This window comes from Falco peregrinus, chromosome 5 (genome assembly GCF_023634155.1).
Source record: "Falco peregrinus isolate bFalPer1 chromosome 5, bFalPer1.pri, whole genome shotgun sequence".
Classification (NCBI taxonomy): Eukaryota; Metazoa; Chordata; class Aves; order Falconiformes; family Falconidae; genus Falco; species Falco peregrinus.
Window position 1 is genome coordinate 92635035 of NC_073725.1, and position 576716 is coordinate 93211750.

Consider the following 576716-nt stretch of genomic DNA (forward strand, 5'->3'; position numbering starts at 1 on the left):
CCTCCTGGTCCTCCAGTCAGATTTATTAGCAGAGACCTTGGCACTTGTACAGAAGCCTGCGCAAAAGCCAGGCCCATGCTTGCAGATTTATTGCACACTCAGGGCCTTCGCCAGCCCAGTCACCGCGTTTCACCCTTTCTGTAATTTCGATTCTAAATCCAAAAAGAAACAAAACCATTCTTCCAGCACAAACAGCCTCCAAGTGAGCCTCTGAAAGAAGGGCATAGAGCCCTGAGCCTCCAGCTCTGTGCAGATATGTGTACTACCAAATTTAGAGGAAGCCAGCACCAAGGGGAAGCACATACCACAACTGCTTAGAGGTCCTTGGTTAGGCTGTGCCATGAGCTGCCCACACAGGCACTGTGCGTGCACAGCCGCGGTGGTGAGCCCCTGCTGCTGCCATTCACATACCCTGCTCGGGGCTACCGCAAGCCCTGTGTCCCAGCCTGCCTGGGCTGACAGGGAGGAAAAACGAGCTCTGGCAGCAGTGCTTGGGGCGGGGGAGCTGCCTGGCCTCGCAGCCCCGTGGGAGAGGATGCCAGCCCCAGGAGAGCTACCCGTATGCCAAAGTGCCTCCATACAGCCATGCCTACAAATGGAACCTGCTCCTCGCTCCCTGCCACTGCTTGGTGTGTCTCTTGCTGCCGCCTGTTTCCCCAGAGCACCAGCTGTTTTCACCACTGACATGCTGCTCTGTGCCTGATGGCCTCCAGCATCTGCCTTCCCAGCATGGAGGACAAGAGGTGACCCGCCGGGACAGGCCAGGGGAAGGCATTTTCTCCAGCCTGCAGTTTGCAGTAGAACTCCTTACCAGATGCTTGGCAAGAAACCATAGACAGCTCTGCAGCACCCTTCCTGCAAAAATTTAGGTGCCTATGGTTCAGCTTTCCTTATGTATTTAAGTCCCACCAAGGTGTTTTGCATCTCAGTACCCACCAGTCACGGCACCTTGGCATCGCTACGAAGCAGCTTTGAATCCAGTATCAAAACACTGACTTTGTCTAAGCAATTCCACTTAATTACGCTCACGATTTTCTGCCTGCTGTCAGAGCCTGCCACATAGCCAGGGCCTGCCTGACCCATGGCGTCACCCAGCGCGGTGTACCAGACCCCTGGGCTGGTCACTCCTCCGGGGACACCTCGTGCCCAGCTCCTCTCCATCTATCTCCCCTCCTGCAGACCAGCCGCTGCCCCTGCCCCACTTGCCCATTCTGGTGACGGGGAGCGGGGTAAGCCTGGCACACATGAGACACGGTCCCAGTTTCTGCAGAGGGCCTGACGGTCCCCAGAAAGAGCCCTCTCATGGTGGGCAAGCAGCGGCCGAGCCCTCGGCCCGGCTGGCTGCCCGCGTTGCCCCCTGCAGACCCCCGCAGACCCCGCACCGCGGCTCGCTTTGCGCATTTATTTCCTTTTTTTCTCACCCGTTCTCTCCCTGACCAGCGGGTCCTCTTCTGCCTTTGCTTGGATTTTCCAGCAGAGGGGGATGCAACCTCACCAAAACTGTCCTCCGTGCCCAAAGCCTTCAAACACGCTCCCACCTGCATCCTCACCTGCATCCTCACGCTCAGCCAGGCCTGGCTCCCTGCGCAGCATGGTCCCCCGGCCTGGCAGTGCTGCCACCCGCACCCCCGCGCTCCCTGGGCACATGGGCACCGTGGGGTCCAGCAAATCTTTTTTATTGCACGTCGTAACTCCAAAGCAAGGGATTTGATCTGCAGGAAGCTGTTAACGGGAGATGAATGGACAGAAACAGCAACGCAAGATCCGTGTGTCAGCCCCAGCCTCCACAGTGTGAACATCGTTCATTTTTCCGCCCCAGTGTTGTCACGGACAAGGGCAGAGATAATCCTAGGAACTCGGTGTCACTTTGAAATGAGGGACACAGAGGGATGTTTATTCCCAGCCACAGTGGCTGTAGAATGTGCATCAAGCCAGAAGGATAAGGCGGTCTCATTTAATGCTTTTTAATCAGTGAAAATCAAAGTCCTTCTTAAAGTGTCATACAGTCAGGGAAGCTGAGGTAGAGGCGGGAGAATTAGCGTGCCCCAAAGCAGCAGGCAGCCAATCAGGCACACATCCCAGGCCCTGGGAGCTGTGGTTTCACTCACAGGTTGCAGAACAGGTACTATGGAGCGATGTGCAAGGAGGTGTGAGCTTTTGCTCAGGTATCACGCTCTGCTGTGGTCGTACAGCATCACCATGGAGAAGCTGCCCACATTCTTGCTTTGCGGTGAGGGAGTGTCCGACATGCTTTGCGGCGAGGGGCATGTCCTGGGCAATGCCTTTGCCTTTAGCGGGGGAAGCAGCAACACATCTACAGGTACAAGCATCCTCACATGAACCAAGTCACTTGCTGCACTGATCTGCACCAGCCAAATACTCAATTCATTGCCTCAGCACCTAGTAAGGGTCCTAAACTGAACAGGATGAACTTCACAAATGTCAGTGCTGAAACCACTTTCTTGACCAGGAGCAGAAGAGCAGAAGGTATCACCCAGCCCACTCTGCAGTCTCTTTTGCATTGGATTCTGTGTGCTCCAGTTGTCTTTATTGTCCTTTGTTGTCTCCTCTGGAAGTTATGCTCCCTGTGGGCACTGCATGGAGCGCGGTCGTCTCAGGAAGCTGGGCATCGCCATCATGTCAGAGGCTGTGCCTCAAGGTTATCTCCTATCCACCTTCTTCCAGCCATCCAGATATTTTCTCCTTGACTAAATCATCTGAAAATAGAAATAGTCTGCAGCCATCCTAGATCTTTCTGCTTTGTATGCGTGAGCAGGAAAGGGAATTTAGGATTTTACCATACACAACAGCCTGCTGGAGAGCATCACTCTGATTAGCTCTTATCCTACAACCAAGAAAACAAAAGAGAATAACAATAAGGGAGAGCCCAGCATGTGGCTTCTGTGCCTTGCTGCTTCAAAGCTCCTCAGAAAATCCGCCCAGTTGCTCAGGGCCCTCATCAATGGCATATTTGTGCATATCCAAATAATTGGTTGGGGTTTATCATCTTTTAATAACGAGGAAAAGAAGGGCAGGGGCAATGTAATAATTTGCTCACTAGCACATCAGAAAACTTTGAGTCCATTTGGCAATCAGCCCGGTGCCTAGCCTTGAGGCCTCCCCTTGGCACGGTCATTGCTATCCCAGGCAGGTAAACACCTCCGAAGTCTCAACACACGACACAGCACATAACAAAGCCTCAACAGCTTCTTAACTGCAAACAATGCATCCCAGCTCATGGTCTGAGATGGAAAAATTTGATTTAGATCTGGGAATTAAATTAGCAAAAGGGACGAAAAAGAAGAAAAATACCTCACATCCAACCACGCATCTTTGGCAGAATTCACGACTGGAAAAAAAATGTTAGGGTGAATTTTGCAGATAGCTGTGATGTGTGATGGACAGGACTGAACCCCTCATTCTAGACTCCCTGAACTTTGACGATTTGATGCAGATCCAGATTTAAAATTTGTGGTGGGGCCTTCCTCATTACAACCAGAAGCAGAAGGATCTCGTTTCCCTACAGAGACTGTAGCAGATATTAGTTTGGCCCTTCTCCCTCTGTGTACTGTCCATCCCCCTCTTTGTCCTTTTTCAGTTTATGTGAGTTTTGACATAAGACTTTTACAAGCCAAGTGGTCTTGGCTCTCCCTAGACATAGGACGCTCTGGTTTCTGAAGAACTGGGCTACATAACTGAGTGCAAGCATCTGCATATGGATTTTTTTTTTAATAAACAATCCCAAATAAAGCTGTGGGCACTCAGCAATCATCTTTAAAACCACAAGAACACAGGAGAGACAGAATGCGAACGATGCATCCCTTCTTGCCACCCTGCTAGGCGAGCACCAGTCATGAGACTCACACAGCTTAAAATCCCACCATTACACTTTCCCACCAGACAAATCCTACTTTATTAAACTAAAGTGTAAGGGAATTAGTGAAACCGCCTGTTTCCTTCACACTACAGTATATATAAGCAACCTAATCCATATGCCAAAGCTTCCACCGCTCTTGAAACCCCTCAGCTGGGAATTCCCATCAGCAGCTCGCAGTCTCCCTCCTGTCAGCTCGCGATTACCTTCCCCTTCTGGGGCAGGGGAAGGAGAGGAACGTGGGTGCCTGCCAATGCGCATCCCAGCGGCTCTCCTTCCACAGCGGCCAGGTGACCCCGCCTGAAGGAGAAGTGCACAGCCTGGGTGCTGGGTCAAGGAGAAGACACCAGGCTTAATTAATGCTTGGCTTTGCTGGTTAAAAAGGCACTTTTGGCTGATCTGACCATTTTTCCTTTTTGGGGGGGAAAACTTTTTCCAATATTTTCCATTGTTTTGGTCTACACCACCGCTGCTGGGTGTGATCGGCTGCCCGGGGAGGAGGGGGTTTGGCTGATGGGATGGGGGGGGCATCCCCAGTGCCGCTGCCTGACCTGCCCTTCACCCCTGCCTGGCAGGGGCAGCCCAAAACTGATGAAAGAGAAAGGAAGTGCAAGTCAGCGTGAAGACGGCATTTCATTTACATGAGATAAGCGCCTTCATGTAGCAACTAGAAATCAAGGGTAATTGGCGTGGTTGGGAGACTGGTGTCTTTTGTTACACAAGGCATAATGGGTCTCTTCGCAGGGAGCAGAAACCAGCGTTCCTGTGAGCGAATGCTGCAGCCTGGAATAGCGATGTGCTACATCCTATTTCTCAGGAGGGAGGAAGGAAGGAAGGACACGTGAAAAGAAAAATAGCAGTAAATGATCCCGCTTCATCGTATTTTTTTCCTGTAACCCTTCTGGCCTTACAAACAGGAACTTCATTTTAAACTAAAAATAAAGCATGATGCCTATTTCACAGTTGCAGATGGGTGTTTCCAATCGCGCTGCTAGGTTTCAGCCCCTTTCTATATGCAGCCTGAGCAAGGCATGGCAGGAAAGTGCCTCGCTTTGCATTTGCTATATTTACGTATCATCGGTTATCAGGAGAACAGGATGTCCCAGGGGACCTGAAATAGGATACACCTCAGTCTTCATCTCCTGGTCAGTTCAGCCATGGGCCAGGTCCGTATGACTGATACTGTTTGCTTGTCTGCCTGTGGCTCTGGTACTGCCAGTGGTGCCCGTGTGGGTGTTATCCATCCCCAGTGCAGCTGGCACACAGACCGGGCTGCTCTGGCATCCCCAGCCTTCCTCCAGACCAAGCCTGACGTGTGGGTGAGGCAGAGAGCAGGCAGGGGTGGAGGGGACAGTGGAAAGCTCCTATTTCTCTTTCTGCCACACTTCTGTGTTTTTTGGGTGGGTTTGGTTTTGGGTTTTTTTGTTTGTTTGTTTTGGTTTTGGTTTTTTTTCAAGGGCAGAGGAGATTTATTCTGCCCTCAACAAAATCAGGTCTGCATTTTCCTCTACACTTTGTTTTTTGTACTAAATCCCGAGCAGCCATCAGGAGCATTTCAGTACAGGGAGATGGAGCACAAGCAAGCCATTTCCCAGGCGGAGCAGTGCCAGGGCATGAGCAGTACCCCCAGCACGTTTTCCTGCAGCCTGCAGAGCTCTCACAGGGGTGCAAAGTGCAGAGCCGGAGAAGCTGGGTGGGCAGATGGAGGGGGTCAATACCCAATTCTCTGCTAGAGACGTTACACCTGGCATTACAGACCCTGCAAGGCAGCAAGCTGTCTCCCTCAGAAGCACTTTGGATCCCCTGCCTACCTTACCACCTTGGATTTAAATGCCTTTCTCACACGTTGGGCGTAGCTGCCAAGTATTGTGCCTTCCGTACATCACTCCACCTTGATTTCAAACCACTTCAGCTTGTGTTTGGGAGTGGTTTCCAAGCATTCAGCTCACCCATATCTTATCCACACTGGTTTCCTTTATGAGCTGCACCCACTACAGGTCCAGAGCTTTAAATGCAAACCCAAACAAATATGTGCTACTGCTTCCCATTCCCACTGGCCTGGCCTGGAGTGGGAGTGGAGTGAGTCAGGAGTACCATAAAGGAAAGTGAAATAGATCCACCCTGAGCATATGATAGGATCAGGGCAGATTAGTAGCCTTGGATCAGATTCAAGGGTCAGCATAAATCTTTAATCTTTGCAAAGTCCTAGAGACTCCCTCCCCTACACTCTGTCTCACATGCATACACACCAGGCATGACTAAACAGCTCTCTGCGGGGATGGCAGACACTTCAGAAACTCCTGGCTGGTTTTGGTTTGCAAAATAAAACAATAAAGCTGCTCTCTGTTCTGTAAACGTGAGAACTTCCCTATACAGGCAGATAGCGACTGATGCAAGCCCTGCTCTCGGGATGCTGCCCAGGCACCAGTATCACACTGCAGCCACTGCCTCTGCCAGCAATCAGGGTCTCTTTGCCGATGCGTCCCCTCCAGTTTGCTCTGATCACACAGCCAGGCTGTAAAACACTCGGCTGCTTAATGCAGTCAGCTGAGAGCTAAGTACAATCCCTGCGTTGCGTCTTAGTAGGTCCCGACAACACAATCCGCCAGGACGTCATTACTTATTATTCCTTTATATTTGCTCCCCTCCAGTGCTGTGCTCTGGATAGTTCCCAGGCGTCACATGGAGCTGCAAGCGGCTCGCTTGGGGCAATCGGGGTGGGGGAAATACCAGGCTACCCAGGGAGGTGGCCGTCCCATGGGGATGCGCTGGGCTCTGTGGGGAATGGAGGAGCTGGAGAAGAGGCGTGTGCCAGCTTTGCACCCAACTGATGCATTAAGTGAAAAGAAAAAAAAAAGAAAAGAAAAAAAATTTAAATAAAATTAAAAAAAAAGCAAAAAGCCCTGGCCTAGTTTTTGTTTCACTGCACTGGGCTCAGGCTCGAAGGATGTGGTTTGGTGGTCAGCGCATAAGACAGCAAATGAAAAAAAAAAAATTCCTTTGATTTAATCCAGATCAAGTCTGTGCATGCTCTTCCTGCGGCCATTGGGAAATCACACAAGGGAAAAACCTGTCCACACTGCCTGCGGCTAGGCGCCAAGGGATGTGGCGCAGGTCCCATGCTGGCCCTGTCCTGCTTGGTGGGGTGCTTTGTCCCACTGAGCAAGGTCTCCCATCCTGGTTCCTGAAGGACCTTGGTCCCCACTGGGGCTCCAGTACATCCACCTCCTTGCCACGCAGTGGGCTCCATCTCAAGTTTTCTTGATAGATTTATAACAATTCCAGTCACTCTCACCACCACTCTGTGCAATGGGCCCGGCAAGTTCTATATAAGTGAATATTTCTATATTCCCATAAACATTTTTAATGGGAAATTGCCTAATATGTCTTATTAAGCAGAAAACATGAGCAGCTGGCCGAGGGAGCCTGACAGTGCTGCTGGCAGTGGATGTGACAGTGCTGCTGCACCTCACAGCTGTAATCATTTCAGGAATCCTTTGACTCATCTTCCAAGTGGCTCTGGGATCTGCATGGAGATCTCGATCTTGCCGATCTCCTTAAAAACACCTTTGCCTCCCTCCTGGCTTCAAAAAGCTCATGTTGCAAATGCCTCCCAACCTCAAGTGCCCAGGTGCATGCCGGAGCCTGGCTGCAGCTGGAAAACCCCTCTGTGGTTAATGGCTCACCAGCATGCAGCAGCCAGGGCTCGCACTCGTCACACGCATGGCAACACCAGGCTTTGCCAGAACAGGTGCTCAGTTGGCAGCCAGCACGGCATTAGCACCAGCACATCCCGGCATGCAGCCTTGGGCACCGGGGACAAGTATCTGCCACCAGCTGTCCCTTGCCCCAGGCCTGTCCTGGCCAGCCCCATGCCTGCCTGGCTGTGCCACCCCCTCAGCTGGCAGCTCTTGTTTGCTTTTCCAGGGCTGCAGAGACACAGCAAACACTTATGCTCTGAAGTGCAGGGAAGCTGTCCTCAGGCTTGTGTGCCCCACCGACATGTTGGGGTACCATGCAGGCCTCACAGGTCCTGAATTCCCACCTGGGGACCAGGGACATCACCAAGCCTTGCGTGCTGGGCTGCTCTGTTACTATGGGGACAAGCACCGCAGGTCGCCAAGAATAAATGCAGAAAAATCCCCAGGAGCTTTGCTCCGAAGGTGGCAGCAGGGATCACTGGGGTGCCATAACCTGCCCTCCTCCCCACCCCCTGCCCGGTTCTGTGGCCACCCACTCCTTGCAACACCCAGCTCCTTCATATCTTCTCCCGATCTGCAAGGCTGACAACTCAGAGCTTTACACACAGTTGTGGTTACGCTGGCCCGGAAACGCCTTGTGGCAGAGGCAGCATGCCCGCTGCCCTGCCCGGGATCGGCCACCCTGGCTGCCAGGGAGCATCCCTCAGGGGCCATGCGCCAGGCGAGGGGCCTCATGCAAGGCACACGGGCTGTAGGCATGGCACAGCACAGCAGGCAACGCACAAAACATGCTCTCCACGAGCACAGGTTTTGCAGCAGCCATGTCAGCACGGGATACAAAGCACCCAACGGATTTGCACGTGGGAGCAGATTGAGTCACGCATTGCACACTCACTCCTTATTCATTTAGCTACGTGAGGCACTGGGCAGAGGCTGAATTCTCCATGACCTTTGGACACTCATTTAAACCATAGAAAGTGTGACGGGCAGCCAGGGGGCAGGGAAAACAGGCAAACAGCCATTGTGAGATGGCAACAGATGATGCTGTCAGAGCCTCCATCCCAGGGTGGTCCCTGAGTCGAGGCGAGCATGGTGCCCATCATCTCTAGAGCCTTCCAGCACCTGGCATGGGGTGGCAGAGCTGACCGGCATCCTCTGGCCTTTTATCCTCCAAAACCAAGTGGTGTGGCTCGTGGGACACCTCAGTGCTGGTGGTCACTCACCTGTCCCTCCTGGAGAAAGCCCCTACTGTAGCCTGTGGACCAAAAGCCAGGCTCAGCCCCTGAGCTGAGCCCCAGTCTGTGGCCTTCAGGGGTTCCTGCACTCCTGGACCTGCTTTTTGCTCATCCAGCCCAACTGAGCAGAGATGCTCTGATAGAAACAAGCCTGAGGAGAGACCAAGCCTGGCTGTGCTGCAGGGAGGGAGCCACCATGGCACAGCCAAAGCCGGTGACAGCTTTCCCAAGGGCATCATCTTAGAAAGCTGCTCTTTGGAGGCCCAGTGATTCAAGGGGAAAGCTCTGCAATAGTCATTTTGGGAAGTTTCCATTTGAATTGCCGAAAAGAGCGTTTTTTTCCATGATAAACAGATTGCTTCAGTTCCCCAGCAGCACAGGGGGGGAAGGTCACTGCCACCCCCTCCATCCGTGGCCCTTCCTGCACGGGGCCCTGAGTCATCCTCCACCCAAAGGCTCCATCACTGGGCATGGGTGCACGGTGGGGACAGGGACAGGCAAGGCCCCAGCAGGATCAGCGCCTGCAGCCACGGCAGTGCCCCGAGCAGCCGTGCCACACTACAGAGAGAATTCAGCCCCAGAGCAACCAGTACAGCTTTGAGGTCAAGCACTCGTTTGAAATAAAAAACCAGAGAAAAACCCTCCTCAACAAACTCCTGTCCGGTGTACACTAAGCCAAGGTCGCCTCCTCTGCTCCCAGGGTGTGCTCCAGCTTTTACATTTGCAAACTGGGGCTCCAGTGCGCTGGCGAGGCCGAACACTTCGACTGTACAGCAATGTACAGGACTCCCTGCCTCGGCTTCCTACCACCCAGGTATGCTTGCTCCAGGGGGGGTGCCCAGTATGCTCTGGGGCTGCTCTGCATCTCGCATTTAACCTGCGCCCCCAGAGCAGCACCTCAGCCTTGGCTGACCTACAGGAGTGTTTTGTTTTGGCACTGCTGCGACTGCTGCTCGTATGGCTATTAGAGCCGCCATGGAGAAAACACGACTCGTCTCCTCCCTGGGTAGACACTGAAACCAGGTCGGGTGCTTTGTGTCCCAGCCAGCTCCCAGGCAAATATCTAAGTGGTAGAGATCAGTGAGGAAGAGGAATCCTACTCCCTGCACCGCTTTAATCCTATGGAATAATGCATACTATGAAGTGAAATCTGGATACAGTCCAGCATTCACTGAAGGCAGTGACAGACCTCCCACTGATTTCAATGGGGAGCGGGAGTGAGCTGGGGTTTTTAATCAGCATGGTACCAGCAACAGTAATAGCTTGTCAAGCCCCAGCATTACCCGTGCAGCATAATGCAGCTAGAATACATTAGAAAGTGGTTGCCTATGCCCATAGGTCACCTATCATCTCAAATCATACCAATTTCACAATGACACATGCTAATACCATGCAATAATCATCAGCAACTCCTTCCATTCAGGAAAAAATATCACCCCCAGTGCGCACGAATCAATAGCTGAAGTAAAACTCTGCCGGCGAGTTTCCAAACCCCCACTGCAGTGGGAGGAGAGCGCCGGGAAAGGCCCTGAACATGGGCATAACCTTATTAATGATTCAGCATCAAGAATAGAAGTTAAGAGTTAAACCTTCCATAAGCTGCTCAGCTCCACAGTCATGTTGTATACATCCTCAGGCAAAAGTGCAAATACAAACCCTGTGCATACCCCCATGACAAGGGAAAGTAACATTTCAGACCTAATTGTTTGCATATTCATCCGTACTTTCAGAGCAGAATACATCTTTGCCTTTTTTCTAGCTGGCACTGGAAAAAGAGGCACATGGCCAGGCTACTGGGAGAGCCCTGCACGGGGGAAGGCAACATTGCAATACTTCCAGCAGCACCACGGGCTGAAGGAAAGATAAAGCTGTATTGCAGAGAGAAAATTAATTATGCCTTCTTGTGCAACAGCTCTGGTGGCAACAGAGCACTGCCACCGTTTTTTGGCCTGAGCTGTTGTTCAGAAAATGATAAAGTGGCATCCTACCCTGGGTAATAGAATAAAAAGCAGAGGTTGGGGAGGAGATAAGATAGACCCCTGGGGACAAGCCCGGGGGTGCCAATGGCTGACCCAGCTCTTCCTCATCAGTGCTTCACCCCTGCAGAGCAGGGTCCCAGCAGCAGAGGCGGGCAGCCGCACATGGGTACGGAACAGCACTGAGCCCAACCAGGGCCCAGCATCCCGTGGCAGACACCCACCTGCTTAACCTGCCAGCCCTGCATCAGCACTGTTGGCAGCCTGAGTCTGGGCAGCAATGCAGCTCTGTGTGCTGTAACGAGTCAGGCATGGGAGCAACCCAGCACAGACCCTCCCCAGGTCCTACTTTCCTGAGAGCAGCAGCATGCACAAGAAGAGAGGGCAGATCTGCCTTATTTTCAGGTGTTCCTTGGCACTGGTTCTTGCAAACGAGCCCCAGACTCCTCTGTTTTCCCCCAGCTGTGTGCTGTTACCCGGCCTTCCCCAATTTTGCAGTTTTTAACAAGGCACGTGCAGTGAAAAGCCCTTCCCAGCCAGAGCTTTACTGTTCTGCTGTTTCCAAAGGCACTGGGTGTAATGGCAGTAACTAACCCCACAGAGTGATGTACCTGGGGCAAAAACACACCTGGGAGAAAGAGAAATGTATAAAAAATAAATTATTTCAAAATACCAGGTGGAAATATTACCCTCCAGTTCTTAATACCCCAGCATGGGAGTGCAGTGCCTTGGGAGGGTGGGCATGAAAGCACAGGCACCCCTTCCATCACTCCTGCTGTTTCTGGTGGTGCAGGGATTCTGCTTGCCTGGCCATTAAGCCCAGGGGCCATAATGAACATACTCAGTGTAGGAGCCAATTAGCATTTTTTGCCTGGTCAGCTGGCACCAAGAGGCATTTGGATATTTCTCGAGTGCCATGAAGCACCAGAAGAAGGGCGATGGGAAAGGTCTGGAGCATGGGAGGACTGTGAGAGCTGCACCTCCTGGCCCTGGCAGCAGCATGCCGTGAGTCAGGGTTACAAAACATGAATACCCCGTGTCACACAGCGAGGGTCAGTGTCACCGGCTCTGCGGGCTATGGTTACATGACCTGAGCCCAGCAGAGTAATTTCGCCTCCAGCCCTGTGGACTGGGCTCATCCCACCTCCACCCCTGCCTGCCTGGGCATTCCCGACCCTCTCCTTCCATCCCAAGCATCACACCAAACATCTAAAGGGAAAAAAAGACTTGCTCAAGACCTGCTGCTTTTTCCACGATGAAGCAGCTAAAGCAGAAACAGCAATTATCTGGTTCAGGCTGGTGCTGCTGGCCTGGAACATGCCATGACAACGTGTTTCTTGTTTCAAAGCCTCTTTTGTACTAGGACACAGTTCAAGGGATCTTGCAATGCCTGCATTTGTAAACATGCGGCACTTGCAGCTACACGCTTTGCAGATGAAAGCCAAGGCAGAGCAGAAGGGCACTTCTCCCTGTCGTGGCCATGTCACGGCTGGGGGGGAGCGCTCCCCCTCGGCCGGGTGTCCGCAGGCAGATGTGCTGATTCAGGGACTCGGGAGCCCTGGGGCTGGTTAACCATGCATGGTCCTCAAAAGTCATGGCACATTCAGAAAAATGGAGTCCTGGAAAAGAAGGGGGAAAAAAAAAAAGGAAAAAAAAAATCACAGCAAAAAATGTGCGTCACTGCAGATTATTTTAGGCCCTGGTCCATGCATAATGCAAATAAGCAGCTCCCGGGGTACATGCCTGTAAAAACCATCCAGTCCCATAGCACTCGGTTATAGGAGCTTTCCAAACAGGTGGTGAAAAGCTAAAATTATGTGTCTGTGTGTCCTCACTGGGGTTAGGAAGGGCCCTCGCTTTCAGGAAGGCTCTTATCCTGCTTCCACAGGGCTGGTATAAAATGGGACCGAGATGTTAAAAAATTCAAGAGCATTTCTTTCCTTTTGAGGCAATCCTGCGCTTGTACTAACCAAACCACGCTCAGCATCTCCACGACATCCTTTGATCTGCTCGGAACCGGGCTGCCTCCTCGCACTTGCTTTTCACGCACTCTGGCTTTATTTTTTTGCTTTTTCTAAAAATCGTTGTATCCTCTTGCCTTACTTCAAGGAGTCGCTCGGGAAGCCCTATTTATGGGTTGAAATGCTGCTGAAAGAGTTATTGCCATGTTATTCAGCTGTTGTGCCAAGCCTGCATGGGGATCGGGTTTCTGCTGAAAGGGTGCCAGGCACGTCTTTTTCCAGGAACCAGCAGCCGTATTTAGCCTCCGGCTGCACATGAAAGACTGCAGTCGGAAACGTGACATTGTGTCAACATTTGAGGCAGGTCAGAGCTGGGTGAGACCATGAAAACAAGTCCGGGGAACTCAGCACACCCGGCTGGTGCGGCACGGCACGGGCTGCCACGACCTGGCGCCATGCCGGGGGTTAGCCCCTCCATCACCTTCCTCCCTCGGCCGCCGCCGGCCCCTGGCCTTGCCGCACCAGGATGCCACGCACCGGCTCTGCTGCCTTGCAGGTGATGCTGCGGTGGGACGGAGCAGCCCCGCAGCAGGCAGAGGCTGGGCAGGGGGGCTGCCCCCGGCGTGGCGGTCCATGGGCAGGGCGTCTCCCACACAATGCTGCCACAGGCGCAGCCCATGCCCCGTGCTGCCGGACAGGGATGACCAAGGGCCACCAGAGCCGGCTCTGCCCCAGAGAACTCACCTGTCCTGCTGGCGCTGGGCCAGGGTGGCGGCGGAAATCCCCAGCCCATCGTTAGCCTTCGCTTCCTCTATAAACCTTCCCTCTTCCATGACTTTTTATACTATTTTTTTCCCCTCCATGACTGAGGATCTGGAGCTTCTGCCAGTCCTCCCACCATATGACAAGGTGGGTCAGAAGGTAGAGACTGAAGGGGAGCAAGAGCCACGGAAACGAGCCAGAAATCTGGCCGCCAAGGCTGTAAACGCTGCTGCACTGAGCACCAAACGCTGTCCCCAAAGCAGGATTACTTGCAGGCATCTTTGGTGGGATCAATATTTAGCCCTAATTAAAAAAAACCCACAAAATAAACATCAGGAGGCATGGAGGCCCCAGATAAATTAATACAAGCAATCCTGTATTTTTTTTTCTAGTGCTACTTAAACTAACGCTACTTCAAGCTAATGCTAACTGGAGCCTAACAGCAGCCCCCGGGCACCTGCTGCTCCTCCAGCAGGGTCCCAGAGATGCCGCAGCCCAAGACTGAGCAGTGCTGTCCCCATTTAACCACTTGCCATGTTTTGTGATTCATCTGCCTTGTGAAAATCTGAAATATCCCGCAGAAGTGCCCATGCCCCATCTGTGGGTAGCTGGGAAACAAAGTCCTTCCACCCATCCCTCGCAGGCCAGAGCTGCGCTTCGCCCATCTTTTGCCTTTGGGGAAAGGTTTGGCGTCATTGCTGTTTTGCACAGCGGCCAGAAACCATGCGTCATTGCTGTAGAGGCAGGGAAGGAGCCCGTGGTCAGATGCATACGATATCCCCCCGAGCCCGTTGTGCAGCCAGCGTGAGTGGAGAGGCACCAGGCTGCTCGCCATCGCCTGCAGTGCCAGCTGGCAGCCCCAGAGCAGCACTGCATCGCAGAGGTGCACGGGAGCAGCATGGCAGCGTGCACGGCTTCCTTCCCGGCGGAGGCACGATCCAGCCCTGCCCAAGCACCCAGCAGCAGCATGGCGGCCATGCCTCCCAGCCCAACAGGTCCACCGTGGAGGCAACTGGGGCTTTCCCTGACAGCCCCCCGCCAGCCAGGACAGCTTTCCCTCTGAGAAATGGGCAAAGCCTGCAGAGAAGATGCATCCTCCACGGCAAGGGGCTACCCCCCCCCCCCCGCCACCCCCACCCCCACCTCCTTGTGGATGAACCAAAAAGTCCGGCTCAGGGAGCATGGAGAGAATAGGGAGAGCAGAAAAGCCAGCCAGGCTCTCCTGGCACCCCTCTGGGATCGGGAAGCAGAAAAATCCCCGAAGGTGCCAAGGGAGTCAAAATAAACAAATATCCCTGAGGACATGGGTAACGGGACCCTGAGCTGCCTTTGGGCCCCGCTCGCCATCAACTGCTGGACTAGACCATACAAAACGGCCCTGCTTGAACACTTAAAAGCACAGGAGGCAAACCCTTATCTTCCACAGGAAAAGAATTATTTTATTAAGTATTTTTAAACAACTACTTAACATTTACTCAAGATAAAAATATGTACAATATCCCACCTTGAAGGCGGCTCCAAAATATAAACACTGTACCTCTCCCTAGAGAAAACCAAAAAATTCTTCTCTTCAAAAAAACAAGACAACCCAGAAACAAGAATACATTCATATTTCTCACTTCTTTCTGCTCAAGTAGTTATACAAATAATAGACATCTGAAACGTTTTACCTTTTAATATATTTATATAATATATATATATTTATAACAGGATTTTACAAATAAAGGCAACAACTGTATACCAAAAAAAAACCCAAAACCAACAACAAAATAAACGTTAGAACACAATCTGCAATCAAGCATAGTGCATCTCAACAGCTGGTGCAATGGGAGGGCGAAATGAAAATCCATACAACAGGGTTTCTGGACATGAGTTCTCAAAACCAGTAAGAAAAAAAAAAAAAAACCAAAAAACACAGAACTGCATTTTGCAGTGAAGTGTTGGGTTTTTTTTTCATTAAAAAAACCCAAAACCAAAAGCCAAATTGGATGCGATGTTCCTTTGCAGAGAAAGACTCTCGCAGTTTAATGGGACAAGTGTCAACACCCTAACCCTCTTTCGTTAATACAGTAATGTGGGCCAGGGTTTGCCAAGGAGACTAAGGAATTTAGATGCTCAAACCCCACTGGGATTAGACTCCTTTGAAAATCCCAGTCTTTTAATTTTTCAAAGGCACTGACAGGGGCACATTCAGCGGGCATTGCGCTGTCAACTTCGGCTGAATTGCTCCCTCCCGCAGGAAGCCCTTGACTTGCCCCGGTCAGGAAGCAGCTGCTCACCAGCTGGGTCCCCACTGACGGGACTCAGAAAACCATTCTGATTTCCAACAGACTAGACCCAGTGAAGCTGTACAGCAGCAGCCAGAGAGGCCTGCAGTCAGGTGCAACAGGCAAAGTGATCCTTGGGATATTTTCTCCCCTACCCTGCCCAAACTAGCAGCTCAAGTTACAGGAAGGGGCACGTGTTAATTTATTTATTAGATGTACGCCATGTAAAGCTTCCAAGCAGCATCTACCTTTTATTTCTTAAAAAAAAAAAGTAATAAAATATATATATATATATATCAGCAAAGGTGTGGAGAGAAACCCGTCTTAAGTCTACCTGACTGTGCATGACCGAGCAGTGACCGCTTTTCTGCTCCTCCTACGCTTTCGGTGGCATTGCCACCACTGCCACACCGCACTCAGGGTGGCCGCACCAGTCTCGGATGCTGGCGACTGATGGGGCACCAAATCAGTTCAGCTCAAACTGCTGGCAGCGGGGCTGTTGCCCTACAAGCCTTTATGAGAAGTACCGTATTTTTATATTCACAGACCCTAAAACCAATCTGCCTCATGGAATATTTTTTCACAGCTTTGCAATATTGTCGCAGCTGACTGAGTCAACTGGTTGTTCTGTAGATGCAGAGAGGGAAGAAGGTCAGGGGTAAAGCACAAAACCCTTCTATTTTTGTTTTTTGGGGTTTTTTTTCCTTTGGAAGTAGTTCTGAATCGCTAACCTGGGTGCATCCTTCATCCTTCTCCAAGCTACCTGACAAGTCAGAGAAAAGGGGATTTAGCTTCCTACATGCAGTGAACTTTATCCCCACACCTCAGTCCAGCCAACATATAAAAGTGAAAGTCTCAAACTAAAAAAAACCAAAACAAACAAACAAACAAACAAAACAGAACAAAAAAGAAAAAAAAAAGAAAAAAAGTCACACTGCGCTTAGTCTTTGGTTTCCAAGTTCAAAGGAGGAATCTGCTTCAAAGCTTGAAGCAGAGCTGAGGAGTCGATAGGGGAGTGGGCCGGTACGGGAGAAGGGAGTCTCTGGGGCATCAGCAGAGGCGGGGAGATTTTATCGGGGTTCATGAACCCTGTAAGTGCTGCAGCAGAGGCTGGGAGGCTGGGGTACAAGACAGGTACAGATGCCGGGTACCAGCACTTCTCCAGCATGGGCAGATAGGCTGTCGCGGATGGTGGGATCAAGTAGAAAGGCAGGCACAAGGGAGGCTGGTGAGCATGGGGGCCCAGGAAGCTGCTGGAAGAGCCCATCATGTCGCTGCCAAAAGGGCCCTCATCCTCCGGCGACTCCAGCCTGCTCCTTTTGGCCGGCGGGTCCTCAGTCTCTTGCTTAATAGAGCTTATTCTCTCCTGGACAGCGTACTTGAGTTCAGTATCCTTTTTGAAATACTGCTGTTCAGATTTGGAGTCACTTTTCTCCAGCTCTCCCCCGTACCCGCTGTCCGTGTCTGTGTCGCTGCCGCTCTGCTCCCCGCTGGAGTGAGCAAATGTCCTCTGGATCACAGGCACGCAGTTTTTCCCGTGTCCCTCTGCCGCTGTGGTCAAGGAGATGGGTTTCTCTTTCAAGTCCACCATTTTAGGAGGGATGTCTCCGGACTTGCGGCCAGCTCCACCCTGGAGTACCTCGGAGGCCATTCGGTGCAGATGGCTGACCAGCTGGGACGACTTCAGGTCCTTGCTGTTCTCGTGCTTTGCCAGGTATTGCAGCATTTCCTTGGCACACATCTGGAAACCGGATCGAAACATTTCCTGGCTGGAATCAAGGTTTCTTGATGACAGGTCACCTGAGGAAACATTAACAGAAAGAAATTAAAAATTAACAACCTGCTAAATAGTTCCATTACCATCTTCAAGGCGGACTGGAGGCAATATTAAACTTCAGTCACAGCACAGCTAGAGAGGTGAACTTGGCAGTCAACACGAACTTTGTGAGCATCCCCCAGATTTCTGCATAAGCATGCATTTTTATTTGAACATCCTCCTGTCCACTTTCACATAGTAACTTTAAACTTAATATTTTAGTTCTGCATTTACTGTATATGCCACCCTCAAGAGGTGCTGAAGCGCAGAGGGAAGGAATGAACCAAGCTGGTGCCTCCTCTGGGAAACACCCCAGGCAAGGCAGAGGCACCTCACCCTTCTCCAGGCAGAGCACTCCTGGAGCAGGGCTGTCCGCCAGCAGCTCCAACCCAGGGCCATTTTGCTTCAGCTTAAAGCTCTATTGCACTCCCTGTGGCTGTCAGAGCAGTGGAAGGCGCTTCAGAAAAACTAAATTTTACTTTATCAGATTCACGTGAGTGCCACATGTGAAAATAGGAGGAGGAAGTGCATCTACAGCGTGATAAGCTGATACACCAGGTCCCCTCTCTGCCTGCAGAGCATAGGCTAGCTCATTTATGAAGAAAGAGACCTACAGAAGGTGTGTATAGAAGGCAGATTTACATGTATTTTCAGGAGAAAAAAATAACACCACCCAAACAAACAAAAGTGGGTTTGATCCAAAGCTCATCAAGATAAATGGAAAGACTCACATGGCTTTGGAGAGAACCTCACAGCAAACCTGGGCTTTAAACTAAAACTACTTAAAATCCATTTAACTTCTTAACAATTCCACAGGGCACTCTACATCGACTGTATTGAGAAATGCCTCCTTTTTTGCGAAAGCCCATAAGCAAAGCAAGAGAAAATGACGGCGATTAAGGGCAAGAACTCCTGCCTCCTCCCTTCTCAGGCACTAAGTGTCACAACTGCATTTCAAAGACTCCGAGAGAAAGTCCATCAAGTGCACGCAGGTTCTCACATGATACAATTTGAATACTCACCCGCTTGTAAACCATTCTGCAAAGCAATTATTTTCTGCTGCTGCTGCTCAATGAGATTAGTTAGTGCTTTCACATGCTTCAAGGTGAGCTCGAGCACCACAGCCTTCTCCAAGTGACCTAGAGTCTGAAAGCAAAGGGACAGGTTGGCGTCTGCCGTGGGGTCGGCCACGCACCTGGGAGCCTGACGGGGCTGCCAACACGGTCCAAACAGGGGAAGGACCGACACGGTTTGGGGGGGAAAGGCTTAAAGGCAGTGCCCTGATGGCCAACAGCGCTATAAACCACAATATTCCGTGAAAATCAGTTAAAAAGCAGGCTCCAGAAAAAGCTATTGCAAAATCCTACGGGTATTTTGGGAGCAGCCGCACAAATCAAAGAGAAGTCTTCTGTTTCTCTGCTCTGCTGCTCTCGCTGGCACTGTGACTTCAGCACCGGGGAACCGGGCCGGGGGTTCCCCTCGGCAGCAGCAGGGGGGGCGGGGGGGGGGCAGAATTCCCCTAGCAGCTGCCACAGGGACCCTCCAGCAGGTCAGGAAGCCACTCGAGGGACTCCGCTCCTGGGAAAGTTTGGGAGGCGTTTGCAGCCCGGCTTGGGCGTGTGGCCACCGGGGGGCACAAGGGGAAAAAAAATAAAGAGGGGGAAAAACAAGAAGAAAGGAGGGGGACATGTAGTAATACTAATGCTGGTAATTGTAAGGATGATGATAAAGATAATAATGATAAAAATAATGGTAAAAATACAGATAAAAATAAAAAAGGAACGATAAAAATGCTAACAATAACCGCCCCGCGGTGCGATGGGCGGCCGAGCCGCGGGAGAACCGCAGCGGCGGGCAGCGCCGCTCGCCCGGCCCGTCCGGCCCCGCGGCCGGTCCCGGGGCCGCTCCCACCTACCGTCAGCTTGAGATGCTCGGGCAGCAGGTCCTTCAGCTGCGCGATGCACTCGTTAATCCTGTCGCGCCTCTTCTTCTCTATCAGCCTGTGGGGCAACTTGTAGGTCTCCTGCAAAGCCAGCGGCAGCGGGTCAGCGCTCCGCGGCCGCGGGGGTTGCGCGGCCATCGCTCCCCGCCGCTTGTGCCAGTGTGCGCGGTCCCCCCGCCCCCGGGGCTGTGCCGCAAGCCCGCCGCCCCGGCCGGGGGAGCATCCCTCCCAGGGTCGGCGGAGCATCCCCTCCCGCGGCCGGCAGCCCCCGCCGGCGGAGCATCCCTCCCGGGGCCGGCAGATCCCCTCCCGGGGGAGCATCCCCTCCCGGGGCCGGCAGCCCCCGCTTTACCTTGCTGTCCTCGCTCCTCTTTAACCCCCTCCTGGGCTTGTAAACTTGGTACATGTGCGCGAAGTCCAGCCTGCACGGGCGAAACGAAAGCACCGATATTATCCCCGTCCCGCCGGGCCGCGGCGGGGGCCAGTCCGTCCTCCCCCCGACCCGCCGCTTACCCCGGCAGCTCGCCGCTCTCCAGGGCGGGCAGCTTGCCCAGGCAGCCGGGCGGGGGCTGCGCGCTGGGGACCCGCTCCATGGCGGGGCGCGGAGCGGTGCGGAGCGGTGCGGGGCGGTGCGGAGCGGAGCGGGGCGGCCGGCGCTCAGGGCGGGCTGCTCATGCCGCGTCCGCGCCGCGCGGGCTGAGGAGCGGCGGGCGGCGGCGGGCCGGGTTAAATGCGGGCGAGTGGGTGGACGGGAGCGACGTGCGCTACCCTGTGACTGCCGGCACGTCTGGCGGCCGCCGGGGCGGGCCCGGGCCCCCCCCGTCACATGAGCCTCACGTGTCGGCAGCGCCGCAACGTGCCGGGGGAGGCGGGGCCGCCCCCGGGGCCCCGGGGCTGGGCCGGCCTCGGCGGGGGCACCCCCGGCTGCGCGGCGGCGGCGGCGGCACCCGGCGGCGGCACTGCCCGCGCTCTCCGCCCGCCGCGCCGGCACGCGTGGCCCCGCCGGAGCCCGTGGGGCCGGGGATCCTCCTGGAGCGGGCCCGGTGGCCCCGCGGAGAGGGTCCGGGGTCCCCGTGGGGTCCCCCGGACCGGTGGGTTCAGTGGGTCCGATGTCCCCATGGGTTGGGTCTGGTGGCCCAACGGGATCCCCAGGGCCAGTGTCCCAGCAAGATCCCCTGGGCTGGTGGGTCTGATGTCCCCACGGGATCCCCCGGGCAGGTGGGTCCTGGGTCCCCACGGGATCCCCTGGGCAGGTGGGTCCAGTGTCCACACGGGATCCCCTGGGCAGGTGGGTCCTGGGTCCCCACAGGATCCCCTGGGCAGGTGGGTCCAGCGTCCCGGGGGAGCGCGGGGTGGGCATGCAGCGGCAAGGGCAGGACCGACGGGGCTGCAGCCTTGAGGCCGTGGCGAGGGTGCAGTGTGGGGCGAAGGGCTTCGCCGGCACCGCTGTGGGGTCATTGTGCCACCCATCCCCACACACAGACTGGGAAAAGTCTCACGCGTCCTCCGAACCAAAAGGTTATGCTTATGCATAACCCCAATGAAACCTGCAGCCTCAGAACTTTGGAAACAGACAAAAAAAATAACCAGGAGTCACCACAGGTAATCGCTGTGAAGTTCAGGACTTCTCATGCTTTTGCAAAGCAGCTGCAATTCTTAGACGCCAGCTGTTGCAAAACGCTGAGCCCGACTAGAATGGTGTGTACCTGCCAAAGCAAACCTCTCCTCTGGAAGGGCTATGGTCATTTTCCCTGCTGAATGCTGAACAAGTAGAGGCAAGCTCATCAGATAAAAGGCGCATTTACCAAGATAAGGTAACAGCAGAACTCCCGGCACGGCACAGAGCCTCCGCTATCGCCTGCGAGAGTCCTGGTCCGCTCAACGCTGGGAGGAATCTGAGGTCAGGAGGTATTACGTGAGAGCGCAGAGAGATGTGACATGGGCAATGGAGACAGGCCTTTTAAGGCTCACCGCTGTCTGAAGGTGCATGTTGTTACCAGGAGGAATCCTAAAGGAAGTCAGAGCCTTGCAGAACTCTGCCGGCCGCAAATCTAAGGTTTATAAATACAAAAAACGCTTTACGGGATCCCAGCTGCGTCTCCCACATAAACAGTGCAGTGCTGTGTCCATGACACGGAGCTCCCGAAGAGCAGATGCGTAGGCTGTCCCACCCGGCACGGTCTTCTCGGTATCTTGCGTCTCAGCCCGCAAACCTGGCACTGACGGCCCTGATCTGCTGGCCCATCTTGAGGGTCCGCTGTGATGCTGCCGACCCAGCCCACCGTGGAGGACAGGACTTAGGGACCGAAAATGGAGCGCTGGGTACGAATGGGGGCACGATCACAGCTCCGGGCAGATTCTCAAAGCAGAGATTGTCTTTTATACAAGCACCGAACAAATCCAGCAATAATCATCAGAAAAAAATGGAAGTGATGTGTGGATTTGTCCCTTCCTGCAGTTCAGGAGAAAGTAACCAGCAGAAGTAATGGGTACTGAATCAGAGAGTTTATCCTGTCTCTGCCCTGAAGACCCAAGCTGTCATTTTCCAAACAAAGGGTGAAAATAATAGGTACAAATTTTGACCTGTCCCATCACTGACCCCCTGTCCAAGGCAACAGAAATAATTAGAGCTTGCCGCAGCTGATTGCTAATGAAAAATGAGGTTTGGGGCCAACCTGCTCTGCATTTTAAGTTCACTCCAAGTGTACGTGGACAGTTTCGTGCCCATGAATTGTCTGACTCCCGCTTGCTCTTTCAGATATTCGGTACATTCCTGCAGTGGGTGGTGAGCTACAAATCAGGGTCAGAGGTAATCCCCAATTATTTAGCCCTTTTACTGTTCTTGTGCTTGCCAAACAATTATCCATATCAGGATTTGCTCATGACCTTAAGGGACGTTGCCAAGGATTTAGGAGTCCCCCTAAAAAGAGGATCCAAGTGAAGTTATTACATTCTTGAGCACCAAGTTAGATTGCTGGAGAGTTGAATTACATTTTCCTGGGGATCAGTTTTCATAAGCTAGGGCTGATGCAATCATCAATTTGCCTTCTTGATTTTGTTTGCTGAATTATTTCTATGCGGAGGGCTCCTTTACAACGCACGATTAAGGCAGCAGTGAAATGTTTAAAAAGGCTTAATTTTTCTAAAGCCATTTTGCCGAGCAGCAGGTCTCCTGAGTGCTTGTTTCAGAAGGGCTGAGAGTCACAGGACAGCAGCAGCTCGTGTCCAAGGGGGATTTGCAGTTATTTACAGGCACAGTAAAAGGCTGGGGGCTGGTATGGAGGCACGCCGAAGGCAGGCAGGGGGGGTCGAGCCCCAGGACCTGCCCCTTCCCCAGGACTGTCCCCTCCCGACCACAGCGATTTGGGGGGAAAATGTTCCAAAATTCCCTGGCACCGATGTCTGATGGAAGCCTATGTGGGCAGCACTGGGAGATAACAGATGGGTTGTGGATTCAAGCTTACGATAAGGTTACTGAGGGTGGTTTTGTTTTAAAATGTCTCTTACTTAATATACCCATGAAGGCCAGGCATGTGCCTGTGGCCTGTAATCAAATCGCTGACTCTCCTTCTCTCTCGTTTCCAGCAATCTCGTTTCAGGTTACTGGCACCGGAGGTGAAAGAACAGCCATGTCTTGGCCCAGCAGCCAAGGCTGGACGCTGAGGTTACACCGTGCGGGAGGCGCTGCACGGATGCGGTTAGCCCTCAGCATCTGACGGACAGCCTCCGGGCCTCCGTAATTAATACCCATTACCTTTTGCAGAAGGAAAAGTTTCCGTGGACGCAAAACTGTAAGAGAGCGGAGGAGTGGGGTGCACTCGCACTCAGTAAACATGGTGGCTCCTCTCCTGAGCCAGGGCGATCTCCAGCCTCTGGGACGGACACGAAAGCACTTGGTGGGCAGAAGCCTGCTGCCAGCTACGTGGGATGGCACCTCCATTGAACACCCCCTGCCTCCCTGCAGCCTGAGGCCTGCGGTGCTGCAGCATCTTGGTCAGCAGAGGATGTATCGAGCCAGGAGCGCTCAGGATCGGCAGCTCCCAGGTCTGCAGGTCTCATTTCCCAGCTGTAGTGTCTAAGGCACGAGTAGGAGAGCCCGCAACCATCAGCTGGAAGGCAGGGTCCCGAGAGAGGCACTGCGGGACTTAACAGTGTAGGATCCGAGGGGCAGTTTGAAAGCCACCGCAGCTCTGCCTTGTCCTTCTGGTAGCCTGCAGGTAGTTGCAAAAGCTTGAATTTAGTGTGAAATCTGGTGGTTTCAGCTGCATCTGTGTGTGTGACTCACTATCTCGACAGCACAGCTGGCCACGCTCGCTGCCGCGATGAAAGGAATTGTCCGCAGGTTAGAATAAGTCAAGATTCAATATTGCGAGTATGCACACCCATCGCTGCTTAATTACCTCGGTTTGGGCTACCATGGACTGCGCTGAGATAAAACGCTGGGAAAACCTAGCGAGAGTTGTTGTCTCTGTGGAGTGCTGGGGAAGCGAAGGGCCCTCCCTCCGGCACTGCCCTGGATCGCTGCCGGGCACGTGAGAGCTGCGGGCATGACGCTGGCACCGCTCAGTGAAACTTGCCTGAGGACTATTCAAATGAAAGCCATTCCCCTCCTGGAGCGGAGAGGTTTGCCAACACCCAGTGTAGCAGTGGGAGGAATATGTAGGTGGAAACTATTTGGAAGTGGCAAAATTTGTGGACATTACAATTCATAATAAGAGACTTTAGCCCACTTTGATACTCTGTTTATTAAAACATGCCAGCTTCCTGGTGACATCCTTGCCCTGCCTCGCACTGCCAGCCAAACCCAGGCAGCCAGGGAGCTCACGCTGTTTAACCAGTTCCCTGCCGGCCGGTTGCACCATCTCGTGAGAAAGAACTCCAGGCGTGCACACCCGTGCACACCCCTCCGGCTGCGCGCCGGGCTGCAGCCTCTCCCACACCGCCGGCTGACCCTGCTAGCGCCAGCAGAGCCCCGAACCTCTGCCTGCACACGGCCTAAGAGCCATTTCAGAGGGGCTGATGTCCTCGCTGCGGTGCCCAGGCTGCTTGGTCTCTGTGGAGCTCAGGCGGGGCAGGGGACGGCGCGGGGTTACCCACACCATTGGGAGCCGGCAGGGAGCCAGCTGCGGGCAGGACAGCTCAGGAGCAGGAGTTGCTTCTCCTCCAAGTGACAGAGTTGTCTGGTGGATGCTTTGCACAATGGTATCTGATCACATTCCTCCTTCTGCCTAACATCAAACAGTGAGTCAGCGATGAAGCCTCATCAGATGTCTCTCTGCTTCGGCTTTCAGATCTGAAAAGCAGAAAGGATGGTGCTCTGCAAATATGCAAAGCAAAGAAAGTAGGGTGCCTTTAGATCTGACTTAGAAAACACCACAGCTTTTAACGACAGCATTATTTATTTTCTGCTGGCATTCATGCACACCAGCAGGAATCAATACCACCGGGGCTCCTAGTCTAGGGAGATTTTGTTCTTTCTGGGGGACGCAGGTAACAACAGCAACAGGGCCAAACTACATTGCGTCAGAGTCAAATATTAACGTAAGAAGTATTTTGAACATGCTAACTGGATTAAAAAGATTACACAGACCTCCTAGAAATACTAATAAAATAAAGGCAGAACAGGCAGAAGAAGAGACCCTGGGAGTATGTTCATCCCACAGTTCATGCCAGGACACAGACGAGTTAAACCTTGACTTCCACACCTCGAGTCTCTCGGCCAAGGTCTGTGTGCTTACGGCATGTAAGATGCCTGTTGGTCGCTTTGGGGGGACTGAGTTCAGACTGTAAGTATCATTAGCAGCGGAGCAAAGGCTGTGTGTCAGGGCTCGTGGCAGAGGTGAAGAGCGCAGCAGCTTGGTGTGGGAAGCTGGTTGGGGCGAAACCTGGCAGGCGGCTGAAGCAGTGCCATGGGAAGGGGCACCCGGGGAACCCAGCCGAACTTCTGCAGGGATGCTGTTGGCTCCCGGGCCTGGACATAAGGGAGAACAAGCCCTTATACTGCATGTGGACTTGCTTCGCCCAGCCTGGTCTTTGTAGGCTTGTGGGATCGCACAGGATCAAGCACCTGCTTGCGAGGGAGTGGGATGTCCTCATGGCTGGCCGAGGGCTGCAGTTGTCTGCGTTAACCAGGGGCTGCTTAAGGCGTGCAGATGCCTGACTACGTTGGGAGAGGAAAAGGGAGCACTGGCACTAACTCACTAGGAGTTAGCGAGCGTTTGACCCCTTTGAATAAATGGGACGCAAAGAAAATGCAGGCAGTAGGGGAAATGCAGGTGCATGGGCTCCTTCCTAACAGGCCAGACAAACCATACACATGAGATCGTTTCCTAGTCATGCAGACTTAAAAAACACTTGGACACGAATATCATTAAGCTCTGGGGTAGTCTGGAGCAGCCGTGGGAGAACGTAAGCAGTCATTTTCTAAATAAGAAGCCAAACCTCTGAATCCAGATCCACCTCCTCCCAAACTCCCGGTCTGATCCCATGTGCATCACGAGCCAGATGTGGCTTGGGCATTGCTCCTGCTGCAAATTCAGCTGAAATAAGCACAAACAGGAATTAAATGGAATAGGAAATATTCACGGTGGATTTGTGCCTAATCAAGATTACACACAGTTTTGCTGACTTTATTCCTCCAGCGCAAAACAGGACCACTACATGCCATGCAGCAGCCCTGATGCCACGCTGCAGTCGGGCTCCTCACCTAAACAGCACCTGGAGGGGAACGTGCCTGTACTTACATAGAAAATACAGCCCACTGGGACTGAGTAAAAGGCAAAGTACACCCAAGGCTTCCCTACGAGAAGTACTAGTTGACAGGAATGTCTCTCATAGTGCCCTTCCCTCTGTATCAGAAGTGATCTGGCTGAGAAGTCCTGGAGCAAACCACAACTGAGGGTGTTGCTGTCTTCCCCAAATACTTTCTCTAATGAGGTTTTTAAATAGTTTTGCCCCGCCTACACTGGCAGCCAGAGCACTTTCATCTCCAGGTGAATGGGAACCGAGGTGGGACTCTGCTGTCTGCTGGGGAGGATCATTTCCATATTGCAGCCGAGGCGGTGAGGCTGCCAGGCAAAACCCGCGCTGTGGCAGGGAAGTGCTCGTTCTCTTCTCGGAGATGCCTGCTGATCATGGTGCAAATATTAACCGCATGCATCAGCGTTTGAAATGCAAAGAGCACTCCAGCAGTGTGGGTTCGCGGGAGGGGAGGTGCGTTTCGGTTACACCTTCACACCGATGAGAACTGTGCATCAGCCAGCAGGTAGCCACTGTAAAAATGAGATTTATATACAGAACTCGATTTGTTGACACCTGTACCTACGGTGCTCCGAGTAACCACACACCTTTCGTTCTTAGGTGGCAAAGATCACGGCTATCCTAGAGGTTTTTTGGTGGGTGTGAAAGTACTTTCCACGTAAATGCATCTCGCCCCCTTCTCCTCCCCTGCACTGGCTGCCGGCGGAGCAGCACTGACGTGCAGCCTCGGAGGCGTGCGCTCACCCACCCTCTCGCGCACGGCTGAGGAGGAGTCCGAGACTTGCCTTGCACCTCCGCGGGTTCATCTCCCACAAGGATGCCAGAGCAGGGACAGCGCTGACCTCACACCACCACTTCGCAGGGCTGAGTATGGGATCTGAGAGGTCAGACGGTGCTCTGAGTATTTTTTCCTAAGGGAAAAAGAATACTTTCCTCACAAAATATTCACATGGGCTACATCCCAGTAATGTGGGGAAATACAAATGGCTACATAAGCTCATTACAACTGTCCCTTCTGATTTTATAAACTGCACGTCCGTATAATGAAAATAAAGTCCCAGCCCTGAAGAGCTGCGAACAGCTGCAGCTGCTGCCCAGATGTGGTTGCCCAGAGCCTCTGCAAAGGTTTCAGGAGAAAACCCCCATCTGCCTCACACGTAATGCCAAAACAGAGGACAGAGGTTTAGTTTTATGAACCTCAACCAAGGAGACATTAAGTGCCTTTGATCTCCAGATATAAAAATGATCTTTTGATTTAAGATTATGAAAATGAATAACCATCTGCTAAGAAACAGCTACGGACCCACGTTTTATTGAGGCCATATGGTGTCCAGGGTTTCTACGTATGAATTCAATTAGCTGCTTGTGTCTGCGTCAGTAATTCTGTATCCACCCAGTCATGTTTTTGGAACAAATATTATAATATTCCCATGGATCCTCCAGACAGTGGGAGGTGTTTCCTTCACTGTGAAGGTTTTGGGAAGTGATGACTTTGTCTCATTTCATCTTACCCTACTCTGCATTTTTTGTCCCTCACTTCTCAAGCTCGGAGCTTGCCCCAGGACCTCTGAGCCGGCTGTGGTGCTGAATAAAGACATCCCTGGTTCCCATTTGCCTGTTGGGCTCACGTTCCAGCTTTCCCCATCACCCTCACAGGAACTTCTCCCATCCACCTCTCCTGCACTGGGACTGAGTTCACATTGTTGTTGAAAATAGAACCCATTTCTAACCTAAGCCAGATTTACTCCAGTCTCCTTTCCACAATGTTTACCAGGGGTTTACTCAGGGCTCGGCTCTGTTGAGAGCAAGGTATCAGTTGCCACCACCTTGCAATCTGGAAGGGTGGCGTGATGTAAAGATAACAGGCCTTTTAACAGGGTGCAGAAGGGTGGGAATGACCAGTTGCCTGACCGGCCACGAGCACTGCCAGACGGGTGGCTTTCCTGCCTGGGAAGCCAGGCTATCCAGAACCTAATTAGTTGCTACGATCTTTCAGATCTAATAATCTGGAAGTCCCCTTTTTTTTAATTATTTTTTTAAAGGTGTGGCTCGGCACCACACGCTACACTCAGCAAGCTGCATATTTGCACCGATTTGCCTCTGCAGTGTTGGAAGCAGGAAAAATCCTGTTATGGGAGCAGGCTGGGCAGAAGCCCCGAGAGCAGCAGGCTGTAATTAGGGGCAGGCTGCACTTGCAGGCTGCACCTTCCTCTGCATCCTGATAACTCCTCTGTGCAAGAGACAGCCTTGAAAAATGCTCCTGAGCAGAAAGTATCCCTAGCAAAGCGATGGTATTTAAAGGGATGGAATTTGTTGTTTTCTCTTGACTTTTTTGGGGAGGGATGGGGTTGTCAAGCTAAAATGCTATTTATAGAGATGCTTCTCGAAAGGTTTTCTTTTTTCCCTCCTCTTTCTGTGCACATACTAGCACAGCATAGACAGAGCAAGGTTTAGCTTTGGCTAAGAAATACCAGTTTTTGTAGAGCCCTGCGTTATGCCAGAACAATACAGAGCAGAGACTGTCACAGGAGCTCCCACTCAGACCAGGTCCACCTCCTCCTGTGAGGACACGCTCTGCAGAGACACCCTCTGTACCCCCTGGCTCATGGCTGCGGCCCCCCTCACCACCATGCCCTGGGAGCACAGCCAGCAGTTCCTGCTCTTAGAAAACCACTTCTTCCCTGGCAAGGCTCCTTTACAACCGCCACAGGCTCGGCATCGCTGCTGCCCTGGACCTTGCCTGGAGCACCGTGCAGCAGTCCTGGAGACCTGCAGGGCTCCTGCTCCAGCTGCTCCTCATCAGCTTGAATGCCTGTTCTGGGTGTCTAATTGTCCTCAAGCTGCTGTCACAGGCTGGGCACAGAGTCTGGAAACAAGGTCTGCCACCCCAGCACAGACCTGGGCTTTATTTTGGTTTTTGTTTGTTTCCTTACAAGCATTTTTTAAATCTTAATGCCATACGGTTTCTGTCTACTACAGCTTGTGGAAGGGGCTGGCCAGCTGAAACATCCTGACATCCTTTATACCTGTAAACCACAGTCTTACACCTATCTGAAGGCTGGGCCAGGAGCCCCTTGGACTGTCCTCCTTCCTCTGCTGCACTGAGAAAATCTGAACCAGGATGATACGTTAAATTCCCTGGCCCACATTGCCCTGCTGTCCAGAATGGCACCATCACACAGCAACCACCCCGAGCTGCCCAAGGTAAGACCTCTCTTTTCAGGTGTTTCTTGCCAATGATCCATGTTTGACTGTGTTTCAAGAATAGCTTTACGCTATGGGTAATGCTGGAAGGTCCTTCTCCTCCCTGCCTTTCCTGGGGACCAGCCATGGAACCAGTGGTCCATCCGGGCATGCTGTGGCTGCTGCACCTGGGTAACCCAGAGGGGCACCTTTCGGGGCTGGCTCTGCTCATTCTGCATGGCTATGATTAGAGACTTAATACAAATTAAAGGATTATAAGCATAATAACGCACAGCAAAACTACCAATTTCCAGTGGTTTCTCTTTTTAACAATAAAACATAAGCCCTTTACCAGATGGGTTTTACAAAGAAGGGCTCTGAAGAAGCAGCCATGAGGAAAGAGCAGCAGAGCGGAGGGATGAGAAAATGGAGCAGGTTCTCATTAGGGTGCAACGCATGTAATAATTACTTGAGGAAGCACAGGGGATGGCAGGGCTCATTGCATTCTGGATCCCACAGCAACTGCAAGCCTGCCTGCATGTGCAGCTGCTACAGTCCTGGAATACAATTTTTGCAGCTCTGTCTAACCCAAACATCCCTTGCCCTTTCCTTCCCAGGAACTCTTGGGAACCTATAACTGTTCCAACAGGCCGCATGGTTTTTTTTTTTTTCTTCCCCTTGGTGCTGAACTGCTTGATAAAGCAGTTACTGCTCAAAACCAGGATTTTAGGCAGCTAGTTCAAATTTGACACCCAGCAACATGGATTAGTCAACTTTACGCCATAGTCATCACTCCAGCTTCTTCAGCCTCCCTTGACAAAACTCACATAAGCATCCCTGTGATGCTATTACCAGATGTTCTGGTTTTCCATCCTCACAGTTTGTCTTATTGAAGGGATCCACCAAAGATCCTCTGATCTGCTGGCATGTCCTTCAGGACTCCCTTACTGCAGCCCATGCCAGCCCAGGCAGGTGGCAGGTTTCTGGGCTCCCAAACCTCGATGCAGAACCTTCTGCAAATGTTAAATCCACCCACCCCTACCCATCGCCATCACACATCACTAACATCACCCATTTCAAACTGTTTTGAGGAAGGTTAAGAGTTGGCTGGTTGAAGCCAAGGTTGTGACTAATATTTTTTGGGGGAAAGTACTCTATGTCAAAACAAGTGAATAGTGAAGTGGAGACATGTGGTACAGAGATGTGTGGAGGGAGGGAGGGGCTTTCTTGTGCCAAATTTCCCTTCTCCCTAAAAGGAGAACCCAAGTTGCCTTATTTCTTAATGCAGAATGAGACAGAGAAGGAAAACTTCCTTCTTTACTTCTTTTAGATCCTCGCATTTCTAGAAAGCTGCTGAATCACACCCTTATGATATGCTGTCATGGAAATGGACCCCCTCGGCTTCTACTCGTGGCCGCTGTGGGCCAGCCCACTGGGTGGGTTTCATAGCTGTTGGAGCCAGAAGAGCCCCTTACGTGCATCCCACCTGACCCTTGTGTAGCACAGGCTGTAACGACACTGCTGCGCCACAGCGATCTTTTTCTCATTGCTCCTTCCCGCAGCAAGAGGCTGCAGGTTTGAGCCTTCCTGAGCCTTCCCCCAGCCAGAGCAAGCTGTGCAAGCAGGCACACGGAAACCTGCAAGAAAAGCCAGTGGAGTCCAGGCCCAGGGGCAACTGATGCATCCAGCAGACGACAGCAGCAGGTCCATTCCTTACGAGCTACAAAGAGAATGAACCAGAGTCAGGTATGTTATATGGAAAAATCTGGGTTCTGTGACTTCGTAAGTAAAATAAAAACAATTATTCTTAGTCATCTAGAGCAGGCAAAGGACTCAGCCTTCATACCTACTTTGCTTCCAAAAGTTATTCAAGCCCTATGGAGCCACATATATTTGCTTATTAACTATGTGACTGCAATAGCAAAGCCGCCTTCCTCTCTCTCAAGCTCAAATGTGGTATGTAAAATGGCAGTGCCTTTTATAGCCCTGTGCCCACAAAGACTCAGCTGCAGAAGTCATTTCCTATTTACATCAAAAAAAAAAAAAAAAAAAGCACAGTTCAGCAAAGATTGCTACGACTCCAGCCAGCAAGGTGCTTTCTGCAGGTGTGGATGGGTGATTCACCCTCCCGTCAGCAGCTGGGGGCCCGGCTCCAGCCAGCACCTCTGCCCACAGGTTATCTTCATCCTCCGGCTTCCAGTGCTTCCCCAGGCCTAGGCAATCCCAAGCACACCCAAATAAAGTCCCAAATCAATCCTGTCTGGCCTCACCCTCTTTCCCAGCAGAGGGTTTGGACTGTTTCCATGTTTCTCTTCCTCCCAGAGGAAGTCTTTCTTAAAAGCAACTGACTGCCTTTGAAAGCCTGAGCCAGAAGATCGGACTTCGCCTGCTGCCCCGCTCTCCTTATCTCTTCTGATTAGAGTAACAACCCTCCAAGTCTCTCCTACGCCCCAGACAGGCTTTCCTCTTCCCCCACAAACAGCATCCCCTTCCAGGGACCAGCCCTATTACCAGCTCCTGCCCTCGTTAACCCTTTCACAGCCCCTGCCCTCTTTGTGCTCTCGGCCACACAGCACGGATGTTGGGAGCAGCAGGCGAGCTCTGCAGCGCGGGAAACCCGTCCGGGGGCATCCAGCCAGTTCCTACTGATAACACCACCGAGGCAGCAAGGAATTAGGAGCTGCACACGGAAATAAAACATCCCATGGTATAAACAGCTGGCTGAAGCCCGTCAATTTTGCCTACTCTTTAAAAACTCATCGGAAATACTAAAATACACGGATTTTTTGCTAGCCGTCCCTTGGGAACACTAGTGTTGTTCCCAGCCAGCAGTGAGGAGCTGTCAGGATGCCCAGAGCATGACACAACTGGCTCAACGCCCCTGACAACCCCAGTTTCACTGGAAATCACGGTGCTGGGCTGGACAGTCTGGTGCTGTGGCTTTGCCACCGTCCAGACTTCAGCCCGCTCAGTGTGGATGCACAGTGAAAGGCACTTCCCAAAGCCAGATTTTACAAAAATGAATTTTACCACTGCCAGCTAACCAAAAGCAGGACTCATTTCAGATAATCTTCACAGATAGGTACAGGGGAAACACAACCCAGGCAACCTCAGGAACAACGCACCTTAGCAGAGATTGCTCCATTAATCACTTTGGCTGTAACTCAGCATCACCAAAATTAGAGAGGTCTGAGGTTAGCTTTTCAATCTGAGAAGCCGTGTCACATTGTGACTAGATACTGTGCTGAAATTCAGCTGCCGGAATTATGGAGGTGGAAGACCTTTATTTAGCCTGATCTTCCATCGTGAAACCTCCCCCAGACTTCCAGCAAAACCCTTCTCGGAGCATGTCAGAGTGCTGAGTAACAGGACCAGTTCAGCTGACTGGCGTGACCTCCAAGCTGCTTACCCTTGTGTAGTTTGGATACCAAAGTATTCATCAGAAAGTAACGTCCTCAGAAAGTTGGTGGGAGACCTTTAGTTTTCATTTTCTTACAGATTTTTTAAATACAAATAAATTATATTTCTATTGGCAAAGAAAACACTAAAACCTCCTTTAACCATACAACAATTTTGAAGAACATTCTGCATTTGCTTCGGCGGTGCTCTTCCCTCTCCTACGGCCAGCGATGGCTGTCATTTTATTAATCTCTTAGCAACATTTATGAGCATGAATTTGTGCAGTGCCGGGGTCACCACACCCACTACCAAATCACACATCCACACAGCCAACTTTCCAGAGAAAAGAAATAATAATAATAAAAAAAATCTACTCTTTCAGCATCTCATTCTCACTACTCAAACATTACTGATTTGGGGTGGAAATTCCCTGGCAGGAGCTTCTGTTTCCATTTCTGCATGTTCCTGAGAAAAGTGGTGAAGAAAGTTTCAGGGTACGAGCTGTGGTGTGCTAGAGCCACAGCCTCACCCAGGACTCACTCAGACTCTTTGAACATAACCCCAGCATGGGTTAAAGTTGGGGCAACGATGGGGACCGCTTTGGGATGTCTGTGTTCACTGAAGCTAACGGGGCTCTCACCGCCTGAACGGTGGTGATCTCAGGCTCCAAGGCAGGAGAAGCCACAACGTGGTTTTGTGAAGAGGTGGGTGCACCTGCACGCCTTCCGTACAGGCAGACAGACATCCATGCCAGACCAGGCTCAGCTCACATAGTGGCAGCAGGAGCCTTCATCCTCAGGTGGAAGAGCGTGTCATCACACAGCACTCCCATGTCAGGAATCACCTCCTGCCTCTGGCACAGGCTCCAGCTCCCAACTAAGAACAAGATACAAGTGGCCCAAGGGCCAACCTCCATCCCACCTCACTACAGAACAACATGTGGCTCAAGAGGCACCTTTCGCTCACACATTACTTTCCCCGTGCATTGTGTCCTCCACTCAGTGCTTCCACAGAGCTGTAGTGATGCCACCAGGGCTGACAGGAGGTGGAAGACAAGGCAGCAGCATGGCCACACCACCGATGGGACATTCATGGTCCACCATCCCTTCCCATCACTGACCTATCATGTTTGTTTCCAATTGCAAAAGACAGAACCCCTCCCCGCTCCGAGCCTGCTGCTGGCCACATACCGAGGGCAGCTGAGGAAGAAACAGTGACTCAGAGGAGGGGAGACTTCCAGGTCAGGCTGGCTTTGGGGGAACTGCCAGCGCCCTGTCCCACGGGGGAAGTGAGATGGGGAAGCGGAGCGAGCTGGCACAGGAGGTCAGCGACAGGTCAGGTGGGCATGCACAGACATCTCTGAACTGGCCTTCAGATGGAATTCAGAAATGAATGCTTGCTTGTCTGTCGCTCACAAGGGTGTACGACATGAGTGGATATAGATGTATGTCTGTCTAGATGCCCCACTCCCCCAGCTTTTGGAAGATAAGGTTGTTTTTTTTACTTCTATTGCCAGTGCTATCACTCAGTTGTCATATTTTATCTCTGTGGACAGTTTCCGTATCAAATTCTGCCAGTAAAGTGCTCTGGGACTTTTTAGTACAAAAAGCGCCATGTAAGTTTAAAACTATCTCTCAGTGCCATAAAATTACTTAGAAATAATGTAATCTCTTCAATTCTGGAAACTCAGCATGATGCAGGATTTAATCTTTACCTGTCATTGGCCAAGTACATTCTTGTACTCCACCAAGATGTCTTAGCAACTGCCCTAAAGTGAATACAATGCCACAATTTCTGCTGTTAGGCTGACGATTGATTGATTTTCACTGCTTGGATAAAGAGAAGGAAAGAAGTGAAATAGTGAAATGAACAGAAGTGAAACCACTGGTTATGCTGAAAACACAGCTTTGTTAGGAGAACTGCACTACCCACCATTTATCGCAAAATCTGATTTCTGCAGCCTGGATGGCAATGCCTCGTCACTTAAATGTCAGATTATGGCCCACAACACCCAGAAAACCACAGCAGTACAAATCCACAGCTGTTCCCTGCCTCCCTTTCCTTAGGCAAAGAATTAGGAACAGTGAAAACAAAATCATGGGACCGAAATAATAAGAATTAAAAAAAAAAAGAAATCACAAGACGGGTGGTTTGGAGCTGGGCAGCGCAGGGAGGGTGCCCGCAGCTGGAGCACCGCGTGCAGCATGGCGCAGCCTTTGTGACGCAGGGACCAGCGCTCGGGCTCTTGCTGCCTCGGCACGCCATGCAGGACCTTTTCAGCTGGGATTTCTCCCTCCTTTCGCTTTTTCCAGCTCCTGAAGTCTGCACCTGAACAGAGGGCACAGAGGAGCCAATCTGATTTACTGAATTTTACCCTTTTCTCCTATAAGGAAACTTCCTTCCCCCCCCCCCCCCGAAAATTTCAAAACCTGTACATTTTGGGGCTGAAAGCTCCTCAGTGTGCCTTCAGCTAAAGAGGGACTTTGACTTCCCACCTGCCACTTGGGGACTGATGCAAGCAGGATAGCGAGCAAGCTGACTCCCATTTCCCAGGAGACGGTTCAGCCAGATTTAGGAAAAACTGAGCAGTCTCCTGTGCCAGGACCCATCGCAGATGCTGGTGGAAAGGCAGGGATCTAGCTCGAGCACTTGAAGACTGTGCTACGGCTCATTGCCAGACGATGCAGCAGAAGAGTCCGTGATCGGCAGCAGGCACAGACGCTGGGCTCAGCTCTCCACGGGGACCCCCAGCCGTTCAGGCTCTGCACCTAAATATGTAAGCTGGGTTCCCCTTGCCCTGGTCTGCATGGGAAAGAGAAGCATTTCACCTCACCTGCAGAAGTCCTATTACTCCCCAGTGACTACATCAGGACCTCAGGTAGCTTTTCTCCCACCCTGTGGCCCCATACATCAGAGGAGATGTTTGGTCAGATGTGTTGTCCACTTCTCCACTGTGGCTGGAGTCAGGGAAAACCCCAGAATAGGAAGGGATGGGGTGTGACCTCATGCAGAAACACCTCACCAGGAGGCAGATGCTCTGTGGTCTCTCCCACGCAGCATGACCCGAGCACATGTCACGTATGCTGGCACACGTGCACAGCCATGGGGCTCCCTCTGTGTGCCTACAGCAGGACGGATGCCATGCAGTGGGATTTCTGCATTAGGAAAGATGATCGGCTGACCTTCAGAAGACAGATACAATTTTCATTACCTCAAGTGCAGGTTTTTACGGTGAGACAAGCACCGTGCAAGTGACCTCTCGCTTGGGATGTACGTGGAGACCAGCCGTTTAGATCTGCCCTGTCTTCCTCCCACCATTACCCCTTATAAATCAGTCCTGAAAGCCATTTTCAAAAACTTCAGGCTAAGGCCACTATGTGTTCCTTGGCTCCATCACAGTGGAATTCATCACTGGTAAATTATTTTGCTAAATCCATTAAGCAATTCAACCAGAACAGCACAAGAACCCCAAAATATGCTGTGTTTGTGGCAGCAGGCAACCTGCACATTCCCTGAGCGCCTCTGCATTCAGAGGTGACAGAACTGTTAACTAATATTGGCAAATCAAACTTTGCAACAACCCAGATCGTCTGACTCCTGGTCTTGTGCCTTGATCACAAGACAATCTTTCCCTCTGCAAGAGCACTGAGAGCGAGGGATGAAACATCACTTCTGTTGCCCAACACCTCCCCCACGGACATGTTCCGCTCAGACCTTGGTATACATGGAGGAGAGCCAAGAAACGGATGTAATAACAAAAGTAATTCCTGGGCAGCCTCTTGCAGGGCTCTTCTATAAGCTCTGGGCAGAAGCTCTGAGCTATCAAGGTTTTTTCACTCCCATCTTGGTAATCCTGGATCTTCACAGCACAGATTTAGGACTGAGGTGAACCTCAGGCAGGGCAGCCTGCACCATGAGGAATACCAGATTTGGCCATATGAAGTCTTGTTTCTTAGGGGGAAAAACCAAAGATAACACCCTGGAAACTAAACATGACTTTCTTTATTCTTTCTTTTCCTTCTTATGAGGCCAATGAGGCTGCTGCATTCTTGAAAAAATACAAATGCAATCCCCTCGATTAATTTATATGGAAACTGGCTCCAGCCTACAGTAAGGATTCAGTATCAGAATAAGTTTTGCACAATGGAACATCTCTATAAACTGAAAACCCTGTGGATTCATCTGTTCAGGATATCCCTGTTTCCTGATCCTAACCCAAAGCCCACTCAGAGCCTTTCCACTGGCTGCAGTGAAATTTGGATCAGATCAGCTAAACAGAGTTGCTACTGGCTTCTCCGCAAGCTCCAGCAAAGCAGTCAGCCCCGCGGCCTTAAGGGTACACAGGTACCAGTACCGGTCAGACTGGTGACAACTAGGTGCCCATGTCAGCCTGGGAGCTGAGCCCTGCTCTCCCTCCGCTGCTGGTCCCATCTCCGGCACCGCACAGGGGAGCAAACTGTGGACTGCATGGACCGGAGACGCTCAGGCTCTCCAAGTATCATAGACAGACATGCTCCTTGCTTGGTTTTAATTTCTAAAAAGGCAGAAGCAAAGCCAAGGAATGTGTTGTTGCTACTGATATTCTGGGTCGGCTGCTTGCTTTGCTTGTATTTACATGCTTTGGGGAGTCATTCCCTGTCTTGCAGAACTGCTTTCATGCGGTGTTAATATTTCTCGAGCATCCTGCGGCTCACTCCACTCTCTTTCTCATTAGTCAAGTGACTTTTCCTTTCTGTAATCAATAATGACCCTCTCCAGAACTAGCTAATCTGAGGGGGGCGGGGGGGGAAGGTGTTATCGATCACATTTTTACTGATCTAAACTGAACTGTCTTTCCTAAGGAGACAGACAACATGGCTTTTCATTACCCTACTCCCTTTCCTTTGGCTTGACCCGTTTCCTTTCTTTTTTTCCCCTCTTGCCAATTGAATCAAATCCTGTAACTAACCTTTAAGGGTTCCTTAGTCTTTATTTTGTTCCTATTAACCTTCTGTTTCTCTGGATAATTCTGCAGCCAAGAGTAGGTGTGACTCCCACGTTACAAGTCTAGCTGTGCTGTTGACTCATGTGCTGTGCTCACAAAGCCAGCTCCTTTAATGGGAAGGCTTATGCAATGTAGCGAGGTCTCCCAGAGCATATGCTCTTACTCGAGTTGTGAGATTTCTGCTTGTTCCCTCTGCTAAATGAGACTGAAAATGCTGGTGGGCCGCACAGAAGGTACACGCTATTTCATGAGCCCTTACTATGCCCTGAATCTGCACATGAGTCCCTGGGCCCCCGCACAGTCCATATGAAAGATACTTTGGGCAGAATCCCCCCCCTCTAGACCCAAAAATCAAATATTTGCAAAGCGATGCTTCTTGGCTCGGGATCATGGCGATGCTGCAGAGAAGCCAGTGCCCTCCGAGGGGGCAGGCTGGCTGCAGGCTGCCTGCCCTCCCAGAGCTCGGTAATCGCCCAGCGAGCAGCCCTGGCTTTTAAAGGCCACTTTACAGTACACGGAAATTATATAAAGTGAACTCAACAGACGGTCAGATTTGGCCTGTCATGTTGGGAGGACTCTCACACAGATATTTTTTTTCAGGAGGGAAACCAGCAAGACATGGTGAAAAACACCCTATAGCTTTTAACTAATGTCTTTGAGATCTAGCCATCTGTTACCATGAAATTCAAGTAAGAAGCAGCCACCATTTTGAAGACAGTCGCTTAAAAATGTGAGAGAATTTAGCCCTTGATTCCTTGGACAGAAACCTGCTTCGATGCCCACCTGAAAGGCCAACGCACAAACTACAAACCTCTCTGGGTAAGATTGCATCTTCCTTGCAAGGCTGAGTAAAAGCTGAGCTAATGGCTACAAAACTCCTGACACTCCCGCTTCCCATGATGGAGGCAGTGAGAGCCAGGGTGGATGCAGGGGGCATGGACCCCCCTAAGCGGGACCTTGGTACCCCGGCACCCCTGGCAGGCAGCAGGCAGCCGGGACCGAGCGAGCTGGCGCAGGTCAGAGCAGCCTCTGCTATTTCCTGCGAGGCTGACTGCCACCCAGCCCGTAAACTCACAAGATTCATAAAACGCAAAAATAAAACCTTGCAGAAAGGAAAAAAAAAAAAACATCTCCTGCAACAGAGCTGATGTACTGCCCGCTTGGGTTTTCGCTCGGGTTTCCCGCAGCATGCTTCGCAAGGGGCTTGAGGGCTCGAGGCAGAGCAGAGCGAGGCAGCGCTGCGTCACCGCGGCCCTTGGCTGGAAGTTCTCTGGAGAGCCGGCTGGAACGTTAACCTGGGGCTCGCTGCAACGCTCCCGGTGGCACCTTTCCCAAAAGGAGATTAAACCCAGCAGCTGCTGATATGGAAACCAAGTGTTTGAACTGCAGTGCACTTACATATGCTAATAGTGCGAAGCCACCGACTCCTGCAAACGTGATGCAGGAAATGACTAAACGTTTAGTGCTTGTTATTTAGCAGTATTCCTGGAGACACGTAGGTGGTGTGGACAGCATGGTATGTGCATTAAAGTGCAATTTAGGTCAATGATTCTTTGAAAGGACTATTCTTCGCCGCCCCCCCCCCCCCCCCCCCCAGGGGCATTTGCTATTCAAAGATTAACTTTTCCAGCTATCTTTTCCAAACAGTTCCCATCAGCTCAGAATAAAATTAAAAAGGGGAAAAGACGATAGGAACTACCCTGTTTCAATACTGAAATATCTCTGCAAACTTCTTCTCATTTTATCTATTTTTAATGCTTACAAGAAGAATTTAAAAGAAGCTTTACAGGGAAGAGTGCATGTTTAGACAAAACCTATAATATTTTATAAGGTGTCTGAGTCTAACTTTTTAACAGGTGAACTGACAACCCAAAATGAAAACCAGACCTGGGAAGACCAGCCAAATACAGCCTGTGGGAAGGCATCAGCACAGCTTCAGCTTACACTGCAGCGTGCCAGGGCTGCGATCCTCCTTTTCCATGGACTCTCCAGTGCCCAGCAGTTCATGAAGCATCTCTGAGTATGCGAGGTGGTGCCTCCAGCCCTGTCCCAGCACCCAGGGGACCTCATTAGGAAACACAAATATTCTCCAAAAGCTGCCTAAAAGCTATTAAAAGCATGTGCTGCCTAAATCTATCATTGTATCATCTATCATGTGTGCATTACTGTAAGGAAAACCAGTACATCCACCACACTCAAATGGAGCTGAAGGCTCCTTGCCCTCCTGGGAGACAGAGAGACCCAGGGGAGATAAGGCTGCTGCAGAAAAGTGTTACATCTCTGAGCACCGGAGTTCACCTGCAGTGGGAGCAGGCACACAAAACACCCAGGTTTCTCCCCAGTGCTGAGGGACTCTGGCACTGTTTTCAGCAGGAGTCCGAAAAATCCCAGACTGAAATCAGCGGCAAGTCTCCGGTGGGGCTGGGGGAAGGATTTACTGGGAGGGCAGCCCCTAACACAGGCTTCATGAAAGAAAATGTCTCTCTGCTAAAGAAAAAAAAAATATTGATGGCAATGCAGTTTCCTGCTCCAGCACCAGCAGTAAGAAATTCAGAAGACCCTTTTCAAATGGGAATGAGACCAGGCAGAACACTGGTCCTTTCAGGTCACCTATTTTTTTCCACCCAAGGATCAGCTAAACAAAATCCCAAGAAAAGCTCATTGTATCCATTTAATTATTTAATCAATAGCACCGCTTTCAAATCTCCTCCTTGCCATCGCTCAAGAAAAGCCTGGTGTCCCTCACAGTATCAGTGATATCCAGGGGACCACAAAGCATTTTAGGGGGGACTGCTACAGGAGTTGAATTTAAGTTAAATTCAATTCAAAAGGCATTAAATACATGCAGCCAGTGACAGAGTGAGGGGAAACAATAGCTATGACACTTGCCAAAGCTCACCCATGCATTTGGGTACAAAAGCTGGCTTTGAGGAGGGTGAGCACACTGCAGGGATGCCCAGGTTATTCCGATGTCTTTCCAAGAGCTCCAAGGGTCCTGCAGTTGCCAGCTGGGCGCAAGCAGGGGTGGGTAGGAGGGAGTTCAGTGGATCATCTTCTCCCCAGGACATCACCTCCAGCAGCCTCCTGCCCTGGGCATGAACCTGTCCCCTCCTGACCCAGCAGATCCCAACACCAGTTTAGTCATCCTGACATTTAACAGTGCAGACTGGCTGGCTACTGCTAACTATTGTTGAACTGGGAGAGGGATCACAACTAAATTTAAGCCCAAATAATTTTTAAAAGCTTCTTACTTTCTTTTGCGAAACTTGTCTTCAAGTGTTTCACTTATGCATGCGATGTAAGGAAATAGCTGTGGATGACCCTGAGATGCTATTAATGGTCACCAGGCAGCGCTTGTCTGTCAGATAACATCTTCTGAGAAGAATTTTTCAAATCATTGGGAAATCTCAGATGAACTTGAGATGTGTCTCTGAAGGCTTACATCAGCTGGGTACACGTCTCTTTGGATAGCTAGTCAGGACGGATCAGACCCATGGTAAACAGAATGCGCTTTTGCACGAACCACAGCTGTAATAAAACTTCCTCATGGCAATAGGCTGTGGAGATACGTTGGGCGTGAATCTCATGGGAGAGTCAAGAGGCATGAAAACCCAATATAAAATGCAAAAGGACTCGGAATAACCCCTTTGATTATGCAAAATGACATGTAACTGTCTTTAGTTTTCTCATGTCTCTCATTTTCTTCCCTACCTTTCCCTTGCTCCATGGTTTTGGTTTGCTCCTGGTTCATATTGCTCATTTGAGGTTGGGACCGGACAATGCATCATCAAGAGCAAGCTTTCACTTGGCCAATTTTCCAGCATTAACTGTCTTTCAAGGCCATTTGTTCTTAGGTATAAAGCCTTCCCCCCATCCCAGGGAAATTGATACGGCAATGCCTTCAGGACTGCTGCCAGGGGAAGCGGGTCCTATTGCCCCTTCGTTACCACGACAACTATTGGGACCTTTGCTGCATGTCTCAGTATCTTGGCTGTAGTTCCTAAGATAGAACAATCTTTCCAAATGCAGGGAATTCCCTTTGGATAAAGGGAGAAGGACAGTCACAGGAAAGCTTTGACTGCCATTCCTCAAATTTATTTCTTCATGCCCTTCCAGGCAGCTGCAAACACCACTGAAGTCAGCTGGCAGCTCCGTACCAACTCCGGCAGGCTTCAAATCAGCCCAGGATACAAAGGCCGATTAAACCTCTGGTAGCGCCAGTTTTACAAGTGCAGATGCAGAAATCACAATGCACAGAAATCAAAATATAGGAGATCTTCCCTTTTTTCCTCTTAACCCACTTAAGGGCCTTACACAGCAGAAAGTGCACTACTGGAGGGAAAAAAAAAAAAAAGATGTGCAAATACTGAGTATCATTAAAATATGAGTAGCTCATGCAAATGTGGTTAGGAAAAAGAGCTCCTACATTAACACTCTTCTTAGGGAAGGGAGAAGCTGTTAGTGATCACTACAGAGTTCCTCCTCCCTGCAGCTTCTCGTCTCAATTTCTGGATTAGAGAAGCAGAAGTGCTCTGTCACCACCCTGACCTTTCCTGAATCGCTGCTTGCTATCTTGCCTGTCAGTGCCATATACTTTTCACTCCAGACACTCTCTCTGGAGCACTTATTACTCAGAGACCTAATTGCTTAGTGCTCCCTCAATCAGTCACAAGTGCAAGACATCAGAAGACATCTAAGAACCCAGCTTCTTTGAGATCCCAAAGTATGAAGACAAAGAATGCCTTTTCCCAGGAAAACTTAAGGGAAAACTATACCTATATATAGTCCATGCCATGAAGCCATCTCACATCCTTATTTTGAAAGGGGATGACCCTGCATTTACAATAACATTGCGCTTTTGTAAACATCAGCTAAAGACTGTCACTTTGGGTCCGTGACCATGCAAGGTGCTCATGCACTTCCCAATAATGATGCCTGACCACATCACTAAGCAACACGCATCCTACATTTCCCATACGCTGTTCAACGTTTGACACACAGATCTTTGCTTTCATCTAAAAAATACACCACGGGTGGGATCTGTTTACACTGGGTGGAAGTCTGTATTAAAGCCAAGCCGGCAACCACAAGTGTTAGAAACTGGCAGAAAGGGCAACAGCTGTTACGATGCAAAAGTACATTATTTGCTTGAAGACTCTGGCTAGAAAACCATTAGAGAAATCCAGCCTGAGTCTTGCTCTGTGCCCTCACCAGATGACTTCCAACGGCAAAACCAACTTTCCTGCAGCAGCCTGGACCCGGACAGTGTGCTGGCTCCCTGCCCGCCAGCTGCTGGCACGCAGGTAATCCACACTGGGTAGTCTCAGAGACCACAGTGATGGAACCACGTGAGTTCCTCCTTTGCAAATTGAACATGTACTACTGTGCTGCTTTGAAGAGAAGTTTCCTGATAGATTTGTCTTTAATCAAAGTATAGCAGCTAAGTAAGATATTAAACTGATGGTTTAACTACAGCATCAACAGCTGAATCACAACGGCTGAGCAAGCAACCGGTGCCAGACAGTCCTTGTTCCCCATGGTGCCTGGGAGCCCCAGGGAACCAGGTGAAACCAGGCAGCAATGCTCAAGGCTCCAACACCTGCACTGCCAAATCCATCCAGTGACAGTCCCGTGGCAGTGCCAGCAGAGGAATGCCCACATACTCCCTAATTGTATTTGCAAGCAGGATTAAAATGCTCTAAGCCTTATCTCTGTCACTTGATGCAGAACAAACCTCCTCATTCTAGGGACAAAAGTCAGGGAAGTGGGAGAAGTTGCTCTTCAAGACACGAAGACTTGGAAATGTGGGCTGAAGTTTGAGCTGATCAGGAGCCCCCACAAATTAATTGACAATCTTTAAGCATGCTCCTCTTTCAGCAAGAGCTTCTAAGTCACCCTTCAGAGGATTAGGAAAAGACAGAGAAACACTTCTGTGGGGGTTTTTTAGCTTCCAATCCAGTTTTCTATGCTTTGTGTGTGATATTAAATGAACATAATATGCTACTGCAGAAGCTTTCCATAGTCATCTAAACACAACTGTCCAAAATGAGAAAGGTAAAATAATTTCCTCTAAAAAGTTTGTAAATATGAAAACTATCATGGATTGATGGGGTGGTTCAAAATTCCCAGGATTTGCAATTGTGATCACCACATCTCAAATCTCAGTGAAGGTTTGGGTTTTCTTCCCCTACTAGCCATATGTTCCAGTACTTCATTGCTAGCAGCAACATTTTTGGGTGCTTCTCCTAATTATATCCAGCAGTATTCTCAGAATCAAGTACCAGCCCTAGATATATCAGTATCAATCAGCAGTACCCTTCCTTCACATCCAAATGACTTGACTCGTGCCAGCATGCTCAGACAAGGCATGAATCCTCAAGTAAAAAAGTCAATCAGGCTTTTGGATTTTGTGCAAACCACGTAGTACTGGGATGGGATGGGCTTTCCTCCTGCCAGGTGACCTACTGCAGATCACGGCCACCACAGTCACAGCTCATGTCCTGGGTGGATAAGCACCTTCACAGAGGTGAACAGTGATCTGGTTACTGTAAAAGGGAAAAAAATGGGCTACTCCGTAGAAAAATAGCAGCAACCCTCCCAGAACGTCATTAGAGAAAACACAAGTCCTAGCTTTACAGAAATGAGTAAAGCCTTCTTGTGAATATTTGTTTTGAGTAAAACTTGCTCCAGGGTGATTTGCTTTGTTCTGCTGATAGTGGAACAAACTCAGGAGCTTCATGCGTGAGTAGTATGTAACAACAGCAGACTGAGCAAGACCACACTGGCACCAGAGATAAGCTTTATGTCTGTGTTGCACTCCCAGGATGTCCTCGTTCCTTTCAGGTCAGGAACTGAGTTTGGGGGAATTGGCTGCTATTTTGGGGGGAGTGGTAGCCTATTCCCCACCCCCACCCCCCCACCCCAAGTGCTTATAACAAGCCCTCTATGCACAGCAATGCCTGCAAATTCACTTAGCCGGCCAGGAGCTAACATCTGAGCATGTTGCTCAACCAGACCACAGGCAACAAAGCCATCAGCTGACAGTCCCCCAAACCCTCCAGCACAGACCTCAGAGCAGGATGAGAAAGGGCCAAACGCCAATCCCATCAGCAGATTAACCAATTGGCAACTGCTCTGCCTTCCCTATCTGATGGCGTTTGCCCATACAGCTCATGCAGACCTCTACAGACTGCCCATGTGTGCATGTATAACCACCTCACCCTGTGTGAGGGCTTCAGCATCAGCGCTGGTGGCTGAGGTCCCCAGGTCCAGAGGGGCTGCAAAGCTCCAGCTGTGTGCTTGTGCGTTGTTTCAAGTGACATGCTGCCAGCGGGGCAGGGGACCCACAGCAGAGCTGCCTCTGTCCTCCTCCAGCCTGTGCCCCACAGCTGCCTGCATCCTCCCACCATAATGCTGGCTAACTGCAAAGAAGCAAATATTTGCAGGAACCAAACATGAAAGGTGCGACTAACCACATCCCTTTGGGTTGCACCCTATGGAATTTTGATGAATTGCATTAAGGAGTCCAATGCATAATAAAGAAATGCAAGAATTTCCCTACTTTTACCTCCCTCCTCCTTTCCAGTCTTGCATCAGCTTCCCCCCACCCTCCTGCCTTGCATTAACTTCAAACTCCCTTCCTTAGCCTGCAATTACAGCACAGAAACCCCCCCAGCAATGCAATGATTTCTCTGGGCTCTCAGAGAAGTTTACTGCCCACACTAGATTTATGCGGTGTTTGTTTATTTAATGGCCCAGTTAGGAAACTCAGAGTGGGATCTGAGTATGCCCAGATCACAGCACGACCTGGCAAAAGCACCTGGGAGCTCTCTAGCCTAAAACCACAGCACAGCAGGCTGCATTTCTTCCCCATCGTTCACAACAAAAATGGGAGAACGTCACTCCCCTTCTCTGTGAGAAATGTCACTCATTTCAGCAGGGCTACACCCAGAGCTGGGCTACCGACACGCAGCCTCAGGCCACAGTCAGCCTCGTTCACAGCCCCAGTTTATTCATGGGACAACATGGAACAGCCTGCAGCCCTCAGAAGCAAGCTCTGCCTCCTCAATTTCTGTCTCATTGCTGTGAAAATGGCAGCACTGAGAACGCCAGTGCCACATCTACAACCTTTGTAAATCAGTTCGTAGTCACTCACATCAAACTCACAGGCTCTGCTAGTGCTGACAGTCCTGCTCCTCCACTTTCTACCCCTTCTATGAGAACAAACAGCATTCAGATGCTGTAGGAAGCGTTAAGGCCATTTCTCTTTTTTTATATATATATAAACAGAAATTGTCCTGCGGGATTCTCCAGCTGGTTTAGTGTTGCATTACACTACATGGAGCACACAACCAACACAGAAGAACACAGAATCTGGCCCACAGTGAATAAGTATGAAAATCAGACACGAGGGGAGAGTCTCCATCAGCCCTCCCCACTCCGTGTTCAGGTGATGGCCAGACAGGTGCAGCCAAGAAGAGGTTTCTCCTCTGCCCACCAGACAACACAAAAGAAATTACAAAACCAGGTACCTGCTCCCAATACACTAGTACAATTTCTGCTCCCATCTCCAAGGCCCATGACTTCCTTTTATGCTCTTCAGAAATCTCCTTCTCCCAGCTCCAAACCAAGACTTGAAATTATTAGAGGGAGTAATGGCTCTCAGGGCAGAATGCAAATTTAAAACACTTGTCCCAAATAACAGGAGGTAGTAATTAGGCTCCAGCACTTCCAAAGCAGCATCCCTCAGCTACACCCTTTCTTGCACTGCTACACGGATGTAGGACATGTACCATGACCGTGCTGTTAAAATGCTGGTTACAGAAGGCTGGCTTGCCTTATCTGTTTCATAAATCAGCTCCTCTTTTTTAATTTTCCTCATTCACTCTGTCCTCTTGTCTATGAGCTTTGATTCCTGCATGTTGAAACTTTTTTTGCTTTTCTGTTTGTCCCAGTCCTACTTTTTCTTCTCCCCGCCCCCCTCCCCCCCCTTAAGATGCTTGCTTCCTTAAATAGTTCTTTCTCTCTTATTCCTCTCTCCCTTTTGTTACCATCTTCTCTTTCTCACAGTTAACCAGTGTCTCCTTCATCTTCCCTGGGGTTTCCTGCAAGGGCATTTGCATTCTTTTTGCAATCACAACAAACAGGTGATTTCCATTTAGGTGAGGAAACACCTCAGACATCCACATGGCATCAAAGCCTTCTGCCACCTCTGTTCACAAAATCCCACTGAACTTTTGTTCTGCAAAGCAGAAGTTCAGATGCACCTTGCAATGAAGTGACAGGGTGTACGAGGCACAGCCATCATCCCCTGCCACTGAGTTATTCCCAAAGCCTTCCCTCTCCTCTGCTTTCGGTGTTGCCTTGTCAATTCTGACCATACCACCACCAAACTATGCATCTCTCCAGGCCAGAAAGGGCAGCTCTTCTGCTCTTGCGATGCAAAACCAAAAGTGAATGATGCTGATGCTCCAAATCCCCACACAGCTGCCAGATGAGGGCTGAGCTTATGGCTGCTGCAAGGATCGAATGCCCAAGGCAAAACAGACGGGCCACAAGTACCTTACCCCACTAGTGCCTGTGCCCTCAGGGAGGAGCAGGAGGTTGAAGAAGACAAGTCTTTACGTGGCTTTTAGAAAGTACATGTGTTCATTGTTATCCGATTAAATTCCTTACAAATATGCTGTAAAGTTAGCTCTGAAATCAATGAATGGTCACGGATCTCCTCAAGCACAGGATTTATGTTTAAGAAACTCCATCATTACGGTAAACGTACAAAAAGGTGTGTCCAACTGGGTTAACATTTCTACAAGACAGCCTCTGGTTCACTTTCTTCATCCCAACTGCCATTTCAAAGATGGGCCAAAACTGAAATTCCAGGTAAAATAAGTCAACATAGAAAGAGATGTTTCCAAAAAGGCAGATGGAAGCAAAACAAGTATGGTTTAACATATCATATTTTCACTCTCAAATTGTTTAAGGTAGAATTTGTAGGGAAAAACATCTTCAGACACTCTAAATGGCTCAGCCAAAAATTCTCATGCTGAGAAAGCAGAGGGGAAGCAGCCCTATACCAATTACACTGGCCCAAAGCTTCAGATCATGTTCTTCAGGCCAGCCAGAAAATTTGAGTGATGTAACAATTAATACGTTTTTTAAAAAGTTTTTTAATTCATCTGGAAGTTTACTTGCTCCCTGACTTTTGAGGCACTAGTCTGGACTGTCAATCAATCCTTCTGCAGCCACCGCAACAGCTAGAAAGCTGCTTTGTTTTGTTTGGAGCAAACAGAGCTCTTGGTAATCCCCCCGCATCAGGTGTGGGAGCTCTGGACACACTGAGAGCCTCACAAAGTGGGGTTGTGCTGCTAAAGCAATGGTGAGGAGATGCACGTGCGTACCTTGAAAGGACATGCCATCGCGGTGCGTACTGGGGGAGGATGACTGTGGCAGCCCCATCCCATGCCGGTGGCAGCAGCCACCCCCGGTGCACCGACCCAGCCCGTGCCCAGACAGTGTCCCTTGGCTGCTGCCATCCCGTGCCCCTGCTGCACCGCCACCTGGGAGCCTCACGATGCCTTCGCTCCGGCCCCACGTGCCGCAGGCAGACATTCCCCGGGAAGGGATGCAAGCGTGATGGGGGAAAGAGGGACGGTCTGCACCCCCAGGCAAGGAGAGGGGCACATAGGGCAGCACTCGGGTCCAAGCTGTGGCTGCAGAGGGGGTTTGGAGGGAGGCTTGTTCCCACAGTCACTGGTGCATCCCTACACTGGGACCAGCAACCTCCCCGCACCCAGCGCAGGGCTGACTTCACATCCTCCCAGCCCGGCATCCCTTCCCAAAGCTGCGGGAACTGCTGTAACGCAGCTACTACCACGGTGCTTCCTGATGCCCAGCCACCCCGCTGCCTCCCTGTGGCACCCTGTCTAGAATCGGTTGGCAAATAATGCGAGTGAAGGACCGTATTGTGTCTGCCCCTGCAAGCGTCCAGCCCGCTCCCTGCCGCACTAAACCTGCAGATAAACAAACAGCGTAAGGGTGCAGTGCAGACATCTCCGGCAGGAAACAAAGCACAGAACTTGCTCTATTTTAATCCCGTCAAGGGTCTTCTTGGAAGCGAGGCAGAGCCCGGCTGTGCAGAGTTAAGAATGAAACCCTATTTTTAGCCTGTCCTCGGTGAGGTAAGTGCGCGTGAGTCAGATGCCGGCGTGGGATGTTGCATAAGACGGGGCCTGCGCTGCAGCTCCTGGCACACGGGGGTGCGAGGAGGATGGAGGGAGCCTTCCCTCGCGGCTTCCTGGCATTGTCATTTCAACACAGACCCTTCACGGTATTTAAATGCAGGGTTCTTTCTCATCCCCCCCCCCCCCCCAAAAAAAAAAATTAATTAGAAACAGCAGTAGGCTGGTTATGTAATGTGATTAATTGCAGCATTAGAGTGAAAAAATATAGGGCATACAGGTCTTAAAGATTCACATGCAAAGTCATGTGTGGGAGTGAGAGAGACAAGGGTGAAATGCAACTTATCTGTTTGATTAGGTACTTTTCATGGGGTAGTGATTTATTCCCTGAGTAATTTAATTGGAGTAATTGGCAGATAGCTACAGAAAAAAAAAAAGGCAAATAAACATCCAGAAGACAATGCAACAAAACTGCTTTCACAGCATCTCTAAAGGTTAGAACTGTACCTTGCTAGCAGGATGTTACCCTCAGCAGCAGACCTGCCCCTTAATAGCACTCACTCACACCAATAAAAATGAGGTTTTCCACTGAGTCATGATTAATGAACTGCAGACACATGCCAAAATAGCAGAATTGCAAATAACTTTCACTATGCTGGAACTTTATCCGAGGGAATATCTGAAGTTTCAGGATTAATTTTACCCCCCTGCCATTTGTAAACCTCTCCCCAGGGAAGACCTGAAGCCCAGGCTGGCATTCCCTCCCCCCGTGACCTCCAAACACCTGGCACTGACGGGTGCAGCTCTGTAAATGGTGTATGCTCCATGGCTGTTGATTAAATTCAACCTCGTTTAATAATGGCAAGAAGTTACGGCCATATTCGATTGCTCAACTGTCCTATATGTCGATGGGCTAAGTGAAGGCATGTCTTCATTGCAAAACAACAGACCGCCTGCGTCTGACTGAGCAGCCCGACTGCAAAACAGAACTCAGCGAGGCTGAGTGAGTGAGTGAGTGCGTGCGTGTGTGCCCCTAGGACTTGAGGAAGCATATCTGGATGTCTTTTAGCATTGCAGTTTTTCACAGTGAAAGAACTGTTGTTAATATTCATGGAAGGGAAGATGAAAAGGCACTGGAGAAAGGAGCTCATGGCAGGGTACCAAGGATGTCTCAGCAGGTTTTATCCTGAACCTGAAGGTTCACAGTCTAAGTATGGCTGGTCTTACACTACAGATTATTCTCCAGGATTGTCTTGGTGCCAGCTACCCCTAAACTCAAATCTAAGGCACTGGTGAATGAAGAAGGATTAATTTAAGGCAGCGTACCAGTAAGGGCCTGAGCTCCCTCTGAAGTGAGCTTCGCTCAGTGAGCTCAGTCTAGTTCTAGCATTACTTCATTACTGGCAACCTTAACTATAAAGCCAGGGTTGGAAACAGAAGAACCTCTGGGCTTGATTTCTCCTGAAGAACAGCTTTATTTGCTACAGCCATGCCATATCCTTGCAATGATTTCAGAAGCCCCTGCTTCTGAATTTGTCCAGCAGCAAAATGCCAAGATTAATTTAAAAGCAGCTTTAAAATTACCTTGAGTTTGCATCTTATTTGATTGCTCCACTAATAAGAAAAACACTAAATGATTCATATTAGAAAAATAGATTTCAGCAGTCTTCTAATGCAGGCCCAGTGTTAACTCTGAATCAAAGCACTGCAAAGTGATAAAAGCAGAAATACACTTCCACAAGGCTTCCAGCCTTACTGGAGATGTGATGTGAAGGAAAGTGAACTGGCCAAGGAGTCTCAAGCCATTAGCTGCTTTTGTGCAGCTACACAGCATTGCAATATTCCTCAGCTGCTTTCACGTATTTCTAAAGCTTTCCTCAACCCTGCACGTGACAGCTAAGCACTAAACACATCCGTCAATTTAGCATTTGACTTCATCTCTGCCAGTGCATGTGTTATGTATCATTCAAGGATGCTTTTTCCCTGATGCAGAATCTATTTGTAGACAATTATTAGGCCAGATCCTGAAGATGCTGCTTGCCGAAATTTTCCCCGGAACCGTTTTCCAGTGGAAACTTTCCGCTCTTAGAAACTGGACAAAGAAAAACTGTTCAGGTCTGTCAGTGATATCTAAGTGCATAGTAAAATATCTCATGAAGAAATCAAGATCAAAGCCCATACAATTAGGGACAAACTAAAATCAAGGGCACCTTTACTGAAGCTCATTAAAAATATCCTTTGTACCGCTCTCCTATGTGGCACCCAAAGTCTCATGCATACAGTGGTCTAATGAGAATGCAATGAGGATTTTTTTCCTCCAGTATTTTTCTTTTCCATACTTGGCAAATGTCATAGTTTAATTAAGGGATGTCAAAGGCATAGAGAGTTGCCCCGAGATAATCGTCGCCTGCTGCTAGATAAATGCTGAGGTGAAGACAAGCAGGAATGGCTATCATGCAAACGCTAAATTATGGAGAGAGGGCGAAGTTCAAAAATGGAACTGACAAAACCTTCATTTATAGAGGTGGGCTGAAGGAGCTGCTTTCGCTGGCCTTGGCGGACGGGCCCCTCTGCCCTGGGTGCCCCGCGCAGCCGTTCCTGAGCTTGCTGACTTCTCTCATGCCTCTTCTTGCTCCCACATTGTCCCTTGCAGAAAGATTCTCTCCAAAGTATCCCACGGTGTGCGGTGGGCAGAGTGTCTTCAGTGTCATGTACACACTGCTGACACTGCCCTCTCCTCAGAGCAGCAGGCTGATGCTCGGCACGGCTGCACAAGCCCTTAATGAACGCAGAAGCGCCGGCTCCCACCACTGCTGCAGTCACCACGCAGCTCGGAGCCCTTAGCAAAGTGCTTGCTGAAGACCTGACCTTAAGCCATTTAAATTGCTGCAAAGGCTCTTACTGGCTTCCTTCGGAACCTCACCGACAGCCTTTAATTTAGTCTTTAAAAGCATGCATGTCTTTATTTATTAATATTTACCAAAGCCTTTCCAGTTTTGACTCTGATTTTACAACCTTTTATGATTCTCACTAGATGAAGTTTTCTTTTTCTGAAAAACAACCCAACCCCAACCCACCCAGCTGCCTGCTCCTCTCTCCTGCTGTCTCTGCTTGCTTTCATAGGAGGGTTGTCTTGCTCTCATTTCCCTTTTTCCACATAGGTCAATATTGATTTGATCATTCCAGCAGCAGTTTTGTGCTAACAGCTGTCTCTGTGCTGTGCCCTCTGATGAATCCATGACCTGCAAACCGTCCTTCTTTCTTGCTTGTCGCCCTTGTCCGGACTCATTCCATTAGTTCACAGCTTACTTTACAGCACATTCTAGCAGGGTGGTGGTCTATGCTTTATTTCACCAATTACTCCTATTTCTCCACTTCTGTGCAGAAATGACAGTACACCACCTTACAGGTTCCCTGTCTCTTCAAAATTATCTCCAAATTAATATACAAGTACTGTATTTCCAGCAAATATTTCCATTTAATGGAAATCATGCCCTAAATATAGCTTGCTAGAGTCCCTGTAGAAGTCCATCAATCCATAGTGCTCTGAGGATGGCCGGACAGGGCTCATGCCAAATCCTGATCCCTATTCCTGATGAGTGGAGTACCAGCCATGGAGAAATCAAAGAAAACATTTTTTGTGGAATTGCAACATGTCCCACAACTTCCCCATGGTGCTGTGGACAATGCAAGTATGGGGCTACAGCATTTTCAGACTCCAGAGGTCAAGCAAGATGGATAATTTTTCTTTGATCATGACTGATTTCTCACTGCATTATTAACAAACAGCTGTATTTTGACTGGCTTTGATGTATACTTCATCTGACCCACTGGTGAGGTTTTTCAAGTGGGACCACCACGCAGAGGTCCCTGGGGTGAAGGGTTCATAAAATAAGTAATTGTAGATAACAAAGAGGAGCCAAATGAATTCCTTCACACTGGAAAATGGCATACATCTTCTGAGCCAGGAAACAAAAGAAGGATTTCCATGGCATTCCTCTACAAAACTATCAATCATTTCATTACCATGAAACGAGCTTCATAAAATATTCTGTAATTTTACCAATAAACTCTGAAAAAACTAAGCCCCCATACTGCTTAATTGTACTTATTAGCAAGCCAATTGTCTGTCAGATTTATTTTGCTATGCGAGCCACGCTCTTAAGAAAGAGAATGCAATTTTTAATCAAACATGTGATACTCGCTACAAGACAGACTTTTGAAGGGCACTTTACCCAAACAAGAACATTCATCATAGCTGGACACAGAGAAAAGGTGGCTGTATCTTGTTATATGAAAACATATGGTTGTATAAAGATTTATCTCCTCCATCACATTCTGACTCCAATATATTTGCAGACCTGCTTGATGGACCTCCAGGTCAACCTGGGGCTGACCTGCAGCAGCATCTCTTAGGTTCCTGCCCAGGTGCAGGGAGTTGCTGCACAGCAGCAGCTGACAGCCAACCCAAGCACATAAATCATTGACAGAAACGCAAATTTACATCCACAGTATATTTAAGTAGAGGAGTTTTAGCAGAATACTGGGAATACTAAGTCCAAGGCTTACTGTGGCGTGGTATCTCACTATGAACAATTTCCCCTGGCACACTGACTGCTTCCACTGACGCTGAGAGGTTGCAGGCAGCAGTCTGAAGGCATCCATCCCTTCCCGTGAAGCTCAAAGGCCTCTGCGGGTGCCTCATCTCCCAGGGAGACACGGAACACGCTGCTGTTACCATGGCTTTGCGAGAAAGACCTTCAGCAAACACACAGCGCTCGCCAATAGAAGCTGCCGTCAGCACAGGCACCTCTCACCGGTTAGCACAGCCAGACGTGCCGGGGACTGCTGCTCCGCCGCAACCTCTGCACCTGCACAACCCAGCAAAGGCCTCTCAGTGTCCTCCCTTACTTATATGCCTCTAGTCACATTTAGGCTCTGAAATTTAAGTTAATACTTTCTCTAAAATTCTACACAGTTTGGCTCTTACACGTTACTTTCTCTAAAATTCTACACAGTTTGGCTCTTACACATGTTCAACTCCACATAATTCACTGTTGTAATTAAGTAGTTAGACCCAAGATTAATTAAAGCCATTTTTCACTTTGGCGGGGTTACTCAAAGACAATTTTCAGCAGAATATGAGCCCTCAGCTTTAAACAAATGCACCATGTTTCTTATGAAATACTTTTTTTTTTTTGTTTCTGACAAGGAGGTGAGTGAACTGTGGAACCAGGGTAGCCTTGTTTCTTGCAAACCTTGGAGACTGCTACTCTCATGAGTTTGGGTCTTGTGAAGCCACAAGGACAGACTGCAGATTTCACAAAAGTTGAGCACTTCAGTGTCATTCTGCCTCCAGCCGCCTTTCCCTTCCTCCCTCCTATGAATACACCCATGACCAAAGAGTAGATAGAACGTTGCTACTTCTTTCCTAGCTGGGACAGCTGCCCCTCTTGCTCCTCTTTTAGCTACCTATTTTATCAAAATGCAACTCTGCAGCTTGGTCTGCCTGTAACATTTGCCTGGTCCCAGCCCGGAGTTGCTTGGCGAGCACACAGACACAGGCAGAGCTCATGTCAGCAGAAGCGTTCGCTGGTGGACTCTGGACTGGCTGCTTGCTGTCACGCGTGCTGTCTCTTGGACAGTGTCTGTCATAAAGATTTCTTAGGCCACCGAAAGCACCACAATTGAACTTTCCTTCCAGACATTTATCTCAATAACCCACACACATCTTTAGAACGCCGCCCTGCTCTTATTACTTCCATGAATATTCCAGGCAGGACTGGTACACCTGTCACAAAGGTTGTCCAACACTTTCCACCATAAACCCCCTGTTTTAAATTGGTCATAATTTTGAAAAGCTTCGCTGGTTCTTTCAAACAAGGAAGCAGGGGGCAGGGATCTTGTATCCATGCTAAAATAATTCTAAAAACGTTTTTTTGTGAGAACATCTAATGCCACCATGCCTTGGGACTGCAGCCAAAAATCCAGCAGTGGAGGGAAGGGTGAGCTTTGCCATCTTAATGATGAAGGAATCAACCTGTGGACAACGTACGCTCCTGAGAAGCTGCAGCTTGTGCACTCTCAGTAGATGTTTGCTAGATGCTCCCAGCTGAATTCCCCAAAAGATTTCATCTACGTGAGGCCCAGCAGGGTCTCCTCTGCAACCTGCAGATGGTCTGGGCTTGGACCAGGAACCTGGACCAAAGATAGGACATTTAACATCCTTGTGTTCTCAGTGACCTTTGAGGGTGGAAGCTGCCCCGTTTGAGAGCCAGGAGCACAAAATTTGGACTTGTCTTCAAGAAACTGCCGTTCATTTTTCCACAAACTCATTTTTCAGAAACTAGTAGGGAGTGGCAGGGCTGGAAAGGAGATTGGGAGTGGCCAGGCAAGGATGTTAGCACCAGCAGCCATGAGCAGGGAAAGCAGAGGAACAGTCTGAAGGACAGACTTCCAGTGTCCCCAGGCCCAATATCTGGCAGTTCCCTTTCAGAGCCTGGACCAGATCCAAAGGCTTCCAACTCTCACCGCTCCTCCATCATCTGCAAGCATCCACAAAACCTCCTGGCAAGCCATCCTGCCTCTGTCGACAGGCATGATGGTGCAGCAGCATTGTCCATTCGCTCCATCACCACTTGCTGTCAGCTCCTGGTGCTGCTGAGCCACAAGCACCCGTACGCACCGTGCAGAAGGCCAGGAGAACGTGGCTCACTGTGCCCCAGAGCTGGCCTTGAGGCATGTGGGGCTTTTAAGGCTTCAAGCCACGTGCTGAGTAACAAAGGTAAAGCAGAACACCGAGTAACTGTTCATTAAGCAAATACCATCCACTCCCTCACCCAGTGAGACAGGGCTCCTGTGGAAAAAGCAGGAGGTGACTATCTACTAAGGCTGCCAATTCATGCCCAAAGATAAGCAAAATTAATTTTGCACAAGCAACTTTTCAGTCCCAGATTTTGCAGCCACAGAAGAGGCCTTTTGGGAGTGTTACATGTCTGCGCATTAATCATTGGGGGCTTCGCTGTGCCAGCTGCTGTATGCAGTGGAAAAGACAAAAGACCGCAAGAGCCATGGATGTGGGGACACGATGCGGGAGGACACCTAGGCGGAGCAGGCAAGCGAGGGAAGTCTGGTGGAGGTTTCCTAAGCATCCCAGGACCCATTTTGAAGGGACAGCCAAGTGATCCTTGGCGTTCACCCATAGCTTCCCACAGGCAGGTGAAGCAGCGTGGAGGAGCCTTACACACACACGTGTAGGTGTGAAGAAGGACGTAACACCCATTTTACCCCATTTCCCAGAGTTTCAGAGCAGGATGCCATTGTACTGGGGGGAATGCTGCCAGGCCCCAGCCATCTGCCATCCCTCCAGGGGCCAAATTCACACGTTTCTGCAAAAAGCGGAGCAGGAGGGTGAGGCAAGTCCTTCCCAGCCGCGTGGGACCCCCGGGCGGGCAGGCGGGCAGCTCGGCTCGGGCCCGTATGCGCCACATGCAGCCTGTCATGAGGGCTGTAAATGGTTTCAGGAGGCCCAACGCGCCCACGCCACACAGCTGGGCCAGGCCCGCGCAGCCGCGGCCGCCGCTACCCGCCCCCCGGCCCCTGAGGGGATGGCGGCGGGGCCGGGCGCCCCCAGCGGGCCGGGCCGCGTGCGGGGCGGGGCGGGGCGGGGCGGAGCGGCGGGCCGGCCCCGGCCATGCGGAGCGGAACGTGAGCGCGGCCGCCGACCCCGCCGGGGAGCAGCGGCAGCCGCGGGCGAAGCGCCGCCCTCCCGTCCCCGTCCCCGTCCCTGTCCCGGCGCGGGGGTGAGCCGCACGGGGCCGGGCGGGCGGCCAAGGCGTGTCGCTGGCGGGCCGGCAGCCAGGGCCTCCCCCGCGGGCAGGGCCGCAGTCTGCCCGTGTCCGCCGGCCTTCCTGCCGCTCCCCGCCCCCGATGGCGGCTGGCAGCCGCCGCCGCCGCGGGGTTTTCCAGCCCCGTTCCCCCGCCCCGGGGGCGGCCGGCGCTGGCAAGGCCGGTGCGGGGGTGCCGGGGGCCGCAGCTCTCCGCCCTTCCCTCCTCGGCTGCCGGGCCCGCGCCCACCGGGGCCCGGTCCAGGCTGCTGGGGCTGCGGTCCGGGCTCATGGGGCCAAGGTCCGGGCCTATGGGGCCCCGCGGGCCAAGGTCCGGGCTGCTGGGGCCCCGAGGGCCGGCGTCCGGGTCCGGGCTGCTGCTGGACTGGGTTTCTGGGGCCAGGGGCAGCGAAAAGAGGAGGGAATACAAAAAACCCAACCCCAAAGTAAAGCATCTGGACAGGACTCGGCAGTGCCCAGGAGCCTGTGTGCGGGCTGTTTATGAAGCAACATTTGTGTGCCAGGATGTGGTTAGCCCGCGTAGCAAAGCATCGCAAGCAGGTCACAGGTGACCTCTGGTTAGCAGGCTGGGGTGTGCTGGAGAGAGGGAACGCGCCAGCGCAGCAGCCCCGCAGGGAGCCACTGCCTCATGCTGCTGGCCCCTTCGTCAGCCCGCTGCAGGCATTTGTGTTAGCCCAGCTTTTAGCGCTCATTTTAAGATAAAACAGAAATGCAGCATCTTCAGAGTTTTGCAAGTTAAACCATGGAATTGTCTCATTGACAGCACGAAGAGGAGGAAATGTTACATCGCAGCTCCGCCAAACCGACCCCAGCTCCCGAGTAACCACCTGTGAATGTGTACATTGTGCTGAACGTCGGCACAGCTTTAATTTTCGAGTACAGTCGTGTGGAGTGTGTTATTTTGGAAATGTTGAGCTCACCTTTTGCTAAGCGCATTCCCCGGAGATTTCGGGAGGTGCAGCAGGCATTTAAAATAGAAGAACATGTGAGACCTTGTTCTTTCCAAAAGGCCTAAGCATGCACTTGCATAATATTCAAATGTTATCCCTGTAATTACATTAGGTTTTACTTTTCACAATAAAAAAAAAAAAAGTTCAGTTAGAACTTCACTTTGCAGAAACGTATTCCAGCTTTTTAAATATTCCATAGTCAATATTGTACTTGAAAGTTTTTAACTTATTCATGACAAGGACTTTCTCAGGCTGTTATCTTGCAGTTTATTATTTAGCAGTGCAGAACTGCATTTACTTGGGAGTCTTAACTGATCTGCTTGACTCAGGCTTGCAAAGATGATGTGCTTCTTCCTGACTGAGTCCTTTCATTGCTGGTAGGGCTTATATAGCTGGAACCTAGTGGGAGATTTATGGCTACAATGTCATGTCTGATGTGCCAGTGTCCATTAGTGGCAACCCGGGCTGGCTGTAAATGCTTCTTCTGCCCCCAGTTGATGCATTAGCTTGGTTCAGCAGAAATTGATTGAGCAATGGTGCTAAATTACCAATGTCTTGCTTCCTTTAAGAAAGAAACCTTTCAGGGTTTTTAATTCAGTGTCTCTTAATCTGCTGCAGGTATTGTATTTCCCCCATATAATCCTGCAAAAATAATGTTGCCCTATCTCTTAAATAAAATATGCTTAATATATAACTGGTGCCTTATGTAAACCTTCTTTAACACCGACAGTGCACAGCAAAAGTGTTTGACATTATCTGTCTTCAAAACAGTATGTAATGTCATTCAAATGTGTTCATGTTTGTTCCAGTAATAAGGGAAAAGGCAATGATCGTTAACAAGAACCAAGTGAAAAAAAAAAAACCAAAAACAAAAAACCCGGCACAGTCATTTTTTAAGTCAAACATACAGGTTGTGCCAAATCAAGAGGGAAAAAAATTTCTGCTGTATTTTCATGACTGGGACATCAGGGGTTTTGAAGAGATTGCCACTGCCTTTCCCTTGCAAAGTAACCATCAGTGGGTTAAAGCTTGGGTTTGCCAGGGCCGGCAACCGTCCAGTGCCAGATGGATACATGAAGAGCTCTGAGGGTTCTGGGCCGGGAGCTCCTCCTTGCATCCCAGGTGGCCCCTCCATGTGTTAGGACCTTTTTTTTTTTTTGGGGGGGGGGGGGGGGGCAGGGGGCAGTCTCTGGATTTGCTGCACAGCATTGCATTGGGCTATACCTAACTCCCTGCCTCATTAATAAATGAATGCAGAAGTAAATAAAGCTGGTGGAGCTAAGTTTATTTTGATTCTTTTCCCTACTACTGTAGCATTTAAAAGTGACGCTTAAGAAAGCTACTTTTGAGAGGTTTTGCAAGGTAGATACCTAATGTGAAAAAGCAAGTTCAGTGCTACGTGAAGCTATTTATTTTAAGGCTTTCTTTTAAAGTGTTTGAGCAAATGTTCACTGCAAGTACCAGCCACTTCCAAATGCATTTTGGTTTAATTGTACAGGTTCTTCTATTTGATAGCCACTTATTTATAGCACGTGTATTTTCTGGGACTAGAATTGGCAGCTCCTGCAGTAGTGGCTTACCTGCAAGGAAGGCAGGCAGAACTGGCACAGCTGTGCTCAAACTCACCCTGAAGTTCGGCACCAGCCCCTCTGTGGGTACCCCGGCACCTTCCCAGCCCACAGTGACTAATGGTGAACAGTGCTAGACAACCAGAGCAAACAGCCTTGATGTACAAGAATATGAAAGTCCTTCTCTAGAGCTGTTGGCACCTAAAGAAGACAAACTATTAAAGTCTACTAACTCCACAAAAAGCGGATCAGTTGTGCGTCTTCGCATGGAGCAGGAAACTTTTGCGATAGCGCAAGACACAGCAAATCTAAATACCAGCAGTGCTGGTACAGAGAAGCAATGGTTATGTGGAGAAACATGGCCAAAGCCTGTAAGATCCCAAGCCAGGAATCTCCCTTCCCACCAAAACATGCGTGGAAAAGAAGTTGGTAGTACAGGAATGGAAGGGAAGGTCAAAGGTCTACAAGATACCTGACCATTTCGTATTTAAATAGCTTCTGCGCAGCTTGTATGCAAAATGCCAGACCAATGCAAATTGACACTGCTGAGTCATGGCCAGAGTGGGGAAAAAAAGTTAATTTAAAATGTGACCTGAAAACTAACATGAGGGAAAGAAAAAAATCATCCTGCAGCATTTGAATTTTGTGGGGGATGTCACAGTGTACAGTTAGGGGACAGCCTATCAAGGTAAGATAAACACTTTAAGATTAACAATTTAAATTAAAGACTTAAAAAGCCAAAATTATTGTAAATATCAGGTAAGGAACAGGAAAAATATTTTTCATCTCAGTGTCTTTCAAGGGCTTAATAAAAACTCCCCAACTTTTTTAGATCAAAGGTACAGCAGAGCAGATGGGCAAAGATCTGAATAGCAGCAAAACCAGCTAGCAGCTCTGGGTTTATTTTATATAAAATAAGAATGTATCAATGAAAAGGGTATGGTTATTTATGCCATTCTGGGTTAATTTCTGTAAATATTTGGGTTTTTTCTGCAGAGGTTCTGGTTTCAGACTGTAAAACCATGCATAGATTCTGTGTCTTTCCATCATCTTAACCCTGGTTTTCCCAGTGCCGAGGCTGCAGAACGGTGCTGGCGGCTGTTTGCGGCTCCGGAGGCAGTGGCGAGAAAGGCTGTTTTGCTAGTCCAGAAAAACAACTTCTAGCTTTCCGTGCAATTCCCCCTGCCTGGCTCTCTGGGAGCGCTGTGGCCTCTTTCCAAAAGGGGAGGCAGAGGCTGGCTCGGCAGAGGAGTTCAGTGGTAGGGGGATGGATTTGGTGTGAGGGCATCACTGTCCTGTGCGGCTCCGTCTTGCACCCATGCTCATCCTCGCCTGCGTCCCACTGGTGCTGTGCCTGCCCTCAGGAGGGTTGCAAAGTCCTCATCGTCATTCTGGCGTCACTCGGGCATTTATCTTCAAAGGCTCTGGTCATTACGGAGCTAAAGCAGGGCAGAGGGAGGGAGGTGGGAACGAGGACTTTGGGCTGAAAGCGTGGCCACGCCGGCAGGACTACACCCCGCAGCTTGTTAAGGCCAGCACCGAACCGGCAGTGTTCAGAGATGCTTTGCCAGCTCCCTTGGACTTGCGTGAGGGTGGCTGGTTGTCGGTCCCTGGCACAGCTCTTTGCTTAAATTCCCATCCTGGTTGTTCTGTTGGCAGCGGCTCAGAAATCCGTTTGAGCACAAGTCTTCAACCATGTTGTTTCTTACTGATTGCACCCTTCCAGTCACGCAATTTCCTGGCCATTTCCCATGTTTCCCTTCTAGTTTTGGTGAGGGCACCTGAGGCGAAGGCTAGAGGAGAAGCATCCCCAGCCAGAGGCTGGGCAAGGGTTGCGACTCTAAGTGGGTGTTAGGAGAAAAAGCCCTGAGCATTCGCGTGAAGGATGGTCATGGCAGCTGTCGTAGAGTTTATATTCTAGCTATCATGGGACTTTTGGTTGTTTCCTATCTGTTTTTCAGTAACGTGTCTGGTGGTTATAAAATGAGCAGTATTTATCTGACCCAGGAGTCAGAGACATTACCTCACTGTCACGGGGTCAGTGGCAATTAGACTGCAAAGACCAGCCAAGCAGTGCCGCTGGGTACAATAGTCTGTGGCAGGCTTAACCTTTACGGTCACCGCTGCTGCAGAGGGACAGCCCAGCGGCACGTTACAGCCTCGCAGCCCCGCAAAGCCAGGCCTGGCATGCTAATAGCAAGAGCAGAGCAGAAAAGGCCCTTTCCTTTCATAACCCATCCCAGAAGGCTTATGCACGCTTATCAGTTAAAAGACTGCAGTATATTAATTTAGGCAGGATTAATGGGTTAATGGTTTATATCAGTTCTGTCTCAATCACGAGTTAAAAATTAAGTTCGTCCCCCAAAAAGGTATAGTAACGATTGAATGTAATGCAAGTACAATAATTTACAGACATCAGTCATCCCATAGTTACCATAAACATGATATATGAAGGTTAAGAGCCAGGTCAGCAGCTGTGCACGGCGTAACCGACTCAGCAGGGAGAGGCAGCTGAATTTAACCGGCAACCGGAGAAGGTGACTGCGACGGCTCGTGCACGGGGGTAGCAGTGAAGGGGCCATACCTGCTCCTGCCGTCAGCACCGATTAGCAGCTGAGCTGTGCACTCCAGGGCATTTAGAACTGAAACCAGGTGCTTTTCCTTTCTGGAGGTGGCAACCTTACGTTTCTCGTCTGTTAATATATGGTTATTCATCATGCATACTTCCTATTCGTGTGTGATAGACTTGAATCACAGGTCTACGCCATGCAAGCCAAACCGTGGTAACTCTGAATTTAACAGCAATTCACTTTCAGACAGCACGTTTAATAGTCACTCCAAATGAGACGGCTGAAACACCAGATGAAGGACGTGGATCGCCAGCTTCACACTGTTATTCATTATTGACTGAAAGGGTTTGTCAGGCTGGGTGGGCAGGATGCTGCAGGAATGCATGCAGTAGGAGCTCTGCCTCATCCTGGCTGCCTGCCAGAAGGGCTTTCCTCCTCCATGTTGTCACTGGTCCCTCTGATTCATTCTGTTTGCCCAGCTTGCTCTTGCACAACTTCATGCACCACCTCTGTTTTTTTGGTTCAGGAAAATTTAACATTCTGCCTCATTATTCTTTCAGTGTATAGAATTTGCTTCTGGCATAGGCTGAGATAACCCTGCTCTCCCAAAGACAGAAGCTGAGAGAGAGGTTAGGGGGTAGGACTGTAGGTATTTTACAAGCACGTAATCTTCCCTTTTGCTTCAGAGTTTCGATTGCTCAGAATTAGGGTGAGGATGTGGGTGGGGAGCAAGACTTTCCCCTGCTCTCCTATCAGACTGAGTACTAGACCCACAGAAAGGCTAGGGACTAGACTCACAAAAGGTCTGAAAAAACCAAAAATCTAAGTGTTTCAGTTCTTACTTTGTAGGCACCAGCTCAAGCCCCGAGTTTGGGGTCTTGGTTCCTAGAGAGGCAACGGGGAGAGAATGGGGTTATGTACGGGAGGCAGGGAGGTAGGAGAGCCTCCGGCAGGAGCTGGCAGAGAGGTGTAGCCCCTGGTCAGCAGGTGACGTGCTCTGGGCTGCTTTTCCCCACGCCGCGCTCAGAACTGGGAGCTCTGCCCAGGGGTGAGGTGGGAAGCAAACGCAGTACACGCTGGGCAGCCACGTGGAAGAGCCACACAGCACTCCCAAAGTGGGAACTGGGAGCAATGCCCTTTCATGCCCAGGGAAGATTTTAATCTAGTTTTTCCAGGTAAAAGCTCTAACTGGCAAGGTATCCTTGAGACAGGAGCTCCTTCATTCCTCCTTGTATGTGTACTCCTTTGAACCCTGTGACACTCGCCTGTTCCCCAGGTGAGACATCAGGCAGCACACTGCTCTGGGGCACAGCAGCCCTTCTGTCCATGCCTGCTCCAGGCAACAGGGAGGTATTTTTATTCAATATTCACTAAAACAGCAACTGCATGCAGGTCTGCTTCCTGGAGTGCTATCGTCACTCCCTTCAGTCCAATAAAATCTACCAGATGCAAAGCAGAACAGTTTTAAGAAGAGGCGGTGGCACCCTCCCTGCTCTGGTTGTGGAAATGGTTATTGGGAAGGCAGGCATCGCCAGAAGCAAGGTTTGGGCCTGAACCATTAACATTTCTAGTGCCTGGCCCCACTCCCTGCTCCACTGGGTACCTCCACGTTTTAAACGGGTCTGACCCCATCCCAGCTCTGAAAATGCGCACTGGCCCAGATCACACAGGTGAGGGGGTGAGCGCTTGGACACATGCAAGACGTCAAACCTCAGCTGTCCCAAGGATGGCAATAAGCAGGCATTTAGGAGCTGGAGGGATTATTATGGATCTGGACAAGGAAAGCAGACTTACAAGTCTTAGTAGCGCCTTTTTGGCTGGTGACTGTCAGGGAAGGCTCTAGGGGACACGGGCGCGTGGTCTGAGTCAGCATGAACTGTCTGACATGAATCGCCGCTCAGCTTGGTCCTCACCTGCTCAGACTCCCCAGGCACGTCAGCATTTCCCATAATACTTGCTCTCAGTTCGTGCCTGGAGCTCATCCAGTCCCTGCCGGGTTTGAGCCTTCAGGCTGGAGCACACCAAACCTCCCTGGCCAAGCAGAGAGCTGCCCCAGTGCAGCAGCATCTGCCCTCTGCCCCTCAGTGGCAGGGCACCGCAGGAGAAAGCCCCAGTGGTGATTTCTCACCGGTAGTGTAGACAACTACTCGTTAGTTGTTGAGCATTCCCTTAAAAACGGGCTGTTCTGTCTGGGGTGCTGCAAGCTAGGTCCCCCTCCTTCAGGGCCATCCATCCCAGGTGTCCTCTGCACCACCACCAGTGCTGCTGGCTCTGTGCAGAAAACCTTCTCGGAGCCATGAAGAAACTTGGGAGCGGCCGTGATGGCACCGACATCAAAGGCACTGCCAGGAACCTGCATTTCCATCGCTCTTCCCAACATTTACATCGAACAGGTTTTGGAGGTCACCATTTCCTTCTGTTCCTCCCACTTCCTAATTTTAGGGGAAAAAATAGAGCAAGCTCTTATTGCCAACCACAGGCGCACACCTTCGTGAGAAAAGCTCCGTGACGTAGCAGAGCGGGATGTCTGGGAACACGTTCAGGATGAGCCCATCAGCAGCACTTCCCTGCCAACGACTCATCCCGCCTGTCTAGCCCTGCCCGTCTGAGGTTTTCCGTAGCTCTAGTCCTGTCTTCTTCGAGACACGGAGCAGCCATAGGTTTGGGGGTTTCTTCAGGGTCAGCCTGGATTTCCAAGCATTTCAGGTCTAGGTAGCTGAATGCTCTTGCCAGCTCCAGACCCAAGCGGGTACAATCCAGACTGGTCTCTGCAAAAATCTCCCAGCCATTGAGGTGACCTTTTGTACTTGACTAAGATTCAACGGTTGCAAAAATTCAGACTAAAGGCAAGAAGCACATTACCAGTAAAGGCAGTTAGTCACTGGGACACACTGCAAAGGTCTACACCACATTTACCGTCACGGGGAGATGTTCTTCTTGAAAATGTGGGGCAGTTTACCCACCAGTTATGGGGCTGGACACGGGAACCGTTGGGAGTTATTCTGTGATTTGGATCCCGCAGGCAGTTGTGCTACTAATGGTTCTTTGGTTTATGAAGAATGCATGAATCATCCTGTGATTAAATTGATGTGAAAACTCCCATGGTGTGTAAACATAGGCAAACTGCAATTTTCAACTACTTTCAGGTATGCTGACATTGAGGGGATATAATTTTTTTTCTGTAATTTAATTGTACACGTTGTTTGCTCCCATCATTCATAAGTAAAAGTTTCTTACAGACTTAACAGATTGTGTTTCCATCTCTGTTGCGTAAAAACAGTATTATGGACACACACAAAATGGAAATCATAACATAGCATCTCCACTATTTTAAGAGTCATATTGAAACACATGGAACAGATATGCAATTCCACTCCTCGCTGCCTTCAGATTCGGTGCTCCGTGTATTTACTTAGCGCTAGAAAAGGAAAGTGAAAACAAACCCATTGCCTCAGCAAGCCCCAGGAACAGGCTTCGCTTCTGCCCTTTCCCTTAGGACCGGGTACCATTTCCAGGCAGTGGAAGGGCTCTGGGCAAGCGAGAGCTGCAGTCATTCCTGAAATGAGACAACAGAGACAGGGACAAAAAAAGACAAAAAAGAACTGAGTGTCAGGGTGAGAACAGTCAGCTGAGGAGGACTAATGGGCAAGGAAGCTGGGAGATGGATCTGAAGGATGATGGCTCTTCTGGAGGGAAAGGCTGACTTGAAATGGGTCTGGCTGCTCCTGCTCCATGGTGCTCCTGGGGAAGCACCTGCCTCGAGGCAATTTATCCAGCTGTCAACTTGTTTTCACACAGACCATAAATGCATCCTGGGATCATGACTTTGGCTAGGCACAAGGTGGCTTTCCCATCTCATGATTATTTTCAAAATTTCAGACTTTTTCCCATGTTTCACTGGCTCAAACCACTTCCATTTTTCCCATGGAGACCTGGGTGGGGGGAGATGAGGCTCCAGCTGCCAGTGGAGCCGAGCTGCAGAACGGCTTCGGGCAGCCAGGGGACCAGGGAGCACGCACCGTCCCTACAGCCTCATCGCATTCAGCAAAAGCACTGCAGGTTTTGTGCGTTTTCCTACCAGCAGTTAAGGTCTAAATCAACTGGCATTTTCTGTTTTCTTTCTGCAAATTTTTCTACGTGCAATTCCAGTTGCATCCATATTCAGACATCCCTAGAGTTACTTTCATTCGGTCAAGAGTTTTTATCTTTTTTTCCCCCTCCAGCCTTACGTAATTTCATTTCCAACCATCCCGCTCACGCATGTAACTGCAGCAGAGAAGCATCGCAAAAACTAATAGGCACATGCCAGAAATGGGCTAGCTGGACTAATACAAGTATTTGGCATGGCATCTCCCGTGCGCGTATCAGAGCTGAATTTCTATGTGACTAAGCACATTGGCAGTGGTGTTTGATGGCATCTTTGTAGAGTACTGCTCCATATTTATCTTTCCTTCCTCAGTTTGTCTCAGTTAAAAAAAAAAAAAGAAAGGTGGGTTCACACACTACGTGCTGACAAGACTTCACTATTATGGATGGCAGGAGGGGTATGAGGCTCACAATGCAGCCGAGTACTGGAAAGATATTTGTCACTGCAGATTTTGCTTGTCATATGCAGAGATGACATGCAGATCTCCCCTCTGACAGATTGATAGTCATTCCGAGATGCATCCACCCACAAAAACCACAGACATGCTGCTTTACTCAAATCTTTACTTTAACCACTACTTTGTGATGCAAAACTGGTGGAGTTTTTGGTACTTTTTGTTAAAAATGAAATCTTTATAGGGGTTTTCCAGCATCCTTGCTAGTTACTAAAAACAAATCAACATTAGCCTACTGGATGGGACAACTCAGTTTACTTGTGGGTGGTTTTGACATTCATCTCATTAACATGTTTAGTCTGAAATAAGGTTGGAAAGGTAGTAAATAAAAAATTGGACGCAGAAGTACAGCATCTCTCCAGAAATTATTCCTTATGCCTCAGTTAAAAAGCCGGTTTCTCACAGGTGGAGTATTTGTACTGATTTTACTCCAAATATCAACATCTTGTTCAAAGTTCAAAGATTAGCAATGTGGGTCTTGCCTGTTTGTAAAAGCAAATGCACCATGCTAAATGTAAAGTTACACTCTACACTGTTCAGGGCCAGGAAATTCACAGTTCAGGCCCCAAAATCCATCGCGGTGTGTGAGAACCTGGTCACGCCAGCTCAAAGCCAGGTAGTCTCCAATGAAAACAAAGAGCCACCCAAATCAGTCATCGGTAGGCTTACGGCCCCTTTCGTGTCCCGTATTGCAGCAGCTACGTGATGCGGTACTTATTTTGGATGCTTTTCACGAGCATCCCTTTAATCCCCTTTGGGCAATCGCAGAGCTGCCTGGCAAGTGGGTCTGCAGGAGGGTGAAGAACACACATGGCAATGTCTTCAGATGTTTATGTTGGAAACGTAAAAGGGAAAGTACTCCAAATAAGTTTCTCTTGTTCAGAAATACAATGGGCAATTTAAAAAACCCTATTAAGCATGTGTGTAGGAGCATTTCCCATTCTGGGAGACAAGCTGAATTGTTATATGGAGCTATATTATGACTTTCCCGACACGGTATCAATCAAGACCCCATTATGTAATGAGGTATCTGTCACACACGCCCCATCGTGAGTCCCCGCCGTGAGCACGGAGACTGCAATCCCGGCTCCTTTGTCCTGCCCTCTGCCAATTTGCTGCAAAATTGAGGACAAGGCTTGAATTTGCCATTGTGGCGGTCTTGGAGCCGCAGCACCACGGCTGTGCTTTCAGAGCAGTTATTTGCATTGCCTTGATTAGCATGTCACCTGCTTCATTAGCGAAGAAAATTCTCATCCACAGACTCAGCCATTCATGCAAATTGAAGAATACACGGAGATCCTTCCCCTGCAGGACTTTCCATTATTAGCAAAATGGGTAGATTCTTTTTGTTCCTTCCTCTTTGGAAGGTCACTTTCGCTTTCACCTCCAAATGAAAGTTCTTATTTAAAAGACACAATAATCGTCTTCCCAAACTTTAACATGGAGCAATCCCGCTTAAAGAAATCTGATGCCAAACGAAGTCTCAGGTGCATGTAAAGCGGGTGGAAACTCCCCAGTTTCAATACGATCCTTACACTAACTGCCATCTGTCACTGTCACTGAATCATTAATTTTACTGCTCATCAGGGAAATGATTTTAGAGCCAAAAAGCTCCCTACTGTGTATGACCTGAACCTCCTGGGCTCTGCTGAGCAGGTCCTTCTTCTTACATCCTCAGCAAACACTTTGCTCAGAGCACACACGTGACATTTTCCTTCCTCTTCCTTTCCTCCATCCCCGATTTCCAGGCTACACAGTCCTGGTTCCTCGCAAGTCATGTTTTCCCAAATCTAGAAATCCTTCTTGCCTTCCCCCTTTGGCATGCCCATACCACTTTTTCTGAAGGTGGGAGCAAACCAAGAGACCCTCCAGCAAGGCTCTAGGGCACTTTCTGTACATACTCACACCCTGCCTATCACCCAGGAATGAGCCACCTTCTCCCACAGCAGCACCCACCTTCTGGGGTGGCCGCTGTCACACCTCATCATCCTCCAGGGGGTCCCGCCTAACCAGCCCCCCTTGCCCTCCCCCCACCGCCGGGTCCTTGGTGCCAGGAGGAGCCGGATCCTCCTGGCCACCGCCACGCACGGGCTGCGCATCGCTCCTTCACCCCATCCACACCTCTGGCTGCGGTCTGAGAGCATTAGTTTTGTTTCTTGAAATTATCTCGATAATTGTAGCTAGTCTACCCAATTAACTGCGCATGCCAAGCTCAACGCTTCTGAAGGATTCCCCATTTCTGATGTTCCTGAGACACGCCACTGCAAAACCTCTTTGCAGAGGTGGACAGTGAGAGCCATGTACCTTATCTTACAGAATCTCCAGAAATGATGCTCAGCCTCCCACATCCTGGCTTTAAGAAGCTAAAGACATAATTATAGATTCTGATGTCAGGTTTGGAAGATTTTTTTCCACTTGAGAGCCCACAAATTGTGAACCGAGCTTTTTGTGATTTCATGAGATATTTAGCTTTTGTGGAAAAGAATACTTGAAACGTGGCGTTTAAACAGACCCCTCACTCAGCATTGCCTTGACATCAATGACAAGTTGCCATGAGGTGCCAGCCCTCGGTCCAGCATGGGAAAGCCCTCACCCAGGCATTGCCCTCGCAAGCCGGGGGGTCAGAACCGCTGCCACCCAGCAGCAGGTTCTCTCCGTTCCTCGCCTCCGCTGCCACGGCGGGCAGAGGAGTTCAGTGCATCCAGAATGATCCAAGACAGAAAGAAAAATAATAATAATAAAAAAAGTCTTTAAAACCAAACAACACAAGAAAAAGAGTAAAAACATATCATGGCTATGCATGAAACCTTCCACGCCGCCACGGACAAACTGCCCCGCTGCAGTTGGCTGCTGCCATCGGGGCGGTGGCTGCGCTTGAGTCACTGCTGCAGCTGCACCAGCGGGAGGAAAAAACCCATTGCTTTTTGCATCTCCCCCCATCTCCTGGGAAAGGACAACCACATGTGAAAACACCAGATTTTACACAGCTGATTTTCACACGGATCACTGCGCAGACTGGGGTTTGTGCTTTTGCTGAAGTGCCCGGTATTTTTGCCTTTTTAAGGTAAAAATGAAGCACCGCTGCACATTCGCAGGGATGTCCTGCTGCAGCCTCCTCCCTCTCACCTGACTGGCAGCGGCTCCGGGAAGCCTGACAAATTTGTGTGTGTCTGCTTATCCCTGGATGACACGAAGGGAAGGAGTGAGTCAGATACACGTCTCTGCTGCTCAGGAGAAAATGTAATCCCGCTCCTTCATTGCACAACCCTGATGGTGGTCGCATCCGTCCTGTTCTCTCTGCACACACCTTGCTAGGAGCCAGCGGCTGCATGGGGGGAAGAGAGATTTGCCAGGATATGTATGGAAATTATGCGTGATTGAGACAACCTCACCAATAAATCCCTGGCTCCGAGACTGCTGGGCAGGCTGCCCTTCTCCCCCCTCCCCCAGATGCACTCGCTGTGCCGTTTCGTGATGACCCGTGGTAGGCAGACGCACCCTTCTCAGACAGTTGTGTGTGCGCTGAGCAGATTAAAGATGATTAATTGTACCAGGTAGTTCCTGCTACATCTTAATCAAATACACATAATCAGCAACGCTCTGCATACACAATACTTGGAGCTGGAGTGTTTTTTTTTTTTTTTTAAACTCTCAGGCACTCCACGCTGAGGATGGCAAGCCTAAAATATCAGTGGTGAGAGCCTGAAGCACCCAGAACCGGAGGGATCACAGGCGAGGTTCCTGGGGCAGCAGTGCCTCTCGCTGCCCTGAGGAAGGACTCACGCTGATTTTAAAAGACCGACCTCTGCCCCTCCTGCTGCAGCTGGGAACAGCAGCACCCTTACCTGCAAGGCCCCCGCCACTCACTTTTCCAGGGTGCGTGGGAAAGCACCACAGCAAACACAACGACGCAGCGCCTTGGAGGGGGAGACAAACCACCAGCAGCCTCTGACCGTAGAGTATTTTGCATCATTTATTTAAATACCTATATTTATGCATTTACAAATTTTCATAACTCTGTAGCTTTTTTCCTTTCTTTTTTTTTTTTTTTTTTTTTGTAGACAGTATTGCAGAGGAGTTAGCTTTTGTAAAATGAGGTCCATGTATAAAACTATGCAACGGATTGGAGAGGAAAAAAACCAAACCAACAAGTTTCCTTTCATACTCTCTAGAATCAGAAACCAAAGAAAGTGAGTGAATGGAGGGGGAGACAGAGAGTAAGGGGTGGGACAGACCAACCTCAAACCAGTGGCGCTCTCAGAAGCATTACACATGTCAGTGCTCAGCTACAGGCCTAACAGGATAGGTTATATTTCAGTCGGTGCGATGCCTGTTTGCTAAAGCTTTAGCAGGCACAAAGGTCTCTAATGAAAAAATAAAAGGAAAGGATCCTGCACACTGAGAATGCAAAAGCCTGGACAGCCTCGTGATAGGGTTTAGGTGTTGTGGCACAAAATGCCCGTAGGAGACTGCACCAACTCATCAGTAGTGCGTCCTCATCCCAAACTTCATTTTGCATAAAAAGTTCCCTTTAAGAAATCTTCGCATTTAAAAAACCTGGTATCTGAGCTCTTCTAGCCTCAGTACTTTGAAGAAGTCACTTGAAAAATACCTCCTGCTTTCCTCGTTTGGAAGCTTCAAAGTAATGTTTTGTTTAAATCAATACCAATCTAACAGCTCATGTATTCCCAGTGTTATCTCTGGGAGGAAGAGGCAACAGATATGGCATTGCAAGATATTTACACACATGGTACAAAAATGTCCAAGGGTATGAAAAATCACCAGTTACACAATTTTGCAGCAGCCTCATTTACACCTGTAATTTTATACCATTTATTACATTGTACTAACACACCAGATTCAAAGATGTGCACTCCCTTTAGGACATTCAGGAATTACAAATATATTGTGATTGCATAATTCATATTGCACAATTGTATAAAAACATAAATACTAGCTATTCTATTTCTTTTTTAAATACAAAATACATGTCACATAGTCAAATATTCTTTTCAAGTGCAATTCAGGTGCTCTCTTTAGTCCTTCCAAGGAAAAGGCAATTTTGATAGTTTTGGCACGAAGTTTAACCTCCGTCCCATGCCAACGGTTCTAATTACAATACGTATGCCCAAAACTTTATATAGTAGCAGTCATATACATATAGTATAAAAACAGGTTATTTACAAAATGAACTGAACGTACACAGAAGCAGCCTCAGTGGTCGGATCTGAGCTCTGGGTTAGCATTACTCGTGCTCTTGCGAGAGGGGCAAGTGACCCCCCCGACTTATGCCGGTTGCTGTGGGTTCACATTCATGGGCGGAGGGTGTCCTAGGAGACCGATGCGCTGTTTCTGCTTCCTCTGCTCTGTCATCTGGAAAATTAAAGAGTTTGCTCATTAGGCCTAGACACTTCCCGTGCGTCAGCTTGCTGAAGGACCCGGCGCTGCCTTTTGTGGTTTGCCTTTACTCTGAAACCCGCTTTCTACAAGCAACGCTCCTCCGTCCGGCGTGCCAAGCGCTAATAGATGAGAGAGGCATCTACAGCTCCGTCCCGTGCACTCATCGGGGCCATCCATGACCTCGCTCGTGTGACTGACTACTGTTTTGCAAGAAAAGCGCTCCGGAGAGCCAGGCGGCCAGCGCGAATTAGCGCAGAGAGCAGCTTGTTGAAACCTCCCCCGTTAGAAATTCTTTGTAACCGGTCCAACGTACCAGGCAGACGAGACGCAGCGGGTGGAAAAAAAGGGGCGAGCCCTCAAGTCAGGCTGGGAATACCCTTGCCTTTGCTGGAATAGACTCGAGCGCTCCCGCTCTCATCAGAAGCGAGCCAACATCCCTTCCCATCTGCCAAAAGCCAAGACACAAGGCAGGGATGGGAGGTTAACCGCCTCACTGCCAGACAGCCAAATCCTTGGCAGTACTTCCCAGCAGAGAAACTAACATTCCTCCCAATTAGTGCAATCATGACTTGAAAATGGATCCTAATGTTTTTATTACCAACATTGAAAAACAGTCACAATCCAATTCTCCACTCTTTTTTTTTTTCCCCTCCAAACCTGGGGAGGTTTCTGACAACTTGCATAAGCTGACACGCCACGTAAGGAACTACTCTGGCGTGGGCAGAGTCTCCAGCAGCAAACAGCTGGATCACCGCATGGCACTCCCCACGGCTCCCTCTGCGGCCGCATCTCAGCTTCGGAGGAGCTGACACGTGGGATGGCTTGCAGCAGCCGTGCCAAGGAGGATGCCGGGCAGTGCCTTGCCCCTGGGCCACGGAGGCGAGGGGAGCCCAAAACTGCTCCTCGGGCACCTGGGCTCTACTGAGAGCCCCCACACCCTTGGACGACGTGCAAATGTATGGCTGTGCCACTGCATGCGGTCCGTGGTGGCATCAAGACAGCGTGCACAAGCAGTCGTGCTCATGTCCTGCTCCTGCTGCTCCCTTGCTGGGGCTGAGCACGCCCAGCTGTGCTAACTGGGCGGGCCAGCCGGCTCACCAGGGCTTTGCTGGATCACGCAGCAGCACACCCATGTGCTGGAAAACCTGGCCAGCTTGCCCCGTAAAATAATTTCTCATTCAAGCATAAGATAAAAGTTTAGAGTATTTTTCTTAAGGAAAATTAACTAAGTTTCCTGCAACACCTACATCCACAACGTGATTTTTTCAGTTTTCAGATACTTCATGACAAACGTCAGCCAATCTAATTGCTTGTGGAAGTAACTCCAGGAGAAGGAAGACAGCACGCTCACACATTTGGTTCATTTGTAACACGCACACTTGAATGTGTTTGTTTAACAACTCCAGCGTCAGCGATGGCGAATAGCCTTCCCGACCCTGACACGGCGTACCTGCTGGGGCAGCCGGCCCACGGCCAACCACAGATGCTCATTGTGGGGACAGGAACTGGTCAAAACAGGCTGTTCTGGGCAACCTCCAAAAGCTCCTCCATGTCCCACCGGCCATGCAGCCCTGTGCACCCCCCTGCTGTCACTCAGGCTAGCTGGGTATAATTACAGCTCATTGAGCCACTAAGGAAAGGACCGGAATACGGTGATTCCTCTTGAAACTATAATTAAACTCGACTGCAGCCCAGTGCCTTGCCTGACCCAAGGGGAAGCAGAACCGTTATTTCACCTTTCCAGGAAGATGACCGCAGCCTCCCAGGCACAGGTCACACTCCCCAGCCCTCTGTACCACGCTTCGGGAAGGCTGCTTTCGCAAAAGGCTCGTAAGGCTTCACAGGCAAACAGGAGCAGGAGGAGAGGGGTCTTCCCATTGCTCCCTGGTCACAGATGCACACACAAGCTACTCCTCTGCTGAGCCAGCTGGGACCTCCTTCAACTGTTTGTAAGATGGCCCGCACGCCGGAGATGCAAAGAGGCTTCACTCCAGAAGTGCCCATTCACACCGATTAGCTTCACTGAACAAACTAAAGAGCCACAATTTCACACAGCCAATAAACCAGTTCAGGGGATACATGAATTAAAAATGGAAAGATAAGCAATGACGAGGGACTGTATCAGATATTTTTCATGCTGTGTAGAAAAAAGGGGTGGTGCACCCTGATGCAGGAGCGTATAGAAGACGTGCCTTTTGAGAAAAGGGAAGAATAAAACAAGCGAGCATAAAGCAGAGAGAGAAATGCAATTGCAGTGTTGATGCTGAACGTTATTAATCCTACACGATGTGTAACTTTGTCTGGAGGGCACAGGACTGCAAGTTGGAGCAACTATAATCTCTATCACATTTACCTGGACAGCGAATCTCTTGCAAAAGCTTTACAGCTGCAGCGACTGTACACCTGGGCCTAAAAGGCAATAAAAGCTACGCACGACATATTGCAGGGGAGCTGTCAGCCACTGGAATAATGCTGACAGGATTAAAAAATTGAAACCAAGAGGCCTGAAGTTCATCTGAGTCAAGCTGGACTCTGATAATTGTACGTAGCTGCACAGATGCATGCTGCCTAGTTCCAAAGGTTACGGGTGAGTTGGAGTTAACTCCGGGAACGGGAGCAGGGCACGTGCAAAGCGCACGAGCAGGATGCCGACCCCTACACGCACAGACGGACGCGCTGCCTGCCAGCCCACTCCACTAACAGCTCCAGCAATGCGTCACGCTTATGGCGACGGAGGTCAGGGGTCCCGGCTGCTGTGAGGGGACCGTCCTGAGCGAGAAGCCAACGTCTATTAGAGATGCCTCACACTTTCTGACAGCGGAGGATGGCGCTGGAAAGGACTTCTGGATGATTACATCTAATCCCCTGCTGTTGCAGACAATTATGTTGTAATCTTTTCTGCACAGAATTAAAGCGTTCAAGATTTTAATGGCTCTTGGTGCACTCCTTTGTGAAAGCAGGCACACTGGATTTCAGTTTCGAACAATTACAGTCTCCAGAAACCTAACGAGCTTGAAAAGAAAATGAATGAGAGGTTTTCCCTTTATTTAATTACCAGAAAATAAATACAAATAAAAGTTCCCCGGGTTAGTTCCTTTTCCTGGAGACAGTTCCTGATCAGGAGGAGGGATATACCCGTTTGTCAGATAATTGGAGCATCCTGCAACTTAGGCAGGGCTCTCAATAATGGTACTTAGGGGAATTCCTAAAAGCTATCAAAACATTAATGAAGCTGGTTTCCTCTTTAGCTTTTACAGTCAAATAGCTCTCTAAAAGCTAAATCCTTCATTCTTGTTTTCACAAAGAGCGAGAAGGGGTTTTAGTGCTTGGTCAGCCAAGAGCTGCAAGCTTCAGAAATAAATGCATTCTGGTTCAGAGCTGGCTGTGGCCGATGGAAGGCTCCCGGTGACTGCAGACCACTTTGAGTCAGACCTTTCAACAAGAAGACCTAAGACACATGTTTCAAGATAATTGTTTCCAGGCGAAATAGCAAAACCACTACGCAGCAAGTATTAAAGCACAGACAAAAAGAGCAACTGCCTCTTATCCTCCAGCCTCAAAACCAACAAGAGCAAGGGGGTCTGTGGCACAGACTGAAAATTAATTACATCCAAGAGCAGCAAGGTCTTCTGCCCCCAGTCCTACACGTTAATCCCTTCCTTGTGCTCCGTGGGGTGCTGGGTAAGCGGGGCCAGCTCCATCAGAAATGCAGAGCGTGATCGGAAGGCAGGGAACCGGGATGGCCATCAGTATTGGCTTCCAGAGACTCATGTCTCCATGAAGGTGACTGGCTTACGGAGAAACCCGGCCAGCCCCACGCGGAGAGGGGAAGCAGGAATCTGATTAGTATTGGAGAGAGCTGTGCCAACTGCGCCACAATACGCAGATCACATCTGAAGAGATAACAAACCAAATCTGTTGGCCATTTCTGCCCTGGGCAAGTCCATCGATTGCCCCGGGATACCAGCATGTGCAAGTCAGCAATTAATTTTATTCAGTGCCGATATCTATATAAACTTAATTAATTGAACCATCTGGCTCAGGTTATTAATCCATAAAGATAAGGAGCTAGTGGCTTTGCCGCCACAAGCGGCTCCCACCAAGGCAGGCAGCTGCATTTGCCCTTCTACTTCCAGTTCGGCTGCGATCCAGTTAGGATGCGGACAGCATGAAGCAAAGCCCTCTGCCTCTGTGGCTTTCACAAAGCCATCGCTGGGTCTGGGCTGGGAAGAATCCCCACCATTCCCTCGAGCCCCAGCCAAGCCAAAAGTTAACGCAAGTCCTCAAACTCTTGCTGCAGAAAAAAACACCCACTGCACTGAAAAAAATACGCAGAGGTCTAGCAGTGTTCACATGTTAAGCCACAGCAATATATGCCACAATGCAAAATATTTCTGTGGGGCGTCTGGCTATGTTGCAGTCGCCGAATGGTATCTGCATTAGCAGGACACCGATAGCACGGAGGGGACCGGTGCAAGCTAACCACTCAAACATTCCTCCAGTTTCTCAGTGGGTTTTGAGGTCCATGCAGCAGCCCAGCATTTCTATCAGTATCACACCCTCTGACTTACAGGCTTGTGCTAAGGACTTTGGGTTAAAACCCATAACAACAACCACCACCAACAACAATACACAGGCTCCCTGCACCAGCGAGACCGATTTAACTTCAGCTTTGACTTTTTTAATGCACGTTTTCCCTTTCTGGAGGTGTCCACTTCAGACTACACCAGTTCAGTTAGCACTGCCAGGCAGGTCAGCTGGGGTACAGGGCTTTGGAAGGACATTTTGTTTGCTCACTTCTTTCCTAAACAAGAGCTACGTTAGAAAAGTTCTTCACGGGGTTTGCAGAACCCACAGAGCTGTAAAACACCGCTTAGTACAACAGGCTCGCAGACCTCTGTCCTGCCCGTTGTTCGCAGCCAGCACTCCCTTACCTGGTCCTTAAGCTCTGACAGCTGGCCAGAGAGGTTGGTCACAAGCTTCATGGTGGACTCCAACTTCTCCTGCAAGTTCCTCAGCTCGTTCTGCTCTCCTTCCGAGTCGCTGCTCACAAGCGACATGGCCCGCATCCGAGGGAACCAGTCCAGGTTTCGCTCCTGAGAATAAGACGCGAGTTCACAATTAGCGTTTGCCAAATGGAAACCCGCGCCCCAGTGGCTCCATGCAGACAGATCTTTAATGCCACACGGGGACATTCCTCAGATACACAAGCTCTGTAGTTATTTTCATTTGCATCTTACTGGAGAGTCTGCAAAATTGCCTGCTAGAGGCAATGAGGCACTTCAGACGTAACTACTGAAAATTAAGGCTGCTTACTGTGGGCTCTCCCTTCACAACAACTCCCTCTCCCCAGCTGTTTCTCCTTCAGATACACTTCAGTGCAATACGTGGACACTGGACATTAAACCAGCACAGATTTCACATCTGGACAAACATTCTCCAGTGCTAGAAATCTGCTGCCACCTTATAGTTTTTTAATTTGTGTTTGTTGATCATTTTCTGCTGATAAAGCTGGTTTGCTATTTTGGTCAGGCAAAATTTGGCTGAGCTTTCTAATGAAAGAAACCACGTTCAACCTGGAAATTCTTTCATTGCTGAGATACTCCCTTTTTAATGGAAAAGAAAAAAAGAAAAGAAATATTCATATTCTGACTGCTGGCTCAGGCTAAAACGCGGGACAGATTAAGTTACAACAAATTGCTTATTACAAAATTTTCATTCAGGCATACCAGTGCTCTGATGGTCCATGTTTAAGTTACAGTCAGGAGCTTCAGTGGACATGTGCTCAGTGTCATTGGTATGTACACAGAAGCTCACACATACACTCACGTACACACCAGTGACGTTAAAAATAAAAGCAGGAACGGAATAGAAAGCCACAAAAGAGGAGGAGGGGTGCACACCGCATCTTGACACCTTAAATTTCAACACCTAACTGGTTTCCTATCTAGTCTGGTTCTCCTCCCACGCTGAAGATACTTTCTGAAATGGAAGTTAAACTCGCGCTGGATGAGATAAGGATGTGTGCACTCTCATAGGTGACACTGCAACAACTGGTAGGATTTTTTTTAACAAACCAAATGAAAAGGTAACAGGCTACTGGATTAACAGCATCCCGAACCAAAGACTGATCAACATCACTAATTAACGGTGACCAAAGTTCACCCCGCTTCACAGGCCAGGCTCTTCACTGGGCGCTCTCTCAAACTCACGGCTTATTTTCATGGCGCTGCATGCTCTCTTTGGCTTTTTGCCACTCCCTGCCTAAATCTCTTGAACCTGCTCCCCCCCGCCATGCTCCCTTGTTCCCAGGAGCACCCATCCTGCTTAAATCAGGGCTGTGCACCTCTACAGAGAGTCACAGCTGCGTCCTTTCTGCAATTCAGATGCAATGCCAAGACTCATCATCTTAAATTAGTTGCTTTCTGATCTGCTCGGAGTTTACTATTGCTGAGATTAAAAGGCAGAAAGCAGGCCCTTTCCCATGCAGCGCACCACAGGATTCCCACATGATGCAAAACTGCCAGGAAGGCTTTTTTCTCCTGATCTCTGTTTACAGGGCAGATGGTTTCTGCTAATAAAAAAAAAAAAATATGTACAAAAAAAATAAGCCTTTATCAAGACAAGTGCCAAAATATTTTGGACTTTAGGAAATGACAGTCCCACAATTAAGATTTAATAGCAGTAACAGGGAACATTTCACTGTCTTCTTCCAGTCATAGTAAAACCCTCATTAGGGAAGAGGGGTGGGCTCGCCACTTGTGCTCAGGTCCAGTGCCTCCCCAAAAAAGTATTTCCCCTCCCCACCCACCCAGGGAAGACAAACTAAACCAACTGCTAGTCCCTTCCCTGCTCTCCTTCAAGTGAGAGGGCTTCAAGGACAAGGCAAATTAAACTAAAATACAATTTATATCCGCAGGTTTGCCTGGACCCTCAGGTCCATGTCCTGAGGCTTCTGGGCAGACACAGAGCCCTGAAGCTCCTGCCCACCTCCTTACCAGCTGCAGAAACAGTCACTTCACTTGCTCCCAAAGAGGCCAGCTTCCCGAGCCCATCCCCAGAGTGCTCCCAGGTCCCGTCCTTGGGAAGGATGCAGGGGACAAGGGGAGTGGTACCTAGAAACACCAACCTTTCCCTACCTGCAACATTTTATTAATATCCCAAATGTTTTCTAAGGTTACTCTGCAATATAAGCAAATGCAGTAGCAGCTGCAGAGGCTGCAACTTGATTGTTACAGGCAGGGAAGGTGACAAGCAGCCTCGGATGGCGAGAGCATCGAACCAGCAACCACTACAGCACTGACAGCTTCTTTCATACTCGCTGGTTTTCTGAAAGCCCCAGCCCTTGAAGTCACTTGAGTACGGGAAATCTTGGCTTTCACTTGAAAAAACAACAAAGTGCCTCTCTAGTTCTCATGGCAATGGTCAAAGATGAAAAACAAAAATGCTCCGTGTGAACTCTGCAAGCTGAGAAAGGAGAAGGCTAGGGAAAAGGAGACAAGACTCACGGCCCCCCGGGTGGTCTCCTGAGCTGTGAGGGCAGGGATTCACTTTTGAGCCTGGAACTGGCAACACCCCTGCTAAATCCTGATCCACCTGTGAAAGAGTTAATGGGGGCACCTGGAAACTTTCTGTGCAGAGACCTCGGACCTGGACCTCGGCATCACTTTGCCAAGCCACAGTGTTGGGCTGGCCCCAAGCCATGCTCCCGGTCAGGTTTCACGTGGGTTGTTGGCACGACTCAAACCCAAAGTTCAGCTGGAAGCATGCAGCTGCCCCCCTGCAAGAAATAAGGGGATGTGCCCCTAAACAGCCTGGGCAAACACCTCGAGGTGAGGAGCCGTGGGGACAGACGTGCAGCTAAAACTGCTTTGAGGCAGGTACAAGATGCACTGTGCTGGCTGAGCTATGGTGAGTGCTGGGACTCTCCGGAGAGGGCAGCAGGGATGCTGCCAGCACACAGTGGCACACCTCTTCCTCCTCTGCACACACATTATTTTGCAACCCCTTTGCATGGGAAACCTTCAGCCTGTTCCTGCAAACGCCACCGGCACCGCAGAGAGAAGCTGGAAAGCCTGGATGTGACCAGCTTGCTGAAATGCAGATTTCTGCCACAACAACTGCCCTTGCCCATGCTGTGTGTGTGTGTGTTTTCTTTTCAATAAATAAATAATGATGCCTCAAGCAGAGATGGTGAAAACGGAAATAAGCAGGAATGCAGAAAGGTCAGTCGCTGCTGAGCCCGCTGGGCTGGTGTGCAGCACCAGCCCGGCTCCCAGCCCCGCGCCTGCCAGCAGCGCTGCTCTGCAGAGCGCCTCTATTCAAGGGTGAATAAAAGATTTATATCTTGATGATCTAGTTTCTGCTGAACTTTAGCTGAACACCGGGCTGCCTTTAAAGACACAGCCTTCCATCTTTCACTGGGGTTTCAATAGTTTTCGAGAGGCACTAAGTGAGCCGCAAAGGGAAAGGGTCCCGCCTGGATCCCTTTTTCCCTGCCTGTCCCTGGTCCCGCCGCGCGCCCTGCTCGGCTGCTGGCACCTCGCATGCCAATGCAGTTATGTGCTGTCTGCTGTGGTCCTCCTGCCAGCGCAGGCACCGGGATCCTGGTGTGCAGTCAGCTCCCTCTTCCCGTCACAGTCGCAGCTTCCTCTGCTTCAACAGACGAACTGACTAAAGCCACTGACGGATGCTGGCTAACCACAAGTGCTGGGTTTCGGGTTAGCTCTTTTCTAGGTAAAGTTGGAAAAGTCCCTCTTGTAAAGTAAATATCATTAAATCTCAGACATGGGGGCGACGCTGACCATCCACGACTGGAAATTTGAAGAAGAGGAAGCAGCGCTGCATGATGCAGATGCAATTCATTCTGAGAAGCACCCGCTCCTCCCTGCTTCTGCCGAAGAGTTTATTCTAAGAAAAGTTTCTGAGGCAACCTCGGCGCGAGCCGTGCCAAAAGGTGCATTAGGCCCGCTCCTCACGCAGGAGCCGGCTGCTAATGGCAGGGACCGGGGCTTGTCCTCACCTACGGCCGGCCCAAGGAAGTCACCGCTTCTCTGCTGGGTCTCCCTTTATTCAGCTGCCCCTGGCCTAATACCCACGGGGTGCTGAAGGGCTAACCCAGCACTCGCCACAATAAACCCCTACAGCCTGCTGTCGGAAGGCTGCCCAACAACCATCATTTAGCAGGGGAAGGCGGTGCCCGCGAATTTCAGTTTCTGTCACGTGTCGTTAAAAATCATACCCATACAGCTGATAAACAGCTTTGTGAAGCGCTTTGAAAATTAGGGTTTTTTGTTTGTTTGTGGTGAGATGAAACTCCTCTTGGCTCCTTCTTTTGCTTCCTGGAAAAAGCCCCACGTCAGGTTCTCCCTCTCCTGCCAAGGACTCACCACCACTTCTTCCACACAAACAGCACCTGACCGTGCCCCCGCTCGACGCTAAGATTATTTTCAATTCCTCATGTGCATCACTGTCTTTAAACAGGAGGCTGCTGAGATAAGGTTAATGGTATAAAAACCTCCTTTTTCACTGTTGCCACAGACAAAATACCCAAGTGGCTTTTACACTAGTGCAGAGCAGGGAACCTGGGAGACAGACACCATTTCTGGAGGTGGAAGATGACCGTGTCCCTGTATGGAATGATCCCCCCTGTACACCCCTGTGATGCTGTGGGTGGCTTGTACAAAGCCAGCGTTTTGTTTACCAGCAGTGAAGTTACCCCACCAAGCACCACGCAGCTCAGTGTGACCAAGGCAGATGGCCCTGGTGGGAATCCCTGCAGGCCATCCCCCTACCCCTGCAGAAGGGACAGTGCCACCTCTATGCAGCAACCTACTTCGGGCTGTTTGGACCCACATTTTAAGTGGGATGCGTTAAACCACGCTCAGCTGGGCAGGACAAAACAATTAAGCATGCAAAGGCTGAACAAAGAGCTGCCGGTGGCCATGGCTGCAGTCACCCACCTCCTCTTGTGCAATGCACCCGGCGTGGCCGGGGCAGCCTGTGGACCACCCCGCGGCACGGGGTCACGGGCACTGCCAGGCTGGAGGCGGCACCGATGACGCAGGGGATGGCCACCGCGCCCCAGCCCCGGGCCACCTCCTCGGCACACACAGCCACACAGGGCTTTTTTGTCCTGGTCAGAGTTGCAGACTGAGCAGTTTATTTTCCCCAGTGTCACCCTCGGTGGTTTCCAGCTGGAAGCCTTCCCCCTCTCTCCCAGACCCCAGCAGCGAGGACGCGGCACCCAGCCTGCAGGCTGCTTTGGGATCCACCCGCACCCCAACACGTTGTGCAAACAAACCCTTCCACCAACATTACTCCTGTTTCCATCGACCCCAGGCCTTTTTTCTGTATGCGCTCAGCCAAAGTGACACCTTTGGACTCATCAGTGAGGACGCTAGCCTGATATTCCCAGCACAGATGCCTGCCCAGGTGGATTCTATCAGGGAAAACCAAGAACTCGGCCATGTAAGGTTAATACCAGCAACAGGAGGGTGGTTCTGCCGCAGCACGCTGCAGGGCACACCAGCTTGCACAGCTCCGGAGGGCAGAGCACACCAACACTGCATGGGAAAGGGGAGGTTGGCCAACCGTTTCTCCCCGTGCAGTTTCTGGCTTGCACCTTAACGCCGATTTCAAGGGTGGAACGGGTTGCTTCCCTATCTAAATGCAAAACTCAGGACCCGTGCCTATGACACAGTGTTTCCAGCTGCCAAGGGCCTTCTGCCAAAAACACCTCTTGGCTCTTCTATCCCTCTGCTATTATTTATTGTTTAACCCTGTAATTATATTGGCTAATTCCAGTAAGGTATCTCAAGATGCAGCTTCTTGGGAAGATACCACTAAATTAAGCGCTATCGGCTCCCGGTTCAGATCCTGACCTCAGTCGTCCTCCCGGCTGGCACCCAGCGTCACTGCGACTGGGAACCCTGAACCCCCAGTTCCTCGTCTATAACCAAGCCACTGCGTGCAAGCTATTTGTACAGGCTGCTCCCTTCTGCGTCTGCAATTGTTTCCGTAACTATTGATCCGACAAATCTTTCAGAGTCGATTTTGCCCCAAAGTACATAATTTTCAGGCACAAATTACAAATGAAAACACATGTGAAATGAAATACACAAAAATATGTAAAAAAAGGTTTCTAATGCTTTCTCAGACTGTAATTTCAGCTGTACACGTCTTTCACCAGTGCTGGAATCATTAAGCCCCCTTTAAATTGCTTTGGGTTTGAAGTATCATGGTCTGCCACTTGTCATTCCCATGTGCTGCAGTTCTAACCCAGCCCTGGCCATCTCCCACCAAACTATATTTGATGCAGAGCCCGGAGACACAGTAACCCTTCAAAGTCACCGTCACCTGAGCCTTGTGCGGGCTGTGAATCACACACCCCCGCTGAGTTTCAGAGCATAGCGACAATCGTGGCTGCGTGTTCAGCTCCTCAGGAGAGGTTTCAAGTTGAACTTGCACTTCTGTGAGAGTGTAATTTTAACAGCCTGGCACTGATGATACCTTGCCTTCGCCTACTAGGAGGCTACGTATTGGCAGAAGTTACAGGCTACACTGGACACACAAAACAGTAACAAGAAATACTTTCCAATTACACTATAGCAGACAGCTCAAGACAAAAAGAAAAAAGCCCAATGATATATTTAATTCTCCGATTTTGTACATAGCGTTAACTAGGGTGCAAGAGGAAATCTTTAGCCTTCATTTCCATTCCAAATTCTTTTAAGGATATCTGCACCATCACTCCTATTTATAAATGGTTCATTTAAAATGCCAACACAATCCAGTTGAAGGCTCAAGACTCAGTGCTCTCGATCTGGACATGGGAGCGTGGGCAATCCCTTACACCTCTCTGCCTCGCTTTTGTAATAAAGGTTAATGACACGTATCCTGCTTGGTGCAACAGTAGATTAAAAATCTGTGGAAACTGCAAGAGGTAATTAGGAAGGTTTGTGCTAAAAACTTTCCCAAACAAGCTTTTATTTTTTAATACGCACATGTGCGAGCACACAAAGACTCAGAGCCATGTGACTCTCCCCCACGCCGATCGGACACCGATGACAAGCTGTACATGCAGATCCCCAGGTCAGGGTGTGCGTAGTTGCACATGCAAGTACGCGTCTGTGCAAGTGACAGCGCACTGCAGCTGCATGCACAACAGCTTATGAATGTGCACAAAAGCGAAGCGTGTACGTGGTTTTCTACGTATGTATTGAGCTTCAGACTAAGCATTTTTACGTATTATAAATGCCTGCAAACAGCTGTGCATAGCAGACCTTTGCCAAGACTCAAGTGACAGCTGTACTGATGGGGCTGCTGCTAAGGAGGCTGCCGCAGTAACTGCAGGCAAATGCAGAAAACTTAAGAAGAAATTCTCAAGACAGGGTGGGTAGATAAGAAATTTAAATGAACTAATCTGCAGGGAGTTGCACCGAGTTCACATTAGTCATTTGGGTGTGGATGTCAATGTCTGGCCAACACGATAAGTGGGTCCCCCCACCTCCTACACACATGGTATTATTCAGACATCACCTGATCTTCCCTGGTGACTACAAAGCCACACAGCAGCTGAACCTTACGCCTTTGTTCCTGGGAAAGGCAGGAGGCACCAGACTACCAGCTCTGCAGCACCATTAGCATACTTCCCAGATAAACACTTTTCAAAACGCATTGATCCATCTTGAAGCCTGACTATCTTAAGTGCACATCTGCAGTGATTTAGCCAGATGAGCAGAAGTTAGGTCATCAGGAGGGTTTCATAAACACCAAGAATTAAAGACCATTGCTATTACCGCTAGATGTTTTCTCACATCCTACAGTACCACCTGTGATGTTAAATAGATACTAGGAGGCAGCTCAAGAATGCCTTTGGAAGGGGAGCTGCTTCATGCTAAGCTTCCGTTGTCTGTCACCTCCCAAGATCCATGAGGTTACCAGCCTCGCCAGTGCTGGTAAGGACTTCAGGACAGCGGGTGAGTCACCGCAGCAGCCCGGCTGTGGAGTGAGCTCAGCTTCTACATCAAACAGAACCAGCACTCCCATTCCTCCCCTTGCACTGCTCTAGCAATTCCCAGCAAAGATTCTTAAGATAGCCCAAGTTTTACGTCACATATGGTAGCAGGCACGCTCACCTTACTGACAGGAGCATTACCCCTATTTACAGGGGGAAAAGCTGGCGATGACTTCCAGGACTCCTATCAGGAGCCGGGACGTGTAGCTACAAGACCACTGCCTGACAAGCCCTGGCTTCCCCGCCGCAGCACACGGGGAGCGTGAACACAGCCCGGCGGGGATCACAGGCGCAGCAGACCCACGCTCCTGTCCGAAAAACGTCATGGAAGTTATCGTTACAAATCAGTGCGAACAGCACGGTGGATTAGATTTTATTCTGTCAGATCAATGGGGGTTTTTAATTCTTATTTTGATCAGGCTTACAGTGCTCAAAATACTTCTAAGCCCTAAACTCTGTTTCCAGGCTTAACTGTTGACTTCTTTCTGCATGCTGTGTTTCAGCTTAATGAGCTTCTATCCACGATGAAATACAAAATTCACTAAAGAAATGTAGTTAATCATTGATTTTCAAGGCTACAATTTCTTTTTATGCCGGGTCAGATTCCTGCAGCGTACAAGATGAATTTATGGGCAAGATTCAGCTCTGCCATCCCCAGTACAGTGGATATCCTCAAAATTGCCTTTCTACACACATTATTTTTAGACAAGAAAACATGAAAATTCAAGATCACTCTTAAAGCTTCTGAATATTCACTAACCAGCATAAGTGAAATTGTCCAGGATTCTTTTGATACCACAGTGCTTAAAAATATCTTTAAAGCGCTGTTACAAGCCACACTGGATGGAACTCACACACTGATGGTGGATATAATTTTAGTGTCCTCAATTTTTTATTTGTTCTTTTTTATTGTTTTTTTTTTTTAATGTTTTGTGGTGTTGGAACCACCCACAAATACTAAACGGCAGAGGGAATTTTTTGGAAAAAAAAAAAAAAGGCAGAAATCCAAGAGTTTTCTAAAGATACTCTGTTGGGAGTCAGAGCAAAGGTGAAGTATATTTGAGGTGTATTCTGTCACCACACTATGATGGGGAGCACATTATGCTTCCTACCCTCAACTACTAAAAATGGATATAAATTGCAGTTGAACAATGGTACCACATGAACAGCCCATGGAAAAGAGATGCCCCATCTTCGTCATTATCAAAGATGTTAGACTGCCACCTTCAGTCTGAAAATGTGGGGAGAAAATCCCTTTTCAATCTAACCATGCCATAAGTAGGCTTCCCAGGAGAACCTGGTAGCTGCAGACATGAAGCAACCACAGGTTCCCATCCACCCTCTGTACAAATACGAAATAAACCATCACCTCCAGCGGGTCAGTCTCAATCTTTGGAACCACTGACATATTTAAGGCTTTCCTTTTGACCATCCTTCTAGGTTCATGGGATGAGACAGAAAGCTGGAATAAAAGATGGACCATGCCCCAGGTTACTCCTAGATACATCTTCGGCAGAAAAAAAAGGATTTTCTGACTCTTACATGAGTATTTAAAACAGGTCTGGTAGAGAAATATATTCATCATGTTTTGCACTCAGATTTTCTAGGGCAGAGAAGAATGTTTTTAATGTTAAGGGATGATGGAAAGAAATCGCTTCCGATTTCCAGAGTAAGCGTTGCCAGATCAGTCCTAAGGAATACGTCAACTGCAACACGCTGCTGGGAGCCATGGTGCCAGGGCAGCAGCAGCCGGAGCTGCCCCAGTCACGCCTGTGCCAGCTTGTGGCAGACCACTGGTGTGCAAAGCAAATTTACTTCCTATTCCACGGCTCATACGGCTGCACCATGCTTTCAAAAGCATTGCAGCGAGACCCTGCTGTTAGTTCTCAATTTAAAACTGGCTCATGAAATGCAAAAAAACACCAACTACAAGACATACTCCAAGCTTCTACCTAGAGCATATAGTTATATAAAATCGCATCTGCATGAGACACTCGGTCTCTGCATAATTTATCCATATTCCCATTCAACACATAGTAATTAGCTCTTGCTGACACCTCTATGAATGGTAATTCTGATGAAAGTTCTCCAGGTTTTGTGTTTATTGGTTCATTGCAAACATTCCGTGACTAGTTTTTTTGTTCTTATCTAATTTGAACTGTTAAACTGAAATAATAATTCGGTAATAAATTGTTCGTTAATTGATATTTTTTTTTAAAAGCTAATTTTAACACAACACAACATGGCCTTTTACAAGGAGAAACATTTTAAAGAGTACAGTGCTTTCCCCCAAAGTAATGCTTGCTGCTGTGGGATAAATAAAGGGAGCAATATAATCAGTCAGACTAGAAAGCAGCAGTGATGTACTTAAGTTATCTCACTGTGCTAATCCTCTATCAGGTGACTGCTCACAAGATTTCTTTAAGCCCTCATTACAGAGGCAGAAATCCAGAACTAGAACATACACTGTAGTGACCCCAAAGTAACTTGTTTAACCTCTAAGAGATCTTGGTGCGATTTACACGCTGACTGGGCCATGACAAATTGCCCGCTTAAAGGAAGGTTGTACCTCTGCAGCACAAGAAGCCACAGACAAGTGAGAAACGTATTCTGCTATTTATCTGTCTGAAGGCAAATAAAGAAATAACTAACTGAAATGTTATAAACCAGAAACAGCTTTTGCTAACCACCCAGAAGACACACAAATTACTAATTGGGGTTTGGGATCTAATTCCAGGAGCTCTGAGCCTGCAGCTGGGCAGAGATGAGGCTGTTAATTCTCTCATTAAGAGGCCTTGCAATTGAGCAGATATCAATTTTAGTTTTTTCCAATAATAAGCTAAAATTGTGAGAAAACAAATCCTACAAGTGAGTTGAAGATATTTATACTGGAACAGGTTATAACCTGTTTGTTACACTTCAGACACTTCCACCAGCTTGAAAATAGTCCCTTAAACATCAGCTTTCAAAACGGAATAGCTTCTCTTCACCTGATTTAAACCCAGGGAGCCTACCACCTAGCCATCAGCGCTCACCGCCACCTACTCCAGCGTACACGGTGAGTGGTTCAGAGGATGAGAAGCTGCAGGTACGCAGATGCAGATCGCCGTGTGACTGCAGTGCTGCAGCACATCAGCTCCCACGAGTGCCCCTGCCTGCACCACCCGTGCGCAGCACGCTGCACTGTGCTGCCATCAACACAATGTCTTTTATCGAGCTGCCTTGCCAAGTCCATCTTAAGTATATTATCTTTAGAAGATGCTTCTAAAAGGAAGCACATCGGATTAAGGTTATTGCTATAGAAAAAAAAGTCTTACTCCAAGTTTTTGCTTGCAAAATAAATACAATAGAGTACTATATTTACCAATTAGTGGTCTAATCTAGAAGGGGGGTATGCGGGGGGAAGTAAAACTCTGCACTCACCTTGATCATTTCTGCCACGTAACTTTCTGGTCCTGTATATTCTGTTGAATCTTTTACTTTCACTAACACAATAAAGCACAAATAATGCCACATATTGTGCTCTTCTTTAATGTGCTCTTCAAATGTGACTGTCTTGTTATCAAACTTATCTCTTTCCAAACCTACAAGAATGACAAATGTATAACCTTTAGTATTTACAAACGGGAACTAAGCAGATGAGCTCTAAGAACAAAACTTGTTTCTGCAGTCTGCTGTGGTTCTTAACAGCTGCAATCATTCTTAAATGAACGCTGGATAACAGGGATAAACTCCCTAACAAATGCCCCCAAGGTAGTCAGAAGAGGAAAGAAGGCATAGCAAGTACTGCTCATGCTTATTACATGTAACAGAAACCTTCTGGTTAAAAAAAGGTAGCTACCTTGTATGCAATCAGTTTGTCAGATTTCATAACGCATCTCCTATTTTTAGGCAAAATGATACCAAAAGCAACATTTGCTTTGCCGCAAATTTCCCAAAGGTTACTTCTGTCAGTCTGTACGTTACACAACTTCTGCGTGGCCATGTCACCTAACTGCACCGGCCTCGAAGACTCGGCAGCGTAATTCCCCATCTACTGATGGGAAAAACTTTCACAGGCACTACTCAGCACTCCGCACCCTTGGAAAAAAACCAACTGTTTATAAAAATCTCTCCCTTTCCAATAGGAAACTATTCATTGAAGCACAGGAGAAACAGAACCCAAAGGTTCAAGGAAAAACAGCACGCTGAGCACGCATTCCCCATCTCCTCCTGCTGCCAAGCTCCTCTGCACATGGTACCCAAGAATATCAACCAGCTGAGGAACGCAAGGTAGGAACAGTCAGTAATTCAAGACTCCTGTTTCCTGCGAGTCTGCAGCTATCTCTGACAGAGTAACCCCTTTGTCTTCACTATATTTCTGCACTTACCACAAATAAAGCAAGTAGTTTTTAAAATTTCTTCTTTCTTCTGTTTTTCACTCCTTAAATCAGCAAAAGTGTCAATGATCACACCAAAAATCAGGTTAAGGACAATAATGATGACCATGAAGAAGAATAACAGATCGTATATCACTCTAGCAGCAAAGAGAGGTTCCTGCAAGATACATATTTTAATTATTAACAACCCAAACACATGCAACTTCCAACCCTTAACATGCCTTTCTCAGTTCAGCAAGAGTATGCTGCCCCCCAAACCCTCCCAGTCTCCATTTCTCATGCCCTCAGGCGATAACTTACGACTGAAAACATTAAGTGAAACTAAAATGCAAGATTACTGAAAGAGAAGCCGAATTAGCCAGTTACCAGCATGCCCCCTCTCCAGAGCCCCTCTTTCTGCTTACTGTGGCCAAGTCTGTCCTTTTCTCCGTCACACACACTGACATTTGTTCCCTCCTCACCCCTGCCCTGCAAGCCCATCCAGACTATATCCTTACACTAACCTGCCTAGATATCAATATAGTATCAGTGTTAACCATAAAGCCTTTTAGTGGAATTTAATAGTAGCCATTTCATTTATGCTAACAACCGTGTATGTGGACATCGAGCTGGGCTCCCCAGCACCCGTTACGTATCTATTGCAGCCCCAAACACCCAGATGCCCAACCCTTGTTCTCAGAATCATCCTGCCAGTCGGGTGCCAAGCGTTCATTAAGAATTACATAATTTCTAAACCATTGTAAGCTGAAAATAAGGCTAAATATTAGAAAACACTTTGAAATTGCAGATAATACAGAAAAGCATTCGCTCTGAGCGCGACTGGTCCTTCGGCCCCTAAGGGCTGTGGAGGGTGACAGCCTGAGACTCAGACGGGCACAAACAGCCAAAGCAGCAGCTACGCGGGCAGCTTTGAGTATTGTGAAAAATTCCTGCTGCTTTGACCAGTCCTTGCTCTCTGATGGTGGCTCCAAACACCATCCTTCTCCACTGCCCACAGTCCCGGCTCCAACCCATCTTGGTCCCTGTCCTCTCATCCATTCCCTGTTTTACAGATCTTGCCTTTCCCTGGGGATGCTCCCCACAGAAATCACTCCCCTACAATGGGATCAGCTGCCACGGCAAGCTGCCACGGCATTTTCATTCTGCTACTCATGCTACTCTTTCACTAGCTTGTACTTATTTCTTCAGATCCTGAACTCCCGAAGCAGGGGCTGTTGGCTGCCCCGTTTCTGTTCTTTTGGGCCCTGTTCGAGACAGCCCTCAAGCTAAAAGCACCCTAAAAAAAAGGATGGGCAGAAGCTTCTTTGAACTGGCTGTTCTTTAATCTGATAGTACAGAGATTTAACTGTCCCGCACAGAGAAAGAGGGGTCCCTTCCAGTCACGGTGTATCCTACATCTGTTTCAAGGGAGTGTGTACACATGCTCCCCAGCAGAACTAGATCCCCAGCCCTACATGGTTATCACTCTTCCGCCCCCATTCAGTGATAATTTACCTCTTTGGATGGTTTCCTGAGCACATCACCTACTCCACCCCCACTCCTGAGCCCATGACTCAGTACAGTAACAATGCACATCAGTAACGTCTCGCACGTATGCTCTTTATTCTCTTCCTCCATTTCTTCAGCAATCAGTTCTGTTAACACAGCAAGCGAAGACATGTTTCAAAGGCAAGAAGACCAGTTTTAAATAATTCTCTCCATTCTCTGTTGGTTATGCTCACTCTTCGCTTTGCAAAAACTGCCAGCTTTCCAGCCAGCGCTACAAACCTCCTCGGCTCTTGCAAGAGCCGACCAGCGAAGCCGGTCTCTGCTCCGGCTCCAGCCTGCCCTCCTCTCCCCACCAGCACGGTTCCCTCTTGTGCTTCAACTGCTGTCTTTGACTTGGTTAAATCTCTCTTTCCATTTCTGTTCGCATGCATCGCTCAGATCACCAGATGCCTGTTTATACAGAATCATAGCTTTTTGACAGCTCAGAGGACAAAGTGTTGCCTCTTACACTCTCCCTTGGTGCCTAACAGATTGCACAGCCTTTGGGCTGCACTCAAAATGGCAACTTCAACTTGTATTTTTCAAATGGCTAAAATATCACTGCTTATGGAAACGGCATTTTACTAAAAAAGTAACACACTTTTTTTGACCCTCTCTTCGTTTGGCTGAAGCCTCCAACTTCACTGTTTCAGTTGCAGAACTGCTAGAATTAATTACCTAATCTTATATACTCTCCCAGTACCCATTAAAAGCCTCATGACTTTTATTTCATCATAAAAATGCTCATGAGCAGATCCCACCTTCCCACAGACAGCCTCAGAAACCCCAAATCCCCATGCAATCCAGAAATAGCCAAAGCCCAAGATGGTAGAGAAATGGCCGAGGATTTGGGCATCATTAATATCCCTGGCCATGTAAGACCCTGATATCAGGTTGACTATTTACAATATAAAACCTTCTCTCAAGTTTTCCCTTCCGCGGCCAGAGTGTATAAAGACAAAGCAGCACGCTCCTCCTAGAGCTGAATAAACCAGCTATTCTTGTATCAATGCTGAATCTTAGATTATCAAAGAGGACACTTAAGCAAAACCGAACCATCCATCTCCTCTTGCGAGCAGGGGCTGGTGGCCATTAATGACCTTTGAGACGTTTGACCATGTAAGAGCTCTGCTTCTAAGAGAAATAGTGTGGTTCTGTCTGGCTCTCACAGCCAACATCATAAATCTCTTGAGAATTACATTTTCTAAAAAATAAAACTGAAATACTTCAATACCCAATCTGAGGCTGGTGATTATGCTACAAGTAGTATCTCACATGCACTTTTTTGATCTCAAACCCCCCCAAACCTACCCTGTCTGCTTTAATCCATTGAGTACTTCCTGCCACGATATTAAAAACAATTTTCCTGGTTAGCTAGATAGAATAATGCTGACAATAAACAATGTTCTGCTCCATATTTCACAGGGTATTATCCTCTGAGATCACACTTAATAGCCTAATGTTTTAAAATAATAAACTTTGCAAAGAGGTAAACTGCATCACTTCCTTCTCAAATTGATGTAGAACATTAAAAGAGTATGACAGTGTTTTAACAAAGTATGGTTTAGTTCTAAGTTTCTCTAGTTTAATCACTTCATGTAACAAATGTTATTTATGCCACTGGCAGAAATGAATCCAATTTTAGGTTTGACATTCTCACAAGAGCTTTGTTCCCAAATTTATTACATAGGATTTTTTTAAGACATTGTTGTTGTTTTTTTTTAATTTAAGGTGCTTAACTAGAGAAAGTGTGGAAACTCAGAGTGCAAGTTACAAATTCAACAGCAGATACTCACGGTCTGAAGGAATGATTGAAGAACAGTTTTCACTGCTACCTGCTTTGCATACATCAGAATAGAGAAACTCTCCCGTCATGGTCTCCCCTGGTTCTGTGCGATCTAAGAAGGCGATGAATCAAACGCATAGTTTAACGTTACTTCTCAGATAGATATTAAGGTACTTCATCACATGCAGTGAAAAATTACTAGGCAGATTTAGAACAGTATATTATCCTAGAGTTTAGAAGGGCACAGTACTTTCTGATTTACACATTCAGCAATTTTAAACTGAAACATAAAATAATTTTCATTTCTATGAACTGGAGACCACAGTTGTGCATTTATTTTGCATCAGCTCCAAAGTTGAGAGTAATGGAAATTGTTCCAAAAATACTACGTTCTAGCGGACGGTCAATTTTCAAGGTGCCTTGAAAACTTGCTTTTCAATGCCTTGCAAGTATCAAAACAAACCTGTGCCACACAGGAATATATTTCTGGCATTTCTCCAGCTGCATGGAAACGTGAAATAACGGGGTCAGTGAGTTTTGGGTCTCTCTCAGAACTGGCAGTGAAATTAAGAAAAAAATAGTGGGAATGTCAAGTAATACTTGTCTGAATAGCTCAAGTGTCAGAGAAAGAAAAAACCAAACAAGACAAAACCCAAACCTCTCTTACAAATTTCTTTTCTGTGCTCCCCACCCACAGAGTTAGCTGCTGGATGCTGCGGGGTGCACACCCCCCCCACCCCCCCCACCCCCCCCCCGGACTTACAATAGGCAACTTGAGGCCAGCACAGAGAATTCTGCTGGGGAGTTCAAACTGTAGCAAGTATTTGAGGCAGGTTAATACAGTCCGTTAACACCAGAGAGATAAACCTCTACTTCACAGAAGCATGTCTTTAATGTCCTTCATTTATGTTCACTCTGTTACTTCAGGTAAAGTACTGATTTTTTTTTTTTTATACTAAAAGTAAACCCCACCATTAAAAGCCGATAGAAGCATTCAGTATCTGGCAAACCAAGGCAGAACTGAATTCTCCCAGCACAGAGCCTTCTCCACAATGGCCTACCTAAAGTCTGCTTCTAATTAACCTGGGGGAGGGAGTAGGTGTACCTGAATTAGATATTCTCAACTGGTTTTGCAAACAGAGAGGGGAGAAATCTCAGCTGTGTGCAGAAGAGCCCAAGTGCCATCCCCAGGGTTTCCCTTCCCCATCCCTCCTCATGCTGCAGCACATCGAAGCATTTTGTGAAAACACTGGGCTATCCATTTGCAGAAGTATTTATTTTTTTTTTTTAAATTTTTTTTTAAATTTTATTTTCTATTTAAATGTGCCCTTCCTAAGAAAGAAGTTGTCAAACCAGGCTGGCAACCAGCAAGTCTCGCAGCGTGCCCCAGGGAGCAAAAGCCCATTACTTTCTTCAACAGAAATGGGTGAAATGAGTTGCTGGCACTAACCTGGCAATAACGTTTCGTTAGGGAGCTTGTCTACTTCCAGGATGAAGTCATCTTTGAAGAACAGGTACCCCACTATGGAGAACAGGTAGACCAAGATGAGTGCGAGAACGGCAGTCAGGATGATGGAACGCCCATTGCGAGTGACGCTCTTGATGACGTTCAGCAAGGTCTCCTCCCGGTACACCAAGTCAAAGAGCTGGGGGACAACAAACAACAGCAAAGGCTGCTTCTCACATGTACTTCAAACACCACTGGTGGCATCTGCGTGTCGGCGTAACGTGGGGCAGCATGTTAACAATACAAATCTGATGTTCTGAAAAGCATTTAAAGCACCTTTCCCCCAGCCCTCCCTGTGCTTACAGTTATCCCAACGTATTAGCAAAGAAAAATATAGCAGGAGGCGAGGGACATGGGGACCCTCACCTCCACTGTACCAGTCTTGTGCCACGTGCTTGGAAAGAAGAATGGAGGCAGCTGTATCCTCCTCTTCATCCACACCTCACGGACCCCAGACCTCAGCAGCAGCCAGGGAAGGAGCTCCTGCCTGGGGTGAGGGCAGGTACTCTTGCTTAAGTGCTAGGTACAGAGCACGTGCTTGAAACAAAGCTGCCAACATGTACTGCTGTATCTTTTTTATAGTGCCAACTGCCCTGCCATGAGCTCAAAAGAACTAATTTCAAAATGCAATTAGCTATTTCCTTTAAGTCTTAGTTTATTGAATGTATAATTAAATAAGCACTATTTTTTTACTCCAAATTCTTTGTTTAATTTTCTTTACAGATGTTTCCTTCATTTTTCAGTCCTCTGGGGCTGTGACAGTTCACCGACACAGCCCAGGCAGGTTGCTGGCTGTGCTGGCTGACAATGAGAGAACCTGTACTTGTTAAACTGGACCTACATGAACCCAGAAAATAACCAATGCAGGTACCAGAGGGTGTAGCGAGCATTGAACAAAGGGGCCAGAAGAGAGCGTTCTGAACGGGATGTAAGGTGTGCTTTAAAAACAACACATTTTCTCTGCCAACACTAGATATACTCCCTCAGTGCTTATCCTTAGAAGCATTGTGCTGCACAAGATGAATTCCACCCCAAACAGAAAAAAACACGTATGCCAGCCGTCCACGTCAGTCAGGTGGAGCCTGGAGTCTAGCTACAGCTAAGGAGACACCCCAAAGCCAACCGACTGCTCCAAAGGCACGGGCACTGTGGGACAGTCACCGACAACAAGGCAAACCATCTTCGAGGAGCGTGCGCCTCTCACAGCACGGTGACTCCAGAGTGCCCACTGTTCAACTAGCATTCGTATGACTAGATTTTTCCATTTTTTTTTTTTTTCTCGTGTAAAAGCTTTTACAACCTTAAGGCTTAAACTTTCACCAGGTATTGATATTACTTAGTCATGACATTTTAAATTGTTTTATTATCTTGGATGTCAGAGCAGGGTCACTAGCAATACATCTAACCTAGAAAACATACACCTTAAAGTATAAGAAAAGGACTAACATACACAGGGAAATGTTAAATACCTTCATTGCAACCACATACACATTTACTGTAATGAGCAATTCTAACTAGATTTAACCTTAAACACCTTAAAAACAAAAAAGCCTGTTTGCCCGTACAAAGAGGAGATGTGCCGGGAGTCCCGCGGCCTCCCACTGTAACATCTCCCAAGCAAAGCCTCCAGCGCGCAGCCCCTGAGTGCCTGCGCAACATTTCCCAGCAGCAAGCCACAAAGCCAGCGGGGTGGGATGCATCTAGAAATGCCCCAGATGGGGCTTAACAAACACACAGACAGAAAAACGTTCTGAGTGAATACCTACCAACAAACTATAAAAGAATTCATGTACGAAGAGCCCCAGAGCGCAAATCAGCAGGTACAGCAGGTGATAAAGAAACTCTACATCCATGATCATTGCCTTGTATCCTCTAGTGAAGGTTCCACAGTTACCCACAAAACTCATCAGAAAAATGATTTTGTTACAAACCTAAGGGAAGATGAACCATAAATGAGTTACAACATGTGGCTTTCAGAAAAAAAAAAAGGCAATTTTTTCAAAGCTGGAGATAACTCTGCTCCATGTTGGCATCGACAACGGTGCTGAACCGTCTTGTCACACGGCAGCATTTTACACGTCGGCCAAAACCAGACCACCCCTGTTGTAAGCATGACACTTTCTGCAGTCAAATAACTCCCCAGCCTATAACAACCCTTATGTTCCTGAATTGCTCCCTGCTGCTTGCTGGGAACAAGTGCTGCAGCTTCCTTCAGCAACTGGCGCTGGGCTGGTGCCCCCAGCAGCCCTCCCGCACAGCACCCGCCACCAGCGCCGAGGGAGAGCCGCCTTCAGCTGGCCTGGCACCTGCTCAGTGCGACAGGTCCCACTGCCACCCACCGCTGCCCGCGCAATGCCGCTCTGACTGCGGCACACGGTGATATCTGAAGACAAGGAGCGCTATTAAATGATGCCCTGGAAAGCTGGGCGCTTCGCAACGAAGGCCAGGGCTTTGAGAAGGCACATCCCCACGCAGCGCCCGCTGCCTCCGTCAGAGAAACCCTCCTGGCTTGCTTGTCACCAGAGAGCACAAGCCCCCGCGCTGGAGCACTAATGAAGCTCCCGGGGCCTGGCGTGCATGCTCGGTCCACGCGTTACTGCAGCAAAACCGCTGAGCGTCAGGTTTTGGCTGGCAGGTAGGCTGCAGACAGGTGCGTGGGAAACGCAGCGGTTAGCGGATCTTACCCAGCCCCGTGAACGCTGCAGCCCAGCTGCTGAACGGGAGCCGGGGCTGAGTGAACAGCCGTGGACTTCAGGGTCACGGGGACTGCTCTGCGCTTGTGGCGGGGTGGGAGCTGCTTCTGGCAAAACTGAGCGAAACCTTACAGGTCTCCAGCCCGGGGAAGCACAGTTAAAGGAACAGCAGCAAAGCACTTCAGCTAGAAACAGTCCAAAGAGGGGATTACTCCTCCCACCAGCTCCACCACGATGTCCCAGGCCATTTTTGCCTGACATCTTCATGAGCAGGTAAGGAACCCTTACATAAGCTGCAAGAGAACTTCAAAAAAGCCCACTCGATTCTTACATTGAATGCACCCAGAAGAAATAAAGTAGGTTGTAAACCAACTGAAAATATTAGGCGTAATATTGTAGAAGCAATTAAGGCTCGGATGCCGTGGGGCTTTGGAAGAGCTATAACGATGGCCAGAGATATCAGCATAGCTGTCCACAGCAAGCCTGACAAGTGGGGCTCCAGCGTACCTAAGGTGGGGAGGAAAAAAGAAAACCCATTTCAATACTTTGTATAACCAAACAAAACAAAACACCAACCAAATAAACACCATGTTATCTTATCTTTGGTGGAGCATCAGTAAGCCTTGTGTTCAGACGTTACTGATTTCAAAGCCATAAGTGGAACATCTGAGCCCAATGCCTTCAGCAGATTTTAATTACAGACTTGTTACTAAAGCATTATGTAAATGATAAGTGCCAGTGTCATAGAATTCTTCATTTTAGTGTTCATTACTTACACACCTTGAATACTGAAAAGGAGAGGCATTTTGCTCATGCATTCTGTAGAGGCACTGAACGGGTGGGTTGAAGACAGACAACCTACTCCTCCAGGTCCAGATTCACCGCAGATTCTCCTATTATGCTTTTGGTCAAAAACCTCGCACCAATTTTTCTCATCTTTTGCTATTTCTGGTTCGATTTAGACTGTCCCATGAGACTGTCTGCTTACATAACATCAAGCCCGTGTTACTAAAAATACACTTCTCTGAAAGAGCCATAAAAAATATTCAGCTGAAAATATAATTTACCCTGAGTTTATGCAGAATGTGAAAGACATCTCTTTCTCAAAACTGACATAAATTTTTGTTTTTCTTCAAGAAAATGGTTCCTCAACAGCCAAAAAGGCAAGACACCCACCTCCCCCCCCGCCAGTTTCCTAGCACTCCGCAGCCCTCCCGCAAGTATGCGCTCCCGAGGAACGTTAGGTCTTACTGGCAAGACACTCGCTGAGGGCTTTCCCCTCCCCCTGCCTAAATTCAGAAGGCTTAGGAAATATTACTCTCATCTGACTAGCACAAGCAGCCATTTAATTTTGTTCCAAATCACTGTAGATTAATAAAGACAGCAGAGGATAGATGGAAATTAAAACTTAATAAGCGTAAAGTTGAACAGATGTTTCCGCTGTCTGAAGGGAGTTTGGGATCCCAGAGCAGTGCTGCCACCGCTGCTTCAGCTGTCAAACAGCAAAAGGTGCAGAGCTCCAAAGAGAGTCACCCAAGTGGGAATGACAGACAGCGCAGACAGGGCAGATGGGAAAATTGTGCAGAAGCTTATTTGGGAATGACTTGGGAATTGTCGAGAGGGGCAGGTCCTGAAGGATCCTACCTGCACCTGCACAGGTGTCTGAAAACCCCAGCTACTACAAAGCCGTCCGCTGCACATGAACGTATTTGCTTTCACAAGTTCCAGCAGTTCCCAGTAGGCCTGCAGATACAACTGGAGTTCATGAAGTTCTCAACCGCTGCCTGTAGCACCCACCTCGGAAAAGCCCGACCCCATCGGCATGTGGAGCGCAACGCCAGGGCGCAAAAAGCCCCCAGTGGGACTCGAGCTGGGAGAGAGCTTGCGTGACAGAGCAGGGGCTCCGGGCACTGCTCGTCTCTCCTTCCTGGGGATGGGAGGAGACTGGGAGCAGACTGGGAGCGGAGCCTTTGCCCTTGGCAAAGGAAGGCCGCCGAGCCAGCGGTCGCCCAGCATTAACTGCCAGCACCCAGCCCAACGTCACAGCATCGCCGCAAGCACGTGCAGCCCCTTACATGACTGTGGGCAGGAGGAACGTGTAACCAGGAGGGAAGCTCTCCCTGTCTCTGGAATTCTCACCATGCCAGTACCAAATTCCAAGCATCCGGTTTTATTTCTGCCCCTCAAGTCAGAAGTTTTACAGCTGCTGCTACAGTCAGAAGATAATCAGCTACTCAGTTCACAGTGTCTGAGCACTTCAAGACACTGACAACTTCCCCCAAATGGTCTGTTTCGAAGAATCTTCTTTTTTTAAAGGCAAATATAAAATACACATGTATTCAATTATTTTTCACTTTTGACTGTAACGAGTAGAGGAAGAGATTTTATCAAAAAACATTATCTGGTTATTTCAAACATGTAGGGTAGGGCATCTTCAAAATGCCAAATAATCCCCTCCACAGTCCTGTAATGGTAATCTCAATGAACTTACTTAATTACCAGCTTTCCTAGCAGCTGTAAATACAGACCTTTAAATTTAAACTTGTCATCTTCAAAACTAGGGACAGACAACTCAGTTGCTCTTCGTGCCTTTTACAAGCCCCCAGGCAGCTGCCGGCCAGGATGGGATGGGGCAGCCCCGTGCTGCCACAGCCTGCGACGCTGAGGTGCCGCAGCCGAAACCACGGCCGGCTGCTGCAGAAGGTAACAACGCTCTTCCCCGCCTCAGGAACACCGGATTTGCTATAAAATATTGTGCACCTTCTCACAGGCTTTATCAGGAGGCAGAACCCCTAAACGCAAGTCTCCCATGCCCACTGCGACCAGAAGCTGCTATTATCAAACACTACTCGGACAAAACCACAGCTCTCCTCAATCTAAATTAACTGGTGAGCTGCAAGGAAGGGTGAAGCGGCTTTCACGCCGCACAGGCAGAGCTCTGCTGATGACTGCTATGTGCAGGGTGCTGCTCTCTTCGAGCCGCGCTGTCTCTGGGTCCTGTACGTGGTGCTGAATGGGACAAAGATGCAGAGGGAAGTTCAGCAGGAAAAGATAAGCATCTAGCTGGCCCTGTTGTGCTGAACCTCAAAGAAAGGGAAGCGAAGGCTTGAACATGAATCACCCTCTCCAGGAGGAGGTTTTATTGCTGGGTCCCTGTTTACTCCAGTTTTCCACAGATGTGGAAAAAGCTCCTTCCTATACAGCAGCTTTGCAAGGGATAAGCACGATAGAGGCATTCACAAGAATATTGCTCTTGATTTCCCCGATTCTTGCTGACATGGGTCCACCCCTTGACCCGCGCTGAGGAACATCCTTTGGGAGAGGCTGGATCTAAGGAAGAGCAGCTGAATCTCATCAGGGCTCCACCAGGAGTATTTACTGAGTTGGCTCTAAGAACAAACCCCGTTGCACGAACCCACTGTCTGTTTGGAACAAAAGCAGCTTCCATGAAACCTATTACAGTAAGATTGTGCAGCCCCACACGAATCACACATGTTAACCCATACGTCACGTTAGAAACAACAGCGAGCCCGGCTGCCAGCCGCTCATGGCAAGGACCCTCGCAGCGGCAGGTCGCTCCCGAGCCAGGGGACACGGCTGGCACGCTCCTCGCTCCCTGGGGCCACCTCCGCTCTCTGCTCGCAGGGGTAAGGGACCCCCACGAGAGGCAGTCACAGAGGGGAAACAGGCTCTCCTGTATCCTCCATCAGATTCTAATGGCACAGGGCAGTCACCCCACCCGTACGCCCCTCCTGCCCGCAGCGGGTAATCGCCCTCACCCCACTGCTTGGAGACGTCCTGAAGTGCTAGGTAACCACCAGAATTTTATGGAAAATGACATTAAGAAAATGCAAGCTCAAGGAAAACAACAAATTAACATTTCTCATATTTTTAGTTCAGTACTTAATTATGGAACTTTAAACCAATGTAGAACAGTCAAGTAATTAAAGGTGGATGTCTGTCTTTGATAATTTTTTCCCCTAGGAAAAAGCATGGCTCTACTCTTTCCTTATAAATGCCTCAAGAAAAAGTCAGAGCATAGCACAATTTAAATCAAGGCAATTAAAAAAAAGCCAATTTCTGTACTCCCATCCCCACTGAAGTAAACAGGGGTGCACAGACACAAGGGGAGGCCAGAATTTGGCTCATTATACCTTATTCGTTCACATATTTTTGTATGTTAAATACTGGTACCTCCTCGAATTCCTTTGAATGGATAGAAAAAGGCTACGAGCAGGTTCATAAGGACAGCCAGGTTGAAGGAAATACTGCTCCAGAAGGACATGTTGCGAGCACACCAGTATAGGAAAGGCTGAGCTGCAAAAGAGAAAAAGAATTCTTTTTAATAGAGCATTTTAAAAATAAGAGATTGATATAAAAAATTAATCTCAAAACCCCCTTAATTTATCTTCAGTTTGCCCAAAAGCACAGCATCAACAGTAGTAATATTCATGGCTTATTCTGAAGTTCATTTGATTACTCTTTATATTTGGATACTTCCAGTCTCCCAGATCATGCTCTAAGGCAAAGGAGTCATGTTAAAGAGGAAAGTATATTCAAACGTGATTTAGGGGCAGCATCAGAACGGGTTCAGAAATGCAGAGGCCAGGGACTGCAGGTTTCCCCTAATCATATACTTTGGACTCAAAAATCACATGGAGAACAATTAGGAGGAAGAAAATCTGTCCACATCAGCACCAATGAGATTCAGCCCCATCTTGAGTTACGCCGCTGCCAGCAGCTCACCTACGCGAGATGCTGCCCACCTTCGAACCTCTCTTCCGCCGCAGCAGCAAGCCAGAAAAAAACGCGCAGTGAAGACAGGGCAAGGCGGGCAATTAAGACACAAAATGCAGCATAGCGATACAGCAGTAAAGCTAAAATGTTTAGGACTAGCTGCCAAGCAAGTAAGGCTCTACTTCAAGCTGGGTAACAGACCAACACAGCCCCAGAACAATAACGGAGCTGAAGCTCGGCTGGCCCTCCCTCTGCCCCGTGGGCAAAGGACACCAGCACATCTGCACAGAGCTCGGCGTACAGCTAAACAGATGCACATTTTAAAGTCTTAATGGTACATACAAATACTTTTCAAAAAGACTCCTAATTTTAATAATCTCTGCAGCTAGACTCAAGAAACACAGAAAACAAAAAGATTCATTTTCGGAAGTGGTCGCAGAGCAGAAGACAAGGACAGCTAAGAAGCTGCCTTACAGTAATTCCCTCCGCATCAAGGCAAAATCCCCCTGATTTTAGCTCCTGCAGGCTTATTGTACAGCACACTGTGTACTCCTGAAACATAGAGTTGGGGGGGGAAAATAATCTATTAAAAATGCTCTCAAAGAAGGAAAAGAACTCATGTTTTCCCTTGTTGGAAGGATGCAACGTGTACAGATATCAGAGAGCAAAGAAACAGAAGCTCACAGTGAAATTTAGGGAAAAGATGAAAATACAGACTCTGGGGCTGAAGAGTAAATTAATGAATGCAGCGCTACTAAGCCTCACAGTAGCCACCACCTCGCTTCAGCAAATCACCTCTTCTAGCATCCTAAGCAAAAAAAAAATGGGTTAAAAGAATTACACAATGTCTCATTATACTGAGTTGAAATGCACATAAAAAGCAAATGTATTGAACAGCTGAATGCAAAGGGAAGGACTACAAAAAGGTACCCTGTCACTGAGAGAATACAAGCTTCATTGCACCTAATTAGCCAGGCACATGTTAAGCCTCACTGAAACGCAATGTAGCAATGTTTCGAATGTATAATACGCTGATGTCTATATTATTTCTGTTCTTGGTCTTATTTTAACTGGAAGCATTTGTAAGCAGGTTGAATTCATTTGTATGAAATTGTTATACAAAGGGTCATTATCAAGTTCCAGGTTTTAATTTAAATCTTTCTTTGGGGACAGGCACAGACTACCAGCCCCGTGTAGCACTTCTGCCTGGTTTTGGCAGACTCATTTGAATTCTTAATTGATTCCTTGGGAGACTTACGGTGCTTAGAGTATGGGCTAGCACCACCAGCTGAAGGGGGGAGTACCTGGGCTTTTATAAAGGCTTTTTTAAGAAGTCTTCCTCAAGTCTGAATGAACAGTAAGCAGTATTGCACGACTGCAGCACAGAGCACTGCCAGCCTGTCACGTCTTGAAAACACAAACATGTTTGTAAGATGTGAGAAACAATTGTATAAACCCAGAATATCACTTAGAGGCCAAACAAGACCAGAATATCAGGAGACAGACTAAGCGATTACAGCTTCATAAAGAAAAAAGAAATATTCCCCATTTCCGCAGGTGGATTTTGATTGATGCTGGCCTGTTGTTAATTATGGATGTCTTCACAGCTTGCCTGGAGATAGCCTCAAAGACAAGTAAAGTGACTGAAACAACAAAATCTAACAGAATACATAGATGTTGTCAAAGTTGCCCATTTGTTTAGGATATATATTCCCCTATTCCTTGTGGAGCTCTTAGAAGTCATTTTAGGAAGCAGCTTCCTGGGGATTTTGATGCTGCCAGAAGGACTAATCCATTGTTCAGTGGAAATAGCTCCGCTCTGTTTAGTATTCATACACATGAAGAATAATTCAGCAGAGCTGACCAAGTTTCAGGTGGTCTTATCTAAACCTGACCTTGATAATTTTAAATAATATGATTACAATTGCCTTTCCCTGTTAAGACTTATTAATATGTAAGTACACACACATACACCCCAACAATCAGAAGCAAATATTGCATTGCCGTTACCAAATGTGGAACACATCATCAGCTCTAGTGTGAACTGTGCATACGCATCCTAACAACAGACTGGGAAGAGCCCAGCCTCTTCTTGGGGGTGCACAGTGAAAGGGCAAAATGCAGTTGTCAAGAGGCTGCAACAAGGGAAAACCATTTTATACCAAAATAATTTTCACAATGAGGAAGGTCAAGAGGTCCCCTCTCACTGAATTTTTTCCTACAATACGCAACGCTGACCGAGTACCAGCAAGATCTCTGTCGGGGGAAGACCTTTGCTGTGACTGCCAGGCACAGCAGTGGGCCTGGGTGGCTGGCAGCAGCACGCAGCTCTGCAGCAGAAATCTGCTTGCCCGTTGGCTCTGGGAGGTGGTCCCGGGCTAGTTTGTGCTCTTGCCCTAAAACCAGAGTTCAGCCGATTCAGGCACAGGCAGCACCAGTGGTATCAGGTGGCAGACGATCCCTTGAGCAGGATAGAACTGCTTCACCTCTCCCGCTTCAGAGCGCTGTCAATAAATTCTAACCCCTCATCACTGCCCACTGAAGCTGAGCCTCGAGTGCAACGTTTCTCCTTTAGCAAAACAAGAAACCATATCTTTTTAAAAAAATAATTTTAAGCAAATGAGTTAGAAACTTTACTAGGGGAAGTGGTGCCACAGTATGAATTAAAATACAATTTAAAGTTTTCCTAGTTGCCAGTCGGACCCTCATAGGGAAAAGTAGTGCTTGAAAATGCTTGCTTTCAGGTATTTTAGCCAGGCTGGAAGGGACTTCACCAGCCTGTCTGCCAGTCTATTCCCTGCCCAAAGAAAGGACGAATTCTACTTCTACTATTACTGGAAAATGCACGTTTAACCTGTTCTTAGATACCTCCGTTGCTGGAGATGCCGTGAGTTCACGCTGCACTACCCAGCCCTATTCCTTCCGGCAATGCAAGGGAACAGCTTCGTGTACCCCGTGCAGGGACAGAGAACGGATCACGACTTTCTTCAGCTGTGTCCTCTCCATTTCTCCCTGCCACCAAATGCCTTCTCATTTAAGCTAAGCCTCCACAAATTTGTTCCTTCCTGTTGGATCTTAAAAAAGACGACCTGTGATCCTTCTTGCTGCTCTCCCCTGGATCCCCTCCAGTTGGTCCATATTGCTCTTGCATTAAGCTTGACTTCATTACAGCATATTGCCATCGTGCAGAGGAGCAGACTCTTTCAAACAATTATCAAGGTTGCTGCCACACTGGGGAACCATCTGCTACCGACCCAATGTTTCAAACTCCGAAAACCTGACCTCAGCGCTCTGCTGGTAACGCTCCACACAACCACACTGGCAACAGCCACCTACCTCGCAATTTCTTTTGCCAGTTCATCTCATTAAAGAGGTCTTCTGATTTCATGAAGAAATCATTGATCTTGCTGCCTTGCTCATCCCTTTCCGTGGTATAATAGATCCGCAGCTTGGACTCCTTCGTGAGGAATTCACAGATACTGGGCACGGGGAAGACTATTTGCTCCATGGTACGGTCCGACCTGACAATCTGAAAGGCAGCCTTATTACAGTTCTTCCAAGCTTTTAAATGCTTTTATGTCTTGGTTTGTCTGCTTCCCCCCACCCGCCACCCTCTTTCAAACCAGCTGCATGTAGAAACTTGGATACATTTCCATAGAACAGCAGCTTGACAGAGATTTCATTTAATTTACCTTTTAAAGCAGGCCTACATTTAGCTCCAGGACTGATAATTTCTGTGCTGTGGTCTTATCCTGGCAATACCGTTCTCAGCTGGGATTTCCAAGGGCCCAGTGAATCCTGCACCAAAGCTGTGCTAGATTTCAGAGCAATCTGGTTGCCCAAATCAAGAATCTTTGCAAATTTTAGCCACACACTGCATGGGTAAGTATACGGGATAACAGTTATATTTATATTGCTTATTAGAGTCTTGTGAAATTCCCATATTTGTGTGTGTTTTACTCTCTAGAAGTATCTTAGATTGTACATCAGGCCAAACTGTCATTTTAATACAGAAAGAATAGCAAAAGCTATCAGTAACTTCATGGATTCAGCAATAGTACCGGCCAAAATATAACAGAAGTGAAGTTACACTTCCTCCTGCCAACAGAGCTCTGCTCAGCTCCATCTTAAAGCCCACACATGACAGCTCAAAAATAGCTCCCCCCCAGCGGCTGTCAAAAAATAAAATAAAAAAAAAAGTGCACATATATTCCCATGTCAAAGATGACAGTCCACACACAGGTAGTCAGTTCAATCAAAATACCACGTATAATGCAACCAGTGTTTAACTCCACCGTTTCTCTTCCAGGCGGCTCTTTCGGCAGCAGATCATCTCCCCCCACACACCTCCCGGCAGCCACCAGTTTCCCCGTACCTCAATCTGTGCCGTGTGCTTGGCGTAAAACTCCAGAGCCTCGTCTCCCTCTATCTGACCTCCCGGCTTCAGCATGTTCTGCAGCTCTTTGTTATGACGAGCCAACTAAAATAAAGGAATGAAAAGGGAGTGGGAGACACCAGATGTCTCTCTATGATATTAAATTTCTGATTTTTGGCATAAAATAAGAAATAGTATGCAGTCAGCTGCTAAGAAAGGGCAAAGTTGACAGAAGGCTTGTTCTATTCCAACCAGACACCCTGCAGCTCTATTTTGGGAGCAAGTCAGAATGATTCAAATATGTATTTTTTTAATATCCGTCTTGTAGTCCTCTTTTACCCATGCTCTCCCACCCTTTGCCTGACTTGGGAAACTTTTTGAACATTCACATTCAGTCTGTCCTTCTACATCCACCCTAACTCAAAGGTGTGCTAATCACACAAGTTCTTGACAGGGATGGAAGGGAAAATGTGCACCCACTGAAAAGCACATGCACAGAGCACTGCTCCAAACAGGCTTCTGGAGGCTCTGAATTCATCTTAGGGCACAAGTAATGGTCTTCTTAGATGCTAAAGGAACAAGAAGTCTCTAGTGGAGTGATACATGCAGCAACAACGTATTAAAGTAGGTCTAGATATATATTTCCCCGCCTTGGTCTTTTACCTTTCAAACACCACATTGTATCAACACAATAAACCTGACTGGCTACAACATTAAGAGAATGTGGTACCAACCATAAAAGCAGAGTGAGATTTCTGCTTACAGTTTAATTGATCTGTATTTGAGTAGAATTTCTTTGGGAGTATAAAGTAACCTTTGATACAGCTGAAAAATAATACATTGCTTCTCAGCACCGCCAAGAACTTGAATCACATGTCTTCAGAAACTTGGTCAAGAGCCTGCCCACTTCCCATTATAAAAAAAAGCTCCAAAAAAGTTCTTGTTTTATAGAAATTTCTTTTCTGATTCTTTAAGGATTGGAATTTGCTCTGATAAACAGAGAACATGCCGTAAGCTTGTCTCAGAGGCCAGCCATTAAAATAACATCAGGGAACAGCAGACCTCTTGCTATTCATAGTTTTTGACACTTGGTACTGTGGAAGCGGTAGGTGAAATGCTACCTGATGAGCCAGTATGTAAATGTTGTGTCCCACGTTCCTCGGAGATGCTGCAAGATCTTCCCCATTCTCTCCATCCTCAAATTCTACTTCTCCCTGCAGGTAAGCCTTCTTTATCACCTCCACCTAGAAAGAGACACACAGGCCCATGAAGTGACAGTTCAGGCTGGGGGCTGAAGTCTAAGGCCAGTGTACACTGGGCACTCCTACAGAGGCAAAAGGGATCTGAACATACACAGTCAAGAGGAAGGTCAGCGGGCTTCTCAACATCCAGGATAAAACAGGAGACCTGAACTCAGCACCTTCAGCCCAGCTCTTTGACACAAGAAACTCAACTTCATGTTCCCCTCTAGGTAATATATTCCGGGCCACCCTCACTGCACACTGCATCACGTTCTGACCTCTGCCCCCCGCTGCAGCTACGTGCACCAAGACATGCCGACAGCGTTTCAGCTGTACTTTGGATCTCCTGCTTTGTTTTCACCAGTTAATACATTAACCAGCCCAAAAGCCCGCTACAGTCTATTGAACTGCTTTCAGGTCACAAGAAATTTTCGGTTCTCTTGTGCAAATAACTTCTAGATGTGGATCCCAAAGCACCAGATGATGCTCCTTCTCCGCCTTACACAGGATGCTGAATGCCTCCATAGTGCTGAACATGGCTTTCCTAAGTGCTTGTGCTGCTGGGGAACCAGGCAGACCCACCCCCTGTGGATACTCCACTCGTTCAACCAAATCCTTGAAAGGTCCCCCAGCTGTCATCGATCCATGCACAGAGCCCCCGCAGCACCCCCGGGCTGTATGCAGCCACCCCAGCATCCCCACCGCACTGGGCTCGAGGGGAGCTGGGAGTCTTGGAGTGACCCAGAGACTCACCAGCTCCTTGGGCCTCATGTTGTAGAGGATCCTCTCCGCGTTCTCGCTGTCGTGCCTGCTCTCCATGATCGCCAAGAGGAGTTTTGAAGCATTGTTCTGAAGGGAGGGGAAAAAACAACGGCAGTCACTATCAGGAGTCAAAAAATGAGGATACGCAGCCTGAGCACTGCCACCCCTCCTGCCCAGAAGGGCTCGAGGTGCCTGGGTTCTACAAACACGAGCCGTGGGCAAGGCAGACTTTTCCACCCAGCCCACTGCAGGACTCCTACAGCCTCACTCGCAAAGCACACCCCCTCTCTTCTCATTATTGAAATATACAACTTAGTAGTATTTTTTACCAGTTTATTTTCCAAACCCTATTTAGTGAGAGGTATCACATTAACCCACATTAAGGTTTAAATTTCTAAAGCACTGATGTTTCAAGCCTGTATTATTTTGTTTGGTTTTAAAGATACTGCAGCTTTATTACAAGCTATCAGCTCCAAAATGGTGCAGCTCAGCTTTACTGAAGACACTGGTGTGATTAAATCAAAGGACAGCCCAGGCTGAAGACACAGACGTGCTTTGCTGCTTTTAACTGAAAATTACTCAGCAACCTGCTAATGCCAAGAAAGAGAGGGAGGAAATGGGAAACTACCACAAGGCACCAGACTACTTTAATACAAACAATTAAGATTAAAATCCATCATGACTGACAATAAAAACCAATAAAAGTATTTAATTTTGAAGTATAATGCTAATTGAGTCTAAAAGCATTTTTTATTTAGAATAATAAAAAACCCACATTACCCCTAATAATGGTGTGAGTCTGCAGCGGAAAACAACTAGACATTGCACTATAAGGCAGGACAATAAGTCAGCAAGGAAATATTTCTAAAACATATGCTGTGGCAGGAGTGCTCTGTGACTACTGCTGCTAGAGGACAACCTCCTAGCGTATTCTGAAACCAGCACCAGCGCTAATTATTTCAGCATTATTATGAACAGCCCTACAAAATACTTGATGATTAAACAACAGCAATAAAGTATTAGGAAACTAGACGTAGCGTGAGGAGTTTTACTTCCATTTTTCTGTACTTTTACGTGTACACTTTTTAATCAAAAAACAACAGAAAACTTTTTATCAGCTTTACGTCTTTAACAGAAAAAATTTTTAGGATTCCTCCGCATATCTCAACTGCCTGCACCCCCCCACACCTAAAAACCTGTGGGTCCATGCTGCCATTTAAAAGAAGAAATACCTGTGACAAACAATGTTTGGGCACTGCCTCCAGCTCGCTGATGCATATAATTTTTTGGCACTTATGAATATTGGGATATAATAAACACCCACATAATTCCAACAATAAAATTATGTTTCATCTTACTGTTAACGCGGATCACACAAAGTATTCACTTGCCTTCAGTTCCAACACGAGGTCCATCCTCTTCTTTCCCAAAGGGTTGATGTCATTGAGAATTAATGCTGTGATGATGTCAATACCGTTGGATTCGTGAGTAGCAATGCAGTTCTGTCCAAAGAAAATTAATCAGATTTCACCAATTGTCTACACTAAAAATGCAGCCTAGGCTGGTGACCCAGCCAGAACAGAGGAGTCACCTCTTTCATCACCTCGTAAGCTGTTTGAGATGGATAACTGAACAGAAAACTTCAGTCAGTGGAATAACAAAAGATTAAGGCGTTTTGCTTCAAGCTTTTCCTCTCATCAGCCATGGCATGTCCTACTGAAACCACCCAGCCGCAGGAAGCAGAAAGCAACACAGTTGATAAACGAAGCATTTAGATGCCAAAGCATCCAGGCTGAGCACACAGCTAAGGAAGAACACTGTTTTACTAAGATTAGGGAGAGTTTTCTTTATTTTACATGTACCAATCAACACCTACTTCAGTCCTGTCCAACCAAAGAATGTGAGTTTCCATAACCTCCTTGCTTACCCTTTAACCCTGCTTTTATAAAGGTCTATACTAAAACGTACAAACCCACGGTAGCTTGCTGGCTTCAAAATCCAGAGCCTGGCTCTGCTGCTGAGCTCCACTGTGAAGATCCATACCGCTGTCTCAAGGTTGTTATTCTATCTGATACATACAACGGAGAAACTGTCAGTGATGAACGGATGTGTACAGCCTCATGTATCTTCTTGCATAGATAATGATTTCATAGTTTAGATTTCATCTGAACATCAGTCACCCCCACCACTCTTTGTTTAGCTTTGCTGTAAATTGTTTGAGTGTGCAAAGAAAAAGCACTTCAAAAGACAGATAATCTCGAAGACTTTTTCAAAGTCATATTCCAGGCCTTCCACACCATGCTGTAGTTCAAATCATATGCAAATGGAGAAAATAAGCAGATATCCATGTCTGCAAGTGCCTGAGTTTGCTTGTTAGAAGGGTGACACCCACCCTGAAGCACAGGACATACGAGGTCATGCCAGCCCAGCGGCACAGTGCTCTGACCCACACCGTGAGCACGTTACCTGCTGAGTCAATGCCACAGAGTGGCCAGTTTGCAAAACTATTTTGGGGCAGCGATCTCTTGCGTATGGTTTACCCTAGACATTCAGACTGCATTTGACTCATTGAAACAGTTACAGCAAGGGTCACATTTAGACCAAAAGTAGAAGAAATGGGCCTTATTGGTACGATGCTCTAAAACACAGCTGTACAACCTGCTGGAAGGTGAAGTGGCGGAGTGTGGCCCAGCAGGACAGCCGCCCCTGCCCTCTGATCCTTCCCACAGAAGCAAACTGTAATTCTTGAGCACCCAAAAACTCCTGCTTACGCGAAGTATCTTCCCGTATTTCTTGCCCATCATTCAACTTTCGAGGCACAGAGCTGACCAAGTCCATCTGTGGGTCACTAACTGCTTTATCGAACAGGATTATTGTTATTCAGTTATGCCTTCCCTGTAACAGGATTACTTCAACGACCATTCTTGCTTTAAAACAGTTACTCCAGCTTGGAGCAGAAGGTACCACTGACAGTGAGCGTGGTTTGGGGGGAGCTGGACAGAGGCTGCCTCTCCCCCAGCAGACATGGCGGTCCTCCCCAACACCCAACCCATCCTCATCAGGAACCACCACCACATCCCCGAGCAAGCGCATGCACAGCTGGCAGCAACATGCACCTGGTTCTACACACAGAGCTACACCTGAAAACAACCTCAACGCGGTTATCACCTTCAGTAATGAAGCTACAGAGCTCAACCTTCTCCCTTCAGGCTGGGAGCAGGGGCACGTTCCTGGCTTCACTTGCAACAGGCAACACAGCTTGATTTTAGCAACATTTTTACTATGAAGTTCAAAAATTCCTCACTCTCCCTGTCTGTCAAGTCTAATAAAACAACTGAAATCCTAGCAAAGCAGGAAAATCTCTACTGCTTTGAGTGGTTCAACTCCTCAGAGGGGGCCCCAGGAAAGAGAAGTTGATTGTATGAATTTATAAACAAAAAACCCCAAACAAACCAAAATCCCTTTGCAGGGCAAGTCAAGAGTGCAGCGCTGTAAGACAAACGAGTCCGAAGATTCAGAGCCATGAGCACAGCACAGTGTAGGGGAAAGGGTGATGCATTTTACAGCTACGGAGCGTTACCTGGTTCTCGTGGCAAGGCCCCTGACAGTACTCGGTCAAACTTTCCAGCGTCTGGTTGATTAGTGCTACATTTTTCTCATTTATATACAGACCAAGAAGTCCAAGTCCACCAGTTGTGCTTCCACAGATACAGTCCAGAAACTGCAGCGTCTCACACACCAAGTTGTAGTTTGTCTTGTTGTTCTGGCAGCGTAGGAAATTCTGCAAGGAGAGTGTCAAAGCCAGGAGGGAAGGGGGAAAAAAACCCCAAAACCCAAAGAAACATAAAACCCGATGTTTGGATCATAACATTTTATTAAGTTCATCAATGCACAATTGCACTGTGTGGTATACTGCTCTAATTTCACTGGACCCTCTACAAGCAATTGAAGCCTCTTTCAGGGCTTGCTGGCAACACACCTCGCTTGAGAGAGAAGCCTGTGGGCTTCAAATTTTACAGAAGACAAGGAGCAACAAACCAAGAGCATCGCCAGAGTGCTGAAACCCAGCACAGAACAGGCTATTCTGCGGAGAGAAAGCTCTGCCAAGCCTGGAAGCTTCCCTGCAGCCTGCCTACTAGATCTCACTGCTAACCATCACCCGAGGCTCTCCTCCCGAGACCTTTCCCCGAGACACAAGCGGCAGTTCCCTGGCTCTGCCTTCACAGCAGCACAACCTGCATGGTGGCGAGGAGGCATGACTGCATGCCTTGAAGGAAGGCGGCCTGAAACACAATTCTCTCAGTCGCATTTCTTCCCACATAATTATTGTAATCCCTGCTTGAAGCTGCTGATTAAGAGCAGCTCCTCTAATGAAATGCCAGACTTATCAGCATGGATTAAACTTGTTTCCACTCTCCTATATTCCAAATACATATAAAAAACCACCAACCCAAACCCAACCAAAACAAAGGAGGACAATTAATGAAAAACAATTTCCCAGTGACTCAGATGCTGTTTGTCAGCGGTGTGCTGTAAAAACGGACAGCCACTACCACCTTCTTTTCCTCAAAGTTTCAGCAGGAAAGCGCCTATCCAGCTTAATTCTAGCAGGTTACAAAACATTTCAAAAGTGGAAAAAAAACCCCTCAGATGAACAAGATGCATGGGACTATGGAACCAGCAAGGTATTTTCTGCCAGCCGGCAGAGGAGCACTGTTAAATGCCTTTAGTGCCTGCATCAGACTAATAAGTCTTTTAAGGCAAACAGACAGAGAAATTGCCAGATTCAATTGAAGGCTAAGCTAAAAAACGGAAAATGCTGTCTATGAATGCAGACTAAAGGTGACAGTGATTCAGCACATTTAAACTGATTGCTCATTTAGCAACCTGACTTTTGATTAAGTTGTCAGAATGTAGAAAGGTTGACGCTACAGAAATTGGAGCTCGTGCCTTCCCTCCAGGAAAAAAGCAAAAATAATGGATAATACCAAAAGTGATGAAACAAAATGCTCCCCAGCTGCATTACAGCATTTATTCTGATTACACATAGGTTTATACCAGCCTTAGCTTCTTGATCCAAAGTCAATAAACACAAAGGAAAGAGGAGGAATGAGGCACAGGAGGCAGAAGGACAATGTTACATGGCTAAACAAGGGGAAGGAAAACACTAGAGAGTAAGACCCTGCTGCACTGTGAGAAACTGCCCCAGTGAATGTCTGTTGTCGTCTCAGCCACCAGAGATCAAGCTCTTAATTTTCCGTCAACCAGAGCATCTCACAGGCTATGTACAGGAACACAACTCTTCAATACTGAACGTGCCATCCTACTGCTCGCAGTGGGAACGAACCTGAGGTATGCACCGTCCCCCTGTCGAATTACTGAATCACTCCTGCAGCATGCAGAGCTCTGTTCCTGACTACCTTGGCTCTGCCTGCAGCAATTACAAATAAAAGAAACAGATCCCTGGGGACACAGCCTAGGTAATGTCCAATGTTAAAAGTTGTATCAACTCCTGGGTTTTTTTGCACAAAATTAGTATTTAACCTACCAACTCACATCTTTAATCCGAGCGTGAGTGGCCAGTATATTACTACAACATTTTTATTTTGCAAAACAAAAGAACTCGAGTGTTATTTTTGCCACGAAGGTGGGATCTGTGAGGGTAAGGCTGAAGCTCACGCGTGGCTGCGGTGCTGTGTTGGGCTGCTGGTCCCACCGGCCGGGCCCTGGCTCGAGGGCACCGTCCCTGCCCCGGGAGCCCCCGCTGCTCCAGCCAGCGCGGCTCTCGTGCACAGCACCGCGTGCTCCACTCAGCTTGTCACAAGCTTCAGTCCTCGTGACTGATTCGGGAGTACACAGGGACACCTTCATTCAGAAAAGAGTCGGTACAGAAAGGACCCCCTAAGGAAGCTGGTGGGGACGTGGCCTGTCCAAACAGGCTGGCTACAGCGGTCCGGAGCCAGGACAGCTTTGCTTCCAAGGCTCAGCTCTTGCCCACAGCTGAGGGTCAGACCTAACGCAAGTTTAATAACAGCACCCAAGTATCCGTGTGCTGAGAGAGAAACAGAGTACCCCGCCGTAAAATTTGATGCTTTCAGCCCAAAACGAGTAACAAAACATACTTCAGCATCCACCCGTCTGTCCCACTTCTTGCATTACTTGCATGGATGAAGATACTACGACTCCTCCCCCAGACCCACAGAGCAAGCCTGAGGGGGACAGCACCCTGAGCGCACGCAGTGCCGAACAAACTGCAGTTTTATCTGCCAAGGGAGTGGCCAAGTGATGCAAAAGGCACAGTATTGCAACATCCCAAGCCATTTCACAGACTTCCTCCTCGTCTAAAACAACTATCAACGCTTACAGCTGTGACTTGCATTTTCCTGCTTTTGCACAGCATCAGGCTACTCACAATTGGTAATGGTTGTAAAATGCCTGGTTTGACAAACCCGTGACTGCATTGGGCAGGTGATCCCTATTCACTTCCAATTCAAATCTATTTTGCACAGTTTTGGAGCAGTCAGTCCATTGGCAATATTGATAAGGAGCTCAGTTACAACATACTAGCTGCAGACATATAGATTTTGAAGCTTCAGATACTCCTGCCTCCCCCTCAGGGCTGAGGGAGAAAGGCAAGCATCAAGGCGGGCAAGCATCAGGAGAAGGATTATACTTGAAAAACTGTTCCTCCCATTTTTTTTTTTTTTTTAAATAAACCAAACCTACAACCTTTTTCTCGGAGAGCTGAATGCAACTACCTGCTGTTTGGGAAATCTAATTGTTCAGGATGTCGAACAGCTCAGGCCAAGTTTCTGCACTGGCTTGAATTCAGTTTTGCTCCTATAGCTCTCAGTGCCTAGCCAAAGACAGCATCAGCAGGATCATGTGCATGCGGTTTGGACTACTGCCACATAAAACTGCCATCCTACTTGTCTCCGACATCGCTAACGGCATGAAAATTGTTTGACAAAACAAAGATCAAATAGTTTTTTGAAGAAATTAGGAGAAACCCTGATGTATGTAACCTCAGCACCTATAAAATGCTAGAAGAATTACATGCTCCCAGCACAGAACCACTATCGTACAGATCTGATTTCACATACTGCCAGCAGCAGGGCATTCCAGTTCAGCGGAAGTGATTTGGCAGGTCTGAAAAGCACTCACGCAGGGTCCCACACTGCTGGCGTGCCATGTAACAATATGCAATCAAGGCAATTATTCCTCCTTTATGAGGGCATTTAGTACATTGTACTGCATCTCACTAGCTCCTCGCTTGCATTCAATTCTAATCCAGCGGCAGTGGCTACACCAAACAAAAATCTTGTTAATTGCAGTCCATTTAGTAAGCAAAAATCTTATCGTTTGTGGAGGCACGTGCTAGATAAGATTACTAACGTACAAGTTCTGGGCTCGCTATTTAAAATTGCACAAACACATCCCGGAGTGTCACAGGACAGCCGAGGTTGGCAGGACCTCTGGAAACTGTCTGTTCCTACCCTGCTCGCCCTGCCCTGGGGTACCACTGAGCAGAGCCTGGCTCCGTCCTCTCCACGTCCCTGGGTCAGGTATTTATACGCAGGGTGAGATGTCCCCAGCCTTCTCCTCTCCAGCCTGGCCTCTCCCAGCTCCCTCTGCATCTCCTAGCCCATCAGATGCTCCAGTCCCTTAGCCATCTTTGAGACTCCCTGCTGGACTCTGGAGCCCAGGACAGAACCCAGCACTCCAGAGGGGACCTGGGGCATCACACCAGGCACCACAGACTTGTGCATATCCAGCTTGTCTAAACGGTTCCTAACCCCATCCTCCTCCACCAAGGGTAAGGCTTCCTTGCTCCAGACCTCCGCTCAGGTCTCAGAGGCCTAGGGTTTGTGAAGGACAGTCTTACCAGGCAAGAGCAAGGTCAAAGTGGCACTGAGCACCCTCACCTTCTCCACGTCCTTCATCACCGGCACCTCTGGCCCTTTCAGCACCACACCCATGCTCTCCCTGGTCTCTTTCACTGTGGATACAACCTAGAAACCCTTCTTGCTGCCCTTCACCAGATTCGGCTCCAGCTGAGGCTTTCCTGATACCAGCCCTATGCGTTCAACTCCACACACATGAACAGACCCATGAAAACCCAGGAGAACCTGTTCACTGGAAAGCCAGCAAATGCTTGAGGGCTGCTCAACCAAAGTCCCAATGCTCTCTTTACTTTCCTACATGACCTTTTTTTTAGTTTCCTTTCCTTCCCCTCTCAAAAGTAGATCAGTAACTTCCTAGCAGAACACTTACTTGCTTTAAGGACATACTTTTAAAAAGCCACATCAAGTGTTGATCCCACCACCTTCTATAAAAATTGAAAAGACCACTGAACACTGGACAACCGGACTTCCCTGTCTGTCCAACAAGGTATAAATACTTCTTTTGGATTATCTTCAAGGCCCAAACCCCCCAAATCGGTCATGTATCCATTTAAAAAGGCATGGGGTTAGTGAGACGAAGGGGCAGCAGTGACAGCGCAAGGCGACACGAGCACGTTGGCTCAGGAGGGAACCAGGCTCTACCTGCAAATCCCGATTGTGGTTTTCGCAGAGCAGCTGCAAGAACCGGAGGATGGGTTGCATTATTGAGATCACAGCACTCATCTCCAGGTCATCTTTGCTCTTGTCTGCCGCAGACTGTGCTCCTTCTCCTGCTGAATAATGGTCATCAGGATCAGCCTCCCTCCGGTAAGTGTTGTAAGCCTTCCTTGTAGCTGCAGAGGCCTCCAGCAACTGATCCCGGACCTCCTCAGTAATTTGGGTCATAGGCTCTCTCACTAAAACACATAAGAACAGATTTTCTTTAGGCAAACCAAATAAAGGGGACCAGAAAAATCTGTTCACACATCTCCCATTCATTTCACACGCAGACCAGCTACTCATCATCAGCTCTGTGGTAAGTACGTTTAGTGTGACATGAGGGTCTGGAGTTTAGAAGGATATCATGTTATGCTCTTTGCACCTTTTATGCAAACCACATCGAGTTACAAATTCTGGTATTAATTGGTTAGAGCACACACATTTAGCACTATCAGGAGATACAGGAGGACCTGCTATAAAGGGAAATTAGGATTTCTCCACTTATTGTTAGAGAAGGCACTGACCACAACCCACTGTCCAGGGTCATTACTACGAATCAGATTAGGGCAGCTTGTCACGATAGACAAGGCGGCAGAGTCTCATCTCAGAAATACTTTTCATCATTTCAATAGCACAATCTCACAAATGGATGAAGAGGGGATGAAGCTCTTGAAATCCCGAGCCAGGGCAGCACTGATCTCTGAACTTTGCTCTGTGGGATCAGAGATCAGAGCATTATTGCATCAATTGAAATGAGTTCAAAACACAGCATTTTACTCCCTTGTCACTTTAGAAACGGAAGAACTGGGGATTACCTCTTTTCCTGCTCGGTACATCTCTGTCTGACTCCTCATCTTTCTTTTTATTTCCTAAGTCACTAGTGTTGACTGTGACAGTAGCCTTGATTTCTTGCTGTGCCACTTTCATGCGATCATAAAAAACCTTAAAGAACTTTTCAGATTTCTTATCTTCTGTCAGTCGGCAGAAGAACGAATGCTACAAGAGAAAAAGGAACAGGATCTATACCTCCATACACAAGTTTGAATACAGATCATTTCACCTTTCGGCACTGCATGATATCCTGAAGGACTGGGAGGTTAGTTTTCAGTAAAGCAAAACCTGGAGCAACAGGAACTCATATGTCATTGTTAAGGCAGCCCAAGTGTCTCAGCTACGTTAACTCCCTTGTTAACAACTTCCAAATGTATTTTTAAAGAAAAGTGAGTGCAGTAAATCACGCTAGCCCTAATACATTTAGGCAGCACGCTTCTCTTTCAGCAACAGAATTAAGGTAAGTACAATGAATTAAGGTAAGGACAGGACAATGGAATTATCTATAATTTGATTCTCAGTTCAGAAACAAAACTAGTATGAGCCAAATACAGAGGAGGAAGAACTGTCCTGTCTTCCTGCCCTCTAACCAAAGGGATTGTGACTCATAACATGCTACAGTCAATGCTAATCACAGTCCAAAAACGTACAAACAGGGCAACATGAGGAGGGACATTTTGTGCTGATTCTTCATTGCCCCATCCGCAGCAGACTTCTTAAAACTCCTTTTAATCTCTACTCTAACATACCTTTAAGTGATACAAAAACTCAAAGCCCTGACTACTGTTAGGAAGGTTTATTAACGTTGTTCTGCCCATGTGCGCACAGAGACAGAGAGTTCTTCCTAAAATTGAGGAGAATACAAATCATGTACAGGTCAGAAAGCAGCCAACGCAGTGAGTGATCAGGCAATTCCTGATGAAACCAATATGCTGTTACATAAATCAGGACCAGAGCTTAAACATGACTGAAGGATGAACTTGTAAGTGGGTCACCTTATGCAGAGAATTATGAAATTAGTTAGCATTCTGCAGCAGCTCAGGATCCAACAGCTTTACATGATGAATAGGAATGAAGCCTGATTTATTGAACAAACAAATTAAAATGGGAATAGCAATATATCCTGCCCGCTTTTCTGCGAAGCAGAGCACACAAGGCCGTCTTTGGTAAGCCTGCCTTTGATCACTCCCAAGCAGCTGCAGTCAGAGCAGCGCTGAATGACTTTGAAACACTAATAAAGTTGCATCTTTGATTACAAACAGAGGAGGAACGCTACTATTTAAAGAAGCTGGTCAATATTCACACGAGATATCCCTCCCACCACCGCAACACCTTCTACCTGCCCAGAGCATCTCAGGTAAACTTTTATGAGTTTGTTCCTACTTCTAGTGATTAACAGAGAGGAGGAAAATGAGAAAAGCCCAGCAGGGGCATCACACGTTCGCAAAGGTAGCCGCCCTGGTACCTTCTCCTGACACCCACTCACACAGTCCAGTAAAGCAGGTGTGCCAGAGCACCACAAGAGGTGCCTTCTACCAAATGTCATTGCAACAGAAACTGTGCCAGGTTCTGTGACATGACACAAGATGATTTGGGTGCCCAGCTTCTTTAATATTTGCAGACTTATTCTCTAATCCAATACTTTTTACCAGGAATTTTAACATCTTCTCATAAAATGCACCCATTAAATAAAACCGCCCTTTGTCTGAATGACACGTAACAAGATTTTTTAAATTCATTTTATTCTAAACTGGCTCTTTGATCTGACCAGACAGAATGCCGTCAAACTGCAGTCATAACCCAGAGATGCCCTGACATGGTCTCCCTGAGCTGCTGAGCAGTAGCCAAAGCCAGCCAGCCCTCTGGAGCACTGTCTGCTGCTTGTTGGCTGCAGGTACAGACAAAGGAAGAGTCTGCATCTAAGTTACACCTTGAAAATATTACATCATGAGCATACCAACATTAATATTTTAGAGATGGACCAGGATAAATCATTGGTTCCAGAAAGGGTAACGGTTTTCTGACAAAGAACATGATGTGCTCGTCAGGCAAACAATGGTTGTCACCTGGCTGCACATCTCAGGAGCCTAGACAGGAGCAGTTTCCCTGTGATGAAGCAGTGGTGAAGGAAAAGCTTTTTTTTAATGAACCACGCTGAAGAAATACCTTGTACGCGACTAATTGTTACTTGCTGACAGGCTTTATTTTTGTCGTCTTTTCAAGCTGCTTAACTGACTTTCCACTGCACTTCAGGGAAAAAAACCCAAACGCAATGAACATTTCCAGTAAAGCTTTCTTGTGCGTGCTGTGCATACATTCAATGGTTGTCACAAAATGATTGTTTCAGTTTAGGTCAGGATGCCTAACACCTTCACACATATGAATCAACCACATGCCAGCTATCAAAGATACTGTATTTTAAGAGGTGTGATCTTGCAAGTTGTGCTCGAGCAGGTAATTGGTGGTGATGATTATGACAAAAATCCTGAAATTTATTTACAGATAGAGCCTCAAAGCCAAAACTGGGAAAATCTCTTTTTTTTAAAATGGACACAGAGAGGCCATTTCAGACTGCCGTATGGCAGGGTCCTGGCTCACACATAGACGATGTGTGACCACAAGCAAGGCTGCTGAAAGAACAAGTGTGCAAGGAGAGCAGCCTGGGACAAAGCCAACAGCAAACCTCTACACTCGTGCACGTTTTTGGAAGAATGGTGCTTTTAACACACCACTGACACTGGAGCATTTGACATCCCTAACAAAGCGATGCAAACCCGAAAGCAAAGCATCTTGCCAGCAAGATGGAGGATGGCTCCTCATCTCCCACACAGCCCCTGCGGATGTAGCCACCACCAAGCTGGGATCTGTGATCTCGTCGAAACCTACTGCAGGGCAGGGAACCGTGACCTGTAACATACCGGTACGTGGGCTGCGTCTGGCTATCCCCATACAAGGTACCAGAGGAAAAGCTATGTGAAAGGCAAGGGAGGATATGAGCTTCATCTTGTACCTGAGACACCGGCAGCGGACCAGTTGCCTGCTCTTACAGACAGCTAAAACCACGCAGTAGGAAACTGTATTTTATTTCAACTATGTTTTGTTAATGACTGTTAAGAGTTATTGCCATTAAACAAGAGACACCACATGATGAGCAGAAGATCATGAGGTTTGCTTTATGAATGCCAGGGTCAGCAAACAGCTTTGCAAGTACATGCACCTCAATGAAACGCAACACATTTCCAGAGCCCAGCAACCAGCTGATCCAATGAACCAAGACTTCTCTGCTGCGAGAATCTCAGAGATAATGTGATCACAATTCATTTGACAGCCACAGAATGAAAGAAACCCAAAAACATTCGCATATGACATGCACAAGCTTCTAACACAATAGTTCCGCTCGCCACACAGAAGGACATCACACAAAGACTTCTCAATCATTTTTAAAGACAGAAGCAACCACCACCTACACAAACTCATTCAAAACTAATTTGAAGCAATGGAAAGAGCTTTGTTAAGAAATACAAGGGGAAAAATCTTCTTGTGTAGAGGTTTGCAAGTTCAAAGTCTCGCAGGTGACTGGAGAACATATATATTTTTGTGGTGCACTGCTTCCATGCAGATATGAAGTGCGAGGCAAGCAGCGGTATGCTGCTTCTTTTACAGGCATATGATACATCAAGTGTTATGATGAACTTGTATTTGTTTCAAGGGGATAGAAGGAGAACCCCCCAGCATGGGCATCAGGCATCTGCAAAGCCAAGCCACACTGATTCCTTCTGACACCCAAAGCGATCTATTAATATACCAGAGTAAACCAACTAATAATACCAGGTACCAGGAAACCTGTGGAGTAACTTCCTTCTCCTTCCTTCTCCTCTCCACCACCCAACTTTGCTCAAGAAATCCAACCAGAAACCTCGTGCACAGCAGAGTATCCCACTCTCACCTCTGCCCCTCCAGAATGCTGCATCTGAGCCAAAGGAAACACTGTCACCATACCATCTACGACTTTATTTCCCTGTTTCATGCAAAGTATGTTGCAGAAGAAAAGCTGCAAACCCAGTGACTGATTTCACTGGAAAATAAATCAAGAGTTTAAATTGCAGCTAAAATTGATCAGCCACAGCCTGACCCACCCTTGAGCACAATCAGCCCTCTGCTCTTGCTCATTAACTGAGCCCAAAGTTGTGCTGAAGTATGCATCTTCTTGAGAAAAGCATCCTAACTTCCTTTAGAAGGCACTGGGGTCGATGAACTATGTCTGTCCGTACTTTGTTCCAGTGATTAATAACTGCTAGAAACATGTGAACAAGCTCCTTTTTATGTCACTAACTTCCAGTCACTGATTCTAAATTATTTGTCTCCTCTTCAGCTGTTCCCCAGAACTTGGTATCCTCTCCCCTTCAAATTACTTACACATGCTGCTGAATGTTTACCTGCCTTTTTTGCTAAACTGAAAGTACTATTTTTGCTTGCTGGCTTTTTATTCAGAATTAGTATAGCTTTCTGTGGCGGTTATTTTTTGGCACATTCTTAAATATTGCAGATCATTAACAACCCAGACCGTAGAATCATATCTAAAAAAAATAACCAGCAAAGAGAGGGGAAATTTCCTAGCATTACCACTTCACCTCTTCTCCCTTCCTGCCTTGCCTTCCAAGACCTCTGACATATAAGATGTACATAATATACATTGTTTCCAACGACGAGTGGCAGAGGAGCTCAGGTGACTCCCCAGCAGCGCCGGGGAGGGGGACCACAGAGGCAGGATAACCCCACGACATGGACAAGTGCTCCTTAACATGTCTCACGTACCAGCGATCGCTAGCAAACTGGTTTTTTTAACCCGCAGAGCTGACATCTGCCCTTGGGAGAGTGAAGCCATAAAACACAGCAGGTGGACACCTCTGTGTAAGGTGAACGGAATACAGACCCAGCTAATCCGTTATAAATCTAACCATTCCACAAGAAGTTTAATGATGACCAAGTCTGTGCCCAGTGTAGGATTGTTAAACGGGAGAGAAAGAAAACAGGAACCAGCTGAAGGCTGTTTATTTCCAGCTCTTGCCTTCTCCAGCTTTGCCTGCGTGTGCTGTCACCTTTGCTGGGAACGCCTTCCTCTACGCTGTCACCCGATAGCTGCATCTGACCCGGAGTCACAACTGTTTTGCCAGCCAAGCAAAGGAACGTCTGTTTGTTCTGCATCAAGCAGCTCAGCTTTCTGCCCCAGACACTACAGTTCCAGGCTGGACTGCACACGCTGTCCGAGTGATCCTGTTGTGAGATACGTAAGGAAAACATCTTTGCCAGCAGTGGGTATAGGATGCATCTGCTCAGACGTGTGCTTCCTCCTGCAAGAAGGGTGGCCTGATTTTAGGCAAGCGTTTGGCTGCATTACCCACACAGAGACTGCCGCCATCTCACAGAGGACGCAGAATTTTCTGGACCGCACCCTCTGTAATTCATAAAGCTCTTTCAACAGACCACAGCTGTTAAGCCCTGCCAGACCATCCAAACAGATCCCAAAGAATTCCCCAGGAAAACAAGTATTTGATTACTAACAAATAAGCGAAAGCAAAGCCCCAGCAAACACCTCACAAATTAAAGCACACTGTTGTCATCTCCCTCCCCATTTCTGTAACGCCAGTGAGCAGAAAACACCCCATGAACTTGACTAGTCAGGGATATTTGAAAGAGGAAAGTCCCTCCAGATGCAAGAGAAAGATCAGCTATCTGGCTCCAGTTCAGGACATTTTATTCCAACACTAGAGAGAAATTATTACGGGGATGTTAACTCGCTTGGGTTATCCGGACAGGCTGCCAGCATGAAATAACGCAAAACTTCTGTGCTACTTGATGCTTGTGGAAAGAACTTGCCACCCCCGTACCGTTTCTTATAGCTGGACTACTTCAAAGCAGCCACATTTTAAGGGGAACTGCACTGCTAACATAAGCACTGAATAAGGTACAAATGCCAACCCCTTACATTCTGCCTCAACATATTGCAAGACCTTCCACTGCAGAAAATTCAAACCTAGCTTTTTTCTCTCCCCACCCCCATTTATTTTGAATATCACCGATCCCTCTCTTTTCTAGAAATCTTTCATACATCCTGGCTCGCTGAAGAACCACCACTCTGGGGCGTGAATGATAGATATCATTAGTCTTGCATAGCTTAAGGAAATGGCAGCTAAAGTATTTCATGCTGAACATACTTCACAGTTTGAAATAAACCCATAAGGAAAATCTGCCAGAGCACCTCAATTGCCTGTTTATTTTGCAAACTGTAAAACGTAAACCTTGTCCTGAAAGCAGAAGGGGGACTTCCCAGCTCTGTTTTCCACAAATAAGACAAACTCCTTCTGCCATGGGCACCCAGACGCCACCCTGCGAGGCTCCGCTCCCAGCTGCAGACCCTGCCCCGCCTCACAGAGGATGCTCTGGAGGGCTGTGAGGACCAGCCGCGTGACAGCTCGCCTTCCCCCAGCAGCTCCGATGGAGGCAGCCGCAGGACTGCACTGCTGAGGTCAGCAAGAGCCCTTACATGCTACACCTTCTCCTACTGCAACACCTCAAAGCTCGAGGCGATTTTTAAAGTCATTTCACAAAGAGGAAAGTAAGAATAAACCTCACAGAGATACGGTCCCCTCATGCCCTTCCAGAGCCAGTACAACACCCCGGGGTGGTGAGGGGACATTGGATGACCACCGCGAGGTGAAGCACGCTGGGGAACGACAGGTAGAAATGCAACTGTTGGGCTTGGGGTTTAAATCCCCCTGCAGACGGCACAGATGGCCTCCAAAGCGTGGGAGACCCAGGGGCCTGACCTGCTTTCAGCATGGAGCTTTATTTGAGTTCCTCCTGCGTGCAAGTGGGAGCACGCACCCGCCAGGTCACCCAGCTGATCTCCGCCGGCTCCTGCATGGCAGGAGCACGAATCCCACTTCCCTACCGAACCAGCTAACTCTGTGTAGGTGTGAGAAACAAGGAAGTCTGCAGACTCCCCAAAAGAAAAAAAAAAAAAAAAAAAAAAAAGAAAAAGAAAAAAGTGTAAGATCTTCTTGAGAGACAGAGGAATTAAAGAAAACCATAGCAACAAGTCAGTCCACCTACCCAAACCACCCACCCACCACCAGTTTCATTTGCTGACGCACATCAAAAACAAGCTGGCTCCTACCCGCTCTGGAAGGTGAGCAAGCCCTGAGAGCTCATTAAATTCCCTCCTCAGCTACTCTTGTATGCCTGCAGCTAGTGAGCAAGTGGGATATAAATAGAAGTTATATAACATCGCTTTGTTGATTCCTGTGCTTACCAAAAAAAAAAAAAAAAAAAAAAAAAGGCAGCATGACCTTGTTTTTCATAGCTTGCCTCTGCCTGCTTGCAGAGAACTTTAATCCTGCTAGGGATCATCTTAAAAGTTTATGTTGGACCTGGATCCCACGGAGAGGAGCAGGGAGAACTAACGATCTATGCACCTGCTCCTTAGAGGCGCGGGCTGCCAGCTGAATGCCAGGAGGATTGCCACAGCTCTGTGGTACCCAACAGCCACCGACCACACAGGGCTGCCCCGACGGGGGACAGGCGATGCTGCTGCACCCTGCTGTAGCACCTCTCTCTCTTCTCCCCACCTACATTGCTCAATCGCAGAGATGGGCACCTCAAAATCCGAGCACAAAACCTCCCTGTGGGCAAAAAGACTGAAAGGTGCTACAGTAAAGGAACACCAACGGCCCAAATACACTTTCAAACAGTAGTAGCAGCTGCAGCTCAAGTGGGAAGAATACGTGGATCTTACAATCTCACCTCATCCACCCTTTTCTCAATCTCACCCATGCATCTAACTGCCCCAATAAAAATGCAATCATCTCTGCAGGAATGATTCCTCACAGCTCTTGGTGCTCTCCACGCATTATTAGCAGAGCTTGCTCGTTTTTAACGTGGCGGTATCCAACAGCTAAGCGAGGCTGAGGCTTCGGTGTGCTCAATACGTTAAAATACATGTGAAAGAGACAGGGTGCTCCTACGGGCTGGCCATCTTGAGTCTCCTCACGTGCTGTGGATCAACAGCGCATCAGGATGCAGACTTCCTCGGCGCTGAGTTAATTGCTAGTGCAGGTTCTGTGCCTTGTAGGGAAGGTAACTGCACCATGAAGGAGGGTCTGGATTTGCAGTGTGCTTCATTTTGGGGAGTTCTTTCACAAAAGGACAAGATCACTGCCCACAGTGAACGTGATGGTTGATGTAGGTCCTTATCGCATTTACTTTTTTTTTAATGTCACATTCCAAAGTAACATAGTCAGAATGGAAAAAAAAAAAAGATTGTGTATTTTCGCTTGAGAAAAGCTCATTAAAATGGTGAAAGACATAGGTGATTACTTAATATGTGCTGACAGCTTGCTGGTTTTGCAAAGTTTCCTGAAGGGGTATTACTGACACTATGTAAAAAAGATATAACATCTTATATCAAAGAATTCTGCCTGTTATAAACAAACAGTAGAAATTTTAAGAGACTTCATCAACTGTCAAAAGTTCAAGTGCTATTTACAAAAGTTTAGCAATCCAAAGATATTCTTGCCTCTGAAGCATTTACCGTCACTTATGATTTTGTGTGCTTGCAGGTTATCTGTGACTTGAAAATTTTGTAAGTAGAAAATCTGGCTTAAAAACTCCAAACCACAAACCCTACAGCACTACTGTGCCACTAAATGTACTTTTTATACCACCAATACTTCTGTAACATTTTGTAAAATTTTCTCCCAATTTTTAAGTGCTGTTGCAGTCACGGAGAAACAGAAACTAAGAGTTTTGGCAATGAAATAGGGCAGGACACATTTAAGCCAACAGGGAAAACGAAGAATAAAGCTGGCTGACTGGCTGGTTCCAGCTATTGCACTGTTGGTCTTTTTAGAGTCACCTACCCTTCCATTTCTGTCACAGCCAAGGCTCCAGCAAGCTGAAGGACACAGAGCTACTGTGCCCAGCCTGAGGGGGACAGGCACAGGCCGCGAGCCCTGTCTCCCTGCCCTGGCTCGCTTGGTTCTGCAGCTCTCCTATGTGCCAGAACACAAATGAAAACCTGAGAGCTCTGGATTCAGTTCCTTTTGTCCATCAATTCTGCAACTATTTAATAACTATCGATCATCTCTGGACAGTCTGAGGCACTGAGCTCAGCAAAGGAGACCGCTGTTCACCACGCTGGAGTCTCCTTACTGGTGGCAACGCAGGAGGAGAGATGATGAAGTCCAAGTCCATGGATGGTGCAAGACAGAGCTGGGGACAGGAGATTTGTGTTGGTCCAGCATTTTACCCAAACCAGTATTTCCTACTAAACCAGACTAATGAAGAGCTCGCTGCTGTGGTTTCTGGCATCTTGCTTGTTCAGAGCCCCGCCGGCACTTCTACAAGGGCTGCAGCCCCTAACCCTAACAAACACTCAAAGGACGACGCACGAAATGCACGGCTCTTTTCTGCAGGCTGAACTGGAGGGCTCTCTCTAGAAGCAACTCGAAGCCACGTGGCTTGCTGTACGGTCACATCTCAAAGGAGCCTCATGCCTACACGGCAAGCACCAAACCTTGGCTCAGCACAGCACTGATTCACTCTGGCCATGACAGAGGCACAACTCTTCAGTCCATCACCACAGGCTCCTTGGTGCTGTCTCATGCTGTGGTAGCCCCTGGTCCTCATCCCATCCTCAGCTGCCGGGGGAAGGAAGGGTGGAGCAGATCCCATCACCATCCTCCATGCAGGAGCAGCCACTCTGCTCAGGTGCCTTTAAAGCTAGGATCAAATCCCACTTCTTTCCTGAAAAACAATCACTTTTTCCTTGGGTGCCAACTCCCATCACCTCATCCCGTGCTTGCAGCCCCCCTCGGGAACTGCTGCGGATGCAGGGGGGAAGGCAGCACCACCGCACTTCCAAGCGGTAGCTCTCCATCACCTCACTTTGGGGTAGCACTTCAAAAATGCCTGAAACAAAACTGATGTCATCAACCTCATTTACCTTCCCTTGCTGAAAATACCAACATGTGCGTGTGGGTAATCTGTCACGCAATCTAACTTTTGAGAAGATCCCTAATTAAACAAGCAGCCCGAAGTCTCCATGGAGAGGCAGTTATGTAAGGGACTTTACTTGCCATTAACTTCCACCGACCAAGGAAAGCTGAAACTCTACGGAGGTGAGGCAGAGTAACGGCGCATATAATTTTTATTTAGCAGATGAGACACCAGCATTGCAGGACAAGTCCTCAGTGATTTCCTCCGCTGTCATTCATTTGCCAGGGTTGCTTTAATGAAGGAAAACTCGCCACGTTGCAGTGTGTGCAAGGAGCAGACCAAGCTTCCACGTCTCTTCCAAAAGAGATGCAGCTCCGTGTGCAGCGTGCCTACGAGCAACAGCACCTGCTGCACAAGCTCTGGCAAAGCGTACCCAAGCCAGCACCCCAGGGGGACGGGTGCCACGTGCTGGCTAGCAGCACCCCGGACGCAGGGCATGCTCACCCCTCACCATTTTGGAGGAGAGCATGGGACCAGCAGGGCATCCCCCTGCCTCGGGCTGCTCCGTGCAGAATTGCTGACGCCAGCTCTCTCTTGGTGGATGCTGAGGGTTATATAAATTAATAAATGGGTTTATGTAATTTTGAGTTCAATGAGCTGCAGCATTTGTCAAGTTAATTTGTTGTCCATTTTTGACCCTGTGGTTCCACCTCCGCTTCTGTCTCCTTACAAATGTGGGCAGGCTTCCCACCAAAAACCAGAGCTCCTGCTGAGCGGGAGCTACAAGCTCACCAGACACAGCTACGATACCTTCATCACCAGCTCTGGTACCAAAGAACCTGACAGTATTTCTAAGTGAATTCAAAACCCTAAAAATAACCCAGAACAGTTTCCATCCGGAGAACTTGAAGCAGGCAAAAGACCTCTCTTTTTCTCCCAGAACAGTTAATTTATCACATCCTCATTCACCCCATAGCAAACCCCAGCGCAGCGTGGGATTCGATGTGCCATACACTCCCTGCCAGCTTAGCCTCCTTCGGAAGGTAAGCCAGGAATCTTTTTTCTTGTCCTGCTTCTCCCCCACATTAATTCTCTTAACAATACAATAAAAACCACTCTTGCCAATTATAATAAGGAACATTTCTAGATTTGCTTTTCTGCTAGAGTTGGCAACCACCTACTTTGCCTAGCCTTAATACTGGCCCTGCATGTATCTAATGAAACAGTAACACCTCTTCCAGTTATCCCTTCTCAACATCATGGAGACCTGCTCTCCCACTGAAGAAGCTCATGGGAGTTACCCAGGAACTCCCATTATTAACCATATTACAATCATCATCTGCAAGTTCCTGTGTGTCAGTACAAACCTTTTGCTTAACTTCAGGCCAAATTCATTTCCCGTGTGAAAACCTGGAGTTAAGAAAACGCCATGCAGGGGTGACACATTCCTGGCTTTGCTGCCAAAAAGCCTTTTTACATAACCTGTCCCTATCCCACCAGTTTCCTATTCTCAAGGGCCTGTAGGTATAACCAATCTCAGTTCAGTAAAAATTATTCAGACTGAGCACAGGATGAACTTTTTCAGAATACTAGAAATCAAGAGCTGCTAATAACCACCAAAAAAAATTGTGAAATGACGATAAACTCTGCTAGACCTCAAAGACAAAGCTGGCTGATCTGGCTAGGTCAACTTTCACAATGACAAATGTATCTGATGCAAAATGAACACAGTTGTTAGTCCAGAGAGTGAAGATGACTCTTCCACAGGCAGTTACTGGAAAATGCTGCAGAAGTTCAGAAAATTCACTCTGCAGGTTGCAAAGCCCTACCTACCTAATCTGCAATACTTACCAAAAGAACACAGGTTAGAGAAACACCAGGATAAATGACCATGGAAAGTATTGGGTTTGTTTTCAGAACTGCATCTAGTTTCCTAAAGCAGACAACCTTTGCAGTGTACTATAACAATGAAATCTTATTAAATAGGAGACCCCCACATTGCTGCACCCGGTAAACCTTTACTGTCTGTAGCAAAAGAATGCTTTATAAAACGCATCAGATTTGCAGCCACACAGACTCGTGAGTGCCCCACGCAGCTCTCCTGCAAGGGCAGTGCTCCCCGACAGCTGGGCTGCACCCAGAGCCACCTCTATTTTCTGGGAGAGCAGATCAGCTATTCTTCCTATGTGAAGCAAGAAAAGCTTGCTTATGTGAGTTTACAGATGCAGGACACCAGTTTAACTTGGGACATCACTCAGCAATTCTTCTGGGAGGTACAGACCTGAAATCGTGATTTTACTAAGAGCAAACCTCCACTTTCACTTTGATTCCCCAGCACTGAGCCAGCTGTTGTCCCAGAAGTGAAGCTTTGCGGTTGGTGTTTTTTTCCATTAAAGTTTTACTTACTTGGCTTTCATGACTGAAATACTACTGAAAGGCCAGAGCGCTGAGTACGTGCTGTTCTTGAGTGACACTGCAGTAGTCTCCACAGGCCCCGACTGGGCTAGAGCCAGCACACATAAAGCAAGGCACCAGCATCCTCACTCCCTAGCACCAGATCAACCAAGACAGAGATGAATCAGGGGACATCTTTGTGAACTGATCAACCCTCTTTTTTGCCTTCTGTGATCAGGCCACTGGATTGCTATAGCACAGAACATCTACATCACAACTGCTCCATAGGATATTTTCAATGAAGTCTCCTCTGTGCTTTGCATGCATGAGTTATGAGCTCCTGGGTGTGTCCAAGACCTCAGAGCTTACAGCATTAGCTGTAGGCATCACGTGTCATTTGGTTCCTAAAACATTCCGTATTTAAAAGCAGCCTACACCAGAGCCCCCTCCTCGCCCTTCACTGCTGCATAAAAGCACGTATATGCACCGAGTAACTGCTGGCTGCCCCGAACATTTACTAAAGGTAAAAACCACCGCCAAGCACTTACTTCTGAGTGGAAAAGGGTGGAAAATAATTACTCTGCTTTACAGAAGTAACATCTATAAAGGCAAGAGTGCAACAGAACCTGGCAGGACCGTGAGGCATAGATGTGAAAGCATTATGCCATTTGCTACAAGCATCCTACACCAACAGCCCCTTCCTAACCACATGGTTATTTTACACACTCCCAGCTCCCAGTCATAGATGACAAATGCAAATTAAGGACTCTCCCTTTCTGGTGAAATTTCTTTAGAGATGGATTACAGGTTTCTCTGTTTGTTTTGAGCTAAGGAATCTGCTTCCAACACCGATTTGCACAAAGTGGGAAGTGACTTTGCTCAGCCTGTTAGTTCTGGGGTCCAGCACAAGCGAACTCTCTCTCCATGTCAGGCTGGTGCAGAACTTGTTCCTCCTTCCAGCATGACAGTGTAAGGTTACCTGAGGCTCCCTGAGAGCTAGGAAGATGAAAGCTCAGCTTCCTTTACACGGGAGGAGAGCAGGAAATTTGAAGAAGTGCCTCTCCCCAGGGAATGTTAATCCTGCCACTGCAGTTTAAGGTGACATGGGATTTTAAATGCTCAATTCCCAGTCAGTCATTTACAAAGAAGCTTCACTCTAGAGCATATACACAGGGGAAAAAAGAGGGTACCGATTACAGAGAGAGTGAAGGAGCCCAAAACCGTTCTTCCTCTCAAGGGAAGCCTGCACGAACACAAGAGGTGCTGCTGTAGCAATCTAGGACACGTTTTAACCATAATGATCAATCATAACCAGCCAGGATTCAGCCCCCATTACACCTAACGAAGTCTCCCCACATCCTGCTGCACAGAGGATACAGCTGCTCTTCCACACATCTCTGGTCAGGTTTAAGCCAGGCCTTTGCTATGGGATCGAATCCCTTTTCACCAGCTTCCCATCAGATCAGCCACTTAATTCAGCTCACTCCACAGCTGCACAAGCCGTACAAAGAGGGGACAAGCAGAGATAGCCAGGACAGGCCATGCTGGCAACTGCCCACAGCGAGATTAGATTAAGCACAACACTGAGTGCTGCCCTCGGTCTGGTCAAACATCTCTCCCCAGAGCTGCCATGAAGGTCTAGTTAGGAATAACATCATAAACTCTGTCTTCTGGTACTTTGGTTTGCAGGGCATTAACAAAGGACTGTGGAGTGGTTATACGCCACGTACATAAGGTTTTTTTAGTTCTCTTTGGCCAGGCTCTTAGTGTTTTATCTCTAAGTACCTAAATAAGCGTTCCTCATTAGGATGCAGCACAAATGACATCAAATTAAAAGCCTAAATCTGTATAAGTATCAAACATTTGGATGTATCGCTTCTCCAAGTGAAAGGAACAATCTGCAAAATTGACCTTCCCAAACAAATCACTGATTGTTTTGTTCAGACATGTGAAATGCATGGCAGTGGGGTAGGAAGGGGTAACACCCTCTGCAATAGCTATGCATGAAGCCCGTCGACTAGGACTGAAATAGACTGTTTGCAAACAGAACGCATGCAAAGTGAAACGAGTAAGTTTATTACACATTCAGTAATCTTTGTAAGCATGTTTTGCTGCAGTAAGGGGTTTTTTTCCTGTTTGGAAGAATATTGTACAAGCTAGTTGGTGTATTTTTCACTGTAATTGTAATTGTTCATTACAATCCAAACCATGCGCAATTTCCATCTAGGGAAATCAAATCCTTGTTAAAAACACAGAAACGAAGGATAGCAAGGCTGCAGGAGGATGGTGATGGTCTGGAGTTTACCCTATACGGTTCTGTTAAACTCCAGTCTGAAATTATCAGCTAGTTGTAAAAGTCTCAGAGCATGTCGTAGTTGCTTCAACTTACTCATAAAAGCAGTCATGTAAGCTTATGCTACAAAGCTGGTTTTTTATACATTCCTCTATATTGTCCTGGGAAATACCTCAGTTATTAAATGTTTGCATGGGCATTGGGTAAGTTAACTTCTGCACAGTAGACAGTAGTATTTCCCCTAATTACAGATCAAAGATCACGTAGTTTTTTCCTCTCCCATCTCCTTAACCACCTCAGGTTTCCCGGATTTCATAAAAACATTTCCCTTCCCGACACGTTTTAGTTAAAAGCTTGAAGTCTGCCATTTCCCTACCTGTATTGTAGTGTTCCCACCTTCCAGAAGGGCAATGGCTAGCAGGATGCTCTCATGGAAGACTCTGTCACTCGTGGCATTCATGATGAGATCTATGACCAGGTTGGATGCACCTTCTTTATCCAGATGACACTGGACATCTGCCAAACTCATCTCACCTCGGCTCATTGAACTCGATCCAGAGCTCCCTCCTATAAAGGTGATCACAAGAAACGGGTTGAGATTCAAACTCAGCCGCCCTGCGGTGAGGACATCTCTCTTCTGGTTTAAATTATTAACCTATCGTGAACGATGCACATGCATTTATTAGCGGTGATGAACTCTGCTCCTAGCATTTCAGCAAGGAAGAGTTTATAACTTAAAGCACATACTGGGCATGCCATAAGATGGGCACTTAATACTGCTTCCATATATGCGTGCCCGTGAGAGGCGGCGTCCCAAAGGAGGACAGCCTGGGCCTTCGGTGGCAGCAGAAGGTGGGGAGAGAGCTGGTGTACTGGAAGGGGGTTCTGGAAAGAGCGTGGATTCAGGGATACAAAGAGAGGCAGAGGCTCTGCAGGACCAGCGAGGGGATGGAGAAAAGGCAAGACAAATTCCAGCGGATGGCAAAGCCAACATTCTAGACAGTGGAAGAGTATGGCAGTAGGCGGCACAACACAAGGACAAGTGAAATACATATCAACTTCAGAAAAAATGGAGGAAATAGGGTTTTTTTCGTGGTTTTGTTGTTGTTGTTGTTTGTCTCTGACCAGGGCTGCTTTCAACAGGATTACCACTATCTTTATCTTGAAGAGGCAACACCCACTGAATGGTGTTTTGACAAAATGTGCTTGACATTGCTGACTTTTTTTGTTAGCAATAGTCTCAAATTAAATAACCTGCACTTTATAACTGACTGTGAACCAAATTTTTGCTCATCCTACCCTGCAATGTCTCTGTATGCAATTCAATGGTTTTGTTTCAGGTATGGTTAATAATCTGACATACTTATGAGCACATTTCCCAAATATTATGGCAAATATTAAATTGATGAGGTTTTCTAAGTACATTTATTCCAAGCAAAGTCACAAAGTTCAAGACAACCCAAAACAGTCTCTGGAAAGTATAAAAACCTCTGTCTGCTTAATTTTAAAGTACTTTCTCAAAGGAGAAAAGTACACTCTCATCTGCATGGGGAAAAAAGCAGGTGACACTATGAGAGACAGGAGAGTGATGCTCCGCTCAGCCTTAAGTGGAATCCCTCAAGGAGAGTTATAAAACACACTGGAATTTCTAAATCCAGGAGTGACATGCAAGCAGGGCTTCTTCTCCATCCACGTGGATAGTTTGGTTTTTTGGGATTTCACAGAAGTAGTGTGAAGAAAACCATCCCTATTTCACTGCTAAGACAGCAATTTGTCAGGCAGACACAGACAGGCAGCACCTGGCAGGGCAGCCCACAGGAACCCTGAGGAGCAGGAGCACATCCTACCTCCCCACATCCTACCTCCCGCTCCGGCTTTGCCAGCGCCTCCGGCAGACAAGGGGCCGTTGCCGAAGGTGGTGAGGCTCTCGCGCCGTCCGGCCGGTCTCACATTGCCATAGTAACGGTTGACCAAAACTTGCCTGAGTGCCTCACCCTTGATTCAAAGAGGATAACAAAAATCATGATGTGAGCTTAATGAATAAACAAACTACTAATATTCATTAGCAAGGAGACTGCTGTTATCATTAGCCTACTTTGCAGTGAGGGAGGGGTAACAGAAACCCTGGAGATTTGGAAAAATCCACTGAGCATCTCCTGATGTGCTGAGGCAGGCTGGGGCAATGGGGGGTCTCAGGGGGCTTCAAATAAGATTACGGGTTCCCAGCACCAGAACAGCTACTACTCAGTTATTGTGTAAAGCTTTCTAGACAGATTTTATTCTCCAAGGGCTTGGGGTTGTTTTTTTAATTAAGATCTATTGTATCAGTCTTAAATGTAAAAAAGTTGCATCTGTACAGCACCAACACCAAATGAAGAGGAGGACTGGAGAAAGAGCAACATTACAAATGGGTTTCCGAGTGAGCCATTTCACCCACGTTACAGGGACATGCTCTTTTCTGCCCTCCATCAGCAACTGATGCGATCTGACCCTGTCAGCTGCTGAGCAGAAACCTGAGCAAACCCTGCTGCATCCCAGCTCTTTGTTCCCTGCGTCCCTGCTGGCAGCTGCCCGAGCCGCCCGGTCACGCCGGCAGTCAGCATCCGAGCACATGAGCCCGCGGACACTGTGGGGCACCGGTCCTCAGATAACCCCCGTGTCCCAGGCCCGGGGATAACAGCATCACGTCCCTGCACAGCACGCGCCGCTGCCGTCAGCGGGGACCGGGGAGACCAAGCCACCCCGGGCTGAACGCTAACCTGCGCTCCCTGGAGTCTTTACAGGAATTCCCAGTCATTTGGAGAGCTATACAAAAGCTGGCGGTACTGCCAGCAACGGGCAGACACGCAAACGCCACAGTTGGATTAACAGATTTTTATAAGGTCTTTGTGCAAAAAGGAGAACTGGTGATTATTTTGACTGGGAGCTACGGTTGTGCTAATGGCAGCATGCTGTGGGTACAGCAGTACCACCCTGAGACAGTGTTTGAGAGTGGGGAGGCAGAGGTTCTTCTGGGGATTAAAAAAAAAAAAAGTAAAAAAAAATAAAATTTGATCTAGCCAAGAATAATTTCATGTTAAAAAACTGCCAAGATTAATTGAAGTATCCTGATCGCCATTCACAAAACAAGTGCTTGACACTGATTTTCAGTTGTATTTCAAATGAAATTAGGTGTCTGACTATAGATTTAAAACGTCATTAACCACGAGATTTAATACGTTAGCTGTCACACAAGTGAAGCTTTACTACTTAAACTTTCACAGGAGGCCTTTAAAACACTAATAAGTAAATGGAACAACATAAATGTGCATTGGCTCATAAGAAACTCCAGCACGCTGCTTTTGGTACAACGCTGGCACTCACAACAGGTAGCTGAGAGAAATCCTTACACCCCAATGCACTGGAAAAACAAAAACCCGTCTGGAAATTAGCAGTCCTTTACAGAATTTCAACCCTCACTTCCCAAGGGAGAAGCCCAACACCTGCCCGCAGCCAGTCCGGGATGACTGCTGTGCCAAGGCTGGGGCTCACCCCAGGGCTCCCACCGTCCACTTCTTGTCACTGCAATTTGGCAGATTAAAAATTGCGCCTGTAGATTATTAGCGTGAAAGCTGCAGCACAGGAGCTGCATTTTATGGAATCAGATGGGGACGGGGGAAGCAGCAGGGAGAAAAGATGTAAAATAAACAGGAAGAGAGCCTTCCAACCAGCTGCTTCCAGAAGGCCCCCAAAAAAAGAAAAAAAGAAAAAAAAGGCAAGTTACTTTGGAAGCAATAGCAGAAGAAGAGAAGCACTTTTCCAAGGGGCATACGCTTCCTATCACCGCCTGGACCAAATAGTGAACATGTAGGAGAGGCATGAGACTCGATTCAAAAGCTCAAGCAAATTCTTATCCTAGAGAAGCTACTTTGACTGACAGCGACATGAGAGTGTTTGGTACATGATGTAGTGTTTTAACCATCTTTCTGCTCTCAGTCTGGCAGGTAAGGCAGCCTACATGACAGAACAAGGCCAAGCCAGACAAAAAAACCCCTTAACTACATCTTCCTTCTACATGTGTACCGATTAGAAAGGCAACTTGATACCCATGTAAGCCTTATGCCAAAGATGAAGTTTCAGTGGAGCTCTCACATTACCTTTCTCCTCTTCTGTTACACTAATTGGCAGTCCTCATATCTACTGGCATTTAAACCCAGTAATTTTTACTGCAAGGATAACAACACACATCCAGCCACAAGAACTGCTGTTCAGTAAACTCCACCTCCTCCTGAATTCAGGAGGATAACTGAAGCTCCTGGAGCCGTCTCGAGACTTTCCCTCTGGCCCGCTGTGGAGCAGAAGGCAACTTCTATTCCACAATTGAAACCGCTGGGGTGAGTGGAGACACCTCAGCAGGGGCTGCTGCTCCGCGGACAGACCTGCAGCACCTCTGCTGGCTACAACAGGAGGCCTGTATCCAAAACAGGACAGAGGACCAGGGAAGACAAGTGTGGACACGTAGTGAGCATCTGCTGTTTCTGGTCTGACAGCGTGCTGACCCGGGGTTTCAGAGGTTTGGCAAAGCGTGTTCACCAGTATTTTGAATCCTAACCGGGAAGAAAAACTTTTGTTTCCTATAAAATTATTCAAACCCACTGTGTTAGTTAACAAGTATATGAGTATGTGATCAAAGTAGAGGGGAGAAAAAAAAAAGTGGTATTTAAGAAATGTTATAATTAATTCAGCTGCAACACTTGGCTCCAGAACAGTTCTTTAACCATCATGTTACTGTTGTACACCACTTTGATGCGTACAGTATGCAAACAAATATCAGATGTTTGGCGGCAGTAAGAAAAATCAAATATGCTACCTAGGAAAAAAAAAAAACCCAACAGCATTCGGTTTCATCTGCATTCACCATCAAGGTGAAGTAACAGTAAGTCGTATACAAACATTACTGTACACATATCAGTAAAGCAGATGCAATACACAAGCTCAGTTTAAGTGATATCAAAAACCTGTTATAATATTTAAAACAGAGAATATTTAATGACATTTAAGAGTGAAGCAGTTGTAAGTTGCTGCTTTTCTGCTCCCAGCTACAAGAGCAGAAGACATTAAGAACTGTATTAATGACACAGATTTTGCAGCTTGGCTGTTTCCAAAGGGGGAGACTTGGCCAAACCAGGCAAGCTCCGCAAGCACTGATCAATCTCCCTTCACAAATGTGTGATCAGCACCAAAGGGGAGTGCTTTGAATGTGTGAATAGACTAGACCAGGCTCAGAGGTTTAATTCCAGGCAGCCAGGCACCTCTCCTTCCATTTAATACAAGAGGAGGTGCTCCAGCAACCCGTTTGGCTGAACGGTTTAGGTTTTCCAAGAGACCAACAGCAAGCAGTTAACCACAGAAGTTTCTTACATGACTTAACGCTTCACTGTTTAAAAGGAAAAGGTAGAGAATTCGGTCTGAACGTGCTTGACAGCTGTACATACCCTTCTATGATCCTCCAGTTGCCTCTGTGGTAGACTTTGATCAAGCTCCTGCTGTGCACGCAGAAATTTCATTTTAAAGCAGAACAACACTAAAGAGACACTAACATCTTTGCACTCATGGAAAATATTAAGGGAAGTCACAGCTGGAAGCAAGGGGGGAGATGAGGAAGATCGACTGACAAGCTATCAAAACAGAACATCTGCCCTCAATTAGCTCTGGCAGTACTTCGCCAGCCTGCTCTGCCACCCTCCACAGACCACCATGGCATGCACGTATGCCAACACATTCTCAGGGATTTAAAGAAAACACACAGTCTGTCTAATTTTACAGTTACCATGCATGCCCGTGCGTACATATACACAAATACACACACACATACAAACACCCCCTCCCACCATACGCACACTTCTGGAGGAAGTGTAGGTACTCATCGTATCTGAGCATGGTCAGTGAAGCTTGTTTGAGACTGCGGAGGGCCTCTGACAAAACCTCTGGGATTTCTGTTCCAGTGCTGTGGGTTTCAGTGGGGTTTCACAGAATAAAGTCCCTTGGAACATGCGTGCTTCCAGATCAAATCTCTCTTATTTCAGAAATTAATTTTCAGGAATGGAACTTCCACTTTGTAAACCCAAAGTACGTTGAGTTTTTGCTGCTTTAAAGCATTCTGAAATTGCGTAGGATGGACCACTACATGCACGGACCCCACCTTAATCCAGAAGCCATCTCCCAAACATCTCAAAGTCATTCTGTGACCACTCAGTTTCAGTTTACATTTACACACTATTCCACAACAACTACAAATACAAAGGTCTAAAGCATCACATTTTTTCTCTTCATGATTTCAAAACGTATTTTTAAACCTTATTATTTGTATAGCTCAGAGAATCAACACTGTCCCAGATTTAGACTTCCATGTTCTTTCACCTAGATTTGCACTGATACAGCACCCAGTTGTACAAGCTACCAAAGCCATCTCTGGATGTCCCATTAATTTCAGAAGAATTTGAGATTTCATAAATTCTTATGTCTTCATTTTGGCAAATAACCTGTCTTATGCCAACTGACATTGGGGTATCTCATAAAGGAAACGTGCCTACATAGCCAATTCACTACAGAGCTAGTAACCTGGGAGATGTGAAGTGACCATTAGCTGTTTCACTGTGGCATTTTAAATGGGACACCCAGTTGCTCTGCAATTATGAGGCTTCCACTAACAACTTGTGACACCTCCCTTTCCTTATCAAAGTTTTTAAGTATGTAAAACAAAGGGAAACCCAAATCCTGTATTAGGAGCCAGAGAACCGAAGTCTCATTTTGCTAATGCAGGGGGGATTTGAGAGAAGACTTTTCACAGAACCTCCCTTAAAAGCCTAAGGGAAATGGCTGAAAGCAACAAAGCTTTGAGACTGGTTTACATGGGTTTGCGTTTTGGTTTTGTTTGGGTTTTTTTGTTTGTTTGTTTTTTTTAATATACATTTTCAGACTGTCACACTGATGCTGTATTGGATTAAACCACTTCAACAAATCTACTTATGTTTCACCATCTAACACCACGCAGGAACACACATTTCACAGGTTTGGTTTTGTTGTTTTTTTTTTTTTTTTACCAACAAGACACTCCACCAGGACTACTTAAAAACACCAATATTTGTCTGTTGTACAAATATAGGTGGGTGACACACCTCTACAGAGCTTTCCGTTTCTGCAGGTTGCGGCAGCTAGTTGAAAGTAAAATGCAGAAAAATTAGTCATTCTTCAAGAATCTTTCATCCCAACAGACATCTAGTGGTCAATGCTTAGGGGAAGGGAGCTAGCACAGCACTTGAGCAGAATCATCACAAATCAATTATAGCCATAATTACTGTTTACACCCACCCAGCCAGCTCCTAAAACAGCTACATTTTGAAAATTTGGCAGGTATCCTTTGAACATCCCAAACTACTTTGCATGAACACAGAGACACAAGCAAAAAGCTTCAGTCGCAGGTGCACACAGGTCTGCGATGCAGAAATGCACTTTTGGGCAGCCCGCTCGGACCGCGTACCCGGGACCTGCCAGCCGCTGGGGGCGAGGGCAGCGTGCCCATCCCCAGCAGCAAGGAGGAGGAGGAGGAGGAAGCGGGGGCTGCATGGCACAGAAAGGCAGCAGCCTTACACTGTTAATTTAAAAAAAAAAATTGCTTTCAGTGGATTTGCATCTGTAAACATACTTTTCTTGAGATAAAAGATATGTGATACAGCACCATACACAAGCAATGAAGTAAGAGGCTTAACGGTCACAGCTGATCATCACATTGAAACAGATGAAGACAAGCAACTTTTATCTAGTAGAGCTTAGACATACAACAGAGACCTAAACATTCAAATGAAACTGCCTACTTAATCATGGGGAAATTGATTTAGCTTCTCAGGAACAGACACTAAGAAGTAAGACTACAACAACACAGAAATACCAACCGAAGTCAGCCACCACGCGTCCGTGTCTGCCCAGGGGGCACACGAACCAGACAGACAAATCAAGCATAGGCTGGGGGAGCTGCCGTGGTACTGCAACCTATATCTGCTGCAGCCTAGGAAATGCACAGCCAAGGGAGGGGAAGGGAGGGGAAGGCCACGAAATCCAGAAGTCAGCACACGGAGAGACTGTGCTTCCCAGGAAGGCGGCAGAGGAGCGGGCTCTCCCCATGGCGCTCCGTGGGCAGGGGCTCCTTGGCCAGGAAGGACCCTTCTCCGTTCTTCTCCTAATGGACCTTCATCCTGGCTAGTTCACATGGCCTTTGGTACACCATTTCCTTGCATTGTCAACCACTCTTGGAAACTTCTCAAGCATGCAAACCATTTCTCTCCTGGTCAGTTCGAAGCAGGGAGTATTTAAGCCTGAGGGCCAAAACTGAACAGGAAGAATCTCATCTATGCAGAGGAACACACAGTTCCTGCGCAGCCCGCTTTGTACACCCGTGCTGCGTGTAGCTGGACACTGGAAACGCCGTATTAAGTCATTAGGGAGTCTGGGCACATTGTTCTGATTGCAGACACCGTCTGCACAACTTGCTTCAGAGCACAGCAGAAAATTCCTCCTTTCTGAAGTAGTCAACAGCAGCAAGGAAATTGTGCGTACTCCCCTGTAAGGGAGATTAGGTCCCTTCCTTCCAGGGGAGGGGAGGCTGAAGCTGGCAGGTCAGGTGGACGTGACTGCCACAAGATAATGCACTACACTTCGGATTCCAAATGAAAGCTTCCTTATTCCCGGGCTTTATACCACGACCCCATTTTAATGAAACATACGTGTACATTTCGAGGCTGTAAACCAGCACAGATGAAGAATCAGCATGAAATTGGTTTGATCTTTCCAATTTAATTGGAAGAGAAAAAAGTACATACTCTAACTAGCAAATTCCTGTGCCTTCCCACTGTAGCACAGACAGCATGTTAGAACCAGCCCCAGAAACACATCTGCAAGCAAAAGCTACTGCCCTTGGCAATGCTCGGATGGATCATTCCAAGTAAGCACAGCCTTAAGCAATCTTTCTGTAAGAATATAAACTCCAAATACTAAAATTATTATTCTTTCAATCAAACCGGGTTAAACTAGCAAAGAATTACTGAGCTATAGCTACTGTGCTACACTTTGCACTATCCTGTGTGCTGCAGTGGCAAAGTACCAGCTTATGCTTTACAAGAAGGATTGCATGGGGCAGGAGAGCAGACTGACATTGCCATTTCGCTAGATTTCATGGGCCTCCATAGATGCCAGCTCTCCACCTAGGAGAGAAGTTATCGTTTGGGGGGCAAGGGCAAGTCTGTGGAATACCAAACAGTGGCCAGGTGAGTGCCATGGACACAGTGGCCAGCTTTTCAACTGGAATGTAGTGGGTGGCAGGGCCAGAGAAGAGTACTTCATCTTTAGTTCTTGCTAGCAGTAGCTAAAATTCCTTTCAACTTGCTGTGCACGAAACCCCTCTTCTTCTGAAGTTTCCATTCCTGCAAGGCTGGCAAATAAACCACTCACCACCAGCCATTAACAGGAAAAATTACAATTTCTTTGACCTGTTGGTGACCGTAATGCTTCTAGCATCCATTTCCCCAACACAGACTACGTGTGTTTCCCAGAATGGTCTTTATCTGACTCAACAGGGATGTATCCACCTCAAAAAACACCAAAGCAAGTGACAGCTCAAGTGTGAACTCACTACACCTCAACTTCTGAGATATGGAAGAGGCTCCAGTCCTTTTCCTTTATGGTTTTGAGGAAGGTGTGAAAGTTTTATTTTCATTTGCTTTCAAAATAACAATCAAGATGAAAGTTGTCTAATCCTGTCTTTCATGAAAAATTCAAACAAGTAGCAATGTGGATAAAAAAAAAGTGGAAATGGTTTGAGGAAATGCAGAAAGATTTTCATTGAGGTTTAAAGCCTCAGGATTGCTTTTCTCGATAGTTTTTTTAAACTCAACTATGTAGTAAACATCCCAAACCCTGAGAGCTTAAAAAGCTTGAAATGCATTTAAAAGGCTGGTGGAGGTTCCAGTTCACAGACTGGGTCTGCTCCAGGCAGTGGTTTCAGCAAAACAGGATGGAAAACACCTCATATTGTGATGTTACAAATGGGTGGGAAATAATCTTATCAGAGACACCTGCGTTTTTGTGTGAGCGCACACACACATGAACACTTTCAAAACCTGATCCTTTCCTCTTCAACTTCACCAAACCTGGGAATTTTGACAAAATAATAGACAAAGCAGCAAAAGCACAAACCTCCTCCGCTTCAGGCCACCTCCGAGTTCAAAGCATCAAGAGGTGCCAAGCCTCAAACTGCTTAACCTCCACTGCCTGGTGCCATTTCCAACCTACCACACACCTCCTTTAGGTCTTTCTCCAAACGTCCCTCTAAATCAGATAGGAAGGTGACTAGCTGGCGCAAAGCAACAGCAAACTGAGACCTGTCCTGGGAGCTCTTTGAGACCAACACTGGGCACTCTGAAGGAGCTTAGTCAGTTTACTAGGTTTGGCTCCGCAGAGAAGCAACAGCAAGAAGCGAGATGTCCTGTGCTGTGCAGAAAGTCGGGTTCAACTACTGAGCAGTCCCTTCTGGTCCTGAAATCTGTGAATTCAGGAACCAACCCAACTCCATGCATATGGCATCTAATTATCGGGGTGGTGGGGGGAGAGATTTGGCATAGAGGAAATAAAAGGGGAAAAACACAACTATGGAGTCAGTCAGCCAAATACTACATTTAGCTTTTGATAGCTAGGCTGTGTGTCCAAATGCAAAAAACTCGAGTGAAGATCTCGGATACACCTTATCCTGAAGTCACTGCGCTCTGCCTCGGCCCTTGTATTGCTGTCTCCCATATCAGCTGGAGTTCCAGCGGGAATGGCTGTTTGGACAGAGTGTTGGAAGTCTCCTTCCACTTCTTCCTCGCTTTTCTGAATTTCTCATCTTTTCCCTTTGAAATACATGCAGTGTAGCTCTTACTTGAAAGGCACACAGCAAAAGCACCATCTAGGCTGATTCATGACAACAGAGCAGAGCATAAATTACACTGCTGTCCTTCAGAACTCCTCAATAACACCAGAGAACTCCACGCAGGTTACCTGCTTGCCAAGTCTCCTTTGTAAGGCCAGTACCTTGCAGAACTGAGACAAAATTCAGAGAAGACATTTCTATCTCCTGCAGATCGTATCTAGGTGTTTGCCAAACACGCATTTGACTGGCTCTGGGTAAGTTTGAGGGCAGAGGGGAATAATTAAGAATCAAAAGCAGCACCAAAGCACTTTGACAGACTCACCACGTCACAGTTCACCATTGTACCAGACCTGCAAAATTACCACGTGGTGCTTTTTTGCTGATGTAGGATCTCACACCTACATAAATTAAGAGGTGGTGGGAGATGTGGAGCAGCATCTTGTCCTGGCACAGGTCCTCCGAGCTCTACAGCTCTCCCAATCCTCACAGAAGACATCTGGGATTTACGAGGGGCAGAGGCAGCCCCTGCCTCCCACCGGCATGTGATGGATCAGCAACCACACGCTTACACCCCCTTGCCTTGCCACTGCAGCACGTACTCAGGTCAGGGACATGGCTAAATGTTTATTTCTCCACCCCGCCCCCCCCCCCCCCCCCCCCCCCTTATCTCAGAATTTGCAGAGACACTGTGCACTGCCAGATGATGAGGTGGGAAATATGGCATAAGGGCTGCCAGTGCCTGCACTAAAAGGTCACAGAGATCTGCCTACAGGAATGCCTTCTCCCATTTTCCAGAGTTTTCAGTTGAGAAAGCATGTTTTACTTGGGCTGGGGCTTCCCTGGAGTTAAGAGACCTCAGTCTCTGATATGCCACTGACTTTCAGTGGGTGTACAATCACTTGCTCCTCTTTAAATCCTGAAGCTTGCAGGCTTTTTCTTAAAATAACTCAATATAGTAAAAACTAACTTCACTATATATTTTAGATAAGCAGTTTTAATTAAATAGTAAAATGGTATAAACTATTTTTTTTGGTTATAAATAACTACAAGAAATGTTCCAGTCTCCTTTTCCAAAGAGCTCACCAGTTCCAGTTTGTTCAATAAAAACGGTCCAAAGATTGCAGGATTTCTGAAGGAAAAAAATACAAGGCAGCCCACAAAAATTTATGAGAGCCTGCATTTCCTCTGCTTGAGACATAACAAGTGAAGCACTGTCTAAGTGCAAAATACACAAGAGAAATGACTATGGAGTAAGCTCTCTCTACAAGGAAAATAATTTTTAAGTGCATCTCTCCAGCACTTAAGAGGTTAATGATTTTTCCAACTCCAGTTAGAAGATGCATAAAATAGCACACATTTTGCACCTTACTCTGCCATCATAGTTCTAGTTTATCATTGATAAAGAACACTTAGAAGGTTAATTCAGTCAGCCCCTTTGAACCAGGATTTTCAGTTCCCTTTTCACCTACTTGAAACATCAAGACTAAAGTGAAGCAGTGGAAAAAAAAAAAAAACCAACCCCAAAAACTATGTTGAGTGTGTCTGCAGGTGTATTTTGCTGGATACCGTTTTATCAGCTGCATAAAGAAGTGTCATTACTGAATAGAATTAAAAAAACAACCCAACAACAAAAAACCCCCAAGGTTTTACTTAAATCAGTTTTTAAACTTCAGATCCTAAAAAAGACTACATAATTACCAGGGAAACGCTGGGTGCCTATTGAGTTTTTCTGGATTTGGTTGTTTTAGTGTTTGCCAGCCCTTGCCCCAGCCCTGCAGGGGTGGGGGGGAAGCAGCAGAGCCCCCCTTTTTCACCTGGAAAAATCAAACACAGATCCCAGAGCCTGGGAGCGGGTCAGGGGAAGCAGCAGCAGCCCCACAGATACCGGCACGGGCTCGGGGCCACCGGCCCGCGGGGACTGTAAACATCTCCGCTGCGTTTATTGGCAATTACCGCTGAAGGTCACACATCAGCAGCGGGCCTAAATTCCAGGAAAAAAAGCTGTTCTTATGTAACTGCTGCCTGAATGTTGGCAGGTGCCCAGCGGAGCAGCTCGCTGCAATGTGGCTGGGAGGGGGGGAAGGAGAAAAAAAAAAAAAAAAAAAAGAGGGGGGGGTGGGGTGGGGGAAAGTAGGACATCTCCCAGGCACATTCAGCATCCTGAGCATGCCACCTGCAGGTCAGCACCAACACTTCTCTCTCCTTTTTAGTCCATAAAATATTAATGTGCTTCTCTAGGATGTATGCACTTCAGTGCCCAAGACTCACGCTGCAGGTGGAAACTGGGCCACGGTGTCCCCAGACACTGATCCGGACTGGGGAGAGCGGATGGGAATGTTGCGCTGCAAACAGCAGTGCCTCGATGTGGAGGGAGCTGTGCTGCCAAGGCTGCCCTGGACCACAGGGAACCCACGGTGGAGATCACCACCTCAACTGGAGTTGAGAAACACTGCAAAAATCTGCATTTGTATCATGCCTGGACTTTGTAGCGGGTTGAGGATTGAATTAAAAGTAAATTGAGCTGTTGTGTCTAATTACAACCAGGGTTTTGTTATCACTGTTGTGCAGAGATTCACGCTTGATGGCACTCGAGAAAAATTTACCTTGGCCCTGAACCTCTTCTCCAGGAGACCAGCATAGTCAACAGGTCCATCAAGAACAGGATTCCAGCGGTTCCAGCCCAGCAAGGAGTTGATCAAAAGAGACTCAGCCCGAGGGCTTTTATAGACAACAGGCCAGTGCCCTGCCGTGGGGATTTCTACTGTCCTTATTACTCCAGACACCCGCGCAGAGGCAATGTTAAGACCAGTCTACCTAGCTCTGCAGCTCGAGTCAGAACCTTTCAGTTCCTTATGTCCACCTGATGCTCCGGAGCCAGAGAAACAGGAGAGAAACCCCGATGTAAACCAAAAAGACAGGCTCTGAGGACCCAGCTCCCCAAGATCAGGACAAAACCAACACAACCATGCTGCAAGCAAGGTGTGAAATGGTTTCCGATGGTTTTGGTTTTCTATCAAAACAACTTGTGCTTTTCATCCATCTTTCAAGATGCCTTTTCTGCCCTTTATTTTAATACCAGTCTTACACAGCCCCTATCCCAAAGGTCTGTGCACTTCTCCAAGTTTACAGGAACCTGAATGTTTTGGAAATGCTGCAAGATGACTCTCAGTATATCCGAATGTCTGTCCCCAGAAGAAAAACCTTTCACAGGAATCATGCCACAACAGCGGATGCTGCAGAGTTGAAAAAACTCATACAAGAACTTTAAGATGCTATCGCCATACTTCTGCTACACCAGACCTCGGTCCTCAGACTAGAGTAACAGATGTTGGAAACAAGCACCACACTCTTCTCCTGGGAAAACTCCAGTTCCTTCCTGTCCCTCTTTCCCCACAAAAAGGGAATTCCAGATCAACTCCTCAATAGAAACCACGTGAAGCAGGCCAACAGCATTAAACCATACTACCCGTCTCCTTCCCTTCCCCAACGCTTCTCCCACGCTGCAGCCGCTCCAGCCACCCCGGCTCAGCCCGGCATTTGCAGGGGCTGCTGCCGACCTGAGGTCGCAGTTCACCATCCTTCCTGTTCGGCGGGGGATTTCCTACCACCGAGGTGAATTCCAGCATTATTCACCCACTGAGACAGGCACTCCCTTTCTTCACTCACAAAAACGTTAAGGGGGACTGCAACACCAATTTTCCACCACGACTTTCAGTAACAAATGCATGGACCTCCTGGCATTTTTAGTACCTTTTTATTTTGGACCCACCGCTCACTGGAATTACCCTGCAGTAAACAACTAAGACATACAAATCAACCTATGCCTACAGTCACAAATACTATGAAATCATGTCATTAAACTGTTACTTTAATAGAGTTTTTCCCTGAGGGAATACAGAGCATTTCAGCCAATCAGAAAAACTAAGGTATGCACAGTTCAACAGAATAGGAAGTTAATAATTTCACTAATAATGAAGGTTTCTGTATTCTTTGCCCTAAATGTTTAGAATTTCCAGAGTTGACAAGGGAAAAAAAACCCCAGGATTTCCTTTGAGACTTGTCAGTGGTTCAAGCCCTGTCCGAAGCCCTTTCTGTAAGCAGCCAGCAGTGCTTGTTGCCGATGGTTATAAACACACCTGCTTCCTCCCCGCAGTTGCTCCATTGAGGAGCAATAAAGTTCCTCCTTTGCAGCCTCCAGACCAAATCCTAAATTGCTCTGCATGCTCTGGCTGATTTATTGCAGGTAAAGACAGGACACTATAGCCAGAAACTGAAGGGGAAAGAGTTCTGTATTATGACTTAATTTGCAATTAAACAATTCAAGTTTCTGTCTGAAGTCTTTCCAAGATATAATTACACATATACGTGCTATTCTGGGAAGCTGCAGCACCACAATCTAAGGGGTCCAGTGCCCGATGGAAACGTTCATGTGCTACAGATTAGCTTCTAAAAAGGCACCTCAAATAAGAGGAACAAAATCCTGCTTTATAAAAACCAGAAAAATAACTACAGCAGAGGTTAGACACAACAGCACCTCTGTAATGATGTAACACCAGAAGTTTGGTGTGAAGCTTGTACTTGCACCTGGGATGTCTCCTACTAGCACAGGTTGGAGGTGATGACAGTAAATGGACCTGTGCCACACACAACGCCGTCCTTTGGTCCAAACCCCAATGCCTGCCCTCCACAACCCACCCAACAGCTATCTCCTGCACATGGGAACGGGAAGGGCACACAGAGAACTTCCACCGACAGACAAAAGGGCGATGCTCTAGGAAGACCCAGATGAGGATTTTCTGATAAAGAGAGCTTTTCCTTGAAGCTGAAAGTGGTGATAGAAGACCCGTAAAATTTTGCTTAGGAAAGGTACCTCAGACACTGGCTGGACCTTCTGCTCCAGCCTGGAGAGGGACCACAGTGCACACCGGGGTGATGGTGATGGCACTGACCAGCAGGGCACATCAGGGCCTGAGCACCCCAACCAAAAGCCAGGTTAAAAAACAACCAAAAAAGCCACAATTCCAGTTTGCTCTTGCGAGGAATTCTGCTCCTTCCCTCCCCTAAAAGCCCTGCTGAACAGAAAAGGCCCTCCAACGCAGCCCTGGGCTACGTGTACACTTTTTGGTCTACTTTTGTGACAAACAGTTTGGATTTCAAATCCGGTTCAACAGGCAGGGTCCCCCAATACTATTTCGTTTTCAGAATGAAGTTTACCCAGTGAATTCAACTGAACAATATCAAAATTAACAGGCTCTACAGAAAGCCATTTATGGCATACTTCGTTACCTACTCTATCAAATCAACAGCAAGATCATTTTAAGCCTTCTAAGTGGTTGAATTTTGTTCCAAATAAAAGGTTGGCTTGGAGGAGAATGCAGGAAACAAAGCACAGAAAGGAAAATATTTCTTTTCTTTTTTTCCCCTAGTAATTCAGTAAAATAAGGTGCTAGTCAATCACTTTCTCAGTATTATACATTTATGCAAAAAGAATCTCAATTTTAGCACCCACACATGGGGTTTTTTTGAGCTGGATGAGGAAGTTGCAGCAGCAGAGACAGCTCAGCTCCTTCCCTCCACCCCATGCACCAATGCCCAAACCAGACGTGCCACTTTTAAAAGTCCTTAGAAAGCTTAATTTCAGTTACACTGAAAGTTCTCACTCAAATATGGCTTTTCCACCCGTAAAACAGCTACATACAGCATAAACACAGCCCGGGCTGTCGCGCTGCCAACTGAAGGCATGTTTTTTGATGGTAGGAAGCTTTTCACACCGAAATAGCTTCAGAAGTCAGTAATTTTCATAGGGTTACACCACACCGCTTTCACAACACATCCGAACGTTTTACGTGGCTTTAAACACCAAACCTGACAAAGAAGCAACAGGAAGGACAGCGAGATGCTTTGATGAATTGCATGACTGTCACCTTTTTCGGTAAAAAACAGCACTAGGGATAATGCCCAAGGACGCAGCCCTGCCTGCAGCCCGCTGCGCTGTGCCCTGGGACATGAGTACCAGCTCTCCATGGTCAGCAGGAGGAGACACCTCATTCAGGGTCTTCTCCAGCTGCCTTTTGGCATGTTGTTCCAACTTCTGCACCAACACTATCAAACCTCAGTATTTCGTTTTCCAAACAAAGAGCTTGTTCGCTGACGACATGGTAATTGGGGCTGAGTGCTAAACGCTGATGTTTTAATGGTGCTTGCGGGAGTTGATCCTTCAGAGGTGCTCAGATCTGGTCCTAAACTTCATGGGATCTACTATGGCACCAGATGACTGCAGGCAGCCAGGAATCGTAACTGCATTCGGACAAATACCCCGAGTAATGACATACGGAATTAGTTATGGTAACTACTCCCAACGTAGACACAACAGCAGACTGAAAACTCAACTATTTCACTGACACAGGCATACAAATTGGAAAGCTCAGTACTGAAGAGACAACAGGACAGACCACAGGGCTACTCATAAAACAAACACCATAGAAACAACACTGTAGAAAATAAATAAAATTAAAACCTCAGCATTATCCAATTCAATGGTAATCTGCCAGAAGAGAAAGAAGGGGAAGAATTGAAAGCAAGCATTAGTAAGAGAAATTACAAATCAATTTCATGTTAGGATCTTATAAATCATTTAACACTTTAATGCTGCAATCCAACATCGTATTTTACAGTGGGCATGAGTAACATTTGCAAGCACTGGGATGCGGTGGGTTAGGGAACTGGCACTGCTGGAAGCGCTGTGCCAGGCAGCACTGGGGGCAGGATGCGCCCTGGCTTTGTTCCTCTGCCAAGTGACAAACCACGCGGGCTGGCTGACCGAGATCCAAGAACTTCACCCTTGGGCGTAAGAGTCATCACCAGTATAAGCTGTGAGCAGCAGTAGGAGTGCAGAGGCTGGATTTCCAGTTTGCGAAGAGAAATGGAGCTTTAAAACGCAAGTCCTGCAGAACTGAGGCTAATCATCTGCTAGGCACCCACAAAGACATGTATGAATGACAAGTTTCAGCAGAGTAAAAAACTTGGGTCTAGCCTACACTGTCAATGTAGTAAAGTTTTCTGCCTATTAAATATACCACAGTATGCTACCCATCACTGAGCGAACCTGAGCGTGTGCCAAGATGAGGAGTCTTTAGCAATATGTAAAACTTCAAGCCTTCCCACAAGCTTCTGTACATCTGTGTTCTCACCACGGTTTTTGCATGCTGCAGAGGAATCCCAGCTGTTTAATGAAGGCCTTTGCTAATGGGAGCGGAGAGTGCTGCATTCTCATTACATTTCCCACCTACAAAAGGGACAAGCGCATGGGCTGGGAGGGTGTGCCATTTTTATAATTTGGGCTGGAAGACTAAGCGTGAGAGGAGTACTACCTTTTAATAAATCAGATTGTTCCAGTCAGCACCACATGGTATTACAGGAAAATCACACGCTGTGCCAAAGCTCCCATGGCACTCGGCTGCCGAACGCTACCTTGAAGCGGCTGCTGTCAGTTCTCTGAACACCTGACCCGCAAGCACTATTGCTTGCGTGACCAATATGCTGGTCATGAGAATAAGTTTTGCCACCTTTACGTACGTAGGGACTCCCGTATTTAGAATGGGTGCATAAGTTTTTTCTTCCCTCTCTTTATTTTAACACTCCAGAATGATTTTAAAAACAAAAGGTATTGCCTTTTAAGTGATGACTAAATACAGTTATGTGAGTCACAAGGGAGAATAAATATGATTGCACTTCTCACAGCCAGACAGTAAAAGCTGTTCTACTACTACTAGCAGTCTATCTGTAAGCAATCAGCTGCTTTTTCCTATTCGGAAATCCACTTCACAGGCAAGCGTATTCTTGTCTTGTATTATGTAACTGATCTACTGTTTCAGAAATTAATCCATTTTCTACACTTTTGAAGAAGATTTTTAGTCTGAGTGGATGTAGTAATCTTAACTATTTTCTAGAACTACTGCTTCACCCAAGTTGGCCAAATAAAGTCTAAGGAATTCCTGTAAATTAATTAATTTCCATTTAGAAAAATGGGAGTGGCACATTGCATTTAAAAGAAAAAACCCTCAAAGCGCTCATTTAGGGTTTGTTGGAGTATAGTGTATATATATATGTATATCATCCACCCCTTCTAATACTGAAGGTAACCTTGGACAGTCTCTCTTGGCTGTTTTTAACAGGAGAACGTACACTGATGTGCTAACAGTGTAGAACTAAATTTATGATTACACTTACGCGTCAGGCAAGAGGAAACGTCAGCACTCTATACGCGTTAGAGGATCACCTAGCCTGCCTCCCTTTTGCAGGAGCAGACTGATCTCTGCAGGCTACAACCAGTCCCCTTCCAGATCTACAACCGGTCCCCTTCCAGATCAGACTTGCACTGTCGCAGATGTCTTACCAAAGGGACCCTGAGGAGAAGACAGAAGGTCTTCACAGGGCTTCATCTTGTGCTGTTAGAACCAGCACACGATCTGGCCACTTCAGCAGAGGAGGACAATGAGCTGAAGGGTAAGAAACCTACAGCTGCTGCCCTTTCCTACCTGCCCTGCTCCCCTTCTCATCCTGCATCTATATACTTCTCTCTTGCACTAGGATTAGGGCATTCCCCCAAAGTCAATGAGTTTATTCAAAAATACTGCTACTGCAAAGTGGAAAAAAAAATGATAAAAAATCTCCATGTAGGCCTGCAGGTGTAGGACACAGCAGCAGCTGGGGCTGGGAGGTGGGCTGGACCTCTGTCATCCAAGAGGCAGTGGCAGCATGTGAGGAAAACGTTCCCTGACAGGGCAGGGAGCACAGTGCCGGCCATCCCTGCCCTTTGGGCATTTTCCTGGGAGTCTCCTGCCATGTGCTCAGCTGGGTGTGCTTGGTAACACCCGCACGTGGGCACCTGCACACCCACTCCTCACTCGCTTGCTCTCCCTTCTCTGGGTCCCTGTGCTCTGCGGTGCCAGCGCCTGCCTCTTGCTGGTCCGTGTTCTGCTCCTGCGCCCCCCTCGTCTCCAGCTAGGCTAGGCAAAGCAGAGTTCGTGTGTGACATCCCGGCTGGCCAGTCAGCGTACTGATGCTATGAGTTCCTCTGCCTTCAGAGTTTCTCCCTCCCTTCTGGCTGCAGCTATAGCTACAGCTATAAACTTATTATTATTATGAAACTGTCCGACCTCTAAAGTTTTTGCCTTTTTGTGCGGCAAATCTAGCACTCTGCAACAGCTTTAAACCCTACTGCAAGTGAGAACTGAACATGAGCCACCATCTGCTCCTGGGTACAGCCTCCCAGTTGCAGCAAGCATCCTCCCACGCCACTGCTTCCCCCAGCCCCAGCTGCATATTCCCAGTTGCTCACCAGTACACTCACTGGGAGGGTATCTTGCTCTGTGCACCTACCGTGTGTCGTGGTAATGAGCCAGGTTGCTCAAGATACCTTCAACTAGGATTTTGAGACTGACTGTAGGAAGGTTTAGACACACAAACATATGGGCATATACACTTCTGATGCAAGTGGAGAGTAAGTCTGTACCTACAGAAAAATGTTCTCAACAGGACACAGGAGTTTTATGTAGGAAAGGGAAAGAAAAAAAAAGCACCACAGGTGGGTGTACAGACAGTTTCCATCTATAATTCACAAGATGATGACTCAGATGTATATAAACTACAAAATACCCTTTTGTTGCAAGGTTACGTGACCTGACGAAGAGTCACCTAGGACCCAGAAAGCAGATAAAGGGTTATATCCTTCATAAAACTGTAATGAAATTAGATATTTTTTACAGTGCCAGCTACTGCAGTAATTAGACTTAAACTTGCAAGTCTAAAGTAGAAAAAACAATGGAAACAAGCTCACCTTTCAAATTACATTTGAAGCTATTAGTTGACTAAAAATATTTTGCTTCTGATCCAGCACAGAAGTGCTTACATGTACAAAACACAGCTTGAAAGACTGAGAATTTTATTTTCCTTTACTGAATAATAAAGACAGTGTTTAACACAGAACGATGAACTGTAAATTACTTTACCTTTTCTCCATAGCCTCTGTCTTTGGTCATCATTTCCCTGAGCGTCTGTAATACTTTAATACATAGTTTCTCCTCATTCTCCTCTAGCAGCTGTTTAGTATGCTTTATTAACCTGAAAAGACCAATCAATCACAGCTTGTTTTAGTACTATTATTCTAAAAATAGGGTAAGATAGACGTGGCTATCTTACTTAATTGGTTTAAGCTGCAAACAAGTTTTATTATCATACCATTATACAACCATCTTGGGAACATTCTCTCAAGATTAACATTTAACCAGCTATCATGGGCTTTAGTGAAGTCGCAAAGGAGGTGGTCCCTGGGCAGGAGGACAGCCAGATAAAACCTTCTGACTACAGGAGAAAGGAGTCAGGGGAAGGGGCAGTGGGATTTCAGACCTGACAGTCCTCCAGAGCATGCACTTAACAGTAAGAAAGAAAACTACTCCACATACTACTTCAATAAAAAACATACTGAGAGTCCTGGAGAGCGCAATTAGAAAGCCATCCTACCCAGCATTTGTTACTTGCGCCGGTACCTAGTTTCCATAAACTGTATATAACCCAGCCCCCTCCAGGAGGTGATCAGAGAAGCTGTTCTGAATTGCCCTCTAAATGACCTTCTAATCTTTCCTTTTCCTTCCCTCTAAATGTGGGCAGTGTCTGCGTTAGATGATGCATGTGATAACTGATTCTGACATACTTCCCCAGCACTAAGCACTACAAGACCAAGTACCCTGCAAACGTTACTAGGGTTGAAGGCAGGTATCAAATAACAGGGACCAGCTGAATTTTTTTTACTCATTTATACTACCATTGTTCATAGCATTTGCATCCTGCAGCAAATGCAGAAATTTTTAAGCATTAGCTGTGAGAGCATATCAAGCAGTCTCTCCCCATTCCCAAGGGCAGGGTTTTTTTCTTCTCCAAGGGCAAACTCCATTTACCATACTATGAAATACTGTGTTTTACAAGTATGTCAAAGCATATCAAGTATTCACCAAGCTGGGTAAGAGCACACCGCTCCATAGGGCGTTCAAAAATTGGGAAAAAGCAAAACATAACAAAAACCTTCCCAATACGCCAGACTTGGAGACAAGACTTACTTGCAAATGAAACCTCCGCTTTCACATTTCCTCCTTGCATCCGTGTTTTCTGGGAAGAGCAGTTCAGGCCTGTGAAGCACATCTACCAGTACTGACAACTCTGCCTGGACAAGAGGACGTAGGCGATCCTCTAAAGCTGATACTATGTCCTAGAATACAATCGTATCAAGATTTTAAACAAACATAACATACATATACATTTATAGGCAAATTAATTTTACAGATCACAAAAGAGGGACAGGACACTTAGGTCTGTCCTGCCTGAATAAACTAGATTAAAGACCTCAGAGTTTGGTCAGATTAGACTTTTAATAGTTGTCGTTAAGAGGGGAGCCCTGATTCCCAGCAGTCCCCTAGACTACTCAGTTTCCCGACCCTCCACATCTTTGTTGGTGCTTTTGTTGATATACAAGAAAGATTCAGAGCTGAACTGAAACTGTGTGATAATGATCAGGCTGTTTGTGCTTACAAGAACTGACAAAAAAGTGTTACTGTTAAAATTATGCAAAAATAGAATTATCTCCCTTTCCCTCAGTGTTTGGAAAGTTGTAATTACCTTAAAAATGAAAACACATTTATCCTAATACTTAAGCAGAAAATGCCGAGATACCTATGAAGCCAGAGAGGAAGTTTAATCAAATTGAAATGGACAAATAGGGAGAAGCTATTTCAAGGAGACGGGGTTGGGCAGTGTTTTTACATTACATAATATATTTTTACATAAAGCTGGAACTGTTTGCCAGAAAACTTTTGACCAGAGAATGAATCTTCAAAGGATAAAGGCATCATTCAAGGTGAATTTCATTTGGTATAAAAAAAGGCCTTATTGAACTGTCTTCAGATCTGAACATCGAATACAGCTCTAACACATCAGTCCTTATTTCTAATGTGAAATATTATGTTTAAATAGCCTTTTAGCAAAACCAGTATGGGAATGCACACATTTTTGTTTCAGGGAATGACTGTGGCTGCACCTGGTTCACTAGGAACCCAGACACCTATTTACTTCAAGCTCTGCAGTGGTCTCCAGGCAGGGCTGTGACACCTTCAGTTGTACAGAGAGTTTTAGCATATAAGGAGCAAAGCACTGGAGCAGTTTGGAGGGCTGTGACGATGAGAAAATTCCTGTCTTATCAAAGGAATATTACTAATGGTGGAACACGAATACTTCAAGTACCACTAGTTTTAAATACCAACATCTCCTAGGGCAAGTACTTCTATACCCATTAGCCGTGCACGTTCAATTACCTGTCTTGATACAAAGGTTTACTTAATTTTATATACAGTATTACAGTAGTATTCAGCATCAGCTAAGTTGATTACCATGTGGCATTTTGACTAGTTAATTCCCAAATGTCCTTCTACTTAGTAAATTCCTCCTTTTGTGTAGGCATGCAAGTAAATGCTTATCAAAGGAGGAAGGGGTGCTGGGTAGTCACCTGTAATCTTTCAATTATGTTTCGATAATCCCTGGAAGCAGCGAGCACCGAATCTCTGCGGGCAGCATTCCTTGCAGTCATTCGCCAGTTCATTGCAGTCTTCTGTACAATGTTATGAGATTTCAGAAAGAGATTGTTGACCTGACTGTCCAAGTCTACAGGAATTGCAATTGCTCGGCTTTTTGCTGCAAAAAGCAAAAGTTAGTGAGACTGGACTCCCTGAGCCCACGCATTACAGCCAATGCAAGAACCAGACAACCTCCAGCTGCAATTCCTTCCATAGTCTCCTTCACGTACATGTCGCACAACATGATGCTCAGTCCCTGCAAAATGGCTCAGACCTCAGTGTGGCGTTACGTTTAAAGGCTTTCATGCCTCAGAGCTGTTTACTGTCTATAAAGTGCGGGAGCAGGAATCCATCCTTACTCTCAACAACTCACGCTAACACACACGTACACCTGCCTAACAGAATCTGGCCTCATATCCAGTACAAGTTACTCTTCTTGCTATTACAAGTGGAGCAATTTACTAGGAGGAGTGGCACAAAACTATTTTCTTGTTGCAGATCAACAGGACTGCAGAGAGTTTTGAGGTTAAATGGAGAAAGCACTTCAGGTTACAGTGACAACACCTATTGCTCAACCCTGACAATACATTAACATAACTCTGGATTTGTACTATCCCTCAGCTCCAAGTTATCTTCAAGTGGCACCTCCGGGAAGTAAACTGCGCTTTCTTTTTGGAAGGATGACATATAAGCAGCAAATACTGGATGACTATGTTTGCAGCAGTTAGTCCTGCTTACACCCATTTCTTACCTACATCTGAGAGGACCCGAATGCAGCTTTCCACCGATGCCTTTTGGCTTGGCATTAACCAGTTGCAGTGGTACACTCTGAACACGCCTTGAAGCAACTGTACAAACACAGGCTGGCGAGTCTAGAACACAAGGTTAAGGGAAAGGACATCAAACCCATTGCACCGTACTGAGATAAATCAGCATCACCCTGAGGTAATACCGGTTACCAGCTTCAGCCATGAGTCTCTGCACACCAGTCATTTCTAACTGGTCTGCATCCACCTGTTAGGCAACTTCATGTTGTAGGCAGCACATCTACCACACAATCAGCAACTGAATGGCAAGGGTGGGAACAAACGCTGGAAGGGAAGCATTAAATAGATAGCTTTTAAAGCATAAAGCCTTAGTAATTGAAGCTTGACTAAGCAGAGGAAATAAGCAGTCATCTTCATCTGTGTAATCAGAGTTATCAGCAAACCTAGCATACAGAGACTCTTCTTTTAGCATTGACCAGTAGCTGACTCAATAGTCCACAGGTAAATGGGTCTTTGCTTTTGGCTAAATGACAGCACAGCTCCAGAGCTGAAAAGTCATCATTTCGAGTATTGTTAGCTGGTATCTAATTTACTGAAGAAACGAGCTGTGTGTTTGTTATTTCCGACACAGGTAGTAGTTAGTGGTAAATGCTACAGCTGCTATGGATCAGCCAAAATTAAGGCGTGGGTTTTAGCCCTGTATTTCACAAGATGATCTTCCACTATAGATAGGTGAGCTACTCCAACACACATGCACGAGCTCTGTTCTTTCATCTTTGCAACATCCCAGCGATAGTGACCAAAACTCCCTCTTTGGTTTTGTACAGTAATTACATCACAGAACAACTAATTTATTTCACCTGTAGAGGAAGGGGTATTTTAAATATTTCAAATGAACCTATGTTGAGAGGGAATACCCCGCATCCCTGTGCCTGCTAGCTACGTAATGTTTCTATCAGCTAAGTGAACTACACCACAGTGCAAAGCCCACAAGACTTAGGAACCAGTGAAAAAATACCTCTTGTATTCTGGTCAAGATTAATGCCTGTTTGTAAGAAAAAAGGGGAGTTAGATTTAAAAGCCAAATCTATTTCATTAATTCATCAAATAACACTATTACAAAATGTAGAAAAGGAGAATCAAAATTCAAGAACCAAAAATTACTAAGAGGCAAATACTATTATCCTTACTAGAAATAAGCCAAACACCAAAACCATGGCAGACTGTATTCTCCAAAGGCACTGAAAATACCTGCACTTTCAGATTTAAGCCACCCACATATTCCTTCCAGTTCACATTTAAAGACTTTTCAGTCTTGAAAAGCTTCAGAGATGTTTCATTTGCTTAAACTAGGTCAATAAATCAAGTAAGAAATTTACTTCATGTCCTCCAACTACACTTGTGAAGGAAGGCCTTGGGCAGCAGCACCCTTAGGAGGCAAACAGGCTAAGCAGTACTTGTTAAGGAGGGGAAGTTTTGGACAGCTGTTCTTTGAAAAGACGTATTTATGTTCTCCTAATTTTATATTATTTGAACTGCATGACAGATGTACAAGGTGTTCCTTGAACAAGCAAGGCCAGCCCTGACTCCAAGGAGGTACAATTTGAGTCGAACAAGCCATAACACGAACAAGCACGAGACAAGAAGAGGCTCGCACGGGAAGAAGCAAAATGACAGGGTGCTGCAGAAAGGACAGGGAGTGACTGAATCCAAAGGCAACGCCAAGGAGAGTGACAACAGTCAGTCACCTCTGGAGACAATGGCATCAGATCAGGCAGCAGCAGCTGCAGACTGCCTTGCATCATCTCAGACAGAAAGGAAAAAGCCCACCGAGAGGAGTCATGTACGACATGTATGAGTGATGTACCAGCTAGGTGGTCCCATGGGCTGTACTCCTCAGGTGGGAGAGCCCCTAGTTTCGGGCAAGAGCCCTGATCAGCAGAAAAAGGAAGATAAGCAGAGCTTTTAACTTAAGAGATGCAGAAGGAAGATAAATCTAGGACAAGACAACAACACAGCTATCAGGTGAGATGGTAACAAAGAGGTGAGATAAGTTACTTCAACCTGCTAGACAGAGGGAGAGTTCGAGAAACTAAAGAAAAACTGCTGACATAAAATTAACAGATGGCTAGAATATGACGGTAAGGAAGCGCATTCAAATGCTGTATGCTCAGAGACACAATTAAAAGCATGACAGCCAAGGTTCACGGTACAGAGGGAAGAGAGAAGGGCAGAGCCCCAGGGACACCGCTAACTTGATCTCAATTTCTCTTTTCTTTTGATGAAGGTTTGACAAACTAGCATAGAGGCTGATACTGCAGTAACAGCAGACATTTTAAAGTCACATGAGGAGCAAACAACTGCTCACGCTCAGACTCGCACGAGCCCAAACACAGCCGTTGCTGCTCTCCACGCCCCCGCAGGTGATGCCCGCTGTTTGGCAATTGAAGGGTGTTCGAGTCCATCTCAAACACTGCTCTGCTGCTTTCAGTGTGCCTATGTCCACGCCTGAATAAGGAGGGCTGTCTAACCAAAGAGTTGGTTAGATCAGGCTGGCCACTGACCATCCAGACATGGGTTGAGTACCCGTCCTGACTCCAGGAGGGCAGAGATGCCGGCAATCATTAAGACAAAAGCAGGAACACTGTTGCTCACGCCAAGCAGAAAGAAGCCTTTACCTGATGCACACTCACACAGCAGTTTTACGTACACTTCCCTGGAGCACTGCACTCACCATGCTCCAAAGGGCTAGCATGAATTCTTTGATGAGGGACTGACACATCAAATTGCCAGATGCCCTTTACGGCCTCTTTTGGGAACCAGATGCCAGTCACATTCAGTTGCAGACCTGGAGTTTGTACTGTGAACCACTGCCTCTGGCATGATGAGGTTGCATCAAGTTTCAACAACTACCATACTTAAAACTTCTGAAAGACCTGCCAGGCACCTGACCGCTCCACCCACACTCCTCCCAAAAAGTTATTTATGAATAAAAGAATGATGTTATCTTTGTGCTGAAATACAAATATTAGGGCAATGTCCTGACACTGCTGTTCTGCAGTGGAAATCTTTACCTTCTGTCACTTTACAAACGTTTCAAGCTTCTCCATATTTCCCCAACTTTTGAACAACAGAAAAAAGTTACCCAGCTTAATGAAACATACTAGAGCTTTGGGAAATGTTTTGGTTTTGGAATGTTTTTGTTTTTAAAGGAAATTAGAATCTTCCTATAAAAACATGTTTTCTTTAAACAGTCACATCTGCAGCCTCTGTAACGTAACACCTTCCTCCTGGCTGGAAAGCTTGCCAGCAAAGCTTTATCTCCCCTCTTCATGGCACTCTGGAGAACACCGTGATGCCATGCTACTGCTTCACCACTGCTAGACAGCTGGCATGCCAAACCATTGCTGAACAAAACGGCTTGTTTGTTCTCCTGCACCTGCCCACATCATCTTACCCAACTGCATTCTGATCTACGGCTGCAAAGAGGATGACCAGAGCCCTAAGGTGCAACTGCAACACAGAACAGGAACAAATCCTTCATTCCCCCATTTGCAGTGTGATTTTCTCACATGGAACCTGACAATGACACATAGAAACTGTCTCCAAAAGACCTGTGTGGTCTCGGTGGTAGCACAGAGTTGAATCTACTAACGAAGTAATGTGGGATTTAGCTTCTCTAGAAAAATGGTTGTACTCTGACCTACAATTCTTTCCACTTCTACAGCAAAAGAAACATCCTGGTTGCAAAGGAACCGTATTTGCTCCACCATTACAAACACATGTGTTTTGTTTTAACCGGTAAATGGAACCCAAATGGAATGAACATAATTGCACTGGCGGTGTATTTCCACTTCTCTGCCTTTCTACATTCTCCTACCTGCAAAGTAGTGCTCTGATCAGAGAACGGGGAACTGAAGAAAGTGGTGACTATACTCATCACGATTTCTGTAACATACTTCTCCAATATGGAGTCAGCGTGCTTTCTGTCGCTGGTGTTGTTACAAGCCTGCAAGACAATTCATCCTTAGGTCAGAAGCAGCTCAACCCAGTTAGACTAACAAGTGTTACCGACTGAAATCCTTGATTTTGCATTGTTCTAGTCACAGCAACACCCTGCCACAATATTTATGATGCTTGGATCTCTGGATTTCCAGCACACACAAAAGCAGAAGCCCGACACTTACTGTTCTAATGTGCTGGCATGTAGCACGTTTAGGGAAGAGGGGAAAAAAAACCCCATAGAGTGCCTTAGAGGAGAGAAAGTAGTAGGGTAGGGAGGACTGAGGTGTAATGCTTCCGTATGGGGAAATACTTGGAATCCCAGGCAAAAAGCCATAAGGCCAAACAAATGCCAAGCTTGGAAAAAATTTGTCCTGACCTGCCAAAAAACGTTGACTATTGCTTGGGAAGGAGCTCACTTATCCTGGCCAGAATAAGCAAGCCAGGTGGCAGAACAGAAAAAGGCATTAGACAAAGGAGCAGGGTGTGGGGCTTTTCTGAGTTTGTTTTTTTTTTTTTTCTTTTTACAAGGAAAATATTAATGTGTTCCATGGAATATGACTAATGAAATCCACAGGCATAAGGAAAAGAAGGCACTTAAAAAATCTGAAGGAACACAGTATTCGGGGTACTTACTGCCTTCATGCACTGTTATGTCTTATTCTTACTGCTCTATACTAAATAGGTTCATTTAGACTTTTTGAATTCTGTTCCTAATACAGAAATCATTACCCGACAGATGTCAACTAGGAAGTTCTCAAATAGCTTCCACATATGATTACTAGTGTAAATCTCCTTCATTTCTACTTCCGTGTCCACATAGCAATGATTCAAGAAGTTGATGTACGCAATTTTGACCTAGAAGTATAGAAAAACAATACCATTAAAAACCAAAAACCTGATTGGTATTATGAATGAATATAACGTCACACTAAAACTGCTATATAAATAATTTGTAATTCTACTTCTTCCTTTTATTTAAGCACTAGTGAAATTTAATGCCATGAATAGCAAGACATCATCCAATAAAAAAAAAACCATCAGGATTATTGCAGACCAAAACATCAGCATAATAATAATTTCCAGTTCTGCAGAACCATCTGTTCAAGGTTAGCAGCATACTCCATAAACCTCTCTGCCTCAAGAACCCTATAAAACCACCAAATACAACATCACATCCCCATTTTAAGAGCAAGGAAATAAGTATAAAAGGATTTAACTTTACTATCCAGATTGACTGGGGTTACCAATTGCAGAACCAGGGAAGGAATCCTGTTTCCCGCTCACAGCTTACTGTCCACCTGCACCACCACCCTCCCCAGGCCAGACCCAGCAGTATCAAATCTCCCTCACCCAAAATCAGCACGCTTCAAACACATACAGGCCAGTGCCTCAAACAGCCCTCACCTCAGGGATGCAATCCTCATGGGTTACTACCCTAACAATATCATCCAAAGGAAGAAGGGAGTTGCATTTTATTTCTGTGTAGACATTTTTGCCTTCTGTGCACACAGCAAGCAGTTCTACTAAGTGGATGTGGTACATCAGTGGGCTGTTTTCATCCATCCGATCCCTCTCAGATCTCATCATCTGCACCAAAGTCTGGAAGGAGGCTCTGTCATTGTAAAACACTAGGACATCCTCTCCCGCATTCACCAGCTACCAAGAAAGAAAAACATTCCATCGGCAGATCAAAACCTGTACACATCCCCGCAGCATCCTCTCCTAATCTGTGGGCTGACTGTTACAGTGCAAACCCCAATTAGCTATTCTTTAGACACTTAAAAGGAGTGCAGCCCACCAAGTCAGCTGGGCATTCCTCTTGCACTGCCTTCATGGGATAGAGGGCTCGAGTATGACATTTTCTCTTAAAGAATTTACCACTTCTTAACTGCTGAAGAACTTCAAAGTCAGTCCAACTGACTGCTTAGACAGAAGCTGTGCCAAGAAGCTTGTGACTTTCCGTTGTGCTTTTTTTATTTCACATATATTGCCTCAGCTGACTTTTTAATACAGCTCGCTGCAGACATGCTGTTTTGGTCAGAGGAACGCCCTAGGCACACGCTGGATGGGAGGATTGCAGGGCTCAGTAATTCCACCCTTCCGAACAAACATCGATTTTCCAAGGCTAGCGAGTGACACGTTAAGTCACACATTAAAGATTTCTATCAGCTTTGCATTTGAGACCCGGATGGCCACATTTTCAGACCTCCTGTAAAGACCATGAAGGGAAGGAGAACAAGCAGACTGAGACCTGCTTGAAGCCCTAAGGTAACCCCCTTTTCTCAGCAGCCGCTGACCCCCATGGAAACCGATTGCTGAGCACCTCGCAAACCCGACTCAGTGTTGAGAAGCTCATGAAACCGTTCTTGAACAGAACGACAGAATGTGGAAGACCTTCGATCAATCTAGTCAGACTAATTTAAGAAAGTCAGAGCTGGACAAATCTGATCCTTGGGCTCCCCCTGCTGAAGAGGCCAATTAAAAATCCTGTCAGATGAGTGAATACACTGTCAAACAGATCACATTTAATATCCAACTTAAAGGGATTTATTCACTTTTCTCTTACACCTTTCCCTTCTAGCATGACAGCCCAATTTCCCAGTTACTTACACCCCTGAAATTCTGAAGACCCTCAGACTTCTCCCCCTTCAGCACTGAAACAGCTAATTATGTATGTCTTGGTAAGAAAAGAAATTCCCAACAAAATACTATCATGGTAAAATTTTCCTTCTACATTAGTGATCTTGAAAATTAAACTATTTCTCTTCTAGCAAGTTTTGCTAGGGAAAGGCACTCTTTGCTTCATAAGCCTACCTTTACGCTGCTGTGTAGAGACCCAGAAAGTAATCTGCAAGTATCATTAATAACCAACCACTCGTTATACCTACAAGTAAAGAGCTCAGAAAGCATTCGGTCACAAAAAACCCTGTGCTTTCTGGTAGCTGCATGCTCTTTTTGCATTGTGAGAGCTAACTGTCAGCTTCTTGGCAGTCCCAGAAGCGAGAGGATCAATTTGTCACTTTTCACCAAATGGTATGTGAAAACTTCTGTTCAGACCTTGCAAATCTCTGCAGCTCTCACCTCAGCCATTACCATATCTTGGCATTTCTTAATGAATTTTCCTTCCGCCTTGACAATTGTCTGCAGGAACTTTATGTACTGAACATTTCTGCCATGTGTTTCAATACAGTGGACAAAGTGTTGAACAACGCGTTCATTAATCTCACTGCAAAGCTGGAAGTTGTTCATGAAAATGTGCTGCATTGTTACTGCTTCCAGAATCTAATGGATGAAAGAAAGAAAGAAATTAGAAAATCAACAAACCACCAAACCCCCCCAGAGGTCAGGATAGAGTCAGCACTCCTGCAGGTTGCAGGAAAAGAACATTTCTGAGGACCTAATCTTTCAACACAACAGGTCGTATCTATGCCTATTTTTCAGTCCACCTCGCCTCTTGAACTTTCTACACTGAAGCGGTCCCAAACAAACAGATCTTGCCAATTTTTGAGGCTGCAGAATGAAAACAAGATGTGACCCCCTTCAACCAATCTTGCATCAGAACAGGCCCAGAGGCGATCACCAAGGACAAACCATTCTCTTTTCTTGCTAGAAAAAAAAAATAAAATCATGGCATGAGGTTATTCTTACCCCTGGGTTAAGGAACAGGTTTATGTGCTTGTGCAGCAATGCCTGGTTCTGTTGGTTCCCAGCACAAAAGTTCTGTAAAAACTCGTGTGCAAGCTTCATGATCTCCTGCATCCTCGTGTCTTCAGCCTGTGATCGCATGACAAGTAAGATGGGGTTAAAAAGAATCTAAAGGTTCACCTTCAGGTGAGTACTGGATGAGCCGCAGCTCCAGCTCTGCAAGGGAACTGTCACGTCTCTCTCACACTCCAAAGAAAAACAAACCTCCACCCAGTTCACAGACATTAGGGATGAGTTTGGCCTGCTTCACAGTTTTAAAGATCATCAAAAATAACGACCATAATAGAAATTACAGTAGTTTATTCTCTAAAATTGCATACTCCACAGCCAAGCCTGCCAGCAACGTGCTTTAGTCACTTTTACACTTCTGAACATACCAGTACGTTGGCCAAACCACACATCACCACCTTGGGGCTACACAGGAAAACTGCCATGTTCCACTCAAATGCATTTCAGCAGCGACAAATAGGTAGTTTGTGGCAAAGAAGAGATGGAAAGTTATTGCTGCAACAGTTAAGCCCGATTTATATTTACTGGAATCAGCATACTACTTGCATGCTTCCAAGTACAGCTCAGGAATCAGTGCCTTTCCTCTCACACCAGCATGGATTACCAGTCCACTGATGGTACAAAATGCAGTTTGGAAAATTAGTGTCTGCTTTTATTTTCAAGGAGTTTCATATACTTCTAACGGTGAAACACCTTCCACACTGCCTGCCCAATATGTACCCACATGTATGGGAGAGACAGGTGACAAGAAATGTTGGAGGGTGTTTATGCTGCTGACTTTTTAGCAAAATACGAAGCAAGACAGCTTGAGACATAGCACTAACATTAATCAAAGCAACTGTCTAGAATTACTGGTTCTCACAAACCTGTAGAGTTTGGAACACAGGACAGCAGAGTGACCAGGAAAATGTGAAGAGCTCCCTCACCCATGCAATGCTAACTACCCATCACCTGTAACTAATGGGCTGGCAACGTGATGAACTTGGGGTGTGCTTCATCAACACACCATGGTGCTGTGCAAGCTCAGCCCATACAGTAACCCAGGCAAAGCGGGCTTCCAACCGCGCCGCCGCCCTGACACGGCCCACTATGAAAAGCAGACCTCACTGGGAGAGCCAGCTGGTATTTATTCATCTCTAAGGGAGAATTTGGGACTCTCCAACTCAGGGGGTCTGTGTCTAACTACTGGGCAGACCTGCAGATAAATCCCATGGGGGATCAGGCAACCTCGTTTCCCTTAGTGTTCCCAGGACAGCTGTGACACAGCTGCCTCGCAGCAGTAACACGGGTCTTGCCTGCACCGATACAGCTCAGCTTCAAGGCAGCACAACAAAACCCCCGTGAAAAGCTGAGTTGAGCCTTGGTCTTACTCTGAGCTACGACTGACAAATACCTCTTCAGGACACAGTGCATAACACTCTTTATTCAAAAGACTTAAAATAAAGCTCATATAAGCTCCCTGTTATTTTTGAAGCAGGGATATTTCCTAGACTATGATGCTTGGTAAAACAGCCTCCATGAATCCAATATAAAGGTAGAAGGTTTAGGAGGGTTCAGAGGAGGTAATAAAAGCCCGTCAACGTGACATGAAGCAAGGTGACAGCCGTACAGAAACTCAACCTTTTCGTAAGGGATCTGCAGCAGCTCCAGCACAACCGCATGAGCTCCCATGTTCCTCAGAAGTCGCTGCTGCTGCTTACGGCTCTTCCTGACTGAGGCACTTTCCTGAACACAGAGCTTGCTGAGCCGCAGCAGGATCTGCAGAAGAGACTTGCTTTAGAACCAAAACTCTGGGCTTTATTTCAGAGCATGCCAGGTGGCTGCCAGGGAGCAGCAACAGTGCAAAACAGATCTGCATGGACCAGACCAGGCAGCAACATCAGGTTTTGGGGTCTCGAGGAGAGGAGCTAAGGCCTGGTTGCTCCTGCAACATCAGCAGAGGTGCAGAAGGACCAAGCTGGAACCGAGAGCCATGGGGAAACACAGGAGTAGAAGGCAGCGATGGTGTGTCTGCTGCCTTCTTGACAGCCCTCGCCACCCCCCCAGGGACACAGCAGCCACTCGGCACAGGCAAGGGAAGCAGTTTACTGGCCGGGGCACCATCTGTGGCATCCCTGACTAGGGCTGGTCCTGCAGAATTCAGCCGGGTCAAGTGAACCCAGCAACGGGCTCCGCCATACAGAGCCACAGAAAGATCATTAGCACGCACCACACTGGTGCCAATGCATGGACTTTGTCTGGCATTTTTTTAAGTTAAACTTCAACAGCATGGTGGTTTTGAGTGCAAGGTACTTGGGTCAGGGCAAATTCAACAGCTCCTCCACTTGCTTACTTCCTTTGAAGCCTTTAACAATAATAATATTGTGTTACCATTGAAACAGCAGCAAAATGTCATGTTACTTGCTAATCCATTCTTAAGGAAAGAATACACGTGTCGTGTTTATTGTATTCCTGGCTTCTCATTCAAGTTGGGATATGTTATGACTCAGCAAATAGTTTCCACAATAGATGAGTGACTCAGACTTTCCCGAGTGCCTCCCTCTTAGTGCAGCTCTCCAGAGCTCTGTTACTCATTTACACTTCCATTTAACCACCAGGAAGCAAAGTTTTACCTCTTTTACTACACGGTAGTTGTAGCTGCTAGTACTTTCAGGCTTTTGGGACTTGCTGTGACCTTCCTGAGGATAAAAATCAGACAATTTATTAGTAGCTTATACTATTGCCTTCACGAAGGCTAGAATTACTGTTCTAGGACAGTACCCACTCTCTTCCTGGAAAGAAGCATCATCCAGTTTTTCTGACAGTCTTAGAAAAATACATGTAATTATCCTGTCAGTCACATTGACCTCTATAACATAAAATAAGGTGAGGGTAGGATGAATTTTAGAGACAGCAACCTCCTATCCTTTCCTTTGCTTGTCACATTCTCCCTGTAATCAAGTCTCTCCCAAAAAAAACCTTCTTACCTTCTCTCCCTCTCTACTATTATTGAGCTGTCATTGCACAGGTACCAAGAGATGCCTCACAATAATATGGATGAGAAGAGCAACAAGTAAATTATTTTTGTTTACTTCCAACAATAAATGTTCAGAACCCGGGGACTATTTCTTAAATTCTCTCATCCAGTCTTTTTCCATTCGATTGCAAATTATATAGAGCCAAGAAGTTTAATTAGTTCTAACCCGGATGCGCATGCCAGCAAAGTCCTGTATTATCGCGTACAAAGCACTCTTCTGTCACGTAATCACAGTGCCACGATTCAAAATACACCACTTGAAAAGCTCACAGCTCTGCCCTTACATTATTCGAGGTACCTTTGACCATACAAAACCCATGCAGTCTGTCAGTGCTGAGAGAACACAGCTCAGGAGCCAGAGCAAACCCAAATCAACTGCTCTGTTACAGCCTAAAGACGACATTTCAGTGGCTGCCAGTCCTGAGCAGTTTCTGCTGGAGACTAATTGCCACCAACTAGCTCAAGCTCTCCTCTTATCCTGTCTTAATCTAAAAGCAACACAGATAGCCTCAGCAGGCTATACGGTGTGTGGGAACGATAGGTTTTGGTCACATTTCTGGAAACAGTTCCATCATCACAAAAAATTAACACATGAATTCGTGCAAATGCAACCTAATTACCTCTTTTTTCTTGTGTTCATTTTCACCTTGCACTCCATCCATAGTCTCATCAGGTCCCTGGCCTTTGTATACCCAAAGCTCTGACTTTTCCACAATCGACCTCAGTTGGTCCAAATCTTGTTTTATCTGCTTGTAGTTGTCAACATCTTGGCTGGTAACAAGCAGTTGAACCTTACATGAATGCAATATGTTAGTTGCACAAAAGGATTGGTTTTAGCTGCAATACACACATTCAGATGAGAAACAACACTCTTAATGCACACACATACCTGCTTAAAAGCTTGAAGGACTTCTTGTCTCTGACTGAAGTGCCGGAAGAGCAGCTGAAGTGCTCCAGACACCAGGGGAGGATAATCGTGCATTGTCAAATGCAACAAAACTCTGAGAAACGTTCTGCCACCATGATCATCCAAATCCAGTGGCGTATTCTCCTCACTGAAAACAGAGTGCAGGAGTTAACTAGCATATGGGACTGATGTCCCTGCAGGTTCCTAAGTCCAGTCAGCAGTGGCAGGACATCTGCTCTCTTACTTTTAAATAAAAGGGAAATTCATCACACCAAGTGCTATCTTAAGACACACATGGGTTTTTGGTGTACTGCCTAATAGGGAGGCTATTCCAGAATCTCATTAGTCATGGCTCACTAAGCTTACATTAACCAATTTACATTTTTCAGGATCATACTATACCAAAATATCTGTCCCTCTGTCAGCCTCACCCTACTGCTCAAATAGTTCTTGCCCATTCCCGGCACTAACCTTCCTCGCCATTTATGAAATAAAATCCTCAGTAGCCAGGTTGCAATGCTAATTATGTCAAGCACTTGAAATGATTCTCTTTCCCCTGCACCTCTTTTCTGAGCATGAGCAATTCATGTTGTGGTTTGTTGGTGGTTTTTTGTTTTTGTTGGTTTTTTTTTCCCCTATGAGCCCCTCCTGAATCTTTTCCATATTCTACTTCCAACTTCCATTGAAAACTCTGGTTATTAATTCTATAAGCAAATCTCACTCTCCCTTTCTGCCTTCATTTAAGAAATCGGTTATCTTAGGTTTACAGAAAACAACTGCAGCTCTGAGCAGCTTAGGGACAAGCTCAAGTACTTGGAGGCTGCAGCTGACTTGCTGTCTTGTGGTTTAAGAAAGGATATAAGCTGCTCCAGAAGGAAGGCAGGCAAGGAAAGTACAGTTTGCTTGGCTCTGTCATGCATACAACTGGAAAGGAGACTGTAGCAAGTGTCAGTCTCCTCTCCCAAGTAACAAGTGACAGGACAAGAGGAAATGGCCTCAAGCTGCACCAGGTGAGGTTTAGGTTGGGTATTAGGAAAAATTTCTTCGCCAAAAGGGTGATTAAGCACTGGAACAGTCTACCCAGGGAAGCGGTGGGGTCACCATCCCTGGAGGTATTTAAAGGATGTGTAGATGTGGTGCTTAGGGACATGGCTTAGCGCAGCGCTGGGTTAATTGTTGGACCCGATCTTAAAAGGTCTTTTCCAACCTAAACAATTCTATGATTCTGTGTGCAAAAAAATTACAGAAATCCAAAAATTCAAAACCAAGATGACTAAAGATGACTACATATACATGTATCTCAGCAGAAGTCCTAATCCTTGCCTACATTAACTTTTCCACCTAAGATTTTACTGCAGCATTCCACTTGGATGCGCTAATCCCTCCAGCATGGCTTTCACCCACACAGCCTTCTCATGAAGACCCTTCTGCCTGAAGGATGCCTGTGTCCCTTATCTGGGGCTTTAAAATGCTGCATGAAAGGCATTTCAGGAAAACGAAGCCTAGGCAACTGTGGCAGCTGTTTCCAACCTTTTCCCAGTTACCACCTCACTTTCAACTGCAATCCCCACTCCTTGGGAGTCCGGAGGCCTGCAGCCTGGGAACTCCTGAGATACTCCTTGATTAGCACTAGTGAAGAGGTACTTTCCTTCCACCAAAGATCCCCTCAGCTTGTTCTTCAATATGTTCAAAGTCTAGGGCTCCTGTGAAAACAAACAAGACACATACATGTCAGAGTTGCACCAAAGATGTTTTTGCAGCCTAAAAACATTTTAAACAGCAAGTGGTGATGTAAGTGTGAGCAAGGGGGTCATAACAAGCTGAAAGGAACGCTGGGAGATTAGTGAAGCAACCTGCTAACATAACACATTAAATTAACCTGTTCTCAGCTCACAGATCAAATTCCATGATAATTTCAGCAACATCCAGGCCTGTTCCTCTCCTGCCTATTTTCAGATTGCAGCAGCATCACTCCAGGACACTGATGGGACCTGGTGTCATTCAGAGGGGTCATCCACAAGAAATGCCAAATCACATCCTTGGGAAGTTCTAAATCAATTCAGCAATGACAGCAATACCCCTATGGCTCAACAGACAAAAAGGTCTTTGCATTTTTCAGTGTAAGGTACATATTATCACATAGGCAATGACCAGTATTATCAAGTCAGAAAAATGGTAAAACAGACTTGGAGCTCTCAGTGTTTCATGAAGACCTGCAAAGGGAAATGGAAAGAGAGCATGGACATTTCACATCCTTGCAAAAAATGTTTACCTCTTCTTCCCAAGTTGAGCTCCCAGAAAGAGCTCTTGCTCTCCCCACCAGCCCAGCTTCGAAGGCCTTAGCACCACGGGGGGCTGCCGGACAGACAGCCCAAGGAAAAAGTAAATGCATCCCCTTTGAAGTGAGACAAAAAAAGAATAGTCTCCTCCCTTTGAAGACTTCACATCTAAACCACATTTTCCTTAGCTTTCTCCGTTGCATCTAGTCATACAGTCCCCAAATCGAGGAAAAAAACCTGTTTGATGCCTAATAAGCCCGCTTCTGAAGTCTAGTTATTCCTTAACAGTACGGGTCCTAGCTATAGGACACTTTTCCCCCTGGAAAGTGATACAGCAATTGACAACACCCCATCTAGCCAGCCCGCTAACTACCCTGCTTACAGCTAAGAACACTGGACATGACAAGCTCCTCAACAGCTTACTTTCATATCCCTGTCTAGCAGCACTAACATAGACACCTCCAGATGTCCTGCCTTCCTACAATGCCTTTGGAAAAGAGAAATTTGAGTGAGTCGAGACATCAGGCTGGGGGAAGGGACAAAGGAAATCACGTTACTTTGGGGACCCTTTTCCTTCACCCAGAAATATTAACAGAAAAGATTTCATTTGAGGTTGACGATAGATCACACATGATAGTGGGTTTTTTTCAAGTTTTCTTTAAAGAAAGCATCTCAGGCTCTTGGTCACACTTAACACACGGAAACAAGTAGGAGGAAGTACAAATAAATCCTGGGGTTTCTTTGGAGTACATGGAAATGATCCCTACTCCATTATTCCCACTGCTAACAGAGTACTCTGCTTCAGTGGGGCCACTCATATGCCAAAGCAAGAACCTGAATCAGTTATCCAATTAGCACCTTTGAGATTCAAGAGTCTTCTCAAACCCACACAAACTCATTCTTTGCAAAATAACTAACCTGGTACGTTAGCTGGCATTTCTTGACTACTGCTTCCAGTGGGTGATTCAGACATCTGGGCATTGCTTTCATCAAATTCATGTTTAAATATACAAAGTAGGCAGGAGATTCTGTAGTCCAATCTCACATTCAAAATAAACTGATGAGAGAGAAGTGAAAATGTTGAAATAACCTGCCTGTTTCCAGCTTATGTACAATTTACACATAATGCAGTGCTACCAACATGCAAGACCAACATAGTAAAGATGTGGATTTAATGTAGAAAAGAGGTACAAAAATGTTTTCTTAAAAATCCCCCAAATTCAGTAATTTTTTTCAGTGATTTCAACGAGCATACAAGCACACACAGAACAATAAATGCTTATGAGTAAAAGATTTTGGCAGAGTTTTGATCCCTCGTTACTGCCTGATGCAGGCACCATCACGCCGCCCCCCAGGAAAGGAAAGCAGCACTTGATCTCTGTACTGAAATCAGCAGGAATCTGACAGATCAGCACTGCTGCCCCCCCCCCCCCCCCCCCCCCCCCCCCCCCCCCCCCCAGTGCTGCCTCCAGGGCCCTGTGGCAGAGGAGCCTCGCAAGCCACAAGTGCAGCATCGCGGCTGCCGCACAACAGCAGCCAGTGCCAGCAAGACCCTTGGCGCAGCAGACACCACCTTCGTGGTGGTCCTCCTCCCTCTTGAAGAAAGAAGTACAATGCAAAGAGCACTCACAGTTCTCTCAGATTTAGGGGAAAATGCTTAATGCCAGTTTTACTAGACCATGGTAACAGGGGGAATACTGGCACACTAAAATATCCCGTTGCATATGCCAGGCCACAAGAGAAGTTCTAGCTTTAACTAAAATTAGCAACGGTGGAAGCGAAGTGAATCAAGCCTCCCCTACGTGCTGCATCTGCTGTTGAGGGGAAGGGCAGAACCTCAACCCCAGCTATGTGCGAAGCCTCCCACGGGGGCACGGGGAAGGTACACTGTAGCTTTCCTGCTGCTTCACATACTTTCGCCCACAAGGCTATTGCAGCCTTCTGGCCTCCATGAACTTGCCCGTGAAGCCACCAAACAGAAAAGGGACTCCTACACCGAGGGAGGGACGATGGATTTCAGTGCAGTAATTCAGCAGTAATACCTAGATCAAGGCAGAGCTGTGGAAATGGAGAAGGCTTTTCTCTTTGTGCCCCAAAGACTTTGGAGTGGACAAGAGAGAAAAGCCAGACAGAGATGGAAAAGACGGCAAGGCTGGCAAACGTGCACACTTAAACATTTCAGGCTGATGGCTGTACGAAGAGGAGTCTCAAGTATCTCCCCCTTCCTTGGGACACTTAACAAGATGGCCCTGCAGACTCAAAGAAATTACTAAGACAGTAAGGTAGAAAATGAGTGCTCCACTTCAGCAAGTCAGCTACTTACAAATCACTGTTAAATATGCAGCTGTCTACCACAAACTCATTTCTTTTAAATTGTTTCAGTAATGGCATAATATTGTCATATGCAAGTTGAGTGCTGCAAGCCTGGAAAAGTCACCCTTGCAGTGCTTTACCAGTTCAAGAAGCACACAGGAGGCAGAAATTAATTAAAAGGCAGCACGGCACTATATTAATGCCTAAAGCCAGCATGTGATGCTACATCACTTTGTGTTGCTAGTACCTGAAGTATTTCAATGATCTTCAGCTTTGTGTCCATGACCAGGATGTCCTCCTTCTCTGGTTCGCTCTGCTTGACATTACCCTCAGGAGCAGCAGCAAGTGGAGTCATGGGCAAGAACCCACCGCCTCTGAGCACCACCTGGGTCATCAGCTCACCGACTCCATGGATGGACCTCATCACATTGCTCCCTTCAGAGAGGTAGGTAAACAGGTAAGGTTATGATGGTGTGATGGGACTGCATTAACAGGACAAGGACCCTTCACCTCCTACAAGGAGAAACTGTCTCAACACTAAACAAGGCCAGGCGGACATCTAAATCCCTGGAACAGATGGAAGCCAACTGAAGCACTTGCAGTACTTGCAGAAACCCCCTGCCCTCTCCCTCAGTCATTGTAGGCACGACTCAGGTTTACAACCAAGCCGTGGACAGAAAGAAAAAGATTTTAAACCCACACAGATATTCTGAGATGAAGTAGAAACTATCAAAGAGCGATCTGTTGTGCCAATCATTTTTCAGCCTTACCTTTACTTTCCTCGCCTTTTGCCATCTTGGTAATAGGGAAGATGGTAGTGATGTGCACACAGTCTAATATAGCAAGGAGGATTTTGGTTAGCCTGAGGAGGTCACAGAAGTTGTAGAAACCAAAATATATCAGATTTCTGGCTAAGTTAACAACCTACCAAAATAACAATAATAAAAAGCCCAATTAATACTAAACACTTTACTACCACAATCAAGTTGTCTTTACACAATGAAAAATTCAAGAACCTGGCTGTGAGTCATATTCTTATCGTAATACCCTGTAATACCCTGTAAGACTGTATACTTCTGCATTTTATCAGAAAGTTTTCTACTTGCTACAGATACTGCAATGCTTGGAGTTAACAGTATCTGCAATTTGTATTCTATAGCTACAAATTATACCATTTTTATCTCATTACAGAAAAGGTTAGATAGGTCAAAACTAAAGGGAATGTACCGATGCTTTTTATGGTTTTGTCTTAACCAAAAAAGAAATAAAAAAAATCACACATATAAAGCTTAACGCTACCAAGTTATAAAGTTTCACCACTAGTCCTCCACATGCACTGCTTCAAGATCCACACATAATATTACATATAATGGGTCTACATTAAATATTTGCATTATCTGAAGTATATTCCCTCAAATACCTTGTGGGTTTTTTAAAAGAAATATCACTTTTTCTTACATTGATGGTTATTTAGGGAATACTATTGCATGGACTTGCTACATTTTACTTGCACAGACTATTTTAACAGGTCAGTAAGTCACAGGACACTGTACCATTCTCTTCATGAGTAATACTGTAAGCTCTAGAGACTATCTGTGCATGCAGACACAGCATTTAGTGTTTGAGACTATTCATTCCAGTAAAGCTTGACTTTGCAATAACACTCAGAGCACAAAAAGTAAACAAGGCTGCTGCAAATCTAAGACATAAGCTCACATTCAGTAACTATTATTTCAAGAACCAACATTGCAAACTAACAGACTTCACTGGGGTTGCTTGCATGAAAAGAGAGGACTACAGTGGGAAGGTGGAGCCTGCTGAGGCTCAGCACTCACTAAATACTTGCCAAACTACCTGGTGTTGAAAAAAGTACCAACATTCCACAAAAAAAAATTAAATAAAAGGATAAAATCAGAACTGGATAACTACCTCAAAAGTGAGCTTATTTTTCTCTTTATCAGAGAAAGGGAACCTCTGACACACCACATCTCTTAAATATTCCTCTACAAATTCCATTGTTTGTGCAAATCTCTCCTTAATTTCATCTTTGGAAGTTCCACTGCTATCATAGCTGAAGAGGAAAAAAAAAACAAAACAAAAAACAAAACAAAACACAAAACTTAGCATGCAAATACACAGGGCTCTTTTCCCCCGATACAATTTTTCACTGGTTTGTCAAAATCTAAGAAAAGTTACAAGCTGTTAAATAATTTATCCAAACGAGGGAGTCAGGAAGCTGACACCATAATTTCCTGGCTTTTGCCATTTTATCCCATATGCTCATTTTGCACTATTTAAAAATGTCTGAGGAAAACAAAAAAAGAGAATTTTGTCCCAATAAATAAAAAAAGAAACCCTTATTATTTTAGTGGAAACAATGACAAGCTATGTACAGCAATAAGGAGAACGGATGTGGCCAACAGATGCTGACTGCAGATGCTATTTTTCCTCCAAATAAAAACAATATATATGCAAAGTAGATATTAATTTTTATTAATACAAATTCTGTTTGTTTCTCAGCATGTGCAGAAAGCATTTGAAAAAGACAGTCCCCACCACCTTCCACTAACTACTTTTGTTTTCCTGTTTGATCACGTATCACTGTTCAGCCTCTGCCAGAGCTGGAGCAATTTGTTTTTCTCTTTTGGCATTTGAAGTTGAATATGATCTACTGTATCTCTCTCAGCAAAGAAAACTAGGCTAGCAAGGAGGAAAGGGAGGGGAAAAACGAGAAACCACTAAACATCAGTACTAATACAAGACTCAAATTCCTAACATTTAACACCCATTTTAAGTGATCATTTTCTCCAACTGAACAAATTGAGTTCTGAGCAGTGAAGTACTATAAATCTTAAGTAATTTGTACTGTACAGAGTTAATACAAGCCTACTGTCAAGGAATCACATCCCCAGTCTAGCTGTGGTTTCGTATAGGTTTTTCACCACTATATCTAAGTATTTTCTACTGGAGGTTAAGGAAAGCGACTGTTTCCAGTGCATTACTTTTTGCAGTGTCTTTCCCCTTGTTTTTGCTTTTGATTGGGCAAGCTACCACACAGACAATCTGCCCTGCAGAGTTGATACTCTAATCAAATAAGGCAGGACGAAAAATAAGATAGTCCTCCCTTGCTTTTGCTCCCCAGGGCTAGGTCACTTGTCACATCACCCAAATCAGAGACAGACCATCACTGTGATCACTCTGCATTTTGGAGATAAAACCCCACGGCCTCACAGCTTCCACCACGCACACACAGGAAGGTTATTTTGTTGTCAGGAAGGTTCTGTCCAGCAAACAGTACAGGCATGAAACTAGGGGTTTGAATACATTATGGTTGGGGATTTTTAAACAGAAACAGTCTAAATAATGCATGAGTTTAGGATTGATCTGGTTTTGTTTTAATAATCAAGAGTGATGTAATTTCCTTTCCCACACCATTCCAGCAAGTACTTACTCATCAATAGCAATTTCAGAAGGTATTTCAGACCACAGGCGAGCATACTTCACTGGTGTTACTTGTTCTTGGGGGTCACGATCAACATGCATATGAAGCATTAGCCGGCAGAAAGATGCTCTCAGATCATATGGCAAGTTTTCATCAGACATGCAACGGAGAATGAGGTCCACATCCAGCTGGCCAGATATTTCATTTATGGCCAAGTACTGTCGATCAAGGCACATTCTAGCAAAGAGGTTTAGCTGGTATCTTCAGGGGAAAAAATAAAAAAAAAAAATACATCAACAGCTTACACTAATTTTCAGAAATGTCCACTGGGTACAGTACTGATATACTCTTATGTATTAACAGAATGATTCTTTTATTTTCAGTAATATAGCCAATACTTACTATGGGAAGAACAACATACTTATCAAACACTACTAAAAGGTGACAGTGGAAAAATAGAATAAAAGGAGTCATCGTATTTGCCTGAGAGTTTCACAGAATTAAGTAACACTGTTTATGAAAGCTACAGAAGGATCCAAGGAATACTTAAGGCAGCTCAGCCTAAATACTGTAGAAGACTAAACAATTTTTACTGATGCTGAAGCCACAATTGTTCACTGAGGCAACAACATAGATGGACTACAGAATCATTAAAAATTAGGTACCTGATCAAACAGCTGCTGAGCTCTGCTCCCTCCAGTGAAAGAATTGGTAGAGAAAAACTAAATTTAACTCCTAAACTTTTCAGTCCATAAACTGAAAGCAAGCAACTGGCATTTAAGTCATGCACATCCAACAGACTGACAATCAACCTTTAGTCACAAAGCACATGTCCAATATTCATGAGCATTCAGACAGGCTTGTGTTGAATAGCGTCAGCTTGAGGTTTCCTAAAGAAACGAACATTTAATTGAAAGCATGTTCCTTTTCATTCTCAGCACCCCTCGTGGGAATTTGACCAAATTGTATCCTAAACCCTTGTTCTAAGCACATTCATGAGTCTACAATGTAGACTAAAATTAATTAATGCTATCAGTTTTAATTAAAAACAAGCGCAAGAAAAATCTATTTTGAAAGCATATACAAATTTTTAAAATATATACAAGAGGTCTCCTTCTGAGCTTAGTCCTACAATAGGCTCAAATAAAAACATGTATTAAGAAGTCTACTGCAAGACCCATTTCAATGGAAGAGGTAGTGCAAAGTATGATAGCTATTAAAAAAAATATCTAGTTGTACTTTCTGTATCACCACAACTGAGTCCATCAAAGTACTCATAGAAGTTTATAACCCAGACACAGGAATTTGGTCTGGGCTGAAACCTGATCTTACACTATGCCAAGAACTTGGTGTCTTGTCAAGTCATCTGGAAACATCGCTTCACATTAGAAACTGCTAAAAGCATAGCTTAAGCCGTACAAAAGAGCACTGCACATCAATCAAACCGTTTTCATAACTTCATACATTGTTCTGCCGAGAACTACAGGATCACTAAAGGCTTTCAGCTTAGAGAGCAATTTAGAAGGCAGGGAGAACAGTGACCTCTTTAAATTCAAAAGCAAAGCCATCTGCATGGTCAAATCCTGTTCTTCCTGCAAGCAGCTGTTCACCCCAACTACGCCTGAATACAGGTAACCTAAAGGGTTAACATACAGGCTCCCCCAGAACACACATATGGGGAACTCAGGCAGAAATCCAGGCGTTAATGCTGTGCAAATTTGAGGCACTCTAAACCTCAATTACATTTTTTCTTTTTAATCAGTTTAAACTTGCTCATGCAGATAACAGCACCCTGGCTGTGTCCGAAGCAGCGTGGCCAGCAGGAGAGGGCAGCGCCCGTCCCCCTGCGCTGGGCGCTGGTGCAGCCGCCCCTCGGAGCCGGGGCTCAGGTTTGGGCCCCTCAGCCCCAGCCAGACCCTGAGGGGCTGGAGCGTGTCCAGAGCCGGGCAGGGGCTGGGGCACAAGGCTGAGGGGGGGCGGGGGGAGCTGGGGGGGTTCAGCCTGGAGAGGAAGGGCTGGGGGGGCTGATCGCTCTCTGCAGATGCCCCACAGCGGGGTAGGGGTGTGTGTGTCTGTCCGTCTCTTCTCCCAGGTGACAAGCAGCAAGACAGGAGGGAACAGCCTCAAGTTACTCTTGGGATGTTTCGATTAGATATTAGGAAAAATTTCTTCACCAAGAGGGTGGTCAAGCACTGGCACAGGTTGTCCAGGGAGGTGGTGGGGGTCCCAACCCCGGCGGTATTTAAAAAGACGTGTATATGTGGCGCTTAGGGACAAGGGTTAGCAGTGGGCTTTGGCATGCTGGGTTAACGGTTGGACTCTATGATCTGAAAGATCTTTTCCAACCTAAACGATCCTATGATTCTATAATTGAACTTCTCACCACAAATAACTTTGTGCTTTTAGTTCTCATTCCAAAGGGACTTCATCCAAGATTCCAACAGCTATTTTGTCCACAAAACCAGCATCCTTTCCCCCAGACCAGCTACAGCCTATATACCAAAGGCTTCTCCCGGCAGCCTTAACGGACTTTGCTAGCCAACTACTGCACGTGCTGTTAACCTGTAGTAGCTGAGCACGTCCCGATCTTCCTTCTGCCCTTCCTTAGCATCTTGAGCCAACTCTCTGATACTCTTACTGCGGATCTCCTTGTTACTGTCTCTCCAGAACAACCACACTTCTTCCTCATCTTCTCCAACTTCCAAAGCATTTTCTCCACTTGCCACTTCTTCAAACTCAAATCGAGAGAGGACCAGCCTGCCAGAAGGAAGTTAGGTTATATTGCAAACTGCCAAGACCCACGCAGATCTTTTAGAGCATTTCTTTTAAGACACTTGCTAAAATGTACTGGTGATACAAAAGTAATTAACTTTATGATCTCATCTGCATTCAGAAAACACAAATTTTAACTTGCAACTGTGCAAAGTAAAAGTGGAGTATCTTACTCTTTCAGCAATAGTGGTCTACTACATAAATTTTCTGTGTTTTGATAATAAAAGCATTAGGTTAGAATGAATTTAGATTATGAGCTTTCCACTCAGCCTTTAAAAAAGTCAGTATTTCAGCTCCATTCAATTGATGATGATAAAGAAACAAGGAAGTTAAAGGCATGTCTAACTGACTTTCAAAAACACCTTTACAGGAAAACTGGTTCAAAGGCCTTTCAACAGACTAAGAAAGGATTTGATAAAACAAAAATTATCTCAAAATCAGTTAGTTCTTTTTCCCATAAATGCCAGGTGGATGAGAATTTTTTTTTGATTACGTGCCAAAATAACTAGAAACAAATCAGCTACTGAAACTAAAAAAGCTTGGGGACTTTTAGCTTTTCAGGAAAAAAAAAGATCATACATATGAAAAAAAGACAAATTAAACACACCAGAGTAATAACAAATAAGTGATGTAACAACTTTAAGTGCTGGTGGAAATAAACACAGTTTTACAATTTCACGAGAAGAATTAAATGCGCAAGAAAACTCTCTTCCATTTTGTTTTAAATACCACCTGACTAAGATCTGCTTCCCGTCTACAGTACCTTGTTTATGGTAACTATGCCATGTTCTTCATATCAAATAAACCCATCTTTATGACAGACGGTTGGGATGTGGTGCCTGCTGTGGGTACCTGCAATGGCAGGGCAGTGCTGAGGGCTGGGGACCAGACTCCTCACCGCAGCAGCAGCAACGGGCGAGCACCAGCCCCTGCCGCGCCGCAGGCTGAGCTCGGTGGGCACAGCCAGGAAGCACGCGCTCGCTTCCGGCAGCTGATGGAGCAATGTCTGAAGCCCAGAGCAGGATCAGGCCCACGGGACCCTGCGCACCTTCCTGCAGTCTGTCTACTTTGATCAAGCCTGAGATATCTTGAAAGATTCCTCTGGCTGCAGGACTGAGAATGCATATGGCAGGTGTCTGCTGTCACCAATACCCATCTCCTGTGTATCTGAAGAGGACCCCACACATACTCAATTGCTTTCTCTAGACGTGCCAGCAGTGCTCTCAGCTTTGAATCACCTTCCTTCTGTTTCACGCTAGGAAAACCATCTTTAAAGGCATTAACTTACTTGGTTTCAATGAGAATGTCTGCATTTGCTGGATTCAGCACAGCTTTACAAATCAGCTCCTGTGTCACTGGAATAGACTTGTTCATGGAAACGCACAGATCCGAGAGGTAATCCAAAAACCTGTTGGAAAACGTGCGCCAAAAGGGTATCAATCATTGTTGAGATCTAGACTGAAGCAATCTACATCTCAGAAAGAAAACATTCAGAGCTCCATTTTAACATTGCAGAGCGAGACGGTTGCCTGAGGGGGAAGCTATAGCGTGTGCCAAAATAGAAGTGAACTAGCTGTGGTTCCTTACTAGCAAGTTGGCAGGTACAGATTTTTCTCAGAAGGTTAACAGGAAAAGGGTAATCATACATTCAAAAAATGCAGATCTCACCTGGGCTCCCTATTTTTCCTCACGAGACTAACAAACGTGTCGATCTCAGCAGCTGTGATATGCTTCTCCAAGAGCTTGCGATTGTTATGAAGCAGTGCTGTAATAGTGTCCTCGGCCAAAACATCGTAGCCAATTTGCTTCTGCATGAAGCCAAACTGCTTTGCAATGTATTCCTTCAAAACACAGAGGGAAGGAGGAAGGTGTTGCAATTAATCCACAGAACTTAAGAAAATGATTGATGACAGAAAACAGTTAGATGTTTGTCAATATCAACGTGCCAAGAAGCAAACTCAACTAGATTCAAATTGTTCTTTTGAAAGAAAGCAAGTGATGACACAACCTTAACCTCTCGCCCTCCCCGGCTAGAAACCACACCAAGGCATTTATCCTTATCTGGTAAGAGTCTTTTTTTAATAATTGCAACAAAAAACGAACAGCCTTAATTCACAGGCCACCTTTCAGTGGAGCTTATAGAGTGCAACAGTGAAGACAATCTTCCAATTCACCTGGATTTGACAGTTAGCAATTCCATGGTTTTCTTAAATTCCCCTTAGAACTGGTACCAATTACACCGCATATAGTGTCTGGTAGAGATGAAAAATGCCAGATAGAGTACAACTGAGCAATTCAAAAGTCTCTTGCTGACTGCACAACCACAGCACAGCAGAGTTTAATTAATGGGACACAGCTTTTATTTTTGGGGAGCACGGGAACAATGTTAGTGCCATTGAAATCTAAAGATGTATTTCAAACCTGATTCTTTCTGTAATCCTGCTGAGAGTGTCTCAGGACTCGGTAGCAAAGCCGACATATGTGTCTGAAAGGAGCATGACGCTGGTCTCCGAGCTCCTCCAGCCGCAACATCGGGCCATCACCACTGTCTGTAAATGGTGCTTGCAACAACTTGAAAATCTATGGATTTATTAAAAAACAAAGACAAAATCCCATGAGACACTGCCTTCACCTGATTAAAATAAGTGTAAAAGTTATTAAAATAAGTGTAAAAGTGTCAGAGTCTTTAAATTTCTAAAAGGTGCATCAGAAATACAATATAGTTCTCAAGTTTCATGGCCACAGAGTAGGCTGGACAGAAGATATTGTTGATGACCTTTATTTAACACCACATTCTGCAATTTTTTCTTATAGCAACGTAAAGCCTACAGTCTACCACCAACAGCCTGCTAAAAGCTAGAAACTCAAAGGATCTTTTGGTCCCAATAATTTGGCCAGGTTCTCTTTTTCTCACAACCCTTCCTGTAGACAGAGTTTAGAAAAAAATGCAGCCTACCTGCTTTAGAATATTCTGTTCTCTCATCAGTTTTTGCCGTTCCCTATTAGGTTTAGAAAATACCACTTCAAGGACATCTTGGCCAGAGTTAGTTCCACCAGTAACAAAGTAGACCAAATCCTCCAACAATTTGGTAACAGATCTATAGGAAAGCCAGAGGTTGTTAATACAAGAATACAAATTCTAACTGTTAAAAGAACAATGTCAGTGTAAGTTTACATAGATTTCAAAATGCTAAGTTAAAAAAAAAGATCAATTAGAGACTGACTCAGATGCTCAATAAAGCACAAAGGTTTGTACAGAACTTAAAATTAGGAACTAACGCTCCCTATTGCTGTAGCCTCACCGTCTAATAGCTAGAACACAACAGCAGTGCAACAGTGATACCACTTTATGGTAACTATACACTCGCCAAGTTATACTTGGCAGTTACGATAATCTCTCGCAAGGCCAGATAAAATACATCAGCTATAGAAGCACATGGGCCCTTACGCGGTCTTACACAGCCGACTCTGCGCTCTTATTGTGTGGCCACGTACTTTTCACAGACATGGTCAGAGGATTTGCAAGAAGTCATATGTTCAGTCTTCACAAGATGGATTATGAATTCCCACACTCAAATTGCAAAGCCCATCAAAAAGGTATGCTGTGGATTATTCCTCCAAGTTCACAACAACAGTTCTCATGCTCTCACTTCACAGAGCAACGAGGAGGGCTTGACAGAACCGGCTTGAGAACCTCCACTATGGACACGTCAACAATAAAGCTATCAGCTTTTATTTTGTTTTAAATCTCATCAAGGAGGAAACAAAATCCCTCTTCCGAAGATACCATACATAGATTAAATTTTCCAAGAAACGGTTACTGAGTAAAGGAAACTACATTATCTGAACCAAATTCTTGTTTCCTTACCTTCTTTCATTCTGGGTTATTGTTCCCTTTTCCAACTTGCCAGCAATGGAACCTAAAACCTTACTTGCATCATTTGCAAAATCCAAGTCCCGAACCTCTGCAGGGGAAACTGGTACTATAGCAAAAGCTTCTTTGTCCTCTTTCACTGGAGAGGTACCAATCTGAAACCCAGAGAAGTTCTATCATCAAATAGGCAGAAAACAAAGTAGCAATTCATACACTCAGTGACAACAAAACAGAAGAAAAGCCACGCTCCACTTAGTATGAGTCTACTGATGAAGCCAAACTCTGAGAACAGTACCACTCTGTGTAAGCTCAAAGCTGCTCCTAAATCTAGAGAAACATCAGGTAAGATTGAAAAATGCTGCTGTAAACAGTGGGAAAATAAAGTTCTCCTCATGATGACTGTGGTAGAAAGTGAACAGCATAACTGGTAGAGACTAGGTTTTCATGGTAGTTTAATATTTTGCGTAGGCACTATTCATTACTGTTAAACTGCTTGACAAATCCAGTAGTCTCAAGGGACTGGAGTTCTCCTGGCAACACCACTTCTGTGAAAGTACAGGAACCAAAGGATGTGCTTACACAAAGTAAAAGCACTTACTTTAAGCATCACAGGCTTCTCCTCTTCTTTATCAATAGGGATGTTGGTGCTGTGAACCCAGGTGTTAGTGCAAAGGTGCCTAAGTCTGACGTAAGAGTTCCTGAAAGAAAGTCAAAAGTTTCAAAGCATGAGTCAGTTTCCCAGACGGGAAATGTTCACATTGTTCGAATTGCAAGATGTTGGCAGGAGCAAGTGGGAAAAAAGTGTCATCTTTATCCATGCTGCATACCATAACAGGAATAAGACTCTCTTTATTTCATTCTATAAATTCACCTTAGGAAGTCTTATATAACAAAATCGATTCTGCTGTAAACAGGACTGTATCTATATTTTGTTGCTGTAACTCAGCTGCTGCTCAGTAACAAATTAAGCCTCTTCAAGTCCTCTCATTTCCACATGCTACACTGTATCAGAGCTGTCAGCTTCCTCCCTTACCTTTCTGTTTTTCAGCCTGTAACTCCCCGATACCTATTCCATTTCCTAAACTGAGATTTTTTTTGACTCTTCGTACAGCTAGTCAATGTTGTGCAAACAATGAAGGTCCATTAAGATACCAGAACAGGAGACCAGTATCCAGCAACTTTCTCTAGCAGAACTCCTACAGGGACAGCTGTTTCCAGACTGTCTTCTCAGGTATTTCAGGCAATGACACTATTTTGCACAGACCACGTCTTTGGTAAAATGTGTCAAACCAGAGTATGATGAGCATCTTAGTCCAGGCTAAGAAACAGCCTCTCAGCTGCAGCACAACCCCCTCTTGCCACACAACCATGGCAGCCCAAAGGACAGGAAAGGCAGCCAGGACAGCTGCTTTTAGTGGCCACATTAACTTGTGCTAACTTACAAGTATCTGATGATTTAGAGAGTTGGTTTAAGTAAATGAAACAAATCTGCTGTGGTTTCTTGGTGGGAAGAGACAGCAAAAAGCCTGCAAGCAGACTGTGAATCACTGAAGGGTTCAGCATGTTTCAAGAAGTACCATAGGAACAGTACAGGACACGTAAACAACAGAAAACACCATGCTAAATACTTGATGTTAAATCCCAGCTAAGATAATACAGACAGGTCATGGGACTGCCTTGATCGGACAGTCAAGGCTTTTAGTCCCAGGTTGTTCAGTGGGAAGGAATTCTCTTCATCTCAATTTTCCCACCTGTAAAATGGTGTTCTGTTACTTATAGCTCAATAGTAAAGTACTTCAGTGAAGCTTCAGGCACTTGTGAATATTTCTACATTAACTTGAGGAAGAAACTTAATTCCAAAGGATAAAAGAAAAACAGTGGAAGACAGCTTTACCTTAAAAAAAAACAACTAAAAAATCAAACTACAAAGCAGACAGTCAGTTCTAATAGTATGCTTAGCTGTACCTGGGGACAAGGCTGTCTCCTCCTCGCAAGGTGGTAGGGTCCAACTCAAAGATGGAGGAGATATCATTCCCTTCAGGGACAGACACCAGAGAGTAAGCCATCTTCTCCTGAGCACTGTGCAAGCCTCTTCTGGAGGCATCCTGCTCAGGGTCCAGCTGCGGAAGAAGTCCCATCACACACAGTCAGACCAAGCCCCACAGACCCACCTGCCTAGTGTTACATAGGTGTGCCCTCTGATGTGCAGACATGACTCTGAACCACTCCAAGTACTAGTTAAGACAGCTGGGCTTCAGGACGCCAGTAAAACTGACAAATAGCTGCTCCTGACAACCATTTATTTGCTTTCCCTGGTGTTAATAACTTCTGAGTATTTCCGGATCACAAACACAATGAATCCTAAACCACAGAGGTTATGTCCTGCAGACAGCATCAGAAGAGTCTCAGAATCCTCCAGCCATTCACCCCACAGCACACTAGGAACTCTGACAAGTTTCAGATGACCCACGCCTGCTAAGATCCCCACCCCTGACACTACCAGCTCTTGAAATGTATTTGAAATATTGCAATTATCACCCTAATAAAGCAGTTATGTGAGCTGCAAATGTGAAAATCAGCAGCAAAAATGGGACTCTCATCTATCAGTCACAGCCAAACAAAACAAAAAGCTAATCAAGAAGTTAGATGTCTTGCTGTTAACGCTAGAGCTTATGATGCACACAAGCACATGTTCAAAGACCATAGCATCAGAAGTATCTTTCTTTCCAAGGTGCCAGCAAATTACCAGCCTCCTTTAGCAAAGTAAAGGTACTAGCATCAACTGATTAAAACCCTGGAGTTTCAGATGAAAGGACAAAAGGGTAGGGGAAAAAAAAACCTAGGAAAAAGGAGCAGCAACTTTCTCTAAACCCTTTTACTACAGAGATACCAGTTATCACTAGACAATGAAAAAGTGGCTGTCTGACAACACAGGAACCAGCTGTCCATGTATAAACATCTGAATCCAAGAGGTACTTTTCAGAGCAATCAAGACCCAATTTACCAGCTTCTGTGTGATCGTGGCACCAACGGAAGGTAGACACCCAAAGCAGTCAGCACTCAAGTACCTGTTTTTCAAAGTCCTGGTGTAAGTCATTGCAATTCTTAAACATATGGTGACAGTATCTACTGGTGCTTGTACCTCAGGATACTCTGTAGTTAGCACATTTGCAGTCAATGAACTTGGCTGTAAAGTAGTGACATTTAAGGTCTGACTTTGCACTTGGGAACAGGCAGGCAGGTGTATGGAACAGAAACACACACTGGGAGTGTGCTTTCAAGATAAGGAGGAACTATAGACTGAGAGACCATCTGGAAGCTTTACACCGGGAGAAATTTGCTCACTTGGAATGAATTCTCCACACTTCTGCTGTCTCCTTCATCCCCACAGTAAGGCAGCACCTCTGTATTCACAATTTGTAGTTCAGGAGACAACAGGTCAGTTACTGAAACCGTGGCAAAGCGGAAAATGAGTAGTAAATCAGAAAGTAGGAAATGGGGCCATTTAGTGAGAACTAAACCTTAAACCCTGAAGCTGATGACAGCAGTCCCCTTTAACTCTGAAAGGTACTAGCTGGCATCTCACCCATGCCCATTTCAATCCTGTTCTTGTACAGCTCACCAAGGCATAAGAAAAAATCAACAACAAAACACAGAGCTGTGCAAGTAAACCTGACGTCTTGCAGGCAGCTCACATTTGGATCAAGGTGAAGTTTGGATAAAGTTGGGTAAAGCAGCCTACACGATCCTGTCACTACTGAATGTTAAACGATGCAGTAATTTTGTGTCGGAAATGAATTATGTGCTCCTGATCCTATTCTTTATGGTCTATTTTTGCCACCTAGTGGTAAAGAGGCAGAGCAGGGAAAGTCAGTACAACTCTGAAGCCAGCGTGTTATTATTACTGCACTTACCAGGAGACCTCAGCATATCACCAGTAGGATGGATGCCTATGTAAGACCTCAACACTGATCAACTTTCAAAAAGTTAAGCCAACAAAACAATTCAGTGTTGGGTTACCCTTCCCCAAACAATAGCTTTGTGGGATCTTTTTGTTCATTTTTTCAGGATGTTTACTGAAGTCAAGCTGTCAGAAGATCAGTGTTTGCTGCCAAATACCACCAGGAACTAATCAGGATAACAGCTCAATATCTGGGGGCAAGGGTAAGCATTTTAATGGCCAGGCTATAATGAGAAATCCTTTTAGAAGGAAAAATCCACCCTGCAGGACTCCAAAGCCTCACTGTGCATTCATCTTCTCAAAATTTGAGTAGTAGTTCTTTTTCATATCCAAATGGAACACATCTTCCATAATACAGCATAAATGACCAAGAAAGCTGCGTAAGAATACAGTCAAATCCAAATGAAAAAACATAATGCACAACGGAAAGTGCTGTTCCACTTTTATCTGTTTTCAAGTACGGAAGCAATGCTGCTTCCTTCAACACCAAAGAGAAGCTTCTATTAATACAAAGCATCAGTACACTCAATCTTTGACACAGCGTTTACCGAAAACCACACAGACTGGCTTTCAGAGGAAAAATCAGAAGAATGGCACTGAAATATTTCTCACCCTGCCAATCTTGCTCTCTAGACCCTTTATCCTGGCTTTCCTGTGACAAGCTAAAATGACAATGGGAATTAATTTCTTGAACAGGGAGGTCAGACGACTGACTGGCACAGCACCACGAGCATTCTGTTAGGAACACTTGCCGTCTGGTGTCACCTTGAAGAACTTGCTTTTCAGACCTATTCAAGAGCATGCTTCAAGGAAGAAAGGTTTAAGAAATAGGAAGACAGAAAAAGAGATGCTACAAAGGGGGGAGGCGAGGGGGTCCAGGTAATGTACAAATTTGGTTTCAAATGCATTGCTCATCTGTAAAGTCTAATCCAGTTTCCAACACCCACTCTTCTGGACAGGCCTTAAAAGACTTCCCATCATTCTCAGTTTTTTAGTTTCTTCACTAGCAACAAAGCCTGGACCATCTATGCACCGGCCAGGTAACCACCCGGGGCCTGTGTCAAGCCCTCCTCAATTAGGGGCAAGATCATACTCTTGCCTATACTTACTGAGGATTGACACTCCAGGTCATCTTCCTCATAGTCAGGGTTTACCTGATGGAACAGAATCACAGGCACGTCAAAACTCTAACAGAGCTGGAAGTGGGAAAAAACCTCAGCATGGTCTAAACTTACTTGGTTTAAAAAAAAAAAAACAACAACCAAAAACTACCAGACATGCAGAACAAATATACTGTGCAAACCAATTCACTTCTAATCAGGCATCTGCCTGTCCATGAATTAAGCAGTTAAGTAACCTGCAAATAGGCAGAGAGATTTATCTTATTCAGGATAATCACTAAAGGGGCAAGAGGGGTAAAGAGTTACCAAGTCACAGTTGTTTTGGGGGTTTTGGGGTGTTTGTTTCTTTGTTAGTTTTTTTGTTTTGTTTTTTTTTTTTTTAATCCCAAGTGGAATTCCCATCTAGAAATTACTGGCTTGGCAGAAATCTTTTAGAACAAACACTATTCTAACTGTGGGTCAGGTTAGCAATCTCCTCTGGTATATTTTTGCATGATGTAAGACCATGGTTTGGTTTTGGCTGATTAGCAAACCCAAGATTTACTGGAAAAGCTCTATACTGGATCACTACTGAAAAGGATTTGCAAACGTGCATGTGACAAAAAGCTGTTGTTTCTCCAATCTGCTTATTAGAACAAAATAAAATGGGATATTTATATATCTGGATATCTGGACTTTCCTACTGAAGCTCTGAGGTCAATCACATGGGCCAAGACAGCCCCTCTACGCACTCTTAGATCCAGGACAGCTTTTACTTACTGAGGTTTGTGTAATGGCATGTTGATATATCCATGCTTTCAAGTAAATAAAAGTAATTTTAATAAGCATTTACAAGTACTAAGCAGCAAAACTCACAAAATTATAACCCTTAGACTTTTTTTTCTTTTTTTTACTAAACCATTTTGAAATCTTATTTCAACAGGGGAAAGATGTCCACTCTGGAGAGAGGAAAAGACTTATTTCTTTTGTGCTTGGGCAGTTAAGCATTATCTGCAGTTCTTACTAGAGTAGTATAAAGTCTAACTGCATTTTCATTTCATACTTAGTTCTACAATCCCACTCAGAAATCAATGAATCAAGAGAAATTAACAACAGTTAAATTCATTTTCCCCTGAAGGCTCTCAGCCGTTTACAATTTATTTATCTATTAATAAATTCATCTTAATTCTACTGTCCACATGACAGGATACTATTTGTTGTCTACTCTTTGCAGGAGAAGAGTTACTGCCTGTAGAAGTCATACAAATGGTGACGTAAGCTGAAGATCACCCCTGTACCATGGCATCCCTTCAAGTCTCTCTCATCTTGCTTTCTGTATTTAGCCATCTACTTTGGTATAAATACCAAGGACCCAAACACCACTCTCCTCCCCTCCCCTGTATCTATTTTTAGGGCAGGAAATGAAAGATAATCAGAAGGTGCAAAAGGAAGAAAATAATGTGCAAGGAAAAGCAGAGCTCCTCAGCAAGCCGAACACCTACCTCTGCTGCTAGGTAGTGTCCAGTTGCAAGATGCTTGAACCTGAAAAGGCTATTCCAGTACCCCGCGCCCCCACGACAAGGATCATGCTGCACCACCTACAAGGAAAGGGAAACCACATTTACACTGTACGTCAGTGACCTCCCTTTCAAACCCAGCATTTACCGTATTTCATGTACAGGTAAGAGGACACAGACAAGGAGCTCCAGAAAAGATGAAACAACCTTCCCTGTGTGAGCAACACACAGTACAGTAAATATTTTGAGCTGGCTACAATTATTTCACTTCAACCACTTCTGAATGATGGCAGGAACAGTATGGTGCAAGCTGACAGAGCAGTCATTTAAGAAGGTGCTCTAGATGTGCATGGGTTGTTAGGTCTTGATAAACTTCCTAAAGAAATGCAACAAACCCTTTCCCTTTCTGGTATAACCAACTTCTGACTTTCTTAAAGTGAAGGAGGGAAGACACCTGGAAATTCTTCAAATGCAACGGTGCTGCACAAACAAGTAAGATTGTTCTATTTACTCTCTAACTTCTCCCTTGGCAAGCAGAGCCTCTGGTGATCGGTTACTTCCTACCAGCTACCCTGTGGGTACACCTGCTGCCTTTGGGAAAGCTCAGCACAGCTGGCCTGTGCCTTTCAGGGAAGGGCTACCTTACCCTGCCTCACACCTACCAGGCCCTAACAGCACACACATGGACAGTTACCACAGAAGCTACTGGTATCTAGTAACATCTCAAAGTAATGTTAATTACAGGCACGCTTTCAAGGCAAATATGGGAGAAGCTGTATATCAAAGCAGGTACTTCTGCAAAGAGAATATGAAAAACACCTATCCACCATTACAATGAATTTTATGAATCTCACATGCAGTTTGCATAACATATACTTAAAATCATAAAGCAAGTCTAATAATACTAATAGATGAAAGACATTTTAAGAAGCCAGTGATGGCCAAGATGTTACTGTATATAAAAGCCAAGTAAAGGAAAAAAAAAAATAGTTCAGACAAGCAATGCACAGAGACCAGTGAAGGGTTGCAATCTCCTGTCCAATGAGGATATGCATAATCACGTTATTCCACACCAAAAATAGAGTGTTCAGTACACTCAGCAGGACAGCTGAAATTATTAGCTGGTGTTAAACTTTAGTAATGGTAAGAAAATTACTTCATAGATGCTCTTCTGTCCCCTTTTTCTGAATTATCAAGAACCTGAACTTGAAAGCTATCTCCTGCACCATTAGATATCACAACTCCGTTTTGATTCTGCACAAAAAGCACAGGAAGTACAGGCATTTTAAGATTAAACTTCTAACACCAGGAAGACTATTACCTAAAAAAAGAAATCCTGTACACTGTTTTTAAAAAGTACACTGTTATTAAAGAGAAGCAGTAACCATTCCTACAAAGCCACCCCCAGCCAGGGTTACAATTCTTACCTCTACTTCCCACAGGGCTTTTGAACTGGTTGCAGATGTGGCCGACTGCCTCCCTGTTGTTCTCAGGAAGACATGCTGCTTCTTCCTGTGCTCATCGCACGTCAGAAACTTCTCCTGTTCTGCGTGAAAGAGTCTCACCACATCTCCCTGTCAGAGCCCAGACAGCATGATCAGTGCTGATATTGCCCATCAGTGAACCAGTTACAAGCAAGTGGAGTCTGGGTTTTGAGTCTTACCCCTTTGAGAATATCATCTTTGTTATCACTCCATTTCATGAAGAGGACTATTTTCCAGCTTGTATTGCAATTCACAGAGTTGACCTAAAAGGAGAACTACAACCATTAGTCCCACTGTCTTGTGCCTGTACAAGATACTACCATGAACTACTGCCTTACTTTTTAGGGAATTTTCAACATAATACTGTGATCTCTCTTGCATTACTCTAGAGAAGGAAAGCCCTTTCTGTATTTACTCCAGAACAACTACAGAGCTGACTTGCTAGGAAGTCATTTGCTGCTCCTTTTGATTTTCAAGGAAAACCTTGGGTTTAGCCATTCAAGCAAGAGACATCAAATTCAGACCTCTGTCCGGTGCCCAACAGACATGAGAAAAGCCCGCTAGCTCTATTAAGCTGCTGATTAATAAGGTAACCATTCTTAAACAATGCCGCAGATACCAACCAGCTTGCTGATTTTCATTAAAGTCAGTCCAAGCAGCTAGGCTGAAACATACAGAGGGGTTTGTACAGCTGCTCCAGCTGTGTCCGTCTGCCCTCACCTCATTGCATCCCGGATTATCAACAAGCTGATGACTACTGGCGTGGAGAGGCTGGCCAGCGTTGACAGGATTCAGGACTACTTTGTCTCCAATGACAACCTGTAGATAAGTGCAGCATCAGATAGAAATTTGCACCCTGAGAAAGCTTTTTTTGCCTTCTTTTTTCAATGGGAATGATGGGAGGAAATCACCTTCTTGCAGTTCAAAGAGATGCCACCGAGTATAAAAACCAGGTTTCTCTTTGCTTCAGAATTTAGCTCACTGCACTCAGTCACTCAAAAACCCAACACCCTATACTATTGGACTCAGAGGCTTGCAGAAGGAACACAGACTGCAATTCTGGTAGCTAACCTATCTGCTGCTTTCCATGAACTTGTTTCACTGGTTAACATTTAACAAATAATTCCTGTAGCAGAAAGGTCAGTCAAAAATCATCCTCCTACAAAGATGCACTTTCATTTGTAAAATCAGATTCTTGACCAGGCTGGCAAGACAAATGCACTCTTATGGACAGTAAAGGTCCTGTTCTTCCCTTCCTCTAGGGCAAAGCCTTAAACTAAAAAGCCTCCTCTCTATTGAATAGAACTCTTCTTAGTGATAAATTGTCTGAGAATTGGTGTGATTACAAAGCACTTAATGGCCATTAAGACTGCACTACCCTGTGCTTTGGCTTTACTTTATGTGTGTGCCTGTAGAAAAGGAACAGTCACGTCAGAACACACGGGGCTAGTCTACAGGATAAACTATTCCTGCTTGATAGTCTGCTGTGTTTAGGTGCCAAACATATACCTGGACTGTACCACGGAGCACAATGAAGCTTACTACCTCCTGGTTTTAGGCAGATAGTATACTCAGGTGACTCAGATTTTGTAAAAAAGAGATTAAGAGATTAAAATGCTAACGCATTTAATTCAGAACCCATTATTTCCCAGATCTCCCATGAATGGGAGCATTTAATCTCGTAACAACCTCATTCCTCATATGCAAAATGAAAATGAATTTTGATTCCAAACTGACAACATTGAAAACCAAGACGCTAATTATTTGTTCCAAATCTACTGAAGCAACTCAACATTTCCTACCATTTTGAATTGGACAGCAATTGTGAAAGGCTAGCGTAATTAGGTCCCTTATTCCCTCCAACGTTAAATCACTTCATGTTTCCAAAATACAAGTTACCATAGCAAATTTTCCTCCCCCTCATGACAGCATAGGAAAAAGGTTGTTCATGCATCATCACGCACTGAAAGATCTGTGCATTTCATTAATTGCAAGACAGGCTTCCTGAAACAACCTTTGCCAAGCTGTGCACAAAGCAGTACGTGAAGATATTCCTTAGGACTTACACTGTCTCCAATGGAACGCAGTTTGTAGAAGGGCTGTATGTAGAACCAGGAACCTTCATTTCCAGCTTCATCTAACGTCACCCTCATAGCATTCTTCTCTAGCAGAGCTGGAAGCCTCTTATTTACTGTTAAGTATTTGTTACTTTTTAAGTGAAGCAGCTAGAATAAGAATTAGAGTTCAGTTCTAAGAATGCTCATTTTTCCTCCCCTCAATAAATAGCCAGTGTGCATAAGATAACCACAGTACTACATAGGGATTATAGTAAAAACTAAATTACATAAAGATACTGATGAATTCAGGCACAGTGTCACTTACTCTTCTTTCAGTATAGATACAATCCTACAGCACTAAACATCTCCAGATAATCCAATTGGCCGCTTCTCCAGCTAACAATAAACACTTAGAAATGCCCTCGTCAAAAACCCAGGATCAAAAGTTGTAAAATGCTGAGGACTAAGTTACTTTCCCTGGTAAGAGGGGGGTGGTGAGAAGTAAAGCTGCTCCTGTCTTGCCTGTTCTGTCTCATTTAACAGAAAATGTGACTGCTTCTCTGAAGACTCTCCTCAAAGTCCCATTCTTCAGCCCCCCGCTGTGTGCCACCCTTCGGTCTGCACTCCCTCAGCAGGAATGTGTGAGCTGCAGCAGGTCATCTGCCAGCTCCCGACCTACCAGCTCCAACCAATTGTTGCTAGTTTCCAGTAAATTTAGCAGACAAGTACTTTTGTACAGAAAGCCACTTTTTGACGCCTTTTAACTACCACAAATACTCATAGAACAGATGGGAGTTATGGGAAAATACGGGCAAAAACTTACCGCTGCTCTTACTAGTGTGGATATTTGTAGTACAATCACAAATGGGTATAATTTTTCTTCCTTCATGATTACAAGTAGATTATTTTTTTTTCCTTTTTAATGCCTCAGGCACTCAGACCAATAGTGCACTTAATTAAACCAAGGCAGGCACATCCCTGCCCTTCTTCCACCAGGTTGCTCCAAATCCTGCAACTGCTTGCAAGGGCAGCCAAGCCATTTCTCCTTGCAAAACGGAAGCCCAGCCTCCCGGTGCTGCTAGCCACCCCCACCCCCCACCCCCAGCCCCACCCCGCTGCCCGGTACCATGTCAGCACAATAAAATAAAAATCATCAGTACAGAAATTTCTTCATCTAAGGCTCAAAATGCTGAGGCAACTATCCCTATTTCTGAAGTGCTGAGACTCTCTACTTAGTGGAAGCAGGTATGCTTGGTTTCAGGGTGAACCCACATCAGCTGCATATTGTCTTCGCCATTTATTAAAGACTTGTCTTTTTTAATTATGCAGTTATTGTACTTTCTATTTTTCTTGGGTTTGATGCATGGGGTTTTTTTTCTCTTTTCACTCCCTCGGACTTAGCATATCCTTTGCTTCAATGGACTGCAATTACTTATATGGCTTGATTTTCCTTCTCTGGATTAGTTTACTAGTTGATGTGTCAACATTTGATTGTGAGAGACCGTATTTGGCATTGTACAGTGCCTGTACCATCTTCCAAATGGCCAACTCTAATGAATCTTTCAAGAAGTATTTCTGAGGAAAGTCATCATATGGTGACTTCAAAAAAAAAAAAAAAGTACAATTAACCCATAATAAGAAAGTGACTCCATCATAGCTATACACCCAGTTCTTGCTTTACAGGATCCCACTTCAGGACACTGTCATACCTTGCAAAACTAGACCCTTCTCCATGAATTCACACTGAGCAGGAGAGTTTGAGCAAAATCCTATACAGCTTGCAAAGATGCTCACAGCCTACCTGGATAACATTGCCATACTGGATGACTGTTCCCAGCAGCTTTCTGTTTTCAGTTTCATTCTGTTTCTTTTCCAAATCTGCTGCATGCTGAAATTAAAGGAGAACAATTCAATTGCTGAGTGTTTTATAAAAAGAGCAGCAAAACACCCAAGGTTCTTTAAGGTTATTTCAAAGAACTGGAAAAACAGCAAGCATCTGAAACAGTGTCGTTTCCTCTTCCCAACTTTCAACAGCGTAATTTCCAATTCATTTTCTCAGGTGTTTAGGAAGATAGACACACACCAATTAAGCAACCCATGGTTTGGGTAAAACATGACAGTTTTGGAACAAAACATAAGGTGAGAAGCTCAGATAAATAGAAGAGAAGCCATGAGAAGACAATATGACACCTGCGGGGGGAAGGTGGGTGACAACACAAGCCAGGAAGCCTATATTCCTTTCTACCGACTTCTATACAAATTGAGTTGACCTTCCCTTTGGTTCTTTATTTTACTTTGCCAACACAGGCCCCAACTCTGCTACAGCCTGTGTTTTTATGGTGATTCAATCATCTTTACTGCACAGCAGGATTATTTAGAAGACACTTACAAATGCCCACGGCAGCTCTGAATACACGAGTTCCCAACTTCCCAGAGCCACAGAGCCTGCACTCCACGGGGCTGAAGGATACTCTACCAGCTGTGAAAATGCAGCTGTGCATTTCTGTATCACACTAACATGGTAATAAAAGGGAAAACACTTGCAAAATTGAATGATCATAGCAATACGTTGTTCTATTTAACAATTTGTAACTTAGTCTCTTGCACTTTGTTTTCTTTTATAAGAAATGAGCTATTTTGCCCAGGCTGTTTTTAAACTATTTCATTTGGTGAAGAAATTCTCCCTCACTTTACATAAGAGATCCCTCCACAACCCCCTTTAAAAAAAATTAAATAAAAATCTCTGCTTGCTTTAACTGATACCTGGTGGTAGAGAGTAATTTAAAACTAGACTTTTTAGAAAGCTAAGCAGCAAGGTTTACAGTTTGATACTCAGATCTCAAGGACTATGGTAGGTCCAGTTTTCTCTTGGAGGAGAAGAAAAATGCCCAGAGTTCCTAACTGTAGTAAGGTGAAGTACTAGTAACAGAGGACAAAGGTGAAGTACTGCAAAGGAAAAGCTATCTGTACACTGTTATAAAATTTCATCATCTTCAGCTTACAAAAAAAGTGCTATTTTTAGAAGTTGTGTTAGGTATGACAGCTGGCTCTTGCTCCAGGAGAACTTGGAATAAAGCTGCTCATTCAAACTCAAAAATATATTCAAGAATACAATGCAGCATAATTTTCTCTGTATTATTAAAAGACAACTTTTTTTGCTTGATTTCAAAGTGTTCTGTTGAGAAAGGATTTCTTCAAGACACTCAGGCCCTCTCAACTATCAACAGCAATCACAGAAGACAGGACTTCACTATCTGCACTGGATTGGGTGCCCCATTTATGATAAAGAAAATAGCGTATTCTGTGAAAATATGCTAAGACTTTGGATGCATTTCAAAAGCATGCACCAAAACTGACAATCATTCAAGAAGAAAGAATCATTTTCTCTGGCCACTAGATGTCAGCTTCTCAACCAGCGCTGACTCTTGATACCAAAGGAAGACAAGTGTCCCAGATTTTAAATCCCTTAAATGGCATTAACTTAAAATAACCTGACCTCAGCATTGAGTGCTCCACAGCAGACAATAAATTCCACCAGCAGACAAAAAGAAGCCAAAAAAGGCAAGTGATGATGAATATACCTCACATCACCAATTTCATTAGAAATTATATGCACTGATAAAGAAATCTAATCACGGGCAGAGCTAACAGTTGAATGCACATGTTTCAGGGCACAGCCCCCCAATACACATCATGCAAAATGCAGGGTTTTACAGTGTATTCCATGTGCCAGCAAGTGGAAAAGATGACACATGTAGCCATATGACTGCCAGAAAAAAAAGTTTTGACATATGAGTGATATACATGGGACCAAACTATTTCAAAGCCATGCATCAGCCTCAGGTCACTCAATCCTAATTTGGCACATGCTGCATAAAGGATTAGCCTTTATGTCAAAGTGATGTATATTAATGAACCTCCAATAAAATTGTAAAGTACTCAAATCCTTTCACCAAATTAAGCAAGCAGTTCATGCATGGTGGTACATTTCTGTACAAACATCACTCAGCTGGGGCTAAATACTGGAAAAATCTAATCCTCTATTTCCATAGGGACCCCGGCACAAAATGGTAAAGTGTCAGACGAATAGGAACAGGTCCCAAACACCTGAACTGGCCTGTACTGAGGAAAGAGAAGACAGCTCTAAATGACAGTTATCATAAAAAAGGGCAATTACAAACTATTTTTCTCTTATGTGACGCAGTACTTAGACCACACTTTCTGTTGAAATCCTTGAACTCACATACATAACCTGTGGGCAGAAGCTCTCCCCTTCCCTTGTACACCAGAAAATGAAACCCAGAATCCCCCATTACTTAAAGCTCGCTGGCACAGTCTACTGTCTGCTTATCACTAAAGGGGCAGCAGAAAGGTGGCACAAGTGAGGAGGGACCTTTGGCTGCAACCAGTACCAAAATAGCTTTCTCCTTGCCAAGTTAATACTTCTAGGTTATAAAATTATGTTTTCAGAAGCAAAATGAGTCAAACAGTCAGCCTTTGTGAAACGCAGGAGCAAGGCAGCCATATGGCAATCAGCAAATGACACTCTCCTACAGGGCCATTTTGTATTTCAGTCTACAATGAGCTTAATATAGGCTTAAAGAAACTAAAAATATTTAGAATTGTAATTTTGACATCAAGTACTCCAGCTATGTAATTTTAACATAAACATGGAGTTTATTTAACTCTAAAGTCAACAGATGGTATTTAAGTTAAGTTGGCTTTTTTTTTTTTAACATAGGAACTCTAAAAACAGCAATCAACTGCCTTACTGGGTTTTCATCTGCTGAATGTCAACATTTTAGTTAGAAATTATTAAATACTGCAAGCTAATAAGGAAGGAGAGGCTGTCTGGCCTTATAATTACTCATAATTACCCATCAACCTTCACATGTATTAACAGCAGCTATGTTTGCTTGAAGAATCCCATTAGATTTATCAAACCAGTAGCTCAGATGGCATCTACCAGCACAGCTAATGCCTGTGACTTCTCATGTTGGGTTGCGAAGTCTGAGACTCCTCTACTCTGTGTAGCTGTTTGAAAGGTCCCATTTTTATGCTGTTACCATCCAAAATGCCCACGTACAGCACTGCTACAGTTAGCATGGGTTAATGACAAAAACTTAAATGGCTACCACAACTCTAACCCAGTATCTTACATGGCGGCATTGGGAAACACAGCCCTTGAACAGCACGTTGTCATAAATCAAAGGATGTTTAAAGAGTCAGATCTCAGTAAATGTCTCAAAAGGAGTCTTGCATACCGATTTCTATCTACTTTCTCAGTGTCTCCTGGTCAACTGTGTCAAATTGATTGGAAATACTTATTTAAAGCAGTATGGATGGGTGTTGATGATCAAAAGGAGCCTAAACACAAATACTTACATGTAGTTTATTGAGTAACACTGCATCTGTTGTGCTGTTAGCTCCTGGCTTTGCTGCTTTCCAGAACTGCTTTTGAGCAGAGTACCGGTTCATGGGACACAGTTTGAACAGGCAATCTATAAGAACAAGAACAAACAGAAAGATTGCTTCAACCATTCGTAATTATCTGGATTTTTGCTGCTAACATTGTCCAAATATTCCAGCAGCAAGGAAAGGTTTATAAACAAATTCCAAAAAGCTCTTGATCAGACAAATGCTTTTTTGAGTAACAAGAATGCTGCCCCATGAAAGATAAAAATTAACTGTTGCTGCCAAACATCTGATGCAAGACCAGAAAATTTATAACTTGTCCCAGTTAAATACGCTACCATGCTAAAATGGTAACACGTTTCAGTGCTTTCCCAGGCAGACAGACTCGTTTTACACACTCTCAGCCTCTGGTTTTTCTACTTTAGCAGGTATGCTACTTCACACAACTGATGTTAGGTTGGGGGGTTCGAGGTTGTTTTTTGTTTAGGTTTTAAATTAAATTTCTTCTATTGCCAGGGAAAATGAAGCACAAATACTTACAGAATCTCACCTAACAAACAGCAGCAGCATAAAATACCCCCAACAACAGCACACACAAGCACAGACATTCAAAGCATAGTTCGAGGTAACAGTAAACCTCCTCGGGGTATCAGGTTCTTTACCCAGTCCATCAACAGTTTGTTTAACATTCTGCCTGGCAAAAACCAGGAATTATAGCTCATTATTCTTATTAAAAATATATTTATATATTAAAGAGAGGCTAACTTATCAGTAATAAAATCAAATTAGCTGTGTTTACTATTTTTCCTCTTCTCTGTTGCTAAGCAACTGAACACCCCCCCCTGCCCCCCCCCCCCAAAAAAAAGCTATTCAAAGACAATGCCTAAAGTAGCAGCTAGAAGTTTAAACAAAGTGCCAAAAAAGCCAGAAGGCAGTTCCCAGGGTCTCTTTGGCAATGACATGGATGCGAGATTCCAGGTTTCTAACTCGCAGGGTATTTCTAAAGGCTGTTGGTGTACCCTCGCAGGCGAGCACTGCCGTGAGGGAAGCAGCAAGCGGCAGAGCCACAAGCTTGCAGGGGTTTTATCTTCACTGGCCAAAAAGCAGAGCTGCTTAGGGGCTACTTTGCTAACAGATGCATTGGAGGCATGTCAACCAACAAGGGAAAAACCCCACACTGAAGACAACTCGTTTCAGCTCTGCCAGAGGTTGAAGCTGCCGAAGAGGCTGAGCCCTGCTGGAGACAGACCTTGACAACTTTACCTTGGGATGCCATTTGAGATGGATGCCTTCACGCTTCTCATTCCTTTCCTAAAGGAAAGACCCATTTGATGTCACTCTGCCTGCCTGTCTAATCCATCCTCAAAGCACCGTTACAGCACACCAGAAGGGTAAAGGTCTGTCTTCTAAACTAAATCCCCTTCGAATGGGGTGAAGCACCAGTAGCAGACTGTTGTTTGAGCTCAGTGAGCCACCAGCTGCCAAATGGGCCGGTCAGCGTGTCTCACACCACCACAGCAGTCCATGCAGGCTGCTGAGCTGGCGCCCAGTACACCATTAAGAGATACAGTGGGAGACGGCTAGGGCACTGGAGACCTTTAACGGAGTGATGCATACTTGAGAAGGAGAGAAAAGAGCTGAGGGTTTGTGGAAGGAGATGTAACTGCATCTATCCAGAAACGCTCACCTCTACTTTGACACTACCAGCTTACAGCTTCTGAACAAACAAGGGAAGTGGAAAGGAAAGTGGAAAACAAAAGCGCAAACCACACTTTCCAGGTTTGCTCTCTTCAACGTATTTTTAATTTACATAAAGATGATTCACAGAGATTGACAGCACCGAACAGATTCAAAAAGCCACTGCAGGCTGCCACTTTTAAGCTAAGACTATGCATTGTAAGCAACACACCAGTTATAAAATTTTCTATTTTTGCTTAAACCATCAATTCACACAATGACAGCAATTAACACACAGAACTGCATAGAAGAATTAATTGTATGCTACATTTAGTCACAGTGCAAGTGTACTTTCTTCCATCCCTTTCAGTAAAGAAAGTTGTCAAGTTAGGCTTAACTTCTAAATTGTTAACTGCAAGCAACCCCCTCTGTCCCCTGCAGCACGGGGGAGGGGTCTACAAGCATTCAACCTTGTCCAATGCAAGAAGGGTATATATTAGGTTTTCGTCCTAGTTACAAAGCTACTTATCTAAAACAAACAATGAGAAGTACCCAACTTTTCTTTTTTGTTCTTTGTATTTGTTCTATGAAATCTGTTTCTTAAGTGGTTGAGGAATTAAACTTAGCCTTATTCATCTCAACATCACCACCAGAGGCTGGTTAGTAGCAAATGTATTTTGCCATGGGTCAAGCTACATGAACTTTATGGCCAGAAGACTTTTAGACCTCCAGAGGGCTTACATGTTTACAAAAATGAATGTGCATGGATGGGCTAGCCGAATACCATCATGGTCGGCAATCCACAGTAGCGATGACTGTGTAAGACAAACCAACGGCTTCTTGTCAGACACTATACTTAGGGAGGTTAGGTCTGTTTCTAACAGATCCAAAATGAAGCCAAAGCAGCTGAAACAACCAGCTCTGATCATGGATTCAAGCAGCTTCAGCCACATTGGAAAGGTGATAAAGCTACTACTGCAACATAATTGCATCTTATTATACACTGTTGAATATTAATCATGAAGGAATGCACTTCGTTTTGAGATCTTGATGATACAGAGTGAAAAATGGCAGAATTGCACACTAAGTGTAAAAATAAAATACTACGTAACTGCTGATGAAATGATGACACATCAAGCCTGAACCCTGAACAAAGGTCCTGCAGGAAAAAGTGACTGCATAATTGTGTACCTCCCCATCATGCGCACGGATGATGAATGATTGCTACATGGACATGTATTAAATGTGCATTTCAATGCTTCCAAGCTAAATCCTGTTCTTCCGTCAGCAATTGCTTTGCATCTAATAAAGTGGACTAAGAAAGACCATAATTGCACCATGTGATACATTAACGCTCTCACTGTTTGGACATTTTAGATCCCCACATGGGCCCCTGCCACCTGCAGCTCACAGAAATACTGTCAGCAATGTCTGGTTATCCTCTGCATGTACCAGCCTCACAGAGGAACAGCTAAAATCAAGGACACTGGAAACACTCAGAAATTCCATGTTCCAAAGTATTCTGGTGTTCAATGAAGAGAGAAACCTGCCAGCAACATTACTCCAACCCCAATTCCTTCCACCCCATTCTTTTTATTTTCTCTTATCCTTTTTCCATTCCCTTCTCTTGTACTAGACCTTGTTCCTCTCCTCCCCAGTCCAAACTTCCAACCTTTCCTGCCAGTCCAAGCCCCACCAGCCAGATTCTCTGCTTCTACCCTGCTTACATCCCCCCAACAACTGAGTAATCCAATGTGCAGGTCTCCACCTAATACTCGAGGAGCGATTGCCCAGACAATCCTCATCTCCCAAGGTTTCACAGCTTCATCATCCAAATCATTTTACACTCCCAAAGCATAAAGAACCAGAACTTTATAAAGAAAAGGATGGGCTTTTTAGGATGGGCTATTTGCCTGAACCATCAACATAGTATCACGCCAATTACTTTTTAGTAATTGAGATCTTTCTTTAAAAACATCTAGGAGAAGCACGTGGCAAAAAAATAAAAATAAAAATTTTTAAAAATTAGCCAGAACAACAAAACTTATAAACATCAGGCTGGAAAATGCATCCCCTAATGGAAACTTTCAGTCAACCTTGAGCCTCTGCAGTGCTTCTACCTCCGTCCCATAGTGAACAAGAACTGCATTGTGTAGGGGCAAGTGGCAATCATATGGTCAGTCCCTTGAAAGGGGTAGCAGCATCTGGGCTCACAGATGCAGGACCCAATTTAATAAAGGGACCATCACTGTTCACATGCCACCACCCTTTCAACAAGCCCCCTCCAGTGCTGCCCCGTGACGGCCATAGGAATTTAAAGTAGCATTTAGGTAATGCATTAGTAAGATTGCTATAAAATATAATGCAAGACTTATCCAAAATTGCAAATACCCACTAACTTCAGAGGCTGGAATGATTTGGAGAAGTGAGCAGAGTATTTCAGAGCCCACCCAAGATAGAGTCACCTTATTTCACATCAAGTTGCCCAGAAATACACGACTCAAACACATCTATGCAATTCCACTCCTCCCTTCAGAGGGTTTTCCCACCACTTGGTGCATTAAGTGATCTTACTATGTTAATTCATTCTACCCTCAGTATACGAAGACAGCTCAGAAAGTAGCTAAACCAACACTGCCACAGCCAAAGCTCTCAGGGTTGCCTTTGCTGGCTGACAGCTGGACACCAGCCATTATTAACACTTACCCACTTTGCTACTTTCAGAGATCAGCTCAGAGCTGTTTTGAGCTGCAGCACACATTTTTTTTCTCACTCTGCTGTTCTCTAGCATGCTCCTTTCTAAATGATCTGGAAGTACTTCTAGATTCAGCCAGGCTGGTTGTGTAATACACCAGTCATACTTTCCAAATCTCCCCTGGCTATTTTAAGCATTTAGTAGAAGGTCTTCACCAATTTTTCTGCAGTTAGAGAAAGCAGGCATCAAATATTTCGTTGGCAACAGAAAGGTGTGTTGGTATTTCATTTCTTTAAACACTGAGCCAGACGTTACAAAATGCCAACTACAGAAAGGTAAGAGCTGAGGAAAAAAAAAAATATTCCCTCTCTCATAAATCATACTTCAGAGTACTTTCAGATGAGAGAAATCTATAAAAATGAAGATATTTAAATAAGTCACTTACAAAACCCACTGAATATTTAACACCAACACAGCTGTGTCTTCGTTACTTGAAAAAAAAAAAAAAACAAAACCACCAAACTCCTTTTTGCACAGCAATACTAAAATTAAAAGAAAATTAGCAATTCCCTGTTGAAATTTAGCAGTTTCTTTTCAGACTTTTCTATACTTAGATACCAGATATATCCCCAAGGCCAAAGCCTGCTCACAGTAGAGAATAAATACAAGGATAGTATATTTTTTTTATTTTAAATAAAAAAAAATAGCAGCAAAGATGATGAAGCGGTAGCATAACTGGCAATGATGGAAATATTGCAAATACAAGTTCTCAACTTTATAATTATCAAAGTTGCACAGCTTTAATACACTCACAAGGATGGTAATGCTCCACAGGATGAAGAGATTATTTATTTGAAGACAGAATGAAGACTCCTTTTGTGCTTAAGTGAAATATTTTCATGCAAGAGGCATGTAGAATAATACAAAATGCATATATTCAATCACAGGCAAGTTTCACCTCCTCAGAAGCCCTTTGATAACTACGTTGTCTATTTCTATACTTTTTCCTTCTAAGGTTTAAAATTAATACATGACAGCCTAAGAGGTTCAAAGAATGTAGAACAAAAGCGGCTACAGAAATGTGTTGATTACTAATCACTCCTGCATTTCCATAGAGAGGGAGAAAAAAACCTCAAACCTTATCTTACTGAAATTACTGTCTTTGTGATGAGAAGACGTCCTTTCATTTTCAATTTGCAGGGCACAAGCTTTGCTGGCAGCACAGCAACTCATTTCAAAACACTTATTTTGTCGGGACGCACTAACTGCTTGACCTGCTGTCCCAGCAGAGCCCCCTCCACACAGCTCCAGCAAGGCGAGCAGGGAAACAAACCCACACTGTGCACATTTAGCCCAGTGGGAGACAACGACCGAAATCAAATCTCTCAGTGCCAACAGCTCTGCCATGCCGCAAGTGGGGAAAAATTGTATTCCAAGCCCAAAGATCTTTTCACATTCACACATGCAACTCAATCATTCAGGATTCAAACACTGAACTAATTACATGACAAAATATATTAGAGGTTTCTGCTGCTGTGAAGTCTGTTACCTCCCCTTCTGCATCTTGCCTGTTTCAAGGGCTTTCAATGCTTTTCTTTTTAAAGCAGAATAAAGGAGGAAAGTCACCCTTGCAACCAACATTTTAAATGGAGAGCTTACATGATTTAGTATCTAAATATATTCTAATTTTTATGTTAAAATAACCACCCTCAGTTCATATCTACAAGACATGAGGGTAACCACCCTCTTGCCATTGTACTCATTTATGCACAGTTCTACCAATGGAAATCGCTACTTCGTTTTTTCAAGCTGTAACAACATAGGAAATAATGTAATTGTTATTAACTTAGAGCTCATGTATCAAACCAAACAAAGGGAGAAGACTGCAACAGTGATTTGAGAGTGAAAAATTATATACCTGAGAGCTGGACACTGAATATCAATGCCTACTACATCAACAGTATTCATTAACACAACATTAATTAAAAAGCAATGGCTTTTTGAACGTATGCATTAGCATATGACTCCACACAACATTTTTAATAACTTTGCAATAACAAATGCAGCATTTTAGATGTACTGAAATTTACCGTGGGGTAAGGCAATGAAAACTGGGCAAGGTAACCTTATCCCAATGAGAAAGAGCAAACACATGGCTCCTTACCTGCAGGGAAAATTACCTCTTGAGGCTCTGGACACACTGCCATGTCTCAGGGTGAATTAGGAAACAAAGCCCAGACAACTCAGAACACTGCAAGCCAACACCCTCTAAATCCCTCAAGATCACAATGGTAGCAGAAGTGCCCAAAACACTACCAAAAGACTAACATGAGAAATGCACCTTTGAGTAAACATCTTAGGTACCGAAACATTCAGAATACATCAGTGTTTGTTTTATATCTACATGTAACCTCTTTGGTCTCCTTCAGAAATAAAACTGCTACTCGAAAAGAGAGAAATATTTAGACACTGGATATACAGGCAGTTCCAAAAAGAAACATTTGCAGGAAAGACCAGATGCGTTTTTGATCTCTGGTACGAGCAGCGCTGAGTGAAGATGCTTCGTGAAAACATACAAGTCAGAAGGGAGAACAACACGTAGGAAGAAAAATAACAGAGATGCATTTATCTAAAACATATACCAGTTGACATCTATGGTGTCAGGTTAAAGAAAGCAGGAAAACTGGCAGCCTCCTTGTCGCTGAGCGGCATCACAATGGATAACATGTCCCTGGATGGGCGATACACATGACTACAAGAGATCTAGGAAGACAAAAACGACGCTGTGTTGCCTCAGAGAAAGCTGTTAAGGACAGTGAATGAATGCACCAGGTATCCCTTGAAAGCATTAAGGAACATGTCCGATTTATGGACACAAAGGGTAACTCAGACCAAGAGAAGCTACTTAAATATAATCTCAAGAACATTTAGAAGTCATGGCTCCTGGCTAGTAACAAATACAAGCCAGAAAAACCCTCTGAATGTTGAAAAGAGAGGAAAAAAAGAGAAGAAAAAACCCCAACCTTCAAGAGAAGAGTTCACAACTGTACACATTAATTCGAACTAACACAGGATCTCAATAAAGCTACTCATTTCAGTGAGAGTTTTTAGTGTCTTAGCTCATCTCCGCCTCTGGTCCAGCATGAAAAGAAATCCTGGACTGGAGGCAAACCTTTGCAAGAGGCAAGTCCAAAGGCCAACTCTTTCTCCCTCCTACAAGTACTGAAAATCAAGTTTTACATGCTACAAGGAGAAGTGTTTTTATTTTATATGAAGGGAATACAGTAAAAAAAAAATAATAAAATATGCATAACAGTTGCAGAAGCATTTTAAAGTAAACTTTTGTGGGGCTTTAGCCTTTGTTGCAGCCTTGAGAGCTGTAGTCTTAAATCAGGAAGCCATCCCCTATCTTCCTGCTAATAGTTTCCATGACAGATCTCCCTGCAAGGCACTAAAACACAAGTCTCAGAACATGAACCCTGGAATATTCTTCCTCAAAATCTTCAGGTCTTTTCAGTCTACCTCAGTAGCATTTTACCCCGGCAGTAAACCAAAGCGTACTCATCTGCTGGCCCCATTTCATTTTATTTTGACCGTATGGCCCTTGGATTTAATTTTCACATTTGCTTTTTCACTTGTTCCTGCTTTTCCGGAACGAAGTTCCTGCTCAGAACAGGTCAGGAAGCGGGGGCAGGAGGCTGGGAACGCTCGGACAGTCCGAGCACAGGAAGAACAAGAAAGATCAAATTTCAAACACCCTCTGAAAGCATCAATGTTGAGCAGTATGGAAAGAATACGGTTGTGCTATTCGGTGGAGCTGACAGAATTGAACAGCATAATAAAAGCCATTTCTATTTAAGAATGTTTTGCGTGCATGTGATAAGAAACGAGCCACCACCGCATCACGCAAAACAAAAGGCAAATTTTTCAGCGGTTCAATTTTCAGCTTTTAAATGCACTTGATTTAAAGAAAACCCACATTGCCAAAAAAGAAGAAGATATAGGGAGGTTAAATACATGGTAGTATTACTGAAGTCTAGGTGGGAGAACTCAAGAAATATCAAAACCAAATTCAATGCTTTATTTTTTCTTACACCAATCAAGCACTTGGGATGCCTTGCCTGAAATGCTTGTTTGTTTCTTTCCTTGTGCACTGAGTGCCATCATCCCAAACTCTGGCCCTGCTGCCTTCTGCAGAATCGCCAGTGCCGCAGGTTCACAGGACTGGCAGACCCTTAGCAAGCTTATTTGGTTCATCCCTCCCTCCGAGCAGCAGAATTAACTATGCCTGCTCCATTCCTGACATAACTCCTCAAGTCATCTATTCCGGCACTCCACTATTTCTGTACGTAACCTATTTATTTTTACAATTTAAGCCCGTGACTTGTTTCCCTATCTACATGGGCATGCAGAACAGAACTTCTCTCTCTTCCCACAGTATCCCCAGGCTCCTCTGTCCCTGTCCCACAGCTACTGAGAGGCAAGACTCATTGGTCTTGATCCTGACCATTACCCTCCTCTGGATTTTCTCTAGTTGGCTTATATCTTTCTGGAAGTATGAGGTGCAGTGCTAAACAAGATACTTTGCTTGAGGCTCTGCCAGGAAGTAAAATTGGAAAAAAATAATTACTATGTCTTTTGGCAATGCTTCTTTTTATATATTCCAAGGCAGCAATTGCACTTTTTGTAACAGCACAGCACCAATGACTCCTATTCAAACTGTGATTCCTGCAGTCCCCGGATCCTTCCCTACCGCACTGCCGCATATGCCCATCCTCCTCCTCCTCCCCGGATGCAGCCAACTAAAGTGCAGTCTTTGACATATGCCCCCACTGAACTGCGACGCTGTTTTTCAGGTCATTTCTTCAGTTTTCAAGGTAATTCTGAGTGAATTCTCAAGCCTTCTTCCCTGTGGAGCCTGCAGAGGACAGCCAGCTGTGAAAACCAGTTTGCAGCGGCGTGGGAACAGACACCTAGTGCCACACTGGCAGTAGCAGACAGCATCTATAAGGCATGTGCTGCCGCAGATGTTCAGACTTCCAGTAAACCAGCTATAGATGGACTTGAGCAGCACTACTGGAAGACCTCAGCAAAGCAAAGATAATTGCAGAAAAACCCAGACCTGCCTTAATTATAGGAAATACCACCCTGGAGTTGAAGAGAGCAACTGCTCTCATGTTCACAGTCATGCTGCTGAACTGTGCTGTGCTCCCAGGCAAACCAAGTAAAGCACCAGCATCCACATCTGTTTTCTGAGCCTGAAAGCTTTGTTCCTTGCTTTCTTTTCCTAGGCTTGGCTCGAGTCTTTCACCTCACTTACTGAGGCCCTCTCACTACTTTAAACAGTCACCATCCTTTTGGCAGGGGACCAGAGATGCTCTTGCTGAAGCCTATCGAATGATGCTACTCAATCTGTCCAAGCTCACTCCATCGCTGTACGCCACTTCCCCTCTCAGGAACAGTGCACAAAAGACTCCAACAAATCATGCAGCTAATTAAAATTTGGCTGAGTCCTCTGTAACGCGGTCTTAGCACTGAAGATCACACTCTGGTTATCATTTTAAGAAGCAAATTATGCAGACAAGGTATATGTATGTGCTGTAAACACAAGCGCTGCCATATATTGCCTCTGCTGAGATTGTCTGCAGCAGCACGCCAGTGTGCTACAGCAGGGAATAAAACACTTCATGCACTTCTAAAGCGCAATATTCGAGTTTGACAGCGCTGAAGAGTTAAGCTATGCCAGCACTGCTGCTGAAACGCAATCTATAGCTTTAGAGATCAAAAATTAAAGTGGAAAATAGTCCCTAAACTAGTAAAACAGCCCCTTCCAGGCACAGCTTAAGAGCACTGTGTTACCAAATAAGGCACGAGAGCTGGAAGCCAAGGCAGCACAGCCCCGTGCACTCACACAGCCAGACAGCTGGAGAACAGACATGTGAACACGCCAGCTTCACTGGACCGGATTGCAAATGGGAAGAACAAATGTTCAGCGACCATGAGCGGAAGCAGAGCCTGCCAGGAAAGGCCTGAAGGCATTTATCCCAGCCGGCAGGAGCCGACAGCACATTCTTACTGGAGTTTGGGGTTGGTGGTTGTTTTTTCTTTTTTTTGTTTTTTTGCAATGCAATGCCATCACTCTAAATAGGCAACAGAATCACCATATATTATGTCTGGAAGGAGACGCTGGTGGGGCACTTATCAACACCTGAAGTGCTCAGCACCTGAGTGCAGCGAGCATGCAAAAACAAAAATCCAGATCCTAAAAACGCACTGTGGATGCTGGACTGACACACATTTCACCCTGCCATACAAAGCTGCCAGTGTGCTACTAGATGAGGACAAGCACAACAGTGGAGTTGCTGAAGAAAATACTAAGGGATGTTTCATACAGGCTCCAAGAGTAAGCCTCTTGCAGAAACAAACACTCTGTGTTAACTCGGTGTCTATTTTCCAATGGACATAGCAGCTTCTAGGACTCCTCAGTTTATCACAACTGATTCTGTCTCTGGAGAATAAGTTGTAAGAGCCTGTGACAGGAACAACAAAACTTCATATAATAAATCAAGGAGTTAAAACATACCTGTAAAGGAAACCATCATTTTCACTTCTTTAACTTCTTGTCCAAGTGTTAAACAAACAGACCAAGAAGTTTGTGCAGAAGTGCTGTAATTTCACATGACAACGCCTGCCTTCTTTCCCTTGAGACAAAAACCCTTGAAACAAAAAGCAACCAAAAAAACCCTGTTATGCCAATACCACAGTAAGAATGTGCAAGCGATGGACCTCAAGGCTTCTTATCTCTCCATCAGAGCCACTGCACCAGCCAAAGAAGGAGCTCCCCGGCCCCACGCTCTCAGGTGTTCTGCTTTTGCAGTACTTGGCTTTGTGATTTGCACCCCCTCCCCACAGCCCTCACACCAGCACTCTACCAAGTAGCATCCACCTGTGCCTTCAATCCTGAATGCTGCTTGCACCTAAGCCAATTTACCTTCAAGAACAATATTCACCAGCCACTGAATTTCAAAGCCTATTAACTGTTGCCTTCTCACAGTGTGCGTGAATCAACAGATCCATTCATTTCAGTCCCCTCTCCTGCCAGCTGCAAAAGATGAGCAAATCTGTACATCAGTGTGGCATCTGACAGTCACAGCTGGAAGGCCTTCACAGCAATGCATAATCAAGGGGGGAAAAGTGATGCTTAAACCTTTACCTAACTATCACTACAGCACTAATCAAGTTCTTCCTTAACACTAAGACTCATCCATATTCCCAGCCTTTAACTGATTCTTGTGAAGGAACTGTAACAAAGTCCTGGAACCACAACAGCAATGCACCAAGGCATTCACATTGCCAACAGAAGCACCAAGGCGGCCCATATATTACCATCTCACCCTCAAGGCACAGCCATTGCCACGACAACATACATCCCTACCTGTATGTGTTTCTGAAAAATATAGAGAAAATACACGTATTCGAACCACCTAGTGCTACACACATTTTTAAAGTTTCCTTTTCCAAAAAAGAACAATAATTAGGTATTTTCCATGTTTTAAGCCACCTTTCAAGATGTCTAATTGACATAATGATAACACATCAATCAGTGTGGAAGAAAGCAGGATTCAAATGTGACGGATGGGCTGGTGAGAGCTATTAAATAACACCATCTGCATCACTGTCTGAACATAGCCCCCACTCATACCCGTACAGAGCCAGCAAAGACAGTGGTCTTGGATCACAAATACCACTTTTGCCAGTAGCCTCAAAGCAGCAATGACATTCACAGTTCAAAAAAACGCACTGAAGCTCTTTTAACATTGCCTGCTCCTGTCCCTTCTCTTCCTTCATTTGTTTCAATCACTGTCTTTTTTTCCACCAATTATTATTTGTATCATAATTGTATTAGAACTGTGTTCTGGTTGCATTAGGTGGTCCAGCCTCTACTTCCAGATCTACGTCAGGTTTATGCCCTGATTTTCAGGATTCAGATTAATTTAACCAGGTTTCAGATTAATTTTCCTTTTCTACACAAAATCCTAGCATTCAGAAACAACTAAAAAAACCCGGATTATATCCAATAGTTTTGATAATACTGATTTGCAACTGTTGGTCTGCAGAGCGGAATGGAAGCACAGCACAGGCAGATGAAAGCCTTTGCTGGGGAGATGCTGGGACAGCCTGAAATAGGGGTTCACGGCCAAGGCATCCCCATTCAAATTTGGTCCCATGGACCAAATAACACCTCCAGAGGCAGGACCTACTGGTTTCACAGACATGATGGAGTGTTTTAAAAATTACTGCAGCCCTCTCCTGCTCCACCATAAATTTAACAGAAAAATGACATCAACAGTGACATCTGAACAATGTCATTCACCTGTTACAGTGCCAGTTGCTGTTTCCAACCACTAACCAATGGCCCTTGGCACCAACAGCTACAAGAGCATTCCATGCACCACCCCACGCCAGCTCTCCCGCGGAGCAGCTCTGTAACAATGCTTTCTAGATTTATGACTTCAGAGGAAAATTAGAGGTTTATAGGTAATAAGAGGTAGCACTTGACTACGTTACTCATCTGTAGACCCCAGGGCTAATTTTTACCTGCAATGATTTTAACACCTGACTCTCATAAGATAAACTAGACACAAGTCATGGAAGATGAACTGCAAGTATTCTTGATATTAGAGATACTCAAAAAATGGATTCTGCCTGGGAGTTCAGAAATACAGACTACTGCAGCACATCTTAAATGAAACCCAGACACTGATGCTATCCAAAGGCTTAATCATAGAAAGTGCCAACTGTACTGATTAAATACCTGGACCTTATTCAAAGATAACTGAAAGAAGTAGAACAAAAACTCCCCTCAGAACACCTGAGGATATGTACATGACGTTAAAGTGACAAAGATGTGAAAAGTTGATTATCTGTAATTTCCTGAGCTTTTAGATCTGGATGAGCACTTGGGACTTTCCTCACTGACTTTCAATTTTACTAAGTCACTCACAGTATGAAAAGGAAGTCACTAGAAGCAGTGGTTTAAATTTAGCTGTCTGCCGTGCATCTGGATTTTTATAAAGTGAAAATCAAGATATCAAGCATGCCTTTCACCTTCAATATTAAGAAAGCCTGCTACTTTTCCATTCAAATACACAAACCGCACATTAGATATTATCAGGCACAAATCCATTATTTTCTTACTAAAGATCAGAGTACTAACATTAATACACATTAAGTTAATTTAAAAACTTTTTTAAGAAAGAAGGATTATAAGACTTAACCACAAGATATTGGTACAAACTTGTATGCAGTGAATTATATTTCCATGATCTTTGACTGTTACAGAAACACAGAACTATTAAAGACCTTAAGTGGTCATTAGTGCCTTGCATCCTCCTACGGTATGGCAGCACAGGAGTGCTTCCACAATGCAGTATTCCCCTCTTGGTCATTCAAAAAACTTTGAAGGCTTTTACAAGGTGAAGCCATTTAAAGTACAGTTAAAAACATTACAAAGCCTCAATATGTGAAGAGAAACAGATGAGCTGCTCAAGGAAAGCATCAGAGAATCGTGCACTGTATAGCAGCAAGTTTCTGAGCCAAAACGCTTCTATAACATTGAGAGAGTAATCACATTTTTTTTTAAAAGGAAATACTGAGGCTGGAAGCATGATGGTAGCTCACAGCATACGTGCTGCCAGAGTAAGGATATAACAGAGGAGTTTTTTTATTCCATCCCTGAACTTGCACTAACATTGCCAAATATTATAATTTTCATGCACATTATCTCCACTTCTTTACAATAACACGTCTTGAAAATTGTCATCAGATAGCCCACACTCTCAGACAGCCCACAACTGGGGACACAAATGACCGCTAAAATCAGAAAGCTTTTAGCCTTCACTTGAGAGCTGCTTTGTGGAATATGAATTAACTTCATAAACCCCAACCTTATTCCAGAGAACAAGTTTTTCTTGTCAAACATCCCCACGTGGCACTTTTACTAAATACATCCAAATAACTGCTGAATAGAAGCCTTAAAGCCATATGTTTGTTATGTACACAAATCTTTTTTTTTTTTTAAACTAGAAAGATTTAAACTGAGATTGCTGATATACCCACTGTGATGTAGCAAGGATGGCTCCTTCGATTCAACAACAGAACACCCTTTTTCTCTATTCTAATGAAATCTGATGGAAGAAGCCATCCCCACAGTCTCCATTTTTAAAGTCTAATAGTTCTATGATGAAAACATTTCAGAAAACATTGGAAAACAGTAACAAAAATGGGTCAAAATGATAACAACACTGACAGAGATGCCAAGCATGTTAGAAGAATGATTATGCTAATTTCCTTTGTCTCTTGGTACTCCGGATTTCTGCTTCCTAACACATGGGAACAGTTGAGAAGCACTTTTTTTACCAAACCCGTACTCCATCATCCCCATGACTGACCACTGCATTACAATTACAAGATGATAACACAGACAGAAGGAAGGAGAAGGGGTTTTCCAGTTGCAATAATGGTACCTCGTGTCATTCCACCATGACACCCAGTCCTGCACTACCCATTTGCTGCTTGGGGATACGAGCACCAGGAAAAGGCTTCCAACACTATGGTAAATCTTAGCCTCCAACTGCATGCAGCTACCCAAAGCAAACTGCAGGAACACCTGACCTCATGAGAAGAGACAAACAAATGTTAATACAGACATGCAAAAAACCCATTTGGCCTGCTCACAAGCACATTCCAGCTAAAGAAGCGTTACTTAATTATCAGCAAACTTACTGTGCCGTCTAGATTAAAAATTTGCAGAGCACTTTTAAAAAGGTAATGAAGTTGTACTGCACATCCTTGAAGGACCACATCATTAAAAAGCAGTACTTGTTTAAACAACGTGTAAAGGCGCACAAGATTGCCAAGGGACTCCTGACTGAAAACAAAGGCCCATGAAGTCCACCATGCATGTCAGCTCCGTAACCTGTTCCCTCCCAGGCAGCACAGAGAAAGCCCATTTCCTGTCTTTAAAAGACCCACCCTTCCCTATGTGCCTTCAAAGCTCTTCCATAACAAATGCACAGAACATTTGACAGCAAGAAGTTCCTAGGATTGTTCGCAAGAGCAGACTTCATGCATTATCCTCCCCCAGTCTTCCTCCCAGCGTGGCCCTAAAGCAGCTGGTTCCTGCCTACTCCCACCCCACGCTCTCCTCCATGGCAACACTTCTGTGTACCAACAGGGAAACACAGAGAAAAATGAATAAGAGATTATTTCTGTGTCCTCAGATCTAGCACCAGCATGATGCTAGTAATCAAGAATCATTGCAAAGCAAGATGTCCACTTCAGCAATTCAGTCAGTTGCATAAATTTTAATCAAGAGGTTGGACTAGCTCCATATGAATCTAAAAAGCCCAACCTGACAGCTGGTTGTGCCACAGACTTGCAAGCACGGAAAACCCACACAGAACGCTGCCTGCTGAAGCTCAATCTCAGGCTATTAAAGAAGTCGTCCTGTCGATCACTACATCTTATGGGAAGTTTATTCCATTAAACACCTTACTTTTCTAAACCATCACAAATATCTGGTCGCCATCACCTATTCCTCCTACCACCCTCAATCTTCTGTCCACCGAACAAGGACAAAGATACATATTGCAGCCCTACCACACTGAAGAACAGATTCCCACAGTTCCTTCCTGTACAACCTACCAGTTCTGTTTTATGTGTATTTATACAGGTTTTGCTCAAAAATACCCTTCGTGTTTAGAAACATCTCTCACCAGGCCACCCAACTGATTTTGCAAGAGCTCTGTCCAGAACCAACTCTCTCGAAGCCACCCACACCATTCCCAAGCACAGAACTTGAGGACATGAAACACAGAACAAGGCAGATCTCGTCCTCACAATCACCTAGTGCAGTACAGAGGACCACAGAAAAATTTATCTGAGAACACAACCAGAAAGACAAGATGTTGTATTGTTATTGATGCATGTGAGGATGTCCCTGGACCATTCCGAAGAAGCTGTCTGACCAGCACAGAGTTCTGCAGAAGCCAAAGCTCTGTAGGAAGAGCTGTTCATTTCTTCAAGTTAACTGACGCAATCCAAAAAATATCCAAGGAACGTTTTTCAGTCCTTCCAAAGAGATGGGCATAATCCAGCACTACACTGCAATAAACATCAGGCAGCACTCTTTCTGGAGCAGTCACTTTCAAATGTGTGTGTGTGTGGGAAGATCTATATAAACTTACCTTTGCATCTGCAAAATAATAAATATTTATAAACAAATGTTCTCCTTTTTACTTACCAATATCAGGGTACTATGCCTTTACACTTCTTTAAAAATCTAAATATTTAAAGTACGTTTAAAATTAGCATAGGGCAAAAGATACTGCCAATAAAGTATCCACCAATAAGAACTGTCTTTGGAGGTGGGAGAAAATCTTGGGGCTTCTAACATGAGCCACATGCTAACAGAGCAGATATTCAAAGTAGCTGAGTCATTGTGGTTTTCTGAAATGAGCCTTTAACCACGACTCAAAGGAAGGAACATTAAGTGACAGGCACTTCAAAATCTCTGAAGGATAGAAGTTTTTCTCTTAAAGTTTTTTCTTTTAAAATAACCGACTTAAGTTTAAGGCCGCAACAACTCATTTTCCTGACACTGTTTCCGCCCCCCCCCCTTTTTTTTTTTGAGTACTTTGACGTCTAGTTCCCAACAGAATGTTTAACTTTTAATACCCTACTAGTCATAATTTAAACCCTGCACAAATACCACATTGCTCTTCAGACTAGTTCACTGGGATCTCAGACAGCAGTGTCTCAGACTCTCAACTGACTCAACACACTTGCACACGAAACGAGCAAAGCTGTCTGTGGCAAGGGTCTTCTGTGACTAATCTGAAGTTTTAGTAAAACCTCAAGATCTGGGTTTTTTTTTCCCCTTCCCCCTTCAAACCCTGCAATTGGCACCCCCTCCCCACTACTTCCAATTGTGGTTTTACAGCTCTGGTAGCAGCAGGGCTGTCAAAGCAATGACCAGGGTCACTATACTTACAAAAACACAGAGCAGACAAACAAATCCAGTAATCTCTGCACAGAGAAACTATGATAGGAAAGCAGATAATGTAAATATTGGGAATACCTGAAGGGAAAACAAGGTACAGGAAGACTGAATTAATTTTGCAGGAGAAAGACAGCTCCATTCGGTCTCTTCCCCAGTTACCACCAGCTACATTTTAGGCAAGAACAAACCTCAGCAAAGGATCACAAAGATCCTCAATACAGCACAGACGTATGCAAGCTATCAGTTATGAAACCTTTAAAACAGAAAGCTGAAAGAAAGACGTTTCTGCAAACAGAAATCCTCTCCCCCTGAAAGTAACTGAAAAGAACCACCACTTTTTTTTCCTAAAGTTTTTTTCCCCCAAGAACTTCTAGTTTTCTCCATGTTTTTTGTTGGGGTTTCTTTTTCCTTTTGCATTTCAGAAAACAAATAACTTCCATGTTTTCATGTTCCTTTCAATAAAGGACTCCTGGAGATGTTACGAGAATAAAATATTTTCTCCAGTTTTATTCCGTACATTCAGTTACTCTCACCAACATAAAGAGTAAGAATTCCATACGGACTGGCCATATTCTCCAAAGCCTGTGAAGGGCTCTCCTCTCTCTTGTGCTCACCCCCAGCCCTCCTGCTTCCAATCTAACAGGTGCTGGCTGGGGGTGCAGAGGCAGCACAAGCCAACAGTGGCACCCCTTTAACACAGGATGAAATGAATTTAGCCTCAACACAGCTGCAGGGTTTCTCCTCCATCAAACATGTTGTAAAGGCAAAGCACTCATTACATTTGCTCCCTTTATGGTTTTCTCTGCTACCCATGTGCCTTGAAGGTCCTGAAAACTACTGTGTAGCACCCAGCATGGTGAAGACTGAAAAAAATTAAAAAACTGTGACAGCTGCTAACCTTACAAGGTGACTTCAGCTAAACACTAAAAACAAATAAATATAAAAATCCCTATTTTTTGCATAGGGTAAAAATTAGAAATTAAATGTCAACCATAATATTAAGATTAGAAGAAGGTAATATGAAATATTAGTGGATATTCATAACATAAGCTACTACAATTAAATATAAAATCACCTATAGCGTACTACCTTCTCTTGCAATTTTTATTTGTGTATATATATACACATGTGTGCAAGAATCAGTAAGGAGACTAAGACAATCTGTTGAAGCCTGAAGAGCTCTCTTCAGAGACAAATTCTGAACTCAGTGCAGAATTATCATGTCAAGTTTCCCAGATCTTCACAAAACACAAAACCTTTAAGCACATGACTGACTGCATATGGAAAAAAATATATTTGGAATTAAATCTTGTAGATCATATTTGAAGAATTTTCTCCTCATTGTCATTCTCCATGACCAAGGCCATCTGCCTGACAAGGAGTGGGAGGATATAAATTCTTAGCTTATTTTAAAACTTGTCAATGATAACCACGAATTATCTGCAAAATCTATATTGCCTTCAAACTTTACCTTCCAATCGCTAAGACATTAGCTCACGGGGTGCTGCCATTCCTGTTTAGAGAGTACATACTATGCAGCAGGGAAAGACTGTTCTCCCGTGTGTTGGTCAGTGCCGAGCGCACGCAGGGCATGCAGTTACCATCACATCTCCAGAGCTAAATGCTCCTAGAGCAACCAGCGAAAACACAATTTTCGTTTATCAGGAAAATGTGGTAACTGAGTTATTCTTACAGTACAGTACCTCCCATTCTTCACAGCTTTTGTTGAGATGACATGAATATGGGATATATTATTTGCTTTTTAATCAGTATGGAAAATGTGCTTTTGAAGGACAGAACTAAGTCAACACAAACCCCAGAAAAGTTCCATGTATGTGTATGCGCCAGAAGTGCCTTTGCTTAATACTGATGTTAAGACATGACGAGAAGTCAAAGGCACTGGGATGCTTTTGACAAGAACATCTAGTTAAATTAGTCAAATTAACATAAATCAGCTGTGGTTGAGAAAGCCGTCCCTGTCTGTGCTGAAGCCATTTGTGAGCAAGCAAAAGCCCAAATCCACCACTTGGTTCTTCAGCCTTTCTTTGAAGTGAAGCCTTTGCACAGATTAATCCAAACTTCCAGGCTGGACTGATGGAGCATTTGCTGAATCAGTACTGCAACCTTTGCTTTTGGGAAGTGTTTTGAAACACTGCAGTAACCATCCTGCTCGGTCCTCCCTCTGGCCATGTTCAGTATCCCAGCATCACCAGCCTCTAAAACTTTCACTATGGAGGTTTGCAGAGTGGGGACTAAACTTTTGCTCTTTCTACATACGTACCAGTTACATTCTAATAATACTGAGATTTATTCTTGTTTCTCCAAAAATAAAATGCAGATTTAGGGCATACAGAGCAGCTGTGGACTTGAACACCCAACACAAACCAAACCTTCTGTACCAAGCCCCCAGCCTGGTCCCAGAGTCTGCCAGGCCACCATCAGCCTAAACCCACTGCCTTCTGTGGCTGTTTAAAGTTAATTGGTGCCGGCTAGAGATCATGTGCCGCTCTGAAGAGAAGGAAAGGATTTCTGTAGATACAGCTAAGATTTTTTCCTTTTCAGGAGGGCTGCTCCCTTATCCAGCTCTCTCACTTCCTCATGCCTACAAGTTCTGTGTTTATTTTTTCCTTGTATAATTTTTAACCTCAATGAATAAAAGGCCTGACATTCACTAAATAACAAGGTGTAAGCGCTACCAGATTGCTTTTGCATAGCAAGGTTTTCTGTATCCTTAATAAAATCTGACCAGGAGATAATTTCTTTTAGTTAAAGCAGGAGAGGATCCTGTAGCACTCTCTTCTAGCAACGTCACGGTTCCTCTGCTGTCGGTAAAGCTTGGAGGCGATTTCTTATGCTGCAAATATGACAGAGCTACAAGAGAGTCTTCAACCAAAATACAAGGACTTCCCTTTTCATTGAACTTCTGTATATTATATAATCAAAACAGATGAAAACTGCCAACACAGAGAACTCGGCACTGATTATTTTCACAAATTAGGTATGAAGGAAGTGTTAGTCCTAACACATAAGTAACTCTCTTACTTGACTGAATAATAGGTTGTTCATTAGAATAACATTTCCAAGGCACACTGCATTTAGTGTCAGTCAATCTGTAATGGCTATTCTAGTGTTTGAAACATTCACGAGACATGCCAACCTAAATGCTTTGACTTTCACAGCAAGGAAACAGTATTTATTAAGAGCTACCGATCTCAGGTTTCTCAGCATCTCTGCCAGGCTGCATCCAGACCAGCTGAACGCAGAGGCACAAACGGCTCCACTGCCCGTTACCAACTGGCAGAAAGCCTCCACTTGAGTTTCCACAAAATTACACCAAACACAGCACGCATTTTGCCCTTTGCTACGACCACAAAGTCAGAAGTGTAGAAGACAAGCACAGTGCACAAGGAACAGCCTCCTACATATGTCAATATTTTGGGTTTTTAAGCAAATGAGATAAGTCACCATATGTATGTTTACAAACAATACTTCTTGTAGGTGAGAATCACAAGGCTTCCTTATATTGGTTGCACTTGTTAGGGGCCAACTAAATGCTCATCTGAGATTTCTGCAGCTCCCTGCCCCAGCAGATCAGCTGTCCAGCAAGGAAGCAAACCTGTATCTTCCAGTTTATTCTTAAATAACCAGCAGGTGCTTTTCAAGACTGACCTCAAAGCAGAATATTAGTTTCTGGATCGCAGAAAATGCAATGCAGCGTTCAGAATCAAGAACCTTCACCAACAACTCCCTTGTTTGCTGGCATTCGGATCAAAACAAACTTTAAAGAACTGCAGGAAAGACTGGAGATTTTTATACAGACAGGTCCCGAGTCACAAGGAACTAGACAGATTAGCACTGGCACCTTGATCTCCACCCAGCAATGTGAATAACTCAGCTGGAGGTGCTATTAATGCATCAATAACCGAAGAAGAGAAATCACACTCAGGTGTTGACACATCAAGTACTACATCTTGAAAAATGAATCCAAATTCTGCAACCAGGAGACAGGGTATTCAATTTTCAGCAGCAATGTGGGAATGGAGGAAGATGAGAGTGTCACAGACCGCTCACTACAGACAACTGGCAAGGTCTGCCTCTCGTAACAGCACATTTTTATGGCTGGCTGTGCTGGCAGCCTCACCATCTTAATTCCGACTGCTCTCAAACAGAAGGACTTACAGCAGTACCTCCCTGAGCTTACAGCCGAGGAGATACCACCACTTTAGTCAGGACTCTTGCTCAGTGAAGAGTAGGCTACCCAGAAAATGAACAGTGAAATGATTTAACTTCTGGGTTGAGGCTGGGTTCCTCTTTGAGTAATGACTTAATGTGGCACTTGCACACAGTACCTGTAAGATCTCCTCGGTATGGGTATTTAGCACATTCATCTCTTGTCTTCTTCAGTAAATAACTTAAATTGACCATATTTTTGACCTGTATGTCCTTTCACAACATAAGGCCTTGTTTTTTAGGTAAACTAATTGAAGCTTTAAGTATAACTTACTGCTATTACAAGCAGCACAGAACTTCACTCTGTCCTAAAAGCAATGCAGAAGTGAGATTCTATAGAACACTCTGAAGAGTTCAACAGATGAAATCCTCAGGAGTGTCACAAGGCACTCATCTGCTCCTTCTGAAAAATCAAACACATCGTGTTCAAACCACATCAAAGGGGGGTAAGAGGAAAGCAAATCTGGTCACAGAAAAGTGAAAAAAAGCAGAGAATATCCTTTGTACCTCTCTGCCAAAGGTATGGTCTCCTGTAGTTTACGGGGGAAGGCAGCTGGGTTTACAAGGCAGAAAAATGGAAACCCTGAAGCATGAACATGCTAATCCAAATCTGAATTGGAAGATCCAAGAATATAGATCACACCTTCCCGTGACTGTGCGCTGTATCAGAAATCATAAGCTACATGCCGCAGAAGCAAAACCCAGAGAGCCAAGAGGATCTGCTTGACAGCTCAGCTACGCAAGTGTCAGCACATGAAAGGAGAAAAACGTTTTCCTGTATCAAACTCCAATGCATTTGTTACCAAACGTTTGGGCTTCTACACATCCAGGACAGTCCAAAGCTAAGCCTTGGGAAAAGCATTAAGTGAATTACAGCTGGTTTTGACTAATTAGAGGCATAACCTTATCTGCAAAGCGCCATCAGAAAGGCTGACGATTCATTTAGTAACTCACATTGGCTACCAAATAACAAAAGCCATCACCAAACTGATAAGCATCATTCAGATGCTTTCGATATTCCTCATCTGAATAATCCTCCCAGGTATCTGGTCTCTCTCGAGCACCAAGCAGTAAGGGAACAGTGCTCATCACTGCGTTATACAGCAGGCAAGCTGGGATGGAGACCTGGATGACAGAGGCTCTCATCTCTGCACTGCTAACAAGACACAGGCAAAGCTGTTTCATTAGCACAGTCCTCTATGTCAGACTTGCAGAAACAGCAGTCCAACTTCCTGAGCTGCAAACTACCACCCAAGACCTACAGCAAGAAAAATGTAGCACATTGGCGACTCCAGAAAGCTACGTGGGCAATACAGTTCAGCCAGGCAGAAACACTGAGCGGGCTGAATGAGAACTTAAAATTTCAAACAGCAATGAATAACAGACAGCTCACCTGGCCTCCTGCCCCACATTTGCATATTACACATTTTTCTTATATTAATACCCAAATAACCGACCTGCACATAAAAAAGTGGTAATTTATCACAGTCCCCATATTGCCAAGAAATAATCTTTGACTCTGCGTTACCACAGTTGGTAAAACCTCACCCACAGCTAGGTCAGCGAGCCTCAGGCATAACAAATGCACTTGCAAGTCAGATAGATGTTCTGGACTGACAGCAGTATTTTACACAGCAGGCCTTACCAACCAGTCTCTCTGAATCTCGCCCTTCAGTTTCTCAATACTTTAGACTACTGGTAAAAAGCTTAAGTACCTAATACCTGTGAGACTGCTTCCCTCACACACAGGTTGTTTTTCCCAACAAACTTCATGACTTACCCATCTGCTTCAGTATTTGCATCCTTCTATACAACTAAGATTCCTTCATCTGCAAAGCACTCAGGCTGTGCTAACAAAAAGCACACACTAGCTCTGAAGTTTATTTGAAGGTCCTCTGCAAGTACTTAGTATTGATGAGACTCACTGGAATCTCAGTCTTCCTAGCTCACAGAACAGACTCAGAGCTTTTAAAAGGAACAGAGCAAAGTAGATTGAGTGCACAGAACACAACAGTTCAGCTACCCTAAATATTAAGCAAGCCACAAATTTTAATAACTTTGCTATATTAAAAGATATGCACCAATGTCGCCCCACCCCCACAATTCATCAAGGCATTTCACTCCCTTGGGCTCTTGTGACTAAGTATAATATTTCATTAAATATCCTGTTCATACTGGCTTATGTACTAGGGAACACACTAATTTTAGAAAACTGATTAGCTAGTTCTTTCTAACCGAATGTTATTGTAGCTAAGGTCAGATTTTGCACTGAAACTATGGCAACAAAGCCACAGTATTCTTTTGTCTACAAGGTTGGGGCTAGGTTTATTAACAGTACTGTTCTACTTAATAGCTAAGCACTGCTTTTTGGCAATCCCTCGATTTGGCGATCCTACCTGAAATACCCTGAACCTTCCACAGCAAAAAAGCTCAGACCTGCGAGAGCTAGTCAGAAGGAATGAACATTCAAACCAGCCCTTTGCTTATTTTTTCATTTTTAGGACACTGTCACTGCACCAGTGCAATTCCCCTGTCATCCAGCACAGAACGTCTCATCAGTACAGAACTGCTAACCACATTTTTCAGATGGGCAAACCAAGTGCACAGATCATAAAACTTCACACTAGGAGTTCAATTAAATCCCCCCCTCATTCCTCTGCAGTACCTTAACCAACAGATTGTGCTTTTCATAGAGCGTTCCAGTTATGCATATTAATAGCCACTCTCCTTTTCAAAGGAGCTTAGCTCGGCCTTCATCTAGATGCAAAACACCTAAGATGAAAGCACTTTAAAACCAGAAGTTGGCAGACAGCTGTTTGACCGCAGTACTCTCAGTACAGACCCAGCAGGCAAAACGCAACCCAGCCAATCTTCACAGCCTGAGCCTTGTATTCCAAACAGACCCAGCTCCTCCTCCTCAGCATCCACAACTTCACACCAAGTTAAACAGACCCTCTTGTAATCTGTGCCATACAGACATTTCCCGTTATGGTCTTGGTACCCTATCTCTAGGACACGGGAAAAAAACCACGCTAAACCACCTCAATTAAACCACTAATTACTTAGTCACTGATTCACTACTTCAGCAAGGCACATTGGCACCAAGGAGTTGGGATGTCTTTAGGATGTCCTGGTGCTTCCACAGACGTAGCTACCAACTGGACTATAACTTGTCTTATTTAACAGGCCAGTAAGGAACCACACTGCAGTATATACAGCAAACTAAATAAAAACAGCTTTCCAATTTGCTCTCCGTGACCAAAAAACGCACTTCCCTTGGATTCCTGCACCCAATCACTATTGGAGTTCAAAGCAATGCAAGCTACTTTCGCTTCTTTAAATACATTACAGGACACAGCAGCTACACAAGTTAGAGTGTAACCTATTCCCTAGCTGCGCTCCTAATGGGAAAGCTCCACTACCACCTCTGCTTGCTAATACAGCAAGCCATGTCAATAATTATCACTGATGAGCCTGGCACTACCACAAAACCTGTGTTTAAAAACATCTGGAGATGAGGTGTTCACAATGCTACTCTGAAGCCCCAGGGGCTAGCGGGGAAGGTAGCACGCATTGCCTACCGCCTGACCCGCGTCGGTGGGCTCACCTCAGCGGTACATCAGCTCCTGGTTGGAATCACAGAATCATTTAGGTTGGAAAAGACCTTTAAGACTACTCCCTCTCTCACAGGGTTTTCCAAGCTTTAGCAGATACAAAGCACATTTGTCTGTACAAAAATGCAACACTTGTCACTTTTCAGGTTTTCTGAAATACCTAAATGCTGCCACAGTGACAATTGTCTCTAACATCTGCTTGTATGTAGGATGCAGTGGGCTAAAGATTTACATTTTAGCAACAGTGCTCAGTATTTCTTCATCATATAAAGGGCATCAAATTCAAATGCGTACTAGGAGTTGGCAGTTTTCTAGTACAGTTCTATAAATACTGAGATTCATACCTAAAGGATTCCTCATCAAGGCAGTGAAAATGTATTTTAGATTTTTTTTTAACTATATACTAATTCAGCAAGATTGAAAGATTTTTCCCACTCAAAACAAGCAATGCTTCTATTTTAATTAAAAAAATATAAGCATTAGACTGGATTTTATAATTTTTCTCTTCCATCATACCAACCCAGAAATTTTTGATTTTACACTAAATCATCATATAGTACTCTTTTTGAAAAGGGGCTAAGCAGTCTAATTTTTTCCTTTTATGGTTTTTGGCCATGAACCAGAGAAGTTAGCTGAGTAGGTATTTACTATTGTTGCCCCGATTCCTTCTTTAGGTATTCAGTACGTGCATGTTAATCTGTCTTCAACATCTCAAAACCTGAAAAGGAGTCACTTTTCTAGTGCAAGCAATGTATTTCTCTTCAAGACCACTGTGCTAAGCTTTCAACTTAGCACTCAGATACTCTCAAAAGTTCTGCCTCCTGCATGAAAAATGAATCCTGCTATTTTATCCACAAATACATAGTTATCAGGGTGAAAGAAGCCATATTTAGACATTAGTTTAAATATTCCTTAAGGAAATCTAGGCACATTAATAATTAATATACCCGAACATTTCAGCAGCACTAGAAACCCCATGTTCAAAGAGACAATGGAGCCTAAACTTGGCCATGCAGCCCAGGTCTATCACCCCTCCTTCTCACCATCATTCCAGGCATATGCCCTCAACCCTCTGCAAAATACCCACTCGAAGCCATCTAACGTAGCAGAAAGTCATACAACTCGGACTATTTCACCTGACAGTTTAACAGGCAATCTAAGCCAACATAATTGCTTCCACCAGGGTAGATTTGAAGAAGTATGCACGGAGAGCATACGGAGAGCAGCAGAATTTGAGGTTACACGCTTACCTGAAGCTGAACACTTGAAACCTAAAGGCTTTACTACCTAGAAAGTGCACTCTTATATGCTGCTAATAGATTTCAAAAACTAACAGGCAGAGGTATCTAGGTATTTGGTTTAGTCTGTTTTTTAATATGCTGAAGTGTTTGGGAAAACTATGTATGTGACCCTTCAACTGAAAATTCCCTTTATCTCAGTTCTAAAGCCAAACTATAAACAAGCTTGCATTAGCTAAATAAGGCTAAATAATCCCATATGCATGCAACATAACTCCATAGCCTCTATCAGTATTACATATGTTTTCTTCATATTAAACAGAGCAGTAGTGTATAGGCTTCAGATCATCAACAGCAAAGCTACGAGAAACAAAACACAACTCAAAACATTTCTGTAATGGAGAAGCATGCTGACTTTCATCAATGCCAAGCACAGTGCAAATTTAAGACAAATCCATCAAAAGAACTGGGGTGTGAAGATATATATATTTTTTCATACATGTATATTTTTATATTAGAGCTTTGTTGTAGTGCCCAGGTAATTTCTTCTACTGAAGATGAACCTGTAGTTCAGAGGCTGAGCCCCTCAGTGCCAGCCCCTACCACCACTGGAGGAGCCAGATCAGATGCTTTGCAAAGGCAATATTCAGAAAGAGCATACAGTATGGATTGGGATCAAAAGAACAAACAGAATTTGAACTACTCATCTTCTGCTTCACCATGAGGGTATTTTAAGTCTAAGATATGGGTTCATTCTTTGAACATCTTGCCAAAAAAAGAGTGTTGCCCAGCAACTACTAAAACAATGTTCTGGAAGGCGGTAGCTGCTGGACAAATTAACCCAGTAAGTGCCCTCTCGCCCTGCGCTTCATGCAGCTATTGCAAAGCTTCTGGATCCCTGGCAGCCAGATCTGCATCCCAAATAAAGAGCTGTAAGGAATTTCCTGAGAAGGCTGTCAGACTGTTTTGGTGTAGTAGCAGTGTCTTGCATTAAGCAAACACATTTGGCTTAGCTCAGCCCTATGTTTCAATACTAAATGAACCCAAATAAAACCTCTGCAAAGGCATATACCAACTAACAGAGCACAGAAGCAGCAGCTAAAGCGCAAAATTACCAGCCTTGGGCTCTGCTTCAGCTTTGCCACTATTGCTAGGTCTGACTTTAATTTGCAGAACAGCTATCCGTCCCTGTGCGTTTAAGTACGAATGAAGCACTGGTGCTTTTAGCCTAGCTAGAGGGTCAGCTGTAGTTCATACTTTCCACATAAAACCATGCATATTAAAAGGATGTTCATTTATAGCCACTATTCAGATGCACAAAGACGGCAATTAGAGCAGTGATTCCTGCTTAAAAAAAAACCAAAAAAAACCCCAAACCACAAACAGAAAATGTCTTTTTTTGTTCAAAGCAGTGCAGATAACCAAGGAACTGTCACACTCTTTCTTTTTTTGGAGACTCATACAACTAGGATTTTTTCCAGGAATCTCATCTGTACACAGTATATTCAGACCAGTTAAGTAAAATACTCTTTCGCAAGAATCCTTGCATTTAACATTTTTAAAAAGAAACACTCTAATGAATGTACTCTTTAAGTATTTATGTTTTGCAAGGCAGTTTTCGAGGACTTTTGGATTAGTTGGAGCTGAAAAGGTGAAGGGCCAGAGAAACATTGTACTTGACAAAAAAACCCCAAAACAACAACCCACCCACCTACCCCAAAACCACCACATGTAAAGTGGATTCAGAAAGCCAGAACAAAATACAATTAAATAAAATACACTGAGATCTCACAGACAGTAATTACCATCCACTTCAGATTACGAACTTCCGGTGCTATCCACTTCTGATTGGGATGGGAAAAGGGGGAAAAAACCCCAACCCAACCTTCCTATCTTTAAGCAATCAAACCATTATTTTAAGGACCTAGAGGCACCAGAGCATTTAACATGTGAAATAAAACCACTCATAGTAACTATGAGGGTGCTCGACAAATACCTTCCTTAAGAGTTTTTTCCAACTCCGGCACTTCAGAAGGTATATTAGATGGAAAAAACCTGATTTTATTTTTTTGTGTGTGTGTGTTTTCTTTCTTAATGTCTCTTTCATAATTTCATGCCACACTGCAAATCTTACCTGAACACTATCCCATCTTACTCTCAGCTTCCTCTTGCATTTCAACCCTTTCAGGGCTCCACCACCACCAGATTAATCTGTCAGCCTACTTTTTCCACAACTTTTGTCAACAAAGCAAGCCCTCGTGTCCTCAGGATACCTCTGTACGTTTTCCTCCAAGCAGACTGAAAGGCTCTATCGCTCCCATCTCCAACTACAGTTGCACTGCTGCAAATCATCCTGCTCAGCCCAGTTCATCCAAACGTACATCAAGCTCCCCTCACTGAATTTTCCTTAGAACAACTTGAAGCCAACATTTTTAGAAGGACATAGTAGCACCAAAACCCAACTCTGTTTCAGCTACAAAGTGCTTGCTTTTAGGAACATGTTCCTCAGACAGGGACTATTTTCTCACCACAAGCAGGTTATCAGCATTTAGTGACAGCATATACTCACAGCTAAGTATTACTGTCAACTGCCTTCCGTATGAGAGGAGCTCTCTCCAGGAAGGACGGTGCATACACACCATCACTTCGTGCACTGCAGTTCTGCTCTATTTCAAGGATCTAAAGCAGAGAGAGCAATGAAAAATCACCACCCTCTAGACCAGGGCCTTGCTGCTGCCACGAGATGCAACTGATTAAGTGTAGCCTAGGCAACAGGCCTTTTTAAAACCTGAAACACCCATTGCTAAGAAAAAAGCAGGATCGATTAATTCTGCCACTGGATATATATGCTTTACTTTCACACTGCATTTTCTTGGAGTCACGTATGCATATCTAAGCAGTGAATTTTGCTTCTAGATATCTCTCACCACTTTGATTAGGCATGAAAATTTTATTTACAACTGTTTTACATCTGCCCACAGAAGACAGATCTGCTCAGAGAAGCTTACAATTACATTTCTTAAAAATACTACCCAAAGTGAGATCCTCAAAACTGGCCACAAAGTCACACTCTGTGCTCCTCCCAGAAGGTGACTTCAGATTTGACTGACCTGCATCTGGACACCTTAAGGAATAGCTCTTTTGAAAGACGGTTCACACACAGATTATAAAAGAGGTTATAGCACAGAGGCGTTTTTCCAGTACTGTGTAAAGCTATAACGTAAGTCACTTATGTATGATTAATTTTGGTCCTGCCCTAATGAGTTTTTCAAAAGTTACTTCTCAGCTACCAGTGCCAGTGTCCTACATGTATTTGAATTCAAACTAAGATCACACTTCTCAGGCCTCAACCTGCAGAGATCCTACCACCTGCCACGACTAGTATGGACTATACAAAATCATTGAACAAACGTGGCACCACCTATAAAGTTAACTGGCTACTAGAACATTTTCACACCATTTCCCGCCCCATGCTGCTACTGTACAAAAGTAATGTTGTGCTACTGGTCTGCTGTACCTGTGACACTGCTGACGGCAATGAAGACTATATCTCAAGTATAACACATCTAAATACTGGGATTACTGAATTACACTCACCAGATGCCCATGGTTGCTTTATATCCCAGATATAAATTACATTGTTTGGATAAATGCACCTTAGGGAAGACTTTGCGTTCCGTTTGCAAGGGAAGTATTTTTGCAAGGTGTCATAAAAACACCAAGCAAGACTGCAGAGACAGGGCTGTAGTTCCTGACCTTACCAGAGACTTCCCCCACACAACACCCCAGACCAGCCTCTGGGTACCTTTGCTTTGTAAAAAAAAGGGGTATTTTCCCTACGTGTTGAAGATGGTACTTCATCATTACTTCTGAACATATTTATCATGGAAAGCATTTTATCTTAGACTACACTCATAAAGCATGTTTATAAAATGCTTGCTAAAGTTTTCTGACTTTTGTTGCCATTTACCATCAAGCATCAACTTCCCCATAAAACCTTCATTGAAGTAACTACAAAGGTTGGAACAGGTTCACACCATTTGTTTGCCATGTATAAATTATAAGTAATATGAGAACATTTACAATGTCTAACCACAATGTTTTATGTCAGACAAATGTGTCTCTGTACTTGCAGTTCCTAAACTGTGCTAGCAAGAATTGCCTTTTTCTCATTCTTTTCTCGTGCTCACCCCGCCCCCCTCCTTCTACATCCGCAGTCTCAGTCAAATCTGGCTTTATTATTTTTTTATAATTTCAGCATCAATAAATGCCTAGAGTCAGGGCTCTAGTTCACGTAACACCATTGTTCTTTTTCTGGAGAGCTTAACATCAAATACAAAAACTTCCCCAGGTTGCCTCTTCAGTATTTGAATCATTAGCTGTTTAGTTTTCCAGTGAAAAGGGAGAAAAATCAACAAGAACTCACAGACTTAAACAATATCCTAAAAAGTGAGTTTCATTATATGAGACATCTTCATGTCATGCAAAAAAACCCACACAAACTCCCCCCCCAAAAAACCCAGCAAAGAAAACTAGCAATACAGAAGGTATACGATTTTGAAAGGGAACCCCCTGCAGTTCTGGCCAAACCTGAACAGAATTATGGTAATTCTGAGCCCCTGATAAAGGCAAAGCACAACCAAGGAAACAAGACTCATCCAACAAAGAAACAAGACAAACAGTTGCTGCTACATCCAAGAACAGCAATAAAAGGTAGACTAAATTTTTCGAATATGCTGCTGAGCTATCCTTTCAGTAAAAGATGCAACCAAGGGGTGAAAAAAAAAATTAAGAAGGTTTTCCCAAACAAAATTCCAGTTAGCACTTCTCTTCCTGTTTGAGATGTTTCTTAAACAAATCAGCTCTAGCCAAACTGTGCAAAGTGGGCATTAATTGCTTATCAACAAGCATAGTTTTCCTGGCACAATGAAAGCAAAGTCAAGCGTAGTTAGCATCGAATGAAGTCAAATAACAACAGCTATTACAAACATTTGCTCCTTTTCATTTTCCTCTGAGACAGGTAGTGTCTTTGGTAGTGAGCAACTAAATGGCATGTATGATACGATGGAGAAAAAGAAATGAAACTTACAGGGACCCTGTGAGTTTGGACAGATCAGATCGAAAAGCCAACCTCAATTGGCAGCCCCCTTTCCACTCCCCCCACAAAGCATTCTTTTGAAGTCCCGCAACCCACTTAACACAGACATTCACACTCACATATTTACTTCTCTCCTCGCGAGCTGCCCTTCACGGAAGAAGAGGACATTAAAATATTCTACAGAAAGCATGGAGGTCCAAAATAGTTACACAATTGCACAAAACAAAGGACGACTTCTAACCAGAAGGCTAATGAGCTGTCTAATAAACTTACCTCTGAATTTTTTGGGTGGGTTGTTAAGATCACCTGCTTCTGGCTGTACAACACACCGATCATCCACAAGGCTACAAAGAAAGGAGAAGTAAAGTGAGGTTCTATTCCCTTGCAATTACTTACATCCTTGTTAGCAAAACCAAAGTCATTTATTTGCAGTATTTAATCCGAGTGGCCACTTCAGCAGAAGACATTCCCCAAATGCCAACTTATGCCAAATCTTTCTAAGAAGCATGCAGCTAATTTTTAGTGTTGCCCAGAGCTATGCTCCTGGATAGGTGGGACAATAAATAAGTAATTGCTCCTGTATACTGCATCATCTTTATGTCCCCTCCTTGAGGTGCAGACAGAACAGCCCATATTCTAGTTAGGTGAGAGACAGCCTTAGAACAATTATTGCCTCTTGGACAGATTTAAATAACAGTGCAAATGTGTTTATATGAAGGGTAGAGAACAGGAAAATATGACAACTATGCAAACTGGGCACTGACCCTATGACCCCTCAAGTATTAAGAAAAGGCAGAAATAATAACTGCCACAATAAAAATTGACTCCCAGGAGAAAGGAAGGCATAAATATACCCTCCTGCTCACCTGTCATAAACATAAGGTAAGTCAAGGGATCGAACTAACCTCCTCCTGTTCTACCAGGAAGGAGGTGAAATGGACAAGTGAACCCAAGAGATTTCAATAGGGAATGCCAGGACAGAGCTTCCTGTGAATACACATCGACAAAAACCCCACAGGGTCCATTCAAATCCCACAAAATAAAGAAAATAGTTGAGATGCACCTGTCACCACTGCTCTGATCTTAGCACACTTTGGATCAACACAGAACTGCACTTTCACCACACTTCCCAAATTGTGAAAATGCAACTGTAACCAAATACTTAACAGTTTCTGACTTGATCCTAAATGACTCATTTTGGCCCCTTAACGCCAATCTGTCAAAGAGGCTCTCTACAGAAAAGTAGAAAGTCAAACTCCAAAGTCTTAAAGGTTTGAGATGTCCATTCTCATGCAGAATCAACTTGAGAAAGACTGAGACCTAGAATATGAGAGTTGTTCCTTGCAGAGGCTGGTTGCATGCAGGGAGCATCTTGAGACAACAATTACGGAAAATAATGAAGTGCATAAAAAATTAAGAGATCAGAGAGACCAAGTGGACTCAACAGTTCTATGCATCTGAAATCTGCATATGCAAACATTCAAAGTAAATTGCTTTTTCCCCATGGATTTTTCTCCCTATTAAGTATTATAGATACATACATGTGCTCCAACCAGAATGATAGCTTTATTATTTGAGGTGACTGAAAGACCTGCTTCTAGTGAACAAAGGGCCAAAAAATATCAAGTCAAACGTGTTACTCTGATCATCCCACACAGAGATAATCTCAGTGCAATATATCCCTCTTATCCTGAGATTAAATTGCAAATAAAGAGGAACTTCCCAAACTACTAAGAAAAAAATTTTACAGGGTGAAAAACACAAAAGAGCATATATTGTACACCAGTAATCATAATGATGACAGCACTGAGTTTGGGAAACAGCAAGAGTAAAGTCCTGATTAAGCAACAGTCACGTCATAGGAATATTAAATGGGAACACTCTTCAAAAGATTTAGAATGACATTAGAATGTATAGTGGTATCTGTTTCTCAACCTTCATTAACCACATGAACAAGTCATTACACATTGTTATGACATAAGACTGTCAAAACTCCACATATAGAATATAATGTATAGAGTACAATTACACTGAATCTTTCCTTTGCTTCTTTAATTTTCTCCAGGACAAAGACTAAATTAAATATAGGACAAAACTAATTTGATTGTAAAGGCTTATTAAGAATGATAATGCATTTCATGTTTCACATTGCAATTGGGATTTCTGGCTTAAATTAGGCTCAGAAGATGTGTGGCCATTATATAATGCAGTTACCTTAAAACAGTACTAATCAAATCAAAGAGGATGCTTGTAACACTAAGGGAGCTTTAGACCTGCCATGAGAACATCTCATCAAGCCTAGAAAAAGACATGCTTAGGGCCTGTGATGTCTGAAAGGACTACCCATGGTGAAAAACATCTGCTCAGCAATGCCATCAAAAGCCACAGCCACTGCATAATGTTCATCATGCACTGTATGGGAATAAACATAACATAACTTTCTACTTGTTCTGGAATTATTTACTGCCAAACTTGCTTCAATACTAGGAAGAAATAAAATAGCCAAATGTATAGTATTGCTTAATTCATTTTGCCAGTTTTCAGCAGATAGTATTTGGCCAGTTACACAGCTGATCGAATACTGCAGAGTGTACATGTCATATTTGACGAGTACCTGGGAAATTTGTCAAATACATTCGCCAAATACTATTCAATCAACCCTACTTACTACTACATCCCTTGCTTTTATCATACCTTCTTTCCCTTCTGGCAGCATCCCATATTTTCTTCTCTTTCCTATAATAGATCATGGTGCATCTTCAGTGTCTGCTTCCTTCTCTGCCCCCTTATTTTCCAGAATCCTAATAGCTAGAGGACTAAACCTATAAGTTAGTTTGGAGTCACTCAGGTGAGATTCCAGCCCATCGTTTCCTGCCGAGAGACTTACCAGGATGCTGTCTTTGTACCCTGCTTGGGAGCTCCATTTATCAGAGGCATCTGGACAGTAGGCATCAAAAAATTTGCTGTCACTGTACCCACCCTGAGGCCCTTACGGCTACTGGAAATGAGAAAGAGCATGTTGTGTGCGTGCCCACTCACCACATCATCAAGCTTCCTGGTTGCTTCTTTGCTAATCATTCAGTATTGAAGTACCACAGCAATGTGTCATGCACTCTATTTCCCTCCCTCTAATTTCTCACTGCTTTGAAACAACGCGGCAGATGTGCTCTTTGAGCTTCTCATCCAGCCTCTTGCAAGGTCTTCCAAATCAGTACACAGCTCCTCTGCCAGCTTCTGATGTTCAGAGATTTCTCCTCAGCCGCAGTTGAGCAGAATAAAACATACCCTGACACTCTTCAGATCTGTATTGCAATTCCACATCTTTTCTCTGCAAACTCTTCCTTTTCCTGTGTGAACGGCTACTTTTTGTTTAATGAAGTAGCACACACTTATTGCTTAAGAGGCACTCTCCAAGAGCACCTACTCTGATGTCTTTGCAGAAGAAAGCACAAAGGAGCTCTGTGGGGAAGCACACCAGGGGCAGGAGCTGGCAAGGCACGGCTCCCACTGCAGCTCCAGGGTGCTGGCCATTGGCAAAGCTGAAGATTCAAAACATGTTCTCCTTTGACTGGAGAAGAACAATTTTGTTTGTATGAGAAACCTCAAAATACTGTAAGACAAAACTAGTCACAGTGGTAAGTTAGTGGTATAGAAACGGTTTGGCTTGGGGCTTTTTTTTTTTTTTTAAAGCTACTTACATTGCCTATTCTACATCCTTTTTTCCAATCAGCAGATTGCACTCAAGCCTATTCATTCCTGTCTGGGGGGGGGTGGGGGGGGGTGGGGGGGGGGCAGGGCAGGACAGGACGGGACACACGGATGGACACGGGACAGACAACAACATGAAAATCATTTGCTTGCATTCATTCCCCCTACCCACACCTTAACTTGGCAAACTTCTTCCTCCCCACCAAGGGCATCAAAACCACACCATAGCCATGGATATGCTCTCTCCATCCTCCCAAGATCTAGCTTGCCATATTAGCTTTAAGCCATTTTTAAATTTACAGTCAAACTTGTACATAAAGCTAACTTGCTTTACTCAGTATTTCCTGGGAGCCAGGAACAGGATAGCTAGCTGAGTTCTGCTAGTCCTTCTTATGGATGTTTTTAGTACAAGAGAACAGCTGTTCTTACCCCAAAGTGCTAATAAATCCATTTGTTGAGCCCTCTGCATAGAGAGAACAAATATCTCCAATATGAAGGAAGCTCGACATCTTGTCAGTCATCTCTGGCTTACTGCCCCTAGAAGAATAAAGCACACTGTTACTATTTGTCAAGCAGAATTTCTCTGTATAAGCTACTGGAGGTCACAACAACAGGAACCTTAGCTTGTTTGTTCATTTGTTTGAAAAACTGAACAAGTTCTTGCACTGGAATGTCAGGTATCAAAGAAAATACAGCATGTCAAAATGCTTGCTTTGAAAAATAAACTAAGGAAGAACAAGCAGCTACTGGCATCCCATTTGGTGTGTGCCTGTGTTATGGGTAGCCATATACATCCCAGCAGATGCTCACAGCCATTTCAGTGCAGGTGTACAGAGCCATTTCATCCCACCTGTGAGAGGGAATGGAGGAAGAAGAGTGGGCGGCCTCAGCTTGAGACATATTATTTGTACCACCTAAATCACAACACTTTTTTTTTGCCAGCTTCTTTATCAAAATCAAAGGTAGGTTTCAGCATATTTCAAAGGTTCTCTGTTGCGCTGGAATGATGCTCCTGGGAATTGTCATGTAAAATATTGACATGATTCTTCTCAATATTTTTTGGTTATGTCAAAATATTGACATGACCAACACTAAAATAGCCACCTACTTACAGCTGCAGTCCCACGGACAGCATTAGGTGAAGACCCAATGAATATGCCTGACAACAGATTTTGCATGTAAAAACAAAGATTAAGGTTTTCCAGAGGCAAGTACTTTAAGCTACGTATGTATCAGGAAGCCAAATCCATGTGATATCAGCAATATTTCAATCCTGTTTTTAAAACAGATTGCCTAAATGTAACTCTGAGGAGACAGCCACTTAAGTGTTGTCAACTTCCACAGTATTAAGAACTATCCTTATTTTCTTTAGAGCCCCAAATCCTGGATGGAATCATACAGGACCTATCAGTCATTTAAATAAATCCAGAAAAGCAAGTTTCTATCTGTCACAGCAACAAAGAGACAAGCAACATGAGCCTTGATAAAAAGAAGGCCAACTCAATAGGTTTTTCAAAGACATCTTTTCCAAGACCATTTACTGGTTTCTTGGAGATCCTCCTAAGCCATGCTTTTTCATCACCGAGTTCAAAACGCTGAAAGAGTTTTCTGTGCTTGAGGTTTGAAACAGCAGGCAGCAACGCAGCTCTTCCAAGCTGCTCCTTCTCACCAGCTGGTGGCCTGCAGCAAGGCAGTCCTGCTAGCGAACACTGCCCGGGACCAGACTCCCAGATTTCACGGGAAATAACTGAAAATGCTTTCACCTTCTCCAACATCACACCCAAATAAGTTTTAAATTGTCCACCACCAGAACTAAGCAGCAGGAAATTATGCTTATTATAGAGCACAACCGTGATACTGTACAGGGGATAAATATTCCCTTTCACTGAACATTATCTTGTTTACCAAAAGTGTAAGGATCAAGTTTATTAAGCAAGGCTGGAGCTCAACAAGGACAGATTCATGGAGATTTAAAAGCTGGTGATGATAATGCACTGCAGATGTCAAAGTGCAAACAAAAAGCTGAAGCTGCGCTTTTTTCCGAAAAGCTGCAAACAGCTGTCCCTCCCTCCTCACTGCCTCAGCCCCAAAGCAGTGGTGGTGGTGGTAACAGAAAAAACTTTCTTCATTATTAAGTCAAAGCACATTGGAGACATTCACATGCCTGTAAATCCCTGGGTCATTTGCACAATTAAAAACAAACTCATGAAAACCCAAAGGTAACAGGCCATGCTTTTATACTGGGTGAAGTCTCAGCTCCTTCAAAATCAAATCCTTGTGCATACAGAAGCAAACCATTTGGCTTCAGGCTGCTCGCTCAACACCAAGTCCTTCTGCACTGTATCTTACACAGTCCATTCCCATTCTCTCTTGATAAGTGGACAGAATAACATCACTACCTATTTTATGCCACAAAACGTACAGAAATATGCCGAGTGACAGAATTAGCAACACTAGAAATGCAGTTTTCCTCATTCCCTGGCTTGGATGTTGACTATGAACTTCAGGCCAAAAACCTTACAATTAAGCTCAGCCCTAAATTAATACAGCCCAAAGCAAAGTCAAGAAACGTGGAGACTTCCAAACGGCCCCTTTTTACAGTGGCATTTGAGGTATCCCATTCAGGTTATGAGGGCCATTACTCTACTGGACTGTGTCATTTTTCCTCTGGAAGAGGCAGATGTTCACCACAGCTGTTCTCAAGGGAATGTGAAGGTCAAAGTTATTGACTTCCATTAGAGAAGAATTTTTTCTTGGCAAAAAAAAAAAAAAAAAAAGAATTACCTTAGAACACTGAGGAAAAACCAGGCCCAAGGAGGGACAATCAAACTTCCGCATTACTTTCCAGAATATAACTTCCATTTTCTTGTGTTTTCTTTACTGACAAAGATGCAGACATACCATGTCATACACCATGATGTTGAAACCCCAACATATCGTGGCAGTATAAACTTCTAAAATAAGTCCTTTTGCCATGTATTAACATTCCCACTAATAAAATGTTTAGCAACCTTACCTATAATCATTATACGGTTATGGATTAACAGAAAGGTAGTTTTAACTCTGGAGGTAGTTCAGGGTCACAGCATGATTGAATTTCATTGCCAGTCTGTTCACCAGATCCTTTATAAATTTTTCTGGGCAGGCTTGCAAAGCCATCGGTACAGTCAGGTTCTGCCTCCGGGCTCCTCAGGGTGCAAACTGCCTGCGGCACCCCTGAACCCCAGCCTCCCGTTCCCAGCCTCATGCTCCCTGCTGGTCCTCAGCTTTGCTGGAGGCAAGACTTCCAAAGGGTTGATCTAGCTACAATAACCTTATTTTTAAAGGCTCTTCTTAAGCACACTGTATTTAGCATGCAAGCCTTCATTCACTTTTTTCTTGTATTCATTCTGAATGCTGTTTTACCACTATCAGTGTGGTGTTATCTCCAACGCAACAGGAGATGCTCGGACGGAGCGTGCCTCCACCACCCTGGCGAAGCACGCTGCCAATTCCCAGTAGGGTGAGCCTCTTGGTAAAACACCTATTTATCCTAAGGCTTACCCACAATCAAAAGGGGTATGACAAACACTGTCTACTCCTCTTATGTTCTTTAATAACTGAATACCCAAAGTCAGTCCACTTGACATTTATCTTCAAACATGCTGTTTCTGAGGTTGGCCGCTGCTCAGGAACATGCTGAACTGGCAGATGGAGCGAGGGACTAAACGACCCACCAGGCCTCCTTAACAGGCAAGATTTACAAGAGAATCATTTCTAAACTCATTTAGCTTGTTTCAAAGCTGCGTTCATAGCCTCCTCACAAGGCACTCATGACACCTAACAAAATTACTTCACTAATTGATCAATTATTGGCATTAAACACTAAATGATCAGCTACCACAAGCCAAGTATTTTCCACCTTTGATGAGACAGACAACTGGGGTATCTGAGACAAAACGGTAGAAGCGGAAGGCTTTCAAAAGCCAAGTTTCCAGGTAATCCCCCCGAAATCAGACCTCTATGGGAGTCTTCAGCTGGAGAACCCAGAAGTTGAGGCACGAAAAATCTGTCAACCTTGGCACATTTATCCCAAGTTCACAGCAGAGGTGGACCACAGGGACTGAAGAAAACAGGTCCCCTCCGGAACATATCAGTCAAAGCACCCACGCACACCCCCTTGGCCAGGAAGGGGCTGCTCCCCTTCCCGTATGGCGTTGGCCAAAGACATGAGATGCCCACCAGAAGCCCCCTGGAAGCGCAGGGCAGGAGGATCTTCACACCCACTCTCAGTACCCAGCTCTTACAGCTATAAGCACAATCACGCTGCTTAAAAAGCAATTGTGCTCAGTAGAGAAATACAACCATTACTCCACAATTTATTTATTTTAGATATGCCAGTGCCAAGAGCCATCAATTAATACTAGAGGAGGGGCCAGCCCCGAGAGAACATTTGCAGTTATTGCTACGCACACTCCCAGGTTCAATGTCTTGCAAGAGACAGGAGTCCTCCAAGAAACCCACCATGTTCCAGCCATAACCTGGCAGTCTCCTGGCCGTGGAGCCTTGTCACCCTCTTCCACTTCAACACTAGGGGAAAACAAGACTCCTTCTAGGTAAACTTACTTGACAAATTGAAACTAAAGTAGTCTGATAGGGAAATGATAGCAGCATGACAATACTAGCACACAAATCTAGCAAGCATCAGGTTTCTCCAAACAAGTATTACGAGGCTTAATGCAGGTGGCAGCAACGTCGACAGCAGCAAACCAAGCTTTTAAAATAATGTTCTTTTCCCACTAAGCTGAATATCCCAATTTTGACAGAGAAAGACAGACTTAATTTTTAAGATGAGAAGTGAAACATGAACTAATAGTGGACTGTATGTTGAGAAGCAGACTGTATCTACCCATAGACATCAAAAAATACCTGAAGGATTAGCACATTCTACCATATTTTTTTAAGCCTTGACAGCCTGAATTTAATTATGTTTGTGATTACTTCCTCATGTATATTATCTACATGAAAGTTAGTATGTGTTTATTTATGTTTTAGATACATTGTATCTGCACAGGAAAATAAAATAAAGTCTCTGTTTAAGAAACAACCCCTAAAAAAATAAACACAAACACCTGCTGAATTTCACGTAAATTGCAAGGTACTGCTTTCCAAGTCATTTTGCCAGTCTATAGCTTTGCTCTATGGGACTGGATCTGAAAATGCATTAGCTAAATCCAGAAAAACTCAAGAGTTTTAGGACTTGCCTTTCCCCTACTACTCCATACTCCTTGGTGAACACAAATCTGTATCACAAGACCACCAGTTTGGTCTTCTGACTGAACAGAAGTGCCGTAATTATGGGCTTCATTTTTCATTTTCTTACTTCTAGATTATCTTGTGCATATCCTCAAAACAAGCTGCATTTCATACAGCAAACGCCAATGAAAAGAACCAATTCTGAAATGCAGACTAAGCACTTTGACAGGGTTTATACAAAGCCCTTTACCACCAGCACTACCGCTCCGCTCTGAACCAAAGGTGACATTCTGCAGACCCTCCCTCCTAACTCTTTCCAGTTGGTTTTGGGACTTGGTCATATTTTAGGGCATAAGTAGGTCATATGCTTAGCCTGATGGCCTCGAGTAAGCCAGTGTAAGTCTGATATAGCCACTGAAATTCAAGTCTGAGGCACTTCAATCCATTTTCTCATGAAAACACACTTCATAATGGCAGTTAAAGCAGAATTAACAGTGAAAACACTTTGAAATCAAACTGACTGTTAAATATCAAATACCTTAATGAGACAGCTGCTTTCTGCAGATCTCAGAATAGGAAATGCAACTGCTTTGTAAACATTTCATGCTAATTTCTCCCATCACTCATCTAAATCTTGATGTCAAGTTAGAAAATACAAGCTTCAGAGCAACACTGAAAGTTTGCTTTCCTTGAATAGCAGAGTCAAGGCCCCTTTTGAAGTCCCTCCTTACAGGGACTGTTTTTAACAAGATTTCAGCAGTATGCTATTCCTCATCTCGAGTAATTTAATGCTGAAAGGCCTTTCACAGAATTTGGAGCTATTTTGCTGATACCATGTCTCACATGTCTGCTTTGTGTGGGATTTTAATTCTTTAACCTATGACTGCAAATCCTATTTGTAAATTAAACGAGACCAAATATGTCTTATTGCCGACTGTTTGATTTCCAGCAACTGGCATACAAATTAGTTAATCTTTTTAAGATGGTTCTAATGATGTTTGTTTTGAGCAAAAAAGCTCCTTGCTGTGCCTTGCAGTCCCATGATGTACTCAGTTCTCTACTATCTTATTTTCACTGTGGTTTAGTGCTCAATTAAATAGAGATTGGCAATTTTATATGTACCATTACAGAAACTGGAGCAGCACTTTTGATAGTCTTTTTCGCTATTTAGGTTGTTGAGGTAGGAACAGAATCTCAAACCATACTTAACTGCTTCAACTTCATTCCTGCAGACAGGAAACTCCACAGCAAAAGTTTAATTTCGCTTCAGCTCTTAACAGAAAAAAGACCAGAGTTTAAGAGTAGAGACACAACAAAAAAGCAGACATAAAGGACTGCTTAATGGCATAGACTATTGGCATGCACGTGAAGAAGCATCCATAAATTAACAGCTATTGGCAACATCATATCAAGACTTGAACAACTGAGAATCCACAAGCCCAGGTAAAGCAGCGTGTTTGAATCAAATGGAAGAGAGTCCTTAATATTTGTAAATTAGGCCCAATAAGCTAACATTTTTTCAAATGCACCCAAAGACTGACTCCCTAGATGTAAGTCCAGTACTTAAATAATTTGGTAAATCCAAACTTTACAACAGGATCACTTGGCTGAAAATTTGGCCCTACAGGTTTGATCCAATGTTTCCCCTAACACTTCTCTAAAGATTTCCGTGTTGCTTTGGATAACCCAGCATTCTGTATCTATTTTTACAGGTGCAGCTAACTTTTTAAGAACTTAAACCAAAACCTGATGTTTCCCATTCTTAGCTCAATAAAAAGGGAGGTTTCCTCCTCAGGGCTGTGAGAAAGATTCCTAAGAATCCCATTAACACAGCCAAAGCAAGGCAGAAGTGCTCTATTTAAAAGATCATCTAGTGAATAATCACTCTTCTGGGGCGGCAGGACAAAGCACTGTCATTTGCAAAGCTTCTGACTTAGCAAATCTAAAAGGAGCTCTTTGCATACACCAGGGAAAGAGAAATAAAACGGATTTTGGGTAGCACAGGCAGCTGGGATAAGTGCCACACACCGAGTGGGCCATCTCAAGGAAGTTCATTCACTCCTTAGCTGAGGACCCAGCCAAGAGCAGAGTAAAATCCTGCAGTTTCTCGACCACCAGCACTGTTCATAGCACGCGGAAATGACACCACCACAGCAGACCCACAGCCACCACCATCTCGAACGTCAGGATCCTCGCCCTCACACGCTTGCAGTGGGAGGCTGCTCAGAAATCATGTTAGGTTTTGAGAGGGTTCAGCACTGTTAATTTTATGCACATGTAGTTAAATTTTAGAGATTACACATTAAAAACAAGTATCAGCATGGTACGTTTATCTACCACAATCTTGTTTTCCATTTAACTGCAGCCTTTCATGTTCAGGAGCCCGCTATCTGCAAACAAATTGTCGTTTGATGAACCGTTAGATTCAAGAGGAGAAATGCACTTTCTCTGAGAAAGTATTTTTCCTCCTAATGCTTGTAACGCAGCAGATTCTTCTATAGTTTGCAGTCTGAACAGGCAAGATGAAGAGCATGGAAGAGAGGAAGGAGGGAGCAGCACAGAGCTATGACTTTCTCAAGGACACACAGCAGGTCAGACTCAGAGCCCAGATTCAAATCCAGGTCTCCTGAATCCCCATCCACCAGCCTACACCACCCCTCTTCTCCCAGGAGGAAAATCAATCTCATTGCACATCTAATCAAGCATATGTTTCCCCCTTTACTTGAAGGAAGTTGGAAGAGGCATGTAAATTCATACAGTAAAATGATGCCAGAGTTAATTACGTTCTATTCATAGTATCTGCCACGCCACAGATAAATACATTTGTAATAGTGGCTCTTTTTACTGTATCAATGGCAAAGATACTAAAAAAATCTACTATTTAATACGTGCAACAAAACAGTTTAAGAAAAAGGGAGAAAATGATAAAGTAACTCAATTTGTTAACTTGAACCTCAATAAATCTTCAATAAAAGAAAGCAAACATGCACAATGTCCTTTTCTCCTCAGAAAGGGCACCTGCATTTTTTTCAGTTGCCCAGTGGCACCAGACAAGCTAGTTACAGAAAATTCAGGTTGAAAGTAACACACTTATAACAATGCGCTAGGCAGAAGTTACACTTTGACAGCGCTATCTTATGCAGCAGCCATCAGACTGCTGTAAGAAACACAACTGACAGATCCTACTGACAGGCATCTGCAGAAAGCTGAAAAAAGAAAATCTATTAGAGATACACTGTTGGGGGAAAAAAAAAAATCATTTTTTGATTCAAATCAAGTATGACCTGACAGCATCTTTTTAATTCCATTAAAATTAAGAAGCACTTACTGAAGTTGATACTTACTGGCTCTAACCCTGATGGGAGAAGGCAGCTTAGACGTCAGCCTCTGGACAAGGCCCCTACAAGCACACAATGTTTTCCAGCATATTTCTATCAGAAGGAGAGAGTTGGAACAGGCCAAAAGAACCAGGGCAACCAATGTCATGGGGAAAAAGAGCAAGCTTAGTTTATAACACCAACTGGAGTTCAGCCAAGGAAGAAAAATGGCCAGGGAAGAAGAGGGCACAGAACAGTCCCGATTTCATTGAGCATGGTCACATATCTACCAAGGCTTCAGCACAGAACAGGCTGTCTCTTACAGCCCCCATCCTCACATTAAGCCTCCATACTTCCCTCCTCACAAAATAGATGCTCTTTAGCAAATACAATACTCCCTAAATTTACCAAAGTATTTTCCTTGTCTGTCTGCCTCACTAACCTCCAGCCGCCTGCACCTGCTCATCTCCTTCTGACCCCACCTGCCCAGCGCTTTCACCCTTCCCTACACGTCCCACTTCTCCCTTCGCCAGTACTGCACCTTGGCGGAGGTTCTGTAGCCTCCATGGTGGCACTGCTGTCGTCTTCCACGGCTGGGCTTTGCTGGATGTCTCCTAGCAGCCTTGGGTCCCCGCTGGCAATAAAGTTAATGCTCTTCTTCCACTAGCAACTCTCTCCTATTGAAGGCTTGAAAGTCTTCTCTTGTCTTCCAGAGGCAGATGCAGCAACCCTTGCAAGGGTGAGCTCGCTGCTTTTCCCTCCTAGACACCTCAGCAGGCACCCAGGTCTGCAGACTAAAACCTAAGTGCCTGTGATGAGCAGTCGAAGAGGAGGAGCCACTACCAGCACACGACTAGCACGTGTGGAGAACCACTGGTGGCCAGGGGACCTACTTTGAGCCCTGCTGATCTAAAAACACCCAATGGGCTGGACTCCTTTGCAGATGAAGGCTCCACTTCCCAGGTTAACTTGTACATGTTGGCCACCCAAGAGTAATTTTCTAGAATGCAAGCATGAGTCATTCTTCTGAAGCAAAGATTCAAAATACTGTACCACCTTATCTCATAGAAAGCATTAGCAACCACATCTGTATAACCTTTACAGATGGAGGAGGGGCCAAGGACTGCAGTTGTTTTAATCATAAATTTTCAATTAATCCTTTAGATTAAGCACCATCAGCCTACTCAGATACATATCCACCTTTGTGTCTACGCATCTTGTCTCAGAGTGGGATGCAGACAGGACGTTATCTGGGATGCAAGCAAAGCTTTTTTCTTCAGAACTTCTTGGCAGATCTCCGAATTTCTGAAATATCAGATAGGCTGGGCCAAGGCACAAAAGAATGTTTGTAAAAGTTTCACGCTAACCTGCTGCTAAACAATCCTGAATATTTATTTTTTTTAAAAAAAAAAGCCACAGCCTTTTGGCAGTAGCCATTTTTTGGCCTACTGTCATCAGAAATTTCTTACATGTATATGCACAGAGATTTTACAATCTTCTGACTACAGACATCATGCACATGGCAGGGCTAAGGAGAGGATGAACTCTTTGTGTACATCATGACATTTGGATCCAGTATCCAAGCCTCTTTTCTTACAGCTTAGTATCAGATCATTCCAAAAGCAGAAATGTTACCTAACATCCTAACCAAGAAATTTGCTTCCCCTGGCATTTAGTTCTCTCAAAGCTATTCACCACCCTTTGATAACCTGTTCAGCCGAACAACTGGTGAGATACGAACACACAGCTTTCTGCAACACTCCTCATGTTGGCATTCTGGCACGCGAGGATGCAGTGACATTGCCACAAGCCGTAAATCAGCAAAATAACGCATGTTTCCATGCACATTTCTAACACCTTTTTATTTCTAGAAGGTTAACTTGCTCAGATCTGAAGTGATATTTTATTCTCCATAATAACACTGTTAGGAAGGAAAAATAAGTTCTGATCTAAGCTTTGATAAGCTTAACCAGACCACAAGTATGAAAATGAAACTTCTGAGTTCAGAATCCACAGCTGAGTTTTGCAGCTTTCCTTGTCTGAATTACTGTTCCTGTAGTTTTCATTCTCTTATCTTTTTTCCCCCCAGAGGAATTTGGTCCCATAAAACACAGCTGCTCTGAAGACTTGGAAATGTACTTTCTCAACAGGTACAGAACAAGCAAGAAAATAACACACTTCCTACAGCTGCCTCTGCCAATCTCATGAGCAGTTGCAGCACCGCAGAAAGAGGGTTCTGCCCCCATCCCCAGCCACTGCCCATCTGTGCCAAGACTGAGAACCAGGCAATAACTGCTGTAGTGCCCATTAGGAACAGAAATCAGAAAGAAATACTGAGCCAGATCAAAGCTCATGCTGTCTGGCATCCTGCCTCCTGCAGCAGCCTCTGGGAGACGCACAGCGGAAGAGCACTGGAATCACTTTGAACAGCTATGGACACTGATAGGATACGGTTTAGCAGCGCAGAGATACTGTCTGCTTGCTTTTCAAGTCTTCTCCTTTACAGCACCCAGTAAAGCAGTACCTGTCTGTACCCAGCATAGGCCACTAGATGAAACTGCCCAATGGCTTAACTTATCTTCTATACTATCACACACACAAACTCTTAAAAAAAAAAAAAAAAAAAAAAAGGCAGAGAAAAGGCTCCAGGCTACTGAAGCAACAGTGCTATCTCAGCAGCAAAAGAAACTGATTTTTATAAAACTGGATGAATACCATAGTCTCATTGTGACATAAACGTTATATTTACATAACTTTCTAGCAGCACACATCATTTTCTACCTCTAAACCTCTCTGGTCTCCATAAGCTGCTTTGGTGAAGCTGCCTTCCCTCACACTCACCCACAGGCGAGCAAGCAGCTCGTCTACCAGCTACTACAGAGCCACTACCCTCATCCCACCTCCCACAGGATCTTCAGATTCCTCCTGTCTTTAAGACATAATCCTACAACTACAACTATCTTATATTTATGGGGTAATAATGTCTCAAAGACTCCCAGTACACTTTGCAGCTTGACACATCAGATACTCCTAAGGAGTACGCTATGCACTGAGAATTACAATGCACAGCATCAGGGGGAACAGCATGGTCAACAAAACAACCAGAACAAGCTACAGCTGCTCTTCCAACTGCTTCACTGAAGGGCATGTACCAGACAAGGGCTCAGCAGATCTGCACACTGCTTTAAGCCTGCTTTATAGCACTGAAAAAGAAGTTCCACCTCAATACTGCCCATTTCAGCAATTTACCAGGAGGTACCAGCACATCTTACAGGAAGCAGCTGAAAGGAGCTTCTGCTTCCACAACAGCCTTCTGGACCACAGTGGCCAATATTTGAACAGTCACTGGATTGTTACCTTTCCTCTGGCACATGTACACAGAGTACTGGAGAAGCTGTAACCTTGCTTCCACATTTCATCCAAAATTTGCCACCCTGGCCATCTCTTCACACTGCCACATTGCAATGCTCATTCAGCATTGCCTTTACAATAAGAATTACTATAAAATTAGACTAAGATCTTACACCACACAACAGCAGGACACCATGGCTTGCAAGTCTTGCTCTTCTTTGCTATGGCACTTGTAAGCTACCAGAACTTGAGATTTCTTCACTTCAGCTGGGTTTTCCCACCTTCTAGTCTACCCCACACCAACACAGATTTGTTGAGGTGATGCAACAAGGCTGACTGTGCCATGAATAAGACTTCTTCATGCCCCCAGTTTATAACCAGAGACCACAGCAGTCGTTTACACCACCCTCCACTCTGTTACCAGTCTCAGTAGACCTCCTTCATCCAGGCATTCTTACCCAGACTCGCAGTTCCAACAATGGTCACCAACAAAGCATACTGAACAAGTGCTTGCCCCTGCAGCGGCGTTCACTAGGGCCTCTTCCACTTTCCAACCATGGTGTTCAGGAAAATACACTATTTCCCACAGCTAAGCTCCACCCCATGATTGCAAAGGCAAACCAAAGTTACTCTTGCTGTTTACTTCCTAATTTATGAACCCCTGTAAGAGGAAACCAGATCACTCCCTATTTCAAGGCATAATCAATGCTGCAAAACAAGCAGGTAGGGGAAAAAAAATCATCTAAACAAACACTTCAGTCTCAGGGTGGATCCTGGTATTTTAATAGAAAAAAATTGTTATTGACAAACAAAAGACAGCTTAAAGAACACATTAGAAATCTTCAGCTCAGCAAACAGCTTACTTAATAGCACTCCTGTAACAGCTTGTTTTGAAAAACACTGGAACTGTGGTTTTTATTTCCACAGTGACTCCTTTTTTGGTTTATACACACTGACCACTACACATTCTCACTGTTAAGTTGCTGTTTTCCAGAGCAGTCAACTTTCACGTCTGTTTCGTCAAGGGTCCTGTTACACCAGAACTTTCGCTTTGATCAGTGTCACCAGTCTTCTCCAGTCACTGAGCAAGCAGTGTTGGACAACCAACGCTTTGCTACAGCCACAACGCCATGCACCACTGTTACTGTTTCAGGCACTGATCTTACACCAGCAAAACCACCAAGCATTTAGAAACTGGCTTATTTGCCATGCAAGAAAACTGGCTTAAAGTAGAGGTTCAGAAAATAAAATAATCCAGTGTCTGTCAGCCTGTTAACTTAGCCATAGAGAAAGCACCATGGGAAAGAAATGGATACTGGCTTCACATTGCATCCCACACTCATGCAGCTGAACCCTGTGAGGAAAGCAATTCAGATGTGGGCCTTTGGACTGGGCTCTGAGTCAGTGAGCCTTTTGGCTCAATGCATTTGGAAGTCCTGGGATACCAAGCAAATTTCCGAGCACAGGAAAAGAAACTCATAACAAAACGCATGCTGAAGAAATAAAAACATGCACAGGTACCGGCCCTCATCAATAAATAAAGCAAACAGCCACCACACATGCACACTACTTCATGCACGATGTCGAGTCACTGAATCTTCATAAGGCAAAGATCTGGATTGTATTAGCCACGTTTTCTCTTCCTGATTTTTGAGTAGCAACACCACAGTCCAATCCATCTACAGCTGAGCGGGCACAAGTGAACCGCTGCACAGTGCGTAACGTGATGGATATGATGCACTTATTCAAACCATTCACCCGTTGGGAGCTTTTTTTGTTGTTGTTGTTATACAAACTACTGTGAGCGGAACTTAACCTGCATGGGGCAAAGAGGTTTTATACTAGAGGGGAAAGCCTGGCTGAGCCCAAGCCACGGCGGGTGCATACAGCCCCCTGCGCCCAGGGAGCCACCGCGAGGGGTTGTGGAGCAACAGGCGCACGCAGCCTCTGCACAGGCGGAGGGGCCACAGGGCGGCCCCCAGACCCAAACCAGCAGTAACTGAGCTTTCAGCACAAAGCCATGAGCCCACATCCCACGTACCCGGGAAGGCACACGTGCCCCCTCCCCCGCGCGATGGCCGGCTCCGGTACCCCAGGAGACCGCTAAATATTTGGCCCGCCAGAGGAGGCGCCGGGACCCTCGCGAACATCCACCGCGGCTGCCCAGCTTCGACCGTTTAAGAGTACGATCGCCCACAGCCAAGTCCCCACCGGCGCTCGCCAGTATTTACATAACGCCACATACCTCCTGCAACTGAGCCGCAACTCCGACAGGGGCAAACCCCACCAAGAACCAGGGGAAAGTTGGAGCGGCCGGCGCAGCGGCGAGGCCCCGGCCGTCCTGCGGCGGGCAGCGACCCCGGCCGGCAGCGACACCCCCCCCCGCCCGGGGCCAGCCCGCACGGAGGGGCCCGGCTCGGCGAGGCACCCCCGCCCAGCACCGCTTCGCACCCCCCGCCCCGCCCGGCCCCCGGCGGCCTGGGGAAGGGGGCTGCCTCGGCGGCCGGCTAGCCGCCTCCCTCCCCAGCCACTGCCGCCACCCCTGCCCGCAGCGGCCCCTACCTAGCTCTGGTGACGGCGGGGCGGGCTAGCGGCGGCTCGGCAGCCCCATGCTGGCGGCGCTGCCCGGTCCCGTTAGGATGGAGGCTGCGCCGAGCTCCCCCCCGCCCGCCGCCGCCTCAGCTGCACATCCACATGGTTACTGCGCTCGGAGCTCGCCGCCGCGCCTTATATACTCGCGCGGGGCACTCTGGGTAGCGGAGTCCTGCCGCCGCCGCGCCGCCGCCGGGCAGCATCGCTGCCGGACTTCAACTCCCGGCGTGCCCCGCGGCGCGCCCCACCGCGGCACCGTGCCGGGTCCCGGCGTGCCGGGCGCGGGCGCTGCCGCGGCCGGGGGCTCCCGCTGCGCTGCGGCCGGGGCCCGGGCCCGGGCCGCGGGCTTCGCGCAGGGTCCCAGGCGAATGACGGGTGGGAGAGCGCCTGCCCGCCGCCGGGGAGTTACGGGACGCACCGGCGCTGTTAGCAGCTGCAGGCGCTCAGGGCAAACGGAGCCGGGGAAAAGAAAATACTGAGTACCTGCAGGTCCGGGGAGCGCAAAATAGCGGAGAGAGCGCGCTCCAGCCCCGCGCTTAACCCTGCGGGATGGAGGTTTCAAAGGTTATGACACGCGCTGCTTTCACTTGTAGGGTAATTCCTCATGGGAAGGTAAGGCCCTTTGGCTGAGGGCTGCCAGCTGTGTGGAACGCGATAACGTGGGGTAAAACCTGCTATTCTGAGGAAGAACAGTTTAAAACTCTGAAAGCAGCAAGGGAGTTTTACTTGGTTTCCTCTTCAGTAAGACTGTCTGGTGTAGGGATGCTGCTAATTAATGTTAAAGGCTGTCCACTGACTGACAGCGCAACTTCAGCCAGAATGACTAGCAGTGATGACAAATAAGTAGCATTTCCTTTAATTTATTGCATTGTGCAATTATTTGTTCTTAAAATTAGTCAAGGTATATTGTCCATGCATATACTGTAATTGTTGTGGCCTCCATAGGGTGCATGTGGCTGTGTTTGGCAGCGCAAAGCGCCTCACAGAAGGAGATGCAATGTTTGTGCTGCAGAAGTGCTGTACCACTTTAATTGGCATAAGGGAAGAAAACACTTCCCTGCTCTTGCCTCCACCCGCATGGACCCGCACCTACCGCTGCTGAGAAGAAATGGGGTGTAACTGCTGCTGCCATGGTCACTGCTAGTTTCCCTCCTCCCAGCAGCACACCGCTGCTGGGGAAAGGGAACAAGTCCGGATCAGGCAGTGGTCCAATTCAACACTACCATTATACTGGTTCTTCATTAAAAAATAACATCAGAGGAGTTGCAGTTACAGCTATCGAGAATATGCAGAAGTTGAAGTCCATGACTTAGGAACTTGAGCGAAGGTCAGTGAATAGAGCTCTATGATTTTCATAAATGGCTGCAATGCTACAAGCCATTACTCATCAGGAACTTGGCAGAGTAACGGTGCCTAATATCATTAGGTAATCCTAATGAATTCTTGTGTAATCAAATCTAATCTCTGGATGAGTTCTGTAGGGCTAGGACAGCGAATGGCTAGAACATCTGGTGCGCTTAGGCAGTGACATAAGGATGTCACTAGAGTCAGTGGCAAAGAGCTTTGCCCACTGAACGCCTTTAGCAGTTATGCTAGCAGCCTGCCTTCAACTATCTTCATTATCAAGTGCTAAATAAGAGCAGCAGCAGCATGTTAGAAATTGCATGCAATGTAAGACATAGTTTTGGGGAATTTCCCACAGATGGAGGTTGAATGGGTCCCCCAGCCCCACTCAGCCTGACAGTATGAATTTTTGTGAATATGGGATGGACAGGAGCCAGCAGAGGAGACCTGGGGACATTCTGCTCTATCCTAGCCTGCAAATCCTCGGTTCCTTGTCTGAAAAGTTGCATACATCTCTCCACGCTTCTCCTACACCAGTCCATGTCCTTTGTTTCCTGCTGCTTCTGCAGCCTACCAGTTCTCTGATTTTGTAGCCTCTCCAGAAGGTAGAACATCAAAGGCTACGTTTTCTTCTCATGGACTACGTTTGCTTCTGAGTCTTGGTCAGTTCTTCAAAGGCTGTGGAGTTTGTGCTTCTGAAGGCCCTTCCACCAAAAATACTGATAAAGTACTGCTAAGAATTTGCTAGATTTGAAGGTGTACTGGCAAAGACAAGATAACAATGAAAATTTCCAACAGTGGAAAATGTTTCCATTTCTCTTCAGGAACTTGCTTTGGGATGCTGCTGCAGGCACAGTGAATTTACAAGGTTACTATGATCTTATAGCTTTAAGAAGAGATGAAACAGTAGGGCAGCCTGGGAATTAAACACTTCCCACTTGGAAGTACTATAGGGTTATTTCTTTAAAACAAGTGTTTCATTGATAATGTGAACTACAGCAGGTAGCCTCTGAGATGGGGAATAGAATATATTTGCTCAGTAGCAATCAAGGGGTTGGGCTTAGATCACATGCACATACACAAAGAGGGTCTAAGGAATGAGAACTGTTCAAGAATTTAGAGAGGAAATAATGAAAAAGAGTTGATAACACTTCCATCTTTAGAGTGCTATAATTATAAATGTTTAGCCCAATCACACATGTGATTTCAGTCACAGGAACACACCTTGCAAGAGATTTTTTTTTCTTTTAGAGATTTCTGTTCTTTTTCTCCTTTTAGAACCTCATTCTGGTCCATCACTACCTTACTTGTAGCAACTACATGAATTCAGCATTGATGAAATTGGTTAAGATTAAGTTTGCAGTCCTTTATTTTCCAAGAATAAGAACAGTATTACCTTGTTTTATGCTGCCAAGTTTGCAATTAACTGTTGACTTCTTTGGAGTATTTTGGACAGAAAGCGCTCCAGCCTGCCGGGTGGGTTTGCATATGTTTTTGTTTCTGCTGTTGGTTCAGCTGCACGATCAGAAGCCCTGGAAGAAAAATTAGAGCAGAAGATATTCCAGGCAGCCTCCGGGACTCTAAGGATCAAACTGTCTAATCTTGCTTGTGACTGGTTATCACGATGAGGCAGATGATCACAAAAGCTTCCCGTTGTCAGAGCTGTCCATGCCAGCACTGCAGTACTCAAGAGATGAAAAGCACTACTAACAATAAGGACAAATGCTAGGCAACATCTCAGCATTTCAGCTATGTGCTGAAAAGGCTCTCATTTCTGTAATATTTTAATAACAGTGAAATCAGACTCTTAACACTGAAGCATGGTGCACTCAGTGCAAGGAAAGAGGGTAATTAAACCCCATGTGGAAGAGATTAGCTGTGAACAAATGGCTTAGGAGCATAAACATGATCAATAAATGACAACAGCAAAAGTTCTCACAAGTCCTCAGGATTACAAACTGGAAGTTGGATGTTGCTCAGAAGCAAACTGTAATTGTAATTATTTCATCTAGTCTCTTGAGAGAATAAGGAACATAAACCTTCCTGATGGAGGTATGGAAATGATGCAGAAAAGTCTAGGAAAATGAGCAATGAGAATGAGTAAGCAAGACACACTAGAGAACTGTCCCAGGTCATTGGGAATTCACTGATTTTTCTTGAATTCCACCATTACCCAGCCAGAATCCCATGGCTTTAATAAGTTATCCTGGCAGACTCTTTTCAATTCTAGAAGACTGTAGAATTTGGATACCTAGATTTTGCTGTCATTTCAGTAAACGGCATTGGAAATTTGGAAGGAGAAAATAAGTTATACTTACTTTGCATTTTCATAGAGATTCATTAATGCATGGCGCTAAGATTACAGTTTCAACATAAAAGGAATGTTTACATTTTCTAACCCTGAAGCAGCAAGGGTTGATTTTATAATTAAGTTTGTATTCATTTGTTTTCCTGCACTCTGCTGCTTTTCTAAGTACGACACAGGGCAAAAGGGACCAATGATGGATAATTGAAATGCATCCTTGTGAAGACTCCCAGCACTGTCATTTTACACACAGTAAAATTTCATATAGCAAATACAGTTCAGTAGTGTTCCTTTCCAGTACCAATACAAAACAAACAAACAAAAAAACCCCACCCTCTTTCACTACGGTCATACTTCTTTTTGCTGCACGGTCCTAACCTGTACAGGGAAAAAATATATTAAATATTTTGCATTAATATCTCACAGAATGAGTAAAGGTTTCTTTCAGCATAGCAGAGGATCCAGAATATCCATTCTGCTGACAATCTGGAACAGAAGCTCCCACAGCAAGTAAAGATTTACATGACAGAGCACTAAAATCTTCAACAACTACAATGAACCACAGGAAAAACGAAGGAAAACAAGGGCATTACCAGTTCCCTGATGTAGAAGGTATTGACAGTTCTGGATTGAGACAGCTGATCACCATCTGCCTTAGGGTATGTACCTTGGCTGTGTGGTGAGTAGAAAGGATTACAAAAGCCCTATGCCCTTTCTGCCTGTGAATGAGGTAGCAGGACTTTGGATTTATGTCACACAAGAAAGCAGGCATCTGCACCTGCTACTTCCCCAGCTCCTTAGCAGGGGGACAGCGAGTGGGAAGAGCCTTTGCTCTGATCACAAAGTCGCAGCCAGCTGAGTTGGCAAAGAGTGGGGTAGTAATTTGCTGCTTCCTACTAACAGCAAATTGCAACCTCTCCCAAGAGCAAAGGAGGAGGCCATTGTGCCTCTATAAAGTACATTTCCATTCCTGACCTGCTTGGTTTATACACTCACATGTTGCCACTCAGCTGGCTCGTTACAAACTGCTTCTCAGTCATCTGCACTGAAAACTCCTGTAAAAGACTCCAAAACTGAAGTAACAGTATTTGATATTCACTTGGAAAGAAAAGCAGGTTTCTCCTTTCCCCCCTCCCGTGATATTCCCCACCCCCCACCTCCATGGTAATATTTTTGCCATAAAGACTGGTTGTGTCATACTTGGTAAAATTCATTTTTAAGCATGAAAAATTGAAATGCCAGGATAGATATACAAACAGAAGTGCCCAAGGAATGTACAACACCTTTATATTTTCCTAAGTCCTTATTCTGAAATGATGCTGAGTTGCATCATCATCCACCAATAGAGAAGAGGGTACTCTTAGGAGGAAGGCGCCTACATGCCTGTATATAGGCATATTACATACTGCTATTGAACACAGTCAAAGGTGTAAGCACTTAACTTTTGGGCCTTAGACCTGCACCTTGTACGAGTCTCTGACATTAATGCCATCAACGTGCTGTTGGCTGTCCTTCAGCTGCAGCTTCATTGCAGCAATCTGCTGCAAAAGAGAAAGAAAGAAAGTGCTTAATCCACACATGAACACCACTGGTATGCTCAGCCAGAGGCCAAGGCCATGACCACCATCCTTGGTACAAATTGCTAATTATCATTTCTAAGAAAGTTTGCAAGAGCCAGGCCCAACTTCTGCTGAGTGATACCTACATGGTTTGAATTTCCCCTTACTATGAATATTGCTAAATAACATTATCAGTCAGCTATGATGACCTGTAGTTGCAGTTTTTGACATCTCAAAGTGGGAACACTTAAAGGCAACATATGTTTTCCCTTATTTTTTACCTGTGGAGGTGAAATGAAAAGTCAATGAGGGATCATATAGTATTGGTGGATAGTTAAGAAATCTTTCTCGGGAGCACAGACCTATCTGCGTTCATTTCACATACATGCTTTTCTCAAGAATGTTAATTGTTAACAAGTACTGGACATACATCTTGACTAAACCTGAATACGTCACACAGCAGACACTACCCTCGAGGTACCCGAGCACGGGGGACTGCATCTCGGTGACAGCACGGGTCTGTGTGCTGAGCTTCCGCTGTGTTTGCTTCAGCACCCACTTATTTTTAGAAAATGGCAAGGCAAACTTCAAATCCAGCTCCCAGAACGGCTACAAAAGGCCGAGGGCTGCAGGGCCACCCCGCCAGGGAGCGCCTGAGGCGATATCCCCTCGGCCCAGGGACCCCCGCCTCCTCGCTCTACACACAAGGCCTTACGTACCTGCTGGAGACAAGCACAAGTGGCGTGCGGGGTTGCGCCCCGGGGTGCGCCAGCGGCCTCTCCGCGGGCAGGACCGGCGCTGAGGGGACGGACGGACGGGCACAGCAGGGCGCCGGGCCAAATCTGGGCCCCCGCCGGCCGCGGCGCTGCCCCTTTAAGACGCGGCCCGTCACGTGACGGAGGGCGGCACGTGGTGTCTCGGCCAACATGGCTGCGCCCGGGGTAGCCCGCGTCTGGGCGTCTCGCTGCATTCTCCTTTTCCTCCTCCTTCCCCTCCTGTTGGGACTGGCGGCCGCCGCCGCCGGGGAGGCAGCTGCTGGCGGGGACTGCGGGTGCAGCGCCAGCCGGGGCGGCGGTGACGGGCGGGCGGCAGCGGCGCGGCGGTACTCGGCGGCGGGCGGAGCGCGGAGCGCGGGGCGCGGCCCGGTGAGCAGCAGGGTGCCCGTCCTGGGGCGGCAGGCCCAGCGCGCTGAGGGGGCGGGCGGCCACGGCGGCCTCCGCGGGCCAGGCCGGGCGCTGGGGCGAAGCAGGGACTCCTACCGTGCTCGGGAGATTGGCGGAGGGTCCCAGCGAGCGGGTTTCTGTGGAGAAATGCAAATCAGAGCTGCTTCGCGGCCCGCTCGGGCCTCGCTCCTGAAAGCCTGGGCTCGGGCACGGGTGCTTCGGTTGGTCCCGCCTCGCTTTTCCCACCCGGGGAGCCCAAGCGTCTCCCGGGCCGTTTGGGCGCTCCCGAAGATGGAGCGAGGCCTGGGCAGTGGCGGCCATCTCTGAGCGGCCTTCCCATGTCCTCGGTTGTGTTTGCCCTGCCCGTGCCTCCCTGTGCAAAGCTGAGGTGACAAACCAGGGCCGGCTGTGCCTCTCGGCTGTTGGTTTTGGCAGGCCTGCCCATGCCTTTAACTGGTCCACAGCAGCCACGTCGGCCAGAGGGCTGGCCAGAGCAGGGCTGGCTGTCGCTGTACAGCCTGGGCAGGTGTAGCTCTGAGGGGAGTCTCTTGCTGTGTGTCCATACTGCTCTGGCTCTGATTACACACACGCGTATCTCTTTTTAGGTCTCTGTTGGTATCAATGCAATTGAAACACCACCAACTGCTGTGTCGTGCCTCCTTTGTATATTTCAGCAAAAACATCATTTATGTATCCGTATGTAGATATATTTTCATGTTCCCTTAAAGGGAACGTCTCCTTAATTGCTTATTTCCTTCTATTCCTGTTGCTGCTCGTCTGAAAGACACCATCCAGAGCGGAATGTGCCTTCCTCATGAGGGCAGTGTTTAAAGTGGGTTCATGTGCCATGAGTGTGCCTACTGCAAAGGGATACTGAGACTTCTTTTGCATCACTGCAGTCCGAATGCCTCACTGGATGAGATATCCTCAGCTATTAGCAATGGGATTGCCATTTCATTTCATGAAAGGTGCTAGTAAGCTTTGGCAGACAAAATTATATCGCGGCAGACAAAATTATATCGCAGCAGACTTGGATCTTGTTCTTGCAGAAGATGGCTTGGCGCGTAGTGAAAATGTGAGGGGCTGCCTCTCTTACTGCCTTTTGGTGGTTGACACTGGGAAGCTGCATCAGCTTGGAAAAAGCCTCTGTCACACAGGCAATGTGGAAACTACCAAGGGAAGGATGCCTAGTGGTAATTATGCCTTTACTATTGTAGGCTGCACTTGAGAATATTTAAAGAGTATGAATTAAATAATCCATATTGCACTTGGGCTTTACATTGCTAATACACGTTTTGTGTAATAAGTTTCAGCATTTCACTGTGGGTCTTGCTGTAGAGTGAAAAAAAAGATCATTTGACTCTTACTTTATGGAAGGCATCTGGCAAGTTCAACATTAGGAAATGAAAACTAATTACTGCTAGTTTTTAAGCTGTGTTCACAACCCAACTAATTATGCTTAGCTAGAAAACATTTTTATCAAAAGGGAATTTAGGGAGGAATTAGCCTCTACCTCAACGACAAATGAGATTACTTATTTCCACTACATTTTTTAGAATTGGGGAGCTAGTATTTTAGTGGATGCGCTCTACATTAGCATAATACTTTCAATGTAAGTATAATCATAGAGAAATGTGGTTTCTGTAGTTGAAGTTGAGCTTCAAAGGCAACTGCAGGTGCTACCTAAGTAATACTGTGAAGATACAGGCAGTTAGCGTTGCTCATACTACCTAATTCAGTAAATGACGTATCTATCAGCCTCTGCTGTTGGATTTCTGCCTCCATAGTTCAACTTTGATATTTCTTAGAGATTAGTTCCTTGGTGTTAGCTACCTGTATTTTAAAACTAGATGTTAAAGCTGCTTCATTAGCTATACAAATGTGGCCTCTGGCTGTGGTGTCTATGCAGGAAATTTGTTCTTCACATAATGCTGTATTTCTGTGGTATCAGCTGAAGAGTGCTGTCAGACATCTGAGCTTTGCAGCCTGTGATGTGGTGTTATCAAAAAGCTGGCTTTTGAAGGCAGGTCCTATTTCCAAACAGGAGGTGGAGCTGTGAAATGAGCTGTCTTGGTGGGGCAGGATAATCCTGTGGAATCAATATTTGCTTATCGGTTGGACACAACATTGGTGGATGTGCAGAAGTCTCAGCTGTCACTGCGCTAGAGGGCTGGAAAAGCAGCAGGTCCACAAGGAAGCCTTTGGATGTTTCTAGCTGAATGTACACTGGTAATCTATAGAGATTTTTCAGGTGTTGAAAATGAATGCTAGGCTGTAAAGAGAGAGTTAATTTTTCACATGCTTTTGGACAGCAGTTCACTAGTAAGCTCTGAATCTTGCTTTGAAGATTGCTTCAAGGAGTTATTTTAGCTACAGCAGGTTGGAAAGAGATAGGAAGGAAGGAAGGAAGCAGTGCAACTTTGTACCATGTAGTCATCCCTTAAGTCCTAAAAAATGTAAGCAAATTTATCCTGAAGCCCTTTTATGGTTTTGGTTAAAGACAATCTGTAAGTGCTTAGATTCTTTTCAGTGGATAAGAAGATACAAGGATGTTGCTAGCTTCAAATGTTGTCAGTTCAAAGGAAAAAGTATTTGTAGCACTTCTACAGGCCTGTTGCAAGTTGCATGAGTTTTAAGTGTTGCTGAGAGGCCCAAGCAAAATAAGAGATCTATGGTGGAGAAGAAACAATGAAATTGTATATGTAGGTTTTTATCAAGTACTCCAGCTTCCCTTAAGAATAGGGAAAAGTGCTGCATAACTGATGTGAACTTAATTACCAATCATTTGGTATGCTAGTGGTGTTGTAACTACAAAATTACAGTGAACTCCACAAGCTGGAAGGTAGCTAATTACTCTTGTTGTCTTACTGGTGAGTCATTGTAAGCATCCAGATAAACTGTTTTGTGAAAGCATCTAACTTTATGAAAAGAATTTTGTAAAGTAAGGAAAAAAACCACCTTAAATAATCCAACTATAGAAGAATCAAGGTCTTATAATCTAGGCTGTGCACCAGAATGGTCCAGAGTTCACATTTGGTTCTGTGAACTTGCCTTATCGTTTAAATAAAGTTACATCAGTTCACATTTCTTACAACCCTATCTCTGCAGTTTTGATACTCTTCATAGACATGTTGCATACTGTGTTATTCCACTACATGCATATGGAATTTTGTTTGAACTCTTGTACATTTAAGACCCAGGATTCTTGTTCTGTCAGAACTTGAGATGAACTTCTGGAGTTGTGTCAGAAGTGTGCGAGTCTGGAAACTTCTCTCTCAGTGAATATTTTTGTTATTAGACTTAAGTTTCCTGCATACCAAACATTGGGATCTTGCAAATAAAAAAATAAAAAAAATGCTGCTGCCTTTTAGAACTGGCTTTGCTCATTTTAGGTTCTGTCACTGGTCCTCCTGCTTGAATTCTGTTGGAAGAGTAGTGTGTGATCATGGATCGCTGCCAGGGTATGTTCTAGTGGAATATGTTATGCCAGATTGTTTTCCACAGTGGATGCCTATGGCGGTGCTGGATGGCTTTCTTGGGGCTCATTCATTCACAAGCCTCTGACTGTTGCCGGAGGAGGAGGTGGCTGAATCCAGTGTGAGTTAAGGGGTGGAGGTAGCTCAGGAATACTGAAAAGAAAGGAGTGGGAGTGTTCTTCCCTAATTCTTTCAACCGTTTATGATGAGTTGGGTAAATTTTTGGCAAGTTAGCTCTTGGCTGGTCAGCCCTTGAAACGTCACCTGGCCATTGAGAAGATTTTTTGCAGCCTGAGCTGTCGTTCTTCCTTCCAGCACGAACTTCTGAGCAGGGATCCTGGATTGTCTCGTTCTTTGGATAAGCAGTGCATTGCTCAGTGTCTGGTCTTTAGAGGGCTCTTGGGAAACATCTGGTGAGGCATGACAAGACCTCTGGAGCTTTTGTGTTCCTGCAAAGAGCCCAATAAGGCTGAGGTGAAATGTGGGGCTTTTTTTCTCTGAAAGCCAGCTGAGGCCTTAAAGGGAAAACACCTTATTGAAGTAGTGAAAAAGTTATTCTGTCACTTGTCCCTTTACTTCTGAAGCTTGAGGCTCTTGCACAAGGCCAGTCTGCCAGAGGAGTGGGGTATAACTGACTTGAAAGTTTGTCTCATCTCTGGCACACGGAGCTGCAGGTGCTGTGTCTACCTGGCAGTTTGCAGCACGGATGGTAATAAAATGCTGCACGTGCCTGTTATTAAATGAAAAACTATGTGTAGTTAGCATGCGAACAGGCATAGGCTTGTCCCCAAAGGAGTACGTGACAGTTTCACAATCTCCAGATTCTTCATTGTTGTATCAAGGCTTCCTAGAAATAGAGTGAAATACCAAAATTCCTCATCTGGAAATGAGTAGAAGGGACTCTGAATTGTTTCTTGGCTCTTGGGTAAAGTAGGGGAACATGATGCTCGTTAAAGCATAAGCATTACCCTCAGCAGAAGTTCTGAGTTACCCAGACTTCATGTAGAAAGAGCTGCAAATGGAGTTTTTGTTCTCAGTTTAAGTTGTGCTTGCTATTTCTTCCAAACAGGTGGTAATCAAGATGCCACCGTTGCTTTTTTGTTGTGCTATGTTTGTCAGTAAAATGCTGCTCAAAGCAAAACCACCTCTAAAGATGAGGTGGAGGAGAGAAAGACCAATACGAGACTTTTCAGTCTTTCATTTTCATAATCTTTTGGGGGGTGTTTTCTCTGCAGATGGTCGCTATTCCAGGAGGAGTGTTCACAATGGGCACTGATGAGCCTGAAATAAAGCAAGATGGAGAATGGCCTGCTAGAAGAGTCCATGTTAACAGTTTCTACATGGATCAGTATGAGGTCAGCAATGAGGAATTTGAGAGATTTGTGAATTCTACTGGCTACATTACTGAGGTAAGGCAGAAGAGTATGCAGTCTTCTGTCATCTTGTGTTGACAAAATTCCTGTTAAAAACTTAAGTTTTTTTCTTTTTTGAAGGCTGTTACAGTACTTTCTTCAGATTTGTGTGCTAGAATATTTCTGATGTAAGTAGTGGAGAGATGAAATTGTCTTACTTTGCTGCTCAGGGGTCTGAATGGGTGTTTAGATCTATACTCTTACATTTAGCAAGCATCTTGATGTCTGAACTAGTATCTTCCCTGCGCTATGATTGAGGCAATTGGGGTGAAGTAAATAAGTGGCTGAATATGTCTATGCAAGATTTCTTGGGCTTTTTGTTTGGGGTTTTTTGACCTTCGGGTCCTAGGACATCTTTGTACTAGTACAACTATGTTGTTAGGTTTTCCTTATTTTAGAGGAACAGGGTAGAAGGGATTTAAAAAAAACTGCGATAGCTGGGGACTGCAGGCTAGTTCAGCGCAGCTGCTTGCTAATGAGGTGAGCAATAGAAAGCCCTGTTGTCTGAAGAAGATATAATAGCAAGTGTAATAATAGTTTTATGCATGTTACTGGGAACAATGGACTAAGAAATAATATGTTAAGGTTCTTCCAAGAAAGAAGCTACCTGTGCATAAGGCTCTGATCTTTCCTGACAGTTGACTGTTCCTACGCAACTTTTATAAATTCCTGACAGGCATTTTAGGCAAATAAAAGCCTTGGTAATGATCAGGTCTCAAAGGAGGCACTTTGCTGAATTCACTTGATTAAAGTGGTTCTCATTTGGAAGATACAATCCTTCTGGTTGGATGAAGGGCTTCTTTTATCTGCAGCACTATTTCTGTTTTTAAGTTCTTAGCTCAATAGTTATGAAAAAAGGTTGCTTAACAATTTTGAGTTTGAACAGGGTTTGTTGCAAACAGCTTCCGGAATGAGCACATGTGCAGTGGTATTTAAATGTGGCACAGCATCAGATGGAGCCTGTTTCAGACAGCACTTTGTGTCCCAGCTAGCGTAGTTGGGTGCCCCACTTATCCTGTCTCCCTTGCTCCCCGTGTGGAGCCCCTTTTTACACTGGATTTGGAAAAATAAACCTGGAGTTCAACAGCACTGATTCTTCAGGGGTTTTTTGGGGATGCATCTGAGCACATTTTTGTGTATTTAAATAGTGTCCATATTACTGTGGGTAAACAGAACCAACCTACTTCTTGGTTTTCTTCTGTTAAGGACTAGACTAAACTCCAGTGGGAGATGAAACCTGAAAGTAAATAGAAACCTGAAGAAAAAAAATCTCTAGGTGTACAGCTATCTTGTTGAACCAAAAGTATTTTTTAAGAAACTTTAAAAGTGCCCTTGATAGAGGCTGTCAGACTGAAATCTGGGGTCCCTTTCGTGATAAACCTGTTTGCCTCTCTCTGGGTTATTCAGATTGGGCAAATGAGAGAGATTATTTTTTTCTTCTCTTCTCTTTCCTTTCTGAAACTGAATATATAAAGATCACAACTATAGGCTAAAACTTATTGTAGTTTGGGTGGTGAGTGGGTGTTGTGGTTTAACCCCAGCTGGCAACTAAGTACCACGCAGCTGCTCACTCACTCCCTCCCCTGCCCTGGTGGAATGGGGAGGAGAATCAGAAAAAGGTAAAACTCATGGGTTGAGATAAGAATTTAATAATTGAAGTATAATAATAACAATAATAACTATTGTGATGAAAAGGAGAGAGAAAGAGAGAGGAATAAAACACAAGGGGTAGGGGATGGAAGCAAACAAAAGAAACTAAAAAAATCAGAGTGGTGCACAATATAGTTTCTTGCCACCCGCTGACCGATGCCCAGCCAGTCCCTGAGCAGCAATCAGCAGGCCCTGGCCAACTTCCCCCAGCTTACACACCAAGCATGGTGTTCTAGGGTATGGAATATCCCTTTGGCTAGTGTGGGTCAGTTGTCCTGCATCTGCTGTCTCCTGGCTTCTTGTGTACCTGCTCACTGGCAGAGCATGGGAAACTGGAAAGTCCTTCATCTAGAGTAAGCAACAACTAAGACATCTCTGTTATCAACATGGTTTTCATACTAAATCCAAAACACAGCATTGTACCAGCTACTAAGAAGAAAATTAACTCTCTACCCCAGCCAAAACCAGGACAATGGGATCCTTCTTTCAAACTGTGTTGCTTGAAGAGTTCTGAGTGTGCAGAAGCAACTCATGGCCATCAGTCTCAGTCTCTGGATGCCTATAATAAAAGGAAGAAACTGAGAAGGGCAAATGTGTTGAATTGTAGTTTTGATTTCCCTAGTATATCAATTCTCTTAGTTTACCAAGGGAAAAAAAAACTATGTTAGTATCATGTACTGTGATCCATTGAAAAATTATTTGTGGTTTTTGTTTTCTTTTGGCTTTATATAATGCGAGACATAATGATTGGGTAACTCTTTAACTCTCCTATTGTTACAGCACTTTTAATACATGGTGCTAGTGATGATGGAGCAGCAAGTGACAAGGCTTAAGTCTTTTATTGTGATTCCCAAAGGAAAATGAAGAGAAATTACGCCTTCCTCTGAATGTTAGATCATTGACTGCAGCATTTTAAAACAGTTGGGACAATTGGAACTGCATTTTTAATTAATAAATCTAAAAACATTTGCAGAAGCTTTGTGAGCTGCCATCTGTCCAGTTGCTGTTGAAGAACAGTGACATCCAGAGGTAAAATGCCTTCTCTTCTGTTCCAAAATAGCTTCCTTGAAAGACAAATCAAAAATAGTATTAGAATTTCCTTATCCTTGATAAAACACCACTCACATTTACAGCTTTAAAAATAACATTCCTTTCATAATATGGGTGATTTTTTAATTTTTTTTTTTTCTAGGCAGAGAAATTTGGGGATTCCTTTGTGTTCGAGGGAATGCTGAGTGAAGAAGTAAAGGCTGATATCCACCAAGCAGTGAGTAACACAGCAGAGCAAAACTTACTTAATCACTGGGGTAGATGTGTTAGCAGTTGTGGCAGTAGTATTGAAATTGTGTGGTGTTCCCAAAGCCACATATATAATGGGGTCTATGGAGTGGTGTTTGGCCTAAAAGATTAGATGCCCTCAAGTGTGGAAGATTTACAGTCTATTCTCTTTTACCTTTTTTAAACAATTTAAAAAAAAAAATCTGCTTCCGATTAGCAGAAGTGAGTATCAATCTCCTTTTTTTTTGGTGTTTTTTTTCCCCTTATAATGAGAGATATTTAGGACTGTAGTAAGTGATGCAGATAGAAGGCTGTTTATTTGCATTACATGTAACAGTGTGATGCTTCAGAAATTCCAATGTCAGTAGCATGTGCTGAGTGCTGTGCTGTGTAGGCAAAGAACAGGAGTGCTGCTGGCTCCAAGAGCATATGTAAACGTGACTGGCAGACTCTGCCAATGCAGTCTTGCATCCAAGCAAAGTGGGCAAATCCCAGATCCTACCAATTTAAGAAAATGAGGATAATCTGTGTATCTGATAAAACAGCAATGCTATCTAAGTGATGCACTAACACAGTGAGTGCTTTTTTTATGTTAACTGGAGGCAAATATTCCAAAGAAGTGCCATTTTGATGGCAGACCTGAGAGTGTAAGACTCATAATGTTGTGAATGGCTTAAGCTGTGCTTCCTCCATCTCTGTAGAAGATTTATATGCCTTGATGCTTTTTTCAGTTCCCTTCATCTTACTAGGGCAACATAGCAATCCTGGTAGGTGCCATGCTGATGATCAGCTGGTGCTGATCCGCTTCTCCTGTTGAGTAGAAGTGAATATTAGCTGGTTTTTTTTTTTAAATGTTGGTAGCAAAGCTTCCCTGCCCCTCTTCTTTTTCTGTTGTGAATGTGTTGCTGAGCCTTTCCTTTCTTAGGCTTCATTTACCTCCTCCTTAACAAGTTACTTAACCTTTACAGGTCCCAATAGTAAGCAGATTATGTATTGTCGTCATCTGGATGAATTTATCTGGTCTGAGCAGAAGTTTGGACAAGATGACCTCCTGAGGTCTCTTCCTGTCAGAATTATCCTCAGATCTGATGAACACACTGTTTTTCCAGGTCTCTTGTCCCATGCCTTTAAAAAGCCCTTAGAAATGAAGCATTCTGATGTGCATAGTGTGGCAGGTTTAGGGGGTGGGGGTGGCTTCAAGTAGCATTTACTCTGCATGGGCATTTCTTCAGCTTTTTTTGGTTAATTTTCTTTTGGCTTAGCAAAGCTAACTTGGCTTATTCTGCAACTGCTTGAGTCAACACAGGGAAGCAGGATGTACATGGGGCAGGGATAAGGTAGTAGCAAGACTGAAACTCCATCTTTTGGCAATAGTTCAGTTAAACGTAAGTAAGTGTTCAGTGAAACTGCACTTACAGAAGAGCACAAGTTGCCACCTTTTGCACCTCCTGATACTAGATAAGCAAAGAGGGAGAGAGGTGGGACAATCTGAGATGACATTATGTCTTTTAGTTAGTAGCAAGGTTTTCATTATGCATGTCAGTTGATCCAAGGTACAACCTCGGGAGTTCAGAGGATTGTTATTTATTATGGCAAACAACTGAGAATACCTGGGACTTCAGTATTAAGTTGCTTGATTTTTCTCCAAGATTGTTTATCACACAAAGAATTTTTCTTCTGTGAGCATGGTGTGGTAACTCAGAGTAGTGAATATTAATTGTTCTGTATAAATGATGCTCTTGGTTGAGAGGGAAAGTCTGTAGAGTTTGATTTCTATCTCCAAGGGGCAGACTGATAGATTGGAGGTTTCATGAAGCCCCATGTGAATGTGGGCTGTGAATGACTGGCAAAAAAGGTGGGGTTTTGCTTCCTACTGCAAGGAAAGGAAGATTACAAGAATATTTTATCTTTTAATTCGGGACTAACATTTGTGTACTGTGAGATATAGGAAGATTAAATTGGACTTCCTAAGTACTAGCATTCTGATGTTGAAGGTAGGATAAATCCAGATGGGCTCATTTCATCTTCACAACAGTTGGTATTAGAGAAATTTTTTCCTGCCCTAGTTCTGTGATGCAGAAATCCCTAAATCACGCTCTCAGTTTTAAAACAAACCCTAAGAATGCTGGTGTAAGCTCAGTCTTGGCTATTTGTGTAAACACATACAGGGTGTTGGGAGCCACTTTACTGGGTGTGTCAGCCGAATTTTAAAGTGTTGGCTGTAATATGAACAGAACAAGTATTATGCCAGACAGCTGGAATGGAGCCCAAACTGGTCTTTTTGGCTGCTTCTTGATGAAGGTTTTCTGTATTTGTTTGAAGTAAACTTTAGGAGACTGTCCTTTTGCCATGTTTTCAGTATTCATTATTGGACATTTTGCGAGTTGCTAGAATGCAGAGCATTGTCAAAATAGACACAGAGAAAGATTGTACTAAATGTTTTGGTAGGGTGATCTGGAGAATAGTGACTGCCTGCCTTGTAGTTTGGCACTTCTAAACTTCATGCTGATGCTGTGGGCAAACATGTTGTAAAATGTGGTAATATTGTCAGGAGGTGAAAAAGAAACTAAAGCCACTTTTGTTCCTCCTGTCTGCCTACCCCCTCACCAGCTAGATACCATGAAATCCTAGTTCTAGGAAGTAACTTGGCCTGCAAGGAGAAGGTGTCAGAAAGCAGCTCAGCAATGGAGCTGCAAAGATAACTGTGTCTGAAGGTACAGCTTAGAGTTCTATCTGTGTGTGCTTCTGCCTCTCAAAACCATGTCCAGTATGCATTTTCTGTGAGAGGTTATAAATGTTGCGAGTACTGTACAGACCTTAGTTGTTTTGAGGGTCACTGGTTTTTGTGACAGTGTAATTTGTAAGCTAGAACAAGTAAGGATCTTTCAGTTGCAGGGAAGGGAACCATGAGCCATGGGAGGTGGCATTAGGATATAATGTAGTGAGACTGCTGCTCAGGCAACCAAATTCTGTGTAGGCCATGCTTATTTTGGCTGATTGAAATTAATACAATGTATTAGCAGTTTTTTATAGATAATGCTTTCAAGAAACAAGTTTCTGTAGATGTCTTGCAAGAAACTTCTTATTGCAAAATGCAGAAGCACCCCAACTATGGGGTAGGGACTTTAAGCGTTCTGTAAAAGTGAATTTTTGCTAAGCATCTGTAAGCTTAAATGAAACAATAGAAACTAGGGGAGGGGGGAAGAAAATTGCCCCAAATATTTAAAATCTGCTAGTGTCTGCTGGGGAAAAAATGGTGAAAGGAATGTAATGCTATTCAGTTACTTTAATAAAGAAAAGTGAATGCACTTTAAAACTTGGCTACTGCAGCATAGCCATTCAAATGTAATTAGAAAAAGTGTAAATTGTGTGAAGTTTGTATCAGCAGATTGTAATGATCGGCAATAGGCTTTTTTAAGGCTTTTTTCTCAATGTATGTCTTAATCCGCTAATATTTAGGTTGTGGTATGTGTCGTCTTGAATCATAACTATGGCTGTGAAAAGCAGAAATAAGATCTCAACACTGGAGCATTACTGGTACTGAAAATCCTTCCAGGAAATTGATGGGAGAAAGGACTATATTTTTACTTTGCCTTAGTGTCTCAGACATGTTTTGATAAGACTTTTCTCCAGCTGAAGCACAGAGGTGCTAAATGCAATTGTGAGTATAGGGGAAGAGCTACAGGAATGTATATTTTGGAATTAGCATTTCATACGCAGTTAAAGAACTAGGTGGAGGTAGCAGTGAAGATACTGAACTAAATGGTTTGTAACAGTTCCTATAAATAATGAGGTGCATGTGTCTGTTGGGGAGTATCTGGGGGTTTTGCTCTATTTGGCCACTTTGGCTTTTCCAGTTCTTAAACCAGACAAAGTTATCGTAGGCCCTCAAAGGAAGCAGACCGCTAAGCTAGAACAGAGGTGGGGCTGGTGAAAGCTAATGCAGGAGCAAACCAGCTTAGCACGTATTATAATTGTTGGAGCTTTGGGTGTGCATTTCCTGGAGGTGAGGTGGTCTCTTAGATAGCCACTGCTACAGGAATGCAGGTTGGACCTAACCCTCCTCTGGAAGGGAAGCAGTAAAAAGGGGTGTAGCAACCAATAATTGAATTGTTCTAGACTTCTGGGAACACAAGTTTTAGTTTTGGCTTTTGAGTTTGCAGTGGTGATGTGGTAGATAGTGAAAATTTAGCACTGTAACAGATGAGGGTGTTACTGATAGAACTGGTGAGGACCTTTTCAAGTAAAAAAGGATTTTCTAGGCTAAGAGGCGAAGGTCCTTTGAAACTAAATCATTTTGTGTGGGCTTAACAAGTTTGGATAGTTTCACATATTAAAATCAGTTCTCAGACTTGCAGATTAAAACTAACTACTAATTACTGCATCTATTACAGCTATTAAGTTATGGCTTTTCTTGGGTATTTGGCCTTTGGTTTAGATACCATAGATGAAACACAGCCTGGAATTGCCAACAGCTTGGAACTCGGAGATATTTTTTTTTTTCTTTCCTTCTCTTTTGAGAGAACTGGAGGAAATGGAAAAAGCTCAAAATGTAGAGGTTTTGTTATTCTTATTTTATGACAAAACTGCCTACTTTATCTTCCTGACTGAGTTCAGAAGGAAGTACAGACGGGGGGAAATGCATGCCCGGTGCTATTATTCCATGCCGTTGTAAAATGCCATTGATAAGGCATTTTAATGTATCCTAGAGCAAAAAGCATGGGGATGGTGTCTGTGAAATGAGAAGGTACTGGGGCGTGCTTGCCAGTGAGGGGATTTGAGAGCACCTGCAAATAACTGCAAGTGTTTTGCTTGCTGTGCATCTACCCTGAAAAAGGTAAACAGGGTAGCACTTACCAAGACTGGAATACAGTGTAAGTCAGATTTTCTCACTGGAGAGTAGTAGGAACATTTTGATTCTTGGCTTGTGCAAGATAGCAAAATAATTTTTGCTTCTAGGCCAGATAAATTCTGCAATGAAGAGACCGATAGCATACAAATCTGTATACTTAATTTGTCTTTAGGAGGTATTGAATTTTTGGTCTGAGAATGCGATGAAATTAGTTCCTGGCAGACTTGAGGAAATACTATTAAGGAGTTCTGGTCAATCTAGAACTACTGAATGCTACTTTCATCCCTGTTTGTATGGAGACTTCTGCAGCGGTCTTGAGCTGTGCAATTTGCCTATTTATACCAGTGCCTCTAGCCAGTAACTCAAAGGACACAATCCCATTCTAAAACCAATGAAAACATAAGCATTTCAAATAGGATTTAAAATTAATAATGAAACAAGCAATGTTTGCAGGTAGGATAGCAGTACTGCTGTCTGCAGCAGTTACTATGGAGAGTGACAGCGTGCAATACTTTGCTTATCTGTGGCTTGGGGGGAAGCAGATAGGTTATTGCATAGTTTGTCTGCTACTGTTAAAACATCAACATGCCTAAGATGCATAAGCAGAAGTTGACAAACACGCTTATTGCTACTTTAAGGGTAACTTTCATCTCTAGCACACTTGGTTTTGTTTTTTCAGAGACCTTTCAGAAAGAAAATGGCAATCAAAGGCATGGGTGAGCTGATTTTTTGCAGACCCTAATGGTTTGGCTATTGCCTGTGAGGAGCTGGGAAGGTGGAGCTGCTATTGAACTATTAATCTCTGTCTTCTTATGCCGTGCTCCCACTACTGGGATAAAGAACGATGTGCAGGAAGAGTCTGTCACTGGGAATTACCAGTAACGTTGGTCCATAACGGTCAGTATAAACTACAACTTTAAAATGGGGCATTGCTTGTGCCTCAGGCTGCAGATGTATCCATACAAGCCTTATTTTCTTAAAGCTCGTATTCACTTGGCTATTGGAAAAAATTACTAGCTTGAGTGCAGATTTAGATGTTGGCTGAAAAATAGACTTCCAGAGATGGAACTCACCAGGAATATCAGTTCCTCAAAAGAAGCTTCTTTGGATTCCAAAACTTGCACTTAATGAATCTTACTGGATTTTAGCATCAAATATTTTTGGTTATTTTTCTTGGAGGATTGACATAGCTGTGAAGTATTACACTATTTGAATGAGATTCAATGACCTTTCCTTATACGAAGGAAGAGGTCCCTTTGTAAAAATAAAATGCTAGTTTCCAATTAAGTCTGAAATATTTTCTGCAACTGATCACTTAAAATGTATTTATTCTTAATCTATAAAGCTGCTGCCTTTCTTTTTTTTGCGATACTGCAATTTCAAAGTGCTTTAAAGTATTGGGACTTAAGGCAAACAATATCAATATTCAATATTAAACAAAAAAAAATATCCTTATTGCTTTAATTTCTGAGCTCATGAGGGAGGCTAGAAACCTTAGAAAATAAGAATGAAAACAGATTCTTCTGTAATTGGAGCTTTTGGGAGCTGGGACTTCTGAGCAATATAAATAAATAGCATGGGACTTGCAGTGGTGCAGAAGCTGTCAACATCAAGTATTAGCTTCTGGAAAAAATACTCAGCTGTCTACTTCTAAGCTGTTTCAGTGTGCTTAATTACTGATTTGGTGGAGAATTTGACAATCATGTTTCGGTTCAGTTTATGTACATAATTATAGAAGGTTTGCTCTTCTCTGCAGAGTATCTTCAAGTACAAATATGAATTATAGCTGCATATGTAGATTATATCTCCCATGTGCAGCTACTATGACAACCATGGTAACTGGCTAGGAGAGGTCTATTCGTTGTCTTGAGTCTTCAAGTGGTGTTCACTTCCACACTATTTACATTGCAATGTCTCCCTGACTCAGTTACAGCTGTTTCAACTTAAATGCAAGCCTGTTGCTATAGAGATGGTGCACTGCATAGAAACAGGTCATGTTCCTGCCGCTCTCAGTGGAGAAGCGGAGCTGCAGGCTGGCGAAGGTGAACAGGGAGCACGCATCTGCTGGAAGGGTTTTCCTTGCATTTGGAAAATGGCTCTAAAATCGAGCGGGACCACTGCCTGGCTCCGGCTTGTTTCAAACTGCCCTTCATGCAGTGATGCATTCTGAATCTGACTGCCAAGCTGAATCAGAGCAGAGGGGCTAAGCTTCATCTCTGCCCTCTGCTGATTTCCCTCCCTGGTCCAGAGCAGGACCTGACAGCTGTCAGCCAAAATGTGGGGTGGGTTAGCATCAGCTGGGAGCTGGGCTGTGCTAGTGCAGCAGCCCAGAGTAGCTGCTGCTTCCTGATGTCTGGGGCTGCTGAATCACGATCCCAGTGCTCGACTGACCTCTTCATACCCATAGTCTGCTTCTGCAGGCAGGTGTAGGTGAATGGTACCTGTCTACTGGCAGTGCCTGGCTGGCAGAGTGGGCTTCCCTGCTGCGGAGGGAAGGAGATGCTGTAGGGATACGCAGTTGGGAGCTGTGTGATGGAGGTGGGAGTGAAATCTCTGCTCTGAATCTTAGTGAGGGAAGAAGTTTTTGAAGGTTGTTAGGAAGGCATGCTGATTCTACTTAGAAAAATAGATGTTAAGTTACTTGTGACCAGGACCCCACCTTATGTGATTTCTGTGTGGTTTCTGAGTGGAAAATGACAATGGCTTATCTGTTGCACAGTAATTATTTTCATTTCTGAAACTTCCTGCCCTACTAAAAATGTTCTATTTTCTGTCTGCCTCTTTCTTCAGTAGCTCATTAATCAGCAGTTCAGGGTTTAAGATATGGCTTAGAGGAGGAAAAATTGACAGAGATTTATGTGTATCTGCCTTGCATGGATAAAATAAAACCTCATCCAAATATTATATTCTTTACCGAATAACTAATTTTTTCTCAAGTCCTACCAATGCTAGCAGTGAGGGTATCCAGACCACTGGGTATATTTCTCAGAGATATTGCTTCATAACTTCCCTGCTTCCAGCTGATGCACACATTGCTTTTGCAGCAAAGAGGATGCTATTGCAAATTAAAGATGTACAGAGTTTAACACAACCTGATTCAAACAAGTGGTAACCTATTAAGTCAGCTTCTGAAACTGAAGTGTGTGTATCTTTCAGAACCCACGGCTTAATAAATGGTTCTGGGAGAGTTTTCCAGACTTAGACTACTTTTCCCTCTGCAAATCTCTTTTCAGACAGTTGATTCCTGAATTGCTGAAGTTCTTAGTCTGCAATAACTTTTGCTTCTTCCCAATGGTTATCTTGACCTAGTGTATGCAGGCCTTATTATATTAAAAAAGCATTATAATGATGGAGCACATCAAAAAAAGGTGTTTGGTGCTACATGTCTGGATAACAGCATGAATTTCTCATCTTCTGTGCCTGACTTAAGGTTAAAATCTACAGCTTTGTTATTTCAAGTGAATTGCTGCATGTTAGAAATGGAATTACAGCCAAGATGAGCTACTCAGCTGAGTTTATTTTTGGTATTTTTTCTAATATATGTGTGAATTGAATTTGAAATTTGGAGGTAAAGTGGGGGGAGTGTTTTTTTCTAAGTTAGGTGCAAGACTATTATAAATGTTTTCATGGTTATTTGCTGGGGGATTTGGGTGTGTTTTCAAGGGTTTTTACTTACTGGTTTTGCAGTACCAGTACCAGTGTAATGCTGACGACGAAATTGACTTTGCTGATGTTTCCCCCCCCCCCTTTCGTTTTTTATCCGTGTATTTGGGAAGTAATTTTCTTCAATAGGATTGTAAAGTAGTTTAAAAATCTTGAAATCACAAGCTAATGGGGCCATTAAAGTTAGGATATTCCAGCCTACTTTGAAAAGAAAATTGAATACTTAAAACTTTGACTTTTATGCAAACTGATAGTGGGAGTATAGGCTTCAGTTCTTCAAATAGCTTCATTTGAGTGGAAAACTTCTAGGTTGGAATTAAGTATTAGTATTCCCAGTGTGATCATATTGTGTTCTCTTTTCTTCACAGCGCTATGCGCCTGTGTTAAGCAGAACAGTGAGTTCTTAAAGTTTAATCCTGGACCACAGAGCTGGATAATCCAAGTTTTCAGCTGGATCAGACCAAAACAAGCATTGAGCTTCTCTGCCTCTGAAATGTGCTTTGCTCCTAGAACTGCATTTCCTTGTACATCAACGCAGTTGCATAATGTTTGCAGGGTGGTAATGTTTAACCAATTCTCTTAAAAGTGGTAGGCTGTGCTGTGAAGAGTTAATTAAAGTGAAGGAGATATTGTCCTCTAATTCAGTAACTCTTCAAGATGTATTCAGCAGCATATGCTGCTATTTTTACAAAATTAATCTGTTGCCCGTCTACAGAACACATGTTTCGGAGTGAAGCATGAGAATACTAAGCTTTATGAAAGTAACTAAGCTCATTAGTGGTGAGGGAGGGCTTTGCTGTATTAACTGTGATGTTGTAATATCTCTGTCTAATTAGCTCTTCTACTAATTAGATTTAGAACAATTAAAAGCTTTAAAGACTTATGAGAAGTTTTTTGAAAGGACTGTAAATTTCAGGTACATGACTTTCTCTTTTGGAAGGAGCATCTTGGTGCATGCTCACTGGTGTCACTGGCTGACTTAGATAAGTTTCCAATTAATTATTGAAGGCTGTATGAACTTTATCACTGTTACCACTGTCCTAGTACTATATGTGTAGCGTCTCTAAAGATCTGGGTGTTCTGAAAAGACTGGCAGCCATTTGGTGTTCAGTTCAGCAGAGCCAGAAAGAGAAGACGTGCACACGTAGTGCTCTCATGCGGAGACACTATATTTTTCTCATTTTAAAATAAACCATTCTGATTGAAAGCATCTGCTTTTTCTTTCGCATAACAAAAATGTTTTCCAAAATTGAAGTCTTCTGAAGTGTCTTTGCAGTCTCCTGCAGAGATTTTTTTTTTTCTTTAAATCCAAACCCCAGCAGTTAAATTTACAAAAATGTGTTGTGCTTAGTAACTATTGGGATGAAATCTTACTTGTGATCTTTCAGATTCACAGAGAACCTTTAGCAAACGATACTGTAGTGCTCTTATTTTCCTTAAAGATCTGTAAAATTCTAACTTTGGATTTCTGTTCTATCTTGAGTGTAGATTAAAGGTTAAAGCTCAAAACAGATGAGGAATTGGTGAAATTAGACTAGTTTAAAACCTACTGACTGTAGTTTTTATTTAGCATTTGATCGTTCTGAAGCTTTAGCGCTATGGGAGTTGAGCGGAGTATCTCTCTGAAGATCCCATATTTGGGTTTGAAGACTGTAGTTTCTAGCAAGAGATAAATGCTTCTCATGCATTTTTCAAAAGGGTAGGGGCTCTGCTTGTGGTGAGAATGTCATTGGCATTGTCGGATACTGAGCCGGAATTACGTGGTTGGTGTTGTCAATTTCTGTGCTTGTTATGCTAGGGAGATCAGAAAGCAGGATCTTCAAGAAATGTCATTACTTTCGTAGTGCGCCTGGAGGGTCCCATTTAGATGAAGAGCACATGGACAGAACATCTTAGTCATCAGCAAGCAGCTGAGAACATCTTTATTGCTTTTGTGCTTAACACTGATGTCTCTTCACTAGCTTTGGCACAGAGTGTCGGAAACCCGTGTGTGGATGGCTTCCCAGCCTGAAGGAGTCCTGCAGCACGTTTAGGGATTCCAGCACTCTTCCCTAGAGCTCACAAAGAGCTGTAGGCTCTTCAGCTGAGTTTAAGCCAACAGCTCTGCAGCTTTAGTCCAGGATTGCTATTGATTTACAAAGAGCTCTTGAGTAAGGTACCCAGATGTATGTTGTAGGCAAAATCTGTGTGTGATGATGGGAGAAGAATGAAAAGCTGTCATGGGAACTGTTATAGCATACACTGATCAGCTGATATAAAAATAAGGTAATATGTCTTTGTGTATTAGCAGTACTTCTGTTTCTTAGGCACTTCAGTTTAATTTCCTACTGAAACGTTCAAATGAGAGATCTGCTGGGTAGTTTTGACCAGAGTTTTTCTTAACAAATGATGCTTGTCATAGTTATTTTTTCTCACATACAAGTAATTACATGTTAAATGCTCTTCACTGTTGAAGGATGCAGCTTCCTCCTAGAAGCTGCTGTTAAAATTCTTTGACCATACTGATACTCTGTCTCCGGAGTACCAGCTTTCAGTGACTTTTGCTTTCGAACTTTCTGTGAAGGATTTGGTGAGTTAAAGGGTCACACTCTTGGCACAGTTCCTACGTGTGTGCATAATACTTTACAAAGTTGGTTTATCAGCATGATGAAGACAAAGAAATATTCTGCTTCTTCCCTTTGCCATCTTTTGAGTGGGGAAAGCTGATGGGCAGCAGAGAGGGCAGAAGTTGCTGAAGGTTTTACAGGCCAGTGTTAGAGAAGCATCTGCATCTCCTAGGTCTAGGGCTAACCAGCTGGTAGGCTATTTAACTCCTAAAGCATTGGAGGTTTATTTACTTAGATTTTTGTTCATTATGGAAGGGATCTCTGTAATAGGAGTGTTTTGAAAGCAAGCATTCAGACTGCTGGAATAAAACCACTTATTGATGGTTAGTATAAGTGTTATTTTCTGCCTCAGTTTCTGAAGGGACCCATTATTAAGCTAAGTATTTCTAAGTGAATGTGAGTGGGAACAGAATAGTTAAACGTGCTGTGCACTGACCTTCTCTGCTTTGAAGTAAGCTTAATAGAAGAAATCCTTAACAAATGTATTCCAGCAATAATTCCTTGGCATTGCAGAACCAAATTTGAGGCTTTTATTAGAGAGAAGTACTTGATGTCTGCATTATTAGAGTGTTTTGACTGCTTGATGTTGCTCAGCAAACCAACTGGGGAAAAAAAAAAAAAGGCTTCACTTCTGTGGCTCTTCTGTCTCCACCTTCTGGAAGCTGACAGCAAATAATTTAAAATCGGCTTACTGAGTTAATTAACTGGAAAGTAAATGTGTTGCAAGATATGTGTTTTAACCCTAGTTAAAGGAAGTCATCAGGATTTTGTTGTAGTTATTCCAAAACACTGAGTCTAGGGAGCAAATAATTGGGATGAAAATTCTCTTTAAGCCAAAACTGTTGTGTGTTTGGGTTTTTTTTAATCATTTCTGCAGAATGTGTCAGACTGAAGTCAGCCAGGAGGTTAGCTGGTTCAACTGTACTGTGGGCATACTGTTGTAAAAGAATGGAGTAATACTCTAATGTTCCAGGTCACCTCTTCCAATCACTACCATCTGTTCTTGGCTGATGTTTTCAGAGGTCAGGAACTGAGAATTTGTGAGAGGACAGTGTGGTCCATCATAGTATGCTGAAGGCTGTGCTTTCGAAAAGAATAAACTGTGTCTTGTATCAGATCTGCAGGTGAGAAAAATGTAGAAGGGAAGGAGAGACAGCCAGTACCTCAGAGAAGTATGCTCAGGATTTAGTCTCCCTCTTGCTTGTTTTTGGGTGGCATTTTCTTTGTGCTGTTCTGTATCTTGGGCTGTTCCTTGAGCAGCGGTGTTGTAATGTAGATCAAATGATCGTCTTGGTTTATGAAAGATCATCTGGAATGTAACAGGTCAGTTGGCTGCAGACAGAGCCATGAACTGTGAGTGACAGCTTTGTAGCCTGTGTTCGCACAGTTTTTTTCAGAATAACCTTTAGCTGGGAACTTAAGTCTTCTTCCTTGGCCATTCTCATCACTTCTCAGGTTGCAGCTGCTCCCTGGTGGTTGCCTGTGAAGGGAGCCAACTGGAAGCACCCCGAAGGTCCTGACTCTAGTATCTCCAACAGGTAAGCCGTGAATGACCATTCCATTATAATAGACAGTGCTTGTAAATGTATCTGTTGACTTGCATCAGGAGGGGGTGGGGGCAAGAAAAGGTCTTTAATTAGGTACCTGTTTGCTGCTGCTTCTGCTACTATTTTCTCATCTTCTAGGGGTCATCTGGTCAATGATGCAGAATTTCAAAAAGATGTATAAACACTTTCCACCTGAGGGAAAAGAGACCGTACTGAAATGTGCTTCAGTGTTTTCTAGTCACATTTAGATGTCAGTAGTGAAACAGTAGATCTCTAGAGGGTCAGTATCTTTAGAGTATTCAGTGCAGATCTGGCTTTGGGGAGGCAGACTAAATTTGAGCTGTATGCATGTTCTAGGAATCTGTGTAGCATGTTGTCCATCTGAGATTTGGAAGCATATCTCTCTGGCAGCAGCGTACTGAAGAGTGTTGTTCTTTTTACTGTATTCTGACTTTGTGGGCTGATTATTGTGGAAAATCAGTTGTGACTTTATCTAGCAGCTCTAAATGCTGTGGAAAACTGTGCTTTTTCCTAACAGTCTATAGTTAGTACTGTGCTTTGCTAGTGTGAACCCTGAAATTTGCTGATCCATGTCTTCATGCAGTCTCTTTCCATTCAGAAGTGGAAGGAATTTTATGTCTAGAAAATCAAAAGCCTTCGTTAATCTCGGGTGCTTTTTATGGATACTGCAGAACTAGCCCCAAGTTGGGCATGTTGAAAACTGTTGTTCAGTTACGAGTGTTAGGGCATGCTTACTTAGATGTGACCTCTTACATTGCAACTCTTTCTCTTGCTAGGCAGATGTCAATGAAGTTGGCACTAGCTGTCTTAATCATCTAGTTAAGTTTTGAAACTGTCATTTGAAATTAAGTCAGGCTCTGTAGCCTAGATCTACTAGAGGCTGGCATGTTTTTGAGTTCTCTAAGGACAGGGCTATGTTAGTGTAACATCGTTTGATGGCTGAACTGCTTAGTAACAAGTCCATTGTCTGTTCTCCAAGGGCAATGAAAGAATTATCTGAGGCAAAAATAGAGATAATATCAGGAGGTGTTGTTAGGGGGAGACAGAGAAATTTAGGTCACAGTCAGCAGATAAGAGTTGGAAACCTGCCATGTAAATCTAGTCTTGTAGAAGTATGGTGCAAATCTAGCCTAGTACAACTGTTGGTGAACTTGCCCCATGGAAGTAGCCTAATGGACCACCAGGTGTATGCTGACTTGTGAAATGAGGCAGGAAAGACAAGTTAATAGGAAGCCCTCTGTATCTGTCTTCTGGACCAGGGCTCTCAGCTCTTGAAGTATCTCGATTGGTTAGAGGCTTGGATGGGGAGGATCCTTTCGACAAGAATGACTAGGCATTTTTTCTGCCTCCTTTTGGAAAGAGAAGCCAGGGTTGTAAGGGCAGTCTTGGAACCAAACCAAAGATGGGAGCTTTTCTGTAAACTGTAGAGCAGCATGTAAAAGCACAATGAGACAAACAGCAGCTGATTATTTTTTTTTCTTCTTCCTTTTTTTTTTCTGATGGCTGCATTTCCCTCCCAGCATCTTGCTGTCTTTCTTTAAATGGTAGCTTCTCTGTAAAACTAATCTGATGCTTGTCCGGTTGTAACTGAACTGTGAACTTACTCACAGTCCTTTGGCCATCTCTAAAAGTTTCGTAAATTGCTTGTGCTGTATAGCTGTGAAATTGCCTAGTTCTACTGATGATCTTGTCCTATTTATTTTGCTCCACAGAATGGATCATCCAGTTCTTCATGTTTCCTGGAATGATGCTGTGGCATTCTGCACATGGGCAGGGAAACGATTACCAACTGAGGCTGAATGGGAGTACAGCTGTCGAGGGGGCCTTGAAAATAGGTACCTGTCACAAATGTGTCCTTGATAAAGTTTCAAAACTGGTGTTTAACAGATAAGGAAGAATTTGTGTGGTTTTATTATTACCCTCAATGTCTTTTTCCTGTGTGGTGTGCACACCTGTGGTAAATGCAGCACTGACTTACTCTGAACAGATTCCTTTAGGGAAGTGAATTTCTCTACATACCCAAATAGTATATCGTAATCTCAACCCTGTAATGGGAGGGGAGCACAGAGAGCCAAGGAGAGCAGGAGATGTGAAAAAATACCAAGACACAGGACTGTTGTTATTGCAGGAGATGAAAGGTATAGTGAAGGAGCTTAGTGCCAAGGCTGGGAGAGTTGCAAAAGAGCTTAAGTGAATAACTATTATCACTGCACAGCAACTGTAGGGCCACTGGACCCGCTTGTTACCTGACTGGTCTTGGGGAGGAGGGAAAGACAAGGTAACAGGCTTATGTCTTCTCCATCCTGTGCCCTGGACTACATACTGCACAGGGCAGTGCTGCCTTTCCCTCCTTCATGGACGAATTGTCCTCGTCCCTTGCTCGCCTTGAAAACCTGCTAGAAGTTGGCACAAATGGAACTGGAATACAGACAGTTCTTCAGAGTAAGGTGGGGAGGAAGCAGGGTGTGTGTGTGGTGTGTCTTTCTTTTTATTTAAATAAAAAAAGGCACAAGTGTTTGACAACTGTTCTTCTGTATGTCTTTTAATAGACTTTTTCCATGGGGCAACAAGCTTCAACCGAAAGGTCAACATTATGCCAATATCTGGCAGGGAGTATTCCCAACTAGTAACACTGCAGAAGATGGATATAAAGGAACAGCGCCTGTACGTGTGTCTGAAGTGAATTAATCATATGGAAACCAACCTAGTCTTCCTAAAGGAAGAACAAGTCCAGGGGGGCTGGAACTAGATGGTCTTTAAGGTCCCTTCCACCCCAAACCATTCTATGATATGATTCTGTGATAAAATTAAGGTCTGTGTTTAACACAGTAAGTCATGACTATTTTCTGTTCCTGTACTCTTTCACCTTTAGATTTTTAAAGTTATAGTATATTTCACGGCAGACTGGTATTACCAAGGGATGCTTTTTAAAAAGCTAATTGGAAATTTAAGATTACTTTCATTTTAACTTTTAGTTCCTCTCAAACTGACCTCTTTTCCCCCTTTCCAGTCAGTTTGTAGTCAGAAGCTGAAACACTTTCTGCCTGCACTTCTGGCATTGAAGTTTTTGGAACTCTTTATTTTTTGGGTAGTTGTTCCTGACGCACAAAAATCATGCAATAGTTTAAAATAAATGAAACTTCCCTTTGTGGAAATGTTGTATCTGTCTAGTACGGCAAACAATGTGGGATTTAAAGGCAGTCAAGAATGTGAATGAATTATTAAATGGTAGTTAAAGTAAGTCCAAAAAGCTTCATCAGTCGAGGAGTCCGCATATGCATGAGTTGATAGCCACCCTTGCTTCTCTTTGATGGTAATGGGAAAGTGGAAGTTTGGAAGCATGGGCATGGAGGGTCAGGTCATTAATGCTTTGTTTAGGTCTACATCTGTTGGTCAAACAGCACCTCTCTTTAGAGGATCAGTCTCCAAAACCAATGAGAAGATGCGTTATGGCATAGTGAAAATGTGGTGCTGAGGACATAGAGAATGATAATAGAGTTCATTCTTTCATTCTGTTTTATCTAAACAGAGTAGGTAAAAGTGTTATAGTTCTGCAGTTCTGATTTTGTGTCTGCTTTTGAGATATGAAGGCAAAACTCCTACTAAAGACAAATGTACCTTCAGGAGGCTGGTCTTCAGGATTAAAAAACCTTATTTCTTGTTGAGTGATTTACAGAACTGGCACTTGTGTTCCATATCTTGTATAGGTCACTGCATTTCCTCCCAATGGATATGGCTTGTACAACATTGTAGGAAATGCCTGGGAATGGACATCTGACTGGTGGGCTGTTCATCATTCAACAGATGAAGTTCACAACCCTGTAAGTATTTTATTGGCATCACATGAAGTATAGAATTCCCTCTTGCTACTCTGATGTGGTTGCAGTTTGAAAACCTGCTGTTCTTTGCTCTTCTCTGCTGTGTCTGGGGTGGGATTGGCTGTGTTCTGGTGAATTGGGAAGTATCGTGCCACCAATCATCAACATGGGAATTGCAGTGCAATTTAGGTTGGTTATTGTTGGACAGGCCTCCACAACTGGTTAGCAGTGGAATAATTCCAAAGTGGCATCGTGTTATGTAAATAAAGAACTTGCCAATGCAGTGGAATTACTTTGGAGGGAGGGGGAGTTCTTTTGTTAATTTATGTTGCTACAAGCTATACTACTAGCTTGTACTACTATTAATTCCACCCCCCACACACACACACACAGACACCCCCCAGGTAGAGAACAGACCATTGTGAGTAATCTATACGGCTTCTGCTAGCTTGTTTAAAACTCAGTATGTAATAAAGCTGAAGTTTATGGAGAAAAGTAGCTTACCAGGCTTTGAGAGGTTAATCTTTGGTTTTCTTCATGGCAGGCAGAGAAAGAGAGTCCTGCAGGGTGAGCTTTGTATGTGGCATTTCTCATGTAGTATCTCTCAGCAGATTCAAGTTCTGGTATTGCATCTCCTTCTCTCTCATTTATCCAGGATGACTAAATCTGAGAAATGCACTCCTCTGCTCTCACAGAGCTTTTTTTGTTCAGACTCAGTTATCTGTAATGAGAAAACCAATTAAACCTCATGGGGCAGGAGGTCTCTGCTGCAGGATTTCAGTATCCACATGCTGTTGTCTCTTATGATATGTGTACTCTTTCTTTGGTGTGCTGAACATAGTTGGAGGCCTTTCTGGGAAGTCAGCAAGTGGAAGTAGCTTGACGAACTTGCTAAACTTTTTTTGCTGTTTTGTATATTGCAGAAGCTGGTCTTCTGCTGTTCTTCCGGGAGTATGTGTCTAGTGAGAGAAATCAAACTAATTTTGGGGTCTAGATTGCTCTAGATCTGTACTAGCAGTTCCGTCACACTGTTGGAGCATATGAAGACTTCCTAACCCATACCAATGACAGTGCCCAGTTTCAAGTTGCTTGTATCCCCGTAAGACACCATGGGTCTCTCTAGTGGCTTCAGCTCTGTGTCGGACAGTGCACTGCATACATCTTCACAAGTAACTGAAATGCTGTAGCTTTTTTTTTTCTTGTTTGATTTATAATACGATGGACTATTCTCTAATTTCTATTGGTATCAGTCTTGGTGGCCTAGCAATGGTGAAAGAACCTTCTTTTCCTTTGGGACCTTGGCTGTGTTGTATCCCCATCTGCTACCTTTTTTTACATATTGCACAAATAATACATATGATGCAATTTGAGTATTTCACAGTAGTAAAAAATTTCTGCCAGTTTCTGTAATTCAGCAATAATGGAAAGCTGTGTTGCATGAATTGAATCTTGAATGTATAAACACACCTGTCTTTTTCCAAGATTGACTCATGGCTTGCATGCATATACAGCAGAAATATGTTCAGAATTTATACTTAGCATTCAAACTGAATCTTTAGATATTTTTTTTTTTTCCTGTTTGCATACTGATTGATTAGGAAAGAAACATCTGCTGTCTTGCAATTCTGTTTCCATTCTGGTGGGTGTTTTATGTACGATTAAGGATAACTTTTTTTCTGTACCTTTTGAATGGAAACAAGGCAAGTTTAAGAGCAACATTTCTAAAGATGAAGTCTTGAGTAGCTAGCAGAATGTGAATTTAGGTGAAGAACAATAAAACCAGCAATCTTTCCCATACCAGGGTAGAGTATTGATTTGCTTGCAGCCTTGTAAGTCAGCTTAGGAGGAAGAGGATGAGCAAGGCTGAACTTTGCATTCCAGACTGTGTTGTTACTGTCCTTTGCACCAGGGAAACTCCTGCTTTACCCCTTTCGATACTGAAGCTTCACTTCAGTGCCTGGAACCAAAGCCCTCTGATCTGTATGTGCTGCCTTAACCAGAGTGGAGGGAAAGGACCCTTTTCCCATCCGCACCCTTGCGAAGGCCAACAGCACCCGTGTCGCTGGGGGAGAGCGTAGGTCTGGCAGTTGGCAGCGTGTTGTGACTGTCTCTGTTCTTGTTCATCTGTTTCTCAGTCTAACAGCTACTTCAGTTTTGACTGCTTGTTTAACAGTGACCTCTCAGGGCAGGGAAAAGCTCGCAGCTCTGTAGGAGTTGTCTGCCCTAGCAAGAAGTGGTAACACTGGGAAACAAAAATAGAGTAACTAGGCCAAATCTGGAGAATAAAAAAAGTTTGTTGCTGTGTGTGTATAGAACTTAAGTCACAGATCTCATGTCTATTGCACTTGGTTATGTACTGTTTTTTTGGTTTTGTCTGTAGGTTAGCATAAGGTAATATACATTATTTGTTTTAACAAGGGAAATGCCCTTTTTCTTAATATTGCAGTGGTGCACCTTCGTTTGAATGACTTATTTGAATGAAACGCTTTTGTGTTTATGATGTCAATGCAGCAGTGCTTTGGTGTTAAGGTGATGGTGAGAAACAAGTGTGGTGCAAATTTTGCTCTTTGTTGTGGCTGTGAGTTTGCTTAGGCTTTTAAATTCTGCATAAACACTTTGAAGACACTTCAGAAAGTATTTATAAATTAGGTATTAATAATGATGCCTTTAGTTTTGTTGTTTGGGGTTTTTTTTCAGATGGAAACTAGTTGTCAGAATCCAGTGTCTGAGGCAGAGCACTTCAAAGTGAATTCCAAGGGGTTTTTCAGATTAAATGGATAAGGAAACTGAATCTCATAATGTGAGAAGGTGTCTCAAAATAGCCAGGCTGCAGTATCTTCTGAGACATTAAAAATGATTAGCACCGTATCTGTCAGAGCCAATCTCTTAAGTCTCTCCAGAGTACAAATCAGAGTAGCCTATATATAGGATGTGTTCTTTATGCCTAAAAGACTAGGAATTCTTCTAGAGGGTCAGAGTTTGGTGAAAGTTTTTTAACATACTTAGTTTAACACCTGAAATCTTCAAAGTAGCTCTCTATTCTGGAGAGATTTTGGGTCTACTGTGGATTGTTACAAGGAGTGTGTTGAACTTTGCATACAGATTTCTCGCCCTCTATATATTCACAAATAACTACCAAGAGGGACACCTGAAAGGGCTTTCTGAGTTGTTTGCTACTTTTTAAGGTGTTAGATTTTAATTATGCTCTAACCGTGGAACAATGAATGTTCTTCCTCTTCTTTGCCAGGTATAGGACCTGTGCAAGTACTAAAGCCAAAGAAATAAACTTGAAAGATTTTTATGCAGCTCAAAAAGTATATAGAATCAGAGCTTGGTGCTGTGTCCTTGCAGTTACAAGCTGTAAGGTGCCAGGGAACACTGGACACTATTAGCAATAGGGAGGTTTTGGGGATGCTGTCAGAACTTTCAACTTAGTGGCCTTTAAAGGCATCATAATATGTTACAGATGTACCTTTTAAGAGCAGACCACGAGTATAACTGGAGATTTGCTTGTATAGACCTTTCCTTAAGAATTTAAGTAGACACTTCTGCAACTAGAAGTCTCTTCAACTATTCCAGTCCAGGTAGCTTTTATTTTGAATGCTACTTATCAGGTTTGTTTAGTGAGTTGCAAATGTCTCTGTTATCTTTTGACTTAAGGGAATGAAAGTCTCCCCTTTTTACAAGCATACAGGACCAGTGTAGATCAGTGTACTGTGCTTAGACTATTTATGGAAGGAAATACACAATATTCTGTTTGGTGTGGGTTTAAGTAACAAATTGTATGTGACCTTACTTGTCATCTGGAACGTGGCGAATGGTCCCTCGATGTCATGTGAGATAATGGGCTTGTTACCCTCCAGAAAAAAAACGGGAAGCATCCACGCCAGTAACATGCACTTGGTGCAGCAGGATAGTTCGGTGGAAATCTCATATATTGGGAATCTAGAACAGAAATTAGAATAAGCCAAATATAAAATAGCTGTCTGTGGAAAACTCTTCTACATATGGAAATGGAAATAACGTATAAATTTTCTGTATTTCAAGTTGAATAGTGTGTCTCAATTGTGACCTGCTCCTCTAACTTCCCCTCACCTCTCAGCATAGCTCTTGTCTATATTCTGTGTTCACTAACCACTAAAAGCCTTTCTATGCAGAACTTTGTTGTGCATTTAGATTTAGGGTGCCAGGCTGTACCTGCTGTGGCTGTTCTCCAGCGCACACTGTGCATTCTGGGGCCCCTTGCTGAAAGGATTCTTTACTTGAGTGCCTGCCAGGAGATCAGGGAGCTGGCTGTCTCTGAGTTACTCTGAAATTATTTTGCTTGCACACGAAGGCATGCTAGAGTTGCACTGAATAGGGCAGTACAAATAGTCTTGCAGCATGTCTTAATCACTTAAACATGTAAAGTGTTTTTTAGGTGGTCCTACTCAGTTTGTAGGGAATTATAAAATCCACGGAGAAAATGTAAAACTGATACTTCCAACTCCTTCAGTATTGGCTGTGGGTAAGAAGGCAGAGCACTGCTGCTGTCAGAAGTGAGTATGTCTGGGCCGATTTTTCCCCCACTCGTGAGGAAAAACTTCACACAGTTTAAGGCAAACTCGCAGAAACTGTTTCTCTAGTGCATCTTGCAGCTACTATTTGGTGCAGAAGGGCAGGACTAAGAAGCACCAGGGTTGATGGGCTTTATTTTTGTTTGAAAAATGTAAACGATCATTTGGCAGATGGTAGCCAAGTGTGTGTGAGATTAACCGAACCACAATCCCTTTATGGGGCCATTTTAATTGTGGTGACTTCTGGCTCACATTTTTTTTTTTTTTTCATACAATGCATAGTTTCTTATGACCTGCAGTTCTCCATTTGAAAACTGATTTGGCTTAAAACAGGGTGGCCATGTAGCTGACTGTGCATATAAAACTGTGATGCAACTTCAGATAGTGTGTGTGTATTTGTAATGAAAGAAATACAACTTCATTTTTCATTTAAAAAAAAGCTTCTGTGATGTATTTTAATAACTTTTTAAGGTGTGAACCTACTTAAACCTTTGGTAATTCACTGCGTAAGCACTTGTAATTATGCACCCAGGCTATAATATGTCTGTTACAACATTATACAACAAAATAAACTTGCCTGTATACAGTAAATTCTGTTTTCTAAATCTGGGATCAAAGTCTGGACAGCTCTGGCTCTTTACATATGGACAGCAAATGTCCTTCCACTTCAGTCCCAAATGGTGCACTTTTCCAGATAATGGCATAAACCAACATTTTTTGGTGGAACAAAGACTTGCTTGTTTTAATCAAATGTGACTTTAATTTCCATGCTCTGATTAGATTTTATTACAAGTAAGCACAAGCAAAGCAGGTTTCCTTTATCTGTAAGGAAGATACAAGCAAGAGCAGATACTACTGTTGCAGGTTTTCGGTTTGTTTTTCGTTTTGGTTTTTTTGGTTTTTTTTTTTTTTTTGTTAAATTATAAGAAATGTGTGATATTGAGCTGTAACATTATCTGGCCAAAATTAGATGTTTGTACACTCTTACTTTACCAAGTATATTAAATGAACGTGTTATTTTAGAAAAACTATTGTCTGGGGGGAGCTTGGCTTTTCAGGATACCATACCTGAAGTCTGTGTGGTTCTGTGGAAGACAGTGAAGTTTTTTGGGCTTTGGTTGGGTTTTTTTCAGTATTCTCTAAGCAGCCATCGCTCAGAGAGGAATGAGTTTACATTTCTAGATCTGCAGATGTAAGGACTACTAATGTTCTTTGTAAAACAGGAGAAAGTTTAATCAAGTGACGTAGGTAGGAGAAAGACCACCCAGAGGAGAGGACTCTGGTCAGAAGGGCATGTATGGAACTGTTTGTGTACAGCATCAGAAGTAGGGTGTCACTGGTAAGGGACATCTAGCTCTTAATACCTTTCAAGAAATTGAAATCTCTTATTCCAGCTTGTCAGTGGGGATTTGGCTTCTTCCTTTACCTCTTTGGAGCTGGGAACAGGGCCTTGTTTTGGATAACAGAGATGGCTCATGCTGCAGCACCCTTCTACCTACCTACCCAGACAGGTTTGTTCAGGTTCCTGGACTATTTCCTTAGCCTATGTGGCTTCTTCGTGCATGTGACATGTTTGAGGTTTCTTTGGTAAGGCGGTGGTAGAGAAAGGAAGATAAAAATAAGACATGAAGCAGTACAGGGGAAGGACAGCTGGTTGCCTTGAGCTTTACCGCAGTGGCTGAGCTGTGAGCTTGTTGGGAGCTGTAGTAAAGGGCACCTGAAGGAAAGGAAAGGAATGCAAATGCAGCCCTGGGATGCTGACAGGTCATGTGGGGGACTTTGAAGTCATCAGTCTGTAGCATTAGGGCATGCACACAGGATGCAAAAGCAAACCAAAAGCTTGATTCCAATACCATGTTCTCCCTGGGTAGACAGACCTGAGATACAAAAGTATGAAGCAATGTAAATGGGGATGCTCATCAGTCTGGAATAAGAATGTCTTTTTTGCTTGGTTTTGGTTGCTTTCGGATCAGCTTACATGGCTTTGCTAGGCACCTTGGTGATACATGGTGCCTTCTATAGAGAAGCTGAGCTATGTATTGAATGAAAGCATAATCACTGCCTGCTATGTTCAGTGTTAAGGTTCTAATTTTAACTTCACAATAGCCTTCAAATGAGACTGAGTTTTTATAAGCTGCATTTTTAACACTAGGAAGGAGAATAGAATTCACTGTGCCCTACCTTTGAGGATCTGTGGTTCTTTTTTTACTCTCTTAATTTAATTTGAGTGCAGTCACAAGCTGAGAAAGGTATTGATCTAGTTGGTCTCTTGCATGCAATTACTTGTGCATTTGATTTTGTACATATGTAAGTAGCTGGATACAGCTGTGGTGAAGTCTGGTTGTCCCAATTTCCTTTTATCTTTTCCCTTGCTAAACTGCAGAGCAAGACAAAGAAATACCAACAGCGGGAGCATTAAATGTAGCCCATAGACAGTTGTCAAACAGGCAGTGATTGGTTCTCCAGCTAACATCTAGTGTTTTTTTCTTTTCAGAGAACTTTGCCAGTTGTTTTGTGATTAAACTCTTCACCTTTGATGTTTAAAGAATTATCTCTCAAGAGGATAATGTTTTCTCGTATAATAGATTATTGGAGAACACTATCAGATTTTTTTCAGGTGAAGTGTTTCAGTGCTGTAATCCCACTTCAGAGGGGGTGTGTGTCAATTTGACTTGGTTTTTGTTACCAAATAACCTTCTACCATGCAAAAACTGAGCCTCAAAGATATTTTTAATTAATAAAAAGAGCTTATGCAGTCATAATTTTCTTTGGTTCACATGCTGCTTCAGTCTATGTTATCCCTTTACAATTGTTGAAATATAAGATAGTCTTACAGCTTGACAATAAACCTCCTCCTAATCCTCCTCTTTGTTTACAAAAGTTACTTTGGAGCTAATAGCAAAGATTGCTCCTCAGTATTTGTTTGCATTACATTTTTTAATGGGAAATCCTGCTCAACAGCTCCATTGTTTTCTGTTTTGTCTTGTTCTCACGTAACTTTTTTTTAGGGCAGTTTTCTTCTGGCTGGCTCAACCCTGGTTTCCCTTAAAATGAGATTAACAGGCTGTTGGGAGTTGATTGTGCTTGTTAGTGGCTTATCTTACAGTGGGGATCTGTGCATCTACATGAGAGTTTTGTGAAGACAGTTTCCAGAGACCTTGGAAAAGGAGTAAGCCTGTCCTGTGGAGGAGCACCCAGGCTTGGAAATGAGCGGACACTGCTTCTGGGTGTGGTTTTCCTTGAGTTTTTGTAGGGTATTAAACACAGTAGTAGGCCAAACCCTTTTGTTATGTATCTACCATAAACTGCTGTGATAGATGTGAAGCTGCTGAAGTCTCAGTATGGTAACCTTTGGATACGAAGACTTGCAAAGCAGTCAGACTTGGTGGATGCGGTCAGTAGCTTCTGTAGTATCAGCATCAACTTCCAAGGTTCTCTTACAGTCCCTGTGATTTATGTTCAGTGTTGCAAATGCTTGTCTTGTGTAGATTCTTCTAGAACTTCACTTCTGGAAATGCAGGAGCTGGATGAGAGACAGCTATGCCCCTTGATACAGGGTAGGACAGTGCAATGACCAGGTGTAACCAAACTGGCCGAATCACTGGTTGCTGAGAGAAGCTGGGGAGGTGTCATTCCCTCTGAAGTCCCTCTTCAGGAGCCTACTTCTTAAAGTATTCCTGGGCTCAAGAGATACTATGGAAGTGAAATTTTTCTTTGTTGACTGCATTTATATTGGTCAAGAACTTGTCCTTAAGCTTTTGCCGAAAGCACAGTGCCTTTCAGATACTTCCAGGATACATGGCTGGCTGTTGGATAGGAGGAGACAAAATAATTGGCTGATTATTTTTTTTTTTCAGCAGTTGTTTGTTTTTAACCTATTTTAGTACTATTTTGTATCATTTACATACTAGGTAGCAATGAATTCTTTCCTAACTGCTAAAAACTGGGCTGGTAACTTTTCTCTAACTTATATTTACTGATGCTGGTAATGGTCTAGCAGAAAATGCAGGAATTTGGAGAACATTACAGCTCTTCGTTTCTTCCTATATTCCACAAATTCTTCTAGTAAGTTTTTCTAGAAATACAGACTAGATTTATACCAAGCGGTGAAAAAACTAATGCCTATACCTAGAGTTAAGTGAAAGGTTCAGTGGCTTGTACATAAGAAAACATTTTTATTGCACGCTAGTGTAACATGTACAGAAGTAGAAATCCATGCAAATTGGGTTTCTTACAACTTTGAGAGGATTGTTAGTGGCAGTACTAACTTCTAGGCTAGGCTTGCCAGTTAACTAATAAAACAGTTTCTTTTCTTGATCTTGTTTGTCACTTCTATAAGACAGATATTCTTGTGGCTCATTCCTAAAGGTAGTTTCTCAATGTATGTGGCGTGCAGAGAGCATGTTGATACCAGAGGATCTGGTACCAACAGTTGAAACGTGAAGTATGGCAGTACTCTCTAAGCATTAGATGAGCACAGTGTAACTTTAACAGCTCAAAGGAATGTAGTGGGAGAAATGTTCACTTCTGTAATAAATATGCATCAAAGCTAGCAAGGGAGTGCATTACCAAGGAAGCCCAGCTATCTCCTTAAACTATTAGGCCATCCTTTGGAGTTGGAATTAAGAAAAAAGAGTGAAATAACCTCATCAAATCAATTCTAGGGCCAATTTCATAAGCACTTCAAATAAAACATGTAGATTACACTGCAAATGTACAATTACAAAATTGTTGCTCTAAAGTGCTATGTTTTCTCCAGACCTTTTTAGCTGCCATGATCCCACATAATAACAAATTTAATACATAGTGACTGGGAGATGATGCAGAATGTCTTGCAGCACAGTCACTAACTCGTGTTTTGGAGTAGAAAGAGAGTAAGCACCAAACATGGGGCATTACAGCCCTCATCACAACTGCCCCCCAGACACTGTAGCTGTGATGGGAAAGCGGAAGCTCTCTGTATCCCTTCTGGAGGCTCACGGGTGTCCGTGTGTTTCATAGCAGTGGAACTGATGAGAATCTCGGATTTCACTGCCTGTGCAGGCCAGTGTTTGAAAATTTCCTAATCTGTCTTTAAGAAAACCCCCAAAGTGCAGAAACTTAACCTTTTCTCAAAGATCTGTACTCTCTCATGACTGCCACTGTGCTTTTTACAGTGTATTATCAGGTGCCTTACAGAACCAAAGCACAAGGCACTCTTGGCCAGTGGGCAGTAGCTCCAATGTTAAATATTTGCAGCAGTGTGGGGAAGCACAATTACTCTCACCTATCTACAAGTTTTTTACATTATTTCAGGCTTTCTGGTTCAGACACACACAGCTGCGATTTTGTTTGCTCTGAATATTTATGGCTGCTTCTTACCCATCTCCCCATTCCTACAGCTATTTACCTTTACCCTGTAATTAGCAGTTGTTCCTTGAATACTAACCGGTGTGCACTTCTTTACAGAAAGGGCCCTCATCTGGGACCGACAGGGTGAAGAAGGGTGGATCCTATATGTGCCATAAGGTAATGTGAAAAGGCCTGTGGTATCTCCATATTGATCTTTCCTCTGAAAGTACTTGACAACAAAATGATGATCTAACAGATTTTCCTGACAGCCTGGATGCTTGTTAAGGGGTTTCATGCAATTTAAGGAAAGGCAATACCTGATGTTCTTGAGGACTTCTTTTTTGCCAGCTTGGAGTTAAAACAAACAAGCTGCTTTACTCGGTGTGAGTTTTTTAGATGTAGAACTTAAAATTGATGTATGCTTCTAATACCGTTTTCCTTGTAATACTTGAGTGGTACTTGGAGGAGTACAAAGTATGGATGAGCTTTTTAGTTTTAGAATGGTTCTCATTCCAGAAAGAATATCAGGTGTTTGCAGAAAGATTGCTGGGAGGTGAATGTTTCAGCTTAGATGATCGCATACTTGAAATTCTTTCTGAAAAGTTCATGACATAGGTCATGTTTTAAACACTGTTCACGCAGTGCTGGAAAAAATGCTTATTGTAAATCTCTCTTTTCATTAAAACCGTCCTGTTCTTCCCTTTCAGAGCCTGCAGCTGGCAAATCTTCCTCATAATTAGATTAAATTTTCTACAGAGAGATCCCATTTTCTATACTGATTTTCTTCTTAGGTGAAATCAATGTCAGATGTTAATTAGCGGTTTTGATTAAATTAACACTGGAACAGACTTTTCAGTGATGAATAATGTGACCCATTTTAAAGGTTTGTGAAGATTCTAGTTTGTCCTAGTTATCTTTGTAGGTGATAAAACTAGGCTGTGAATCAAGACAAAAACCTCACTGAATAAGATTAGTACAAGGGCTCTGTTAGATGCCTAAAAACTGTGCAGACTCATCCATCTATGCTGTTGCTTTTCTGCCTTTCAGAGCTGACAAAGGCTATAAAATTGCACCTTTTTACAGGTACACTTAGCAGCTACTTTGGTTTTCAAAATAGTTCAGCTTCTAAATCCTGTGGTGTGCTGTTGAGGGTTAGGGTAGACCTCTGCAGTGTGAGATAGCACTAGTGTGCACCATTCTTGTTGACAGCCGCTCTCTGGCTCTGTGTGGGTATCAAAGAGCCGGTGAGGAAGGGTTGTAACGCATGGAGATAAACATCAGTGACCTGCTGCTGCTGCAGGGATGGCTAGCTCACGGGGCTGTTCCCCTAATGGCACCACAGGTTTAAGTTCTCACTGCCTTTGTGGTTGGACAAATTGAACTGTTTAGTAGCTGTGCCCAAACTCCTGAAGGATCTGGGTTTCAAGGAGAAAAACTACCCTCTTCTCCCTGCTCTTCTCTGCTCCCCACAACTTGCCCCCCCAAAAAAAAGGAAAAAAAAAAATACTTGCTTTTTCACTCAGCCATTCCAGAAGTCTGGTTCAGAACCTGACTATATACGGCTGAGCCAGCCTGACTGAAAGCGGTGGGTTTCTTGTCAGAGGCCAGGAGCCTGTAGCAGGAGGATAGGAACAAAAAGGCCAAGCCAGATCTTTTGAAGTAAGAGCAAAATGGGACAGAACTTGGATGGGTTGTACTGGAGTTGAGACATGAATGCACAGTCTGCTTCCCCAGTGCTTTAATAGTGAAATGACCAGTGTGACTGTCCTTCCGTGCCATGGTGGATAACTGCTTCCAGGCACTCAGTCTAACTTAATGTAGCAAGCTGCTTAAACTAGTTAGTTCTTCAGTGTGGAAGCTGCTGTTCCTAACACCAGATCACTGAGAGTCTGTAGCACTGTGAATAGCACGTGTTTTTCATCTTTTTCGAGTAGTGTAAGTATATTAACGTGCACCGAGACATGGCCAAATCCATGCAGCCAAGGAACGTACAAAACTTGTTGTAGACCAGTGTCTATATCTTGCTGTAAAGATGAAAAGGAATATCTGAAATGCAATTGAATGATTTTCAGTGGCTTAATTGTAAACGTAGATGTTTTTATAGCCACCAGCGCAGATTGTATCTTGATTATAAATATCCCTAGAATGCTAGGAATAGTGGGACAGAGCTTCCCTCCAGTTACTCCTTTCTTCATGTTGCATCTCATTCAGTGAAATGTTTTTTGACAGGTGCCAGTACCTGTCTATTTCCATTTACTCCTTAATATACTGATAGATGGATCAAGGCACTGAGATGCTCGCTCTTCCTCTGAGGAGCAGCAGAATGGTCATTTTTAGCTTTTTGCCAGAGATATATATTAGTAATTGACACTCATGTTATCAGACGCTTTGCCATTCAAACTACTTTTAATATCAGCTGCAACTAGTCTCTGCATACAGTGAAATTTCCCTTATTTCTAATGCAGTGATTTTCATCTGTATCAGTTCGCTGATCTGTCAACGGTATTTGAAATGTTTTGCTCTATTAATCTATTGAACTCTTGCCTAAGGAAGTGCAAGCTCTTAAATTCACTTTTTCTTCTCTTGCTCTGCAGTCTTACTGCTACAGGTATCGCTGTGCAGCACGTAGTCAAAACACTCCCGACAGCTCTGCCTCAAATCTGGGGTTCCGCTGCGCAGCAGACACCTTGCCAGAACTGCAGTGACCAGGTGGGCTGTCGCACTGAGACATGAGGGGCTGAATTCACCTAGGGAAGAGGAGATCCCTGCAGTGTCACTTGCCGATGACACGGAACAGAGAAATCTGGTGCTTAAACCTCCTGCTGATGGAGAGAAGAAAAAAAAAAAAAAAAAAAGGAATCCAACACTATTCAGTGTTGCTTGAAGAACCTTCACATATTTCTCTTTGAGGGACCAGGCCTGGACTTTTATCCTGACCCAACTTTTTACTGGTGATCTCTGTTGGTTTTAGCAAATGTGCTGGAGTTAACTAGCACAAAACTGAGCAGAAATGCCTATTGTGTTTTAAAGGTTAATTAATAGCCCTTTCAGAAAAGATCTTTATTAAATTATGTATAGTTTTAATTTCTACACTCAAATTCAGTCAACAAGAACTTTACAAACTTCTAGACAGCTTTAGGAGACACTTGAAGCAGTTCAGAATGTCTAGATAGCTTTAAAAGAAAACTGAAGGAGTTAAGAGTGAGGACTGGCAGACACCATCCATCCGCACGGGCAGTTAGTGCAGCCCTTCTATTACAGTCCTGTTGCAGTGAAAATCAGGTCCAGAAATGTGCTTTTTCTGGTGAGATACTTGCTCATTTTTGGATAGTGCCTTCTGCAACTGAGGGATGATAATCCTCAGGGTGATGGTGATTAGAAATGTTATACATACTTGAATAAAATTTCAAGCGTGTATTTATGCTGAAGACTTATTGATGGAAAAAACGCTGGCAATTTCCTTTGAATTTCTTAAGACGTGATCTAGGCTTATTTTAGGGACCTGCAAATTGCAAAAATGGTATCACCAGAAACTGAAGCTAATAAATTATTCCACTAGAATAGAAGATCATTACAGTGAAAAGATGGCACATGCAACTGTGAGCCCCAAGGCCTAATAAGCTAAGTTTTGAAACTGTTCTGCTTAAATAAAAGGAAAAAAAAGTTCTCGCACTTAAAAGGAGAGGAATTTTAGCAAGGAAGAAGGGAAACAGGGGTAATGAGACCTACCTCATTTTGGAGTCTGAATGTATTTCAGGCTGCTCACAAAGTGTTTTCTGCTGTCGCTTGCTCTAGGACACGGTATCTGGTCATGCTTTGGTGCCAAGCAATTGCTTGCTCTAAGAGGAGACTAAACAAGGACTCTCCCACGCAGTAAGTGCCGACCCAGAATGGCTGTCCTCAAACATATCACAGTGCTGTGCCACTGCCCTCTGATCTGCCCGCGTGTGAAACGGGCCTTCAGCTCTGCCCTCAGCAGTGCTTTGAAATCTAACAGTGCAACGTGCAGGGGATTAATGAAAACTTTTGCATTGATGCTAGTCCCTCTCGGCATGGTCCTTCCTGTAATAAATTGGGTTTGGGGTTAATACAACCTGGAGCTAATACAAATCCATCACTTGCCAGCTGCTTCTCCACTTAGTGTTTCATGTTGAAGATAGTGGAGGATATCTGGGGAGCCCTTCAACAAACACCAGCCTCCAGTGGCGCATAAAAGTAATTCTAGCAAGCAGGAAAAAAGCTATTCCGGATTGTACCACTTGGCACTCACGTAAGCATGATAAAAACTTTAGTATTTTGTGTAGCAAAGACTATCTTACCAGCATTAAATGTTTAATTGAAATCTGTGCATGAAATCTCTACATGTATCTTACTAAGAGCAATAAGCAAAGAATCTATTTTAATTTGTGTCTTTCTAAAAGGCGTGCCCTGCCACAAGAAGGAATATATTTTCTAAAAGATTTTGCCTAGAATTGTTTTGGAGTTTTATTCTGGGAAAAAGATCCTTGAAAAAAATACGCATGATTCCATATGTGGAAAAATTCTTACAACTTTATTTAAGCAAACACTTTCATGATACTACATCATCAGGTATGTCAGTCAATACTCATTGTGCTGTGGGTGGAATGGGGAGGAAAGTTGTCTGCTCTTCTGCAGAGATGGAATGTCTCCCATTGATGCTGCTTTTGTTTGGATAATGGTTGCTGTGTTAATTACAAGATCTTTCCTATTGAAATCTGATCAGATTAATTCAAGAATCTTTAATGAAAGTAAATTGCCAAGCTTCCATGAATACTGAATACTGAAATACTGATAACCATTATTGCCCTTTGAGAGCAGAGAGGAGGGAGGATTACACAGAGCTCAGTCTTTTGAGCTCTGAGCACACGAACTGTGCAGTGGCAGGCAGGGGCTCTGAGCCTGAAGCAAACCTGACGGAAGCAGAGAACAGACATTCAGCAGGCAGAAACAAGGCTCTGTTTTCTCTTCCAGTTCTTTGCTAGGGCATTTTTTTTCTTTTAGTAGGATTTTGGTCCACAACATGCCCGGGCAGCTGTAGGGCTAAGGCACAGCAAAGTGTAATGTACATCCTATATGGAAAAAGGCTGTTAATGGCCATGCTGCTTTAGAACGCAATGACAATGCATCATTTCATAGTCTTGCAAGGCCTTTTAATGTGGCTGGCTGTTTTCAACAGTACATCATTCTCTCCTTGTTCCGTGCTGTGGAGGTTTGTGCTAATCAGATAACTGATGCTCGGTTTACTTGCTAGAAATGGCATCAGCTGGCTTGGACTGGTGGGGTAGGATTGCACTGAGACAGAAGACATGGCTATGTTCTCTGTTTAAGGCTGGTGATGCAAGGACTAGATATCGCTGATGGTGTTTGGGGTTTTGTGTTTTGGAGGTTTTTTGTTTTTTTTTTTTAAATCTACACTTCCTTAACTACTCAAAATCATGCCAGGTATGTATTCATAACAGGAAGCTAACAAACTGTGCCGTCATCTTGAAAATGAGCAATGCAGATGGTATAAAACTAGTCTTGGAACTTTTTCCAGGAGGGAAGGAGGAAATACATTGGATCATCTGTTCCCAGTCCTCCAGTCCTGTGGGCTGAAAGTGGCTGGGTGGCTGTCAGAGTGCCCACTGCAGGAAGAAAACCAGGTGAGCTTCTAAATAGGCCAAGCAACCTTGCAACCCAAGCTGTGTCTAGTGTGTCTAGTGCAGCATGCAGCCCGAGTTACAGGATACAGAGAACTTCTCTTATGTAGAAGCTGGCACCCTTAATCAGGCAAGGAATGAATTTAATGGCTGCTCAGCTTATAAAGTACTCTTGACAAGCAGCTGAAATGCTTTGGGAGCTTTCTGTACTGACAGCAGTGACAATGATTAACCCTAAGAAAAATCACATGGTAATATCATCCGAAATTAAAACCACTGCTAGATGTAAATATGAACAGCAGTTTTCTGTAACAGAAGAATGAAGGCATACGTTAAACAGGGAGAAGCTAACACCAAATCTTACCAAGGAAGTATAGGTAAAAACAAAGTCAGATTTTGTTTAGCAAACAGCAAATTAATAACAGCAAAATGTTCTTTATCTCCCTTGTCAGTATCAGATTGATCTTTCAGGTTCAAAACAAAACTGTTTTTTATTTAAAAATAAAGTTACCAATGGCCTGCAGCACAGCTGATCCCCCCTGAGATGTGCTACTTTGTGTGTGTATGTTATGGCAAAGGTTATGAACACAGGTAAAGATCAAACTGTACAGAGCAAATAACCTAGGGGTTTGTGCCCCTGACGGCATGCTGTGGCACAACTGTAAAAAGCAGCACTGCAGTTTATCTGTCTTGTATATCAAAGCTGGGGGAAATTCAAAACAAGCCCAATTGAAGCTTCCTTAATTTGATCTTTTCTAGAAAGAAAGTAACATGCAGTAGCAGAATGTGCTCCATCCATCAAGCTCTCGTGTGTATCCCTGGTGTAAGGAGACAAAGCAGTATACATATTAGACCTGTATAAGAACGATGAAAAGATGCAATGATCTTCTTTCTTTGTTGGGAAAGAACAGGCCTCGCTTAATACTGTCTGGCTGCATAGGAATAGCAAAACCAAATTGGTTAGTAGCTGAAAGGAACGCTCACGTATCTGCTAGCCATTCAACAACATAAAAAGCCAAATTTGTTGTTTGTTGTTCAGATGTCCGTTTCTATTTCCTACTTCAATCCATTTCAGAAGTCAGAATAACAGCATCATACCGCTTTAGACCACAGAGTCTGAATTGGCTTCCTGAGTGTATAATAATAGTGCTGGAAAGTAACATGGATGTGCTGCTTGCTGTTATTGCAGAGATCTTATTAGATGAGCCTCAAGATAGACATGATTTAAAAAGATGGGATGATTATACTTCTTGGAGCCTGTATTCCTGTGCTGTTTATATAAAAGCTAAATGGTAATATAAGTGAACTAGTCACTTAAAACCCGATTTTGACATGCAGCTAGATGTGACTGGAGACGGAAAACAGTGGGGGACAAAGCATTCAAGCTTATTTTTCTGGGCAAGCTTTTTATATAAATAATGTTTTGTGGAACAAAAAATTGTACAGTAAGTAATTTAAAAAAAAAATGGGATTTAAGAAACCTAATGCCTTTCTTGCAGATGTCAAGATTCCTTGAGTCTCCCTCTTCTGTAATTTTCAGTGATGTTTCTCCTTGCTATCGCATGCCCTTTCTGTGTACAAATGTTAAAAGTTGTTTCTTTCTGAGAGGTACAAATTGAGAGAGCTGCTTTAACATGCTGTCAGAAGAAAACAAGAAAAAAAACCCAGGCCTGGCTTAGTAACTGATTTTGGAACACCTTGAAGCTCCAGTACTCTCTCATACCATCCACCTTGAAAACAGCCTCTAGGATGTTGCATGAAGTTATTTTCAAAATCTTGTCTTTTTGCTGTTATTCAAAAACACATCTGCTTCCTTGGTGGAATACAGAGAGTTTTATTTAACTGCTAGAGAAAATCATATTGGTTAGGTATGCATGAGGACTGAAAAGCTATGGAGAACTCCCTGAAGAAGTGTCTAGCGTGGAAAAAAGGGAGCCATCCCAAGGTAAGAAGGAAGCACATATGCGGGAACCACAGTAGCAAGGTTTTCTCAATCTCTTATCTTCCTGTAAAGACTTCTCTTCTCTGTTAGTCATTGGTAAATTATGGCATCTTCCAGAATAATCGTATGAAAGTTCCTGTCCAGCAGAAATATCAGTAGCTGCAAAAAGTGCCAGTTTAGGCACCATTGAGTCAACTCGAACTGGCACCATGAACAAATTTGGTTCACAAGAATGATTCAGGAATCTGCCTACGTTACCAATGTACGTAGGGTCAACAAATGTCTCCATTATCTGACCGTTATGGAGGTGCTCCCTCACCACTATAATATAGTTTGAATCCTTTGATGTCTGGGCCTGAATTCTTCTACGTGCCTCGTTAAAGCCTAAAACTTCACCAGCATATTCACAAACAAATCTTCCTTTAGCTATGAATTCCAGAGTGCGAAGACCCCACCCTTTCTTCTCAGTCTTGAATACCTCAAGTCTGAATTGCAAACCCCTCTGAACAACCCTGTTCTGACAGGATTCACTGCACTGGCACATAGTGTTGCACTCAAAAACAGGCCTGGTGTACTCCTCCTCTTTGTCTGTAGGCCTGAGGCACAAACTGTTGTAACTTTCACCGTGGGAAAGACACGAGCACACATCAACCACGCAGGAGCTGGTACGACAGAAACATCCTCGAAAGGTGATTTCAGTGGGGTCAATCTCTCCATCTGCTCCAGCCACGCTGTCTGGGCTATACTGCAAAGAGAACAAGAGTCAAATCCTTGTCACATTCGATGCTTCTTTCCAGAGGCTATCACATTTTTACAAAGTTTGTGTTTGGCAAAGACTGGTCTCTGAACTGAAACCATGAACGCTTCATTTACCTATAAACTTCTAACTACAAGCCTAACTTTTCTAAAATGTTTTAAAGAATGCAAATTTGATATTCCACATAGATTGAGAAAGAATCAATAGTCTGTTAGTGACTGAATTTCTCACAATAGTCTAATAGCCAGAAAAAAAAAAAAATCTTAGCAGGAAAAACACATCAGCTAATTTGATCTGGTTTACCAGTTACCATGCTATTTCTATAAATAAAAATTGTATCATTAATTCCCCCTCCCCCTTGAAAATCCTCAATAAGCTACTTAACTATTATAAGTCACAGACTTTCAAATGCCTGCTTTTGTTAAAAAGGAAGAGACTTGAAATTTATCTTTTCAAAATGTTGCATTCAAACTTGCTCCTGCCAATTCTGTTAGAAGGTGATGACGGCGATGCATTGGCACATCTCTACACGTTCACCAAAAGCTAACTGCTCTGCTGTCGGGGGTACAACGTGAGCTGGTATTTGCTTCACCCTAAATTCTGTCGGTGGGAACAGATGTGGTGCAAATCAAGCAACCCCAGCTGACAATCAGGCTCTCAAAATGAAACAATGCCCCCAGCAGGTTAATGGTTATAGAACCACGGACTGCTCCAAAATAAAAGGGGAGAGAAACTGCTACATTTGAAAATCAAAACATAAGGACAGCTACCTATATATTTCAACTTCCTTCTCAGCATTCGGCTTGCAAAGCTTTACTTAGAAGCCTGGAGTGTGCGGTATTAGTAGTAAACGTTACATTTTACAGTAGCTTATGCCTGGTAGCTTCGGGTGCTGTGAAACACACCGGTTCATTCAGGGGCTTCTGTTCTCATGAATGTCACCTTCCGCAGTTGCTTGGCTTTACCCAAACCCAACAGCCCCTTATCTGTTCCCCACTCACTGACTACAAGCTTTCCTATTTCTGTAAGACAGCAGCACCCCATGCAGTTTAGGAAGATGAGGGTTTATTCGGATTGCATCTCTTATTCCCATTCCACCTCCCCAACCCTCGGCTTACTGGAAGCGTTTCCGTGCTGTTTTCCGAAGACTCTAAGGCAAGCACACCCCTCGGCGGGAGGCGTCCGGCGCTGACCCGAGGCACACGGGCGGCAGCCGGGCCGTGCCGGGCGCAGGGCAGCGCCTGCAGCCGCCCCGTGTCCCTCGGTTACAGCTGTCCGGGCGGGCCCGCAGGGGCTGTGCTGTTCCTCAGGGGCGGCGGCGTCACCGCGCCGCTAAAATACCCCAAACGCGCCGTACCGGGGGCAAACCGGCCCGTATGTGTGCGAGGGAAGCGAGGGGCGCGCACTGCAGGACCCCGGCGCGGCGGGGCTGGCCGCCTGCTCAGCCCCCGAGGGACGCGCCGGGCAACGGCTTCCTCAGGCGCCCGGGCCGCGCTACCCGCCGCTTCCTCCCCCTCCCCTCCCCCTCCCCTCCCGGCCGGCCCCCGCCCCTACCTGAAAAGCCGGCGGGGCCTCCCCGGGCGGCGCCACGGCCACAGCCAGCACCTCCCGCCCGCCGCTGAGGTCCGCCATGCGCCCGCCCGCTGCCCCCGCGCCCTCCGCGCAGCCGCTCGCGCTGCGGTGCGCAGGCGCCCTGGCTGCTCCGTGGCGGAGCGCGGGAACGGGCGCTGCCCGGCGCCGGGGGAGCCGCCATCTTGTGGCGCCGCTGGGCTGGGCGAGGCGCGGCGGGGCTGCGCGCCCCGGGGGCTCCGTGCTGCCGTGCGGCCTCGCTGTGGGGCTGCCCGCGGCCCGGCGGGCCCTGTGCCTGCAGCCGGGGGGCTCCCGCCGCTGGGCCCCGCCGCAGCCCCGTGCGGTGGGTGTGGGAGTGCTCAAAACAACAAGAGTGATTTCACAGGTTAATTAAATGCTACACACTTACGTTATTCTTCATGGCGCTGTAAATCTTTGCCTGTTTAGAAGGTGTTTGAGTTTTAGGGGGATTTTTGGTTGGCTAGGTGTTGGGTTTTTTTAATTCTTCCTGTCTCATTTACACTTTTAATTAGACTTGTATGTTTTTTTTCGTTTAAGTTAGTGTATTTTTCAATGCTGGTGGGAACTTGCACGTTCTGATCTCATGAGGCCTAGAAATGCTGCCAGCTGGAGCGGGGACGCAGGCAGTGGTCCCCCTGCCAGGGCTGCGTGAGGGTCCCTCGGGTTTGTGCCCAGAGGTAGGGCCCTGGTCAGCCCCTCAGCCCCTTTGTCAGGACGTGTTATTAGCTTTCTGGATGAAGGGGAGTACAGACCCATGGAACCATGCTCTGGATGGATCTGGGAGGTGCCAGTGCTATGTCTGTTCTCCTAAAGCACTCGTGACAGTGGTTTCTGTGCAGCACGGTGCCGAGCAGCCACAGTGTCGGTGTCACATCCTTTGTCTGCACTGCAGGCTGAGCTGTGACTGGGGAAGACGAGCTGGACTTGTGTTCTTCAGGTGCTGGTGGTTTGCTCCTTGGGTCAGTTGTTTTGGAGCCGAAGGCTGAGGAAACTCTTACTATGTTTTCACCTTTTTTTCCCCTTTGTGTGATCCACGTGCTTTCTTTTTAAAATCAATTATCACATCCAGAAATTGGCTCCTCAGACTTAAGAGGCAGAAATTCCTGGAGCATGCTCTGTGCCCCTCCAACAGGGTGTTAGTTGTGTGCCGCTTTCTCTGTGGTGGTAACTGATGTGACTCCATTCCGATTCTTCTTTCTGCAATATCCAGGCAATGGGAAGAACCTTCACCTGCTGTGTCTCCTTCCTCCTGCCTGGAAGAGGAGCTGAGCAGCGCCAGGAGAGGTGCAGGTGAGACTGGATGGTGAAGTCTGTGTTTGTGTTTTGGGTAGTTAATGGGGCTAGCAGAACTGACAGGAAGAGAATGAACGGGGTTGTTCAGGATTGCCTGTAAGAGAAGGGAAGATATAGAAGATGAACCTGTGGAGATCAGTGCGTCCCAGTATCTGGCCGGTATAATTTTGGGGAAGGCTTTGGTCAGTTTAAACCTTGGATCAGTGTATGCTGCTGTGAATGTAAAGGAAATGTACCGGTAGTGCCAGTGCTTCATAGCTGAATGTAATGAAAACGGTGGAAAGCTTTAAATACAGCCTACTAGTCTCAGTTTGTCCACCCAGGCAGCAGTACAGCTGTTTCCCGCAGATGCCTGTAAGCCCTGCCTTCTTGGGGTTGATGCTTTCATCCTGTGAGCATTTGTCATTGTGGAGAAAGTGGTAGATCAGTTTTATGAGATAGATGCTGGAACATTGAGTGATTGCAGATATTAAAATACACTTAGGTTTTGTAGTTTAGGGCACTATGTTATTACCAAATTGACCTTTAGATCAAGACACACATAATTTGGCTGCTAATCCTTAGTGCCAGATGGAATTCTTCTCCATTTTTAAATGACAGAAGTAATGAGTCATTACTCTGTAGTAAAAGAAACAGATTGCTTACATTTACAGGAGATGGGGTTTTGGAAATCTGCAAAAGGTCATGGAAAATCCACTGTTTTCCTCCTCCTCCTTCTCCCACCCAGTGCTTCTATTGTATTGAGCTGTGAATGGGTTGAACTGTTGAAATGCCCAGGTTGGGTGAAAAATTGATGAAAGCTCACTTTTATTTGTTATGTAAAATTTTTGTTGAAAGCAAGCTTAAAATGGAGCTGAAAGAATGAACTGTATGTGAACTTTGTGATGCTGAACCAAGACACCTGGTGCAGCTGTGAATTTCTTTTGCAGCACACTATGCTCTCTCTAGGATGAGACTACATGAATAACTTCTCTTTGATGCGTTGCACGCATTTAGCTGTTGGTTTCTCTCCCTATGTAGCTAATGCTTTCTGCTCATTAATAATTTGTGACTGTTCTCTGCAATTTCTCAGATTTCATAATAGCCATCTGATAATTGGAATTTGGTAGGTTAACTGGGCCTGGAACTGTGAGTTCATTTGAGAGCTGTCTTCATGTCACTTCACTGAATTTTCATGGCTGATGATTTTCATGTTGAAACTCAAGGGTGTGTGTGAATCTGTGACTTATCAGGCTGCAAGTAAGGGAGCAGTGCTCAGAAAACTAGGCACAGTCCTAGTCTAGAAGAAATAAATATGAAACTTCATGTCTTTTCCGGTAGGCAGAAGCCCCTGGAATCAAGGAAGCTTTTTCTAAGAGGTTTCTTTCTAATTTCAGTGTGGTGGAAGCTAAGCAATCTCAAGTGATTAATACATATTACAGTGATTTCATGTATGCATAGTGTCATCATCGGTACTGTTGGTTGGGAGGGAATTCTGGTTATCTGGTGCAACCCTTTCTTCAACTGGGAGTGTTGCCAATACTTGATCAGGCCATCTGTGGCTTTCATGAGCTGACTTCTGGAAAACTCTCAAGGCCTGAGATTTCACATCCTCTCTGGGTACCAGTTTCTGGGCTGTACCAGCCTCCCAGTGAGAGCTTTTTCAGAATGTCAAACCTGAACTTCCCTAGCTGCAGTTTTTTGCCTTTATGCCTTATTTATCACTACTGAGAGGAGTTTTACTCTGCTGTCTTCGTAACTACTCCTCATAGCATTCTTTTAGATTATCTCATAGTGTCCTCCTTGCAGAAACGAGCAAGAATTATGTCCCTCAAACTTTTCTTACTGGTCATATGGTTAGTCTTCTGACCATCTTGGTAGCCCTTTGCTGGGTCATCTCCAATTTTTCTACATATCTTTTGAGCTGGAGGGCCTACAACTGGCCACAGCTTGCCTTGCTACCTCATCATGCCGAACAGAGAGCATTAGTAGCTTCCCTGGATCTGTGTTCCTCCTCATGTAGCCTGGCGCGAGGTTTGCGTAACTTACAAAGAGAGTGCACTTTGGGCTTACTTGCAGCTTGGCTTCCACTGTAACCCCTGGGGTAGTTCTCCGTGGGATTGCTGCTCCGTCAGTTCCCCACCGGGCACTGCTGTATGGGGATACTCAGCCCCAGGAATACTCTTGTACTGGTCTGGACTGTTGGAGTATTTTCTGTCTCGAGCTTGCCTTAAGTTACACTGGCAAGTTACTAGGCCATGCAAGGTGGCTGCTTTGACTCCTAATTTCATAGCGACAAACAACAAAAAGTTGTTTGCTGCCTGCACCAGAAAGATGTGATCAAAAGAAGGCTTTTTGCTAAGAGCGTGTTTGAAGGCTCTCTTCAGCTTACTAGCTCCCTACGGAACTGATCTCTGGAAGAACTGGGTATTCCTTTTAAGTATTTTATTTTACATTGCACATAGTTTCTGTCTGACTTTGTTCTGAATAGGCTGCTGGGATAGTTCTCAGATATTTAAACTTGCTATTTTACTTTAAAAGGAAGTATGTCTCCCAGGCAATATATTGGAGATGTTTGCTACGGGAAACCTGAAGTGCTTCTTAAATCATGGCATTGAGTGCAGAGAGTTTGTTAGCTGCCAGTCTGAGAGTTTGTTAGCTGCTTTATATCCATGCTCTCTTTAGGTTGTGTCTTCTTCCTTCTGGTTAATCTTAGATATTTTTATTTTTTTTTAATTCCCTTGCTTACAGACTGTTTGTGCTGCTGTTCTCATGTCAGGTTTAAATTTTCCTTTGATTTGACCTTCATTGCTGGATAATCATCCCCATAAGGTTAGTGGGCACGTACTCTCTATTCTTCTGCCAGTCTATTGTATGTCTATTAGAATATTGATTTGCAGAGAGTGAAGTATAAAAAAAATCAATATTCTATTAAGTGGAGTAGAGTGACAATGTTCTAAGGCTTATTCAGGTTTGAAGACTAGTGTCTAGACACTACGGTGTTAGGGTTTTTTCCCGTGTGGTCTTGGCTAGGCAGGTGAGATGAAATACACATACCCTGTTAGGGTTTTGTTTTGTGTGTGTTCATGGCTGGAACACTGGTGACAAACAACCAAATTTTAAAAAGTGTTGGAAGTGCAGAAAGATACTTGGATTTATTATGATGTTTGTAGTTTATTGTTTATTAGTAGTAAAACAGTTGAAAATAAATGCTCTACAATGTATTTAGGCAGGGTATATAGACATGAGCTATCTGATATTGCATACCAGCATCTGTTCTTAAGTGCTTGGAGAACTGTGAGAAGACCAGGTGTAAAAAATTTTTTGTTTGTATGTTTTTGTCAGTGTGGATGCCTATGACATATAGATGATGAATGCAGCTCCCCTGCCTGCCCCCCTGTTCTCTGCACAGTAGTCTGCCATTTGAAGATGGGGAGTGAAAACATAGGTATTTTTCTATTTCCTACTTTTGACCTATTCTCAGATCAGTCCACGGTTATTTTAAGGTATGCTACTTGTATTCAGTACTATTCATAAACATCTGCCTGACCAGAGGTATGACTCGCCTCCATACACTGGATTACTCTTACTGTCTTTTAAAAAAATAATAAATACTTTAATAGTGTCAACTAATTGCTTAGCTAGGAAACAAGGTTTTGTCCATTTACAGCTCATTTCATTTATGCTTTATCACTCGTGAAGTACATTGAAGTACTTTATGGGCTGAGAATGTGAAATGGTGAGAGGCCGCAGTCTTTGCGGCAGGTCTGCTGTGGTGTCGTGCAGTGGAGTTTGGCTGGCACGCTGCCTGCTTTTTGCAAGGCCAAGCTCATTATCTGTGAGTCACACCTGGCCCTCACTAGGTTTGGAAGCAGGACTTCTGAGGGTCATTCTTGTGCCTGGGGCTCCTGCCTGGTGAAACTGTCTCCTGCTGTGTGCTAATGAGCTGGCTAAATCTTCCATAAGTAAGTGGATGCTGGAATGAAATATCTGTTAATCATGTTTGTAAATCCAAAGAAGTAGATGTTGAAGTATGCCTTAGCTCTGCAGAGAAGACTGACCTTGGAAAATGCTGTGTTTGAATAACATAGTTTATCGAAATATCTCAAAGTGCTTTGCAGAGATAGATGAACTTTGTTTCCTTTCTTTTACAGATAAGAAAACTGACGCAGAAACACATGAAATGAGTTAACCAGTGGTTGAGCTATTGTTCTTGGTTATCACATGACTCTGCATTTCATCTCTCCTCCTATGCTGCTCTTGTAGCATTGACTAAGTAATATGAACCATAAATCTTGCCAATACACAAACGCTCCTGAAGTCTTGACTTTCATATGAGTAAGAAAGTTACATAACATTTTGTCACATCCTTAGATGTAAGCAAAACAAGTTTGGAACAATGGGAACAATTCAAATCTCGCCATGCAAATTGTTTCCTGATTAGCAGCAATGTATTTCAGTGAATGTTAGTCTCACAATGTATTTCAGTTAAATAAATTCACATCTATAAAGTATTTTGGCCTGACAGCAGTAGGTGAGCCACTTGGAAAGACCACCCATCTACTGAATAAATTGTAATAATGTTTTGCAGGCAATCTGTCCTGACTGTAGTATTCTACTTCTGCTATTAGAAAATGCTATATAGCAGCATTCCAATTAAATAGATTTCTGTGTAACAATATTACTTCAAAAGAAACTCATTATTAAGTTGGAAAGAGAAGTGCCTTGCGGACTGTAGGAATTTCTTCCTTTTGAAGTGCACATCAAATTTCTTTGGTGCTACTCAGCTGCTTTGTATGAGAGAACTTCATTTGACATCAGTGACCTCTGGCAAGCCCTGTGTAGGTAGGGAAAATGTATTTGCACACCACTCGGGTCTTCTATGGACTACGTATGTAATGGGTGGTTTCAAGGGATTGAAGCCAGTGTTTCAAATTGATGTATTAGTATTACAGTGTGCTTGGCAAACTTCTGCTGCAAAATTTGTTCCGTAGGTTCGCTTAACATGCTGCTTCTTTTCAGCAGTTTGCCAGATACAAAGCATGTTCTAGTGCTTGCAAGAAATGAGTAAATGAGGTTGAGAGAGTGTCTGCATAGATCTGATGGCTGCCTTTCACCAAAACGGTGGTTGTGCAGTTCATTTGACCCTTGCCTATACAGAAGGATTTAGTTTATGGTTAGTGTAGCTTTTCCATTTTTATTAGACTGTGTGTCTGGTGTCTTCAGTGCCAGATAGATTTGACTGCAGTAGTTAGTCTGAGTTACTGTTAGCGCTTGCTGTGTGAATTCCTGGTCGTTCAGGTGGGTATGTCATGATCATGTATGTCTGTGACCCCCACGTGTTGTGGAACACATAGCTGAAGCCAGACTGAGGTGAAGCTTCAGTTTCTTCTTACAGCTGACAGTGACAATGGCACCTTGTCACTGTGGGGAGCTTGCAGGAAGCTCACTGGTGTGGTGCGTCGCAAAGGTGGTTGTGACTGATGTGCTTGTGGTTATCAAGGTACACGTCTGGTGCCAGGGTAGGGCTTGCTGCTGCTCAGAGTTACTGGTAGCTTTGTATAGCTGGGTTTTGAGGGCTATCTAAAGCCCTCAAGAACATGTATTTTGGGGATACATGTTTTCTTAGCCTTTACATTGCATGTTTATGTATAGAAAGCAATACTGACTTTTTGTGCTTGGAAGCGTGGCTGGTCATTGCAGAGGTTCATACTACACACTGTGAGGAAAGGTTCACAGTGCTGGGATCTTCAAGTTTCTTTTGTTTCCCTTACTATTATGGGGATTCCCCAGACCCAATCTTGTTTTTCTTTGAGACACAGCTTCTTTCTCATCCCTGCTTAAGATAATTAGGTCATAGAAGATGACTGTCTAACTGTTGCCTAAAATTTCAATGGAGAATTTCACTTGGGAGACTGAAAGAAGATGTCTTTCTTTAGTCCTATGGTAAGGCTAGAGACTTCTGAAGGATTGCCATGTGCTGTCTCCTTGGTCTTCCTCAGTATTTACCAGAGGAGGGAAAGCATCTAACTAAGGCTGGAGAAGCAGAGGTTCACATACTTAAAGATGACCCTGAACAACAGTCAAATATGTTTTCCAAAATACTGTTTTCCTGAGATATATGGGTAGGGAAGCATTTTGGTCCTCCTGAACACAGGCATGTACTTTTTGAATTTGTAGTTATAAATGCAAAATTAGAGTATTGTTTACCATTTATATAACTTTAATCTGTATTTAATAAATAATGAGCACTTCCGAAAGTATTTAATGAAATTTAAAAAAAGTTTTGGTGAAGTATTAGGACTTTATTTGGGAACTACTTCTGTGGGGCTTTGGGGGTCTTATTTTCATGCTATTCTGCCAAACCCGTGATTGCTTTTTTCTCTGCTTAACATTTTGTTGAAGGTCATAACATTGTTATTAACCAGTATGTTTGTAAATTATCATAGATGTAGTACTCAAACATAACATACTTAGGGTTAGTTAATTTGTGTATGAGTATTTTATAGAGCTGCTTTTATTTAAAATTCAGATTGTTTACAATATGGTTGATTTCATGCTGCACGTAATTTCACATGTATTTTGTGAAACATTTAATGTATGTGTTTTGAAAACTGTTGTTGGAATTGCACTTTGGTAGTTGAACTCTTGTGCTTGTATAATTTTTGGATGAACCTTTAAGAAAAGTGAAAATAATTAACTGTCAGTATGAAAAAATAGCTCTTCTAGGAGTTCTGAAAATAGGCACTTTGGCTTTTTTATTTATCCTTCTCATTTGGCAGTCATTTGGGAGATTGTGTCCTCAAGGATTACTTTGGTTTAGGTATTTCTCTGAAGCTAAGAAAAATTTTATAGTTTCCATGGGATCAGGTTTTGTTTTCCACCCCCATTTAACTTAGAAATGGTTCTTTACATAATTGAGAGTTTCTGGAAAAGCATGTTCCACTGTGCTCCTGTTCCCTGGTGCAGGGAGTCCCTTTGGATAATGGGGATTTGTTGTGGACTGAAAGTCAGGAGCTGGGGTTGCTTGACATTTCGCAGCCATGGGCTGGGATACATGAGTGGTGCTGCTGGACCTAACAGAAATGCCGTTATTTAGGGTAGGAGCACATACCAAGTGTGTACCTCGGTGTTCTGGTGGGTACCTACCTTTGTATATGAACACGTCCTTGGTGTGTCTATATAGACATTTAAGATGGTGTTTTCATCTTTGCCTAAAATCCTAGCATAATTTGTTCCAAAGGACTATATTGATTGAAGTAGTCTTCTCAGAATTGAGCATCTAGATGGCTTTGTTTTTTTCCAGGTCTGCTTCAGGCTATTGAGTAAAGATCCCAGATGGTGGATGAGATTGTATGCTTGCTTTCCCTTCTTCTCCCTTCCCTCAGAATCACTGTCACTTCTGGAAACCCTTGTGACACTTTTTTTGGCTTCATTTTTAAAATAAATTATTAGGTTCTTGCTCTTGATTTCTTACTGCTAGTGCGGCCTGGTGTGTGTGAATACTCTTGTTGGAGTGGTTCTTTTCAGTGGTTTACTGTCAACTCTGTTGTATATTGTACTGATTAAAGGTGTCTTCAGGCATACATGCTGTGCATCAGCTGTATTTCCAGTCAGTGTGAGCCCAAAATCAATGTAGGTGTAGAGGGAAATGTACAGTTCCATCTTTGCAAACACTGTAGGGATCTCCCAGGCTGTAAAAGATGAGCATGCAAAGGCTGTTGCACTGAATGTGAAATGAACTCTGTGCATTCTGAGACTGTAGTGTTAATCTGGTTTCATCTTGCTGGTTAATCTCTCCCAAAAACTGTTGGAATGCAAGCCATCTGAAAATGCACATGAGCTAAGGCTGATGGAAAACTATGGTGCTTGGAGAGTAAAATAGAAGATTGAGTCAGGAATAATCATTTTTATCTTCAGTGAATGTTGGGTCAGGCATGATGGATTGCGGAACAAGTCCTTCCAGTTCTTGTCACACGTAGCATCTTGGTCTACAGCCTTTCCTTTATTAAATGATTTGACAGTAATAAAAATGGGTCGTATTTTTTCTGTTTTCCCCAAGCAATATTTGCTTAATATATTACAAAGTTACCAACCCAAGGATTCTGTACTATTTATGCTTTCAAAAAGATTGTGTTTTGCATTTTTTTTGTATTTGCATTGTTGAGAAAGATGTGTTGCAAGAGAATAAAGAAGTCCCTTATCTTATCTTGCTGTTCCATAACCATACTCTGGTTTAAATGAAATCCATAATTTTTCCTTGTTGGTATGACAACAGAAAACATGAAGGTGAAATTAGAATAAGGATATAGATGAATGTTAACTGTATGTGCTGTAGCAGTTAAATAAATCACTTAATGATTACAGAATAATAATTCAGAATGGCATGCACTCAAACAGAATGCTTTTAAGAGGGGAGGAGTAGTATAAAGAATTATGTGCATTTAATGTAGTATTTCACTGTGATAGTAAATCAGTTCCCCTTGTCAAATTATACAAACAAATTTATGAGTATGTGCATATCTAGTGTAATTAATAAGCCATCTTATGTAGAACTAAGGTATCTAGTTTTGCCTGTAACCTTTAGATATAATTTATCTCAAAGGCATAATGCTTAAAACTTGCTAAATGTTCCTTCTAAAAGAAAAATCAGGAAGAAAAAGAAAAATAATGCTTTACTAGAAAACAAATGTTAGTTTATGTAGCATTCCAGTAGCTTAGAATTTAATTACCTTTCAAAACTATTCATTTTGATGTAATCTCTCAATTTTTATCAGTGTTCTGTGCAAAGCTATTTCTGTATGTTTTATGGAATGAAAATTTGAGTACCTCTCAGTCTTTCTCAATGCTTTACAGTGAAATGCAATCCAAATAACTGGGAGCCATGAGAAATGGTCTAATTCTGTACCCTTAGGCAGGTGCAAGTCTCACTTAAACGGCACGAATGTGTGTGCATACTGTAGGTAGCAGGAGGCACTACCTCCTGGATGCCCAGGGAGTGAATCAGCAGCTGTGATCTCTGCCCATACCTCAGCTGCCAGCTTCACCTCAGAAGGAAGCCCTTGTAGCTTCTTTCTGAGTTCTTCAAAGCTGGAACCATGGGGTGATGCACTGTGGAGTGATGCTCTCGAGTGATGCATGCAGGTTCTAAAGAAAAAAAAAAAAGTGAATAAAAAAATTAGTTGGGACTGAGCTGTACCTGAGCCAAGTAAAAATTAATTTTCTTTCAGAACTTTGAAGATATGAAGAATCTGCCTAGATGTCATTTTGCTCTTGGTGGCTACATTTGTAATACTGCTTTCCCCTTAACGGACCTTCCTGAAACAGGTAACTGCAGCGACAGAGTGTTCAGAAATTACTTGCCTGGTGAGGGTCTAGTTAGAGAAACAGTTTTCCAGGAAAAGTTTTTTTTGAATATACACAGACAAATTCATTGCTCTTTTTCTGGGAACCAGCTGAAATCACCACCATCACCAAATTTGTGAACATCATTAGCTATCCTCTGCTTGGTGGCAAGTTACTTGTCCTTTCCTACTTCTGGGGAGAAGGGACAGCAGCTACCAGTATGGGGGGCAGGGGAAGAACAGGGTTTGTTTGATAAGGTCAGCAATGTTGGTCTTAACCATCTGCAGCGCTCTGTGAAAAGGACATGTTTTGAATATGTTTCTAAGTCATCTCCAGCCTGCTGTCATCCTTGTTTGTTGTAACATTGACTGCTTGGAAGTGCTCATCCATATAAAACGAGCAGATGACAATGGGGCTGTGTGCGGTACAAGTCGGTTACGTACCCTCAGCATGGCTGTCAGAGCCTGGTACAGGTGCTGGAAAAGCAGGTTCCCCGGGCTGTGCTACCACCGTGCAGCAGGGAGCAGCTCAGCGTGCTGGAGGAGCCCTGCGCAGTCCCGCAGTCCTGCGGGGTTTGTGCTTGTCAGAGGGCAGCAGTTTGTATAATCCAGCAGTCAGTGTGGGGGGAAAAAATCCGTGGTTACCTGCTTCAGGTAATAAACGGGTGGTGGAGGGAAGGACAGGGTCACATTCCTGCGTTCCCAGTTCACTGGCCATAAAGAAGAGGCAGTGAATCCCTTTTGTATGAAACAAAAATTAAAGAAAAGGTGTCGGTACCAGGAGGCAGCATTACCCAGTGAGGGGCAGAGAAAACTCTTGACAGAAGATCCCAAGTGATCTGGCAGGTCAGGTAGTTTGGGAGTGAGTTAGAGGTTCTTATGAGCAAGACTTTAAAGGGATACCCAAGAACTGTATGATTCTCCATGTTGGCTTCCATCATGGTGTAAAGCTTTTAAGGTGGAAAGAGAATCAGTAATAGGTTTATTTTTTTAGAGCACAACGAGCATGTTATCTATGTGTGTGTTCTTCCCTCTATCCTGCTAAAGGAGTGTGAGGGAGGTGGAAGCCCAGTAGCAGCTGGGTTCTGGTTGCTTTCAACTCAAGTACAGCATAACCTTAATCACCCTTTATGCATGTATAAAAATCCTCAGAGAAGATAAAAAAAAATATAAAATTCAGAGTTGCAACATAGTGTTGTCTGTCATTCTGCAGGCTCCACGGTGTATACTACAAAAAGGAAATCTGGACTGCACTGACACAGCTTTTCATCAGTGAGGTAGGACTGCAGCCTTAAAAACTTTCAGTTCACTACAACACGTTGAAAAATGCTCAGTTCGTAGGATGCAAACTGAAAAGAAAATTGCAGTGCTGCTCAGCCAATATACTAGAAGCAATAGCAGTGTCTGGGGAAAAGGCATAAGGCAAGGGATGAGCATTACTGTTTTCAAGAAAAACGGGCTTGTATTTGGACACTTAATCACTTCAGTTTTTAAATGATTTGTTAATACTAAAGATTGGTCAGCTTGTAATGGACCAGAGTGCTGTAGTGGTTCCCTCGTTTGTCTGTTGGTCCTAAAGCCAAACTAAACTTTTCCAAGTGTGCAGATACTCGTGCCGGTTTGCAGTGACGGTGGTGTTGCTGTGGTGATGGAGAGAGGTTTGCAGGTGTTTCAGTTAGGTGCAAGTGGCTTACCTCTAAAGACAAGGAATGTAAGGATTAAAAGCAGCCAGCAGACCTTATCTGTGTTTTCTTTGGAGAAGGAAATGGTCCTCGGGAGCTGAACAGGCAGATGAGCTGGTGTGCTAGGGCATCGCCTTTCCTTCCCGTGCACCAGCCCAGCGGTGGCCCTGTCTCCGCCACTGGGTGCCTCCTCAGCTGTGCAGTGGAGCTTTCCCCGCTGGTTAGCATGTCAAACTCGGTGGAGAGAAAGAGGTGCCGGCCTTCTTGTTTCAGGAAGGTCCTTAGCTTAGCTGTACTGCGTGGTCACAGAGTTCTTGTTATCTGTCTTCAGTATCAGCTTGAATCTCTTCCCGGGAGAGAGCTTTACTGGGGTTAGTATGTGTTTGAAGAAATTCTTCAGGTTAAGTTGAAAGCACAAAGCTCTTTGCATGCTTCCAGGCTCTAGCATCCCACAGATTAAGAGTTCCCCATGGGTGTTCTCCAGCTCTATTAAGGACCTCACAGCAGGTATTTCCAGATGTAGAAATTGAATCTAAAACCGCAGATGTGAAGATCCCAGTGTTATGCTGGGGAGTCTCCGTGTAGGAAGTGAAGTTTTTAGGAATTTATCACCGAACATCATTAATCCTGTCTTTGATGCTAACCTCCATGAAGCATGTCCTTTGCATACAGCCCACGTCACAATCTGCTGAGCAGGCAAAGGTGAAGGAGGGAACGCTATTCCTTTTTGAAAACAGTTGAAGCACCATGGAAATAGTCTGCTCTGGCTTCTGGTTAGCATTATTTGGGTTGAATGGCATTTGGTTCTTTGTTTTAAGGAGTTTGGGGAAACAAAGAGAAAGTTGCACAGTTGAGCGATGTCATGAATGACACAGGAATTAGCATCTTCTTCAGAAGTAGTATTTAACCGGCCACATCTACAAACTAGTAGCTGACAGGTCTGCCTCGGGTATTTGCATTTAACAACACTGTTTCCCAAATACGACATCATCTTTTCAGGCATGGCTTGTTTTTTCATCTTTCCTCCCAACTTCTCTAAGGCGCTGCTTGATTTATGGTTATTTCTGTCTTACTATGTGGCTGAGAATGCATTACGTTCTTTCATCACAGCAGTCAAATAATAAGGAAGAGGTGGAAGACCTGTACTTACTAAAGCTGCAGGTGAGCTGCTTGCCGCCTTGCTGGCGAACTGAACAAATGTGAACACATCGGATTTAAAAGCTGTGATTAGTTTTCATGTCCACATATTTTTTTAATCTTGGAAATGAAGAAAATTAGTCGGCTGCAGCTAGTATTCTTGGTTCCATGATCCCTAAGAACAGGCAATTTTGATAGAGATCAGGATGTTTCTAGAATCTGTTTAGGAATGGTTGAAAAAAACCCTACCCAAACAAACAAAACCAGGGAAGCTTCCATATGTATCACACTTTGTGACCCTCCTTAGGAGAATGGGAAGCAAATCCTGACTGTCCAGTCCCAACCTTCATGTAGCCTTCTAGCACAGTAAGATCTTCAGTTCCTCTGCTTGTTACCAGAGTGCAAATACTGATGTGACTATTGTAATACAGATTAGCAAAATAATTATTTGTGCCAGCATTCTCACTGATTATTCTTACTCTCCTGCAGGTAGTTTTGGCATGCCTAATGAGGTGATGAGTACTGGAAAGAAGGCAGAAGTTCCTCCTTGGCCAGGTGGCTGTGTGGTGCTGCTGCTGTGGACTGTCAGCTCTGACGACATTATATGAAATGTGGAAAAAGTGGAAAGCAATCTCACTTTCAAAGGATTGTTGGTGACCTTTAAATTAGGGCTGGGAGTCTCATCATAAACTGCAGCTGCAGGATACATGACTGACTTCCCTTTCCTTCTGAATTGAAAGGTTGTTTTCACTAAAGTTACCTCTTATTACAGAAAGGTCAGATTCCTATAACTGCATCTCGAGTAAGTAGACAGTGACCTTGTTTATCTCAGCACAGCATTTGCAACCTCATAATTCTATGTGTGGTTGGTTTGTGTTTTTTTTTTTAAAGATCACGCTCTTGTCCTTATGTTGCGAATGGATGCATTTGATGGACTAGACTTGCAACTGCTGCAAATTGTTTCTGTTCGCTCAAATGGAATAATGGTAAATTACACAGGTGCAAGGCTTGGTGCTTCGTAAGGGTTGTTATTCAGCTGCTCTTTGTCCATTGTCTCCCTAGAAAACAGTGCTTGAGACCGTGTTACGGGTGTTACTCTGCGTGTGCTTGGGTCCGCCAAGACTTTGTGTCTACGCTGCAGAGTAGCTTGAGTTTGCATTGTATGTTTTAGTTGATGACTTAAACATAGTTATAGAAATTATGGCTAACATTTATAGAGGCCCATAAGTGCCACTGGATTTCAGTATGACTCAATTCTCAAATTATTTAGGGACTTGCTTTTAGACTAGATTTTACAGCTCTTGAGTTTGGTACATGAACCTCTTTTCTAAAAGCCTGGTAAAGGTATTTAGAAACCCGATGGAGTGCTACACAGAAGGTTCCCCTTCTGCAGGGGTGTCACTGTTTTGGGGAAGGAGCTCTTTCTTGCAAAATCAGAGCAGAAGTCACTCTTCTTCCCAGCTCAAGCAGGTGGCTGTGTGTGCTCTGTCTCCCTCTGTAGTATCTCTGTTAAAACCCTTCCTGATGTTGAGGAGAGTTGTGTTTCAGTCTTGTTTTGTGTATACCAAAACATGCCAGACACTGGAGCGTGACAGACTGTGTATGTGTAGAGGAGAGGATCTGCAGCAGAGGGTGAGACATCTTGAGCACCAGACTAACCTACCATAGATGTGGAAAGTAGATTTAGGAGCGTGTGGATGTTAGTATGGACTGTTTCCACCAGTGCATGGTGATGTGTCTTCATGCCTAATATTGAATTGTTTCTTTAGCTGGTAGCTGTCATAATTTAAATCCCAGTGATTTTTTTATGGAGGTGTTACGTGCAGTATTTTGGTGAACTCTTAGATCTCATGTTACAGAGAGTGTAAACATTGCACAACAGAAACTGTTAGTAAATACTTTCTCCTGCCTCTGCATTTCCAGTATATACAGGTGGCATTAAGCTGTAGTCCTAGCTTTGTCTTTGCTGTATATTTTAAATTATTTTATTTATGACTTTATGTACTTGGAAGGACCAAGAACTTTTAAGCCATGTTTTTGCTCCCGATTCTGCAGGCACTTTGATACTGTTTAAAGCAAGCAGATAAAATCTGGAATTCAGGACAGTTGTTACATGCTACTGAAATAAGCTGGCTGTAAAAATTAGTTACTGTTTTGTGGAAAAATAATAAAAAAAATATTTTAGACCATATTTAAACTCTTAACAGTTTTTTTAGGTGTGTCTAAGGTTAAGTACAAATCTTGAGAGTCGGGGAAACAAACTGGGTATAGACTAGACTGTTTACCTAGAGCTTCAGTCTGTTTTTATTTGGCTAGTAAGAGAAACATGTCTCTATATGATTTTTATATCTTCCAGAGTCTTTTTAGTGCCAATTCCTGTACTTGTATAGAATTTAAATTGTTATCTAAGTATCTGCCAAGAGATGGCAGTGCAGTGCTGCTCAATGTGCTGGGTGAGCTCCTAGGAAAATCTAGTGACTCTGACAATACAGAGCCTTCTTCCCTGAGGTTTTTGGTGGCCTGTCGTAGAACAGGCCCACATATTTATCAGCTTGCTTCCGACGGGCTGTGGCTTGAGAAAATAAGCAGGAGTTAAAATGAATGCCTGCTTTGCAGTGCTCTGTTCATCTCTCGAAAGTTATATTTCCATCCTGCGCGCAGAGTCAATTTCTAACCTGTGCCTTGGTTTCTCAGTCTCTCTCAGCAACAAATCCAAAGATAGCTCTTAGGCTGGCATCATCTCCAGCTTGTGTACAGCTGGCGTAGATCCGCTGACAGTGGTGCAACACTGATTTCTGTTAGCCGTGGAATGTTTTAAAAAAAAAACCAAACAAACCTAAACCCCCAAATATAAATCACCTTGTATTTCTGTTAGGTGCCGTGTATATTCAGGTGAGGTGAGGCTTGCAGAAAGAGGTAATCTTTCTCATTTGTCAGAGTTACAAGAACAGACAAGCGTTCTAGTTTGAAAGCACTTCTTGAATCTCTGTTGTATGTTCAGACATGCTAGGCGCATCAGAACACGGAACTGTTAATGCTGAAAAACTTTTTTGTTTCCTGAATACCAAAGTGTTTCTTGGAAAAGGTGGGTGGGAGATCAGTGGGATAGCTGCAGAGTGCTCCGTTTCACTGTTAATACCAAACAGACTTGAGACGATGCCTAAAAGAGGGTTCTTTTTCCTGTTTTGGTGGGTTGTGCCTGCACTTGACAGATGCAAGTGAAGTCTGTAACAGTTTGTCAGTGCTTGTACCTTCCTGTACCTCTGAGTGTAATTTAGCTCCTGATGTCAGTCAGAGGCAGTCTGTAGATTTTAACTGTTTGGATGCTGCTGTTGATAGAGTTCTATGTGAGAGAAGAAGGCTTTGAGGAGTCAGTGAAGCCTTGGTGTTCATCTTCAGAATAAATGCCACTAGCTGACCTGAGCTAACCCACCATCGGGCCTCGTGCTGCGGGTTTCATGTTGTCTGGTTGTGCGCTGCGTTCTGTCCCGGTGACACTGGAGGCTGCTGTTAGCGCTGCCCTATAAGTCTGTTGCATTTACTCCCTTGCCATTGCATGTGAAAGGCTTAAATTCAAGCTGGAACGCTGTTCTTTGAGAATGTCCCCTTTAAAACAAATATTTGTGGAGAAAACACGTTAATTGGTTCCATGACACTAGCACTAGACTGTGAAGTAGCCATAACTAAGTGCTCTGTTCCTTCTCCTCCCGTAAAAAAAAAAATATGTTGGTACCTCTGAAGAAAGATACAATCATAGTGTTTTTATTAAAAACAAACAAAACTCACCTGACAGGCAGGGTTCCTTAGCTTTTCTGCTTAAGGATACCATTCTAATCCCAAACATTCCCATGCATTTTGCTCCCTTGCCAATGCCTCTGTAACAAGTGTGTCAGTAACATTCCTGTCCTGCTTGGGGTGCTGAACTATTGTGAGGTCAGTGAGGTTCAGGTGTGGCCTTGCTGAGCAGGGTGCCCCAGCCTGGGCAGCAGGACCCATTGTACTGGGGGATGCCAGCAGCCCCAGGAACCCCCTCCATCTCCCAGGCCACGGCCAGGCGCCCCTCTGCATCTCTGCTAAGCGTGTCCCCTTGAACTCTGCTCATTTCTTCCCAGCTGCTCTCGGTAACAACTACATTGGATGTAACTTGTATCTGGCTGGCTGCTTTTGACTAGTAAGGGAAGTGTAGTGACTGTTGAGAGAGAGAAAATTTATATAAAATGGAGATCACCAGTTTCTTGATAATTAAGCAATTTGTGCCCGGGACCTGCTTGGTGCAGGAATTTGCAGGTGTCAGTTTCTACAGGTATGTAGAGCAGACAGAGCTTCAAAAACAAACAGAGCATCTCACCAAAACCCTTGTTTGTTGCAAATGACTTTGGCCCACTCTGCAGTCCAGCTCCTCTGTGCCTTCAGTGTGAAGTAGAAGGTCTGGATCTTGTCGTTGGCTTTCAGGGGTACCCCGGTCCCCGCGCCCTGGCTGTGTGCCAATGGAAGTGCGGAGTAGCTGCTGGAAGCTGCAGCTGCACGAGTCATGGTGATCCTGCTTTGGCCAAGGTGATGCTAGAGAGACCGAGGGGGTGGAGGCGAGAGGCAGGGTGGATCTCTGTTCATTCAGTCCTCTGTAGACTCATGGTCCTTGAGGGTGCAGATGGTGTTGATGTAAACCAGAGCAGTCTCCAGGTGCTCCAGCATGCAGTGGTGTCAGGAGAGCGATGGAGTCCAAATCCTGCATTCTGTCTCAGGTGATTAAAGTCTTTCTCGAGAGTTTCTGTTGTTTCACAAGAATGACCTGAAAGCCACCAGTAATGGGCACAGGACAGAAGAATCAGGTAATGAGCTTAATTTATTTCCTCTCCAGGTAGCGGTGTATCTGGACCTGTGGTATAGGCTCACCTTGTGTAAGAAGCTGGTCTTCACCCGACCCTCTTGTGCCTGTAATTTATAACATGGTAGCTCTTTTCCAAGCTTCTAAGACTGACAACAATGAACCCAAGGCCATAACAGAATGTTCTGGTGCCCACGGTGAGGTGTCAGGCTGGTTTCATTTCTTCTGAGTTTGGAGGGGGTTTACATGGACAATTTGCCATGTTTGGCTGTGTGGGAGATGTTAAGTGTCACATTCCTTACTTACTCAGCCCCCTTCTACAGCTAGTGTCCCACCCCAGGTTAACTTTCTAATATTTCTAAAATACTTTTTTTTTTGTAGTTCAGAATGTGGAAAGTCAGTAAAAAGCACTCGGGAGAGTTTCTTTCTAACTAAAGCATTTTTAAGCCACTGTTAAGATTATAGTTTGGAGGGGAAGGGAACCAGAGTCCCATTTGAGGAAGGCACTACTGCTTTCTGTGGACGGAATCAGCCAGCTTCTTTCTGAATTATTCCGCCTTGTACATTTACTGGGCTTTTTTTCACTCCAAAGTTGTTTTAATTGTCAGTTGAGGAGGCTCCCTCCATTCACATAGGATGTTACTTCTCTAATCAATAGCACTTTGTTTCCTAATATTCAGTCTAAATTTCTGTCTCTTAATACGCTTTTCACTGTTTTTCTGTTTCTTAATACAATCTGATAATGCTAACTAATGTCTCCCTTGCTATAGTAAATATTTTATACTCTTACTCCAATTTCATAGCTTTTTATAATTTGTACTTCTGAGTCAATGTGAAGTCTTTCCCAGTGCACATCTTGTCTGTTTTTTCATTTACTCTTGATTTTCATTGGTTTGAAAGCTTTAATAAATCTTGTCATTCTAAAGACATTCTTCACTTGAAGAAAATGAAGGAGTAACCTTTGTAATGAGTGAATGAGATTTATAACTGTTTGGAAATACACCTTAACTCAGCTGTCCTTCATGGTGCTGGCTTGCTGTTACTGTTACAAAGCCATGATTGCAGTCCTGATCTCAGTGCTTTTGTGTCTCAGTTCAGCTATATTGCAGGTAGCTGGCAGGGAGGGAGACCAAAGGTTGGTTCTTGGCCAACAAGATGTACAATTGGGAAGCTAAACTCTGAACAAAAGTCTGGAGAGGACTGGACCTTGATCTGTGTCAGCAGAGGAGCTTCGATGTGCTGTGTGTTTGTTTGGTTTTTTTTAAATGACACCAGGAGGTCTTGGAGAACTTTACAAAAGAGGTGATGAAGGACTGGATAAGTGAGGTCAAATCAGAGAGGACAAATGACTCATCAAAGATTGCCTAGCAGGGCACAGCATGGGACTCGGGGCTTCTGAGTCCATCCCAGTCTTCTGGCCAACCTGCCGCAGCTGGAGCAGAGCGACACAGCCTGCTGCTGCCATGGTTCTCCTTACCCCTGGGCTCCGGCAATGCTGGTTTTCCCTTCTGTGTTCTGGCCAAACACCAGTAGGTGGTGGGAGTCCTCCCACTGACAGCAGGCATTTGGTTAGGCCTGGTTTTGCAGGGGAGGGAACATATCTTCAACATTAAGCATCTTTGTAATTCTTGTGATGTTCAGGGGCTTTTAAGATCAAATATTGACTAAATTCTTGCTTCTTGGAAATGACGGACCGTGTTTTGTGCCAAAAAGCATGCTGAGGCTGTTGTGCGTTATCGCATGGAAACTTGTGTACAAAGGCCAAGCTGTGTTCCCACTTAGTCAAAATAAACTGTTGCTTAGCATTCAGAGTCATCCCTGCTCAGGATTATCTACACATATGCCACTAGTGCAGCATCTGAATGATTTGAGTGTGCAGGGTGGAACAGAGAGAGGGAAAGCCTTTTGTTGATAAACCCTGTACAGTAATGTCTGCTGATGGTTTTATTTAGTAGTTGACTAGATTTTGTAGTTGAACAACCAGTTAGTTTGCTCCTGAGTTGTTAGTTGATACATTCACAAACCTGTGGTCATGGACTGCTAATGAGTAAAGTCTATTATTATTAACATTGCAGATTTGTTTTGGTAGCAGAGTATTGAGGAAGTTTAAGGGGGGAGAAAAAAGTAATTCCTATTGATAAGAAAACTGAATGCAATTACCGAGACTTTTTGCTGTCTGTCAGCATTGCGTAAAATCCCCCTGCACCTCTGGTCGTTCTGAAAACCCCTTTGTATTTTATCCTTTCCATATGTTCTCCTGGAGTGCAGGGTTCTGTACCTTGGTTACATTTTCTAGTACAAACTGTGATTTGTTTACGTTGCTGGAAGTAACTTTGTGTCTTTGTGGCGCTTCCCTGTTTAAAGGCGCTTCCCACACCAGTACATTCAGCCATCTGTTTATTTTCCATACATGCTCGGTATATTTTTTGGGGGTTCTTAGGGATCCATCCTGCTCGCCTCAGAACTTTTTACTGCAGGCAGCAGTTAAGGGGTAAAAAAATTACTTGACCTAGTTACAGAAATAAAGACTGTAAAATATACACTGGCAGAGCCTCTCCTCGCCGGAGCTATGTATTTTGATTCCTGATTGGCTTTGTCTTTCCATCTGTTCGTGTCATCTGCAGCTCTTCCACTGTCTGTCACCGAAGTCTGCTCAGAAGCTGGTAATTACTGGTACGTTTTATTGTGTGCCAGACTGTTTTGGGACTGGCTGCTGACTTCTCTACTATACTGATCGGCTTTTGTTCCCTGTTCAGATCTGCATCTCTCTTCCTCTCATTCTCTAACAGAGACACTTTCCTTCCAGTGAAGACTCTGATAAGACTTTTATAGAAAGTAACAAAACCAAATCTTTTTTTTTTTTTTATAGGATCTGCTTCTTCATGTGGCCTCTTACCTGAGTTTGCTCTTTTATTCTACCTTCACAACATCATTTCATACCTTTGCGTTTCCTGTAATTCTGCCACATAACCTTAGTGTGATTTAGGTTGTTTTCTGTTATGGTTGAAATGCTTTCTTTCATCACTGTGAATAATTAGTTGAGCAGTGCTTTGAGCTGCGTGTTTGCAGTATTCCCCCCTCTGTTGTGGGAGTCAACTGGATTGAATCTCCTGCTGGTGTAGATGCAGAGTGGCTGTGCTGATTTCTGCTGGGTTATACTGGATTGCCAACTATAACGGAGATTGGAATCTGACTGCTGGTGTTCTTTTACGAAGTGCATCACAAGCTTTAAAAATAGAAAACCGGTAGTATTGATCAGAGGCAGCTGCTCTTCAGTTGTGTTCTCACAGTGTTTTGTAGTTTTGGTTTCTGAGCGAAGATGCTGGTGTTCCAGGCTTGGCCTGTTTCAGGGAGATATTTTCAAAGTGGCTCCAGGGTACAGCCACATACACAAGCCTGTGATCATGAAATGCACTTGAGTTTATTTCTGGTGGCTTGAATTTTAATTCCACCTGAGAAGGATGTACGCTGTGTTGAAGGAATTTGACTAAGTAGTTCATGTCCATGATTCAGATTTGTTTTATTTTTAACAGAAGAACTGGAAAAGAGCTTCAAACTTAATAATATGAGAATGTTACCCTCCCTTTTCTCACGTACCCACTTTCTATTGTTTTCCTCGTGGCTTTGGAAGCTTAATTAAATTCTAAATAAATTTTTATATCACACTTGGCACACAGTACTATTGACAGTATAAACAAAGCAGACAAATTGTTTAATGCACCAGAAAGATAACAAAAAGGGGAAATAAACCCTAGCTTGCTTACAGTGGCTGAAGTGAAGACTGACTTTTTTTTTTTTTTTTTTGTATTTCCATCATATCTAGCAAAGCCCAGCAGTGTCCATAGTCACAAATTAAACTCGGCTACCCTGCATTTCCTAATGTTGCCCGTCCCCAGCATCCCCAGTGTGCTGGGAGGCCAGGTTTGCTTTCAGTTCCTGGCTCCTTCACCGCTCACAGGGCTGCAGGGTGCACAGTCTGCAGGGATCTTTTGTGGTGGAAAAGAGCCGAGGAGTGGAGCAGGGCCAGATCTTTGGGGTCTTTGCCCATTTGCACATTGCTTCATGTTTCCTGCACTTAAACGTTCTTGGCCATACAGAGCCACTTTTCAGGGTACTTGCTGCCAAGGGCAATTCTACACTTGATATTTCTTTTTGAAGGTAGTCCGTTTTCTGGGAAATATAATACAGTAAAATACAGCTCATCCTGAGGGAGCAGCTGGTAAAATGTAATGGACTCTGCTTTTTGGGGATGCCAGAATATATGAGCAATGGCACCTTTTGGCGTTAAAAGCTGTAAATTGAATCTCTGGATACCTAATGTATTCCAGCTAAATTTTCAGAAGAGACAAGTGATAGTGTTTGCCTTTATTCCTGGGGTCACAGTTTGAGACTCCTCAGGGGAAACTGTAGAACCTGTCCCTTTGCAGTCAGGCTGCTGCACCAGCTTTTGCTGTGTTTACAATGCCTGCATATATTTTGTATACAAGAGGGAAAAGAGCCATATTTCATAAAATACATATGTTTCCTATTTTTGTTTCAAGCACTCAGACTCTTTAGAAATGACAAAATAGTTGTTGGACCAGTTTAAATGATTGTTTGTGATTTGCTTCTATAAAAACAGTGAGAAACGGATCTTAGGTGATAAAAATATTCCTACCTCCATTGAGGTCAAGAGAGTTGTGACAGCTGGCACCAGCTGAGACTCTACCGCTAAAGGACATCAGGTTGATTTATTTACATAAGTGAAAATATTTTCATATGAACTTAAATAAGCTGCTATATGAATGACTAACCATAACTTACTGGTTTAGTTTAATTTTAAGTGAAGTAATAAAGCAGTATAGAAGGTATTATGGTAACATAGAAAGTATTATGGTATTTAATGGTCTGAAGGAATGATTTGATAAGTGGGTTTGTGTTAGAATATCTTATTTTTTTTGGTTTTTTTTTTGTTTTGTATTTGTGTTCTAAAGTTATCTCTGCCATTATGCACTTTGCCACTGCCATTTCCAAATTTCTTTTCTGTAACTGAATTCAGGAGTTGGACACAGTCTCAGTTTCACAAATTAGTGTTCAATACACACTTCTGGTACCCATTGATTAGATTTTGTCAGCTTGAGGAAATTTGATAATCTGGGCCATTCTTTTTCCCTACCTCCACATATTGTATAAGTCCTTAGTCACTCATTTCAGATTTTGTAGACTAGTGCTCAGTCATATAATGGGCAAAGTACTTTTAAGCATTTAAACAAAACAGGAATTGAATTACCGAGGCACTGGGGTTTATAAAAGGAATTGCTCTGTGTGTGAGGTATCCAATCCTCCATGAAGACACCCTGAGTTTGTGCTTGCTTTGCATGTTCGGTAGAGTAAAATGATTTTAAGCATATTATTTTTGAAATATGTCAACTTCCATTGGCATAGTATAACATAATGACATTTCCTAGGACACAATCTGCAGACTGAAGCTCCTGTAGTAAACATTGCCCTAATGGTGAAGAAGCAGTTTGTAGTTTTGCATTTTTTTAATCCTTATAGTAAGGGATACTTTTGTATGTGGAATCATTTTTCTGTGGTGTCAGTGATTATTGGGTGCATATGTGTATCAGTACTGAATACTCTAGACTTCCTGTACTTTACCTGAAAGAGCTAATTTTTCTACAATTGTACCTCAGTTCAGCTTGCTCAGGCTACTTGGGGTGTTCCATGTAAGCTTCAGGGCAATCAACTTCTGTCCGTTCATTTGCTGAGAGAATCAGGTGCATCTTACTAAGAAATTTAAGAAGTACTTTGGTGTGGCACTTGGTGCTATGAGAATCTGTAATAGGGCATTGTGTCTCTGAAGTGAAGGTGGGTTTAGTGCAGTTCTGTTGTAATTCCCAACTACAGGAGGCCACGCAACCACGGCAGGGTGGGGAAGTGGTCCCAGCGTGGAGTTGCCCCTTCAGCAAAAGCTGCCATTTCACATCCCCTCATCGCTGCGGGGTCGCATGGGGTGTGCTGCCAGCTGCAGTATCCTTAAGGAAACACTCATGACTGCCAAGCTGGGACTGGTGAAGGTGACAGAAATGGAGTAAAATGGTGAGGTCTGCAGGTGAGTGGTAGAGTATTTTACTCTCCTTTTAGTCTGGGAGGTGAGATGTTGTCTGTCCCTGCAGTCCATGCGTAGTGTTTCTTTGAAGCCTGTGACACAGTCCTTCCTCTGTTATTTTGCCTCCCTTATGCCTTTAAGAGCAGAGGGAAAATCAGAAGCTGAAAACCTGCTGAGCAGAACATTCTCTAAATTGCTATTCCAGTGGCTGTAAAGGAAAGAAAGACCCTAAGGTGCCCTATCGTTGTTTGCTTCCTGCTTGTACAGCTTATTGAATCTGTCAGTTGTATTGTGTGGTGTTTGCGTAGCGTAGGACATTGCTGTTACTGCTTTTCATGGAAAAGCAGAGTAAGAGCAAGAGAGTGAGTATTTAGTAGTGAAGTCAGGTCTTCCAAAATGTGACCTAGGCCATTTATAAAAAATCCGAATAGGCATCGATTCTAAAGATGTCTCCTGACAAGTGGTACAAGTATATTCTAAGGTGGAGGTGTTTGCATAGGTGTAAGTTACTAAAACAGCTGAAGACTGTTAAAAGCAAACTTTAAAGTTTGAGGGATACTTCAAAAAGAAACCCAGACTTGAGGGGGGAAAAAATATAACCGTAGCATTGACTTTCTTTGTGATATGGTTTCTGAGATTTTTCTCAAATAATTAGCAGGATATAAATATATCAGTTCAAAGAAATGTGCAAATCTCTTCTGACAAACATTATTATCTGGAGGCATTCTTTTTATCTGCAGACATTGTTTCTTCTGCATCCATGGTTACTTACTCTCCCAGAAGGGTAAAAAAAAAGACTATCTGTTACTAGGTATCGTCTTTTACCTCTGGCTAAAGCCATGCTGTGGGTGAAATAAGCGTTCCTGCATGATCTATCCGGGGAAACGGTCAATAACTAAACCAGAGTAAAAGTTAATTACCAACCAGTTGGTAATGCCATTAAAAGCATGCCTGGGGTAAGAAAAGGCACATGAGATAGGAAGAAGGTAAGAAGAGAAGGCTTTTCAGTAGGATTGTGTGTGTGAAAGAGAAGACAGTAATTTTTGTATGTAAGAGAAGGCAAAAGATTGTAACTTGGTGATTAAATCTGATATGCTGAAGCCCTGTTTAGTTTAAAAAAAAGAATGACTTTCAGATAAGCTGTTGTTTACTAAAGTTGAGAGGCAACAGTGTCCTGCATGATGCTGCTCAGAGTACATTTACTTCTGAGATTTCTTTACATACGCTCCTCATTAAAGAGAACCACAGGAAATAAGGTCTCAGGAGGGCTTTGACAGCCTTTCTGACCTCCCTTATGGCCAGCCAGAATTTTAACAAGTAGATCTGTGCTTTTAACAGCCATCTGTACCGCACGTAACAGTCTGTGGCCACCTGAGACTGATTAGTCTGAGAGGTAAAAGCAGAGCCCCCAGAACCAGCTGTTTCTCCTCTTTTGTACCCTTTGAATCATGAAAAGTGGTATCACCTGAGTAGGAAAAGTAGTATCACCTGGCTATGATAATGGGCAGGCTTTTCACTGATTAGGTGCTCTCCGGTCAGTAGGTTGGGTGTGTGCTTTATGATCAGAGCTACAGTGAGATGGAGGTAAGCACTGAGCTCCTAGTGGGATGAGCATCCATGCAATGGCAGTGGCTTTGGCTCTGGACAGCTGGCAGCACCTGCTGCTGCCTTGCCCTGCTGGATGCGACGGCTGCAGGCCCCACGTGCTGCCCGCACTGTTGTGATGGCAGCGGTTGTGCTCAGGTGCCTGGGTATGTGCAGTGTGAGGGGGGCACCTGGAGCGGCGGCAGGGGCTGCTTTGGAGAGCTGGGCTGGGGATGCGTGTGGGGAAGCCTGTGCGGTAGGTGGGGGATCAATAATGCAAGGCAAAAGCTAAGCACCATCGGAAATCAGTGACATACACGTTTCACAAGGCCAGTAGAGATTCACAGAAGGAATCTTGACTAGAATGCTGTCAACACAGGTGTGAATATATCGCCATTCCAAGGAATACTGTCATAACCAGACAACTTGTCTGTATCCTTTTATCACCGCAGTTCTTGTGTGTGCAGTTCGTACCAGTCTGCTGATACCTGATAATGGGCAGGCTGCAAACACGTATTTGTTCTTGCTTTTTATATTCGTATTTGGGTTATTGCAGAAGGCGAAGATCATGTCATACGGGTTTCAACATATTCCAGGCAACGTCTTTTTTAAAAACAGCAGTTCTTCGTCTTGCTGAAGGAAGGAGTTTGCGGTATCAGTGACCATTCCCTCTTTTGTCATTTACACTCTTGGCAAAAAAGAATTGATTTATTAGATGTCTGGTATGTGTTGAGTTGTTAACTTTTTCAAATGGTGGTGGTGGTCCGCGCAACGATGCCTTGTAGCATGCAACATAAGTGGTATTTTTTTCTGGAACGACTGCTGGGAGTGTTTGAGAAAACCCTAATTCCTGCTGAAGTATTTTCCCAGTTTCTTTTGCCAGGAATGGCTGTAGCACACAAAGGCAGCTAGCATTGCCTTTTCTTTAAGGGGGTGCCTGCGTGACATTGATTTGCCACCGATGGGGACGTGCAGGAGCTGGCTTTAGGCTGGCCAGCCGGCCCTGCTGCAGCACGGCCATGGTAACAGCGAGCTGGGGCAGGCTGAGCGCCTACATCTCAGCTGGCTTCAGCCATGAAATCCAGAGTAGCCAAGCCAGCTGGTGGAGAATCGGCACAGTATAGATGTGGTGTAAATAACTGTGATGGAAGATCGCACACTGAGATGCCAGCTGCGATCTTGTGGAAAGATTTGTGTGTTTTATGAAATTCAGATAATTTGATTTCCTTTGTATAGCATTTTGGTGCTTCTTGGTGGCTGTTAGCATTTTTGTTTGTACCACATTTACTACTAGAAACAGCTGAAAGGTGGGGATATGGCAGAAATTGGTCTCGGAGATACTTTGCTTGGTTTTAGTTCCTTCCTAATGTGCTTTTTAGTGTGAGTTCAATTTAACTGCTGGGGAAAGATGCCTAGATATTGTTCAGCCTAGGTAAAAATAGCCCCATTCTGTCAGATAGTCTGTATTTTAATAAGCCTTGTGCTAAGAGTATGTGTGTTTCACAGCATAGCAGAGGTGACCTAAGAGACTTGTGGGTAATAATTCATATTCTGTAATAATGAGTTTTCTCTAACCCTCCTTGCTGCTTCCATCTGCCTTAGGTTTTTCACTAAGCAAAAGTTAAGGATTTCATCAATGAGAATTCAAATCCTGCTTGTTGTCATCAAGGACAAACATTTGCTGTGTGGTGAGACACAAGACCTGCCATGGGGATGAAGGTGTGCATGCTGCTCTGGCCCTTCGCAGGGGCTGCCAGGGAACTGAGGCCCTGCTGAAAGTGAACAAAAAGACTGAATTTGATATTACCTGTGGAGGTGGGTCCCCATTCACTCAATAGGCTCAGCAGCCGATGGCAGTCTCAGCTTGATGTACATTGGCAGCCTTCCTGAAAGGTAGATGTCTCATTGCTGCAGCTGCAGTTAGATGAGACACACTGAAATATCAGAGAACACCGTGAAAAATCTGTAAGCTCTGACTGTAGGGTGGTGCTGCTGCTGCAGTTGTGCAAGGTGAAACACAAAGCCCTGGAGGCAGGGGTGCTGGAACAGGCTGTCACTGGTGGCAGCTTTTCAGGAGTTCTCGTGTGAGGGCTGGGTGCTGCCAGAGCCTGAAGGGTGAGGAGGAGACAGAAACCTTGGGAAAACTGGAGCTGTGGTTTGCTTAGGTAGGACTTTCCAGGAGAACTGAAAAACAAGTTCACGCTAGGAGACTGCAGAGAGCCAGCTGGTGCCTGGTCCGCAGAGCTGCGGTGGGCTGCCACCCTGCTTTGGGGATGAGGGGGAGAACTCATTGCAACGCCTGCCTGAAAACCACTGTGGTGTTTTACTAATATTTCGTTCATTTAAAATGTTTTGTAAGAACTGCATTTATATCGGTTGGTTTATAATTTGGACCCTAGCTTTCTAGTTGTGACAAAAAGAAAAATTGAGTATGCAAGGCAACAAGGGTTTTACAATAAAGGGTATTTCCCTAAAATGGCCAGTATGAAGCAAGATACAAATGCAGCTGAGACGTGGCATTAGGAAACCCATCTAACGCTTGTAAGCTGTCAGTAAAGCATTCTTGTCCTTCTTGTCTAGTACAAATTAGTAAAAAGAAGCCATTTTAGTTGCAAGAGACTAATTACATTTTCTGATATGGACAGAAATACCCAACGCAGACAAATAAATGAGTAGGCTATGGTACTGAGAAATACATTTGCCGCAGAGCTTCGCATCTTTTCCTGACTACACAGAGACAATAACTGATAGCCAGCACAGAGTCCTGTAGCAGGGGGTTGTCAACTTAAATATGTCACTTGCCGCAGACGGGCTTTCATTTGGTGTTGCAAGCAGTGCCTCAAGTCTTGGTAATGAACCAAGTGAAAGGCAAAGTTGAGGACTGTATATAGACTATTTTTAAGTAACTGTCAGCAAGGATAAGAATAACCAAGCAGGTTTTGGTCATGTAAAGTACAGCTTTAGGTGTTTCTTCAGGGCTTGAGTACTTCAAAGTTTATATGATCCCCCCCTCCTGCCCAGTTATATCAGTTTGTTGTATTAAAAGGTAGCCTTGATGTTCAGAGACCATAACAGAGGTGAGACTTGTAGAATAAGGTTATATCTTCAGCGCTACCAAATGTGGAATTTGTTGAAACCTTTTTTCCTCTGCTTGCCTTTGATGCCACAAGCTGCATGGTGTGACTGGAGCTGTGGTGGTTTCACTGCAGCAGAATTTGGGGTGACTGTTTGTGTGAGGGTGGTCTTCTGCAGGCTGAAGGTCTGTTTTTCATTGCGATCCATTGCCATTACGTCAGTGTTTGAGTTGAAAAGGCTGTTCTTTTAAGGAGAAATAATTTTTTCTTCTTTTTAATTGAAGGTTGTAGCAAGTGCAATCCTCAAGCTGTGAGTTGAGCTTCGGTGGCAGTGGGTGTGGAGGAGGGTGCGCCTGCATGCCCGGCCCCGCTGGCCCCTCAGCAGATCCAGTGTGGGACGTTGTGATGCATTTGATTTTAGCTGGCTATTTACCTCAATGTTTTTATGACAAACACAAAAGTAGATGTTGCAAGTGTTTCAAACAACAGATTGTTGAGCTCTTTGTGGGTAACAATGTCTACTTGAGTAGGAGTCAGCAAATTCATTATTGAGAGAATTTTTTTTTTATGCCGTGACCATGTGTAGGTCCTATTGTTATGCTTCAGAAGCTAAAATGCATAATCTCAGGAGTCCTTGTGATGTTCTTTTTGGGGTTATGGGTCCCTTTCTATGTTTGTTAAATTATTTTAGTACGGCTAGTCCACAGCTAAGCTCCAGTCTGAGCTTTGGACCGTGTTTCATCCTCTCCTCCCTGGAGAGGCAAATCATAATACATGACTGACTGGCCTTTTTCAGTCTTTGTTTCCTAGTCCTTGGTTTTTCTGTGTCTTATATGGAAACCCACGCTGTGGAATATACAATAAAAATTAATTTTATTTGTGATAATATATTCCTAGTATTCCAAATACCAAGGGAGGGGTTAATAAGCTTGCTTTTCTTCGTTGTTAATGATTCTAAAAAGGTGATGAGATTAGTTATCTTACGAGCACGAGGTAACTTGTTTTTATTAGTTACTGGCAGATGGTGACTCTGTAATGAATGCGGAGGTAGTGACAATTCACAATCACAGTAGTTAAAGAGAGAATTTTTGGTCTCCAGAGGGTGGAAATGGGCCTGCTCGGCATCTGTGAGAGAAGTTTCTGATAACCTTAGGAAATTCTTTTAGCCGTAACACCATTGGGTGATGGAAATTCAGACTGTAAATATGGGGAATGGTTCTTGTGATGTGCGGTATCGAACGCACTGAAGACCAGTAAGGGGAGGAAAGCGTAATTCTTCGCATTAGTGAAATGTGTTACTTTGCAGAAAAGCACATAAACCTGAATGTTTTATCTGTAGCTGTTTCCTTCCTGTGAAGATTAGTGTTGATTGATGTTTATTTGTGTTTCTATATGACTGTTTTTCCTTTGAATTCTGAGTCAAGATCTTTCAGTAGATAATGTCCTGCTTTTCCAGCGGACTTCACAAGTTCAAGTTGTTTTCACGTGCATGTGTAGCCCTAATATTGGGGAAGATACCATCATTTGGAAGAGTGGCCTTGTCTACAGCCTCTCCTTGGTTCGGATATGCTGTGAAGTTGGCGTTCTCACCTGATCTCTGCATCAGTTTAAATGCCTCTGTGGTCCTGTTCCTCCAAGCAGGATAATGTGACTGATGAATTCTCTGTGGTCATGGAAGAACTGGACTAAATGGATCCTAGACTAGTTTCTGGCCAAGAAATCTCCATAATTGTTCTTGAACATTCTTTTGTGGCTTATATTTATGAACAAAAACATTGTTGAGGCTCCATTTAGACAGTACTTAGATACCCATGAGATTTTCCGTGATTTTTTTTTTCCCTCTTGTTGGTAGATTCTCACTAGCTATTTTCCAAACCCTCTTCTCTTTATGTTAGTAGAAGACTCTAGTTCACTACTACTTTGCCATAGCATGAAGAAAGGCATGTATTAGACCTCCTGTGCAGTCTTTCTTGGTTCAGTTGGAAAAGTTAGGATGGAGGTGAACATTTATCTTTCTAGCTTCTCTGTGCTTCACAGAAATTATGTATTCTTTCTTGAGAAAGGAAAATTTTATTTATCAAATATAAAGATAAGTTTCCTTCAGAGTTATAAGAGGAGCTGCTTTGTACAGTGTCTTGAGTGATCTTGAGTGATAAGCAACAGTGTTTTTTTGGGATTTGCAGAAACTCTTCTGGGAGTCAAATATCTGACTCTTTCTGTATAAATAGGGAGAAATCATTTACCTTTTCCCTTCCTCAGCCTATAATAACACATTTCCTACGTAGAGGCACAAAGAGGGTTGGGCTGTGTATTCTGCAATTCCTTGGTCTTGTCTCTATCACTTCCCTTCCATCTCTTCCTGTATCTACCACCTAGGAAAAAAAAATTTCAATGAGCTTGTCCAGACTAGCTCCAGTGCTTCAGAGCTTTCCTCCTCAGCGCATTGAATCTTTCCACCCTCTTCCTCCATCTCGGTTTTGCTGTGGATTTCTCCCTGGGCCAAGGAACACTCTGTAGTCGTACTTCACATGCATTACAGTCATACAATTTTTTTTTTTACAGTCACTTGCTGTAATTAAGGGAGAACACTCCATTTCCTTGAAGAATGGAAAGCTCAAATCCATTTTCAAAACAAATTTTTTCTAATGCTCAATAATACGGTGGCGTTTATGGGGCAGCACTATGCTGTAGCTTGGGAGAGTTATTGTAACTAAATGCTGATTCCACTCCTTCCAGGGATTTTCTCTGTATTGCTGGACAAGACACTGTAAATAGTTTCGTTATCTATAAAAAGATGACACAGCTTTGCATTTATATAGTGCAGTAAGAACTTTTAGAAGAGCAATGTGTGTTGCAAAGCAGCGTCATCGTAATTAAAGAAGAAAGATGATAATCTTGAAAATACCCAGCTAGAAATATTGAGAATAAAACCTTAGTGTGTAGATTCAGGGAAGAGGATTTTTGCTTAGTCTAGTGACTCCATTAGTTTAAAGACCATTTCCATGTACCCAGCAAAGATTATGCCCCCAGAGCAGATGTAGAGTTTGGAGTCCTGCTGAGGTGAATCATCTCTTCAGAGCTTGAGTTTGCCGACAACAAAAAGAAGGAAACAGCTGGAGAAAGCTGAGAGGCTTTTTGGGGTAGGCTTCCTATAGATTATTCTCCTAATTGCTACAGCTGAGCACACAAGAAGAAAGGCAGAGGCAGGGGGAGGTATATTTATGAAAAATGTGTCCTTTATGTTAGCTGATTGTTGGCCTTCTGACTATTGTGCTGTTAGGATTGAAGCTTTGCTTCTGAATGTCATTGTTAAACACCAATAAAAATATTAATTCTTAATAGCAATCTCTCCTTGTATCATTTCACTTTCTCAAGGTGTATGGTGTTCTAATTGCTACTCAATAAGTAGGAAAAAAAATAAATCCAGACCCAGGCTATAAGAGACTTGTTAAAGATTTTTCAGCTTCCATGGCTTTCAGTGCGATTTGGCATTAGTATTTTGTCAAATAGGCCAGAGAGCCCTAACTTGGACTAGTTTGTGCTTGGTGCCCTTAACTCCCAAAAGAAAGAAGGATTAATCAGGTGTGGCTTGTTATCACTGAACACTTAGGAAACAGTAAAAGGCAGAGACTGTCTAGCTGTAGTTTTTAAGGGTACGTGTTGCAAGTAACAGCACGTAACTAGAATTCTCCAGGTCCCATCAGTGGTGTGATTTATTGCTGTTGCATTTATGTCTGACAAAGTTTTCTGCTCTAGGCTCAGCTCCATTTTGTGGATTGCTGCTTCCTCAGTTTTGAAGCCCTCCATCTAATGAGCTAATTGCATTCCAACCAGGTTTGCTACAGGAAAACATGCTCTTGCTAGATACAAGAAAATAGCTCCCAATGAAATCATGAGACATGGGCACCTAACTGTACTTGACAAGCTACCGGTGGTGGTGGGATATGTAAGTGATAGTAGCATTTGTGTGCCCACACTCAGCTGTGGTCTCACCGTTTCCGTGCATGCAGAATTGCCCACCGTTGGTGGTATGAAGCCTCTGGGTGCCTCAGCGGGGTTTAGCCAAAGCAGATGTACCTGCACAGGGTTGGAGCTGGGAGGAGAGCCCGTTGCCCACTTACAGCCGCTAGCAGGACCCTCTGCTGGGGGCTGCCCAGCCCTTCTGACCTCTTGAGCTTGCCCCAACACTTCAGTGTTTCTCCTGGCTGCTTGTGTCATTTGTTCATGTTGTGTGTACCTGGCAGCCTGTGCACTGCGGTGCTGCCAGCTGAACTGCTGGAAATTATAAAAGAGAGAGAAAACAAAGTACTCACACAGAATAATTGTTTTGATGATCTTGGTTTTGTTGTAACTTTAGAAAATGAGTACACAGTTGGAATAAACAGTAGTGACTGTTGGCCTTGTTCTTTGCTACAGATGAACTAAATCCACGTGTTCCTTTAGCATTGCTTCAGTCTGTTTCCACTAACACATCCAGCCTCCTCAAGAGGCACTTCAGTGAGCTCTGGAAATTGTTATTGCCCTCACATGCAGGGAAAGTTTAGATCTATACCAAGAAGAGCAGTTATATAACTGAGTGCATTGGGGTTTTATTCCTTTTGCTTGTAAATCATGAAATCATGTAAATGTATGCTTTTTTAGCATAAGAGGCTACCTAAACTATTGCAGAAAACGAGTAGTATTTTGGGAATCTGAGTACTTGCGGCTTCTCTTCTTACCGGTTACGGAAATTATAATGCCAGAATGGCCTGAAGAACATGATCACTTTTTTTTTTTTATGCGTTCTGTAAAAGGTATTTTGCACATACTTTTGCTGCTGCTGTCTTTACAAGAAACCAGCCTTTAATTCTTTGTCTTCCCTGGGAGAAGATTTCCCTTTTCCTTTAAAGCAGTTGTTGCAGTTTTAAAATTCCAATAGAGGAAAGATCTAGGTGTGCCTTTGTTTTGGTGCTTATTTTTAAAGGCTGCTGTAGCCTCTCCCAGGGTTGAAGTCCTGCTACGTATATGGACCTGAAATTTAAGAGCTGGGAGTATGTGCAGATCCACAAGCGTGAACCGTAACGTAGAGAAAGCTATGTTGCAGTGTATATTGCTTTTGGGGAATGGAGAGCTTTCTGGCCCCCGTCCTGGTCAATCTCTGCCCAGGACTTGTTAGCACAGTTATGTGTTAATAAAAGCAAACTAATGTATTTTTACATTGAAGACAGTTTGCTTGCCTTCTGGCATTGTAATTTAGTACGCTGTCTGCCTTCTGATCAGTTGGCTGTTTCCGCTGTATAGTCCTATCCAGTGTCAGACTGGATGGAAGCTCAACCATTTCACTGCAGAGAACAGCTCTGCTGAGCTGGATGTGATTAGCTCTTCCGAGCTGAGATCCTTCTGATGGCAAATTCTCAGGAGGTCTAAAATCCCGCATAAGAGTTGGCTGCATCTGTGCTCTGTTTAGTAAATGTCAGCTCATTGGTAACTTTGGTGTGCCCACAGACACGCTGCTGCTGGCAAAGAATTGTTCTTATTTCCCCTGTGCTTCCCTGCTGTTTTCATTAGGTTTGTAATGTCATTTTCTTCAGCTAGATGATTAGTGTCTAACTGGTTTTATGTTAATACTTGACTTCAATTCATTTAAAAAACTGATAAGGAACTGTATTTCGCTTTTTGAAATTGTGGAGGTATTCAAAGAGACTTTTGTGCTCATAACAGATTTAATAACCATGTCTAGTTGGGCGAATGCTTGAAAAACTAAGACCTTTAAAAACATCTTCTCTGCATATGCCGAAGATAACATGTCAGGATAGTCCATGCTAAACGTGAACCAAAGGAGGATGGCAAAAGTTAACTTTGCTGTTGTAAAAGCATAGAGCAGCCCACTGCCGTTAGACAAAGCAACTCCTATGTTCGCAGCCGTGATGCTCTCTGCCACATTAGAGGCACGATATCCCAAGGAGAACTTGGAAGCTTCTTAGCTTGGGCTATGGATCAAAAAAGGAGGCCAAAGCTGGCAGAGGGGAATTGCAGGTTGATCTGTACATAGAACTCATTTTTCCGAGAAACTGGTAGGAAAAAAAAAATAGATTTATCCATCTGCTAAGGTATTTGAAACAGTAAAATGGAGGGAATACATAAATCTTCAAGATAGTTTGGTGGATGATAGTGCACTCCATCAGTGGTGATAGCTGCACCGTTCTGGGAAGTTCCTAACGTATTTAGAGCTGTGGGTTGTTCAGTAATGTACTGTTTGCCTGGAACCTCCTTCAGATATTATTATGATTAGTTATTAATGATTCACTTTTAGATGATTAAAATATATTGAGGAAGCTGGTAGTTTTGCTAGCAGCTTTAATTACCTTCAATGAACAAGAGAAGCTCCCAGAAAAGAAAGTGTGTGTGTAGGGAGGATGGGGGTTGAGTGTGGCTGAGCTGCTTCGCTGTGGTCGGTGCCCTGCTGCAGAGACGCCCTGTGCTAGTTCTGCCGGCGCTTCTCGGGCGAGTTGCGATACTTCGGCTGTGGATTTGGAAGCTGCTATAATGGCCCCATCTGTCAGCAGTGCCTCCTGCCTGGCTTCAGCCCTCTGGGGAGGGGGATCGCCTCTGGTGCAAATCTGTTGTGTGGGGATGGTCGGGTTTCTTGAAAAACTTCTGTTTTGGGGAAGAGGATGTGCAGGGCTACAGTTGTGTCCTGCCCTTTGTTCCTGCATTGCAACCGTTCTGGGTGCAAACCCTGCTTCTCCTCCGCTCCTCATGGCACATTTGCCATGTGACTTTGGGATTGCTTTGTACAAATAGTTTATTCAGTGCTAAGAGTCCTGTATACACATCATTAATTTCTTCTAGTATGGGATTTGTGCTCAATTCTTTTATTTTCCTGTAATATCCAATAAATATTCTAAGCACTGTGCTAAAGAGTATTCTACAGAGTGAATTTCTCAATCTTTTCTACTGAAGTTGCTCTACTTATTAGGGGGAAACTTAGTCTTTGAGAGGGAAGTGATGGAAAAGAGCGATTATAGCCGGTGGGGTAGAGGGCTCCTGGGATGGACAAAGTGAGACAGAGAGAGCCTGGATTCTAATTCTGTCTCTCCTGAATATTTATTTATGCAAAAAAGAACAGGTTCAGTAGGAGAAACAGGACAAGATCTTCCTCTCAAGTATTCCGGAGTTATCTTTGAAGTAACGGTGGCAATGCAAGTGAAAACAAACCCGTAAACCAGAGCGAGCCAGGCACAGGGGTGTGTGGGCGCTGCCTGCAGCTCTGAGCCACGGCAGGTGGGCACTGCGGGTGGGCACACAGGGCTCATAGCCCACAGCCCAGCCGTGCCCAGCGGGCGGGCGAGCACTGAGCTGGGCGGCAATGGCACCAAAACGTGAGCTGAGCTGGCGAGGCGCTGGGCTGCTGTGCTCAGACCCCCTGAGGTCAGGGCAGCACCCCTGCTTGTGGTGGGTCTCCAGGGGTCCTGGCTGCCACAGGTGAAGGGTTCTGCTGGGGGAGTGGTGGAGGGGCGCCTGCCCAGGGCAGCCTCTGTGGTGAGGATGTGGCTTGCGCTTCGGGACCTGATCTGTGGTTTTCTGGCTTTCATAGGAACGTGGTTAGAAGGTGCCTCTGGACAAAATGGTTTTTGGCATGATAACAATTCTTGTTCAATCGCAGCAAGAATTGTAGTCGAACACAAATTGCTTTTTTTCATCTGCAGTCACTTACTTGTATTGGATTTTAAAACATTTGGCCAACCAAAATAACTCTGTTCTGCATCTGACCTCTGCTCAGAGGTTGCATTCTTAAGGGAACAAGGTGCGCCGGAGTGTTTCTCCTGATGTCTTGTGTTCCCATGGAAAACCGTTTGTCTGCGGGCAGAGCTGCGGGTGCCTGTGCGTGCGCCGTAAATCTGCTGCCTGGTGGAGGTGTGGGGAGCGCCTGCATGAGTGTGGTGCATATGGATGTATTTCTGTGCCGAGACAGAAATATGGCAGCCTGAGGTAAAACAACAACGTATTTTTTAATCCCAGACCCTATTTAGAAGAGCCTGTAAGTATTCTTGGTTCATCTGAAACCCTAAATCTGTCTCTCATTTAGATCCAGCCCCCAGTGGGGAGACAGAGACAGTTTTATCATCCATTTATGTAAGGTTTTGTCACTGAAAACTTAGATTTATGCAACATGGTTAAGTCAGATTTACGGGACACCGTTAACCCTGAGAGAATGACCCAGGGGATATAAAGAAACTTCAGCTGAGGAAAAATTTTATTTTTGTGTCTGGAGGAGTTTTACACCAGACAGACACTTGCACCCTCATGCTGGTAAGAGTTACAGCAGCATATTTCTGGCTGTGGAGTTAATGAGGTTGCTTGAGTGGATTTTAAATTCTGTGTTGGTAATTGGCTGGAAGTTGTCTGCAAACGTCCAGGTTAGTGCTTCCCCGCTGGAGCTGGGCTGCGGGTATGGCTGTGGAGCCGCGTCTCGGTGCTGTGCTGGCAGCGGCAGGGCTTGTTCCCCAGGTGGTGCGTGGCACCCTGTGGCCAGGGGCTGCGGCAGGGCACCCTCATGGGCCCCCCCGGCTTCGGCCCGCGTTGCAGAACAGCAGGTTGGTTTGGAAAGCAGCCTCTCGCAACTGCAGATACCAAATAGTTTCAAAATATTTATAGTTTTCGTATCGCTGTATGTAATCAAGGGAACCTGGTCTAACCTAGCTGTTGAACGCCTGCGAGCTGCACGGAGGAAGGGTCCTTGCCGGCTTGTCTGGTTCCTCTGCGTCAGTGTGGGACAGGAGCTGGCTGTGCATCGGCGGGGCTGGATCCACCACCTGCCTTTCTGCCCCAGCACCCGGCGCTGCGGGGGTCCAGCACGATGGGTTCGATCGCTGAGGTGAAAGTTGCTTACGTCTCCTTCTTGTCTCCAGTGTGAGTGAAGGTGTGAGCGCTTGTGAGCGGTCAACAAAAGCTCCTTGGTGCTGATGTTGAAGCCGACTTCGTTTCCACTGCTGCCCTGACACGCCTGGGGGGCATGCACACCAGTCCTCGTGTCTTGGGGGGGGTCAGACGAGCTGAGGGAGCTCGCTATAGCTGCGCTTGCATGGGGTGTCTCGGGAGCATCGGCACTACTCGCTGATCAGGGATGATGAAAGCACTGATTACTTAAAAACCCGTATCTGTCAGGAAAGGGGCTTTCTTCTTCTGTTCTCTTCCTGTGGAGCAGAGTTGACAGGTATTCCCTTGTGACACCCGGGTCTGGGAGCTCTGCTCACAGGAGACATTTCTGTGAAATAAAATAAAAGATCAGAGCCTAAGCAAGAATGGCGAAGGTTTTAGTGTACTTTATCAATCCTGTTTGAGAAAACAGCTCAAATGTTGGCCTGTTACACAGATTTAACTTTCTGCATCGGCAGTAGGTTTTGGCACCTCGGGCTGAGAGGAATACGAACCCAGCTGCTGAGCTTTGGAAAATATTCTTATTTAGGATAGAACTCAAGGAAGTAATACTCTGTTTATTTTCTCCCTCTGACGGGTAGCTCTCTGAATGTTGATGTTAATCTTTGATGCTTGGATCCAGATGGCATTTCCTGTGGCTCGGTGTGCCGGGGGTGCTGCCTCCGCTCCGCTCCCTGTAACTGCTGTCCCTGGGGCTGCTCCTCACGTAGGTGCTATTTCTTGCTTCTTTAAAAGCTTGGTATGGTTTTTCCCACTCTGTGCACTATATTGTTTTATTGATTCTCCTTAAATCCAGCCTTAGGTATACAGGTATTATTTTGATGAGTACAATAAAGGAACCAGAGTGACCAAAACCTGTTTTCAGTCTTTCTACCCTGATCTCTGTGGATTTTCAGTTCTGAAGTGTTACATGCATGAAAATTCTGAATTAAATTCTCACATATCATGCAATTGCCTGTTTAGGCAAGCATCATATACTTTTATTTATTCTTTGAATAAAAAGGGAAGTTACTTAGAGAGATGATCTTTTTCCAGGGAAAAAATTGTGTAGGATTGGGGGAGCAGGACATGCTATGGAGGAATTGTGCTATATATATTCAAGACAGCTTTGACTCAAATAGGATAAACTAATAAATTGCATCCAAAGGAGCTGTGAAATTTTATGAATTAAAAGAAATTGTATCTGTGGAGAAAGATTATAAACTTGAGACAATGAGAGAAACTATTGTCACAATATACTGATAATGTCCATGAAAGGCTAAGCGAGAGTAGAAAAGCTGCAAGAGCAGAAATTAGACTGCAGTTATGGGTGTATTGTCTGGGTTTGAGGCTGAAAGTAAGAGGCTAAAGATTTTAAATCTTACAAACCTCTGATTTTTTGGAACAAAATGAATAATCTAGTCTGAAAAGGCAGGACAAATCTTAATTAATTCTGCATAGCAAACAGGAGATGATTCAAAATACTACTATATAGTTGGTCATGGTGTTACTCAAATTTGATGTCCTGGTAGAAACAATAGATCCAGCACAGTAAAACATTTAACTTCAAAGAACACACCTATTTAAGAGGCTGTTTAAAAATAATTTTAAAGGAACAGTGGCGAGTATAATGCTTTTGGGCAGAATGACTTGGAAAGGACACCAAAAGCTAGTGTGATTAAAAATTGACGCAAACGAGAATCTTCAAAACCGGACATAATAGCAAAAGAAGGAAAACTTAAAGAACGTACATTCTGATTAATTGAACTGTAAAACCACAAGAAAAGGTGAAAAGATTCTGATGAATTAGCAGTTATAATTGAAAAAAAGCCCCACACAACAAACGCAACCACTCTGAAACCAAGTCTTTAACAGTCTGGCAGTCATCCTGCTTTTGCCGTTAATAGGTAATCAATAGTAAAGTAATAAACAATAATGCAAATCACATTCAGGGAAATTAATGTGACAGTAGAAGAGTAAAATGCATTATTTCCCTTAGCACTCACTATAGGAAGGGCTCCCTTTCGGCTCCTTGTGGCAGTGGTCTGAGGAACTGTCATGAATTGATTTCAGTAGAAGATGGTCAAAACAATCGATAAAGTGACAAAATGACAGGAACAGATGGCAGCATCTTTGCTGAAAAGGGAACTTATATATGGACTAGTAACTGTAGAGTAACCTGTCATTTAAATCAGCCTCAGTGTTACCGAGAAGAAAAGATCATACTTCTTTACATGAAGGTGGAGAGGTGAAGTAGGGACTACAAGTAGGCAAGTGTGGCTTCTGTGCTGGCACACTCATAGATAATAAAGATTATTAGACACATGCATAAATACAATATAGCAGGAAAATCTGACTTCTCAAGGAAGTTGTGCCTCCTGGCAAATCAATCAGATTTGTCTGAAGGCGTTAATGGATATTTGGGTAAGGGTGGTCTAGTCAACATAGTGTACATTAATTTTTTTAGAGCACTTTCAGCATGGTCCCTTGGGGGGGGGCGGGGGGGAAAGCACCACCATTTTATTTATAGTGTAAAATGCCTGAGTAACTTGCTACCACATAGGAAACAGAAAATAAGAATAAAGTTCTTTTAATTTGAATTGAAGGGGTTTTCCATTGGTCAAACAGATTAATTATTGGTTTCGTGCTCATCATTGTATTTGTAGCTGGTCAGGAAAGGAAATGTATAGTGAAGGGCTAACATATAGCTCCATAAACAGCATGTGTAGGGGAGGCTCTTCAGCATTCCATACAAAACACAGTGAGTACTTAGTGAAATTGTTAGGTAGTATGTTTAAAACAACCAAAAGGCAGCAGTCTTTCTCTCCACGGCATGTAATTACATTGTGGAGCTCATCAGCACAGGGTGTCGCACAGATTTGAACTACAACTGGATGCAAAAGAAATTCACAGATTTTTTTTGAGGCTGAGTCCACTAGTGAATACTAAACAAAACTGTATCAGGGCAAGTCTCTGGCTCAGAAGCTCCCCAGCCTGGTGATTATGCCATCTTTGTCATAAAAAGTCTGCAGCTAGCTGTTGTCAGACAGGGCGCTCTGCGTGATTGGCCTCTTGCCTTCCCTGCTCCATCAGTTCTTAGGTGTTCCTTTTAAGACCTGGGAATGATACTCAGAAAAACACCTTTGAGCAAGATGGTGTTAATTTTGGAGTGTATTTTCCATCAGAATGCGTTGGCAACTGAAAGCTATTTTAAAATTATTTTTGTGTTTGTGGGCAGAGGGGAGGGTAAACTGATTCCCACTGTTTTCAGGGAGTGAGCATCTCTGAATTTCTTGTGTGAACACTCTTGTCCTGCACTCATCGCAATCAGTGCTTACTGCAGTGTCACTGCCCTATGTGTACATCTCTAGAAAGGTTTTACTTGAGCAGACAGTAGCTGAAGCAGCCGAACCACTCCAAATAGTTTCACCTTTGCTGGAAGAACCACAAAATAAGAGGTTTGCTTTTGGTAAGAGAAATTGTGCACTTTGCCTTAGCAAGGCGTGCCGCAGCATGTTGTTCCTTACAGCTTTCCCAGTCACCTTGACGTGACACCTTACACATTGTGCAGGGGGCTCAGTCCTCGGCTTGGTGCCAGACTTGATGCAATCAGGTTAATATCTGGTCCTTCTGGTGGTGCTGAGCGACTCCTTTTCCAGTCCCTGTGCCAGGGAAGGTGGCAGTGCCACCACCCACTGGTGATGGGTGCTGTGGCTCCGAGCGGACGCGCCGCCTGTGCCTTCTGACGGCTTGCTGATGGCTGCAGCTGAGCTCTGAACCTTAAACTTGTTATCCGCTCCCTCCAAAACACTGCACAGAAAGAGGCCTTTTTGTTTAACGACTGCACGTACAGGACTGGTGGGATGTAAGAGTAGCAGAGCTTGGCAGTAAAATACGGCAAGTGGTGCAAAACAGCAGTAAACCCCGTGTTACAGCTCGTTAGACTAGGTTACTGTCATTAGTGACTGGACTGCATAACCATTGCAAAGTCAGTGGTATTTTGCTGTATGCTGTGACATCCTGGCATGGAAATGGGAATATTGGTGACGAACTGTGTGTTAATGTGTGAAAAATAGTAGCTTTCCATTTGGAATAAAAAGTCTGGTTTGACTGTAGCAGGTTAAATGTTATTCTGGCACAGTAATTAACAGCCTTGTTGACAGAAGGACTGCATTACTATTAATAGATATGTAGCTCTGTTTCAGTAAATTTTAGTCACCTTTGTTTTGAGCTGTGGGAATTCATTACGTAGCTAATGTAAGCCATGCAAATGAAGATTGCTGAGATGTGCAACTCATCCATTCTTACATATGGTATGCAACGATTGAGACAGGAAATTATGTGAGGGAATCAAAATAGTGAAATAACAGTTGTGATGTTTTAACAAAAATAATGAAGAATTCTTCCTTTCACGTTGTTGAAATACCTCTTTGCGATAGCTCTCCTGAACCATCCAGGCTGCTCTCGGAGATTCAGCCCTTACATCCACATTGCTAACAGTAGCACCATGTTAAACTGATGAATAGATGCATCTGTGGTCTGGAAAAGTGCTTTCTGCCCGGTGTCCACCCCCCGCTTCCTTCACCTAAAAGTTGTGAGAGCTGAAGAAGTGGACACCTCGTCTGAAAACTCTGAAGTGAGCTCAGAGCATCTTTTAATCCACGCTGGATTGCGGTATGAGACACGGAAACCCAGGCGTGGCGTGCAGAGCAGGAGGCAGATGTGCAGGCTCTGGTCCCAGGCCGGTGGTGCTGAGCAAGCAGGGATGCCGCTGGGCTTTGTTCTCATGACGAGACTCTGCACAAAGCAATTAAGCAGCATCCGTGTAAGCACCGTGCACTGGAGGAGGATGCAATTAATGGCTTCACCGTGGGGCTGGCAGGGCAAAGCAGACACAGGGGTATAAAAGCCACCATGGTTTCCTTTAAGTAACTCTCTCCCAACTAATGCTTATCCTCAAACATTTAAAACTCCTCTGAGAGGAAGGCTGTTTTAATACACACAGAAATGTTTTTCAGTGTTTGTCCTTGGGTTTTCAACACCAGAGCAAAGGAGTATAAAAGGTCTTGGTTATCAACAATGTCTGTTGGTCCTTATGTCTTGTTTATATAGTTGTCTCTTCCTAATTTTCACTACTGAAGTATGCTTTGGTTCAGGATTTTTTTTGTTTTTTAAAAAAAGATACCTGTTAGCAGTCTTTCTTGTCCACTTCAGCTACTGAACCCCTAGAATCCAGTTTAGTTTCTTGCTGTAACTTATTTCCATTTCTTTTTCAGTATTTTTCACATTTTAAAAAATTAGGTTTAGGTGAAGGCACATGTTCTGTCTTCGAAAATTACTCAGTCTACTAGATTCTGTGGAAAAAAAGTACTGGGCAAGGGAGAATCTGCTGTGTTGAATTCTGTGTAATGTAACTGCATTGTACTGGGGAATGTGTCCGGTTTTAGTGACAGTTAAATTCTGCAGTAATTTCTCTCTCATGAGAGCAAGAATTCTCTCTGCAACTCTCTCTTTGCTTGCCAAACTCATCTCAGTTGCTCTTCCTTTTGGTCAGCTGCTTCACTCTGTCCCTCTCTTCTCAAGGCAGGAGCTAATGGGAGGGAAAATCAACCGGACACGAGGGCTTTCCTTCCTGAAGGTGTGTTGGCACATAACTGACATAAAACCGTCTGCAGACTGGAAGTCTGAACCTGCAAGTCAACAGCTGACCTTGAAGAATGAGTCATAAAAATGCATTTGTGGAAATGTTTCTCAGTGTTCAGACCCACAGGATTTTTTTCTCTACTAAAAACCAAAAAAGTTGATTTTTTTCTCATTTCATGGACACCTGCTCTGAAGCAGTGTAGCTGTGTACGTACATATAATTAAATCTGGAACTGGGAAAACTTGATGTCAAGTGAAGGAGACTTAAACAGTTTCCAAACAACAGGAGTGTTCTCTTGAGTGATGTATGTTGTATACAATTACTGTGAATAAGCTGTTGCGTTTTGTATTCTAGTTCCTTATTAAAATTGTTCCTCTTGCTTGCTTAGGGCTGGATTTGAGTATCACTACTTCATGGTAACACACTTCCGATTCAGTCAAAGCAGAAAAAAGAAAAGCTGATGGTAAATGCAAAAAGTTTGATATTAAACCATACCACTAATTTTAGTCTTATATTATTCTTTTTTCTCTTTTGTGCTATAAGAGGCTTATTATTTTACCTGACTTCAGACTTCCCACACAAAGCTGAGTGAGATTTACCTAGCACACTGTGGAACAGCTTATTTTAAAGCGGAAAAAGTCATTACCTGCCTCCTGCTGAGACCTTGTATTGAGAAAGCTAAATTATAAACCACAGAAGTTTAGCATGAAGAAGAGGTAAATTATTGTTTATTATTTTACTGTTTCCTGCTTGAGGCTCTCAGGCTTGTTAGTGGAGCATGTTACAGGACCCTTTTGAGGTGGTTGGGGATGGGGCAGGAATTAAACCTTCCTTCTTTCAGAGAAACTTGTTAGAGCACTGAAATAAACCCCGAGTTTCTCATTGCGCAGATTGATGGGAAAGCTGCAGCCGCATCTGCTGCATCCTCTGGCTGCCACCGCCTGCTGCAGTGTTTGTGGGACTCGGAAGCAAAATGTTGCCTTTGCTGCTTTATCTGGGGAAGGTTTTCAGGTTTTTTTAAATTTTTTATTTATTTCCTTGCAGCAACTGAACATCTTTAGCAGATATATCTTGCAGGTATTTTTAGACTGAGCAATATGAAACACAAAGTATTTTAGGGTCTTCGAGAGGATGAGTGCCTGCCTTAACAAACGAGGTGTCCCATGGGACCTGAGGAAATAGATCAGTGTTCAGTTTTGAGGTGATATCCTGCTACAATTAATGGTTCTTTATTGTTTGTTTACAAGGCCTATCTATTAAAACTGTTTCGGGGCTTTTGGGATTATTTCATGGGAGCACTTTCTGAGATTTTATGAGGTTAAATGTACAGTTGTCCAGCGTAACAGAAGTAGTTACATAGAAAAGGATGTTTAACAAAAAGGACTCGTTACTCTTGAAGTTTTCATCTGAGAAGGAGGGTTTTTATTCATAGGAACTGGGGAGCTTGTTGCTGTTCAATAGACTGTATCTTGACAGTTTTGAAAGCTTGACATTGTTTTTCTCGTCTTGCGGAGGGCTATAATATGGGTCAGGGCCTTCCTCTCATGTCGGGTCACTTTGTGAGAAGCAGGACTGCGGCTGCAGTGTCTCGGATGCTTCATCTGCTCAGCGCAGCCTGGTGCTTCCTTCTGACCTAACCTCTGGCCTGCGAGAAGCTACAGTGATACAGTCAGTTTAAAAAAAAAAAAAAGAGAAGATGGTAACCGCGTGTCCTCCGGGATATAGTGTCATGCGCTGTGCTGTGGGGCCCTGACAGTGTATAGGCTGGGAGGGGAAATAAGAATAACTGGAATTATTTTCAAGATTTAAAAGACTGAAAGACCTAAAAGTTCAGTCTTCGTTGATACACTCACTGGTTATTTCAAGGTCAAGCTTGCATGAATTGTTCTGCTGTCACTCATGACACTAATAATTCTGTCTTGAAGTAAGTGTTCCTCAGCCCTCTGTTAGCAGAATTCAAAATGCAGGTATTTATGTTCCACAGCCTCTGCATTTGTTCTTGTGAGGCTTCAGGGGGAGCACGCAAGTCCTGTGCTGCACTTGGAGGAGTCCCTGGCTATGCTGATACAAAGGAGGGGGATATCCCTCTTGTATGGGGCTGGCAAGGTGTGGTTTGGAGGATGGATCCATGGAGAGAACATGAGACTAGATTTGGGAACCCGGTTCCTGTTGGCAGCTATCAGAAACCAAGGTATGAAAGCAGCTAGTAATTAAATGTAGTTGAAAAAACTCATTTTGAAAATACATTAGATTCAACTTTGTGTATTTACTGCTAGGAGAATAGGGTGGAAGTGCTCTTGGTGTTTCATACGTTAAAGACAGACGTATGCATATCAAGTTAGAAAAACAGAAAAGCATAATTTTATGTGGAATTACCACTTTCTATTTAAATGGAGAACACTGGCTTGTATTCAGAAAGATTTCTTTGTGCCTTGTACAGTAGTGAGAGACCATAACAAGGAAATTTTAATACACAATAAATACATTTTCACAAACTAAATTCTTGGCTTCTTTAACTGTCATCTTAGTATGTACAATATATAATTACGGTGCCTTATAAGCTTTTCTTAACAAGACATTTTTTTGAGCAGTCACTAAAAAGCAGTAATGGGTGATAAAAATGAGGGCATTAGTACTCGGGCCACAGTAAAAGCATCATTAAACTGTAAGTTCTAAGGTACACCACTTTAAATTTGCCTCATTACGTGTGCAATTACGGAATAAACAATAAAATGACCGTAATTTTTCTCCAATTTCTTCTCCTAACTGCCTTTTTAAAGTTTAATTAATGTTTAAAAAAAAAAAAAGAAAAAAAGAAGTGGTGGAACAAGCCAAAGTTTAACAAGCAGTACCATCCTTCAGAGTGATCAATGATGCTGCAAGGTGCTGTGTGCTGGGGCAGTGAGGAACCCAGTGTTGCTGCTTTCAGGTACCGTGGGTGGTTCCCCCCTTGCTCGCAGAAGGAGCGCTTTTCTGGGGTAACGAGGGAGCCATCCTGCCCGCGCCAAAGCGAACAGCAGTGTTCCCGCCTCTCTGGGCAAGCAGGAGCAGACCTCTAGAGTTAACTCTGCACATTTTGTTCTAATAAGATAAGATTGTTAATTAAGATAGCAGTCAAAGAAGGTCTGATGGTAATATATATACACTGCTATTTGTGTATAAATTGTGTAATCCATCTTTTTGGTTTCATCCGGACAGATACATCAGCTGTGGGTTTGGCACTAAATAAAATTAGCAGGAAAATGTGTTACGGAATCACAGCTGTTCTAGCAAGAATACGTGGTAAAAGTATCTTTTCTTTTGTATCTGCTAACCCTCTTCAGCGTTCATTTGGATTACCTTTGTAAATGTTCCACTGTTGATATTTTGATGTTTGTTATTGCAGGTAACTATCACGTGGCTAGATCCTAGGTGTTGAGCAGACCTGCCGGCTTGGAGAGCTTGCCTTCCCAGCTGAAAGAGCTGACCTCTCATCTAACTGATGAGAGAGGTAGGAGGGGGCACTTTGGGGAGCGGGAGATGTGCTTCCACAAAATCCTGACAATCTTTCTATGTAATAGGATGTACTGAGGTTTTGCTTCCCTTAAATGTGGTAATTCCAAACTCCCAGCACAGTTCCCCGCGCTGAGCGGTCTGTCTCTGGATGCAGAGTTAACTGCAAGGTAACTCCGCTCCCAGGGGGTCTGTGGGGGTGTGTGGGCATCTCAGTGCTTCACCTGCCTTCCTAAGTTCGCTTTGTGCATGGCAATAATTGAGATACATCATTTGTGATGCTAAAACAGGCACAAAGTAGTGACCTGTCAGTTGGAAAAGAAAAAAAGCTGTGTTAGCTGGAGCTGGCTGGGGGCTCTTAGCCCTGCTGGGACCATGCTCTGCGGGAGTCGCGTTAGCCAAGGCTGAGGGCACACGACGTAGAGCTCTTCAAAATGTCATTTCTGATCGTAGCTTACTGTTTACCTAGACGAATACCACAGTAAGGGTGCATGGCTGACTTGGGAGGTGGAATTTCTGGACTGATTCTAATGAAAAATAAGCTTCTGGTCAGATGTTAATGAATGAACCTCATCGTTCAGTGTATTTAGGAGGCTGGAGGCCAAAGGGCGAGTTCCTGGTCGACAGGAGGAGTCTTGATTCTTTACTGGTGTTCAGCAAGAAGTACAAGAAAGAAAAATCTGTATTTTATTCATTTTGTACATATTGTGTTACTGGGATCTGTGTTGGTTGAGAAGCATCTGGCAAAGGACAAGCATAACTGTGGCATTTAACAAGTGCTTTGAGGAGAAATCCACTTGGAAAGTGGTCCATTACTTAAAAGCTTTACCAGAAAATCATTATCTATGAAGAGCAATGAAAGCATGACATGAAATGAGATTGTTTTTTAACATTGCATTGTTAGTTAAGTAGTCATTACTGAAATTTTGGGCTTGGGTTAGAGGTTTCCTAAATACTGAAGATGAGCAGTATAGATCGCGTCTAACAACTGTTTGCTGGTCTACAGCAAAAACATGCTTTGCAACATTTTGTGTCTCACATCAAACTTTTAGATATGTTAGCAGGACAGCAATGTGAACGCATCAGCCTGTAGCTCGTTTGTGCCAGACTGTCTGGCACAACATGGCTGAGGATCGGGATGCTCTTTCCTGCCTGTATCCTGCTGTGCTGTGGCTGGGGGGGGCTGAGGAAGCCACATGAACCAGTGCTGCGGTTTGGGGTAGGAGTCAAATGGCACTGTGTTAATTGGAACTGCAAAAAGGAATTTCAATGGGAGGACAAATAATTGCCAGAGTGAAAATTGGGTCATAAGGTGGTTCACACTGCTGATAAAAAAAATCCAGTGAAAGATTGTATAGTTGGAAATACTTGAAAAAAATCTCTGTATAATTAAAAAGATGACCTAGGTACATTATTTTGAAGTGATGGAGAAACTTAGGTGATATTTTTGCAGATAACAGGGCAAATTTATTTTTCCAGCTAGTCATGTTTCCAGGAGATTTTTATCTAGTAATTGTGTTTGTCTGCAGCGTACAGATTGATGGCGAACTGATCCTGCTTAGGTTGTGATGTCTGTCAGGATCACGGTATTAGAAGCTATGACTGCCATGCTGATTTTTTTAGGTATTACCTTCAAGAATCCCAGCACCCTGAAACAAGGAAATAAGATATACCAAACAGATGTGTGAGTTTGCAAATACAGCATAAATGCCAGCTTGGGACTATCAAGCAGCCGTGCAGTGAGGATATTGTGAGATGTTTTTCTGTAGCTTGGTTAAGTATCCAGATATATCTAAATATTCACAAACTAATATATTAAACCTCCTTTTTAACCCCTACAGTACAGAATGAGGAGAGCGAAGAAGAAGTGATTAAGGACAAAAATACCTACTTGTCACAGAAAGGGTCCAATAATTTTGTTTCTTTGCTAAAGGGAAAAAAAAAAGATGTAAGCTCAGGTACTAAGTTTAAATTAGCTTAACTTGCTGATGCCTTAAGACTGGGGATTAGTGAATTTAATTATGGGAGTCAGGAAGCACATTAAGATAACGTTGGACCTTAAACTCAAATCCACAAAGCAATGAAATTAAAGTTGGTGGTTTGTGTTCTGTCTTTATAATGTCCTGTTCTTATTGCACTGTGTCACTGGAGGCCCTTCCTGTGCCAGTCGCCTCAGCATATACTTTTGGGTACCTTTTTTTTATTTTTTTTTATTTTTTTTTTAATGAATGAGTGACCTTTATGAGCTTTTCATGTGGTAGAAAATGGTCTGCTTGGTCGTCACAGTTGCACGTGAACTAAAATCTGTTGTAGCCAGTAATGGTGCGGTCAGGTAGGTCAGGCCACCTTGCCATTCCGCTTCGCCCTCTTACAGCCCAAGTTGCGTTTCAGCTTCTCACACGTGTTTGCAAAGCACCGGCTTGAGTTGGATTGTGAGGGCTCCAGCAAAGCGTGTTTGGCTTTCTGGTGAAGGCAAGTTGTTATTAGTATACTGCTGACAGCATGTGTGAGGAAAATGTGATTTTATTCCTCCTTTGCTTCTACCTTCCTGTACAACCTGGTCTGCTATTCATTGTTGGGGTTTGTATCTGGACTTTGTGTTTACTTTTTATTTTTTTGAGAAAGACTCAAGATTAAACCCTTTTTAGACCACTTTTATGAAGAATCCTAATTCTTAGTCTATTCGCTGATAAATTGTGCAATGTTGACCTTTCTCTTGCCTGCACAGGATAATGATTTTTCCTTTCGCTTGCTGGTATGGAAGTCGCACACCCCATACCAGATATTTTTAACTTAAAAATGATAGGGGTTTTGGTAGAACATAAGATTGCTTTGAAAAAGGAGGCTAATTTATTTGCCTTGGGTTATGTTATCTTTTTGTGGGCTTTCTGTTACTTAGTTTGGGGGTTTTTATTATTATTATTTTATTTTGGTATTTACCGCTTGTCTTTATCTGATGAAAATGCAGTAGCCTTTAAAAAGGATGGCAGTTTAGAAGTACTGTGCTCTCCTACTTCAAACCAGAGGAGCTAGGAATGTTACATCTGTGGACCGGGAAAGGTTTTGAGAAAAAGAAAAGGTTTGACTCGCCTTGAAAGACTTAAATCAAGGAGCCTGAGTGTCAGAGAAATCTGTGACTGCATTTATTAATAAGATAAATGCTTGAGACGCCAAAAAAAAAAGCATGCACAGCCTTGTAAGTGTTGGCACAGTACTGAGGAAAGGAGCAAATCTCAGGGCTTCTTGGGTTAATCTTCATTATTAGTTACTAGTCCGTAAGCACTTCCATGAAGCTTTTGCAATTCCCATTATTTCACTATTTTCCGTTATTCCACAAGTAAGAGATCAAAAATCCCACTGCTTGGATTTGAACCTTTGTGCTTGAATCATATGGCTCAAAACACATTTTCAGGGGGCAGGAAGCATAAACCTACTCTTTACAGTAACTGGTGCATTACAGTTGTCTGAATGTCTATAGGGAAGAAATGTATATGACTAAATGACAGATATATCACTAGTAAATCAGTAGTCTTATAAAGATAACTGAGTTTGTTGTATTAAATTGTATTAAAAATACAGGGAATGACAGACAAAGTCAGAAAATAACGCTGCATCTTTCTGCAAACCTTGTCTGGCTTTGCGACTCTGAATTTAGCAGTCCTCTTACCGCGGTCGGTGTAGTCTTAGCTTTATGTCACTTTATATATTCCTTATTTTATGGATCATTGGAATATAATACTATTACTTTCTATTGAACCATTAGTAAATAAAATGTCAGGATTTCTCTGGTGCTGCGAAGTCCAGTATCCAGCTGGTATATCAGTTTGTCAAGTGCCTTGGCATCTTATTCTTTGTTCCAGTGACTGTTTATTTCCACATTGGTTTGAATCATTAATCCTGACCTTATTTGTCACAAATTAACTGTTTAAAATGTGTACTTAATAGTGTTCTTTCTTATGTCTTCCATATCCCTTCTAAAAGCATGATTTGGAAAGAAAACAGACAGACCTCTAGAGCTTCTCAGAGTTCCGTCCCTGTAGTACGTTTCCTTTAAACCCACGTGAGCATTTCATGCCTGGTGTGACAGAACAGCACCGTGCTGCAGGTACCCAGCAGGCTCTTTCTGGAGAGACAGCTGGAAATTCAAACCCTTTTCCTCGGTTTGACAAAAGTAACATTTATAGTTTGGGGTAACAGACCTTTAGACTGACTTGGGAACTGGAAAGATTTTACCGACATTACGTACTGTCCTTCAGTTTGTTGGATCGCGCAGCAGTGTCTGTACAAGTGTTTGTAGCAAGGTGTCAGCAAACTGTCAGAAGGAAAGAACTGCCTGTTCCCTGCTGAAGTAGGCTGGCGTACGGCATTTAGGGGCATGTGCGTCTTGCAAGCCGTAAGGCTGAGAAATGGGAGACTTAAGCAGAAACTTGGGACCGTCCCACCTTCTGATAACACAGTGTAACTTCAACGTGGCACCCACTTCTGAGCTGTCACAGAACCTCGCAAATAGGTTCAGAGCCAATGTTGGTCTCTTTAGTCTTCCGATGGTTTTTTATTTTAAAACCTTTTTTCCCCATGCTGTTTGCTGAAGTCTTTTTATTCTTTGCTTAGCATCCATCTGTTCTTACATCCATCCATTTTAAAGGACTTCTTACTCCAGTAAACATTTTATTCCCTTTCTGGTTGGTGTCTTCTTAAGGATCTCATGGTCACTACATGGTATGCAGCTTTATTCTCTTGGTATGCAAGTTTATTCTCTGTTTTCACTGTGTATTTCAGGGTAATTCTCTTGGGTTTTGCTTTATTTTGTTCCAGATAATTAAAAAGTGTAGAATAGCTTAGTAGTTAAGGTTGCTGTGACAAAAACACTTGGGTCATTCAAAAAACTAATTAGTCAACCTGGCAGGGAGTATGGTATAGTGAACGGATTGTCCCATGCTGGGCCAAATGGCTTTCATTCTTTCTAGAGGCAGTCCTGATTTCTCACTCTCAGTATTAAACAACGCAGTTAAAGACTGAGGTTTTTGTATTTCAAGCTTGTTTTGAGATGCTCGTATTTCAGGGACAGTGCGGTTTGAACAGGTACCTAACACATTGTATGCTAGAAAGCAGTAAAAGTGACTTTTCCGAAAATAGCATAAGCAGCATCTCACCTCATGAAAGAGTTTTATTCCTTAAATAAAAACAAAATACAATTGAAAATAAAAACGAACATTCAAAGCATAATACTGTTGAGTTTTACTTTGCTATTTTAACATTCCAGCATCCTAGCAACACAGCAAATGGCTAATAGAGCAGTTCTGGCTGTTTGCAGATCTTGGTCTCCATCAGCGCCATAGCTCATGCTCTTCCTCACTGGTCTGTTCACAGTCTGTTGTCTGAGTTCCTGTCAGGGTTGTTTTGAGTCTTGGAGTGTTGCAGGGTTTTTTCAGTGTTTGGATGAGTTGGTATCTCTGACACTATAGATGTTCCCTTGTCAGTGTCATGATAGCTGCTTCAGGATTTTATTTTATAGCTCTGTGTCTTGGAAGTCTGCTAGTTAAAAGCCTGGAAAATTAAGTCTATTTTAATGTCTTGTAATTGCAGAGAAAATGGAAAATTATTTGAGGTTCTCCTTATTCAGCACTTTCACAATTCCTTCAAAAGGAGTCCTTGTTGATTCTTCTGTAAATAGCAATTCTGATTAATAACAGGAATTTGCTTACTGACTGTACAAGAACATGTTGCACATGATGATCCCAGTTCTCTCTCATCACGAGGCAGCCTACAATGCCAGGCACTCTTTTTTCCTCCTTGCTTGTAATTAGAGGGGCAGTGTCACGTACCGCAGAGATGCCCCATGTTTCACTGGTGCTGGCTCCTTATCCTGTTTCCCAGCCCCAGCCAGCCCGTCCTTGGTGTCCCCCAGCAGCGCAGCCGTCGGCTCCAGCTGACCTTGAGAGACGTGGGTGACCCTGGGCCATGCACCCCAAAGCCGTGCTCCTAACTGCAGCATCTGCCTTGCAGCGTGGGGGCCCGATGCCTTAGAGGTTTGTAGCCTGGGTGTGGGTGGTAGGGCCCTGAGTCCAGCCATAAGTACTGACCGACCTTGCTAAGCCTGCTGACACGTTTCTCTTCTTCATATGGAGTTTCACTGCACACTAAGTTGTTTCTCTATGAAAAAATCCTTGAATTCCAAAGGTACTGTTCACAGTAGTTGCACTTTAAAAAGGAAAAAAGGCATTGCACTTGTTATTTACTGCACTCATTGCACATCATCTTTTGCAACAAATAAAAAAGCTTGACCACTTATGTTAATAAAGCAATGCTTTTTCCTGTTTTTTTGGGGTTTTTTTTAGTTTTTTTTAAGATGATACTTTTGGTCCTCAGTTCCCACAGGCTTTTAAATCTTTGAAAAGTTCTGTATAAAATGATTAAAGGCAAGGATGATTACAGATACAAGTAAGCGACATTTTTAACAAGGAACTTTTTAATCTGCAGAAAGCCAAATAGTAAAGCTTTTGGATAAAAGACCAAAAGTAACACTAATAAATAAACTTCTTGTTTCTCTGTCACTTCTCTGTGTGTGAGATGTGTTGCCCAACTCTTTCCAGTCCTATTTATTTGGGATCATTGACCTAATGACTGTTAGTCCTTTATGTGATCCTGTTTTCAAAATAACCAAGGGATAAGCCATTTCTCTTTTGGGGTCATAAATTGCTGGAAAGAGCAAATCACAGAGTGAGGTGAGGCACTGGCAATAGTATTCTGCGGTGAGAACAACAAGGAATGGTTGTTTGGTGTTATAAATAACTTCTGTACTTGACCTTCTGTTTATTGCATTGTAAAACAATTCAGAAATACCTGGCTAAATAAAAAAGAATAATAGTATCAATGATGGGACAATGCAATACAGTTAAGCAATCGTAAAGAGACAAGATGAAGCTAGTTGAAGCACACGACACTTTTTATGCATTTTTGGGTGGAAGGATTTCAATGCAACATGTCACAATTTTGTGATGGGCTTTTGAGCTGATGTGAAAAGTAATGTGGCAGTGATTTAGCCACGTGTATGCCAGCTGCGTTATAATTGCTTTGCAGTACTGGTTAATTGTTGCAGTTATTAAAAATTTACTTAGTATTTATTAAAATATGTAGTAATGCTGGGTATTTTCTGAAATTAATGATGAATAGCCAAAAATCTGTCACAAATCCTCTGTGATTAACAACTGGTCCTGCATTACTCTTCTGTTTCCACTTTCTCATTTGACTAATCCTGCTTATTAAAAATCCAGTAACGTGTGACTGGTTTGTGAAACCATCTGCAGTAGTTCCTGGGCAGTATTTAGTGCTCCATCTTAACACATCTCCTACTATTTATTCTGTAGATATTGAAGAGTCCTGTGTTACAGTCCTCAGTATTTTATTGGGGCAAGGTCGTAAACATGCCAGAAATACTCTTTACTCTGTGGTGGTTGTAAGCCCTGGCAAGTATTTTTCAGGTGGGAAAAGGTAAGGGAAAAGGCGGTAATGTCTGTCCCTTTTCCAGCAGGGTAGCAGCTGTATCGTTTATCCATCGTGTAAGCGCTGGGCTCGGCGTTTCCCCTGGCAGGGGCACGGCTCCCGGGCTACTGGGCACCCGCAGGGGTCAGGGTGCTGTGCCGGCGGTGGTGCTGTACTCGTGTCAAGTGCCACGTTCCTGGAGCAGGACTGAAGCTGCCCTGTAGATGTTACCAAATCATATGCTTCTGCCTCTGATTCTCAGAAGTATTTTATAAAACCTGAAGCAGTGCAGGTGCAGGAATGGAAAAAATTCCGGTTTAGAGGAAAAGCGGTTCTGCTAGCAGAGGAGGAACGTTTTTCGCTCTTGAAATGAGCATGTTAACCATTGGGCTGTTAGATAAGAGACTGATGGTACCTTTCCCTGCATTTCAAGCTGGATCTCTTCAGTCCCTTTCCTTATTTAAAATAAAAACCAAAATAACCCCAACCAAGCACGGAAACCCGCACCACTGGGCTCCTGTTTGGTGCTGGCAAGTGGGAAATGGCTTTCCCTGTGCCCTGTTTGGTGGTGTCTGAGTGACTGCCCGTAGCAGGTTACAGCGGTCCCACTTGGCACTTCAAGCTCTTCATGCACGGGGTATTTCCCTGGACTTTTCTCTGGGTATTGAAGTGTCTGAGTAAGCCATCGTTGATGGCTGATAGCTAATTTCAAATCGTACTTAGAGCAAATTTTAACTTTCCAGTGAAATACAAAGCTTGAAAGAGTTGAAGCTTGACCAGGTGGTGGCTTAAGGTGCAGTGGGCTGGGGCACCCCTGCTGTTCTGTCTCCCAGACCGAAAGCCCTGTCTCGTGGTGGCAAACCTGGCAGCTGCGGCAGCTTTACCTTGGGTGCTTTGCCTGCTTCTGTGGTAGATTTGTTAGGGATCATCCTGTGCATCAGAAATCCTGCAAAACTGCTTCCTTAAATTAGACTTAGCATACATGTCTCATCTGGTATAGTCCATTCTAAAGCAGATCTTCCAGTTTTCCTTTTTTCCGCTGTTATTTCAGGCATAGGAAGATATTTTTACCGAATATATGAAGCTTAAGGTTGACTTCTGTTTTGTGCCAGTTGTATTTATCCTGTCCAGCTAAACGCATTTCTGTGATTGCCTGACTGTTGCAGTGCTCACTCTTTCACCTTGATGGAGGCAAGTGATCTGCTCGGCTGATGTCCAGTCCAACCAGCATGTCTCCCGCAGTGGTCAGCAGTGGCCGCCTGTCAAGTTCAGAACAGGGCAGGCACCTCTGGCTGTTTTCTCAAAAAACCCTCCCAGCCTTCAGCAGCTTGGAGCATCCCACCTCCCTGTGGCAGCCGTGCTCCCAGGAGGAAGGTGGGGAGCTGCTTGTCATCTCCAGTACAGCAAAAGGAACTACTTGTACCGGCCGTACAAAACCCGCTACGTTACCACCCCCCCACCCCCTGCAACAATTTCATCTGCATAGCACTGTACCTCTCATGTCCTTTCCCTGGGTGCCAGCTTACTGATAGTGTGTTGTGAAGCCTTTTTTCTTTAGTTTGAGTTTTGGTAAAATGCTAACTTTTAGTATTAGCTACTGGCCTCATTTTATTTAAACCATATAAAATTATATTGTTTCACTTCAGTGCTGAGAATGTGTATGTGTTTCTCAGAATGGTTTAGAAAAAAACTTTTGGTATTTTCTGCCTTAACCCTTAAAATGTTCATTGTGCAGATTTCAGAAAGGGCACGTGGAAGATTCCCTCGCCCATCCTTCTCGCAGCATTTGAAAAGGAGGTGTTTTAAAGCCAGTGCCTTGTCTGTAACAGTGCTGGGAGGGAGGGAGGCAAGGGAGAAGAGGCACGATAACATTCAGAATTCCTACAGATCTAAATTAATAATACACAAGTAACAGCACAAAGAAAATTCTTAGTCAACTCTTGGTTTTTAACGTGCTGCAACAAAATATAATATTGTGCCTCCTTTGGACAGTAGAATATAAAGATTTTTTTCTTATGGATATCCGGATGCTAATTGACCTTGTAATCAGAGGAAAAAAGATGCAGGAGAACATCTGGCGTGGGGATTTTTTTCCTGCCACAGAAGTGCTGGAGAGCACTACGGGGTTTCTTGTACCAACGGGAGAAATGGAGACAGATGTGGCGAGAATCATGGAACCTATTAACAGTCAATCTTCCTGGGTTGCCACATGCAGGTGTCTGTGTATTGATAAACAGAATATGTACAGAATGTTTTAATAAAATATGCTGACCTGTATTACTATAAGCGGGTTTGTTTATGAGGAATCTCTTGGAAGAAATTCAGGAATGTCACATTTCAGGGCTAATACGTGACTCAACAGTTCTATATAGATGAGAACTATGAGAATATTTTTCAGTTAGACAAATATGTTGTCATATTCAGTTGTCCAGCTTCCTCATTTGAATTCTTGTCGTCTCCTTGTTACCCAGTTAGAGTGATTCATCCCAGTTCTAGTGAGAATGCTGCTAGCAGAGCTACCTAGAATTTAGCCTGTTGTAGCCTAGTCATGTTGCTGCAAACTTCTCCTTATTTAGCCTGACCCTTTCCTTGAAGAACCAAAACATTTATGATGTTAACACCAGAGGAAGCAGTCAAGGTGATGGTGTCTGACCTTCTGTGTCACAAAAGCTGTTACCTGGCACTAGGTGAAATAATTGCTTTGCTTGTATCCAGTTAGAAAACTGCCATATGGTGTGGATCAAAAAGTATTAGTGAAGAAATGGAAAATAAAGGGCTGGGAAACAGTTATTTAGATAATGTAAGCTGTTATTTGTTATTTAAACTTTTGGTTTCGAGTTTTCTGTAATTAAATATGGAGCAGTTGACTTCTGTAATCCCAGATTGGGTAACACAAGCTTAATCAGTGGGCAAGAGCATAAACTGTGGGAAACTAAAGTAGGTTGCGATTGTGTTGAGAGGAAATGGCGTATTCAAATTTTCTGGCATTTCTGATAATAATTGACAGCTTTTTGTACCCAGTTATAAGTTTATGGTGTCAGTTTAACTCTACAGAGAGCTACTTTTGTTTAGTTGCATGTAGATAACTGAGGAAGACGGGGTTGCAATATTCAGCGGGTTCAGAAATTTTATATAATGTGGGTCCTCCCAAAGAGTTAAAGAAACTAATACAATACACTCATCCATACCCATTCTGCACTTGTAATAGAGACAATATTGATGACTTTTTGTTTTAATAAATCATCTAGCTAGTATTAATAGTGAGTTGCTTATGCAATTAGAATTCACGGCGAACCAGCAGGTTCTGTGCCCGTTCCTCTGTCTTGTGATGCTTCATATTTCCCTTGGTCAAGTTAATTGTAGACTTCATTTGGGTTTTACTGCTGAAGAATGCCACTGGTTTGATAGCATGTAACAGCCTTAGAAGCAGATTGTGAAAGCAGGGGGTTTTCTGCTTTATTTTTGTTTTAATTTTGCTAGGCATTTCATTTGTCTCTAAACCCTCCAGTACTGCAAAAATGGCACTGTAATTCTTTGTGTAGAAAATACTGGCACCAGATCTAACATTAGCCTTTTCATTACTCACCTTTTATAGTAATAATGAGAGAGACCCAAGGAAAAGGGGCTGTGTAACGTACAGTAGCAGATTTCAACTGGGTCTAAACAGATGGAAGCAGGAAATGAGAAATAGTGACAAACGTTACACGGCTTGTATTCTTTGTAATAAATTCATCTGAATGCGGAGTTGCTGTGTCTATGTGCAAAATCAGTCTTCGTATAACTTTAGGAGTACAATTTGTTTTTGTTTGACATCTATATAGCCTTTGGCTTGTCCCCTGTGGCAGTAGGTATATGATAGATTTTTATTTCTTTTTATAGAGCTCTGTTTGCTTTTGTGTATTTCTTTGCAATTAAGTGTTTTAATTTCTTATCTCCTAAGAATTTGTTTCTGTTCTTAGTTTTCTCTTATCTAATCCATGCTTCATTGCTGCAAATCTTACCGCTTCTATTCATAGGCAAGAAAGGAATTTCACTGGCACCACGATAGAAAGGGTGAAACATCAAACTACATCATTCAGTCCTGTGCCTTGTTACACCAGCATCGGGTAAAACACAGCTATTGCGACCAATATTGCAGGGTGTCCAGGAGCCGCAGCCCTGGAGGCTGGTTTGATCCCCAAGGCTGTAACACAGGGACAGTCCAAATTCTTGTGGCTTCTAGAATGGCTTGTTAGAGATGCGACAATTGAAATTCAGTAGCGCTAACCAAGGTCAAGAGTAAAGTACTCTCATTCTGTATATTTCAAGCAGGAAAATACTGGAACTGGAAAGAAAAGTCATGGCCACAGAAGAAGCCCAGAAATAACATGAATTAGAGGCAGTGTCTGTTGCCAGCTGCGCATAATTGTTCAAAAGCAGTATTTGCCCAAATTTATCTAATCAGACCAAGTGGTCCATCTGAGTTGTGACCTACCAGAATTGGCATGGGTGGTTATTTTAGGCAAATTGAGAAAGTCTGACAATGGGGCAGTAACACAATGCAGATCTGAGCGGGGATGAAGATGCTTTTTGAAGTAAGTTGTATTAGCTGAGCATGTTAATATAGTCCTAAAGGATTTTCACACAAGGCATTTTTCATTCATTCAGTTACCGTTGCTGAAGACCCAGTGATGAGAGAGGGGTGGCGACTCCAGCAACAATGGGGTCTGGAGGTGCCAGCCTGGAGGGCTCTGTGAGTGGAATTACTCGCACGGAGCTTCTCAGGTGCTGTCTCAGCTAAGCAGCTCTGGCAAAGGATCGTCTTTGAAGTTGGTAGAAGGAAAAGAAATGGCCAAGGCATTCACATGGTATCCCACTGTAACCCTGGGGGGGGCTTGTACTGGTGGTGCTGGGGCATCGCCATAGATGTATGTTCTGCAGCATGTTCAAAAGACCTGGGGGGGAGCTGGAAAGCTCCCGTGAATCGAGGCACATCCAGCGTTCTGGTTCACACCTTGCCTCGTGAAGGAGTCACTGGTCTGACATGACAAACTCACCAAGGAATTTTGCATGCCAGAGTGGTTGTGCTTTGCAGAGTGCAGGGATATGGATGTGGAGCAGGAAATTTAGTTAATAAGAAAGCACATTTTATTCAGAATCAGTTAATTCTACGTTTTGTTGGTACAAACTGAAGAATATTGCAGAACGTAACCACTTTTTCATACAAATAAGATCTTAAATTATTTTTCTCCTTATGCCACCTGTTCCAGCAGCTAAAATAATACAGATTTTTATATTGCATTATTACTTGAAAATGGAAACAAATCAAACAAAGCTGCACAGCAGTCATTTTCATTCTGTGCTATCCATTCCCACGTCAGGTCTCTGTTAGTCATGATCAGTGGCAGTGCAGGCAGGGCTCCTGCTTCTTATGCTTGTGGGCAAACATTTGCATTGTAGCTCATTGATTCTGGGAGATTATACTAAAAATGAGACTGTGCTTACTCCTATGACTGTTTGCTTACCTTAAGTTTGCAGAGGCTGATTGAATCTGAAGATAAACAACGCAATATTTCCAGCAGAAGTACTTGATCCATAAACTGTCAGTTTGTCCCCCTCGTGAAATTTCATGTTCTGTAAAGAAAAAATTGTAAACGGGGTAACCAAAATGTGGAGCAACTTGTTCAGTCATCCCTTCTGCTGCTTTTCCTAGTATTGAATTATCCTTTCTTACAGTCGGGTACGTGCATCCATTCTACATGACTCCCACTTACCACCTTGGGGATATTACTGTTACAGTGCAGAATTACTGTCAGAGTACTTTTAGACAGAAATAAGACATTTACTCCCTTACAAAAATCAAAATAGTTCCTTGCACCTAGGAGTTGATGGAGGTTTTCAGTGTGCATTTAATTACCACTATGGCAATTCTCATGTCACTCGTTGACTTGCTGTTACAGTCTTGCCTCAGCATATTGACAGTTGATGCCTGTTTTTCTGGGTGCAAAGTTATTTAAAGGTTGATGTTAGCATATTGAAAAAGAAACCCAAACATACAGCTGTATGTAACTGTGGAGTACTGAAGCATAATGTTTTACAAACCTGTGTTACTGGGCGGCATGTCTGTCAACAGTATTTAGATACAACCTTGCAAGAGGTTGGATAGTTATGTATGAACTTGGGAAACGGTTTTGTGTGAGATGCTGAAGTCAAGTCATGAGGCAAATGGCTTGTAGGGGAGCTTGTAAGAGCAGCCAGGTTGGTTTAGAAATCCCCAGGCTGGTATAGAGTGAGGTTTGAATTATTCTGCTGGCTTTTATTTATAGGAAGAACAATAAACATGAAGTATTTAGAGAAGAATGTGACAAGGTTTATTGTTCTGCCTTCTGAAAAGAAACTAGACCAACAGCCTTCAAAACTGATGATGTTAATGATATATCTAGTTTTGCAGTTATTAATGCTGTAATTACTCATGGTGTGAATTATTTTCTTCTAGGTGGGTACAAGAAGAAGGACTGATTGTGTCCGAATGTTTTGAAATTGGTGCAGTGAGAGTATGCACTGTAATAGAAAAGTTTCTTGGTTGATCTGACATTCTTCAGTTAATACAATGCCGTGCTAGTTATGAACCGTGTCATTCTTCTATTAAAAATGCAGTGCGCTGAACATCATTTTGTACCTTCTTAAATCATTGCAATATCTTGGCAGTGTTCGTACTGGGTTCTGTGTAAAGCTAGAGATTTATCCATGCTGTATGAATACTTTAATAATAATAATGCTCCTTCTGGTACCTATTTGGTGTCTTGGTCTGAGAAGTTCCCTTGCAAAAGAAGACAAGTCCAAGGCTAATATTTCTTGGAAATATTAATGCATTTGTTCTTTTAGGCTAGGCTTTTATTGCCTCTTTTCAATATGATGAAATGGAAATTTTCTTTTGTCTTTTTTAGAGAAAAAAACTTGTGTAGAAGGCCTGTAGCTGACAAGTCTTGTGGATAATTAACAAAGGAACAGGTTTGTCTGATGTTCTACTCAAAGCCCATATGCCTGCAAGAGACAGGAGTTTGTAAGGATTAAAATTAGGGGTCTTCTAATTCTTCAAATTTTCTAAAGAAGTTGCAGATTTTAAAGCAAAGCTTTAACTGCAGTAATACAATTAGCAAAAGGAGTGGAATTGATAGGTGGACCGATAGGAGAAGAATTTCTCTTAGCTTTCCAAGTTCAGCAGCTTTGAATGAGTACTTTCACATCTCTGAATTGTAGGCCCTTTGTTGGATCTGGGTCTTGTGGTCTTTACTGCTGCAGGTGGATGGTACCCATCAGTTTCACGTAGTCCCGTAGATAAGGATATTCCATTTAATGTGCCTAATGTTGGGCTCTGACACCTGAAAAACCTTGGCCTGTAGCTCTAACAGTGGAAAAGGCACTGTACATGAGCAAGTAGGAAGAGCAGTGTTTTTGTGAGCAGTGGCCCAGGAAAGCAAAGGCACGCTCTCCTTTCTCAGCCGGTGGCCTCCCGATCCAGCAGGGGATCAGGCGTTGTGCCTGCAGAACCCACGTGCCCCTGACCTTGCCGGTGTCTGATGGCACATCGGGTTACCTCAGTCAGCAGCCCTTCCCATTGCGTGGCCTTGTAAGGGGAGGGAGAGTGGTCTCGGGAGACTGTTAATGGTGTAAGGTTTTCCATCTCATGGTCTGTCTTTCAAATCTAACACCTGTTCTGGTGATTGAAAAGTTGTCGACATTGCGGTAATCGTTTGTACTGCCTACTCGTGTCCTGCCTGAGCCAGCAAAGTAGAAGCTGGCGTTGTATCAATGCACTAGGGAACAGCAGAACCTCACACTTTTTTTCCCCTCAAAGAAAAATGTAACCCAGTAATCTCCTTTCTATGCTTTTGAAAACATGGGGATGTTTCCATAGTAAAATTTTGTGCATTAAAAACAGTATGTTACTTTAAAATACAGTCCTTCAAATCTCTTAGAAGGTACTCAGCACTGCAGCCTTACTTTATCTCTCATCAGATTATATTATATTTTCTGGCATCTGTTGCCTAAGCATTCAGAGTAATGAATCTCTTTCATCTTGCGATGGACGCACAGCGTGCACACACATGCTGCCACTACACCCTGTGTGGCACACAGGGAGTAAGAAGGTCACTTTAGGATGCGGAGTCTTCCAGAAGGAGGTGTGCACTTCTGTTGAAAATATTCCACTGAGGTGGAAATGTTCTCCCAGCCCTGGAACAAGGTAGCTCAGTAAAATCCAGTGTATGCCACGGGAAGTATCTGGCTTAGTAAATTACTGAAATCAAAGGTTGGTGCATATGAAAATTCTCAGTTGTCTTATTTGCACTTGTTTTAACTTTTCCAGTCTGAAAGGGACCTTTTGTTCAATGTTTAAGTTGACTATAATAGACATGTATCATAGGAATGAACCATTTTGACTCATCTTCATACCCGGTTTCCTTTTTGTTTTAACGTGCTCCCCCCCCCGCCCCCGGCTAGTTTGCTGAAAATGAGAACATATCTTTCTAATTTTCCCATTTTAGTGATAGGGATTCTTCTTAATACTCCTCCTACAAATGATTTAGTAAAGATAGTCACCTCAGTACAGAGAAGTAACATCTTCCCATAACTTTATTGAATAAAGGTCAGGCTTTGGTGCTGATGTTAATGGAAAAGAGAAAGGAATTGTAAAATCCCTTCTAATATTTGTGGCTAGTCTCCAAAAGGAAAGGTTTAAACTACATATACTTGTTATTTCTAGGTATCTGAAAGTGCTGCTTTCCTTCATTTGTCTGCCTCCAGTTCTGTTCTTTTTCTGTATTTATCTGCAGTTGGGCATCCACCAAAACAGAGTTTTTGTCTGGTGTTGAGGGTGGCACGGCCTTCCCCTTCCCAAAGCCGTGATGGCGTGGAAGCCACAGGACAAGGGGGTTACCAGAGGAAATAAAGCAACTCTGAGACAAAATGGCACCAACCAAAAATAACATTTCTTGATTCAGAGAAATAAGGCCAGGTCAGACTGTCTGTGTGGCACGTGGTTAGAGATGACAGCGCGGAAGATGAGAGCAGGGACTCTCTGCATTGTACTTGTGTGCCAGTTCTTAAATCCATATAGGAGGCGAACAGTAGCGCTGCTGCAGTCCGTCTGTTGAGCCAGTGCATCCCGGCAAGCCTGAAATAGGACATTTCGCACTAGGAGCAGAGCTGTGTCAATCGCTGCTTGTCGACTGCTAAACTTCCGTGAGCTTTCAGACTCCTGTGATTTCAGTAGTGTGTATCTTGGCAAAAGGATGTGCATTATCTCAAATGCCATCTGTAATAGCTTACGGACAGTTTTATGGTGTGCCCTGGTTTTTTTATCTGTCAAAAGAAGTTAAAGGAACAATATTTTTTAAGTGATAACCGAAATAATTTGAATTCCAGTAGGCACAGCAGAGCAGTCTTTCAAAGAGCGTTACATTCAGAGATGTTCGAGGTTTGGTCTGAAGTCAGCAGGAGTTGATGGTAGGATTCAGATGTCAGTGGGTTACAGAAGAGGCGCTGGGACAAGGGCAGCAGCTGAAAAAGGAAAAAGTGGCTTAAATCTGCTTTCCAGCTCCCCCAGATTTGGACACACATACACACACACCCCCCCAAGTCTTCCTGCGACCTCACGTGTTAATTGGAACATTGGCAGGCTTAATGAAGCAAGCTGGCGTTAGAGACTCAGGGAAGCCTGTGTATTTAAAGCTCCCTCTGAGTGTGCTTGCTCCTGCATTTGAGAAGGCGGTGGTGCTGCAGAGCAGCAGGTGTTCGTGCACCTTTGCCTCATCTGTTCTGTTCCAGCACGGTGCTTTAGCCGTAATCCTGAAATAATCGGCATTTAGTGGTGGTCTAATGTGGAAGTGTAAGGACAGTGCCTACACCCTGTCGGTCTCTTCCCCCTTTCATTAACAATCAGATTCGCACTGGCTGGAAAATTTGTGAGTCGTGAGAGTCTTAGCTTGTAGATTTGAACTTGAATTGTAAACCTTCCAAATAAGAGACCAAATTAATGGAATTTAGTAAAGTACAAAATGTTTTTGTTTGAACCTAAACAACTTCTTTCATTCCTTAGAATCCATTTCCCTCAGTAGTTCATTGGGGGGAAAAGGTGCTTATTTTTAGGTGTGACACGAGTATTTCTTCTTTTTTTTTTTTTTTTATTTGTTGGTCATGCAGCTGAATAAATATTCTTTTAGTTATAGCAAAACTTGTGCAGGCAGCCCTTCCTTGCATCAGTAGTCACAAGGACAGCAGTGGAACAAATTCTGTGTTTGAGCATAAGTGTAAATCAGAAGCCAATCCTTGATGACTATATGATTATTCTAGCAGGAATTTAGTGTATATTAAAGTCTTAGCACATGGAACTATCAGTATCAATTAAATTGGTGGCTAAGGCAAGTGAAATTTATTTCAATTCCAAGACAATTTAGAAATACCAATTTTATTCAATGGCCAAGACCTGCCACTTGTGTTTTATTTTCAGTATGGGTTTATAGCAAATGTTAAAATGTCAGATGAACTGTTTAAGTAGACCATCATGGTGACATATATTTAGTGCTTAATGTCCTGATTATTTCATGATGAATGATGTGCTGAGAAAAACAGGGTTGGAGATAAGTAGAAAAACAGTGACGTGCTCAGTACTGAGCAATAAAGTACTACTGGCAATCATATTTTAATGAGAAAAATTATAAATTTCTAAGAATAATTTCTTAATGATCTTTAAGAAAAGATACTGCATGATTACAGGTGATTATTTTTATCGAACAGTAACTGCAAAGTATAAAATTATGGAAATACTGATACTGTTCTATCTGTTCACCAGCCTATGCAACTTGTTATGCACCAAGTTCAATATTAGGAGGAGAGGAAAAGAAAAAAAAATAGGGTGTGTTTAAGATATTTTGGGCACTGCATGTTTAGTATGAAGAATGTATGTAAGGAAAGCCTTTTTTTAGTTATTAGTTTAAATTTAGAATCTAAGTTGGTAGTCTAGCAGAACCACGAATACCGGGTTTAGAACTAATGGTTTGCTTAACTGATATTCTTGACCAACCTTTTTCTTAGAAGGTAGCCTAATTTTAAGAAAAAAAAAAAAAAAAAAACGATTACAAAGTCTCATTTCATTGCCAGTTTTCTTTTGCTGTGTCACTCATAGTCTGCTGTTGGTTTAAAACAGAAAATGGTTTTGACGGTGTCAGGTGCCAGGGCTGGTGCTGAAGTTAAATCAGATTTTAATTCTTCACTCTGGTGAAAGTTAGCAAACCTGTTTGTTCAGCAGCCACTCAGCATATGACCTTGAGCAAGACAGCAGCACAGGCTAAATTTTTTGAAAAGTGGTCTCTAATTAGAGTAATGTCTGTTCTCTGCTGTGTGCCTTGCAGGTACTAGAATCAGGATGCTGGAAAAACACATTTGTTGGGCCTTGCTTCTATGAGAAGGAAAGCCAAAATCTAGTGAATAGGGAGACTCTGACATTGGTCACTCGCTTAAAAAAAAAAAGCACAAATATGATTTTCAGTAGGTGAACTTCCATTTTATAGGTTACATCCCAGAGTTTCCATAGAGCTGACAGTGGTGCTAATGGCTTCAGCCAAACTGTGGGGCTGGTAGGAAGCTCTCTGATCAGGAGCCAAGGCAGAGGGCTGTAGTGTGCTCATTTCCAAGTTTGATTAGTGTTTAGCTGTTCCTGGTTTTCTCTTTCCCCACCCAACACTCATTACAGGGGTGATCCTGCTCCCAGGGCAGCTCAGTAGGACACATGAGCTAAAGAGAGAGCTTGATTCCCAGTTTAACTGAAGAGGAAAGCAGTAGTAATCACAAATAGCATGTTGGCCAAGTTAATTTTGCAGAAATACTCATGAGAATGAGACCCTGACCTGAACTTGCCACTATCTGATTTCTTTGCAAGGAAAGCCAGAGCACCCCACAGTCTTGCCTGGTTTAAGACATGCAATTTTAATGAACTCTGCAGGACTTAGCTCTAGGTACCTCCCGTATCTGTCTATCAGATCTGCACAGAAACATTTCTTTTTTTTTCTTTCATCAAGTTAAAGCTTAAGAATTTTCCTAGAGTTGGAAGGAGAGCGGTTAGGTGTGACGTTGGTAGCCTCAGGAATCTTTTGAGCTATGCTGTGCCAGGCTGTTTCAGAGATGGGGAGTCTAGGAGTAGGTTACTTCTTGTAGTGGAAGATGCAGGGCACGGTCCGGTCATCAGTCCTTAATGCAGTCAGCTAATCTGGATTTATTTACATCCTTTGCTGGATCAAGGCCAACGTATCCTACTCCAGTAAATAAATTCCCCAAGTTTGCATTCTGTGGCAATACAATCACTTCCCAGTAAGGACGTGTATTTGTTTTTTTTACTGTCACTGGCCACTATAGCATCTCCTCCCTGTTCTCTTAGGCACTTAAAGTGAAAATACAGGCAAAAAGTACTGAAATAGGTAAGAGGCTTAGTCTGTTCTTAATTTACATTAACATGTGTCTCTGTACGCTTTATAAACAAAGAGATTTCCCAGCCACTTGTTAGAGCCTCTGCAGACACAAAGCTAGAAGGTCGTTTATGCAAATTTTTCATGCTTTCTGAAAACTAAAGCATAAAAACAGCAAATCTGATGTGGCAAGAAAAATGTCAGCTCAGTTAAACCAAGAACATACCCCAAACGTTTTTACTTCTTCCATGACTATTTAAAATTTTGAAAAGTAAGACTTGCATGTGTTTTGTGCATGTCTCAGGGATGACCTGCGTCTTTAGGATTTAAAGCTTGTAACCAGTCTTCTTGCTGAACAACAAAAAGGGTTTTCTTCTATTATTGTCTTCTTTTTTGTTAGTAGGTTTCTCAAATGCAGAAATTCATCTAGTTCATAATTGTTCAGATAATCTCACCTCATTGGTTTCCAACAAAGCCACCTAGACTGACACTTGAACAAATTGAAAATTCAGTGTGGAATAAAAGCTAGTGACAAAACCTGGTGGCGTTGCACAGAGGGATGAGATTAATGGTTAAAATTATTTAGCTGCAATGCTTTACCTCTGTGAAAAACAGAGCACGGTGTAATACCCATCTGAGCTTATTTTGCCCTCTTTCACTCCACCTCTAACTACTTATTCTCTTTTTACTTCTTCTGGCTGTAGTTAGCTCCTGTGATAGTTTATTTGGCGATGCTGTGCAGGCCGGGAGTGCCCAGCACCAGGCTGGGCTGGATGTCGTCTGCTGCCCTCCCGCACCTGCCAGGCTTTCTGAGGGATGTCAGAAAAGGGAAAGCCTCAGGGCTCACGGGTGTGTGCTAGGTCTTGTCTTGGGCGGAATGCTGAGTGTTTATTGGGAATGTGTAATTTACTGATGCAAAGAGACTCTTTACAGGTGTCACTGAATAAAACCCCTGCTCCTTTTGTCTAGGGTCCTCTGTTTACCTGTGGTGACGTTTTTAAGGCTTTCACGCAGTTACACTTTGAACTGTTAAAATGTGCATTTATTAAAAAAAACAGTCACAGAGCTATTTGGCAGGTGTAGAGGCGTGCCCACAAACCTGTTGACATGGATTCTTCCTAATTGCTGTCGTCCTTCCATCCTGAGACTGATCTAGTGATTCTGGATCCCCTCCCCTGCCTTTGGGCACCCAGCAGCCGTCCCTCGTCCCTCGCAGGCACAATCTCTGCTGGTCTCTCAGCTGCCCTTATTGCCCATTGTGTCGCCATCACAACTCCCAGACGCACGCTTAGTGGGGTCACTGCCTGGACCTGCTCTCTGGTGGGGCTCCTGATTTTTATGCCTTTGGAAGTAGCTATTTCTGAACAACCTTTTGAAGAAGTCTTGCAGAGTTAAATGTGGCTGAAAAAAATCTATAGCAGACTATTGTAAGGATATAATAGAATGTGGCACAAAAGAAAGACCTTCCTCCAGGGCTTTCTAACCTAATTATGTAGCAAATATGTAACTGTATCAGAGACTGTTGTTGAGCTTTTAAAATTTTTATAGAAAAGTTAATATTTTCTGTTCCGTTAACAGCAGATCAGGGTTTCTGTGTGGTTTCCAGTTCTGTTGACAGGTTTATTAACTTCCTTGCTACCATAGTTATGGCTTACAAATATACTTTATTTTTTTCCTCTTTAGTGTGATTGTTGTTCTTGTGGGGTTTTTTATTTGTTTGTTTTGGTTTGTTTGTTTTTTTAACCAGCTTTACTTATTTACTTACAACTGTAATGTCTTAGAATCCTCATCAGGGCCAGCACCCTGTTGCACTAAGTGCTGGAACGATATGTAATATAAATAAACATGCTCGAGGCATTGATAAAACTGAAACTTTCTTTTTTCAGGCTCAGTCTGTTTCTGCAGTCTGCCTAGTGAGGAAACATTAGATCTGATTCATCAAGGTAGTTGCAGACAAGCTTAATTGTAAGTAGGTGAAAAATACCGCTGATTTCCCTTGGCTACTCATTTGTTAGAGATAGGCAAGTGCTAATATACAATGAAAAATTGACTTTATAAAGTACAAATCATACATATGCTGTTTTTGCAGGTGAATTTAAAGACTATCATACACTTACGATAAACAATCTGGAAAAATCCCTACTTAGTCGCATAAGTTATCCATGCCTTTCCAGACACATTACCAGCAAAATCCCCACTTACCCAGTGATGCCATCCGTGTGGTTTGGGACTTTCAGTGTACCGTCAAGGTGGTTTCAAGGACAGGTATACTGTCAGGGTGAAAGCTGACCAGCGATGGGCAAAATGATTAGTTGTTAAGGGAGAAAAAAACCCCAAACTGAAATTAAAGACTTGTTGTAGGAGCTGGTACAGAAATGTTCACAGCATTATTTAGAATTGTAGAATCACAGAATTGTTTAAGGCTGGAAAAGACCTTTCAAGATTGAGTCCAACCATTAACCCAGCGCTGCCAAGGCCACCTCTAACCTGTGTCCCTAAGTGCCATTTCTAAACATCTTTTAAGTACCCCAGGGATGGTGACCCCACCACCTCCCTGGCCAGCCTGTGCCAGTGCTTGATCACCCTTTTGGTGAAGAAATTTTTCCTAATCCCCAACCTAAACCTCGCTTGGTGCAACTTGAGGTGGTTTCATGAGGCTATTGTGCCCCACGGGCAGGACGCAGCACTCAGCCTGGTTGAACCTCACACAACTGGCCTGGGCCCATTGGCCCAGCCTGCCCAGAGCCCCCCGCAGCCTCCTGCCCCCCAGCACATCAACACCCCCCACACCCGGTGTCATCTGCAAACATACTGAGGTGCCCGCGATCCCCTCGTCCAGGTCACCGATGAAGACGCTGAGCAGGACCAGCCCCAGCGCTGAGCCCTGGACACCCCGTGTGCCCAGTCCCAGCAGGATGTGACTCCGTTCCGCACCTCCCCCGGCCCGGCCGGCCGGGGCTTCACCCAGCAAAGCGAGCGCCTGCCCCAGCCGTGAGCAGCCGGTGTCCCCAGGAGCTGCTGGGGGAGATGGTGCCAAAGGCTTTGCTGAGGCCTGGGCAGGCACCGCCCGCAGCCTTTCCCTCGCCCGCGGAGCGGGTCACCTTGTCACAGAAGGAGATCAGGTCCATCAGGCAGGACCTGCCTGTCATAACCCCGCGCTGGCTGGGTCTGATCCCCCAGCTGTCCTGTACGTGCCACCTGATGGCACTCGGGGTGATCTGCTCCATAACGTCCCCCGTCACTGAGGTCAGGCTGACAGCCTGTGGCTCCCCGGATCCTCCTTCCAGCCCTTCTTGCAGGTGGGAGTCACGTTGGCTCCCCCCAGGCAGCTGGGACCCCCTGGTTAGCCAGGGCTGCCGAGAAATGGTGGAGATTGGCTTGGTGAGCGCTGCCACCAGTACCCCGGGGGGGATCCCACCCGGCCCCATAGAGCTGCATGTGTCCCAGTGGTGTGGCAGGTCACTGACCATTTCCCCTTGGACTGTGGGGCTTCATTCTGCTCCCTGTCCCTGTCTTCCAGCTCAGGGGGCTGCGTACCTGGGGAACAAATGGTCTTACTATTAAAGACTGAGGCAAAGGCGGCATTGTACCTCGGCCTCTTCCTCATCTTCTGTCACCATGTTTCCACCCACATCCGATAAAGGATGGAGATTCTCCTTAGCCTTCCTAATATATTGTTCCTAATATATTTACAGAAACATCTTTTACTGTCCTTTGCAGCAGTAGCCAGGTGAAGTTCTAGTCGGGTTTTGGCCCTGCTGATTTTCTCCCTGCGTGACCTCCCAACACCCCACAGTGCCCCGAGCTGCCGGCCCTTCTCCCGCAGGGCATGAGCTCTCCTTGCCCCGCTGCGTTCCAGCCAAGGCTCTGCTCAGCCAGGCCGGTCTTCCCCGCCGGCCCGTCTTTCGGCACATGGGGATGGACGGCTCCTGCGCCTTGAAGATGTCCTTCCTGAAGAGTGCCCAGCCCTCCTGGGCTCCTTGCCCCTTCAGAACTCCTACTTTAGGAGGTAAAACTGTTTCAGTGCCCTTAAAATAAGAAGAAAGCAGGATCTGTATGCCAGGCTTTCTTTCTGGCTTCCAGAAAGCCTGTAGATCATTTGCAAGCAAGTGCAAAGTACATTTTGTGGAATGGGAACAGAGGCCTTGCAGTGAGCAGGAGATAAAAGGGATAAATGCCAAGAAACAGTTTTCTGCTGCCTCCTCCCCTGCAAGCATCTCTGAGATAATCAGCGCTGTAAGAAACGTATTATCTGCCTGCACTGGAAAGGGGAGTGGAGTGTGTTCAGCGGAATGATAACAAAAAACTAGTTCCCATTACTAAGGGAATGATAACAAAACTCTCTGAGATCATTTCCCTCCTGGTAGTTACTCCAGAAGCCGTAGATGCTAGGTGTGTTACGCGGGCCCACAAGTTGTGACAGATTTCAGCGTGTTGTACCAGTGCTGCGGATTAGGAGAGCTACTCCCCTCACCTTGTGCTTGTACGTGCATGGAAGCATACACGTACTTGTGTGCTCACGTGTACCTTTATGCACACACAGAAAATAGAAATCTGTGGAGTTCTACAGCTGCGTCCAAAGTTAATTAATGTTAAATTAATGAATTTCCCTTCCTTCAAGGAGGACCTTGCAAAACATTGCATCTGTAACAAAGGAAGGGTGGTTCCCTGCCTGTCTTGTGTCCCTCTTTCTAGACCTGTGGACAAAGCAACATTAGGTTTGGCTAAAGCCAAGTGCCCTTGGTCTGTACTCATCCTGTGGACTGGAACAGTAGCCAGAGCTGTTCGAAATATCTGGAGGGCTCATTATGGCAGGTACTTACAGACCTTGTTGTTATCTGCTGTGAAGAGCTGAGACCAGCTCTCTGTAGCTGCTCGAATGACCTGAAAGTAATGTCGGAGTTTGGGCAGGCTTTCTTTGTCTGAGTTTGTTTTACCATGTATTTTTGGATGAAAAGATAAGCCATGGAAGATGCAGAGGTTAAAAAGAACCTAGCAGCAGCTGGATTTAATGTCTGTGGTCTGAAAATAAAATATGTTTGGACTGGAAAAACATTGTGCTGAGGTTTTTACAAAACTAAGAGAAATTATTAGTTTAGATATCTTTTTCCATAGCACTGACATGTTAAAGAGTGCAGCGTACTGGGCATACATTCCCTTTCATAACAACCTGTGTCATGTTAATCCTCTCATCGGTGCAATTAGTAGTCGTGGCCAGCATTTTTGATGGTGCTGCAGCATTTTTCTTCCAGCTGTCCTGAAGAGGTGATTAACTCACACACTTGCTATGCTTAAAAGAAATGCGGCATGTAGAAAGAATAGAAAGATGCCTTATTAATTGCCGTGACTGTGACATAAAGGCTTTGTTGAGAAATAATTATCCTGATATTTAGAATAAGGTATTCAAAATGTCCAGGTAACCCAAAATGTTGGGTTGACTTCTGCATTCACATCAGTAAGTAAACTCAGGGTAACTATGTACTAGTCATAGCTCTATTGATCACTGTAAATAACAACAGTCAATGAAACTGAAAACTGATGCTCCCAAATGTAAATGCTCAGAGCAGCCATGAGAAAAACCTGTCAACAAGCTTAGGGGTAGCAGTTACCAGTGGAATCTCAGAAATTCATGGAAATTTAAGTCTTAATGAATAGTAGTGGCTGATATCATAGAATTTTCAACAGATATTACTTTATACATTGCATAATGATATGATATTAATTTAAATCTATTTCTGCAAACTATGGTTGGTTCCCTATATCGTATTGTAACATGGACAAAGAAGTTACTCAGGATGGTAAGGGATATGGTCTTGTGCAGACTATATATAAATCTGATTTTCTTTAGCATCCAGTTCTGAACTGAATGGTTATATTTTATACTATATTTGTATTTTTCTGTAGTGCAATTTACTAATCTAAAATTTGGCAAAGGTATGGATATTAAAAATAGTTATCATCCAGGCCAAGCCATATCTCTAAAGCTGCTGCTTATCTTAAATCTGCAATGTCTGCTTTGCCAGACGAGTGCTGTGTGATGTGCTGTGGCTTACTGTGACCATGCGATGCAGAACAGGGGCACTGGAATGGAGACCCTGACTCTGTGACCTTCACTTATAAGAAGCTCTCTGTGCTTTTTTTACCTGGTATCTGCACAAGAGCTGCTCCAGATACTCAGGAGCGAGGGTGCTTTTTCTTTCCCCCTTTCTTTCATTTTAGCTTCTCTAAGAACCTTTGTTCTCCTCTGTAGGAAGAGGAGAAAGGGAGCAGCCTTGTAGCAGGAACAGAGAGAAGAGACTCCTGCCTGAAGAGGAGCAGGGTGGTGGGCAGCCACAGCAATTGGGCTAGCCGGAGTGCTTGCTTTCTGCTTCCTCACACGTGGAAGCGGGACCGCAGCCGTGTTAGCAGAGGGACTGATTATGTATGCAAATACTGCTCAAGTTAGTAACGATTTCTGGGATCAGTAACCACTGAAGTCAGTAGTAACTAATTCTTTCCTTCTGAGAAAGATGTATAGTCTTTTGTTAGCAGTATTATGCGATTGGAGCATGGAAATTCATCTTTTGACAGGCATGGCAGTGCTTGTAAATATTGCTTGTGTGAGTGTTTGTACATGTATTTGTTTTGCATTAGTATTATGTAGTTTTTTTCAACAGCTTTTAGTGAATTACTCAGTTCTGGCAGCAGTAGTCATATTTATTTGGCATATCTATCTTAAAAAAAATAATATCCTGCTCATATCCTTCTGGGTTTTGTGTTGTCATCTCTCTTTCAGTGTTCTTGTATTTCTGTCTACCTCTTAAAAATATTGAGGTATGAACTTCATTCTCTAAATTTAGAGACCACTAGCAAAAGGGTGGTTTTGTGGGGTTTTTTTCTTGAACTCAGGACAGAGTAATAGTAGTGAAATGATTTATGTGCCCTTCTCCTAAACTGCTTACAGGTGTTAATCAGTACCATATTGCTTGCTAATCCAGCTGCTGGCAAGCCGAGAGATTGTGTAGCAGGGATGAAGTCAGTCACTTGCGCTTCCTCCCTTGCATTGCTGCTAACTCTTCTCTTTCCCTCTCTAAACAAAAGGAGATTATTTCAAAGTGATTGATCATGTCCTCTTTTCTTTCATTAACTCCTAACTACCCTAGAAAATATGCTTGCTGCTGTAACACCTGCCCACAGATGGTCAGGTGGAATAAAATAGGGAGAGCTGGAGTCCATCAAACCAATTTATACAGTGGATTGTAGAGCGGAACAAATTGGATGCTTCAAGAAGTAATACTGGGCAATCAGACAGTCGTGGTTTTGGTTATTTAGTAATTTATAAGCCAATGACCTTAACTCTTGTTTGAGGATACTGAATTGTTATCAAGGATGTATCTGAAGCTCCTGGACACTGTCATCAGGATTCCCATAAAATACATTCATTTATCTGCAAAACCTAAAGTGTGCTTACATTGATTGCTTGTTCTCTAATCAAGGAGTTTGTGCCAGTTCATCTCATGTGTGCAGCATTGCTTATCATCCTCCTGAGAAGGATTTGTGTTACACTGGTGGGTGTCTACATCTACTCTTTGCAGGTAAGGTGAGACTGAAACAGTGGGGTTCATCGGTCTTGGGAAAACTCATCTCCCAACAGTAATCCCTTCTCTGTAAGCAACAAAATTAGATGCTCCTCTGTAGTTAACAGGTCAGCAGCAACACGGGCACCTCCAGCTGTGGGCTGAAAGGGGCTAGCTGTCCCCATGTAGCGTGGAGGGAACACAGAAGGACCAGTCCATTACTTGAGCACCTAAAAGTGCCGCTCATAAAGTTCATAATTGGCAAAGTGATCTTTCATTAGATCAACATAGACACGTTGTCTTGTTCTTCTGGAAACCCAAAAGGCCAGTTGCATTTCACAGGGATGTATCAGGAGCAGGCTGAACTCCTCGATCATTTGTCTTTGTCTAAATACAGTTTGAGCTCTTAAAACTCCAGAATTCTTTGAAAGAAAATTTCCAGGCTAGAATCTGATTTCGGATCATATAGAAAGAAAAAACTTACAGAAGTATTGTTTCTGTCCAACCAAATCATATTTATTGTGTCAAAGTAATCAGGGAGAGTTTAGTGCTGGCAAACTTGAGCGTCTGCTTGCTTTCAGCTGCATAATTAATGTCTTTCTGCTCCTTCACCTTCACAATGGAAACTTTCCTGTCTACTCTGGAAACCTCTTTCTAGGGAGCCAAATTACAAGGCAAAGTGGGCCACTTTTGATGTGTTTAAGGAACATTTTCCTTCAGGCTCTCCACGGAGAGCCCTCTAGGGCCCTGTGTGTGCCATCCTGCCATCTGAACCTTGTTAACGATTCCACCAGCCTTTCTGATCAATAAAGCACATTCTTTATGTGCCTCGTTATCTCCCTCTGGGATGTAATGGAGATTGGGAAGGGGAGGGCTGTTAGACAAGCCTCTCCTGAGTGTTACTAGAAAGATGAGGATAAGTTTACTCACAAAATGAGTGATTTCATTTTCTCACAATTACTCAAAATTCATGCTAAAAAAAATGGTCTGTGCCTTTAGAATGATTTTAATGATAACACATGGGCTAATTAAGACCATCAATAATTAAGATTTTTGCATAAAGGCAAGATATTTAATTAAACTGGAAGATTGCTAGGAATGGTCCTGGCAGAAGTCACGCCGTGCCTGCCTAGGGTGTGGAAGAGCTTTCTGAGCTACCGATGGGTGTCCAGGGGCCACATTTTGGGATCGGGAGCCCCGTCTGCCTCTTTCAGGGCACTGGCTAAACTGCAAAGAGCATAAAAGCTTCCCTTCAGTTTATTTTTTTTGCTCTCGCTGGTGTTGCGGAGCGGTTGAAAGCTGAGTGAATGTCTGAATGTGTCGGAGGGTGCATCCCTAAGCCTGGCGAGGCAGCTGGGCACAGAGAGCTGATTCATGGCAGCGCCAGCCCTGGCTCCAGTTTGTTCCAGTCCCTGTGCTGATATGAGGGAGGACAGAGTATTTTCTGTGAGGTAGGAGGAGCTGGCTCAGGCTCCTGCCATTCTCCAGCTGCACCGTGTAAAACTTGTTAATGCAGCAATATAGATTAGCCGCATGGCAGAAAAATGGGGGGAAATCCACATTTAAATCACTGACAGGCACATCTTGCACCTTTTGGCAGCTTCCTCCAATCTGTTTCTCCCAAAACTCTCTTGTCTCCATCCAAAGCGACGTGCCAGCTTTCCAGCTGGTCTTCCCGCTGTCGCCCATCCTCCCCCCACGGCAGGGGGGGGACGGACAGTGGGACAGACATGTGGGCTGCCTGTCCAAAACTGGAGGGCTGGAAGGAGCTCACATCAATCTTTTTGGATGTGACAGTATGGAAAGACTTGAACTAAAATGCTGTGTTACTGAAAAAATGTTTTCAGGTGTAAATAACTGAAGCAATACCCTCTTTCTTTGGCTTAACTTGCATTATGGAGTAGGTCTGTCTTGCTGTTTTCTTCTGCTGTCTCTGGCTGTTTATGCTTTTGTTCATTATTTCCTGATCCTGCAAAAGCTTAAGCATGTCTCTGCTTCAGGTACTGGGTGTAGCTTCTGCCTGCAGTCAGGCACGTGTGCCGCGCTTGCAGGGCTGGGGCTGCGGGCTTCCCCTGCCTGTCAGCAGGGCTGCTCGGGTTTGTACCTGTGTTCACCATGCAGCTGCAGCGTCTACAATGCGAAAACTGTCTTTGTGGTACATTTTCTTATGCTGTCTGGCTGTTTATGGAGATTATTTAGGAAGGGATGCAGTTGAACATCTAAATTGCATGTTGCTTGTGCACAGATTGGGGGGATTTTTGTGAGTGTGACAAATTATGACCTCGACGCTAAGTTATTTATTTTACACAATTGGGTCCTTGTGCGCACAAGTTTGGTTACATGGTGGTGTGTCTAACTTTAAGTTTAAAACATTATTGAAGTGTTAAACGAGAATCTATTTCTGGGGGCATTGTTTGTAATTAGAAATTGAACCGTGCTTTGGCGCTGGAGCGGACTAGGGCTAGCAGGTCTTTTAACATCATCTTCAGGTTGATACTTCTTGGTGAGCTTAATCCTTCTCCTGTTTGAATCTTCCTCACAGTTACCAACTAGCTTGGCTTCTGCATGGTGAATTGAAGGCATCTGTGGTGGAAGGTCACAAATACCCATTCAAATACGCTGCTTAGGGTGATGCTGTGCAGCTTCAGCACAGCTGATCTTTCATTTTTTGTAGCTGCTTCACTACAGGGAATAGAAACACTTTCTGGTGTTTCCTGATGGGAAGCTCTTGGATTGCAACTGAATGACAAAGGGGAGTTGGTGGGAGCGCCACAGTGAGCTCCAGGCACTGGGGGCTTGGGAGTGATCTTTGCAAATGAGTAAAGTCTGTGGGGCTGACGGTCCCCCCAGCACAGGCCTGGTACGGCTCCATTCCTGCTCCAACCAGTTCCTCCAGATCCAACCAGTGACAAATGGAAAATGTTACAGATCATTTCTTGCTCCCCAGAATTTGTCATATTGCAGGAACATGCGGAAAAAATCGCCAAGTGGTGTTTGTATTCTTCAGCTGCCTTGTCCTTGGCTGAAATCTGTGCCTTACCTGCTGCAAGTGCCACAGGTCAGTCTGCGGGTGACTTGCTTTTCTTATCATTTCTCAGTGACGAGAAACTACAGAAAGTGTTAAGATACAGGTCAGTTCTGGCCTGTTGAAATGCTTTGGTATTCTCTTCTGCTACATTTACAATTTTCTTTTCCTTTAAGTCTGAAGAAATTGTTGACTTCAAGTATCTTGTAGTTTGGAGACTTTTTTTGGCTGGTTTTGGAAAGCTGTCATAACTTGGTTCCTACTGATGCTATGGGATTCTCTCAGCTTCATGGGTCTAATAGGTGCTAAGGTACTTGACAGATTTCTCTTCTTCCACTTAGGAGAATTGAAATCCCATAAACAAATTAATGTCATTCAGGCCCTCTCTTCAGGGAACCGTTTATTAATTCAAGCACACCAATTCAGGCAAAATCCTCAAGTAGAAAAAAGCAAAGCTCTTGCCTTGCCTGGCCACAGCCACAAATGCCTTTGTCTTTGCCTCTGTCTGTCCCAGGCGCAGGACCCAACCGCTCCTGTCCGCTTGGCCTTCCCCAGTGTGGGGGCTTAGCTCCTGCTTCAGAAAATGTCTGATTCTTTCTTTAAGACCTGGTAACTTAACAAGGCTGCTTGGACGTACGCTGCAGAGGTATACACGTAAACCAAAGCTTGTTGCACTCACACCTGCCAGACTGGCTTTGCCAGCGGAATCTTTGATCCTTTTCATTCAGACTGTAGCTTATGGTACCTGTAGTGATTTTCTTTACTTTCCCATCTCAGACTCTCATCTTCACTATGAAGATGTTGTTCACTGTGTTTATAGAAAAGTTACAACATTGTGTAAGATTTTTGAGATTGGTAACTGGGTAATTTGAGAGGGGGAAAGGTTCGTGCTCTTCTGTGTAGACGTATGCATGGTCATAATACCATTGTGGGTGAGGTTATTTTTGAACTCTGATGGCCATTATTGTCAGGGCTTATTGATGAGTGTCCTTCTAAAAGTATTTTTAGAAGTTTTGTACTTGTATTTTTGTTTCTGTTTGGTTCTGAGGGTTGGTAAACATTACAGAAGAAGATCCAGTAAGGAGACAGATGCTGACTTAGTGGGTACACAGTTTGAATGACAAACCAAGATCAACAGATCATTATTTTCCACAGCAAGCAGAGAAGAGTTGAGAGAAATGGCTGATTTTAGTGCCAACCTGTGCTGACAGTAGCTCTTGCATTCCAGAATGCTGCGCAACAGGAGAAGCTCTCTTTTGCACTATTTTAAGGTTTGGCTCTGTTTGATTGCAATTACGTTTTTTATATTCAGGCCACTATCAGTTTGCTCAAAGTACTGCCATTTCAAAAAGGAGGCTGATAACCTCATCTGCTAATTCAAATCAGATTTAATAAGTTCTTGCATGTTGTCAAAGATTTATTTTAATTTTCTGCGTTTCTACCAACTTCTGGGCTTTATTCCCAGCTTTGTGGAGTTGATGCTTACTGCAGCTCAATTATGTGTAGACAACATGGTCTTCTCACTATCTTTTGCCATCTTTTATTGTTGAACTAGCTTAACTCTAGATGAAATCTTGATGCAAGTCAGAGTACTCTCCTGCAGTTGCACATCGTCTGATGCCTTCAGAAATCACACTATGTCCTCAGCTTCTTAAAGAAAAATGTAGGTGATTCAGGACAGACTCATTCCGTGCTTGTGGAGAGCAGCTTTGGGGACTTTTCCCAACATTCCAGTGGTTCAAGGGTGTATCAGATGTTGTCCGTTTACCATCTTGTTATATGCATGGATACAGTGGTAGTAATGTTCAAAAATCTTTGTGATTGTTAAACGAATTAAATTAGTAGCATGTGGAAATGCCACATATTTATTTTACACTTCTGTGTTCGACTTTGAGCGTTTGAATAGTAGTTGGCTAAAGGGAAACACTTATATTTCACATTAATCATATATTCATATGTTTTTCACATATTTTAGTCTGATTTTCTCTTTGCCTTCGCAGAGCTTTAAAGCTGATGGAATGCACACACTGTCTCAGCTTTAAACCCAGCTTTTTACTTAATTCTTCCAGATAGGAACTGAAGTGTTTGCTCCAATTGCTGCTGCTGAGCAGCTGTTAAGGTGAAAGCTCTTTGGAAGCATAGTCACAACCTGCCAGTAACTCACAGCTCAAAGAGCTTGGTTCTGCCTGTAAATATTTGTACTTCAGGAACTGCTTTATTGCTCTCTTGGATAGCAAATGGCTTGCTTGTAAATTTTTTCACCCAGGAAGAGCTGTTTTACCTGACTGCACTGGTGTTCTGCTCATAAATACTCCAGCCGCTTGGGATTGCTGAAGTTTGGGTCATTCCAATTAAACAGACTGTACCATGGGACTTCATAAACTCAGTACGTCTTTCTGGAGCTGCTGCTCTTCTACACAGCTGCTGCTGACCTGGCCAGCGTTTTCCCTGTCCTTGTCCTTGGAAGTTTTCTCTGTAAGCAACGTGACCATGTAACAAAATGTTAGTATCGTCCATGTCACTGGACCCAGCTTGGGATGTCCAGAGCGTTGGGAATGCACCATCATGCCTTCTCAAATAATATGAACAGAGCAATTGTACTGCCCAGATGATAATCGCTGAAGTCACTTAGGGTAAGCAAAAGGCTTGAGACTGGTGTGTTATCTAAAAGAAAATGCACAGAGGCCTGGTTTTCAAATATAGGTGATAAATTGTCTTGGCAGGTGAGGGATTTGGGCCTGCAGATTGCCATGTTGGTCCATCAGATGATAATGTGATCAGTTAAACGGCAGCATAAACCTGTGTGTTAGACGGTGAAGACTGTCTCCGGCAAACTGCTCCTGACACCTGTGGAACAAGGCATCTTGAGCAAGTGGCCACGTGCTAGTGGAGGCTGCATCTGCGCAAATCCAAGTGATGCTATAAAATGTCACAGGTTTTCCTCAATCTCTTCTTGCTTTTATTCTTTGTAAGCAAATGATGTGTAATTTACACATCCTTAGTATTTGGAAGTAACCAGTAATTGCGTGAGCTAGTTAGGTGTGAGTGTTTAGCATGGATTCCTCCCAAAATGCATGAGCAGTCACTCACCCTCTGTCTTCTGACCTAATCGTGTTGTTTGTAGAAGATAATTTCTTCCAATAAATGGCTTTGAGGCAGAAATGCATGTTCACTGTCGTCTTGATACTGTGAGTGGCCGGGAGCGTGCAAAGCGATGGCCTGCCAACATGATCTCCAATCGTTGCTGCTGATGCAGTCACTTTCAAAAAATTTAATTAAAACCCAGTAAAATGAATGAAAAAAAATAGTTTCTTGTAGTTTAGGTGACAAATAGTTGAAGATGCTTTGAAGAAGCCATAAATCTGGTACTGATATTTGAACCTTTGAATGGGGTGTTTGGGTTACATCAATGTAAATCAATAGCCAGCTGGATAAACCACAGACATCAGAAGCCTCAGAACTGGGAGGTGAAACTTCTGAGCAGCTCATGAGCTGGGTGTGCTTATATCAAATCATCTCCAAAGTTACCAACACGAGGTTACAGGCCAGCATGCTGTGCCTTGACTAGCAGATGCATCATTCTCTCTCAGTATAAAAAAGAAATAATGCTGCTGCCCTTCCTCCTTCCCCAGGCTGGGCACTGAGCCTCCCCACTTGGCTTCTAAATCTGCTGCTCTTCCCTGTGGTAGCATCGCTGAGCAGAACTGCATTTGCTGAAAGCAAGGAATAAACTCGTACGGTCCCAGTGTCTTAGGTATCATGATTGTAGGGAACGAGAGGAGAAGGGTGTAAGGAGGCTATTTTCCTGGTACTCTTGTGTGGTTGAGCCTGTTTGCAAACCTCCGCATGGAATTTTCACGATAGACTGACAACGTGTGAAACCATGACTTTAGTACCGAATCATCCTTGTGACCTTCATACATCTTTCCCTCTACTGGCTGCTCAGATTTCAGCGTGGATAGAGCAAGCAGTGTTTCCGTAGGTTGCTAGGGTTGAAAATGACTTTTTACAAGTAATCACAGTTCAAAAATTGTGTGATGTTTCGAGAGCACAGAATTTTTTAAATAATTAATATTTGTAAGACAATATAGCATTTCCAAAGAGAAGTTGTTTTGTCACACCTGAAGTACTCTAAAGATGATGAAGAAAACTGGCCGTGGCTTTCAGAAGACTTTTTAAATTTTTTTATTTAATATTGTAGGTTTCAAGATCAGGGGAAGTCCTAATGCAAAATGAAGACATGACTTTGAAATGGTGTGGTAGGAAGGAGATGTTTTCTAGTCTTTTGATTATGGTGCTGATCTGAATAGAAACACCCAAATCTGTTTTGACGTGATGATTGGAAACAAAGCTAACACAGTTTCCAGAAACGTCAATCATACTCAATGAAAATTTATTTCCCTCTGTCATGGAATTGTACCACCCACTGAAATTAAAAACTTTTTTTTTCCTTTGGTTTGCTGGTATGTCAAAGAGAAGCACACATTTAGCTGAATTTCAAGCAATCTTTGTCTCTTTCAGTATTCAGTTTGAATTTCTTTAGTATTAAGATGCACTGACAGTTTCCTAGTAAATCCTCATTATAAATACGCAGGCTAAAGAGTCTCAGCATGCACAGCTAGAGTTGTTACTTGCGTAGCATATTTGTTTTCTATGTTTTTAACCTACTCTGATTCAAATGTAACTCTGTTCTTCTTGCTGTTTAACTTGATTTCAAACACTTTAAACAATATAGCCGAAGGCGCCTGTTTTAACATGGAGTTGAAACAGTGTCTGGAATTTGTTAAAAAAGACCCAGCTCGGTGTCTGCCCTGTAAAGGCAAAAAGTAGAGTACTTTTTAAAAGTTTACACAAGTTTGCTGTAATCTCAGGTGAAATAAAAGATGAGTGATTTTGAAGCAAGGTGGCAGCCCTGGCGAAGGGGTTGCCTCTGGCGAGGTGATGTACCTGTTGGTCTTGCTCAGCCTTCAAGCTTTTTGAAAGAATAAGGAATTATGGGGGAATATTGCATTATAATTTTTTCATGACTTGTTCTTATTCCGTAATGTTTAAATATAATTTCTGTGCATTTGCAAATAAAGACATTTTCTCCTGCAAGATGTTCCTATTACTGCTCAAATGTCTCAATATAAATTTTGATGCATGCTGCACTCAAGTCAAAAAGCATCACAAATGGGTTTTTGTCCCAATAATTACCAAAGATTACTCAAAGAGCAAAGCATTATTTAATTTAATGTTTTAGAACCATTCAAAGAAGGTGCATTTGTTGCTTTTGAAATCGTCTGATGCTGCCTTTGCCTCCAGCCAAAGAAAAAAGGATTTGGTTTTCCTTGCGGAAGGGCACTCTCCTCAGCTGTAACCACTTTGCTGTTGACATAGTACCTTTGTATTACTCTTAGTTCAAGGATCATAAACTTTGTCAGGTTGATTACTCAGCAGTTAATCTCAAATGGATTTCACTGTCCAATCTAGTTACTTGTATTTCTGTTGCACGCTGCTGTATACCTCTTCTAGGACTTCCAGCAACCTTGGTGCTGGCCATGGCAGCCCTTGATGCAGAGGAAGCTGTGCCTAGCAGTTTTAGATGTCAGACTCAACAGTTTTGCAGCCTGGGCTGTCCTTGTCTCTGTGGCTTCCCACAGCCTGGGGAACTAGTGCTGGGTCTGGGTGATGGCTCCTCTGAGTTGTTACGTGTTGCCCATAACACATGTCACGGGGCAATAGCATTCTGTGCTATCAGTCACCAACTTCTGTTGTTACCGAAAAAAGGAAGGGGGGGGAAATCAAACCCAGCACCCTTTTACCCTAATTAGTAGGCTCATGGAATTCTGAAGCATGTCATGTTGCCTCAGTGGAAGATTCAGGTAACAACAGTAGAACTGCAAACTTTTATTACTGCAAAGGATGAGAATATTTTAAATACAACTTCTGAACTAATAGGTGAACAGCTAGGATTAGAGTTCAGCAGAAATTAGCCTCATTTGCCTGGTTCTCTGGTTGTTACTGGTGCTTCATGTGAACTGCTCTGAGAAGTTTGCTACAATTGGAAATCAAGAATTGTCCTTTCTGCTTTTTTTAATGAAACATATGTTAATTTGTGTTTCCATCTTCATTTAAGTTCTATTTCTGCTTGCAAGAGCAAATCTGTAGCTAAGCTAGTGGTCAATTTTTCTTTAGTTAATACCCTTAATTACACTGTAATTTCATCCTTGTCTGTCAAAAGCCTGTCATTGGAGTTGAATTCTCTTTAACAACCAGTATGTCCGGGTTTTTTTTCTTCACGTGTGACATTTATGGAGCATTTGGGGGTGGGGTCGCTACTTAAAAAAATGCATCTCCTCTCGGGTATGAGTGTTGAAGCATGGCTGTGCTGCACTCGGTTAGCTAGGTACGGACGCGTCCCTCCTGCTCCAGACTTTGCTACATCCAGCTGTGCATTGGAACGATCTGAGGGTAGGTGGGAATATTATGCAATCATTATTGTCCTTAGAACAAACCTCCTGTGACTATGTTAAATCACAGCTTTCTGCAGGTGGTTGCCTGCCAGTCTTGTCTGCCAGCAAAAAGTTTGGATCAAGTGATTCCATCACCGAGCTTGGGTTCGGCACCCTGTCGCATCCCAGCTGCGTTCCCCGCGCTCCCCTCGGACCTGCCTGCACCCCCATGCCAAAGCTGTTCGGCCGGGTGGGCTGGGAGAGGAACAGGCCAGGCTGAGCGTGGGATGGGTGGTAGGAACGGGCTGCTCCACCTCTGGGTCTGAGAGCGGGCGGTTGTGCTCCGCGTGGGTCCGTGTGCCCAGCCGCGGCGGTGTGCGCAGGGTGGGCAGGCTGTCCGTGCCAGCCCCCCGGGAGCCCTGCGCGTTCTCTGCGCTGCCTCCCACCCAGGCACCGCGGATCCCCAGCCTGGCGGCTGCGCTGGCTGAGCGTGCTCAGGGAGAGCTTGTGAGCTGGGAGGGCTCAGCCTTTTGAATAATTTAAAGGCGGCTCATCTGTTTAGAGACCACTCGTACTAGGTTCAGACTTGCTTGTCTCCTCGCTACAGTAAGATCTGGGTGGCTTGATGAATTATTTATGTCACGCTGTGTAGGGTCTTGATTTTCTTTTGAAAGGTTATCAATACAAATGGTGCTGCCAGTTGATACTGCTTAGCTTAGGAGCTGTGATGAGGCAAGAGCATAAAATACACCTAGAAATTACAAAATTACATTTTCACACACTATTGTGAAATATAAAAATATATTCAGAATTAGGTTAAAAAAGAGAGGTGAGATAGCAGTATACTACATAGCAACTCAGAATTCAGAAAGAATTCCTGGAATTACATTATGCTGGTGTGTCACCACTGTCAGCAGCTGTGTTTCAGCAATACATTTATTCCTCTTGCTGAAGACATCGTGCCCTTAGTAAAAACCAAATAAAGCGAAGAATGCCTTATGAGTTTTCCCCCCAGATACCTCATGCTGTGTGCGCTCCCTTCTTAACTGTTTGGAATTGTATTTGATACTCAGTGAAAGCTGAAGGGCTTAAGGATGCTGCTCGGTTTGGCTGGCAGGAGATGTTTAAGCCCGATAGCCAGTGTTAAGTCCTGGCGGAGGAGGCAATGTGGTGACCATCAGTTGTTCAGCTGTGCGTGAAGGGCTTCCATGGGAGAGAGCTGGGTGCATAAATGTGCTCCGAAGGCAGGGAGCCTTGCGAGAAATCAGCCTGCTTAGTATGTCTGCTCCTGCATGTCAGGCTAATAGAATAAGAAAAGGTGGCAGAAAAATAATTGCATTCTCTTTACTAATGAAAGAGCGCTTCAAGTCACCGATAGTTTTACTGGCTTAATTACTTTGCAATGGCAATACTCAATGCCTTTGATTTGAGTTTTGTAATAGTGGTTACATGGACTTATTAGTTCCTGGGTGAACCAGGCAATTTTTTATGCAATTATGTTTGAAATGTATTTAAGCGCAGAAGGAAAAGAACAGAAAAAGAGGGAGGTGAAGTAATTAGTGAGCGGGGTGGGTGTCCTGGGGGGGAGGTCCCAAAGGCGGCCAGAGCTGGGTTTGCAGTTCCTGATGGTTCCTCTTGTGGTTTCAGTCCCACGGTGGCTTCAGCACCTGGAGGTCTTCTGAAAATATATCCATTTATTTATCATTAAATTTTGTGTAGAAATAAAATCCCATTTGAGTGAATGGAAGAAAATGAACGAAAAAAAGTAATTTAGCAACACTTTCAAACTTGGTTTCAAACCCCTTTTATATAGTTTGTAAAAGGTGGTCATGGAACACCTGTTCTTTTTTCTTGGCTGAGTTCTTGGTGTTCAAAGCTAAAAACCCAAGGTGTGTTTTCAGCTTAACAAATAGTTTTGCCTTTGCTAGTTTTACAGTTGCATGTACAAAACCAAATTTCAGTGAAGAACAACAAATTTAGAAGGCTGGATTGGAAGGTGGCCGGCAGTTCGTTCTGGTGGGCTCAGGGCTGCTGTCCCTGCTTGTCCTTCGGACGTTGTCTCTGCCGCTGGAGAAGTGTCACGAGGAAGATGCCTTCTGTCCTCGTGGGGCTACAGATGGTCACAGTGGAGAAGCCTGCTCCTGGCATGGGGGGCTGGTTGCCCTACTGCGCTGGGGTGGCCTTGTGCCTGTCGGCTTGTGTGGATCCCACCGCAGTGCAGCCTGACAGCAGTGCCGCCCGGCTCCGGAGGGGACAGCTCTTGTTGGGAGACATTTCACTTCTCTGGCAGCTTACCACTGTGGAAGGAGCATCTGCCAGGCTCCACGTTAACATGGTTTAATAACATTCCATCGAGTTTGGCTCGATACCACTTGTAATATGAAAGGCGTTTCACACATTTGAAGCCATATAAATCTGTGTGCTTGTACATAACACATCTCAAGCTATCAGGTAGGTGATAATGGATGCTCTGCATTCGTGGCTGCAGAGCATTAGCTGACATCTTTTAAATTTGATAGTAAAGTGAATTTGGATTAACCACTAATTCTGAAGTGACTGAAATACTTTCTGGTGACAGCACTTTTCTTCTTGCAGTGAAACATTTACTCTAAGCAATAAGATGCCATGACAGCACAAGAAGGAAGGTGCAAGAATCTGAGCAATAACGTAGCAGTAATGTTTTCTTGATGACTGGTTTTTATTGTTGTAGCTATTATGGCATATTACTAGCGAGGTACATTATCTAGCTTGCATTTATTATGTATGTATATATGGCTGCATGTAGGTTAGTAGGGTATGTGGTCTGTGTAAATGTTTTTCTGTGTTCGGCTATTTGCAAGCATGAAAAATTTTTAGATCTAGCAGGCAATGAAATGTATAACCAAGAGATAAGTACATGTGGTACAGTGCAAATACTGAGGCCAGAAAATGTTTGTATCTATAGGGTATCTAGGATCTGTAGGGTAGATGAAGATTGATGAATAAGTGAACCGTCTCACACTTTGCATGCAAAATGAACAGAATACTCTAAGAGACTCTTTGAAAGGTGAAAAAAGCATTGTGTTGTATGGAGGAAAGTTAATGTTTTCTTGTTGCTGGATTTACCCTGGAATGGTTTGTGTTGTTTAGGGGGGTAACAGCCATGCTGCATTGTATGTAAACACGTGAAATCACAATTAATTATCACGTTATATTTACAAAGCTTGTGAAAAAAGGCCATATTCAAAATTCCCTTGGAGCAGTACTCGTTTGTTGAGTCAGGCCCTGCATTTTTCCCTGATCATTTCAAGGGCTTTGGTCAGTAGAAAATCTATCAACGTTTTGGAAAAACGTATTGGTAAGGGCAAAGTAGTCATAAATAGTTGTTGGAACAGGAATAATATTGACACTAGACTTTTGAATAATTTAAAAAAATCAAATACATCTCTTCTGACAATATGAAAAGACCGCTGCTTTTCAGATGAGTTACTTGTTGACCCAAAATCTTAGTGTGCTCATTGACCCAAAATCTTTAGTGTACTCGTTGGCCCAAAATCTTAGTGTAGCATAGAATTCTGATTTTAAATATAAATTGTTGTGGTTTTTCCCCCTTTAGAGCTGCAAGAACGCATGGTGCAGAGCCACTGGACCTGTACAGTTTCCTCCCACAGGGTAAGTCTGCCTGTCCACCAAGAACTGAAATGGTTTGCCTTGTCGTGAGAGCGTGTAGCAGTGCTGCCAGCTGAGGGTGCCACGATGGAGTTTCTGGGTGCCGTGGGGAATGCCTGGTCTGTCCTGCACACCAGCAAAAGCAACTGGGACGATCTGTGCCAGGGTAAAGCCTGGAACCTTTTTATTATTATGAGATCATGAATTGTGTAGTGTGTCTTACTAGCCTTGCAATTGCATATTTACTCTGAAAGTGTTTTCCCATAAAGTGGGAAGGCTTTTGTTCAGCTGTATTTTGTTAAATCGTTTATAGATCCCAAGTACCACTGTGGTCTGTGCATTTTTAGTTGTTTATTGTTTCTTTCTGTGAGTCTCCAGGCCTGTTTGAGAGATCCGTGGTGTGGGGTGGTATCATGCCAATAATGAAATGCTGGGTTCAAAATGAAAAACAGTCATTCCAAAACATTTTTATTTTTAGATCCTCCTTTTCTTAGTCTTGGATGCTGTTTCCCTCTGCCCTCCTTCAGCTTGATTGCTTGCCAAGCCGTGTGAGGCAACTTAAAACTGACATCCAACCACAGCTTGAAATGTGCCTTGAAATCTGTTTTAATTAGATATGAGCCATAATAATTTAATTACAGATCCACCCACTAAATTGTCTGTTTTGAATTGTAGCAGCCACATTGTGTACAGAAACAAAAATGTTTGGAGTAGATACCTCCCTGATTTCTATCAAGGGCATTCAAGCTCAGAATAAAGTACCAGAGTACTGTGACTGTTTAACCTGTAGCTTGCTAATTACCTACATTACTTGTAAAATCTGCCAGATTTATTTAAATGTAAGTCAGCTGTGCCTTAACTGCTCGATTCTGGGGGATGAGATGCCTGGTGCATCTTGCACCGAGGAAGCACCTGAGCACAGGATCGTGCCTGCACTGCTGGTAAAGAGCATACGGCCAGCAGTAGACTACTGGAGCTTGAGAAATGTCTCATTGCCTTGTGGAAAGACCTTTCAAATAATTATTACCCCTAAATTTGCATTAAATACGTATCACACATTTAAGATGGAATTCCATCCTTCAGTGCAGATGGGTAGAGGCTGTTGTCCAAGAGGAGTCCTTACTGGGGAATGGTATCTAGGTTGCAATTCAGTCATCTGGTAACAAATATGAGTTACAGCTGTTTAAATTTGCAGTTGGCAAACAGAGAGTAATTAACATCTTTGCCCATAGGCTAAATCACTTGGTAACCTGGGATCATTCAGTGATGTGCTGTAATCCAGCAGGAGGGGAGATGGAGTGAAGAGGAGAGACTCTATCTGAAGACCCAGCATCTGCAGAGCTAGGAGCAGACAAGTTGTTTAATGGAAAATTCTTGTGCGATTCTGTTGGAAAATACTACTTGCAACCCTCAGGGTGATTGAATCAATCAGTCAGTCAATCTGTCTATCTATCATGGATGCAAATAGTGGTTGTTAGTGAAGTGTGAGAGCAGCGGGACTGCCTTGCGGGTAAGTGCCTGCAAATACGCCAAAGCTAGCAGGGACATACCTAAAGCATGCAGTACGGGTCAAACAGGTAATACTCATTTCATTCATTCTGATTTGTCTAAATTAAGTCTTTAAGTACATTCTTGAAGGGCTTTGCATGCTTTAATTAGAATGTCTAAAAGAAATACTGCTGTGGAAGACATTGTGTTTCATAGCATAACTGTAGTTTGGTTATTGTGGCTCCTCCCCATCTTCTCATCAGCATTATGGTGAGATGCTTCCTCTCGCTTTGCTAATGCGCAGATTAAAGGGAAACTTTAGACTCGGAATGTTTAGTATCTTCATATTCACAGATCAGTACTTTTCAGTTTGGTGATTTCTACTTAAGTCTAAACCTTTGAGATAGTTGATGGATATTTTCTGCAAAATTGTTAGACAGTTATTCTGATGAAATCCTGTTAATGTAATTTCTTAGTAATTAGTAGTTAAAGATGGAAAGCTATAAAATAAAAATTAATGCTGCTCTTGTTGTCAATGCTATAAATTCACATTTAAGTTAGGGAAGTGGCATTATGAAACCTGAGGGATGGGGGTATACCTATGTGTGGGCAGGTACCAGGAGGCAGCTGGTGTGCTGTGACATAAGCCAGGGTATGAATGAAAACCAAATTGTGGGTTCAGAAAACCTAAATGCAAAACATTGCTGGAATGAAACTTCTCCTTGGAAGAGGGCTGTGGGTCCTGGAGAGAGAGCCTGGTGGTGGGAGATGAGGGAGGCTCACGCTGCCCAGCTGGGGTGGTCCTTTGCTCTGTGGTAGCAGCTGGTACCAGTTCTGGGTCATTGCCCTCTCCTGGAAGCCCTCTGACATGCCGTGGGGGTAAAAGGCTGCGTTCTTCTGTCTGTGGGGCTGCTGGGCACGGCACCGAAGATGTTTTCCATTGGTTCAGAAGGTAGTTATCTAGAAATAATTTGGCATTTTTATCATTATTTTTATGAGCAGTTCTTATTAAAAGCTCGTTGCAAGTCAGCAGGCACCACTGTGATTGAAGCCCTGAAGTTTTAAGAATTAATTTGGCCATCACCTGTTGCAGGGTTGGATGCAACTGCTTGTATCGGCTGCCTCTGAGGGAGGAGAAGGCTGAGGGATAATACTTGTCAGGTTCTTCTCAGTTTCCTTGGCTACAAGATAATTTAAATGCCATCTATTTTATTGGCATTAATGAAAATCATCTGGGATACACATCTTTTTATGATACACAGTGATTTCATTTGAATCGTAGGCTGTGTTAAAACATTAGCTGTAGGGATGTAGTATTCTGGTACTAATCTAATCACCTCTCCAAAAGGGTGAAAATGGTTTAGGAAGACAGAATATTAATAATGTGTATTTCTCTCTATTAAATACCCTCAAATGGCATATTTTATTGTTTGAATCTTTCTTTCCATGACACAAATATGGCACCAAGAATTTTTTTCCTGAAAACTGAAGTATGTGTTTCTTAGCAAACACCTATAATTAGGTCAGAATTTTATAAAAGGCTTTCTGTTTGCATGGAATAGCATTAATTTTGCATTCTTCTATCAAATGAAACACAGAAAAGGAACAAATAATTTATTCATGCAAAACCAACCCACATGAATCATTTATTTACCTCTTCTGGTAATTTCACAAGCTCACTTTTTATGCATCAAGCTGCATATTAATCAAAATTTTCTAGGGGTTGGTTTTGTCCAGGAAAAAGTAATAGTGACATAAATAGTTTCCCCTATATGCAAAATGATTGTGTGAACCTGGGCAAAAAGTCCATACAAGGTTTATTGTGCTGCATTTCCAGCATCAAAATTTAGTGCAACAAATTCTGCTTCTGCTGAGCCCGGTGACAAATGACCCATTGACTTCTACAAGTGCAGCTTTTGGCACCATTTAAAATACACTTTTATGGGTCAGTACGGTTCTGAATTAGATGCTTTTTACTGAAGCACCTTTGGAGTTCAGGAATGCTTTTTGTATTTTGTTACTGATGTTTTGGTTAGAGCTGAAAGAGGCTGTGGCAGAGCAGGCAACAAGTGCTGCTTGACACTGGACTGTATCTTAACCTATATGTTCCCTGGATGTGCTGATTCTAATGTTTAAATAAATGCCAAATTATGACCAATGTTTTATATAATTTTATAGTGTCTAATGTCATGTTGGTCTGTGAAATGTTTAAAAACTGCAGCACAAGGTGTACAAAACATGGTGTACAGCTGATGTACTGTATTAAGGAAACGTATGATCATTGATTCTTTAAGCATATGTTGGAAAAGTATTCTTTGGAAGTATCTTCGGTATAGTGGCAGTTCTTTAAAATTAGCTGAAACCAACTTTGTACCCATTGCAATTTCCAAAACCATTAGGAGTGTCAGAAAAGCAAGTAATAATTTGGGCTTCGGGCTTTAAAGGATTACTAATGACTGCTATCTGGCTCTCTTCTCATTTACTTGTTTTTTCTTACATGGCTAGATGGGCAGTTCAGTTAAGTTGATATGTCAGTCAGAAACATTACTTTTCCTAATTCAATAAAGATTGTTTTGCATGTCAGTAATTAGTTTGCTTTCTAATTATGGTTAAGTAAAGTTTCATCGTGACATTGCTCTTAGGTGAGGACAGGAGATGTGTGCAGGGGTCCCAGGGTGCCTGCCTGGCCTCTTTATGCGTCAGTCCCAACCTGAAAGTCTGCATTTGAAATGTGTGCCACGGCGGGAAGGCAGTCATGCATAGGGACTGTGAAATTCAGGAGGTTTGGTCTTACAGCTGCTAGTTGTTTTGTAAAGTATTTGCTGGGAGGTAAAGAATGGAAGTAAGCAATTAATGATCTGGCCTTAAAAGTCAGTGAATTTGGGTTCAATTCTAAGCTTTGCATGAGTAGAGCAGCTTGCCATTTCTGAAAGCAGGTTTGGTACTTCTCTGTCCACTCTCCTCTTTAAAGCATAAAAAGAACTGCTCTTCTGGCAAGGAAGAATCCATCTTGGTGAGAGCCAAACCCAAATTCAAACCCTGGTGGACACAGTACTGAGCTGTTCCTGCCGCCGGCCCTGCTTCGAGCAGGAGGTTTGGGCCAGATGGTCTCCAGGAGGTTGTCCTCCCTCCCCGTCTCAGGGGTTCAGTGATGCTGTCAAATAATAAAGTGGAAGTGCCCAGTGAAATGACAGAAAGATGCTCGGCTATGTTGTACTTGAGAATTACTCAAGGCTATCATTTTATCCTGTGCTAAAAGCTTCACAATTGCAGGAAGATTATCTTAACAAAGATGAAAAGTAATTACTGCGCTGCCATTTTTTGCCACTATAGTCAAGGGCCTGTCAGGATCTCCATTACAACAAACATGGTTATAAAGGCTAATCTAACCTTACATGACATACTTGCTTGGAATTAAAATCTGGCAGAGCAGTACAAAGCTGTTTCATTTTGTATTCTGGTTAACTGTTTTATTCTAGTGAATGGCTAAGCTCTTGAGCCTTTCATTAATATCTTTATATGAACTTTGTTCAGGCCACTTAAGCAAAATGCAGTCCAGAATGATAGAAGTTACTGAAGTTAGTGTTTGATGGATGCTTCATAGCTCGGTTAGAAATCAGTCGTCTCAAAGTGGCATGTATTTATGTCAGAAGAGTCACTGCCGTAATTGCAGATAGCTACTGGGTTGTCAGCGGTCTAGCAGGCAAGCCGCATGCTGAATATGCATGGTGCTGAAATACTGTATTGCTCACAGAAGAGGACATTCCCGGTGCTGTGTAACTAGTGCAGTGCAGACTTCCCTTCTCCAATCTGTCAGTTTAACTGTCGCAATATTTAGGAAGTGTTAAAAAAAACCCCAACCACTCAAAATTTATCTTGCAGAAGATGGCTTTTAATCAAAAAAAAGTGTTCTATCCATAGTGTCCCACCTGCGTTTGGGTGTTTATTAAGGGTTCAGTGCAGCTGACCAGTTCAGTGTTGGTTTAATTCCTTGATCCTTGGGGAAGGTGCTGTGCCAGATGTACGGGAAGGGAGCCTGGACTGGACCAAGCTGTGGATGGTGCCTGTGCTGCGTGCGCGTGGGGAGGAGAGGCTGGGGAGCAGCAGGCACTCAGCGCTCTCCCACCAGGAGAGCCTGACCTCCTTTCGTAACTGTTAGATATTTTTAAAAACGTCATGTCCATTGGCCAGGTGTGCTCTTTCATCTTCCTTCTCAAGCGTTACTTTTTAAGAACAATTTATATTTCAGCCCCTGTTGAATCTAGTTGTTTTCCAGATGTGTGCAAAACTCAAAAATCTCTTAATGGATTGACACTTGCTAGGCTTAAGGTTTAAAGATTTTGCACTAATACAAAGATCGTGCTTTTATTAAAGATAATGCTGTACAATTCTGATATTTTAAATGCAAGCTTATTTTCCTCAGCACTGTCTGCTGGCAGCAGAGGTTTGCGCTGTGAACTGGAGTTTTGGTTCTGGAGGATGATGGAGCTTCGTGAATCTGGTGAAACTGCTTACACTGCCTTGCACTGCAGCGCTTCAGGGTTCAGTACAAAGTATTTTTGTTCCGTGCTTTGGCAGATGGAGCAGTAGAGAAGAAGTATTTTATATATTCTACAGTTTATCAGCCTTTTCTCATCTCTTTAGAGAGTTAGGACTGAGAACAGCTTCAGTAACAACATTTTCAGCACTTCCCACTGCTGTTGGTTCAAGGTGCTGAGCAAAGAGCCTTGGTGTGTGTGAGCATCTCCTGGCCAGTGGGGAGCCACAAGGCAAGTGAAAGAGAAAGGGAAGGGGAGTTGGTTGGGTCACATCTCTGCCAGCCTGGAGGGGGGCAATTCTGTGGAGCAAGAGGTGCTTCTGGGGTGATGGATGGCACAGCCACCTGCACAGAGGACAGGGCCGCAGGGCTGCAGCGGGAGGGTTAGAGAAATGGATTCCTATCTTGGCTGGAGGTCTTACCTTGCCATGGGGCCTGTGGGGAAGGACATCACTGCTTTCTGGTGTGGTTCCACAAGTGACAAAGGACAGTTGTATCCTTTTGGTTTGATACACAGAGATTTGCAGTGTTTTCAGGGCTTTTTACATTCTGAAATGAGGCAAGCGGGCTGGCATACAGTTCCCTCCTGATGTGACAGCTTCAGAGGTCTAGTGAACATAGACGTTTTCTCAAAACCAAACTGGGGTCTTTTGGGAACAGGTTCTCCTTATTGTGTTGGAGCAGCCCAGTCGTTGTGGGGAGGTTGGGCAGGGACGGGTCATGGCGAGCGGGTGCTGCCAGCGCCCTGGGGCAATGCCCTCTCTGCAGGGCTGTGCTTCCAGCTGGCAGGGCACGACAGGGAAAAACAGGTTCCTTTAGCACTCTGTGAGGTTAATGGCAAAAGCTTTTCCTTGCTCTGCTGTCTCGACTGTTAGACCCTTGTATGTGGGTAATGCAGGCACTCTTGATGCTCTTTAGGATGGTTAATTTGATTGGTAACAAAAGCACTCCAAAGTTTATTGGATCTTCACAAGGCCTATTTTCAAGGGTAATTAAACATTTCATTGTATCTGGTAATGTTAATTGCATTTTTAATTTTATTTGTACACTGACATTTGGTCTAGCTAAAAATAGCCTTTATGAATGGGAGTGAAAGGGGGAGCTAGAGATGAGATACGTACAAGCCTGTGAATTATAAAGTAAGGGAAGAGCGTGGAGACGCCTGTCAGAAACGAAGCTACCTGTAATGGTGGGCCTTTCTGCTAAGCTCAAAGTGGTGGTGGTTGAAAAAAAAAAAAAAGAAAAGAGCCTTTAAAACTGTAATTAAACTTACCTTAGCCACATTATGGTTATTTAGGTTTTAATCTGGCTATGTCTTTTTTTGTGTAGGGGAGCTCAAAACCAGTAAGTATACTGTATTTAAATCCATCGATACTCAGACTGACATCACTGGGCTCTTCCTCCTGCTTCTCTGGAAAGGTGTTGTTTCTGGTGGTAAAGCTTTAAAATTTTAGGTTTTACAAATCTGACTAAAATCTTGGAGATCTTACAGGTGAGACAATGATTGCTCTTCTATATACTTCTGTAGAAGACAAAAAAAAAAAGCTGATTTGCTGTTGCTTGATAGACTCGAATGTAAAAGGGAATTTTTAAAAAATGTATTTAAAAGACATGAGGACAACATGAAACAGAAGAAAATGCAAGCTTGAAAATAATTTATTTGCTTTCTGAATAATTAAAAAGTCAGTGTGAAGTACATGATAATGCATGTCAGTCCGCAGCTTGATGGCTGTGATAATTGATTCAGTGTATTATAGATGGCAATTAACGTTCTTCTAACAATATGCTAATTAAGTATTCTTGCATTTTATTAGTCATTTCTCTTAGTCAGTTTTCCTTGAAGATAAGCATGACAGTGCAGTGTAAGTACACAGGTAATCTGCGTGAGGTTTGTCTATGAGCAGTGGCGGTTTGCTCCCTGGGATGGCTGGTGGGAACAGCTTCTGCGAGAGGAGCACTGCTGGTTCACCGGGGACGCCGCATACAGCCCGCTACATCACCCAGTGTGTTTGTCTGCGAACGTTTCACCTGCACACCTGTGCAGACACTTGTGCTGGGCCTTTTCAGGAATGTGAACACAGCTTTGCTGGATGCCTTTGATTCATCATCTGTGGTTTTGCTATTGAGTCTTGGCGAGTCTGTGCTTGCTTTTGGAGAAGTTATCCCATCTTCTAACATGCAGATATGGGGTATTTTCAGATGGCACAGATATTTCTTCTAACACATATTTTGTAGATCAGCGCTAAGCTCTGCTGATATCTAAGGGCAAAGCCTCTGATAGGTGGGAAATTTTTTTCTCCGAAGTCACCAAGAATGAATTGCAAAATGAAAGCTGAAGCAGATTTCTTAATAAGGCAGCCTGTTGAAGTAACAGTAAGGTGGGTTTAATGATAGCTTTTCTGCCTTGACTTGCAAAGTGATTCATCAGTTGCCAGAAATATTCCTGAAGATGTTCCCATTAGGTTAAGAATGTGTCGTAGAGTTGTATCAGCATACGTGCTCTCAGCCTCTCTTGAAAGAAAATAGCACAATTTCTGACTCCTGTCGTCATTGGTGACCTTTGATCGTTGCAGTAGTGGTGCAAGACGTACGCGGCAGTTTGCTTTGGAATAGCTCAACCTTTTGCATACATCAGGCACGCCGCTTAATAGCTTCATCTTGGCAACATCTTGAAAGTATAATGAAAAATGACTTTTTCTCTTGTTGCTGTTTGATAGCTTTGAAGCTTGCACTTTGAAGCTGTGTTGAATGTAATAGACTTTTCACTGGATAAACTTTAAGACGGGTTGTTCTTTCTCTGGGAAATGGAGTTTTACTGCTTTGCGTTGGTGCTGAGAGATCCTAGCAGTCAGCACCCCCCTCATCAGTGATGGAGTGAGAGGTGGTTTCATGAGAGCGTGGGAATTATCTTAATTGACATAAATCATGTGAGGTACTGTCAACAGAATATTACTCCTAATCTGCTTTTTCTGTTTCGTTTAGGGATTTCAATTGCTTTTTAAGGATTAATGCAAATCACACATAATTACAGATTTTGTAGGTGGAGGCTAGTCCTTTTGATACATTAAGCAGTGTCAGATTTACTCTTTCACATAATCCTTAGGCTCGGATCTGTGCAACTGTGTGAAACACACTGAGGGAACATGTTCAAAATGAGTTTCAAAGTTCTTCCTCAACCAGTTTCTAAAACACAGTGTATTTCAATTGTAACTGTGAGCATGGTTCTCAATGGTAAGGCTCACTAATCTTCTTAAATAACCTAATACTTAAAATGGTTGTGTTAAAGAAAACCAGGAAAGTGATCAGCAATTTAAGAGGCTGAAATACATAAAATAAGCTTTGTCCATTGAAGTCAATTAAAATGTCACTAGGCGAAAGAAAATTGCCACACTGGAAGATTTATTTTCTCAGCAAATCTAGTATTAGAAACATGAGCGATTGATCTGCTATCAAACATGTCTGAGATGACAGCTAAAATGATTGAATCGCAGATGAGTTAAATAAGTTTTACTTTACTAATTAACTGTAACTTCCTAACACAAAATGTAAATAGCAGAGCTTGTCAAGGAAGTGACAGTGTCACTGGTAGAACCAGGCAGCTCTTGCTGGCTTTGTGGGGTCACGACAGGTTTCTGAGGAGCCTGCACTAAAAATGGGGCATCTTAGAATAAACTGCACCCTCGGATAGCCCCTGGGTATGTCCTTCTCTGACACTCATGTTGATAGCTGTAACTTTGAAGCTGATGTGGACTTTAAAAAAAAAATAAATGAAAACATACTTTTTCTTCGATTCTGAAAACCGCATTAATATTAAATAGCAATTAAAAATCTTTGTATGTATGCAGAGGAACATCAGGAAGACATTTAAAGAACAAAAAACATCATCAAAAAGAGCTTGTTCAATTCAGGAATGAGATCTGTTGGCTTTGTGCCAAGGCATGCAGCATCATTTATTGCAGCGATTCAACCCCAGACCCAAAAAGCTAATTGTGTATCTTGGGCCTTGTGATTCACGGTTACACTGCTGCTTTTTAGCATCTTCTTTTTCCAAAGGGAAGCATGCTGGCTCGTAACAAGATCCTTTTGCAGTTTGTTCCTGAAGCCAACTAATGAAGGAGGGAGCACATCGTATGCATTCCTGAAGAGATGTTCCCTGTGCCTTTTATGGAAATTTAAAATATACGTAACTAAATTAATATGCATATCTGATATCATAGCATTTAAGGCTTTGATCTGGCAGCTGATTTATGGGGAAACAGTGGAACGATGTGTAACTAAAGGCCTGATTGTTTTAATTGCTCCGCAGCAGTGATGCCTTGAGCTGGAGCCAGATCAATTCTGTCTCCCTCCAGTGTGTGGGAATCGTAGCAGTCACAGCGAGCTGCCTCCTTGCCCTTAGTGCAGCAAATTCTGCTTTTATTTGGAGGCTGCAGATGTGTGCTTAAGTATGTTACTTACTAGGGGTCTTCAGTTACATCCAAACGCGTGCCTTACGCCTGTGTGTATACGTAACTTCAGACTTGGGTCATCAAATTTATTGCACATGATAACTAAAAAACTGATGTACAACTGCTTTTATTGTTAACTAGAGAAGAACTAGGCCTGTTCAAGGGAGGTTTTTGGAGGAAATGGATAAATTATGCTGCTTTGGTAGAAATCTGTTGAGTCACAATTTGCAGCATGTTAGTACAAGGATAAAATTTAGGAAAGAAAATCAAAGTGCTCTGCAAAACAAGTTAAGACTAATTTCTTACTCTGAATTGGAATAACGTACTTAATACTATATAAATATATCTAACTAAATGAAAGATTTTATAGAGCATTAAAAATTTATAGCACATCGAATGCCTTAAAAATGCATTTCCTTTCTTTCTACTCCCGTGCGTTTTAGTGTGTTTTAGTCAGCTTGTCATTGACTGTGACTGGTTTATTATGGCGCTCTTATTTCTGAGCAGTCATTACAAATGCCCTTAAGTTTAAGTGAATGCATTTGTGGTGGTTACTGCGCGATGACTGTTTTACTCTGTAAATAGGCTTTAAATTATGTATGGAGAATTTATAAATTAACCTATAGCATATATCTCATACTCATAAATATTGTACAGTACCTTGCAGCCTCTGTGTAACTTGCCGGCAGAGATCTTTAAGTGCAAGGTTTTTCATTGCTCTTTTTCTTGTATCAGAAATAAGTAGTTTGGAATTTCAGCAGTGCTATTTTCGTTCATCTTTCAGAACTGCACTTTGCAATGTGCAGAGCAAAATTGTCAAATGTGTATAATGGAGCAAGGGACGTGCCTTGCTTCACCTTTCTGTTTTGGAGGAGAGTTAAATCAGGAGTTTCATAGCTGTGGAGCTATTTTTTCTTTCACCTGGGTCCCCTGAATGATATGCATTTTCCCCAGGCAGCTAATTACAAGGTGAGATTAATATATGGTAGAAGATTGTACCCACAACTGAAGATCTCAGTAACTATCTATTAAAAAACACTGTACATGTCTGTTGAGTGCAGCGATAAATTCATCTGCTCGCTAAAAGTGAGACTTAAAAGCAGCAGTATACGTGAAGGAGTATTTCAGGTAGGCTGGTGATGCTTCAAAAACACCCCACCAGTCAATGTTAAGCTGACCTCTGTGTCAATTAATGTTCTCTTCAGTTAATTGGGCTAAGGTAGTTGTAGACTGTAACCTTTGAGGGAGCAATTTAGAAGAAATTAGTGATCTCCAGAATAAATTTCCATGCAACATTCAACACAGTATCTGCTGTGATAATGCCCTGTGTTAAGTTACGGGTCTGCTGTGGTTTATAGTCATTGCTGCGGTGCAAGTTGGTAGCTGGGCTGGAAACTGTTATTCAAATATCCTGAAAGAAAAAAGCAAGAAAATACATTCCTTGTGACGTTTTCGGGTTCGTGTGATGTGATGCTGGACCTGCTGTCTGTTCTGTTCCAGATCCTCGGCTCTGGATGATCGGTACCTTGCACTCAGCGCTTCCCACTGCAGCAAGCTGAGGCTCAGGCAGCTGGGAAAGAGGTGCGGGACCTTCCGTGGCACAGGAGGGAAACTGAAGCAGAAAAATTGAAAGAGCTCTGTGAAAATTTGTGGAATTGCTGAGAACAGAATTTTAGTTTCTTGATGCCTATCGCTGTGCTTTGGCTAAAAGGTGAAGCTTCTGCTTGGAATACTGCAATTCGCAAGCTCCACCTTGAGTTCTTCTAGTAAGACTTCTTTATCATACACATTTAGTAAGACTGTTTTAATTCCAGGAAAACATTGCATGAATATACATGCACAGAAATACTTTCTAGTCAAAACTGAAGGAAAATACTGAAATAATCCACTTTTTGTCATTTGTGTGTTCAGCCCCCTTATGAATCATTTTGGTGTCACATCTTGGAAACACCTCATTAGTCCCTTTCTGTTCTCATCCTTCTCCATCTGACAGACCCTGATATTTCCCCCCCACCCCCCCGATGCATTCTAGGTCAGCCCACCACAGCATTGCATTCTGCATTTGTGTATGGCCACAACTACTGATGAAGGCGATTGTGATCTCAGTACCATGGAACTGCCTCCCAAAAAGCTCACTTCTCCAAATGGGCCTGGTAGTTGTTCTCTGTTCTTTCTGTTCCAAAGGTTGACTCTGTGAAAACAGCAGTGAAAAGTACATGGTTTATTATAAAATTGTGTTAATGGTCATGCTTTGTGGTCATTTTATTTTCTGCTGAATTACTGTTCAAAAAACAGTGGGTAGACCTCAACTGACTTTCTTTGCTGCAAGTACCATAACTCTCTAGGTAGCTTCTGTGACTTCATGTTCATGCCTGAGAGTAAAATCCAAACTATATTTACAAATACGCAAAAGAAATTATTTATCCTTCACAGTATTGCGTAATGTCAGAAAAAAAAAATAACTAATTTAGGGAGTGTGGAAACAGCAAATACTTGAAATAAAGCTGGAAGGATCACGAGATACTTTCTGGCTTTTGCTGGGTGGGAACACTTTGTTAAGGTGTCTTCAGCTGATCTGCCAAGGTGGAAACCACAACCAAAGGTATGGGGCTTTGCAAGAGCATTTGACTTCGGTATTTTCTCTTACTCATCTCAGTACCTGTACAACAAAAAAGAGTGATTTGGTGATATTCCCGTGCTAGACGATTAGAGCTCAAAGGATGTGTTTCTCACACTCCATCTCTTCCCGACACCTGTGTTTTCCTATCTATTTCTTTTGTTGGCGGCGTAGCCTCCAGCTCTGTGGGGCTTTCCTAATTCTTCATACTCCAGAGTTTGTCATCAGTCTGGCAGTTCTTGGTTAGAAGATACATCATTTATCCTGTGCAGTAAAAACACCATATGCTCTGCAGGGCCACTGCTGTGCCAGTTGGTCCATGGAGCAGGAGTGGTGCAGGGCCCTCCAGGGGGGCATCTGGGGACAGGGGACAGGATGGGTCACCCAAGCACCCAGCAAGTGCGGGACCTTTCCTCTGTGCCAATGCAAGCAATGGAGGGCACCAGGCATGCTGTTCTGGTGGAGCCATATACGTGAGAACTGTAATGTAATGGATGTCGCCGTACTCTTCCCATCGTCACAGTAATGCACAAAATCCCTCCAGGCATGCATATTGGAATAAGTGTATTGATGCATGTTAGGTTACGTATTCATGAGCATCGCTGTAAAGATTTATCATACCCTTGACTGACTTGGAAAGTTTGTTGTTGAAAATGGAGCAAGGCAAATAGTAGTATCACTGATTATTTTATTTTTAAATCTATTGTCGTTTTATAGGATTTATATTGGAACAATACATACTGGAACAATAATTAGACTACAGATGGAGTTAGACTTGTCATATTGCTAGGAAAAGGGGTTATATTTAATTTCTCTGTAGTACTTGATGAGTCTAGAGAAAGCTGCAAAATTGGCTTCAAGGTACAGATTTCCTCAGAAAACGAGGAATCAGAAGGTAAGTGTAGCAAGGCAGGTGTCAGCAGAGGAAATAAACCCAAATGAACCAGAAAGGGAGATCTAGCTAGCAACCAGCGTGGTTTGCTGTGCTGCTTTCCTGCCTTTGTGTTTGGACCCCGCTAACCTGTGGTGGTTTCAGTTGGGTGTATTGGGTGCAGTGCGGGTACCTAAGCCGCTCAGAGCGCTGTGGTTTGGTGATGCTGTCAGCAGTGACTATGTATTCACATCCGTATACTTCCAGTACAGAATTTCTTGAACGTACAGACTGGCAGGGTGTTCTGGTAGATAGTGTAATCTTTTGAATTTGGGGCTGCTTTAAATCAAACTCCTCGTTCTGCAGTGATGCCTTTAATAGAGGGATTGTTCATAGTTTTTTCAATTCCAATTGTAAAATAGATCTTTAAGTAGTGCTTTTCTCGTTGTGTTGAATTAACCATTAGTGCATAATGGAGGAAAATGCTTCTTGAAATACAGGGTTGTGGTTGGTTTTGTTTTGTTTTGTTTTTTCCTATAATGGCCATTAAGCAAGAAAAGAAAGTACAGAAGGCAATTTGTGTGCCTTGGGGATGGATCTCCAGTTCTCTTCAAGAAGACGACTTTTGGTAGGACCAAAGCCTGTTGTCAGGAGTCCCTGTTACTCTGGTTGTGCAAATGAAAGATGATGTGCCTTTGCGAGATTCGCACTAGGACTCAAGTAAATTTTCATATAAACGTAACTGAGGAAAATTTGTCTATTTTGCTTTCAGCCTACAAAACAAATCATTTGGCTGTTTGCAGAAAGCAGTCATTTTGGTACCAGCATGTCTGTTTACTAAGAAATAATAAACACTTCTGGGTAGATTTTGGCAGGTGCCAGTTTGGGGTTTTTTTCATATAATTGGGACCTTCTGATATTTTTACTTAATTTCTAAAATCTTTTCATTTATGTATCTTGAAAAATAAATGCCTGTCTAAAAGTTCTGCAATGGGCAGATTTAATCACCAGTGAAAAGTGGTAAGAAACAGCAAATTGGTGCTTGTTTTAGGCTGAGGAGGAGGGGCTGGGTGCATCTAAGATTTTCCCTTAAGTCGTTGGTTACCTGTAGGTGCAGGGAGATGAAAGTTCCCATGCCAGCCCCGAAGGAGTGCCGTCGGAAGGCAACACAGAGCAGCTGGAACACTCTGCTCTGTTGGGACAGATGCATATGCATGGGAGCAGCAAAGAATGATGGAGAGAGTTGAGGGTCTGTTTTCAGCTCTGTGCCTGCCAGACTTCTAGGGGAAGGATGGCTGGATAAATGCATAACATCAAGCTAAAACACGGGTTTCCATTAATTCCTTCAATCGAGCTTTAAAGTACATTTGTAACGTACAAGATAAAATCCATTTTGGCTTTTTTAAGAACTTTAAATAAATACTCTAAAAATTCAACATCTCCCTAGAGACTCATGGAGAATAAAAATCAGCAGTTCATTTTCAAATAATATATTAGCTTCTAGGAGAATAAAAATCAGCGTTCATTTTCAAATAATATATTAGCTTCTAGTTTTAAAACGCTTACTAATTCTAATTGAACTATAGCTGTTTTCCAGAGTACAAGTCAAAACAGAGCCATCAGCTCCCTGTATTGATATTAGAGAGCTTTGAATGGTAGAGTAGAAGATAGAGATTAGGTAAAGAGCATGAACCTAGGTTTCTGGCTTGAGGCTAAGAGTTTTCAGAAATTCTTCCACTGTTAGGGATATCTGGGGGATTAAAGTGGTCCATACATGAGAATTTATCCACTGGGATTAGTACATGTAACTGGGGGCATCAGCCAAGACCATGGATTTGCAAACCAGTCTGTTACTGGTCTATGAGGAGAATGACTGCTCAACCCCAAAACAATGTTTGATGAGTCTTTGAAGCATGTTGAGTAATGGAAGTTAAAAAATCAAATCAAATAAAAATTCCTAGTCTAGTATTGATGAAATACTGCATTTTCTAGTATTCTGGTTTTTTTTCCCTAAAACTTACAATAATGGCTCAAAGCCATGCTTTATGCAGAAGAGCATTTCTAGCAAAAAGATGTGTTGAGCCGTGCTCAGAGACCACTGCAGGAGTCGGAGCTGCCTTGATGGTACCATACACTTCTGCATAATAAAGAATTTTAACTCTGCCTTTTCCATCATGATTTTGTTGGCATCTTCAGAGGACAATCTGAGAGGAAAAACCTTTCAAGAAGCAGCAGTCGTGAAAGAGAATAAATAGCTTGCTGTTGTTCCAGGCTCACTCCCTCACTCTCCCTGTTGCCTTGCAGCTGAAAAAAGCTTGAAGGTTGGAATTAAAAAACAGGTGCACGTTGAGTGAATATGATTTGGGAAAGTAGCAAATGCGATGTTCTCAGGGTCTTTTCTGACCCCAGAGTGAAGCAAAAGAAGCAATAAAACACAATTAAATCATGTATTGATTTGTATATCAGAGAGGAGTTTTCTCTTGAGCTACAAGCATGATTTCAGGCTCATTTCTCTTGTAATTCAACATGGAGTGAGGGAGGCAGATGTTTTTATAAAACTGCAGCATTCTGTTTTTCATGCAATCATACTTTTAAAATGTTATTTCATTAAATGACACTTTGTCTTTTAATAATAAAAATGTCATGAATAATTAAAAAAAGAGTACTTCTCATTTTCAGGGAATATGAAGGGGAGGTTATTTATTCATATCCTAGGCTTTTGTTAAAATGGAGTGAATTACTATGTGGATGACAAATTCCAGACACTTTGGAAGGCTGAAGGTCTCTCTGTATTTATAGAACAAATGCATCAATGTGGAGGGGTTTGTGCTTCCCCACAAGGTCCCATCAGTGTCCCTGGGGGTGATGCAGGGGGGAGTAAGTCGGTCTTGAAGGTGCCTGCGGAGAGGCTGCAGGAGCCCCTTGCCATGCCGCTCCGGTGCCTCTGAGATGGGGGTGGTCACCACATGGGCTGAGCCCGTCCTTTAATTTCACAGTTGATGAGAAATGAAACTGCAAATTTTCAGTTAGTCATAATACAGTGCAATATGGTGCTTAAACTATTTCCCTGTCCAATTAACCAGCTCTTAGATTGTCCATCGCCAAGTGCTTGCTTTTTATAGCAGCAGTAGTTGATCAACTGCCAAACAACTTGGGGAGGAAACAAACTGCCTGAGCTGCAAGAACTATTTCTGGAGGTGAAACCTAATACCAAATTTGATGCCACTTCCAGTGATGAAACCAAAAGACTTCTGCTGGTCTCGGTGCATTTTTGTGTCCAGCTGCAGTACCTGGAGATGTTACAGCAAGGAATACTGCTAGTGGCTGGCTCCTGGCCATGCTCTGGTGTGTGATTAGTGCTGGTGGTGGCTGCAAAACCAGACAACTAGCTTGCAGTGGGACAGTTTTTGACTCTTCTGTGGACGGTAGTTAATGGCCAGCCTTACACTCTTTGTGCTGGCATAACGTGATGTGGTGTTGAGTCCTGCAGAAACACAGCTGTACTGAAGCTGTGTGTGCTGTTGGAAATGCACCCATCCAATCTCTGCTTTCCAAAGGGAGATAAGATTGTTAGAGAGCTGGACATAAGGTAACTCCTTTTTCTTCTGATAAAGCTTTTGAAAAAAGTTACCTTATTGTGGAGAGATTTATATTGTATTACTGAGAAAGATGCTAGTGCTGAGTTGAATCGTGTTTTCCCAGTTACACAGAAATTTAAACTGCATGCTTTTCCCTTGTTGCAAGATCGTTGTGAAAGCTGGTGTTGGTCTGGTGGCTGTCTCTGAGCCATGGTCACCTTTTCTGAAGGCAGTGATGCAGCACTGATGCAATTCAGGTCACTCCAACGGAAGACGAAGATACTGTATCTGTTCAATATCAGAGCTCTAATAACAATGTGGAGACATGTGGGGTGCTTGAATGAGGGCCTGGGGCTGAGAGGTAAAAGTCTTTTCATAATCAGAGGATCTAAAGGAATACCGTTTTCCTAACTGTGAAGTTGTTTTGGCCAATAGTATCTTGCCGTGTGTACCAGGGAGCAATACCAGGCCAGGTGAGAATGATGGGCTTTCCATTGCTGCAGGTGAAGTATTCAGAGCTGGCGTACTGCTTGGCAGCATGGTGCTTTCCTCTTGGTGTGTTTCTTATCTGTAGCATGTTCTTTCAGTGAAGCCTACGTATCCTTTTCTCATTTTGTACTTGATAGCTTGGACAAACTCAGCCCAATCCACCTTCAGCACTAGAAAATGAATTCCCAGAGGGTGAAGTTTAGCAGAATCAATCCGTGGTTCCCTTGCCCTGAACCCAGGCAGTGACACAGGTGATGGCTGGCTATCATGAATGGAAGACCCCAATGAAGAGCCGGCCAATGGACCAGGCTTCCCGCGGGATGGCTGCTGAGCTGCACCTTGCAGCCTTGCCCCCTTCCCCTGCAGCTCGGTGCCCCGCGGTGGGGCTGGGGCTGGGGCCGGAGCGTGGCTGTGCCGAGCCCACCGCAGTGCCCAGCCCCCGGCCCCTGCCTTTGGCCCCAGCGCTCTGTAAGGCTCAGCCCTCCGCCTGGCTGCACGGCGATCAGAGCATCCGTGGTGAGCGTGTGTTTCAGCCTGCATTTAGACCTCTCTTGCTTTGAAGGACATCGATGTAATGAGGCTTAATGCGTTTACCCTATGATGGGAAGTTTTGTTTTAGTCTTTAAAATGAAGGCTCTTTGAGGTATACTTCTAATCCAACATCACTCTATTAAAGGGAGAGAAATCTAACATGATTTTACCACTGGACTTCTTGCTATTTAGCATACTATTTTCTGCAGCTCAGAAAGTAAAATCTGAAGGTGGCAGACGAAGATATCGAAGCATATGGTATACCAAATAAAATACTATTTAAGGTTAGCATGAAACAGACAGGACAAAGTTGTCCTGGGATCCTAACAATTTTCCATATTGGAAATTCTATAAAAACTTTCCCGTTTAAGGGAATATAAAATACAAGTTGATGACACTGGGATTTCTTTCTGTGCATTTTTATATATGATTTAGACATGCAAATGACTTAGCGAATATAAAAATACAAATTGGTAGAATGCATGTCTGACCCAGCGCTGGCCGAGGAGTGCTGGTGATCTGCACCAGCCCGGAGAAGGCATATTGATGGCATGGAAACACCTGAATTTGAAATATTTTTACTTCTTGAAAACTTTAGTCAGTTTATAATACCACATGAAATTTTGGCCATACTTATTTTTCTAATAATTTCTAATGAGACTTGATAATAGAAAAGTTCTCCACTATAGCATGGTTGAAAGAATTAAAAAAAAAAAAGACATTGTTCCCTCTTATGTTATGATTTAAAAGTATTTCCTGCGTAGTCCGCTAGCTTTCTCTTTACTAAGTTATGTCAAGATACTTTTGCTGCTGGTGCTACTGGTTTGGGCTTCTGTGACCACTGCTTGAGTCTCTTACATTTCTTAAATAATAAATAAATATTAGTTAACAGGTAAATTGAGTAGTGTCACTGGGAGAAGTGACATGCAAAGCACATCATCTGTCTCTGAACTGAGCTGCAGCCTGTGTAGTGATGCTGTGGCTGCAAATGCCACATCCCCAAGTGTTTAGCTTATCGTATGTAAATGGTAAATTATTCCACTCGCACAATTGCAGGTGCCTCCAGGGAGTAACAATGATAGGATGAGCGGCTGCTCATACAGATAATACTGAAATTATGAAAAATATTAAATGCCTATGATAGAATCTTGGTGCCTACTCTTTGAAATAAGAGGACCCAGTACAATGATGAAGCCATTCGCTTTCTTCACAATCCATTTTTATTGTTGAAAAGGAAATGCAATAATAAAACTTAGATTCCACTTGTATTTATTTAGAACTGTTACGTTCTTGTACTCTTTGCTTCTGACATTTTCTGTCTGCTTATTCAAGAGCTTTTACTCTGTGATCTAGAGTAACCTACTTAAATTTCCCAGCTTCATTAACTATGTTTCGCTTAGGATCTTATCTAGAAAAATTACTCTCTTGTTTTGTATTTCAGCTTCTTCCATGCTTTCTTCATACTTTAACTGTAACTTAGGATAATCAAAACAATTTTCAGATTGCTTTGAGTGAATGATGCCATTCAAAATAACCGTATTCTTTCTAGCCTGTGTAATCTGCTCTTTTAAGTTAAATTCAAGGTCAGGTTGGATGGGGCTTTGAGCACCCTGATCTAGGGAAAGCTGGCCCTGCCCTTGGCAGGGGATCGGACTAGCTGATCTTTAAATGTCCCTTCCAGCCCCAGCCTTCCTGTGATTCTGTGAGTAGCTACTGGCTGGGTTTGGGAATGTTTCCTTTCGGCGGCACAGGGGCTCAGCTCCAGCTATGCAGCCTGTTTGCTGCTCTCTGTGCGCACGGATTCACGCAGCACTGCTTGGCTCTTGCTAGCATAACTGATTTTCCTTCATCTTATTGACTTAACCCATTGCAAAACAGTCTGGTCTCCAAATAGTCATAATTAACTGGAAACCTTATAATCTTTAATCAAGATATCAATCTATTGTAATTTACAAATATATTTTTGATGTCAAAGTTCTTTTTTGCCCCCTTTTTGATTAAACGTACCTCTCTGCACTTCTTTTTGTATCTGCTGTTTGTTGAAGGAAGCTTAAGCCTCCGGTCCCCATCCTGACATTTAACCCTTACTTATATCGTGCTAATTCCATCAGCTTTAACAAAGCGATACTATTTCCCCCCATGCTGATAGACAGTGGAGGCACTTCAAAACAGAAAAAGAAAAGGGGGTAGGTGGGTGGAGGTGGTTGGACAAAACCCCCAATTACCTTCAATTAACTTTATTCCGCTAAATTTTACATTGAAATGATTCATGTATGCCACAGGATTTTGCTGGCTATAGATGCAGAAACTAGCTGCTGTTAAAGGTGTTTCCACATCATCAAGCAAAGCAACTTGAACAGATAAAGTAGCCCTAAGGTTCTGGGTGAGTCCTGGGGATGTTATGATGAATGTCTTGTATTTCCTGGTTCATTTTCTATATGTGTAAATACGTTGAGAGTTTTGTTACAAATATAGAAGATTATTAAAAGATGGAAATGTTGCTGTTCAACCCAGCAGAGGATTGGTAGATGAGTAAATGTTTTGTATAAGGCCAGAGAGAGATGGAATAGCAACAAAGAGCAGAAAAATGGAACTGATGCATTTTACCAATGGAACTGGTTGCTCCACTGAGATGGGAAGAGAACACTAGGGAATTTAGTGCAGGGCTTGTCCACAGGTCTATTGTGCACCATTAACTTGAATAAAGAAACAACTTCTATAAAAACATTGCTTTTTGTTAATTAAGCTGCTTTTCACCCTAGGAATGGTGAATCGTTAGCTGCTCCTATTCCCCCAAGGACACAGAGCTGTTTGTGATCTCTGGGGATGCTGGAGATAAAGGGCTGTGTATTTTCCACGGTTAGATTCATCTGATTGTTTCATGTAAAAGTGAAAAGATTTAAAAAATCATGAACAGGCTCTGAAGTCAAATAGAAAAATGAAGCAATTGTGTTGTCTGTTGTATGCTTCCCTCGTAATGAGTAGGATTAAATTTACACAGACCCTTCGCTAGGCTTTCGTTTTAATGATAGCCAGATGTTCCCAGTGTTACAAGCTTTGTTTTGACCAGCAGAGTCTAAAAACTTGCCGTATGTATTGCTGGGTGTTATGTACCTAGTTTTGATGATTGACTTTCAGGCATTTCTGTGGCTCATTTGCTTGTAGCTCAAGTCAGCCTTCAGCATGTTGTAGACAATGCAGAAAACTTCAGAGCAAAATCCATTACAGTTGTAAACATTTAAATGCTTAGTTTCACAGTTCACTGATCTCAGGCAACCAGCTGCTCGTTTTCATCTGCCTTTTTCTTTTGTTCTGTATTTGCTTTTTATTGGGAGTGACTTTTGTATTGATTGCATCAGATTGGGTGAAATTTTTATTTTAAATTCTAACTAAAAGTTTAAGATTACTTGGGTATTTTTAAATGGGATTCTTGTCAATTATGCTGAATTATTTATAGAACTGTTCATACTGAAATTAATTCCCTGTGGGAATTTCTGGCGTTTTCAGCAGATTTCCAATCTGCTGTTTCATTAAGCCACAGATCCAGTGGACAAACAAAAGGTTGCTGCTCCTTCCTTAGGAAGCCACGTGTTTAACGAAGCTTTGCATTCATTTAATACAGCCTGTTTTACCGACGCCCAATGAGTCAGCAAGTGAATACCATGTTCTCTACCTTCCTTTTCCTATAGGTCTTTAATCACTAAAAGTCAATTGATTTGAGCATAATTCTCACTTGCTCTCACTTTATCTGAAAACAGATGTCTCGAAGTCCACGCCTGCTTCCCAAACGGTCCGATCCTGTAAAGTCATGAGCTAAAGAGGAGGCAATGAAATCTACAATAAAAAATACCTCAGTTGTGCCACATCTTCCATGCCTGTGCATCTCGGAGGCTGAATGCTGCGGGCTTTCGCCACGCTGTCCTGGCACTGTGAGCTGGGTCAGCGCTCGCTGATCTCACACCCAGTCCCAGGAGGATGCTCTTGTTCAACCCGGAGCTGCTGTTACCACTCCTGGGAGGGCAGGCATTGAAAAGCGTGAGGAGTACATCTGTGGAGGAAGGATCCTGCCTTTAGGCTTCAAATGTATTGCTACTCTTTGGCAGGTCCATACCTGTAGGGTGTAAGTGGCCACCTGTTGAGTCCTGCGTGGTGATAATACATTAACATACAGCCAGAAAGGCGGTTCTTCGTGGTGAAGCACCTGGACCTGGAGGCTGCAGTGGCTGTGCCTGCTCCAGGGCAGCGGGGACAGTAAGTCTCTGTTAAAAGTGCAGCAAGATTATACAAAAGCCATATGTTATGATTTCATGAAAATGACATACTTGTATTAGAGGCACCCAGCTTTAAGCAAAGCTCTTTCTCCTCCCCCCCTGCCCCACATGATCTCTGTTTTCACATTGTTTTAATAACCACTGGGATGTAGCAGTGTCTCTTCATTGCAATGGTTTTGCAGTTTTGAAGATCTGTGGAGCTCACAGGCCACCGTGGCGGTCCCTTGAAGTGGCAGTGCAGCAGATTTACAAAACTGGTGCAGTAACGCAGGCTGTCACGTGTCGTTATCTTTGAGGTGTGAAAGAATGAGTGAGGCCAAAAGGACCTGTCAGTAATGTGCATCCCTTTAATTAGAAAGTTATTCCAGCATCTGTTCCTGTGGTGTGCCAAGCCCAGCTCCCACACGCTGAACACTGACGTGAGTGTAAGGTGCCTTTTCCCTGCGGATTTCTTGCATGGAAACAAGTGATGTGTTGTCCTGATTCACAACGACAGCAGGGAATCCTGCCTCTTGTTATACAAGCAGAAGATGAATGCCATAATAAATGAAATAGTGAAGCGACACAAAAATATTTCTTCTGTTGGACAGTTTCTGATCTTTATGATGCACAAACTTCCCATCGCTGTTGGAAGTGCCAAAATGAGAAGGCACCAAAACCAGGATGCAGATGCAAGACCTGGAAACATGCTTCCGAGTGTTTTGACAACAGAGTTTTGATTTTACTTTGCAGGTAATAGATCCTGTCTGGTGTTGACCCATTGCCTTTTGGCTTTATTACTGGATTGTTATTAACAGCAGAGCCAGGCTACTGGTCCCTTCAGCTGTCAGTTGATGCTGGTGCAGGTGAAAGCACTCTGATCTGCAATGTGGTGGCTTTGTTTTAGTGTGTTTGAAGGTCAGACTTTACATGGATTATTATTACTTTCATCTGCATGACCATGTGGCATATGGTATCTGTACGCCACCATCTTCACCGTCATTCAAACGTTTGTCAGTGGCATCAAGGGAGCTCGGTGTGACCGCTTTGGAATTCAGTAAGCTTTGAAGCAGCTGCCTTGTTAACTGCTGATCTTCAAACCCTTGTCCTGTACCAAGCTGTGGTTTGGTTTACTGGATCCTGTGCCTTCAATAAGGCCAAGGGCAGTGATGGACAGCACTTTTGTTCGTGCATCATATGGATTCTGTACAGGTGGTCTGTGCGTATGCATGCTGCCACCTTGCCCATATGTTGTGTGTTTGTGCGCTGAGGCTATTAATTATTTCCTCCTTCGGCAAAAAACATTCAGTCCTTCATGGATGGGACATATAAATCCTTAATATATGAGAAGGCTTATTTGTGTTGCTACGAGAGTGCATGCCTTTTTGTCAACCCACTAATGGTGCTTGAAGGGCATGTTTACAGGTAAAAGGAAGGAATTGGGGTTTCTCTACTCAGCTTTCTGTTAGGGAAGTTGGCGGTTACATAGTACTGGGGGCTGCGCAGGGCCGCGTTCCTTTTGTAAATCTCTTCTTTCAGGCTCTTTTGAGCTCTGTACCGCTTATAACAGAGAGGGGCCAATTGCCTGCACAGCAGCGAGAGAGATGTGGAATTCAGGAGCACGTGCGAGGTTTTGTTGGGAGCTTGGCAGTTCTCCAAAACAGCAAGTGTGAGTCTTTTCCCCCTTTGCGTTTGTTGGTAACTAAAAGAGCTTTGGCAGGAAAAGCCAAGCAACAGTAGTTCCAAATCTCCCATTGGTTAACTGTTATTTTATTGATCAGATAAAAGTTCTAGCAAGTATGCAAAAAAAGCTTACAGAAAACAAGATGAAGAGAAAAATACAACTTATTTGCTGCTGCATCCCTGTAAAGCAATTGAATTTTAAGTGAAATCTCTCACTCTCTTACCATATATCTGCAGCATCCGTTTTTTTTTTTTTAATGAAAAGGAGATAAACACCAGCTGTTTTGGATGGAATAAGGAAGGTTCAAAAGACGCTGCATATATGCATGTATTGGGATCTGCAGCGTTTTGAGCAAGCAAAGTGAGTAACCTTGGCTTCAGGACAGCCGGGTGAGCAAGGGAGAGGGAACACCGCGGGCTGGTGCTGCAGCAGCGGGCAGGGGAGCAGGGTGGGAGCCTGGCAGCAAGCAAGGAGGGCGGCAGCCGTGGGCTTGGCAGCTTGCCTGGGTGGGTGAGAGATGGGGAGACAGTCCCAGCAGCTGGACGTCTGCTCCTGCCCTCGCCAAAACTGCTGCAATTAGACCGCACTCGGCAGCGTTGCTACCAAAGCGCTCTGAAGTTCTGCTGATCAGGACTCACGTTCTGAAAAGACTATTTTAGTAACTAAAACCAGCTCCGACGTGGATATATTTTTGAGTTGGTACATCTGCATTAGCATTGCAGTTCGGAGCAGGAGTGTGCTTCTGGAATGAATGGCTGACCTCGCTGTGGCTGCGGGGGGCATCGGCAGCATGTGGACCGGGCGCCTTTCGGATGGAGCCAGACAGGATCTGCGCTCCAGGAGCTCGGCTCACGTGCTGTAACTGCTTGCAGCCAGTCAGTCTGCAGGTCAAAGGTAGCACTAGTTTGAAGAAAAATCCTTTTGAAATGTGTGTGTTATGGATGGCAGGACCTCAGCACCAACTGCGCCGCTCTGCAAATCTCCTCCTGATCTGTGCTGCTGGCTACTGCAGACAGAAACCAGCGATGTGCATGGGTGAACTGACCATTTTTCTCTACAGAGTGTCAGGGCTTTGCAAGAGCAAAGCCTGAAGGCAGATGCAGTTTAAATGCTCAGGAGCACTTGAATTCAAAGCCAGCTCTGCCAGCACCGTTTGGGGCTGGGGCAGGGAGGGCTGCGTAAGGCTGGGACCCTGCCTTTTGTCTGCTCCCCCCAGAAGCCTGCTTGGCAGGACAGGAGCTCTGCCAAGATCTCATTGCATGCTGGCATGACTTCTGTGTTCAGTGGTAAATAGAAACAGCAGCTTGATACTGACCACTAAGGAAATGATCTTCAAAGAGCTTTCCTGACTAAGGTCCTATCTCTGTGTCAGCATCCCTCAGCAGCCGCCTCCTTTTTGCTGAGATTCCCCATTACTTGGGCTGTGCCTCAAAATCTTTTTCATAAATTAGAGTCACACACAAAAACAAGTTAAGAAAAATATGCTCAGCCTTCATTTGTTGTCACTCTAAACTAAGAACAGAGCAATGCAACAATTGGACCAAATCAAAAAAGTTTTTCTCAGCTTTGGATTCAAGTTAATCAAACCAATACAGCGAACATAAATGTTCGTAACACTCGTGAAGATCCTCAGGAGGTGGCTGTCAATCTGATAGTAAACCACAGCCAAATAACGTTACCATGTGGCAGAGAACTTGTATAAAAATAGCTGATTGCTAGAGCTTGTTTTCACCAATCCTTTCACATTTACTATCATCAGGATTAAAAATAAACTGGAATATTTAATGACTGATATCATCGTTCTTCTCCTAAACAAGATGAGCTGTTATCTATTTTTGAAAAAGGACATAAGGCAGTAGCTGTTTTCTGGAATCCTCATGTTGATACAGGAGTGCTATTTCAATATTTTTTCAATATTAAACCCATTTAGGTATGAGTATGGACTGCTGTACATTGTGCAGGCCTCCTTTACATTTAAATATTTTGAAAATGAATTTAATTTGTAAGTGGTGAGTCTGTTTAATCAATACTCTTTCAGGTAGCTGAGGTTGTATCTGTGTAAAATGTGTATAATTTTAAGTTCATCACTCTAATTCACACTGTTTATTTTTTCCTCACTAAGTAAATCTACAAATAATATTGCTTCCTATTATGAAGTTTAAAAAAAATCCCCAAGCCCCTAGTAATTGGTTGAAAGATAGCAGGAAATTAATTAGGCTGCCACAGACCACTTTCCTGCCATCATTTGTATTGCTAATGTGAACAACTGAGGATGATGTGCCTTCATTTGGTAACGCTCCTTCATGTACGTTACTTAATTCATACATTTCTTGGCTGTGGAACTCTGTAATAATAATATGATAAGGACATGCAAATAGAGTGATGAGAGCAAACAGATGAAGTAAATGATAGCATCATGGTGCAAGGTCACGTCTCCGGGGTGTACGATAATGTGGAAATATCTGAAATACAAAGGATTTGGGTGCTGAAGGATAGAGAGAGCATCAGCCCTCCCTAACGTACAGGCTTGGCAACAAAAAGCTGCCATGGATGTACTCGTGACCGGAGGATGAAAGGAGGTGGGACACAAGCTCACCTGGGGGGATGGAAGGTGGCCAAAAAAATTCCCCATGGAGAAAGTGGTAGTGACCATGTCCCTGATCTCAGAGACCCCCAGCCGGCTGCTCTGCAGTCCCGTGGGGCAGGCGTACCCCACCGAGTGTTTGAGTGTTTTGAGGCCAGTGATATGGGTCTGCAGGCAGCGATGGAAAGCAGCACGGGAGAGAAAGCACAGAGGGGCCTCTGGTGAAGGGAAGCAAAATGATTCTTTCTGCAGGAGTTTTGGAATTTCATTTTCCCCATTATTCTGGATTGCAGCAGACGCTCCAAAACAGGAGTCCCAGCAGACTTGCTGGCACCTCTCCAAAACCAAAGCACAATCCTTATATGCTGCTATAGTATTAAGTATTTGAGATAACGGTGGCTTGACATCTGGCAGGGCTCCTGCTTACCCTATCTGAATGATAATTCTAGGATGTATCATTATAGCTACCTTTTAATGATTTTCTTGAAGGTGTAGGCTTAATTTTATCTCACACTGGGCTTTTCTGAACTATTGCTTTTCATGCAACTTGTATAAATTACTAATGATATTTTCTTTAGCACAGGAATGTCAATGAACTAATGATTCAAAACAATGTGATTAGGAATAGGGGGTTTTTGGCAAAATCTTTATTCTGCAGGGCTGCAAGAAATACTATGTGTCAGTTTGATTGACTCCATAGCACCGATGAATAGTCAGAATTTTTTATTAATTTGGATGTTAAGTGTTGCAGGAATCTGACACAGAAGTGAAGCTGTACATCATCATAATCAAAATGTAGGTGCACATTTTGGGTCTGCTAGAGATTTTGCTAAAATCGTGGCTAGGCTGTGTCCTCAAAGTAAACAGTGAAAATTTAGGTGCCTGAGCATTTTGATTTTATTTTCCTGTTTCCTGCATGGTAGGCTGTAAATTATGTGGTTTTGCCACTGTTTCTGTAGGTTATGAGCTGTAGAATCTTTGTTTCCCTTGCACCACAGCTGAGACATGGGCAGTTTCCCTCTGCAGGTTAATTAAAGGATGAAGCTTCAAGCAGTGACACAAACACGCATGTGCGCTGCACGCCTGTGGGCTCTCCGGGCTGCAGCCCCTGAGGCGGGCCGGGCAGTGGGCATCGGTGCAGGCTGGCTCCACAAAACCCACCTCCCTGGGCTGGGCTGTGTCTGTCCAGCGTGCTGGAGATTCCCAGCAGAGACTGTCCTGGGGCCTTTGGGATGCAGGGAGTCATACAGCGGCTCATTGCAGAGGGTTTGGGGAGTAAAATTAAGCAAAAGCCTGAAACTTGGTAAGGATGAAGAAGTGTGGATAGGCTCTGCCTGCTCCGCGTGCCACTGCCGGGGCCATGCGTGCCACGCTGGGAGCTGCTCCCCTGCCCGGCTTCGGCCTCAGGCTTGCATTCGTGCCGGGCAGAACTGTGCTGTGATTGCTCTGCTTTCCCGTCGTGTTTCTCCATTTTTCATTGCTTCCTCTCTTGGCTGTGACCTGGGGAAGAATTTTTTGGCAGGTCAGATCAGAGCCCGGTTGCTGCCCCCCGTAGCAGCTCAATGGCAAGCATCAGGGTCCCACCTCGGAGGGGCCACAGCTTGTCAGGAGAGGCTTCATAATACTCATACGTGAGCAGTGGTTTTGTTGTGCTGAGGTCTTTTATTGTTTTTTCCAGCTCTTGATATAATCCCGTAGTAGATTAAGCCCTTCCAAAAGTGGTATGTGATATTTAGTATTTATGAATACTTGTAAGAGCCCCCAGTTCCAAAGGGCTGTTTTTCTTATGCAGATGTTCTTCTGCTGGGATATGTCTGGATGATTGCTGCGATGTTATTCCTGACTTTAAAATGTCTGGAAAAATTGAGGCCAACATATGCTGGGATTTGCACTTTTTTCCTGCTTGGATTATTGCTTTGTAAGACTAAGAAAATAATATCTATAAATCCTTTTCTTTCATGAAGAGCAACATACAGAATAGCTCTGGTACAGCTGGGAAATGAAGGAGGGGGTGAAATATTGAAGTCCTGATAGATTCTGCCATTGTATTTATCTTTTTTTAAAAAAAAAAATATTACAAAAATCCCATTTTCCCAGGATTAATCGCCACTTGTCTTCAAATGGGGCTTGCAAGGGAGATAATCCTGTTGTAGTCCCAAGACAACAATACTGTGGACCCTAAAATGCAAAATGTAACAGGATATTCAAAAATACACTCTTACTGATGGACTTGCATGAACAAGATGTGCTTACTTGGTCCAAAAATGAATTTATGATGTCTCTGGAAGTCTGTTTCCTCTGTGGTAGGCCATGCTACTCATACGTTTTTATTGGCGAGATTACATTACATTAGGCAAAAGTGTCTGAGTGACTTGACGGCACCTTTGCAGAGATTTTTGAAACTTGGTATGTTGAATTTTCTTTGAAAAAGGAATCTGAACAATTACTTAAATGCTGAAAAACTTCTTTTAGACAATGTGGGCAAATAACTGTTCTTATCATCACACTTGGTTCCTGTATAAAAAAAAGAGGTGGTATTTAAATTAAAACTTAATTTACTTCAGCTTTAAAATAACTACTCTCTACTTTGGTTATCATCATTTAAATGATTTTTGTATATCAAATAAGATTATCTCCAAAAGGTATTTCTTGTAAAGGACTGGTAAAGGGCCAGTGCGTGTGCCAGGCTTGCCCTGGGCGGATGGGAGCGTGGATGCTGACCCGCCTTTGGGAGGTGGGAAGGGGTTCCTGGGCTGTTGGCACACCAGCGAGAAGAATTTACCTTGTCTTCAAAAATGCCATGTTGCTAAAGCTAGCAGTGTCTCCTTAGGTACTCACATAATGCCTTCTATCTCACAGCTGATCATTATAACCCCTGATTTATTAAATTTTTTTGTGCCTTGCAGAGCCTTCCTGGTGGCCGCAGTGATGGGGGCGGCAGCGCAGAGGGTGGCGCGCAGCCCCGGCAGGACGCTGGTCGCAGGGCCCCATGCCGGGCTCTGTCCCCAGTGGAGCGCTGGCCCACACATACGTGTCCCAGTCAGCCCTCCTAACGCTTGGTTCATTTCTGTAGCAGCCGCGTAGGCTCCGGAATACTGGGCCAGTAAACCAGCATATCTTCTCCAAAGCCTTGCTACTCTGTTATGAAGCTTTTTAATATTATTTTTTTCTTACCTTAAACCGACAAAGACTCATTACTTGCAAAATAACCTTTAAAAAAGGCAGCAAGGGAGTATATCAGGCATCCCCAAACTGTACAATTACTCAGTTGGAGGCTAAATTTTCCAAATTATTACAGTCCACGCTAGTCAGTTTTATTCCCAATTACTGCCAAAAAAATCTATTTATAGGATGGTTGCACCCAATCAAGGGAAGAGATGAAACGTCAGAGAATGTAAAGAGTGGAAGGGAACAGTTGAGAAAACACTGATAATTAATGCCTGAAGGGAAAGCAATTCACTTTGCATGGTATTCTCATTCAGTCAACTGCATTTCAACAAATCTAACAAATATGTATACTATATACTGATGGCAACTAAGCAGCAGAAGCAAATGTCATTTTGTGTTGACTTAAAAAAACAAGATTGTTCAAAGATAGTCCTCATATAAGTTCAGGCTGTTATTACAATATCTGTTTTGTGAAAATACCATAAAAGACTTGATATCTTAGAGGCTGCTTAACTAGTTTGCATAAGCTCCAAGGTATTAACTGTGAAGAAGAGAATATAACACTAGGGTTCTACAGGCAGAAGCACGCAAAATTAGGAAATGCAATTATGTATACACCAAAAGCAATATTGACTTGGCGGTGCTGAGCACAGTGTATACTTTATATTATGCACAACTTACAATGTAAGCTACAATATACTGTGGCACATTTAATTGGAGAAAAATGGAAAAAATAGTATCGGTGATGCTGCCTCTGTGGTTATGCTTACTGTCCTTCTCTGCTCTTACCCTAGCATCAGTAAGTTTCCTGACTCTTGCCTCCTTATGTACAAGAAATGGGGAAGGTCTGTGCCTTTTTCTTGCACATCTCTTATCCCAGTTTTATTTGAAGCTAATTAGTAATTTGAATACTTTGAAGCCTGGAGACAGTTTTGCAGAACCTCAGTTTGCAGGATACTGCCTTATCTGTTCATATTGTCCTGAAATCATTTTTCCCATACCAACCCCCACCCCGAAGACTAAATAAAAATACATATTTGAGCTAAACGAGTACTCTTTCCCATTTATATTCAATACAAAGTTTCATTTAGATGTTCAGAAATGATTCAGGGGAGATTGGAAAATGTGTCAGCTTGACTGCAGAGAGCAGCAGGATTTTATTGTGTTGTCCCAAGAGCAGCTCAGTGAAGGAGCTGTGAATTGCACCCTGGTTCCCTTGCTGTTCTTCTTTCTCTGCATTAAAAAAATACTAAACAAAAAAAAACCCCAAACCATGGTTGTTCTTGTCTCCAGAAGCAAATTGTTTCTGTGTCTGCTGCGGTAGATGCATTACAGTAAGCCCTTATGCTTTCTCCTGCCAGCTGCCGTTAGCGAGGGCTGCGGAGTCCCACCCTGCTGCAGGAGCATCAGTCGTGCTCCACAGGGAGGGAAAAAACCTTTGCCCTCCCATCTGTCCTGCCCAGGTGAATACAGGGTGGGACCTTTATAACCTTATAGAAGGTGGAACAATTTTTTTTCAGCGCTTACCAGTTGCGGCAGACCCCTGTGATGGATACCCTGGGCTTCTGCACCAGTGGGGGCTGGTGTGACACCCCGGGGAAGCTGCAGCCACCTCCCAGTGCAGTGCCTGCATGCTCTGCGTTGGTGCACCCGCAGGCATTGCACAGCCTGCGTGGGAACAACAGTATAGAAACGCATTAGATCAATGTGAGGACAAAGTAAATATTTCTTTTTGATTCAAACATCACTGACTGTTCTTTGGAGGTGCAGCAGCTGCCGGCAGCTGGGAAGGGTGCAGGCAGTCCCATGGGTTTTGCAGGAATTAGCGATAACTTGTTTAGATGCATCATGAATATTCTTTTCCTCTTATTTTCTGTTTGAAAGCTCAGAAACCTGAAGAGAAGAATATATGTTTTTTGCAACAGGAATTGTGGACTAATTGGCCTTGTCTGTTGTTCCTGTGTTATCCCTGAAACCAGTGAATGCTGGCATACAGCAGTCTCTGAACTGGTGCGGTTCCAAGTGCTGTTTGCCTGTGGCTCAGCATCCCTGTGCAGGACTTAAATCAGGTCTACACATTTGCAGGGTTGAGGCCGTGACAGTGAGGGTCTCCAAAGGACCTCAGCTTGGCGGGGGCAAAGGGGTGGTTGTACCTTGTAGACCTGGTGGCCAGGGACCTGCTCACAAGCGGAGGCACTGGGGGGCTGGTTCCCCCTCCCCGTCCTCAGGGGGACCCGCGGCTCACAGTGCCCAGGCACCCCGTTAGCAGCACTGTGGATTTGTGTCTTCTGTCATCAAAATAAATTTTATGTTTGTACATGAAATTGCAGTTACACCTAGGGAGATCTGAAACTGTAACACTTAACATGGGCTGTTTGTGTCCTGTATTGTGCTGTCTTTCTTTATGGAAGAGCTGAAAGCTTTTATCTCAACTTCTGTGGAGCAGTAATAACAACCTGCTGTAAGCTCTGCTGACCCCAGCGCCACTGTTAGCTTGGGAAAATGAGATAAAGGGTATAAATAAATCCGCCCCCCTGGTTTTTTATAGCAAGCATTGTTTTGGTCTCCTCCTAAACTTTCCTCCTCCTGCATGTTCACATGCAGCAACTGTGTTTTTCTAATTAATGCCTAACATCTTTCATATATTTTATTTAATTGGTATAGATAGAGAAAGTCGGGGGGGGGGGGGGGGGCGGTATCATTAAAAAGCAGCAAGTGTTTTGCTGAGTTGCTCCTGCCAGGGTGACCGTTCTAGTGCAGCCATGGTTCTAATGCAGCAGGTAGCTTTTCACTCAGATTCCTTCCGGGAGGGGATGCCAGGGGTTAGGTAATTGGACATATTGGAAACACTTAGAAACCTTTATATTGTTTTATATTTATTGAAAAGATAATGACTCTTTCTGTCTTGAAGTGACCTAAAAACTGTAGAAGGGCAATATGCAAAAGTACATCAAAGTTGGGTCCTGTCTGCCTCCTGGGTGAGCTGACAGCCATTTGTCAGAGGTTTCCATATGAATTCAGTACCACTGTGGATGTACTCCTAGTTGCGTACTAATTTTGTGTATGAATACCTGTGACAGCCCAGATTGCGTGCAGGACGAAAGCTTATTCTTTATTCTGAACAGGAGCATTACATTTCACGAAAAATGGAATATTTTTTTTTAAAAAAACCCACAAAACAAAAAAACCCAAAACTTTTTTTAAAAAGGTTGAGATGTGGAGTGTGTCAAAAGCGAGCCGGAGCCTCGGTCACGGGCAAGACTCGCTCTCTGTGGGCACGTGGAAGTGCGATGCAGGACAGTGTTGGGTATCCAGACTCTCACTGGACTGCGCTGAATGCTCAGTCACCCCCTTTCTGCCAGCTGCATTAATTTTAGCCTTGTTCCTCCTTTCTGGTTGCAGTTACTGAATTAGGAGTTACTTGCCATCTGGCAGATTTTTAATTCAGTTTCTTGTAGTGTTAATATTTTTAGCAGCCAAAAGCAGAATGATTTTTCTTTTGTCAATAAGAAGTGAGAGGTAAGAAGAAGAATGTGCTGCAGAAGACGAGGGTGCTGTGGAAGTGAGATCTGAGTGGATCTGCTCCAACACATTTGATACAATGATTTGCTTTGCTTTGTCTGCAGATCTGTGGACAAATGCCATTTCGGGCAGCGGCTGGTTTGCTGGCATTAACCTAGCCTCTAGTGAATATTTTTTCAGTATCTCTAAGATGACATTTTCTTGGAAATGGCAAGGGCTGATTTGTGCAAGACTGTGGCTGAGATAGCGGGCAGCTTTGCAAATCAAAATTCAGGCTCGTTAGGCATAGGGTGCCCTTGAGTTCTGTCTGTTTCTCTGCCAGCCGGGCACCACAGAGCGGGTGCCTCCTGGCAGCTGGAGTTATTGTCCAGCTTGTATAAATGCAAGAAATCCAGCAGACTGCAAATCCGTCCATGAAATTTTCCTTGCAGATCCATCATGATCAAAACGTGCTACCTTCATCCCTTTGTCAATTGAAAAAATGCCGTCGGTGTGTGTATGTAAATCCCAATTTAGGCTGTTCCCAGAACTGTGCAGCTCTGCTAATTCCTTTGTCTAAGTGTGGGATTCCTAACACTGGTGTCCAGCAGGGATTTTTTGTACATTTTTTATTTCTCTCTAGGTTTTTTTTTACTTAAACATTTATAGGGATGGAAAATGTTTTTAATTTATGGTGTGGTTAAATGTCTTGTAAGTGGTATAATGAAACTTTATAACTCACTTCAGCTGTGGGGTTTACTGGTCATTTGTCTCCAGGAGATGTTAATTGCTGATATGATTTTCAGTTAAGTAAGAACCTGCCTATTACATGTCTAATTTCCAGTGTAGACTTTGTTCCCTATTTTCCTGTGTAATTGTAATGGATTTTTTTTTTGTAAAAGCCATTTTGTACCTAGGGCACTGAAGCTTAATGATATTTATACATTCTAGCTCTTTTTCTAAAATGCCAACTCGATATATAACATTTAGATCTTTTTGTGATTTTTAGATGTTACTTAATGGAAAATCTGATAAAAATGCTGCACAGAAAGCTTGCTTAGAAGCAGCAATGTTTTTGAGTTTTTGTGTGTGACAATGTGTATACATACAGGTATATATAATATGCGAAGAGTTGTTTGTCATCTCAGATTGCAGATTTTCTTACACATCGATCATTAAACATTTGAAAGTTATGATGATATCTGCTTTTCTCCTGGTATGTCTCTCTCCTTTGGTGACTGATTTGTCTTTGTCCAAGCTATCTATTAAATTAGACTTTAGTGATAGGTATAGACTGATTATATATTCTGTAGCACTATGTTCTATGTGTAGTGTAAGTATATAGCACTATATATAGTGTGTGTATACAGTGCTGAGCTATATATGTATTATATAAAAAATACACATGGTATATCATCTATACTACTGCATTCTGCAGTGTGTACACCATAAACTTTAGTAATGCCCTGCTCTCTTGTCACTCTGCACACATACACAGATAATAGTGCCCTGAGTAGGAAATCTGCCTGAGCCCCTCCAAAACCCTCCAGCTCTGAGACCGGGGGTGATACAATCACACGGAATAAAATGAATTAATGGACTGAAGACGACGACCAGGAGTGCATCACAGAGTGTAGAGAGACTCGCCTTCTGCATAGATTTGGCTGAAAGTGAGAGACCTTTGTAGCTGATAAAAAAGGCTGTGACAAAGGTAATTTTTTTCCTCTGGAGAGAGACTTAAAAGGGAGGACTTTTTATGGAAGATGTGTGGATAATGTCAATGGATGTCTTTACAAAATGTTATGGAGCCCCTGTAAATAGTTCTTTCAGGGCTTCACAGAAAAATGTGGCGCTCAGCATTCCTGAAACACTGTATAGATTATAGGAAGAGATGACTTTGCTGTGGGAGAACTGCCTCATGATCCATCCAGCATCCTTCCACGGTGGTCAGTCCTGATACAGCGACTGCCTCAGTCCCGGCGGGTCAGGGGGAGGGGGTGCACAGGAACAACTAACTGGGAGTGACAGGTGACAGTAACTCAGGTTCCCCCCCAGTTCTCTGATGTCATTAATGTTTCTTTCTCCTCCTCCATATTTGTATGTTTTAATGTGTAGAAAGGCTATCGTTAGAAATTGACTGATTTGTTGTAATTATTTTGTTAATTTTTTTTTGTAACTTTGAATATCACTTTGTTTGGGGATGTTGGTTTCCAGTTTGGTTTCCACCTTGCTTGGCTGTGCCACCGTTTCCCTCTTCAGCTCTGCCCAGAAGGGGAGGGAGCTCTTCAGGGTATGGACCACTTCTGCCCTGCCTTGCTCAGCGTATGGCAGATGCAGGGCTGTGTCTCTCTGCTTGGGTTTCAGACTTTGGGTGAATAGAAGGGAAGGATGAATACGTCTACAAATGTGAGGGAATGAATGCCTGTTAATTTCTGTGTATCGGATGGTGGCTAAAACTGTCATTCTCATTTCTGCAAGTGCTATTTAATAAGCAAACTTGATAACTTTCTCCATTTTCTTCTTCCATTCTGTCACAGTGTAAGTGGCACATGCAAAAGAGGAAAGGAAGAAAAATATGCAAAGTCCAACTGGTATTACTGTACTGAGAGCACTTTTCCTTCTACCTCACATGACAGGAATACATATCTGTGATTTATTGCTATTTTGCATGGCAGAACACCATCTTCCCGTGTAGAATTGCAATTAAAGCAGAAAGAATCTCATCAGTCATCTGGCCATGTTTCCACGACACGTACAACTTGCAAGTCAAACACCGAAATCTTTATTTAAGCAAAATTTTCCTTTGTCACAGTACAAATTGTGTGTGAGTAAGGAGTTAATTGCACAGTTTCCAGTTCTAATGAGGTGCAATATTAGGGTAGAAGCTATCACAGTAGGACTGGCATCAGCATGATTTTAAATTTTGGTGGGTGTTTAATTTGTAGCAAACATTGGTATTCTGACCATACAGGTGTGCAGCCCACTCCACTACGAGTTTGTCACAGTGAATCTATACTATTAATGTCTGAACAGTGAAAAAAACCTAGGAAAATTAATATTAAAAATGAGGTTTATAACTCATGGACATTTAAAAAAAAATAGATGGACTGGAGCTGCTTCACCAAGGACTCTAGCAACACATACTCTCTAATTCAGGTTTTACATCTTTCAGAATTTCTTCAAGCCTCGCTTAGTTGCATTTAATTTGAACCTAATACAGGAAGAAGTGGCTGAAATATATGCCTGCTGCTGTGCAGAAAGATGGACAAGAAGGTCCTAGCCCTTCTGGCCCTAACTTCCATTAATACATACTAATCTGTTCTTCAGTTTGCTGTTAATGCCCAGAAAAAATGGTACCTATTCCTCCTTTAAGTTGTTACTCTTAGTACTGAACCATAGCTAACCCCACTTTAATGTCTTTGACCAGAATACGATCCCTTTCCTCAGCCTTTCTCTGATCGTTCTCTACTCCTTTTCTTGTTTTGATTCCTTTTCTTTACAGGAAAGGGGTTCACATTACCTCATGCGTTTTTTGCTTGGGGGATCAAAACTGCAGAGGGCTCCAGGTACATATGCAGGGGTAGATAGATACGGGTTGCTGAAATTTAATGTCTTTCTGCACCCTCATGCTGGCTTTTTTTTCTATTCACTGTCACTTGCAGCTCCCTTTCCATGACTGCTTTTGTCTCTGGAGTTCCTTGTGTCACATACGCAGCATTTTGTAGCAACCTTTCCCAAATGCTCTAGTATATTCAGGATATATCAGAGTGTCTGGGAATTATACCATATAGAACATCATGTTTTGTTTTATATTAAATTATACGATATTTATTGTAATTATAATGATATATGAATGGGATCTGAAAAGCTCTTGGGTGTCTTAGTTCTGTTGGCTACGAATGCAAGGGGGCAGGAATTAGGGTAGTGGTTTGTTCTTGAATCCACTCGTGAGATGTCCCACAGTCCTCATGTACAATAAATCCCAGGACCGCAGAATGAGAAAACACAGTTTTGATAACTCCTGAGCTTTTGGCCATTTCATTTGTCTTCATAGTCCTTTCTGTGACATGCCAAGCCACTGGTGAAAGTGCTCTTTATTATGTACCTTAGTCAGGGAAATGTGTCTTCCTCCCCTTGTGCTCTGTACAGACAGGTGTCTGCAGGCATGTGTTGAGGCTTGAGCCAGTATCCCCATGTAATTTTCTTTGTGATCCTGTCTCTAATAGGTGTGGCATGTACTGAACCTGCAAAGAATTATGCTGGTTAGAGATGTAATTTCTGCTCTCTCAGAATTCAGCTGCAGGAAACGCTGTTGTCTTGTCAGTAGTCACGTTATTCTTGGGTGGTAAATGGTTCAGGCAGTAATACCCTCCTGTTTATGTATTCATTGGTAGCTAAACAAGGAGATTGCTTTCCTTGTGTATTGACCAATCTGGGTAGCATTACCAAACTCTGGGTCAGTATTAATTGGTTCTGCCGTAGAGCATGTCACGTTGAATAAACCTTGCCATGAGAAAACAATGTTTTCTCCCAAAACTCTGTCTGCATAGATGTAGCAAATCCTCGGCAGGAAACAACTGAAATCAGTTTTTTACTTTTTGTTTGTGTGCCAACTTCTTATCTGGAGAGATTAAAGGAAAGAAAGAGGTGAGGACTGGGGAAGCAAAAGTGTTGAAGAACACAATCTGTCTAATTTACCAAAAAGATCAAGATGTGATTCGATTGCAGTATATGACTGTTGGGGACTGAAGGGCTCTTTGATCTAGAGGAGGAAAGTATAAATCAGTGTGCCGAGTGGCTGCAGTTAAAGCCACTGTAATTGAACCAAGACACAAGTTTTAATGGTGTAATGATTAATAACTGGAACAAATTACCGAGGAATATGGGAAATGCTCCATTTCTTGATACCTTCTGATCAAGCCTGAATACTTTCAATGCTGTGGTTCAAACAAAAACAAGTTAGAGCTATCGGCACAGGGGAGATGAGCAGATGGTTACGGTTTCCTTTAAATAAATATTTTTTTAAAAGAAATGTACAGTACGATGCTACTGTGTGTCAGGTTGGAAAGCCTCCTCCCAAGTAACACGCTCTTTGTTCCGCAAACGTTGCCCACACCGCCAGGCTGGCAGGCACTGCTCAGGGCACCTGCCGGGGGGAGGGAGGAAGCCCCCGAGAGTGCTCCTCACCCGGCCCGGTGGTTTGTGCTTGGGGTGTGGCGTGGAGGGACAGGGCGCAGCAGAGCCTGCGGGGGCTGCAGCCAGGGCAGCAGTGGTGCCATCACACCCGCAGGGATGGGGTAAAGCCCCTGCCCAAGGTGCTTAAACAAAAGCGCTGACATTTTTCCACGTGCTGTGCTATTGGCTCTTTGCTATATTTAATTGATCTGGAAACTGTCACAAAATTTTCTTGAGGTGCAAGTTTGCTCTCTAACAGCAGCTCGACTCCTGTCTTTTCATCCCCACTGCGCCTGTTCGTGTTGTGTGCTTGGCAGAGTCGTATTTCTGCTAAATGGAGAGGTAGTCATCGCTGCGAGACAGCCATGGTTCTTCACCGGCAGAACTCTACATCGTTAATAATATAAGCTCCTGCCCCCCATCTATCAATCAGTTAGCTTTTCAAATAAAATGGTAAGAAACGTGTTTAGCTCAGTGTAGTTGGAGTCTATCAGGGACGTGCATGCACTTGCTGAAGACTGAGAGGCTGGAGGTTTTCCAGACTTCATCTTCTGGATGAATTGTGGAGTATTTATTTGCCCTTTTATTTCTTGACAACTATTGCTTTCATTCATGGCAGGGGTCATAATTACACAGAACTACTTGAAAAAATATTAAGATAGATGATTTTATGTGTAAACTATTTTTCCTCCCTCAGACCATTAAGGGATAAGAAAATGAAGCAGTTCTGCTCTTTGAGGAGGCAAGACCTTGGAGATCTCGCCTGTTTCTCTGCAAAGGAATGGAGGTGGTTTCCAGAAGACCTGAGGGCCTGAACCAGCTTGTGCTGTGAGCATTGTAGATGGTTGTGTTCTGGGAGCTTCAGAAGGGCAGGAAGGTCACACGCTTGCCTCTGGGGTCATGGAAAAGTACATGCTGAGGAAAGGAAAGGAACACTTTGGCTTAAATTAAGGTATTGGAGAAGATTGGGGCTCTTTAGGTGAGGAGACCTGAAATATTATTAACCCATTAATACCATGGCCTCTGCCACCCAGTGCTGATGGTTTCTATGCAGACTTCACTATATAGACAAGAAAACTTGATATTAAATACTAGATTAGTCTGGGTTTGCACATGATTTGAATTATTAAATACTTTTTGATTATTTGGTATTGGCAAAATAGTCAAAATATGCATTTTATCTGTGATGGTCATTTGACCTGTACTATTAGGCTTGTGTTTGCTTACTGGACAAAATGTGAGTGTAGAATCAAGTGAAAGATTTGCAAAGCTGCTTCGTTTTCTGTGTGTCAGAGGAGACAAAGGCTCCTTGCCTTTATTGATACAAGGTCATGTTCTTTATGCTGGGATAGTGAGAGTGTTTGTCTTGCTGCGGATCTTTAATAGAGACAAGGATCAGATGCTTTTTACCACAACAGGCGAGGAAGGACAGAGCTGTGCCTTTAGCCTGACGCTCCCCTGTGCCGAGCTGACTTTGAACTCTGCGCTGTCTCCTAGAGGGAATCGGAGTCAACGTGCAGTAGCTGTCCAGTAGTCAAAATATATTTTGATCAAACGCAGGGAATGGGGCAATGAACAGAATTTGGGAATGATATAAAAAATTTATTCACACAGTCCTTGTCTGAGACATATTCAGAATGCTTTTATAGAAGTCCTTTGCTCAGTGTATGAATTTTTATTGTAATTACATTTAAAAAATAGGCTATCAGTGCAAAGGAGTTACAATGTTTCCATTTAGCTTTTTGCTTCTACTTGATAGCCAAAGGTCAGCTTAGATCTTGACGGAAGGAAAAAATAGGCATTGCTTCATCCCAGGGAATATAAAATAAATACTCGGATTAAAATTTTGAAAATGGGAGAAAGAAACAGGAGAGAATAGGAAAGGACTAGAAAGAAAAAAGGTGCACTTGTACATGGTTTGTGATGTCTTTCTTCGGTATGTTTTTTGCTGCCTTTCTCCTAGTCTCTGTCTGTCAGGGCAGCCTCCTATATAAATTCTCAAAGACAGCTCAAGAAGGCTGTGGAAATGACCTATTACCTATAGAAACAGTACGGTTCTTATTGACTCTAGGAAGATAAGGATCTGAGACGTTGTGTAAGTTCAATTTATACAATTATGTGAAGGAGAATGAATCACTGGGGAAGGCAAACTAACTGAAAACTCTTTCGAGATGAGATTTTCAAATTGTTCCAAAGGAAATTAGGTGTCCAAACTCCATTAAAATATAACTGAAGCTGGAGCATAAGTCTCCTGGTCTTTTCTGATAAACTTAGTTCAGAAAAAGTTCATTGAGGCCGATAACCTTGAACATCCATAGTTCCACTATCAGCTTCTGTCTTGATATGAAAGAACTTGGAAGCCACGGAAACCACTTCTCTAGCATTAGTCCCATGTGACGTGTGACAGCAAAACTTCACACTAGGGGAGGATAGGGAGCAATACAATAACTGCTAACGACATCATTTTCCACAAAACCAATTTTAATCTGCTGCTTGGGGACTTGCAAATGGCCTTAAATTGCTCTTGCCACTGAAGAAGCTCATTGAAAGTGCTGTTCAGCAACACACTTAAACATCTGCACCTACATTTAATTGTTCTCCAAGATATGTTTAGGTCAATCTTGAAAAGTTGCTGTGTCTAATGTTTCTGCTCCCCCCTTCAGTAGCAGAGGACTCGGGGAGGAACAGCTGTGTACTCCCGGGCTTCGCTCTCAGACTAAGCGCTGTTCAGTGACTGTACAAATAGGAGGCTGTGCAGATGCTCCATACTCTGATTTCCCTCCTTGTGTACTTTGATCAGCAGAATATTGGGCTGTGGTTTAGTTTGCGGTTTATATAGGCTATGATTCGGTCTCCTGAAATGTTGTACAGGGATTCAGCTCTGTTTCTTGCAAAAAACGGCAGAAGTTGGCTGAACTGATGCTATGAGTCAAACCAGTGAGACGATATTTTTGGTAATGGATTTATGAATGCCTTTTCTACAAAGCCATGTCAAAACAACCACGTTTTTGTTTCAGCAAAGGACAGAGAAGCAGAAAAACTGATAGCGATGTGCTGTATGTACGTAATCCATTCTGGGGAGATAGAAACTGGTAAGGCAGAGTGGAACTAGAGGTGTCCTCCCACTTGCTTTTTGGTTTTGCTGCTGGTGAATACATGGTGGAAGACAGCTCTGTAACCACTTTAGTACTATTTTTTGTTTCTGCTTGTTTGCATCAGAATGGATGCTTGCCTACACACACAGAGATATGCTCGTAAGTCCTAAAGGGCTTTATAAAGTAGTCACCACCCAGTGTAACATCTGTGTGTCACAAATGGCTGGGGTGTACCAAGGGATTGCTGTAGGTGCTGCTTTGGTTTAGGACCAACTCCTTGAACAGAAGTTCATTATTTCCGTTAACAAACCTACTGGAAATATCTAGAGTATTTCTCTAGAAACTGAGGAAGGTTTCTTCTAGAGATGTTTTCTTCTTAGAAACCAGGAGCATTTTGTTATTCCATTTATGGAACATTAAATGTTTTGTCCAAGTTCTGTGACCTTAATCTTCAGCTTATTTCCAGGCTTGCTAGCTTATTACTTGTGGTGCAGGAGCTACATCCTTCTGGCCAGCCCATCGACAGGGCAATGTCAGCAGTGTTCCCATCCCACGCCCATTTAAACAAAAGATATATTTCTGTGCTATGGATCATCCTAGGGAGAGAGTGCCTGACATAGGGGAGGGAGGGCAGAGCAGGGGAGAGACCATGAACGGTGACTTGGGTGAAAAGCAGCGGGCTGGGTAAGGAGGCTGGACCTGTGTGTGCCGAACAGTGACTTGGAGTGGTACGAGAGGAGAAGAGGAAAGGCTTAGGAAGGACAGGGGTGGCCTGTGGCTGGGATGGGACAGCATGTAAAAGCGGTCCCTAAAGCATGCAGGTACTGCATCAGCTTTCGTGCAGGCACAGATGTCTCAGTCTGCTGTGACTCCTGCCAATACTGATACAGATGAAAAGTCTGTTTTGCAGTTTTGTATAAGCCGTTGTACATATATTATATTTAAACCCTGTAGTACACAGAACTCAAACAAAAAAAGGAGAATTATTGAATTACCAGAGTTGCACTGGAAGAAAATGCTGGGAGCGGTCTGTGTAAGCATCGTTTCTCCACCGTTCACTAGTGCACGCGTGCTGTATGTGGCCACCCCATTACAGCGTTGCATCACAACTTTTTCAGATGGGTTTGTTCCCAGTAGATGTGCCCAGGGTATAAATCAAGTCTGCATGGAAAAAGGGGGCTGCTGCTATGTCAGCTGGGCCTCCACTTCATGTCTCAAAGCTGAGAGGTGCGCAGAGAGGGAGGCTGGAAAGCACAGGAGAAGGATGCTGTGCAGTTTCAGGCAGGTGGATGCTGCTCTCTAGGAATGGGTCCTGGCCTCCCACCAACAAGAGCTCCTCTGGGACGTGAGGCAAGTCACAAAAACTTGGTCTTTATTTATGAACAGTATGAATTACATCCTTCTCATGGGCTACACAGAGGTGTCACGGCAGCTGTGTTTAAACCTAAAATACCCTGGAAAACTCGGGGTCCAGAGAAATTAAATTGGGCACCCAAACCTCTTGGCCTTAGTCTGCTTACTTAGTTCTCCTTTTCCTGTGGTAATATTTTGAAGCTGAATTTGGTTGCACATTTGCAGTGTTTTAACAGTGAAGAGCAGCAGCCCCTCGAGGCATGGTTTGCTGCAGATGAGGGACTGGGCAGCTCTACAGAGTAGCAAGGAGGGAACAGAATATCGAGCAGCTGATTGCTGAAGTGAACTGGAGCTCCCTGTGCTTGTCCTCTGGAAAATGTCAGCTAAGCACCGTGCCAGCGCCTGGATGCAGCAGGTACATGCAGCTTCATTGAAGGCCAAGGGGATGTCACACCAAGGACATACATGAGCAGAGCACCCACCCCCCCCGCCCCAACATCGTGTCGTATGTGGAGAGAGATGCTGAGCAGCCTCTGCTAGCAGTGTGACTGCATCCACCCCTGCTCACAGGGGGCTGTCCAGCTGTGTTAGTGTGCTCCTGGTCAAATTCAGAGGAAATGGGGTAAATCTTCTCTTTTGGTGACATGATAACAAAGGCAAAGGCTGAGGATGCTCGTGTTGCTCTGTTAGGAGGAAGGTGGCTCTTTCCTCCCATGGGAATGCTGACTTGAGGCACTGCTTTGCCCAACTGCTTAATTTTAAGACACCATGATTTTTAGCAGTAATGAGAGTATTTGGCATCAGGGCACAGCACAGATCTCTAAGAGCCACCCCAACAAAAACTGTTGTGCCTTTGGACAGAAATAGGTGGCAATGTGTTTATTTTTTAGCAAAAGGGTAGCACATCCATTCTCTGTTCCTGTTACTGACTGACTTGCGGAGTATGTGGTGTGGCAGCTTCAATATGTAGCTGTGTGAATGAAGTGTTGCCATTTAAACCTCAGATATGTGGGCTGGGGCTGTTTCTTCCTAGTCTTGCTGAAAGCATTCATGCCATGCTGCAGCAGCTGGCTGTGTGTCTGCATTCTCTGGGTGCGCTGTGATTTACATTGAAAAACAAACATGTAACTGAGTATAGGATGTAGAATCCTTTTTAATCTTCAAATGGAATGTGAGCGATAAAAGGGTAATTTTATACCTGAAACAAACAAAAAAAATAGTTCTGAACATTTTCTCTTGTTCACGTTTTAGAGCAGTGGATTTGTAAATGACCTGCATTACTAGGTTGCACGTAGTCCTTAAACACACTGCAGGGTCTTTGGGGTTGTTCACACAAAATGATCTTGTTCAAAACTGAAAGTAGTCAATACTCCAGTGATCTCTCTTTGTTGCCCACCCTGATCTTTTCTGATAACATTAATTCTTGCTTGGAATCAAGTCCTGCAGAATCAGCCACAGTAGGAAAAGCTACCGTTTAAAAAATTTGCCAAGAACTTTTATTCCAGTTGTGAGCAGAAACCTGGAATTGCGGTTTTTAAAGATGTAGACAGTCTAGTAAAATCACTGTAAATCAGTAACTCCACTGAGGGTGACAGGATTTAAATCCCATCCCCCACCCACCCCCCACCCCCCCCCACCCCGTATGTATGTACAAGTGATTTTTTGGGGGAAGGGAAGTTATAAAGTTTCACAGATGCTCAGAATTGAAGGAGAGTTAATACTTCCAGATGCACTTGAGAAAAATCTCATTTTGAATCTAACGTAACTAAGAGATGTAAGCTCTTAAATCATTTAGTTGCTTTTGAAAATTTTACTTAACGATCAATTCCAGATTTTCCAAAGTATTTATTGTCATGTATTCCGAAAACTGTTGTTGTGATGCTTTTATTATGATTCAGCATTCCTTTGGTCTACTTGACATAAATATACAATAGTACAAATTTTCCGGTAAATCACCTTTACCTTACTAAAAAGAAAAAATCAGTCTTTTGTTGCTTTAATACCAGTAGAAAACATAACAGAGGGTCAGAATGACCTGATGAATGCGGGCAGACAGAGAACTGGAGCAGAGATGTGGGAAGACACGGAGGGTGTTTGCTAAGTGGAAGCCGGAGTGGGCGCAGCCGGGCAGCCCCCCGCACTGCCTGCTGCAGGCGCATCCTTCACTGCCTCTTCCTACCCCTCCACAGCGCTGGGGTCTCCGCAGGGAAACGGCTGAAAGGAAAACGGCAGGAATTAGGTGAAGGGAAAAAGGCTGGTGGAGAAAACGGGTAGCTGCAAAGTTAAATACAAATTAAAAGTCCTTTACTGTAATATCTCGAGAGCTCGTGGTGACCAAGGCTGTAGAGGATTTGCCCTTGAATGGCAGAAGGGGATGGGGCAGGAGGAGACTGGAGAAAGGCTGACTGCACAGCAAACGTACGAGAGAGTTGGGTGGATATAAGTTCTCAAATACAAAAGACTGCAATAGTTGGAAAGAGCAGAAAAGGAGAAGATTAAAAGGTTGACAGTTCAGAGGAAAGAGAAAACATTCACTTCTGTATGACACTGCAAAGAATTGTTACCTAGGGGTTTTGGTAGCAGTACCGTCTTTTTTTTTTTTTTTTTTTTTCAGGGATACAGTGCCAGTATTTTAATGAGGGCTATGCGTAACAGCATTTGATATCTCCAGCTCAGGCACTCTGGGTTTTCCTGAAAAAAGAAGTTCAGTGGTAGCACGTTCACCTTGCCCTTCAGTTGCCCTTCAGTCCTGGGCTTTCGTAGCGGTGGGCGCTGGGGCTGCAGCGGCTATGCTGTCAGCACGGTGAGCGTGAGAAGGCAGATTCCAGTTGCAGCAGAAATTCATGGCATGCATTTTGGTCATGGGTCGTGGAACAGGATCACAGTGTGACAAACAGCTACTCCTAGTGTGTTGGGTGGACTGTGAAACGACTCCCTCCAGCATTGGTCCCATACGCCCATGTGCTTTTCCACCACAACTTGCCCATTGTGCACGTGTCCATCACGATGTTGTGCAGGATGATTAGAAAGAGATATGCCCCAAGTGCATTGTCCTGTTCCCATAACAGGGTGCGTTGGCTCTGGTGGAGATGTTGCAGAAGTAGCCCCCAGCAGCTCATCCCACTTAATTTCAGGAATTTCATTGCAGTGGTTTGTCCTCAGTCTTGAGTCTTGTTTTCAAGGTTGCCAGCACAAAGCAAAAGGAGTTGCCTAATCTGAACTCAAAAAGATGCTCCTTTTGTAGTGTATGTCCTGTCTTGTCAGTGGCAGTAGGGCAAGTTCATGCAGTTCTCCCTGGATCTCAGATTTGCCGATCTATTCCCTGTTTAAACCCATTTATGAAACCAATGGTCCAAACTGTTGGTCTTTTTTCTTCATGACCTTCTTTCAGTAACTAACCGAGCACGTGCTCATGAGGCAGGGCTGGAGGGCGGACCACAGCTCTGTGAAAGCATCCGTGTGTTTGTGCACTTTATTCCAAGACCACGTCCAGTATGAGTCTTGGTTCATGGTTGAAAATAGCCTCTCTTGATCCAATAGGATATTATGATTTAGGTGAGGAAATGAAAAGTGGATTTAGCTTGACTGCTGCATACCACACTTGAGTGATCTATTTACTCTTCAGGGGACTGAAATACTTTATTATTGGGCAACCAAGTGGAAGTAACACTGCAGAAGTTTAGTTGGGTATGAAATACCTACTTTTACACAGCGTTTCTAAACTGTTAGCCAAATGAAAGATAACAGTGTTTTTTCCCATACTGTTTTTAAAGTGGCCAGTCTCAGTCTCTGATTCTGAGCAAACAGGGGTTGTGTTTTTGTCTTCAGTGAATAGCAGATGCAAATACATTTTGAAGGCAATTAGGCTGAGTATTTTTATTTTTGCTTACAATAAACTGCAAGCACAAAATTGCTAGCGCAAGGTTGAAGGTTATTACTAAGATTATATGCCACATGTGATTAATCTTTTAGCTGCTGCTTTTCCTTTATTAGCAAAATTTTAAATTTCTGGGGGATCTGTACAGAATCCTAAGGGGTCAGATTACAGGGCTGAAAATACTGATCACTGGTGGCTGTGTGTGCAGGATATACCACATTAACTAGGTGCTTCTTGCTGCTCAGCTGTTCTCAGGTAACCTGCATCCCTCTCCCGGAGTCCCAGCAGCATCAGCTACCCTGCAGTACTGCAGATCAGCACAGCCTGGAGAAGCGCACGGCTGTCATAAGGCCATTTTCTCCTGCTGTTGTTCAACAGCATTGCTCTAAAAAGATAACAAGTGACATAAAACTGCCAAATAGGTCTGCAGGGAACAAAAGGCCCGTTATTTCCCCAGTGCAAAGGAGCATGTTAAGCATTGCTTTCCCTCCCGTAGCCCCAGCTGCTGTTGGCAATTGCTGATCACGCCATTGAGTGCTGCTGTGTCCTCCTCCATGGCCACGAGTCCCTGCCGCCTTCCTTTTTGCCAGGCACTTGGTTCTGAAACTGCCCCAAGTGCAGGAGACAGCCAGGTGAAAACAAATCTGGCCACACACACGGAGCAAAGCTCTCGCTTGCTCTGCCTGCACCAGCAGAGCCGGGCCGCTGCGCGCGTGTTCCCAGGGCAGAGGGATCTCTGCGCTGTGTGTGACGGGGGCGGCGGGGGCCGCGAGGAGGAGCGGGACGCTCTGTGGGACGGCAGCCCCATGCTCGGCGAGCTTACGGCGGCTGGAGAGCTGGCGCCGTGGACCCGGTGATGTGTTCATCCGCAGGCTGGGTGGGAGGCTCGGGTGGAGGGCCGTGCGCTTCGCGTGACCTGCGTTACCGAGTGTTTATGGTATAGCTGTACGAGTGCTGCGGGAGGCCGGGGAGGTGATCGAGAGAGGGGCTTGCTCTGCACCATCTGACACCGGTTCAATTAATGATTTTCTAAAGACAGTTTTATGATGTCATGCGAGTTGGAAGCTGTAATTTTGTTGTCAACCTTGTCCTCAGTGTCCTTTCCTCTGGAAAAAGTAGTGAATCGTCAACGCAAAAGCGATCTCAGTTTTAATTCACCATGCCTGCTATAATAATAGAAGGAGTTTTAAGGTTAGAATAGCACATAGACGAGATGATAATTATTGCTCTGAAGCTCTTCTGGAGAAGAAGGCAAGACGAAATTTTCCATTAACATTAAAAACAAATACAGAGAAGGTGACCAATAAATGCTTCCACCATGTTACTTCTCCACGATCAAGACACTTGCCTAATCCCAACATCAAATCGTCACACGATTAAAAGTGTGTGAGATCCAATGAACATATAAAAGGTGGCTTTTAGCTGCATAAGTGCTTGATTTAAACGCGCAATTAATAGCTTCACTCAGCTTTACGCTGAAAAGCAAGATCAACAAGGCATGTATCCGAGAGACGTACTGAAGTTTTTACACCAAAGCAGCTTATTAGTGAAACTATGGTGATAACTTTTTCACTTTTAAACAGTTGGTTGAAGGGGAAAAAGAAGTTTGAAGCTATCTGTAAATTCTGGTGTGTGTGTGTGTCTTTGATATAGTTGAGAAGCTAGTGAGTTAAAAAACTTCAAACAACCCTAAAACCCAGGCACATCCATTATTTTAACAATTAACTTTTACTTACCAAGAACATATTTGGTATGTAAAAACATTTAAAAATTGCACACTGATAATGGTCATACAGTGTAGAAAATTTTGTGCTTACTGATTAGGTATCTAGTATAAGTGTTGCCACGTACTTCACCAGAAACCCACCCTGCTCATGACTCGTGTGCAGTCCCTGCAGAGAACTTCCATGGATTCAGAAAAGACAACGTACAAAGCTTCTGTAGGTTCAACTATAAATTATGCATTTATATTATACCCAGTGCACACACAGAAACACCATTGCTTGCTGAGGTTTTGCACTTTTACCAGATTAATTCAGTAAAATACTTAAGAGTACTGGTTAATTTTAAGCCTGTGAAAAATACAGTTCAGTACTGGACCCAAACATACTACTTTCTTGTTAGTTTTAGCTATCTTAATTTCTGCTTTTGAAGGAATGTTAATCCAAATAGATTGGATTTTGTTTTGTTGTTGTTTTTTATTTTAATTATATGCCAGGGTTCAACTGTTTTATTTCAGTTTGGTAGCACAGAGTTGGGGTTTTTTTTGTCCTAACTGATCGTAATGACAGCTAAATGTCAGCTTCATTTATATCTTAGCTCAAAATATAAACAGAAAATATACAAAAAGGAAAATGTTTTTGTTACACACTCTGCATTATTTTTGCTGGGTACCTTATGCCAAACAGTTTTGATTCTGCATGTGACTTACAGTCCAAAAGTAGTCCAAAAGCCATACCAACACATTTTTCTGATTAAATGATTTTCAGTATTTCACATCTAGTGCAGAGAAAGCACTGCTATTAAAATAAATGCATACAAAAGGAAAAAAAAAAAAAAAGGAACATTGTTGAAACGTAATTCCATCAAGAAAAAAAACCCCACAATATTTTTATATAACATTTTGGATATATTTTATGTCAAAACATGATCACCAGTCAAACTAGTGACATCTAAACCCAGTACATTATTGTAACTTCTAAAATAAAAAATCAGAACAAAACTAAATTTATTATAACTCTGCCTGCCTTATACACCATGTGTTGGTGATTTAAACACAACAAAACTCTAGTATTCTCCAAAAGTGTCTACTAAATATAATAAAAAGAATAAGAGAACAATTAACATTTAGTCTGTTACATTAAAAAATTGGATGTACATATTTCTATTGCCTGTTAGCTTTACCTAAGCCTTTTCAACTACTACAAAAATAAAAAGAAAAAAAGAAAACTCATTGTTCAAAGTCAAAAACATTCAAATCAGTTGATACAACATTACGGTACAGTCAACTAACATCATTCAAGGTCTCCTTTTCTCCGAGTATGAGTCCTTAGACCAGTGTTACAAACCTAGTTCAATGCAGTTTCAAAACTGTATGTTAGCTTTGCAAGATCCTGTACTCTACTGATGGCTTCAGAAGAATGGGGTTGTGCTACTTTTGAATCACAGGGCAACCCCAGCCTCTCATTAATTTTATTCAGCACTGTAGTTAGAACAGCATTAAGTTTAGCACAATAACTAAAAAAAAAAAAAGAAGAAAATAAAAAAAGAATTGGAAGCTAGGTGAAGCTGCCATTTGTGTCAAACAATTGCGATACGCTATACTAAAAAATTCTGAAATATCCACCTGTCCTCACCGCTCTGCCACAAACTAGCAAAGTCAAAAATACAAAAGTCTTCAACTTCTCGTTTTTGCAGAATAAAGCAAAAAAGTCTTTGTGCTCCTTACTACCAGAAGCAAAATATCCTCTGAGTTACCACATGTAATAGCTTCTGGATGTGTCAACTTGGGTTGGCTTGGTCTCTGCAGAACCATCCTTGTCTTTTTCACTGTCACCTTCCCAGAGATTAATAAGTGGAGGGTAGAGCTCATTCAGTGGGATTGATGAGGTCTTTTGCATATATTTTTTCAATGAGTGGTGGTAGTTTTTTCTCTTAAATCTTTTTGCAATATAAACAGAAATGGAGGCAAGGCTGATGACAGCAAACATGGATCCCATTACCGCTGCGAGGGCAGTGCTGGTTTCTTGGTCTGAAATGTCTAGTGCAAAAGCTGCGGTTTTTGTTGTAACATTGACGCAGGACTTCTGTGTTTGCTGATGGATGTTTGACACGGTTAGACACACTTCATAATCCGTAGATGGTTGTAGATGCGTGAGGTTGTATTCATGTACGTCAACTGGGACCCTAGCAGTGTACGTGATGTGAGGGTTGTCGATCTTCATAGTGGCTGATGACCATTTTAAATTGGAAGTCATGACGTTGGAATTAACTTTCCAAGAAACTAAGATGGAATGCGATTCGGCTTGCTTAACATAGATTTTCAGAACCTGGGTCCCATCCAAAAGGGTTCCGTTCACCCGGATAGTAGCGACCCTCGTGTCAGCCCCTTCTATGTTTTGCGCAACACAGGTGTATCTCCCGGAGTCTTCAACCTGGATGTTGGAGATTTCCAAGGTGCCTTCACTACTCAGCTTGTATTTGTCAGAGAGACTTTCGACAGTCACTTTATTGCCGAGAGGAGTGACCCAGTAAATTTCTGGCTCAGGTTCAGCCATGGCCCGACAATCTAAAAACACTGTCATGCCGATGTCCAAGTTTAAGTGATTTGGAAAGGTCTCATGAGAGATCATTGGAAGACACTGTTCATTTGAGTCCTGTATTAACACTTCCTTCACCTGCTGTCCTCTGTATTCTGGAGGCATAGCGCAAAACATGGAGAGAGGTTCCATGAAACGGATATTGGTTTTGTTGGAGTTGATCCAGTGAATGACGCAGTCGCACCTGAGCGGGTTACTGTGGATACTGATCTCGCGCAGGTTTGGAAGGGATTCCACTGTCTTTTGGTAGACTGCATTCAAGGCGTTGTTGTTCAGCATCAGGCTCTCCAGGGCAGGAACGTTGCGAAAGGCCAGGCGATGTATGTAAGACAGCTTTGGGTTGTTGGTGGCTTCAAGCTTTGTAAGTTCAGGCAGGTTGTCAAGCGCATACCTATCAACAGAAACGAGTTCTCCCATATTATTGATTCCAAGCTCTTTCAATCTGAGCATGTTTTTAAAATCACCTTCTTGGATTTTATGAATCGGATTTTTGTTCAGATCCAGGAATTTTAAATTTGGAACTTTCTCAAGTGCAAGCTGAGGAACTTTTACCAATTTGTTGTCATAGAAGGAAAGACTTTCAAGACTATCCAAGCCTACCAAGGCATTGCCAGGAATGTCTGTGAGATACATACCTGCCAAAACCAGGCTCCTTAAATTTGAGAGTGGTTTGAAATTCATATCTAGTATTCCAATCACTGGATTTTCACCGATCATGAGAATCTCTAAGTTAGGAGTAGAATCAAACCAGCGGCTGTCAATAACCTTCAATTTGTTGGAGTTGAGATGTAATCTCAAAAGATTCTTCAGGCCAGAGAAGGCATTTGCAGAAATGCTGCTGATCTGGTTGTGATTTATATATAGCTCCTGAAGATTGCAAAGGTCTTGCAAGCAGTAGTCAGTCATCTCTGTGATCTGGTTTTCCTCCAGGTGCAAAGTAGTAAGTTGAGTGAGATTTGAGAGCCCCACATCTTTGATACTTGTGAAGTTATTTTGTGAAAAATCCAATTCTGTTAAATTAAACAGCTGTTGGAGTTCGTCTGTGGTCTTTGCAATATTGTTGCTTTGTAACAGGAGGACTTGAGTGTCACTGGAAAGGTTGCTGGGGATTTTTGTTAATCGAAGGTCATTGCAGTCAACTGTTGTGGCTTCCCTGTATGTTGACTGTGGTGTAAACCATGGCCTGATTTCGCATACACAAAGCTGTGGACATTCATTACTCTGTATGGAAGACTCAGTTAATGAATTCATTAACAATTCTAGCACCAACTGGCAAACAGTTAAGACAACTCTAACCTTCGCCATGCTGGTCACCTACTGAGTTCAGCTCCCCAGCCCCTTAAAACGGCAGCAGACCGAGAGGGTGATTTGTTGTCAGGCAGAAAATGTAAAGCTTAGCGGTTAAGGTGAAAGGATTGGACATCCAGAAGGTGAAGGATAATTTGCTGAGCTCAGAGAAGGCAAGAAATTGTCTGAAGACTCTCAGCTGCAACTCTATGTCCCAGAATCTTCTGCAAATTAGTGTCTGAAGACGTTCCTGAAAACAGATTAAGGAATATGTTACGCTCATCTCATATACACTTCATACATTATTTAATTTCTTCATCCCTTAAAGAATAAATATCTGAAAACAGTAATTATTTTAACATTCATCTCTCACAAAAATCCTGATCTGGTATTGTTAGGTGATGTAGGGTTTGGAACTCTATCCTGCTTGGGATTTACATGAGAAAGCTCTTTGATAGTTCCCAAGTGAGTGACTGCAACAATGTATGCAATCATCGGAACATAAAACTTTCAGATACCTTTCAGTTTTACTCTGCAATATTTGTTTGAATGGCTTGAGGAATGCTAAGGATGGGGGATGCGCTTGCAAGCACAGCGAGGTCTCCAGCGAGTGTTCAGAGCGTAATGCCGGTGGGAATTGGGGTGCCAGAGCCGTGCCCGAGGCTCGGAGCTCAGGTCTGTGGAATTTAGGCTCAGGAAGACAGTGGTTTATAAGTTTCTAGCTAAATGCATGTGACCTTTGCCAAAATCCATCCGAGCTAATCAAATCGGTTCCAGATAACAGCTTAGATTTAATGCCACTAAGCACCAAACAATAACAGTGAATTTGATTAAGTGGATGTAGTGTCCTTATTGTAGTGGTTTGTACCACACTGTGCATCATATGCAAACTGCTCACCACGACTCGAAATTGCTGTGTAAACCACACTGTTTGCATCTTTTGAGCCTGCAGTTATTCATGCAAATATGTTTAAATTAACCCAACAGGGTCCAAAGTACCTCAGAAAATCTGTTGTGTTGCGACGTACTCAAGCAAAATCTAAGCTCTTAGTAAAATCTTTCCCCTTTTCACTTTATTGAAAAAGTAAGCTCCAGGAAAGAGTTTGTTACCTGCGAACTTATGTATTACTGCTGTTGTAAGAAGCATGGGTACAGCTTTGAGAGTTTCTCTGTGTGTATGTGTACAAATTTGAAATCTAGGGCCTGTGCCAGTAAATACCCTGGCTGCCCGTCTTTCAGCTCCCAAGTATGTTGCTTTGGCGATGGTGATGCTGCATGAAGTGATTTTCTCCCAGCTAGTGCTTGTGGTGGCCATTTCACATGCCCAGCTGTATGCACATCGATATTGGCAGATAAAGCACACCATAAGTCACAGTGAAGGTTAACCAGGTTAGTGCATGTGTTCAGTGACCTTGGAATTAAATAAAAGCATGTGCAAGCAAGGCATGTGACAGATCTGCATAAGGCTGTAAAGAGCAGACCTCTTGAAATTCGAGGCAACGCTGTAAATCTCATGCTCTAATGATTGCAGTTCAGACTTCTCAAACAAGTGTTTTTTTTCTTTTGATGTAACTAAAATAATCAAGTTGTGCTATGGCTGAGATGGAGTATGTAACAGTGATAAATTGTAATGGCAGAAAGCGGGAAATGGCATCTTTTTCAATTAGAACGTAGTGAAGCCTCAATCTAGTCAAAGCACAGAAAAGATACTGCTATATAAAATAATAAAACTAAGTACAGCTTTTAAAAACAGTTTTAAAATAGTCATCTAAATAGTGGTGACAGGAATGCCGTTTATACAACACTTTTACTTCAAAATCTGATCAGCATATTAAAAATGAAATGACAGTATTTTATTTGCTATTATGATACAGTGCTGCAAGTAGAACACACCATGTAACATTTTGATTTTGGCAAGCTGTTACTTGTTCTGTGGTTGTGTTTTGGAGGAAGTGGAACAGGAGTGTTAGCCAGAAAGCATTTGACTGTGTTAAGTTAGATTTTTCTCTCCGGTAGCTGAGACTTCAGTGAGAGCTGAGGAGACGATGCTGAAGGGTGGGAAACAGATATAGAACACAAGAAAAATACTCCTTCTCAAGTAACTTTCAACTGATGGAAGAATTGAATAAGTCATTAACTGCGTTTAGAAAAAAAATCCTAGCTGCACTGTAATAGTAAGGAATATATTAACATAGAGCAACGAGGAGGCTGGCATAAACTGCGTTATGCTGACTTTAATGAATGCTCCTCTCAATAACAATACATCTGTTGCTGACCCAAGCTAGGCAGTTCTAGGAACACTGATGACATCTGAAGTTTAATTGATTTAATTCCAGATTTTTCAAATTTTTCAAATTACAGTATTTGTCTGTTAATAATGCAGGCAGTGATTTCAGCTGGTAAAGATGTGCGGGAGGTGCCAAGCTGCCACCCCGCCTTGTGCAGGGAGATGCCTCTGGTCCAGCCTGGCTCCGCGGGGCACGGCGGTCAGCAGCCTGCACCAAACCCCACGCCACTACGAGAGACGATGCTGCTCCCGGCAGTGAAGCCCCCAGAGTCTCTCCCATAACTTTTTTCTAAGTAGATGAAAAGTCCACGCCTTAGAAAGCTGTGGGCCCTAATGATGTTTTAGTACTGATGTAGTTATATGAATCATGTAATACTTTAAAATTAAAGTGCCCGAAAAAGACTTCAAAGCTGCTTCTAAAATATGTTGGAGCACATCTAGATTTTTGGGGAAAAAAGTAATAATCAAATTTGATCCTTGCTTTGTTGAATACTTATATCCTTTTATTTGCACATTACAGTTATTGCTCATCCTTGGTAAGAAGGCATTTCTGGTTTTATTGAATAGAGTTCTGGGTTTATGATCACTGTAAACATATGATTTTACAAGTTATTAGTGACACTTTCTCTTCTCTAGCTATTTTCTGCTGCAAATGGATTTAATTTTCTTTAACTGGAAAATGTTCTTTAGAAATGACCTGCACATTACTGTCTCCAATCTCCCCCAGCCCACGGCAGCTTGGATGAAGCTATAAATGAAAAAGTGTAATCAAGAAGTAAATTCTGATGGGCTACACACGCCCCAGTCCATTTTAGTGCTGTGCTTATGTGAATGGCAGCCCAGAGGCCACCACATGAGGGAAAACCCAAGTCATGGACTTTTGCTTTAGCTACTGCTTATGCTATAAAACCCCATCCGTCGCTCTGATAAAAAACAGAGAGGCAGCCGTTATCGGCGAAAAAGCGCACTGCAGTTTTTTATATAACTAAATAGCAATAGCTGCTTCTGTTCTGCTGTTTATATAGGATACGCTTGACCATCTCAGCTCTCATGTTTGTAAGAGGCAGCTGCCAGCTCTCTGCCCCTGCCGAAGGGTCACCGACAGCTGTCCCTGCGCCCCAGCAGACTCGGCAGCATCGGCAGGACTAGTCCCAGACACCGCTGTGATGGGTACTGTCCAAAGGAATGGAATAGCATGATTTTTTTTGCTACAAGACTATGCTCCTGCAATGTTAGACTCTTACTCAGGTTCTGAAGCCCTATCTAGAGTTATAATCACATCTTTCCACATAAACGCAAGACAGGAGAGATGTATGTAGGATTTTATTTTTTATTTTTTTTTATAAGCTGGAGAACAACCAGGTTTTGAAAAGAAAACCTGTGACAGTATGACAGTATGCAGTTCTAAATAGCTGCCAATGAATAATCACCAAGTCCCTGTGGAGAAACCAGGGACGGCTCCTGGGAAAGTTCCCAACTCTCACTGGAATCAGTGAGACTGAATTGAGAAGAATTGGAGTGCTGGTGTCTGCCCCTTTTCTGCCAGACATCTCAGCATTCTGCCCACTGAGATCCTTTTTGTATGAAGTTGTTATTTTTTTAACATAAAACTAATACAGTACATCCCTGGTAGCTGGCTCCAGGCTTTTCGGAGTAAGGGAGAATACCAGTCCTCAAAACCACCCTTAGGACAGAATCATATCACAAAATCTTTTTTTTTTCCTTTTTCTGAAAATGGTATTTAATATGGGTCACGTGATTGAAGGCACTTCTAATTATGTGTTAATAATTTCTTTTAAAAATACCGGGTGAGGAAAAATTTCCCTAAAGAGTAAGAGGGTATTATACTTTCTTTCAGGAGAAACCGAGCTTAGGTGAAGGATAGCTTTTAGCATTCTCTGCCTTCCCTCTCATTTATTAAATTCATATTTCCTGCTGTAGCAAACCACAACGGTCATAACGGCTGTTAACTTGGTATCAAAAGGAATAATGGTTAATTTTATACAGGAGATATGGAGGGAATTATTTTAGTAAGGGCTAAATAAATGCATTTTCCAAAGCACTCTTGGCACCCAGTACATTAAGAACCCATGTTCCTGCCAGCCAGCAAACCCTGGCTGCCTGGGCTGTGGGCTTGGTCGTGTTTCTTGGGGGCAGAAAACATAAGCATTGTTCCCTTGCCAGGGAGGTTGTGAAAACTGTTTAATATTGAAAATTTGTTTGGCCCAAGGAACTGTAAGGTGGATATTTGGTATTATGGAGCAGAAGATCCTTCATTTCAGCTTTCCTGTGGGGTGGAAAGAGGTGTGTGCCGGCACCACAGCCTTGCTGATGGCTTTTAAGAGTTTGTCTCGTTTTTCAGGTGATCCATAGAAAAAGTACGTTTAAGTCCACAATGCAGTAAGAGGAGAACATGAAGGGACAATCATGAAATTACTGTTCATTAAGTGTGCATAGCTAACTTGCCAACTAAAAAAACCCAGATACTAAACAATTTTTTCTTGGTAATATGAAGACAAAGTGTTGCCACTGTCTTGACAACAGTATTAATGATCACCATTAGAAATTAATGGAAAAAAACCCCAACACATTTTGCACATGGATATTTGGATGCCTGTTTTGAAACAGTGATACTACCACAGAAAATCTTCTCTCTCCACAGTTAAGTGGTTCATTCTTGCAAAATTTCTTTTATATTGCAAGCAGCATCGGCACAGGTTTTGGTTGGCAGCCACATGTGCTAAATGTGCCTAGGTAAAAGTTTGAGGGATCAGATACATGAAGAAAATTACCTCGGGCTAAGACAAGCAATTTATTTTGCACTTGCTGTGAGCCAGAAGAACAGCCTGATCTGCAGTACCTACCCATCTCTCCACAGAAACATTTTCATATATTGAGCCTAAGTAATGTAGCTAGTCTTTCGGAAAATTGTCTGTTGTGCTAATGTTCTGCTAATGACTCGTGCAGCTTTCTTGTTCCCCATCATCATCGTTTGTGAAACTACTGCCATCTAAACAGCCCTCATCATCAGTCAGTTTGGGAAAACTTGTCCTTGGGCTGCTGTGTCCTGGATTCAGGTACGTCAGGAAGAAGCGGGTTAGACAGCCCAGCACCTGTGCCCAGGAATCTGGGGCATGCTGCAGTGACCCAGTATTAGTGCCAAGGTGTAAGAACTGGTGAAGCTTCAGCTAGAACGTGGTGCTCGAGAAAACTGAATTCAGGCGGGGATCAGCACAAGGCTTGCTCCACAGCCGGGGAATGGGAGAGCCTGTTCAGAGAGGGGATGCTGAACGAGTCTGGCTTGGCTGGCCTGGCAAAGCTCTAGCCTGAAGAGCTACTCATGGTAGAAGCAACACTGGAGATGAGCTGGCCCGTAACGAGCTCAGGCTTAGTTCATTGCAGTCGGGTTAAGACAGTTTGACAAGTTTAAGGAAAGGGTACTGCGTGTGTGTCGGAGGTACAAAGTGCCTTGCCTTGCTTTGAGCTTCAGAAGGGCCTTGGCAGTTCTTTACCTGCCCATTTTCTATAGAGAAGACCTGAGCTATAGGTGCCGTGCCACAGGTGAGCAATAACCCTTGGTCGTGCTTTAGGAGGGACAGGCATTTCAGCAGCGCCAGGTGAATATGTCTGTGCACCCACTAAAGCACATGAGTAAGCGCAATGCGAAAGCTGGTCTGAAGCGTTGTGTCACTAAAATTGGGGCTTACTGCAGTCAAAAGCATCAGTGACCCTGATCATCCTAGAGAAAGAGACTGGACTTGGCCATTGAGTTTAATAACCAGGATACTTCCAGCTAACCTATGGAACGGGCTCCTTTCCCAGGAATCAGATTTGTAAGTCCAGTCCTCTCTATTTAGAAAAATATTGCGGAAACATGCCTGATAGTAAGTCTTTTACACTGAGGTTTTTAGTCTCTGATACCATCAGGAAATAAGCTATTTACAATAATAAGCAAAATACAGAAGAGTCAAGCTGGAAATGATGTGAGTCAGCTGAAAGAGCATACCAAAAAGTGAAAATGGGAGCTGGTTACTAAAAGCAAAGACAAAACCAAGGGCCTGTAGGATGTGAATAATGGTATAAAGCTTCAAAACACATCCTCAGGGTTTTGTAATATTTAAGGTTTGGGCTTTTTTTTTCCTTGCAAATAATGCCTACTTTGTCTTCTTGTCTGTGCACACATTTCGTCAAAATAAAGTCAGTGTTTAATTTTAGGGAAAGCTCTGTTGAGAAGGTGGTTTGCTGTATTTCAAGATGACCTTAGCATGCTTTATCTGTGTTCTTTTGAAAAATACTAGTCTTATCTCCACAGAAAAAACGCGAAGAGCATCCTATTCATAATGCCTGCACTGTAGAAACAGCATATTAAATCTTTAAAATTTGTAATTTATTGGGGTTTATTCCTAAGACTTCTTCATTAAAATATTGATGTAAATATTCCTAAGACTTCTTCATTAAAATATTGATGTAAATATGCAGGAGAAAGAAAAATTATTTTCATTCATACACTGATCTTGAGTAGAAGGAGCTAGATACTGTGCAGAGTACAGCTACTGTATATTGATGGCCCATCAAATCAACCATGGAATTGCAACCCAGCTTCTGTCATCTGTTTGAAAATCTTGTACAAATTACCATTAACAAGTCATATTAGAAACATCAGGAATAATAAGTGCTTTCCAAACAATGGGTTGTCAAATTATATAGTTTCATTTGCTTTTTCTTTAGAGAAGAAAAAAACCCCACCTCATAAACCCATTCAAAAGCCCTGAAAACCTGAAAGGCCAGGTAAGTTTGTACGGTAGTAATAATCTTACATTAGAAACCCAATTTATTATCTACTTCCTTACTATGTTGACTATCATAAAATAGATCAATCTTGGGACAACTTGGGCTGGTCTTTTATTGCCCATGACTCTAGTTTCCATGTCCTGCTACGCAGGGTCTACTCCGGCTTGATACGAAGGCAGTAGTAAGGCTTTTATTTCATTTGACGGAGAAGAATCATGTCTGTGATTATTATCTTCATTCCACATAATTACCAGATAAAATTATTTTACGAGATCACCTTTTCGGACAGCTAACCAAATAACTTCCACTGTCAGGTTAGGAGCTGGTTTCACGAGACCTTCCTTGCAGCTCTTCCCTTCTGCACTGAAATGCAGGGCGATACCTGCAGCTGATGGGGGACAAACCACAGGAGAAATGATTCCATTTCCACCTGTACATGCTGTAATGCATTCACCGCCTTCCGTATATATTAGATGCCAGAGAGAATTTAAACCTAATTGGCTTTAGCTTGCACAGTGTCTAAAGTTTACGGAGCATAACTAATTTAGGAAGACCCGTTTCAACTATTTTTTGCATGTAGTGTATCTGCTGGGTGAAGAATGGAAGAGGACCAAGACTGGAGACACACTGCTTTGTCTTCTAATCACATTTGAAGAAATAGAATTCAGTCTTGGCGTATCTGGGATCTCAGAATGACATGGAAGGATCAGAACATCTTCTTAGCCATGGGGGCACCTACCTCACGAGGATTTCATACCAGAGCAACTCAGATAATCTCTGCTTCTTACTGTCTCTCAAAATCAGTACAGTGCAAGTGAAAATTGTTGGGGTTTTTTTTTTTGGTTTGTATGTTTTTGTGTTGTTTCTGTTTGTTTGTTTTAAAGAAAATGAGCTGTAGAAGAGGAACAAGGGCATTAAGAGATTGGGTTGGATATTGGAGTAGAATTTCCTGTTTTGTTTTTTTTTTTTAACTACTCTTGAGAGCGAAGGCAGCTTGGCTAGTGGAGGTTAAGTATTAATAATAATGAAATAAGGAGCACATGAGAAATATTTTTAACCGTGAGAAATATGGATGCCAGAACTCCAGAGGATTTTCACGAAGCAACAGAAAAATCCTCTTCCTCTCTTTTTGCTGACTAGCTTTCTGGCAGTGTGATTATTTTGCTTCCTACACGGTTCTAGATCAAACTCCAGTTTTATGACTCATTCAGGATCCCCCACAGTTGGGAAAGACCCCGGTGTGTAAGTAGTTGCTACTACCATAAAGGATGCCAAAAAATCCCGTGCTAGAAATGGTAGCCAATAAATAAAAACTGAAATGAGTCGGTATCGCAGTAGGTATTTATAAAATCAACATCATAACACTGGCTGTAGGAAATGCATTGAACTTATTAAAAAATTGTATGTACGCATGCGTGCACAAGTCTATGTAATAAGCCAGCCATCTGTAGCTTCAACTGTTTATCTTCAAGCAAGAAAGAGAGTTCTTTTTCTGGTCCTCATTACACTCTATACTTTGATAATTCCATTTCTTGTGGCTGTACTATGTGTTTAGTTTTCAATTATTAGTGGTTAAGTATTAAACTGTATTTTACTGTTAGCCTACTTCTGTATCTGCACAGTTTATACATGTAACGTGCTTACACAGACTTCAGCCCTTAGAATAAAATAGGCTTTTATTATTTTTTTTCCCTAGGAGTTACATGCTTGCAAGATCAAATCCGCTATTTCTGAGCTGTATTTACATATAAGCAACACCTTGCTGTTCACTCAAGACTCTGAACATACCAATAACAAAATAAACATATTTATCATAGGAGGTGCTGAGATCTAATACAAAGGCTGTCAGCACCAAGACAAAGATTTGGAACTCAACCAAGTCGAGATGGGATGGAAGTAATTCCATTAAGTGGCCACAGATTTGGTTTTGGTACTACTCTGAACTAAGGCTTTACTCTGATCTAAGAAAAAAAGTTATTTTCTCTCCAGTTAGATAGCTGTATTACATGGCTGTCCCCTGCATTTTGTTATAAGTCTTTTTGTGGTTTCAAATGGGCTTCTACACAAATTTTTTGCCATTTTTTCTGAAGACCTCCTTCTTTCGTTCACAACTGATACCCAACGTACCATTACACTGTCCTGAGAAAATACACGTTCTATGGAGCATATGCTTTCAATCAGTATTTCATTCCAAAATTGTTCAAGGAGTATTGCTTGGAACGTAGAGCAGGTCGTCTGCCATGTCATCAAGAAAGGAGGGCTCATTCAGCTGAGAATGGTGGAAATGTTAATAGCCTACATTTAGCTATTTCTCGTTATCTCAAGTATCACCTGTATTTTGAGACTTTGTTTCATGCTCAGAGATCACAATCTTGTTTTGAGATGTTTATGAGATAGAGAGATAAAATATGTCATATTTAATGTATTTGTATGTTTAAGAAGAGACCTATAAATTGTTCCTTTAGCTTCAGTCCTCAGTCTTGTCATGGCAAAGTCAGCAGTTTTTCCCCGGATAGGTTTATTTCATAAGTTTTTGCAAATCTTGGAGGTACTAAAATAGCTGCCTATTGCAGAAAACATAGAAGTTATTTCTCTCAAAATGTTGAGTTATTGATGCTTTACAGATAAGTTCTTTACCCAATGAAGCTGATTCATTCAGGGACAGTAATATTTGTATATCCTGGACTTCTTTCACTTGAAGTGGGCAGAAGGATAGAGGAAAACATTTGCCAGTGAATTTATAAAGAACACTTATCTGGTTTTACTCATTGCCTTATAGATGAAACCATTTTAAAGACCTGTTTTCAATCACCTGTTTAAAAACTTTTTGCAGCTGGTTCACTTAACTGGTTTCATCTATGGGTAAAATAAGTTATTTTGCAATGCCTATTATGAGTGGTGGAGCTCCGTAACTATCAATATTTACTCTATTTCTGTTAGAGTGATGGATCATTTGTAATTTAAACATTTAGCAAGGCCAATCAGTAGCTCATCTGCATCCTAGTAATTATATGCAGCACATTAGCAAGGTGTGCATTTACTAGGTATTTTTGGACTTGCTTAATCAAATAAATTGTATGATGCATGAAATAACAGAAAATGTAGGATTCATTATATCAGTGACAAACACTTTCAAATTACAAAAAGATAATCCAAGCTTTGATTGATATTTTATAAAAAAAAAACACCCATAAAATGCTCTTCTACCAAATTCTGGACAGGCTCAAGAATTCTCTCTGAACTTTTATGTGTTTCTTAGAAGCTAGTCTGATCTTTCACCATGTTGCTGGCCAACCAAGCCCTCAAACCCACAGAAATCCTGGGCTAGTCCAGGTAGACCAAGCCTTTTGGACCGTATGCAAACCTGGGAGCTGTGGCTGCCTGGGAGCTGGGCTGGCGTCGCAGTGCATGTCCTGGAGGCCCCCCACCCCACCGTAGTGCTGCTGCAGGTGGGGGTTAGTCATGAGTTTAGCGTGAATCCAGCTTTTACATAAAGACAAACTCCAGGCTGCGTTTTGCTTGACAACTCGAGTTACATTGACTGTACAAAAGTAGTTATAAGTGAAACAAAATCAGGCATTGATGAGTACGCGATAGATCTGACTCCAGGATGGAGGAGAAACCCCGACAACATTTTCCATGAACTGAAACAGCCCCTAGTTGTCTCCACACCATTAATGTTATCTTTAAAACCTGACTGATAAAATAAGGACTAATGACCTCTGGTGAAGCACTGCAGTGAAAAGGACAAAGACAGCAGCTAGAGATGGAGATCTGGGTTAACTGCATTGTCAGCGGTGGAGTTCCTCCAGCTTTGATGGGTGTTTATTGAAAACAGGGGAGTCTGGGTTTGGTGTCAGCCTGAACCTTCTGCTGTCTTTGGTACTGAGTATGTGTATGTGAAACCAGAACTTGGCATTTCTAGAGGATAATATTCAATATGTGCACAAGCAGCATCAAATGGACGTGCTGGACACAGCTTCCCAGTGCCAGCTGTGCCATTTTTCAGTCCTGCACTTGACTGTCAGACCTCCTTGCTTGTCTACAAAAGTGACCCTGTAGGTGAAGCAAGTGCCTCTCAGCTGACGATGCCGATCTCCCCGCTGGTAGTCCCCAGGGACATGGGGCTGCCCCATCCAGCTGGGACTCAGGCTGCCAGCGGGATGGGGCAGCGATGGCTCCCACCCGCAGCGCTGTAAGAACAAGCTGGTGGGTAGATCCTGCTCTATTCCTGCTCCTGGAGCCCCACGGCATGCAGAGCCCCAGCCACCCCAACACCCCCCTGGGGTTTTACTCCCTTCCCTTGTGAGAAGGCCCCCCCCTGCACAGGGGCTGGTGCTGCCCACCCCTGCCTGGCCAGGCACCGCTGGATGTGGAGAGAGGCTGTACCACACCAGGACCAGTTGAGCCACTGGTGGGAGCAGCCCCACGGGTGTTCGGTAACGCCGGAGTAACCAGCGAGAGGCAAACCCTGCCAGATACCTTGCAGGGGACTTGGCTTCAAAAAGCGGTCAGGACTCCTGCTCTAATCAAAGCTGACAGATGCCGAAATTGCTGGAACCACTAGAGTTTGTTAAATTAAATACCTGGAAACAAGAAGGTTTTAATCCCTAAAATGTCTAAAAGAACCCCAGCCCCAACAGTAATCTTTGCCTCCGGCACTAACGGCACTGCTTCTGTTTGGTAAGTGCCTGGGGAAAATACTGGGCTGTGTCACCACCGAGGACCAAAGGGCGGCACCTCAGCAGAGAGAGTTATGTAGCAAGACCACAGTAGCCAATAAAATAAAGGAAAGAGCTGTTTCTCTATGGCACTTTTATAACTTCTGTGCATTCTCAGTACAGCACCTTGTTAAATATTTCAAGACCGTTACTTACAATTGCTTTGCCCTGTTGTTCTTTAAGTTGAAAAGAAAAGAGAAGAGAAGAAAAAAGCAGTAGGTATCTACTCCATCTCAAATACTTGATCTTTAGAAACTGTGCTCCAGGTAAAAACCAGGTCCTGTTCTTTTGATTCAGCCAGCTGGAAAGTTGAGAAAATGCTGGCTTGTAGCACCACATTATGATCTTATGAATTAGAAGGTGAAGTTATAAGAACATTTTGCAGCAGAATTTAAGAGCAGAGACTAATTCTCTTCCCACTGATGCCAAAGACTTCTGCGGTCTTCAACAGGAGAAGAATTAGGCCAATCCAAAACAGGCCAACCCAGTATTTTCCTTCAGTGCCATATGTAGGAAAATGAAATATGACATATAAATAGCAAAACAAAATTTGAATAAAATTGTAGGGCTTTAAGCAGCAATGAATAGGAGAATGTGGTCGACAAGAACTTTAATCCGGTACCTCTTAAACTCGTATGGAGGCACGTTCTGTTCCTGACCTTACGAAGTCCATTAGTAACAGGTACAGGATGAGAATCAGACTGGAAAAATCATTGACTAACTCAAGCACACCCTCTGTAGACTGTTTCTTATCAAGGTAGTCTTCTGCGTTCTCCATGCCGAATTTAAGCACTCCGAGTCTTAGAGAAACCCCATTATTTACTAGTTTTATGATATACTGACACAACCCGTTCCTAAGCCAACTTGGTGATTTTCTTTATTCTTGCCCATCTTTCTTCCCCTAGCAGGTACATGGTAACCACAGAGCAAAACTGAGCGAGGGAATATTTTTCAGTGCCCTTTCCTGGATTTCTGCAGATGCTCCCAATGGAGCGGGTGGTGGGGGCTGGCTCCTCCCCACCCCTCCACTCCCCCAGGAGCCCAACAGGCATTGCTAACCCGCGTAACACAACTGGGAGAAAAGCTATTGCAACTCAGATGTTCTGTTTTGCATAGACCTTGCTGTGCTGAAAGTTATTTTTAAGAAAGATGTGTTTTGTATTTCTCAGAGCATTTAAGGCCCGACCCTGCTAATTACTTAACTGCTTTTGACTGAAGCCTAGAATTTATGATTCCTGGGAGCATCATGCATCTCCCACAATGGCCTCCCCAACTGGGAGAAGATGCAGAACTGAGCTGTCCTGAGCCTGAAATGCAGGTTCCCTGTCAAATAACATTATACAAACAGAGAGGAGGAGAAACGGATTTATGTGCTTCCAAAAACTTTACATAGATTTTCTTCAGTTCTGTGTCTGCAAAATGTCTGCCAGGAAAAAATCTGGAGCTTGGCAGGATGAAGCCTCACACGTGTATTGTTCGTGTAACTATGGTAACCTACAAATGCCACCAGTGTTTCCATTTCATACACAAATGAGGGGACAGCTGTGGAGACCACATGTCTGCCAATGGAATAATATATGTGAACTAGGATGGCTTGGTCAGAAAATTACAACTCATTTATATTAATCAGGGCTTCAAAGAACAGTCACCTCCATAGTTACAAAATGCGCCATAAAAGAAAATTATTTTTATTTCTGAAAACGTTTGGCTCTTCAGTAAACATTTTCAGCATCTTGCTACTTTACTGGTTGAAAAAAAAAAAAATAAATGCTGGTAACAACCAGTGTCTTTCTATAAACATCACAACTATTTTTTTCTTTGGTTTTGCCTTTTTCTGCTGCCTGATCCTAGTCTGAGCCTGACACAAAGCCCGACCTGGGACCAGGCATGTTCCAAGGTGCTTGCCTGGGGAAGTGGCAGATCCAGAAGAGGCAGAAATAATGTAGCATAGAGCTCCAACCCATCTACCAAAGTGAAAAAAAACCTTTTTTTACTCACTGATATCATTAACAGAAATAATAGCTTCAAAACAATTTGTACAAGAAATTAAAAAAAAAAATATTGTTGAAATTAACTTGGAGTTTATATCATCCCTAACAGCAAGAACAAGAACCGCTGTAGACTCAATAACGCAAATAAATCACCTTTTCAGTAAATATTAAACTACGCAAGCTGCAGTAGCAGTAATACTTGACTGGGGTTATGATTCATCCAAGGTGCTTTAAGTGTCCCTACAAAAAAATAATCAAGAGCTGGTGGCTGCCGCCTGCCTTGGCGGCGGCAGCCTGCTGACAGACAGATGCAGCAGGAATACAGCACGCCGATTAGCAAAAGTTTTTCTGGCTTCTGCAGTGCCACGATACTGTATCGAAGTAAAACAAAAGGCTGCAGCATCACCTCCGCGTGGGCTGCCGCCTCTGCCGCTGTGCTGCGCGTCCCAGCAGCAAGGAGCAGCTCTTCACCTACCAAGGGGTACTAAGTGTTTATTTATGATATGCTGATGAAAGCTTTAACTAATGCTTATTTCAGCGATCACATTTGGAATGAAACGCATATAGGACTGGTTTGAAACCAGGACTTCCTAGCCTCCAAGCTGGATCCGCGCCTGCACAGTTGTCTGAGCCCTGGTGAACCAGACTGAACAGAAGTTTCTTTTTGCAGCGTAAGTTTGGATGCGCTCAGCATTATTCATGTCAATTAAAAGAAGGTCTTTCACAGTTAATGTTGAAAAGTTTTTATCCTTTTACGATTGGTACAACTTGATACAAAAACCTATTTCCTTTAATAATCAGTAGTAGTATTCATGTCTGTTCTAGGTAAATGGAAAATACTTTCTAGTCATCACAGTAACTGGTTTGTTAAAGTCCAAAATGCCTACAGTGAGATATAATTTTGTAGGGAGGGACTACATAAAATTTTATTCGGATAACACTTTAACTTTTACAGCAGAAGTTAAACTTCAGCTCTTGCAAAGCCTGGGTCTCACCCTCCTGGGCCAGGGCAGGGCAGGGGGCTGCAGCGCAGGCGTGTGGACACTGCACGCCCCGGCTGGGCCAGGGGAAGGAGCCCCCACTATGACCTGACATAGCAAACACCCTACCCCTAAACACTTGGTCATCAGGGGGGCTGTGTGCGTTGGTTCTGCTCTCTTTCTGTCAGTGTGTCAGTCCTTTAATTTAAATTTCAACTTGTCAGACTTTTGGATATACTTTGGTAGGACCCTTCAGAGTATGGTTGGGACCAATGTGGTACGTGACGTTGGGCATTTGAAGCACCCGTGAGATCACCTTGCGCACATCTGAACTATTCTGAGGTTTACAGTCTTGCTCAGAAATACCAAGTGTGTTTTATAGGGATCCTTTTAAGCCTGCAAGGAAAAAGACTTAAAGGTTCACAAACTAGTTTGTACAGAGAGGAGCTTGGGAGCTACCGTGCAGCTCCAGGATGGATCCGTGAGCATCCTGCGTGTGATCTCTCGCCTTCGCACGACAGTATTCTGTACTTTGAGTTGGATTCTGTCACTTTTCCTTCCATCGCCCAGTGGGAAAAACGCACCGAACCAGCACTAAATAACTTGGGGAAGGAGGTAAAAGAGCAGGCCAACATCTGTTGTGTCTCCCCGGCAGGACAGAACCGCCGGCACAATGCGCACTCGCCCGCCCTCTAAGGGGCTTTACGGGGCGGGGGCGAGCCCCCGGCGCTCAATGGCCCCTGACAGCCGGCAGCCCCCAACAAAGGGGAGGCCAGCAGGGCCCTTTGTCCCGCTGCGCGCCCGCGCAGGGAGGGCCCGGGGCTGCGCCGCCCCGCCGCCTGCCCCGTGCATCTTCTAGGCAACCGATTTCCGAAATGAAAATAACGATAAAAAAGCCTCGCTGCGGGCGCGGGCGGCGGAGGCGGCTCGGGCAGAGGAACCCTGCAGCACCCAGCCCCGCCGCGCAGCACCCAGCGGCCGCAGTGCCCCCGCAGCGCGGTGCCCGAGGTGCGGGGCGGCCGCTCGGCCCCGTGGCCCCGCCGGCAGCCGCTCGGGCCGCGGGGGAGGGCGGCGGAGCCGCCGGTGCCGGGCAGCCCCGCTCACACTGCGCCTTTATGCCATTTTCTTAAGGGCTATTGTTACACTGAAGACTCCGTGTCTTTTCACATTCCCCCGTGTGAATGGATGAGGCAAGACATCTGCCGGGATACGCGCCCATTCGCATGCAAATCCGGGCTGGGGGATGCTGGCAGCGCTGCCGCACAGGCGGCCCCGCGCCCCCCCCCCCCCCGCGCAGGTAACGCGGCCGCCGCCGGGGGACCGAGCCACGCGGTCAGCACAAAAAAAAAAATCAAAATTATAATTAAAAATAATAATTTAAAAAGGCGCGATTGACAGCAGAACTAAAGCAGGGGGAAGCGGAGCGGCCGGAGCGGGCGATGCGGCAGCCCCCGCTGTGCCGCCGCTACACCGCATCCACCCGCCCCAGCGGCCGCAGGTGCGGGGCCCGGTGCCCCCCGACCCCCGCGTTTGCGGAGGGGGTGTCCTGCTGCGGGTGGGCATGGCCGCCGGGCGGGGAACCCCGCCGCGACCGTCCCGGCAGCGGCCCGGGGGGGGAGCGTCTCCCCCGGGGGCACGGCCGCCACCGCAAACTTTCCTCTCGCCGGGCCGCCCCCACCCGGGGGTGGCGGTGGGGTGCGGAACGCCCCGCGAGGGTCCCGCAAATCCGGCTCCCTCCCTGGAGAGCTCGGCGGAGGCACTTACCGGCGGCCGCTCCCCGGGGGCTACGGGGGGCGGCACATGGGCTGCTGCTTCCCCCCGCGGGCGGGCTGGCGGTGCCTTAGAGAACGGGGTAGGGATGGAGCCCTTCCTCTTCCTCCTCTTGCTCCGCTAAGGGGCGGGCAGCGGCGGCGGGAGGCTGCGGTGCCAGTGCCCGGTGCCCACCGCCCGCTCTGAGCCGCCGCCAGCGCGCACCTGGGTAGGCGCTGCCGGTCAGCTGATGGGCTGCGCTCCCATTGGCTGCCCCGGCACCATCTGCGAGGGGCGGGGCGGGGGGGGGGGGGGCGGAGCGTGGAGGGGCGGGGCGGGGCGGGACCCCTCCCCTTCACGCTCCGCCCCCCACGCTCCGCCCCCAGCCTTACGGGTGAGCTCCACCATTAGGTTTCAGAGTTAACAGCTCCAAGAAGAAGTTGCCCGCACATCCCCCCCGCCCCCTCATTCCCACTGCCTATTGAAAGTCATTCACGTGCCCCGGAAGGGACAGCATCCCCGACACATGTACCACAAGGGCTGAGTGAATGAAGAAAACCATCCCCATCCTTATAATTAATGCTGTACCCTAAAAGAGAGCACAGACCTGCCGGGAAGCACTGCCGCTTGCCCTTGGAATCCTGTTTCTAAATGGTTTACAGGCTTCATCAAAAGTGATGGAAAGGATCTAGGTGTAGCGCCAAAGTAGCGTGTGTTGTAGTTGCCTTCCAGAATGTAAAAATATTTGATTTTTTGTTCTCTGCAGAGAGGCAAAGCTCTGGCCATGGAGGCAGGGCAGTGTGATGGTCACCACGTGCTGCGATCTCCCTGTGCCCCGAGGCTCAGCACCAGGCACTACCTGTTGAGGCATGTGTAGGGTAAATTTTCCTACGTAGATAAGTAAAGCAGCATTACTCACTGAGATTACATCTGCATGTCCTCGATGGCTGCTTGCATGAGAGCTTGATGAATTAGCTGGGAGATAAATAGGCTATGACTTCAGCCCTAAGAGTCATTTGACCCTGAAATTCAAGGATTTAAAGTTGTCCGTGTAAGCCCTGGGATGTGTTCGGCTTCCCCCTCACTCTCAGTTTTCCTTCTCATCTCTTTTTTCCAGTTATCTTAGTTTGGATTTACTGACTTGTGCGTTTCCCTATGTTTTCTCGTCCTGACCTCAGTCTTACACTCAGCTGGCCAAGTTCCCCGTGTGCTGGGGGGTCTGCCGCCAGCTGTTGGGGTGCTGTCCCCACCCAGCATAAAGCCTCCGGTGCTGCCTTCGGGGGCTTCCCCAGGTGTGGTGGTGCAGTGCCCGATGTCCAGAGACAAGGGCGCTCCAAGGACGTATCCTCTGTCTGAAGCCTCACGTCAGATCTTAAGAACGATCAGTCTGTGTTAGCAAGGAGTCTCTGGCTGGCTCAACACCAAAGGCCGGCTGAAGTTTTGGCCATGGTATAAACGTCAGCTTTTCTGCCTACCTTTACATCTTTATTTCCTGGCTTTTCATTATTGACATTGTTTGCCAGAGGGTGCTGTGCTGCCTCGTCTCTTGTGCCCTTTGTTGACACAGGGTAACAGGAATCCTGCATCCCTCAACAGGCACCCCTAATGCTTCCACTGCCAAGCAGCCTGCACGTGCCTGGGGTCATTCCCTCCCTCATGCCCAGCACGAAGCCGTTGCAGTCGCACAGACAGTTTGCTGAGCACAGCCTGGATGAAAGGTGCTGCTCTCCAAGGCAGGCTGAACTCCTGGCATGTACCACCGAAGCGATAACTTCTCACGAAATGATCTGAAAAATTGGTTTAACAATTTTTGGTGAGAAAGACCCTTAATATGAGTTAACAGTAAGTTAAATATGTAGCAAATACGATTTTTAGTTAATGCATCTGATTTCCTCCTGAGGCAATGAATTTTTTTCTGAAAGCCTAAAAGGTCATTTGGGTAACATTAAAAGTGAAGTTTTTCATATTTAAGGAAATTGAATTTTCGGAAAGAACTCATCAATGTCGTCCAAAAAGCCGCTTTTCCTTCCACATAGTCTGCTCTCATCAGTCCAGATGTTACTTTTCCCATCTATTACTTATTTCTGATGTGGAAGTAATGCAATAGTGGATGCTTCTTGGAAAATCCACTGTGTTTTTAATGGCTTCAGTTCTTCTCTGTTTCAGGACAGGGAATTTATTTTCACTTTCTTGGTGGAGCAGATCCATCCTCTCGCATAGTACCAGTTACGTGCAATCACCCTGCACCTCTCTGCAGAAATGACTTCTGCCCCACCGAGAGGGAGGATGGGCAGCCCCCACGCAGCTGGGTCCCTCATGGTCCTTTAGCAGGCACGAGCGTTTTGAGGGAACTGCCTGTGCTTTATTTTTCACACACACTAACAATGTCATTGGTCATGAGGCTTTTCTGGGTGTATTAGGAGAGCTGCTGATCCCGTCCTGTATATGTACAGCAGCAGAAGAGAGCTGTAGGTACGTGAGGCTTGCTAGGGGGAAAGTGTTTTCTGTATTTAATTTTCGTGAGCGGCTAAACACTTGTCTGTCATTGCGGGCGATGTTGTCTCTATTCCAGGCTTTCACTATTTTAAATTACGTGCACAACAGGCCCCTCTCTGCCAAGATTCATCAGGAACTTGTGAAACTATCACAAATAAGCTTCCAAACCGAGCTCACACCTCCTGAGCCCCAGCGTAAGCAGGACTGGTCACTGCCTGCTTGCACTTGGCGGTTGCTGAGTGGTGCCTGCATGGCCCCTTTCGGGGCGAGCATTACCCACGCTGCCTCCCCCCGTGGGGCAGGGATGGGGCTGTTGCACCCGGGGAGTGGTGGGGAGCGGTGGGCACAGCCGGGGAGCAATGGGGAGCAGTGGGCATGGCCTGGACAGCGCAGCCCTGGCTGTGGCTGGCGTGCATGGAGTGGCAGCTGCCAGGCTGCCAGCCCTCCCTGCCTGCGTGACCCCACACACATCAGCCCCAGCAGCTGCAGCGGTGCCAGCGCTGCTTGCCAAGCTCCCAAAACATGGCAGGACCACAGAAGGGAAACCGTCCTTTGCTGGCCAGGAGGTTCGGGGTGTCCCTGCTGGGGGGACCGGAGGGCTGGGGTTGCTGAAGTGCCCTGTGCAAGCACAGACTCAAGGAGATGCAGTCTGGGGGCAGGGGCAGAGGCAGGGGTCTGTGGTGCAGCTGCAGGTTGAGCCCTGGGGTGGCTGACAGTGGCTGCAGTGAGTGAGGGAGAGGAGGTGGGGGTTAGTGTCATGAGAAGGTGAGGGGAAATTATGTTTGAGAGATTTACGGTCTCTGAAATCCTCATTTTTTTCCAAGCGAGACAAGTTCTGTAGGTGGATTTAAAGTGCTGAGCAGCCGTTATGGTTGTGCCATGGCCAACGGTCCCCTGGCTCTCTGTGGAGCATCCGTCCTGCATGGAGCTGGGCAGAGCATCCGGACCCTGTTCCCCACTGACACCTCTCCTGGCACTTGGCTGTGGGATGCCAGATGCAGCCGGGGAGCAGAGGTGCAACCCAGCAGCAAGCAGCCCTGTGGCGCTGGGGATGTACAGCTGTGCCCAGATGTTGGCCAAAGCAAAACATCCACTGAACTGCCTGGTTTGGGAGAGCATCTGGGACAAGGAGAGTATCAGGTACAATTACCCCAGCACCACACAAGCCACGTGCTACGCTCCAGTCTTCGGCCCTGTGCAGTTTGTCTCATTACAGGGGTTGTTCATCAGCAGTTAAATCCCGTTCCCCATCCTTGACCTTCAGGGTTTTTCTTGCAGTGCAGCTGGGACACTTCGCCTCCCATAGGGAAGCCAGGCAGGATTTGCAGAGGCTGTAGGGGGCTGTGCAGTCCTGAAGCATGCACACTTCATCTGCAGCACATGCTTACCTGGCTGTGAGGCTGGTTGGAGTTAATTAGTGTAACTAATTAACTCCCAGATGCACTGACCACCTCCTCAGGCTGCCTGATGGGGTCAGTGTTTTCGGACTGCTGCTAAACTTAACGGTTTTGTAGGGATGCTGACTGGTAGTTCATCTCTTAAAATTCAAGTTTCTAGAATGATACTAAGCAAATGCCAGCTCCATTTAAAAAAAATAAAAAGAAAAAGGTTGCATTCCTTCTGATTGTGTAGAAAAGCTTGAAAGGCATAAACCTGATGGACCTAAAACCTACATGCGAACAAAAAGGAGGCAAAATATAGTAAGCATTAAAATTTTACAATCTGAAGCTGGTGTCTTCGTTTCTAGGCAGTTTTCACAACATTAAAATGTTGGGAACGAGAATAACGTTGAGATGGAAATTAAAGTATCTCTCATTCCTGCAGACTACAAATGAGTATTTTCGTGCAGTAAAGAGTAGCAGTAGTTGTTTTTCCCCCCAGCCTGGTGTCTGTAAGGCAGACACAGCTCCAGCAGCAGCTGATGCAGGACCTCTTGGACTAAGGGGAAGGTTTACACTGACAGAGAAGGGGAGCAGATTTTCCTCTCTGTGTTTTCTCCCATGAACGGCTTGAGGTACAGTTTCCGCAAATACGTTCCTGTCAGCAGTATTCAGGGAGAACCGAGTGCTCTCCCAAACACTCCTGCTCAAGTGGCCCTATAAAAAAGAAGCTCCCAGGAAAAAATGAGATTTCCCAGTATTTGGGCTGAACATTGTCCTTTCTGATTGCCTCTTTGTTCTCATCCTCTCTCCTTTCATGCCCTCTGGCTTCGTCCCCTTATGCCTCAGTTCTCTTTGCATTCAGCTGCTTCCCTGGTTCATCTCCGTCTCCAAAGGTGGTGTGAAACAAGCCTGATGTTTGCTGCCATTGCCGTGTTTGCTCCCCCAGTTCCTGCCCCATACCGTCCCTCTCTGCACCGGCAGCTCTGGGGCAGAGACCTGTTTGCTGCTTTGTGTCTGTGCAGTGCCTGCGTTTTGGGGTCCAGGCTTTTAAACCTTTAAAAAGGTCTAAATAACTTACACTGGATAATAATAAAACAATACAGCTCTCCATGACCTGTCATGCATGTCAGCACCTTTCTTCTCTGAAGCAGGCATTCCTACCATTAAGCTGCTTAACGTCCTGAGTGTATGCATAATCCATGACCCTGAACTATGCTGTGAGATTCTAATGCGCCTTTCTATAAAAATGTATAAACAGGGAAGTGATATCAAATGGGAATGACTGGTAGAAGGGGCACCACCAAAAAGAAAAGAGACTTGCTACTGGCTAGGTGAAAATCTGTTGCCTGTGTCCCAACAGTAATAGCTCGTAATTGATAGAAGGCTGAAGTAAATCTGTAAATGCAGGCAGCAGTTAGCTGGAATTTTTGGAAGAGAAGTACAATTATTGACGAAGTCTTATTTGTGAATTAAGTAGAGAAAGAGGTATTTTAGAGAAAGAGGTATTACAGGTTGTGTTTTGTGCCAACAGGTTTCTTGGCTAGATGACACTTTTTGTTACCCAGATGAAGCACTGCTAGGTTTTCTTTTCACCCGGTGTTTCAGATGCTGTGCATTTATTTTCAAAATTGCATGACTGTGCTGGATTTATTCAGAAAGGTACCGGCACTGCACACGCAAATTACCAGCGAGTAACTGTGTAAGCCAATGACCAATTACATCAATAACTGGTTATTTGCATAATGTATTTCCAATTATGCATGCAGATATAATAATTGCATGCACAAATGGTGTAAGTGATTGCAGGTGCAAAAGTGTGGATGTGATCACGTGTATATGGGCTACAAAAAGCAGCTCGGTGTGAACAGCAATTGCACCAGTCACCATGGTGCTGCTACACAAAACCTGAGAATTTAAGTCTTTGTTTTGACCTGGAGGGATCCTTCTACCTGCTGATTGGAATTGCATGGGGGTTTTTTCATGAGAAATAAACCAGCTCTTCAGTGGCGAGGATTATTGTGGTTCACCCTTCCTTTTATTGACAATCATCTATGTGTAGGCAGATGAGAACATCTGGATGTCTTTATGTAGAATTCTATAATAAGGAGCTAAAATGATGCCAGGCAGTGTTTTTAAAGCAGGTCAGTCACTTCACACACTATTCCATCTCACTTCTCTTATATATTATTAATTGTGAAGCTTTTTCTTTTGGTTGATGTATCTTTTCCCAAATGATATGTCGCGTGAATGTTTCATGAGGAGGGACTCTAATCTCATTTCATCATTTTGCTAGGAACCCCCCGAAGCTTCTTAGAAAGCCACAGCGCCTTGAAGGCAATTGTAGAGTTTCATTGCAAGCATATAATTTTTATTTACTCCAAGAGTAAAAGTGGTAAGACACAGAGCATGAAACTCCTGCCTGCTGGATTGCCGACATGTGCTAATGGATAAACATCCATGAAAATATTTCTTTGCATCTGGTGATACAAGAACTGATGTGCTGCCTTCGGTCAGTCAGAAACCCGCAGCTCACAGCTCTCAGCTCTTCTGGTGTAGAGGTCATGTACAGACAGGGCTGAGCGTGCAGGTCTCAGAGAGGTAGGCTTAACTTGGGTCTTAAGAGTTGCATTTGCAGTTCCTCATGGACAGGACATGAAGTACTTGTTTCTGTCTCTGGGAGAATAGCTGGACTCCCATTGTCTCAAGGACCTGAATAGGTTGACGGTTCATTTTATGCAGTCTCAGGCATGTTTAAGATGCAGTTTTCCTTTACCAGGATAATAAAATTATTACAAAAGGACTTGCACAGAGCAACCTATTACGCACTCCGCAGAAATACCCGAGTGAAGGGCTGCCTCAGACGTGGCACGCAGTGGGGTTGGGTGCGGAAGAGGAGCACCTTGCCGGCGTTCCAGGCACAGCTCCGCTGCTGCCAGGGCAGGGGACCTGTTGCTAAAGGGTGAGTGGCAGTGACCCAGCTCAGGGCATGGGACAGAAGAGATGCTGTGTTCGAACCCCAGCCCAGTAGCTGAGCCATTCAAGGACTAGCGATACGAGCTGTCCTGTAAGTACTCATGGGGTGATGCTGCTCTTTGGCTTCAGTTACTGCAACCGAGTTGCTGAGTTGCAGCCTGAGGGCGAGGAGACATGCAGCCCCCGTGCGCGTTCCAGCTCCCATTAATGCCACTGACTTGGGTTTGCCAGGCCTGTCTGCAGCACCACCGTAGCAGAAATAACATCTGGGCCGATTTCAGAGCTGTTTCCATACCAAATGAAATAATGAAATATTTCTTCCCACCTAGTTTAGCTGCTGCTTTCAGTACATCCCACTTAAAAACCATCTCCTTTCCCACTTTTCTCCACCCCTAGTTCTCTACTGAGAACATTTTGGCCATGCCAAAGAATTCAGTATTTCTTTTAAAGTGTATTTTTTCTTGTGGCTAGTCTGTTGAAGATCTTCTTAGTGTGAAATTAACTTTGAAATTCATGGACCTGATGAGGTATTGAGCTGACATCTGCAGATCTAAAGACCTTCTCTGTTAGAGAGGAATCCCCAATGGGATGTTACTTGGCCAGAACCGAGACCTTTTTTCCTCAATATTTCTGTGTATTGACATCTGAAAATAGCATCTCTATTATTGCAGTTTGGTTTTTTTGTTCCTGATTCTGTATGAAATAAATGAAAATACTCTGTAGTATGTAAACTGTAGGGGAACCCTTTGACTTGCAAGTGGGTAGTGATACAAGATCTTGATTGTATGTTTGCTATATAGTGGCACATTTAAAAAAACCCTGAAGACCGAAACCATCGTTTATTGCTCTCCATCTAGCTCTAAGACAGAGGTTTCTGTTTAGCAGCATGCAGTTATTTGTGGCTGGTGCCCACACCGGTGCCCTGGGCAGGGGTGAGCCGACATGTGGTGCCCAGGGGATGGAGCCGTGGGAGGAGTGGGGCTCTGCAAGCTGCCGGGGGAGACTGAGCCCAGCGCCACCTTCGCATCCTGCAGGGAGAAGTTGCACGCGTCTGTCTGGCACTTTTTAGTAAGAGTGAGTGCTTGGTCTGCTTGGGAAGCGTGAAGGTAAAGCAGGTCGCTCTATCCTTCCCACGTGTGGGGAAGGATCTGAAGCTGCTGTAAATTACAGGCTGCATTTTACTCAGTGAATCAGTGATGCGCAACAAAAATACTGTACTCACGGCCAACTGATAGAACGGCAATTTGGAGACCGATATGCTGTATTAATGAGTTATGATCTTGTGTGTGTGTGTGTACGGGGGGGCTGGGCAGCATTCTTTTGTAGCAGGTACAGTGATACTTCTATTTTTAATAGAAATAATCTTAAATTCAAATGTCATATGTTTTTAATGTTAAAAGACTTGATTACCAGCATGGTGTAAAGCTGTATGTTCTTCATGACAAAAGGAGAGGAGAAAGATAGGTAGAAATAAAGATGCTGCGTTGTTTTGTGTTGAGCGTATGTTGACTAACCTAACTAAATCCTGGAGATTCAGCTTCCCTAAAGCCAGACCATGATGCTGAGGTGCCTGCAGAGATCAGTTAATGTTTCAACCTTGCATGTCAAAATGAAAAGAATGTTCCTGAGATGATGCTGGCAAAGGTGCTGTGGCTGCATCACTACTACTAGCAAAAAGATGCACAGGAAAGGCATATAGGTCTGAAAGGTATGTAAGGTATAAAAAGGCCAGTAACAGCATTTCTGCTGCCCCTGGGCAGGTGGTCGCTGCCCGTTGCTGTTACTGTGCTGCTGCATCTCCACAGCAGAGAGTTGCTCCCTTGTCAGCCCGCTGGGGCTGTGCCTGGCGCTGAGGGGAGCACAGCGATGGGTGCTGCACCAAGGGGCGCACGTGGCCGCCTCGTGCTCAGGCAGGGCAGCGTCTGATGCCTCAGGCTCCTGGGTTTGGTAACAGGGCAAAGGATGAACACAGAAGAAGATGCATCTTTCCTGGAGAGTTAGGAAGTTAGGATTCAGGAGGTGTTGATTCAATTGCTGGGTCTGTTACAGACATGGGCACAGCCTCAGCTGAGTGGTTAAACTGTTCCTCTACTGCAAAATGAGGATTCGTGAACTTTGAATTTCCCTCTCTTGCCTGTGGTGGTTGTAGTCCCTGCAGACTGCGAGGAAGCACAGAGAGTCGCCTGAGAACTGTATTTTGCATGGCTTAACCTGAACTGTAGCTCTATTAATACTAAGACAAATATAATTTTAATTCAGTTTGACCTTAAGTGGCATCTGTGACAAAGCATGGCACATTTGAAGTCTGGATGCAATTATTTGGAATTGCTAAACACCATACTTCAGTCGTGACCTTTAGATTGCACCGAAGCCAGAGGAGGTCCCTGATTTTAACTTCTGAACTGCAAATCACCCCGTCGGAAAGAGCCTTCAGAAGCTATTATAATCACAGGGAGTATTTTAAAGTGTGTAGAAGCTATAAGCAAAATATTTATTTTACACACTTATCTGTATTTAATCCAAAAATCTGTCTACTACGATGGTGTTTTACTGGTGTAGATGAGGCAAGTAAGCTGAGATCATAGCAGACATGTCCTGTAAGGCTTTACTGAAAATCATTGCTTTTTAATCCCTTTATCCCTGTTATTTCCTACCACTGTGAAAATCCAGTGGCAGGGAAAGCTGGCACAGTGTAGGACAGATGCATAATATGTAATGCTAAGCAGGCAAAAATCCTTCTGTTTGTATAATACTCCAAACACATTATAAGTGTCAATGTTAGTGCTATGTGTCCTACATAAATAAAAATAACTTACCAATACTCCACCGAGTATTATACCTCTCCGGGCTAACCTCGTTATACGTGCTGTCTTGGTATCAATGTCTGATCTTCTAATTAGAGTTAGGCAGAAAAGTTTAACTGGACTAGTTTAGGAAGAGTGGGGACCACCCAAGTGCCTGCCCAGGTATAGAAATGAGCTGTGTACTGCGTGTTATATAGCACCTGACCTCAAGCCTTTAATTTTATTTCTTTTGCATTGTTTTTCCTGCATCAACACTCAGAACATGCTTAGACAGTAGAATTGAGCTCGAATGTCTGGAGGGCATCTAGAAATTTTCAGGTGCATGGTTGCTTCCTTCATCTTCACATTAAAGCATCCTCCTGTCTGTAGTACAAATGTAATCAGCTGAGCTACATCCTCTTAGGCTGAAAGGTCAGGGAGCCCTGGAAGTTGGCTGATCATGGCACTGTTTGAGATTATTTGTACTACAAGGGTGAGAATGGATTTAGTTAAAGTGCACAAGAAGGGCTTATGGTAGCTGTAGTGAAAGCAAGATGTGATGTGCCTAGTGTTTGGGAAAGGGGAAATATTTCATAGGAATGTTTTAACATGTATCTTGTGTGTGCATTTTGAAAGGGAACATTTGGAGATGAACTTGCACAGAGTGCAGTGCTATCTATGAAAGATTTGCGTGAGTAATAACTGCAACAGTGTTCTCCTAAAGTAAATCATCTCCTAAAGTAAATCATACCGATTGTCAGGCCAGCCCGCCAGGCCGATACCGAGCAAGGACAGAACCTTTGCACCCACCGCTTTGTCATGGCTTTAGGATGTAATCAGCGGCACCCCCGATCCTTCGAACTGTTGTCAAGATCAAAAATCGCGTGTTTCTCTCCTGCTCTCGCAAGGAAGTAAAAGGGACTGGTAGGATTTTCCGACAGGCTGAAGCATAATTGAATTCCTGTTGGAATCAGGAATTGCGCTGTCTGCTCTGCAGAAGCACCACAAGGTCCGAGCTTTGCTCGACCCCGTATCTCACCTGTGTGGTGGGACAGGTGGGTCCTTGGCACCCCCCCGGCACCCCTCGGGTCCATCTGGCTGCTGCAGGGCACCGGGACAGCCAGGTCCATGGCACCCCCCCGGCACCCCTTAGGTCTGTCTGGCAGGGCACCCACACGTGCAGCCACACATCCCTCCTGCCACCGCTCCTCTGGGGCAAAACAAGGCTGTTGCTATTTATTTACGCAGTTCAGGGCTGCAAATTGTAGCTATTTAATGCGCACACAACCTCCTCCCTGGGTTGTTAACCACAGAGGAGCAAAGCCTTCTGAACCTCCTCCTGCCTTTCTGGCCCTGTTGGAACACAGGGTGATGTGGAGCAGCTCTGGGGCTGCTCGCAGGCTGGAGCGTGGCTCTCCCAAGACACCGGCTATAGGATGCAACCCCAAATGGAGAAGGTAGAATATATGTGATCTTTTAATCTAGGGCAAGAGAACATATGGAGCATCAACGTAAAGTCATTTTAAGATTTTGACAACAAAAATATGGGTTCTTTCAGCCATAATAATTTAAAACAATGGTCTGTTTTTCTGCTGTCCCTGACATTCAGTAGGAATTGTGGGAGAGTGACAGGTTCTCAGGCTGTTCTCATCTGACTTTAAAAACATCTGCCTTAGGAAATTACTTTGTACCTAACCTCTGAGCAGTTCTCCAATTATTTTACTAAATAAATACAAGTATTCTGTAAAAACAGCTGCTACTTTTAAAAGGTATTTTTACATAAGGTGGAGTCAAACAAGGAGAATATGCTGCTTTGTTCGGTAAGTGTTCCAGGAGTAAATGCAAAGAGCAGAGCTGGAGAGCTGCGACGCCCAAACCTGGAGCAGCAGGACCCTCTGACCGCAGCTTGCTGCGACGGGCCCTGGCTCTCCCTCTGCCCCCTGGCCGGGTGGCACTCCTGCAGCTTCCTACAGCCCCTCCAGCTGCTGCAGGTCTTAACGCTTTATCTCAGTTTCTATTTTTTTAATTTGAAGGGATAGAGACAGTTTGTGCTCCATCAGTGACTTGGTCATTTGCATTGCAGCATCCCACCACGCACATTAGAGGCAGAGGCTGCGGTATTGCCTTGGTTTTGTTGAAGCAAACACCTCTGGAGCAGAGCATGTATTTGTCCAGCTTCAGCTAAGAAGTTTGTGGCAGGGCTGAGAGTTGCACCCAAAACTGAGTTGCCAATCCAGGACTGGTTCATCACCCGACCCTGCTAGTCTTCAAAATACGGGTGTTTTTTTAGCTCTAAGATGGTACTGTGGGAACGTGCTGTTAATGCTGGTGGTGATGGATGAGCAGAGCTTCCTCCCCCTGGGCTGGCTGGCTGTTCATCGCTTCCCCATGGAAATCGTGTCAGCCCAGAAGAGGCGGCTGCTGGCCCCAGCAAACCGCTGTGTTTATATGCCGTGCTGCAGCGGGGTGACGGCCTATCGCCCCGGGGAGGGGCGTCGAGTGCCCACACATCAGGTTCTCGTGTGCTCATCCAAACCTGGCCCCGTGCCGCACCGCAGCCCTGTGCCTTCGCTGTGGAAACTCACGCGAGGACACCAGCAGCCTCCTGAGACCTCCCACCCATGAGGGGTGCTGGAGCACAGGCCAAGGTGCAATCCAGTAGAATAGGAAAATACAAGTGAAAAGGCTGGCTTTCCTGTGGATTTTTTAAGCATTGAATAAAACTTAATAGAGCATTATCTCTCTTGCTAAGGAATGTTAAGATGGCTGTACGAGCAGCTCCTATAGACCCTGCTCCTATAAAATCTAATTGGTTTCATATCTATTAAATTCTAAAGACCTTTCTTTAAAGTTGTGAGATATTTTTAAAAAATCAAATATTAGATTTATTCTTGATGTCTTGGGCACATTATTGCAATAACCTCATCCTTGGACCACAGCTTTGGCAGAACACACACATCCATAATGAGGGACTCCATGTTCTGTGGAGGTTTTATTACAAAAGAAAATGAACAAGTGTATTAGGAAGAAAAGGGGAAGACAGAGAGGACTACTTTTTTGGCAAAGCCTTGTATTACAGATCTCATTTCTGTGGTTGCAGCTGCCTTTAGGCACCCGTTTCAGTGAGCTGCTATATTATATTTGACTGTAGATGTTTCCCAAATTTGTTCTTCAGTGAAACAGGCGTTTGTGCAGGTTCCCCATAAAAGTGACTGATTTGGGTTTTACCAGGAACTCTGGCACTTCTCCATTGTAAGAAAGGATTACATTTGTAGAGAGATTTATCAAGATGGGAGCAGTGAAACAAACATTTTAAATGTCCAGTTTAATCCTCTCTCTTCCCCCTAAACAAGCCTATATGGGCAGGATTTTTAGCTGTTCTGAAATGAAGGCTTCCTGAAAGAAATGTATTTCCCTGTGGGACTACCCAGCTTTCAGTCCTGCTTCTGTGGGAAGGTAAGAGAGCTCTGTTTTCATTTACTATTTATGAGATGTGCATTCATATTGCCAAGTGACCATAGGATTCTGTGCTCTTAAGAATCTGCAAATGAGATAAAGCTTATTATTTTTTAATGCAAAAAGGATTATTGCGATCTTAGTGCAGGGATATGTAACCTCAGATACGTGTCTTGCTGTGGGATATATATTGAGGCTTTTGCTTTAGGAAGCTAATAAAGTACATGCAGTATTTCCCAGTCATTCTGTTCAGCATATAAAAGCAGTATTTATTAGAAATAACTCTAAAGGGGATTATTATTTTTTTTAATTGCAGACCATGGCTTGTAGGAAATTGCCATCCTTTTTGTGTGCATTTTACTTTACAGCGTTGAGGTAAATGCAGGGGCACGTTTTCAAAATAAAGCTTCTCCTTAATAAGAGAAGATTCATTGTTATCCATTCCTGCCTCCATGCACAATAGTTGGTCTCATGGTCCTAAGGGAAAGTGAAGTCTGATAATCAAGTAATCCCGTGTTAATTTTTCCCCCAGTGAATTAGCATTTGCTTTATAGGATCATGTTATTGGGTGTCAAGCCGTGGTCCTGCTGTAACAGCGCCAGGCACTTCGGTGTTTCTGCAGATGAAGGCAGCTGCGTGTGTGTCTGGCTGCCTGGGAGTGGGGCTTTCTGATCCAGGATGTAGGATCATCGAACCACAGAACCACTTGGGTGGGAAGGGACCTTAAAGATCCCCTACTTCCAATGCCCTGTGTGGGCAGGGACACCCCCCACCAGCCCAGGTGGCTCCCAGCCCCGTCCAGCCTGGCCCTGAGCACTGCCAGGGATGGGGCACCCACAGCTGCTCTGGGCAGCCTAGGCCAGTGTCTCATCACCCTCACAGCAAAGAATTTCTTTGAAATGGGGCACAATATCTAAGGAGGTAATCCAAGCAGTGAGAGAGCTACAAAAAAGACATGGAACCTGCTTATTGCTAACACAGGTACAATAAGCAGCACCAAAAGGAAACCCATTTGCTGTGTCTTCGTTGTTTGCCTGGCACCGAAGCCGTCAGTTGCGGTGCCCTGGGTAGCTCCCTCTGACAATGGCAGGTCCAGTGCTCCTCCGGTGCTGGCTGGGCACGCCTCCCCTCCCCACGGGACATTCACACTGCCACAGCCACTGTCACATCCCGCAGATGGGATGCTCTGCAATTCTTGGCATCAACGGTGTAGGTTACTGCGAGGCAGGTTCATCGCAGGGAGTTGTACGCAGGGCTGGTGGTGGAGGGCAGCTCTAACACACCCCTAAGTGCCTGCACTGCCGTGCTGCCTGTGTGTGGTCCCCTTCGGTATTTCCCTCTGCTGTGTTAAAATTGTGCTGCAAAACAAATACAGAAACAGGCTGGAGTGAGGAGTTTGGACATGTTTATTAACTAGAAAAGATGGATTTTCACTGCTGCTTATTACTATATAGAAACTATGGGTTTGCACACTTATATAGCCCTTATTTTAAATAACTTGTTAATAATTAATGCCTTATTGCAATGGTTCACAGAATAACTGGGAAAATGGCACACGAGCTTTCTGGCTTTATTTCTGTCTTCCATGTGCTCTGCCTGCATGGTCGCTCCAGGGTCTGGGCGGACAGGGAGCCGGGGCACGCTTCCCATCGCCCGAGCAGGGGGTCCCGGCTTTCTCCACTTATCCCCTGTAGCCTCACCTTTACAGGTCCGGTCCCTGCCACTGCCTGGCTCTTGTCAGCTACAGACCCTTCCCTGATTTCTGGCTGCTGTGCCGATGCCGGCTGTGCATCGCAGCCCCTGCCCCACAGTGCTGCAGGTTTTTATGCACGCCTTGAGTATTTTTCAAGCCTATCTGAGACAGAACTGTCACCAGGTAGAAGAGGCATCCCGCTTTTGGGAGAATGCGCCCAATTTAACGACGTGACAAAGACAGTTCAAGCTATTACAGAAAATAGTAAATGTAAGGGAAAATATCATTGCTGTAAGTAACCGACTGGCAAGCACTTGACAGAGCCCTGGGGAGTGACACCCCTGCTGCCCCCAGCAGCCTGGGACCTGCAGGGGGGAGGCAGAGGCCAGCTGAGACCCCCTGTGCATCACAGCCACTGCTTTTTCTCCAGGACAGAACAGGGTAAAGTAAGGCAGCATTTATTAGAGTGGCCTTAGGGAATTTGGTGGTCAGCTCCCAGCGGACAGAGGCACTTGCAGCCCTTAGGTGCCTTTGAAGATCCCGGACTAATCTCCTCCACTGCACTCTTACCTCTCTGGAGCTCATGCTCCACAAATGCAGTAATTGCAGGCATTTGTTTTGAGCCATACAAGCCTGAGCTCCTGAGCGAGTTTTATTTACTACAATTATATCTGGCAGGTAATTTCTAGTAATCTCAGGAAAATGATAAACGTCTCACTAAATTCATGAACAGAAAAAATAGGGCAAATTGATCAAATAAGCTGTTTCCTGCATAATAAAAAAATTATTATGTACATAACATCCTGGAACAGAAATAGCTCTGATGAAGCCATAAAGACAAAGAAGGAGCTTGCTGGAGGCATCTGTGCAGAGTTTTTAAATTTGGGTTCACGCCTAGCAGAGAGTAAGAATCCACTTAATTCCACACCATGAACAGCTGTTACCTGTTGTGGTGGTGGAGCTGCTCACACACGTGCCCGTACCTTGCCCTTGCCCTGCCAGAAGAGTGCTGGGTTATTTGAGATGCTTCCTCGGAAAGCTGGAGCCCTGTTTCTGCTCTTCTCATTGTTGGGTGAAGAGCAGGCTTCTTACGGGAGCAGAGACCCTCGCTTCGTTTCCTTATTTGTTGCAAATGAAATCAGAGTGTTCAAAATATATATGTGAGATTTGTTCCACATCTCATTTAACCGAATGTATGATGTCACTGAATCTAAATTTCAAATAGCTGAATTCAGGTATTGGGTATTTCTAAAATGAGCTTTTAACAATTACTGAGCTTTTTCATCTCTGCCTTGTAGCTTAATTTACATTAAAAATTTGAATTTCATCTTAAATTCTCAATGTAGCAGTATTAACACCTCTCTGAGATAAGTAAACGATTGCTACAAATTAGGCTGGGCTTGGATGCCGCAGCTGATTAACATCACATAAGGACAATTAACAGCATTTTTAGGAAAGGATAGGAAGAAATTATCATATGCAGTTAAAACTATAAAGAGAATTTTAGGGAGGTATGTAATTAGGCAAATGAAGTGAGGGTAGTGGCTTTAACGTTCGTACCCTGATTAAAAGCATTTATGGTTTCCTTAAGGACCATATAGGTTCTTTAAGGAATATAATCTTACATCTCTTCTAAAAGATATATTTACAAAACCATTTAAATGTCAAATTCATCGCATATTAACATCCTACCAATTCAAAATGGTCTGGCATCACCAAGAAAATTAATGAGAGCTTCCCTGCCTGAACTTTGAATTTCTTTCTCACGTTGAGTTTGAATAAGGGGAAAAGACAGCTTAGGAAATGAGAGCATACATTCAGAGAGGTTAAAGAAAGCTTAGAGCTTTGGATTTTTTCGATTTCCACAGCAATATCTACCTGCCTTCCCTTCTGATGCCATTTTTTAAAACGATTCACAGGGCAGTGGTTGAAGGAGCTGCCGTAGGGCAAGGAAGGCCATGAAAAATAATACAAGCATAGCTTTCCCATTTTCCAACTTAAAGCATCATTATGTATGATCTTGTGTCACTTTATGCTTCATTATCAATCATCATCTGAGGGCTGAGGAAAGCTTTATGTGCAGCCGGGGTTGGGAAGATTGGTGGCAAATGGAAAATAAGAAAGGGTTGCTTGTTGTTCGTGGGAAATGCTCTCCTGTGAAACCTCCCTTGTGCTCCCCAGACACTGCGTGAGCCCAGATAGAGAACAATGTTACTCAGAGGTGCTCAGAGGTGCATATTTTTCTCATCTTTTGGAATAATGGTAACTGGGCGTGACAAGCTGCGAGCTGTCAGTTACCCACCATGTGGCACCTCCGTGCACGGCTGGTCAGCCTGGGCACAGGGTGCCCCCAGGAACTGAGCATTGATTCCTGCTTGCCTTGAAGTGGTGAAAATCAGGAGGTATGTCCGTTTGGGAGGGCTTGTCCACTCTGCAGGACTGTTGGGTTTGCTCTGCCCACCCAGCATCAGCCTGGCTGCAGAGCAGCTCTCTGTGCCCACGCGGCGTTGGGGATATGTGGTGGGTACACGGTGGTTATGTGGTGGGTACCTGACTGATTGGTATATGATGGGTGTGTGGCAGGTACGTGGTGGGTACATGATGGGTACATGGCAGCAAGTGCTGCGTGGCTGGGCTGGCAGTGTGCAGTTTTGAGGGTTTCTTTCTTCCTCTTGTCATCTCCCCAGCACAGTTTTCTCACTGAGCTTGACTGATGCTTGATCCCTGTGAGTTTCCCAAACAAATAAGAGCAATAATGGTCTCTGATTAAAAAGCCAGGGCAGCATGGTGTGTGCAAACCAAGATAACCATTTATCTGCAACTATTCCCTGTCTGCCCATGGGGGCTTAGGCTCAGCCTCCATTCAGGTTGCAGAGTATTTGCTTTTGCAGCAGCGTGGGCTGGTGAGAGGGGGCGGCAAGGGCAGGGGATGCCTGTGGGTCTGCCACAGGAGATAAGGGCTGAGGCACTGGGAGGGAGAGGGGCAGCGCTGGCCTGTCACCTGCACGTAATGTGCTTTTGCAGAGCCTAGGTTAACGATGACAGCCAAAGCGACCATTTCTCTCTGATGCATTATTTGGCTTCAAGCTGAGGGCAACCCATGTGCTAGACTGCCCTTCCCTGTGTCCCATCCCACAGGACGCCTGCCACTGCTCCTCATTGCGCTGGAAAGATAAAACAGATGTCAGTGTTTTATTTCAAGAGGAGCACTCTTAACACAATACTTCTGGGGCTATCAACAGCGCTATCAGAAGCTGAAGTACTCCTTCCTTGGGCACTAAAATAAACTAGCGAGCACACTTGGCTAGAAGAAAAATATCTTCAGTATCACCCTTAAAAATTGCTGCTCTCCTCTGGCCCTGCAAGAAGGTTGGGGAGGCAGTGTGTACTCATTTAACTCACATACACCCTTCACAGCATTTACATGCCTCAGGAAAGATGTCCTTGATTAATATAAAGTGCAAGACTGAATGGATTGGAATACAAACCCCATCTGTTCTCAAACAAGACTGAGCTCTTGGAGGTGAACATTGGGGTTTGTAGCAGGAACCCAGGGGTGACTGTGCCATCAGTGCCCCATCCTGAGGACAACGCGGTGCTGCCCTGCATGGCAGAGGGCAGGTCTGTGCTTGCTGCTTTCATCTTCCTCGTGTCTGGAGAAGTGATGCAGCTGCTGAGCCTCTGGGGAGGACAACATAAATGTCTGAGAAACACCCCACTTCTTCTCACCTTCTGGGACCTTGTAGAGGACGATGCTGTCTAGGTTGCAGCAGCCCAGAAGGTGTCGGGGCTGGCCAGGTACCTGCTCATGGGACAGGAACCAGTTGGCCCCAGTTGGTTGTTTTCACCGCTTGATCCATCACTTTGAAGTTACAACACCCAGGATGTACGGGCTGGGTGTCAGCATGGGTCATGAGGCAGAGGTACAGTTCTCCTGGTACTCAAATCAAAGCAGCTGCCTTCCATCAAAACAGTAGCCCTTTGGGTTTTTAACTCGCCTCAACAGAGCGTCGTGGCTTTGGGTGATAAATAACATATTAAAGGAAGCTTCCAGAATGACCACCTTAAATCTTTTATGACTTTTGTGTAGTTTACATATTACCCAGTATTTCTACATCATACTGAGTAGTGTTACACAGCATTAAATGTATCTTTTACCAGGTTGACTATAAGCTCTATCCTTTTACACCAAATTAATTATAAAAAAAAATCCCATGTATACCGCTAAAGTTTATTCTGCTGTTGAAACATTGCACATAAATCCTTTATCTGTCCTGAAATTTCAGATACATCTTTGCTTCTTTTAAAGTAACCTTTGAAATGTTTTTCATCAAAATGAGTGAAATAGCAAGAATAATAGATGTTGTAGGATTTGTATCCAGTATAGTTTCCTGATTGTCCAAATGCTTTTGGAATTGCTGATTGATTTGTAACAAAGCTTGAAATGTCACCAGGAGGAATGAATGAAACATACACTACTCTGACGTTATGTTGAAATTGAAATTGGCTCAAAGTTTTAACCTTTAGAGATGCTTTTTCCTTTTCTTTTTTTTTTTTTTCTTTTTTAACTTTTTGCAGCAGTCAAATAGTTGGAAAGGTAACTAGGAACAAAATGCATGTAGAGGAAATTAATAATTTATGCTCTTATTTTTGGCACGTTTACAAGAGAGACGTGTGAAAACTCCAGTTCAATAGCAAAAGAAAGGTTTGCTCTACTTTAAATAGAGCCTGTCTGTGGTGGTGAAGGGGGATGCTGCAGTGGCATGTTGTGATGCCTGGCCTGGTTGCACTTTGCTTGTTGGGGGAGACGGAATCCCCAATCCCCACCTGCGCCCACAGGCTGCTCTGCACCCCCAGAGTGTGCGGAAGATGCTGCTGCTGGAGCCTTTACTTTAAGATAGGTGGGGTGATGGGATGGTGTGGGGGCTTTGTAGTGGGGTGGGGTCATTCCTGTCATGGTCAGTGGTTGAAACCTAGCTGGGGCAGCGAGAGCAGAGCTCTGGCAGTGCTTCCTGCCCAGCTGGTTTTGTTGGTTCAACTGTAAGTGCAGTATATCAGCGAGCTGGAGATATGTTTGTGGATGAATAATAACGAGGGCTTTGCCTTGCTCTAGAATTCGCAGTAATTGAAACTGTAAAATTAGGTAAACATTGGTTGAAATCCAGCCAATTTCCCATAGAGCCTTCAGTGACATTAGGGCTGCTCCCGGCCACCAGCTCCTCTGCGCTGCGTCCCTGCACCCTTTTCCCACTGGTTGTATTACAGCCTTCACAGCGCTCAAGGTTTTTCACTCCTCAGGTTAGAAATGTGTGGTGCCTTCTAGGGTTTGCTTCTTTTTCCTGATGAATTTACTCACTGGAGTATAAAAAATAATAAAAAAAGCCTGGGGACCTATCTCACTGAAATTAGTCAGTGATTGCTTCTGGCTGGTGGAAGACGTACAGCATCTGGAGCCGCAGCGCTCGGAGGCTGGCTGTGACTCTTTGGGCTTCACTCTCCCCCGTCTTCTTCCTTCGGTAACCGCTGGCATCTGGGCAGTGCGAAAGCAAAATGGGAGCCGAGCAGTAAGCTGGACCCAAGTGCATTTTATAGTCACCGAGGAGTGACTTTGCACAGCCATGCATGGTGTACCCTGCTCCCCGTGCGGACACGGGCCGTGGGGGTACATCAGGCAGCACATTCTCACTGCTGGCGGCAGAACAGTGTAAAGGTGCTGTCAAATGCGGTATTGCATCATCTGCTCAGGATTTTGTGGGAGAAACGCAGCGCCCCTTTCTTCACCCAGCTCGTGGTCCCATGGTGCCAAATGGCCGTTGCCTGTGCTTTGATGACGGTGTGGTGGGAGGGAGAGGGGAGGCCACAGGGGCTGAGCGAAACCACGTCTTCACACTCATGTCATGGCTTAAAGGGGACACCAGAAAAAAAACCCGGCAGGTTCTCCAATTCCAGTTCATGCCTCTGTTGAAACTTGCTGCCCCGTCAGAGACGGAGTAACCGAGCTGCTGCCTGCAGCACGCTGGTGCGGCTGGCGTGGGGGAAAGTAGGAGGGACCCGCATGGTGGATGGGTGACACTCTGGCAGGTGATCCAGCTTGCTTGGTCCTGGGTCTGTAATGATAGGGTGCTTTCACCTTGTTTCTAGAATGTTTTTTTTTAGCAGAAAAAAGCTCAGAATGAATCCACCTATCTTATTTCAGCCTCACAATATGTTTGTTCAACATGAAAAAATCAATGCTGATCTAGGATTTTGTGGGGAAGGAGAAGATCCATGGAGATTGCTTTTCTGTTTCAGTGCAATTTCATGTTTTACTGCTGCGTAGACCAGCTAGGTAATAAGGTATCCTTGAATATGAGGTCCATATTATATTTATTGCTGCACTAGTATGTAAAAATCAATCCTTGTAATTTTTATTGGTAACCACATGCTATCATTGGTATCATTATAATTGTGTCTGTCATTGATTGACAGCAGCCAATAATCAAAAGCTTCTTTGTAATTCTGGTCCCTTGTCAAAATACCGAGGGCAGGGAGTATCCTTGTGCCTCGTGCTCTTCCCTGGTGCTGGGATGATTCCTCAGGGCCGTTGTCTGCTGGGTTACTTTGCTTGGCATTGAGCGGGGATGCAGCGGGGATGGTGATGGAAGGGCTGTGCTGTGGCAGAGGTTCGCCTTTGTCCATCCTTTTGGTTTTAATGAAATCCTTTCTCCCTGGAACCTAACACGAGCCCGTTGAAGGACCCGACAGTAATTTTCCCCTGACTTTGTGCTGGGATAATGGGCAGTTAATGATAGTTTTGTACTTGGCTGGGGAAAGATGGTAAGGAGAGGAAAAAAAGGCATCCTTTGGAGAAGGAGCACATGTGTATCCCAAATATCTGTCTGGGCTTTTTATCTGATCTGGAGAATGAAAAGGGGATGACTTAAACAAAATTTCAGTGTGATAATCTCCTTGAAAACTTGAGTGGGGTGGAAGCAAACTGCTGGAAAGAGATCAGTCCTGGGCTTCCTGAACGTGTTGGCTGAGAGATTTCAGGAGAAGCCAGGGGAGCAACTCCGTAAGCCACCAGGCTGGCTGCAAGGGCTCCATCCTTCGTGGTTTGGAGTCTCTATGAGTTTCGTTAGTTCTAATGCTTGCTTACCTATTTATCTTTCAGCATTTGATTAAAAAGATTTTATTATTTGAACTCAGATTAATTTAGTTAGGGCACCAAATCTAATGACTTTTACATGAATTAGCTTCAGATACCAAAACCTGAGTGTGACACAGTATCCACCACACCTGTAATAAGAAATACCGACTGTATATTAGACCTATAAAAACTCAGTTTAGTATGTTGTGCTCATGAAAAAAAAGAAAAAAAAGCTTTCACCTGCATACATTAAATTTCTCTTCGCTTGGCTGATAAGACTCTGCATGTTGTCTCATGACTGCTTCAAAGATTTTTGAATTAATGTTGAAATTATTCATTTGGGTAGTAGAAGCATCTGTTGCAGTGTTATATCCTTGTCTGGTATTTCTTCGTTATATGTGGGATGATGCACTAGAAATGCACTTGAGATGCAGGTTATAAAAATACCACAAAGGCACAGAAAACATTTGTTGGAAGAGTGCTCTGTGAATTCGTACACATTTCTTTCGGAAAAGATCACATATAGATGGGTAATGTTTATTACTGCTTCTTTCCAGAGCCACAGGGATTAACTGGGGAAGGGCTGCTGGTAGCCAGTTCTGACACAGCTGTGGGTCAGGATTAATGCTCCGGTCAGTGGGGGTCAGGGCTTAGGAGGCGGGGAGCAGGGAAGCAGCTCTGTTCCTCGAGGACCACAGAGCTGGGCTAAGCTGGGCTGTCCAGAGGAGGAAGGTCTTCAGTCAGTTGTGGACACGGGGCTCACCGGGCAGCGGTGGCAGTGGTGGAGGGGGCTGGGGGGTACCAGGAGGAGCTGGATGCCTCCAGCTCCCAGCCAGCCCTGGCAGGGCTGTGGGGCACAGCCAGGGCTGCATCCCACGGACTGCTGACGCGTAAACCTCTGCTGTAAGGGAATCCTGCAGCTCAGTGGGGACCAGACCTCTGGTTGGGAAATCACATGGCCGGAGATAGAGGATTTTGGATGTGGGTTTGGTGACAGAGGACGAAGGATGATACCCACGTGGGCGAGCGGGTGATGCTCAGTACTGTGGTGTGGCTGTGTTAGGGACAGTACAATCGTCACAGCTCCAGGCTTAGAAACCAGGTTTTTGGCCGACCATGGAAAGCCTTCAGTTAAGATTAAATCTTGTGTCCCTAAAGACAGAAGGCTTATACTGGATTTTATGTGAGCTGTAAATCACTGAGCTATTGTTAGGGCTAAGGTTAGGGTTTGGGTTAGGGTTCAGACTAGCATCCTCGGGAACCCATTTAACTCTTGATCCTCTAAATCCCTGCTGGGGATAAAAGGCTCATAGTTAGTTATCAAATGATAGCGATGGCTCCCTCAGCTGTTTTTAAGCCCAGGTTTGGTGCATATGTTAGATGAATTTTCAGAGGAACAAAGTGCTCAGGAACTTGATTCATGGGTGGATCTTGGCCCACGTTTTATAGGTCTTCAAGGAACCACCAGGAAACCATTTTTTTCAGCTCTTTGTTTTGAAGCCTAACTCTATGGTACCTGAACTGTTGGCATAAACTCAACTCAGAAGGAAATATGAACCATTTGTCAAGGAAGGTAGCAGCACATATTTTAGCCCTACAACCCTGCAGGCTTTCAGATATTGCCCAATAAAACAAGCTAGTCCACTCTCTTTTTGAAACCTCAAACCCAATTTTAAATCTGTTTTCTCTTTTGAGTTCACCCTATACATTTTCTCCTTCTGGAAGGCATCCTAGCCCTGGGAGCCTTGTCTGGCTGGGTGATAATCCTGCTGGCATTGCCCCTTTCTGAAGCGGAGCCTTAAGCCAAGCCCAAGGTCCCTGCAGTTCAAGCCTGCCAAGCTCCCCCGGGAATGTCCTTCTGCCCACTGCCCCATGGCTCGCTGGTGCTGCAACTTCACTCCTGCTCATCCTCAGGGCCTCACAGTAATGACGGGCTTTGCATTTGTTTGAGCAGAGGAGTTGGGTGCAGGAAATGAGGGGAGAAGGAAGAGGGAGGAAACAGGAGAAGTATGAGAACAAAGGCTAGAAGGAATTTCAGGGGGGTTCTCATGTTTCCTGACCTCCTGCAGTTGCTCCACGTCTCCTCGAGGATGCACAGTTCACAGCTGAGAGCCGCTCATCTCTGCAGCCTGAGGTTTTCTTGGCTTGAAATTCTGGGCCAAATTCCAAGAATTTCCTCATTCAGATTAGTAAATCTAAGAGAAATTAAAGATGAAGATGTATTATCAGAGTCTTTAGCTTCGGTGTAATATTGGTGCATGCCTATGATTTTGTCATTACATCAGTTCTTGAGAAGCAGAAATTGCTTTCAGTAATTTAATTCTTAGTCTATTTTATTGCATTCCTGTGTTGCTTCCTTGACCCTGTGTCTCTTTGCTGAGTTATAATAGGGTTTTACAAATTTTCCTTCAATATCTGTGTCTTCAGGAATATCAAATAACTGAATGGCATATCCGCCCTCTTCCACTTGTAACCAAACATGAAAAGTGGGTTTACACACACAGTTCATAGAGCCTGAGGCTGGACAGGACCATCTGGCCATCCGCTCTGACCTCGCCTGTGTCCCAGCCTATGCAGTTCTGCCTCCTGCCCTTGAACTGACTGCAGTAGCTTTTATGTGACTTAAACAAATCTTAAGTGAAGGCATCTGCCTTTCATCTGGAGTCTGCAAATGATGGACAATGCTCTTCTTTCCAAAGGGAAAACCTTTTCCAAAGATTTGCTAATTACTAGCATTGGCAAGTATTTATGCTTTATTTTTGCATTCAGTTTATCCATCTTACAGCATCTTCAGATATTGTTTCCTGTTGCTCCTTCCTTCAGCATTTTCTCCAGGAAAACACTGTCTTTGGTAATGGAGACCTCTTGTCCTCTCCCCACAGAGCCAGGCTGCCCGCATGCAGGCTTTTCTGTCCTCACCTGGAAGATGCTGTCTCTGGGCTGCAGTGGCAACCTCGGGCCAGATTTCCACACTTTCTCCAGTTCTCTATTTGTTTTGGAGTGCATGGGTGGGAGAGCTGCGAGTGCGGCAGTGCTGCAGCCGGGGCGGTATTGCTGCTGTGGGTCAGTGCTGCAGGGGCGGTGCTGGGGCAGTGCCTGGGGCGAAGCACAGGCAGGGTGCCGGGGCAGGGGGCCGTCACTCTTTTAAAGCACCTTTTAAGTTAAATGCTTTTTTTTTTTAACCCAAGAAACACTGATTTTCATTCGTTTACTTTATCCCAAGCCAGTTTGGTTTGGTTCAAAGCAAAATACTTTTACCAACTATTTTTTTTTGGAGGGGTGGGTTGGTGTTTTAATGACCTTGAAGGTTGGTTTCTGTGTCACGTGTGGATGATAACGAAGGTCCTGGCTCAGTGCTGTCCTTAAATAGCCTCTTCTGTTGCCACCATTGAAGGCAGAATGCTCTGCTGGATGGGCCACTGGTTTAATCCAGAAGAACCTTTTCGGTATTCTTATTTTAGGATCTAAAACTTGCACTCTATAATCACTTTCTGGTGACTCCTCCTGAAGTACTGTGGCTTCCTCTACGACAGCTTGCTCCCACTGCCCAAGGCCCGCGCAGCCCGTTGTGGGTGGGCTGGCACCAGGCCTGCCCTGCGCTGCTTGTCACCGAGCCTGACGTAGCACTGCGCTTAATTAAAAGTACTTAAATAAAAGTACCGCTGCCAGTGCTCGAGCAGAGCTGAGTTCATATCCCGAGTTCTGCTTCAAAGGAAATTATCATGGGAAATCATGTATTTTACATCACTGTCCTTTATGTAATTGTTAATACCAGTGATTATTATAAAGCGGCAAAACATCTCCTATATTCTGTCCTTTAAAAAAAAGGATTTAAAGATTACCAGCCCATTGAAAATTGTCCTTCCTTTTCGAAGGTAAATAAAGGCTCATACCTCTTGCTGTGCAATTCAGAATGGGATATTTGATGCTTCGAAGTTTTTCAAGAAATGATACTGTAACGTGTCATTAAGCACTCCTACATCATGAGTAAGACTGTCATCAACGTGAATGTGGTGGGGATTACCCTGTAATCCCCACGGGCAGACTTCCATACGTGGAGAAATCCTGATGCCGCATCGAGTCTTAAAAGTATTGATCCAGTGAAGGCAGTTGTGATTGCGTTGAACGCAACGTGCCTGTGGGCACTAGGCTGTCCTTTTTAGCATGGAATTAAAGCCCAGCTGTTTGTTTTAAGTCTGACCCAGCTCACGCTCTTCTTCAGCCCAGGGCAGCGTCCCTGTTCCTGAAGAACCAGACCCAACTCCTGCCCCCCAAGTCCCTGGCAAGCTGGGAGTCGCCAGGGCTTTCCCCCTACACGGGGCAGGGGAGATGCCTGTGTCTGCGGGGAGGCTGATGCTCGGCGCTGCTTGCATCTTCTCCGTTTGTGTGCCCAGAGACTATGTGGGCAACGTTATATCTGGCAGCTGGCATCGCAGCCAGTCACGTAGTAAAATGGATTATGCATTTGCATTTGTTTCTGGAACGTGTCTCATTCTCTGTGACACAGCTTTGCAGGGTGAACGCCCATCGGCTGGGCAGTTGGCATCCTCTTCTGCCGCTAACGCTGCCTCTTCTTTGGCTGCGCAGGGAAACCGCTCATGTGCGGCAGGGACACGGGGGTGAGTTCGCCTGGGAGCGTCACAGCATCCCTGAGCAAGTCAGACACGCAGGATTCTCAGGGTTTTTTTGATGGCCATGTTTCTTGTGAAAAGTAGCTTGCTTTCTGACTGTTGCCAAATGTTTCTTAGGTGGTAGGAAGCCTAGGTATGTTTAAATACAATTTGTAAAAATGGTCCTGCTGGCGTCTACGTTTATGATGCCTGTGAGGTTTCTTCCCAGGCACTCCAGTTGCAGTCCTGGCGGTGTGTTTTTTAGCCTGACACCCTAAGGGATCTGAGAGCTGGGCTGGATCGTTACTTCACCCATCTGGCCCACATCAAGCAACGGGTTGGTGCTGCTCAGGCTGCAGACGGACAGACCTGCCCACACCTGTAGGGCTGTAGCCCAGGGTGGCTCTGTGGCCCAGCCCAGCACACCCACAGCTGCGGTGAGTTACAATTCATCATCCTCAGCTGGGTGCTGAGGGGTGTCTGGCCCCCTGGTGCAGTTGAGATGGTGCAGTTGAGAGATGTTGTGGAGCCCTTTGTCCTTCCTCTTATGTGTTGAGGTGCTGGCTTTTCACAAGCAGCTAGCTGATACGGCGCATCAGGTAAGACTTGAGGCGGCTGAAGGTTACTGTAATTTCACTGTGTGATCTTGCTGTTAATAAGCAAAACAAGTTTGGCTTTTTTTCAGACAGTGAAAGGGATGCCTAAAAAAACAAGAGCATGGCATTAAAAATAGCTACAGGGAATCTGCTGTGCTTGCAGCTTCCATATTGTTATGCTATTAATAATGTGCTTCAGACATCCATAAAGCTTCCTCTCCTTCCTCCAGCAGGTGCCAAGAAGCTGTAGATAACCCAGCGTTCTCAAAGTTGTGCTGCCATGCAAAACTTTAATAGAGACCCATGCGTTTATAGGCCAACAGGTAAGTATGTTACTACTGAGCGTTTCTTGCCAGCAAAGGGCTGTTCTGCCGTAGCGTTGTCAGATCACTGCAATTGTCTATTTTAATAACTCTGCAAAGGGGCTTTGAAATCCTGAGTTGAATGTCAAGTGCAAGCCCTACACTAGAGGTGCCTGTTCTTCTTCAGTCTGCATTTGCACCCTCAGCCAGGCAGCTGCCGCTGGGGAGCTGCGGTGGTGCCCTGCTAGGCTGTGTATGCACAGCCTTGGAGACATCCTGGTGAGCTGTCCCTAGGCGTAAAAACATGGTGTACTCTGTGCAGCGCCGTTCTTGGTCTGTGTGTATGTAATCATTTTGGTTAAGTAGAAAAAGTAATATTCTATTCATTTAAATATTGTAACATCTGACATTGCTGCAACGCTCTGATATTAATGGCTCACTTGAGGCCAATTCTTCTACTCGAAGGGCTTTTTTCCATTGTGAATTCATCATGCAGGCATCAGGCAAAGAGTTATCATTCACTTTTTTTTTTCATGAAGGACAGATATTGATATTCTCCCAAGATGTGAAAATAGATCCCCTTATCAGCACTGCTTAGCATACAGGCTGTGTGCAGAGGCAATGCCGTATGATTGAGAGGCCCCGTGTAGCATCAGAGAGCTCTGCTTTCCCACAGAGCAGTCATGGGACTGCTCGGGTGTTACATCTTCAGCCTAAAAAACTGGGGTTTTCTTGTGTTTTGTGTTCCTCATGCCCTGTGTCCAGCAGGCTACTTCATATATTGGTCTGGGAGATGTGAGCTCCTGTGCTTTGAAATCACTCAAATGTTAATTGAAGGCACGGACAGGTGCCTCTGAATAGCCCAAGGCATTGCTCCTGGGGCCAGAAGGACCAGCATGAGGGCTGCTCCTGGGCTGTGGAGCTGGGCTTAATTTACATACTTAACTGGGCAGACTTGCAAAGCCTCCCATAAGGCTTTGAGCAAGTGGCTGAGGCTCTTGCTCAATGCTTCCATTTTTTCATTGATGAAATGCACAAAATAGCATCTTTCTTTTCATGTCCAGTTTGCTCACTTGCTAATGAGGAATGCTGTGGGACAGAAACCCTTTTTAGCACATGTTTACACATGTAGCCCACCAGGCACTGTCCCGTGGCGGAGGTCTTGGCTGCAGCGGCGATGTCCCGCAGCTCGCTGCTGACCTCCCAGGACCTGCTGAGCAGCACGGATGCCAATGAAAGCACAGACTGAAATGCCGATGTCCCTGCTCAGCTGTGCACTGGAATTGCAGATGGAATGTGAAAACCTCCTAGGCTGACGGCTTCTCACAGGCTGTGAGCAGGGCTTTCAGCCTCCCTGCTCCAGCAGCAGGCATGCCAGAGGCAGCAGTCACCCAAAGCCTGCATCCCTATATAAAATACATAAATTTATATGTATATATATATAAAATGCTTATATATATAAAGCTTATATAAAATGCAAGGTATTATTAAACCACCAAGCCTGTATAGCTTTTGAGAAGTCCAAGACATTCTCCTATGGTAGTGTTCCAGGTTTGCTTAAGAATGTATCTAGTAAACGCCAGTAAAATTAATGAACTGCTTTTGGCTGGTGAATTTCCAGTGATGGGTGATTTGGACTAGCAATGAACGCATGGTCTTGGTGCTGCCAGCGGAGGTCTGAGCATTATTATGTAGGGCAGAATTGATTGATTTCCTTGTCTAAATTATTCGCAAGCATAGTCATTACTTTTTAGCTGATAATTTCACTGGAGCTTGGGACCTGCCATATTATGGCTTATAAAAGTTTAACAATCAGTGAACTCTTAGGCAATAAATCACTGTGGTGCTGTATTGCTCTTAAAACTTTATTGAAACACCAGGGGAAGCGCACAGGATTGCAGGGTATGGCATTTAGGGCTCAGACGTCACAGTGAGTTTCAGGATTCGCATCCTGATCCAGTCCGATCCTTACGCATGGGTCCGAGTTTAATCTTGCCCTCTTAAAGCTGCATCCTGTGGCGCTCTGCAGGGCTCAAATCCTACTTGCAGATGAGCCGGTGGTTGCTTTTCTGCAGGAATTTTTCTGCTGCTCCCAAGCATTTATGGCAAAGCACCCATTGACTCTTTCATAAGAGAGCATTTAGCTCGCCAGTGACTGCCCAAGGGTTGTGTGGTTGCCCTCACAGAAGCAGCACCAGGGACCATCTCATCAGGGGACCAGGTGGGTTTCTGGTGGAGTTTCAACACACATGTGCGAAGATGAGCTTTCACTGTTGGCTGTGTGTGTTTGTTTTTATTTGTACCTGGCTATTTTTCGGCTTTTCACTTCCAAAAGCCATGTAGCTGTCTGCAGAGCGTGCCGTGAAATTATCCGAAATGTCTGAGACAACAGAGCTGGACTGGTCTGTAGGTGATACATTTTATTTAGTAGTACGTATATATATTTGTACTTCCAGTGACTGCAGTTTTGTACTGAGCACTGTAGGGTGAAGCACATGCCTCCCCTGCTCGAGTTTGGGTCATCTCTTGGGGGTTTTTGCTTAGTTTTGATTTTTGGTTGTAGTATCTTAGCTAGGCTCTAACTAGCGATGGGTGAGGTTACACGTTCATTTAAATGCAAGCTGTGCTGAAGTCTAGAATTACCTGAAATAGCTTTCATCTGGCGTGACTGTAAGCTGATTGGATCACATTTGATTTCTGCAGTTTTAAGAAGCTCCCTTTAAATGTAATTAAACTACTTGGCAGAAGAATGGAAATCTGAAAATGTCCTAATTTAGCAGGGCCCTGTAGGTGTGTTAATGTGCACAGTCCCTTGTGGCGACCTACCTTCTCGGTGATGGAAATGCTCGCAGTACTGCACATCTCATCTCGGGAAAATGTGAGTTTTCCACTGGCACAGCAGTCCCAGGCCCCTCATCACACAGCCCCTGCAAAACTCTCCTGACCCTCTTACCATGGTCAACAGATATTATTTTTTTTATTAGTTTTAGTTGTCTAGAGGAAGGAACAGAAATAAAATTCAACGAAAGCATGTTCTGTGCTCTGCTGTTTTCTGTGCTTGGGTAATATTTGGTTACGGTTTTACAAACCAACATTTCAGAGGTGCTCGCCTACGGAGATAGTATGAGAAGTCATCGTTACTCTTAAGAAATCAGGTTTTCTTCTGACAGCCGATCTGGAGTCGGCACCTTGCAGGCTGCGAGGAGCGAAGCGGGGATGCCATTCACTTCTTCAGAAGTCCTTGCAGTGTGTCAAAAGAAAGCACTATTTTTTCATGGCATACGGAGCGGTACGTGCCTTCCTTTATAACATGACCTATATAAAGACAGTGTCAGTGATATTGTTACATGCTGGAGGTTCTGCGTTTCTGGGCTTATTCAGAAAATAAATCCAGTGTTTTTACTAGCAGGCTTGCAAGAACATAGAGTGCAGAATCTGACCCCATCAGCCTGCCTTCCTCTGTGGGGATGCGGATCAGCTCCTTTTGGTAATGCCCCACAAATGAGATTCCACGTCAACTGAAAAAGCTGGGCTAAAATTTTTCTCATTAAAAAAATATTTTTTTTTTAAAGACTAAGGAAAAGAAAAATAGTAGCTGTTGAAATTCTGGCATGCTTGTTCATTTGTCATCTCTGAGCTGTCTCCCCTACCCATCTCTCATATTTTGCCATTCTGGTTAGAGCTGTAAGACCCAATCCATTAAGCCACAAGTCCATAGCAAACATCTTCAATGGGCGTATCCTGCCAGTGCCAGCTGAAAGCTGTGAATGGTTCAAACTGACTTTATAATTTTCCATGTGTAGTTCATCCTGCCTGCTCCTTAAGGAGAGCACAGGTTTGTACCAGCGTATGGTCATCCAGAAAGCAGCTTTTCGATCGTAAGTCTGACATGTGGACTCACTGCTAGCGTTTCTGCAGGGCTTTCTCTGGCACAGGCGCTTAATTGCCAAGGGGCTGGAGTCAGAGGTGGGCTGGAGGTGGATGTTGCACAGGAGTCATCTTTGCTGAAGCATCATCCCAAATGCTTCGCCTCCAGCTCTTCCATGCATAAACTGGGTCCCTTCCAAGGGCCGGCATGGGTTGGGGAGGCAGGAATGGCGCTTTATAAGCCCAGGGTGGCCGTTTGCCATGTACGTGCTTGTGCACACCTATGGCCCGTGGGAAGGCATGGTTGGAAATGGCTTTGTCCTCGCCGAGTTCCTCAAGTGACTGACAGCACTGTGTGGAAGCACTTGTGAATGCTGTGCAGCACAGGGTGGGCGGGGACGATGGGGTGGTGATGGTGGAAAGGTCATGGTGGGCTTGAGTGGGCAGCCTGAGCACTGGGAAGGGGGGGAGGGGGAATCGCAATGGTGTGTGGAGGCAGCAATCAATTAGCATCAGCCGCAGGTTGCAGAAAGCTTCCCGCCTCTTCTGGGGTTGGGCACCTGTCCTGCTGGTGATGCTGTAGGTGCACGGGCGCCTAGCTGTGCGTTGATCTCGTAAGACACAATGCTGTGCTCAGCCACAGGCTACAGCAGGTCGCCGCGGGCATTGGGTACCATGTAACTTGCAGCTTACAACTGCATCTTTTTAATTGCAGTATATTCATTAGCATAGGGGATTTCTCTTGATGATTTAATGATGCTGATTCAGTGCTCTAGTCCAAGGGAAGCTTGTTCTCTGTCCAGAGCAGATCTACTTGTCAGGATATGGGGAAGCTTTTGATGGAGAAAGGCAATTTCTGGTCAGGAACCAATACCCCAAGAGCTTTGCCAGGCCTGCCAAACTGCTGGGAAATGTGCTAAAAATGTAAAGGGTATTTTCTTGCATATATTTCTGTGTGTTTAAAGCGAGGGAAAATCTTTAGAACCTTGACAGTTCACATGTTTTCTTGCCGCCTGTGGAATTACTCTTTAATATTAGAGTTTATTGTGTAAATTACCAGCATGAGAGATGACTGGGGAACCTGCAGCTAAACTGCCTCACGAGGCTTTGCAGCCGTCTGTAAGCCTTTTGGATTGTACTCTCCAAGCTCCTGATGTATTTAGAGCCCCTTGAGCAAATTACTGATTTGCATTCTTTCCCTATAATTTCCTATATAAGCACACAGTTCTCGTTACTCGTTCTATTTTATTATTAAAAAAAAATAGTGCTGATTAACCTCAATTTTGGTAGTGGTTCTGGGTGGGTCTAATTTCACTTACGTTGAGAAATCCTACCCTTCATTTGCTGTTTCTGATTCCTGTATGACATTACCCTTTAGCCACACGCATAAGGTTCACAACAAATCTGTCACCCTTTGTGTGCCTTAACTCCTTCAGTGCTGTCTGGGTCCCCATGGCAGTCTGTGCCTCTCTGTGTTAGCTGGAGTTACTATAAGCACTTAACACTTGTCCTGGCATGACATATTTGTACAAAGCCTTGAAGTACTTTTAGCTCTTTCTCTGCTCTTTCTGTTCTATCTACATAATTAAAGAAGTTGAAATCTGCAAAGATGGACACTGAATCAACCCAGAGAGATAAAGATGTCTACTCATATTTATTTCTCCTGCAAGATATATTCATTATAAATCCTTCATGGCACATTAAATATTGACTCTTCCTTGTCTCGGTGAACAAAATAATTGTGCATCACCGAGTTTCTCCTTCGAAAGCACAGAATGGATTGCTGTGGCACTTTACTCAATATTTAATTAATTTTTTTTTATTTTTTTTTTTAAATAGAGAAAAACTCATTCTGATATATGAGGAACCCACAAACTTCAAACGTGCAGTTGGTTTAACAGCATCCTTGAAGAAACTGCTTGCCGCTATGAGGTGTGGCTAACACAGGCTATTAGGGACGATAGTTGGGAAATGCATCAATGTTTAAAAACCATGACTGAAGAATCTTATATTAAAAAAAAAAATGCTACCTGTAGACAATAAAAGTGTATTGTTGAAATTAACAAGTCTGGATCTTAAAGCATTAACCTTGCTTTGACTGCAATCGCTCGTTAGCTGTGGCACAGCTCTTGTTTTATGGACCAGCACTTTGCATGCAATTAATGCTGCACGTTGCCTGTGGTAATTCCTGTGGATGGCTGGAAGTGGCAGCCTCTTTCAGCAGGATGTTTGCTGAACAGGGAGCCTTTCAGAGGGAAGGAAAAGGTGGTATTTTTTTCCCAGCATTTGAAGGAAAATATGAAAGCATACCTCATGCTGTAGGTACAAGTCACCTTACGTTTTCCAGTCATTGTTTTGAGCGCAGGTCTAGTGAAAATGCAGAATTCCAATGAAGCATCAGCAATTGCAGTGTAATTAGAGAAAAGTTAAGTAATGGGACCTGCACTTGTAATGGAAAGGTTACCACTCTTGCCGTCCTTTCCTCTGGGTGCTGTGTGCACAGTTGGGTATTTTGCTAGTGTTCATAGGTGTGCCTTCCTCCCTGGGGGAGGTAAGCCAAGAGGAGCCCTGTACTTGCAGCAGAAGATATTAACATTTGCAGTAGTGTCTACCTCTGGAGCTGACCATTTACAGCAGAGGCAGCTTTATCCTTGTAAGCAGAGCTTATATTCTGCAGAGGGACAGAGTTGGGAGGCTTGGGTGGTCGTTTTGTGACCCTAACAAAGTGCCAGGCAGCTGGAAGGGTGGGGAAGACTCTTCTCGTCCCCTGAAGCAGCACAGTATGAGTTCCGTCCCACCGCCCCATGCAATTTGACGGAAGCGTGTTGCTGATGATGTGCCAGTAACAGCTATTTAGGACAGGTTCGTTACGAACATCTGTTTGGTGTGAAGTTAAAGTCATCTGACATAACTTCCACGTACACCTTGATGCTGTTTTATGGTCTCATCTTCCATCGGGTAACCCAACCGATGCTTCAGAGCTGCTCTGTTGGGGTGAGAGGGGCTGTGGAGAGAGAGATGGCAGCTTTAACGTGGTCATGATAAATGTCTGACATTGTAGGCTTAGCTTTCATCTTGTAAGAATAAGGTCAATCTTTTCGTGATCAATCTAACACAAGACTGAAAAAAATTGAATGTCTGGTTTATCATATCACAACATGTTTCTGGGAGTGTTTAAACAGTTACATATGTATATGTATAAGGTATAATATGGAATGAAAATGGATTTTTTTCTTTCTTATTCTCTTTCAAGTGAAAGTCTTGAATTAAAATAAAACTAATTAAAAAAGGAAGAAATATTACTAGTGTGGAGTCTTATGAAAATCCAGTCTTGGGACCTAACAAAACACAGGATCAACTGAAGTCTTGTTATTTTAGAATTAATTAAATTTTTGCCTCAGGAAAAGGTGGGGAATCAGCCTCTGGGATATACCATGGTAGTGCTTTGAAACTTCTTTATTTCATTGCAAAAGCTTTAAATATGTGTATTTACATGAACAGAGAGTGGAGTTTGTGCAGAAATAAAATCACCTCAGGGCCGGGATGGAAAGGATGTCAGTGCTGGCCAACGGTGGGAGGCAGCGGTGTCAGGAGCATCTTGGCTCCTGTGGAAACGAAACTCTCTGGCGTGGCTAAATGCAATTAATAGTTCAGCCATTTTTGTATCTTTGGCTGAGATATTTAGGAGTGCTGGTCATAGTTTGCAACCTGTGTGCACAGCAGCAGGCAGGTGTAGATCAAAGAGGTGGCCAAAGGTTCTGAGGAGGAGCAGTACAGCCCTGGTGTTACGGTTTTGAAGCCTTCTCCTCGTTTGCTGACCCGCAGGTATTTCTGAGGAGAGGATGGAAGTGGCCGGTGGGTCTGGTGGCTTCCCCGCAGGCTGTGCTCCTACCTGCCTGCTCGGGTGCTGCAGCTGCGCCGCTCACTAACGCAACCCGACAAGAAACCCAGGGTTTTAGATGGGGATGTTGTGCCATTATGTGACATTTTGTGTCTCGCGGTGCTGTGATTTGACATGATGTGTTGTGTGCCGTGTCTGGCTCCTGAGGATGCTGGTGACGAAGGCGTCAGTGATGCAAAATACTGAATGGATTAAAAAAAAAAAAGAAAAGATAATTTCGTTTTAAGAAGAAACTGGAGTTTGCTTTGAGTGCTGACTTTAAGTGATGGAGAATACTTAGGGAGGAGATGCCATCAACATTGCTACACTTTCATCCCCAAAAAACTTGGTCAAAACAACACTGTTTAGGTGAAAAAACCAAACTGTCTTTCAACAGAGATTTTAGCCAGCTCTGGCTTACACCCTTGTTCTCTACCTTGGACCCACCATATAGTTTTTTGACAGTTAAATCTGTAGGGCACAGGCTCTCTGCGGTGCTGGGGTTGTAACGTGGAACTGTGGTTGCCCTGAGGTTCTGCTCCCCGCTGCAGCCCATGCGGTTTGACCCTCACAGCCTGGATGGTGCTTGGACCCGTGGCGAGGTGAGCACGTCCCCGCTGAGCCGCCGGGGTAGCTCCTGCTCCTCGCCTGCAGCAGCCGGGCTGCACCGTGCCGTCGGCGCTCAGCCGCCCTGCTTACGGAGAGCAGGGAATGCCAGTTTTAATAAATAATCATACCTCCCTAATGTATTTAAATTGTTAAATGAATTAGCTTAACTTTCTGCAAAATGTGTTTTAAAACAAATTTTATGCCTGCAATTCTGGCATATACTGAAATCTACAGGGAGGAACTCAATAAAATGCCAACAGCCCAGAGATTTATTATTTATGTAATTTTTTGAGGGTTTTCATCTTTCTGGAGCCTGTAAGCAGATGGGCTTTATAACATTTGATTTCCCCAGGTCCTAATTAAAGCTGGGAACATTGAAGTTAAAGAATTAAGTGACCATTACTTAATTTCTCTCCCATTAATTTTTTTTTCTTTTTTTCCCCACTCTCTCCAAGATTGCGCTGACTTTTTATTAATTCTTACAGCACTTTGCAGTTGTCATGTGATTCAGGGGGAGTCTGAAGGGACGCTTGGATCGACACACCATTTCCGAGAATGTACATGGGATCTGCCATGTGCGGTGTGTGCACCTTGGTTCCGCTGGCGCAGTGGTGGGCGCTGGGGCTGCTGGTGTGGCAGCAGCATTGGGCACCTCACCAGCGTGTGTTCTTCTGTTCTCATCACCCCTGTGAGGCAGGAATGGGCCATTGCACCTCTGTGGGTGAAAGAGACGGCAGGGTAGGGTGGATGTTTTAATGAGCTTTGCAGAGGTGCGAGGTCCGTCACGTCTCCATGCTTCCTTCTGCATTAGGTGCATGCAGACCTTATTTATGATCATGCTTCATGTTCAATACTGTTGCTCACCAGGTACATTAGATATCTGTTGAAATAATGATCACATCCTGGCAAATGAGAAAAACCAAACCCAGCCGAGAAATCCCGTTGCTTCTACCCGTAACAGAACCTCAGACGTGACGCTGAGTTGCAGGTCCCACCAGCCTTGCTGATGCAGTGAGCCGCTCAGCGTGCCATCCCTTAGCAGGTGATGACCCAATAGCTCTGTGTGATGACGTTATTGAGCTAAATTGCGAGTTAAAATATAGCTTGGGGTTTAATGCTTTCTGATGGGTATAGCTTTACATTTACATTACATAGATTTTTTGCTGGGTTATCGTTGCCTAAGTTTGAAGCATTAGTAATTACAGCATTTTTTCCTGGGTCATCATTACTAAAATTTGCAATGTTAATAATTATAGTGTGGCTGTTCTGGCACTGTGGGACCTCTTGCTCTTCTGGAGAAAGGCTTACAGGTGTGGGGTTAGACCCAGCTGCAACACCGATGCACGCTACCTTTTTAAAATCCCAAATCCACGTCTGCTGAGAAGCTCAAGCTACTAGAACAACAGAGGCTGGTATAATAGGTGTGATGCTAAAAAATAAAATGGGCAAACCAGGTGTCCCCAGCATGAAAGGCAGGGCAGGTCACAGCTGACTGAGTGGCTGATGTGGAAGGTGTTTGCTGAGTGCTGTGTCCCGCTGTCTAGCACTGCTCTTGCGACGTGTTAGTGTGCAGACTGGCAAACAAGCATTCTTGCGAGCCCAGAAGGAGCTCCCAGAGAAGTGTTTTAAAAGCTAAATAGAAAAAACCAGTAATTGTTTGTGTTTCCAGCTGTTCTTCCTAGCAAGGAGTTTTGAACCTGTGTGAAGCATTTCCACGAGCATTAGGAATGGCTCGGGTTTTCTGATGAGGTAGGTAGGTTCGTCTGCTCCTGGCCTGATCCTGCTCGGGTACACGGCTCCCTCGCTTAGACATTTATTCCCTCCTGTTAAACTGCTCTGGGCTTCTAACAGCTGCAGACACGGTCCTGTTTATGGCTCTGTGCCATTGCGAATGGAGCAACAGAGAATCAAGGTGTGGACTGTGAGGCAGAGACCGCTTTGGAAACTGGGATGAATTGCTAACATTAAGGAAGGGAATTATGCAGCCACAGTAATGAAACTCAGGGTTTGGGCTATGAGCTGATTGCTTGAGAAGGTCAACAAAAATGCCTTACCCAGGTATGTCATTGCTCAGTGGGCTGGCTGGCTGGCTGTATGCCGAGGTGCTTGGATGTACCGGAGTCATTCGGATATGGGGATCAGACCAGAATAGTTGCATCTGGAGTTGTTAAGTCAGCAGTAGATACAATATATTGTTTGCTGGGTCTCTGCCATCCCTCTTGCTTCCATCGTGGTGTAAAAGCTCAACGTTCCAGCGTGCCGGTTACCCACCGGCGGATGAGCAGCAGCTGCCTTGAGCTGTGCAGGGCTGAGGCTTCTGGGCTGGACACTGCCACACCATCAAAACCTAATCAAGGCACATTGGGTTGGCCATATTTATTGCTGGTAATTAGGCAGGTTCTGCCCAGATGCATGGCAACAGGTGTAAAATAAAGCCACTTCTGTCATTGTATGGTAAACTGACTGAATTGCAATGAGGCGGTTGGCTATAAAGTCATAAAGCAAGCCTAGAAGTGTACTGTCACCTTCTCCGAGACATGCAGTTTGTCTGAGTATTTCCCATCTGCCTCAGCAGTGATCTGCTCCTTTTGAAAATTTTCATACATTAGAAATAGAAGGATTTGGGGACTTTTTTTTTTTTTAAAGGAGAAAATGAGCAGCTAAGCACTTAGATGTTGAGAGAAAGTGTGAATCTTTTAAGGAGCTGCAGGAAGTTGTATATAGTGGGTGAGTAATCCCACGCAGCTTTATATAATATTTTAGTGCTTCAAAATGGCTAATTTCCCAGAGATGAGAAAAATTGCAAGTAAAATTGACCGAGACAAAAAAACGTAGATGCAAACATGTGAATGAAATTTGGAAGTCTCTTACAAAGAGTTTTATTAGATGATTAAAAAGATTGTGATTCCACAGCCTGGAAACAGGATAGCTTTTGCTAAAAGTCTTCTCTAGCTCAGAGCATGAAAAAGGCAATTTTTAGATTTAAAAATAATACAGGGAAGAAATAAGAAATAAAAATTGATACAAATTCAAGATTTCCAAATGTGGAAAACAAGGAAAGCAAAATAAACCCATTTTGGCTCCTCCATTAAGGAACTCTCCAGGACCTGTGGAGTTTTTTGGCTGGGTATGATGACTTTAAACAAGTTTACTAACGCTAACACGCTTTCCGAAGGCCCTAACCTGTGTAAGTGCTGTTGGTGTTGGAGAGTGTAGGTGGCTGGTTCAGCCTGTGACTGCCACCTACCCTCCTGCGAATCCTTTCAAAGTTGGTATGAATTTGGCTAAAGAAGAAGAATAATTGAATAAATTTCCCTGTGATAGATGATTTCTGCTGCGTTTAGCTGGGTTCTGTCTAGGGAGGTCTGTTTTATTATTGTTGTTATTTAGATATTTAACTCAGCATGATGTGTTGGTAATATGGGTATTGTTACATTTGAGTAGTTCCACCACATGATCTGCCCTTCAGCTGTTTGAATTCCCAATATCTCGGTCGTGTTTTCTACATCTGTTTCCTACTTTCTGGCTGCCTTGTAACCGCTCAAATACAGTGAGCTGCTCCCAGCACTTCCAGAGCAGATCTGATGCCCTTTGATACCAGCTCTCTAAACAAGAGCTAATGTCAATACTTATGGAGATCTACATCTCAGGTGCCAGGGATTCAGCTGAAATATTTAGGAGTGAGGAAAGTGAAGGAAAAAAACTCTTCCTTGTATGTAGCCTGGCTGTCTATCTTTAGGTGACTAGTGCACCTCTGCACACTGTTTTTGCAGTGGAATACTGGAGGCAGAAATTGTGCTGTGGGCAGAGAGAGGTCTGTCTTTGTGCTTAACTTAGCGTGCAGGAGCAGCTGGGTATCAGCTGTCCGACATGTGGCTTGGGGAGGATAGAGAACACTTCAATGTGTGTCTCTGCACAGGCTCTACCTGCAGAGGTGGGTGGCAAAGGTGACTGGACCTGTGGGCTTTGTGTGAGCCGGTGCTTGGACAGCCATTGTTTGGAGAGGGTGAATGGAGCCACCTCTGATGATAGTCTTGGTGTGGCCCTTTTCAGCACGTCCTCTGCTTCAGCCTTGAGGCAAACTCACCCAGCCGGGTGGGAGAGCAGTGATCTCGTGCTGCGCAGATGGTGTTTCCAGGGATGCTCGCAGGTTCGGAGGAACCCGATGGAACAAGGACTCTTCTCTGCAGCAGCTTCCCGGTTTCTTTTTTCTCCTCAACAAGGAAGAAAACCAAGATATGTAACATCTGTGTCAGGCTGCCAGAGAACAGAGCAGATCTGTCATCACCCATGTCACTTGTGTTCCTTGGTATGACATGTGCAGTCCTCCGTAGGTCAAACAACGAATTACTTTAGCACTAAGGTTTTAAAATGGAGCAATGCCCCCCTGCAAACCTTGCCTACCAAGAAGGATTATTTCTAATATATCTCCCTTTGTGAGAGAAGGCCTCTCAAATTTTGTTGTTTTTTTTTAATTTACAATTCTTAAAATGTGTAAGTCTTTGCAGCAATTCAGTTCCTGATACCGATACCCTTGCTCCCTACTGACAGTGTGGGGTAGAGGGGCTGGAAGATGCTGAGCTGAAGCAGTGGTTAAGGATGAACTGCAAATACTGGTCCTCTCTCGAGAAAAAACAATGTGAGTCTGCGCAGCTTTGGAAAATTTTGCTGTCATAGAGGAGTACGGCAACGGTCAGGCTGAGCTGTTAGGAGCGAGATGGCTTCTGCTTCGTTGTGGCCAAGGATGAATGTTTTGAATTTTCTGAATGTGCAGATAGTTTTCAGCTGTGTGTGGGGAAAAATGGGAATCCTTTGGTCTGTGCAAGGAGGTGGGTCTGGGACCAGTGCACCTTGGTGGCGTGCATCCCTCTGGGATGTGGGCATTGATGCTTCTGGTCCCTTGGCATTTCCAGTTCTGCAAAAACATCGAGTCTTGGTGCAGATACGCAGCACAGCTCAGGCCCTCTGCTTCTTGGCATGGACCATAATTTGTTGTTTTGTGCATGACATGTGCCGGGTAGGGAGGGGAGAGGGTGAAGCAGAGGCTGTTTGAAAGCAGTTCTTCGGGGCATGGGGTCAGCCTGGGCAGCCCAGCCGGCCACTAATGGCAGGCAGGTCATTTAGCAGCTTGGAGCTTAATTAGAGCAGTGTTGTGACAGGGGCTGGCACACTGTGTGATTGCTGTACTTGTTTGGGTTTTCTGTCTCACAGAGCTTGTCCCAGTCTTTAGGAAATATGTGCTCCCTTAGGCTACTGGCAGCCTGTGTTCAAGGGACGGAGCACCAGCTTATTACAGCTGATGATAAGAATCGGAGTATTATCATTGTTAATTATAACATAATTTCTGTAGGTTACCTTCCAGTATTCATTTCAGCAGTGTTCCAGAGTAAGAACATAAAACTGGTGTTATTCCTGTCCCAGGACAGCCTGTTCTGCTGCAGAACGAAACGCACCTGCCCTGCCATGGCACAGGGGCATCCAGAATTCGGCTGCTGCAGGGAGATGGTGGTTCTCGCTGCCTCCCGCTGGTAGGACCAGTGAGTCGGCAAGTGGATGGATTCGGAGTCCCTGCTAAAAGGCTGCAGGAGCCCCCAGACCTGGAAGATGGCTCAGCCACCCCTGCTGGGAGGGGAGGATGGTCTGGAATGGAAAACATTAAATAAAGTTTAATCTGCTGAAAACGTATCCCAGTCTTGGGTAATTTGCAAACAGCCAGAGAAACGTGAAAGCAAATCACAGTACCCTAGCAGGCCTATTGCTGCTTAAACATAATATTTTTTTTCCCCTGGATACCAGGTTACGTGCCCAGGTAGCACAGGGCTGCGGGCTTGTCCCAGGTGCTGGGTGCGCTCACGAGCACTGGCTGCTTCCCAGTGAACTTCCCACCAGGATCCCGTTTTGCAGTGATGCCGCCAGTATTACAGCGCTGGAGATACTGCTGGTGCTTGCAACATCCAAGCCATCTGCAGCAGATTAACTTCCTCAGGCTTCTCTAAATCTCTCCTTCCTGTGATCACCCAGCATCATTTACAAAACCCCAATTTATGCCCTCCAGGTTGACCTTTAAGCCGTTCTTACCTTAGTTGAACTTGCAGCATATGAATCTGTTTACAAGGCTTTGCTTTTAAAGTAGCAGGGTATTATAGACTGAGTTTTTACCATATGGCACTTCGTTCAGAGCTACATCTTCAAGAAATTGCTTACAGGTGCAGGGATCTCAGTCTGAGGCTTTTTCCAACATCATTGTGACCCCAGTGAATATTTTTATTGACTGTTTTTTCTTTTTTTCTCTGCAGCTATCAGCTGTTGTGCTGACTTCCACTTTTTTTTGTCTCTTCTTTTTCAGCTGTACATTCAGAGACCTGCCTTCCTATTACAGAAAAATCAAATAGGAACAATAATGGCTCAGGTCATAAATATTCCATTTTATGACCTTTGCAAATCCTCTTTACTCACGGGCTTTATGTCATAAATTAATGCGTTGGTGAGAAATGGTCTCAAAGTAGACATATTAAACAGCACTTGTTTTTGACCTGTGGCATCTTCAAGTCAAGAGTTTTACAGAATTTTCTTGCACACGTTTCTGGTTATTCATCAGGTTTGCAGCTGATATGTTTCTATTCATTTGGGTCTATTAGGGAAGCAGCTGATGTATTCTCAAGCATGAGATTCAGCCTTTGCTTTCTGTTTCTGCATACAGATGATCTGTGATCGGGGTCTGTCCCCTGGGGTGCACGGCTGGTAGGCCCAGTCTCTGCGCTCATCGGGGTGGTGGGGTGGGGGTTTGCCCCCCGTTACCTGGTGCCTAGATGTCTGTATTCCCTTTCTTCTCTAAAGATGTGCTTCCACGTGAATCTGAAAGCCAAGTTCGGCTGCCTGGTTTGCCATGCTGATTGCTGTACTTTGTGCTGTATCTCCCCTCACCCCCCAGACCAGGGAGCAAAGAGTCTCCCGGTCCTTCAGGAGGATGAAGACGTGGTGAGGGCGATGATAGGCTGCTCAATGGAAATGAGCACAGGGCGATCGGAATTACAATACCCAAGGCAGGAGAAGGGCCTTGAGTGCTTAATATGAGATTATCAGGCCACCCAGGCAATCCCAGTTGTGGATTATTGAGAGTTGTTGCATGAATTTTAAGTGTAATTCCAGGGATTTTTAATGAATCCACATCTGTCGAGACGCTGCCCTGTAACCGGAGCGCTATCATGGGTAATACTCTCCTCTTAAAAAGGGAGAAGTGGCAGCTTCAGCTCAGTGCTCGGCAAAGCATGAGGGAGGCTGAAGGGGAGAGTTGCTGTGGTCACAGCGGCAAACGGACAGTGATAGATGCTGTTACTGCTATTGCATTGCAATCTCCTGCCCCCCAAAAAAACTCTCCTTTTTTTTTTTTTGACAATGATAATGGTTGGATGCAATCTGCCTAGATTTAAGCAGAGCATCTGATACACAGGAAACTATTATTTGAAGTTGATATGGTGTCAATTAATATTAAAACCATAAAGGCGAGAAGGAGCTGGCTGAAGGAGAGGCTCTGCGTGGTCTGTGCCGGGGAGTGACCGGGGGGGGGGGGGCGGGGCGGGGGGGAGCAGCAGTGGGGTTGCGGTTTGTGCTCACTAAACTTGCAAATGTGAAATTGGCACCACTAAGGAGGCTTAGATGTGATATGGGGAGAATTAGTTGACAGTATTGATTAGGGAAATAGAAGTGAGAGGAAACTGGATAGCATAAAATGCAAAATAATACGTTTATACCAACCCTGCCATTGCCTGGGGACTTCTCATCTAGGAACAATGGGGAGAGAAAAAGATCTGACTTACCTCACTCATCCTACAACCAACCATTGTATGTGGCCCACATGCAAAAAGACTGATTTATTTTTTTAGGGTGCATTAGGTGAGGCATCCTAAGTAAAGACTCGACAAGGTTGCAGCTGCCGTGCAAAGCCTTGCTGTGACCCCATTTGGAATATTTTGTGCAGTTCCAGGAATTATTTTCCAAAAGATTAAATCATTTGGATCAGGTGCAGAAAGGGGCTTCTGGAATGCTAAGAAGAATGTAGGATCTTTCTTATAAAAGCATATTACAGGAGCCTGTCTCGTTCAGCCTGGTAACGGGAGGCTGAGGGGGGGCAGCTGTCTGATTTGTTATGGGGGCATTAAGAAGGAAGAATATCTTCTGAAATTAAAGGTAAACATGGGTTCAGTATTAAATGAGGTATAAGTTGAAAAATAATGTCTGGATGGAAAATCAGCAGGTGGTAAGGTGTTTGTTAGCCATTCAAGGAGCACAGTTTTTCAAACCGGTAGGGAAGAGGGAGCGTAGCACGCATCCTGAACAGCCAGGAGCGTGAGCTGCGTTAGCGTCTCCTCTTTGTATCCGTGGGATCTGTGTCTGTCTCTCTGCCAGCTCCTGATCATTTTTCTTCTTCCATTCCTTTATTATCCATATCCTTTATTATTGCAGTTCCTGCTCTGCTCCTTTCCTTTCAGCAAAGCATAATATAAGTGCTATCATACCCTTGGGTCAGAGCTTTGGATACCAAGCATTTCAGTAAATGTGGAATTAAAGCAGAATTAGTTTATTTTGCCCTAAATGTTAACATTAACATTTCATTTATTTATATGCTATAGCAAATGGACTCACACTAGAGATTTATGTGTCTTCTGGAAGACTGTTCTGATACAGTTTATTTCAATAAACTGGAAACATTAGAGATGCCTCTTTTAACTTGTGGCCTGAAATTAAAATGAAATGATCAGCGTATTGGCTAATTAAGAGAAGACATTTGTAATTTAAGTTTTAGTATTCACTATAGCTGTAAGTCACAGGGTAATGGTAATAGTTAGAACAATATTATGAGAAAGTGACATTTTCATTCCGGTGATGAACTTGTGAAATGAATCAACCAATTTAAAGTTTAACGATGTCGTCGGTGCGGCTGAGTGTACTCGCTCTCCACTGGCAGCGTAGCGCCCTCCGAATGTAAAGCTGCTTTAAACAGGCGTTGATTTGGACTTTTATTCAGCAATTCAGTTGAAAGGGGCTATTATCTGATATCACTTCAACCTGAAATGAGTGCCAGTTCAACTAGCAGGGAGTGAATTAAATTTGATTGCAATAATGCACATAAAAAGCCTGTGTAAAACCAAAAGTTTAATGCCCTTTTATTATTGGGGTGAGAACTGTTAGTTTTGCAGAAGGAATTGTAAAATCCTGTCAAAAAGCGGGGCGAGGGAGGAAGTTTTCTTTACAGCCTGCATGTGTGCACATATATATATATATTTTATATGGCACTGTGCTGTGACAAGTTGGCGTGGTGCAGACTGGCACCAGTTGGGCTGATGATTTTTCTGGGCTGGTATGTGCGGTTTTGCTCCAGCCAGTCCCTGTGGGTGCCCCTCGAGGTGACCAGCCCCATCAGCATGGGGCCAAGCTCGGCCCCAGCCTGACGGGGCTGCCGTGCAGGGTGCTGTGCAGGGCACCCTGTGCACCAGGACCGGTTGGTCTGCGCGGGAGGCTGCTGTGCTCCCACCACAGATACAGACAGGGTGTCGATAGGTGGGACGAGGTGGCTTTTTGTTTGGGTGGCCTTTTGGCAGGGTGGTGGCATCACTGTGGAGACAGACCTTTCTGCCGGCAGAATGTGAGCTGGCTGCCTGTGCTGTACGGATTTGCTGTCGTAGTGCCACGACTGCTTGGGCGCTTCGTTGGGCTGCGCTGCCGGAGGGGGGGTGGGAAGGCAGGAGCAATGCTTGCCCTCCTCGCACGGGAGCTTACAGGATGGCTTTGAATGCCTGATGGTCTGGGAGCAGCACACTGTGCGCTGCACTTGCCATGGGCTGTGCTGTTGCTGAAGATGCATCTCCAAGCTGCAGCAGACTGTCTTGCTGTAAGTAGCCCACATGTCCTTCTCCCCAGCTAGTGGAGATGTGACTTGAATGCTTGTAGACCAGGCAGGGAGTACCCAGGGTGGCTGTGGCGATGCTCCCTTGGAGGCATGGGTGGCAGCTGAAGCTCTCCTTGGAGGTCCTGTTGGAGATGCTCCCTGTGTTGCAGAGAGCTGGCTCCGTGGTGCCTCTGCTGGCTTCCCCAGTTCAAAGCATTCAACCCAAGTACAGCCGTTTCCAAACCTTTTATTTAGAGTGCAGTCATCACCACGCTTAAAGCAAAATCAGAGGCTGATGACAGGGTAACCCACGGGATGGCTTCGGAGCCCTAATGAGCTTTGTCCTCCCCAAGATCTGACTCAACATGGAAAATGGCAAAGAGGGGCCAGGAGTGTCCCTGTGTCCCTGTAATCCCATGGCATGTGGGCCTGAGTCCCTGCTAAATTCCTTCTGCTTTGGTCTATCTCATCAGGAGGGGTATTATTTGAGCAGTAGCACCTGATTTTTTTTCTGGTCAAATTGAACCGGGAAACATGGGTTTTGTTGGAGAGCACTCACTGTCCCTCGCTGGAGCTGTTTTTAAAAGAATGAAATTATTGAATTAAGTCAGATAACTAAAAAGAAAACAAGGAAATCACGGTTTGTTTATAAATTACTTGTAAACATAGAAAGAGGCTACATGTGTTGACTGAATTATTCATGATGAATTATTTGCTCAGCCCTAGTTAGGAGAAGATTTACAATAATTTCTTCTCTCTTTTTCTGCGTTGCTCTATTCAGCCAGATAGCAGTTTCCTCTGTGGATATTATATTAAAATCTCTGCGTACAGTAAACATAGTTTCTTATTGCAGGCATCTATCTTAAAATGTAAAAAAAAAAAAAAAAATTACAAAAAGGAAAGGAAAATGCACCATGAAGATTGATTTCTTTATATTTATTGAGTTAAAACTTGCAGACTTCATTTGAAACACAGTCACAGAGTCTCATTTATCATCAGACTTGGTTGCATCTTTAAATAACCCTCTTTTTATCGAAATATGTTCACAACATAATTTATGAAAGTAGCAATTTGGCAGAGTGAACTGTATTTTTCCGAATAGAATCTCTGTTCTCTCTGATTTAATATTTAATAACTAAAGCATATCTGCTAGTGAACTAGATAGAAGTGACAACTCTTCTATGTGGGCTGATTAGGGGAAGAAATCCTGCAGGCAAGTAGTATCTTCACTTTCAAAGGATGCTTTTAAGCTATTCAATCCTTATTCCTTTTTCAAATTTTTATAATAGCTTGAACAACCTTGAATTAACAAATGTAAATCAGTACTTTAAATCATATGTCTTAAATACTTACCTAGATAACTTCAGAGAAGTGAGTTCTGACTTCTTACAAAGAGATATTTCTAGAGAAGACCCACCACTTAATGATCTTTTCAGCACTGCAGTAAGTGTATAAAATCTTTCGATTGAAATAAAATAATTGTACTGCAGGAGTAAGGCCCAGGTTTGGCTTGTAATTTAAAGATGTGTCTAAATATATTTGTACCACCATTGGCTTGGGTCAGACTTAAGTCAAGAGTTATCGTTTGTTGTTTGTTTTGTTTTGTTTTTTTTTAAATAAAAGGAGGGATAGGGAGGGAAAGTCTCCCCAATGAAGATCACCAATTATAATTTTTTTGTTTGAGAAAATACATTCCTTATCCCTTACAGAACTGATGGATCAGGGGACTTTGATGTGATTGCTGAGCTGGATGGCTATGTGCACAAAAGTTAGGACATGATTGCTGTCTGACACAAACCAAAGTAAATTTTATCCGAGGTTTCACCGCCTGCGTAAGCTGGCACTCGGTGTTGGTGGTCTGGGTGTGCGGCCTCAGTGAAGAGCTGCAGCTGCAGGGGAAGCCCTGGGCCCGCAGGGCGATGCCGGGCAAACACCGCAGAGACGGCGGGAGCAACGCAGGAGAAGGAATTTCTTGTGCTGTTTCTGGCTGGTTGAACGTTGGTAGCCCTGGCTATAAAAGTATGGCTTGGTATTTATGGCTGCCTTGACAGCCTTGTGCCTTTTGGTTTTTTTGGTAGCACAAGTTTGAGGGGGTAAACCTTCAGCTGAGGCATCACTCCCTCTCCAAGGAAAAGTCCAACGTAGTTTTAATCTGCCTCCAGCTCAGATTTTTGCAGGGTGGTGCGGGCAGTGGGGTGCTGTGTGTGGTTCCTCCTGGCCGGGTGCTACTGCAGGTCTGCGCCGGGAGAAGGGAATCACTGCCATGCGTAAAGCTGCTGTGATGGCTTGGGCACGTATCCCCTGCCGGCCTCCCACAGCTTGGGCCCAGTTCAAACTGCAAGGCTAAATGTGCTCACATATAAAATTGTATAGTGTTTTAAAATACAGGAGGATTCATAGCACAGGGAGAGCCATAGCAGCATTAAAATCAAAAAGACTTTTGGCTTTTCCGTTAAGCTGACAAAAAACCCCAAACCAACCAACCTTCCCCCCCCAAAAAACCCCAAACAAACCCAAAACAAACCACCAAATTTCAGTTTGCTTAATGCACAGTTACCACCTGCCGGCACTCACACCTTCCCGGCTGGGCATGTTCTGGTAACAGTTAAACAGCTTTCCTTGTATTGTTAGCATGTTGGCAGCTTGCAGGTTTGGCATAAATATTTGGATGCAATTAGAATAAAGCAATATTGAATTGTTGTAGCGGGAAACTAAAATCCTTCACCCAGGGTGAAATGTCTCCCTCCAGAAGCAGCTCCTCCTCCGCCAGCCTGGGCGCAAGGTATCAGTTGAAGTCTGCTGGGGAACAAGGAATAGCTTTTAAGTTTTGTTGTGGGTCTTTTTTTTTTCTCCCTTAGTTCTGCTTATTCCTGTCTTCATCCAGCACTTAATTGATTTCTGCATCCTTGCAAGCATCTTATTCCTGGCCTGAAGGACAGCAGGGTGGCACCTTGCCCTTCTTAGAACAAGTCCCAGTAGCAGAGAGTGGTTCAGCTTAAATGGTGCCAGAGCTGCGTCATAAAAGATGTGAAGAATAATTAACTGGCAATTTATAATGTGTTAATTAAATGTAATGATCATTTCCCACTATTGCGATCTGTAATGACGCACGTGTGCCTTGTAGGCAGAGATGTGCGGTCGCGGTGGGAAGGGCCACAGGCTCTCCGGGATGCAGTAGGTCACCGGGGCTCGGCTCGCTTTCGAGGGCAGCTGCAAGGTTTGGGCTGGTGGGAAACTGGAGGATCGATGGGTGTGTGCATGGGGCAAGCCCAGCCAGCTCCTACATGTTTGAAATTTTTTTCTTTCAAATGGATTTAGTCTTTCAATGGATCTAGCGTGAGGGGCAGATGCCAAGCTCGCAGCCCTTGGGACGGATCTGTGCGGTGCGGCTGTGGCCCTGCTCGCTCCTGACATCGCTGCCAGCATCCTGCCCCGGCGCTGCTGAGGAGGGGGGTAGGCCAGCCGGGGTCCCGGTGGGTTTCCAGGCAGTGTGTGTGGGGATGTCATCGCTGGCTTTCCACCGCGGTTGTGCGGCGTGCCAGTCAGTGCCTGCGAGTCTCAGGGGTGGGGAGTCTTCCACACTCAGCATGGTGTGTCCTGCAGGCAGAGACAGAGTTCATCCTGCTGGCATACAAGGAGCTGCTCTGCTCTAAAATTAGTGTAAATAAAGCAAAGATAAGAAATGAGCAGGCACATATAGAAGAGGGGACGTCATAAACAGGGTGGTCTCCCATGTCTGCAGACCACTGGCACAGCTTCAGCAGCTGACAGCATTACACAGCCTATTTTTGCATCCTCAGGCATGTGCACTCTCTCTTGGAAAAAAAAACAACAACCAACTGATAAAAAATAGCTCTTCCCAAGAATCCTGGGACAGGTGAAAAACATAATCCCCAGACCAAATGGCCAACGAAGATGTCTTTTGAAGGAAAGCTTAAAATAAAACTGTTGCTGGGGAGAAATGAAAGCTTAGGGTTGGGAAGTGTAACAAGACTTGTAATATGTAGTTAAAATCACATTTATTAAGACTAGCAGTCATTCCATGGGGTTTGTGTTTGTATTTTGTTTCCGAACTCCCAGAACTATGAAGTTCTTTGAGAACTTCAGAGATCAATAACCCATTACAATAGTGACACCAACTCTGAACCTAATTACCAGCAACAGCTCAGTAGAGCCTACCTAATGAGTTATAAGAATCATTGCAATGGGCAAAAGCCTGTGGGGTTAATATCCTCTTTTTAAAATATATTTTTCTCTATATACCTTGATCTCTCAAATGTAACAGAGTTCAGGCTAAAAAGGAAGATAATTAGACTTGTCTTCTGTCAGACCTCAAACTGCAAGCGCAGCAACTATTTTTCACTGCTTGGATAAAATTCTGATTTTCTGGAATACCAGAAGCCCCCTTCTTTTACTAGCACAGCTCCTAAACCCTGCTGCATTTCCTTCTTAATGAAGGATACACATGCACAATATTTTTTTCTTTTCTCTAAAAGGGTTCTGTGTATAGGTACTTTCCCCCTCACCCTTGTATTAAAGCCAGCCTGTGCTGTTGGAATCTGAAAATTCCAAAACAACACACAAACAAGTTTTAATTCTACAGAAATCATGAAACCTGTTGCCTGTTACAGGCTTTGGATGAGGTTTACCATCCATCCAAATGAGGTGTCAGAGCTGAGTGGTCCTGTCCTCTGCATCCTTAGGGTGAGCGACCTGCCCTCCTGCAACGTCTCAGGCAGCCGCGCACGTTAGGAGGACGGAAGGATGCTCTGCCATTAGTGCATCTGGTAGTTCACATTCTGGTAACTTTTTTGTTTATCAGACGTTAGGTGGGGTTACTGCTTTTTAGAAATATTTTACTTATGGATGTGTTGTCTGTCTTAGCATTCTTTAGTACGTTTCAGCCATATATTTGGCTTGCAGTCACTTAGTGGTCAAAAACCCAGATACAATAAATACTTGGCTGTTGGACCTTAATTACAATTTACTGGCTGATGTGTGCTGGAGTTTTCCTCTCCGGTTAAGGTCTTCTCTGCACTAGTCACCCCAGTAGCCAGGTGGTCATCTGTGGGCAAAGGACGGGAAGTCGGTGTTTGGGCTGAAGCTGTTTTACCCTTTGCTAACAATGCTCTCAGGGCTGAACGGCCCGTGGCAGAGGAGGGGGGCAAGGCCTGAGCCCCCGAGAAGAGCACCTCCTGGTGCAACTGTCAGAGGCAGGTCAGGCACTTGGAGGGACTGCTCGGCTTCGTCCTGTCTTGCTTGTGAACACGAGATGTTGATGCTTTCTTTCCTCACTTATCTGTACATTAAATACCCGTGCATATAAATAATTTCTTCCTGAGAGGTATCCAGTCTTGATTCTGAAATATGCAGTGATGGTGGGCTCGCTGCTTCTCAGCTTGGTGTTATCTGCACTGATTAAGTTAGTTTGGATGTTCTCGTTTGAATTTTTCGGCATCCAGTCATTTATTCCTCTCAACTGAAGAACCCTCCACTGCTGTTTTTCCCTGAAAATAATCAAGGCGACATACTGTAATCAAGCCCCCTCTCTGGCATCGTCTGGATAAACTAGGCTGAACTCTTTCCAGTTTCTCTCTGCCAGCCCTTGAACCCTTTTTTTGGTATTTTCAGTTGTTCTTCAGGTTTTTCTTAAACGATGAGGAAGAAGAATGAACGCTAAGCTGTAGGGCAGTGCTGTAGCTGTACTGGTGTCAGTGTCCTTTGTGCTACATATGCGCCCCCATCTCTGCTCCCCATGGGACCTGCCAGCATGGGAGATGGCTTGGCTTGGAGGCAGAGAGGCCTCCACAGGTCACACATGGGATTATTTATCTATAAATATATACAGAATTTAGAGATCTGTAAATTGTCTAGGTATTTACTGTATGTGATGGAGTCCATTAAAACTAACATGTAGCTGACTTCCCCAAAATGCAAAACCAAGGAAAATTCTTTAATTTGGCCCTCTATACCAGGAAGTTTTGAGCTTTGTATTTGTAAAAAGGCAAAAAATTCCACCCGATTCTAGCTATCAAAGCTGAATTTGGCTTCTAAGGTTCATTTAATCACTACAATGGCTTAGTTAGAGAGAACGCTGCAGAGGGGTAATTTATCTTTATTTGTCAGCTCCCCAGGGCTGAGTTCTTTTGAAGGGCAAAAGTGAATAGGAGGTAAGAATAAATTGTAAGCTGTCTAATTTTTGACCTGTGATTTCTTTCAGACGCTATGTTTAGGGAGTTTTCAAACAGTGGTGTTGGGAGAGCGTCAGCAAAACCTGCAGCATGTTGCCAGCTGGTGATTTGGCTGAGGCTGTGAAATGCCATAGCAGTGCGTGCCTTTTAAGTAAGGAAAATGTGCACAAGGTTTGAAAGGGACAGGAATGAGGAGACTTGCCTGCGGATCTGCATAGTTATGGTGGGGCAATTTTATTTAAGCCATATGAATTGGTTTCATGAAACTACATTTTCACTCTTGTTTCAGTGCAGCGGCACAAGCCTCATCCAATGCCCACCAAAGTCAGTCGAAAGACTCCTACTGATTTCCAAGGGGCTTAAATCTTAGTTAATGAAAACGTCACTAAAGACAACTTGCACGTGTTGTGACTAATGTTGTAAGGGAAGCTGCTTCCCACTGTGCATTTAAAAACGGGGCACTTTTTTGGTTAGCACTGATTCCCAGGAAAGCTGTCCTTGCGCTGGGTCATCTATACACGTGGACAGAGTGCTTTGTCTCAAAGGGGCACAAAATTGTCAATTACAGGAGTTAATTGACATGTAAAACCCCACTGATAAAACCATGTGATTGCAAAAATAAAATGGCATTTGGGAATGGGCTTGTTAACGTTTCAACAGTAACTTTGCACACTTGCATTGTGCGCCTGGTTTGGTTTCCTGCTTGTGTTGTCCTGCTCCAGTTCCTCTTTCCAGGTTCCGGTCCAGGCATTTAACTCATAACCCTTTTCCTCTTTGGCTCTTAAATTGAAACTATCTGAATCCAAGGTTTAACAAGTGCGTTTTCCAGTCCTGCTGTAGACAAAGCTAAAACCTGGGCAGGTTCATGGCAGAAGCTTTCCAAGAACAGTCATACTTTATAGGGTATTGGCTACCAGAGAGAGATAACTAATGGATGTGAGCAGTTTGGATAGAAACTGGTATTGTAGAGATGAAAATAAGGTAGGTTTTACCATTCTGTTGGCTGATGAAATAGAGCTTGTTCACGGGATATACTGTTGGCATGACTGAGCCTCCATCAGAGCTGCTGGACTTAGTGTCACAGTCGGATTTAGCAGTGAGATGGTTAATGCACCTCAGCTGTCTCACCCTAAAAATTTCTACCTTTATTCATAGTGAAGCCAGACAATTCCAAATTTCTCATACAAAGTCAAATGCCACCTATATCCTATTTCCTGCAGGAAACCAGAAGTCATCTTAGAGAATTAACTAGACTCCCATCTAAAGCGTTTAAATTGATGTCAGAGCTCTCAGTGTTTCACATAGCTTATGTCTGACACTGTTTCATTATAAATTGAATTCAGCAATAAATTCTGGGTTTCCCATGAGGTGTATCCAGATACACGTGTGGGAAAACCTTATCTTAAAATTTAAGACAAAACCAACAAAAAAAATATCTAAGGTAAACCCCCTGATTTTTTATTATGACTTGACAAAATGCAATGAACTATTGCTTACAAGTGAAGTTATTTTAAATACAAACTCCTAAACTTAAGGCTTATTTTTGATAAATGTCACTGATAACATATGGCGTGTCTTTAATTGTCCTTAACAGAAATTGTTAAAGATGCATAAGCAAAAATTGTTTTCTAAAACAGTAGGAGAAACTTGGTTGTTGTTATAATAATACTTTGAATTAGAATATTAGGTTTTGATTAGAGGCAGTGTCTTGCAGTTAGGGTTCACATGTTTTGCTCTGTCCTGTTATGGCATTTATTTTACAGTTTCTCATTGCTCTTTGAACAGTTCAGCTTGGTTAATGAGACTTACTCAAGATGACTTACCTCTTCTGTTCCCTTGAAGAAGAATATTCTGAAGGTAAATCTGACATTTTAGGTATTATAATTTCTGTCCTTTCTGTAGTTCTCTTTTTCATTTTTCTCTTATTTCATACTCACCTGCTCATGTTATTTTTTTACCAAGGGATCTTGATTTGTGAGGGATATAACTAAATAAGTTGACCTCATGTATGTGGTGACAAGAGGATACAAGCAGAAAAGGGCAAGTAGCGTGCAGCAGCACTTGATTCTAGCATGCGATCAGCTACAGATTTATGGTGGATGCTTGGTTTTACATTGCCCATTAAAGCAGTATTCATCCATGGTGATGAGCAGACAACAGACACAAATTTCCAGTTTAATGAGGTTCAACTTCATTCACTTTTATGTGAATTCTCTGTTCTTTCTGCTCCAGCCTGGAGGTGTCGGGGAGCTCCTGTGGCCACCACCCTGCACGACGAGCAGCGATGAAGTAGGAGGGATGAGATGTGAAAACTGAGATAGGTTGAAAGCCCTCTGGGAAGCTGGGACAGTAATTAAAGCTGGCAGTAATTAAGCATGTCCTAGCTCAGGCAAGAGGAAGATCCATTGCAGTCAGCAGAGGCTCCTGGCTCTCCAACCTGGTGGGTGGTGCAGGAGGGGACTCAGCGTGCCTAGATGCAGCCTCATGCAAGTGCCCTTCTCCCTTCTGGTGGAGAAAGGCTAAAGCAGAGCTGGGCATGGCTCGAGACACGCAGCAGTCATACCTTTCAGTTGGTTTTATCTTGGGTATTTTCAGTTTTCATCTGTAAGTTTGGACTATGGGTGAGGAAGCTGGATGGAGCAGGAGGTACCAGCAAAATCCCATGCCAGGGCTGCCCGTGGCGGTCTTCACGCCGTGCTTAAGGCTCCTCTGATGCAAACAGCAGGATTTTCTGCTTGTACTTGTGTGCTGCCACGCAAGTAGAGACCTGAAGAGATTCAAGGATGTTCTGTAAAAGGAAGAATAGCTGGCAGGACCTATATGTATAGGCATAAAACAAGCTATTCCCGGCTTTTACCAGCCTCCTAGCTTTAAGCAGGCTTTAGTAAATTAGCTAAAACACAGTCACAAAATAATGCCAGTTGGCTGTCTTGTTATTAACATTATCATTCTGTCCTTCCTGCTCTTTACTATAAAGTTGAGGAGTTTTAAGTGCAGGTGCAAAGCTGCGGACACTGAGGCAGCCCTGCATATGGCTGTAGAGAGGGTCAGCAGCAAGAGGGGCTAGTGCTTGTGCCATCCCCAAATGCCTCATCCCTCATCAGCCACCGCTGTTAAATGGTTCCTGAAATAAAGATTTGTTCCAAAACCCATTTTAGGTTGCTAAGTGACAGCCGTGTGCTTGCCTTTTGCATTACTTACTAAACCCAGTTTCTAAAGGCAAGGAAACAAATGGTAGAATCCAGAGCTCCAGGTATTAATGATGTTATTCTTACTCAGGGTGGGGGAAGAAATGCACATTTTGGCTCACATGAAGGCCAGATGTCCATCTCTGAGCAGGGGGTGCTGAGGGCAGTGCTGGGGAAGGGGTAGCTAAGCCCCTCAAAGCTGCATGTGCTGCCCGTGGCCCCTTGAGTAAGGGGATGCTCCGGAGGGGAGGGCTGGGACATCACGCTTCTGTCAGGCTGTGCGCTTTTCCTTCTGAAAATACACAGGCTGTGGTGGAAGTTGCTCAAAAACATTTTTCAACATCCTGCTGCTGTTTTTCACTTCTGCTTCACTCGCAGAAATCCAGGTATCTCTACTAGCGATGTTATTTCTAAATGAGGCACCTGTTTCTTGCTTTAAGTGCTTCTTGAGCATCAAAATCCTGGTATGTTTCGTTTTCTGTCTCTAGTATGATTTTCTTTGGAGGTAAAAAGATAGCAATGCACATCTTAAAAATACAATAATAATTTTAAAAAATAGTAATCCAAAAGCAGCTTTCAAATTGGGCCTGTACTAAACAACGTGGTGTCATTCCTGTGGTCCTGAGTAAGGAGACAAGGAATTCAGGGCTAAATGATTTTGCTTTTGGGAACATCCTGGTCGTAGCATGGTCCTTGGGTCTGCAGGGAGAAAATCAAGTGGGTGATGCCTCAGCCCTTGCCTTGAATTTCATAGAGTGATTTATTTATCTTAGTGTGTAGGGGAAAATAAATTGTGCCAGATAAGCATCTAGAGCCGCACACTACCTCGCTGGAGGAAGGGACTGGAGTTGAGAGGGACTAAAATAGGATTTCTTAATAAAAGCTCATTAACAGTGCCTGCGTCGCTGGTCCCAGCATTAACTATGACAAATATGTATATTTCATGATCACAGGAAAGTGCTATTGAAATATAAATAATTCCTTCTGTACAGCATACTTGGGGGGGAAAAATTGTCAGATAGTTTCAGTCAACAGCAGTTGGCTTTGCAAAACTCCTCATCAGCTGTGATAAGCTGTTAGGGGAATGTTTATGGACACACAAAAAAACTCCAAAAAGCATCCATCATCTTTATTGCCCCTTTCCAAAGTGAAAGGGTTTATTTGTTGCTGGAAGAGTTTGCAAAGGACTGATTAAAACTGGGGAAAATGGAGATAATTGACAGGGTTTAGTGGTTTTCCAGATGTGACATCAGGGTTTGAGACAAGAAATGAGAGATCGTTTGTGTTCCAGTAGTACCGAAAATGCTCTGCACAGTCTCCAAATCACGGAATTCTCTGAAGTGCAGGAATAATCTGATGCTTTATGTTGCTTTGGTTTAATATAGGTATTACTACTCCACTCCTCCCCCCCAAAAAAAAAGTTTAGCACCCCTGTCAATGTACCTCAAAACCATTTGCAAAAGGAAGGAGCTTTGCCATTGTGGTGGCAGTTGGGATGTTCTGGGTTGGTTTCCAGAAGTTCCCAGAGGTTGTGTCTGAAGGCAGAGCCGCTCTGTGGTGTGGGGGGGCTGTGGACCTCTGCCCAGCACCTCTTGTTACGCTGCCTGAAGCACTCGCTGCTGCTGCTGCTGAGGTCAAGGTGTGCCCAGGTGGGTTTTAACTTGATTGATTTGGTTACTATAACTGGTTCTCAGCAACAGCCCGCCTTTTATAAAAATACTGCTGGTCTCATCTCTGCAAGTCATTAAGCGCTCTGGAGCGTAGGAACAGGAAAGGTAACAAAAATATCGATATATCCTGCGAGGGCACTTGGGCTGGGCTGTTACGTGTTGTGCCACTCTAAAAATTCATGCTTCATATGCAGTAGAAAGTTGCTTAAAATCTGCAAAAGCTACAAAAATTGAAATGCAACTTTTAAATAACAGTCATATTGTAAGTATGTGCTGCAATCCATTGTGCCTTACCTGATGTGGTAATTACTACCGTTACAGAACATTTTAATTACAACAGTGAGTCAAACTTCTGCATGTCTTGAAAGCTCCTGACTACAAAAACTATATTATATATGCGCAGAACACTTTTTTCTAGTAATATTTTACTTCCTTTGTATTTTGCTGTTAACAGAGACCGGTGGCTGCCATTGTATCTCCTACTCCTTTAAAAGTTTCAAGATTTTTCCAGCAATGTGTGGAAAACAAACATATTCTTTGTAGACTTACTAGATTGTCAGTGGACCCTCATTTTATACACTAGCTGGGCAGAGAAACTATTTGATACAGTGATTCTGCAAGCTGAGAGTGAGAAGACTGCAAATTCGTTTGAGTCATTTAGTGAATTGACAAACATTTTCTCAGGGTGAGATTAGAAATAATGCTGGTCTTTAAAGGTGAACTTGGAGACCATGACTGTAAACAGCTTTTCAAAGCTGGTGAGTGCTAGCCTGAATCAGTGGATTTTTAAATGAAATTATATACAGCCTGTGTTCCTTAGTTGGTTCTAAAAACAACAATGTAGAAGATAAATCAAAATTAATTTTGCACACTGCAGGAAATTCTTAGTGGGAAGCTTGCGTAAAGCCTTGTGCATTCAAGATTCACCCTTTCAGATTTTCTTGTTGTGCTGTGTGTTTTGCTGAGAAATTAAGTGATAATAGCCATTTTCAGTAACTGCCCTTTTGGTTCCATCCTGGGCTGATAACTTTTGCAGCGAATACCTTGCTTTTCCTCATGGCCTCAGTCCCCTTCTGCCACACACAGCCAGCGCTGCCTTTAAACTCATCGCCACCCTAAAAATCGCATCAAAATGTGATTTCACAGCCCAGTGTGACTCAGCAGCAAAATCGCAGGTAGACACAGAAAGGAGCTGTGGGATGAGATGCAACCTGGAGCACTTCATGGAACGTTGGTGTCAGCCTGGGGTGCTGCGAGGCCCGAGGTGTGATGGTCACGGGCATCCGTGGGGCTGCGAGGGGGGAAGGGCAGGGGTAGGGTGAGCTGTTCATGTAGCCTGCGTTGAGATGGTACAATATTTATACTGAATATTTATAAAGTGGTATTCATGAGCCTGCCCTTGTTCTAAGAGCGCTAGTGTATACCCACAGGTATTTCCCTTTGATGTTTCTTTAGTCTTCCAGATCAAAATCAACCTTGTAGCTAAAAACATTCTTTGCAAAAAGTGCTCAGCCATCTGTGAAATACAGTTGGATTCCTCTAATCCACACTGCAGGTGCTCAGCCACCCCAAACAGGCATCCTGTGTGGCCACCTTTCCCCAGTAAAACCACTGCCCAGGAAGGGTGGGATAGATACTTGTCTGGGAACCCAGGAGCTGTTGCTCAGCTTGCCCCATTGGTTTTGGGTGTTGGGGTGGGTCCGTAGCGAAGATAACGGCGCCCATGCAAGACCGTATTGCTGTCAGCTGTGTGTGTGACCTACGTGTGCTTTAGGAGCTCTCGGCAGAAAATGAGGCCATGAGTGATGACGATGGCAGCATGTGTGCCAGGCAGGGGGTGCTGCATGGAAGAAATTGGAGGGCAGCGCTTTAAGGAGGCAGGTGATGGAAGGAGGAGACGATAGCGTGCATCTGGAAAGGAGTAAAGCCTCACTGTTGTGCCCTCACATACAGGACAATAATTCCAGCAGACTCCAGAAAAGCAGGGACACTTCTGGCCATTGCACATTATTATTTATTTATGACTTGCTGCTTTATTGACATGGAAAACAGTTTTGTAGAGCAGCTGATACAGGTTTTGCAATTTAATTTTTAGCTGCATGGTGTCGGTGTGTGATGAGAATCTCACCTGATGGGCTGTAAAAGGTGCCTTTGTTATTCTTTTCTTCGTTATCTCTCTGGAAGGTTCAAATTATGCTTGGGAAAATGAAGAACAAAAATATGCACAATGACTAGATTAGCTACCTGGCAATTACACTATAGCTCTTTTCAGGATTGCTAAGGTAAAATTAGTTCCTTAAAACATGCCTCAAACCCAGATATTTTTTTTATGAAGAAATTAATGAAATGGTTGACAAGAAGGAATTGTTAAATCCATCCTATTACTAAATTCATCGTGCCACCATGAAATAAAGATTTATAGTCATGCAGTTTATGTGAACCAAATTCCATGCTTTCATGGCTTTACTAGAAAGCATTGCATTCAAAATCCATGGCAGGAGGGGACGTACGGTGGACCTATTTTTTGTGAAAATTAGGTGCAGCATGTGAGCGTGTGTTTGAAAGCAAACAAGTTCCATTAAATGTTATCATCTGCTTGAAGGGAAAAGCAGCAAATAATTGTTTTGGCTTGTGTTTTGCATTTCTGTTCTCTGTGCCGGTACAAAATACAGGGTTTGGGTCTGGGGTCTTTGAAATGAAAACAGGCTGTTTATTGCAATCTGTTTCTCATTTGTTCTTTGTATTTTTGCTGTTGTTCTTGGAAGTAGGAGAGATTTAGGGTATGAGGACGAGGCACAGATACTGGGTGAGTTTGATACGTGTACACCGCTGATGTTTCCTTTCAGCCTCCTCCTGTGGAGCCCTGGAGCCTGATACTTTCCTTTCTGAAAGCAAACCGGGTCGTAGCCCTGCCTACAGTCGTGCAAACCAGCACAGAGCTGGGGCACTCCCCTGCCCCACTGTACAGCCCCTGGCTCCTGTAGCATCCCTCCATCCCACTCCAGCATTCGCCCTGAGCTCAGGAATTTGGTACCGAGGTGCTGGGCACTGCTGATGGCATAAGGGGCAACAAAGTCTTGCTAGAATTCCTATTTTTGGCTGGAATTTTCCAAGCAGCGTAAGGAGTTGGTCCAGTTCTGAGCATCTGCATAGTCAGGTGCCTTTGGCAATCGCATTTGTAAAAATTAAGGAGGATGTCTCTGGAGCACTGGAAAACACTGCGAGTAAATGGCTCTATGTTTTAGAGGCTGTATTATTGTAATCTTTCCCCAGAGTGAGCATCTCACGTAAAGGTTCATGGGAACATCTTTTTCTTAAACACAAGTTCTTACTTTAGGTTTTACTGGTGGTATTAAAAATATATGTAGGAACGATAACACTTTGTAGTTGTATAGTAGCTATTAAGTAGAAAAATCTCGATTTGAATGTTTATCGTTCACAGAAACAGAAATTGTACCACCTGCTGCTGAAAAAAACACGAAGCATCAATGAATATTATGGGAACTACTCTATGCCAGCTTCTAGTAGGGGGAAGGCTTTACAGTGGTTGCTTACTAGGCAATCTAACTACGGAGAGTGCCATCGAGTCATTTAAGGAGGCAGGACCTTAGTTTTGCACCTAGATAGAAATGTGTCCAAAAGTATATGACAAAATGTGGTGCTTAGGTTTTTTTTGTTGTTGTTGTTTTGTTCGGGGTTTTTTTAAGCAGTTACTTATATCTCAGTAGTCTTCAACTATCCTGTTAAATAACTTCTCCCACAGGCTTCTGCAACGTCGTAGTATCTTCACAGTATGCGTCTTTTGTGCCAAATAGCAAGTGCCAGGGTGGCACTTCGCATCGCTGATAGCCCTTAGAGCTTCTGATTTTCTTTGGCATCGTTGCTGGCCTGCAGCATCCAGTAACACACTTAGGGGTGTCAAGCAAGCTGGTCCTTTGAGCGCTTTAATGCATTTTCTGAGTAATACACTGCTAATTAACGCGTAAACTCCTTGCCACCATTAATAAGATAAATCGATGTTTTCTTGATTCTTATGCACAGTTTATGGTAATTTTAAGCCCTACAGAAACTGGCTGTTTCCATGAACAAATGTGGATAATTAGTTGTAGATAGTTATTATGCAAATTTAGTAATCTGCACCTTTGAATGGAAATGGATAAGCAGGTTGAGCATAACGCCCAAAATTTGGATGCAAATGGAAAAACTGTTACAGTGTAAACCTGCCCCGGTTGCCCATGCTTAGGATCAGCTGCAGAAATTAATTGAGGAAATCGAGCCCAGGGATCAGCCCAACCTTTTTTCCGCCTCCAGGTGTGTGTAGGGCTGGGGCTGGGAGCTTGGCGAGGGGGCCCAGCCGTTTCCAACGGCGCTTCCCGCTGGCTGCTGTAAAGGAGTGAGCTGTACTTGCAGGGGGAGCGGGTGGTAAGGGCACTGGCATTGGGGTGAATGCTGGTAATTACGGAGACGGGCTCTGGCTGTAGGGCACAGCTCCCACAGCTGTAGGCTGTGCTGCAGAGCTCAACTCGCACCTTGTCATTTAGCAGAGTGGATGGGTGCAATAAATGGATCAGACCCGCCATGGGGCTGCGATGGCAACGCTTGTTGCGGGCGGCTTGGCTAATTAGCTACTTCAGCCAAGGGGCTGAGAGATCGCGGGGGCTCTCACGCTGTGCTGCTCTGATTCTGGGGGCCTGTCACGGATGTTTCAGAGTCTCTTTGTGCTCGAACCCCAGCTCTTCAGGCAGAGCACCAGGGGCGGTGTGGCCGGGCTGGAGGAAGGGTTTGCAGCTGGCACAGGGGCTGTGTCTGAGATGACCGCTGCCTCCCAAAGCCTGTGCCTTGGCATTGCCGCTGGCTGTGACTGCCTGGGAAGGGCTGGGGGGAACGTCCTGTGCTGTGGGGGCATTTCTTTGACCAAAACCTCACTTCAGTGACATGGAAAGGTTTGGGCAAGTATTGATGTTTTGAGGTTTGTTTAGAAAAATCCTGAATATCTAGATGAATATTCAACTTAATGCTTTTACTACCACATCTCTTCATTTAGGTTTGTTTTGAAATGTGTTTTTTTTTAAAAAAAACCAAATGCATAAACACTTTCAACAGGCTGAAATGGAACGTCTTGTGTTATGAGACTGAAACATTCACACAACCCCATTTTTTTTTAATTTTACTTTTTATTTTTTCCTGAGTCCAGCACAGGACACTGCATGTGTATCTGCTCCATTTCAAAACTAAACTTCCCGTCAGATGTAAAATCCTGTTGCTGAACATCATTGTGGTGCTATCAGAAACCGTAGCTGCCCCTGTGAAGCGGGTGGGGGGGAGCACCGTGGCTCCTAGTGCCAACGTGGGCGCCAGCTGGTGGGGCTGGAAGCTGCTGGGGATGCTGTTCAATGTGAGTATGTCCTTCCAGACTGATTTCTTTTGTATCAGTCAGAATTTTGTTCATCTGGACTGTCTCAGCTTCATCGTTGCTCTAAGTAATCAAGAGCTGACTATTAATTAACACCAAACGGGATAACAGATAGCAACAGGCTTTAGTTGTATTTTTCCTATGAGGGACTTTGGCTCTGCTACTGTTGCCACAGGTTGCGATTTACAGTAATTTGGGTTTTTTATTCCCACGTCTCAGTTTCTGCCGCCCAAAAGCCCCGTTGAGGTGCGCTGGCAGCGCCAGCAGGTACCGAAATGCCCAGCCAGCCCCCAGCAGGGATCAGTGGGCCCCAGCCAACCAACCCAGGTTATATCCTCAGCATGGCATCCCACGGTATGGAATAACCCTTTGGCCACTTCAGGTCAGATGCCCTGGCTTCCTAATTCCTTGTGCCCCTCCACCCTTCTCGCTGAGAAACTGAGAAGTTCTTGACTTGGTATAAACATTACTTAGCAACACCTACACACATCTCTTGTCAACATTGTTCTCACACCGTATCAAAACCACAGCACTGCACCAGCTACTAAGAAGAAATTAACTCTATCCCAGCTGAAACCAGGAAAACTTGTTGTGTTGTCTGTGAGAATAAGTACAACAAATGGAAATGTTTGATGTAAGGGGAAAACAGGCTTTGCCCTGGGCAGCCTGGCTCGGCCTTGGCTTCCCTGCAGTGTGGTGCCGGGAGATGGGGCAGGACCTGCAAGCGCAGCCCAGGATCCGCTCGGCTTCCCTGGCAAACCTCCGGGACGTGGGCGAGCCCCCCACTGCTGCCACCCTGCCCAGCCTCCCCCACCCCTGCCCCTCTCCCCCATGCAAATCGGGGGCCACACTGGCACCCACTTTGTGAATACTGAACAAAAATGCCTTATGATGTTGTCTCTTGAAACAAAAGGGAAATAGGATGGATGCAGGATACAAATGAGGGCAGCACATCATAGGCTCTTGTTTCTCTGAAGGAGGACAGAGCAAGTTATGTTTACATTATGCGACGCGTGCCCTGACTATCAATATTTTGAAGCTTCTACACAGACATGCTGAAATCTCCACCTGAACTTTGTCAAAGTGTATTATCACTCAATCTTTTGATTATCATTGGGGAAAAATCCTCCCCATTTCCATAACAATAGTACGTAATGACCAGAGATGGTGAAAATTCAAGGTCTAATTTTATACATGGAAATAAAGATATGACTTCTCTGCCGAAACATTTGAAACTTGTTTTAAGGAAAGATGTTGGTGGAGAACAGATGGCCGCCTCCTGCCATACATATTCATGAGTGCATTTATTTCATTATGTCTTCCCCTAGGAAACTCAGCGCTTCAGCTTTTATAAGTTTGCCTGGCCATCAAATTGAGCAGTCAGAAGCCCTCTGTCAAAGCTCTGTTGCTGTAGAAATTGGAGAGAGTACGTGAAAGGCTTTAGCACTTTTGTCTTGACTTTTATCACCGCAACACCTGTTGTTTCAGGATGGAAAGCAGAGATTTTTATCAGGTGTAACGTATGTTGTTTTTGGGTGGATAAAGTGACATGTTCATTTAAACTAAATTAATTTAATTTTGTGACATCCTTGGGCAGAGCTGCTTAATAACTTACGGAGGGCTGAGACCTATGGGCTCAGCGTGTGGCAGGAGCTCCCACTGTAACCCAGAGCTGCCAGAACCTCTTTTGGGGAAGTAAGTTGTGTGGTGCTCTGCTTGATATATTAATTGCCCAGGGTAAATTTTAGAAAGCAGCAATCACTTAGATCACACAAGGAAATAAAAGATACAGATAGAGCTACAAATACAATTTGAAGTGTCTTTTCACAGAGGAAAAAGTGTTGTTAAGCACAAGGGAAAGCTAAAAATGTTTTGAGGAGTATTTTTAATCTACTTTTAAGGCTTCTGTGTGAAATTTTACATTTTTGAAAGTTTTACCCAAAAAGAAAATGTTTTCCCACTTCATTTTGTCCCTTTCACAGTAGCGTCTAATGTCATATCAGAGCATACACGCTGCTTTCTCTAAATGCTGACTGCATATGGTTTTTTTGCTGCATTGCAATGCGTGCAGCCCTCACCGTGCCTCCGGGGGACATCGGTAGTGCTCCATGGTAGCTCTGTGGTGTTGCAGCCACTGGGAGCTTCCTCCAGCCCAAGGGGCAGCGCATCCCCTGGCAGGGCTGAGCCACCTGCCCGAGGGTGTGCACCACAAGGTCTGGCAGGCAGCAATGCCCTCTCAGGAGGCTTCATCGCCGGTCATGGATGTGCTGATGGGAGACTGTGGGCGTCAGAGCTCCGAGTCGGTCCAGGGATGGGGAGACTTTTGGCCAGAACGCGGGGACGCGATGGAGTGATTGATAGCTGGGCCGGCATCCCTTGGACTTTCTTAGCCTTGCATTGAAGACCTACCTCTTTTTTAAGGCAAGTTTAGCAGCTGGCCCTTTGATTTGCAAAATGAGGTTTAGTTCTAAAGAATAGGCCAAGACTGAGGGGATTCTGTAGGTTTGGGACTTGAAATCGCTTTTATCTTCTTCTTTTTGAAACTTCATTCCTTTCTTTCTGGCCAGAAGTATTTTTGTGCACTCTTCAAAAGCAGGGCTGCTGTCGTTACGCGGGCTTTAAAAGAGGCAGAAAACTGAGTGCCTTTAATGTGCCATTTAAATTCAGAGCTTTTGCAAAGCTTACAGGGTGATTTTTTTAAAAAATTTTCCTACTTGGACATAAGCTATTGTTAGCAGGGTAGCACATGGAAATGTTCTTTCGGGGACCATTGCTGAAGCCGAATGAAATTACAGCTGGTACGATGTGACAGTTTAAGCTGTCAACAGTTCAAATAGGCACAAAATTTGACCATGACAACATAAATCGCCGGTATTCTATTTTACTCCTTTTCTAGAAGTAAAAAATATGGTTAATACTCTCCCATTTTGTTTTCGGGATAAAGAATACAGCTTAATTAAATAAAATGAGCACAACTACAACTTTTTTGCATTATGGAAATGTCAGTTTAGCGTACAGTTCCCGAAGGGTACTCAAAGGATCATTTAATTTTAAAATTATTGTATCCTTGAAATAACTTAAAAGGCGCTAATATATTTAATCAAAGGAGGTAACTGGTAATAGAAGAATAAATCATTCATGTGCATAAAAAGCAGGGCTCCAGCAAGTGTGTAAAGCCAACAGGGAAAATATTTAGAACTAAATTGTTTCCTCTGGCCCCTTTCTACCCACGTCAATGGAGCTAAAAGACCTGCTGTGGTTTGTTAAAGGCCAGGTTTGGCCTTTACGTGTATATGGTCTATCCAGATGTACTGTCAAATAACTATACGCCTCTCCTCATGCATAATTCGAGCATATATTATGCACGCAGATTATGTATTAAGTGTTTCCTAATCTGAGAAGTTCACCACCTCGCTAAATGTCAGAATTCAGGTTGCCTGAACAGCCTTAATTTTACCCTTTCATCTTACCCACTGAATGAGAAATAACAAAGGAGAAATAGTCCTACGTGGTCGTGCAATTAGCACGTCTCTGCTGAGACCGAATGGAAGAAGTTATTTTATTTCTGTTATTTCTTAATTCGTTGAGGTTACCTGACTTTGCTGTATAAATAATGAGCTTTTAGCAGTGCTTTTTCTGCATGTGATTATTTTTTGAAAGGCTTGGGAAAGCACAGTGTAACATCTGCAACAGCAGGGGCGTGCTGGGTTTGTACCCTGGGGTTCTGTCCTGCGAGCAGGGGCGGTTGCTGCTGCTGCACCCAGGCGAGCCCTAAGGGTGGCCCTGCTCTGCACTCCCGCAGGCACCCGGCTGGGACTCGGCAAAGCCCAGCTCCTTGGAACTAATTCCTAGGAGTTGCAGAAATACGTATTTCTGTTGGGTTTTTTTAATTGTTACTTGGTTTGATTTGTTTGCTTGGTTTGGTTTGTTTGCTTGGTTTGGTTTTGTGGGGTTTTTTTTACTTGTTTTATTTTTTAATATAACTTTACATCAGGACTTCTCCCAGCAGTCAGTTGCAAACAACTGGGGCTTGTGCTGTGCTCCTAGCTATTCCAAAGCAATTGAAGTTCACATCAAGTGCACTTTATGTGCACTTCAACACCTGAAACACTCAAAACTGATAAATCTTTTGACAAAGCACTCTCCACAACCTTGGGTTTTTTTGTGCTCTGATGTATTACATTTTCATCTCTAATTTGCAAAATCCCTTAAGATGCAGAAGCGCTGCTGCATCTCATCTGGGTTACGGCTGGAAAACCCCTCCCCTGGGGTCAAGAGCTGGGCCAGGCTTCATGGCCATGAGTTGGGCTCGCTTTCTCTGGCTGAGGAAGGAAAACCAAATTTTTGGCAATATGCCTCAGGGGGCCATAGTCCCTGGGATGTTCCCCTCTTTGCTGACATACCTTCCCTGTGACAGCCACTATCTGGTTTCTCTTAATACTTATGGTTAAAAATTATCTGTAGCGTTGTAAATATATGAAGCAAGGCAGCGGGGCGATGCTCCCCGTGGAAGGAAGCAGAGATGAAGGGAAACTAATTTGGCAAGAAGTGGCAGTGCCACGTCTGTCTGGGATGCTTTGCCTGTTGCCCGCTGGGTCAGCTGGCTAACTGGTGGGGCACAGATAGTCACCTCTGCCACAGTTTTCTTAGAAGCTGCCCCTTCTAGGTTGTTTTTCCTCCTTGAATGAAGGTATTAAGTTAATTCAAAGATTTTTCAAAGTGATTTAATGAAAAATTAATTTCTAGGAAAAAAAAAGATGGCAGGTCATAAATATAAGATACTTTCCATCTGTTCATGGTGCATGACTCAGTGCTACTTGCATACACCTGGATAAAAGATGAATAACCTGAAAATCGTGCCAGAAGAGCTTTTTAGCTGCTTGGGATCAGGCAGGCAGGCCAAGGTCGTTTAGAATTCACACATAATACCAACTTGTAAAAGTGATATTTTAGTAGTAGAACTATATCCCTAGGAGCGTTAATATGAAGGAATGAGACCCAGGAAAAAGCTCCAGTGGCCTGAAATGCCTGCTCATCAAGTGCACTGGAAATTAAAGATTTTTATGTTCCGTTGATGCTGGAATCTGGATTTAATGTGCTGGGGGTGCGTGGCAGGGCTTTGCCCCAGCCATGCATCCACTGGAATCGTTGCCGGAGCCAGGCACCTGCCCAGCCCTGTCCCGATGTGCCAGGACCAGCATTTTTCTGCTAGAAATGGCAATTTCGCTGTGCCATGTATTTTTTTCTGCCGAGTAGATAATTTGGGTTTGTTCCGCACAGGGGTGTTTCTGGGGTTTGGTGTTTATTCTAAGGGCAATCGGGTGGTGTCAGAGACCTGGGGTCCTCCTGGTGCTCAAATGGGCGCTGAAGTGCAATGGAAAAGCAAAAAAATGGCTCGTAGAGAAGCAGCACTTTCCGCTGGTACTCAGCACAATGGTGTTCTGCATTTCTTTTCTTTGGAAAGCAGAAGACAAGTCTGTGATGGTATTATTAGATGGAAAAAATTTTTTGGGGAAAATGCGTTAAGACATTTTAGGAAAAAAACAAAGAATCAAGTAACTACTGATGCTATAGAGAGCAGCTTTATTTCACTGTCTTGTGTGACACACAAGTAATATCAGTAAGAGGCTATAAAAAGCTTGCCTTTGGCTGAAAAGAGGTTTTTAAGTAATAACTTTGCAAGAAGTTTACCACCAATTTCAGTGGGTGTCAAGAAAAAGAAAAAAGCCATCATCTTTAAAATTCATTACTTCATATACTTTATTTTTCCTTTGTTTCCTCAGACTGTTAGGGAATCAGTGCTGGCTTGCATCTTGCGTTACGTTCTGCAATCGCTGTAGATAATTTCAGGTTACAATTACAGCTGTCGCGTTGACTCTCAGCCGCGTTTAGGTTTACATCCTCCAACTTCGCTGTGTCCGGGATGATTTCAGGGCAAGCGTCATCTGTGTCTGGCCAGCTTTCAGAGCCAGAGGCCACTAACTAACCTGGGAGATTTCCTTAAAATTGTAAGCCCGTATGAATTGAAGCTTGTCAGTGCTTGGGAGAGGCAAGTTCCATATTAGAGTCACGTTGGAAAGCTTTCCTGACACTCTCCTATGGAGAGGAAGATCTTTTTGTCTGTCCCTCAGCTGGGAAGGGAAATTACCTTGAGCGATGTGGAGTTTAGTGGTTGTAAATAACAGCAGTAATAGTAACAGCAACAACAATCATGATGGGAATAATAATGATAGTGATGGGAATTGTGGGAAAAATTATAAAGGTACACAGTAGAGGGGTGTATGACACAGGCTGTGGTACCATGGGAAAAGCAAGGATTTACCTTCCTCTTCCCTGCTAAAGCTCTGCAATATCTCTGATTTTTCTAATCAGTTGTGGCACTGCATTAGAGGGAAGGTACGACTCTGTATGCTCTTATTTGTAAATACATAGCAGTTGGTGTAATGAGAAAGCAATTTTGTAGGTAGGCAACAAGTAATTCCATAAAAGAGCTGAAGAGGGTAGTTTCCTGCATATCTGACATATTTCTTAAAGTAGCATTCCCAGATATGGGGATGATGTTATAAAATCTCAAGGCTGTGGGTGCCACCACAATCTGGTCTCGCTGATCAGCCCGTTTTCTGGGCTCTCCAGTACGTGACTCACGTTTACTTGCTGTGCAGGGAACAGAACCAACGCAAACCTGTCTCACAAACCTTTTGCTAGACTTTATCTCTGTATTTGAAGATGTCTGTGTAGTGGGTCCTGTGCTGCGTCCCTCTGAAGTGTGGGAAGATGTTATTCTTGCTGGCATACTGTGTGTGGGAGAGTGGGGAAAAAAACAGCATAAAAGCTGAAATGATATTTCAAGCTAACAAATCTTTGAAAAGGCATCTATGATTAAACAGATGTGGTTTAAGTAATTTAAATTCACTGCATTCCTTAACATAGAAACTGTGAAGATCTGAAAGTATCCTAAGTTGTCCACAAGAAAGATGCTCTAAGGTGACTTCGATTCGGTGTAACTAGAGAAGCGGTGCTGGCTGCTTCTGTCAAGGGCTGGTCTGAAAAGCAATTATTGGTGTGTGTTGGCAGTCACCAGGAAAATTTATGCTATGTAAATGTTACGAATTTTTAATTTAGCTCAATGGTTTGCTGCTCCCGTTCTTCTCTCTAGAGAGAAGAAAGAAAACCATGTGGAAGGAAGTGACCTTTTCAGTGTGGTGGAATTAAATTGAAAGAGGTTTTGTACAACTTTGTTAATTTTCTAGATGCCATAGTGTTATGTTAACATTTCTTGTAAGGGAAAAGATGATCAAAATCCTGTTAGCCTTGGAATACAGCACCCACCCTGGGCTCTCTGCAGCAATCTTCCTGTCTTTATGGGCTCAGGAGGAGATCTGGATGTCACATGGATGTTTTGTCTCTGGTCCACAAGGAGGAATGGTGGTTGTGCACTGTTGCGCTTGAAAACTAAGTGAATGTACATTGAACGTCAGGGTCTGAAGAGCTCGACTCGCAGAAGTGTCCATTGCTAAATGCTTCTGCTTTCTCTGCAAGAAATACAGCCATTTATTGGGGTCACTTGGTTTAACCTGTACGTGTTAACAGTGTAATTTGTAATTGCTTAAACTATCCCTTTTTACAGCATCAGCCTTTGAAGTCCATGTCAAGTGCAGGGAGTTCAAACGCCTGATGCGAGCTGTACGGCCACAGCCCAGAGATGGGTACCACTCTCCTGTGGCACGCGGGTGCTTTCTGATGGTTCTGTTTGGCACTCCCGACACACGGCTCTTAGGCAGCAGGCATGGTCTGCTGGGATTTCCCCATTTTCCTGGTGCTCCAGCTGGGATGGCCCTGCCCAGCACAGGCAGTGCCATCGGTCACAGCATACAGCATTGCTGTGATTTCCCCATCATCTGAGGGAATGGCCTCTACAGACTTCCCATGTCTCATCCCACAAATGAGTAAATAAAAGCATCTCGTCAGCGAAGGTCTTGGTAAGGAAAGCTTTTAAAGAGACACTACTAAGTGTTTCTCGGTGGAAAACGAGAAAGGGCGAGTGCCTTGCTGTTGGCTTTATTGCCGCTGCCACTTCAGCTCTGTGACAGTAGATATAAAAGCCGGCTTTCGGCACTGTGTCCTCATCTGCAGGGCAGTAAAATTTCAGGGAAAAGTAGTAATGCTTCATAAAAGTACAAACAAAGCAAATACCTTTCCTAGGATACGTCCAGCAATCGGAGATTATTTGGAAGGTGGTAAGGAGCAGTGCGGGGTGCTTACTTTCCAGCTGGTAAAAGAAAAATCAGTGGACGTGAAATGAGTTAGTAGAGGTGGAAATTTTTCACTCCCAGCACTGCAGAAGGTTTTCTGAATTTTCTGAAGAAACTTGTTATCTAATGCTGATGGTGTTTTTTCCTTTCATATTATTTTAGGGTTTTGTAATGTTAGTATTTACCCACCCATATTTTTTCACCAGGCAGCTAATGGGGACATTTTGTAGAGCACTATCAAACGCTTTTTAGACCAGGTTATGCTTTTCAGCAGTGCGTCTGTGAGCTTGGATGGAGACGCAGTCTTGCCCAAGAAGTCCTGCAGCCCAGCCCAGACAGGTTTAATTTCTGCTAACATTATTGCTGCTGCAGCTTCAGAGAGGGTGGAAATGCAGAGCTAGGGCCACCCGGGAGGGACCATCAGGTGAGAGCAGCTGCTCAGGCAAGGCGTTCGTGCAGGGATAAAAGTCACAAACCCTGCTTAGAGGGATACAGACTGCCTGTTCCCCATGCACTGGCGCTTGCAAACTCAATTCCTCTTGGATAACCCAGATATGGCAGGGCCAGGTTTTGCAGCTGAAGAATTCGGGGCTTTGAAATGGTGGCTTACCCCAGGAGTGGTGCACTGCTGAGCTGAGGGGGCCCTTCGGAGCAGGCGGGACATGGGACATGGTACAGGCGTCCTCACTGGGTATGGGTTGCTATTACTGTCCGGGGGTCTTACAGGCTGCAGCAGGTGGGATTCTGCAAGTCCTTTGGGATGCCAGAGAATTTCCCTTTGTTTTGGTTTTTTTGTTTTGTTTTTAAAAAATACAGTAGAAAAAAATCGAGTGAAAAAAATGTAAATCGATCCATAATGTTACATAATAACATAGTATGGATTTGCTTTGCAGCAGCACAGATGAGGTCAAAACCCAGCATAAAATCATGGAAATATACACAAATGCAGATTTTTAGTATGTCAACAATGTGGTATCCGTGAGAGAAACAGTCCTAAAATGTAAGTGGTCCCAGAACGCATCAGCCAGCTTCCCACAAAGCCTCGGTGTTTTATCATCCATTTTCATGATGCTTTTCCCATCGAACGGGAGGAGTTTGGTTAAAGCAGCATTAGCTGTTTCATTCCGTGTCAGTCAGGGAACAGCTTTTCCACAGTTTTAATGCAAACTTCTTATCAATAATAAAATCAAGCAAGTAATGTTTACATATGATAGGCCGTATTTAGTCTAGTATTACTTGGATCCTTAGATCAAAACCTCTTATCAAAAATCACAACGACAAAGGATTTTAAAGGAGAAACAGAAAGAGGGTCTTGTGTGATGATCCTTTCAGGGCTTGAGCCTCTCCCTGTTTCTCCTGAAGGTTATTTCTGTAACGCTTGGATCTGTGGAGTGGGTCCGGGTGCTTGGGGAAAAGGCTGAGCGTTCCCTTGCTGAGACTTGCCCAGGCAGTCACAGGTCGGTGACACGATTTCACATACCCAGCTTTGAAATTCGTTTTCTGTCATTAAAGCTGCACAAAAGGTTAAATGTCATACAAGATGTCACCATGCTACCCAGACATGCTCTCTGACAGATCATGGGGGTTTTTTTCCCCAAAGATAACTGATGGCAGAATTGCCTCTCCATCACCATCCCTCCATAAGCAGACCTTGCCAGGTGACCACAGGTGGCATCTCTGCTGCCCTGTTGCCCCGCAGGGTCTTGCACGTCCCGTGGTGTCATCAGGTGGTGGTTGATGACAGCCCTGGCCTGTCTGGGCTGTAATCTGGCTGCTGAGGCAGGCTGTACCTCCGTGCTGGACCATGCCGAGTGCCGGGCATGGCACCTGGACACCTCTGACGCCGCAGGTACCAGTGTGCTGGAGCTGGCAGTGGCTGGGACAGGAGCTGTGCGGGCTGGCTGCGGGAATGTCCTTCCTTGGCTGGATAAAGCCCTGGATGCATTCATCCACAGAACTCATTTTTTTGTTCCCAGCCAGATTAGACTGCAGTGGAGTGTTTTGTATTAGAGCTGTGCTTCCGACACATTCATCTGGGGAGCGTTTGCAAATGATTGAACATTTTAATCTTTTTCATGCATTTTCTCACGTGTATTTCAGTAATGCATGTATGGTAACAGCAAGTGGACTATGACCCAAAAGGGATTTATGGGTTGTGGAACAATGCATCCTTGCTGTAATTTCTTTCTCATTTTCATCTATTCCTGCTGTATCCTCATGTAACTTCGTGCTGGGCTGTTCTGAAACATGGTTTACAGCAGCACTGTTCCTCGAGGCTCCCTCCCCTGGCCCGAGCCCGGCCATGTGCTTCAGCAGGAGCTTCACAAGAGACACTGCTATTAATGGCAACGTAAATCCTTCTCCGTGGGTAGTCAGCATATATCTGTGCAGTTTGTGGGCATGCTAAGCATAATGTTGCTTGCTGTGTGTGTGTCTAAACGCAAAGGAAGTGGTGTCTTAGCATGGAAGGACTGGTACAACATTCCCATCCAGCCATGCTCGCAGTTGTGTTTCCCCCCAGGTAGCATTGTGCTAAGCAACGATGCAGTTGTGGCATAGCTGCTCAGGAGAAATCCCTGCCCATACCGGGTGACTCTTTGGGAGACTGGCAGAGCATCTGAATTTAGAGTTTTTCTTACGGTGTCCACACGGTAGAGTGGCCAGATGGCCCCAACTGTGGTGGTAAACCCTGCGTTCCCCTGACCTCTGCCGGCAGCCTCCTCCCAGCAGTCCTGGGACACGGGCGGCGGTGGCACCAGCGATGCTCATCCGGAGGAGTGCTGCTTCTTGCAAAGGCTGAGTCCATCTGCTGTGATACTGAGCCTTTCCTGAATTGTTCCTCATTGGACAGGGAATTCTCAGCTGCCCGGCCCGCAGCGTAGCTGTGTCAGCCCAGCTTGGTGCTTGGCGTTCCCGCTGGCACCGCTGGGGCTGGCTGCTGTGCGCTCTGGTGCCAGCTGGGACCGTGCCAGCCACCATGGGAGAGGCACTCACCTGCCGTCTTTTGTGACTCCTTTGCTTTCCACTCTGAATCAATTTTCTCAACAGCTTTTCCTTCCCAGTGGTAGTGATCTTACCTCCTCATCATTTTCTACTGCAGACATCAGTCCTAGGCCACTTTGTGCGAGTGTCTGTCTCTAGAAAAGACATTTGACCATTGCAGCCTGCGTACGGCTCAGGACCCACCTTCAAGTTCCTCTGGCGAGCGCAGCTCAGCCCCAGGACCAGCGCCTGCCTAGACCTCACGTTGTACGGTTTCTAGTTCCTTGTCTCCTTCTGGTGTCTTGTTCCCCAAGGACTGCAAAGGCAAACTGCCTGCTCGCAAAGGCTGAGGCTGCTGCCTCTTGAGGGGTTTTGTTTTATTTTGGTTTTTTTTGAGGCAGCCAGCAAGAACAGCTGGTTCTGTGCTTAGTTCAGAGGATAAAAGGATCTACTTCGCAAACCTGTGAATATTAGTCCCTTGCTTAGTCCTCATAGCATCGGTGTGCCCGCTGTAAGCTGTGGATGCGGTTGGTACATGTGGTTCATCCCGGGGGCCTTTCCTTGGAAAGTCTGGCTGATGACCTGCTAACACTTGCTATGGGAATATGGTTCCGTTTGTGCTTGGTTTTGACTTCATTTGCAGAGACGATGATAATAACTTGTGGCTCCCTTCCTAGAAAATGACACATTGCAAAAAGGATAGACAGTAACTTGCTTTAAAATTCAAAACAGCAATCTTTCTCCAGCCCAACAAAATGATTAACTATCTCAGCTTACATTGAATAATTGCAGGCTTTCCTTCACACTCCCATATTTGTATTGTTCTACTGAATATCAGCTGATACATCTTTACTATCATGACACTTTTTCTTGATGCACAATTAGAATTATAGCACCTTTTACGTTATCCTCTGAAAAGCATTCAATACAATTAAAAAGCCAGACTTCCTTTGAAATAGCAAAATTCTGGCTCTTCATTATGGCAAGTAATAGTGTTACAGAACTAATTGTTTCTGAGTCAGATGATGCTGGCAGGTTGGGCTGTACATCAGGCTGTAGAAGTAGGACACGTTCCTTACTTGTTGTCAGTTTTCCTTTTGTGCCGCATGCAGATTTGTCTTGCATTTCCAACACCGGAGAGGGAAACCTTGATTTAGGAAACTGTGTTACCATAAAATAAAAACACTTCATGATCTGTTGGCGTAAGGCTGTCACATTTCTCCTTGGGTTGCTTCGTTGCCTTTGGTATGATTTCAAGCAGAGAAGTGGATTAATTGTTGGTAAGGCTGACAAATGCAGCCCAAGTAACGCTGCACTACCCTGTGAAGGCAGCAAGCTGCTGCTGGGGTGCTGGGCTGGGCTGCCAGTAGGTGAAATCAGCCAGCTCCCAAAGCCCAGCCTTGTTCCTAACCTGTCAGAGGTGAAAGATTTTGTCGTGGTCCTCTAAAATGTGATGTTATACAGGTGTTCCAGCTTCCACTTAAAAGTAAAACCAAGTTTCTGCTCCTTGAGGTTGTTGATGGGGGTGTGGGGGAAGATGGCTCAGAATCCCAAAGACAGATAAAGACAATGCAACCAATTAAAAAAGAATAAAAGTGTCTTGTGGCGATTACAGCAATCATGGAACTTGCAGTGGCTGGGAAGAAAGCAGCCTTGTGCCTGGTTTTTGGCTACCTAGGGTTGGTGTTTGGCATTGAGGCACGCCTTGGGTACCATTTTACAGCTTGTGTCTGTATGTCAAAGTCTTCGTGAAATGAGTTTTCAGTCCAATTTTAAGTCCTGAAAGTCTTTATCATTAATAAGGCAGCATTTATTAGGTGGTTCCACACTAACTGGGATTTTCATGTTTCTCCCCTGTTTTTACAGCCCTTAAAAATCTTTCTTTATTCTTAATACTGGAATGCGTTACCACCAGTAATGTAAAACACCAGTGAGGATATGTAGTATGCCTCTCCTGGTGACCTGTATCACATTTCTTTGTGAGGTGCAGACTCGGGTACATGCGGATCTCGGTATGAGGGCAGGCGTGCGCCTTCCCTCGGGGCTGCGGTGAAGAGCCAGCTCCTGGCGTGGCCACCCCTGCCTGCCGTGGGCTGTAGGTGCCGACAGATGGCTTCTGTGGTGTGCTTAAAGCCGTTGACCTTCAGGGCACGGTGGAAGGCTGGTATGGACACTTCTCTGTTGCTCTGTGAGAGCGCACTAGAAGTGTCAGAAGAAGTGGGAGGATAGATACTGATATATTTTGTTCTTCCTGCAGAGCACTGCTGTTTGGGTTTCGAAGGGCGGCATGCGCCGTGCCGGAGCTGGGTATTGCTGTATTTGGAGTTGGTCCCTGGGACCCTTTCAGGATGATCAGATGTCTTTATATCTGTCTTATCTGGGAATCAAAACAAATGAAAAGAGAATTGAGGCACCATTCAGCCGCTGGATTATTTTTTTTTTCTTTTCATACAAGGAACCAAATCCTGTCTTACTGTTCTGGCATAATGGATATAAGTAAATCACAGTGTAATTCTGCTTGGAAATCTGGCTTCATATCTTTTGTCTGATACGGATGCTTACGTTTTCTTTCTATTTTCAATTACATGACAAAGGAGAAGCCAACCTTCGTGTCTGCCTTCCAACACACTTTTCATTCATGCTATTTGTTAGAGGGAAAGTTTTGGGTGGAGTTGATGAAATATATTTTGCTGCAGTATTAGCTGGCTGATAATTTAAATTTTCTTATTACATTATGCTGCTAAGCAACATTTTAACGGATTGTAAGTTTCCCTTTCTGTATGGGTGCCTGGAGAGCATGTACAGTCTTTATAATATGCTTTAAATCTAAATAAAAAGTTAAGTATATAGCACTCTAAGTCTTCATAGCACTTTAATAGATGTATTTAATGCTCCTTTATGAGCTAAGCTAGCAGTTACTGCCTCCCTGTTACTGAAGGGGGGAATGATCCATCAGGAGAGTGAGTGACTTGCTTTGGTCAGGAGAAACGTCACCGAGACAGGAGAGCTTCCACTGTTCTCAGGATGGGGAGAATCTCGGGAGCTTTAATCGCTCCGGTTTTGCACCAGTCCTCACCGCTGGCCGCCCTGGCCAGCCCGGGGGTCGGGCTGTAAGCGTATTGCACAGGGTTCATATCATCACTGAAATAATTAGTACAAATTTACCACCTTTGCAGCAGGTAAGAACTGCAGTCACGGGTCCACACCGATTTTCCCCATCACAGGATCTGACTCACGGTTTGTGAGAATCTGTCAGAATAAATTAACTGCTGATTTATCATCTAGTCAGGTGAGTCCCGAATAGGTTTGGAAATCATGCATATTTCCTATCTGATCCATACAAAACACCTGCTAGTCCTGCATGCCAATGATTGCTGTTACCTGGCCAGGATTTAATAACCTCATAAAAAAAAACGGAAACAGGTACTTAATGAATCAAAGTGCACTCAGATTAAATGATCAGAAATTCCTAGTTGATCACCAGAAAGGAAACTAATTAAATTACCATTCAGCTTTTATGGGGGCCCTGGGATAGTAAGCTAAAATAAGTCCCTTCAATCACTTTTTCATTAGATGGGACAGGTGTATTCAAGGTTAGTGAAGATAAATGCAGTGCTCTTTGCTTGCTGTTGGAATTACAGTATTTAAATAGTGTTTTATGCTTCATCACTTAATACTAAACCCGAGGTACACTGTAAGAAGAAGCCGTGGCAGAGAAGGCACATAGAGGGAAGGCAAAAATTGTGGAATACATGAATCAAGATTTAAAAGCTTTTTGTTTAATTATTATTTGAATTTCTAATTGGATTTTGCCTTAAGGAATAAGGTAGCTAAGTGATAGTGGAAATGGAGACGCTGATTCCTGTGCGCTGGCTCGGCTCCTTGGGAAGCACAGCAAAGGGCCATGCCGCAGACGTGGCCTGTGCCTAGAGGCGGAGTAGGGCTGTCCCGCCGGCCCCAAAGGCCACTGGAACGCTTCCAGTAGCCAAGGGGGAAAAAATTGTGATGGCAGATTTTGTCAAAAGTATAGGATTATTATTAGCAAAAGAGCAAATTCTTTTTTTGGCATCTCTGTGTCCTTAGGAGCCATCGATGGTGGCAGAGCTTCGGCAGGAGGCCAGGTCCTCATGCACGGGAGGTGCCCCCGCTCCCCGCCGAGGTGGGCGGCGTTCAGGGGGCCATCCAGCAGGTACCGCCTGTCTTTGGCTTTTTTCTTTTTTTTCCCTTTTGTTTTTTTTTTTTTTTCTTTTGTTTTTTTTTATCCCAGTTAGTTATTTTAATGTTGAAAGAAATGTTCTGTCAGGGGTTCTAAATTTAATATATTGGGTGTCAGTAGCTCCTGGTGAGCTGTAGGAAGGCAGAGGAGATGCTCCAGCTTCCCCGTGTCCCCTGTGCCACCTCCCATCCCCGGGCGGTGCTGGCCGTGCTCAGCACCCCTGGCCCCGGTGGGCCCCTCAGCTGGTTTGACTGTGTCGTTCTGCTGCTGGCGCAGAGGCATTTTCCCTTAGAGCAGTCGCTGCTCATCACCGTGACATTTCTGAGAGGCAGAACTGCTATTTCATAGATGGGAAACAAAGATACCTTAACCCCAGGAGGTGCTTGCAAAATGGAAGGGAAATTTCACCGTGCTTCAAAGCCAGGAGTAAATACAAATCTGAAATACATAGCAACTCCTATGGAGAAGAAAGAGTAATAACTCTTAGCTTAAGCATGGGTCTAAATATTTTGGTGTTCCCTTTTTTTTAAAACAAAAAAAAAAAAAAAGAAAAAGAAAAGGCAAACCTATACAGGCTCACAAAAGTAACAAAAGATCCCAGTGATATCCCTTCAGTTCACTGAAAGGGAGGATTTTCAGAAGAAACTGAAATCAGTGAAATCCTTTCACTTTCTTTCTTAGCTTTTTAACATCCATATCCAAGGTTTCTGACACCCAGAACTTGCTTGAAAAGTGAAGAAAAGAAAACACAGCTGCAGGATTCCAAAGCAGGTCACAATCAAGTCAGAATAATCTAAGGATAAAATCTGGGGTCTTTTCGTTCACGCCGAGGTTTTCCCACTAATGGAGAAATTGGAGAGACATAAAGTCATTTAGATTGCTTGTTAAATTGGTGCACTTTACTTGCCAGAATAAGAAGTAGCTTTTTGTGATAAATGATCGACTGTAACAATATTTGCTAGCTAGAGCCCACAGAGCCTTGAAGTGCGGCTGATTGTGTTTTCTAGTAATATTGGTAATTATGTTTACTTTGCCACTTGGGATCATATCATCATTGAAATAATTAGTACATTTTCATATACTTTGATATATCTAAAATTTTTCTCTAAAAGCCTCAGAATACAATCATAGAAGGCAAGAAAGGAACATAATTATATTATTTTTCAATTTAAATATTTTTAGATCAGTATCAGCATCGGGAGAGGGGTGGCACATGCTTTTGAAGTGGAGCCAGATATGCCTCACAGAGTTACAGAGGAAAAAAGCTCTCATTTGCTTCAAGTGATGAGGAAGGACCTGGAGGGAAGCTGTGGAGTGGGACTGTCAGCCGGAGCCTTCCTCCCCTCCAGGACCTCCTGCATCACGGCTCAGCATTTCCTCTGGAGGAGATTTTTCTTTCTGTTCACCTGAGAGGGAATTTGAAGGTTTTTTTCTCATGTGTTCCTTTGCTTTGTTACCAAAGCAAAGTAATTACCAACCTTCGCCTGTGGAGTTTGGGTGACCCATCGTTTTGGTGACCAAGAACTGAAGATAGGATGAGGGATTATCCATGATAACCCATTAAGTAAACTTCCCACCCACTTTTTGCACAGGGGAGAAACTCTCTGGACCCATATATTATTTAAATACCTAATTGCAAAATAGGATGTGTGGAGCCTGGCTTCCACAATTGCTCGTTTTAATGATGAGGTTTATGTTTCCATAGTTTTCACCCATCTTCAATGGTAATGAGCAGGGAGCAGCTAGCAATTAGTTAGCTTAGCAGTTTCTGGGAGCAGGCCCTTCTGCCCCCTGGGGGGATGCGTTCTTCACAGAAACAGGCAGATTCTGCTTTGAAACTCCCCAAGGACCCTGTGGCTCTCAGGATTTATGGAGAGGATGCCGTCCTGGCAGCTGCAGACCAGGTACTCCCACAGCCACTCCAGATGCTCACCCCAGTCCCTCCGGGGGCTTCATAGCCAGCAGCAATCCCTGCTCACAGGCTGAAGCTTCAGGTAGGTAGCCTGATGGAAATGGTTGAAACCTTACCTGGGGTAGGAGATGCGGCCGTGAAGCTATGTTAACCCCTTCCTAGGCTGCCTGGGGCGCGGGGGTCTGCAGGGCTCTGCTGATCCCCAGTTCTGAGCCATTTCCAGCTGCAGGCTGGGTGCCTGTCCGGCTGACAGCTCTATACATCTTCCTTGCTGAAGGGCACTGACAACACAGGAATTTGGTGCATCGTGCACATGTACTAAATAAGTGGATTCCTGCGTCTTGGAGATTATACCAAAGGGGGCATGTGCATGAGCAGAATAAAACCTCATCAAAATGTGGGAAACAAGGAGAGGTTTTCCAGGGGACAGTCCCTCCATGGCTGTGCCAGTGCTGGGCTTGTCTGAGGACACGGAATCTCATTAGCTACTCATGGCTCATTGAAGCAAAATTTTGCTTCATAATTTAATTTCTCACATGGTTGGTGTTTGCCCTGTATTGCTGAGGTCTGGCTTTGCTTAATTTTAGTGGGAAATGGCAGCAATAGACATAAAAGCATCCATGATGAGCAGAATGACTTTTTGCTGGTTTGATATGTTCTTCATTTCATAGCAGTAGCAGCAGTTCATTATGGCAGTTCTCAGAGGCCTAGAAATGATGATTTCAGTATTACTGGTATTGTGGTGGTGCCAAGAACATCATCACGGTCCAGGAATACACTGTTAAAATCAGGAAACAAAACTGTGTTGATACAGGTTTAAAAAAATAACTTGGATCTTAGTCTGATGGAGTTTCTGTAGTGGAAAAGAAGAATCAACAACTAACACCCTTAGGAGCAAACCTAAAGGGGTGAAAGTAAGAGATCCACATCCCAGCAGGCTCTAAAACAAGTGGCTTCAAATTAACCTTCTAATCTGCATTGCGGCTTTCCTGTTTAATGTTAGCCAGGGCCAAGGGGGCACAGCAGCCTCAACTTCTAATCCAAAATAATCTCTTTCATGTTCAGTGTGATCTTATTCCCAGTTACTGACTTCAGAGCCAGGTCTGTGATGAATTAATTGCAGGATGGGTAAGTGTCTGATGATTTTTGTAGCTGCCTTCCACAGTAGCTTGAGGCTATGGCTTGCATTTTAGGCTTTTGATCATGTACTGATTATTTTGTCGTTATTTTGTGAATCTTCCAGCATCCTGCTGGAAGGCCCGATTAGACTGATTAAGATATGCAGAATGAAGAGTGTGCAGGTACCAGAAGTGTCCAAAGAAATGATGCTGTAAACTAGTGATGATGACAGTGATGCTGTTAGGAGTCATAGTTCATAATTTTGCTTTCAAGGCACCAACTCAGGTTTGGGGAAAAAATAATACTGCAAAACTGCAGTGGTAGGAGATGGTCTGTAGATGCATTTTGCGCAGTGGTAGTGCCATATATTAAGTTACATAATTGTTAACTATACAGATGTAGGTGAGAACATTGGTATGTTTTATGCAAATACTTTTGAAGGCAACTTTCACTTGTTGTGTTTTTGTAATATAAATTTTACCACGTAGGCTGCTGCAGGGGATGAAGGAAAACACAGTCCATTGAAGCTCTCAGGCTGGTATAGAGGTTAAACTAAAGCTTGACATTGCATGCTCAAGAGGAGAAGTCATACAGGGAAGAGCCAAGATGAGATATGTCTGCCCCTGGAATGTGAACAAATGATCATTCTGAACCATCTCTGGGTGGGATGGAAGTATTGGTACTGGGAGGGGAGGTGGCTGCTGGTGTCTTACCTGTGCATACATAGCTGGTGTTGTGTTGGCACTGTGAAAAAAAACCTGGAGGTGGTCAGTGCCCAGAGGGCTGCAGCCTACATAGGCAAGGAAGACCTGGTGGAGAGGAAGAAGATGAAGGCGTTGATTCTCCAGTTGTTTTCAGAGGTGCTTGATGTGGTGCTGAACTCATTAGATCCATTCACAGGCTCCAAGGGGAAGTACAAGGAAAAGACTTCACTGGGCCAGGCTAATCTGTGAGCTGTACCAAGATCACAGAGACCCTAAAAATGAATGTAAATGTTCCGAAATCTCATGCAGCACCTTAATGAAGCCTTCAAGCCTGGCTGGCGCTTGGCGTGGCAGGTGGCCTGCAGGTATGATAGAGGGGATCGTGTGGGAGTGCTGTCTGTAAAGCGTGTGATAGCAAAGAGAACAGCTCGGGCACATACTGCCAATGAATGTCAGTCTGTGTGAATGATGTTGTATTGAAGTGGTACAGGTATTAGGAAATTATATTCGGAATTGTAGGAGCGGTCCTCACCAGTACCTTCATAATTTTATGCCTTTTCTTTAGTGACTTTGAAGTGCTTTCCAGACAGGTGTTACACAGAGAGTGAGGTCTTCTAAAGGCTTTGGCAAGCTAACAATTACAAAAATAAAGGCAGTGGAGGTTCTCGGGGAGCTGTCAAAAGAATGATGATTTTCCCTGTGCCTAAATCCGTCTCACGCTTGTCAGTTTATTTCACGTTATTACAAGGAGGCAATGCTGATGCAAACCATCACTGGTGACTTCTTATGACGAGCAAGGACTTGCTGTCTCTTTGTCCTTCGTGACTGTGAAAGCAAGGGCTGAGCTCTGAACATAAAGGTCCCATTGCTGCTTCCTCCTGCTCAGCAAGTGAAGTTTGAGTGCAAGCAAAACAACAAGCAAGAGACTGGGAGAAGGCTTATAAAGCGTGTGAAAATGATTCCTGGGGAACCCTGCTCCACAACAGATGCTGCCCTTGGAAAGATCGCCGAGATCATTGATAAAGGGGAGCAAAACAGGGCTTCTGTGTTTAGTGACTCTGAAAGAAATTCTGAGTGGGTGATGGAAACCTTAAAAAAAGGCATCAAGATCAAAGTATTCTGAGAAGGGGTTTATGTGCCTGGTCAGTTCTGTGTGAGCAAGGGGGGCTGGAGTGAGGGAGTGGCTGTGGGCAAGCACCGGTGGCTGGCAGAGCCCTGCCAGGAGTTTTGGAAGAAGGGCTGAGGACAGCATTAGGTGATGTGCTGGAAAGCTGCAGCAGAGTAATTGTGTTTGTGGTGGTGGTACCTGATCTCCCGAGCCCAGCCAGCTCTTCTGCTGCCTGTCTGATTGTGCCAAGTGCTGCCTGACTGGCTGAGAAACTACATTCAGCACAGCAGCCCCATAATTTTTCTGATGAAACCCCAGTTTTAAAAACAGGAACTCCCAATGGCGTTTGTCTCTAACAACCACTGATATTTCATCCCCTGCGCTTCATGCACCTCCAGGGATGGTCACTGGTGCCAGCAGCAGGCATGGGGTGATCTTATTTATAATAGAATAGAATAGTTCAGTTGAACGAGACTTAAAACTATCCTCTAAATCTGTAAGGTCTATAGACCTTGTCACTTTTTCTTTGGTAATTAAAAAAATGGCTTTGAAGGACTTTTCTGTCCAAAATACTCCCCTCCCCAGTAAAATTTTCTTCCAGATCTTCTACTTACTTCCATCCTTGCAAGGACACAAAAAGATTTTTTTTAAAAAAAAATAAATAAATTCAAGAATTCCCTAAATAAATTGCAATAGTAACATACTTTGAAGAAATAAAAATGTTCTTTAAAAGCTGCAGACTGGAAGTTATCCAGAAACACACATTTTGAGCAGAAGTGCCTTGGGTTCACCCGCCCCCCAGCCTGCTCTCAGAGGAGCTGGGGAGAGAGGGGATGCTCCGGGCAGTTACGGGTTGCAGGATGCTGTTTGGAAACGCAGGGTTTTCCCTTGGGATGCTGCTGCCAGCCCCTTCAGTGCTGGGAACAGTAAGGAAAGTAGATGATCTTAAATGGTTGTGTGCTAGAAGTGCCTCGTTTTATTTTATTTCGCATTCAGAAAATATATTTGCAGGGGAGTAAAACTGTTTAGGAATCAGATTCTCCTTGACAGAAGCCAGCTGAAATCTTGCTGTTTGTTTAACTCTGATAAGTGGAAGCAAGAAGGCTCCCTTACACCCTGTGCTACTAGTACTGTCACTTCTACAGTGGGGAAAAAACAGAAGCACACTGCAATTTCAACTGAGTTGCCAAAATACTCTTTCAGCAGATCACTTCTGCCTGAAGGATATCTGGAAATTATTCTGCTGGCAATTGATTTGTGATCGGACCCCGAGTGAGATGAAGACGGAGATGCCCGAGAGGGAGTTTGAATGGTTGTTATATATTACAGAAACACACAGGTATGAAGTGTGCTGTACGACCCTTTCTGAGGGTATTTTATAAGGAGAAGCTGGTTTGGGTGACCTGTTGACTAGTTCACTGATAGGCGCAGTCCTGAGGTGGCTTCAATTAAAGTTGCCCCAGTGATGTCAACGTGCATCCCCGGAGGATTCGGTCCCCCACATGAGACAGCATTGTCTGCAGGGGACTTGCTGTGCGGCTGTCTGTATCACGAGAGAGTCCAAGGACATCTGTAAATGCCGCTAGGCCAAGTTCAAATTCTAATTTCCGTTCAAAAGGCTCACCTAGAAGGAAGCTTTCTATTTCAGCAAAGTGGGCACTTGAATCCAGTACCTAACACACACATTTCTTACTTTATTATCTGGGGCATAGCTTAAAGCAAAATTTCACCTTTTCTAACATTAAGGCAAGTTTGAAAAAGAGCCTTTCCTTTGCATATACAACGCTAAATTGTCCACAGACCCGGTGCATTGTGACTGTTTGTGTGTGTTTGTCTTTTTAAAAGACATTTTCTGTAAGTTTTGGGTCTGACTCCTATCACTCTTAGAAGGCGGTATTTTTTTGTCATTTGAAATATTCCTATAAAACTGAATCTTTTTTTGTAAGAAAAGTGTTGAATATGTCATCTGTGTCCAAAATACACTTAAAATACAACTTCCCTGTCTGACTCGCGGTGCTTCAGAAGTGTCACCTCCCTGGTAGGTGACATCCAGCTGCACTGGTGGCCCCACAGCTGTGTCTGCACGTCTTTCCTCCCTCTGTCTCTGCTCGTTTGCCAAAATCTGGGTGGACTGTACCCAGGGCCCTGTGCTGGGGGTGACAGCAGGTGGCTGGGGGGACAAATCGGGGAGCTCCCTGCCCTGACAGAGGCTAAGGCAGCTTCCCCATGGAACATCTTGCTCTGCAGGGGGAGAACCAATTCCTTCATGGTTTAATGATATTTAAATGACTCAAGTGGTTTCAGTAAATTAATGCATTGCAGAGATCATGTTTGAGAAATTACAATAAAGCATAATGGAGTTAACAGTTTATTAGTTTCATAAATGTCACCTTGTTATTAACAATGCAGGTAAAGGTGGTTTTACAAGGGGTTGCATTATCATCTGGTCTGTGCAATATTGCATGTGCTGAGGACTGTGTTTGGAAACACTGGTTGTAATCTCATGTACTCCTACCTTACTGTGCAGTGCCATGTGTGAGCCGGTATGGTGCAGCCAGACTTTTCCTGCTGTGGTCTGTAGGGCGCTTACTCATGTGCCTGGCCAGGCTGGCTTCTGCTCCAGCTACTGCGTTGCACAGAGGGGCAGCTAAAGCACATTGCATGTCCTCGCACCCCACTGTGTCCCCTGAAGCACTGCGGTGGCTCCCTGGAGAGGGGGCGTGCAGGCGTGCTGCACGGGGGAGCGGGGGCTGAAGGTGCTCATGCCGTTCGCTGCTCGGTCTGCAGAATTTCAGTGTGACTGGATTGGTACGTAGGAGTCTGGAGCATGACTGTCATAAGGACGAGTAAACCCCTTACTCGTTGAATGGCTTGTTGAGAACCTTGTGTGCGGTACAGCAGAGGCTTGTGAGGCAGCCCTCCTAGGAGCTGGATGGGTCCAGAGCTGAGCCTTTAGGGAGGTGTATGTGTATGACCAGCTCTCTGATGACTTTGCCAGGCTTTTTCACGTTGGAGCTCTGCCAAAGCGTATTCCCAAAGCAGGAGATCTTACAGTAGCCATGTCTTGAGGAGGTGAAGGTTGCAAATGATTGCATTGAAAGCATTTACTTCACTCTGATGCACCAGAAAGATATTCAAGGGGCAAAAATTCATGGCCCTGGTTTCACCCTGGCTCCTCTAAAGAGGCTAGAGGTGCTGGAGGTATTGACCTGCTTTTGAGAGACCACAGTTGTGCAAAAAAACATCTGTAAATGCTCTTTTCCTTGCTCTGAGTGAAGCCCTCTTTTCAGCTTTGCCTAGGAGAGGCACACTTGAAATATCACAAGTCATTAAATTAATTAGCTAATGTCTAAAAAGTGTTTTGAAGAGGAAAAGCATTAAATAAATAGGAAGTAGTGTTAATATTATTTTTTAATAAATATAAGAGCACGTTCCGTAATGAAGGCTCATGTGATGAAGTACGTTTCACTGTGCATTATTTTCCCACGCCCCTTAACAACAAAAGAATTAAGAGTCTTTCTTACGGTTTCAAGGTGGGCCTTAAGGCACTCTAGAGAGCTCAGAATTTTTATTTCCCTCAAAAATAGATTAAAAATTGTATCAAAGCATTTTTATATTTTATACTTCAGGAAGATGGAGGGCAATGTGACAATGATCTCCACCATGTGCCCCCTTCAGATACATTACGGGGCTGGAGGAGCATTTCTAAAGAACCACTCTGGTTCCGTATTGAAATTCTGTCAGACTCCCTTGGAACAAGATACAAAGGGGGATAAAGAAATCTGGATCACTGTGATAAGCTCCTGAAGTGAAGACCAGGCACAATAGAGTGAAAAGCAGTAATGTTATGTAAGTACATTATTTTAATTGAAAAGCAAAATGTCCTTACATTTCTTGGGAACAGATTGTGTCATGGACTGGAAGGGAATACAAAACAGGAGGGCTAGCTGTCATCTCCACGTCTAGACTATCTTGCCTTATTGAGTTAGGATTTTTTCACTTATTTGAATTAGACTTTGGATTTCAGTTTTCAACATTTTTCAGTCCTCAATTTTCAGCATTTTGATGTAAGCGAGGGCAGCTGCTTCTTCATTGGCCATCTTTGACTGGATAGGTGGTTGCAAGATGCACCTGTTCACTCCTGCTCAGCACATCTTTGGAAAAGAAGTTGCAGACAGTAGATAGCTCAGTCTTGGGAGAGATCTGCTTCAACTGGAGATCTTCCAAAAAGCTGTTTTGCCAGTGTTAAGTGGCCTTCGTCAGCCCTGGCTGGACTCCTGCTCCTCGTCCTCCTTGTTACAAGCTGGTGGCAGCAGCGTCTGCGCCGGTGCCATGTGGTGCATCGCCTGCCCAGCACTCCCGGTGTCACCATGCCCTGTGTCTTGCTGCACAGAGGAGAAGCCCTCTCTGGGTTGTAGTTTTCCACAGCAGCACCTTTCCTGAAGCCAGGCAGATGTGGGAGGGCCCTGGGGCTCTCTCAGGGTGCTCGTGTCCCTGTCAGCATGGCTGGAAGGAGGAACCGCTTTTCTCACCCCAAGAGCAGAAGAAATCACAGCCTGGTCTGAATCATTATAAAAATCTCTCTCGTTTTTTTAGTGTTTTTGTGGCAACAAGCCATGGAGCACTTAGTGTAGCACATGCATGTGGTTATTTTGTTCAGTAAAGTGCGTTATGAGAAGATCCACTGCATATGTGTATGTAAATAAGCTGACAAGCGAGAAGAGGGTTTGAGTTGGATTTTTAAACGCTGGAATACTTTTCCCATGGCAGCTATCAAGAAAACCTCTGCTTTCTTGCTGAACATTTTCTGAAAAATCTGAGGTTTATTTTTTCTGGTGTTTTTTTCCTCTCTCCTCTCTTTTTTCCTCTTTATTCCATTTACTGTAACCATCACAAAAATTATCTACTTTTGAAATGATGACTTGAAATTTTGAAGAAATATGTTTTCTCTCCACCTTTCAGGAGAGAGATGTCAGCATCTTTGTGGCAGAAGGAGGAACCCAGGGAGTTGTGGTGACCCCTTCTGTGAGCGTAGGCAGGGTGTGGTGTCGGTCCCTTCGTGCACCTGGCACACCACGTGTTTCATCGTGCCGATTGTTCTGGTAGTCATCTTGGTTCTTGCCCTCTGGTATTGTTTCTGCATTCATCTCCTTACAGAAAGAGCAATGGCATACCAAGTGCTGTGTGGGTAAAGATGGCTGCCCGGGAGGTGGAGGCAGTGGTGCTGGTGGAGGGCTGGGGTCCCCTGCCCACCCTGCCCCAGCCACCCCTGCTCTGCCGACACACGGCGGCCGGTCAGCTCCAACATTGCTGAATATAGTCCCTGAGACAACACATACCAGCAGCCTCATGATTAATTTTCCATCCTTTGTGAGCACTCGCTCAAATCACCTTGCACGACACTTTCCAGAAAGCCGAAGCTCAGTCGGAGGTCCTCCTTCCAACAGCAGGCACCTCAAGGATTGGCGTGTATGTACGTATGTATGGCCTGAAGAACCAAATTGGTGGTTAAAACTATTGCACGCAGCACCAAAGATTACAGTTGTTTCAAATAATGCTGTGTTATGCCCCATAAATTCAGTAAGGTGACCCTAGAGTGTTCATTAGAGTTTATTTTAGCCGCGCTTATTGTCACTTAACAGACTAAACAAGAACTGATGGCTCTTCAAGCAGTAATAGTAAATTATAGTTACGGCGAACACAAATGCCTCATTACATCTAGTCAAGGTCTATTTCCCCTTTATAGTGATAACTGTAGGAGAGCATTGTTTTTAATTTATGAATAAGGATGCACAGGAATCTTCGCTTTCCTATTTACATAAACACAGTAGACAATTAATCTTCTGTAAAGTAACCAGAGTGGTGTCTAAAACATACTGACTCCTTCCAAAAAACATTCCAAAATGCCTACGGGGTACCCATATTGTAGGGTGCTTTAATGATAATCTGTTACATAGATAAGTACAAACAGCAGGAAAATAGACAATTTATTTCTTTTTTCTTAAGTCTAATTTTATGCTATATGATCTTTTCAGCAAAAACTGATGCATGGATTTTTATTTGCTGAAGTGTTGGGGTGAAAGTTATGTCAGAGTAATAGAAATAGCTAAGGTAGCAAAATATGATGAATTTTTATTGCAGAATTACTTGTCTGATCTCCTCGGTGTGAAATGCTCTTATGATTTTCAAAAGAATCTTTTATACTAATGTTACAGTATAAATAATGGAGTGATGGAGATAAACTGAACTTGTCCAAGTGTCACAATTAGTCCTGCTTGATAAGCACCTTTTGGTTTTAATAGTTTACTGTGTTCATAATATATTACCTAGCTGTATTCTGCTTAACAGCCATATGACCTACACACATTATTTTTTATGTATTATAGACAAAACAGAGGGAAGTGCAGCCTGATGGGGAGAGAGGGCAAATGCAGATAACCTGGCGAAGGCTGGTACGTAGGCCTTTTTTTGTTTGTTTGTTTTGTTAATTATTTCACTCTTCTCAAAAAGGCGAATTGTGTTCTACAGATATTTAATTAACTTTCATGAGTGGATCAGCATGCAGGTCAGCATAGAAAAGGAACAAGTTAAAAGAATATTGAGATGCTGGAAATATTCTAAGATCAGTAACTGTTCTATAAATTTTTGCAGAAATATGCAGCTTTGGCTAAAAATCTTATTTCTCAAGCCGTTTCATGAGCCAGAAAGAAAATGAATGTGGTTTTCAAGGCTCATAGCAAGGCTTCTGTGTTCCTGAGCAGGCAGGAGAATATATTTGGCTGTGCATTGAATGTGTTTCCCTTAATGTCCTTGAGCAGTAACAGAAACAGACTCTAAGATGTTAAAGCAAAAATCACATTTGCACATGCTGACCATGGTTCAAGAAGAAACTTAATTTTTGCAGTAATTTCTTTGGTGTTCTGCTTTTCCCGAAAGGTATGTATTTTTCAGATCAGACCTTTAGCTTCAACCCAGCCACAATTCAACCTATTTTATTGTTGCTGCAAGAGATAAATTTTGGATACTGCCCACATGAAATATCTGATGCTATTTTTTTGATTTCTTGGACACGGCATAGTTGTTCTTTGCCCTCTCTAGGACTTTTAAGGCCAGTAACTCAATGTATCTTTCAGCGCGTAACTATTTTTTGAGAGTAATTAACTTCCAAACGTTACACTGAACTGATCTTCACATGGAGACTCTTGCCCTGTATCTCATCCAACAGAAAATACTAAAATGTGAAGATCATAATGAATAAAATGCAGAAAGTAGAGATAAAATGTAATAGTAAATTATATATATGCTGTATTCAGTGGGGCTTGGTGACTTGCTGCCAGTCAGCGGATCTGGTCCTTTTCTCATAAAAGATTTTGGCACTAAAGAGTTAGGAGTTCTTGTCACCTTTGAGTAATCAGAGAAAATTTGACTTTCGGAGTTTTGTGCTTCCAATTTTAATGTGTCGTTTGACAACTTGATGTTGTGTTTGCCTAAAACAGTGAAATCAATGAAAAGTAGCCTGTGGATTCAATTTGGAAATAAAAATGAAAGGGGTCGTTCCTAGCTTCTTTAGCTTAAGAGTTCTCCAAATTGTTGTTACTTTAGAACCCAATTCTTACTTAGGATTTTACAAATTCGCCGTCTTTATTCTGGACAGTGATCTTGTCATTTGGACTGGTGCCATTGACATGGCCATTTCTTGTTATTTCTTTGGTAACTGAAAAGTTTACAAAAGTTCCTGTTTCCAAAGGAAATAGTGTTGTAGAAAGGCATATGCAACCTGTCCAGCCCCTTCCTGGTGGCATTCCCAGTCTGCGCCTGCGTACTTGGGAAAAACCTTCGTCACTGCCCTGGCCCCCTTCTAGCTCAGCTGGTGGCAACTTCTCTGTGCACACCACGGCTGAGTGTTTTTTAAAGTTTCCCTGTGATTTATGGGAAAAACCAGTGAAACGGAGTTAAGAAAATGTGCTATCAATTAAAGAAAGCAATCAACAGCAGAAAAAAGAGAGAAAATAACATGGAAGTGCTTTAATTTGCTTGTTGTACTTGCCAGTTGTAACCATTAGTGCCATGTGCAGTCATGCAAGGTAAAAAATTAACATGCAAATGTCACTTTGTCCTGAAAATAATGCCCTGGAAATGAAATGTTTCCTGACAAGAAAATTTTCAGTGCATTGGCATTGAAGTATTTGAGGGAAGATTCACAGAATACTTTTTTGAACACCAAAAACCCCTCCCCAACTTTTGGTGCCTTTTTTTTTTTTTTTTTTTTTTTTTTTAAGTGAGACTGAGTTGCTATCTTTGTATCCTGGAATTAAATTAATGCAAATGATTATTTTGCTTTTCTTAATAACTGCAAATAATTCCAATTAATTCAGACTATCATAATTCACCCTGCTTCACGTAGGAGCCTTCTGACGCTGCAGGATGCATTACACGCCAGAGCTTTCAGCCTGGTATTGATTGATTCTTTGCAGTGGACCTTAAAAATCCATTAAGGAAGAAGTTAGAAGATGTGAATTAATTCTAAATCCTTTGTTGATATGTGCAGCTGAAGAAAGCCTTTTCAAAACCATTAATCATAACTCAAAATAGACTGCTAAATTTAAAATAAACTTTACAGTAAATTGGAGGACAAATCCAAGTAAGGTATTTAAATTCATTGTCCCAGTGCACACTAAGGGTTTTCTCAAGTGTTTTACCAAACGTATTTTCAATATTTTTCAATTTACACTGTTCTGATAAGAATATGCTGACATGCAGCCATCTGTGCCAAAAATGGAGATGGTGATTGCTGTTTAATAGATAAGATATGTCACCAGTTTGGATGCATCTGAAAAGCAAAAACAATAAGGATTGCCATCCCCTCCCAGGTGACACCATTAATCAGGAAAAACTTAATCTAGACCAAAAAAAACTAATAACCCTCACCCATTTTTAATTATTAAAATTAATTTCTATTGAATAGTCTATACACACCTGCTCCCAGCAACATCTCAATCTTAGAAGTGAAGTTACAAAAAAAGTTTAAATTTAACCTGAAATGCAATAGGAATGATGCTTGAAGAGCTGGGTGGTATTAAATAGGTACAGAGAAGCCTTGACTGAAAAAAAGCTGCAAATTTATTCAAATTGAGCTCTACTTACATACTTTGTATTTGCCGCACCAACGCTGGTGGTTTCTGTGTGCACAGGAGGAGCCCACAGCCCGTGCGTCCCCAAGAAGTGTCTCCGAAGGGGCGCTGGCTTTGCAGCTCTCCCAAGTCCATGACAGGGCTCGCTGGCCCCAGGTTTTCATGCACGGTGTTGGGTTCCTCCTGCCCTGTTGCCCCTGTCCTCCAAAACCCCCGTCTGCTCTGCTTCGTCCTTAAACCGTGTGCGTTACTGCGGTCTGGCGTGATTAGGGTGGCACAGGGAGCTGTGCCGAAATGGCAGTTTCCATGCGGAGGCACTTCGTGGTGTTGGAGCTTCCTTGTGTCCCCACTGTTCATGGCTGTGTCATTTAACAGCTGGTGGAATGACACTGCTTAAAACATAGAGCTTTGGTTAAAAAAAAAATTAAAATAATATTTTGGCAGTTTTTCCCATTGTCTCCTAATTGTGTTACCCTGCTTAGGCTGGGCTTGGCTTTGCCATTGCCATTATTATTCAAGGTTTCTGCCAAGGATGTTTTGGTAAAAGGGAGATCCAGCACTGGTGGCAGAGTTGCATCGTCTTTGAAATGGAGGGATTAGATTTGGTTAATTGGTTAAATTTTTCTTTCTTCTACTTCAATAGTCTGATCAGCCCTGGAGAATAGGACTGTTGTAACGGTGCTGGGTCAACAGTTAGACTCGATGACCTTAAAGGTCTTTTCCAACCTGAGCAGTGCTATGATTCTGGGATTCCAACAGCTGTGGGTCACCATGGTACACAGGAATATTTTTCCTAAAATTGTAAATTCTTTCCCAATGTAAGGAAAACCAGGAACAGCATTCTCTAAAACATGAAGGTGAACTTGAAAAAACACTGAAAATATTTTCATCATTCCCCAAAGGTCCCATATACAGTAGTAAATTGCTAACGTAATTGAAATGAAACTGGTGAGCTGTGTAATAAAGATTAATTCTTCCTCACTCCGAGAACACATAGTACCTGAGACAACTGCTTTCATTTGAGACGTGTAACATTGAAGCACCACAGTTAATTTCCAGGTGGTTACTAAATTCATTAGTGCTTTATGTCAGTTTGAGAATAAATTTGCATGTTGATTATATACATTTAAAAAAAAAAAAGCAGAGTGGAGCAGTGGAACAGCACAGGCTGGGCTGGGTGGGGAGTTGCTAAGCCCATTGCTTATTATGATCTTATATACATTTATAGGAAGGTTGAGTAATATTTTAATGCATGTTTGGAAGCAGTTATCAAGCTAAGCAATTTGTGCACAAAGAAAAGTTACTTTGAAGAATTTTACAGTAAATGTGGTGTTGGAAGGAGGAGGATTGCTTTCCCATCTCGTTATGCTGGTGCTGGTTCCCAGCTGGTTATCCCGGCACAGCACCCTGTGCCTGGTGGGTGAGCACAGCGGTGGAGTTCAGCACCATGGGGACCAGCCGTCCTGCACGCCGACGCAAACAGGGCAGCTCAGAAATGCAAGGGGCAACAATTAAGTGTTGATCTCATCCCAGCTCTGCAGCTTCCGACCCTGAAGGCACCCCCAAATGGGAGTCCGTACTCGGGTAGTCACGGGAAGATGTCAGATACACACATGCGTGGCCACTGACTGATGTGTTCTCTTGTGCAGCCAGGCAAAACCTGGGTGGGTGTTCGGCCAGAAATACTTGTGCCGGTCAGACTGAAGTGAGCAACTTGTTTTAGTGCGTTGGGTCAGGCTTGCTTGGACTGTACTAGGTGCTGTGGCCCTTACCCAAGAGCTGCTACTGACTGCAGTAGTGTTAGATCAGGGCATACACTGGATGCAGATTATCGTGGCCAACAGAGCCTTGAATTTTTATGTTCTACAATAGATAGGAGTCCATGGTTTTAGTCCCCTAACAGTGTTACACATTGATCATTAATTAGATTAATTTATATATATGTATATATATTATGTATACATATATAATTTGAAATGTGATTCTCTGAACGGTCTCAAAAGCTAAATTTTTTATTACTCTTAAAAATAAAACAATTAAAAAATCCTCTTGCTTTGGAAAACACACACCAAGCTTTAAAGTACACCGTACAACACCAGTTATAACCTAGCATCCATAGTGCCTATATAGTAAAAATGATAGGACTGTTAAGCCAGACTGTATTATTTCTTCAGAGATTTGCTTTCCTTAATTTACATAGAACTGTCTCTGGTTAAAAAATGCTGGTCACAAAAGTACCTTGTGATATTTTTTTTTTTGTATCAGTCATCGTTTCTTCTAATGAGAATATGTTTTATGCAAAGGTATCTTTTTATTTATTCTAAATGTCCCCTTTATTTTATTGATTGCTTGTATCTTAGTGTATTCAATTAGAAAACTGTATATACTGCTGTGTTATAACTGTTGGTAATTTAGCTGCTATACTTCACTCCTGTTAGTGCAGGTCTAGTTAGGGAATGAAGATGTGTGGATTCTTCTGTGGAGCAATTTTGTGCAGCTGGAGTAAGTTCTGCCCTAGAAAAGCTTAAGTTTCAAATCTTCGAGGTCTCCTGTTCAAAAAACAACATCACTGTGCAATGGGCAGAGCTGAGTGTAGAAGCGTTACAGTGTTTGGGTGTGCTCTAACTTCCTAGCAATTGTTGTCAATAGCATGCATATATAACAACAATTAAGTGAACAAAAATTAATAATTGTAAGGAACACTCTATGAGAAGTCAAGCAGACCTAAGCAGAACACCTTGAAGTTCAGGAGGTCTTAGCTCGTTTCACAGACCACTGTTTCTCTGACTTTTCTAGTTCTTTTAGTAAATAGATGAGAAATTACATAGTTGTATCAATAGTCACCTTTTATTCACAGTTACCTTTTAGCCTCCAAACCAACTGCCTCAAGTCAGAAGTCAGCTGCAGTGCTTGTCTTTGGGTCAGAGCACCTCAAACCGTGAGAAATCTCCACGGCTTTGATAGCCACGTCAGGTACTTCCCAAGTGATCGATGCTGCACTGCCGGTGGCACCTGCCCAGCTAAGTCCAGCTGTGTGGCTGAGTGGCAGGGACAGATCCCAGAAGAGTCTCCGTCTCTCATTCCCGTAGATCTGTTGAGCATGGGGGCAGCCCGCAGCCCCTCCGGGCATGGTGATCCATGGCGCAGCGAGGTCGGGAAGCAACGGCTGCAACTCCATTGACATTCTTGAGAGAAGAGAGCGAGGAGATGATTTGTAGAGCATAATTAATTTGACAAATGCCATCTTTCTTTTTTTTGTATGTTGTCTTTGAATAAATGGCCAGTTTCTCCTACGTTTGACATTTGCTTCCCAGAAGGTTCCCTGGGAGCAGGAGCCATGGGTACTTGAGCGGTTCCAGCCGTGTGGCCAGCGGCAGGGACCAGCCCCAAGTCTGGGCTGCTCTGCAACGCATTTATTTTACTGGTGGTATTAGAGGTTTTTATTTAGCATTTGACCAGCTAACAGCCAAATGGCAGTAACTGTTTCACTTGGGTCAGGTCACCGTATCTTACTGCACAGTGGTGTTTGGCCCCGTTCACCTCAGAGAAGGGTGGCACACCTCGGTGTGACAGGATCGCTCGTTTTACCGAGGCAGGGGAGCACGTGCTGCAGGCATTCCCTGCTGCCCATGGCTCTACCTGCCTGTGCGCTGTACGTGTCCTGCCAGCTAGGAGAGCTGCTGCCCAGACCCAGCGGAGAGGGTGGTTACACAAGAGCTGCATTGCAGCACTGCACCAGCTCAGCCGGGAGCATCTGCCAGCAGCACCGCGTGCCATGGCACTCCGGGCTCTCCACAGTTCGCTTCCATCACCCAGAACAGGAAAAGGAGGAAAAGGTGTTGCCCAATGTAACTCGTTGCAACAGGTTGTTAACACCAATGGGGGGGGGGGGGGGTGTTGGGGTGTTTTGTTGTTTTTTTGTTTTTTTTAACTTGGCTATAAATACTCTGATGAATTTTTAATGCAAATGCAGAATTCCGATCTGAAGCAGCAGCGGCTGGATTTGTTTGCAAAGTTTTGTGAATTCTCTGGTGGGTTTGTTAGAGCATCCACCACTAACGATTTTTTAAATTCTTTTTACAGGGCGTGTGGTCTGTTTTTCTGGCTGGTAATGGGTATTGACTATTTCCTTCACTTTTTTGTTTATTAGCTTCCAGTCATAAAATTTGTACAGACAGTTTCTTATGGTGTGACCTTTACAAGTGCATCCCGGTAGTCTGCCCATTGTCCTAGAAAACTGTCTCCTGTGAAGCTCTATGGCTGTTATTTAAACTGAGCTTTTTATAGACTTGCAATGTAATCTGCATTTCCCAATACTGAATGCATTTAGAAAATGCTCTGCACTGAGAGCAAATTGCCTTTGTTTTTGAAGCTTGGGGACCTGCTTTCTCATGCCTTGCAAAGCCAAGCATATTTGGTCCATACTCTCAGCAGAGCTCAGCAGGTCAGGCTCTTCCTTGGATTGCTGGTTGGGAGCTGGATGGAACCAGCTGGTGACTGCTTACAGGTCTGACAGTATTTCTCCCGTAAGCTTTAATGCCTTCCAACCCCAACTGATCTTCACTGAAGGAACTGGCAAATGACATAAGCAGCATCTGCCTGAGCACTGCGGTGCCCCAGCATGCAGGTAAGCCCCCAGCACACAGCTGGGGCACTTGAAACTGCCCAGATGTTCACAGAGGAAGGAGAGGTGTGTTGAAAACACACCCAGGCTGAGCCTTACCAGTAACAACCTCCGCAGTAACTGGCTTGTGAGCTTCTCCCCTGGCTCCTAAAACCAGAGAGCACCTTGTCTGGGGAACCCAGAGCTCTGGCATTTGCTGTTTTGTTCTTGAAAGGTGGTGGTGTTTTTTTAAAGGCTAAAACTGAAGTTTATGGGGTTACGGTTTATGGGTCAGCACGCTTGACATTTAAAAAAAAACCTGTGCATTTATAGTCTAATTGTTCCCACTAAAATAAAAAAATGGTTATAAAAGAGAAAAAAACAAGTGCAATTGAGCAAAGCAGCCTAATCATTGATATTCTGAGATGTGCCAGTTTTAAAGTCTTTTCACACTGATTTTTTTGGTAATTCTCCAAGTGCAGTCATACCAGTGTTTCTTAAATGTCCAAAAAAATACAAAAGAGGAGCACAAAGTGCAAAATAAATCTATTGCAGTTTCTAATTTCTCAATTCCACCTTTCTTTTGAGAAATATGGGAAATGCAAATGAAAATGTTTAAAGTGCCAAAGCATAAATAATCACAAGATACATGGAGATCCAAAAGAAATAATTTGCATGATTTTCTGTCATGTTTTGAAGGTTATTGTGACAAATTGGAAGTGTTCTTTGGACACTCGCATTGATTGGTAGGAGATTTTGTACTGTAATGCAGATGGCACTATGAATATACGATGTTATTTCATATTGCTGTTCTGACAGATTAAGTAAAATGGTGAAGTCAGAAAAAATGCAATTAATACTTCCAGGGCCAAATTTCCACTTAGCTGAGTTTGGATCGTTGCTTCGGTGGTTTCATTATCTCTTGTGCCGGGTGAGAAGCTCATCAATTCTCTGGTCTTCCACCTATCATTAAACAATTAAGAGATGAAAATAGTGTTCAGTGTTAAATGATGGTAAACCGGGGACACCAGCGAAGGAAAACTGCTGTTTTTCAGGCGTAGCATGGATTGCGGATGCTACATTTGTTCGGCTGCATCTGTACTGACCTGGATATCTGTCTCCAAGTTAGACACATGAACTGGAACATCCCATATTTGAATGTGTGGTGAGCAGTGGATGTGCTTCTGCCCATACATCTCCTATTTTTAGAATGAGAAACTTCTTCAGTTTGGCCTGCTAAGTATTTCTGAACCTAATTTATCTTTTTTCCCTCCTGTGCGCCCCATGGCACCTCAGCAGAAGTGCCTTCTGGTTTTCCATAATGCTCTTTCTGTGCCTTAAGTGACAGCAAGAGAAGATACTGGGTTCTTCTGCCCACGGTGGGGATGTTCTGCTAGAGGCACATTACAGACCTTCTGAGCAGGGCTTTCTTCTCTGCTGCTGCTTCCCCGGTTACAAAGCTTTGCTCTGAATTAGTTAAACTTCTGAGTCAGAGGAATAATGAGTGGTTCTCGACAGCATTAAAAGCCAGAGAGTACCCAGGGCAACTTGCGTGCAGCTTTGCACTAAAGTGCTGGATTTTTCTTTTTCCAAGTTGGTCTGTCATCACTTCAGATGCTGTTGTCTTCAAAATGGGAAGGGATTTTGCTCAGAAGCACTCACACCTCATAAGTCTGTAATTGCCTCCTGCATTAAAGCGGTGCTTCAGCAGCCCGACTGTTTTAGCCCAGACACTTTTCACACGTGGTTGTCTTGAAAATGCAATAGAGCTTCAGCTGTTTGACTCCCTCTGACTTGCAATCCTCCCCTCGCCATCTAAGAGGACACCAGCTGAGATTATTGCATGCGCTTTCTCTGGCTAGCGCTGGACTCATTTCAGACTCCCTCGGTGATATTTTATGGCTCATAGGCAAAAGACAGTGCTTGCTGGAAGTGCAACATCTTTTCCTTTGCTCTAGGAAGGAGGTCATTTGAATAATTTGCACAAAATCCCCCAAACGACAGTGAGGATATTTATGCCGTTCTCCATCAACTGGAAACTAAGGACAACTTCATTTTTATGTTCAATATATGAGGAGGTATCTGTCTAGTGGCAAGTGTTGCTCCGTGGGCGATGTCCCCCAAAGTTTTTACTTCTTTATAGACAAAATTTTTCACAAATGCTAAAAAAAGCAAAATTGTCTCCAGGAAGGTAATGAGCCTCTCTTTTCCTTGGCATTAAGGACATGGAGATTTAACAAAAAACACTTCAGTGAAATGGACTTGGATTTTTAGTGTGGCTTCTGGAAAAGTTAGCACAGATTATATTTAAATGATCTTGAAAATAGGATTATTCCTATAAAAAAATTAAAACGCAGGAAAGAATGAGGTGTGTTCCTTCTGAAGGCTCTGTTGGCAAAGGTCCCTAAGGCTGTGCTAGCCAGCGATAGCTGAAGGGGCTGACGTTGACTTCACCCAGTTATAACTGAGAAGTTATAACGGACCCTTGCCGATAAACCCTGAACTTAAGGACTGGGGTATTCTGTGGGCTGGCAGAAGGTTTTACTTTAGGTTTTGCAGAGCCCATGGCAGCAGCTCTCCATAAAGCAGGGTGAGCTGGCGGTGGCATGGAGGGGGTCACACTGCATCCCCCCTCCCATCTGCAGAATTCTGCAAAGTGGGTCCAAGGCGGTGCTGGGGCTGGCTGTGCACCACCGAAACAGCACAGTAACTCCAGGAGCCATTCTTGCTTCTCTCAGCCTGAATGTCAGGTTTTCCTTGAATGCAGCATGTGCCTGCATTGTCCACCGCCATGGGCTGTGTCTTAATAATCCTGAAAAAAACCTGGAAATATGTGAGTGGTTCTTTATTTCTTTGCTTTTAATAAAAAGTCTGCAGCGCTGCTTGGGAAGGTCAGGTCTGTTTGACACTGCCAGGATGCTGGTATTCTTGGAACAACCATCTGTTCAGAACACAGTGAAAAATTGGTTTGTGACTGCCCAAAGTCACTTCAGCTCATGAATAAATAAATTAAAAAAAAAACAAAACAGCAGTATTTTACCATTAACAACAAAGAAATTACCTTTTAGAAAAATTAGTGTTTATATCCATAACTTGATGAGTGACAGTTTGTTAGTGATCTGATTGAGGTATTTTTGGCCATAAGAAGGACATGGGAATTGAGCCCATGGGACCATCACTGTGTGACCAAAAGGATCTTGGTCAACATGTCAACTGTAATGAATTGCACAAGGGGGCAGGGGGGAAGTCAGGGACTCATCGTGGTGAACCACACTGACTGACAGAGCTGGAAATAAGAAAATAAATAACCTGCATACTCCACTCGTATCCGAGGCAGAAACTGGTTTGTAGGTTATTTTCCCTTTCTTTCTGTTACACTAATACATTTTATGAAATTATGAAAAGTTTGGCAGACTGAAAGTCTTTTTCCCTTTTCTTTGTTCTTTTCCTTTCCCTAATGGCAACATCAGTGTTTCCCCTTCTCTCTGCTTCTCTATCTTATTCTTTTTTTATGGTTTTTACCAGCTGCTATATTTTCATCTCTGCTTCAGCTCTTCTTCCCTTAAGGCATGATCCAAAAATACGATCCAGTGACTTCTACCGCTTTGCTATTTTTGCTGGTTGGCCCCAAAATGTGCCATGTTTCAATTATTAAGTTTTACAAGCCAAATACTTGCCAACCAACTTTCCTCTGTTTCTTCTTTGCCAATTAGAGATTGTATTGCTGTGTAAATTAGTGAAAATACTTTCCCCCTGAATAGGGTGTTAATCACTGTTTGTGTTTTGTAGGTGTGCTGTGCCTTACCAGGTGCTGCAGCGCTTGTCATTGGGATGTTCAGTGCCACAATTTGGGGCCATATTTCCCGATACAGTGAGTAGAAAATCCCAGACAAAATACTGGAGCCTTCATATAATGATGTGTCTCATTAGGGCTACATACTGCTCCCGGTGCTGTGTGTAGGTGGCTGGGCTGGGTACTTGGTGCCAAAGGGCTCAAGGGCTGCGTGCGACAGCCTCTTGCCCGCTGTGCCGCAGGACCTCCCGGCACGGAGATGGGCAGCCCCCCATCACTGGTATTTCCATACGGAGGGCTGGAGTGTGGCCCTGCCAAGGGCTTGCAGATGAAGAAATTCTTATTGGTTCGCACAGAAGGGGAGTCCATTGCAATAACGTGAAAAGAAGCAGCGTTGGTAAGATCCTGCACTTGGCGGGCTGCTGAAAATTATTAAAATTACAAAAAAGCTTTCTGGTGTGGAAAGTTTCATTAAAAGTTACATCTCTGAGCTCAGTCTCAATTTAATAAGAGATAACGTCTCCAGTTTCTCAAAATTTAATTTGGTAGTTTATGAAGAAAATAATTATAACACATTGTGGCATCAGTCACTTTTTATTTCGTAGGAAGTCTGTATGAAAAAGTACCGTTAATCCTGCAGTGGGGGTTTATATTGGCCAGCAAATTTCCTTTGTCTTTACTGACACAGCCTCCACTAATCCAAAGTAAATAGGAGGGAAGCAATTGAAATATTTATTTTTTTAAATTTTTTTTTTTGGTAATAAAGAGTGATGGAAAGTTTGGAAAAGTTGCAGCTTTGATGGGAAAGAGGGTGTTTCTAGTACCTAATAGCCCACTGGTGCTGCCTGTCTCTGCGCAATAATGAGATAAACCAACAGGTTTTGGGTTTTTACTTGTACCAAACAGTGTGTTAGTGCGCTGACATCTTCACTGTGTTGTGTGGAGAATGATACGAGTAGTACCGCTCTGCCTGTGGTTTCCGTGCCACAGTCACTAAGTAATGTCTCAGTGACCGCTTGCCTGAGGGCAGGTGAGCAAAATCTCACCCACTGGCTGTTCTGCAGGGATCTGAGCCCCAAGTCCAGGATGATGAAAAGCTCAGCGCTGGGGACCTTATCCTCATAGCAGACTGCCATTCCCTCTGTTCACTGACTTCCCTGGCACGGTTTGGCTTCGGGATGAGCAGATGGGGAAATGCTTCCTCTCATCACTTACTTCCCTGGCAATCCGAAGCACCTTTTATTTGTCATAAAACTTACCGCGACTCTTTCCAGGTCTCTGTCGCCTGTGGTGACCAGAAAACATTCAAGAGCCCTTCATCTGCAGGCCAGAACAATAGGTTTCAGAGAATGTTTTGAAGATTTAGTTTGCCCCTGGAATGTTTTTAAGCAAACTCTCTTTTTTTTCTCTCTCTCTTTTTTTTTTTTTTTGTCACTTTTTGGACACTTTACAGTTTTCAGTGGTGGCCTTGAATCAAGTCTATAAGTATGTCTAACATGCCAAAAATAGATTAATCTCAAGCTGCTATTACAATTACCACTTTGGATTTCTGTATCACTTACCACTTAAATGGTTTACAAGCTATTGCAGACTGAGTCTTCCAGAACCACTTGGAAGGGGCATTTCCCACCCCGCTTCACAGAGAGAAATGGAGCACTGGAGTGGATCAGATCCTGGTCCACAGTGTGCTGAGCTCCAGCACCCACCTCTGTGAAGTGCAGAAAGGAGGTTGCTCGGCTGGTAGTCTGGCTTGCCCAAGGTAAGGCAGCAGTGGAGGCAGAAAAGGAGAACCCAGATTTCCTGCTCTCGGTCCTGTCCTTGAGTGCAATTTAGATCTAGTCAGGGTGATGCACTGCTGCTGACAAGCTCGCTTGTGTTCTTGAATGATGCTGGTAAGGGTTAGAAGCCCTTAAGCCAGGTAGAGGGAAAGACAGCTAGATGCTCAAGTCATTGCTCATGTAAAAACAGCATCTGATGAGAAAGATTAACGGTACGTTTGGCAAGCTGCTTGCGTGTGTCACAGTTAATCCCTTCCTCATGGCTTCTCAGTACCGAGCAGATCCCTTGTGAATAACGGAGCCCAGTGCTATGACATCTGTGGGCTTTCCTTTGTTATTACCTTGAGGAACTGAAACTAGGAATATGAAATTAAGAATTACCTGAGGATTGTGTTCAGTAAAGTAGCTGGGAGTCTCCCAGCAACCAGAAATAGATACGAGTGTCTTTAGGTACATGTTTTCATAACTATTTCTTTGGACTTAGGTAGTTATTTGATTTAGATATGGGCAAATTAATTTGGTGGGTAGTCCCCCATTATGTTAGGATTCCTTTGGACCACATACATCAGCAGTGTGATGCGAGTGTCAGGTTGGGCTGGATGCAGCGGTGTGGCCATGCCCTGTCCCTTGGCACCATGTGTCCTGTGGCACTGTGAGTTGAGCAGGACAGCCAGGGGTCTGCGCTCCCTGCGATGGAGCGGGAGCCGGTGGGGGCGGGGGTCATGGAGTGAACAACTCACCGGCTGGGCTTGGCACAACGAGGGCTGCGCCTCTGGCTTTTGCTGCAAAGACCACTAATGCACTGTGCTGCTTCTGCTGGTGATGTTACTGGGTTCATTAAATAAAAGCTCGGGATGAGCAGAGAGCTGGCCTCGTGGCTAAGTTCGTGAGGTCAGTATGGTTGGAGAAGCAAAGCCAGGCAGAGGAGCCTGGAAAAGTACAGAGTGAAGTGGGAGCGTATGCAGTAAGGTATACAGCACGAGGGTGACCCTCACACGGGTGCAGAGCTGGAGACAGGCTCTGCAGTGCGTATGTGTGGCTGTTGTACAAAAAGTAGACGATATTAATTTAAACAGTACTGAACAACAGTGATTTTTAAAAAGCAGGATTCTGTTAATCTGCTGAGATCAAGTAGAAATATGGCATTACCAGGTTAGCCATCACCCTTAATGCCAAAAGGCAAGGCGACTATCAGGAGGACCTGAAAACCACAGTTCCTCCTGGAGGGGAGCTGCTGGGATGGAGAGGTTTCAGCAGACATTTGCTGAGCTGTGCCGAGCTGTGCTGGCCATGCTGGGGTCCTGCTGCAAGGACCAAGGGCAGGAGTAATGCCAGCAACAAGGTGCTGCGTGATATTCAGAGCAGATCTTCGACAGGGCAGTTTCAGTTACTTCTGTTTCAGAACTTCACCACCAGTGACACTCAAAACGTGAGTTCCATAGTTGTGCAGAGGTACAGTGTTATTCTGCCTTTTCTGCACAGGAAATTACAATATGCAGCACTATAAGACTGAACAGTCCAAGTACTGTTGAAAAGACATCTTATTTTTCCTCCTAGGTTGCTTAATTTATTTCTTTCAACTTTTTATATACTGTTTGATGAATGTTATTTCAAACTATGTCAAAGGGAATGTGAGGAGGGAAAAAATGAGCCACCTACATATTACTTCTAATACAATTCTATCTCCCTTGAAAAACAGAGAATTAATAAAAACAGGTGTTAGCCCATATGCTTGACAGCATTTAGAATCATCAGGCATGTTTCTAGTCTAATTATCCTTGTTGGGCCATTTTGTAAACCAAAAAATGTGGAAAGTTAAATAAAATTCCGAGACAGGCCAGGATATTTAAAGCTTCATTTTCAAACCAGCAAAAAAAGACTTGTTCCTGTTCGGGGTGTTACCTCCTGCCCGAGCAGACCTGCCATGAATTGACCTTTCATGCCATGCTCCCATGGAAGGAAAAATGAGCACACCTGGCCATATCATGAATTCAGTTTGTTTGAAGGTTATTAGACATCTACGTGAGGAAATCTAACAAAACTGGACAACCGTGTGATGTTTTGTGTGTAAAGAAAGCCCCCGGGTGGAATGGCAGGGGCAAGTTTCCATGCCCCTTTGTTATCATGACTAAACTGAAAGGCTAAATATTTGCTGTCGCTAATGCTTTAGGTGCTGTCAGTGTCTGGAGGCATCTTATCATAGATGCTAGACTGATGTAAGAACGGTATCCTCTGAAGTGATCACAGTGCGAACAATTGTGTCTATTTTAAAGGTTAAAAATACCTGTAAAGCTTAGTTAAAGGCAGGGGATGGAGGTGGCTGGGATCGGTGCCCGCGGGGGTTGTGCACAGAAACCCACCACCCCAACATGCTGCTGTGCGCTCAAATGCAAGATCGGGTGCTTAGAAATTAGAGTAATTAGGAAGATTCTTGGGCTGGGGGCCCCAGTTCAGAGCTGCCGGGAGGGTCAGGGGACACCAGCCATCCGGGTGCTGATTGCACGCCGTTAGCGTACTTACACGTAGCTGCTGCTTCCAGCTCGGCCGGCTGTGGCGATTCCTGCCCTCGCAATGCTGAGTGAATAATTCATGGGTGACATTTGTCTTTTTCTCACATTTGTATTTCTCATTTCAAAAGTCTTTGCTGAAAAATTTATCAAAATAAGCCTTTTTCTTTAATTCTTCCACGAGGAGGCTGTGGGAAAAGTTCCTGCTGCCTAATGGGAGGTTCCCACAATCAGCTTTCTCCTGCGCGTACATACCGATGTGGAGTATCTGTGTTGTGATTATTTACTGCAACTTGAGTAGGTTACTTCATAAAAACCTTCTGTGCTGATGAATGTTTCTCCCAGGAAAGTTCCTGTCTCGATATTTGTGGAAAATACACAAAGGACAAGGACGTAGATGAAGTCTCTTAATTTGCAAATCTATTTAAATATTCATGATGCCTATTTTAATGTTCACCCATTTTCTACTCGTGTGAATGCAGGATGTCTGTTCTAAGGTAAAATACATGTGTGGCAATTTATTTTCTTATCAGAAATATTAATGCTGGGAAAAACTAGTGCAAGATTTGGCCTGTGGAAATCTGACTGCCTGACGGAGGCCTTAAATAAACTCATAAATCACAGAAGTTTGCTTCCTCCTGCAACTGGAGGGCACAAATAATGAATATTATGGTCAAATACACACAATATGTGACTGTTGGAAGGGACACCATGACCCTGCAGGTGCCATAGGAGCTGAGCTGGGGCTGTGTGGATGTATGGATGTCTGGGATGCATTTGGAGATGTCCCTCCTTTAATGAGGCACTTCTCATCACACACTGCACTCAGCAGACTCATATCCCGAGGTGTTTAAAGGAAGGCAAGGGTGAAAAGCACTTTGGACCCAATCAGAAATTAATTTTTATTTGAAACCAGTACTGCTGAAAACCATTCCCTCATTTCCCTGTTTGTGTGCAGCATCCAGCGCTTCTTTCCATTCATCTGGTGCCTGTCAACAGCTCTTCAAATTGTCTTATGGGGGAAATTTCCTCCTACGTATTATCTGAACATTTTTTTCCCCTATCCTGACAAATGATGTTGCCAGCAAAGATTACTTCTTTTCAGGGCTAGCAAACGCTGTTTCTTAGCTGACAGCTTGTTGGGAATACAATTGGAAAAAACATGATAATTTTTTTTAAAAAGCATGATGGAATAAAGGGCAAAGAGAGGTTTTTATCTCGCACCTAGTAGTTGCAGACAGAGGAAGTTCCTACTTTGATTATCTCTGGAGTGTGCAATTTTTCTTAGTGGACCTGGTGATTAAATACTTAGCTGGAACGCCTGGGTGTCACAGGCTGCTGGCTTCCCAAGAGTGCTGTGCTGGCACATGGAGGAAGGTCCTCACCACACATTGTGTGAGAGCTGCGGGCTGTCCCCTACGACGGAGCAGTGGAGGGGAGCCCGACACCTCAGACTTGGTTAATTTGACATGCCATGTGCTTGTTCCCTGCAGAAGCAAAGTCCTCCCATTTGTCTTCTCTTTGAAGGCACAGACATCCTTGCTCTGAAGTGTCCTCGCTGCTCCTCACTGTCCTGCCTCTGCTGCAGGAGCCCTAAGAGCTGCTAAACAAGAGCTGCTTTGGTAGGTATGGGAGTGGCATCTTGCATACCTGAGATCCTTTCAGATCCTCCCTAGATCTAAGCTTACTCATAGTTTAGTTTGCTTGAAAATAATGAGAATTGCATTGGTCAAACAATCCACACATTTGTAATCCCTACTAAATAACTGCTTCCTGGTAGGTGCTGTTGGTCTTCGAGACATTGAGCAAAGCCCGTGGAAGTAAGATGCCCCATTGCACAGAACTTCAAACCCAGGAATCTCCACAGCAAAAAGTGATTTTGCTCAAACCAGTAGAAAGTTTTAAAGTTAGCTCAGTTTATTCCAGTTCCTGTGTGTTTGGGGGGGTGTGAGGTGGTCGTATGACACTTGTTCCAACTGGTACGAAATCAGCAGTATGGAAAGTTAAGCAATTTTTCTATGTGCTTTGTCTTCTAAGCAGAATTTCTTAATTACTTGTATAGCTCTGATTTGCAGTCAATGGAGGGAGTATTCAGAGATACCTACTGTGATCTTTTTCTGGGGATGTCTTATACACCCTACAAAAAGAACCTGTTTTCAGCAGCAGATAATTAATCTGCTGTTTCAAATTATGATCTCAAAATCTCAATACCTTGTTTTATTTCTCACTCATTTATGTCAATAATCCCTTAATCTGCTGCTTACTTGCTTATTCATGTATTCATTGAACTGTACTGGGAAATACCTTGTTGCAGAAGTTATTTTATTATTCAGTACAATAGGATAGTACCTATTGGGGGAGGCAGAAGGAGAAGTTACTTGTCAGGTTTATTGAAACTCATCATGAGGCCAGCATAAAACACCGTAAAAGATTTGATTTCCAAAACCGGCCGAGTGCATCTCCCCTGGTGCCTGCCCAGGTGAAGAAGTAACCGGCCACACTGGCGACTCAGATCTTGGCCAGAGGGTCGCTGCGAGGTGACAGGGTATCGTGGCTGTAGATGTGGGCTAGAGAGCAGGTTGCCCGCTGCGTCGGGCAGCACGGGAGGGGAGATGCACGGTGCTGTGTGTCACCCCCAGCTTAGTCCTGTGTGAGTAATACCAAGATATCAAAGCACTCTGGTTCTTCTGTTGGGTCCTTGGTGGGGGAGCCAGGAGGAGGAGGAGAACAGCTGCGTGTCTGAACTGACTTCAGATGAATCAGCACATTTACCATAGGCACCATCCAGACTTCCAAAATTTCAGGGGAGAGCAATCAGCCCTGACAGGAGGTCTCTTTAGGACTTTCAGGCTGCGTTTATTCTCCCTCTCTCTTACCTCAATTACTTAAACATTTATATAATTCAAAAAAAGTTTTCAGCGCTGCAAAGAAAGCTACAGACCAGGTACTAGTTTTCTTTGCTGCGTAGCCCATAACTAACAAAGCAACAATTACTTTATTATAGGATGAGAGTGCATCTAAGAAATATGGTGTCGTATTTCTTAGATTTTTTTTTAGGTATTTGCAGTGGTGTCAAAAGGAATGTCACATGCTGTGCCATTTCTGGGCATTAATACTTTCATTTATTGTCAAATACTTTGCAGAGCAGCCAGCACATGGCATACAGACTGTGTGCCGTTAAATCAAATTGAATAAACATCTGAGAGTTTTTGGAATTACTGTACCATTCAAACCCTGTCCTGTCACTGTAAAGCAAAAGAAGAAACATATGCTATTAAGATTTTTCTTCCAGGAGGCAGTTCACTCACCCGTGCACTGTTTGCATGGAACTTACTCTGGTAAATTTAAGGTACATGCTATTCTGCATAGCAGTGAAGCATATCCTTAAGTCTCACTGAAATATAGAAAAAGACAGGGATTACAAGTCCTTCCTGAGGAGCCGGAACAGAACCCATTAAGGTATTGCAAGTCATGCAATTCAATGGCCCTGAAAGTATAATTTAATTGTAATTCAGGAGGTTACTAAAAGGAAATCCATACTAGGCTGTAAGATAAGCAAAAGCGAGAAGTGTATTTACTACAAGTGGTTAAATGTGAGGTGTGTGAGTCCCTTATCTCTTTTGTCTGCAGTTTATCATCACTGAAGGCAAGTAAAAGGGGAATAATATCTAGTTCACGAGAGAAGATTGGATTAAGCTTTCCCAAGGGTTTTATGGGAATTATTTCCATTTCACTCGTGTCTGGATTAGCCTAACTCCTCCAGGCTATTTCCAAATCCGTAAAGGAGAAGGTCTTGGCACATGGCAGGGAGGTGAGGATGGCCAACACTTGTTTCTTTGTGGAGGAATTTGCCTTTGACTTCTGTACCTGCGAAGTCCTACCTGAGTGCAGAGCTGCTTTTGCTGTGGAGCTTTCCTTTTCAGACGCCTTTTTGCTATGCCATCTTATTGTTGGCAATGGGTTTCTCTTACTGCTGTTTATGAGGATTGTTATGTATTAGAAGAAACCTGGGTGCTCTCATACCTTTCTGTGGTTATACTCACTGCCCTTGCCTATAGCTCTGGTGACTTCAGCTCAGTTATGCATGTGAAAGAGCCAATGAAAGTTTGGAGTGGACTTGAGGTGGTTGAGTTTATATACTATGATACTGAATATTTTTTGTGTTCTTTCTTCCTATGTACAACCTTACAACTTTGGAATAAGCCCTTTCAAAAATACACCTAAATGAAAGGTGGATGTGGGAAGTGTGATGAAGAGCAATGTGCCCTTGAGTGCAGCCAAGCACATGAAGATGCCTGATGTGCTGAAAGAGCAGTCTGTCCAAGGTCAGGGTAGAGGCAGCGACCTCAAGAGAGACCACGCAGACATCCACAGGGAAGAGGCCAGTGCTGCTAAATAAAAATTACTTGGGCAGAGGGGTAATACAGGCACCACGTGTTGGTGTGTCTGATTAACTTAACTTTCATTGTATGAATCCTTAACTCTTTCCTTAATTTTCACTGTAGGAATCAAGAGGAAAAGGCAGCCAGTCTCTCTCTGAAGAATCCTACCTGGCTCGCTGTGGGACTTGGAAACAGCCCCAGGTTTCCTGTATTTCATTTCTGTGTGAGAAGGGCTCCTGCAGCAGCACAGCACAAGGCATGCTTCGCCCCGCTCCGGCACGCTGGAAGGATGCTGCTGCTGCTTTATAGTGAAATCCAGCCCCTGTCAGTGCCTCCCTTCCACCTGCATTGTATTAATTTTAGTGGAAACGGTGCAGGCTGGGTGCAAGGTGGTTCTCAATCATGAGTATGAGTTTAGGCAGAGTGAGTTATCCAAGTGAAGGCTCATTACGCAGAGGAGATGATTTTGTGGTTCATAAGCATTTACTGTCCAGATATTCCAATTTTTTCTTAGCCTTTTTCAAATATATCATAATTTGCTTTACATGCACATTTGTGAAAAAAGAGAATGCGCTTATGAACTGTTATGTTTTTACTATTCCAGTGACAGCTTAACTTAGAAGAAGTGATCACAAATAGACACTCATCACTTTCCAGCTAATACTGCGCTGTTTGCAAATGGAACAGGATAAAACCTCTGCATCTCGGAGGCTCTGACAGGTAACTGCCAGGAAGTTTATAACAGCCCTTGGAGCTGAAATGAAGGGCCGCTTTCCCTGCTTTTTCATTTTGAGGAGACAGGCAGTGACTCTTCCTTGCCCACTAATGGACAGTGCTGATCAGCACAGCATCTTCCCATTCCTGTTGGTCCTTTGATTTTCAAGGACCACATGTTTCTTTTTCTAACACTTTTCTTATTTCTCTCTGCTTACTCTTGTAACTGCCACATCTTCTTTGAGCTCCTGGGCACTACGAGACATCTCCTAGATGTTGAATCTTGTCATTTTTGATAAATCTCTGCGAACCACAGAGCTCAGCTGAAACTGCAGCTCAGCATCCTGAAGTGCCAGTTTAATCTATTTCTAGCATTGGAAAAAAAAAGGGGGGGGGGGGGGGGGGGGCTAAAACCCTCATAGCTTTATACCAGTAATAACCAAGGAAATGAAATAGCTTTCAGAAAATAATGTAATCCCTAGAGTACTGGAGATAGCTTTTGAGTGTCATTTTTAACAAAGCCTAAGTTAGGGGAAGTGTCCTGTTGTTGTGGCTTGTGTTAAAAAAAACCAAACAGCCCAACAACAAAACATTAAACCTTTATCCTCTAGAAGTTCATTAAAGTGCAGGTTTATTTTACTGTTTTCCAGACTGAAAATGCAAGTGGAGCAGCCTGCTCTTGGAAATCCTGGGGACGGTTTTTGCCTTGGCATCATCTGATCACTTCTCGCGTATGTGCCCTTCATATTGTTTTATTTGAGCTTGTGATCTGGAGGGCTTGAGTATTAATCATGATGGTGGAGAGGCCAACGGCAGTTCTTTTTAAGAGATGATTGATTACTCCCCAGGAGAGCTAGAGGAAACTTTTGAAGACAAAAATGGGTGCTGGCTACCTGTTTGCCATTGGAAAGCCAGCAAAATTAGGTCCCTGTGTCTTAGCCTTTGGAATTTCCCTCTGGATTCAACAGGGTAAAGGACAAATTTCACTACTGTTTTTATAATTTCATCCAAGTTAAGACAGTTCTTAACACAGCGGTTGCCATCAAATTAAATGTCTGATGAATGCCACAGAAGATGAGAATTAAAATTTGGATGCCGCATCTGCCTGGTTCTCAGGATCAGAGTTTATTTCCTCGCAGATGCTGATCAGCAGCTTCACTGGCTCTGGATGGGCTCCAGTGCTCCAAGAGCCCATGGATGGAGTTTCTGGATGTCGCCAGGGCTGATGGTAGGCAGTCTGTGGTTGTGTGCCTGCAGTAAAATGGCAAAATGCCATCCTGTTTCAGCCCGTTCTCTTTTTTAGGCCAGCAAATTTCATACTTAGTACAGGCTGCTTTAAGTGTTCTAGGACGAGCCCCTTCTTTTCACTTATTTTTTACCTGTGGATCCCCTTTGTGCCTTTTCTTGTGTGCTCCTTTCCTTGTGTTTGGGAATCACTGGTTCAAATTAAAGGTATTCAGTGTGTTGTCAAGGTTAACGCCCTCCAGAACAGCAGCCCTGTTTTAATGGGTGGGTTGCTTTGGATTTCTCTCCAAATACTATTAATTGTCTGGAAAATCTGCAGCTGTATCTATATATAAAATGCACAGAGGTACGTGTAAATGTATCTACAAGTGCATTTAGGCCAGTTATTAGGAATAAACAGGATGTCCACCTGTTTAGCATTCAACTTCGTCTATCTAAACTACTATTTTCATTTGTACTGTGGTTGTGACATATAAATCGATGCCCACAAAATAAAATTGCTTTGTCTAATAATCCTTTGTGCCAAGGTTATCAATAGTTCATTAGTCTTGCTTTGCATCTGTCAATAAAAGGTGCAACTAAGAAAGAAAGAGCTCAAGGAAAGAGGCGAGTATATTGTGCATGGGGAAATGCCTTCCACTTTGGCCACCTTTTCCCTTCTTTTGGTCCTAGGCTGCACAGCGTGGTAGCAGGGCACACACAGCTCTTTCTGTCTTGAAGCGCCTTAGAGGCTGGTATAAGGTTTCATTTATTCCTGAAGAGCCCAAAAGGGCTTTTGAGTCTCTGAGCTATATTCATGCCATGATACGTGTGTGTGAGAAACTTCCATAACAGGATCAGTAATTATTTTAGCTGTCCTTTGGGTTTTGCCACTCATCCGAAAGGCACTCGTGCAAAGGCAAGTTGTCCCTTCCTGGCTAGAAATCAGTGTGCCTCTGACCAAGGTGACAGCGTGCTACATGCTGACTAATGAGTGCCCCTTCCCGGGCCACCAAGGTGCTCCTTACTCATTACCCCGGTTTATGTACCTTGACATGAGAGATTGGATGTTATTCCGGCAAGGTGGCATGGCTTCAGGCGATGATATTTTACTCACATAATCTTGCCAAGTTCATCTTAGCAGCGTTTTGTGGTCTGGTTCCTCTTGCTTTGTGTCACTGAACTCTGCACGATGTGCTGGAGACAACGTGTGTACCTCATCTGTGTCAAAGAGGACCACACGGAACTGCAGCATGCCCTTGGTAGGGTCAGCTTTTTATCAGTTAATTAGAACTTTGCATGCTGTGACAAGGTCAACAAATAAATTGTGTCATTAATTAGACACAACCAAATCAGGAGTTGATGGCTTCTGGGGTGCCACTTGGCTTCTTTCACCACCATCATTGCATACGTACTGCAAGCTTTACTGACAATCAGCATGCAAGAGTTTTGCAATTCATTAAACCAGTAGATGTTGAGTGACAGAGGAAAACATCTGCATCCCAAGAGTGACAGAGGAAAACATCTGCATCCCAAGGTGTTTGGAAGTCGCGGTCTCTGCAGCAGTGTGCAGGACAGGAGCCTGGGTGAGGTGTACTTGGTTGGGTCCAAATGGAATTTCTGGTCATGGGGGGACTTCTCATGGTTACTAGAGGTGGAGCTAGGAGGTGTGGTAGCACAGTTGTGCCTGTCATCCTTCAGCCAAGAAAGCTCTGGAGGCTGGGTAGACAGCTGCAGGGTGGAGCTCCACCATGACCCTAGGTTGGGGTGCGGGTTGGTTCAGCACATCTAAGAGAAGCAGAGAGTTTATGTAGCCCCATAAAGAGATTGCAAAGGCCTCAAGGGATATGTAGAGTTTATTCTGAAAAGAAGCAGCTAAGTGAGACAAAACGCTCTGACCTTCTCATACTCTAGAAACAAGTTTTTGAACATACACGTACCATGTTAAATAGACCCAGTGGAAAATTTTGACTGAGAAAGTATTTTGTCAGTGTATTGTTTCAATGAATGTTTCATGAAAGCCTTTTGATTTCATCAGATCTTCCTGTTAGAACATTGATCGTGGTTTGGGGTAATTTTGGTGCAAGAAAATTCTTCCAATTTATTTTATTTCCTTTTCCTCTTTGACACAGGAGAAAGGACAGAAGATTGAAAAGTTATAATGTCTTCAGGATAAAAATCATTTTCCTATACCCTTTGTTTCACAATGTACTGCTAAAAATGACAAATGGGAAATAAAATAAAAAATCTGCAAACTGAAAAAAAAACTTTGAAATTTCTCACAAGATTTGCATGCCTGGTTTGAAAAGTCAGGTTTACTCATATGTAAGTTAGAAGAGGGATCTGGTACTGCTAGGCAACAGTTGAACAGAAAAGATTTGTGTATAAAGAACAGAGGGATTTTAAACGTCTTCTTGTGTTACAGTGTTTTCTATCAATATTTCATTATAAGAAGTGGGTGCAGGGACTTCGAGGCTCGCTTTGCCGGCACAGGTAAGCTGTCTCTCCATTCAAGTGTCATTCTTTGATGGTTTTCTCTGCTGATAAAAGTTAGCAAGAGTGAAAAGGGGCCAGTGCTCATGGCCATCCAGAGAACTGAGGAGGGAATGAAAGAACTGTAGTTCTTTTTGAAATGACGTCTCTTCCCTTCTGGCTGCAGGAGTCCCCACGAGCCCCGGGTGTGTGTCCCACCACGGATGCGCCCCTCGACACCCAGATGCCAAGGGGCACCGCCATGGGCAGACATGGCCCACCACCGCCTTCTGCTATTGCCTCCTTGGAATGTGGCAGGGCAAAAAGTAGTTCTGTTAGCAGCTGGTGCTCTGGGCTTATGAGGGATGCTGGAAAAATCTGTATTCGTGACAATTAACGATGGGAAATTTCTAATCTTTCCTCTGCTCCAGGCCAAATGTGGATGTTGTTCAGAAAGATTGTCCAATAGAGTCAGCGTAAACTGAACTTTCCTCAGCCAGCCTAGATCTATTTTTTTTTTTTATAAAAAGTACTCTCCAGTGTCCTCACCTCACCAAACTAACCAACGTTGTCTCTGGAGCTGCAGTGTAGTGCCGTGTGGTTGGCCGACAGCAACTGCGGCAACAGGCACGATGAAGCAGCGGGAACACGGGACAGCTAGAAGGTAAGAGGACATTTGGCACGTTTATCCCGTCTGCTTCTTGGGAAGCTCTTCCAAAACCTGACCATAACTCTAACCGTCATGCTGGGTTTGAAGACCAGATCCAAGAAATGAGTCAGGGCCTGTCTGTGTTGCCAGAGAACCTCGGTCGGCTGTTTGCTGCTGGGCTGGCACAGAATACTGTGATGGTAATCTTGTATGGGAATCCACAGCTATATTACTTTTTTCTAGTTTTATCAACAAATATAGCCTTTTTAACAGCCTTTCTACCCTTTTGCCTCTCAATTTATTTTTGAATGTGTTATAAATAGCCAGTGCTCTGGATTGGGTCAGTCTCCCAGGGAAACGAGTGCATGGCACTTATATATTGGAGGTTAAATCCTTCCCTGCCTTATACTCGCTGAATACAGTGTTAGGGGAGGTGTAAGGCAGGAAGGAACTTGATACCGTGTACAGAAGCTAATTTAAAGAATTACACCGATTGCATCTTTAGCAACCTTTTTATAGAGTTATTTTGTCAAATGGCCAGTAATTAATTTTACAGAAGACGTTAAAGAGAGTAAACTCTAAACTCTTTGCTCTGACTCGGCCCTTGACATTAACCAGGCTTGAGCGCAGTGTGCTTTCAAAGAGATGCTCAGTGTTGGCCAAGTGATGTGTCCTAGTGGAAGAGCTGGCTGGGCAGGGGAGAGCAGTTGGAGCATCCCTGGAAGCAGCCAGCGGAGGAGCCGGGAGCAGTCGTGCCACTGCTCATCATGGCATGGGCAGATTGCCCCCTCCGCAGAAGCTGGCCAGGTGCAGCACCTTTCTCTTGGTGCCTCTGCGCCGCCAAAGGTTATGGAGAGGCATTCTCTGTGCAGGGAGAAGGACGACATAGGAGGGGTCCATGTAATTCTATGGCAATTTGGTTGTTTTTCCCAGAAATGCTAACTGACAACTAGTCAGCCAGCACAAGCCACTGTGTTTCTTCGTCTCTGCCATCTGCTGTGGTTGCCCTCTTCCCTGCCTACTTGTGAGAGAAGAATTGTCTTTTTCTCCATCCTGCTAAGCTTCCCGGATAACTGATCCCCCTTGTGTCACCACTGGACTGGTGTCACAAGACTGCTGAGAAGACGTGACCTGGAGGAGATGGATACGAGCGCTGACCTCCCTGTGAGTTACCCATCTGCTGATGCTTTAGCTTAGCTTCTTGCTCGGAATTCTCTCCTGATTCTAAAACAGAAACCAAACCAAAGTGGGGTTTGAAGAAACTGTGATCTGTATCACGCGTTGCTGAGGCAAAACCCCACTCCTCACTGGCTATGGGAATTGTACTCCAAAATTCACAGCAGTAGACACTTCCATGCTGCTGATGTATGTAATGTCATTTACTCCTTTCCCATAATGAAAAGTGTTTAGATGCCAGTGGAAAAACCTTCAACCTATTTAGACCCTGTGGAAGGTCAAAATAAAAGCCCAACTGATTTAACACTGCCTTTTTTTTTTTTTTTTTTTTTTTGAAGGATGCTGTTTATACTTTGGTTTAACAAGCCAGCATAGAAGAAAACAGCATGACTCAAGCCAAAGAGAAGAGCAGAGAGAGTGAATAACGACAGCACAAATCAGCAGTAAAGAAGCAGTCTGCTGCAGCACCTGTACAGAAAGCCCGAGGCCAGGGAGGAAAGTGGCAGAAAGATTGCAGTGGGAGATGGCATGGGGAGCAACATATGCACCGAGCACCGAATGGCTGAGAACAGCATTTTCAGCTATCCTAAAGGTGGAGGAAATGTCTCCGTCCTTGAATAAGGGCAAAGGGAGAGAGGAATTTTTGAAGATGGACAGTTCAAGACCATATTTCCAATGTTAGGCAAGTGCAGGTTTGCTTTTGTTTAAGTTACAGTGTGCTGATGCTAATGAGGCACTATGATAGCCACGGGATGCGGTGTGCAGATAGGAATCTATCACGGCGGTTGGATATTTCTGTAGGTGAGAAATGAGTATTGATAGGGTTGCGTGAAGTTTATAATAAAAAGCAATCTATCGGTAAACCCAGCAAATTAATCACTTTGAATGCAAATTAGGGAGAGCTTCTGTTTTGTTTTGTTTGCTATGTTCTGGGTTTATGTAAGGTTTGATGCAGAAATTGTTTAAAGCAGGAATGTATTTGAAAGACTTTCTCAAAATAGCCTCTACCACTATTAGGATGTTTACAATCTATGTAATGCTAGATTTTTTCTGCTAAACATATTTTCTTCTTAATTTTGAATTTCCCTGATCTGCTGAGTCTGACCCACTTGGAATAAAATAGAAGAACATGTATTGTGTGAAATCAAAACAAGTTGTTAAAGCCATCCCACGGAATGCAGGAGTAAGCTCCCTTCACCGAATGAGGCAGACAGTGCATCATTGTCTTTTCTGTGGGTTTTTTCCTTACTGATTTTTTTAAATGAACACTACTGAAAGATGAAGGATGGGCCACGTTCCTGACTTACTTTCACACCTAAGTCAGGGAGGGAATTCATGGCAGAGGGTTCCAGAGACACTGGACAGGGAGCGCAGCTTCCCAGGATTTGGGTCTGGGTGAACTTAGCTTCCTCCTTCAGGTCCCTTTCTTTAATAAGAACATAAAATGAGGTCTTTTGAATGACCTAAGTGTTTGGCTTCTGTTTTTCCCTGGTTGATATGCTATGTTTTGAGCTTAGACCTGAAAGCCAGTGTGCGTTTGCTGTTGCCATCAGCAGGGGTGGGAAGCATCCCGGTGCCCCTGACGTAGAGGGCATCAGCATCCCGGAGCCAGGCAGGACACGAGGGCTCGGCTGGAAAAGCTCTACCAGAGCCCCACGGCTTTATCATCCATGTACTGGTGACTGCAAGATATTTTGCATAGATTCGTTTTCTTCTTGCCTAAATGTGAACACATACAGATCAATTGATGGAGCTTGAAAATCTTCCTGCTTCTTTTGTGAACATTCTCCTTTGTTTTTCCTTTCATTTGTTCCGCACAGAACAAGCCAACACCAAGAAAGTAACTTATTGTGGATGATCAGAAAGACCCTTTTTTCCCTTGTTTTTCAAAAGGCGGTATACATAAATTGAATGTTGTCTGTACACAGAGTTGCCGTTTTCCATATATAACCAAGGTGTCATGCAGCTCATTATTTCATCATGTTTAGGAAAAAAAATCAGTGTCAATAACCAAGGCTTGTGACTGTCACTGGCTTTATTAAAAGCAAAAATGTTTGATCTTTTGAAGAAGGAAAGAAAAAGACCAGCTCCTGTATTTTTTTTTTTAAATATTTTGCACTTGGTCTTATCTAAAAGCATCAAAAAGTGAAAAATCTAATGTGACATTATACATTCTAGTGGCCCCTAATAGCCAGTCATTCCACCAATTTTTCTAAGTTTATCTTTAATCTACTACTCCCAAACTAATTAAGGACTGAATGCCTTTGGACTGATTTTCATTTTGTCTTGAGTTATTGTGACATCTTTACTACAAATTCTTTTTCAGTCTAATTAAATTCCTGCAGCATAAATGTCATTATTAATATCATCACCTTGGGTAGATTCACTTCGCCTTGGTCTCCTGATAACTGTGCATTGTAGACTAACTCCCTTTCTGACTGGTTAATATTTGAAAAGTTTGGCTTGAAGTAAGAACATCTAGAGGCTTAGCACAGACAGAGAATCCATTAATATAAATATACTAATTCAAATTGATGGGAGTTTATTAAAAAATCCAATAGTTGTTCTATTATATTAGTTTTCAGAAGAATATTTCAAAAGTCATTTAAAACTTTTCTTTTTATCTTCAGAAATTGTTCCTGGGTGCTAAGAATTCTAATAATTCGAGGATTAGAAGTAATTCCCACTTACATGGCAAAAATTTCCAATCAAATCATTAATGCAGGTGGAAGGGAGACTCACTAAGAGAATATATGTGGGACAGCAAAGGACTGCCAAAAGACAGGATTTGTTTCTTCAGCCCAAGAGCAGCCTTCTGTGGGCTCTCTGCAGAGGACGGGACACCATCCCAGGAATGGGGGCAGAGTGGCACAGGACCAGGATGCAAGTCCTTTCTTCCTTAGCAGATGAATATAAAAAAAGAGCTACCATGACAAACAGAATCGATATGGAAACTTTGTGATCTTTCTGTTAGTTGGGCTAACGTTGTCTTGGTAACTTTTTTATAATCGTGAATCTAAGAATGATCTTCTTAGCTCTAAATCCATCAGTCAGCAATACAGAGATTTTCTGAAGGGCACAGGTAAGAGTGAATTACCTTTTGTGGGAGGTGTATTAGGAGTAAATCAAAAAATTGATTCCTAGTGTAAAAAAATTGATTAATTTATTAAGGTGAAGTTTTGATCTTTGATCCCTCAAAGTTTTGATGAGGATTAGTGGTATTAGAATTACAGGTCCAGACATCCAGAACAATCTATTAAGTTAATAGGCAATGAGGGTTTGAGATTGATTGCTATAATCACAGCGTGAAAGCTGAAATTTGTTTCGTAGATATAGATAACTGGGGCATAGTCTGGCACAACTGCAGCTGTGTGTGTTACTACAAAAATTGTCCGCTTAAATTCTGACAAACTAAAAAGGAGAATAAAATGCTGTTCAAAAAGGGTGAGACTTTATAATTTGATGCTAATAAAATAGTCCTAAGTCCTTCGCAAGCCTGTATGAGTTTAGGCAAGGCTCAGTATAGGAAGGCTATTAACTTTGGATTGGCTGTGCAGCACAACCCACAGCAGCCCCTTGGGAGGCTGAGATGTGCAGGAGCATCGTGGTCTGTACTGGGGTGATATAATTCGTGAAGGCTCTGCAATCTCCAAATGGAAGCAGAGAGAAGTAGAAAGCTTGCTGCTGCTGGGGAAACCTCCTTCCCACCCGCGGTACCCACTGTGGCAGGGGTCTCCTGACCTGAGGGAGCTCAGGGGGGGCAGCTGGGGCAGCACCAACGGCGGGGTCAGTGGCTGTGCCTGCTGAAGCAGCCCCATAGGGGTTGGCCAAAAGCTCTCTACAGACTGATTAAATTGCCAAGTTAATGTATTGAAGAAAGTGCACTTCAATAATTAAATTGCTCCGATGCAATTGTTATGTTCTACAATTTTTTTTTTTTCCTAAGCTCTTAATTATAGTTTGACTATCCTTGAGGAAGTCCAGACTTGCAGAGCTTCCTTGGTGCTCCCTGAATTCCCCAGGTAAGCCCTCGACGCCGTTCCTTGCTCTGTGTGGCATCATGAGACTCCGAGGCAGAGAGGTGTCTTGCATGCATTCGAAAGCCTGGTCCTGAGCTGTTGAGTGAGGCAGACGGTCCCAACACACCCACTCAGCTCAGAAATCCTCTGGTCTGATTTTAAACGTGGTGCAGTGGCTTATCTGCTAAATAAAATCTAAATGAGAAATGTTGATACTTAATGAAATATAAGTTTGGGGATTTCACATAAGAAAGCTGCTGTCACTGCTTTAATTTATTAGGGGAGAGTTATGTGCAGATGGTATATACAGAGTTATTTCCTGACTGTACTCCAAAGTAAGTTGATTTGTGGTTTAATGACTTTTATCAAAATGAAATAAGCATTTGATCTTTGGATTTGATCTGGCTATATCTGCAGCTGCTACACCACTACAGCAATTACTTCCAAACTGGGCTTTTTGCCCAGGCAAATGGAGTTCGTCCTTGTTTCATGTCTCGTTGACTGTCCTGATAATACACACAGTGGTACTGTAGGTTTTTTCTTCCTCTAAATTTGATAGGTGTGAAAGTAAGAGAGTAATTGCCTTTTTTTTTTTTTTTTTTTTTTTTTTTTAGTATGAGTGTTGTTTTACTATAACACATTCGCTACCACCGGTTAATTTTATCTTGAAGCTGTTCCTAACTAAAATTTCATATAAAGTGTGCGATTTTCTCTATATAATCCTGCTATGCCCTTTTTATAGATAAACAAGAAATTAATTTATGAATTCTAAATCTGGGAGCCCTCGTGGTAATCTTCACATCTGTCTGTGTGGTTTAGGGATGAAGTTGTAGCGATACGTTGCACACCCACGCTGGACTAAATCCATTCCTAATGTATTTCCACAGAAGGCAACAGAGTTATAGTAGGAATAAATTTGCCCCTTGTATCCATCTCTGAAGCAGTGCTCTTTTGCACTACTGGCTAATTCATTACTTACAGAATGAAATTGTAGGGCGGTAAGAGTAGCAATTCTTTTTCCAGGACAATCCTTCTTTCTTTCTTTACTGTTCAGGACAAGGTTCCCCCACGTTCAGCCCCAAAGGCTCCTGGTGAGACACTGTCGCTAAGATTAACAGTTCTCAGGGCTTGATGCTGCCAGCCGTGACTTTCACGAGTAGGCCCAGCTCACGCCAGCTGCATTTCTGACCAGAGTGTAGGAGACAGCTGCTAATGTGATGGCATGCAGCCAGCTCACCTGGGTGAGGACAGGAGCAAGCTGCCGGTTTGCAGTATGCAGTGTGTCCCCAGAATAAGGTGGTGCTGGGTGAGGATGCTCTGGAAGCAACCTACGTTTGCAGCTAGCAGATCTGGAGGCTGCATGTTCACAAGGAGATGCAAGCACAAAGAATTACAAAGCAAATGAAAGGTTTTTGTTCTCCCCGTGTTTACAGTCACGCTGGGAGGAAGCGCACCGTGCTTGGTATGGTTGGAAGCTAGGTTTTGAATGGTCTTTTTTTGGCAGGATATTTCTTAGAGAGATGCGATAAAAATGGCAGTAACTGGAAAGTGACTGTGAATGAGTTTCCTGTAGATCTGCAGTCCTACCAGAAACTGAGAAGGCGGTTCATCATGAGAGCTCTGGAAGGTTTTCCTGTGCCAGGGTTGCTGCTGTTTCTTTAGCAAATCAAACTACTTGCATAGTACTTGATTCTTAATCCAGGAAAATTAAAACCACCAGTGATAGCTACATTGTCTAGCCATCTGCTCTCCCAGGTGCTCCCACGCCTGATCAGAGATGAAGTGATGTGACCTAGAATCCTAGTGCATATCTGAGATCATTCCCAGCCCAGTCCCAAGCTTCAATCTTCTGCATGACATCAGATAAAGTAAACATCAAGATTTGATGTGAGAGCGTATGTCCATTGCATAATTCATTAAAGTTCTTCTCTGGAACTATTTCTAGATATTTTTCAGTCAAAATTAGAGGATGAGGATTATTCAGGGAAAAAAGAGAAGACACTGATGGGGTTTCAGAAGCATGTCTAGGGACTTCTCCTGGGACTGAAGGCAAATGTGGTCATTCAGCTATGTGTGTGTTTGGTTTTTAAATGATTTCTGTCTTGGATGGTTCCCCAGTCTTTCACAGCAGCTCAGCTGTGAGATGGTGTAAATCTGATAGCGGCAGCGGAGAAACCTGCTCCTTTTTTGCTTACCACTGCTGCTAAA

At 44.3% G+C, this 576716-nt stretch overlaps 5 protein-coding genes and 3 long non-coding RNA genes across 24 annotated transcripts; 3 read left to right on the plus strand and 5 right to left on the minus strand.

Annotated features, from left to right (window-relative positions):
* Positions 1-14922: 14922 nt before the first annotated feature.
* BHLHE40 (basic helix-loop-helix family member e40) lies at positions 14923-20324 on the minus strand. Its single transcript, XM_055806336.1, has 5 exons — positions 20048-20324; positions 19887-19956; positions 19508-19615; positions 18615-18738; positions 14923-17576 (listed from the first exon to the last, which is right to left on the minus strand). Exons 1-5 carry the CDS (start codon positions 20125-20127, stop codon positions 16717-16719), a joined length of 1242 nt encoding a protein of 413 aa, XP_055662311.1. The 5' UTR covers positions 20128-20324; the 3' UTR covers positions 14923-16716.
* An 8677-nt stretch (positions 20325-29001) lies between these two features.
* Positions 29002-39977, plus strand: LOC129784548 (uncharacterized). Its single transcript, XR_008747406.1, has 4 exons — positions 29002-29497; positions 31039-31222; positions 38460-38678; positions 39716-39977. It is a non-coding gene; the product is annotated as an uncharacterized LOC129784548 (long non-coding RNA).
* A 30561-nt stretch (positions 39978-70538) lies between these two features.
* On the minus strand, positions 70539-254182 carry ITPR1 (inositol 1,4,5-trisphosphate receptor type 1). 15 transcript variants are annotated; one of them, XM_055806270.1, is made up of 65 exons: positions 254042-254182; positions 253227-253304; positions 252097-252141; positions 250855-250990; positions 234049-234156; positions 232799-232909; positions 230185-230255; positions 198267-198382; positions 194683-194769; positions 192891-193049; positions 191545-191643; positions 191004-191087; positions 190768-190914; positions 189326-189421; positions 187833-187877; positions 184728-184882; positions 183361-183460; positions 182757-182917; positions 181845-181986; positions 181310-181468; positions 180557-180729; positions 180177-180296; positions 178679-178873; positions 176126-176377; positions 174604-174745; positions 173445-173598; positions 172922-173109; positions 171280-171418; positions 169731-169785; positions 168065-168230; positions 167796-167966; positions 166772-166837; positions 165780-165917; positions 164094-164219; positions 163527-163727; positions 161850-162101; positions 161175-161300; positions 160321-160449; positions 156425-156545; positions 155607-155791; positions 154168-154316; positions 153064-153175; positions 149571-149597; positions 139272-139307; positions 137589-137639; positions 133977-134109; positions 132491-132681; positions 117416-117596; positions 116544-116797; positions 111578-111778; positions 109389-109499; positions 107989-108084; positions 107116-107238; positions 105995-106099; positions 104956-105148; positions 101077-101199; positions 97214-97389; positions 95956-96120; positions 94133-94328; positions 92693-92794; positions 90864-91003; positions 89361-89526; positions 88414-88574; positions 76907-77068; positions 70539-71945 (listed from the first exon to the last, which is right to left on the minus strand). In XM_055806270.1, the coding sequence occupies exons 5-65, from the start codon at positions 234138-234140 to the stop codon at positions 71859-71861; spliced, it is 8364 nt and encodes a 2787-aa protein (XP_055662245.1). In that variant the 5' UTR covers positions 234141-234156; positions 250855-250990; positions 252097-252141; positions 253227-253304; positions 254042-254182; the 3' UTR covers positions 70539-71858. The 15 variants fall into 15 exon arrangements, with proteins under 15 accessions (XP_055662245.1, XP_055662246.1, XP_055662248.1 ...); XM_055806271.1 differs by having other exon boundaries at positions 250855-253301; XM_055806273.1 differs by having other exon boundaries at positions 137589-137636; positions 250855-253304.
* A 64-nt stretch (positions 254183-254246) lies between these two features.
* On the plus strand, positions 254247-293167 carry SUMF1 (sulfatase modifying factor 1). Of its 3 annotated transcripts, XM_055806286.1 has the most exons (10): positions 254247-254467; positions 259197-259370; positions 262216-262290; positions 274878-274960; positions 276703-276825; positions 277540-277654; positions 278698-278811; positions 288813-288872; positions 291290-291404; positions 292491-293167. In XM_055806286.1, exons 1-9 carry the CDS (start codon positions 254249-254251, stop codon positions 291398-291400), a joined length of 1074 nt encoding a protein of 357 aa, XP_055662261.1. In that variant the 5' UTR covers positions 254247-254248; the 3' UTR covers positions 291401-291404; positions 292491-293167. The 3 variants fall into 3 exon arrangements, with proteins under 3 accessions (XP_055662261.1, XP_055662262.1, XP_005240270.2); XM_005240213.4 differs by lacking the exon at positions 254247-254467 and adding an exon at positions 256384-256714 and having other exon boundaries at positions 291290-293167; XM_055806287.1 differs by lacking the exon at positions 262216-262290 and having other exon boundaries at positions 291290-293167.
* On the minus strand, positions 260699-279972 carry LOC114012896 (uncharacterized). The gene is made up of 3 exons (XR_003555632.2): positions 279313-279972; positions 275067-275161; positions 260699-262087 (listed from the first exon to the last, which is right to left on the minus strand). It is a non-coding gene; the product is annotated as an uncharacterized LOC114012896 (long non-coding RNA).
* Positions 293168-293733: 566 nt separating the features above from the next.
* LOC129784595 (uncharacterized) lies at positions 293734-310621 on the plus strand. The gene is made up of 4 exons (XR_008747506.1): positions 293734-294358; positions 299855-299934; positions 309147-309243; positions 310474-310621. It is a non-coding gene; the product is annotated as an uncharacterized LOC129784595 (long non-coding RNA).
* Positions 295815-298743, minus strand: LOC101920720 (histone-lysine N-methyltransferase SETMAR). Its single transcript, XM_055806289.1, has 2 exons — positions 298609-298743; positions 295815-297042 (listed from the first exon to the last, which is right to left on the minus strand). The coding sequence occupies exons 1-2, from the start codon at positions 298684-298686 to the stop codon at positions 296245-296247; spliced, it is 876 nt and encodes a 291-aa protein (XP_055662264.1). The 5' UTR covers positions 298687-298743; the 3' UTR covers positions 295815-296244.
* A 124029-nt stretch (positions 310622-434650) lies between the features above and the next one.
* LRRN1 (leucine rich repeat neuronal 1) lies at positions 434651-455875 on the minus strand. Its single transcript, XM_055806637.1, has 2 exons — positions 455659-455875; positions 434651-439374 (listed from the first exon to the last, which is right to left on the minus strand). Exon 2 carries the CDS (start codon positions 439140-439142, stop codon positions 436992-436994), a length of 2151 nt encoding a protein of 716 aa, XP_055662612.1. The 5' UTR covers positions 439143-439374; positions 455659-455875; the 3' UTR covers positions 434651-436991.
* Positions 455876-576716: the final 120841 nt, after the last annotated feature.

What these genes read in the sequence shown, in the direction of transcription:
- LRRN1 (XM_055806637.1), bottom strand. Translation starts at nt 439,142, where the DNA reads ATGGCGAAGGTTAGAGTTGTCTTAACTGTTTGCCAGTTGGTGCTAGAA.
- ITPR1 (XM_055806271.1), bottom strand. Translation starts at nt 234,140, where the DNA reads ATGACTGACAAGATGTCGAGCTTCCTTCATATTGGAGATATTTGTTCT. An exon ending in ACATAATTGAAAGATTACAG is followed by an intron (nt 154,317 to 155,606) that starts GTGACTACCCAG and finishes ATTGTATTCTAG; the next exon opens with GACATAGTATCAGCTTTAGA. An exon ending in TTCAATCATTCCTTCAGACC is followed by an intron (nt 91,004 to 92,692) that starts GTGAGTATCTGC and finishes CTGTGTTAACAG; the next exon opens with AACTGATTGCTGAAGAAATG.
- LOC101920720 (XM_055806289.1), bottom strand. Translation starts at nt 298,686, where the DNA reads ATGGCGGACCTCAGCGGCGGGCGGGAGGTGCTGGCTGTGGCCGTGGCG. An exon ending in AGGCCCCGCCGGCTTTTCAG is followed by an intron (nt 297,043 to 298,608) that starts GTAGGGGCGGGG and finishes TTCTCTTTGCAG; the next exon opens with TATAGCCCAGACAGCGTGGC.
- BHLHE40 (XM_055806336.1), bottom strand. Translation starts at nt 20,127, where the DNA reads ATGGAGCGGGTCCCCAGCGCGCAGCCCCCGCCCGGCTGCCTGGGCAAG. An exon ending in CCGAGCATCTCAAGCTGACG is followed by an intron (nt 18,739 to 19,507) that starts GTAGGTGGGAGC and finishes CTTTGCTTTCAG; the next exon opens with ACTCTAGGTCACTTGGAGAA. An exon ending in GCAGAATGGTTTACAAGCGG is followed by an intron (nt 17,577 to 18,614) that starts GTGAGTATTCAA and finishes ATGTTTCCTCAG; the next exon opens with GTGACCTGTCATCAAGAAAC.
- SUMF1 (XM_055806286.1), top strand. Translation starts at nt 254,249, where the DNA reads ATGGCTGCGCCCGGGGTAGCCCGCGTCTGGGCGTCTCGCTGCATTCTC. An exon ending in GACTCTAGTATCTCCAACAG is followed by an intron (nt 274,961 to 276,702) that starts GTAAGCCGTGAA and finishes TTTGCTCCACAG; the next exon opens with AATGGATCATCCAGTTCTTC. An exon ending in CGAGGGGGCCTTGAAAATAG is followed by an intron (nt 276,826 to 277,539) that starts GTACCTGTCACA and finishes GTCTTTTAATAG; the next exon opens with ACTTTTTCCATGGGGCAACA.